At 43.0% G+C, this 487,587-nt stretch overlaps 14 protein-coding genes and 1 long non-coding RNA gene across 31 annotated transcripts; 9 read left to right on the top strand and 6 right to left on the bottom strand.

The window, feature by feature from the left end:
* The first annotated feature begins 1,138 nt into the window (after window positions 1-1,138).
* On the top strand, window positions 1,139-107,542 carry TEX14 (testis expressed 14, intercellular bridge forming factor). The gene is made up of 33 exons (XM_079131512.1): window positions 1,139-2,257; window positions 16,374-16,510; window positions 45,321-45,435; window positions 48,029-48,194; window positions 49,108-49,244; window positions 55,228-55,309; window positions 56,364-56,494; window positions 57,893-58,006; window positions 59,224-59,347; window positions 60,417-60,595; window positions 65,514-65,665; window positions 66,975-67,165; window positions 67,586-67,736; window positions 70,172-71,082; window positions 73,631-73,734; window positions 76,787-76,912; window positions 77,109-77,197; window positions 78,027-78,290; window positions 80,285-80,385; window positions 81,455-81,574; window positions 83,262-83,328; window positions 86,208-86,289; window positions 89,034-89,096; window positions 89,922-90,049; window positions 90,862-91,067; window positions 92,347-92,443; window positions 94,155-94,229; window positions 98,194-98,271; window positions 99,243-99,342; window positions 102,761-102,853; window positions 105,116-105,225; window positions 106,479-106,530; window positions 107,174-107,542. The coding sequence occupies exons 1-33, from the start codon at window positions 2,088-2,090 to the stop codon at window positions 107,208-107,210; spliced, it is 4,752 nt and encodes a 1,583-aa protein (XP_078987638.1). The 5' UTR covers window positions 1,139-2,087; the 3' UTR covers window positions 107,211-107,542.
* A 6,908-nt stretch (window positions 107,543-114,450) lies between these two features.
* On the top strand, window positions 114,451-138,680 carry SEPTIN4 (septin 4). Of its 4 annotated transcripts, XM_079134768.1 has the most exons (14): window positions 114,451-116,002; window positions 116,659-116,707; window positions 123,727-123,730; window positions 131,652-131,948; window positions 132,307-132,400; window positions 132,861-132,947; window positions 133,477-133,600; window positions 136,847-136,981; window positions 137,095-137,212; window positions 137,303-137,404; window positions 137,590-137,686; window positions 137,780-137,942; window positions 138,087-138,186; window positions 138,449-138,680. In XM_079134768.1, the coding sequence occupies exons 1-14, from the start codon at window positions 114,466-114,468 to the stop codon at window positions 138,506-138,508; spliced, it is 2,967 nt and encodes a 988-aa protein (XP_078990894.1). In that variant the 5' UTR covers window positions 114,451-114,465; the 3' UTR covers window positions 138,509-138,680. The 4 variants fall into 4 exon arrangements, with proteins under 4 accessions (XP_078990894.1, XP_078990897.1, XP_078990895.1 ...); XM_079134769.1 differs by lacking the exons at window positions 114,451-116,002; window positions 116,659-116,707; window positions 123,727-123,730 and adding an exon at window positions 129,335-129,594; XM_079134771.1 differs by lacking the exons at window positions 114,451-116,002; window positions 116,659-116,707; window positions 123,727-123,730; window positions 131,652-131,948 and adding an exon at window positions 126,618-126,771.
* A 1,739-nt stretch (window positions 138,681-140,419) lies between these two features.
* Window positions 140,420-165,278, top strand: MTMR4 (myotubularin related protein 4). 6 transcript variants are annotated; one of them, XM_079131347.1, is made up of 19 exons: window positions 140,420-140,537; window positions 141,680-141,718; window positions 145,915-146,004; window positions 146,318-146,434; window positions 146,997-147,079; window positions 148,784-148,944; window positions 149,056-149,152; window positions 149,305-149,418; window positions 150,233-150,429; window positions 150,673-150,801; window positions 151,291-151,402; window positions 151,907-152,102; window positions 152,302-152,487; window positions 152,567-152,737; window positions 152,888-153,042; window positions 159,034-160,429; window positions 162,359-162,469; window positions 162,710-162,798; window positions 163,005-165,278. In XM_079131347.1, exons 2-19 carry the CDS (start codon window positions 141,716-141,718, stop codon window positions 163,180-163,182), a joined length of 3,585 nt encoding a protein of 1,194 aa, XP_078987473.1. In that variant the 5' UTR covers window positions 140,420-140,537; window positions 141,680-141,715; the 3' UTR covers window positions 163,183-165,278. The 6 variants fall into 6 exon arrangements, with proteins under 6 accessions (XP_078987473.1, XP_078987475.1, XP_078987474.1 ...); XM_079131349.1 differs by lacking the exon at window positions 140,420-140,537 and adding an exon at window positions 140,566-140,741; XM_079131348.1 differs by lacking the exon at window positions 140,420-140,537 and adding an exon at window positions 140,566-140,770.
* A 1,120-nt stretch (window positions 165,279-166,398) lies between these two features.
* On the top strand, window positions 166,399-202,903 carry HSF5 (heat shock transcription factor 5). Its single transcript, XM_079131513.1, has 6 exons — window positions 166,399-167,025; window positions 172,046-172,420; window positions 181,955-182,052; window positions 184,374-184,895; window positions 187,638-187,815; window positions 200,101-202,903. The coding sequence occupies exons 1-6, from the start codon at window positions 166,410-166,412 to the stop codon at window positions 200,169-200,171; spliced, it is 1,860 nt and encodes a 619-aa protein (XP_078987639.1). The 5' UTR covers window positions 166,399-166,409; the 3' UTR covers window positions 200,172-202,903.
* A 2,286-nt stretch (window positions 202,904-205,189) lies between these two features.
* On the top strand, window positions 205,190-265,599 carry RNF43 (ring finger protein 43). Of its 3 annotated transcripts, none has more exons than XM_079131375.1 (9): window positions 205,190-207,209; window positions 248,749-248,871; window positions 255,670-255,744; window positions 255,841-255,972; window positions 256,572-256,676; window positions 258,218-258,379; window positions 258,890-258,992; window positions 259,649-260,992; window positions 262,886-265,597. In XM_079131375.1, the coding sequence occupies exons 1-9, from the start codon at window positions 206,958-206,960 to the stop codon at window positions 262,927-262,929; spliced, it is 2,340 nt and encodes a 779-aa protein (XP_078987501.1). In that variant the 5' UTR covers window positions 205,190-206,957; the 3' UTR covers window positions 262,930-265,597. The 3 variants fall into 3 exon arrangements, with proteins under 3 accessions (XP_078987501.1, XP_078987502.1, XP_078987503.1); XM_079131376.1 differs by lacking the exon at window positions 205,190-207,209 and adding an exon at window positions 232,062-236,555 and having other exon boundaries at window positions 262,886-265,598; XM_079131377.1 differs by lacking the exons at window positions 205,190-207,209; window positions 248,749-248,871 and adding an exon at window positions 254,213-255,627 and having other exon boundaries at window positions 255,663-255,744; window positions 262,886-265,599.
* Window positions 265,600-265,750: 151 nt separating this feature from the next.
* On the top strand, window positions 265,751-272,218 carry SUPT4H1 (SPT4 homolog, DSIF elongation factor subunit). Its single transcript, XM_079131491.1, has 5 exons — window positions 265,751-265,988; window positions 266,510-266,616; window positions 270,158-270,213; window positions 270,751-270,804; window positions 272,013-272,218. The coding sequence occupies exons 1-5, from the start codon at window positions 265,920-265,922 to the stop codon at window positions 272,078-272,080; spliced, it is 354 nt and encodes a 117-aa protein (XP_078987617.1). The 5' UTR covers window positions 265,751-265,919; the 3' UTR covers window positions 272,081-272,218.
* A 110-nt stretch (window positions 272,219-272,328) lies between these two features.
* LOC306656382 lies at window positions 272,329-276,002 on the bottom strand. The gene is made up of 2 exons (XR_013762500.1): window positions 274,528-276,002; window positions 272,329-274,495 (listed from the first exon to the last, which is right to left on the bottom strand). It is a non-coding gene; the product is annotated as an uncharacterized lncRNA (long non-coding RNA).
* A 13,569-nt stretch (window positions 276,003-289,571) lies between these two features.
* TSPOAP1 (TSPO associated protein 1) lies at window positions 289,572-315,405 on the top strand. Of its 5 annotated transcripts, none has more exons than XM_079134041.1 (33): window positions 289,572-289,744; window positions 290,598-290,777; window positions 291,584-291,691; window positions 291,947-292,075; window positions 292,636-292,815; window positions 293,357-293,542; window positions 294,776-294,853; window positions 294,940-295,023; window positions 295,282-295,371; window positions 295,503-295,625; window positions 295,881-295,985; window positions 297,367-297,417; window positions 297,811-297,831; window positions 298,649-298,853; window positions 299,457-299,629; window positions 300,837-300,952; window positions 301,230-301,339; window positions 304,347-305,174; window positions 305,334-305,485; window positions 305,806-306,183; window positions 306,269-306,508; window positions 306,849-307,037; window positions 307,599-308,444; window positions 309,047-309,146; window positions 309,232-309,383; window positions 310,028-310,196; window positions 310,598-310,669; window positions 311,090-311,122; window positions 311,290-311,393; window positions 311,478-311,549; window positions 311,755-311,865; window positions 314,290-314,403; window positions 314,490-315,405. In XM_079134041.1, the coding sequence occupies exons 2-33, from the start codon at window positions 290,658-290,660 to the stop codon at window positions 314,565-314,567; spliced, it is 5,517 nt and encodes a 1,838-aa protein (XP_078990167.1). In that variant the 5' UTR covers window positions 289,572-289,744; window positions 290,598-290,657; the 3' UTR covers window positions 314,568-315,405. The 5 variants fall into 5 exon arrangements, with proteins under 5 accessions (XP_078990167.1, XP_078990166.1, XP_078990168.1 ...); XM_079134040.1 differs by having other exon boundaries at window positions 290,590-290,777; XM_079134042.1 differs by having other exon boundaries at window positions 289,572-290,777; window positions 304,929-305,174.
* Window positions 315,406-330,161: 14,756 nt separating this feature from the next.
* Window positions 330,162-340,007, top strand: MPO (myeloperoxidase). Its single transcript, XM_079131389.1, has 14 exons — window positions 330,162-330,190; window positions 330,387-330,464; window positions 330,593-330,686; window positions 331,022-331,197; window positions 331,427-331,550; window positions 331,635-331,764; window positions 331,835-332,041; window positions 332,919-333,237; window positions 334,608-334,768; window positions 335,984-336,239; window positions 336,699-336,869; window positions 337,695-337,932; window positions 338,689-338,899; window positions 339,950-340,007. The coding sequence occupies exons 1-13, from the start codon at window positions 330,184-330,186 to the stop codon at window positions 338,891-338,893; spliced, it is 2,166 nt and encodes a 721-aa protein (XP_078987515.1). The 5' UTR covers window positions 330,162-330,183; the 3' UTR covers window positions 338,894-338,899; window positions 339,950-340,007.
* A 1,795-nt stretch (window positions 340,008-341,802) lies between these two features.
* On the bottom strand, window positions 341,803-366,012 carry LPO (lactoperoxidase). 2 transcript variants are annotated; one of them, XM_079131391.1, is made up of 13 exons: window positions 365,756-366,012; window positions 360,842-361,015; window positions 359,508-359,595; window positions 356,740-356,900; window positions 356,111-356,228; window positions 355,605-355,734; window positions 354,666-354,872; window positions 353,159-353,483; window positions 351,359-351,519; window positions 345,415-345,667; window positions 344,392-344,565; window positions 342,959-343,196; window positions 341,803-342,768 (listed from the first exon to the last, which is right to left on the bottom strand). In XM_079131391.1, exons 2-13 carry the CDS (start codon window positions 360,915-360,917, stop codon window positions 342,561-342,563), a joined length of 2,139 nt encoding a protein of 712 aa, XP_078987517.1. In that variant the 5' UTR covers window positions 360,918-361,015; window positions 365,756-366,012; the 3' UTR covers window positions 341,803-342,560. The 2 variants fall into 2 exon arrangements, with proteins under 2 accessions (XP_078987517.1, XP_078987516.1); XM_079131390.1 differs by having other exon boundaries at window positions 360,842-360,919.
* A 19,347-nt stretch (window positions 366,013-385,359) lies between these two features.
* MKS1 (MKS transition zone complex subunit 1) lies at window positions 385,360-400,901 on the top strand. The gene is given in 19 exon segments (XM_079134767.1): window positions 385,360-385,482; window positions 385,877-385,986; window positions 387,236-387,306; window positions 387,710-387,865; window positions 389,005-389,102; window positions 389,288-389,416; window positions 389,667-389,771; window positions 390,412-390,520; window positions 391,270-391,326; window positions 392,753-392,795; window positions 393,058-393,123; window positions 397,137-397,207; window positions 397,531-397,600; window positions 397,697-397,804; window positions 398,506-398,639; window positions 399,870-399,952; window positions 400,037-400,134; window positions 400,227-400,309; window positions 400,311-400,901. Coding segments are annotated over 19 exon segments (1,695 nt in total). The 5' UTR covers window positions 385,360-385,402; the 3' UTR covers window positions 400,335-400,901.
* Window positions 400,902-401,085: 184 nt separating this feature from the next.
* On the bottom strand, window positions 401,086-411,661 carry EPX (eosinophil peroxidase). 2 transcript variants are annotated; one of them, XM_079134766.1, is made up of 13 exons: window positions 411,495-411,661; window positions 411,277-411,370; window positions 410,876-411,051; window positions 410,578-410,695; window positions 410,368-410,497; window positions 409,308-409,514; window positions 407,743-408,061; window positions 406,271-406,431; window positions 405,649-405,904; window positions 405,045-405,215; window positions 402,625-402,862; window positions 401,874-402,086; window positions 401,086-401,582 (listed from the first exon to the last, which is right to left on the bottom strand). In XM_079134766.1, exons 1-12 carry the CDS (start codon window positions 411,568-411,570, stop codon window positions 401,885-401,887), a joined length of 2,148 nt encoding a protein of 715 aa, XP_078990892.1. In that variant the 5' UTR covers window positions 411,571-411,661; the 3' UTR covers window positions 401,086-401,582; window positions 401,874-401,884. The 2 variants fall into 2 exon arrangements, with proteins under 2 accessions (XP_078990892.1, XP_078990891.1); XM_079134765.1 differs by having other exon boundaries at window positions 401,086-402,086.
* Window positions 411,662-423,021: 11,360 nt separating this feature from the next.
* Window positions 423,022-423,957, bottom strand: LOC306657569 (olfactory receptor 4D2; the record flags this gene model as incomplete). The annotated part of the gene is made up of 1 exon (XM_079133709.1): window positions 423,022-423,957. The coding sequence occupies one exon, from the start codon at window positions 423,955-423,957 to the stop codon at window positions 423,022-423,024; it is 936 nt and encodes a 311-aa protein (XP_078989835.1).
* A 13,975-nt stretch (window positions 423,958-437,932) lies between these two features.
* LOC306657489 (olfactory receptor 4D1) lies at window positions 437,933-438,868 on the bottom strand (the record flags this gene model as incomplete). The annotated part of the gene is made up of 1 exon (XM_079133545.1): window positions 437,933-438,868. One exon carries the CDS (start codon window positions 438,866-438,868, stop codon window positions 437,933-437,935), a length of 936 nt encoding a protein of 311 aa, XP_078989671.1.
* A 20,075-nt stretch (window positions 438,869-458,943) lies between these two features.
* Window positions 458,944-460,031, bottom strand: LOC306657425 (translationally-controlled tumor protein-like). The gene has a single exon (XM_079133401.1). It carries the CDS (start codon window positions 459,920-459,922, stop codon window positions 459,404-459,406), a length of 519 nt encoding a protein of 172 aa, XP_078989527.1. The 5' UTR covers window positions 459,923-460,031; the 3' UTR covers window positions 458,944-459,403.
* Window positions 460,032-487,587: the final 27,556 nt, after the last annotated feature.

The following is a 487,587-nucleotide window of genomic DNA, read 5'->3' as shown; positions in this document are numbered from 1 at the left end:
TTCCAGCTATTCACCAGACTGTGGTAGAAGATAAGGACTGCCAATTTGAGGTCAACATTGGCAACCCTGTAAGAGCCTATCTCAAAAAGAAAATAAAAAGGACTGGGTGAGGATGTAGCTCAATGGTACACCACCACTGGATTCTATCCCCACTACTACTGCAAAAAAAAAAAAAAAAAAAAATTTTGCTTGTTTGTTCATAAGTAGATTGATCTATGGGATTATGTCTGCTTTGGGCAAGTTTTTGTTTGTTTTGTTTTTTGGTGCTTGAGACTGAACCCAGAGGCACTCTACAACTGAGATACACCCCCAGCCCTTTTTATTTTTACTTTTTTGAAACAGGGTCTCAATAACTTGCTTAGGGCCTTGCTGAATTGCTAAGGATGGCCTCAAACTTGTGATCCTTCTTCCTCAGCCTTCGGAGTTGCAGGGATTACAGGTGTGCACCACCACACCTAACTCCGGCTAAATTTTTTATTTTTATTTTTATTTTTGTTACCTGGGATTAAACCCAGGGGCACTTAACCACTGAGCTACTTCTCCAGACATTTTTTGTATTTAATTTAGAGACAGGGTCTTGCTGAGTTGCTTAGAGCTTCAACCTCCTGAGTGTTTGGGATTACAAATTGTGACACTGGGTCCAGCTGCTTGTTAATCTTTAGTAAGATTTTTTTAAATGTTTTTAGTTATAGATGGACACAGTACCTTTATTTTATTTATTTTTAAATGTGCTGAGGATCAAACCCAGTGCCTCACACATGCCAGGCAAGCACTCTACCACTGAGCCACAATCCCAGCCCCATAAGATTTTTAAAACAGTATTATTGCTTCCTGTTTTAAAGATATCAAACTCTGGATAATTTATTTTGGCAGAGGAGATAATATCTGAAGAGCCCTTCTGCAAAATGACTTCAGAATCATGTGTGATGACACAAGCCTCTCAGCAACTCGGAGGCTGAAGCAGAAAGATAGCAAATGTGAGGCGAGCCACACACACACACACACACACACACACACACACACACACAAAATAAAATAAAAGGGGGGGCTTGGGAAAGAGGGTGCTTCAATTGAAGAACACTGTTAAACTTGAACACTCTAATTCTAGTGAACAGTAAAGAAAGAAGGAAAATGTTGAGTGATACTATTTATTATGTGGATGTCAGATACCTGAATTATTAAGTATTGCCCGAGACAGGATTTGCTTTTTTTGAGGAATCTAACAGGATTCTAGTAGATCTCAGGAGTTTCTTGTAGAATGGATTCTCCAGTGGGTCAGTTCTGGATTTCAGAGAAACCTGTGAAAAAGCAGATGATTGACCCTGTGCCTGTGAAATTAAATAGGAGAGGATTTAGGATGCATGGAAATATAACTTATTCCTGCTTGAGAGGGGAGACATTGATCATGGAGGTGGTGAGGGTAATCTGTCATACTCCAGATTTGGAATTAGGGGCTCTATGAACACTTTCCTAGTTTGCTTCTTTTCAAAATTAGCATTTGTATAACTCATCTTTCAAGTAACAAGGATGACTTGCTGTATGTTTGAATGAAAGCATTTTGCACTTAAGCTTGGTGCTTTGGACTGAACCAGCTTTTTTGCACTGTGTTCACTGGGCTTTCTAATGTAGTTTTTTTTAAAATATACTTTTAGTTGTAGGTGGATATAATACCTTCATTTTATTTTTATGTGGTGCTGAGGATCGAACCCAGGGCCTAACACATGCTAGGCAAGCACACTACTATTGAGCCACAACCCCAGCCCTCTAAGGTAGTTTTTTAAAAAGTTGTTGTATTTATTTTTCCCTCATAGTGTTGGGGATTTAACCCAGGGCCTCAGGTGTGCTAGGCAAGCATTTTACCCATGAACTATACCCCAAGTCCTTTGAATGTAGTTTAACCAAATTTCATCTTTTCAGACTTGCTCATTCAGGTTATATGGATAGCAGCTTTTTGAACTGTACCCCAAATCAGTAACAGCACCATAATCTTTGAGGACAGGAGCTAGTTTATGTTGTTTAGCTTTTAATCTTTAGAGTGTATTTTATTTCAGTAGAATCTCCAAGCATACTACAAAAGGTCATGCTGAATGAATGAGATCAGTGAAAGGGGTGGGGATTATGCAGATAAGCGCAGTGACTGTCCCAACCTGCAGGACTACAACGGGAACCTGGAGGGGGGAGCGAGGATTAGGAGAGACAAGAGACACGAGAAATGGAGACAAGACAGCAGTCTGATCAAGTCTCGTTTATTAGGGAAGTAAGTCCAGTTTATATCAGGTACCAAAACCAATCAGGGGAAAGGGCGCGCAGGCAAAACTTGTCCACACGCCAGAGCACTCTATGGTTACTAATGAAGTCCATGCAGAGAGCACAGGCAAGGAAGTATACGTTGCCAATCATGAAGCACCACCCAATCTAGCCTGATACACACATAGTATCGTCTGACAGTTACGTGTGCAGGAGAGGCACGCCCCGCCAGCATCTGGCGGGCGCCATCTTAGCTATACATGTGGCAAGGCAGGGTCCGTGGCCGGAGGGCTCCGGACAAGTGACTGCTGGTCACTCCTAGCACAGGCCTGTATTGCTCAAGATTTTGATATATCCAGATATACAATATATTGCTTCATGGTTATTATATTTTGAAGAGTTTTCATTTTAGAATTGTGGGAGTCGATAAAAAAATAACCCCATCTTAAAAGTGGTTTGAATCTGAGGGTGAGATGGCCACGGTCACTCAAAACTCATACTTACCTGGCAGGGGAGATACCATGATCACGAAGGTGGTTTTCCCAGGGCGAGACTTATCCATTGCACTCCGGATGTGCTGACCCCTGCGATTTCCCCAAATGTGGGAAACTCCACTGCATAATTTGTGGTAGTGGGGGACTGCATTTGCACTCTCCCCTGACTTAATCTGTTGAAATGAGAGAACTCTAATGTTTTTTAAGTATTGTTACTATCCGTGGCTTAAACACGGTTAATGTTTGTTGTCAGTGGATAAATTTAGTAGAGCTGTTTTTCATGGAGTTGAAATAAATAGGAGGCAGGTATTATCCTTATCTTTTCTGTGCTGAGGAGGCATTTCCCATATTTCTTGGTTTTATGTTGTTTTCCAAACTGCTAGACGGTTTACCATTCTTTCTTTTTTTACAGTACTGGGGAAGAACAAAACAAAACACCCCTACCATTGAGATTCCCCAACCCAGTTTTCTTGTTTTGTTTTGTGATAAGATTTCACTAAATTGTCCAGACTGGTCTTGAATTTGCAATCCTCCTGAGTGGGTGGGATTACAGGCAGCGACATGGCTCTGTTTAGCATCTTCTAACTTCTGTAATTAGATCTTTATGCAAATCGCGTGATTACTTTAGGCACACTTGGATAATCCATGATAATCTCTGCATCTCCACTCCTTACTCCCATCAGCAGTATACTCTTTACTGTGGTGGAAGGAAACATTTACAACTTCCAGGGATTAGGCGGTGGATATTTTTGTGGGCTATCATTCTGTCTACCACATCAACAAAAGCCTCAGATTTGTCAGAAGCTTTTGACGTCATCAAAAGGGGGTTGGTATATGTAGATGACCGCAGTGTCTTCTGGACTTGTTCATCTACATACATTTTTTAGGCTTTTGTACATAAATATTACAGTAATAAAACTGTCATTGTTTGGGTCCTACAGTTTGGAGAAGTCCTTATGTTGAAAGTGTTGGGCTAGAGTTTGAGCATTGTAGTGACTCTGTGTGAAAAGTGTCTGAAATCTGAGGGTGAGATGCCTGGCAATACTCACAACTCATACTTACCTGGCAGGGGAGATACCATGATCACGAAGGTGGTTTTCCCAGGGTGAGGCTCATCCATTGCACTCCGGATGTGCTGACCCCTGCGATTTCCCCAAATGCGGGAAACTCGACTGCATAATTTGTGGTAGTGGGGGACTGCGTTCGCGCTCTCCCCTGTTTCTTTACTGTTGAACGTTAGATGTGTGCTTTTATGCACAAATTAGGTTTACTTGTGGTGTTTTGCTAAGGTTGCTTGAAGTATATTAGCTTGTAAAGAGGCAAGAGCTTGTACTTAAATCTCACTCTTTAGGGGTTTTGCAGTTACAAACTAAGAATGATAAAATTGCTTCTGAGTTCTTACAAGTAGGATGCCTGCTTGGGCAACTCGGGGAGATAAAAAGGGATGGGGCAAAGCACCCCCAATTCAGTCTCCAGTCCCCCTACCCCACAAAAAGAAGAAAATGAGTGATAGTTGCAGACTGTTAGAATAATTAGAAGTAAGGGAGAAATGTGAATGGTATGAAAGTTTGAATTATGTTCTAGTAAATGTTACTATTTATTATTTTGAAATTTCACTGAGGTTTTTTTCCAAGTGTTTTTGCCTATATGCTGAAGTATGATTGAGTTGCACGTATTGATCTTGTTGCCTGTGATTGCTAAATTCAGTTGTGAATTTTAAGAATTTTTTTAGTTTTTTTTTTTTTTTTTTTGGTGGAGGGGGGAGAGCTGGTAAATGTTTTAAAGATTTTCTATCTAAACAGCCATGTGATATAGGTTGGTTTTGTTTGTGTTTTTATTTTTCACCAGGGATTGAACCCGGAACCATCTAACCGCTGAGACACATCCCCAGCCCTTTATGGTATTTTATTTAGAGTCAGGGCCTTGCTGAGTTGCTTAGTGCCTAAATTGCTGAGACTGGCTTTGAACTTGGAATCCTCCTACCTCAGCTTCCTCAGCCACTGGGATTAGAGGTGTGTGACACTGCACCTGTCCCCATATCATGTAGTTTTAGGATCTTTAAGATAGGAATTACTTCTTTAATGACTAAGAGAGACACAAGATGGAAACGAAGATTCTCTTACTTACAAGCCCAGGGAGACCAGGGCATGCCTGAAGACCACACAGAGTGGGTTAGTGGAGGAGGGAGAGAGAAAGAAGGGACCCATGGGCCAAAGCTATTATTGGGGTCCAAGGCAGGTTTCCTGTAGGGAGTTGTAATTGGTAGGTTTAAAGTAAGCAGGCATGAACTTCAGGAAGTCACATTACTGTGAGAGTCATTGGAGTCAGTCAAATAAGCTATACCTAGATGTCCCATTGGGAAGTGTTGCCAGGAGGCAAATATATAAGATATCTAGATTGATTACATTGAGGAACTGGGAGGAGATGTAGAACTAGAAACTGTGTCAAGGGCAACTAAATCCTGCTTCTTATTTGAGAAAGTTAAATTTATATTCAACTGGGAGTTGAATCCAGAGGCACTTTATCCCTGAGCTACATCCCCATCCTTTTATTTTTATTTTGAGACAAAGTCTTGCTAAGTTGCTTAGGGCCTTGCTAAGTTGCTGAGGCTGGCCTGGATCCTCCTGCCTCTGTCTCCCATATCTCTGGGTTTACAGGGGTGCTCCACTGTGCTCAACTCCAAACTGGCTTTTCTTTTCCTTTTCTTATTGCACTGGCTAGCACCTCCAGTAAATGTTGAATAATAGTGGTTAAAGTACACATGGTTGTTTTATTCTTAAACTGCGGAAAAATTCAGTATTTACCATGAAGTATGTTAATTGTAGGATTTTCATAGATGTCTATGAAGCTAATTACTTTGCTGAGATTATCCTAATGGATGATGAACTTTTGTTGCACATATTTCTTCTTGATTTGTTGATATGCTGATTACATGGATTAATTTTTCTAATCTTAAACCAACTTCACATCCTTGGGATAAATCCCACTTGAACATGATATATTACTCTTTTGCATATTGCTGAATTTAGTGTCTTTTTTAAAAAAAGAGGAATTTTGTGTCTTTGTCCATGAGAGATAATGGTCTGTAGCTTACTTCAAAGTTTCCTATCGATTTAGATATCAGAGTAATGTTGGCTTCGAATAGTAAATGTGGAACCGGTTGTGGTGACCCATGCCTATAATCCCAGCAGCTTGCGAGACTGAGGCAGAAGGATCACAGTTTCAAAGCCAGCCTCATTAACTTAGCAAGGCTGTGAGCAACTTAGCAATACCATGTCTCAAAATGAAAAATAAAAGAAATGGGCTGGGGATGTGACTCAGTGGTAACTACCCTGGGTTCAATCTCTGGTACCAAAATTTTTTTTAAAAAATTAGAATAAATGAGGAACTATCCCCTCATCTTCTGTTTCCTCACAGTTCATATGAGATTAGTATCAGGGGTTTTGAACAGAAGAGTGATGCCAACAGACATAGATTTTATCAGAATCTCTGGCTGCTGTGTTAATAGACTAGGGAAGCAAGGATGAAAGGAGATAGGAGGCTACAGTAATCTAGGCACGGGATGAGAAAGGCTGGTCCAGATTGGTAGCACTGCAGTTCTAAGAAGGGATCAGAGTCTGAATATATTTTTAAGGGGAAAAAAAAAAAAAAAAAAAAAAAAAAAAAAAAAAAAAACAAGACTTGCTGGTTAGGTGTATTTGAGATAGGAGAGGAAGGAAAGGAGAAAAAGATGATCTCTAAATCCAATTTCTATTTCTCCTTTAATACTTTTTCACCTACTGAAATATAGAATCCAAGGTACACACCCTCCTTACTCTTCCTCTCTACCCCCATTCACAAGTAGTGAAGCTGGGGTATCAACCTGTAAAGGTAATCAGAATCATGAGAGAAGGGATGGTCCTCCTTGAACTTTTTTTTTTTTTCTCTTTTTTAAAACTTTATATTTTGAAAAACTAATGTAAACAAAATAATTTCATAATTTCATGCATCCCCATTTAACCAGTAATTTACTTCATTCAAGTTCTAATTTATTTCACCTACCTTCCATACTCTAAACCCACCCACTCTATTATTTTGAAGCAGATTCCGTATTTCACAGTACAGATTGAGAGTCCTTATCTGAAATGTTTGGAACCAGAAGTGTTTGCGATTTTGAAGTTTTTTTGGATTTTGGAATATTTGCATAGACTTTATTGGTTAAGCTGGGCATGGTGGTGCACCCCTCTAATCCCAGCAACTTGGGAGGCTGAAACAAGAGGATTGCAAGGGGGAGGCCAACCTAAACAATGAAGTGAGGTCCTAAGCAACTTAGTGAGATCCTGTCTCAAAATAAAAGGTAAAAAATAAAAAGGGCTGGAAATATAGCTCAGTGATAAGAGAGTGCATGGGTTCCATCTCTAATACTGGGTGGGAAGAACCCCTTTTTGCCCTTTACCCCAAAGCCAGGAGTAAACCCTAAAAATATTACTCTACTTTCCTCTGCCTTTCTGTGAAAGAGTTGGCCATATGTCTGTAATTTCAGAGACTCTGGAAGCTGAGACAGAATGATCATAAATTCAAGGCCAGCCTGGACAACTTAGAAAGACCCTGTATCAATTAACAAAACAAAACAAAACACAAAAACCCAAAACAGCCAGGTGCAGTAGTGTACACCTGTAATCCCAGTGGCTCAAGAGGCTGAGACAGGATGATTATAAATTCAAAGCCAGCCTCAGCAACTTAGTGATACCCTAAACAACTTAATGAGACCCTGTCTCAAAATAAAAAATAAAAAGGGATAGGATGTGGCTCAATTGTTAAGCACCTCTGGATTCAATCCCTAATACAAAAAATTAATTAATAATTAAAATTAAAAAGAGGTGGAGATATAACTCAGTGATAAAGTGCCCCTGGATTCAATCTCCAGTACCACACACACAAAAAAAGGTTGGCTATAAATATATTTTCTGTCCTATCTTGTTTGATTGTAGATCATAAGACTCTCATTCCAGAAAAGGTCCTGTTCCATAGAGGGAAGGCAAGAACCAGGCCCAGTGGTGCATGCCTTTAATCCCAGCTACTGAGGAGGGAGACTGAGGCAGGAGGATCACAAGTTTGAGGAAAGTCTAGCCAGGCCCTAAACAATTTAGCAAGACCCTGTTTCAAAATGAAAAGGGCTGGGGATGCAGCTCAGTGATAAAGCACCCCTGCTTTCAATATCCAGTACCAAAGAAGAAAGGAAAGGAAAGCTGCACAGGCCAAGAAGAATGTGAAAATATAGGCCTTACTGAATTACCCTTATGCTTTTTGTCCAAGTGTATTTCTGCATGACTGTCCATGCTTCATGGAATGTTAAATATAAAAATGAATATTTCACCCTGGATCTTTGGGTCTTTGATACAAAGGCTACTGTGTCATGGAACTATGATCCAATAAATTTGTTACTGTAGTTTATTCCAGCAGCATCAAATGTTGAACTTTTGGAGTGTTAGGGTAACTGGCGCAAATATTCATGAGAGGCATAGCTCTGAGTTCAAGCAAAGATATATTGACAGAGAGTCTGCCAGGCTGCCCTTCTGCAAGGAGCAGCAACCTGCAGGAAAAACTTCTAAACTATATAGTCATATACAATGGAGTAGTTAAAAAATAACCAGTCTGGCCCTGTAAATGTTACTTGACATCTTTGCTGTGGTAATTAGGGACTCTTTTGGGGTGGGCCTACCGGGAAGGTCATGCCTGGGTGGGCAAGTGCTGATTTTCAAAATGGAGTTACTTTGGCCTAAAGAACTAACAGGGAGGAATGTTTGAACTTCCCTATGCTTTTTATGTCCAAAATGCATCATAATCTCTCCTTCCTTGGCTAAATAATTTTTGGGCCCAGTGCAAAATATTTTTTATGAAGAAGTTGAGTATTTTTTCTTATTTTGCTACAAAGAGAAGCTGTTGCTTCACTGTATAAAAAATAGCACCAGCAAATGCAGTATATCACGAAATTAAAATATCAAGGCCAGCCTCAGCAACATAGTGAAGCCGTAAGCAATTTAGTGAGACCCTTTCTCAAAATAAAAAAAATAAAAAGGCTAGGGATGTGACTCAGTGGTTAAGCGCCCCTAGTTCTATCCCTGATACCAAAAACAAAAACAAACACATCCCCCAAAACCAAAAAAAAAAAAAAAAAAAATTAATTATACATGAATAAATATTGATAAATTCCCTTAATCTCCCTGTTATCCTTTTATTCTTTCTAGAACTTTTGTTTTCCTTTCATAAATAGTTTTATACAGTCTCTTCCTACTCCTTAATACTTGTTTCAAATGTCATCCTTTCTAGTGGCAGGGGATATAGCTCAATGGTAGAGTGCTTACCTAGTATGTGCAGAGTGGTGAGTTCCATTCCTGGCACTGGAAAAAAAGAAAGTCACCCCTTCTAGGGAGCCTTCTCCCATTCCTTCTGAAGAGTAAACTCTTGCTGGCAATGAGCCATTGGTGAGAAGCTGTGCCATTTTTGGGCAGGGGCTTTCTAGTGGGGCAACTAGGAATTCTGACTAGAAATGAAAAAGGGAAAGTTCACAAAACATTTTTCACTCTAATTTGCTGCCTTTTCCATAGCCTCTGAGTTATTTGGTTTTTGTTGTTGTTGTTTTTGTTTTTTGGCACTGGGGATTGAACCCAGGAGTGCTTAATCACTGAGTGACATCCCCAGCCCTTTTAATTTATTTTGAACAGAGTCTTGCTAAGTTGTTGAGGCTGACTTTGAATTTGTGATCCTCTTGTCTCAGACTCTGGAACTACTGGGATTACAGGCATTCTATGCTTGGCACAGAGTCTAGGTTCTTTTGAAGCAGGAATTAACTTTCATCCTTAATATCCCCAACGATAGGAATGCAGTGCTTGTTCAATAAATGAGTGAACAGGCCACTCCTATCATTTCCTGGTTTTGTTGTTATTAAATACAATTCACATTTTAAAGCGATGCATGAAATTTCTGCTCATGAAAGAAAATGTGGCTGGGTGTGGTGCTGCACACCTGTAATCCCAGCTGTGCAGGAGGCCAAGGCAGGAGGATCACAAGTTTGTGGCCAACCTGAGAAATTTAGCCAGACTCTGTCTTAAAATAATAAATAGGGCTGTCAGATATACAGGTCAGTGGTAGAATGTTCCTTGGATTCAATTCCCAGTCTCTTGGGATAGGAGGTAGGGAATGGGGGAAAAAGGAAAAATAAAAAAAGGGAAAAAATGCTCATTGTGTTCCAGCAGGAAACAAAAGTTATCACACGCTGTAAGCATGGATTTTGTCCTCTCAAGGCTAGAGAATGCGCCATTCTGAATGAAGTGAGTTCCCTGCCCGTTTGACGTCATCCACAGAGGCGGGTGATATGTAGATGAAATTTCCGGTGCAAACTGGGAAAGTTTCTTCTACTTTTGTTGTTTCTTGGAGTGTAGTTTGGGGGATTTCAGAGACTGCCAGTCTTAGCAAGTGTTTGGAGATCATTTATTTCATGATATGGAGCTTTCATGTGAACGCGTATGTTACGACCCTACGCGTTTAGTGCTGTGTACACCTGGCTGTGAAGGCTTCGCGTTCAGCAAATCATACTTACCTGGCAGGGGAGATACCATGATCACGAAGGTGGTTTTCCCAGGGCGAGGCTTATCCATTGCACTCCGGATGTGCTGACCCCTGCGATTTCCCCAAATGCGGGAAACTCGACTGCATAATTTGTGGTAGTGGGGGACTGCGTTCGCGCTCTCCCCTGGGTTTTCTGGTTTTAAATGTAGTTGTGTTTATGGGTTGCTTTGAATTGTGAGGCTGCCTTGCTGTTGTGTTTCTGGTCCGTTTTTTAACTTGGCACGCGTAGAAGCGAGTTGGTGTTTAAGAAGTTATATGAAGCATAGTGTATGTTCAGTTCCACGTACTGCCCATTTTTGCACAAGTCCTCCTTGTGCGCTTCCTTTTCTCCTCTTTCTATCTTTTCTCCTTTCTCCACCTCCAGCTGGCGATCAAAATCAGGGACTTGTGCATACCACTGCTATTGAGCCATATTCTCTTTCCTTTTTTATTATTATTTTTTAATTTTGAAACAGAGTCTCGCCAAGGCTGGCTTTGAACTTGCAATCCTCCTGCCTCAGCCTCCCCAACCACTGGGATTACAGGCATGCACTACTGTGCCTTGGCTTTCTCTCATTCTTAACAAACTTGAAGTTTTATTAATTTATTCATTTTTGGTACTGGGAATTGAACCCGGGGCATTCTACCACTGACCTACATCCTGAGACTTTTTTTTTTTTTTTTTAATCTTTTTTAAGAAATTTTTTTAGATTTTGATAGACCTTTATTTTATTCATTTTTTTATACGTGGTGCTGAGAATCGAACCGAGTGCCTCACACATGCTAGGTAAATGCTCTGCCACTGAGCGACAACACTAGCCCCCTTTTATCTTTTATTTTGAAGGAGGATCTAAGTTTCACAGGCTTCCAGGAACTAGGGGAGGCTGAGGCAGGAGGAGGATGGCAAGTTCCAGGAGCACCTCAGCAATTTAGCAAGACCCAGTCTCAGAGTAAAAATTTTAGAAAGGACTGGGAATATTGCTCAATGGCAACGTGCCGCTGGGTTCAATCCCTAGTATACAAGAACAAACCTATGATCCATGTATAGCAAAAGGAATGAAAACTGTTAAGAAACAGCATGTGAATTATAGTCTTTTTAAAAGTACATACAGCGCTGGGGATATAGCTCAGTTGGTAGAGTGCTTGCCTTGCAAGCACAAGGCCCTGAGTTCAATCCCCAGCACTGCAAAAAAAAAAAAAAAAAAAAAAAAAAAAAAAAGTATATACAGAGCTGGGGTTGTAGCGTGGTGATAGTGCACTTGCCTAGTACTTGTGAGGCACTGGGTTTGATCCTCGGCACCACATGAAAATAAATAAATAAAATAAGGTATTGTGTCCATCTACAACTAAAAATATTTTTTTTCAAAAATGTATGCATATGTGGATTAGGGGTGTGGCTCAGTGGTAGAGTGCTTACCTGCTTACTGCGCACAGGGTCCTGGGTTTGATCCTCAAATTAGCACACAAAACAGCAAGAAAGTGTACCTGGTAATTTTGTAGTTGGATTGTAATTGATTTTAATTTTCAAACCTTTTCTGTCTTGCAAATTATCTACAAGGGAAAGGAAATTTATCACTTTTAGTAACTAAAAAAGCACACCCCAAAAATACCAAACAAAACAAAGCTTTTCTTTTTCTTTTTTTTTTTTTTTTTTAATTATGGAGACCCCAAGGGAAATTACAAAGAGAATTGTTTTGCCTGGAGCAAAATATAGAAGGACAAGTACCCAGTTTGTTCCCAAATACAACCTGGATGCTGTTCCGTTTTTGCTGGTAACTGCGAAGTAAGTTTTGGGGCCCAGAGTACACCTATCACCAGTCCTGGAGCTGAATAGCCTGAGTGGGGTCGGGGAACTAGTCGCTGCACTTTACATTCATTCAGTCCTTACAGAAACCTTGTGAGGCAGGTAGGCAGGCAGAATTATTTCTTTCCACTTTACAATTTTTGGAAATGGAAACATACGGGGGGTTTGACCGACTGTCAGAAACAGCGGTTCAGACCTGGCACAACCCACTGTGCTGGGTTCCCTACATACCCCGCCTCGCCATTGCCTCCCAAACTGGTCAGCGCTACAGCGCAGGGCTAAGACTCATTACGAATCCACACCAGAATTTTTGCATACATCGAAAAGGCAAGGAATTCTTAAATCTTCTCAGCCACACCTGCAGAAGTCTTTTGGAGACAAGCGAGGCGCGGTGGTTCATTAGAGCTAACTCACCCAGAGGAAACTACGAAAGGAAGAAAGCCTTGAAGCAGAGGCTGACGTCACTACAAGAGGCGGGGATATGTAGATAAGAGGGCGATGATTGCTGGTTTGAGAGGGTTCTTCGCGCGGCAAAATTTCCAACAAATATCCCGAAAACTGTAGCCTGATGTGTGACATTTAAAGAACTGAGTAGTTTGAAACAGAACACGTAAAGAACTTAAAATTCGACTGACCGTGACTAAGTAGTGTATTAAGAATGAGGGTGAAGTGGCACAAGTGTCCAACAACTCATACTTACCTGGCAGGGGAGATACCATGATCACGAAGGTGGTTTTCCCAGGGCGAGGCTTATCCATTGCACTCCGGATGTGCTGACCCCTGCGATTTCCCCAAATGTGGGAAACTCGACTGCATAATTTGTGGTAGTGGGGGACTGCGTTCGCGCTTTCCCCTGGTTTGTTGTTTAACGTTAGAGTTTTCTGTGGGTTTTTATGTAGCGTTTTAGCAGTTTCTTTATTTTTCTACTCCTGGAAGGTGAGTGTTGCTTTCGTGTGTGCGGGTTTTGTTAGAAATTTGTATAATTTGAAGTTTAAGTTTGGAAATCTACTTTGTTTTGTTCTTTCCCATTGATGTTTATTTGCTTGTTCTTATTCAGTTCGTGGGATTAAAGCAGAGAAAGTGGAGAAAATAAAGCTAGCAGTAATTAGCATGTAAATAGCATAATGCTGAGATACTTTACTGTTAAACCATATGCTTATTAACAGGACATAACAGCCAGTATCAATACATTAGTTCACTAGGGCTACCAAAACAAAGTACCTGCAGATGGGATGGTTAAAGAATGAGACTTATTTTCTCTCCCTTCAAGAGGTTTTAGTTCAAGTAAAATCAAGGTACTGACAGAATTGGTTTCCTCTGAGGCTTCACTCCTTGATTTGTGGATTATTGTATATTTGCTGCTTCTTCATACTGTGATCTTAACCTCTGGTCTGTCCTTCCTCTTCTAAGAACATAAGTCATTGGGGACTGGGATATGACTTAGTAGTAGAGCACTTGCCTGCCATTCATGAGGCCCTGGGTTCTATCCCCAGTACTGGGGAAAAAGACACCAGTTGTTAAATTACATTCCCATCCTAACTTTCATTGTAATTACTCACTTTCCCCCCCATTCTGTACTGGGCTGGGGATTGAACCCAGGACCTTATGAATGAATGCTAGGCAAGTGCTCTACTCGATTTTATTTTTTGCTGTGCTGAGGATTAAACTCGGGCCCCATGCATTGTAGGTAAGGCCCCCATCACTGAGCAACATTCACTTCTTTAAACACTCTAAATAAACATCTAAGGTATTGGAAGTTAAACATTTGAATGTGGGGGGTTCACAATTCTATTCATAACAACTAATCATCCAAATTATAATGAAAATATGCCATTTTCTTAATACCTGGAAAAAGAAAAGGCAGAATGTAAGGTGGGGAATGGGAAACTATAGCTTGCTATAAAACTTCACTTTTGTTTGCTTAGAGAAAGTTATGCCAGGCATGGTGGTGCATACCTGTATTCCCAGTGCCTTGGGAGGATGAGGAAGGAGGATTACAAATTTGAGACCAGTCTCAGCAATTTAGTGAGGCCCTATACAACGTAGCAAGACCTGTCTCAAATTTAAAAATAAAATGGACTCAGGATATAACTCAATGATAAAGCGCCCCGGGTTCAATCCCCAGTACAAAAAAAAAAAAAAAGAAAAGAAAAAGAAAAGAAAGTTAGTTGTGATGCTATTGGATTACAAGAATGCCTCTCAGTAACCTACAATCCTTAAGCCTCCTGGCTGAAGAACCATTAAATCTATCAATCTTTTTGACTTTTTCTTTTACTTCTCATTTTATGCATTCTGTGCTTCCCCATGTAGCCTGAAGTCATTCATACCCTTGAGGTCCATACTTGGGGATTCATGTGAATGGGATTTAATTATCTTACTCTCTGTGGAACATAATACATCACCACTTGTCTGCCTTGCAAGACTATGACTATTGTGATAGCAATGATTTAATTTTAGGTGTTTTACACATTACCTGTCACATTTGAAACACATAGTAGATGTCTTAGCCCATTTTGTGCTTCTATAGTGTTTGAAACTAGGTTATTTGTAGTAGAGAAGTTTATTTCTCACAGTTCTGGAAGCTGTGAAGACCAAGTCGGAGGAACCAGCACCTGATGAGGGCCTTCTAGCTGCTTCATCCCATGACAGAAGGAGGGAAGAGGCACATGTCTGTGATCCCAGTGACTTGGAGACTAAGGTAGAAGGATCCCAAATTCGAGGTTGATCGCAGGGGCACTCGATGACTGTTGCTTAGGTTCTTGTTAAATTGCCATGACTGACTTTGAACTCTCAATCCTCCTGCCTCAGGCTCCCAAGCTGCTGTGATTATAGGCATGCACCACCATGCCCAGCCATCCCAGTCCTTTTTAAATTTTGAGACGGGGTCTCGCTAACTTTCCCAGGCTGGCCTCAAACTTGAAATCCTCCCATCTCAGCTTCCCACATTGCTGGGATCACAAGCATGCACCTCCTTGCCTGACTCAATTTTTTTTTTTTTTTTTTTTTTTTTTTTCCAGGAATTAAACCCAGGGGCACTTAACCACTGAGCCACATTCCCAGCCCAGTTTTATATTTTATTTAGAGACAGGGTCTCAACTGAGTTGCTTAGTGCCTCGCTAAGTTGTGGGGCTGCCTTTGAACTCTCGATTCTTCTATTTGAGCCTCCTGAGCTGCTGCGATTACAGGTGTGTGCCAACGTGCCTGCCTCAATTCTTTAACAATAATACTGATGCTGGACACAATGGCATATGCTTGTAATCCCATCCGTTTGAGAGGCTGAGGCAGAAGGATTGCAAGTTTGAGACCCAGCAACTTAGCAAGGCCCTAAGCAACTTAGTGATACCCTGTCTCAAAATAAAAATAAAGGGCTAGGGATGTAGCTCTTTGATAAATGCCCCTTACTTCATTCCCTAATATCAAAACAACAACAGCAGCAAAAACAAACAAAAAACAGTAACATTGAACATAAACATTAATCTCATAGAGTTTCTGTAATTGTTTCCCTAAAATCCTCTTCATTACAATTGACCCTCTGTATTCACGAATTCTTCATCTTTATATTCAACCAACCTTGTATAGAAAATCATTTATTTATTTTTGTGGTGCTGGAAATCAAATCCAGGGCTTCATGCATGTTAGGCAAGTGTTCTACCACTGAGCCACATCCCCAACCCCTAGAAAATATTATTTTAAAAAACTTGCATCTGTGCTAGATTTATGCAGACTTTTTTCCTTATTATTATTTCCTAAACAATTCGCTATAATAACAATTTATATACCATTTACATTGTATTAGGTATTCTAAATAATCTAGAGGTGATTAAAGTATACTGGGAGAATTCCAGGCACTTGGGAGTTTGTGGCAGGAGGATCGTAAGTTCAAGGCCAGCCTCAACAATTTAGCAAGGCACTAAGCAACTTGTTCTCAAAAAATAAGGACTGGGGATGCTGCTACGTGGTTAAGTGCCCCTGGGTTAAAGCCACAGTAAACCCTGCACACACACCCCCCAAATATACTGTGAGGATGCATGTAGGTTATACACAAATACTATGCCATTTTATATACGGGATATGAGCATCTGTGGACTTTGTTAACTGCAGGGGTCCTGGAGCCAATCCCCTTTGGATACTTAGAGACAACTGTATTAATGAAGGTGAACAGGTTTACAAATGTAAAGAATCTAAGTTGCTTCTTTGCATTTTTGGTTCAGTTAGAATAAGCATATTCTCTTTTGAAACAGGATGTCTCGGGCTATTCATCTTCCAGTTCCCTGTCCTGTTCGACTTGGTACCTTAAGAAATGACTCCTTGGAAGCTCAGCTTCATGAGTATGTCAAACAAGGGAACTATGTGAAAGTGAAGAAAATTCTTAAGAAAGGTAAGTGCTATGTTAAGATACTTTACTTTTTTTTCCCTTTTCTTTTTTTCCCTTTTTTTTTTTTTTGTTTTGGTTTGGTTTTTGTACTGGGAATTGAACTCAGTGATCTGGGTGACCTACCTCTGAACTACCTCTCTACCTCTTTTTATTATTTATTTATTTATTTGGTACCAGGGATTGAACCCAGGGTCATCTAACCACTGAGTCACATCCCCAGTCCTTTTTTAAATTTTTTTTTTGTTAATGAAAATAAGCTTTATTACATCAAGTAATAAATACATACAAAGATGCAAACAGTTTTAGTCATTTTCTTCCAGATGTGTTTTGATCAACTTAAACACAGAACAGAAATCTACATATAGTCTTAGTATGAAAATTTTCAGGGTCTTTGTTAGATTTGGTAGGTTGCTCTTTCTTTTGTATTTATAATTTGTGCACTCTTAAAATTGACTTCAAAGCACTAAGAGTCATGCAAATGCTTAAGCAAAAAAGAAGTGCCATTAAGCAGAATCTACACTATGTGGCCCACGGGACCAGCTAAGTGAAGCAGGTGGTCAGGATGTATTAAAACAAAGTCCTTGGGATCAACTGAGCTTATGAAAAGGAACAAAGATAAATACAATTTACAAATACAAAAGTAAATACAATTTTCTCATACTAGACAAAGGGGCCAAAAATATGCAATGGAGAAAAGATAGCCTCTTCAACAAATGATGCTGGGAAAACTGGAAATCCATATGCAACAGAATGAAATTAAACCCCTTTCTCTCACCCTGCACAAAACTCAACTCAAAATGGATCAAGGACCTTGGAATCAGACCAGAGACCCTTCGTTTTATAGAAGAAAAAGTAGGTCCAAATCTTCAACATGTCAGCTTAGGATTAGACTTTCTTAACAGGACTCCCATAGCACAAGAAATAAAAGCAAGAATCAACAACTGGGATAGATTCCAACCAAATAGCTTTCTCTCAGCAAAGGAAACTATCAGCAATGTGAAGAGAGAGCCTACAGAGTGGGAGAAAATCTTTGCCACTCATACTTCAGATAGAGCACTAATTTCCAGAATCTATAAAGAACTCAAAAAACACTACACCAAGAATACAAATAATCCAATCAACAAATGGGCTAGGGAAATGAACAGACACTTCGCAGAAGATCTACAAGTAATCAACAGATAGCTGAAAAAATGTTTAACATCTCTAGTAATAAGAGAAATGCAAATCAAAACTACCCTAAGATTCCATCTCACCCCAATTAGGATGGCAATTATCAAGAACACAAGCAACAACAGGTGTTGGCGAGGATGTGGGGAGAAAGGTACACTCATACATTGCTGGTGGGGCTGCAAATTAGTGCAGCCACTCCGGAAAGCAGTGTGGAGATTCCTCAGAAAGTGTGGAATGGACCCACCATTTGACCCAGCTATCCCACTCCTTGGCCTATACCCAAAGGACTTAAAATCAGCATACTACAGAGATGCAGCAATATCAATGTTTATAGCTGCTTAATTAGAACAAAAAAAAAGGACTGAGGATGTAGCACAATAGTAGAGTGTAATCCCCAGCACTGCCAAAATAATTTAAAAAATTAATCAATAAATAATAAAATGATCCTTGGACTTCAATCCCTTTACCCTGCCTTGGGCCCATCTAAGGGAAAGCAGTGGTATGGGGATGACAGTGAATTCTTTAAAAGGTCTTCATTGTGTTTGAATGCAGTGGCTTTTTCCCTTCCTTCCCCAACCTCAAGCAAAGTAAGAAGCCCTTCAGGTGAACCTCATATAGACACAGTTGCAAGCTGGAGAGATAGGAGCTGGTGTTCCAGCCTGCTTAACAGCTGAAATATGATACCCTTGCCCAGTTTCCTCCAAGGTGGCATGCAGAAAACTTGTTTCTGAAATTTAGGGCTTAGGAGATCAGCCATCTATTTTGAAGCAGTCCTTGATGACTGGATGAGCAAGGGAGATTAGCAGACAGATTAACCACATTTCTGTCAGGCATGGGGTGTGTGCTGGAGCATGTATGTAGAGTGCACAGAGGGTAGCTGAGCCATCTAAAGGGATCTTACTCATGAAGGAGGGAAGGGCTAGGTGTGGTGGCACCTGCCTGTAATCCCAGTGGCTTGGGAGGCTGAGGCAGGAGAATCTGGAGTTGAAAGCCAGCCTCAGCAAAAAGCAAGGCACTAAGCACCTCAGTGAGCCCCTGTCTCTAAATAAAATAGAAAATAGGGCTGGAAATGTGACTCTGTGGTTGAGTGGCCCTGAGTTCAATCCTTGGTACTCCCTTCCACCAAAAAAAAAAAAAAAAAAAAAAAGAAGAAGAAAGGAAGAATCTCAACAGAGAATATAGAGGTGGAACCTTGGAGAACAAGAGCTGAGGGGTTTCAAGTAGTCCACAGGAGAGGGTACTGGCCTGCATCAGGGTGCTGTGTAGTGTAGTGGAGGTACTGGAATGACCCATTAACAGTTCGCACAAAAGGGCAACTTTTGGTATGAACCCAAAAGCTACATAGAGCATCAGCTAAATAAGGTCTTTGTCTCTCCCTCACCCCCATTGTGTGTGTGAATGTATGTATGTATGTATGTATTTATTTACAGTGCTGGGGATAGAACTCGGGGCCTCCCACATAGCCAGTAAAGTGCTCTGTCACTGAGCTGCATACTCAGCAATTACCCCTTTTTGTATCATTGGTTCTTACCTCTACCTCAGCTCTGGAGTTGCCAAAAGTAGCCTTGAAGCCAGGCGTGGTGGTGAACACCTATAATCCTAGTGACTTAGGAGTCTGAGGCAGGAGAATCCCAAGTTCAGGCTAGTCTGGGCAACTTAGCAAGACCTGTGTCAAAATGAAAAATAGGAAGGGCTGGGGATGTGGCTCAATGGTAGAGTACCCCTGGATTCAATTCACAGTACCAAAAAACAACAACCAAACAAAAACAAACAAAAACACAACCTGAGAGTTAGCAAAGGACTGGGTACTGAAATGTGGAAGGAAGGAGAAATTAGAATTGGATGAAAGGTTGAAGGGTTTTTTGTTTGGGTGGCTGGTGTTTTTGCAGTGGTGGGGATTAAACATAGGACCTTGTATGTGCTCAGCAATGCTCTACCACTGAGCTACATCCCCAACTCTAAAAGATTGTTCTTGTTTTATTATTGTTGTTTTGATTTCCTTTTAGTGGTACTAGAGATTGAACCCAGGGGCAGTCTACCACTGATGTGAACACCAGCCTATTTATTTATTTATTTATTTATGTACTAGGGATTTAACCCAGGACTACTTTACTACTGAGCTACATCTCCAGCTTTCCAGCTCTTTTTATTTTTTGAGACAGGGTCTCAATAAGTTTCTTAGGACCTTGCTAAGTTGCTGAGGCTGGCCTCAAACTTGCGATCCTCCTGCCTCAGCCTCCTGAGCTGCCGGAATTACAGGTGTTCACCACCATACCTGGTTTAAGATCAAAGTCTTGATTTCAATGGAACTGCACATTTAAAGTTACTTAGAAACTGTGGAATCTGCCTGAAGTCCATCTCAAGAAGAGTGAGTGTGCTTGAGTCAGTAGAAGAAGAAAAATTGTTTTCTGATTATATCCTGTTCAGTTCAGCCTATTTAGAAGATGAGTTATTATAGATTATATGAATTCTAGAATCCAAAAGATGAGTTCCAGCCAGGTGTAGTGGAGCATGTCTGTAATCCCAGCAACTCTGTTATCTGGAGAGGTCAAAGGCAACTTTCAGAAAAGGTAGTATGAATTAGGTCTTAGAATATGCTGGAGTGATGGTCAGACCCACCTGTAGTTGGGGAATCTGCCAGAGAAAGCCAAGGGATAGCCCAGAGTCCCCAGAAATGTGGGAGAAATGGAGGAATGGAAAAGTCTTAGATATGGAAGACCCCAGACCAGAGACCAGGGTTCTTTGATAAAAGTCACTGGAAGGTACTTTATAACTTTAAGAATATAAGGGCTGGGGCTGGGGTTGTAGCTCAGTGGTAGAGCGCTTGCCTGGCATGTGTGAGGCACTGGGTTTGATTCTCAGCACCACATGTAAATAAATAAATAAAAATAAAGGTCCATTAACAACTAAAACAATACTTTAAAAAACTGCTCTGACATCTGGAGGTATGGGCCATTCCCAGCCAGATTTCCCCAACACTATCCTTTTTTTGAAGGATAAGGATGCCAAACATTTGACTGTCTCTAAATGGGACCATCTGTAAGGAGATTCTATTAGGAGAGGTGGTTGAATGGAATGACTGCTAAGCACCCTTCCAAACCGATGTGTTAGTGTGAGCATTAAAAAATGTAGTTGAGGGCTGGGGATATAGCTCAGTTGGTAGAGCACTTGCCTCGCAAGCACAAGGCCCTGGGTTCAATCCCCAGCACCCCCCCCACACACACAAAAAATGTAGTTGACTCAGAATGTCGTGTCATATGAATGTCCACATGACATTATGCTTCCTGGCATGAAGGAAAATGTGGAACAGAAGCAGGAAGTTATGACTCAGACAGTTAATGTCATATATGAAAGGTGTGTTCTAAAAATAATTTTTTTTTTTTTCCCTGTCCTGGGAATTGAACCCAGAGTATTGTACTTGCTAGGCAAGCTTTCTACCACTGAGCTACATCCCCAGACCTTTGTATTTTATGTTGAGACAGGGTCTCAATAAGTTCAAGGAATCTTCCTGCGTAAGCCTCCAGAGTAGTTGGGTTCACAGGTGTGTGTAGCTAACTTTTTCTCTTTTTTAAGGCATAGACACAGGTTTATCTAGGAAGGTAGATACATTAAAGGAAACATGCAAGCTATCTCAAGACTGAGAATCCCCACCATGGGCTGGGGGTCCAAAATTATACAAAGACTGTATTAGGATCCAGACTGGAGAAGGAGCCAGGATGGAGCTGTACAATTTCCTATCAGTTTTCCCTGGGCTTGCATATTTCCCTCATTTTACAAGGCCATGAACCAAGGGCATGTTCCTCAAGATTTACAGCTATGCTTTCTGCCTCTCAGTGACTGGGTGCCCACTATAACTTTTGTGAAAAGTAAATGGGTAGGCTACTTCTGGGATTTAGAAGTCAGGAAAATGAATCATTGAGACTGAACTGAAAAATGATGTATTAAGAGCTTTAAAGAGAAATGTATTTGATTGGAAACTAGATCTCCTAAGACTGTGTTGGCCTGTCAGAAAGAATACAGAACTATTTCATGCCAGACTTAGGTTCCAACTGTGGTTCTCTGCTGTGTGACACATGATACACTCAGCATCTGTAAGAAAAGGGAAACAACCAACCCTTTTTCAGTTGTTTATAGAGGTTGCAATGAGAATAGATTAAAATACCAATAATCAAGTAGACAGTCAGTAAACCATTGTAGTTGTTTGTCATTACGTGGTGTTAATGTGCACCATGTCTATTCCTGCCCGCCCCCTCCCCCAGCCCCCAATCAGCAGAGGAAACAGACTCCAACTCTTCTGATTTCTCTAACAGGCAAGGGCCCTGTCCTTCTATGCTGATCCACACCACAACCACCTTTCCTCTCTGCCTAGGGCAGCACAGCCTTCCTTTAGCAATCAGTTGGTGTGACCCTGCCATGACATCAAAGGTCCTTGGTGAGGTCTGCTAAGTAATGGCAGTTTGCTGGGGTTAGGAGAGAGAAGCATTGAGAGAATGGAAATGTGTGATTTGATTCTAAGAAGGTGTATGTTAATGAACTCAGTTGTAGCCTTAAAGATTCTAGAAGGCGTATAAGTGAAAATAATGTACTGAATTTTACCATTTGACCAAATTATTATGAGATATAAAATTTGTGAAAGAGGCAAATGACCTGTGGGATTCCCCCCTCCATCCCACCTCCCTCCCAAAAAAAGTGGAGAAAAAATCTTCACCATTGCTGCAAAGTGAGCAACTGACAGACTTGGCAGAGTCCAGATAGGAAAGGCAAGACTATACTTTCAGGGATCCTTTTTGTAGTATGTTATTAGAGAAGTTCCTCTGATTACATAGAGTACCAGAGTGCCAGAAACCATGAGGAGCTGAGCATTTTCTTGAGTGTCTTCTGAGCCAAAGCTGGTTCTAGGTATTTCTTTATGATAACTACATTTTGCCAATGATGATTGTCTTTGATCTCTCTGGAGAGTAAGAGGGAAAGAACACTGCCTGAGTGTTTCCTGTTGTGATCTTGTACTTAGAAACAGTGATTCAGTTTCTGTTTCTTTGCTTGCATATTTGTAGGTCTTGGTATTTTTCTTTTAATTTTTTTAAACATTTCTTTTGGGGCTGGGGTTGTGGCTCAGTGGTAATGTGCTTGCCTAGCACATGTGAGGCACTGGGTTCGATCCTCAGCACCACATAAAAATGAATAAATAAACATTACTTTCTCATAATTTTCTTTGTTTCATATTTTTGTGTGATGCTAAGGATCAAGCCCAGTGCCTCACACTTGCTAGGCAAGTGCTCTATCACTGAGCCATAACCCCAGCTCTTCTTTTAATCTTATTTATAAGTTGTTTTTTTGTGTTGCTATTGAAAGTTGTCTTTGTCATTCTCACAGTTTTTCAGTGGTCTATTTCTTGCTTGTTTTGGTTCACTGTTATTACTGACAGGTCTGGTTTTTTTGTACCAGTACTTCCTTACAAAACTTAACAGGTCTGTTAGGTTTTGCTCTTAATTGGCTACATTTCTTATTTTTTTTTTCTTTGTTTTTATTATCACTAGTGTTTATTTCAGGTTATTCTCCTAAACATAGGGTTGGGCTTTTCCCCATCTGGGAATGCCTAATTCCAAATTTAGGTCTTGGTATGTTTATTCCCCCTGGAGATTCTCATTTTTTTTCTGAGAATATTCTGATGGGTTTCCTGGGCAATACATTCTTAGTCATTTAAGGCCTGTATTTTCCAGGCTAGATCTCAGCCCTGCCATAACCTCCACAGTCCTGGACGTTTATGAGATGCTAGGCATCTCATCCTTGAGTCTTCTCTGCTTGTAACAGTTTTATATTTGTTCTGAGCAAAATATCCCTTAAATGAATGAGTTTCTATAGTTTTATTGTATTTTGTGGGTTTTTTTTTTTTTCTTCTCATTTGAGCGGCCGGGGATTCGAACCACGGTCCTTGCGCATGCTAGGGGAGCGCTCTCCAAAAGGAGCTATTTCTTCAGCTCCGTTTTATTGTATTTTGTAAACAAATATTTATAACAGTATGTGTGTGATACTGAGTATTGAACCCAGGGACGCCTTACCAGTCCTTTTTATTTTAAGGCAGAAACTCATTAAATTGCCCAGGCTGACCCTGAATTTGCAGTCCCCCTGCCTCAGCCTCCCTGTAGTAGTAGGGATTATAGGCATGCACCAACTGCACCTGACTTCATGTATTATTATTAATAAAAATCCATGATCAACATTTCAATTCACTTTTTCCTTTTTTTTTTTTTGGGTGGGGGGGGTACCATACCAGTTTTGAGTTTTGTTTGCTTTTTGGTACCGAGGATTGAACCCAGGGATGCTTAACCACTAAGTCACATCTGCAACCCTTTTTAAACATATTTTGTTTAGAGACAGGGTCTCACTGAGTTGCTGAGTCTGGCTTTGAACTCATGATCCTCCTACCTCAGCCTCCCGGAGCCTCTGGGATTACAGGCATGCGCCACTGTGCCCTGCTGTACCAGTTTATTAAAAAGCAATGTGAGGGATGTAGCTCATTTGGTAGCGTCCTTGCCTCAAATGCACAAGGCCCTGGATTCTAATCCTTAGTAACACACACACACACACATGATTAAAAAAAGCAATGTGAAACAGAAAATAGCCTTCTGACTCACTGAGAGAGCTTCACTGCCCTGTTTGTAGGTTTAGCCTGAAGATCCCTGCAGGCTGGAGGGTGTGAGCCCTGAACTCAACCTGTGCTCGTTGGCTGAGGTTGGATCAATACATAAATAAAGACATATTGGATACAAGTTGGGGAAAAAGTAATATGAAGAGGGGAATTGTTTTAGTTAGTCCTTTCATTGCTTTGGTTCATTCTTTGTGCAATATAATTCTATAGGTTTTGACAAATGTATAATGTTATAAATCCACTACAGTGTTATATAGAAGTTTCACTGATCAAAATAATTTGTGATCCTTCTGTTCATCCCTCCCTTCAAACTCCTGGCCATAAACTCCTGGCGAGTGTGTTTGCACTCGCCTATAATCCTAGTGACTCAGAACCCTGAAGCAGGAGGATTGACAGTTCAAGGCCAACCTCAGCAACTCAGTGAGACCCCCAGCAATTTATTGAGACCCTCAAAGTAAAAACAATAAAAATAAAAAAGGATTGATTGGGAATGTAGCTCAGTGGTAGTGTCCCTGGAGTCAGATCCCAGCACCAAAAAACAAACAAACAAAAAACAAGGAGCACAATTGCTCTCTTGTATAAAACTATATTGAACTTCATGTAAAACTGCCAAACTGTATTCCAAAGTTTGGGCGTGGTGGCGCAGGGCTATAATGGCAGCAACTCTGGAGGCTGAGGCAGGAAAATAGAAAGTTCCAGGCCAGCCTCTGCAGTTTAATGAGGCTCTGAACAACTTGGCAAGACCCTGCCCCACAATCAAATAAAAATACTGTGGATACAGCTCAGTGGTAAAGTGCCCTTATGTTCAGTCTCTAGTACCAAAAAACAAAAACAAGAAAACCAGAATGGCTGTACTACCAACAATGAATGAGAATTCCTGTTGTTACACATCCCCTCCACTGGTACTGGGGATTGAACCTAGGGGCTCTCTGTCACTGACCTTTATATCCTCAGCCATCTTTTCTTTTCAGTTTTTTTTTTTCTCTTTTTATTATTTATTTATTTATTTATTTATTTATTTATTCATTTGTCTTGTTACTGGAGACTGAACCCAAGGATGCTTTGCCACTGAGTCACATCCCCAGTCCTTTTTATTTTTTATTTTGAGACAGAGTCTTGCTAAGTTGCTTAGGGCCTCCCTAAGTTGCTGAGGCTGATCTTAAACTTACAATTCTCCTGCCTTTGTACCCAGAGTTGCTGAATTGCTGGAATTAACAGGTGTGAGCCACTTTTTAAAATTTTGAGACAGGGCCTCACTAGCTTGCCAAGGCTGACTTCAAACTTATGATTCTCCTGCCTCAACCTCCCAAGTTGCTGGCATTTAAGGTATGTTCCCTCGTGCTAGGCAATGTTTTGGGTTCTATCCATTCTTTTTTTTTTTTTTTTTTCTGATACTGGGGATTGAATCCAGGGATGCCTAACCACTTAGCCACATACATAAAAGTCTATTTTATTTAGAGACAGGGTCTTGCTAAGTTGCTTAGGGCCTTACTAAGTTGTGGAGGCTGGCTTTGAACTTGCAGTCCTCCTGCCTCAGCCTCCAGAGCCGCTGGGATTACAGGCATGCACCACTGCACCCCTCAGGTTCTATCCATTCTAATAGGTGTGTGGTATTATCTCAGTGTTTTTAAAATGTTTTTCAAATATGTATTAAAATACTGATTTAAATATTATTAATGTTTAGGTCTGGGGAGATAGCTCAGTCAGTAGAGTGCTTGCCTTGCAAGCAAAGGCCCTGGGTCTGATCCCCAGCACCGCAAAAAAATAAATAAATAAAATAAAAATAAATAAATAAATATTATTAATGTCTGAATATAATATAGTGACATTAAAATAAAAATATGTAATATACTAAATATATGATGTTAAAATAAAGAATATTAAAGAATAATTTCAGAGTAGGACTTGAAATGATTTCATGGTTCACCAGTAAGACTCATACCCCAGCAGAATAGCTGGGAAACAGATGCACATCTTCTGGGCCAAATTATCAGACCCTCTCAGTTTCCTCTGCTATAAAATGCAGATAATAGTACCTACCTCAAAAAGATTAAATGAGCTGAGCACTGTGGTGGATACCTGTAATCCCAGCTACTGGGGAGGCTGATGCAAGAGGATCATAAGTATAAGGCCAGCTTGAACAGTTAAGTCAGACCCTATCTCAGAATAAAATTCAAAAAGGGCTGGGGGTGTAGCTCAGTTGTATTATGCTTGCCTAGCATGTGTGAGGCCCTGGTTTCAATCCCCAGTATTGAAAAAATTCTGAATAACTATATAAATGTGTGTGCGTGTATATATATATATATATATATATGGCTTGTAGCAGAGAGCCTGACACAGTGTTGACACCTTAACAGATGCTGATAGTATTATTAACTATTTACCATCATATCTGTGGTTTCATAGGGGTCAGAGTTTTTTTTTTAAATCCCTAAGTTGAAGATCACTGAATCTCAGTAATATTGTCATTTTAATCTGGTAGGTTTAGAGACTTGTGATTTTAGCATTTAAAGATTAGGATAAATCATAAGAACATATACCATACCTGTCACATCAAAGATTTGTTAATCATGCCTCTCTATGTCTGTGATCCCAGAGACTCAGGAGGCTGAGGAAAGAGGATGGAAAGTTCAAGTCCAGCCTTAGCAATACAATTTAGCAAGAACTTGTCTCAAAATAAAAAAGGACCGGGGTTATAAAGCACTTATAGATTAAATCCCCAGTACTATACCCCCCCAAAATTCCATTAATCACAAAATTCTCAAAAACGTCCACAGAAGCCAGACAGCCAGACATGGTGGCACACACTTGTAATCCCAGCTACTCAGGAGACTGAGGCAGGAGGATGCCAAATTTGAGGACAGCCAGGTCAATTTAGTGAGACCCTGTTTCAAAATTAAAAATAAAAAGGGCTGGGGATGTGAATCAGTGGTGAAGTTCCCTGGGTTCAGTCCTTAGCACCACACACACACAAAAATCTCTACAGTAGCCCAACTTTCCTTTCCTGCTATCAGGGATATATCTATTTTTGGAACTAGCAAGGTGGCAAGTGTACTTATTTTCATTTAAAGGACATTTCAGTCAAAGGGAAGAAGAGTTGTAAAGGCCTTTGTTGGTGCAGTTATAAACATAACACAGTTAAGAAGTAAACGAAGAAACTTTATTCATGACTCTTATAGGAAATAACAAAATTCTATTCTCTAATGATAGTTTCTACCATTTCTGTTAATCTGGAAGCACAAACCCATAACTAGTAGTAAAGGAAAGTTTGTGATCCTAAGTGGACTACACATAACTTTCTCAAACTGCAAGCAAAGGTGCAGAATACAACTTGCCTGATTTTTAAGCTGGTGAGGGAACACATTTTTCTTGACAAGGTTAGGGATTTGCTTAAGATGCCACAAGCCAGTAAATGAGGACTAGACTAGGCATTCTGACTTCAGAGAACACAAGACAAACACCAGCGTCCCTGGTTCAATTGCCTAGATGTCACTTGTCATTTTAAGGGGCTGGCTTGCAAAGTTTGCTGATTTTTCTAATAAGGTGGCCAATGAAACCTCCTTCCCTTAAATTAAATGTTTGAATTTCCTTTCCTCCATAGAGACCTTGTCAAGAATTATTTTTGGTCTCATAAGTACTTTTTTGTTTTGTTTTATATTGCAGTAGAAATTCTTTCTAAAAACAGGTAAGTGTCTGAGGACCTTACATAGTTTGGCTTCAGCACAAAGATTGGGTGTTTGGGGCTATTCCTTTTGGGTGGGGGAGTACTGGGGATTTTTTTTCATCTTTTTTTATCAAAATATTTTTTATTTTACAGACATTTTAATTCATTGTACACAAATGGGGTACAGCTATTCATTTCTCTTATTGTACACAGTGTGTATTCACGACATTCAAGTAATCATACATATATACAGGGTAATACTGTCTGTTTCATTCTACTGTTTTTCCATCCCCACCCCCTCCCACCCCTTTTTCCTCTACACCATCCAAAGTTCCTTCATTCTTCTCTTCCCCCCACCACCCCCCATTGTTATATATTGTCAAGCACTTATCAGAGAAAACATTTGACCTTTGTTTTTTTGGGCTTGGCCTATTTCACTTAGCATGATACTTTCCAAGTTGATTCATTTACCAGCAAATGCCATAATTTTACTATTCTTTATGGCTGAGTAATATTCCATTGTGTATATATACCACAGTTTCTTTATCCATTCATCAATTGAAGGGCATCTCAGTTGGTTCCACAATCTAGCTATTGTGAATTGAGCTGCTATGAACATTGATGTGTCTGCATCACTGTAGTATGCTGATTTTAAATCCTTTGGGTATAAACCGAGGAGTGGGATAGCTGGGTCAAATGGTGAGTCCATTCCAAGTTTTCTGAGGAATCTCCAGTGGCTGCACTAATTTGCAACTCCACCAGCAATGTATGGTGTGCCTTTTTCCCCACATCCACTCCAACACTTATGATTGCTTGTGTTCTTGATAATAGCCATTCTGATTGGAGTTAGATGAAATCTTAGGGTGGTTTTAATTTGCATTTCTCTAATTACCAGGAATGATGAGCACTTTTTCATATATTTTGTTGATCACCTGTATATCTTCTTCTGTGAAGTGTCTGCCTATTTCCTTAGCCCATTTATTGTTTGGGTTCTTTGTATTTTGGGTATAAAGTTTTTTAGTTCTTTATAAACTTTGGAGATGAGTGCTCTGTCTGAAGTTGTGGAAAAGATTTTCTCCCACTCTGTAGGCTCTCTTTTCACATTATTGATTGTGTCCTGTGCTGCGAGAAAGCTTTTTAGTTTGATTCTATCCCATTTATTGATTCTTGCTTTTATTTCTTGCACTATGGGGGTCTTGTTAAGGAAGTCTGGTCCTAAGCCTACTTTTTCTTCTATTTGGTGAAGGGTCTTGTCTAATTCCTAGATCCTTGATCCATTTTGAGTTGAGTATTGTATAGGGTGAGAGAGGGAGTTAGTTTCATTTTACTGCATATGGATTTCCAGTTTTACCAGCAGCATTTATTGAAGAGGCTATCTTTTCTCCCTTGTAAGTTTTTGGCATCCTTGTCTAGTATGAGGTTACTGTACTTATGTGGGTATGTCTCTGTGTCTTCTATCTTGTACCAGTGATCTACCTGTCTATTTTGGTGCCAGTACCAAGCCGTTTTTGTTATTCTATAGTAGAGTTTAAGTTCTGGTGTAGTGATACCTCCTGCATCACTCTTCCTGTTTTGGCTATTCTGGGTCTTTTGTTCTTTCAGATGAATTTCATGATTGCTTTTTCTGTTCCTATGAGAAATGGTCTAGGATTTTTAATTGGAATTGCATTAAATCTGTATAGCACCTTTGGAAGTATGGCCATTTTGATAATATTAATTCTGCCTATCCAAGAACATGGGAGATCTTTCCATCTTCTAAGGTCTTCCTCAATTTCTTTCTTCAATGTTTTGTAGTTTTCATTGTAGAGATCTTTCACCTCTTTGGTTAGATTGATTCCCAAGTTTTTTTTTTTTTTTTTTGAGGCCATTGCAAATGGAGTTGTTTTCCTCATTTCCCTTTCAGATGTTTCATCACTTATGTATAAAAATGCTTTAGATTTATGTGTGTTGATTTTATAACCTGCTATTTTGCTGAATTCATTGATGAGGTCTAGAAGTTTTCTGGAGGAGTTTTTTGGATCCTCTAAATAGAGAATCATGTCATCCGCAAATAGTGACAGCTTAAGTTCCTCTTTTCTTATTCATATTCCTTTAATTTCTTTAGTCTGTCTAATTGCTCTGGCTAGTATTTCGAGTATGACGTTGAATAGAAGTGGTAAAAGAGGGAATCCCTGTCTTGTTCCCGTTTTTAAAGGGAATGGTTTTAGTTTTTCTCCATTAAGAATGATGGTGGCTGTGGGCTTAGCATAAATAGCCTTTACAATGTTCAAGTATGTTTCTACTATCCCTATATTTTCTAGTGTTTTGAGCATGAAGGGGTGTTGTATTTGGTCGAATGCTTTTTCTTTGTCAATTGAAATAACCATATGATTCTTATCCTTAAGTCTTTTGATATGATGGATTACATTTATTGATTTACGGATGTTAAACCATCTTGCATTCCAGGGATGAACCCCACTTGATCGTGGTGCACAATTCTCTTAATATGTTTTTGGATATGGTTTGCCAGTATTTTGTTAAGGATCTTTACATCTATATTCATCAAGGATATTGGTCTAAAATTTTCTTTCCTTGATGTGTCTTTGTCTGGTTTGGGTATGAGGGTGATATTAGCTTCATAGAATGCATTTGGTAGGGTTCCCTCCTTTTCTATTTCCTGGAATACTTTGAGAAGTATTGGAATGAGTTCTTCTTTGAAGGTCTTGTAGAACTCGGCTGAGAATCCGTCTGGTCCTGGGCTTTTCTTGGATGGTAGATTTTTAATGGCTTCTTCTATTTCATTGCTTGATATTGATCTGTTTAAATTGTGTATGTCCTCCTGGTTCAGTTTGGGAGGAGCATATGTCTCTAGAAATTTGTCGATGTCTTCAGTAGTTTCTATTTTGTTGGAATATAGATTTTCAAAGTAGCTTCTCATTGTGTTATGTATTTCAGTGGTGTCTGTCATATTTCCATTTCATCACGAATTTTAGTAATTTGAGTTTTCTCTCTCCTTCTCTTTGTTAGTGTGGCTAAGGATTTGTCTATTTTGTTTACTTTTTCAAAGAACCAACTTTTTGTTTTGTTAATTTTTTTGGATTGTTTCTTTTGTTTTGGTTTGGTTTCATTGATTTCAGCTCTGATTTTTTTAGCCCGTCTTCTACTACTTTTGGTGTTGTTCTGTTCTTTTTCTAGGACTTTAAGCTGTAATGTTAGGTCATTTATTTGTTGACCTTTTAATCTTTTATTGAATGCGCTGTATGCAATGAATTTTCCTCTTAACACTGCTCTCATCATGACCCAGAAATTTTGATATGTTGGAAGCTGAAGAAATAGCTCGTGTTGGAGAGCACGCGCCTAGCATGTGCAAGGACCCCGGTTCGCATCCCTAAGGAAAGATATGTTGTATCGTTGTTCTCACTTACCTCTAAGAATTTTTTTATCTCCTCCCTGATGTTTTCTGTTATCCGTGCTTCATTCAATAGCATATTATTTAGTCTCCAGGTGTTGGAGTAATTTCTATTTTTTATTTTGTCATTGATTTCTAATTTCATTCCATTATGATCTGATAGAACACAAGGCAGTATCTATTTTCTTTCTTTCTTTTTTTTTTTTTTTTTCATTTCCTAAGGGCTGCTTTGTGGCATAACATATGGTTTATTTTCAAGAAGGTTCCATGTGCAGCTGAGAAGAAAGTGAATTTGCTTGTTGATGGATGGAATATTCTATATATGTATGTTAAGTCTAGGTTATTGATTGTGTTATTGAGTTCTACAGTTCTTTGTTTAGTTTTTGTTTGGAAGATCTATCCAGTGGCGATAGCGGTGTGTTAGTCACCCAGAATTATTGTGTTGTAGTCTGTTTGATTCCTGGAATTGAAAAGGATTTGTTTGACATACACGGATGTACCATTTGGGGCATAAATATTTAGTATCGTTATGTCTTCCAGATTTATGGTTCCGGTAAGCAGTATGAAACATCCTTCTTTAATCCCTTCTGATTAACTTTGGCCTGAAGTCCACTTTATCTGAAATAAGGATGGAAACCCCCACTTTTTTACTGAGCCCGTGTGCATGGTAGCTTTTTTCCCATCCTTTCACCTTTAGTCTGTGAATATTTTTCTATGAGATGAGTCTCTTGCAGGCAGCATATTGTTGGGTCTTTCTTTTTAATCCATTCTGCCAGTCTATGTCTTTTGATTGATGAGTTTAGGCCATTAACGTTTAGGGTTATTTTTGAGATATGATTTGTCCCAGTCATTTGGGCTTATTTTTGGTTTTTAACTTGGCTTGGTTTCTCCTTTGAATGAATTTTTCTTTAAGGTAGTTCCTCCCTTTGCTGACCTACATTGTTGTTTTTCTTTTCCTCCTCATGGAATATTTTGTTGAGAATATCCTGTACTGTAGGCTTTCTATTTGTAAATTCTTTTAACTTTTGTTTATCATGGAAGGATTTTATTTCATCTTCAAATCTGAAGGTTAGTTTTGCTGGATATAGGATTCTTGGTTGGCAACCATGTTCTTTCAGAGCTTGAAATATGTTGTTCTAAGCCCTTCTAGCTTTTAGAGTCTGGGCTGAGAAATCTGCTGATATCCATATTGGTCTCCCCCTATATGTAATCCGATGCTTTTCTCTCGCAGCCTTCAAAATCCTATCTTTATTTTGAATTTAGGCATTTTCATTATAATGTGCCTTGGTGTGAATCTGTTGTGATTTTGTGCATTTGGTGTTCTGTAAGCCTCTTGTATTTGATTTTCCATTTCATTCTTCAGGCTTGGGAAATTTTCTGCTATTATTTCATTGAATAGGTTTTTCATTCCTTTGGTTTGTATCTCTGTGCCTTCCTCAATCCCAGTAGTTCTTAAATTTGGTCTTTTCATGATGACCCATAGTTCTTGGAGATTCGGTTCATGATTTCTTACCATCTTCTCTGTTTCGACAACTTTATTTTTAAGATTAAATATTTTGTCTTCATTGTCCGAGGTTCTGTCTTCCAAGTGGTCTAGTCTGTTGGTGATGCTTTCCATTGAGGTTTTTTTTTTTTTTTTTTTTTTTTTTTTTGCGGTGCTGGGGATTGAACCCAGGGCCTTGTGCTTGTGAGGCAGGCACTCTACCAACTGAGCTATATCCCCAGCCCTCCACTGAGTTTTTTATTTGGTTTATTGTTGTTTCCTTCATTTCAAGGATTTCCATTTGGATTTTTTTTTTTTTTTTTTTTTTTTTCCGAATCTCTATGTCTTTGTTGAAATGATCTTTTGCTTCCTGCAGTTGCTCTTTCAACTGCTTGTTGGTAATCATTCATTGCCTGCATGTGCTCTCTTAACTCATCCTTTGCTTCATGAATCATCTTAATCATGTATAATCTGAAGTCCTTTTCTGACATTTCTTCTACCATACTGTCACTGGATTCTATTAATATAGAATGTAGATTTGTTTGGATCATTTTCTTCCCTTGTTTTTTCATGTTGTTCATGTATCTTTCCCTCTAGCAGTGCAGATCTGGGGTATTGCAGTTTCCCCCCATAGGCTTATAGTAACCTATAGGTTTCCAAAACCTTTTTTTTTAAGGGGGAGATCAATATTGGCAGTGACCAGTTCAGACAGTATGGAACTCTAGACCAAATAGCCCCTATGAGTACATTAACAATATTGTCATAATAAACAGGATGAGTTCAATTATTATCTTCAGTATAACAAATATATTTACAATAAGGTCTGCTGTTTCTAATGGAGGACAAAGAGGATGTGGAGAGGTGTAGGATGTAGCTGTTAATGGGATAAGAAAAGTAAATACAGAAGTTCTAGATAATAGAGTGAGAGTGTAATCAAAAGAAGTTGGTTGTTAGCATGCGAAAAGGGAGAAGGAGACTCTGAGGGAACAGGTAAACAAAAGGAAAAGAGAGCAAGAAAAGTAAAGAAATAAAAACTTAAAATTTTTCAATAAGAAAATTACACTATAACAGTCATATAGTATTCAAACCTCCCAGTCTTCAGTAACCTGATGTATGAGAGGTACCTGACAATGAGCTTCCAGTCTCCAGCAGGTGGCTCAGGATGGGATTTGCCCCACATAAAGATGGGAGCTACTGCTTCCAGGATTATTGAAGATGGCCGCTGTGGCTTCTAAATGTGTTGGCAAATGGGGAGCTGCAGCTTGGGGTGTGGGCATGATCGGAGGTCCTGGAGGTGGGGGGTAATCAGTCGGTCTGGGGGTCCTGGTGTTAGGCTACAGTTAGTCGGCCTAGGTGTCCTGGTGGCGGGAAGCAGTCAGTTTGTGTGAGGGTCCCAGAGGCAGGGAGTGATTGGTGGATCTGAGGGATCTGGAGACGGGGCTCAGTCAGTCCAGCCAGGAGTCCTATGGGGTCTGGCTGTTATCGCAAAATGGCAGCAGCCACATGTAACCAAACCTGCAGGTACTGTGACAATGAACTTCCAGGCAGCAGCAGGCAGCTGGCGCTCCACTGTCAGTCTGTGGTCAGTTTGCTGACTGCTGTTGGACGATCGGGAGGTGAACCTCAGGCAGTGGGTGATGGATAGGTGAAAGGCAGGCGATGGACAGGCAAGAGGCAGGCAAATAGCTGATGATAGGTGCCTGACAGTGAGTAATCTGCACTCAAAAAGGTGTCGATATGCTGGCAGACTGCTGGTGATCGCAAATGGGGTAAACAGCAGGGGATTGATAAGTAGAAAAAACTGCCTCACCAAGAAACAGATATCCTCTGCTTGAAACCTGAGTTACAGAGGGACAAGGAACACAGCCCCCCTCTAGTCCGCCATCTTGGATCCAGTACTGGGGATTGAACCCAAGGGTGCTTAGCTCCTAAGACACATCCCCAGCCTTTTTTTCTTTCTTTCTTTTTTTTTTTTTTTTTTTTTTTTTTTTTGTGACAAGGTCTCACTAAGTTTCTTAGGTCCTTGCCAAGTTGCTGAGGCTGGCCTTGAACTTGGCAATCCTGCTACCTCAGCCTCCTGAGTCTAGTTGTATGCCACTGCACTTAACTTCTTTGCTGTATCTTAAAGTAATTTGCTTCTCTTTCTCTTCTAAAACACTGCAGTCTTTATTATTCTTCTGTTACAATCATACACTTCCTCATAATATCTCATGTACAGGTTTGTATTTATTTTTTAAGTACTTTTCTGTGTCATGCACAGTGATCAAGCCTGGAGACTAAATGGTAATTCAGCAATAGTCCCTACTCTTACTGTCTAGAAATAAAAACACAGTATCACATAATCAGCCAAAGAAAAATAAAATCACAACCATGAAAAGTGCTACAAAGGAGAGGTCTAGCTGTGTGAGAACCAGAAATCCTAGGATCTGAAGATTTAAACATGGTTAACCAAGGAAAAAGGGCAAGCAGTAGCATTTCAAGGAAAGTTAACAATGGGGTAAAGTCCTTTTTTGGTCATCTTGGAGCATAATGGATATAACACAGTCAAAGAAAGTGGGCATATATGGGACAAGAAGAGCAGAAGTGAGCTGAAGAATGATGTTGGCAGGGCTGGGATGTAGCCCAGTGGTGGTGGGTTTGCTTACCATGCAAGAGGCCCTGGGTTCCATCCAGGAAAAATAAATAAATAAAAAGAAAGAAAAGAAATTGGAGAGTAGGGAGGAAGCCAAGACATCCAGGACTTTGTAAGCAATTGTGAGTCATTTCATTTTTATCCCGAAGTATTTGCAGTGGGATGGGGATAAGTGAATAACATAACTGTCAAGATCGGAGGTTTTACCCTTATCTACAGGTTAACAATTTAGCCATCAGTTTTGTGGATGTTGGCAGAAGATAATGGACTCCTAAGAGACAAAAAACAGTTTATTGGTCCCAGCAACAGCAGTATCGTCATTTTTGCATTTGAGCCCCAGTTCCCAGTGAGCAATTCCAAGAGGGCCAGATGATGCCTGCATACCCATAGGTTGCATGATAGGAGAGGAGATCAGTAAACCAAAGTTTAGGAAACCTGAATTGTCTTTTTCAATGCTGAGGATTGAAACGAAGACCCCAAGCATGATAAGCAAGCACTCTACCACTAAGCTACAGCCCCCATGCAGGTCTTTTTGTTAATTACTTTCCTCTACAGTTTCTTATCTCTAACTAAAACACAGTGTTTACCATGGGTAAGGACCCACAAGACACAGAATGGCATTGGGAAATTCACTTAGACTTCTAAGTTTTCCTTTCTTCAACCTCTTATTTCCAAGATTAAATGAGGAAATTCATGTAAAGGGGTGAGCAGAGGGCTTGGGAACATTAAAGTATAAGAGAAATGTTTGCTGCTGTTGCTTTTTCATTGTTTAAATGAACAAAAGAAATCTCATTTAAGCCAGTTTTTTTTTTGGGGGGGGGGGAATGGGAAGAGGGACTGGGTTCTCTTCCAGACTACATTATTATTATTTTATTTTTATTTATTATTATATATGTGTGTGTATTTTTTTTTTTTTTGGGTAGGGATTGAACCCAGGGGTACTTTACCACTGAGCCATATTCCCCAGCTGTTTTATTTTTATTTTGAGACAGGGTCTCACTAAATTGCTGAGACTGGCTTTGAACTTGAGATCCTCCAGCTTCATCCTCCAGAGCCACTGGGATTATAGGTGTTGGCAGCCACACCTGGTCTTTATTATTTTTAAAAATAATGTGACAATTAGACTGGATTTTTTTTTTTTTTTTACAGACTGCATTAGACTGTGTGTGTGTGTGTGTGTGTGTGTGTGTGTGTGTGATGCTGGGGATTGAACCCAGGGGTGCTCTTCCACTGAGCTACATTCCCATCCCTTTTTTATTTTGAGACAGGTCTCACTAAATTGCTTAGGGCCTTACTAATGTGCTGAGGATGGCTTCGAACTTGAAATCCTCCTGCTTGAGCTGCTGGGATTAAATACATGCACCACTAAACCACCTCCCCCCAAAAATTGGGCAGAACTAGGGATGTGCTCACAGGTAAATTGCCCTTGTATTAATCCCCAGTATGAAAAAGAAAGAAAAGTTGACCAGATGAACCTCAGAGAGTGTCCTTTGTGTCCATACTCACATGGGCAGCCAGCACATGAAAAGTTTAATCCACCTAGTAACTTCCAAAATTTAGGATCTTTTAAATTTTTTTTCTTTGTGGTGCTGGAAATCAGACCTGGGGCCTCATGCATGGTAGGCAAGTTGAGCAACACTATATCCCCAGTCCTCACCCTTTGTCTTTAAGCAGGTCAGGGAGTGTGTAGTGTTTTTAGGGACAGAAGCCCATAGCTTCTGATTGACTTTCATCTGTAATAGGTTAATTAATAACTAGTCTTGCTGGGCATGGTGGCACACACATAATCCCCACCACACCATAGACCGAGGCAAAGCAAGTCCCTGACTCAAAATGAGATTAAATGGGTTGGGAGTGTGGTTTGGTGGTAGAACATTTGCTTAGTATGTGGGAGGTTCTGAGTTTAATCCCCAGTACTGCCAAAAAAAAAAAAAGAGAGAGAGAAAGGAAAAAACTTTGTTTTTTTAAAAAAACTTCAGAAGTATTCAGAATGCTTTTTTAAAGTTGTATATAAAACAACACCTTCAAAATATATTCATATGATATTTCTTTGAGAGATGTGAAAAAATCTTGTCATCAATTAAAACAACATTGCTATAGTAGACCTGGCAAAGGCTGTACTTTCAAGGTCAAGGCTATTTTCATGGGCTGTTTATTTATTTATTAATTTATTTATTTTTGGTACCAGTGATTGAAGCCAGGGACAGTCAACCACTGGGCCACATCCCCAGCACTCTTTTTTTTATTTTGAGACAGGGTCTCACTAAGTTGCTTAGGGCCTCGCTAAATTGGTAAGGCTGGCCTTGAAATTGTGATCCTTCTGCCTCAGCCTCCCCGGTGGCTGGGATTACAGGCATGGGCAACCACGCCCACCTTCATGGGCTATTTCTATAGTTGGGTCTAGAGAAATTTCTCTGAACCAAATAAGAAAATGATAAGGAAGAGGTGCAACTTTCTTCCAAGCATGAAACCAGCTCTTGATGCCTTGCTGCGACTCTTGCCTGCCATTGATGATCATTCTTTTGGAATCTACCAGCTGTGTTCAACAGCTGTGACCTTAGGCAAGTTACCTAGTTTTCCATGCTTTAGTTTCTCTAGCTATATAGCTGAGGTGATTAATGCTTATATTTATCTTATGTGTAAGTGCTGGCCGTATAGCTCCTCACATAGAGTGCCTGACTCTCATGCTGGAGACTCAGGTTCGAGTCCCTCGCCCTCTCTGATTGTGCAAATACGAAACAAACAAGTGCACCGTATCTTATGTGTAAAGCACTGTGGTACATGCATGTAATGACGTTGACTTGGAAGGCTGTGACAGAAGGATCACACATTTGAAGACAGCCTTGGCAACTTAGAGAGAGCTGCCTTCCAATAAAAAGGGCTTGGGGATATAGTTCAGTGGTAAAGTACCCGCTTAATGCCAGTGCCAAAAAACAAAAACAAAAAAACTAACAAAAGCACTCAAAATGTCATTGAGGGGCTGGGGTTTTGGCTTAGTGGTAGAACACTTTCCTAGCACATGTGAGGCACTGGATTCAATCCTCAGCACTACATAAAAATAAATAAATAAAATAAAGGTATTGTGTGCATCTGCAACTAAAAATTTTTTAGAATATGTTGCAGGCCCTCAATAAATGGTAGCTAATTTGCTGTGCATGGCTGTGCATTCATGCATACCTAGGGAATAGGGAGGCTGGAACAGGAGGATAGAAAGTTGGAGACAACTTAGCCAGATCCTGCTCAAAATAAAAAATAAAAAGTGTTAGCAATATAACTCAGCAGTAGAGTGCAAAAACCAATTTTATAACAGAATTTGCAAAAAAATACCACCTCTGGGGATGTGGGGGGAAGAATAGGGGTATTTTGGACTAGACAGAGGGGAGTGAAGGGAGAGGAGGGGGCTTAGGGGTAGGAATGATAGTAGAATGAATCGGACATTATTGCCCTATGTGCATATATGATTACATGACCTGTGTAACTCTACATCACGTACAATCAGACGAATGAGAAGTTCTCCATTTTTGTACGCTGTGTCAAAATGCATTGTCATGTATAACCAGTTAGAACAAATTTATAATATATATATATGTGTGTGTGTGTATCCTAATATGGTTATGGTTGACTTTCAAATTTGTTCAGGGAAGAAATAAAATGCCCAACCCACCAGACTAGATGTATTTTTAATATTCAAAGTGGAAAGGTATTGCAAACATGGTACAAAACACAGGTTTTGTTTTCCAAGTGCGGGTCTCAGTCACCCAACTCCCCTCCCTGCCATGGTCTGAAAGTTAAATTCTTAGACCAGCTGTTTAGAGCAACTGTTTCTGCCCATCACCAGAAACAACCGCATTCTCAGGAGCGAAAGTCCGCCCTTTCCGTTCGCTTAAGGGGCGGGGCCATTTTACTGGAACCACGGAGACAACGCCTCCTTGGCTTTAAAAACCAGGTTGTGATTGGCTGTCATTCGGCATTATGTTAATTAATCATGATATGTTAAAAACTTTTTTAAAAAAATTACATTCCATTTAAAACGTTAAACTGTGTTGTTAAATGATAGTGTTTGAAAAGAGGGTATTGTAAAGCTTGTTTTACTATTTATTTTGCAGTGGAATTAGAAATGGGGGGGGCACTTCATCATCACTGTAAAGAGGACAGTCACGGTAGACCCAGCATTGTCTTGGGGTCAAAAGGCCAAGACTATACTTTCAGGGATCATTTCTATAGTTTGTAACTAGAGAAGTTTCTCTGATCGTGTAGAGTCCCGGAAACCACAAGGAAGAGCCGAGTGTTCTTTTCTGAGCGTGAAGTTGGCTCTTGGTGTTGCTTCGCTGCAATTGCCTTTTGCCATTGATGACCGTTCTTAGTCTCTTCTTGAGATTAAGGAGGAAAGAACACTGTCTGAGTGGTTTCTGTTATAAAACCGTCATGTTTAAAAATGGTGTTCTAGAGGTTTTTGGTAGTTGTCACTTATGCTAGGAGCAAGGTCACATTTCATATCTTAGGTAGTTTGGGTTTTGGGGATACTAGTTAGTACTGATTAGGAGATAAATAAGTTCAGGTATTTGGGTATTTTCTCGAGATACCTTCATTTGTAAATTGTAGAGATGATGTTTTCTTCTTTTTTCCGTGTTTTTCTCCCCTCCCCTCTTTCCATTTCTTTTTCTGTTCTTGCTGGGTTGCTCGTGCTGTCTCAAATTTGCAATCTTTCTGCCTCAGCCTCCTTAGTAGTTGGGATTATAGGTGAAGTGTGCAGCATCACACCTGGTTTTTCAACCTATTTTTCTTCTTGTGAGCTACCTGTATCCCCTAAAGAATGGTGACTGGGTGCCAGGGGAGGTGGAGGTGGTCACACTTTTTAATCCCAGCAAGGTTGGGGTGGGGGCAGCAGGATTGCAAATTTGAGCCAGCCTCAGCAACTTAGTGAAACTGTGAATTTAGGTCAGTGGTAGTGTATCCCTGGATTCAAATCTAGGTTTGAAAAAAAAAAAAGTGACTTAATGTTTCCCAAATGCTTCCTGTTCCCTCAAAAAACCCTTCTATAGATCCTGGTTGGTTTTATTCTTTGCCTCATGAATCCTAGGGATTAATAAACCTGCTTCCCTTGACTGTGGTCCCTTTTTTATCACAAACTGAATAGTTTTAAGATTTGACATGTTAGTCTGCTGTAGATTTATGGATGCTGGTAGAAAAGATGAGATCTTTGGGTCAGAGATGAATGATAGTTTATTACTCATAACAGTAACTAGAATATAAATTTTTGTGGTTAGTTCCTTTAACCCCAGTTCCCATAGAACCAAGCAAAGAGAACCAGATGATATTATATATGTAGTGGGTTGCTTTACAGTAAACTTGAGGTTAGGGAACATTGATCTTTTATAATAGTATACCCTTTGCTGCAGAGGGAAAATTCTTTATAATATTAGACCTAAGCATGTTTTCACTTTATCCTAATGAGGATTCTGTGTCTGTCTTCCAGTTTACAAACATCTTCAGTAAGAACAAAGTGTAGTTAGTGCCTTGTTCCCAAAGTAAGCAAAACAGGAGACCTCCATGGAGAATTGTCTTTCCATACTTTTCATTTGTTTTTGTTTTACAGGACTAGACTGATCCCAGGGACACTTTAATAGTAAGCTACCCCTACAGCTCTTTTGATTTATTATTACCAGAGATTGAGCCCAGGGATGCTTAAAACCACTGAGCCACATCCCCAGGCCTTTTTTATATTTTATTTTGAGACAGGTCTTGCTGAGTTGCTTAGGCCCTTGCTAAGTTGCTGAGGTTGGCTTTGAAATTGTGATTCTCCTGCCTCAGCCTCTTGAGTCGGCTGGGATTACAGGCATGTACCACTGCACCTTTTTATTTTTATTTTAATTTTTTTTTAGACAGGATCTCGCCTAGTTGGCTAGGCTGTCCTGAAACTTGTGATCCTCCTGCTTCAGTCTCCCTAGTAACTCTGGAATTCTACACTTGGCTTCCCCCACTATTCTTTGCTGTTCTCTACTCTTGCTTGTGTTAGACAGTTAAATATACCAGGTACTGAAATTAAGGAGATACATTTGGCAGTTCCTATGCTTTAGAGTAGGGGAGACAGTCTAATAGGGGACACAAACATACCACAAATACTTGTGACATAGCAATCCCTGATAAACCCTGCTAGACTACCCTCACCAAGAACACTGCTCCTTCTTTCTAGATGTCTCTGGCCTCAAGTGATCCTCCTTTTTGGAACTCTTACCTACTTTGTCATCATGACCCACTTCTTTCTGTGTTTCCTCCTGTCTCCATTTGTTTCCCTGCCCCCACCCTCAGTCTGCCTCTTAAAATGTTAGTAGACCTCAGGGCTGACTTCTAACCCTCCACAGATCCCTAGTAACTTTGTTGACTTATTTCCCCCTATGGCTTAACAATGGCCAATGATAATGTTAATGGTCCCTATTTAGCCCTATTCTGTGCTCTTGGATTCATTCATTTAATATTAGGTGCTTGAAATATTGTGAGTATGAAACCATTCATAGTCCCTGCCCTCCCCCCCCAACCCTCAGTGGTCCCGGGGATTGAATGCAGGAACTTGTGCATGCTAGGCAAACCCTCCACCAACTGAGCTATATCCCTAGCCCCAGCCCTGCCCTTCTGAAACTTAAAAGGCTCATGCAGGTGAAAAGGGAGCTAAACTGTGGCCATGACAGGCTGCATTTAGGGCATGAACGATTTCAGGCCTAGATAGCTGATTCCAGGAAGGCTACTAGATTAGGATTGGCCTTTGGCAAACAACCAATCGGGAGCTAACAAGCCAATGCCTAGCATTCCAAACCATATACGTCAATATGTTAAGACCTGGGTACCCTAAGCCAATGGAAACATGCCAAACCCCACATGTTGGAAGATTAGCCAGCTGTGTACTTTGCTTTGTTCAAATTTCCCGCTCTACTGTGGAGCTCGTAAAAATCTCACTGAATTGAGACTCAGGACTCTCAGCCAGTACCTGCTGCGTCAGTGAACGCTGTGAGTCCGAGCTCGAGCTTGCAATAAAGAAAGACCCTTTTGCTTTTGCATCCGAGACGGCTCCCTGGTGGTCTTTGGGGATTCGCGATCTGGGCACAACACAGGTTACAGGCATTAATCAAATAATCACACATAAGAGTGATCTATTTAAGGAGGTTAAGGAAGGATTCAGAGACAGTGGCACTTGGACAGATTTCTGAATGATGACATTGGGAGTTAGAGTTTGGAGGGAAATTTGTCAGAACAGTTTGTGAAGATTTCATGACAGAAGAGAGAGCATGATGAGCATGAGGAAGTATAAGGCCAACGTGGATAGAGTGAGAGGAGTTGGGTACAAAGAAGACTCAGGGGGCGAATGTGGACCAGTCTATGCAAGGCCTTCTAAGGATATAGAAAAGTTTTGGTTTTAACTCAGGAGATGGGGAGACACTGAAGCTTACAGCAGAGGAATAGTATATTGACCTGTTCATTTAAACAGAAGCCATGTTGTTTGTAGAAAATTCGTTGGGAAAAAATTCCAAATAATACATCTTTGGTATTTCTCTGTGTGCATGGTTTTTATTTCAAATATTTTTGAAAATACCATATTCCTTAGGACTAATGCAAAGATCACCCCCTGCAAAAACCTGTGTACAGAAATTGACGGAACAGAGGCAACACTGTAGTGAAGATGACTGTGCACCAGAAAATGGAGTTCAGGCAGGAAAGGGGGATAGGTTACCGGTCACAAATTTCATTTGCTATCAGGGCATATCTTGTGGTGTTCGCAGATTATAGGTTCTATTTTTGTAAGGTTTGGCTATAGCACAGAAATTGAATTAATCAACTTAGTTACACCCCTGGCTGAGGTGCCACTGGGTCAATGTTACTCAAAGTTCCTGGCGAGCTGACCTTCTCCAGCAGAGACCCAAAGTAAGGATCAAGTTCCTTCAGGAATCATTACTATTGGTAGCAAAGCGATAAGGACACATCAGAGTCAATCTTCTACATTGTCCGGAATTTCAGGGGCTTGGTTTGTTGCGGAAAACTCAGTCCTTGTCCCTGATGCCAGTTCAAAAATGAGGAATCCGTTTTGAGAAAAAGGAAAAAGGCAGTTTATTGCTTTGCTCGCAAATGAAAAACACTGGGGACTCCTGTCGCAAAGGCTGTGATTCTGCCCATCAGTAGGAACAGGGGAGTTTAAAGAAGCTCTTCAAACTTTACAGTCCAGAGGTGTGCCCTGAAAGGGGGTCCAAGGACGCCCTGACGGTGTGTTAACATTCACTTGTTAATTTAGGAGATAGTTCTCTCCCAGATTCTCAGCAGGCATCTCCTTCCTGTAGAGCACAGATAGTTCAGGGTAATTTTGTTCTCTGCCCCCAGAATAGGGAGGAGGAGAGGGAGAAGAGAAAAGGAAAACTTGTCCCTTTTAAAAATAAGCCTTGTTCCTTTTAAAAATTCAAAAGGGCAAGAAGACCACTGTTACAGCAGCGCTCACCGTGAACTCTCTGCAGACTATGACGCCTATCCCTGTTTTTTTTGTTTGCTTCTTTTGGTACTGGGGATTGAACCCAGGGGCATTCTACCACTGAACTACATCCCAGCCCATTTAAATTTTCATTTTAAGACATGGTATTCCTGAATTTCTGAAGTCTGCCTTGAACTTGGGATCCTCCTGCTTCAGCCTTTTGAGTCGCTGGTATTACAGGCGAGCACCACCACGCCGGTTCCCTGCCCACCCCTCACTCGTGCTGGGGATCAAACCCAGGGCCTTGTGCTTGCAAGGCAAGCACTCTACCGACTGAGCTATCTCCCCAACCCCATCCCTGGTATTTTAATAACAATAAAAATTTTTTAAATAGGGCGTCCTTTGGAGATGTCATAGCCTTTGGCTTTGGATTGTCGCTTTCACTATCAACATTTTCATTTTTCTGGCGAAGCCTTAGCTTCGGGTCCAAAAGGAGTATTAATTGCGACGGTCCGCGGAGATACGGCGCGCTTGATAATCGTCAGCGTTAGTCAGTGGATAGATCTCCTGCGTAAAGGCGGTGGGGCGGGGCTGGAAAGAACTGGCGTGTGATTGGCTCTTTAGCAACCGAATGTTAATGAATGTCCCAGTTTGTAATGTCTTTGAAAACTCAAGAGGTATTCAAAATGCTTTATGTAACTATGGTAATAGAAAGATATTCTTTACATTAGGTATGTCAATATCCATTTCAGAAGCTTGGTGTCCTAAGACCGATTCACCATCAGTAAAATGTGTGTGGGTTTTGTGCACTTGGGAGAGAGTAGCACAGCAGAGTTAAGACTATACTTTCAGGGATCATTTCTATAGTTCGTTACTAGAGAAGTTTCTCTGATCGTGTAGAGTACCGGAAACCACGAGGAGGAGGCGAAGTGTTCCCTTCTGAGCGTGAAGCTGGCATTTGGTGTTGCTTTATAGCAACTGCCGCTTGTCATTGATGATCGTTCTTCTCTTCTTTTTGGAGAGTAAGAGGGAGGGAACACAGTCTGAGTGGTTTCCGGTCTTTAACTACCGTATGGTAAAGAACAGCTTTGTTTTTTCTGTGGTTTCACACTTTTAATATGTTGGGTTTTTTTTTTATTATTTTAGGGGGTGGGTTTTTTTTTTCTTCCCCCCTTTCACATACTGAGCTGTGAAATATTTCATGATGGGTTGTTTTTTTTTTAACTCATTTTTCTTTGTGTTAACCTGTTCTTCAAAGTGTACAGCAATAATTCAAAAGCATATAGTATGAAATGATTTTAAATTTATATTAACATTTTCTAGTTTTATTTTAGGAAGATTTGTGGTTGTTGCATTGATTCTGTATTTGCTTTTGCAGGAATTTATGTTGATGCAGTTAACTCTTTAGGTCAAACAGCACTTTTTGTTGCGGCCTTATTGGGCCTTACAAAGGTAGTTGATGTTCTGGTGGACTATGGATCAGACCCAAACCAGTAAGTACAATAACATCTGTATTTAAGAAATGAGTGTTCTCAAGGGTAAATCCCCTCAACGCCTCTACTGGGGATTGAACGCAGAAATGCTCTACCACTTAGCTACATTCCTAACCCTATTTATTAACTTAGTTGCCAGGGTTTGAACCCAGGGGGCCCTTTACCACTGAGACACATCCCAGCCCTTCTTATTTTTTATTTTGAGAGAGTTTCTCTGAGTTACCTAGGGCATCACTAAGTTGCTCAGGCTGGCTTTGAACTTGCAATACAATAAACTATGTATTTTGATTCCACTTGGACTGTATTCCCTTGCAATGTATTAAATGAAAAAATTTAGGTGCAGAACAAATTATACAGCATATTCTTATTCATACTTTTGTATGTATATAGGAAATCCTGAAATGATACAAAAGTGATAATAATTGCATTTTTTGGACCAGAAAACTGGATATCTGGAGTTGCAAGGTTTTTAAACATTTTGTTTCTTCCTTACCTTTTCTTTCTCCTTCCTTCATTCTTATCCCATTTGTGTTTGTTTTTCAACTAAAAGGCAAAAGCTTCCCATGTGGTTCTAATGTGCAAGGAAACTGACTATACATCACACCCTCACCATACCCTAGGCACAGTAAAATCCATACCTTGTCTCACATAGTTTATTGGCATTGGTGAAATTTTTTTTTGTGATGTAGATCCTTGTCTGAATTGGTGACACCAATGTTTTATGGGTTTCAGCTGCAGGGTTAGGAGGGTGGAGCCTGGAACAATTGTCTCCTTTTTCGGGGTACTATCTATTGAACCAAGGGGCATTCTTCTAGGCTCTCTACCACTGAATAACATCCTAAGCCCTTTATTTCCTTTTTTTTTTTTTAACTTTTATTTACATTTTCATTTTTTTGACAGTGATATTTTAAAAATTTTTTCATACATGTATATAGGGTAATAATGTCTGTCTCAATTTATTGTCCTTCCCATTCCCACCCACCTCACCCCTCCCCTCACGCCCCTCTGTACAATCCAAAGTTCCTTCATTCTTCCCTATCCACCCCCCACTATGGATCAGCATCTGCTTATCAGAGAAAACTTTTGGCCTTTGGTTTTTTGGAATTGGCTTATTTCACTTAGCATGATTACTCTAGTTCTGTCCATTTACCTGCAAATGCCATCACTTTATTCTTCTTTAAGGCTGAGTAATATTCCATTGTGTGTATGTACCTCATTTTCTTTATCCATTCATTTGTTGGAAGGCATCTAGGTTGGTTCCATAGTTTTGCTATCGTGAATTGAGCTGCTATAAACATTGATGTGGCTGCGTCACCATAGTATACTGATTTTAAGTCCTTTGGTATATGCCAAGGAGTGGGATCACTGGGTCAAATGGGAGTTCCCTTCTAAGTTTTCTTAGGAATCTCCATACTGCTTTCCAAAGTGGTTGCACCAATCTGGAATCCCACCAACAATGTATGAATGTACCTCTTTCCCCATGTCCTCATCAGCACTTATTGTTGCTTTATTTTTGATAATTGTCATTCTGACTGGAGCGAGATGATATCTTAGTTTTGACTTATATTTCTCTAATTGCAAGAGATGAACATTTTTTCACGTTTTTTTGTTAGATTTTATTTCTTCTATGAAGTGTTCAGTTCCTTAGCCCATTTATTGATCAGATTATTGGGGGGTTTTTTGGTGTTTTTTGAGTTCTTTATATATCTTGGAGATTAGTGCTGGCTGCAGGTCCTGGCAGTTGTACCAAAATGGCAGCACCTTATGTAAACAAACAAACCTGTGGGTACTGTGACAATGGATTTCCAGGCAACAGCTGGCAGCAGGTGATGTGCTGGCGATCTGTGGGTGGTCTGCAGGCTAATGGCAGATGATCAGCGGGTGGACGTTGGGCAGTGGGTGATAGGTAGGTGAAAGGCTGGCGAGGGGCAGGCAAGAGGCAGGCAAACAGTGAGCGATAGGCACTAGTAGTGGATGATAGGCAGCAGTGAGCAATCCACACTAAAGCAGGCAATATGTTGGCAGATGGAGGGTGACCCCGACGAATGGGGAAAATAGCAGGGGATTGGTGGACAGCCACCGATTGCCTCACAGAGATACAGTGTTTCCTCTACTTGAATCTTGAGTTACCAAGTGACAAGGAATGCAGCCTCCCGCTAGTCCGCCATCTTGGATCTCACCCTAAGCCTTTTTACTTGAACATGCCATCCTCCTGCCTCAGCCTTCTAGGTCATTGGGATTACAGGTATGCGCCACCATGCTTGTCTCAGAACAATTGTCACATGAGAGATGGTTTCTGGTTACTCACTGTAGACGAGAAAGTATTTCAGGGCAGTCAATATCAGGGTGCTAGGGAGAAAACACTATGGTTTGGAGTCAGACACATACTTATGTGTGAACCTCAGCTTTGCCCATTTGTTTCCTCTTTTCATGGACATGGAAAATGATGCACAGACTGGGGCATCATGATGATATTGTTATAGTGCCCATTGCTGAAGGTTGCCAGTGTAAACTGGGAGCCCTTTGTTAGGCACTGAGTCCCCCACCCTGTCATGGACACTCACTGTACCCATACCTTCCTTCCTTTTCCCAGCCGCTGCTTTGATGGGAGCACACCTGTCCATGCAGCAGCATTTTCCGGAAATCAGTGGATCCTTAGCAAACTGCTGGATGCAGGCGGTGACTTGCGGCTCCACGACGAAAAGGGTCAAAACCCACAGTCCTGGGCCTTGGCAGCAGGGAAGGAGCGCAGCACCCCGGTAAGTATGGGCCCCAGTCATACCCAGGGGAAGAGCTCTGAGTTGAGAGTCAGGATCCTGGTGCAGCACAGAGCTTGCAGCAAGTCTTAGCATTGGCCTTGGACACATCTGCCTTGGTTGAAGCAAATTACCCTGCTGTAAAATGTAGGGCAAATCTGGTGAACCTTTCTAGTCACCTGTTCAGTGGGGATGGAGAACAATTGTAATTTTGTCTAATGTATTTAACTGCTGCTTACCATGAATATGTTCTAAATGTTTTTCACATATTAACTTATTTAATCTAACAACAACTTCTTAGTGGACAGTAATACAGTCCTCTTTGGCCTGTTGACATTAAGTAACTTGCCTGAGACCACACACTGGCATGTATGATGTACAAGTTTTTTTTTGTTGTTTTTTGTTTTGTTTTGTTTTTGTATTTTGGGTAGCCTAACACTGGGGGGAAAAAAAAAAGGTACATTTTTTTTGAGATAGAATATCATTGAGTTGCTAAGGCTGACCTCAAACTTGCAATCCTTCTGCCTCAGCCTGCCAAGTAGCTGGGATTTCAGTTGTGCACTACCACATTGAGCATTGTAATGTGTTTTAATGAAGACTGAATAACATAACAAATGTAAAACAAAAGATCATGCATAGTGTGGGCACTGCCACATCCAGTTTCTTTCCCTACTTCTGGCTCTCCTGCTTATTTACTGTTATCTTTTCTGCCCATTTTCTTCATCTGTTGAAGGAGGGAGTTGGAAATCATTGACAGATTCTCTCCCTGGAAAACATTTCATATCTTTAGAAAGTCACCGGCCCTTCCTTTTCCAGAGCTCTTAGTGCCTCAGTCCATTCATCTTCACGCCCAAACTTCCGACTCCTGTTGAAGGCTGGTGTGACCAGCATCGCGTATCTTTGCCATGTGTTGCAGATGGTGGAGTTTATGCAGCGCTGTGCCTCACATATGCAGGCAATCATCCAGGGCTTCTCTTATGATCTCCTGAAGAAGATAGACTCCCCTCAACGACTCATTTGCAGCCCACCCTGGTTTGGGGGTCTTATGCAGGGGTGAGTATAGCTTCAAGCCAGAGTGGGATGTTCTGCACTGTCCCAGCCTTTATGGGAGTCCTGGGCCCTGAGCTACTCTAGTCTCCTCATCAGTGCCTTCCAGCATCTGGCCCACCCGAAGTGATGAACTTGGAAAGAAGCATGGCCCTTAATAAAAGATGGTCAGAAGAACATCTTTAGCCATCTCCTCCCAACCTCTCAGAAGGTCTGGAGGAGATGAATTGTGGGCTTCAGTGGGAATCACCCCATGGTTAGCAGAAAATGAACTTCTCAGGTCTGAGGAGCCCAGCAGAAAGCCCTTAACTCAGTAGGGTAACTGACTGGTTCTTCTGTGTTTCTGTTTTTGTTTTTGTTTTGGTACTGGGATTTGAACCCAGGGGCATTTAACTACTGAGCCATATCCCCAGCCCTTTTTATTTTTATTTTTTTTTATTTTTATTTTTATTTTTTGGTGCTGGGGATCGAACCCAGGGCCTTGTGCTTGCAAGGCAAGTACTCTACCGACTGAGCTATCTCCCCAGCCCTATTTTTAATTTTGAGACAGGATCTTGCTAAGTTTCTTAGGGCTTTGCCAAATAGCAAAGGGTGGCTTTGAACTTGCTAACCTCCTGCCTCAGCTTCCTGAGCTGCTGGGATTATAGGTATACCCACCAGTGCTGTCTCACTTTTGTGATTTCTTTTCTTTCTTTCTTTACTTTTTTTTTTTTTTTGGTACTGGGGATCGAACCCAGGGGCACTTAACCACTGAGCCACATTCCCAGCCCTTTTTGTTTTTTCTTTTGAGACAGAGTTTTGCTAAGCTGCTTAGGGCCTTTCTAAATTGCTGATGCTAGTTTTGAACTTGGAATCCTCCTGCCTCGGCCTCCCAAACCGCTGGGATTACAGTCATGGTGCCACTGGGCCCAACTCTTCTGTGAGTTCTTGAACCACGAAAAGGGTGTTCCTTTATTACAAAAGATGCTAGAGACTACATGTGCTTAATTTGCTATTTCTTAGGCTGTTTTACACTTGTGTAAGATGTTTGCTTCTATGTGGGTGGGCAGTCTCTCTGACACCCTCTTTGGTGCAGTAAATGTTCCCAGGCTACCCTTTATGCTCAGGAGTTAAGCTTGACACAGGGAAGTTACTTATATTCTCTGGCTGCATCTCTTTCTGTAATCAGGGTGGGAGGACCTCTTACACCTTTTTTGTTTGTTTGTTTTTATAGCATTGGGGATTGAACCCAGGGGCACTTAACCATTGAACCACCTTCTCAGTCCTTTTTATTTTGAGACAGGGTCTCACTAAGTTGCTAGGGGCTCGCTAAGTTGCTGAGGCTGGCTTTGAACTTGCAGTCCTTCTTGCCTCAGCCTCCTGGGTTGCTGGGATTACAGGTGTGCACCACTGCACCTGGTAACCCTTTTATGTTTTATTTATTATTTATATATTTATTTTGTGGCACTGGGAATTGGACCCAGATGTGCTCTATCACGGAGCTATATACTCATGATACTGCTGTTTACCGGTGCAAGTCCTGCTTCCTTAGGTGTTGAAGTATAACTCCGGAGAAGCACGCCAAGGCAAGCGAAGAGTAGAAAGTGAGAAGCTTTATTAAAGAAAAGTAAAAGCAGACTTCTCCCGGGTGGAAGAAGGGGACCCAAAGGCGGAATCCATTGGGTTGAGCAAATCTTGCCCTTTTTATATGTTTTATTCTCCTGTTCTTTCCCCCTTATCTCTTTCCTTCCCGCCTACGTGATTAGGCCCGGTTTTGCATAAAGTGAGAAGGATGCGCAGGGGGAGGGCCAAGGTGATTCAGGCAGGTAAGGGCCCAGGGGGCATTAATTAGTATCTCCTTGCCTGTAGTCCCTGACAAGGGCAGGTAAATTTGGTGATCAATAGGTTCTTGACATTCCATTCTCCCAGGGCAGTCTCCAACTTCCAGAGGCAGATGGCTTTCATGGCCCCCATTTCCTTGATCTGACCCGATCCCCTATTTCTACACTAACTACCTGTCCCCAATTCTGGCTTCACTCAGACCTTTTTATTCTTATTTTGAGACAGGGTCTCACTGAGTTGCTGAGGCTGGCCTCGAATTTGCAATTCTTCTGCCTCAGCCTCCCAAGTGGCTAGGATTCCAGGCATATGCCATTATGCCTGCCTTTGCCTTTTTGTTTATTTTATTTATTTATTTTTTGAGGGTGGTATTGGGGATTGAACTCAGGGGCATTCGACCACTGAGCCACATCTCCAGCCCTATTTTGTATTTTATTTAGAGGCAGGGTCTCTCTGAGTTGTTTAGCACTTCACTTTTGCTGAGGCTGATTTTGAACGTGCAATCCTCCTACATCAGCCTCCTGAGCCACTGGGGTTACAGGCATGTGCCAGTGGGTCTTGCTGCCTTTTTTATTTTGAGATAGGATCTCACTAAATTGCTCAGGTTGGTCTCAAACTTGGAATTCTCCTGCCTCAGCCCCCTGAGTAGCTAGGATTACAGATATGCACCACGGAGCGTGGCCAGAATGATCTTTTTCAAGTGGAAAATGAGTTGTGCCACTCTACTAAAAACTCTTTGGGATTTTCCTCGTGGCTATCAGGATAAACTCCTTGCATGGTCCGACCCCTCCTGCTCCTGCCCCTTGCATGAGTTTTCCCATTCAGAGTTTAGTTTGTAATCATTTTATTTGCACATGTTCTCCAGTTTCCCAGACTGTGAACTTTAAGCAGACAGGAACCCTGACTGAGCACTACCAACCCTTAGCTCCTGGTGCTAGGTAGAGGCTGGGTACAGGAGAGTAGGTTCACAGACTAACCAAAAAGAAAAACCAAAGTGTTTTGTTTTGTTTTCCTGGTACTGGGGAATTGAGCCTGGCAGTATTCTACTACTGAGCTATACCCCTAGCCTTTTTATTTTATTTTGTTTGGAGACAGAGTTTCATTAAATTGTTCAACTTGAGATCCTCCTCAGCCTCCTGAGCAGCTGGGATTACAGGTGTGTGCCACTGCATCTGACTGGAAAATCCACTTATAAAATTTCACTTACTAATCTAGACAGCATCTGTTTCATAATTAGATGAAACATTCTTACTATGGGTTGAATGGAATGCTTAATGGAAAATAAAATGGAATGTAACCACCACCCTTTTTGTGGTACTTTATTTTCTTATTGGTACATTATAATTATACATAATAGTGGCATTTGGTACATATTCATACATGCATATAACATAATTTAGTCAATTTCATTTTCCAGTGCTTCCTGTTTTCTCCCCTCCTCTTTCCTTGGTTTCCTTCCTCTCCTTTACTGCTCTCCCTTCTAGTACCCCTCCTTTTTTTTTTAATATGAAGAAATCACAGAAATCCTGGAAATAAGAGTTGGCCTCTTAGATCTGTGAGTGATGCCATGTCAGAACCTGGATAGGGAAAGAAAATAAAAGGATTGAATTGCAAAGAACAGGTAGTTATACTGGTAGATGACTGGAGTCAGTTTTTTCTTCTCTTCATGCAGACAAGTTTAGTTAAATTGACGTGAATGGAGAAATTTAGATAGGAGCAAAACATGTTAGTCGGAAATATAATTGTTGTCTAGGTCACTGTTAGAGAACAGTCTATTGATTACTCTAAGAGCCACAAATGCTGCCCAGAGGCCCCCAGACAGGAGAATGGGAGGCCTTATGAGTGACACTCCCTGTTCTGCTGCTTGGAGGTCTCACCCTTACTCCCAGCTCAAATTCTGTTCCCCTGGACAGGAACAGTCCACTGGGTCCTAGACCTTTGAGGTATAAATGCATATGTTCTAGAGGACATTGCTCAGTTGACGTGGGAAAGGGGCTTTTACCTCATAGTGTGTCTGTTCAAATAAGATGACATGGCTGGGGCTGGGGTTGTGGCTCAGTGGTAGAGAACTCACCACCGAGCGTGTGCGAGGCCCTGGGTTTGATCCTCAGTACTACATAAAAATAAAATAAAGGTATTGTATTCACTTGCAACCAAAACAAAATATTAAAAAAAAAAAAAAAGTAGGGTTGGGGATATAGCTCAATTGGTAGAGTTCTTGTCTCGCAAACACAAGACCCTGGGTTCAATCCCAGCACTGCAAAAAAAAGAAAAAAGGTGACATGGCGTCATCTACACTGACTGAGAGTGATGATGCTGGGACATGAGGTGTAAATTGGGATGTCTTGTTTATTTCCGTATAGACTTCAGAATCTTCTCAGTTGCATGTCAGGTTAAAGCAGGGAGGAGCCAGCCTGGCGCTGAAGAGTTGCTCAGGAGACAGAGCCTGAACCACTTCCAAGAGCACAAGTACAGCATCTACATCTGTTCATGAATAGTGGCACATGGAAATGCACAGAACTAGTGCAGACTGGGGCTTGGAATGCACTGTCCCTCCAGCTTCTCTGCCATTTGTCAAGAAGGGGAACTGGCTTCTGTGGCAGTAGAATGTTTTTTTTCCCTCAGTCTGAGCAAAAACTATTCAAGTAGCAAGCATTAACTGAGTACCTACCACATGTATGACAGTGCCAGACTCCAGGAGCCAAAGAAATAGAAGGCATCACCACTCCTCCCAGGGTACTTCCAGTTAATGGAGCCCTGGTGTGTGGGTGGTGTTTGGGTGTGGTATGTAGGAAGAGCAGTAGCTGCATGAGCGGCATCTATGTCTGGTTCCTACTGTTGTTTTCTGACTTCAGACTAGCAGGTTTCCCCACCCAGGGCTCTGTTTTTCCCATCTGTAAAATGAGAAAGTTGGAGAAGATATACTTTATGATTCTTTGCAATTCTGACCATCTGTATTCATTTTCTGTCACTGTATAGTGAACCACCCTCAAACTTAATACCATTAAACACTAAACATTTTTGCCTCATAAAATTTCTTTGAATCATGAATCAGGGAATGGCTTAGCGAGATTACAGTCAAAATGTCATTTGGGCTGCCATCTTTAAAGGATTGAGTAGGGATAGAGAATCCAGTTCCAAGATGATGCACTCACAAGACTGGAAAATTGCTATTGGGTGTTGGACCTTTCCATAGGGATACTTCAGTGTCTCACAATCCCCCCAGAGCAAGTGATTCAAAAGAGATCAGGGCAGAAGCCCTGGTAGATCTCATCTTGAAAGTGATACACATTTGTTTCTACAATATCCTACTGAGCTAACAGGTCAGCCCTATCTAACCTTTGAGGGGCATGAATACCAGGAAGTGAGAATCAGAAGAGCCTTCTCAGAGGTTGGCTATTATATAATCTGAATATGTACACACACACACACACACAGAAAGATCAAGCAGTCTTGCTCACTTAGGTAGCACATGTACTAAAATTGGTATATAGAGATTAGCATGACCCTTGTATAAGGATGACATGCAGATTGTGAAGTGTTCTGTATTTTACTGTGTCTGTTGGTGGGAAGAAAGCAGACAGCCTTAATGGTGGCTGAAGTTGATGCACACCTGGAATAGGGGACTGCCCCTCCTGCCCCACCACCTGAAGGGTGAGATAGATTCCTAGGATCTTTATTATCTTATTTTTAATTTACATTTATTTATTATTATTTGTGTGTGTGTGTATGTGGTACTAGGGATTGAATCCAGGGGTGCTCTACCACTGAGCTACATTCATGCCACCCCCCCTTTTTTTGCGGTGCTGGGGATTGAACCCAGGGCCTTGTGCTTACAAGACAGGCACTCTGCCAATTGAGCTATATCCCCAGCCCCATGAGCCTTTTTTATTTTGAGATAAGATCTCACTAAATTGCTGAGGCTGGCCTCAAACTGCAGTCCTACTGCCTCAGCCTCCTGAGTTGCTGGGATTACAGGTGTGTGCCACACTACCTGGCTTGCCCAAGGTCTTTAATGTATCCCCTCTAATAAAAAGGATTGCATCCCCCCCCTTTTTTTTTAAGTCATCTGGTAAAGACAAAACTCACTACACATTCTGAAAACTTAGTTTAGTAATATTTTTCTGGATATGTGTGTTAATTCTTTTTTTCTTCCTTTAAACATTTCTAGGAACCCTAATGGCTCTCCTAACCGACTGCTTAAAGCTGGAGTAATTTCTGCCCAAAATATCTACAGCTTTGGCTTTGGGAAGGTAAGAGGTCACCACTGACAGCCAGTACTGGTTGAGAATCTTGTGACTCCCTCTCTGGCCTTTGTTCCCTTCCTCCTTCCTTACCCTCACCAAAGCTTTTTGCTCCTTCCTTGCCTCTTTCAGGGAAAGGTATTTCTTAGTGTTCTTGTCCTTACTGACAATGGTTAAAAAACATTTGGGAGTTCCCTAGAATAACCCTGGGCTAGATTTGAGGAGTTAAAAAAAATGATCTTTTAATTTTTAGTAAAGTACCTGGTTATATTCTCCCCTAACAGAGAGGCAGAGAGCCACACTATCCTATCCACCTGGATTTGCCTCTTGATGACCTTGCCTTCCCACGCAGAGTCTTAAGGGCATGGTTGGAATGTTTGTTTGGTACAGGGGACTGAATTCAGGGGCACTCTACCACTGAATTACATTCCCAGCCCTTTTTAAAATTTTTTTATTCAAATATAGGGACTCACCAAGTTGCCTAGGCTGACTCAAATTTACCATTCTCCTGCCTCAGGCTTCTGATTAGCTGGGATTACAGGCATGCTAAAATGCTTTTAACAACTGAGATTTTAAATTGAGGAATGTTTTGAGGACAAGTAGTATCTTTTGGATCCTTGATTCTACCTTTAACAGAGATAGTTGGAAAATATTGCTGAGTGGGTGAGTGTTGTTTTGCCAACAGTTCAAGATTCTGTTCCTTGTGTTGAAGCAACCTGGGGGGTGGTAGAGGCTGGAGGAACATGGGCTCTGGCTACACCTAGGCCTGGGTTCTGTGGAGGTTACAACAGGCCCCTCAGTCCCAACCATAGCACTTCAGGCAGGCATCTCATTTCTTTCTGTGGGCCTCAGTTTCTTTATTAGTGAAAGAGAAGGAATGTTATAACCTTGCAGAGTTTCTAGGGAGATTAATGTAAATTGAGGAATAATGTTCCGTGCATATGGGAATTCAGCAGGTTAGTAAGTAGCAGTTAGCATCATTTTTAGCTGTGTGACAAGATTCTGGAAGTATTTTGCTTTTCCTCTTTTCTCCCCACAATTTGAAGCTGTGCTTTGGTTTCAGTTTTATCTCACAGGGGGGACACAACTCGCCTATCTAGGATCTCTTCCGGTAATTGGAGAAAAGGAAGTGATTCAAGCTGATGATGAACCCACTTTCTCTTTCTTCAGTGGCCCCTACATGATCATGACCAAGTAAGTGGGAGCTGGCTAGTGGGAGCCCTATTTAGTCCCATGGGAAGAGTGGGCCGCATGTGACTTCCTTACGTGTGGAGCACCTTACATCGGGATGCTGCCCAGTGGTAGAGCACCTACCTAGCATGTGCAAGGCCTTTGGTTCAGTCCCCAGTACTGCAAATATAAATAAATATAGAAAGAAAGAAGGCGTGTCTGAATCAGGGTTTCTCACTGTGGACTTCTGTGGCCAGATGATCTTTTGTTGGTATACAGGCAGTCCTGTGCATCATAGGATATTGAGAAGTATCACTCTTTTCTATCTACTAGGTGCCAGTGGCAACCCTTATACATTGTATTTGTAACAACCAAGCTATTTACAGAGATTTCCAGATGTCATCTTTGGAGAGAACTGAGTTCTGAAAGATTATTCATTACAGTATTTCAACCTCTGTGCTCACTTGCTTTTTTGGCACTGGGGATTGAATCCAGGGGGTGCTCTTCCACTGAGTTATAGTCCCAGCCCTTTTAATTTTTTAATTTATTTATTCTTTAATTTTTTAGTTGTAGGTGGGCACAATACCTTTATTTTATTTATTTATTTTTATGTGGTGCTGAGGATCAGACCCAGTGCCTCACGTGTGCTAGGCAAGTGCTCTACCACTGACCTACAACCCCTTTTATTTTTTCACTCTGAAACAGGGTCTAGCTAAGTTGCTAAGGCTGATCTTGAACTTGTGATCCTCCTGCCTTAGCCTTCCGAGTTGCTGAGATTACAGGCATGCACCAAAGTGTCTGGCCTTACCCTCTCTGCTTTCTGAAGAATTAGAGGCAGCTTAGTGGTAATTTCTTGCCTCTGTTGCATGCCACGGGATATTAGCCTTCTGGAGAAGATAGAACAGGCATTAGCTGGGACTCTTATCAGTCAAATGTAGGTCAGGGGCATGGCAGCAACAGGTTATGAAAAAAAACCCTAGGGTGTTTTCAGTCCTCAGAGATGTAGCCCCTGCAAGGTTACAGGGGATGCCCTGGCTGAGGTCTCAACTCCTTGAACCTGGTTGCTTCTTTCCTGCTTCGAAGAAACATTCTTACAAAAAAGGCCTCTGCCAGATTTGTAAGGCCTTCTGTCCCCTTGTCCTCTTGTTTTCCTGCCTGCGCCATGGATTTGTTGTTAAGTCCCCTCTTGTTTGTCCCAAGATAATAAAACAAAGTACTAAACCCAGTAAATTCACTCCCTTTCTTGAATCCTTTTTTTTTTTTTTTTTTGCCACCTCACCTAATTCCCCAGGACGTTTTAGAACCTGGGGGTGGTGGGAAGAGGAATGCTGCAAACTCTGTGAACTCCACCTCTGACTGGGAAGACTCACTGAAGCTTTGACTGCTCACCCCTTCTGCTCATGCTTTCTCCTGCCCTTGTAGCCTGGTGTGGAATGGGAGCAGGGTCACTGTGAAAGAACTGAATCTTCCCACTCACCCCCACTGCAGCAGGCTGCGACTGGCTGACTTGTTGATTGCTGAACAAGAGCACAGCAGGTGAGGAGGAGGCCCATTACAGGTCAAGGTCTGTACAGACTCAGGTTCCCCGTGGTAGGCCCTGGCTGTGTAGCACCTCCTCAGCCTCAGCATTTCCTGACTGTTGGAATAATTGATCGACTTGAATTCCGAAGGCTGCCAAGAAAAAGAAAGAGGAACTAATGAATAGTCTGAGGGGTGGGAATTTTGGTGATAAGGGACTCAATTCTGTCAGCTGTTTCATAACCCATGTTGCTGGATGGTCCAGCCTCTGGGTCCATCTGGTTTTCCTGCTGTAGCCCTGAAGCTGCTCCATTTGAGTCCCTGTGCTCATCAGGAGAGAATGTGGCTGTCCTGTTTTCATACAGCATGGCTGTGCATGAGATCCAGATATCTGAGAACCATTCCTCTGTCACTGAGGACATGTCTATGGGTTCCTTAGATTTCCTGTGGCGGCTCTAGGGTTAGGACCTTCAGCTCCTACTGGGTTAGGTTCTTTTTTTTTTGCTGTACTGGGAATCAAACTCAGGGCCTTGTGCTTGCGAGGCCCTGGGTTAGGTTCTTGATTCATTATTTCACACTAGGGCCACCAAGACCCTGGACTACACATTGAACTCTCCTAAACTGGCCACATAGCTGTTATAGGAGGTCTTTAGAGAGTCCAAGTCTTCTTTTGGAGAAGTCTGAAGGACCCCAGTGAGCTGGAAGGATTTGGAGGCATAGAGTAGACTTTGATGTGAGACTGAGTGGGTTATGTGACTTTGGGCAAGTTCCTAACTTTTCTTTGACATTGGTTATTTCATTTCTAAAATGACTATAAGAATGCATTTCTTGCATATGTGTTTCATCTTGCTCAGTAGCTCATCGCAACATTGTCACTGTTCTGATTATACCAGCAGAGACCTCTACCTACAACTATCCTGTTTCTTTCCTTTTTTTGTGGTACTGGGAATGGAACCCATGGGTGCTCTACCACCAAGCTTCATCCCCAGCCCTTTTTCTGTTTGTTTGTTTAATTTTTAAACGAAGTCTAACTAAGTTGCCAAGGCTGGCCTAGACCTTGTGATCCTCCTGCTTCAGCCTCGTGAGTCACTGGGATTATAGTCCTGTTCCATAGAAAAATGCTGTGTACAGTGGTATTTGTTTAGAATATATTCTCAGGGTTTAGAAGAAAGGACACCATGTTTTCATCTGTCCTTCTACCTCCGGACCCCTTATGAAACTCTTTTCTTTTTCAGCAAGCTGCGGCACCCCCACCTGCTACAGCTGATGGCTGTGTGCTTGTCTCAGGACTTGGAGAAGACCCGGCTTGTGTATGAGCGCATCACTGTTGGCACTCTATTCAGTGTTCTCCATGAACGAGTAAATGACTGTTGTATGATTTCTACCTAGCTGTCTCCCCACTCCTGCCCTGTCTTCCCTACCCCAGCACATGGTTCCCCATTTGTGCCTGGAAGATAAATTTCCAAAGTCTTTTACTTTATTGGGGCTGTATAACACACAATTTAAAGCTGATAGACACATGATTTGAATTAATGTGATGCTGTTATTATCAGCTGTTTATCACTGTCTAAGAGCTTGACAGACCAAGAAACAATGAACACATTTCTAACTAACAGAGCCACTAGATTTATTTTCCTACACTTTCACTTGTGTTCTGTCCTGGTTTGTATAGAGGCCTTTATCCCATCCTTCTTGCCTCTCAAATTTCCTTAAGGTGGGGGAATATCTTCCATAGCTGACAAATTTCCTGGCACGGGTGCTTTGGCCTGGCATATGGCCTCAGAGTGCTCATGGAGGGACTAAGTCTTTAGAACTGGGTGGGAGTGAAGAGACACGCTCCAGGAAGGTTTCTTCTCCTGTGTGGGCTGCTATTCTCCTGCCTGAGGACCTCTTAATCTTTGTTTTTCATTTTCTTTCCCTGATTGAGGGTATTACCTTAAAATGCCATTTCTCTAGAGAAGCATCAACTGGATACATTAATGAAAGTCAGTTTTCTGTCCTCTTAGGGTGATCATTCTAGTTCATCTGACTGGGGTAGGATCTGGACTGCTTACCTGAGGGGTCCTTTGAGTTTCTAGATCTCCCAACAGCATTTGATTGGATAGAGAGGGGCCAGGGCATGTTTACTGGTAGTAGTGGAGGAACCTTCCCTGATAGTCTCCTCAAGGCTAACCCTGCAAGTACATACCAGGCTTTGAGAACTTTCAGCTTAGCTGAAGGAAAGGAACCTGGGTTTAGAGTTAGGGAGCCTGGGTCAGTGGGACTTTAGGCCAGTCACCTAACCTCACTGAACTTTAGGTTCTCCACCTGTAGATTGGGATACCAGATAGCTGTAAAATTCAAATGAAAAACCGGAAATTACAAAGGATCCTGCAGCATCAGTGAGCCTTCTCCCTTTCATCCCTGGAACTTTATTTCTTACTTGCAGCGGTCCCAGTTCCCCGTGCTGCACATGGAGGTGATTGTGCACTTACTGCTCCAGATCGCTGATGCCCTGAGATACCTGCATTCTCGGGGGTTTGTCCACCGCTCCCTCAGCTCCTATGCTGTCCACATTGTCTCCACAGGGGAAGCAAGACTGACCAACCTGGAGTACATGATGGAAAGGTAGGTTGCAACATTAAGTGTGACCTCCTTCTGAAGAGGTTCTCCCTGGGGAGACCTTTGCTATACAGACAGAATTTAACCTGGGCAGGTTTCTTCATTGATGGGCAAAATTGTGCATCAGTGGTGGAAAAGATTTTCCAAATGACTTGCCCTGTCTACCAAGGCTGCGGAGACTTTAGGGACTTTCTGCTCAGGACATTCTCATTTTAATTAACATGTAACAAGAGCCCATATTAGTCACAGTGTGTAGAGCCTCTAATTACCCACTCCAAAATTTTCAGTGCCTTAGCACAACTGGAGTGTATTTCTCACCTTGCAATCTAGCATGTGCGTTGAAGAGGGCACTATTATGTGTTCCTCCCATGGGTAGCTCTGTGACCTGAAGCAGTAAGTGCACAATCACCTCCATGTGCAGCGCTGGGAAGTGGGGCTGCTGCAAGTAAGAGAACGTGCCAAGAATGAAAGGGAAAGGACTCCTCTCAGTCCTCCACTGCATTCTTTGCATTGCTGGCCAAGGAGCAAGAGAGAGCAGCCTAAAGTGGAAATGTCACAATGTCCCAATTTGCCATGGCCAGACCCCAGACATTTTTTACTACATGAAGGCTGAAAAATGTGCCTTAGCTGTAGGTGAGAGAAGGTGATAGGTGCCAATGAGCCTTTTGACATGATATATCTCCTACGTGGATACTAAAGGTGTTCCCTGCCCTTCAGGGTCTCAGCACAAAGGAAGAGGTACTCTAACACTCTTATTCAAGGGCCCGTACATGATCTGTTTGCTGTTAGGCTGGAGTCAAAGGCTGCCTGAGAATCGGGGGCAGACCCTGTCCCACCCCAGGCTTTAGGAGGCAGAGGATCTCTCCTACACATCCTTGCTGCCATCCATAGCTCTGAGCCTTTGGCCCAGTGCTGATTCTGCTCTGCTGAGAAGCCTTGGCCATTTACCCAACCAGTAAGCCCTTACTTAGGTGCCCTACCATCTCTTGCCCATGTTCCTCATGCATCCTTCCCTCTTGCTTTGTTTCTGAGTCTCTTAATAGGTCTTTGCCTTTCACATACTCTAATTTATTTCTTCCATGAGATGCAAAGCTCCATGAGGATAGGGATTGTTTTATTCACTGCTGTATCCCAAGTACCTAGAATAGGCCTTTACACAATGGGCATGCAGCCTGTGGTTTTTTTATTCATTTATTTTTTTAATGTGGTGCTGAGGATGGAGCCCAGTGCCTCACGTATGCTAGGCAAGTGCTCTACCACTGACCCACAACCAGCCTACAGCCTATGATTTTTGAGTGAAAGAAACTGAAAGATTTTCACCTTCCTAGACTTGCCTTTATGCCCTCCTCTATAGGGAGGGCAGGGACCACATTGTGCTTGGTCTTGTAGGCCTTCTTGAGGAGTCTAACTTTTAACCTAAGTCATTGGGATGCTGTGGAAGGAGTTTTTCAAACATTATGGTGTCATGGGTGATTTATAAGTCACCATCGGACTAGGTATGGTGGCACATACCTGTAATCCCAACAGCTTATGAGGCTGAGGTAGGAGAATCGTGAGTTCAAAGCCAGTCTCAGCAAAGGTGAGGTACTAAGCAACTCAGTGAGACCCTGTCTCTAAATAAAATGCAAAATAGGGCTGGGGATATGGCTCAGTGATTGAGTACCTCTGAGTTCAATGCCTGGTACCACCCCCCCAAAAAAGATTGCTTTCCCTCGTGTGTACAGAAGGGACTCTGTGGGGGCAAGAAAGAGGCAGGAGAGTAGTGAGGATGTGCCCAGAACTATTACTGTTTTCTCTGAGGAAGCAGGCAGAGGTCAGGTGAAGCCTTAGATCTGTCTATTCTCCATCCCAGTTAAAACATTTCAGGGAAGGGCTGGGAGTGGAGTTCAGTGTAGAGTGCTTGCCTAGCATAGGTGAGGCCCTGGGTTCCATCCCCAGCACCAAAAACAATAAAACCAATAAATAGATAACTTTTTAGGGATCTTTGTTATATGCAAGATTAAGTCAGATGCCTTTGCAAGATGCAGAAGCCTTCCTAAGTGGGACTCCACCCACAGGTCAGCTTTATCCCTTCCCACTCCTCCTGGCCATTTGAAACTTCTTTCATTCCATTCTGTTGGAGTGCTGCTCCCCGATCTGGAATACCTGCTCATGTTGACTTCTTTTAAATTCACTTCATACACTGTCCAGCACATCCCCTGAAGCCCATTAGTATCCTTATCCCGCAAGGCACTTTGCACATCCCTTTCTTCACACTCACTTCTACCTCGTGTGTGAGCCCCAGGGAGCAGAGTTACTTGTTTATCACTGTCTTCAGCAACCACATAATATATGCTCAGTCAAGTCATTGTTAAATGATTACATGAATCTAGCTGAAAGAAAAATGGTCCAGAGAAGGGTCGACCACTTTGGCTGTATATTCCAGATGAGTGGAAACTGAGGAATTGGACTTTTTTGTTGTTAATATCACCACCAGAAACTTCAGAAAAGCTGACAGGATCCAAATTATTGGTCAGTGGTGGAGCACCATCTGTTGTTGAGAAGGAGGCATAACAGTTTCTTCCGCTTTTGCTCTCCCATAGAAATGTGAATCCTACAGTGAAATGGAGATGGCTTGGCTGGGGGCCCTGTTCCCCACCTCTCCTTCGGTTCTGCAATCCCAGGGCCTCGAAAATGCTAAGCAAGGGCTCTACCACTGACCTACACTCTCAGCCCATCCCTGTCCTTTTATATACGAGGCCTAAAGAGGTAAAAGGATGGTGGGAAGTTACCCAGTTGGTTGGTTAGAGGCATAACTAGATCTAGAACCAGGTGGGAGTACATAACCTCTGGGCCACAGAGGCAGCATGGATTGGGAGATTGAGTTCAGGAAGATCAGCTAGGAGGCCATAGGGTGGAGCCAAGGGGTCAAAAATGCAAAGGAAAGATGGGATCATCAACTGTCCAGATGAGGGGGTGGGAGGTAACCAGGGTCAGTCACTATGGCAGGAAAGTGTATATTCTCATTTGGGCTTATTGAACTCAGAATTTTAGGCAGAAATGTTGATTGTAGTCACAGCTGTAACAGTGTACCCTTCTCTGAAAGTTGATAACATGAATTGATTATCCAAGAATCCAAAATAGCTTTCAATTCCACATTTATTTTTGGTAACACTCTACTTGGGTATATTAGTTTGTTGAATGTCATTGTCAAGGGCAGCACTCTCTCTTGATGTAAAAGTGATAAGAGCAGTGTTTCCTACTCCTTAACTCTTTTTTTGCAGGGCTGGGGATTGAACCCAGCGCTTTGTGCATGCAAGGCAAGCACTCTACCAACTGAGCTATATCCCCAACCCCTCCCCTTAATGGAATCTTTAGAGCTAGAATTGACCTTGCAAGTGGTGTCACATAGCTGTGGCCAAATGTAATTTTAATGATGTCAAAACTGAAGTCCAAACAAATAACTTTCCTACTGTGACAATCAGAAAAGAAGATCGCCACCCCAGCTAGCTTTAACAGAGAAGGAAGAAAGGATTATAAAAGAGGAAGGTGAAAGGAAATAAAATAAACCAGGATTATAAATTACTTATCCCTTGCTAGAGCTTTAGACAAACCTGAGAGAAGTGAGTGTTTCCCTCTCAGAATTACCTTCCAACTTGAAGAGCCAGGCATGCTTGCTGCTCCATCTGCATCTCTGAGAATACAACCCATTGCTTCTTTGTGGGGCTCAGTGGTTGAGCATTGTGAAGCCTGAGATTGATCCCCAGCACAGCAAAAACAAAACAAAACAAATAGCCTTTTCTGTGATACTAATAAAATATGTATTAATTTATCATCTATTTGTGTAATGAATATGCAAACATATTAAATTCATATATTAAACATGTAAATGTATACATTAAATATGTATTTATTCATTAAATATATAAAGGTGTGCATATCCATACTGCTCACACTACACAAAGCCACATCTACTATTCAGCAATGTATCCAAAAATTTAGTACCAGGTATTATAACTTCATGGCTTCTTGGCGAATGAAGCTCACGGGTAGAGTGCTTGCCTAGTGTGCACGAGGCCCTGCATTCAATGCCTCATAACCATACCCCTCCCCAAAAAAATCCTCTACTGAAAGAAATATTATTTAGGGAAGTTTTACTCAAAGCCAGACCAGCAAAGAACTTTTACCATCTCTTGCTTTTGTTTTGCAGTAGTGAAAACTGTAGACCTTGTGCATTTTAGGCAGCTGCTCTACCACTGAACTACATCCCCAACCTTTTTTTTTTTTTTTTTTTTTTTAATTTTGAGACAGAGTCTTGCTAAGTTGCTGAAGTTGGCCTCAAACTTGTGATCCTTCTGCCTAAATGTCCCAAGCTGTTGGGATTACAGGTGTGTGCTACCATGCCTGGCTGATAAGGTGCCTACTCTCAAGGAACTGACTCCAGTGGAGAGGAGACAAAGAGTAAACTAAAAAAATGAACACAAAATTCAGATAATAAATGTTCTGAAGCCAATAAAACAGGACTATTGTGAAGCAGGTAATCAAAAAGTCTTCCCAGAGGAGGTGACTTTCAAAATAATACTTTAGTTACAAGGAGCAGCCAGAGCATGCCAGGCAGAAAAAAACACCTGTGCAAAGACTTGAAGTGGTAACGTGCTTGGCCTGCTGGAGTAACTCAAAGAAGGCCTCTGTGACTTGAGTGAGTGAGTGGGAGACTATTCAGATGAGGTGGGGGTGGGCAGGGGCCATGTGGGTAGGAATGGTAAGGGATTGCAGGTATTGGAACAGCTCCTGTGCTGTGTGGGTTAGCTCAGTATCTGGCTTCATTTCCAGAAACTTAAGGAAGTTGCCAGTTTTCACAGACAAATATCTCACCAGTACACTGTGTGGTGATCACAAAGACCCTTTAAGACCTGAGCCCTGCCTTATGTGTTTCCTTCTGTAGCCAGGACAGTGGTGTACACAGGGACCTGACTCGAGTACCCCTCCCCACCCAGCTGTACAATTGGGCTGCTCCCGAAGTGATCTTACAGAAGGCGGCCACAATGAAGTCGGATATCTACAGCTTTTCCATGATCATACAAGAGATTTTAACAGGTGATCAAGGAGCACATTAATGTTTTACAGAGTCCTTATTTTCGGGTTGGGTTCCCCTCCTCAGGAGTTATTTAGTTTTATGAAAATGTACAACTTAGAAAAATATTTTTCTTTGATTTTTTTTTTTTTTTTTTTTTTTTTTTTTTGGTACTAGGGATTGAACCGGGAGCAGTTTACCACTGGGCTATATCTCCAGACCTTTTAATTTTTTTATTTTGAGACAGGGTCTTGCTAAGTTGATAAGGGTTTTGGTAAGTTGCTAAGGCTGGCCTTGAACTTGTAATCTTCCTGCCTCAATCTCCTGAGTTGCTGGGATTACAGGTTTGCACCACTGCACCTGACAGAAGTTTTTTGTTGTTGTTGTTTTTTGTTTTTTTCGGTGTTGGGGATTGAACCCAGGGCCTTGTGCTTGAGAGGCAAGCACTCTGCCAACTGAGCTATAATCCCAGCCCGACAGAAGATTTCTTTCAGGAAATTTCTTTGTGCTCATAGAAGATGTAAGAAGATCTCCCAGAAATCTTTCTCTTTTAACTGTTCTTTAAGACTCAGCAGAGTTCATTCACCTGCTTGTTCATGATAATGCATTTAATCCAAGCAAAGGTTTTTCTTTTTCTGTAGTGCTAGAGATTGTACCCAGGGTCTTATGAATGCTAGGCAAATGCTTTACCACTGAGCTATATCCCTAGCCCCCAAGCAGCAACTTTAAACTAAATGTTGGTGTCAGTATTTTTGAATCTCTGATGTGCCTCTTGAGGACTGGGAAATGAGGGGAAGACTGGCCTCTGAGAAGTAAATATAAAATTAAGCACACCCAGGAGTCAGTAGATGTATAACCAGTATCATTTGAAAGAAATGGAAACCCTTTCAATCCTACAAGACTTGAATGTGAAGTAGTCACATACCTGAAGACATAAGGACTCCCTCAAGAGAGGAACACACACACGTAGAGTAAAACCACATTCACTAAGGGAATACCATGAGTCAGGTACCTTTCATAGTGTTTGCAGTCCCACAGGCAAAACCACATCTGCAATGAGATAAATGCATGGATTGTCAAATCTGATGCCATGAAACATTCTCTGGTCCCCAAGTCTGCCAGTGGGGACCCAATGCATACATGATGCTGACAATATTATTCCCTGTCTATATGGCAGAGATTTCCCTGATAAGTGAGTAAAGTAGGTTTTTTTGTTATTGGTAGTTTTTCTACAGAAAGAAATGAAAGTTTAAAGGGGTTGGGTGACTTGACTAGGGGTTATACAACTTCATTTTATTAATGTTATTCCTTCCTATGACTTTTTCCTTACAGACAGCATACCCTGGAATGGCTTAGACGGCTCAGTTATTAAAGAAGCTGTAGTCTTGGGAAATTGCTTAGAGGCTGATGTCAGGCTTCCGAAACCTTACTATGATATTGTTAAGTCAGGCATCCAGGTCAAGCAGAAAGACCGAACTATGAACCTTCAAGATATCCGATATATTCTGAAGAATGACTTAAAGGCAAGCCCCAAAGTTGTTGGGAGTTTATTTCTATTTACCCAGCTCAGGAGTGTAGGGAGAAACTAGAGACCGAGTTATAGGAAGTTTTGGAAATCTTCATTTTATTACACTTTTCCTGTGTTGCTGAGAAAAGCTTAACAGCTTAACCTGGTGAGGGCAGCAGAACATGGAGGAAGAGAATGGGGCCAGGGGTTGGGGTTGTTGATTCAGTGCATCGCAGAGGCATACTGTAAGCATGTAGCAGAGATTCAGTGAATGACAGCTATTATTGCTGTCAAGGTTTTAGAATAACAATAAATTAGCTAATGAAGACTGTAGTCAAGAGGGAGTTTATCTGATACCTGTATTAGTTTCTGAAACATCAGTGACATTCAGATGACTGCAGATAATGTCCTTGACAATACTTCTGGTGTTACACAGGAGTTTATTGGAGCCCAAAGAACTCAACTAACCAAGAGCCCTAGGGTACAGAGATATGAACCCCATCCTGATGTCAGTGTCTATCTGGGACTGACTTCAGAACATCCAAAAGAGACCACAGACTTGGAAATCAAAGAGCTAAAGGAAACAGGTATGGCCTTAACTCACAGGTTCATTATTATTTTGACACCATTGTGTTTTGAGAGTCATGAGCAGCAACTAATTGATTCCCCAATCTGTACATGTAATCCATGCTGGGAAAAGATGGATTCCTTAGGAAAAATCAAGATCTGTAAAATTACTAGACTTTTTTGGTTCTGTAAATACCTGGCTTGGATGCAGAACTAAGTAGTAATGTTTATTTCTAGCATGATTACTCTTAAGAATTATCTAGTTGCTTCACAAATAAAAATGAATTTTTTTGTAGTATTGGGGTCTCAACTCAGGAGTGCTCTATCACTGAGCTACATTCCAAGCCCTTTTTATTTTTTATTTTGAGACAGGGTCTCTCTTAAGTTGCCCAAAGTGGCCTCAAACTTGCAATCCTCCTGCTTCAGACTCCTGAGTATGGAATCACAGGGATGTGCCATCACACCCAACTGAAAAATAATTTTTAGATTTTAAAGCTACCATCTCCTAAACAACCTGGAATGGTGGCATGGGCTTGTTTTCCCAGCTACTCAGGAGGCTGAGGCAGGAGGACTGCTTGAATCCAGGAGTTTGAGGTTAGCCTGTACAACATTGTGAGACCCCATCTCTGAAAACCAAAACAAATAAACTATTATCTCTGCAATATAGAAAATTTAGAATAGTATAAAGAAGAAAAATTCCTGTTTTAGTTCTACCACTTAGAAATAGTTTGTTAACATTTTGGTCTTTCCTTAAAACCTTTTTCCTGGTTTATTCCTTTTTAGTATATTTGGATACCTTGAAATTTATAGCTGAAAAGGACCTTGTAAGCATCATGCATAATGCCCTGGCATTGCAGATAAGAAAACGGGTAAAATTTAGGGAGGTTGTGACCTGCTCAGGATTACAGAAGTTATTGTAGAACTGGAACCTAGGCCTTCTAATTGCTTGAATCTCCTCTTGACAGGACTGGAGACTTTTAGAGTGGCCCCTCAAACTCTCACTATTTTCTCTCCTTAATCCTACTTACACAAGCTGTACAGCCAGGAGTGGTGTACAGCTCTGGCATTATTTTTTGGAGTTATTTGTCCCTCCCATGTGGGCTATGTCTCAACTGCTTTTATTAGAGCATAATTCTAGTAGGGTGTGGTGGCATGTGTCTGTAATCCCAGTGATTGGAAGACTGAGACAGGAGGATTACTTGAGATCCAGGAGTTCTAAGACAGTGTGGATGATATACTGAGACCCCATCTAAAAAAAAAAAAAAAAAAAAGTAAAGAACATAGCTCTGACATAAATAGTCTTGTGCTTTTGTGTATAAAGGAAGCTAAAGCCAGGTGCAGTGACACATGCCTGTAATCCCAGTGACTCTGGAGGCTGAGGCAGGAGGATTGTGAGTACAAAGCCAGCCTCAGCAATTTAGCTAGACCCTGTCTCTAAACAAAATATAAAAAGGGTTAGGGATGTGGCTCAGTACCTTTAAGTTGTTCAATCCCTGGTACCAAAAAAAAAAAAAAGAAAGAAAGCTGAGTGTAATCCTTGAGATCCAGGAACCTATAATTTTGCATTTCTTGACAGTTAAACACATTTTATTTTGTTTTTGGTTCTGGGGATTGAACCCAGGGGTGCTTTACCTCTGAACTACATTCCCAGCTCTTCTTATTTTCTATTTGGAGACAGATCCTCCAGGACAGGTCTGAAACTGACCTTGAATTTGTATCTTCCTGCCTCAGCCTCCCAAGCTACTGGGATTATAGGTGTGCACTACTGCACCTGGCCAGTTAAACACATTTCGAACACACTATAAATGAAGTTCAGAACATTTCTCTTAGTATTTGGCCTCCCATCCCCAAATTTCTATCTTATCCCATGTCAAAATGGAAACTTTAACCTAGATTAGAAATATCTTTTTACCCTCTGTTGAGTGTATCCATGGTCTTCCACACCTAGGAAGAAACTTAGAAAATTAAAAATTTTTCCTTTTTTTTTTTTTTTTTTTTTTCTTGTACCAGGCATTAAACCCAGGAACATTAGCCACTAAGCAACATTCCCAGCCCTTTTTATTTTTTATTTAGAGACAGTGTATCTTGCTAAGTTGCTTATGGCTTTGCTAAGTTGCTGAAGTGGGCCTTGAACTTGCAATCCTTCAATGTCAGCCTTCAAAGCCACTAGAATTACAGGCATGCCCTGTTATGCCTGGTTCTTTCCCATATTTTTATGCCTCTCAAGCACCAGCTAAGTCTTGATATTAAGGATTGAACTCAGGGGTACTCTACTACTGAACTACATTTCCAACCCTTCTTTATTGAGACAGGGTTTTACTAAATTGCTCAGGCTGGCCTCAATCTTGGTGATCCTCCTGTCTCAGCTTCTGAATTAGCTGGAATTATAGGCATACACCATCACAGCTGCTTATGATCCCTTTAATCAGTTGCATATTACTGCTCTTTTCAACAGGTAGTCAACCACATTCACCAAAGGGTCACTTTTCTCCTACCACGAAGGTAACACTAGCTCCTCTAGTCCCTGATTCAAGTCTAATGGCCCAGGAATCTCAGAATTCAGGAACTCCTTTTCAACCTATTCCATTTATGACAGAAGAGGCCCAGAGTTCCCACACAAGTCAGGCAAGCCTCTGTAGCTTCGAAATCAATGAGATATACTCAGGCTGTTTAAATTTGGGAGATGACAAAGAGGAAGAGCACCCAGGAACTGCTTCATCTCTTGAGGGGTGTAGACCAAACCTGGTAGATGAACTGCAGTCTATGGAAGAAGAGTTGGAGAAGATGGAGAGAGAGGCTTATTTTTGTGATGAGGATGACAGCTCTTCCGAAGTTGACACAGAGCTCTCCTTTGGGTACTGGCAAAATGGTTCACTTAGTTCACTCAGCCTACCTGAGCCAACCAGAGAAGCCAAGGGCAAAGTGATCAACAGGTCCATGACTGAGGAGTACATCAGTAAGTGTGTGCTGAATCTAAAGATTTCACAGACATTAATGCACCAGAATGTTGATTTGCTGAAGAGTACCCAGCAGAAAATAGATGAACTTGAGTTGATAGAGAATGAGCAGGAAACGTGCCGGTCTTTGTGGGCTACTTCAAGAGAGTTTTCAGACACCTACGACTCACCTTCAGCCCTGGGCCCTCCAGCTTTGAGTTATATTCCTCCTGTCATGCAGCTATCATGGAGTCCCAAGTCAAATTCCAGTGGCAGTTGCCCAACTCTGGCAAGGTCTCCAAGAACAGTGAAGGACTTTGAAGCGGGACATTTGGGCAAAAGACCCAAGAAAAGAAGTGACTGTGGCTGGCAGTCTTTCACCCAGGTATCTGAAGAAAGCACTAGGGACCAGCCAGAGACCAGCCAACAGGTAAATCAGAGTGGGAGGAAAGGGTGGCCTTAGAGCCAGGATCAACTTTGCCCCTGACTTGTGTGCAGGAACTGACATATAAAAGCAAGGTCCTTGTAGCTTTGGGAAATAAGGCCTGTAAGATGGAATAATAGGGCAGAGTCTCTCCACCTTCCATTCCACACAGCCCATGTCCTTCTCTTTAAATTCATATGTATTAGGTTGAACCATATGAAATTTGTTTTAGAAATCAAAACAATTAAGTATTAACAATTTTGCATGATTTAATGTATTATGTTACAGTACAGGTATTAAACCCAATTCCAAATTGTTCGATCTTTCAAAATATTTATTTTTTTCATATAAAATATAGAACCAGTGGCTATATCAGGCCCTATTATAAAATGATGACTACATCATAAATGTTGCCTTAAGTGTTCCAACACTAGGAGGTGAGGTACCTGAGAGATCTGCTGTCAAAGAGGGCACTTCAGAGGAGATGAGCCAACACTCTGGGGCCTGGCATAAGAGGCTGCAGAATGACTCCTTTGTGAGCTCTTTAAGGATAAGGCCAAGGTCTTAACTCATTCTGTGTCCCAGCATATTGCTTGATAACTAGTACAAAAGAAGGTACTTGACAAATGGTCATTGACTGGGGTTACTCCCTCAGTTGCATTCTTCTGGAGGTTGAGCAGGACCAGAAGGTCCACGAAGCTTCCACTTACCTATCTGGTGCCTTGAACTCTTTCTTGTGGCTTCTTCCTCTGCACCTGGTTTCTCATTCAGTAAATAGTCTCACCCAAGTTTCTCTACATTGTGGCAGCTCACCTGTTTTCCAAGTGAAAATTAAAACTACCAGGCCTTTTAAAAGCTAGTCTTGGTCCTAGGTCCTGCTTTCTGTCGGTCCAAGAAAGTCACAGGGCCAGACTCGATTCAAGAGGAAGGAAATAGACTCCAGCTCCTGGCGGGAGGAGTGGCAATGTGGACAAGAAAGGAATGAATTGATGGCAGCCATCTACAAGTACATATGACTGTATAAGATAATTATGCCATTTTTATTTTTTCTTTAAAAAGTTGGCTGCTTTTTCTCTAGCATCACCATGAAATAAGGCATTTCTACCATGTGCATTTTTCAGACAATAGATATTTATTCCTTTGGTTTCTTTTTCTTTATTTATTATTATTATTATTTTTTTTTTTTGTGGTGCTGGGGATCGAACCCAGGGCCTTGTGCTTGCGAGGCAAGCACTCTACCAACTGAGCGATCTCCCCAGCCCTCCTTTGGTTTCTTTATTCTTAAAATTTTAATCACACTGAATGAAAAAATTATAAACTTCCCATTATTCTAAATATTTAGATGGACTATATTCTAAATACATCCTAATCTTTCCTTGGTGTTATTTTTCTGATCATCCATTCGGATGCTCCATGAAAAAGTGTCATCTTCATCTTCGGCTGAGGAGTGTTTGCCCACTCACAAAGGCCTCTGGGAACTTATCTTCAGGGAACTTATGACATTTTTTATTTTTTGGTACTAGGGATTGAGCCCAGAGGCACTTAACCACTGAGACACATCTCCAACACTTTTTACATTTTATTTTAAAAATAAAATGTAAATTTCACTAAGTTGCTGGACTGACTGTGATTTTGTGATCCTCCAGCATCAGCCTCAGGTGTGCGCGTCCATGCCCAGCTTCCCAGCCTTTTTTTAAATGTTTTATTTTGAGACAGTATCTCGCTAAGCTACTTGGGTCTCACTAGTTTGCTGAGGCTGGCCTTGAACTTGCAGTCCTCCTACCTCAGTCTCCCAAGTCATTGGAATTACAGGTGTATACCACCACATCCATCCTTTGTGACCATATTTTTATGTCTCCTCTCACTTTTATGTATCTTGCTGCCATCTCCAAACTCCCACATTTGTTGCTTTAATTTGCAGTAAGCTAGAAAATTAAGTTTGTTAAAATTATGTTAAATGTTTGGACAAGCAGATCCAAAATCTCTCTCTTTTTTTTTTTTTTTTTTTTTAATGTGGTGCTGGGGATTGAACCCAGGGCCTTGTGCTTGCAAGGCAAGCACTATACCAACTGAGCTATATCCCCAGCCCTAAAATCTCTCTTTTGAATAAAGGACATAGACTCCATTTCTTCTGCTATTTCAAAAGTATCATAGCCTTTAATTTTAATTTCATAACATCCCCACTGGTCCCTGTTTTATGGATGAGGAAACCGAAGTACAGGATTCTCTTAGATTAGTTTGAGTGAGGCTTAGACTAATGCCCAAATCCAGAGCTCCTGCCACAAAGATCTGCTGCCTTCATGAGCAGACAAAATAGAAATTACACTTTCCTGAGCATTTACCATTTGTACTCTGTATGGACTGGGTTCTTGGGGTCCAACATTTCTAGATGAAGTCCTCCAATAAGAGAAGGGTTACTAGATAAGAAACACAGAAAAAAATCATCATGGTGGGTCTGGTTATTTCTACACATTTAGCAAGAATGTCTTTGAATGACAGTGAAAACAGAGAATTCCCTCATCAAAGCACTGAAATATATTTATTGATTTGTAAGCTGCCAACTCTTTGTGGCCCTGGAAAACAGAACACAGATGAACAATCTCAGACCACTGAAGGAGCCAAGGACAATTTGGAAAGAAGCAGGAACCAAAATAGTAGGTGGGTCAATATTTTATTGTTCTTTGTGTTGCTGTACCTTTAGACTCTCTTGTGGCTCTGAGGCTACTTAGTGATCTTCATATTTTTAGTGACAAAGGGACTGTGAGTAATGAAGAGCAATGCAGAAAAAGATTTAGTCATGTTCTCTGTGCCAAGAAAGTTTAAAGAGTAGTGTAATGGAAACTTACAGGAAGCATCATAGGCAAAATGACTGGCAGGTTAATCAGATATCATTATTTGTCAAAAGCAAAGCATCAGCCTCAGCAACTTAGCAAGGCCCTAAGCAACTCAGTGAGACCCTATCTCTAAATAAAATACAAAAACGGTCTGGGGATGTGGCTCAGTGATTAAGTGTCCCCGGTTTCAATCCCCGTTACCAAAGAAAGAAATGCCAGGGCTGGGCATGGTAGTGCATACCTATAATTCCAGCCTGGCCAACTAAGTAAGATCTTATATTAAAATAAAATATAAAAAGGGTTAGGGATGTATCTCAGTGGTAGAGCACCCCTGGATTTCTTCATGCCACAAAAAAAAAAGGGGGGGGGGAAATACCAGGTATTTCACTCACCAGTGCTTCAGAAACCAAACTAATCAGAAAACAGGGTTGTTTTATAGTATGCTTTGCTAATTACAGGAGGGGAGTTGAACAGCATCACTGTTACCTTGGGGTGTCTGATTTCAAGCCAGATCAATGAAATGAATTGGCTGGATTTTTTGTTTTTGACTTTTTTGGCTTTTTTTTTTTTTTTTTTTTTTTGAAACTGGGGAATTGAACCCAGGATTTCACTCATGTGAGGCAAGTACTTTACCACTGAGCTGCATCCCAGTCCAATGAAATGAATTGACTTTCTCACAGATCACTGGTAGGAGAATGTATATGAGGAATCGTTATTTATTATTAGTTCTTATTTTGAACCATGGGGCACTCACCACTGAGATACATCCCCAGCTCCCTGACCCCACTTTTTTTTTTTCTTTTCTTTTTAAGGCAGGTCTCACTAAGTTTCAGTCTGACCTCAAACTTGAGATCCTCTGGCTTCAGTCTGCTGAGTTGCTGGAATTATAGGCACATATATGGAATTACTAGAGAGGAAATAAATGTTTCCATTTTGTGTGTGTGGTGCTGGGGATTGATCCTAGGGCCTCACACATGCTAGGAAAGTGCTCTCCCACTATACTAAATCCCTACCCCCAAATGTGTTTGTTTTTATAATTTCTAAATTATAATAAATTGACAGATAATACTATTAGCATATATAGCTTTGTGTGTGTACATGTTGGGTCCTGGGAATTGAACCCAAGGCCTTATGCCTGCTACAGAAGTGCTTTACCACTGAGCTACATCCCCAACCCCAACATGATGTTTTGAGGTATATATTCATTGTAGAATGGTAAAATCTAGGTAATTAACAATTACATCATCTCACATATTTATAATTTTTGTGGTAAGAGCACAGAATGTTCCCTTTCTACATTTTTCAAGAATATGGTATATTATCATTAACTGTAGTCACCTGCTATACAACAGATCTTTTTTCTTTTTTTCTTTTTTTGTGGTACCCCCTGGTAAACCCAGGGTATGGTACCCGTGAGCTACGTCCCCATCCCTTTCTATTTTTTATTTTGAGATAGGATCTCACTAAGTTGCTCAGACTAGCCTTGAATTTGTAATCCTCCTGCCTCACCCTCCCAAATAGCAGGGATAATAGGTGTGTGCCACCATGCCTAATAGGTCTCTTATAGTTCATTCCTTCAGTAAAACTGTAATTATATGTCCTTTGGACAACTTCTCCCTTTTCCCCCTTTGCCTCTAACAACCCAGCCTCTGGTAACCACCATTCTACTGCTTCTATGAGATAGAGCTTTTTTTTTCTTTTTGGTGGTGATGCTGGGGATTGAACCCAGGACCTCGGAGATCATTTTGTGTGTGCGTATGTGTGTGTGTGTGCACTATTAGGAATTGAATCCAGGGCTTCACATGTGCTGGGCAAGAGCTCTACCACTGATGTACACCCCCTGCCCTTTTTAAAATTTAAAAAATTTCGAGATAGAGTGTTGCCCAGGTACATCTTCAATTTATAGTCCTTCTTTCTCAGCCCTCCCTAGAAGTTGGGGTTACAGGTGTACACCACTGCACCTGGCTGTTTTTAAAAATAGTAAAGTTATTTTGAAATTGTTGGATATCCCCATTGTAGTTTTAGGTTGTTTAATATTTTTTATGTAGGAACAAGGTCACAGTGACTTGCAAATAATTTTTTTTTTCCTGCATTTTGGATTATGTCCTCAGGATAGATTTCCAGAAGCAGAATTACTAGGTCAAAGGGTTTGAACATTTTGAAGATTCTTGATAGTTGTTACCAAAAAGCTCTTTAAAGAAGCTGATCAGATGGGCTGGGATTGTGGCTCAGTGTTAGAGCCTAGCATGTGAGACACTGGGTTCAATCCTCAGCACTGCATATAAATAAAATAAAGGTCCATCCACAACTTAAAAAAAAGAAGCTGATCAGAGCTAATCTCTCCACTTTCTTATCCAGCTGGGGAGTATATATTCTGGACAATGGGGAATTCATATCTTTGCCTCAGATCACACAGTTTTGAAGAGTTAGATTAAGAGATAATAAAATGTATACAATCATGGGCTATTTAGAGGAAAAAAGAGTCCCTTATTTTGTAGTTCAGGAAGGTTTATCCAAGAGAGACTGACATTGGCCAGTCTGACAGCTGACCCAGCGAAGTCAGGTTTCAGAACTCGATGAGACTAAACTGAAATATTGAACTGTTCTTCAGAATTTTTATAAATGTTGGTGGTTATGCTATCCCTGATGTAGTGATGGGCCTGTTACCGAAAAATTCTGATGGAAGGGTAGGAGCAGAACTGAGTCATCATCTGTGATTTGTGGCAATGGGGGATGGGTGGACTCTGGTGAAACTGTTTCAATTGTGGGTTTCTTCTATTTCTGAAAATTTCCCAAGAACATTTTAGAATCATGAAATCTGAACTTGGAAACAAAAAAATTTAGAGATTTTCTAACCCACTCCTTTCATTTTTCAGTCAGGGAAGGCCTAGAGAGACCAGTGAACGAGCCAAAGCCACACAGCCAAGTACTGTACTGTTTCCTGTATCCAGCCACCCAAAGAGAACTGCTGGATCACCCATCCTTCACCAGGGCTTTACCAGGTAAGGACCTTCGCAGGCTCCCCTCTAGGGAGTGTGGTGCCCTCTGGTGGTGATTAGGAGTTGGTGCTGTTTTAGGAATAGCTGCAGAAGTAGGGACAGGTCTGGATGAGTGGGCTTTGAGTTCTGCCAGGAACTTGAACAAATGTTTTTGTGTCCACCCCACTCCCATTCCTCACAAAAAACTTATGTAATTTAGGACCAGTGTGGAGTCTGTGTCTTCTGAAATCTATAACACAAAGTCAAGAAATAATGAAGATGATGGAGAGATACACTTAAAATGGAAAAGTAAGTATGAAGTCATGGGTTTTGTTAGGAAAAATGATATTTCTCACCTTGTTGATATTTCTAAGTACACAGGCTGTATTTCACTGTGTATTTTGAACCACAGCAAATTCCTCCCACATTTTTCTTCTGCGATCTTTCCATTTTAAAAGCAAGATCCTTCCGGCTACAAAAGATCAAAGGGAAATGATTTTTCATTTTTAGACTTTGTAGGAAATATTTATATGTATATAAATGCATATCAGTTAACAAGTATAATAAAACAATACACAATGTGGATATTTACTTTGTTAACGTTATTGAAATGGAGATCATATAGTGTTGCTCTCATACATCTCATATACATTATCCTTTTGTACCACTTTTGTAAATTTAAAAGAATTTTTTAATACTAGTACTCAGTGACATTAACAGAAGTGTACAACATTTGAAATGAAAACAGATATAAGAACATACCTTGAAATAAATCTCATACAGTCTACAAAGGCTAAACAAACTCAAATAGAATCCTTTCCACTAATTACTACAGGCTGGTAATTTCAGACATCATTTTTCTTGTTAAATTAGCTGGAGGGTCCATCTACTCTGGAATTCAACCACGAGGATGTTGTTTAGGGTAACCAGCTGAAATTCCCTTCCCTTGTTCTGTCATTCATTTTCCCATATTTTCACCTTCAAGCCAAACAGGGCAAGAGAAGAATAATATAACTGTAGAAAGGCAATTATTGTTACAGTATGAGCTGTAGTGTGTATTACACATTTTTTAAAGATGAAGGCTTTTGTTTCCCATGTTCACAGTGATGTTTTAAATACTGCTTTCTTTTGTGCCCAGTGGAAGTGAAGGAAATGGCAGAGAAAGCAGCTACTGGGCAGCTCACAATTCCTCCTTGGCATCCTCAAAGTAGTTTGACTTTAAACAGTGAGTCTGAAAATGAGCCTGCTCCTCTGCTGCAGCCCTCTGTCCTTCAGAACATGGACTGGAAGTATCACAGGGAAAATGATAAGCCAGGAGGAAATGTCACATTTGGAAAAATGGACAACAGTGACTATGACAGTGATAAGCACAGCAAACAGCCTGAACCTCAAAGATTCACCAGTAAGTTCAGTTGGAGGAATTGGGTTAGGTGAGCTCTATCAAGTTATCTGCTCTCAGAAATAAGTAAACCTGGCATATTTCCCTTTGCTTCATGCTCTTTCCTTTCTTACCTTTCTGGGAAACTTGAATTCTAAAGAAAAGCAGCAGATCTCTTATGCCCCACTATGCTTCCCACAGACAAAGCTATCCAGAGATTCATAAGTTGTTTTTTTGTTGTTTTGTTTTGTGCAGGGATCCTCAACCTGTCTCAATTTTGTATTTTGAGACAAGGTCTTGCTAAGTTCTTAGGGCCTCACTAAGTTGCCGAGGCTGGCCTCAGCCTCCCGAGCCACCAGGATTAGAAGGCATGAGCCACTCCACCTGGTTCATAAGTTTTTCTATTACTGAAACAAGACCACCTTTTCCAAAGGAAGTAAAATAATCTTCATTTACTGGCCCTGGTCCTGGATGTAACCTGGCAAAGGAATGAAACTTCTTTACCTGAGGGAGGAAGTGGACCACCACTTCCTATTGCTTATTTCTCTGCATTGCTTTTTTTGAGGGGGTGGGTACTGGGGATTGAACCCAGAGGCACTACACTGAGCTATATTCCCACCCTTTTTATTTTTTATTTTAAGAAGACCTCACTGAATTGCTTAGGGCCTCACTAAGTTGCTGACACTGGCTTTGGGAACCTTCAATCTTCCTGCCTCTTGAGTTGCTGGGATTACAGGTGTTTGCCACCATGTCCAGCCTTTGCCTTGTATTCTAAGCTGGAAATAAACCCAAGTCTATGCCAGAGGAACCTAGAAATAAATGACATTTTGTGGGGGTTTCAGTCACGTGCAGCATGAATGAGGGAAGGGTTAACTGCTGGAAGACGGTGCTGGCTATAAATCAATTACTAATAAACTTATCAAATCAATAAACACATAAGAGCCAATATTCTTTTCAAAAGGAAGAGGGTGCAATGGATCAGGCCATACCAGATCTGATCTCCAATAAGATGGAGGACTCCACCTTTGCCTTTTTTAAAAATAGTCACACAGGTACAGGGGCCCTGACCGAGAAGAGCTGCCTCTGTGAGGACAGGATGAGGTGTTAGGGAAGCTGTTTGTTTAGGAAACTAACATATCCCCAGACAGTAAACCACTCCCATACAGGGTCACTTACTCCTAGGCTATCTGAAACAGTCTCCCATGACCACCAGTTCCTGGGAGTCAGACCTCCTAATGGCATGGCTCAGCAAAGTCTGATTCTGCTAGGCACGGATGGCTCTCCACAACATTTACTGTCATCAGTTAATAGATTGACAGGTTAAAAATGAAAACTGGATTTCCATCTGGTAATCCACATACAATCAGGACATGGGATATTATTTCACAGTTGTGAGTCAAAGAAAGAAACATCTAAAATAACCATTGCTGGATGTGGTGGCACAACCTTGTAATCCCAGCCATTTGGAGAGTGAGGCAGGAGGATCACAAGTTTGAGACCAGTGTCAACAATGGAGGGAGGTCCTAAAGCAACTTAGTAAGATCCTGTCTCAAAATTTAAAAAGGGCTGGGATGTAGCTGGGTGATAAAGTACCCCTTAATCCCCAGTACTGCTAAGTAAACACATAAATAATAAATGAGGCTTGATGTGTGTGTGTGTGTGTGTGTGTGTGTGTGTGTATCTTTTTTTCCTCCCCCTCCTGCCCCCCCGCCACAGTGCTGGAGATTGAACTTAGGGCCTTATACTTAACTAGGCAAGCACTCTACCACTGAACCACATTCCCAGCTCCAATTATCACTGTTGAATGGTTGGGCAAATAGGTGAATAATCCAGGACTGCATTTTGGGACCAGGCTAAACTAACATTGTGTTCTCTTTATATTGAAGTTTAACGTATGGGATGTGGCCATCCTTGGCAGAATACCCGCATGCCTCTTCTTTCACACTATCTTTTATCCCTTTGATTTTATCTGAATATCACTGCATGACCATGGCCCTGATTGTGAATATAATCATTAGGTATCAGGCACCCGTCCCCCAGAAAAAATGAGCAGCCAGAGCATAATGAATCCTTTCAAGCAAGTTCTGATGCATCTGTGGCAGTTGAGAAATCTTACAGCGTAAGTAATATGGTCTCGAGAGCCAACTTGAGCCTAAGGCTCTAATACAGTAGAGCAAAGTTGTCATTCCATATTATGACACCAAAATATTATCTACAGACATTAGAGATAGACTGACTATACAGGGCCATGACCATTTACAGAATATAGAGAGCAACTGAGAATGACACATAAAAATACAATAGTGATAAAATGTAAAGTCTTTTGAAGAATGCAGTACTGCATTGTTTTTAATTGCATTGTGCAGGGCTCTCACAGGATAATTTATTCTTTCTCTCGTGTGAGGACTGGAAGGGCATGCTACATTGAGCATACTGTCATGACTGAAAGAGCAGATCTAGTCAAGGAAGGAGCCTCCCCATAGTACAGCTCGTCTAAGAAAATTCAGTGTGACATCTATTAAGTGCACCAGGAGGGGAAGGGTGTGTCAAAAACAGTGTCCAAGGAAATAAGCCACAAAATGTCTGCAAAGAGATGTCTAAAAGTGGGGAAAAGAAAGTTGTTTAGTGCTGTGGTAATGAGGGCTTCAATGTAGCAAAATAAACAGAAAAAGAAAGGGTGGAATGGAGATGCTCTGTACTACTTCTTATTTGAGTTTTATTTTTTATTATTGAAATTGCATTGTTATTTTAAAACTCATGCTCCCTCACTTCCTCCAAACTGTAATACCTGAAGGACTTCCAAGTACTAAGCAGCCTCAGTCTTCTCATGTGTAAGATGATGCCAACATGCAGACTATGTCTGTGCCTTTGAAGGATCAGGGTGTTTATATTCAGTCTTCAGCTTGAGTTGTCAAGAATTTTGAACAGAAAGGTTGCCTAATCTGCACACATTCTGCATATTAGATGCTGAGACTCAGGATTATGATTCTTCCATATTTACTCCAAGCAGTTCACAACCACCTCTTCACACCAAGAGGCAGGCAGAGTACTCAAGTTCAGTGTGTCAGATGACTGCTGGGTAGTTTTAGATGACCCCCCCTCCTTTTTTTTTTAACACTGTATATAGCTGTAAATGCATTTGTTTGTAAGAATAGCAACTTAGAAGTGATTTCCTTTATTATTAATAGGATCAGTCTATGCAGTCAACTTGTTCACCAGAATCTTCTGAGGACATAACAGATGAATTTTTAACTCCAGAATATGAGTATTTTTACTCCTCTGCTGCTCAAGAAAACTTAGCTCTAGAGGTAAACATCACAATCAGGGTAAAGTGTGTTTTCAGGTTTTTCTTTTGCTTTGTTCCTTTTAAATCATTTTTATTAAGAAAAATAGCTTACCCATAAAAGTATCCAGTGCCCATTTACTAGTGTTTTCATACATGATTTTAAAATTTTGGAAAACTTAGATTTTTGAAAATGGAAGGTCATATGCAATCTCCCCAAGTTAAAGTTTTTGCATTTGTACAGCACTTTGTACTTTTTTCTAGGACAACTTTCATTCATGGTATCTCATTCTCATGTCTTTTCTGTGGGGAACAGAACAAGGTTGTCATTCTCTATGAAGAACTGATGATTCTGCAGATGTAGGTAATTAAACCTGGTCTGCCAAGCTTCAGTGGCAGGGGAAATCAAAAAGAGGAAAGTGTTCAGCAAAAAACATGAGTCTGTCTAGGACACAGGTTTTCTTGGGAGTCTGCTCACATTTGCATGAACCTGCTTGTACAGAGAATTTTCATTTGTAAAATGAAATTCACTGTATTCTTTTATTACTTATATGATTTCTTTCCCACCTATCCCCAGTCTCTGCCACCTTTTTGGAATCTTTTATCAATATGAAAGGTGGGGTGGTAAAAAGGGAGGAATGTACATGTCAAGCAAAGCATTTGACTGATAAGAAGAATCCCAGAATACATCAAAAGTATAATTATCACTTGTCTCCATTTCTGAAAACTCAAAACAGTTTTCCCTTATTAACAGTCCTTTAAGTATTCTTTATTTTACTGTGAATGTTAAGAAATCTTTAATAAAAATATTTTAAAAACTTACACGTCTGTAGGATATGTGTAGCACACATACACGTCCTCTCTTCCGATCACTGCCTTCCCCGCAAAGGAACCATTTTTCTGACTTCTCACCTCATAGTTTTTCACACTGGACCATTTTTTCAACTTTCCTTGACTCTTTTGATAAAGCTCCCAAGAACCAAAACATTTTTGTTGGAAGATTGGGATAAGCAGTAAAGAATGATATACAGAAAGTCACAAAATTCCTCCTCGCAATAGGAGGTGGAGGGATGGCTGGTTGCTGAGAGAAACATATAGCATAAATAATAATGTCTGTGAATCAGGTTTGTTCTTTTCCTATAAAAGATGTCGGAATCTTACGAAGATTTTAAGGTTTAAGATTGTCATGAGGGGCTGGGCTTGTGGCTCAGTGGTAAAGCGATTGCCTTGTACATGGGAAACTGGGTTTGAGCCTTGGCACCACATAAAAATAAAGGTATTGTGTCCATATACAACTATAATTTTTTTTTTTTTTTTTTTGCGGTGGTGGGGATTGAACCCAGGGCCTTGCAAGCACTCTACCAACTGAGCTATATCCCCAGCCCTAGAAAAAATATTAAAAAAAAAAAAAAAAAGATGATCATGAGTCCTGGGGGTGTTACTCAGTGGTAAAGTACTTGCCTACCTTGTGTAAGGCCTTGGGTTCAATCCCCAGTGCCACAAAAAAGAAAGAAAGAAAGAAAATTCTTTTTTTTTTTTTTTTTTTTTTTTTTGCAGTGCTGGGGATTGAACCCAGGGCCTTGTGCTTGCAAGGCAAGCACTCTACTGACTGAGCTATCTCCCCAGCCCCCCAAGAAAATTCTTTCTGAACTTTTTGATATTTATGCCTCCATTGAATCTTCTTTCTTTGCTCTTCTATTATTCTTTTATAGACCTCAAGTCCCATAGAAAAGGACTTTGAAGAAATGCAAGGTGCATTTGCCCAACCTCCAATCTGTGGTAAGCCCTATGGCAGATTTGTTTGAGAATCACTTGCCTTTGCTTCCTCTTGGATCGTGGATGTGTAGAGCTAGAAGGGACCTTAGAGATAACTTCATCCAGACCATTTTACAGATGAATAAAACAAGGCACAGTGATCTCCCCTTATTAGATTGAATCCGCTGCTCCTCACCAGCCTCATGATATCTATACACCGTGTCACTTACACCTCCCCTTGTATTTTTATAACATATACAGTAGTACTTGCTGCTCCCCACCACCACCACCACACATGGTCTCTCACTAAATTTTAGGCTCCTTGGTGGCACACAGAAAGTACACTTATTTTTGCTGAAAACCTGAGGGATTCGCTCAAGCCACAACTCAAGTTAGTTATTGATTCAACAAAAACTAGGATTTTGGTTTCCATATTTTTCTCTAGAAGGCAGTTTCATCATTGTTTTCCTTTGCTTGCTTACCATCTTACCATAAAGTTAATAATAGCCAGCTGGACACAGTATAATCCCTTCGACCTGGAAGACTGAGCAGTAGGATCAAAAGTTTGAGGCCAGCCTCAGCAATTTAGTGAGAACTTGTCTCAAAATAAAAAGGACTGGGGAGGTATTTCAGTGGTAGAGCACTCCTGGGTTCAATCTTCAGTACCCCTGTCACTGCTCCTCTCCCCAAGTTAATAATAGCCAACAGTACAGATTCAACTCAGAACTCACCCATTGGGAGACTCTGGGTTCTATGCACCCAGGGCTGTGGCGCAAGACAAGGTAGAAGTAAACAATCGGTTCTGTTACAGATATTTAAAAATTCTTAAGGTATGAAACTATTTTTGTTTGTTTGTTTCTTTGTTTTTGCAGTACAGGGGATCAAACCCAGGACCTCACACATACTAGGCAACTCTACTGCTGAGCTACATCCCCAGCCCTTGTAAAATTTTGAGACATGGTCTTGCTGAGTTACTGTGGCTGGCCTCAAACTTGGAATCCTCCTACCTCAGCTTCCTGAGTAGTTGGGATTATAGGTGTGTGCCACTTTGCCTGGCTAACCATGTTATTTTAAACCAGAGTTATCCACCTAACAGGTTATGTAGCTCCCCACAGTGATATCTCAACCCTCTGAACCAAGACAGATGGGGTACCTCACACCTACTGCACACTCCAATTTCCAACCCTAACTTCATTCAAGCTCCTATCAGAGTCAGGAGCATTTTAAGAAGCTACAAGCTTTTAAATGAACAGTTATATTTTCAGGATATGTATTACAAAACCCCAAGAACTTGGGTCACTTACTTTTTCTTGCTGAGGCTTTGCCCGTGGTCATTTTCTGTGCACCTCGTCTGAACACGACCATTTGTATTTGGAAGAGAGTTGAGTGGGTTGGTGAAATGTAAGGGCAGGCAGGTCAGAAAACCAGAACCAGTTCCATACAAACATCTGAAGTACATGAAAGTCTTGGATTTCTACTTCCTTCTTTAAGGCTTTTTCTGCCACCCCACCCCACCCCACCCCACCCCACCTTAGGGCTCTGATGTATTATCCCCTTCTACACCAGGGAACAGGATGGGTATACTGGGATGTGTGCTGAATTTTCACTTTTTTTTTTTTTTTTGGCACAATACTGGGGAGTGCCCAGGACCTTGCACATGCTAGGCAAGCACTGTATCACAGATCCACATTCCAAGTTCCACGTGCTCGGTTCTAAACTACTGTTCTGCCACCGAGTTTTTCTATATAACCTTGAATAAGCCAGGGCCCCACTCTCCCCTAATGTAAAGGAGTGGGGTCTGACTGAAAAAAAATCTCTTAAGTTCTCTCCAGCTCTAACTTATGCTTATTTAGGTGTTTATCATTTTAGGAGAGTTATAGGAAGCTCAACACAGTAGTACATCAGCAATTTGGGAGACTGAGGCAGGAGAATTGCAAGTTTGAGGCCTGCCTCAGCAACTTAGCAAGATTATGTCTCAAAATAAAAAATAAAAAGTATTAGGCATGTAGCTCAGAGATAAAGCTCCCCTGGGTGACCTGTCCCCAGTAAAAAAAAAAAAAAACAAAGGAGCAGGGCATGTTACAGGGAGAGGAACCCACATGTTTCTCTACTGGTGGCAATTTAGAGGTTTTGGTATCTACCTGCTAAAGGTGGGATTGTTCTGTTGTGCGTTCTTAGTGCCTACCAGATCACCTGCCCTTAAGGAGTAGGATAGATGTGGGGAGTCAGAAGCATTTGAAATCAGGGCAGGCTGCTCTGTATGCCCCCATCTCCATAAACTAGGATAGTTAATACTGGAAAGGAAAATGGATACTGCCTCTATTTTCCTACCTATCTGAAAAGTATTTTCCTGAGAATTGGGGAGGGAAAACTTTAGACACTTGATGCTAAAGAAAACAAGACAGTTAAACTGGCTCCTCATACTCAAGACCCCACTCCCTGCCTCCTCTCTTTAGAAGGTATTTAATGGCTTAGCGGCACAGTTAAATCTCTGGGAATGCTCAGCTAATTCTCATTTCTATTTGGTAGCTTTAGTGAACAAACAGTTTTTGGTTTCAACGCCCCCTGGTGTCCATTGGCCAGAACTGGGTCAGTTAGCATTCTTGAAAAGACAAACAACATTTGTCTCCAGAAATAACTGTGTGGTTATAACTGAAAGGCCAGTAAATAGCTTGATTGTATTCTGAGTGTCAGAATGTAGTTCTCCCCTCTGATCAAGGAAAATAAACTTTCAGAGCAAAAAACCTCCCATACAATACTCAATCCAAACCCAAATAGAGAAGTACTTTTCTATTCAGATGATTTCTCATTCTAGACCAAATCAAGAAAAATTCTAGAAAATGAAAATAATAATCTGAACTTGGCAAAAACTTAGTAAAACTATGTTTTCTTTATTCTTTCAGGTAAGGAAGTATTCCAAATGAGAAAAATCCTTGGAAAGAATGCTGAGATTTTGACCAGGCCTCAGTTCCAACCTATACAGAGGTATGGGCTGTTGTGTCTTATTCAAAGTTTCATACTCAGAAGCAGTGTTAATCTTGAGAATGCCACATACTCATTACTTGTCTTCAAATGTATTTTCCACTATCTTACAAATGTTAATTTTGGACAGCTTAACTTTTTTAGAGAATTTAAGGAGTAGTAAAAAGAAGCCATTATCTGTGTACAGATCCTGACTCTGACATTCTATTTGTGTGACCTTGGTAACAGGTCCCTGCCCTCTTCTGTATCCTCATCTGTAAAATAAGGATAAGAATGTCAACATAGGAATTAAATGTAATTGTGTAACTTCTGAGCATTTGTCCTAGAGAAATGAAGACTTACTGTTCACATAAAAACATATACTCAAATATTCATTAGTAAATGTTGTAATAACCCCAAACCAGAAACTTACATGTCATCATCCTGTGTATGATGAAACAGACTGTGGTACATCCATACCACAGGGTACTTAGCATTAAAGAGGAATGAGCTATGGATACGTGCAATAATACTTATAAATCTACAGAGAATTATGCTTACAGGAAAAAGCTATCTCAAAAAGTTATTTACTGTATGCTTCTATTTACATAACATTCTTGAAAATGTTAGAATTATTCAGAATAGCAGGGCACGGTGTCACATATCTGTAACCCTAACAGCTCAGGAGACTGAGGCAGGAGGGTCAGGAGTTCAAAGTGAACCTCAGCAACTTAGTGAGGCCCTAAGCAACTTAGCGAGACCCTACCTCTAAATAAAAAAAAAAAAAAAAAGAAAAGGGCTGCGGATGTGGTTAAGTGGTTCAATCCCTAGCCCCCCAAAAAATTATTAAGAAAAATAATTAATCATGGCCATAAAGTAGCAACATGAGGGATCTTATGGTATGAGAAATGTTCTGTATTTTGTCTCAATGTCAATAACACGGTTGTGATATTGTTCTATAGATTTGCAAGCTGTTACCATTGGGGAAACTGGGTAAATTGTGTTTTTTTACAACCGTATGTGAATCTACAATTATATCAGAAGTTTAAAACCAATAGATGTGAAATGCCTGACATAGTAATATTCAGTTTACTTCCTCTCTTTAGGATGCAGTTTCTTTAATTATAACTAATATTAATAAGTATCTAATATATGACAAGCACTGTGTTGTCTAATTTAATCACAACCCTCTGAAGGTACATACAATTATCTCCATTTTGCCAATAAAGAAAGGCAGATATCAGGGGGCATGGTGGTACATGCCTACAATCCCAGCTACTTGGGAGGCTGAGGCAGGAGGATTGCAAGTTCAGTCAGCCTCAGCAGCTTAGTGAGGCCCTCAACAAATCAGAGAGACCCTGTCTCGAAATAAAAAGGGCTGGGGATGTGGCTCAGTAGTAAGGTGCCCCTGAGTTCAATCCCCTGGCACAAAAGTAAAAATAAAAAATAAGTTAAACAAAGGGCTGGAGATATAACTCAGTGGTAGAGTGCTTCCCTAGCATTTCCAAGGCCCTTGGTTTAGTCCCTAATACAAGATGTGGTGAGGGTGGGACAAAATTCAGAAAGTTTAAATATTTCTAAGTTTATAATTCTAGTAATTCAGGATAGACCAGATTATACTGTATAAACCTCCAAATTTTAGTGGTTTAAAACAGCTAAAGTTTATTTCTTTTGGGGGGAAGAGTACTAAATATTCAATCCAAGGGTACTTAATCACTGAGCCACATCCCCAGCTCTTTTTACTTTTTATTTTGAGACAGGGTCTCACCTAGCTAGTGGCTTAGGGCCTCACTAAATTGTTGGAGCTGTCTTCGAATTTGTAATCTTCCCGCCTTAGCCTTCCATCGGGGATTACAGGTGTGCACCACCATGCCTGAAAAAAAGTTTATTTCTTGCTCATGCTTCATGTTCATGACTCATGGGATGTGGACTGAGGGAGGCTCAACCTTTGTGCATCATGGATAGCCAAGGCAGGAAAAATGGAACTTGGTGAATTGTGCACAGACTTATAAAGTTTCTGTCCAAAAGTGACTCATGACTTTCACTCATATTTCATTGGTTAAAACAAGTCTTATGGCCATTTATGTAAATTAAGAGGACCAAAATGTGCTGTTCCACTATGTACCTAGAAGGAGAAACATTTTGGTGAACAGAATTAATAAAATTATAAGTCAACCTAAAATCCACATTCTTTTCTTTATGCCATTGGTCTCACAGGATTGTTATAAGGATTAAAAATGTGAAAACATATGGAAGAATTCAGCATGGGATCTGCTTATAGTTAGTGTCCAGTGAGTATAGAAATTGAATCTGAAATATTGGTTGAAGTAAAAATGGGCCAAGTTCATCTACAGTATTCTTTTGCCATTTTTTGGTACAAGCTTCTCTTGACCTTTCTTGGTATTCCATAGCAGGAAGCTGTCTCACAGTTGTTAAATCTTCTTGGTTGTGCCCCTTGCTCCAACATCTACCTTCCTGCAAATTTCCTGTGCTCCATTGATTTTCTTAGGAATTTCCTCATTGTCATATTGAGTCATTGGTGATTTTAGGACTGGGCTGACCCTTGTAGAGTATTCTATCTCTGGAGAAGAAATGAGGCCCAGACATGTCAGAGAACTTGTAGCTAGTTAGCAGCAGCGCCAGAACTCACACTTTCCACTTCGAGCTTTGTGCCCTTTTAACTGCTTCTTACTGGGCCAATAAACTGGTCCCTTGTATCAAGTTAATGCATTTTGCTGACATTGATTTTCTTACTTTCTCTCTCACAGTGTTGAAGGTAAACAAGAAGAGACATTAAAGGAGTCACCAAAGGAACTGAAAGAGAAAGACATGTATGACCACCAAAGAATAGCCTAAGAATGCTGTGTAAAGTCTTGGTTTTATGGAAATAATATTTCCTTGTTTGTAGGAATCTGCATCTTTGCATTTTTATGTGTGGACTTAATGTATGTTCCTTCATTTATCATAAGCTATTATTAAACTGATGATGTGGTTTATAATTAATAGCATCTTATAATCAAGGAAATATAGTGATGATGATGATAGTAATAAAAGTTTATGCTTGGAATAGATTAAATCTGCCTTCCACATAAATATCCTTTTATCTATGTAAATAATTTATTTTTAGCTGCCAAGATATGTTTAAAGCTCATATTTCTCTTCAAGGTTTTTCTAATTCTCCTCCTTCTCTTCTGGCTTCCTTTCCCTCTTCTCCTTCCTACTTCCCCTCCCACTTCTCCCTCTTTGCCTCCCCCTTCTCCTGCTCCTCCTCCTTCTCTATCTTCTCCCTATCCCTAACTCCCCCCCCCTTTCCTTCTCCTTGTCCTCCTCCTCCTCTTCTTCCTCTTTCTCCTTTTTTCTCTTCCTCCTCCTCCTCTTCCTCCTCTTTCTTGTTTGACCCAGAGTCTTGCTTTGCTGCCCAGGCTGGTCTCGAACTCCTGGACTCAAGCAATCCTCCTGCCTCAGCTTCCCAAGTACCTGAGACAGTAGGCACATGCCACTGTACCTGACTCTGACATTCTGTTTAAGACATTCTCTAATTCTAATCTATTGACAAAGATTTTGTCAAGAATATACTTTAAAAGTTCTTGTTAATAATATATTACTTGATATTTGTAAACATCTCATAATTACTGTGTGTTCTCTTAATTCTTTAGATCACTGACAGATATTCAAGACCTGTCTAGTATCTCCTGTGAGCAAGATAACTCTTTTAAGAAAGCCTCATGCAAGACACCCAAAATAAACCATGCACCTTCTAGTGTCAGCACTCCACTTAGCCCAGGTAATCATGAATAGGAAGAAGTATTTCAGGAGACAAACTCAAAACCCCTGCCCATTAGCTTTGGGAAGTCAGGCTAGGGATCAGACCTGATGTCTGTTTTCTCCCAGAGCAAAAGTGTTTCCTTGGGGCCAAAGCTGAAGGAGATAGGTTGGGGTGATTATGGTTGTGGTGGTGATGATTAAGTAGCTGTTAGGAGGCTTTGGTAGGATTACAGTAGTAGAGACATGCAAATGTAGAGTCTACTCTGTACTCAGAGCACTACTGAATTTAGTGTAGAAACTAGATTCTCTTTTGAGTTTTCAATTTAAAAACAAATAGTGCTTAAATATATATATATATAGTTTTTATTTTTTGGGGGGGTACAACTTTTAATTTCTATGATTGTATACAATATATATAGTTCTTGAGTCCTGCAACCGTATGCAGCCAGCATCAAATATCTTTTCATATTTCCAGCATATTTGTGGTTTAATCTCCCTTTATTTTATTTTGATGGCCAGGTTTAGAGTTTCTCATTTTTTTTTTACATTTTTTAATTTGTAGATGAACCCAATACCTTTATTTCACTTATTTATTTTTATGCAGTGCTGAGGATTGAACCCAGTGCCTCCCATGTGCTAGGCAAGCACACTACCACTGAACTACAACCCCAACCCAAGATTCTCATTTTTTCAACTTGAGGAGCTGGGTCTCAGATTAGTGATTATTTCAGTTGTTAGCAACTTTGGGAAATCTGCATAGTTAAAGAGATTTGAGAGTTTCATTTGTAATGTAAAGAATTCAGACACTAACCACCCTTTTTTCTCCAATAGGGTCAATTTCTTCATCTGCCAGTCGGTATAAAGACTGCCTAGAAAGTATCACACTTCAGGATCAAACAAAGTCTACCTCTTGCTGGAATAGCCAAGAATCTATTCGAATTTTTCCTGATAAATTTACAACTGTTCGAGAAAAAGCAAAGAGCCTGGATTCTCTTCTTAGTTACTCTGAGACTCCTGCTCCAAAATTGATCAATCTGGTATGTTTACCAATTCAGCATTACACACATAGGATCAGCCCAAGGGGCTCAGAGATGCAAAGGTCCAAGATTTTTCCAAATCCATTAAGCGACAGAAAATAAGCTGGATCATCTCCAGGATTCCCTGGGATTCCTTGCCCAAGTCTATATCGTAGGAGGCTTATTTGTTTCCTCCTTGAAACCTCTCCTGGTTACTTCCCTGAGAGTTTTGATTGCTCTCCCTTCCCTCTTCTCTGAACTCCTTTACTAATAACCTGAAGAAACAACCCTTAATTGTATCCTACCTTTTTTTAACCTCTTCTTTTTTTTCTTCTCTCTGTCTCCCTCATATTTTACGTGTATATTCTCTTTGAGAAAACCACAAGTTTCTTACTTCGTTCTGCTTACTAACACCCTTTTAGCTGACATTTTTATGGACAGATTATTTACTTTGGCCCTCAATGAAAAATTGTCAACTTCTCTGGGCATTGGGCTCACAAAACATTTTACTCAGCTCTAAGCCAGGTGCACTGGTGCACATCTGTAATCCCAGCTATTTGGAAGGCTCAGGCAAGAAGATTGCAAGTTCGAGGTCAACCTGGCAGGTTAGTTAGACTCTGTCTCAAAAATGAAAAGGAATAGATATGTAGCTCAATAATAGAGCACTTGCCTAGCATGTGTGAGGCCTGTATTCAATCCTCATTACAGCTAAATAAATAAATAAAGGAGTTGGGAAGTGATAAGGAATTTTATCCTTTCATGCAACAGAATGTTGACTAGATAGTTTCTGAGTGCCAGGCAGCATGTCAGATCCACTGAATTTAGTGTAGAAATTGGATTTTCTAGAGTTTTCAATTTAAAACAAATATATATAGTTCTTGAGACCTGCAACCATATGCAGCCAGCATCAAATATCTTTTCTATCTAGTCCAAGACATAATCTGCCTTAAAGTGACTCATTGCCTAGAGAGAAAGAGAGGCCTAATATCACACAGAGGTAAGTACTAAATGCTGAGGAGGCAGAGAGGGGTGAGGAGGCTTCCAGAGGAGGTCTATTTAATGAGTTCGATTTACTAAATAAAAAAGTGGAAATGAGGACTGGGGTTGTGGCTCAATGGTAGAGCACTTACTTGCTTAGCATGTGTGAGGCACTGGGTTCAATTCTCAGCACCACATAAAAATATTATTAAAGGCCCATCGACATCTAAAAAACGTTTTTTTAAAAGTGGAAATGATTGAACTGCATGTACTTGTTTACTCAACACGTGTGTCAGTTACTATGTTTATGTCTGACTCTTAGAAAAAATTGTCTGCATGTGTTGGAGCTGATTCCTCTAGCATGGCTACTACATCTGACACATCAACCCAAGCCACCCAGAGAAGGAGCCTGCCTAAAGGTACCTGTGTGTCATATCAAAGTAGAAGTTCATAATAGTAGCCAATTTAAGGAGACTTAAATTGGGGCTACATTTGGTTCAACAAAAATGATATTTCCCCTGATTATAAAAGTAAAACACATTTGTTATAGAAAACTTAGAGAATAAAGCAAAGCTTTAAAAAGAAAATGATCGTGCTGCGACTGTGGGCTCAGCAGTGGAGCACTTGTGTCACACTCCTGAGACACTGGGTTTGATCTTCAGCACCACATAAAAATAAATAAAATAAAGGCATTGTGTCCATCCATCTACAACTAAAAATATTTTTTAAAGAAAATGATTAACTTTTTAAATTTCATGTATAATTTTGGTACATATAAAGATATGCAGCATAAAAAATTTAGCAGAGTTGTATATCAGTTCCAGACTGCTTTGTTTCCTTGATGATATATAGGTCTCTTCCTTCTCTGGGTAACATCCACACATTTCACCACCAGCAAGTCAAAAATTGTTCTGAACATATACTGGCTCTTCATCTTGTCCTTATTCCCTTAACAATACAGTAAAATGACTATTTATGTAGCATTTACAACATATTAGTTATTGTAAGTAATCTAGAGATGATTTAAACTGTATGGGAGGATATACATAGATTATATGCAAATATTATACCATTTTATGTAAGAGACTTGAGTATCCATGGATTTTGGTATTCATAGGTAGGAGAGATCCTAGAATCAGTCCCCTACAGATACTGAGGAATAAATGCATTTTGAGGATTTTCCCTTACTGTTATATAAAAAAGTCTTTCTTCCATCCTTTATTTCATCATTGGGAAAATGCTCTATCAAGTTCATGGGGGGCTTAGAAAAGTCACTTCAGATCCAGGAAGGTGTTACATAATAGTCCATTCTATATGTAGGCTAATATTTCCTAATGTTGACGATTTATATTGCTTTCCAATTTTTTGCTCTGAGTATATAATCTTAATTGTACTTCTGATCCTTTTCTCAGGGTGGATTTTTAGAAGACAGTTTCTGAATCAAAAGGGTCTGATACTGTTAAGGATTTTTTTAGCAGGTGGTGAAGTACTGGAAATTGAACCCAGGCCTCACACATTTTAGACAAGTGCTCTACCACTGAGTTACATCCCCAGCCCAAAGGGTCTGATGTTTTTAACAACTCTTGAGGCCTATTGCTTTCATTACATTAATTTTAATGTCTTACGTCTTTGAAGCAACTCCTGGAATTTTCCTTCAGGGAACAGGGATTTTGTGAGTTATATTGAGGGATTGTTATTATAATTGAGCTCTTGGGGCAAGATCTGAAGTACAGTTGCTTCTTTATCTCCTGGTCTGAAAACGTATAGACAAAGGCCTTCCATTTTGTGTTTTTGTTCATTTTGGCTGGTGCATAACCTCTATATTCCTTAAGCAATCCCGATCCAAATTGGGCCCCCAGCCTCTTAGTAAAAACCTACTTCAAATATCCTTACAAAGGGAGGTGCACAGACCACGTAGTACTGAGGTAAGTGGGATGGAAGTGGGGCGGTCTCCACTAAGAAAGTTATTTAAGAGAAGGAGATCTCTACTAGGACTGTTATATAAAAAAGTCTTTCTTCCATCCTTTATTTCATCATTGGGAAATGCTCTATCAAGTTCATGGGGGGCTTAGAAAAGTCACTTCAGATCCAGGAAGGTGTTAAGTCGTTTTCCCCTTTATCTTTTTTAAGAACTAGTGGAAGCCATTTCACAGCATCACATCGATGAACTACCACCACCATCTCAGGAACTACTTGATGAAATTGGTAAGAGACTGTTAGCCAGCTTTTCATCATTGTGACCAAAATACCTGACACAAACAACTTGGAAGAGGAAAGATTTATTTTGGCTCATGGTTTCATTTCATGATTGACCAACTGCATTACTCTGAGCCTGAAGTGAGACAGAATATCATGGTGGAAGGGCATGGTGAGGAAAGCTGCTGAGCTTACGGCAACTGGGAAGCAGAGACAAAGAAAGGACCCAGAGACAAGATATAGTCCCCCAAGGGCATGCCCCCAGTGACCTACTTCATCTAACTTCCAATAATCCACTGATGAGGTCAGAACCCTCGTGATCTAATTATTTTCCCCAAACCTCTCCCTAAACATTGCTTCACTGGAGACGAAACCTTTACCACAGGAGGCTGTGGGGGGACATTCCAGATCCAAACTATAACAGGGACATTCAACAAAATACACTTGGTCCTGTTGGTTATTGTCACTGACCACAGCATGGTTTCCTTATCTCAGGTGTGAGCACTAATAGAAAGGGCCATACAAAGGTCTGGTTGAATGTGCAAAATTCCAGAAGGAACAGCTTTCCAATAAAAGGAGCCACAACAGCTAACTGGGATAATTGGCCTGAATCGGTTACATTTTGTTTTTTAAAGGGTTTATGGTAATGATTGTGAGGGGAAATAAAAACATTAAAGTGATTTATCATGATAAACTTCTTTTATTAAAGGAACTCATCTCCTTTTTAAACCAAACCAGCCATTCCTTGGAGACCTGAACAGGAGGCATTAAAGGTGTTGAAATTGTGGGTAAATCTCTTTCCTAAGAGCAGGGAAGTCAGTGTCATGAAATTTAATCAGACTAGAATTTTCTATTTCAGGCAGAGACTGAGTAGTATCAACTCAATTTTATTTGCAGCTGGCTTGATGTGAAGAAATGATACATGGTTATCGAAAAGTTTGGAGGCAAATAGTCTGCCTCCTCAGCAGTCCGAGGGACTATTCTCTCACCCTTAGAGGATGGCTCTCATCAGATCTGAGAGTCCATTTGTTTTTTTAATGGTCCTATTCTTGCTATGGAACTTGTAGAGAACTTCCTGAAGGGTATCAGTGTGTTTTCCGAGTCTCTGAAGTTTTGTGTCTCATAAGAAATGAGGGCTTATTGGTCTGACTCCAGGTCCAGCTGCCTTCTAGTCTCCTTTATAACCGTCAGCACCTGGTTCTTTGGCCTGATTAACTTAAGTGGAGCCAGTCAGCTTCCAGAACCTTCCTTCCTTGTTTTTTGTTTTTTTGTTTTTTCTTTTTTTCTGTAGTTACAGGTCCTTTATTTTATTTTTGCACTACTGGGGATTGAACCCAGGGCCTTGTACATGCTGGACAAGTACTGCACCAGTGAGCATATCCCCAACCCTATTGGCCTTTTGTTGCCTCACTAAACTTTCCTCCAGTGCCACAAGGTCATACAGGTCACAGGATTTTGGGGTCAGACTCTTAGGCCCATACCTCTACCTCTACTTTCCACTTCTGGGACTCCCTAGGTAGTCCTAACAAATTCTTCCTCTTTAGTTGCTCTTCTTAAAATAACAGAACTGTTGAGATTGGAGGTCATCCCACATGCGTACTGCTTAAGTAGATTTTTAGTATCATTTGTTCCTTGGTCATGACTTAAGGCAGTACTTGAGGCTCCTTTGTAGTTTGATGGTAATCGATATTTGTCTCTGGATCTTGCTGCTCTTCCTCTGTAAGCCCTACATGTGACCCTACTCTCCACTTAATCCATTGTAGCAGCTGTGTTCCCTGGTTCCCTCCCCGTGTTCCTCTGCCTCATGGTGTGTACCCCAGCACAGTCATTTCACTTATGGCAATTATCCGGGCCAGGTTTCTAGGTGATGTTTGCACTTAGAATGGGTCAGTTATTTTCCAGAAATACAAAGCATAGAGGGTTATTTTTTTATCTCCCTCCCTCCTCCAGGAATTGGTGTCTGTTCTGTTAGTTCTTTGATCCCCAGAGTCTAGAACAGAGCCTGGTCTATAAAAAGAACTCAACAAATGTTTATAAAATAAAAGAATGAATTTTTCCTATGCAAGTAGTTAGAAACCTTCCATAAACTCAGGCTTCAAGCAGTCAGTCATTTGAGATCACTCACACATGATGTCCATGATCTTTTTCTCTCTTGGGCCTTCCCCACCCCCAAAATTACTTGTCTGAAAACCAGACCTCCTTGCCCTGGCCTTGTGTTCATCACTTACAGGACATCATAAAGATGTCAGCCTTACCAGATGATTCTGATGCTTCGGTCTAAAGCATTACAGTTTCAGGAAAACCCTTGGAACTCTGTCAAAAACCTGAGTCACTAACCCACACTTATTATTCCTCAAGGAAGTTGTTTGGGTTTGTACACTCGCCCTCCCCCCACACTAGATCCATGAGACCTTGAAGAAGTGGAAGGTACCTAGTCAGCTGAAGAGCTCCCTGATTATAAATCAAGTGGGGGAAGTTCACCAGTGGGTTTCTGCTTCCTCCCTCTGGGAGGTCCTGGCTGCCTTATGCAAATAATTGAATAGAGGTTTTTTGTTGTTGTTTGTTTTTGTTTTTCCTAGATACCCCCTGTATTTCGTTTTGTTTTGTTTTGTGTATTTTTTTGGTGCTGGGGATTGAACCCAGGACCTTGGGCAAAACTCTACCAATTGAGCTACATCCCCAGCCCCTGAGTAGAGGGTTTTTGAGTAGTTTTTCCTGATAATGGGCTTACTCACCTGGTTATTATATATCTATTGTTTTCCCTAAACAGATCTCTGGGGAATGATCTGCTGTTGCTCTTTTGGAGGGCCCACATCCAATGCTTTAGGCTCTTGACAAGGACCTACAGGGGAAATTTTAGAACCCTAGGATATAGGTAATCATTTAATATCAACAAGGGACCAATCAGGATAAAAATGGATTTTTAATTTCAGGTTATATGAAGTGATCTTATAGCACCCCTTGATGCCAAGCTCTGTGAGGTAAGGCCTCCTTTCCTATGTAGCAGGAAAGGAGCCAACTTGTACCTTCCCAGAACAGGACCAGTAAGCTCAGGGGGGCCTACTGTGCTCCCTCCAACTGACTTTTTGCTTTGCACTGGGGAGTACTTTGAGACCAAGCACTTAATAAATATAGAGTAGCCACTGATTTTAGCAGATGCTTGCCTTAGTTTAGTAGGCATTCCCTTAGAAATGGGAAATAATGGATGTTCTCTACCTCCTGTCTTTCCATAGGCCAGTAGAGATGAGAAAATATTTGAATTGTTCTGATGTCATTAGTTTTTTTAGGCAGTATAATATAGGGATTAGGAGCATAAACCTTAGAGTTAGAACTCCCTGGATTCAAATGCCAATTTTCTCATTTTCTGTGATTTTAGGCAAGTTCCTTAATCTTTCTTAGGTTTTAGGCAAGTTTCTTTTCCTTTTTTTTTTTTTTTTTTTTTTTTGCGATGCCAAGGATTGAACCCAGGGCCTTGTGCTTGCAAGGCAAGCACTCTACCCACTGAGCAATCTCCCCAACACCCTAGGCAAGTTTCTTAACCCTTATTTCCTCATCCATTAAACAGGATTAACAATAATGCAGTCAGTTGCATAAGGTTGTTGCAAAGAATGTGAACATTAATCCTGAATACATAGGGTACTTTAAGGTATTATCTATCTTCATGATCATCATCGTTTTTTTGTCTTGAAAAATTCCTTTCAAATTTGGTATGTTCTAAAGCAGTGGTTCTCCCACTTTATCAGGCATCAGACTCTCCTGAAGTTCTTGTTAATACACAGATAGCTGGACCATACTGCCAGAGTTTTAGATTCAGTAGGTCTAGGATAAGGCCTGAGAATTTGCATTTCTGCCAGGTTCCTGAGTTACGCCAATGCAGCTGGTCTGAGGACCACCCTTTGAGAACCACTGCTTTAGAGAATGACATGTCATGCAAAGGAGGAATAAGTTGTTTTTTGCTTTTGTACTGTGACAGAGCACCTGAAGCAGCAGCAGGCTTCGTCCACAGTGTTGCATGAGAACACAGTGCATGATCTCAGCATCACTGCAAATGGTGAGCATATAGTCAGATCTTTTTCACTGGGGTCTAGGTATAATGTTGTCTTAACCCTGAGGTCAGTCACAACTCCACCTCAATTCTGACTCTACTATTTTTCATTTTTGCAGCGGTAGGGATTAAACCCAGAGGTTCTCCTACCTGAACTATATCCCCCAGTTTATTTATTTATTTATTTATTTATTTACTTACTTACTTATATTTTTGACACAGGGTCTTGCTGGGTTGCTTAGGGCCTTGCTAATTTGCTGAGACTGGCCTCTAACTCGTGATCCTCCTGCCTCTATCTCCTGAGTAGCTGGAATTACAGACATGTACCACTGCTGTAAGCCACCACTTATATGGCAATCTGTTTAATATTTGAGCCTCAGTTTTCTTCATCTGTAAAATGGGGATAATAATTCCTATATTATGATGTTTATAATAGCTCCACAAACAGTGCCTGGTATATCAGATAAAATATTTAGCAAATGTTAGTCCACTTCCTTTTATGGGACTGCTGACCAGATGAAATGAGATAGCATGTAAAATGCTTGTCATACATTAGAGGGTTTCTTCCCCACCCACATTCCTTCCCTGGGGCTCCAACCTAGAAACATTTCTAAGATGTGAGAATAGAATAGTCTCCCAAAGTAAATTTATTCTGTTTGTTTTCAGGGTTGCTTGCCTTTCCTTTTGTGTGACCTTTCTTTCTTCTGCTTGTTCTGTATCTCTGAACCTTGGCACAAACTAGGTTTCCCATAGCTTCACCTGGCACCAGAGAGCTCCCAAGACCCCAGAAGCAGCTGCTGTGAATACAGGTGTCCTGCAGACTGCCACCTGTCCTCCTGCTCTCAGGGGAAGCAGGGAGCTGGTCCATTGCATACTTAAGGAAACAATGATTGATCTTAAAATTTCTACACTCCATTTTAAGGCAGGCTTTCTCAATGTTTTCATTGTAATAAAGTTAATTCTTTGATTGTTTTTAGATCAAAAGCACTTAAAAGAACTAGAAACTGACCATAATAAAGATGACGACATTTTGCTTTGGACAAGAGAAACTGGGGATCTAGAAGAGGACACAGAGAGGTAGCAGAAAAAGCTGAACTTTTGAAAGGATTTTAAAAATTGCATTGTTTATATTAGGTTTTCTCTAATATTGACAAATAAGAAAAGAACAGTCTTTCCCCTGCTATCCTAATAACCCCCATTCCTAAAAGGTCTGCTTTTAAAAGATATTTAATTGTGATAAAATACATATAATTTATGTATTTATATGTATGTCATATGTAAAATACATTAAAATTTCATGCAACATACATACACATTATATAAAATAAATATAAAATTTACCATCTTAATCATTTTAAGTGTATAGTTCAGTTCTATTAAGTATACAGACAGGGACTGGAGTTGTAGCTCAGTGGTAGAGTGCTTGTCTATAGCATGTGTGAGGTACTGGGTTCGATTCTTAGATAAATAAATAAAATAAAGATATTGTGTCCATATACAATTTAAAATATTTTTTAAAAAAGTATACAGATGGTCCCCAACTTATGATGGTTCAACCTATGTTTTTTTGTCTTTATGATAAAACAAAAGCAGTACATATTCAGTTGACACCATAATCAAGGTTTTAATTTTGAGCTTTTCCTGGGATAGCAATATGAATTCTAGACAGCAGCGACAAGCCATAGTTCCCAGTCATTCTCACAATCATGAGGGAAATGACTAATATTCCACAGTGAACTGACTTGCTAAGCTATGCTGTTTGGTTGGTTAGGTGTATTAAATAAGAAATGTATTTACAACTTAACAATATTTACAATATAAATCAAGGAGCATCTACTCAAATTGTTATGCAACAAATCTCCACACAGTTGTCATGTGCCCATTAAACAGTGCACCATCTTAGCTTCTTCCCAGTCACTGGCAATCACTATTCTGCTGTTTTTATGAGTTTGACTACTCTTGATACTTCATACACGTGAAATCATACAGTATTTGTCTTTCTTTTGCTGACATTTAATTTAGCCTAACACCTTCAAGGTTCATCCATGTTATAGCACGTGTCAAAATTCCTTTCTGTCATAAGGATGAATAATCCTCTATGGTATATATATATACACCACATTTTGTTTATTCAGTTATCTGTCAACATTTAGGTTGCTTCTACTTTTTGGCTATTGTGGATAATGCTGCTATGAACACAAGTGTATAAATATCTCTTTGAGATCCTGTTTTTAATTCTTTTGCATATATACCTAGAAATGGTATTCATGGATCATGTGGTAATTCTATTTTTAATTTTTTGAGGAACCTCCATACTGTTTTCCATAACAGCTGTGCCATTCTGCATTCCCACCTATATAGTGTATAAGAATTCCAATCTCTCTATATCTTTGCCAGCACTTGTTATTCTTTCCCTCTTTCTCTGTGATAACCTTCTTCATGGATATGACATGATACCTCATTGTAGCATTTTCCTAATCTTTAATTATATTGAATATCTTTTCATATGTTCTTTTGGTCATTTGTATAGTTTTTTTGAGAAATGTCTGTTTGAGTGCTTTGCCCATTTTTTAGTAGGGATATGTTTTGTTGTTGTTGGAGAGTGTTTTTTTTTTTTTTTAACTTCATTTTTTGAGGCAAACATAGGTTTCAGCTCCTTTCACAACATTTGTTAAAGGTTTTGGAAGAAAATTTTTTTGCTCTCTTGCTAATAAGACAAAACAGGGGCAATTAATTATCCAGACAATTCATCCTAGAGCATAATATTGTCTAAAGAAACCTGATTCTGTTCCTGATTTGGAGCTCTCCTTTTACCTGTATTATAAGGTAAACCACTCCAGCTCACCTCCTTGACCTGACTTCTTTGCCTTTTCTTAGCTCTAATTCAGAGCCAGAACTAAGGTGAGGTAAGTGAGACACACTTGAGCACAAAATTAAAGGGGGCACCAAAAAAACTTAGTAGTTTAAATAATATTTTTTAAAAACAGATTTACTGCAAAATGTCCATGATGAACAAAATAATCTAAATTTTAAAGAAGGATAGAGTCTGAGTTGGAACTTGCATCACTTGCTTCATCTGAATCCTGGTCCTGCAGACTGCAGGTTGGGGAAGGCTGGCAGAATGCTCTCAGGAGCAAATGATAGAAGACCCCACCTTTATGCTTAAATGAGTTTGACTCACTTAACCAGAGATCCATGGGTGTCAGGGTATGGCTGATATAGCACCTCAACCAAATCACCAGGAAATTAGGCTCTTTCCATCTATCTGCTCTGTAGCCTGTGACATATTGGCCTTTGTTTTCTGTCTTGTCAACTCCCATTTGCAAGATGGCCACTATCCACACACCAGGCAGAGATAAGGGGGTAAGACAAAAAGGAATATGTTATCTGATTCTGCCCCATTTTATCTGGGAAGCAAAAATTTCCCCAGAAGCTCTTCTCCGCCCACATCTACTTTATCTCATAGGCCAAACTGACACATTACCACTATCAGCTACAAGGGAGACCAGAAATTGAATTAACATCCTAGCTGCTGTCAAAGGTGGCAGCAAAGAAGAGTTTTTGAGTAACTTTTGGTTAGTGAATCTAGTATCTGTCATACTCTTCAAGGGATACATTATTCTCTATAAGAAGGAAAAAAGGAGGGACCTGCAAGGGGAAAGATCTGGGAAGCAGAGGAGGAGACTGGAGTCATAGTACCTGAGAAGAAAATAAGGAGAGGATTAGAGACTAAGAAAACAAAAAGGCAAGAAGGGGGAAAATTTTTTTCAAGAAAAGTTTTAGAAACCTTTCATCTGTGATGTGTGATGTAACTATTCCTTCCATATCCTCAAAACACTCAATAAAAATCTATGTCATAATTTAAGGTAATAAAATTAAGGAATAATTTTCTCAATAAGTTACACTTTTGGCTATATAAACATAAAATTCTTTGCACATGGTCAAAAGTTAGCTATTGTTATTATCTCTTCCTTTCTCCCAAAGAACCAGCAGTACTTACCACAGACATTCTCCACAGATGCTCAGACATTTCAGTCTATGAATGGTTGGTCAGTTCTAGGCACCAAGCTAGAGTGGAAGGTATTTTTTCAGATGGATATTTTTAAGGCTTTCTTAAAATATCCTACTTTCCTCTTCTAGCCTCAGAGGTAGTTCTTAGAAAAATAAGTATAAAGCATATACAATTCTGACTTCAGGTAGAAACTGACTTAATGACCTAAAATTGAGACAAAGTCAGCATCAGACATTGGGAGGCAGTTATCATGGGTGCCATAGCTTTATGTCAAGGGGCAATGGGACTATTTTGGCACACAATTAAGTCAGATCTAAGTGATCATTATGAGTCTAGATACAGTCTGACCAAGTCTTCATTTTCTTAGCTGTACAGGGAAATCACCAGTTTTAAAGTTTCTTCCCATGCTATGGAGTGTGTTTCCTTGTCAAGGGAGAGGGAAAAGGACTGTTATCACCATTCTCTTCACTTTCCCTTGGATAGAGCTCACTCTACTCTTGATGAAGATCTGGAAAGATGGTTTCAGCCACCTGAGGAGAACATGGAGCTACAGGACCCACCTAAAGGTTCCACAAGGTTGGTGTTTCCCATTAGGGAGTCTTCTTCCTTTTCCTCACGCAAAATTTTTAATTCCTAAGGCATGAAGGTATTAGGCTCCCATTTTCTTCTTTTTGAGGAAATGGGGCTAGGTTTTAGATTTCTTGGAGAATGAACATCTGGTAATGGCATTACACTGCTGTAGATAAGCCAGCCCTAACTGTCTGCATTCCCACACTTGCCCCTCTCCCTCCAATCACCCAAAGTGTTCAAGATACTGATTAGCAAACTGACATCAGCATAGGAGAGGCCTCCAATTTTGGCCCTGCCCATTTCAGTGTTTTCATAAGGCTTTTGAATTGCATCAGGAAAAGCATGTTTATCAAATTTTTAGATAATACAAATCTGGGAATGAGTGCTAATGTGATGGATGATAGACTGGGGATTCAAAATTGTATTGACAAATGGGAATGTTAGACACTCTAAAAGACAAAGATAAAGCCAGACACAGTGTTGCATGCCTGTAGTCACAGCTACTCAGGATGCTGAGTGAGGAAGATCTCTTGAGCCCCAGAAGTTCAAGAGTTCAAGGCCAGCCTGGACAACATAGGTAGATCCATCACACACACACACACACACACACACACACACACACACACACACACACACAAAAGGTGAAGGGAAAAGATTCAAAAGCATAGAATGCTCCTAGGACACTTGGCCTAACAAGAGTTTTTTATTGGAAATTCGTACTCACTATAGTTATATTGATGGCAGGAATTTTTATGTACCTAGTACTTAGCATGCATCTTGAGACATGGTAACAATTCAGTAAATTCTTGAAGACTTGGACATGACTCTGAAGCTCAGGTTGATGCAGTTGTTAAAGAGGTCAACGCAGTATTAATGCTGTGTATACAGAAATGTACTGTTTAGATCACATTGATGTGTGAGACAGGTAATGTGCTGTTTAGAGCACTCCTCAGGTGCAATATGGGACTCCTTTTGAGTGCCATATTTTAAAAGAGATATTAATAAACAGAAGAGGGTAGCCACAGAACAGTCATAGGTCTGGAAACCAGGTCATATGAGAACAGCTGAAAGAGCTGGGGAGGCTTAGCCTGAGAAGAGCAGATGGAATGGAGAATTTGATAGCTCTCCTCAAATACCTGAAATACTGTAAAGTGAAGAGAGTCAGCTTACTCTCTTCTGCCCCAAAGGACAGAGCTGGAGACTGGAAATTGCATAGTAGCTATACTTTTATTCGCTAAAGTACAAACTTTCTTTTTTTTTTTTTTTTCTTTTTTTTTTTAAGTACAAACTTTCTAATGGTCACAGTCATTGGATAGGGAAAGCAGCTGCCTTTTCACTTAGTTCAACAATGGCTGCTGCTGTTCAGCAGAGACTGGATGACTCTTTGGTCTGGGGCACATGAACAGAGGCAGAAGACAATTCAAATGCCTCCTCCCACTCTTGACCCTGTGATTCTGTTGGTGGAAGTTAAGAGAAAAAAGTCTTTTCACCCTAGCTGTTTATTTCTCATTCATTCTCTCTTTTTGCAGTGCTGGGGATTGAACCCAGGGCCTTGCTCATGTTAGGCAAGCACCCTCGCACTGAGTTATATCTCCAGCCCCTGTCACTTTCCATATTATGTTTTTATTGTCCATGAAATGAAAACAGAAGAAACCCTGAACTGTGTTATTTTGGTTCAGCCAGCATCTCTTGAGCATTGACAGTGAGCCAAGCACTGTGCTAAGACTGGAGGTGCACAAGAGGATCAATGACTCTGCCTTTCAGGAGCTTATTGTCGAGTGGGGGTGTCTGCTTAAAAGTTTAACAAGTTTGTTCTTAAACTGTGAGATAGTTAAATTACTTAGATATTTCATATCAGAGGAAGTTTTGGGAAATGAAGATAACGGTAATAAATGGTTTTGAAAAAGACACCAATTGTAACATAAAATGCAGGTTATTTCTTTTCCCCCTTTGAAGCTAGCTATATTGTCTAATGGTTAAAAGCAGAGTCTGATTAGGAAGGCTATCATATCCCAGCTCTATGACTTAGTAGGTATGTAATTTCTTTGTGTCTCAGTTTCCTTATCACATAAAGGGGCTATTAAAGGTAACTACTTTATATAGTTGTTCAGAGAATTAAGTATGTTAGCATACATTAGAGCTCTTAAACCAATGTCTGGTGCACAGGGAACACTCTGATACTCCTAACTACTATGTTTCCTTCAGAGTGCAGTCTGGCCCCTGACTGTTATTCATGTGGTTTAATGCCCCAAATCATTGTTCTTAAAGGGAGAAAGCAACCAATGATCAAGAAGTTGATGAAAAGAAGAGAAAAAGGGAACAAAGCATCAAGCCAGAGAGAAGGAAATCAGACAGCTTTTTAGGGACTTCTGAAGAAGGTATGAATGAATGATTGTTTATCATGCAGTCTGCAAACCTTGGCTTTGATGAACATCAAAGTTATCAAGTAATGTTTCCCAGATGCTATACACAATCTTCCTTCCTTTGATAATTTCTTTCCCCCTGCAGTTCAGTGCAGGTTTTCTGTTAATTGCCAATCATAGCTTCATCACAAAACAGTAACAACATTCATTACATTTCTTTTTTAAAAAAAAATTGAGTAATCTCATCATTGTCTGGAGAGATGTTTTGCTTCTAGTTGTCCAACACTTTCAAAAGAATTTTAAATGTAGCTCACATGGATGTTTCAGACTCCAATAAAAAATCATATATTATGGAATTTAAGTGAGGCTAACAAGTAATGCCAAAGTCATAAATTAACCTTAATTTCAAAACTATTTTGATAGAGCTTTAGGCTTCTGATATGCTATTTACAAATGACCACCTATTGTTTAAGTTCCTTCTGCTCTGGAAGTTAGAGACATTAACTCTTTCAGGTCACCTGATATCCCTTTCATCCTTTTCTCAGTTCCTTCTCATTCTCCTTTTTTCTACCCTGCTTTGTGCCCCAGGATGCTAACCCTAGTGGACTGCATCTCCCTGGCTTCTGTTGGCCATTGGGTGGCCCTGGAAGAAAAGCAGAGGGCAGAAGAGAGGTTAGGGGATTACTTTCCCTCCCTGCCTGTTTCCTTGCATCTGGAAAAAGTGGTGTTCCTCCACAAGCACAGTTTCTATGAGGCAGCCAGTCTTTCCCAGTTCCAGCTGTCCTCCCATCCCCACTCCTCAGTCCCTTCAGACCTAGGTTTCCCACTGCTGCTGGTCAATGAATGCCTTGCCATTCCTATTTTTGTTCCCTTAACTCTAATTATACCTTTGTACATAGTCACTTCATTAAGTAATCTTTATCTTACTGGCCACAGATACATTTTGTTTCCTCCAGAACCTTGACTGGCACAGGGCCTGGAGTGTATGGGCATTTAGTTAGTATTAAATTCACTGAGAAGATAATTCAGGGACTTTGTGAATTAGTGTCATTGGTGTCCATTGCTATGGCAGAGAGCTGCAGAATGTTAGGAGGGAAAGCCATTTACTGTTTTTGAAAGATTCTGCCTCTACAGAATAGAACAACTGTTGTAGGTTAAAACAGTCTATACTAGACTGGAGAGAACACTAATGTGAATTCTGAATTCTGACACTCTTTGACCTAGAAAGTAATCAGGTTATTTTTTTCTTCCTTTTATATTTCATCAAGATGAACTAAAGCCCTGTTTTTGGAAGCGACTGGGTTGGTCTGAACCATCCAGGTAATGAGATATCCTGTGTTTGTATGTTAAAGTTTACTGTTTACAGATAATATGAACAGATTTAAACATTCACTGTTGTCTAAATAAACATTAATGACAAAGACTTGAATTAAGACCAAGTCGCTAAATTTATAGATACATGTTTCCAGTCAATTAAAGTATAAAGTGAAAGTAATTCCAACTTTATTTAAATAAGTGGTAGAAGCAGTATCAGAATAGTTTTCATACAGAGGGACTACAGAAGATGCTGCTGTCAATTGCTTTGCATCATTTTTATACTTCCATTATATCCTGCTGATCATAATCTCCCTTGATTAGAAATACCAAAATCCCCTTTCCTTAAATTCAGTAGAACAGAAAGAGGATGATTGTATATTTTTAAAAACATATGTATTGGTCAAGGCACAGTGGTAGACATCTGTAATCCCAGTGATTAAGGCTAGGCTGAATAACTTAGTGAGACACTGTCTCAAAATAAAATAAAAAGGACTGGGGATGTAACTTGGTGTTAGAGCACTTACCTAGCATGTACCAGGCTCTGAGTTCAGTCCCTAACGTCATGTAAAAAATAAAAACAATAATAATAAAAAGCATACTTAAAAACTGGAAACTTTTTTTTGTCTTTTAAAACACATGCACGCAGGATAATTGTGCTGGATCAGAGTGACTTGTCAGATTGACTGGAAGTGGATCACAGATGGATTCTGACCCAAGTTTGAGCATCCTGGTTGTGAGCTCCTTTCTTCTCTCATCTGCCGCAGTTGCCATTGAGGCAGTAGTTCCAGTTCCTTAACTCACAATTTGTTTAGCTGCTATAGTAGACATAATGGTTTGGCCCCATCTGTGGGCAGCATATGTAACCATTTATTTTCAATCATATTTCTGAAAAGTGCAAGGTAGTTGCAATTTTAAAATTCTCTCATTGTGCTTAGAATGGTTTTTGGTTTTGTTGATGTAATTTTTTTTGAAAACTTTAACTCCTGTTATATAATAAAATGTTTATTTTCAATACCTTTAGGTTCCAGTTATATATTTCTGTATTTGAGTTTTGAGAATTGAGGGGAAAAGAACTTCAATTTCTGTTACAAGGTTTGACACATGGGCAGCTGCATGGGCAGTTACTATGCATCATACAAACTGGTACCAGTTGTCCGTGTTTTATCACAGAAATACTGCCCAAGCATTTGGCTGGGATTGCTCCATTCCCATTCCAGCTAAAAGTGACTTAGAGATAAAAATAAAATCCTAAGATATTTTGAACCATTCAAGGTGAACAACATCTTCTCCATGTGTTTTTGATTGCGCATCTCATATCATTGGTGTACTAGAAGAATTAAATTGTAGTAAGACTAATCACAACATTTTGTCTAACATAGTCTCTTTTGACTCCTGGCATATGTGTATCTAGCCTGATTTTTAGAGGATTTATATCTTTCATTACCTCACATTTGGAATCTTCACATATGAATAGAAACCCTCTCTTGGAAACTATGTGCTGCTGTGTAGTACTAACCAGCTAGCATTTTGTTCTGTATTAGTGAGTAAGTAGCAGGCCTGTTGTTTGTGATAATTGAATAGTTCCTGTTGTGGATAGTCATGTTCATCTTTCTTAGTGCCCAGAAAATTTGCCCTGCAGAGATAACATGGGAAGGTACAAGTCTGTTTGGATATTTTATAGCAAGGAAACAGTTGCTTGCCATTGTAACCAGTGGAAAATCACCAGAAAACAAATTCATTTATAAATAATACTATGTGTAAGAAGCTTTGAGAAATAGAGATTTATAATAGTCTCTCTCTCTCAAATAACTTATTCTAATTGATGAGACAGAACCGACACACATAAAAATATAAGGTCTAATAGCAGACATACCATGATAAATGGTGACTTATTATCTGTTACTATGCATCAAGACACCAGCTCCCTATGATAAGGGTTGGAATCTCTCCACACAGCAAATTTTTTTTATGTGACCAATGACTATTAAATAGTTGTATTAGCAATCATGATGTTGATAGATATTATTTATTGGTAATAGAGCAACTATTGTGTACGAGGTGCTTTAATCCTTTTCCTGCACATGGCAGTCTTTAGTGTGCTTCTTCTCTCACTCATCAGCTATTTCAAACTTCCAACCCTCACTTCCTATCAATACTCAGCGGATGACTTCACCTCCAACTTTGCAGAGAAAATAGAAGCCAGTTTGGATATTTGGCTTCAAACTCCAACATGATTACCTGTATGCCTGTGGAACAGAAGTTATAGGCGAAGTAGTCTACACTGCACTATAGATGGACCTATTCTGCACATATTATTTCCACTTTCCTCCCTGTTACTACTAAAGGAGGGATCCCTCTTCCTGTCCTAGGTCCATCTCATCTTCTGTCTACTCAGGGTTTTCCTTCTGAGTTTAACATTTCTCTTTTTAGTAGCTTCAACCTTTCTTCTTTATTAGCTCCTTTTCATAAGCATTAACACGCTTAGATTTTCCTGTCTTTTATAAAAGTATTCCCTGGATTCCCTTCTAGCTACTGTACCATCATTTTCCTCCCACAGAAGTTCTTGAAACACTTGTCTACACCTGCTATCTTTAGTACCTCACCTCCCACTCTTCTCAACCCACTAGAATTCTACTCCTTCCACTCTCTAGAAGTCACTAAGGTCACCAGGGACTTCCTAAATCCCTTAGGCACTTTGACCCCACTGTCAATTGCTCTTTCAGTCTGTTCTCTTAGCTTCCTTGATGTTGCACTGTTTTTTCTTCTCTCTCTCTGGTTACTCCACCTCATCCTCCTTTATAGGCTCTGCCTTTGTCTTTTCTCACTGCAAGTTTTCCTCCTAAGCATCCTAGTTCACTCCCCTGATTTCAGTTAATACCTATGTTTGAACAATTTCAAATTTGTATTTTAAGGGTAGGACCAGACATCTCCTCTGAGCTGTCTTATGTCCATCCATGTAGTTGATGTCTGCACTTGGATATATTTCAGGTATCTCACTGATATACCCAATATTGAACTCATGCTGTGAAAACAATAAATAGGTTAAAAGTAATAGTAACTGGGCTGGGGATATAGCTCAGTTGGTAGAGTACTTGCTTCGCAAGCACAAGGCCCTGGGTTCAATTCCCAGCACCACCAAAAAAAAAAAAAAAAAAAAAAAAGTAATAGTAACTGCTGTGAGGGAGGCAACTTAACATCAGATGAGGTATAGAGGAACTATTCTGAAGAAGGGACATTTGAACTTTGGTTGGAATGATGAGAAAGAGCCAGTTTTATGACTGAAGGTAAATTGTTATGGGGAAGCAGACAGGAAATGAAATGAGAATGGAGACTTAGCAAGGGGGTATAAAACTATGGCAAAATGTGAGAATCCAGTGGAAGGTTCAAAGCAAAGGGGCAGGAAGTTGGGTAAAGCATTTTTAAAACTTTCTTTTATACTCTTCTCTAATTTTTCTCCATAATGATCTTTTCATTTATTTTTGTTTGCAAAATGATATTTTTATGTGCAAAGGTAATAATTTCATTTCCTTGTCCAGAACTTTGCCCACTACTTTCAGAAATTCTTCAAATACATGGTACATGCTATTCTTTACTAGAACATACCTCTCCTCAACTAGCTACTTCATTGTTTGATTACACTTCACTTTCTGAAGTCCTTAAACCTTAGTCTAGGTTAGGGACCTCTGTAAAATTCTCCCTTAGTAGCCTGCCTGCCTTTTTCTCCCACCTCACACATAGGCCATATTTTTATTTCATAGTGCCTAGCACATTTATAAACCAATAGAATGTTCTACCCTTGCCCCTGTAAACTGTAAGCTCCACAAGACCAGGGATGTCTGAGTTGTTAGTACTGAGATATTGCCACTTACATATATTAGGTTCTCGGCAATATTTGTTAACTGGACAATTATTTTCAATCTTCACAACACCACCACAAGTAAATTATTATTATCCTAGGGGAGACTTCTTAAAGTCATTTCCATGAACTTCCCAGGATCATACTGGAACAAACATATTTTGTATTCTTACAAGACTGGAGTTCAAGAGTGCTCTGGGGATCAGGGTTGTGGCTCAGTGGTAGAGCACTTACCTAGCCTGCATGAGATCCTGGGTTCAATCCTCAGCACCACATAAAAATAAAATAAATCTATTGTGTCCATCTATAACTAAAAATATACAGACATTTAAAAAGCGTGCTCTGAGCAAAATTTTATTATGAAAGTTAAATTTGAGCTAAATTCAGACTAAAACTCATTGAACCCCATCCCTATCTCATCTATTCTGTGGGTTTGGTGCTGAGTTTTTTGAACGTGCCAAGTCCTCCACTTTTCCTCAAGATAGGAAAGCAGACAGAATATGTAACAAGTTCTAGATACACAGTAGATAAACATTAGCTTACTTTAGAAAGAAAAAAAAATCAAGCATCAGCTCACTATTGAATGAAATTACTAAAGCATCCTTGGAAAATCTGGATTATTAGGACTTCAGATTTGTTATTTACTCATACATATTGGTGTTAAAAGTGGGCTATAGAGGGGCTGGGGTTGTGGCTCCATGGTAGAGTGCTTGCCTAGCATGTGTGAGGCACTGGGTTTGATTCTCAGCACCACATATAAATAAATAATTAAAGGTCTATCGACATCTAAAAAATATTTAAATTGTCTTTTAAAAGTGGGTTATAGTGAGGTATCCCCAAGAAAGAGCTTAGAAATAAGTTGGTCCTCTGGAGGTTATATAAGTAAATCCACTAACTTAATACTGTTAGTTGTATAGTTGCTATGCTTGGATATGATTTGTTCCCCAAAGGTTCATGTACTAGAGGCTCATTCCCTTATGTAATGGTATTGAGAGGTGGTAGAACCTTTGAGAGATGGGACCTAGTGAAGTAGGTCAATAGTGGCACCAACCTGTTTGTGGTGGTACATGCCTGTAATCCCAGTGGCTCAGGAGGCTGAGGCAAGAGGATCCCAAGTTTGAACTCATGCTGTGAAGACAATAAATAGGTTAAAACCCACAGAATAGATGAGGAGATAGGAATGGGGTTCAATGAGTTTTAAGCCTGGGCAAAATAGCAAGACCCTGTCTCAAAATAAAAAATGAAAAGGGCTGAGAATGTAACTTAGTGGTAGAATGCCCCTGGGTTCTACCCTTGGCATAAATTAAGTAAGTAAGTAAATAGATAAATGTTCTGGAATTGAGGTCTGAGGTGATGTCCAAGCTTTTGCCTGTCTAGCAGTCTCCCAGGTGGTACTTGGGCTGCTGGTTCATGTACCACACTAAATAGAATTTAGAGGGCTTTATCTTAAAGCATTGGTCTTTAACTCTGGTTGTACATAGAATCATCTGAGGCATTTTGAACAAATATTGATGCTCAGGCTTACCCCCAAATTACCTGATTTATTTCATTTGAGGTAGTAAAGGGGCTTTTAAAAGTTCTTCAGGAGGACTGGGGTTGTGGCTCAGTGGTAGAGCACTTGCCTAGCGTGTGTGAGGCACTATGTTTAATTCTCAGCACTATATAAATAAATAAAATAAAAGTATTGTGCCCATCTACAACTAAAAAAATATAAAAGTAAATAAGTAAAAGTCCATCAACAACAACAACAAAACTCTTCAGGTGAGGCCAGAATAAATATTCTTGGAACCTAGGATTAAACTCAGGGGTACTTAACTACTGAGCCACATCCCCACCCCTTTTCTGTATTTTGTTTAGAGACAGGGTCTAAATTGCTGAGGCTGGCTTTGAACTAGTGATCCTCCTGCCTCAGCCTCCTGAGCCACTGGGATTACAGGCATGTACCACTGCACCTGGCTCCAGGATAAAGCACTACTGTCCTAAGAAGAAAAAGATATAATTACATAAAAAGATGTTTATTTCATCATTGTCTATAATGCTGAAAAACTGAAAACAACCCAAGTGCCCAGCAATAAAAAATTTTTTTGGTTTAAAAAAATAATAGAATGGGGCTGGGGATGTAGCTCAGTTGGTAGAGTGCTTGCCTTGCAAGCACAAGGCCCTGGGTTTGATCCCCAGCACCGTAAAATAGTAATAATAATAATAATAATAATAATAATAATAATAATAGAATGAATTTATTAACACAGAAAAGTATCAGTGAAAAAGAAGTGTTAATGACTTTATGGGATAATGCTAGTAGTAGTATGCTAGTAGGTATAATAGGATCCTATAAATTTATAAATAAATATCTACATATGGTAAATATATAGAAAGATACATGTAAAAATCCTTATTAAAATAGTGAAGTGGTCTGAGCATAGTGGCACACACCTGTAATCCCACCAGCTTGGGAGGCTGAGGCAGAAGGATTGCAAAAGCCAGCCTCAGCAAATTAGCAAGGCCCTAAGCAACTTAGGAAGATCCTGTCTCTAAATAAAATATAAAAAGGGCTGGGGATGTGGCTCAGTGGTTGTGTGCCCCTGAGTTCAATCCTCAATACCAAAAAAAAAAAAAAAAAAAAAAAGTAAAATAGTAAAGTGGTTCTTGGGTGATTTCAATTTTTTGCAATTCCTTATACAAAAAACTTAATTTGGAGGAGCAAAAAAAGGTTTAGGAATTCTTGAAACTAAAATCAATGGGAAAGAGGACTAGAATGTCATTATAATTAGTTATAAACTTGATTTTATAACTCAGTAGAAGAAAAATGTTCTAACAGAAGAGGATGGTCAGTAGAGAGCATAGAAAATAAGGCTGACCACCCACTACCATGATGACCCTTAGGAGACAATAATAGAAATGTTGGATATGATAGGGTCTATGTCAAAAAGAGAGGTAGGGGACATGTAAAAGGAAGAGAAAATGCAACAGACTCTTACCCAGAATAGTCCTCCAAATTGGAAAGTCACTGTTCTAATCAAGGAAGAACAAGAGTCCAACTGGTTGAATTGCTGACAGGAGAGGATTATGAGAAAGGACTATTATTGTGATACCCACATACCAGAAAGTGGTTTCCAGATGAAGAAACTAAGACTCAGGCTAGTCAGGAAACTTATCCAAGTCATTTATGATTGAAACTGTTGCCAACTCCAGATCCCTTGTACTGTACTACATCCTCCTAGACCAATGATATGAGACTTGAGTAACCTAGATTTTTACCCCAGAGTCAACCAAACCAATTTCCATGAAACCTAGAAATTGCTGGAGCTCTATTTGTGTGTGTGTGTGTGTGTGTGTGTGTGTGTGTGTGTGTGTGTGTGTGTGAGAGAGAGAGAGAGAGAGAGAGAGAAAACTACCTTGGATCAAACCCAGGGGTACCGAACCACTGAGCTAAATTCACAGTCCTTGTCGTTTTTAAATTTTGAGACAGAGTGTCACTAAGTTGTCCAGGCTGATCTAGACCTTGTGATCCTTGTCTCAACCTCCTGGGTCACTGGGATTACAGGTGTGTACCACCATGCCTATCTTTTGACTTACATACAATGTGGTTTCAAACAAAATTGGGGCAACTCTGTACAGTACAACATACCTTATTAAATCTGGGGCTAACAGCATGATTGATTTGAGTAGACTTGCTTTCATAAACTCTTCAGGCTGATTTCTCTGGATGAGTTCTGAGAATTCTTAGAACCTGGGAAGAGTATATACAAAGAAATTCTGATTTTGTTAAAGAATTTGACCAAAGGCTTGGTAGTGTCAAGTCCAAAAACAAATTCAGTTTCCTTTTGGGTATTGCTTGGGTTTCTCTAAAGAACTGTGTACAACAGGATGTTTTTAATAGGAAGCTCCTTCCTTTATGACATCATCAGACAGAAAGGTATCTAAGGGGACTATTTGAGACACTCAGAACAACAGCCACTTTTGTGGGAGTCCAAGAACAGCAGCTTTTAGAAATGAGGGTAAATATTCAGGCTTCATTAGGATCCTGAAGACAAGCCAGCTGATAAAATATGGCATCTACCCATAAGGGCACAGTCTATCAGATGGTCAAGACAAATAAAACTGGGTCCAAGGTAGCAGATTCAGCACATAAAGGGACTGAGGTTACTACTTCCACCCCTCATCGGGGACACGGGTACCTTCTTTCCTCAAGCCACCGAAGTGCTGCTGTCTCTCTGAACCCTTCTTCCCAGCAAAAATTCGAAGCTGCATTTCACACTACTCCTCATTCAGCATCAGACTACTCTCGATTTGCGTCCCCACATTCAGGGCATGTCCACTCTACAGCACCCCTACATCGGGGAACTGAGACCCGATCAAGAACAGAAGCACACCGCCATCACTCTCCTCACCGAAAGAACCAGCAAGTTCAGACAGCTTCCCATACTACAAGTGTACATCGGCACCTTAGTCCAGTCAGAGAGGAAGCAATACGAAGAGGTGGTGAGAGCAAGCCAGGGCGTGAAGTTGGCCACCGTATCTTATCCCCAGATACCAAGTCCACCCGTCGCTTGAGTTTTATAGACCAGAAGGATAACTTGCACTCGCAAAACTTGCAAGATGACCCACCTTCCAAGGTCCATAGCCCTCAAGGGGTCAGAGTTCCTCGTAGGATTTCAGCCTATCCAAAGGATGAAGCAATACAAACAGAACCCATACGAAAGTTGACTGTTGGTGAGGTCAGATCTCCAAAGAGCCCTTCTAGCCCAGAGCATGGCAGCAGCCATGTTGCAGAACATCGGACAGTCCATAGAAGGCTCCTTAGCCAAGAGCCAGAAGTGGGTCCTCACAGCTCAATTCCTTCAGAATCCAAGGCTTCTCATAGGAATATGAAAATGGCATCATCCCTCAAACTCTCTGTCCTTAAAGATTTAGTTGTTGGAAACCGAGCTGCTGCACGTTCAGATCCTGAGACTCTCTACAAGCATTCTGTCTACACTGAGACCAAGCCTTCTCCAAAGGTCATAGTATCAGAGAGGGAGTCCAACATGAGGTCCCCAACCCGAGACAGCGAGGTCAGCCGCAAGGCCACCATCTCTCCACAGAGACAGTCAACATACCGTATGACATCTCGAGCAGTGTCTGAGGGCCCCCCCAAATCTCTCGTCTTTGTCACTCCAGAGCCCATCTATAAGCAGCAAATACAAAGACCCCCAGAAACTATCTACGTGTCCCCAGGACCTGCACTCAGGTATCCAGAACCCTCCCAAAAGCCCTCCATCCATGCAGAAGTGGAACTGACCCCTCGGCCCTTACCCCCTCGGTCCTTACCTAGGTATGGGCCTGATTCCTCATGGTGGGCCTTACTGAATCCTGAAGTTGAAATGCCCCAAAGCCGGCCGACAACACCTGATTTTGAGCCTAAGTCTCCTCCTCCCCTAGACTCTTTAGTGTCCCTTTTTGAAATGGACTCAAGCCCTTTCTGTGAGGACCTGATGTTCCAGAGAGAGAAGGCAAGTTCACCATCACCACCACCACCACCAAAGGAGTCTCCAGGTCGGGTACCATTGAGGGAAGTGCCTCAGGCCCCCAAGCACACCATCAAACAACCCATTCAAAGGTTTAATGCTTTCTTCCTGGGTATGTGAAGAAGCAGACTGCCCAAGTGCAGCCCCAATTTAGTGAGATGGGACATTGGGATGGGCAGGAAAGTCCCCCCTCTTCATTTCGGGCCTCAGGGCTGCCCTCCTGCCAGTGTCAAAGCTAGTTCCGTCTTTGAGCCCAATGCTCCATGACTTTTCTGCCAGCTTCTCTGAGCTCCAAGTTAATGACCTCGATGATGATGCTTGGACCTGGCATCAGGCATTGACTCTTCCAGGCAATGCTGCTTAACTTTTCAATGGAAGGTAGTAGAGAGTGGTTTGCAGGATCGGAAGCTGATTCCCGAGAATGGAGATGAAGAACTGAGCTGGGGTGAGGGCTGGTAAGGGCTGTTGAAAAGAATAAGGGCCTCAGGTAAATGTTCTGGCATCAAAGTGGAGTAAGTGGGTCACAGATGAGTCAGGACTTGGGTTTACAGGAGGTGGAAGACATTAAAGGTGGTGAAGAGGGAGGGTGGAAGGAAGGGAGAAGGAGAGGGGAATATGATATTTGGGCCTAAGTGGGAGGAACTCTTGGAGAGACTGGAGGGCTAAGGGCATCTTTGGGTGGAGACAGAAAGGTAGATGTAAGTAGTGGCTGGGGAGGGATGTCATCGTACAGACAGAAGAAAGCAATAATCTGTCTGTTACTTTCAGATGTCTCTGAGGAAATGCAGAATCGAATCATCTGGTGGCTAAAAGGTCTGTGCTTTTCCTTCCTATGGATTCATTGTGGGAGGCTGAGGGGCAGAGTGGGATCTTTTTATCTCTATTATTGAGCTAGGTCTTGTAGTAAAGTGCCTGCTGGGGTTTTGACCTGAAGGAGCAGAAGAACAACTTCTCTTGCCTATAATTCTACCACTAGAGCCATTCCTTTGGGAATTGGAACTTCTTTATTTTTAAGATTCTCCTCTTAATGAGAAGTCACTTCAGGAATGAAGAATGATTTAAACCTCATGGTCTTTCAGCTTACCTAGTCTTACTTATCATGTCCTTTAAGGAAAAAAAAAAAAAAAAAAAAAAACACCAAAGCAAAGTACTTGCTTCACAGTCTTGTTCGGAACTGACTACACACTAATTCATGTGTCTCTCTGGCTCCTCAACCCTTCTCAATTCCCAGTACTATGACCTGGGGAAATAATAGCTGCTGCCCAGGAAGGGTCTCCATGCATGTCTGGGCCTTCTCCTTGGGGTCACCAGTGGGTTTTGCAGCCAAGGGTAGAAACTTAAGTGTCCTCAGGACCTCAGGACTCTCTATTCATTTTGTATTCTTGGCAAGCCCTCAGAGTAAATAGCAGCAGAGAGTTCTTGCTCTAAGCATTGTGTAGTTCAAGATAAGCTCCAGTCCCTTGAATACTACAGAGCCCAGGGCTCTGGATGAAGAAGTGACTGGGGAGAAGAGAGCCCTGGAAATCCAGTCCCATCCCAACCAGGATGAGCCCTCTGAATGACAGATTGCAAAGAGCAGTTCTGCCCTTCAGAGGGAGCAAAACTCTATAAAGCAAGAAGGTAATAAAGTATGGATTCTGGAATTGTATTGGGCTTGAGCCCCAGGTCTAATATTTCCTGACTCTGACCTTGGGTAAGTTATTTTACCTCTCCAAGCCTCAGCTTCCCATAGGTTATGTGGGAATAATGGCTTCCTCTAGGTTATTGTATTTATTACTTAGCATGGCACTTTTCTGCAGTGAACACTCAGTAAATGCTAGCTGTTGTTATTTAGGCCACGTGTAACAGGAGGGGATTTGAGCCAGGTTATGCCTATTCTCACCAGGTATCTTTAGTAAAATTCTCTTTTTCCCTTTCTTTTGGTACTGTCTGAATTCCATTTGCTGCTCCCTGGGAATGCCTGGCTTCTACTTCTCTGTTGTGACAGATGAAGAGGTAAGAATGTCACTGGGAGGTTATTTCCAGCCTTCCAGTGCCCCACCCTCTTTTTCAAGTCCCTCTCCTGTCCTCTGAAGGAAATGGGTGTGGAGGGAGACAGAGCTGCTCTGTAGGGTTGCGGAGTTTGTCCATTGCACGAGTGTGCTTGTGTTCCACTTGCCAAGCTGTGCACCTGTGGCACTACTTCTCCCCAGAGGGAGATTTGCCCAAGTGCTGTATGAGCTAGTTACAGCCCTGGAGAGAAAGAACAGAGAAGAGATGTTTGAGCAGATGATGAATCTTGCCAAGTGCTCTGTGGGCAGCTATGGGTTGGATTAGTCCCCACCTGACTTCCCCTCTCCTGCCTGGGGCACTCCAGAAAGGGGTCACTTTTCTGGGTTACACACTATTTGGATCCTCAGTTTGGAAAGGCATAAGGTGGACTCTGCTCTTGGCAGCCCTGTGTCCTAAATTTGGCAGTGTCCTGATTTTGCAGTGTATTTTATTGTTCCCATAAGTATTTCGGCTCTTCTTGGCCCATGTTTGATAAGATGATCAAAGCTCTTCCTGTTTCCATTCTTTCTTTTGCCATATTCCTCTCTTACCCAACACCTACCAATGACCTCTAATAAGTCCCATCCATGGGCTGACTGGCCCAGGCCAAACAGTTGACTATAGATTGAAAACAATGAATGGGGGAACAACTTGAGCTTAGATAACCAAGCAGCTGAAGGGGAGGTGTCCAGGAATGCAGCTGCCACCCCCTCTGCCATTATCCAGCTCCCAGACCTGGGCTCAGCTGTAGGTGGGAGTAGCCACTTTTATAGATTGCCTCCATGTAAAACAATAAATCCCTCCTTCCCTCCCTCCTTCTTTCCACCCCTCCCTCTTTCCTTTTCATAGACAATTTTTATTCAGATGGCAAGTACTCTCTAGGCACCATTGGGGAAAATCTTACAGTACACACATAACATTCTTCGGCCTTGAGAAACTGACCATCTGGTTGGGAAGGTAAGATATGTACAGGAAACATTTAAACAACAATATGCAATAGTCTCTACTCAAATGTCAAAATAAACAGAACAGAATAAATACCCTTGCAAGGTCTTAGAAGAGAGGGAGTCAGCAGTAGGGGGTTCAGTTACATCCTCCTTCCCAAAGCCAGGGGGCGATATCTTAACAACTGGCTTCTTGCTTACCCTTAATATAAATCTATACCTTTGGGAAGGTGCACTCTTTCCCTTTGTTCAAGATTTGATGTTTTTGACTGAGCAGGCTCCTCCCTGTCCTCCCCCACCCTCACCCCTTTTCTCTGTGCATCTTGTTTTAGTTTAGGAAGTCAAAAGCCTTGGCAGCAGGACAGCTCCTACTCAAAATAGCTCTTATCCTGTCTGGATAATTACAGCTCTCCAGCCCTGTTCGGCAGCAGAGCTGCTCCCCAGAAGCTGGAAAGAGAAAGCTCCCAGGCAGCTGGGCTGCTGGTCTTCTCTGGCTCTCTGAAAGTAGGGTGGCATGAATGTGAGCCAGGTAGTCTCCCCAAAAAAATGTAAGACAGCTAGGCTTTCTCCAGTCTGTCCTCCAGGCTGCATGGCCCTCAGGCATCCCCAGAATGGAGACTCTGACGCTGGTGTCCAAGGCCTCTGCTTCCTCTGATCTGGGAACGGTTGACCATAGCGTCTGTTCCAGATTCCATTCCCAGCAGGAATTCTCTGGTGGCCCAGCCCCAGCGCCTGGCCTGGCCCTGGCCTGGCTCGTGGAAGGCTGCATGTTTGTTGAGCTTCACAAGCCCCTGTGGGTCTGCAGCTGGAGATGGTGCTTCTGTCACTGTCAGACTCCTCCCCCATGGCTCCTGAAGGACCTTTTGTCTAAGGAGTAAGGGGGACAGATACTTCTCATCCTTGGATTGGGACATTAGGGACTAAAGTCTCCTGAAAGGAGGTGGTACTGGATTGAAGGAAGCATTCCCAATAGTTTGTTGTTGTTGTTGTTGTTGTTGTTGTTGTTGTTGTTGTTGTATAATGAGAGAGAGAGAACTAGCAGAAGCTCAACAGGAAGGTCTGAGGGTACTCTTGGGTTGGTGGTGGCAGGGGATGAAGGGCTTCTTTCTCACACAGCTCTGGGGAGTTCCTGGAAATAAAGCAGCTCTTGACAGGAGGGGCCTCAATACTTCTAATGGACAGGGCCACCTGAGCTCCAAGATCCGTGTCTTTAAGGCACCTGTCCTACTCACCCTCAGATATGACTTCTCAAGCTGTCAGGGAACAAGCTGGTTATGAAACCATCTCTGGAGAAGAAGCCAGGAACCAGAGGAGACCATCTCAGTGACACCTGAGGCAGACCTCAATGTCTTTAGGATAGTCAGCTTCCTTAGTGGTTCCTTTTTGAACCACTGGGAAGTTTTGCTTAGGGGCATTTTGTTTACACAGAAATCCTCAAAGCCCTGGAGGGACCTGGAGTGTCTCTGCATTCATGGGGCTGGTAACAATCTTAGGATGTGGCTGTCTGAAAGCAACCTTGCAGACTGTTTTTCTCACCTCTCCAATTACCTTTGCTTTGTACAGAGGATCAGAATTGAGAGGAAAGGGAATTGTTGAAAGAATGGCTTGCAAATGGAGCAGAGCACCTCAGGAGTCTTTTCACAGTAGCTTGACCCTACCACACAACTTCCTAGGAAGCAGCCATTTCATCCTGTCAGATGATACCTTGATCATCTCCAGCTAACATGGGTTGCCAATTCCAGAGCAGGATGAAGTCTGGTGATCTCTGGCCATGACTTGCTATTTTGGGGACAGGTGAAGTTGACCAATTCGTAAGGGTTTAGCACTGAAAGTCCTGTGTTCCAAGAATCCTTTCAGTCTTGGGCACCCTGTGACAATTAAGTCACCTGGGACAAGCTGTGGTTTACCTCAGCAAGAACCCCTGGAAGCACAGGGCAGGGGAAATGATTTCTTGGCTTCATTGTGAGACCTGGACAGGTCCCTCCTTCTGCCTAGAAATGGACACAGGAAAATGTGCTGCCTTCCTCTGGGGTTTGATGGCAAAAGGGAGGACAGACTCCCTTTGTTCTTTGTTCTCTCCAGAATAATCCCACATAGGAAAGAACTTACCATATCCACTTTGGACTTTGAGGTATATTTTCAGAAGCTACTTGCTTTCCTGACTGGAATCCATCTCCAACATGATATCTTTCCATAAGAGTACTTTGGTGGTGTTTGAAATGTTGGATTTTTCAAGTCAGATGTAGAAAAAGTAGGTGAATTACAGAGGTTGGCTTCAGAGGACAGGGTACATACTTCAGTAATCCATAACCCAGAAGCCACCTCGACAGCTGCTCAGCCAGAAGGTTTTCCTGCGTGGCAGAAATGGCCATGTCCCTTCATCCTCCTCTGCTCAGCTGCTTTTGGCTCAGCTGCTGTGAGGGGAGCAGCAAGAAACAGCTGCACGTTGGGGGCTGAACGAAGTCCTGGAGGAGGGGAACAGAATGTGAGGCAGTTCCTGAGAGAAGCCCAGCTTCTGAGACTCTGAGTAAGAGGACTGGGCCAGCCAAATTCTCTGCCTTATTTGGCACAGTAACCACGGCCAAAGTCATCTAGTTCCATGGGGTCTCCATAGAGGCTGTCTTCAGGAATTTGGATTAGTAGGTCTGAGACCAAGACCTGCTTTCTAGAGACGGAGTGATGTCCAACTGGAAAAGCTGACTCCAGGGGTGCCAACAGCAAGGTCATTCCATTGTCACTTTAGTCTGAGGAATCACTCTATTATTCTTTCTCCTCCCACATGGCTACACCCATTATACATGCACACTTCTAATCTTTAGAAGAAAAGGCATTTGAAATAGTCAGTTGATGGTGGCTGGTTTGGTGTAGATAATTTTCCCAAGAGCAGAGATAAAGCTACCATTCATTTCAGTGATTATACCTTGTTAAATGTGTTAGTGAATCTTTACAGCAACCTCTGAGGTAGACCTTTTCCTATTTGACACATGAAAAAACTAAGGCTCGGGATTTGTTCAAAGCTGGGAGCACTTTAAGAAGTATCTTGCTCCAAAGTTTCAACTATGTTGTATAGAAATCCTTCTTCCTGTAGTCACATCTTCCTGGAAAAATAACTTCTCAATATTTCAACAATATCAAGAATTATGAAGAGAAGAGTTTTAGTGGGAGAAGTATCCATTTATTTGCATGTGAATTATGAGCCTGGGAGGTGAGCATGAGCTTGAAAGCAGCCAGAATTAAGGGCAAGTGATGGGTCAATGAAGCCCCAGCCTCAAGGCTTGTGCTGCTCTAAAAATCAGAGTGAACACTAATCAATGCATCCTTTTAGTCAGTTCATATTGATCAGTCAACTCCTGGGGGCAGGGACCTGCTTACCAGGGCAGACATCACATCACATCACATCACATGTTCACATCATGTTCCCTGGATTGAAATGAATAGAGGTTAAAATAGAAGACACGCTTCTGCCCTTGAGGGGCTTGTGATTAATTACAAGAGAAAAGTATATAGATGGGTCACTTGAGAGGGTGTGGACATCCAAGGACAAAACAAAGTTCAGTGAAATGGGTCAGCAAAGCTTCTAGTATGGAAGCACTTGGAGGGTAAAAGACAAGGGGTGACAGATTTTGGCTCAGTTTTGAGGAAGATCTTGGAACTCAGCTGCCCAAAGTTTGAAGGCAGATGTAGTTTGTTGTCATGGGAGGTATTAAGACAGAGGCTGGGAAGATAGGGAGGCTCATGAGGACAGTCAAACATTCAGTAGGTAGTCACATGGAGATTTGGAAGTCCCAGTAGGTAATCACATGGAGATTTGCAAGGTCCCTCCAGCTCTGAGCTCTCTAGCCCTACCATGCTGGGGTGGGTGTTAAAAGGACCTGTCCCATCAGTTGATTGACTTCTAGCACCATGCCACCTTTGAAATTACCCCTCTCTGTGACTGTTTAGCAGGAATCAGGAAATACAGTTCCCCCCAACCTTGCCACCCACATCTCATGCCTGTCCCAGGAACATGGGACATGAGGCAATGGCTGGGAGAGATGTGGGCTTAAGATATTATGATTTTTTTCTTCTGCATAGACCTTGCTGGACAGCCTAGCTGAGGTTTCCTTAAAAGACACAACCCAGTGATGGCCCTCTGCCCCAACCCCAGGGCTCTCTGACTATATCATCAGTGACTCATGCACCTCTGGGGGAAGGGAGGTACAATTAGTTTTTGTGTCATTTAAGGAAAACAGCTACTGAGAGACAAAAGTAGTCTTTTGCTAGTCATGCAGATTGAAATCCTGATTTCCTGTGGTAATCCGTCTTTATTCTTGGCTTGAACCTGGGCCCTGGCTTGGCCTGAGTGCAGTCTCCTTGATTATTAGCACCTGTGCCAAACAACCTTCACCACGTGTGGTTTTCTGTACAGACCATGTTGACCTGCCCTAAATAAAGGAGTCACAGCAGCATGCTGGAGCTGTGGTTACTTAATTTGAGTTTCCCAGAGGAATGACCCTCTGTGCTGAGCTAAGCAGCTACTCCCCAAACACTTGGCTCACCACCCTAGCAGTGCCCAGGAAATTACATTCTAGACAAGGACATCAATGCCCGGTGGGATGTTAAATATCAAGGGAAAGCCAGAGCTGAGTGATGCTGAAGCAAAGTTGGCTAGGCCACCTGCCGGCTGGAGGTGGGAGAGCACTCTCATGAGTGGTTTCTACAAGGGCTGCTGTATCTCAGTCCTGCTGTGGACCAGGTATGGGACCCTACCTCTAGCAACATGGATCAAGAGGGCTGGAGCTGGGGGAATTCAGCCTCCTTTATTCCTTCATTTCCCTGCCCTGGAAATGAGCCCAGGTAGGGCAAGGGACTTTTCAGGCAGAGAGGTAACAGTTCAAGCTGGCATGGGGACATATGCCAAGGCCAACTTCTCCGAGAACCCTCTAAATGCTACAGGGCTAGCATACAGGGCTAGCATACATGTGAAGGTGGAATGGCTCAGTCTATTTTTTGGCTTTTATTTTACCCAGTGTGCCTCATGTTGGGCCTCTGGTACTGTAGTTAGAAAGGGACTGTGGACTCGGACCCCAAGATTCTTGACTTGGAGCTAAGTTTCATGGTCTCAGGCCTCTCTTAGGGCCTTACTTCTCTCAAGGCAAGCTGGCACCATCGTGCCTCAGGACACACAGGACTTTCTGGAGTCTGAGCAGTGGATTCCAGGATTCCAGAGAAGAGTGGGGATTCCAACACAGATGAGGATGAGCTAGCTGAACTGCCTTTAATTTTTTATTTACTAATTATTATTTTTTTTGTGGTGCTGGGGAACAAACCCAGGGCCCTCTGCATGTTAAGCCTTGAGCTGCCTTTTGAGATGTTTCTGTGTCTATACTTTAAATACAGCTGGAGTTCTGGTGGGTGGGGATGTTATGATAAAGAAAAATAAGACTCTGTGATGTGTGTCCACCTTAGTTATAGGTGGACACAATACCTTTATTTTTTATTTTTATGTGGTGCTGAAAATTGAACCCAGTTCCTCATTCATGCTAGGCAAGTGCTCTACCACTGAGCCACAACCTGAGTCCGGGGCTGCCTTCTTTTCCTCCTCACCTCAAGTCACAGACTACTGATTGGAAACATCCAAGAGGTGTTCTTATTTTTTTATTTATGTTTTTATTTGCACATTATAGTTTTCCATAATTGTGGGGCTGAGTTTTAACATATTCATGAATACATACAACACAACTTGCTCCATTTCGATCCCCAATGCTATCCCCTTGCCTCTTCTCCTCCCTCTCCCAATCCTTGACCCCACCTCTGTTGGTCTTACTTTTAATAATTCTTTTTTATTTTTGGTGGGTTGTTATCAGAGATTGAACCCAGGGGCGTTCAACCATTGAGCCACACGCCCAGCCCTATTCTGTATTTTATTTAGAGACAGGGTCTCACTGAGTTGCCCAGCGCCTTGCTTTTACTGAAGCTGGCTTTGAACTCACAATCCCCCTGCCTCAGGCTCCCGAGCTGCTGGGATTACACATCTGTGCCACTGTGCTGGGCCCCAAGAGGTGTTTTTAAGAGTATCTGCATGAGTAGTAGGGGCCTGGGGCTTTGAACAGTGGAGTCTCATGGAGTCCAGTTTTGACTTTTGGATCTGATGGCAGTAGTAGCTACTGCTTCTGCAGACTTCTAACAGCCATTGGTTTTTTCTTTAGGTCTTTATCCTCCTGAATAAGCTTCAGATCTCCTGGTCTATCCCAGGCCTTGGCTGGGAACCTCTCTACAACTTCAGAGGTCCTTCCTCACTGGAGTCAAGCTGTAGGCCCCCATCCTATGCTTCCAGAGCCATTTGAGTCTCTTCAATCCAAGTTTTCTTTAGTATCTCCTTCTGCTGCCTTGTTTTCTTCCTCCAAGGCCTACAGCATACCCTCCTTCCTCATTGCATCTACTTTTAGAATGCAAGAAATTGCAAGGAAACTTTAAAATGATCTAGTTTAATTCCCCTTATTTTCAGGAGTAGGAACTAAGACCCCGAGAGGTGAAGTGAGGTAGTTGCTCATAGTCACTCAACTAGGAATTTTTCTCCTCAACTTGCTGGCTCATGAATGTTTGCTCCTGATATCTTTAAGCGACAATACCTCTTAATCTCCCAATCCACCAGTGCCAAATACTCAGTCATATCTCCAATAGCAGTCCCATGTTTTCTGGAGCCTGATTTTACCAGCTGTTCCTCCCCTGACTGAATTCTGACTGGTCCCAAACGTGGCCAAGTCGTTCACAGATGAGGTGGAAATAAGGTAGGCAGGCATCTGACACTTCTACCCAAAGAGAGGGTCATGTCTATGGGGCTCAGTTTTGTCCAGAGCAAATATAGGCAAAGACCAGTCATCCTGGTCTTTTAGGGGTCAGAGGGGGATGCTTCTGGAATCTTCCACAGGAGGCTGACCAGCTCTTAACTTGGAAAATCCTACTTAACTTGGACCCTACTTAACTTGGAAAATCCATCACCAACTCCCCACCTCCAAATGTTCATTTCCCCTAGCTGTTTCTCTGGCGCTTCTGAGCTTCTAATGCTTTTAAAGCTGCTGAAGCATCTGTCCTACAGCATCTCACCTGCTTGTCAGAGGAAGAATGATCCGACTGGGCCTGGGTCATGATTGGGCTGGCCTTTCCAGGGGCCCTCCCCACTTTCCTCAGCCCCAAACAAAGTTCCAAGGCCCTATTAAAGCTACTCAGCCTCCCCCTTCCACCCTTCCAGCAGATGATCCCTGGATAATTTATGCAGTAAATCCTCTTTAATCTTTAATCTGGGGTCCTGCACAAAGGGAACTTACTGCTAACCTGTCTTTTCCACAGCTTGAATGGAACTGAAGAATGTATGACATTCCCCTTTAGGAGGTGTGGGGAGGGTATGGACCATCAGTAACTTGGACATCAGTCAACTTCACTTCCACAAAAGCTTGATGAATCCCTGGGGTGACTAAATGTTTCTCTCCAACTAGTGTGGCAACTCCTCCTCCCCTTGCAAAGGCATCTCCTTCTAGGGATGTTAGGTGGTTCCTTGCTTTCTTTTTTGGGTACTGGTTTAAGCCCCCGCGGTCCTGCGATGCCCAAAGACGCCACTCCAGAGGTTAAGGAAGAGCCAGGCAGTCAGTGCAGCCCTGGGTCGGGGAACCGAGGCCCACACAGTGCCCTGTGCGTCAGGGGATGGCTGATGCCCCAAGCCTAGCTCACGCAGGCACCCACCGTGGCAGTGCAGGCCCCTCCCGGGGGCCGACTCGCCCCGCCCCCTCCGCCGGGCCCCGCCCCGAGCGGTCGGAACTCGGGGAGGCGAGTGGGGGCAGGCGGTGCGGCGAGGTCCGCGCGCAGCTCCAGCCGCGGGTTGCTCGGGCGCTGTCCAGGCGGAGCCGGCCCGGCCCGGGCTGCAGCCATGGTAAGACCAGCGGGTGCAGGGCAGGGCCAGGGCGCGCAGGGCCCGCCGCTCCCTGGCGGCTCCGAGGGGATCCTCTGCGCCGCAGCTCCGGCTGTGCGGGGCGAGAAGAGCTGTCGCCGGCTCCAGGCTCAGGCAGGCACTGCTGGCGGGCGGCGCTGCGTTGCGGTTCTCAAGTTTCTCTCCCCACCTCCCCGGCAAGCGGAGCAGCTACGGAACGGGCCCCGACCCCCAGGAGTTGCCCTTGTTCTTGGAGGAAGGGGTGGGTCTGTGTTGTGGGAGGTGCCCGCGGCAGAGACCAGCATGTTGTGCTGGGGAGGGCGCGTCAGCGATGAGGGTGGTGAGGGTCTCCGCCCTTGCCTGAGTCATCTGTTACCTAGATAGATGATCCTTTCCCACCCATCTACCGGGAGCGCAGAAGCTAGCACCAACTTCCTTTGGAAAACACAGAGACCCACAAAACTGCCAGCATCCCTAAAAGGGATGGTGAGATGCTTGGTCCCTCCTTTCCACAACCAGGCAAGGGGCAATCCCTTTCTCAAAGAAGCACCTGAACACCTGAGAGGGAAGCCCACCCCACCATCCTGTGGGGTGGGATCAGCTGTATCACTTTGCCTCCCAGACAGGAACCGTGGGGAAGCTTCCTCTGCTGCACCTACCGGCCCCCCCACCCCACCAACTAGGTCCTTCTGCAGTGTGTGGGGGTTGGGGGGGACTCATTCCTGCCACCTGCCTGTAGTGGGAAGAGAAGCAGTAACCCCAGCCAGTCTTCTCAGAGGTTCTCAGGTAGGAGGTTTTGATGCTTGGTTGTGAGGATGACAGCTCTTGTCGTTGTTGCCATAACCTGCCATAAGCACAGTGTATGGGTGTCTGGGCCTCCAGGCCACATCCACCCTTCCCAGTCTGGAAACCTCCCAGTCTTTGCCCTCTGTTTTGGGAGGCACAAGCTGTTTACAGCAGGAGGGGATTCTTGACCACCCTATGAGGCAGGATGTTGGCTGTGGGCAGGCACAAGAGGGGAACTCCCTGCACCCTATAGAATCAGAAGCTTTCAGGTTTAGAATGGCCAACCTTTTGGGCTCTTGTCTCTCAAGCTGTGTCCAGGCGGAGGCCCAAGTCTTGGCCAGGAAGTCTTGGTGACCCTATAACCTTCCCCAAAGAGGGTTCCTTAGAGAGCCCAAGTGGTGCCTGTCCTGATCCTGTCCCCCTCCTTTTCCCCACATGGGGGATGGACAGGCTGATTGTTCCAGGGATGGAAGCCTGGGGAGATGTTGTTTATCCCCAGTGCCAAGCTCAGCAGGGACCAGAGGGGCTTTTTCTGTTACACACCAAGTTCAGTTCAGCTGAGGTCTTCCGTGCTTTCAGTTTGGCTGAGGCTGCCCTGTTCTTTTCTAATTAAAGACACCACCACCAACAAAGTCTCCAGTCTCAGGCCCCTGCCCTCAAGCTAGCCAAGTCCTTAGACTGGTTCATGTCAGGTCGCAGTCCTCTATGAGGGTCTCCTTGTGAATGGAGGTTGGCAGCCGAGCTGCTTTGAAAATCAGTGTAGAGACCTCCCCAGCCCAGGAGTCCCAGGGGGTTTACATTTGCATGTGAAAAGAATGACAGACCAACATTAATGACCATCCTGTGACATGAGAACTACTTTCTCTCCTCAGGTTCAAAGCAGCTTGAGGTATCTCATCTGGGAGTGATTTTTGTCCCAGTCTCCCTGGGAGGCAAGGAAGGGCCATTCACAATGGACATTAAGGCCCTGAAATTAAAGACACTATTAAGACTCACAAAGGGGTGTTTCCAGCCCAACCAGAAACACTGGCCTTCTGACTCCTAGTGGAGTGCTCCATCTATACACTCCCAGCCAGATTCCTCAATTCATCTCCCACCTAAATGGCAGCTCTAGAACCTCTGGAATGTCGGTTTCCCACATGTTTGAAACCATGCCCCTCAGAGACCAAGTGCTAGCAGCTCTCTCACTGACTTTCTGAGAGTGATGGGATGATGGAATTGATACATGTCCTCATGAGTCAGAGGTCAGGTATCCTAGGGTGGTCAGAGTCCCTGCAGCAAAGCCTCTTCTGTGGCTGGGATTCCCCGCAGGCAAATCTAGGAGCAGATTTTTCTAAAGCGGAGGGATAGCGGTTTCTTCTGCTGGGAGAAAACAAAGGGACACTTGGGAAGACCCCTGAGACCTATACCCAGAGGATTAATGGATATCCCACCCTACATCAGCACTGCTTAAGGGGAAAGAGAGAGATGGGGGGTAGGGTTGGGAATAGGTTTCCTGGGTGACTCTCCTGGGTGTACTGATGAGCCAGGTCACCTTGGGGACAGTTCATAGTCTTCAGGCAGGTCCCAGAGTTCTTGGGGGTTAACAGAAGAGGCCAAGTGGATCAAGAGTCTGTGCTGCAGACACACTTGGGAGGTTGGTGCTGTGCCCGCCAGGGTAGTCAGCGAGCAGGCGTCATGGGGCAGCCAATCAGAGGAGGAGGGGACTGCAGAGGAACCAAGTGATCCTACTGCAGCTGAGCTGCCCTTGGAGGGTGGGAGCCAAGGGAAGGGGAGGAGGGAGTGGGGTAGGACATTCCACAGGCTTTTTTGGCCCCTGCCAGAGACAGAGGGAGGTCAAAGAAAAAGGGAAAGGAGCAAGTCCGGAAGCCAGATGACAACAAGAGCATCAAGACAAGGCTGTTTCTGTGTGTGAGGAACTTTGCCTGGGAGATAAAATTAGACCTAGAGCTTGCTGACAGGGAGTCTGAAGTGTGGGGCATGGACCGTTCACTGGGATGGCAAGGGAATTCTGTCCCTGAGGATGGGACTGAAGCTGGGGTAAGATGCTGCTCTGGGAGATGGGTGTACCTAACTTGTCTTCTCCCTGCTTTGACTGGGAGTGGGGCTCAAAATCAGTGGCAGAGTTGGCAGGGTGTGGAGAGATAGGAGGCGAGGACCTTGGTATCTTTGACTCCTTGTCCAGAGCCCTTTGGCTTCCTCCATGCATCATGCATAGCCAGGGCTGTCAGAGAGGGCAGTGGTGAGTTTCTGGTGGCTCTGCTGGAAGATTGTGGGGGACAGGGCTCTCCATCAGCACCTTCCCTTTTCCCTTTCCTGTTGCCCCTCTGCTCAGTGCCTCCTGGTGAGCAACAGTCTTCTCTCCCACCCTTAGCCAATCCCCAGACCAACTGTTGGGGCACTGTGGGGCTGTGTAGAAAGACAGTATTTCCTGGAATTTCCCAGACTCATTAGCTGCCAGACAACAGGATGTGCTATCCCTCAGCCCCATTCCTTCTCTGTTGCTGTATAATTAATTGTCCAAGCTGGGATACTTTTGAGAATGAAAGGGGGCACAATTGAATCATTATGCTAGACCAACAAGCATAAAAGGGTTTGTATAGTAAGCCCAACAGATCTCACAAATATCAGGCCTTCCTTAGGATTGCCTCTTCTAGTCACTAAACCCCCACATACCAGTTCTAGTTTCAGGCTAAAGAGCCCCTTTCCCTCCCTTCTGTCCAGGCAAGCCCTAAAGACTATAGGTATCAGCAAGTATGGGGACTTGAGCGGTGATAGCCTAGAAGTAACTCTTAGGGCACTTTTCCTTCTAGCCTCCCTTTCCTAATCCTTCCCTTCTGGCATAAACCTGGCAGTATGCATGTCTGCCTCTTTCATTTCATCCCTTTGTAAAATGGGGCTATGCAGGAAGACTCTGACCATCTTATCTCCTCCATTTTACCTGGGACTCCACAGTGGTCCAGGGTAGCCCCCATTGGCTTGGCCAACCCCCAGAGGGTGAGTCAGCTTCTGCAGCTGGCCCTTGTCCATTGTCTGGGGGTGGCACGTGGGTGTTGTGAGGCAGAGCTGAGCCCAGCACTGCCAGGCACTCCACAAAGGACGCTGACCCCCAAAGGAGAGGGGAAGCTACAGGGTGTAGAGCTGAGGGGGAACTGCGCATCTCTCAAGATGGGGCGGGGTGGAACCGGCTTCTATAGAGGAGCCATTCCATTCTCTGCCTACCACCCAACTGTGGCTCCAGGCAGAGGAAGCAAGGTGACAACTGAAGGGTCGTCCCTAGATTGCTTTCAGCAATCCTGGAGGTCTAGCCATCCTTCCAGGCTCTTCCAGTGTCCTCCCATCCTCTTACCTGGTCCCTCCTGGCTGCCCCCTGTCCATACTCAGCATCCACTGGTAGGTTTACTCTTCTCTCCTGAGGTCCAGGGCCAGGTTCTGGTGTGGCTTGGCATCTGAAGTAAGAGAAGGGTCAGCAGGATTGAACTCTGGCAGTGAGCCCTGGAGAATGAGAACCCAGGGTAGAATCTGCACCTGGGTTCCCAGCTTACTGACCAGCAGTGACAGACACAGAACCTACTGCAGGCTCTTGACCTGCCTGGGAGGCAGCCCCTTTCTTCCTGTCAGACTTTCCTGTGCTCCATTCTGACTCCCTGTGCTCTCCCTTGAGTCCGCAGCCACTTCTGAGGTTTCAGGCCTCTGTCTGCTCCTTCTTATTCAGTTTAACTTCCTTGCCTTTGGGACAGTCCCTGAATCCCAGCTTGGCCAGACCCCCAGGAAGGGCAGCCTCAACAAACTTCCTGCTGAGAGGGAGCTCCAAAACTGGAGAGCAGGGCTTTGGAGGCTGCCCAGGGATCCTCCTGGACCCTGGGGCCCTTCCCCATGTCTTGGCTTGGGGAGGTTGGTAAGAAGATAAGGGGGATGGTGAGCATGTCCTCTGGCCTGGCTGCCAAGTTTCTTTCCCTTCTAATCACGAATGCTTCTCCTCTCTCCTCCTCACCTCCTGTCTTCTGCCTTCTTCCTCATTCTTCCCTTCTGACTCCCTCCCTGCCACCTCCAACCTACTCCATCTCCCCCCTCCACCTCCAACCCCGGTCCCCCAGATCAAGCATTTCCTGGAGGACACCACGGATGATGCAGAACTGAGCAAGTTCGTGAAGGATTTCCCAGGAAGCGAGAGCTGCCACTCACCGGAGGCCAAAACCAGGGTGTCCAGACCCCAAATCCCGGAGCCAAGACCCCAGGCCCCAGACTTCTATGATGATGACCTGGAATTCAGACCCCCCTCATGGCCCCAGTCCTCTGACAGCCAGCAGTACTTCTGTGCCCCAGCCCCTCTCAGCCCCTGCACCCGGCCCCGCAGCCCATGGGGCAGGCTTGATCCCTATGATTCCTCTGAGGTAGAGACTTCAGCCCTGCCTTTGCCTTTTAGCGGGTGGGTACAGGAAGACCCAGGAAGTGGGCTGGAGTCTTGGGGTTTGTGTGTGTATATGTGTGTTTGTGTGCACCTGGGGCACATCTCTGTCCTGTGTCAGCCCCAAATCCACTCTTGTCTGCCCCCAAGAGCATTGGAAACTAGTAGTATCAGCAGGGCCAGGAGGCTCAGCTTGTGCTTTCTGATGAGAACTCAAAAAAAGAGTCTGGCACTGCTCCTTTAAGGCTGGGGCAAAGACCTAAAAGAAAGAGAAAAGACTGGTGCTGGGTGCTAGGGCCCTTCTTGCCTCTTACCCTGATGCATTCTGCCTTCCTGTCCACTAGGACGACAAGGAGTATGTGGGCTTTGCAACCCTCCCCAACCAAGTCCACCGAAAGTCTGTGAAGAAAGGCTTTGACTTTACCCTCATGGTGGCAGGTAGAAAGGGGCAGGGATGGGTTGGGCATGGGATGTTCTAGGTGTGTGTGTGTGTGTGTGTGAAAGAGAAAGAGAGAGAGAGAGAGAGAGAGAGAAAGGGGCATGTGTAAGAAAGGAGAGAGCAGCAAATACCTGTGTCTTTGCAAAAAGTGTCTGCAAAATAGCCTGGAGTCTTTGGTGGCCAAAAATTCATACATGCTGGGGAGTGAAGTGGTGTAACAGCTTTGTAGTGTTGGCCCCTTCCATGTGACCTTGGGCAATCTCTTGCTCTCTCTTCATTCAAACGAGACAGCTGGATGAGCTGATCTCTGCTTCCTTGCAGCTCTAAAATGCCATGGTTTGGTTAGTCTAGTCCCAGTTGATAAGAAAACAGTTCCCACCAAGGCTTGATCCAGTGGAGCTGCCTTTTGGCTATAGATCTTACCTTCTGATTTGGTACCTCTGTCCTCTCTCCTGTCAGGAGAGTCTGGCCTGGGTAAATCCACTCTTGTCAATAGTCTCTTCCTCACTGATCTGTACCGGGACCGGAAACTCCTCAGTGCTGAAGGTAAGGAAAAGAGAGGAATATGAAGACAGGCAGGCAGACCTCTCTTGGGATGTTAAAGTCACTACAGAGTTGTGGGGTGGGGATGAGGGGATGGGGCCCTTCCCAGCATGCCAGAAACCCATGACCTCCTAGAGAGATTGACAGCATCCCTCTAAAGGCTGATCTGGCCTGGCATCCCACCAGCCAGCTCCCCAAAGATTTGGGTGCTGAAGCAGGGCAGGGATCAGAATCCTGCTCTCTGAGTGAGTCTCTGACCCCCAAAGGATTCCAGGAATCCAAGAAAAAGGCCGGGAGCAGAGAAAAGGCTGGGGCCAGAGCCAAGAGCCACCGGCATTTCCTGTGTTGGGAAATGTGTTCCTTGCTGGTTCCCAGAGAACAGGCCTTCAGGCAGCCTATGGGTGGGAAGGGGGGCAATGTGAATGAGGCAGTCTGGGCAGCAAAGCTGGCTGGGGTGGCGGTGTGTCCTGACTGGGCAGGTCCCTGCCCTTGCCCTTGCCCTTGCCCTTGCCTCAGTTTCCCCCTTCTTCAGAACGGATCATGCAAACCGTGGAGATCACTAAGCATGCAGTGGATATAGAAGAGAAGGGTGTGAGGCTGCGGCTCACCATTGTGGACACACCAGGTTTTGGGGATGCAGTCAACAACACAGAGTGGTATGTCTAACCAAACAACCCCAGCTGCCCCTGACCTACCACTAACTCTGCAAACACATACAGGTGCACACACAGACAGACTTGTTAGGAGGAAAGGTTTTGTGACCTTAAGCATATCCCTCCCCTTACTGGACAACTGTCATTTTCTCTAAAGTAAGAGGGAAAGGATTGGAATAGATGATTTCTAACATTCCACTCTGACCTACCTATAATTCTATGATGGTGGGTGGGAACAGAAGATAAAAAAGAAGAGCCTCAAAAAAGCACACATGTGAAAACATGTAGCACAGGGCGTGACACACAGTGGGTGCTCAATAAACATCCCTTTCTTTTCACTAGCAACATTTTAGATGCCAGGTCTTGAAGAAAGGGGGATGGAGGAATATGGAGGGAGGGCTGAAGGGGAAGGAGAGGCAAAGGGGAAAAAAACGGGTAGAAACTTGCTTAAACTCCAGGTACCCTTCAGGTTCTCTGCCAGAAGAAAAGGTGTTTTTGTCACACACACACACATGCACACACACACACATGTATGCACACTTCACCATCCTTAGCTATTTTTGTATGAACTGGAGGGATGCTGAGGTAATGGTCAGACACAAGTCAGTAGATAAGGATGAAAAAAGAGAGAAGGTGATACCTCTAACGAAGTTAGACAGTTGGTAGTTGGAACCCTACACTCACAGTTCAAATCTTGCATGATCTTGAGCATGGCTGCATTCTTATTTCTTAAAATTGAAAAATACTAGCCTTTCTGGGTACTGTGATGTGCCCCTGTAATCCCAGCTACTCAGGAAACTGAAGCAAGAGGATTGCAAGTTCAAGGCCAGAGTAGACAACTTAGTGAGACCCTGTCTTGAAATAAAAACTAAAAGGGCAAGGGCTGTAGCTCAGTGGTAAAGCACACCTGGGTTCAATCCCCAGTACTGCAAAAATTTTTTTTATTAAAAATATTAAAAAATAGAAAATAACTTCCCTTATCATCAGAACCAGTTGATCTGAAAATCATTCCAGAATGATGTCTGGGCATTGGAAACTTTAAAAAGCTATTCACATTTACCACTTTTCATAATAATAATTGAAGGACCAGCAACATAATTTGTGGGGCCCCTTGTTCAAAATTATTAAGGATTTCAAGATATGACAGCAGAACATCAAATCAACCCTCTGAGTATAGGTCTTCTGAGTGCAGGTCATACACTAATGAAGCTGACCCTGCAAAATTTGCCTCACAGTCTAGTCAGACCCTTGTAGATCTTTCTGTGCTGTGACCATTACATATCATTACTTTGAGCCCAGCTAACCAGTTTCTCTTCAACTTCATAAGTCTTGAGGGAAAGCTGTTTCTTATATTCTTCCACAGCACTGAGCTACTTCATGGGACATGGTCTTATGGTATCCATCAATATTCCTGGTGGGTTGAAGTGACTTCCGTATTGTCATCACCCTTCCCACTCTAGCAGTATGTCTCAACAAACCACTTGCCTTGAAATTCTAGTCCCAACCAGTACGTGGTTCTTACTGGAGCAAATACTGCTTTCTACTTCAGTTCATCAAGTTAACCTCTTTTACTTTCCATGATAATATTAGTAATAATTTCAACTGCAATCATAATAACATCTCCACCTCACAGTTTATAGTGTACCTTAATAATATACTCATTTAGTCAACCAGTAGGAATTTATGAAGTACATGCTAGGTGTCTACCCTGTGTTGGACATTTTAAGAAATTCAGAACAAATATGAATGGACCCTGTTCCTGAGAGGTGTACAGTCTTGTAGTGGTGGTAGAGGATTGAGATGGGGAAGCAGTTCTCTTAACATATGTATCCATCACAGGTTAGTAAATGGGTCATGCAATGTATAATGGCAAACACTGATCTAGAAGTCAGAAAGCCAGGGACTCAGGTGGGTAGAGAATTTACTAGCCAACTGATCTGGAGCAAGTCTTTTAGCTGCTCTGGATTTAATTTTTTATATATATAAAATGAGAGTAACAGTGCTCAAGATGCATAGTATCTACCTGTCCAGACAGTAAGGATTACACTAGATAATAAAAGGCCAAAACTGAAATGCTTAAAAAAATTTAAACAGTCATGTGCTGTTTTATGGTGAGCATACATTCTGAGAAATATGTCATTTTGGTAATTTTATCATTGTGCAAACACCATGGAACATATTTACATGAACCTAGGTGATAATGTCAATCACTGTGTGACCTCTTGATGCAATCAAGAGATGCTAAAAAACATGAAATCTATGAGGCTGCTGCTGGCATAACAGAGCACCTGTTTTATAGTAAACTCTTGTTTTGTGCAGGGATCAAACCCAGAGCTTTGTACATGCTAGGCAGGCACCTACCTATATTCCCAGAAACTGTATTCCCAACCCCTTAACTGTTTTTTTTTTAAATAAGTAGAAAGCATGTATTAAAATAATGATAAAAGACATAGTATAATAAATATATAAACCAGTAACATAGTTAATATTGTTATCAAGTAGCATAGTATGTTTGTTTATACCAGTATCACCACAAACACATAAGTAATCCATTTTTTTTTCCCCCCTCTGGTGCTGGGGATTGAACCCAGGGCTGTGGACATGTGAGGCAAGCACTTTACCAACTGAGCTATATTCCCAGCCCATTAGTAATCCATTGGTGCTATAATATGACAATTTTTCAGCTCCTTTATAATCTTATGGGGACCACCATAGTCTGTGGGATTCAAAATTGATGGAAACATTATGCAGTTGATGACTGCATAAAATGCTGTGAAGAGGAAAGCAGTGTACATTGGTATAGTTAAAAGAGCCTGCATGGAAGAGCTGGTTCTTAGGGCTTCTAAGGATGGAGTGCGTTTGTAGAGGTGGAGGAAGGAGTGGGAGCCATATGAGCAAAGGCTCTGAGGTTGGACTCTGAGCCTGACTCAGGACTTCCCTGGCTTCCAGCTGATGTTCACCTCCAGCCATCTTGCTGTTCTTGCTTTGATTGCTCACGTGTACCCTTTCCTCTCATCAAACTAGTATTTGTTGAACTCTGCCTGTATACTTAGTCAAATTTTCTATCAAGACATGTGAAATACACACCTGTCCCACCCTTGTATCTCTCCCAAGGTGTAGTAAAACAAACCAGAAAATAACAATTTCTTGAAAATACTCTTCAGGGAAAGGGCTACTTCTCTGCAATCCCAGAGCTCACTAGGCAGCCCCCACTCCCACAGTTTCTCTGCTTGTCTGTCCCTGCCCCAGCTGGAAGCCTGTGGCAGAATACATCGATCAGCAGTTTGAGCAGTATTTCCGAGATGAGAGCGGCCTGAACCGCAAGAACATCCAAGACAACAGGGTGCACTGCTGCCTGTACTTCATCTCGCCCTACGGCCACGGGTATGGTCCGAGCCTGAGGCTCCTGGCACCGCCGGGTGCTGCCAAGGGAACAGGCCAAGAGCATCAGGGGCAGGGCTGCCACTTGCAGGTGGTCACAGATTCCTGTTCCCCAGGCTCCGGCCATTGGATGTTGAATTCATGAAGGCCCTGCATCAGCGGGTCAACATCGTGCCTATCTTGGCTAAGGCGGACACACTGACACCTCCTGAAGTGGACCGCAAGAAACGCAAAGTGAGGGAAGCTGGTAGGGGGGAGGGAAGCAGGTGGGCTTCTAGAAAGGATCAAGTCCCCAGAACTGTGGGCTCCTCATCTGTTTGCCAGATCCGGGAGGAGATTGAGCACTTTGGAATCAAGATCTACCAGTTCCCAGACTGTGACTCTGATGAGGATGAGGACTTCAAATTACAGGACCAAGCCCTAAAGGTGGGGCCACCCCAGGGCATCCCTTTTCCATCTTTTTTCTTGGGCGGAAGAAGAGAGTAGAATTCTATATAAGGACAGGCTTCTGGGGAGGAGGATGACCCTGGCTTCCTAGAGTGAAGCAGATATGAAGATAGAGGTGGAAAGGAACAGGTGAGAACAGGGGGTGCTCCCCTAACTTCTTTCAGGAAAGCATCCCTTTTGCGGTAATTGGCAGCAACACTGTGGTAGAGGCCAGAGGGCGACGAGTTCGGGGCCGACTCTACCCCTGGGGCATTGTGGAAGGTAAAGGACTGAGTTTGGGACCAAGGTATTTCCTTGCACTTAGTGGCTGTCCCCTACCCATGCCCCTAGCTGACTCCTAGCCTTGCTATGCAGTGGAAAACCCAGGGCACTGCGACTTTGTGAAGCTGAGGACAATGCTGGTGCGCACCCACATGCAGGACCTGAAGGATGTGACCAGGGAGACACATTATGAGAACTACCGGGCACAGTGCATCCAGAGCATGACCCGCCTGGTGGTGAAGGAACGGAATCGCAAGTATGACCAGAAGCCAGCAGGGGGATCCCAAATGCAGCCTTGGATGAGATCAAGCCCCTCTATTATTCTATAGGCCCTGGGCTCAACCTAAGTTGGTGATGGGATCCCCTAGCCTTACCAGCCCTCCTTTCCCCTCCCCCTTAGCAAACTGACCCGAGAGAGTGGTACCGATTTCCCCATCCCTGCTGTTCCACCAGGGACAGATCCAGAAACCGAGAAGCTAATCCGAGAGAAAGATGAGGAGGTGAGAGCAGTGTGAGGTGGTAGGGGTTGACAGCCTGGGAAGTCCCCTGTTTAATCAAAAACCTCAGTATCTCTTGGTTTGGGAAAAGAAAGATTCCTGGCTTTGGTGCATATTTGGGATGTTGATTGGTGGTTCTGCCCAGTCTCCATCATACCTCCCAGCTACCAAGGTCCTGACTCAAAGGATTAGAACTTGGGGACACTTCCCCAATACCATGGGACTCTTCAAAAGGCCCCATTTTTTCTGCATGTGCCTATTCCAGCTGCGGCGGATGCAGGAGATGCTACACAAAATCCAAAGACAGATGAAGGAGACCCATTAACTGGATTTCAGTCCTGGATATTTAAATCTCTTCTTTATGCCCATGCCAGCCCCTCCCAGCACCAGCTCTGCTCAGGCCCCCGCAGCTACTGCCACTTCGCCTTACATCCCTGCTGACTCCCCAGAGACTCAGAGGAAATAAAGTTTAATAAATCTATAGGTGGCTTCTGGTATCCCTGTCTATCTTTACCACCTCCTGAAACCAAGATCCTAGGACCCAGTTTTAAAGACAGATGGAGGGGGCCACTGGTGGCTTGTAGTAGGGAAGGGACGGGAAAATTTCCCTCTCTCATGATACGGTTCAATCCCTGCTTGAAATATACCCCGACTTCTTCATTTTAATAATCCTATCTATCCTACCTCTACTATCTGGGGCCTGCCTCTATCTTTCTCATATACAGTAACTTCAATTCTGTAGCAGTTCTGGATTTGATAGCAGCCCTTGGGAAAATATAAGGTATAAACTGCACTTAACCTCCTGACTTCCTATTTCCCCTGATCTGAGAAAAGGGGATATGCAGAATTAAGCTCTAAACTCTAGGATGCCTATGATAAAGCACTGAACAAATGCTTAAGGCCATGTAATCACCAAATACTAAAACAAATGCTGGGAATGAATAAAAGCATCATCATTGTCCTGTTCAGTATTCAAGTATTTAGCATCTGCTAGGTTGCAGATACTGTTCTAGACCCTGGAGTTAAATGTATTGAACATAGAGAAGGTTCCTGGCTTCCTGGAACTTACTAATAAAAGTTCCAATGCTCTAGGAAAACGGTGGGAGCAACCGTGGCCACGTCTGTTATCCCAGCTACTCGGAAGGCTGAGGCAGGACGACCACAGGAGACCCTGAGTGGGGAAAGAAAAAAAAAGGATGTGGAGGGGATGTAGCTCATTAGTAGCGTTCCGCTGGTTTCGATACTCAGTACCGAGGGGGAGGGGTTTTGCAACGCTCTATAAACAAAGATATTTTGAGATACTTTAGCCTTGGTGCCTGGTGTTAAAACGTTCAGGCCCACTCCAGAGTTGAGGCTTTTTGTTGGCAATCTGAATCAGCTGTTCTCCATTTCTGACTGTCGGTAATATCGCGAGGCCACGGCGACCTCCAGCGGCCATATTCGGTCCTGTTGCCTGCTCTGGGTTTCCAGGGCAGAGGGAGTTAGGTACTTGGGAAAACCCTGTTACCCTCTTCCTTCACGGACAAGGAGGCCTCAGCTAGTTAGTGGCCGTCGATCCAGGTTTCCTATCTCTCGGGTCAGAGATCTGAACTCAGGACTGGCGGCACAGGTCGTGAAGGGCGGCAGGGTCGTTTGCCAATAGTGTTGGAGGAACCCGTCAAGACATAGGAAAAGGGAAACCTAGAGCCGCCAGTTGGAGATCCAGACCGAGCTTCAGGTCTTCAATCCTTCCCACTCCCAAGCCTGCGTTCCCTCTCCAACCCTCCTCCCCACTTTAGCTTTAGAACTGAACGATCGCTGGGAAACCCAGACGAGATTGGATATAGTAAGACGCCACCGGGGATATATTTGAGCGCTACCCCGAGGGCGGGGTCACCACCGGAAGTGACCCCAATGCCTGTGCTCCTACAATGCCCCGCCTCCAATTGCGCTACCGGTAGGCGACTAGCTACTCCCACTTCCGGCCCCCTAAGTAGTCAGCAGCTCTCTTTTATTGTTTTTTCATTGGCTGCCGCAGGGACGCGCTGTGATTTCCCATTGGTCGCGTCTGCGCTTCGACGCCGCGCCTCCTCCCTCCAGGTACTGTCTCATCTTCCGGCGCCTGATAGGTTAAAGGCTGGGAAGGCGTCTGCTCGTTTGACCAATGAGAGAAACGTAGAGTGAGGGCGGCGGCTGCGTGGTGGGGGGTAGGGCGGGACTTGGAGTAGCCATTGGTCAGGGCGGGCACAGGGCAGAGATACGATTGGTTGGGTAAAGGGGCACCGTGGTGGGGTTCGAGCTGCGCGGTCTCGGCAGCTGCGGGAGACGGAAGTCGTGAGAGCGCTGCCTTGGAGGGTCGGGCGGACACCGCCTGGGTGAGTCACTGTGCCCTGTGCACTGCCAGCCTGGGAACTGGGACCACGTCTTGCCCGGCTCCGCCCCGGCCCCCACCAGCTTTCTTGAGTCCCGCCTTCTGTCATTCCGGGCTCCGCCTCCGAGTCTTTAGGCTCCGCCCCTAGAACCTGGGCACCTGGAATCCCCTGCCAGCCTGGCCTGTCTCCGGGGACCATATTCCGTAGGTCCGGAAACCCTGGGCCTCCTAGACTTGGTCCGTGTTTCTCCTTGCCTCTCTCTGTTCCCCTGAGGCTGCGTGCCAGTGGGCGGTGAGGCAGCACCTCTGGTTTTCCGCTTGCGGGCTCCCCCATGAGGGAGGGTGGGCTGGGGAAGAGGATACTGTGATCCCGGAGGCAGGCAGGACCACAGATGGAGGCGTTTACCCTTGCAGCCTTTTGCGGAACTCTGCTGCATTGCCTCTGAGCATAGCAGGCAAAAAGGAGTCAGTGGGCCTGGCTCCCTAAGTGGGTTTAGGAGGCCTCATCCTGAAATCCCTGTTACTTGGACCCACTGGACAGATGCTGACTCCAAGATCTGACTAGCCTGATTTTGTTCCGGTTGTTGCCTTTACCCCATAACTTCCACCCCACTTGATGTTAACTACACTCAGCAGGACCTGTCCAGTCCTGTTGCTGTCTTATCACAGGTGGTGGTCCTTTCTTTCTTGTCCTCTGCTCTGGATTCTGGAGGTCAAGTGGATCTAATCCCATACTCAGACTGGCAGAACAGTCCCACTAGGGCCAAAAATGAGTCCTAGTTGGACAGCTTTAGTGTCTTCAGAGTTGGCATTTCTTCTGTTCTCTTGTAAAGAACAGAGTTTGGAGTGTTCTACTTCTCAGTCTGGGAGTCAGGACTCTTGAGTTCTGCTAAGTGATCCTGGATGACACTCATTCCTGTTCCAGAACTTTGTGACTGAATTCATGCCCTGCAGGATCACTTGTTGCTTTCTTTCCATGTACCCATTGTTTCTGTCTGGTATGATGACTTGTGGAAAGGTTGGATCCTCTGTGAGGGAGGAAAATAAGAGTTGTAGAGAGATTCAAGGGTGGATGTGTGGTTTTTGTTGATGCTAGAGTGATGTTAATGGTACTGTTTACTCTTACATTCTTCTATTTTCTTATAGTGACAAGCAGTCAGCCAGGACCCTCACCACGGTAGAATGGTGAGTACTCTCTCTTTCCTCAGATCATTGTTTTCTGTAACCCTTGTGTCGATTTCTGTGAAGTCACCTCTCCCCTCCTGGACTTTGAGCTTCAAGCTACTATGTTTGGCTCCTAACCGTGTTCATATGCACAGGAGGTAAATTAGGGTAATTAGGGTTTCTTGTCTTTTCTTTCTCTCTCTCTCTCTCTCTCTCTTTTTTTTTTTTTTTTTTTTTTTGAGGGACTTGTCCATAGTAGGCAAGTTCTTTAACACTGAACTATACCCCCAACTCAGGGTTTTTTAGATTGAAAAGCATCAGGCAGTATAAAGCAGTGGATCAGAAATCTCTAGAAGTCTTTTTCTGCATGTACTACCTATATACCACTGACTCCCTTAAGCCTTTCATAACAACCCTCCTCTTAGTTGAGTAAAATCTCTGTGTTCTGGTCTAAAAAGCCACATCTTCTGTATTTAAAACCTTTGGACTTCTGGTGAGTCCCTTGAATATTGTGGGTGTTGTGTCAAGTGTCTCTACCAAAACCATGGACCTTTTCCAGCTCTCAGGTGCTGCTGTTAAGCCACTGCAGGAAATCTGATGGCTGAATATATAGTAGGAAGTCATCCTGAAGGTACCCAGAATATGATGAATCACCAGGGGTTTAGTCCTGTAAATTTCCCATTAACTGCAACTGCCCTTCTTTCACCTGAACTTCAAGGTACTCCTTAAATCCTGAGAGCTAGAAGGAGGAAGAGGTGAGATGAGAGAGAACTGTAGGCCCTCTCCAGGCCAGGCCCTTAACCTGGCTGCATCTCTTCAGTTTCTTCCAGGTGTCCCCTGTGCTTAGGGACAGTTAATGCATTCGATTGGTGAGAGGATTCCCTCCTTCTCTCCCTTCTTTCCACCGATATGTGGATCTATGGTGTTTGTAATATTGATCTGGTTTTCTCTCAGCAAACCCATTTTAGATAAATTGCATACCTTTTCTCTAGGCTGAAGTCTCACCTGTAAAACAGGATAAGACTTACTTCTTAGAGGTTTGAAAGATTTTAGTGAGGTAATGTTTGAAACAACTTGGCTCATAGTAGATGCTTAAAATGTCAGATTATCTCCTGTTTGTCCCCTCCCCACAACGAAAGCCCTAGTTTCTGAAATTTACTAGGCACAGGAAGTTTGGGGTTCCAGCCAGCTCCTTCTGACTCTTGGTGATACTGATTCCATTATTATTATTATTATTATTATTTATTTTTTAAATTTTTTTTTGGTGCTGGGGATCGAACCCAGGGCCTTGTGCCTGAAAGGCAAGCACTCTACCAACTGAGCTATCTCCCCAGCCCCTGATTCCCTTATTATTACTTGTTATTCTTTGGACCTTTACCCAATTACCTCCAGCCCTACCCCTGGGCTTCAAGTTGTTTCTGTATAGCTTCTGTGGTCCATAATTCCAGTTTTTCTCTTTCTCAGACTAAGAAATTCTTTCTCCAAGAAGGATTTTCTTTTACAGAGATCAGAGGATGTGAAACAAGGGAGAAATGGAGTTGAAGGAGTAGGGTTGAGCAGGGACATGAAATAAAGACACAAAGGACTTCCCTTTCGGAACTATGAATGTCTAACTAGGTACTAGAGTTGGGTCCATTCTAAGGGTACCAAAGAATTTAGTGAGGTTAGAGGATTGGAGGATGACACTGATAGACCAGGTGTGGTGGGTGGTGGTTTTGGAGGGAAGGAGGAAGCACTGAACTGGAAAGGGCATGGATGGAGATGCCCGATGAGGTTCATCTTGGGATTCAGAGCAGTCGTTGGGGGAACCCAGGGAGGAGGGGAGGACGGAGGAACGCTTGTGTGATAAGAGGGGAGTGAGGTGAAATTAAAAGGTTGCCTTTACCTCCCCGGCAGTGTTGGGCGGTCGCTCAGCTGGGACTCCAGAAAGCCCTGGGTTGCCCTCCCACGCGGTTGCAGAAAGGGAGGAGCCTGGGTGGGGGGCGGGCCCCGCACAGCCGCCCCGCCTTGCCTCAGCCTTCCCGGCGCCATCCCGGGCTCTCCCTTCGCTTCGCTCCCCTCCCTTCCGCGCTCGTGCTGGAGGGCGGAGCTGGGCCTCCATTGTGGAGAGGAGGGGAGAGGCGCGCGGGAGCCTAGCCGGTTCCCCGCCGCCAGCCGCGCTTGCTCCTGGCCGCCGCTGCTGCACCTGGCGGGCCCCGCAGCCGGGATGCGGCGGGCGCCCGGGGCTGGCGGGCAGCGCAGCGGCTCCGGGGACATGTGCGCTGGCCCAGACCGCCCGCGACCATGAGCCTGACCGCCCGCGTCTCCTGCTCCATGCTTAGCTGCTTCGTAAGTGTTAGCTCTGCCTGCGGCGTCCGGGGGGTTCCGACGATTGCTGCACTCGCAGCCCCGCCCAGGTCCAGCCTTTGGGATATTAAATTTCAACCCTTGCCTCTTCCTCAGGTCCCTGGCACGACCCAAATGTTTGGGGGAATTGGGAGAAGGGCTAGCCCTTTTCTTTATTGGGCTTGCTTCAATCTTCGGATGCTGGGGATTATCGAAGGCCCGGGATAGATATTTTGTGGCCCATCCTGGTCCTGCAGCCACTGCCCTTGACTGCAGATTTCCAGGCCCCGCCCTACAGGGGTATATCCCTTTACCTCCGCCTCTCCATCTCGGTCCCACCCGCTGCATCCTTGCTTGGGGATGTGGGATGTGGCTAGTAGGCTGTGTGGGATGTTAGGGGGCTGGTCAGGGAGCATAGGATGTTTGTGAGCTATCCCCGGGTTTCCAGTCCCCTCCCCCTTCCACAGTCTATCCTTCACCTGACATACCAGTCTTTTCTCCTTGACTGTCCCCCAGACAACCTCTTTTTTCTCCATCTTTCCTGCCTCTGCAGGGCTCTGTACCTCTGCATCATTCCCAGTCTTCCCCTCCTCCCCTCTGGCTAATGCTCCTTCTCAGCTTCCCCCATCTGTCCTCTCAGATGTTCCCATACACATACCCCCCCACACCCCCCCTCCCCGTGAATGTCTGCCAGGCCTTCTCTCTTTCTCTCCCCTGGCTGTCCTTGGGTCTTCTTTCTCTAGGTAGTGGATCCCCGTTTTTCTCCTCCCTGGTGGTTGGGAGGGGAGTGACTTCTGCTGGCTGTGGGTATTCTTTAGGAATTCCCCTCAGATCAGCAGGCTGGGCAGGTTCTTGGCAGGTAGTGGGGGCTTGACAGCAGTGTAGGCCTAACAGGAAGATAAACTCTGCTCCAAAACACATCCTTCTTTTGAAAGCTCCTTGAAGGCCCTCTAGAGGCTTGGGACTGAATCCCCCAACCTGTTCCTCTTTGTCTCCTTCTCCCACCAGATTGATGCTTCAATGGCTGTAGGTTAGCTGACACACCTGGCTCCTTTTCCTCAGGGCAGCACTTTCCCACTCCTACTTCTGTCTTACCCTTACATTAGTCTTTTACCCCCTGTGATTTTCTGCCCTTCTTCATTTGAAATTTTGATTCTGAGCAGAGTTCCTCTGTGAACAGTGCAGTTTCCCAGTTCGTCCTTGGCTTCCCTTACTCTCCTGTTATGCTTACTAGGCCTGAGTACCCCCTCTATATTACCTCTCCCCACCTCCAACCAAGCCAGTCTCCTTTCCTTCTTTTGGTGGCCAGAACCTTTGGAAGCATGTGTGGGAGCTGGGCACAGTGGTGCTTGCTTATAATCCCAGCTACTCAGGTGGCTGAGGTAGGGAGATCACAAGTTCAAGGTTAGCCTGGGTAATTTAGTGAGACCTCTATCTCAACATAAAAAATTAAAAAGGTCTCAGGATGTAGCTCAGTGATAGGGTGCCCTTGGGTTCAATCTCCAGTGCCATTAAAGGAAAAAAGAAAGAAAGAAAAGCCAGACACCCTGCCACATACCTGTAATCCCAGTGACTCAGGAGGCTGAGGCAGGAGGATCACAAGTTTGAGCCTGGCCTCAGCAACTTAGTGAGACCCTGTCTCAAAACTAAAAGGGCTGAGGATATAGCTGAATGGTAAAGCACTCTGGGGTTCAATTCCCCCCCACCCAAAAAAAAAAAAAAAAAAAAAAAAGGAAGAAAATAAAAGAGAAGCATGTTGGAGTGTGTGTGTGTGTGTGTGTGTGTGTGTGTTTGGGGGGGTGTTCTGTAAGATTTATTAATAGAGGAGGGGAATGAATGAGCCTGAAGGGACAAATAGAACCTGGCAGCTCATACCTGTGGCCTTCCAACAGGGTGAGGAGGGGCCCCCCAGCCTGGAGTATATCCAAGCCAAGGATCTCTTCCCTCCCAAGGAACTGGTGAAGGAGGAGGAAAATCTTCAGGTAAGGAGGAATTAGAGACTTAGGGTGAATAGGGCTCTCTGCCTAGTAAAACATACCCTTCCTTCCCTCCCCACCAAATCTCTAAGAGGTTCTAGTACTGAAGCTCTGACTGCCAGGTCTCATAGGGTGGGGTTGAGGGGTACATTATGGAGTCTTTGACTTCAGGGAAGGAAAGGCAGCTTTCCTGTGCAGCTGTTACTTGGTGCCATGACTGTGGAGAAGATTCTCCTTTCCTGCCATGGTTCAGTTTTTCCACAGAAGATTCTACAGAGGAGAACGAGGGGCAACTGAGGGTTCCTTTGCCCCTTGACAGGTACCCTTCACAGTACTTCAGGGAGAGGGAGTGGAGTTCCTGGGCCGGGCAGCTGATGCCCTCATTGCCATCTCTAACTACAGGCTGCATATCAAGTTCAAGGACTCTGTCATCAACGTAAGTTCCTGTCTTGTTTTCCCACACCCAAGTTTAGCTCTCTATGAGGTTCAAGGTGGTATTGTTCTATTGCTGTATCTGATCATGTCTCCAAAGCATGAAAGAAAAGTTGGGGCTCCAAAACAAATTGGAGCTCCTTCTCTTTCTCACTAACATCTTTCTCCTAGTTATAGGTCTATCTTTCTGTCTCTCAGGCTCATTCTTCCTTCCCCTTTTTTTCTTTACCCTGTTGCTGGCTCTTCTAAAGGGCCCAGTGGCATTGTTGGCAGAGTGCAGACTTTGGGGCTCTTTTCCTGTGCTGTCACTCCAGCTGTGTTCCCTTGGACAAGTCTTCTAACTCAACCTTGATTTTTCTCCTTAAAATATAGGGTGAAAATATCTACCTTGCAGGGTTATTATAATTATGAATTGGGGCCAGATATGTCAAGGATCCAGCATAGTTACAAGGTCCTCAGTAAATGCCGGTTTCCTTACTTCCAATGATACATCAGCACCTGGGCCAAGGTGGGAATGTGTGGTGCTGAGTGGGGGATCTGAGCCTCCGTTTGTCCTTCCTCTGAAGGTACCCCTCCGGATGATTGACAGTGTGGAGAGCCGTGATATGTTCCAATTGCACATTGCCTGCAAGGACTCCAAAGTGGTGAGGTGAGAACAGTAAGGCCTTACTTAGGCCCCCTGACTCTAGTCTTGTTCAGACCTCTCTGCTGCAGGTTTCTTTGGAGCAAGAGAGGAAAGATTCTGTTTTATTTTCCCCCTTGGAGGAAAAGGTAAAAACTGTTCTGGGTTGGGAAAGTCAGTTTACTGACCTGTAGTGTCTTGGTCTGAAAAAATAGGGATAATACTTAACTCTTAGAGTCATCATGAGGATTAAATGAGATAATGCACATGAAAGCACCTAGGATAATATCTGGTAGAGCATTCACATTATTGTTGATTCATCTATTTATTCATTTAACATACGCTTATTGTATACTCTAGACCAGTATATCTTAGGGAGTAGAGATACATCAGAGAGCAAATTGATAAAATTCTCTCTCCTCATGGAGTTTATATTCCAGTGGGGAGATACTTTTCTACATGATAAGTATAAAGGAAAAAATAAAGCAGGGAAGGAGCATGGAGTGCTATGGGGGTGAAGATGATAGCTTTAAACAAATAATCAGAAAAGCCTGCACAGAAAAGTTGACATTATGAGTCAAGACCTGAAGAAAGTGAATGTGTGGATATTTGAGGGAAGAGTGTGCCAGACAGAGGAAATAGTGATTGCCAAGACCCTGAGGTGGGTATGTACCTGTGCTACACACTGGAAGAATAGCAGGAGACAGTAGGCTGGAGTGGAGTGCATGGAGGTGAGGAAGGATGGTGGGATATAAGGTCTCAGAGCAAAGTAGAGAGTCACAATAACTGGCTTCTACTTTGAGAGCATTAGGAAACCCCTGAGGATTTTGAGCAAAGGAGTGATGTGATCTGAATAATGTTTGCTGGAAACATCTGGCTTCTGTATTGAAACTAAATGGGAAAGAACAGGGACAAAAGCCAAGGCAGAAACTGGGAGACGAGTTAGGAAGTTATTGCAGTTACCTAGGCGAGAGATAGTATTGGCCTATCTAGGGTGGTAGCAGTCAAAATGCAGAGAGGTCGTCAGATTCTGTGTGTATTTTGAAGGTAGAGGTGAGAGGATTTGCTGAGACATTGGATTACGGGAGAAAAAAAAGACTGAGATGACTCCAAGGAGTATTAGAAGGTTGCTCAGTTTAGAGCCTGCCATTTGCTCAGCTCTGGGGTAGATTCAGAAAGAATACATATTGTCCTTTCGTTCACAGAAGCTAAAGTTTGGTTGTTGAAGGAGGACTCAACATGTGGCAGTACATTATGGAAAACAATATTGTTTAACATTTTAGGTGCTTAAGATGCAGGAGAAGAAGGAATCTGGAAGAGGATAGGCTAGGAAGGATTCAAGGAAAGGGTGGCACTAAAACCATGTTCAAAGTGTCAGTAGGATATGGCTAGGTGGAGATGAGGCATTATCAAGCAGAAGAAGAGAAAGAACAAGGAGGAAGGAGTGATGTGAACAGGATGTCCTGCCTGAAGCAGAAGGCTTGTGTTAGGGAGTCATGGCATATAGTACTAACTGGTAGGGTAGGAACAAGGAGTGCAGATTCAGGCCATGTGGTAGTTTTTAGATTTGATGTGAGAAATGGTCAGGACTCACCAGAGGAGATAAATAGGTCTCAAATACAGAAATTCTTGGGAATTGTCACAAGAGACAGCTTCTTCTGGGTGCTGGTCAGTGTTCCCTTGTCCCTCCCCCTAGCACATCTGTCCTTTGCCTCATCCCTTGCCCTGCAGGTGTCACTTCTCCACTTTCAAGCAGTGCCAAGAGTGGCTCACAAGGCTAAGTCGGGCCACAGCAAGACCTGCCAAACCTGAGGACCTCTTTGCCTTTGCCTACCATGCCTGGTGCCTGGGTCTGACTGAGGAGGACCAGCATACCCATCTGTGTCAGCCAGGTGAGCTAGGTGCTTGCTTTGGGAGGCTGCTTCTTATCTCTCAGTTCTCATAACTTCCACCCCTGGACATCGACATTCTGGGAAGCTGACAGACTGGGGACTGTGTTGCAGGAGATCACATACGATGTCGGCAGGAGGCAGAGCTTGTCAGGATGGGCTTTGACCTGCAGAATGTTTGGAGAGTCTCACATATCAACAGCAACTACAAGTGAGAGGGCAGGGGTGGGGGAATCAAAGCATGATGGGCACGGCTCCTGGGTCTGTGAGAGAGGAGGGCTCCTGGTCCCTCTTCCCACAAAAATATCCTCTTGGTCTTGTTGTCACATAGAAATTCAATAATCTCCTCTGGTCTCTTCTCAGATTGTGCCCCAGTTACCCCCAGAAGCTGCTGGTTCCTGTGTGGATCACAGATAAAGAGCTGGAGAATGTGGCTTCTTTCCGTTCCTGGAAGCGCATTCCTGTGGTTGTGTATAGGTGAGGTAGTGGGAGATGGAAAATGGAGGCTGTTTTTTATGCAGTAAGGAAAGAGACAAAATCTGAGGTTTTGGGCAGCCTGCTGGGAATGGATACCCTTTGGAGAAGTGACTGAAATAACTTTAAAATAAGAAATGCCTCATCTTTTTCTTGTAAGGATAAGTCTTTTGGGAAGTTTATTCACTTTATTTTTGAGAGAGAGTGTGTGTGTGTGTGTGTGTAAAACATTGCCTTAATATAGGACTTGCAAACTGGCCTCTGGACCAAATCTATCCTATAGCCTATTTTATGTAGAGCTTGTGAGCTATGAATGGTTTTTACATTTTAAAAGGGTTATTTAAAAAAACATAAAGAAGAATGACAACAGAGACTGGTTGTGAACTACAAAGCTAAAAATCTGTCTGGATTTTTTACTGAAAGTTTACTGGCCCCTGCACAAGAACATTGTACTAAAATAGAGTGAAACAGGTGGTAAGCATGAGGCTTAGAAGTGTTCATATTCTTGGCTCAGATCTTGCTCTCCTGCTGTGTGTCTGTACCTGGAGCAGGTGCTTTGCAGATTTGATGAGTCAAGGTCACCTTGGGAATACAGAGCCCATTTGAGAAAATGTGTATGATAGCACTGTGTAAACTGTAAAGCTCTCTAGAGATGTTAAAGCTTTTGGTTGCTATTATCATAGCCAGGATGAGTTGGTTGCCCCTACTGGCTCTTGAGACCTGGGTCTGTCCCCCTCAGGTCTCTGTGGTAGGCTTCTGGGAGATTTGAATGCCAAGGGCATTATTATTATTATTATTTTTTTCCCCTTTTTGTCAGACATCTTCGCAATGGGGCTGCCATTGCCCGCTGCAGCCAACCTGAGATCAGCTGGTGGGGCTGGCGCAATGCTGACGATGAGTACCTGGTCACGTCCATTGCCAAAGCCTGTGCTCTGGACCCAGGGACAAGGGCCAGTGGGGGTCCTCTCAGCACTGGGAATAATGATACCAGCGAGGCCTGTGACACTGACTTTGGTAAGGCATGGGTGGTGCTAGACCTGAGGCAATAGGCCCTCTCCTTGGGAGCCAGGGAGTTCCCATGAGAGGATGGGAAAAAGATGATATATGCAGAGTGTCTAAGTGCCTGCCTTTTGGAAGGCTTTGGGGTGTGAGTTGGGTGGTTCCCTAGTTGTACATTCCTCTCTTCTGAGAGGGAGTGCCATAGTCAGAGTGAGGCTGGGTGTCTGACCCTGAGTCTTCTTCCTGATATGTATTTAGATTCCTCTCTGACTGCATGTTCTGGGGTGGAGAGCACAGCAGCCCCCCAAAAGCTACTGATCCTGGATGCACGATCCTACACAGCAGCAGTGGCTAATCGGGCCAAGGGTGGAGGTTGTGAATGTGAAGGTATTGCTGTATTTTGTGTGTCTTTGGTGAGGGTGTGGTTTGGGGGCAACTTAGGTAGTGCAAAGAATCAAACAAAGTTGCTTAGAACCAGTACTCTGCCACTTACTAGCTATAGTTATGTTTAAGTTCTTCATCAAATTTTATTTTCTTACCTGTAAAATGGGGGTGATACATACCTTGCAACATTGTTAGGGTAATTAGAGGCTGCATATATGAAATTAGTGGCACAGAGAAGCTCCTTCTCCTTTTTGAGAATTTACTATTTGTTGTCATTCTTAGTAGTACTGTTGTCATTAATATTAATACTACTACTACATAGCACCAGAGAACCCAGAGATAAAAGTAGATTCCAGATTTCAAGAGTATATTTGATTCCCATCTGGAGTGTTCTTCACTGCCAGGGATGCTTTGTCTACTAGGACTGTTTTTGACCTGGGTGCCTATTACCAGGACTTGCTTTTATTTTCTGTTCCTCTCTCATGTCTACAGAGTACTATCCCAACTGTGAGGTCGTGTTTATGGGAATGGCCAACATCCATGCCATCCGGAACAGCTTCCAGTACCTCCGGGCTGTGTGTAGCCAGATGCCAGATCCCAGCAAGTAGGTTCTCCCTGCTGGGATTCCAAATCCTCGTGTCTCATCCCTTACTCAGTACTTTTTGTTTTTGGAGGATTTGATGAGGAGACGGGAAATTTGGAGGTATAGGAGACCTGAGAGCCTGGGTGGAGTTGGGTACGGTGGGCCAGTTCCAAGAATACTACTTGTACTTCTCAGCCAACACTTTGGCATAGTCACAGGACATTGGATTCTTTTTATTTAGATCAGTTGTCTTACTTAAAGAACATAGAGAACTGGGGAGAGAAATTGGCTAAATGTGCTTGTCATGCTTCCCATTTCCTCTCTAGATCCTAAGAGGCTCTTTTCTGCCTCAGGTCCTGTCTGCCCTACCTTCTTGCTAGGTACTTTTGGCAAAAAGGCCATGGGTTGGTCCTCTGGGTTCCAGCTCTTACTGGGGATTTTGTTGGGTTGAGCTGGTTTTGAGTGGTGGAAAGACTTATAGCCCCAGTACCCTTAGCGATGGCCTTGATTTCTGTTCTTGCTTAGCTGGTTGTCAGCACTGGAAAGTACCAAATGGCTGCAGCACTTGTCAGTGATGCTGAAAGCAGCTGTGCTGGTGGCTAATACAGTAGACCGGGAAGGCCGGCCTGTGCTGGTGCACTGCTCTGATGGCTGGGACCGGACACCGCAGATTGTCGCCCTGGCCAAAATATTACTGGATCCGTATTACAGGACGCTGGAGGTACTGAGAGGGGGTTGGGTATAAGGAGGAGGGATGGTGGTGGGTTCCAGGAACTGTCTGGAGGAATCTTTTGGTAGAGGACATTAGTTCAGTCCTGTTCTTCTTTGAAGCTACCAGCTCCATGTTTTGGGTAGTCCCCTGGGAAGTAGCATAGTAGGCTTTCCAGAGAGACCTTATGCTTGGACTATTTCCTTTGTAGGGCTTCCAAGTGTTAGTGGAGTCTGATTGGCTGGATTTTGGGCACAAGTTTGGAGATCGCTGTGGCCACCAGGAGAATGCAGAGGACCAAAATGAACAATGCCCCGTGTTCCTCCAGTGGCTTGATTCTGTTCATCAGTTGCTTAAGCAGTTCCCCTGTCTGTTTGAATTTAATGAAGCATTCCTGGTAAGTCCTAAAGCCTGTGACCAGGATGGGGGGAATGGCATCTTGAGGCCCTCAGGTGTAAGCTATTTTGGCCCTCTAGGTAAAACTGGTACAGCACACATACTCCTGTCTCTATGGCACATTCCTGGCCAACAACCCCTGTGAGCGAGAGAAGCGCAATATCTACAAGCGAACGTGCTCTGTGTGGGCGCTCCTGCGAGCTGGCAACAAGAACTTTCATAACTTCCTCTACACACCCGGCTCAGACATGGTAAGTCCAAGACCTTTTCCTGTGAGTGCTACTTGGGAATCTGTAGAGTGAAGAGGCTGAGTTAGTGGGGAGAATATAGAGCCAAAAACTTAGGGAAGGAAAAGGGACTAGGAATATCTCACAAAACACTAATATTGGGCCCTTCCCTAGATCCTACATCCTGTTTGTCATGTGAGAGCCCTTCACCTCTGGACAGCTGTTTATCTGCCTGCATCATCTCCATGCACACTTGGAGAAGAAAATATGGATCTTTACCTTTCCCCAGTGGCCCAGAGCCAGGAGTTCTCTGGCCGCTCTCTGGACAGGTGAGAAAAGCCCTTGTTCTCCTCTGCCCACTAGGAAGGCAGTAACTGATTCCTATCTTGCCTAAATGTCATTTTCCTTTTTATAAACGAGCTATTTAAAAGCAACTTCTGGAATCAGTTAAAGAAGAAACATGGCACTAGGCTCATGGCTAGCCTGGGATACACTGTATGTTTTCAAGGTCTTCTCTTAAGATAAGGTTGGTTGCCTTCTTTCCTGGGGCTGCTATCACCTCATGTGACATACCCAAGCAGGGGAGAGGAGAATGAAAAAGAAAGGATTATTTCATGAAGTTGTGGGAATGGTGTTGATTTTTGTTCACTGATACAATGCATGGGGAGCTTGCTATCTTAGTAACCTTTACCTTTACAACTTTTAGTTTCCAGAAGCATCTGACTCTTGGGGAAATGGGTTCCCAGCAGGGAGATGGCGTTTACTCCCTCAGATACAGGCCAGAATTTAAAGCAAGAAATTAAATAAACTTTCTGGTTGAACTTTTGTGGGGAAGAGGGATGGAAGCTGTTTAAATTATAAAAGCAATTCTTGTTTCTTATTTTTTTTTTTTTTAAAGTCAAACAATATAAAAATAGATAACAAAAGTCCTTACTCCTGATCTTTGTTCCCACTGGTGTCTACTGTTACACACTTCCAGATGTTTATCTCTCTTTTTTAAATTTTATTTTTCCCAGTACTGGGGATTGAACCCAGGACCTCATGCATGCTAGGCAGGCACTCTACCACTGAGTTCTATCCCCAGCCCCCAGTGTGGATGTACCAATGTAGAGATGTTTATAAATATCTCTACATAGGTACATAGTGTGGATGTACCTATGTACACACCTGAGCCCCTCAGGTGCAAGTTGTCTTGGCTCTCTAGGTAAAACTGGGGCAGCATACGTACTCCTACCTCTATATTATATTTGTTTTTAAAAAACAAAACCTGAATGTTTTGCACATCATCCTGCAGTTTCCCTCCACTTTGATCAGGCTGTCATCCCATGACAACACGTATAAAGCTACTTTATTATTTTTATTATTAAAAAAAATTTTTTTTTCACTGTAGGGGATCAAACCCAGGGTCTCGTACATGCTAGGCAAGTACTCTGCTTATGAGCTGCATTCTTAGCTCCACTTTATTATTTTTAGTGGCTGCATGGTAGCCCCAAAATTAGAGTGTACCTACTGGTCATTTAGGTAATTTTTCTTTTTCTTATCATTACAGGGAATGCTTTAGCAAATATCCTTATATGTATATTTGTTTTTTAAAAATCATGGTATGGGAGCCAGCTCAGTGGCACATACCTACTATAATCTTAGTGACTCAGGAGGCTGAGACAGAAGTATTGCAAGTTCGAGGCCAACCTCAGCAACTTAGTGAAACCCTGTCTCAGAATAAAAAAGAAAAAGGCTAGGGATGTAACTCAGTGGTAGAGCACCCACGGTACCAAAAAAAAAATCATCGTGGGTGTGGGGATGTAGTTCAGTTATGGAGTGCTTACCTATCATTTGCAAGAACAAGGTTTGATCCCTAGCACCACCAAAAACAAAAACAAAAACCACAACAAAAAATCTAAACCAATTTTTAAATGTATAGTTCAACTGGGGGCATAGCTCAGTGGTGGAGGTTTTCTTAGCATGTGCATGGCATGGGTTCAACCCCGTTCCAAAATGTACATTTTAATAATATTATCTTACCCATATAGCTTTGCATTTGTGCTAGTATTTTTGTCAGATTCCTAGAAACAAATATGCTGTATTTAAAGCATATTTCAAATTTTGATATTTGTTTATTGGATGAAGATTTTTTAAAATTAAAATGTAACATTGACTATTATAAAAGACAACAAAAAACATTTTAAGCTTTTGATTATGTTTTTGTTGTTGTTGTTTTGTTTTGTTTTGTTTGCAATGCTGAAGTTTAAACCCAGGGCCTTGTGTGTGGTAGGTAAGAATTCTACCTCTGAGCTATGCCCCAGTCTAGTTTTGGGTCTTTTCGGTTGAGTCCATTGTCAGGAGACAGGCTTTGGAATTCTGCGATTTTTCCCTTTCCCCACACTATTGCAGAATTTGGGAATAGGTTTAAAAGTTTATTTTTCCAGGGAAAAGCTTTTTATCAGATTCTTTTTTTCAACTGTTAGCAGCGATTGAACTCAGGGGCACTTGACCACTGAGTCACATTCCCAGCCCTATTTTGTATTTTATTTAGAGACAGGGTCTCACTGAGTTGCTTAGCGCCTTGCCATTGCTGACGTTGGCTCTCTTGATCCTCCTATCTCAGCCTCCAGAGCCTCTGGCATTATAGGCATGCACCACCACTCCCAGCTTATCAGATTCTTAATAAGCTCTGTGATCTGTTTAATAATCATTACCTTAAGATAGTAGCTTATTTATCACCTTAGTAAATATTTCTTCAATACTTACAAGTGGCTTAGTACTGTACTGGGTTTTGTGGGCTACAACAATGAATAGAAGATAGCAACCCTACTTTCAAGATACTATAAGATAAAACACAGAACAACTACAGAACAATTCTAGGTCAGCATCTAAGCAAGTAAGAATGTGCATATTTCAAAGCTGTTAGAGAAATGAGATATGCTTTAAAGGATCATTTGGTAACTGTTTTACTCAGAAATTTTTCCTGAAGGAACAGATAGGAGCATTGTCTTTTTTATGTCCCAGATGTCTAGCTCAGGGCCTGGTTCATAATAGGTGCCTTAGTAAATTTCTAAGTGGACAAACAAATACATGGGACAAAGGGGGTTTTGGGGTTTGTAACAAGGCTAGTGGAGAGAGGTCCAAAGGAACTGGATATGGGAGAGAGTTTACAAATTTCTCTGGAGCTGACGGGTTGGAAAGGGGTTAGTCTGAGGAATAGATTTATAGGGCTGGTCGTTGAGGACTTTAAACATTAAAGAAGTTACTTTGATTCATTTGTCAAAAGTCAATTAGTGTAGGAAGTTATTGTGACCTACTGATGATGGGACTTTTGGAGAGCTTATCAGTGAGCAGGGTGGTTACCAGCCAGCATGGTTGTAATAATTCACATATGAAGAGAACAGTCCCTGGAAAAGAGGATTAAATTCAGAAGCATAGTAGTAAAGTTATTAGCAAACTATGGAATTGGTTGAAAGTTGAAGTGCAGAGTGAAGTCTCTTCAAAGTCAGATGCATCCCAAGAATCTGAGCTTAGAAAATCAGAGAACCTTAGTATCATTGAAGAGGTGAGAAGAGCTGGGTGCGATGGCTCTTGTCTGTAACCCCGGTGTCTTAGAAGGCTGAGGCAGGTGGCTTGTGAGTTCAAGCAAGCCTCAGCAATTTGGCAAGAACTTGTCTCAAAATAAAATATAAAAAAGGGGTGGGGATGTGGCTTAGTGTTTAAGTACCTCCTAGGTTCAATTCCTGGTACCAAAAAAAAAAAGAAAGAAAGAAAAAGGTGAGAAGACAAGCCAATCTGGGGGAGAAAGAGGTGATACCAGGTGGTTGGTATTTAAATGTTAGTCGATGATAAAGAGGTGTGTTGTAGGCAGCTCAAGAAGGAGATTTGCATTTAGAGGAATAAATGATATAAGGATTTGAAAGGAATTGATTTCTGTAGCAACTTACTTGACTTATCTTTCATTTTACATTTCTCTAGATCAAAAATGCCATGTTTTCTTTCATCATCTTCTAGTAAAGTCTAAAACATTTGATACCCAGCTCAGATCCTACCCCTTCTGTGTAGTCTTCCCTGACCTTATGAGCTGGATGAGCTCTTCTCCTCCTGAGCTCCTCAGATGTTACTGTTTATTCTGGCACCACTGATTAAACCTGTGGTGCACATAGGGGTCAATTGTGGAGGATGCAGACTATTGCTATTTGATTGTGGGTGAAGAGTACTTTGGAGTTACTAATAGTTTTCTTTTGCATGCTTAAAAGTTTCCACAATAAAAAGTAAAACAAAAAAGAGGAAAAAAGTTGTACTTTTTAAAAAAATACACTGGGCTTGGGGTGTAGCTCAGAGGGCCAGCACTTGCCTAGCGTGTAGGATGCCCTGGGTTCTATCCCCAGCACCACAAAAATAGTAATAATAAAATCAGAAAAAATACAGGTGGGTAGGCCTCATTCTTGTTCATTCTCATTTAGTAGGTCATGGCTGGGCCCTGGAAGCTCCTGATACATACTGTTTAGCTCTACTGGTCTGTTCCATTCACTTGGCACTTAGCAGTAGACACTTGATGTTAGATTTTGAGCTCATTCACTCCTCAAATCATTTGCCTAGTTCTATGCTAGGTTCTGGGGATTCAAGTAAGACATAGTCCTGGTATTTTAGTAGAGGGAAATAAATAAGTAAACAGTAAATGCAATAATGTATTATAGGAAGCAATGAGTAATGTGTTTTAATGCACATTACTTTGTTTAATCCTCATGGTGACTCTAAGAAGTGGATACTTTAACCTTTCCTAAAGTTATCAGTCTGGAATTTGAGCTCTGACTGAGACTTCAGAGACTGTAATAACCAGTGGTTCTGCCTTCCTGGAATTTCCTGCCATTTTACTTGTCCCAAAATAAAAAATTTAGCCACATGTGGTAGTCCATACCTGTAATCCCAGCTACTAAGGGGACTGGGGCAGGAGGATCGCAAGTTTGGGGCCAGCCTGGGCAACTTAGTGAGGCTCTGTCTCAAAATTAGAAAAAATGAAATCAAAATTGATCACAAAGCTAGGCACAGTGGCACATATCTATAATCCCAGCAAGTCAAGATGCTGAGGCAGAAGGACTTCAAGTTTGAGGCAAGCCTCAGCACCTTAGCAAGACCCTGTCTCAAAATAAAAAATACAAAGGGCTGGGGATGTGGAGCACCCCTGGGTTCAATCTTCAGTACAAAAAAATAAAAACAAATTTGATGAGAAAAGTAAAATCAATCATAAAAAAATATTTAAAACATTTATTTTAATAAAGTTTCAAAAGCCAAACACTTAAAATAAGCCATACTGTAACTTCACCTTTGGGGGATTTTTCTCTATGAACCAAAGTGACTAAGGCTTCTAAAAAGAGGTAGCCAGTGATTTCTGTTTTCTGGTAAGGTTCTCTTAATTTTCATTGCTCTAAGGACTTTGAACTGCATTAAAAGTCAGGATGGTCATTCTGGAAAATATATGTGAACCATTTGGTGATGTATGAATGTCTCTCAAATCCTTTGAGTATTGTTTATTTGCAGGAGTTTTCTTGGGACTTGGAGGGGTGCGCTGCTGCTTAGAGGTTGTAAAAAGCTATGCTAAGTAGTCTTGAGGTTATCTTAAGTCTGTGAGTGGTTTCCTATATTTCGAATCCTTTATGGCACCTCTAGAAGGTATAATTTATTAACTTTTTTCCCCCCAGTACTGGGGATTGAACCCGGGGTACTTTATCACTGATCTACATTCGCAGCCCTTTTAATTTTTTATTTTAAGTTGCCCAGGCTAGCTTCTAACTTGCAGTCTTTCTCCTTTAGCCTTCCAATTGTGTATACCACTGTGCCCAGCCTTATTAACATTTTACAGAGAGGAAACCAAGTATCCAACAAATTAAATAACTTACTTATAATTTATAGCTCATCAGTATTGGTGCTTATGTTGTCTAGCTCCAGAACCCATCTTCTTTCTGTTTTACTCTGATGGAGAATATGTGATATTAGGTTTGAGGTGCAGGCGTGGTCCTCGTTAGAATAGTAGATTTAGAAAGCATCGGCATAACAGGCAGTTGAACCCATGCAAGTAGTTGAGCTTGCCCAGGGAGGTTGTATAGGTTGAATACTGACAAAGCCGAAGATCCTGGGTTCTTAACAGTTAGGTCCATGTTTTATCCTTTTAACAGAGTTTTTTTTTTTTTTTTTTTTCATGGAACGTTGGTTATTTGTAACCTTAAATGTCATTTTGTCTTGCGAACTCTGGCTTTGATACTGCTCTGATGACCTGATTCTCTTTATTGAAGGTGGCTCCCATTTCCTGAACTGGAGTTGTTAAATTGTCATTCTAGGTTACCTAAAACTAGATCCATGGATGATCTTCTTTCTGCCTGTGACACAAGCAGCCCCCTGACTCGCACATCCAGTGACCCTAACCTGAATAACCACTGTCAGGAGGTCAGAGTCGGCCTGGAGCCCTGGCACAGCAATCCTGAGGGATCAGAGACAACCTTCGTGGAATCTGGGGTAGGAGGTCCCCAGCAGACTGTAGGGGAAATAGGCCTTCCTCTCCCTCTGCCCAGCAGCCAGAAAGACTACCTGAGCAATAAACCTTTCAAGAGTCACAAAAGCTCTTCTCTAAGTTATAAACTGCTTAATACTGCTGTGTCCCGGGAAATGAAGAACATTGATCCTGAGATCAAAGTCCTGGAAGAGACTAAGACACCAGCTTCAAACCCTCCTGCCCAGGATGAGCTGGGTAGGACTTTCAATGGCTCAGGAGAGCCACCTGAACATTGTCCTGAAACAGAAACCATCAGTGTGCCCTCCAAGATCACTTCCAGCAAGTGTGGTGGAGTCTGTGATTTTCCTGAGTCTGCCCAGGACTCCCTTCCGGGTGCCACCCAACAGGCACAGATAGAATCTGTGCCAGGTGTGACCTCCAGATGTGTTCTGAATCACAATCTGGGCACCCTTTGTAATCCACCAAGTGCTGCCTGCCAAACTCCTCTAGAGCCAAGCACTGACTTCCTCAGCCAAGATCCCCCAGAGTCTGTGGCAGGTATCTCCCACCAGGAACAGCCCAGTTCTGTGTTGGATATGATCCGTAGGGAGGAAGACACTGGCAAGAAAGGAAATAATAGGAGTGGGCAGTTACTGGAAAATCCTCGCTTTGGGAAAGTGCCATTGGAATTGGTCCGAAAACCAATTTCTCAGAGCCAGATCAGTGAGTTCTCTTTCCTAGGGTCCAACTGGGACAGCTTCCAAGGCTTGGTGACTTCATTCCCAAGTGGGGAGACTACCCCTCGGCGGCTGCTTTCCTATGGCTGCTGTAGCAAGAGGTCAAGCAGTAAGCAGATGAGGGCCACAGGGTCCTGCTTTGGGGGCCAGTGGGCTCAGAGAGAAGGTGTAAAGTCACCTATCTGTTCTAGTCATTCCAATGGACACTGTACTGGCCCAGGAGGAAAAAACAACCGGATGTGGTTGTCTGGTCACCCAAAGCAAGTCTCCAACACAAAGCCTGTCCCACTGAGCTGCCCTTCTCCAGTGCCTCCACTCTACCTGGATGATGATGGACTCCCCTTTCCCACAGACGTGATCCAGCATAGGTTACGGCAAATTGAAGCAGGGTACAAGCAAGAGGTAGAGCAGCTACGTCGACAGGTGCGTGAGCTTCAGATGAGACTGGATATTCGTCACTGCTGTGCCCCTCCAGCAGAGCCCCCCATGGACTATGAGGATGATTTTGTAAGTATTCACCAATTGCCATCCATCCCTTCATTTATTTTATCCATTCATCCCTCTGTCCATTCAATATTCATTTGTTGGGCACTTGCTGTGTGCCACTGGGCTTGGGCTGTAGAATGAAAGTAAACAACATGGTAGTTGTGGTAAGTGTTATGATTGAGGAAGGTATTGGGTGTTAGGGGGTTAGAGTGGAGTGAAAGGTCGAGGAAGGCTCTCTTGAGAAGATAATGCTTGAGTTGAATAAAGAATGTGTGATATGTCACTAGGTAGACAATGAAAAAGAAACACATTTGCAGAAGCAAGTAGGTAACAGGTACTTCAGTGGCATGGCTTAAAGGGGTGGGTGTGTGGCTGTATGTATGTAGGTAGGCATACATACTTCTTCTGAGGACTATGAAGGAGAGGTGGGTAATATGTTGGAGGTGGAGAATTAGATGGGGATTGGGAGGGTCAGTTTGAGTATCCTTGTTTGTATTTTACTCTCAAGGCAATGAAATTTTAGGCTGGGGGGAAATGATCATATTTATATTTTAAGAAAACTACTTGCAACATTGTAGAATTTGAAAAATATTTTAATTTCATCATTTCTATTGGATGTAGAATTCTATATTTATATATCTTAAAGCCTTTACTTGTATGTGTGTATTATTGGGGATTGAGCTCAGGGTCTTTCATATGCTAGGCAAGTGCTCTACCACTGAGCAAGAGCCCTAGCAAACAGTGTAAGATTTTGATGAGGTTGGATACCGAGTTGGGAGATTAGTTAGGACATTTTTTAACAATCCTGGTGATATATGAGGAGGACCAGACAGGCTTTACTGGTTGGGTTGTTTTGGGTTCTTTGGGTTCTCGCAGGACAACCCGATGGGAGCTTCTAGGATCCATCTTCTTTTTTTTTTTTTTTTTTTTTTTTTTTTTAAGAATCACTTATTTTTTTTTAACCTTTATTTTATTTATTTATTTATATGTGGTGCTGAGAATCTAACCCAGTGCCTCACACAAGCTAGGCAAGTTCTCCCCCACTGAGCCACAACCCCAGCCCTCCCCCTTAATATCTTGCTACATAGGCACTTCCATTCCTTCTGTTAAGGCACTCCCACTTGCCTGCTGCCGACGTCTCTTTGGTGTAGTGGATGGAGCTAACAACTTCTTAATATTCAGGGTGATGCTTTAAACTGAAGTTGGATAACTTCATTTTCTAAAGGCCAGATAGTAAATATTTAGCGTTTGTGTAGGCCATACCATGTATGTCATAACTATGTGGCCTTTGTAGCACAAAAATAGCCATAGATGATTAATGTAAATGAATGGCTTAGGCTGTGTTCCAGTAAAACTTGATTTACAAATATAGGCTGGTTTTGGCTTGTGGGCCAGTTTGCCAGTGCCTGGTTTAGGATGCAACAAGACAGTCTTTCTGCCCTGTGATATAGCATACTGACTAAGAGCACTGCTCTGAAGCCAGAATATTAGGTTCAAATCCCAACTTTACCACTTACCTAAAACTTAATCTTCCTTCCCACCTGCCTGCCTGCTTTTCTTCCTTCCTGGGATTGAACCCAGGGGCATTTAACCACTGAGCCCCATCCCCAGTCTGTTTTTAAACATTTTTTATTTTGAGACAAGTTCTTGCTAAGTTGTTGTGGGCTTCACTAAGTTGCTGACTCTGGCTTTGAACTTTCAATCCTCCTGCCTCAGCCTTCTGAGTCCCTGGGATTATAGGTGTGTGCCACTATGCCTGGCATGGAACTTAATTTTCTTCCGGTGTAGCTTCCTTATTTGTAAAATGAGGATAAAAGTACTATACAGCACAAGACTATTGTGAGGAATTAAATAAGTTCATGCATACAATGCACTTAGAATGGTGCCTTACACATAGTAAACAGTGTTAGTGGTGATAAAAGTGATATTGATGTTTTTGCCTTTTTTCAGACATGCTTGAAGGAGTCAGATGGCAGTGATACGGAAGATTTTGGCTCTGATCACAGTGAAGACTGCCTTTCAGAAGCAAGCTGGGAGCCTGTGGATAAGAAGGAGACTGAGGTATGTATAGGCAAATATGTGGTGGGTGCTTAATGTGAGCCAGTGAGTTATATTTCTCAGAGATGAGTGACATACTATAGACCGACCTTCCCCCCAGATGCATGTCATTTTCATAGACAAGTAGTGGCCTGTCATAAAGACTGGCCTCGTCATTTTCACCTGGGCTGCTCTCCTTGTTGTAATGTTGTTCTTCCACTCTATTGACAAGGACCTGGGATTTTTCCTTGTGCCTTCTGTTAGGTGACTCGCTGGGTTCCAGACCATATGGCATCGCACTGCTATAACTGTGACTGTGAATTCTGGTTGGCCAAACGAAGACACCATTGCAGGTAAGATGTTTTGTGTGACTCATAAAATAGTGCAGCACATAGTTATGGAACTAAATTGAATTACTCGGAAAATGGAGACATCTTTATAGGAACCACGTTTGTTCCAACCTTTCTCTTCATCCATTCATGGAAGGCCTTTTAGATTATAACTCATTCTCAGTATACTGGCATTTCTGATGAACTCTTCCTTCTTTGTGCTTTGGTAGAAATTGTGGGAATGTATTTTGTGCTGGATGCTGCCACCTGAAGCTGCCCATTCCTGATCAACAACTGTATGACCCAGTTCTCGTCTGTAACTCATGTTACGAACACATTCAAGTATCTCGTGCCAGGGAGCTCATGAGCCAACATCTGAAGAAGCCCATTGCTACAGCTTCCAGTTGAATGCCAGAGGAGATTACCTGTCCAGTTTTAACAGGTTTGAAGGGAAGATCTGCTTCAGGTGTAGTTTGAAAGTTTCCTCTGTATGGCTCATTGAAATCACAGAGCTCAAAGATACCATCTTGAGAAATCCTACTTGGTACCTTGAGACTGGAGCAGAGGAATTTCAGTTTGGCAGAGGTCCTTTTCTGGGGGTAATGGTCCTGATCCAGACCCAGAGTCTGGAAGCTTAATGTTGAGTTGGTGACTCTAGCTTCTTTCTCCTGGGGGTCGCAGGATGATGATTTCATAGATACTGCCTGGTGCAAGGTGTCCAAACAGCAATAGAAAGGCATATGTATAACCAAACTGCAAGTGATAACCAGACCCATCTCTCCTCCACCTTGAAAAAAGCAGATTATAGTATACAAGATAGGAATTCCTATCCTATTTGAGATGAACTCTTTTCTGTACCTCTGTGTTCTGTGTCTGTGCATGAAGGCTCGGTCTTTAGAGGCACTCCCTCTAGTTGCAATTAGTACTGTCTTTCTGTGGAGTTTGGTTTAAAGACTGGTTGGGCAAGTGGAGGTTTCAATGTATTTTTCACTTGGCTCATCAGCCAGCATCAGTGAATATACAGTTTTAGGGGACAGTTCTAGGGAGTGAGGCATTTTTGGGAGCAGAGAAAAACTCTGTTGATGTTTGGTCTTGGCAAAAATCAGAGCTGTGAAGGCAGTGGTCACTCTGTTACGCCAAGTGGCAGCTCTGGAGGTATGCACTGTGAATGAGAAGGGAAAAGCAAAAATTATCCTTGTGAAATATCTGCTGATTATGCCCTACCCTTCCCGCCTGACTTTTCCTAGTTGTCCTGGTGCTAATACAGGAGCTACACCTTGATCCTCTCCTGGCATGAAATAAAAGGTTTTTGTTGTTATTCCATTGCCCACTTCCCTCATGTTGTCTTTCCCTTGGCTGCTGCCTCCTCTGAGTCACACTGCTTCTTATCCTGAACACTTGACACCTTGAGGGTAGAATTTAGTGTTTGGTTTTTACCTCCTAGAATATGCTGTTTGGTATGTGAGGGTTTCAGTACAAATGCTGCTGTCTATTTCTGTGCACTTAACAATGGAACCCAAACAAGAGAATGAAGCCTTGATACCAAAATTGGGAGAGAAAATGTGTCCATTTGGACCAAAAAAAAAAATTTTTTTTTTTTGTTTTGATTTTGTTTTTTCATCTTAATATGTACCAGTGGCACTTAACCAAAAGATACAGTAATATAGCCATGTACTGTGGTTGGGACAGATACAGTCTCCTTGTCCTATAATGAAACCATTAGGATTTCCTTTATACATTTTCCTTAATTCATTGGTGTATAAAAGGCAAATTACATTTAGGCTTATCCTATTTTAAAACTGTGGTAGTTGTCTTTCTCACTGCTACTTTCATGTTGCTTTCTAGAAAAAAAATTCATTCCAAAATAACTAGAATCTGCATTTAGAACAAGAATTGTTATTTGTCCTGACCTTTTCTTCAGTCTACAGAGAAGCGTCTGTGCTGCTTTTATACTTGCCATGGATGTAACCTAAAAAGTTTTGGCGTATTTAGGTCAGTCTAGCAGAACTTTTTTTTTTTTTTTTTTCCCCCATTTAAGTGGAGCTGAATAATGGAGATTTTGTGTCTGGGAAATTCCTGAGATCATTGAAAAAGTAACAAACTCTTCCTTTTCTCTGATACATAAAACTCTTTTAACTGTTTTCTCAATCATTAAAAATTATTGCCAGTCACTAGTGGCTTTTTCATTAACTTTACTTTCATAGCGCTTCACTCTGCCTGTTTTCAGGAGGAGTAAGATTGGTAATATTTGGGGAGACTATATCTGTCTATTTTGTGTGGCTGTTTTGAGGGACTGTCCCATCAGTAAATAAACTGCATGGCCTTGGAGAGAGACTCTGGGCTTCTGGCTCAGATGTGTTCATCAAATACTCCTTTCAGAGCTATCATGGGTGTAAGTGACATGATGTGGCCAAAAATCCAAACTGTGCATTTGCGTCGTGACAAACATGCAATGTGCTGTACAAACTCAATTCAGTTTAAATAAAATCTCTATATTAGTGCTGCTTTGTTGGGTCTTTTTATTCCTTTTAATTTCTAAGTAAACATATATTCATTGTTCTTTTGACCATGGGAAAAGACTAAAACGTTAACGATTTCCATTTTTAAAATGGGCCTTTTTTTTTTTTTTTTCAATCAGCACATCTCTAGTATTTTTATTTATTGATTGGTTAGGGATTTATTTATTCATTTTTTAATTTTGTGGTGCTTGGGATGGAACCCACGGTCTCCTGCATGCTAGGCAAACACTCCTTGCAGCTACATCCTCAGCCCTGGATACAGATTTATTCTTAAGGATTCTGTAGAATTCTATCCATCTAAATAATGTTTCTCTTTAGTGTCTGAAATGTCACCAGCTGGTTGGAAGCACACAGAATTGCACTTATGTTCTGGTGATGCCCTTATGCCAGGCACCTCTGTTCTCATCTAACCTTGAGTAAACTGAGCAAAATACTGGCTCAGAAGCATGTGGGTTTTTTTTTTTTTTTTTTTTTTTTTTTTTTTTAGAAGCATGTATTTTTAAAGATATAAAATGCTACTATCTGAACGATGAGTTTATTTACTCGGGTAATTGCACTTCCACCCCCACCATTATCATTTGGCAGGACCCGCAGTTCAGTTGTTGGCTCAAGTTAGAGGTAGGCCCTTTGTTCTCAGGAACGGTGACTCCGTGTTGCCTAACGCAGACCGTCTGCATTCTGAATCCCCACACGCTGGTGGTGCTCAAGCACCAGACCCTTGGTGTTCCATGGTGGATAACTGGCCGCCTTTCTTTGCAGGACTTAGAACTCCCTGGTGGGCGGCGCTCCTCCGCCCTGAGTGGAGTGGCTTGGGGACACCGAGGAACGTGGCTTTCTCCCAGCCATGTCCCAGGCAGCCGCAGGCGTCGGGTGGCGCTGGCCACGCGCAGCCTAGGGGGAGGGCTGGCTCGCGCGGCGTTGGCCGCGTGGCGGGAACTCGAGGCCCCATTGGCCGCGCAGGAGGGCGCAGCGGGGACTCGTGCGCCAACGGTCCCGGGGTCCGTGGCGTCCGGGCGCTGGCAGGAGGGGGCAGGGCGAAGCGAAGGCGGAGGGGATCGAGAACGGGGTGGGAGAGCCAGGCTCGGCGGGGCGAGGCCCAGGGCCCGGGCGGGGGTGATGGAGGAGGCGCTGCTCTCCACCCCCATCAACCCCAACAACTTCCCCGCCAAGCTGTGGCGGTTGGTGAACAGCCCCCGGTACCGCTCGATCCGCTGGGACGGCCGTGGCGAGGGGCTGCTCATCGACCAGCCGCTCTTCGAGGCCGAGCTGCTCAGCCCGCCTGGGCCCGGGGCCGGGGGCGGCAGTGGCGCCGGGGGCAGCGGTGTGGGGGCCACAGGGGCCGAGCCTGAGCTCTTCAAAACCACCAACTTCACCAGCTTCATCCGCCAGCTCAACCTCTACGGCTTCCGAAAGGTGGTGCTGGGAGGGCCGGGCGCGGCAGGGCCCGGTCCAGGTCCAGGGGCCGGCGGACCGGCAGGCGACGGGCCACTCCACCACTTCCACAGCCCGCACTTCCGCCGTGATCAGCCACAATTGCTCGTGCACCTTAAGAGGCTCACCAGCGCCAACAAGGCCAAGCTGGCGGCCGGCCTGGAGGTGCCCTGCCGCCCGCCCAACCGCTTCCAGAGGCTCCTCATCACGTCAGCTTCCGCCTCGGCCTCGGCCTCCACCTCCCCACTGCAGCACCAGGATCCACCGCCGCCGCCCGCGGGGCCCCGGCCGGAGCCACACGGTGAGTCTGGGCGCCTGGGTCCTCGCCCTTTGCGGGCACATGGGCAGTAGCGTGCCACAGCCAGAGAGCATTTCTGCACATCCTCACCTCCGGGTGTGGGAAAGGTGCGAGGGGGGCCCACTTCACCTCCACATTTTCGCCCCAGAGCTCCAGTTTTTCCTGTGGATTCAGAGTGCGTAAACATTTAGCCACCCTGTGTCCACTAGCGGCAGGAGGGACCTCTACTTTTCCCCCCACTTTTCTCCAAGAGTTCGAACCCCACGAATTTACCGGCTTCCCAAATTCCATAGCCATTTACCTTCTCAAGACCCACCCAGTTTCTCCACAGTGACCACCTAGAATAAGTAGCCCTGTGTGAAGCACAGGATCTGAAAGAAACCCAGAAGAGTCTGTAATGCTCCAGCAGGAAGCAGAGTACAGTCACTGCGCAGGTTAAGGCAGCAAGGAACAAAGTCACAGCCAAGAAAACTTAGAAAATTGTTCCAACCAATGGAATGTGGAAAGTGGAAAAGAGACCTTGAATGGGAGTTTGTCCTTGAAGGGATATGCTACCTTTCCCCTGTTGACACATCTAAGAAATCTTGGAAGAAGTGATATAACAGTAGTAAGATTTAAGGGTCCAAATAATGTGTAGAACGATAGACATTATTTGTATCTCTTAAGGGCAAAAATATAGATGATTTATAAGATATTGTTCCTATGTAGAATGAATTAGCTAAATATTTCTTTCAGTTAATGAGAGCTTGATGCTCATCACTTAGGTATTATGGTTAGACAAGGCAAAAATGGTTTTCTTTATAACTGTTAAGTTTTAGTTAAAAAGAATTGTAGAAAGCACACATCTATGGCCTTTGAATTTTTCACTGCTGGCTATTGCCTTTCAGCACTGAAAAGTCTTTGTATAAATCTGTATTTAGGATAAATTCAGAAAGCCTAGTGATGGGGAATTATGTTGAACTTGATATTCTTCCCCCTCTGCCAGGAAGGTGAAGGTGGCAGTATTCTCTTTCTTCTATTAAAGTGTCTAAGATATGAAGCACCATACCAAGAAAGCAACAGGATATAATAATGAGAATTCATTACTCTCCTTCAACTAGGAAAAATAATAGAAACATTTTCAGCATGTTATCACAAATTTAACATAGAGAAGTCTGGGTTATTTTTGAGTTGTGGAAAAAATTTAAATATGCAGGTAACATTGTGTTCAATTTAACCTAGACCCAGTACCAAGACAGTACTTCCTTCATTTAGAATTTAGAAGATAAGGGACCAGGTTGTGTGTCTGTGGAGTTTAGAAGATAAGGGATTAAGTTAGAGTTCTGTTGTCAACTTGGGGAAATAGCAGTGGCATAGGAATGTTCTAAAAGAATTCTAAAGGAATATCAAGCTATTTCCAGGTGATGGAGAATTCAGTGGAGAATTGTATGGGGAAAGACAGTGGAGATAATACTGTGGTAGGCATTTGGCAGAATGTCTTGACTTGAACCTTTTTTTTTTTTTTTTCTTTTCTCCAGGTTGTGTGTCTAGTGGGCTTAAGGAGAAAAGACTAGAAAATATATTCTTGGGAGAAATGGGATAACCACTTCAAACCAAGAAACATATGTAAAAACCAACTTTTGCTCACCTTTGTGTCTTTGATTTTTCCACTTACCTTTTTCGAGGGGTACTGTGGATGAACCCAGGAGTACTTTACCACCACTGAGTTACATCCCCAACCCTTTTTATTTTTATTTTGAGATAGGGTCTCAATGAGTTGCCCAGGCTGGCCTTGAACTTGAGATTCTCCTGCCTCAGTCTACCAAGTAACTGAGATTACAGGCATGTGCCATGCCACCCAGTTTCTCTAACCTGTCTTAAACCCAGTTGTATTCTAAGGATAGAGTTCATTTTAATTAAATAAATACAAACAAAGTCTATCTAGAATTTGATTTTATTCATTTAAAATTCAGTTGTCAGCATTTTAAAGGTTACTGTTTGTTGAAAAAATTTAATTCATGTCTTCTTGGTATAGATAATATATTAATCCACATATACCTAGGTTATTTTTATTTTCATGCATTGAAAATAACAATTTTCGTTGTGTCATGTGCAGAAGAATGTTAATTGTGGATTGTCTGCTTTACAGCCTTGGTTTACTAGGGAATTGTGTTACTGGTTCAGGTGGAATATAATTCTGTTATAGGTTCAAGAATATTGGCACAACTTTGTTTTGTTCTCTTTATATTTTCTAAGCCCTTATTGCTTGTATTTTTTCCTCGCCTAATTTTTATTCTACTTGAGTCTTGCATTGATTATATGCCTGAGTACACTGCTGCTTCCTAGTTTCCATTTTGTTTTCTGTGTTCTACTGCAGTTTATGGTTTGAATATTCTTTTTTTTACAGTAGAATTAACTATCTTAGGACCTCATTCTCTTATTTAGATTCACTGAGCCAACTGTCTTGTTTGCCTTCCAAGAATATACTTGATAAGAAATGTGAAGATCTCATGTTGTCCCCTTTTTTATTCATCTGCTTTTTGTTATTTTGTTTTTGGTGGCAATTTATTTTCCAATATTTGTTAAAATGTTCTAAACTAAGTAGCAAGTCTGGGCAATAGATAATCTCTCTGCCTGGGCTCAACAGGCAAATTTTGGGATTCTTCCCTGGGAATTGATTCATTTTACTTCTAAAAAACGAGTAGAGTCTTTAAAAACAGAAAATCATTCTGCCCTACATTACTAGAATTCTGGATTCAAACTTTGCCAAATATATCTTAGAGGTAATAACATAGGTGATGCTTTGTAAAGTTGGTCAGAATAGAGCTCTATAATAGAAGAATAACTAAGAGGTGAATATATTTCAAGATTTTATTTTTTAAAAACAAAAAAATGCTTTTCTAATCTTGACAGTATTGTTATGTGATCAGTATTTAAAATAGATAATTGACTATCACTCAATTTTATAATGATGGAAATAGAATTTATATTTTAATTCAGATATAAACTAGAATTTGAGAAATCAAGGTAGAGAATTCTTTACTTTGCTGCTTAAGTTATTGACATTCTGAAAATTCATTCATAGGTTATCCCTGAAGAGGGTGGAAGAATTAGTGAGCTACTGATTGTAGGCAATATGTGGTTTTGTCATGTGATGCTACATCCAAGGAGAAATCAAGTGTAGGTAGTTTGAGACGCGTAGAAATACCATTGTAAAGAGTTACAATTTTTTTTTTTTTTTTAGGAAAACAAAGGATTGTCAGTGGCAAGTTCAAAGTGTGTACACATGGAATTACTAGTCAAATAGTATCATAAAAACTATTTTTGGTACTTTAAAGGAATAATTGTTTTAAAGAGGTGTATCATTTGAGTATATTCAGTCTTCTGAACTAGGATTTTTTTCCCCCATTGGATAAAGAGCTCTTGATTTCCAAGCCTCAAGAATTGAATGGTTTCTAATCTAATTATTTGGAAAAGTAGAGTTTTGGGGGAGGGAAGGCACTGAGAATTGAACCCAGGGCCATGCACATGCTAGGCAAGCGCTCTGCCACTGAGCAATATCCTCAGCCTTTTTAAAACTTACATTTTGAGACAGAATCTCACCCAGGCTTTTCTTGAATTTGCAGTCTTCCAGCCTCAGTCTCCAAAGTAGCTGAGATTACAATTGTGCACTACCATGCCTGACTGGAAAAGTAGATATTTGAGTGCCATCTTTCAACATGTAGTGTAGGACTTGAATAGCACATAAGTTTCCCTCTGTTTTACAGATTTAATAAAATAAGTTGAAATGAATTTGTGAACCACATAATTTTAACACAAAACTTTTTTTTTTTTTGCATCAGAGATTGAACCCAGGGCTCTTAACCACTGAGCCACATTCTCAGCCCTTTTTTATATTTTATTTAGAGACAGGGTCTCGCCAAGTTGCTCAGGACCTTGCAGAGTTACTGAGGCTGGCCTTGAACTCACTAATCTCCTGCTTGAGCCTCCTGAGTTGCTGGGGTTACAGACATATGCCGCCAGGCCACACTCAGGACAAACTCTTTAGGAATATATTAGGCTAACTTTTTTTTTTTTTTTTTTTTTTGTGGTGCTGGGGATTGAACCCAGGGCCTTGTGCTTGCGAGGCAGGCACTCTACCAACTGAGCTATCTCCCCAGCCCTAGGCTAACTTTTTTTATATTTAAGAAGCATGATCTGCAAAATGAGTTCAGCCTGCAACATTTATATTCTTCCTTTTCTTATTATGTACTGTTGCCCTCTCTCTCTAAACCTCATGTTTTTTTCTACCTTACCAGATAAGGGAAAGCATTATGTGCAGGAGAATCTTTGAACCCGGATATGTTTTAACAACTCTCCAGATGATTCAGATGTATATCAATGTTTGAAGGCCACTGAGATCTGGGAAGGGTCGCTACTAGAGAAACCTAAAGAAAAAAGACCAGGGAAAATGATGGATTGATTTAAATGATGAAGAAAACTAAGTAAAATTCTTTAAGCCTGATTTTTCTACGAAGATTTTTTTTTTTTAATTGAAAGGGAGGAAAGAACAATACATTTATTTTTAGCTCATGTTTTTTTTGTTCTATACATTTCTTTTAAGTATGCAATAGAGTGCTTATTTTCCTTCTCATTAATATGGTTCCTAAAAGGTTGAAAGAACGAATGGAAAACTTCTAGGGAGTAGTTTAAGTTTACACTTTGAAAAAATCTGGGTCAGTCAATAGAGGTAAAAGATAATAGGGCTGAATCATCTATAAAAGAGTTTAATATGAATGTTTTATTTAACCTTTGATTTAATAATGTTATAGTTTACCTCTTATGACAGTATTTGAGAACCAAACCAAAGGTTATTTGTTTATCCTTTTAGCATTATATATACAATCCCATATTCTGGATCCTGAACTTGTTTTTTGCTAAAACTAAACTTCTGTTGTGTTAAACAGCTGATAGGTGAACAATAGAGTATTTTTTTGACCTTTGGTTTACGATGTCTGGTGGTTTAATGTAAAAATAGTAAATGTGCTCTTCCTCTTTTATGCAGGACCAGTGGCTGTAGGACAATTTCACCGGTCTTTCCGGAGAGATAGTTTGTCTCCTTATTCCTACGTATCAACTTCATCCCACAACCACAGTACTTTCCCTCTGAAAGGTTTAGATCGGACCCCGATTCCTCCAAGAACATGGCAGAACTCCCTTGGAATGCACCCTGGACAAGTGGACACGTCTCCTACTTTTTCAGATAAAGGGGTTCCATTTCCTGTACTGCAGAGGTTTCCAACCGAGGTTACTTATACACTGCAGCCCAGTGCCACGTCTGTACATGTTCAGCAAGGCCCTCAAACAATGGTCAGCTCCTCCCAAAAATATAGTAACTACACACCCTCAGCGCAGTACTCCCAAGCCTACTATCCAACAGGTATGAGAAGTTCAAGTTCACTGTCTTCTGTTAAGGTAGTTTATAATCATAGTTATATTTTAAATTGCATTTTAGTCTCTGTGTTCTTCAACACAGGTAGTAAGAATATGCAATTAAGAAATGTCAAAGATTTATTAGCAGGAAATATTTTAAAACAATACATAAAATTTTATTGTGTTCTTAAGGATTGTGAAAACTCTGTTGATGCATGAAAGTGTATGTTTTTAGTGAAACTTTTGTACCCTCAATATGTGTTCTAGTTTTGAAATTAAGACTTAGTATTTTGGAACCTTGCTTCAGTTCTGTCCTTGGTCTAATGTTTTATTTTTAAAAATTTATTTTATATGTGGTATATTTTATATCTTTAATATCATAGATGAAATTTCATAGTGAAATTATTTTAGTATCTCAGTATGAAGTTTAATAAAAAAAAAATGCTCTCTGAAAATTAAATTCTTCAGTAGAACGTGGTGAATAGTGAAGTCCCTTCAATGTTCATCATACCCAAATAAGAACTGGGGAGTAACAGCAGGAGAAACTGACAATGGCAACTGACCTGGAATTCAACCAAGACATTGAGGACATGCTGGTAGATCCCAAACCATTAAATGGGAATGTTTATGATAGTGATCATCTATTTTGCTTCTCAGAAAAGAAATTGTATTTTTAAAAAAATATAACTTTTTGCAAGATAATAGTCTAACCACTTCTTTCAAATTATTTTCTATTTTGAAGAGATATAATGGTGTTGTGTTTCATCATGTAATATACTTTACACAGAATGATGAAATGGGGCTATTGAAGGTCAGGGCCTTCAGAAAAGGTCAGAGAGAAGGAAGGGGGCATTCCTTTGCCTTACAAATTAAGAATCTAGGAGCATTAATTTTCTAAGTTTTATACACCTGTAATCAATCTCTGGAAGTATTTTTTTAGAACTTTTCTCCCAGGAAGGACTTAACAGGTATTAAAATAAATGAAAGGAATATAGATTAGGACAGGGAATTAGGTGATTTGTTGCCATTTAAAAGTTATAAATCTGATACCTGTTCTATTTGTAATAGTACTTAATATTTTCTAGCTGTTAATATTCAACTATGTGCTTTTATTATTGACAGTGAATTGTACCTAAATATAGAAGAAAAAGGATTGTTTTGTTTTCCCAAAACATTTAAGTTTATAGATACTAAAATAACAAAACTCGAATTTAAATTCAGCTGGGGTCTGTAGATTTTTAGAACTGATGGAGTTGAGAAGGAATGGGAGTGAATTATATGGAGTAAGGATGATATAGAACTTTCAATCATTTTGCCTATTAGAAAATAGAAAAAAATGGTTGTCTTATGTAGAAATTCTTTAGGCCTAATATTTTCTCAAATTTTCAGCTACTACTTTGAAGAAAAAAAATCCATGCAATCTTTAAAAATAGAAGACGACTACTTTCAAGTTTATAAATTGGGTATCTTATGTATAGCAATAAGGGGGTTGATTTTTATTACTGGAGAGTTTGATCTAATATTATAATAAATTAGGCATTGCTTATCTAAGTTTTTATTTTGCCTACATTCCATTATGCATAGAATATAGAGGCAGACTTTGTCATTCTTTTTTTAAATTTTTTTAATTTTTACAGACTGCATTTTGATTCACTGTACACAAATGGAGTACAACTTTTCATTTCTATGGTTGTACACAATGTAGATTCACACCAATCATGTATGTCTTTCTTATACTTGATTTACACTTCATTTCTCTTAATCCCCTCTGTTCAACAATAAATGTTTCCCTTCTGTGTTTTTTTTTTTGTTTTGTTTTGTTTTTTTGTTTTTTTGTTTTTTAACTACTAAAGACTCAGAAGCTTCTGGGGCGTTGGAATTTGGAAAGACTGTGGCAGGGAGGTGTAAAAATGTGCTCTGACCTTCCAGTTTGGAATTTTTGAGGTATTTCCCTTCCCTTTGGAAATATTAGATAGAGTGACTGAGTGCTGTATTACTATAATCTTAAGGTGTAGATGGTTATAGTCTGGATGCTGTTTCTCTGGGAAAATATATTCTAAGTTCCAGGCAACCCTCAGAAACTCCTAGTTCTAAATTTTATGAGAATTGCTTACAACACCAACAACCATATCAGTTAATAAATACTGTTCATCCATTGTAGAAATGCTGTTTGTTAAATTATTATGATCTTGGATATATTATTGAAAAAATATTTTAACTTGGTTGTAAACTTATAAATTGAAAATCTTTTCTAAGAGTTCAATATAACAACTAGAAAGGAGATATTTTTAAAAAGAGTAAGGGGGCTGGGGATGTAACTCAGTGGCAGAGCACTTGCCTGGCATAGTTGAGACCTGAGTTCCAGCTCCAGTACTGAAGGAAAAACAAAAAACAGTTTTTGTAGTATATAGCACTTATAAAATAGAATCTTGTGTTTTTTGAATTTTGATTTTATTGATCTTTTTAAAATAGAGACTTAAAGTTTCTGAAATTATGAGAATAAGAAATCTCATGATGATTTCTAATAATAGAATAGTTCTAGATAAAAGTAGGTAATACTACTTTGAACATTCACAATACTATGTAAATAAAAAGTTATACTGTTAAATATAAAAGACCTGCTGTGGAAAAGAAAGTGCCATAAAAATACTGTACAAGTACTTAATTTCTCCAAATTATGGGTGAAGGAAGTAAAAACTAATGAGTAATTTCACCAGTATTTGTTGAGACCTATTTAGGAACTTCATTACAAATAACTTCCCCAAAATTACAAAGAATATTGACTCGCAGAGGCAAGGTGGTAATCACTCAGATTCATCTAAGTCATAACAAAAGGACTAATTTTGAAATAATGATTACATTCCAGAACTTTCCGAATGAACTATTTGATTTGAGGTTTCAATCAAGTTTTAAAACAACACTCTATATACAGATTTATTGTGTTAAAAATAAGCTTAGATTTGGTTTTCAAATAGTATAACTAGTAAATTTTGAATTTTATATTTCATAAATTGTTAATTTCTCTAGTAAAGCCAAACTGAAGACTAAAAAATTGCCATTGGACTGACTCATAAAATCACTCTTCAGAATCACCTTTTTTTATTTCTTGTCCTTCTCTGAAAGAGTGTCAGTTTTCTTTGCTCGTTTACATTTTTTTTTCTGTTTTTATCACTCCCTCAAAGACAAAGTATCCTTTATCCAGTATTAGCTGACTCTTTAGTCTTGTCCTATCCAGAATTCATTTTTTTGTCTGATGTTATTTTCAATGTGCTACTATAATTTAATTTCCCTCTTTTATTAAAAAACTTCATTTTAGGCCATTTTATTTTACTCATTCTCCACTATGTATTTGAGCATATATTCATATTTACGTAGATTCCTGTATGAAGGAATTTTTTTCTTTGACTAACATAATGCTGAATTAGCTCAAAATCAACTTTTCCTCCTTTTCACAGTTACAGTTTAAGTTTTCACAGCAGTGTTTAAGAAATTATAACTGCCATTAATATCATAATTTAAATAAAACAAATACATAGCAATCACTATGATGAGGCACCCTTCCAACTTTTTTTTTTGCGGTGCTGGGGATTGAACCCAAGGCCTTGTGCATGCTAGGCAAGCATTCTACCAACTGAGCTATATCCCCAGCCCCTTCCAAGTACTTTTCAAATATTCATTCATTTATTCCTTATATTTACCTCATAAAATAGACAGTATAATTATTCTCATTATATAGATGGGGAGACTGAGGCATACTGGTAAGTGACAAACTGGGAAAGAAATCTATGCAATCTGATTCAGTAGGGCTTTCTGTTGACCACTATATTCTGCTGCCTGCCTGCCTCTCATGGAGAGTTTTTTAGGTTTTTTTGTCTTATTTTTCCTTTCAGGGAATATTCTGGTATATCTCCTTCCCAGGTTTAAATATTCCCAGATAAGGTAGACAGTTCAGAAATTGATGATGGATCTACACCTGTCTGCTTCTGGTGGTGGTGTGACTGTTCTGGATTATTAATTCATTCTGTCCAAACAGAGGGAACATACTCCAGTTGCCAGAGTGGGAGGTCTAGTTTGTTACCTCTGGGAAGAGGAGCTGCCTCTAACTCTTTCTGTATCCCCTATGCCTTACATAATGCTTGACTGTACTGGGCCCTTAGTAAATAATTTATTGAATGGAATGAACTAGTTTTAGTCCCAACTTTGCAGTTAATCTTCTTATGTGACTTTCAGTGGATTATTTCACCTCACTAAGCCTCAATTTCCTTTCCTATAAAGTGGCCTTGATAGTTTGGATCAGAAACTAAATAAATTAATGAATTTGAATAAATTTTGTGAAATTAGAAAACATTTTTTACATGTAAAAGATAAAATGTTTTATATCTTTTAAAAATGAACCTAGATATTAGTACTTTATGGGCTAGGGGTTGGGGTTGTGGCTCAGTGGTGAAGGACTTGCCTAGCACATGAGAGGCAATGGGTTCAATCCTCAGCACCACATAAAAATAAATAAATAAAATAAAGGTATTGTATCTATCAACTAAAAAAAATTTTTGAAAAATACTTTATGGGTTAAATAATTTATAAGAATATCTACTTTCCCCCAAAGTACACATGATATTTTTATTGAAAAATATATAGACTATCATTAAAGCGTTTCCAAATTGGCCTTTGGGCAAAAAGGGTTGCTTATTGTTTTAAATTATATTTAAATCTTTTGGGGGGGGCAATACTGGGTATCAAACCCAGGGCCTGTGCATACTAGGCAGAGAGGCACTCCATCACTGAATACTCCTACAGCCAGTACATTTAAATTCAAAAGTTTAATTTTAGGCTTGTAATCCTACATAATGTGCATAAGCAAAAATAGAATATGGTTTCCCAGCACTATTACTGTAGTGCACAGGTAGACTATGTTGTTAGTTTCTCTGAAAATCTTGATTTTGTGCTTTTGTAAAAGAGGAACTTGGAAGCCTTTTTTTTTTTTTTTTTTTTATCTGCCAAAAGAAACAAAGTGAAAGCACATTTGCCTTTTTTATTGCAGTAAAATATCCATAACATAAAACTTAACATTTTAACTGTTTTCTGTAACATTTAATACATTTGCCATCATCAGCCTGCATCTCCAGAATTTATCTTCCCCAACTGAAACTGTGTAAGCCTTAAGCACTAACTCCCCATTCTTTCCCTTCCCCACCCCTGGCAATCACCATTCTACTTTCTGTCTCTATGAATACTCTAGTTAGGAACCTCATATAAGGAATGCTGAAATATTCATCCTTTTGTGTCTGGCATATTTCACTTAATATAATGTCTTCAAGGTTCATCCACATTGCACTATGTGTTTGTGTCAAAGTTTCCTTTTTCAAAGACTGAATGATAATGCGTTGTACAAACGTACCATGTTTTGTTTATCCATTTTCCTGCCGAAGGACACCGAGTTGCTTCCATCCTTTAGCTATTGTAAATGTTGCTACTATGAACATGGATGTACAATTATTTTTTCACTTCTTCCACTTTTTTCTTTGTTTTTACTTCTTTTGGGTATGCAGATGAACCTAAATTATAATGGGGTTATGTCCCAGTAAACCTATCATGTAAAATTAGCATACTAAATTATCATAGCTTAGTAATATGATATATTGTGGAGTATTAGTTTTTTACCCTTATGATTCAGCAGCTGATGGAGCTGTGGCTCACTGCTGCTGCCCAGCATCTCAAGAGAGAGAATGGTGCCTCATGTCACTAACTCAGGAAGAGATCAAAATTTAAAAATCAACGTGTTTTCTACTGAATGCATATCCCTTTTGCATCATTGTAAAGTTTAAAATTCATAAATTAAACCATTGTAAATCAATGACTATATGCCCAGAAGACCTTTACTTTACCTCTCCATAGATGTTGGAATTCTGGTTGCTATAGTAACTTATCTTGACATTAAATTTACTATTAACTTTATTGTTTCTCTCAAGCATTTATATTATTGGGCATTTTCTCACTGTTAACACTATACTTTTGTGGAGGAGATTCTAATACAAAACATTTAATTATATACTTAATTACTTCCATAGGATTAAGTGTATAAACTTGTTTCTCTTACCTATGGTCAGAGTAATAATTTTGAGTAATTCTGGATTTTTTTTATTACTCAGAAAAATTTCATCAATGCTAATATTTATATCTGAAATGAATTTCTGTTCATTTATACCTTTTCCTTCCATTTATGGTTTAATGCCTTAATTGAACACTGCCTTCATGAAGACCCCGAAAGATCTTTATGCAGATGAATGTCTTAGCACATAGTGATACTCAGTTTTTTAATTGTTAGTGCTCTCATAATGCACAGATTAATTTGTCATATATTAGGCACATATTGGATTTCCATACCTAGGTTTTCCTAATTAGTAAACTTACTAATACCTTGCTTTTTTCTGTTTTATTGGCTATACAAAGTGGAACTGCACTGGTAAGGAAATAGCCATTGACGACTATTTTGGAATTGTAATTATTCAAGTCTTCCTTTTCTTCATACAGCTACATTCTACTTTTCGTTTATTTTTGGAAACTTTAACAGACATTCACTGTTTGCTGTTTTCTTACATACAAATGAGCTATCAACTATACATTAACATTCTCTATTGAGTGTTGTAGTTTATTTCTCCAAGAAATTTATTTTAAAGAACATTTCAACTATTCAAAATGTATAACCATTAGAGTCAGAGCATTAAAATATCAGAAGAAACAAAGATAGCCATGTCATTGATTTAGAAACATTGCCTTTCTATACCCGGATGAAATGAAAACCTGCAGGTCTTGACTAAGTCTTTTCCTGACACTAGGGGGTGCTAGATTTTTTTCTTAGTTGTTAAAACTCCAGGGGAAAATGTCCTTTTTTTTTTTTTTGGCATACTCTCTAGACCCTGCTCAGTGATTAGCTATTTAGATTCCCAGGATAGTTTTGCTTTTAAATACCTTTGGGAAATCATATTCAAACCCAAAACATTTTAATTGGATTTTTGAATAACTTCAAGAATCAAGTGTAGGATTCTGTTTGCTTAACTGCATTGGAAGTGACAACAGCTAGAGTTTTAAATAGCAATCCTAATAGTATATGACCTTTTTGTGTGTATGTGTATGATACTGGGGATTGAACCCAGGGATGCTCTATCAGTGAGCTACATCCCCAGCCCTTTTTCATTTTTCACTTTGAGACATGGTCTCACTAAGTTACCTAGATTGTCCTTGAACATGGGAACCTTCTGCCTCAGCCTCCTGAGTCACTGGAATTACAGGTGTACATTGTGGCATCTGACTCTTCCTGGCTTTTTAAAATCACCGAAATAATTAAAAATCATATCATTCAAAGAAGATCAACACAATTATATCTGAATTAGGGTTCTACTATTTCTGTTTTTTCTACATGCAAAATTTAGTGCCTTAAATTACACATGATAAGATTTGAAAATATTTATTTCTAATATACTTTTATGAACATCTGACATTTTAAAAATCAATAGTCAATAATGGAGAAATAGGGCAACATTTAAATTAATTTTTAAATTTGTTCTTTTTAGATATACATGACAATAATGTCAATTAATTTTTATACTCCTCAGGCTAATTCGCTTTCAAAAATTAAGGAATGAGATTATTTAGTAATTTTTTTTCCTTTTTTGCTGGGTTGGAATTGAACCTAGGCCCTGTGCTTTATAGCTAAGTGCTTTATCATTGAGCTATTGAGCTGTAACCCCAGCTACTTAGTAATTTTTTTTTTTTTTTTTTTTTTTTTTTGGTACCACGGATTGAACTCAGGGGTGCTTAACCACTGAGCCATATAACCCAGCCCCCTTTTATTTAATTTTTATTTTGAGACAGAGTCTCGTTAATTTGCTTAGGCTCTTCCTAAGTTGCTAAGGCTAGCTTTGAACTTGGAGTCCTCCTGCCTCAGCCTCTATTTAGTAATTTTATTAGCACAGTCACAAGGTAAAATATGGAGATAAAAGGGGGAAAGTTGCCATTTTATGATAAAGACACCTTTAAATATATTAACAAGTGGAGTTCTAGTAAATTAAAATTTTGCTATTAAAGTTTTACAATGGACTGGGCTTGTGCCTCAGTGGTAGAGCACTTGCCTAGCATGTGTGAGGCACTGGGTTCGATTCTCAGCATTGCATATAAAAAATGAATAAAATAAAGGTCCATCAACAACTAATAAAATAAAGGTCCAACAACAACTATATATATAAATAATTTTTTTTTTACATTTCAGGAAAAAGGAAAGCTTAGGGACGTACTATGTTATATAAAGACCATGTGCTTTGGAGTTTGGCTACTGTCACTATCAGTTTTGTGACTTTTGATTAATATCTGAGTTATTTCCCTTTTTTATGAAGTAATGTTGATACTTCATGATTGTTGCTTGAAGTGATGTATGTAAAGCATCACAGTGCTTGGAACATGGTAGGTACTCAATACATACCATCCTGTGTTTACTCCAAAGGTGTGATGTTATAACTGATTCTCATTCTTACTGGAGAGTCTCTCTTTTGAAAAGAGGAGACTCAACCTATTAAGACTGCATCTGTAAGTATAACTGTTCCAGTACAAAGAATCGATCTTTTCATGGTGTCCTGACTATTAAGAGAAAGTTTGAAAAATGAGTTTTTGGGTTCCATCCCCAGCACCACAAAAAATATATTTCTTTAGTTAAAATTATAGCTTCTTTCATTGATTATTTACTGTCTTCCATTACTATTCTAAGTGCTTTGTGCATATTAGCTCATTCATTCCTCATAACAACCATATTAGGTTAATTCTGTTATTATCCTTATTTTAATAGGATGCAGAAACTGAGACCCAAAGAAGTTAACCATGCTCAAGTTTACACAACTATTAAATTGTGGAGCTTGGTTCCAAAGTCAAGCAGTCTGGTTCTAGGATCTACATTCCAATCATTTGCCTAAATGGTTAAAACATTTTTTGCATGTATTTCTACCAGATGCATTGTTTAATGATAGGAACATTTGGAGAATATTTTATACTTATTTTACTCTTTAAAAACATTCCCTTCTCCAAATGGATGTTACTGCTAAAATGATTGAAACAATTATTTAGTAATTCCAAATATATTCTGATATTTTCAATAAGAAATGTTTGATTAGAAAGGTAACAAAATGTATAGGTGCTAAAAAAAAAAAAAAATCACTTATAAAAGGTAGACATGAGGGCTGGGGAGATAACTTAGTTGGTAGAGTACTTCCCTTGAAAGTACAAGGCCCTGGGTTCAATCCCCAGCACTGCAAAAAAAAAAAAAAAAAAAAAAAAAAAAAAGGGTAGACATGACCCTTTTAAAATTTGTGAGAAAATTTATTATATGATCATGTTATTTTCAACAAAAAATAGTCCCTAACTGAACTAAATACGATTTTTTTAGACACATGAAGGAAGCTCTCTTTGGACTTCTTTCCAGATCAAAAGAGGGCAGAACTTTGAGTGATGAAGAGGTTTATTTTGATTGATGGCTTTGTGTTTAAATTTGTTCCAGCTGTTCTACAGTGCTGCTCTCCTTCTACCCACATGGACGCTCTAAGTAGTTGTGTCACTCCTACTGCCTCTTCCTATGCACACTGCAACTACTTCCAGGTAAGATTCGTGGACGCAGTGTGTTTCATGTGCAATATTATTGACCTTGAAAAATATTCAAGTGTAATTTTATATTACTGATATAGCCAGAGGTAAGTTGTGGATTATGGGCTCTGTTTTCTGTTGTTGTTCATGTTCATGTTTCTAAATAAAGGAGGATTGATAGGAATGATGTTTGAGTAAGTCTTCTAGGCTAGCACTGTCCAATACAGTAGCCACTGGCAAAAAAGTGGTCTTTTCCACTTAAATTATTTGAAATGAAGTGAGATTTTAAATTCATGTATTCATCACCCTGGCCACATTTCAAGTACCGTAGTCTCATATGACTTGTGGTTCCCAAATTGTTTGGCACCAAAATAGAACATTCCCATCATTGCTGGAAGGGATTTTATATAGTGCTATTGTAGACTTTTCATGAATACCTGATAACTCTAAAAATATATGTTAGATTCTTTCAAGATGACAGATTCTTCTAAGATGGTACAAATAATAGACTTTTTCTTTAAGAAGAAAGGAAAAATAATGTCAAAAATAAGAAACTCAGGGGGCTGGGGATATAGTTCAGTTGGTAGAGTGTGAGGCTCTGGGTTCAATCCCCAGCATTGCAAAAAAAAAAAAAATAGGAAAAGACATTCAAGAGGTGGCCCCTAGCCTTATCCTGCATGTTATAAACCCTGAACTTCAAATACCTTGTCATTATTTCTTAGGAAATAATTGCTTTGATTAAAATGTTTTATATTGCTATTTATAAGGTACAATTTCTTTATTTTAATCTACATAACAAATAGATAATCAGATTGTTGTAGAAGAGTATAGAATCCGATCAAGGAGATAAGGCAACTTAGTGGGCTGTTTTTCATGGCCAATATCATGTAGGATTATTGATACCCAGTTTGTTCTTTGGAGGGACATACCTGTCCCACAGGGCTCTTGTTTGTAGATCCAGACACTCACTGTCCTGGATCATACTGGAGATAATCTGACAGTATTTATATCTTGATTACGTTTATGTTTTAAATAAATAAACATTTTTATGAGGATTTTTTTCTTACTACAAAGGTAATACATGTTCATTTTAGGAAAAAAGAAATAAGTGGACATAAAATTTAAATCTTGAAAAAGGAAAAGCATTTCAGTATATCCTGAAAATAAGTGCAGTTAGACTGTAGGTACTGGTGAGAGTTTATAAAAGGTCAGTATATTGTCATAGTTAAGAGCAAAAGATCTAGAGTCAGGCAAACCTTGAAACCTGGCCCTGTCAGTTATTTTGTTGCTACTTTGAGTAAATTAAGAAGTTTCTCTGAACCTCAGTTTTATCATTTGGAACTGGAGAATATCATCTTTCATGAGGTTCTTATGGGCATTAAATGAAATGATTTATATAAAGTACTTTTCATGTGCTTGTCACATAGTAAAAACTCAAATGATGCTATTGTTTATAATAGCTTGATGCTGATACTCTTTGAATTTACATAATTTATTGAGCATTAACCACCTAAAACTCATTGACATCATCACTGTAATACATTTGACAACATCAATTCATTGTATCTTTTTATTTATTCACAACTCTTCTGTATTTTATGTTTATAACCTGAGATAATTAGCAAACATTGAATGCCTACTTTGTGTAAAACACTATATATAAAAATAATTTAAACATTTGTATGAAGATCTGTATATCTTCATACATTTATATGGATATGTATATATGAATACCTATTTATATATATGAGTATGTCTTAAAGATATAAAGCTAAATGCACAGCTATTCTGGTCTGTTGATTATTAAAAATAATCTCAGGAACCAAAGGACATTGATATTCCATCAGTTTTTTTCCCCCAGATCATATGGAGCAGAATTCAGTACCTCCCCCTGAATCTGTAGAAAGATTGGTGGACTTATGGGCATCTTGTGCTTGCCATTTACTTACTGTATTCCTAAGACGGTATAAAATAAATAAAATGATGTTTTGTCTATAATTCTTTATGGAAGAATTTGGTATATAGACATTCGATCAGCAAATGGGTATTTAGGTATTATAGCTTTTTTGCTTTATATACTTTCACCATGAGAAGTAGTGACTTACTCCAGTATTAAACTTAGTATAATGGCTGACATACATAGATACTAAATAAATATTAACAATACATTTGAAGCTGTCTTTGCTAAAAAGTACATTAGCATTCAGATTTTCTTAGTGAGCTTTAAGTTTATAATTGATATGTGCTTAGCGTGGGTGAGTCTAAATGTTGTCGCTTTCCTCCTTAATCTCATATTTGATTTTCTATCCAAACAGTCCTATTTTCTCTTTTCCCAGAATCCTCCAATGCAATCTTCCTATCCAGTTGAATTTCTGCCTTCTAATTGGCCTTGCAGTGCTACTGATGAAAATAAAAAGACGGAAGTAAACCTAGAGGCTGTCTTTCAGATAGTAGATGAGTTGCATTCCTCCCCTAAATTGGAGATGGTAAAGGTGGAGCCTGTTGAGAATCAGTGCCCAACATCTCAGTCTAACAGAGGCCAACATATCCTAGCTAATTCAAACAATAGCAACCCATCTTCCACAAGTCAGGCTAGCCAGCTGGAGCCACTTACTCCTGTAGGCTCAGATATTACATCTTTTGTGGTTGGAACAGAACAAGCAATTACCTGCTCTCTACCACAGTCACCTGAGTACATCTATACCATCCACACAGCTCAGCCTGTGGAAAATAGCACAATGCAGGAATCTGCAGCCATCCAACAAGCTCATGTCAAACTGAAGGAGCAGCTAAGTCAAAATCCATCTCCATCTTCAGTAGTATTTGTGCAGGAAGGGCTACCGTTCAACACACACCAGGTAAGAGGGCAAACAAAAGAATTCTAATAAAGTTTAAAGTATACAATGCTTCTTGCTAAAGACTCTTCTAGTGGAATTTGTCTAGATTTTATTTGGGTTTAATACCAGTTCTTTTCAGTTTCCAAAAGGATCATCCCTGTGGTTTTGCACAAAAGAGTCGTAAAGACATTACCTTAACCCCTAGACATCATCTTACTATGTTATGGTCTGAGTGACACTGGGCATTAAAACTTATTTTCATATTAAAAACACCCTTTGAGGGGCTGCAGTTGTGGCTCAGTGGTAGAGCACTTGCCTAGCATGTTTGAAGCACTGGGTTCGATCCTCAGCACCACATAAAACAAGAAAATGAAACAAAGGTATTGTGTCCATCTACAACTAAAACTTTTTTTAAAAAAAGCATCATTTGAGTTTTGCTTCCTATTTTAAGTTGAATGGACTAGATATGCCTGGCTAATATGGAGTGGTTTATTTGACAGATGTGAGGAATTCCCTCGATATTTGTAGATAAAAGTGAGGATGTGGTTTGAGGTCTTACCTTTTTTTTAAAAACAGCATCACTGCATTTGAATAGACAGTATGCTGTGTTCAAATTTCTTACTACTGCTTGCATTCCTAAAGCAGAATTCTAACTCTAGTTTAAGGGACGATATTTTGGTTAATTCCTTTATTACTGTTAGTATATGACCAGAAAATGAACTTTGATTCTAAATAATTAGAGTAACTCATCAAAAGTACATACAGGGGCCTGGGGTTATAGCTCAGTGGTAGAGCGCTGCCTCACATGTGTGAGGAACTGGTTCCTCACATATAAATAAATAAAATAAAAATCCATTGACAACTGAAAAAAAAAAAAAAAAAGTACATCCAGGGGTCTGGGGTTGTGGTTCAGTGGTAGAGTGCTTGCCTAGCACATGTGAGGCACTGGATTCATTTCTCAGCACCACATAAAAAATTAAGCTATCGTGTCCATCTACAACTAGAAATCTTAAAAAAGAAAGAAGTACATCAAACTAAAATCACCTTGTGAATTAACTTATTTTTTTCTTTAATTTTTTTTTCTGGATCTTGGTCTGATAAATGTTTTTTATTTTGAATTTTTTTCTTTTTCTTTTCTGTGTGTGTGTGTGTGTATGTGTGTGTTGTTACAGGGGGTTGATGTATGAAGTACCAGGGCTTCATATTTGGTAGGCAAAAGCCCTATCACTAAATCCCCAGCACCTTTTTTTTCGGAGACAGGGTCTTGCTATGTTGCCCAGGCTGGCCTGAATAGCCGGGATTACAGGTTTGTGTCACCAATGCCTGCTGATTTTTTTTTCTTTTCATAGGACAGAAAATCTTTTCATTGTTAGACATGTCCAAGATAACTTTTGGTGTGTTTTATTTTGTTTGCAGCCTTTTTTAGTTTTAATTTTAGATCCAGATGTCTTAAGTTTCCTATCAGCTCTGTCCTTTTTGAGCCTGACTATTGAGATCTGTTACATTAAGATAATAATGTAAATTCAGTAGAAAAAAGACCCATTATGTTTTGAATATGTCTGTAGAAAGAATACAAAGTTTGTCTTTTTTTTCTTCATAGTCATATTTAGAATATTGGATTTTGTATCTTAAAATTGTATGTACACAATTACTTTTTCTTTCAGTATATACTCCAACACCACAGCCCTTGAAAGCTGTTTTTAACTTTTAACTTTGTTTCATTATATAGTTTGATTTTAAGTAAATGATAAAGAAATTGAGTATTTTAGAAGTTGGTCATCTGGACAGAATGATTTAACAATTCAGAGATTTAGGATCCCAAGAAAGAAACTCATTTGTGAAACAAGACAGATTTAAATTTTATAGGGGCTAAAACTTATACAATTTTGACAACTTCTTTAAGACAAAGAATACAAAAATTACTAAAGTATCCAAGTCCCATTGACAGCATTCAACAGGATTATGTCTATGACCATCCCAGTATCACCAAAAGTCAGAGAAATCTGATGTGCTAGATTAGAAAAAGATGGGGGTCTTAGCCAGTCATGTTTAAAATATCTTAGGCTCTTATAAATCACAAATCATCAAGTTTCATGGTAAATCTTCCTTTGATCATATTAAGTAAATGTTTAGTTCCACATACATTTCAGTGCTTTGAGTATGGGAAAATAAACATCTTACAATTGAATAATTAGATAGAAAGCTAATTAAAGGTACTATTCATAAGGGTGAAAAGTTTTAAAAGCATGTTTGTTGCATCATGGTTGTGTGTATACTGGGTGGCACTGGGGATTGAACATTCTACCACTGAGCTATATCCCCAAGCTTTTTATGCATTTATTTTTTTAATACCAGGGATTGAACCCAGGGGTGCTTAACAACTGAGCCACATCCTTAGCCCTTTTTATTTTGTATTTTGAGACAGGGTCTCACTAAGTTGCTTAGGGCCTTGCTAAGTTGCTGAGTCTGGCTTTGAACTTTCGATCCTCCTGCCTCAGCCTCCCGAGCTGCTGGGATTACAGGTGTGTACCACTGTGCCTGGTTTTTATTTATTATTTTGAGACATGGTCTTGCTAAATTACCTAGGCTGACCATGAACTTGCAATCTTCCTGCCTCAGCCTCCCAAAGAGCTGGGATTACAGGTGTGCACCACTGTGCCTGGCTGGATCACATTTCTGTAACACAACCCTCTGATAGATTAATTAACTTTTAGTAGATATTTTGGGGAAATCTCAGAATAATAAATGAATTTAATATTTTAGGTGGATACCAGTATAAAATGCCAGACCAGTCCACCTGAGAATATCTTGCCTTCAGAGCAGATGGGATTCCTCATTTCAGAAATGGGGACAGCTAGCAAACCTAGTAAAGACACAGTCTTATCCACTCCAGCCAGATACAGAGAGCGAAGAAGCAACTCACAACAAGGAAAGTCCCCTGGTAAGGATTATGTAATTTTAAGCTCTAGAATTTGTAGCTCTAGAACACTAGAAATAGAACCACAGTATAAAATGAATATATAAATGACAGTTTTTCTGTGTCTTCATTTACTATTCATAACTGTATTATACCTGTTACACTGCTCTTTTTACATAACTTTAACTATATTTTCTTATCCTTGTAAAGTATGTAATAGTTATTTTCGTAATACTGCATATAAGAATTTGAGCGTTCAAAAATGTTGAAAATATTTAAGGGAAATCGAAGGAATTTAGGTTAACTTGAAGAAGGTAAAATGAAGGGTGACTTACTAACTCTTCAGATGCCAAAGACTCAGATGTACTTGTTCATTTATTAAAAGACTGTAGGACACACGGGTACACACTTAAATTGTGACGGGGAAAAAAAATTGGACATCAAAGATATCCTGACTACATAAAAATGCTATAAAGTATAACTCTATATATCAGAATTGTTTTTCTTTTATTTATAAGAATCTAGAATAGGTGATTGGGGCACATACTGTTGGTTCTACTTTTTTTTTTTTTTTTTTTTTTTAATATCAAGAAACTATCACCTCTGGCTTTCCTGGCGAAGGAGTCTCTCACTTGTTCATTGTTCTTAAAGATAGCCTCATCTGCAGTGGTCCTCATGGAGTATGCATTTTTCTGTTGGAGTGATCCAGTTTTTGTTACCTATTTTCTACTAGGATAGATCTAAAGTGTCTGAGGATTACCTTTAGAGACTGAACAGACCAGACTTACTAATTTTCAGGCATTTTAATTAACAACAACAACAATAGGCATTTTTTTTTAAAGCAGCAACAACTTGGAGCCAAGTGCTGTGGTGTACCCCTCTAACCCCAGCTACACAGAAGCAGGAGGATCATAAGTTCAAGGACAGCCTGGTCAACTTAGTGGATCCTGTCTCAATAAACAATAAAAAGAACTGGGAATGTTTGCTCAGTGGTAAAGCATCCCTGGGTTCAGTCCCTAATACCAAAGGAAACAAAACAAAAGTTGGTAGATGAGTGCTTTGTTTGCTTTGGGTCATACCACTTGAGAGCCAGGGATCTCATTTAGGTAGTGTTAAGCTTGAAAAATCTGGTATTTGATTCGTAGTCTATGCTTTGCCCATTCCCTCCCTTCATCCCTTATGTATCTACATTGATATCATCTGAAAGAGTGGGTTGGATCTTTGTTTTTTGCAATCTATCAGAGATTTTTCTTTTGTTTCTTTTTTTTATTTTGGCAGTACTAGGATTTGAACCCGGGGTCTCACACATGCTAGCAAGCACTTTACCACTGAGTTATACCTGCTGCCTTTTTTTTTTTTTTTTTAATTATTATTTTGAGGTTGGGCCTCACTGAGTTGCCCAGTCTGGCCTTAGACTTGGAATTCTCTTGCCTCAACTTCCTAAGTTGTTAAGACTATAGTTGTGCCACACCACACCCAAGTTTGCAGAGGTTCTTAGAATGGGTACTTGAGAAAAGGTTGAGGCTCCCTTTAAAGGTACCTCTTACTACCTCTTCAGATTGGGTTTTTGAAGCAGTTAGAAGCATGACCCAAAGTATGGAGCCCTAGTGAATAGGCTGTCAATCACAGGAAGAGAAATATTCCTACCCATTTTCTCTTGCACACTGGGAACCTCTAGATTGAGCTCATCTCTTCTTTTAGGGTTTTGCCGAATGTGTCAAGAAATAGTTAACACAGTGTGAATTTTGTCAGCCCTTTCCCTGTGCTTGTATGCACACTTGTTCGATGGTCTGCCTTCCCATTTGGTAATGACTTTACCAAATGTTTTGGCACAAATAACAAAGATCACCAACATTCTAGCCTGCTGTATCTTAACCACCTACTGCCTGACTATTAAGCCCATGCCACTTTTTTTTTTAATACTTGTAATTGAACCACTGAGCTATACCCCAGTTCCCAGAACCACATACTTTAATTTGAATTATAGCAGCACCTCACATCTGGATCCCAAATTGTCTATTAGGATATAAATTAGAACATCATAGTTATATAAATAATACATTAGGATAGAAATGGTAACAAAAGAAAAGGGACTAGAGATGTAGCTTAGTGGTAGAGCATTTGTGTAGCATGCATGAGGTCTTGGCTTCACCATAAAAAAGACAACAGTGGCTTAAAAGAGATAGAACTTTGTTTTTCCTTCATGATAAAGCCTAACCTGAGTGTAAATTGTCCAGAGTGGCAGCTTCACTTCTTTTTTTAATATTATTTTTTAGTTGTAGATGGACATAATATCTTTATTTTATTTATTTATATGTGGTACTGAGGATAGAATCCAGTGCATCACACATGTGAGGCAAGCACTCTATCACTGAGCTACAACCCCAGCCCAGCATCACTTCTTTCTGATAGTCCTCAGGTATTGCATGGTTAAAGATGGCTTACCACTCTACTTGTTAGATTTCAGGTTGCTATATATATCCCTTCCTCATATGCTAAATAATCACATATGTTCACATCTTTGAACAGAACTTAAGTTACGGAAGACCAAGTTCTAGCTACAGGGAAGCTTGGAAATATAGACTTTAGCTGGGGGCCATTTGCCTATTTAAAAGAATACCATAGGTCTGGGGATGTAGCTCAGTAGTAGAGTGCTTGCTTAGCATGCACAGGGTTTGGGTTCAAACTTCAGCACCACAAAAATAATAACAATATTAAAATAATACCATGATATAAAGAATGAGAATCAGTGTTAGGAGATGACTAGCATGGTCTAAAGGAAAATATTTACCACACAAATATTTGTATTCATATTACACACAAACCTCCTACAAATCAATAAGAAAAAGGCAAACCAATAAAAATAAATACAATTATATTAGTATGCAGTTTAGAAGAAATAAAAATGACTAATAAATATATAAAAAGATATTCAACCTCTGTTAACCAGAGAAATGCAAATTAAATCAGCTACTTTTTTGTCAATCAGCAAAACTTTAGCTGTTCCTAATACTGGGCTTAGGAAAGTTATAGGGAAGCTGGGTGTGGTGGTGCTACTTGGGAGACTGAGACAGGAAGATTGAAAATTCAAGGCCAGCCTGGGCAGTTTAATGATACCCTCTCTCTAAATAAAAAATAAAAGAACTATGGTAGAGTGCCCCTGTGTTTAATTCCCAGTAGACCCCAAAAAAATGGTTTAGGGAAAAAGGAACCCCCTATTTGCTGCAACTGGAATGTAAATTTCTAATGCCTTTTGAAGGGCAGTTTTTCATAACTAAATACTTAAATAATTAAAATACTCATTCGCTTTAATGCAAGAACTTTACTCCTAGGACTCTCTCCTACTACAATACGTGTATTCCCAAAGATACTCAAAAGAAGTTCACTATGGTGTTATTTTAATAGAAAAAGCATAAATGTCTGACAGTTGGGAGCCAGATAAATTATGATAAATTCATGTAATTAAATTCTATGCAACCATTTAAGAAAATACTTTGACATGTTGTGACCTGGAAAGATTTAGTGAACGTTAAGTGTCCATAATGTTAGTGCACGAACAGGTTGCAGCACCATACGCCTAGCCGAGCTCCCTTTCTAGAAAGAAAAAAAGAAAGCTGAGTGTATGCTGTGTAATTAAAGAAAAAAGTCTGGAAGTATATGATAAAACTGAAACGTGTAACACTGGTGACCTCTGAGAAGATAGAAATGAAGGGTACAGGGATATTTTTAACAACTTAATTTGTGTATGTATATACATGATAGTAGGATCATGGGAAATTTTCTCATTTAAAAAAATTGAATAAAAATTCAAAAGTACTAAAAGTAAATACTTGAAAGCATTTCTATAGCATGAATATAAAAACCTCACAATAGCATTTGTAGAATTTTTTTAAATTTTAATTTTTTTAAAAATATGTTTATATTTCAGATGTTAAACTGACTTTCAAGGTTTTATATGATTGACTCAAGCTAATCTTAGCCTATATCAAAAATGCCTTTTCAAGATTTCTGAGACTCTTTGGGACTTGAAAGTGGCTTTTATTTTCAAGTTTCTACTTCTTCCTAATTCCAGATTTGTCCCTGTCTTGCCTCCCAGAGTTGTTCTCTATTGGCTCAAAAGTATACTAAGTCAGGTATTTTTATTTCAATGCATGCAGACAGTCTACCAGTGTTGTCTGTTTTTGGTCCTGGGGATTGAACCCTGGGGCACTTTACACTGAGCTACAACCCCAGTCCTAAATTTTTAAAAACTTTTTAATTTTTTAATTTTGAGACAGCATCTTGTCAAGTTATTGAGGTTGGCCTCCAATTTGAGATCTTCTGGCTATTGGGATCACAGGTGTGCGTCACCACTCCCAGCCTCCAGGTTATTCTAGAAACAAAATTTAGCCTTCTTTTTTTGATGCCTTTCCCCTCCTGAAAGCATTTGCACTAGGCATTTGCATGTGATGTGCAGCATACTTTCTGAAGATTTGGAGAGGTAGAAAAAGTTTACATTTAAAATACTGCAAGTAGTTTTGAATTGATTACCCATCACTCTTACTGAAAGGCCTTTGGTCACCTTACTACTATCACCTTTCCTGGTCACAAGTCATGGCCTTCTACAACGTTGCATTCTTTCTTTGTACTAGCACCAGACCTTGTCTTCTATGGACTTTTTTTCTGCATTTTCCCAAGGCCTTTAATTTTTGTTAATTTAGGCACAGAGAAGGTTAGGTATCTCTATTTTCTGATATCCCTGAGAGGTCTTTACTCCAACCAAAACAACTTATCGAGATATACTTCTCAACAAAGACTGTCACCTTTGTAAGAGGAACTCTGGTGCCTAATGTTAAAATAATTTCCTTTTCCACTACATATCATGGTCATAAGTGTAACTGACAAAACAATCAGCACATTAATTATCTTTATTAACTCTTCCTGTTGGTTTTTTCTAAGGCCTTATCCTTTGGTCAACAGTGTTAATTGACCTTGACTTTCTGCCGCGAAGTCTAAGAGTTGTGAAATATTGGCATCATCGTAACACCTAATCACACTTCTATTTTGTTAAGGACAGGAAACAAATGACTTATAATTAAGTAAGAACTTCTCTACTAAAAAAAGTTCATTTTTATAATTAAAGCGTAAGCAGAAATATAATTTAAGTTGAAAATTTATCTTCTCTAACAGAACTTAGTCTAACATGGCCATAATAAGATCCTGTGGCATATGACCCCAAGTCAGTGTAAGGTATATTACCTACTAGAACAACATAGAAGGAAGAAAGCTTTTGTTATTAGAAAAACTTAACATTGATAAGCCTCAGATCTCAACTCTTGGACCTCTTTTCTTTCTCTACTTAATTCCTATGTAATCTCAACCAGTCTTATTGCTTTTATTATTTTTATTGATGGCTCCTGAATTTATATCCCAAGTGTTAATCTCCTAACTTCAGACTTGTATATCCTGTTGTCTACACTACATATTTTCAGCATGCCTTTCTTTGATCCCATCTACTCAGGAGGCTGAGGCAGGAGAATCACATACTCCAGGCCTCAGCAACTTAGTGAGACCCTGTCTCAAAAGAAAAAGTGAAAAAGACTGGGGATGTAACTCAGTGATGGAACACCCCTGGGTTCAATCCCCAGTACTGAAAAAATAAAAGAAAGTAAAATAAATTCTTGGAAAAAAGCAATCTTCAAAAACTCGTAGTAAATACATAGAATATAAAATTGGCATCAAAAACATTTTTAAGTGTATCATTCACTGGTATTAAGTACATTCACATTGTTCTGGTATCATCACCACCATCTGTCTTCAAAACTCTTTTCTTCTACAAAACAACTCTGTACCCATTGAATGATTGCTCCCCATTCCCCCTCCCTCACCCATGGCAGCTACCATCCTGCTTTCTGTGGCTGTATCTACTTTGTCCTTTTGAGTAGTCTTTTAGTTAGCCACAGAGAGGTAAGATTTGAACATCTTGGGAGTCAAACTACCCTTTCAGTTTCTTTTAACAAATACTGAAAACTACTATAGGCTTGGTATTGTATCAGGTGCCAGAGGAATATATAGTTCTATTTTGTTGAAAATAAGAATCGGATATGTGTTACTAAAGATCTGTATCTCATTACTATGCTCTGATATTGAAAATTAAGAAATATTTGGATATGAATTTTATGTTTCATAGACATTTCTTGATTTCTCCTTTTTTTCTGGAGTCAGTTCAAATTGATAGGAAAAGTTAACTTTTTTAGGTAAAATTAATGAAAAGCCATTTTAAAGCAAACAAGTCAGTAACCTGTAGTGCATTCACAGCCATGTGAAATCTCTTAACTAGTTCCAAAATTTTTTCTAAATCCCTCCTTTCTCCCTGGCAACTACTAATCTGTCTTCTCTATCTATGAATTTACCTACTCTGAATTTTTCTTGTAAATGGAATCATGCAGTGTGACCTTTATGTTTGGTTTGGGACACTTAGCGTAGTATTGTTAAGTCCATCCACCTTGTAGCATGTGTATCAGTACTTCATTTCTTTTGGCTAAATGATGTTAGATTGTATGTATATGCCATGATTTGCTTATCCATTTATCTGCTAGTAGACATTTGGGCTGTTTCTACCTTTTGCCTGTTGTGAACATGTGTGCACAAGTATTTGTTTGACTATCTGTTTTTCATTCCTGGGATATATACCTAGAAGTGGAATTACTGCATCACATGGTCATACTATCTTTACCTTTTTTTTTTTTTTTTCAAATACCAAATCTTCTTCAGTATCCCTTAATTAATATTAATCTATGTGGAAACAAAGCTGTTTTCCATTTGCTTTTGTTAAGAAAACACTGACAAAATTATTTTGTACTGAACAAGAATTAGGTGGTCTACTGGTCTGTCCTTGGGTTTACAGAGAGGTGTTTAGTGGGAAAAAAGTAATGCAGGCCTACTTTGAATATTCCTGTGTCTTCACTGTGTCGTGTCCAAAGAATTTTGATGGCGTAGAATTTCGGTGGACACATTTAGGTCATCCTTTCCAAGGTAGAGAGAGGATTAGATCGGCTTATTATTTTCCCTTCTGAAATTTCAGTAAAAACCTCTAACAAGACATAAAATAGATAGAAACAGGAAAAAATGGCATTCTTCAACACAAGTGTACTGTTGGGATTGCAACATCTAAAGATGTGGCCAGTGTAGAAGAACTTTTCCTGGATGTTCAAACCTCAGAGGTAACTTCTATCAGCATCACCACTTGAGACTTAGAGTCCTCAAAGTCATCATTCTTTCCCACTTTAATCATCTTTTTGTCAGTCACTTTCTCTGCTTCCTTGACTTGCTCATTAAATATGAGGAACTTCAATTTTTATTTCAACACCTAATTACTCGAATACTCATTTTAAAAAACACAAATCATCTGTAGTTTCTGAAACAATGGTAGTACCTATATCTTGAGCCATTACTTATAGGTGTATCATTGTTTCTTAGATTTCCTAAAAACCACCAAGGCAAACCAACTTCATCCCACTCCTCAAATCCTAAGTCCAGCCTACATTTCTCATCTTGGGTTAAATTTTCTGTTGAACCTTCACTTCCTCTAGAATTTCTGTGTTTATGCTCTGAGGTAGAAAGTGTGGGGTTTATCACCTTCTTTGGTTCTTTTCCTTGAACTTTCTTTTGCACTTTGCTTCATTTGGTCTTGATTTGGAATATCCATACTGTGATCCTATGCCAAGAGGGAGAGTCTGAACAGCATCTGTAGTAGCAGTGATTCTTCCTTAGCATATCATAGAGAGGGCATGGATCTTTCCCAGAAGCTCAGACATCCTAGTTGTTTTCCCAAAAGATTTCCACCACAGTATACCATATCCTGTTCCTATTGATCATGAACTGCTTCACCATTAATTATATACTGGCCTCCATAGTACATTACCTCATTAACAGTGATCATTTCTACTTGGGTACCTGGTACTTGCAAAATCTTCAAGAGTAGCAGTTTAAGTCATACTTTAGTGATTAGTTCTAAAGAGATCCTGAAAGCACTGTCAGATGTTGACTACTAGGCAGAGGTGGAATGTGAAATCATTTTGACAGTGAAGGAATTATAGTGCGTTGACAAAGTTTACAGCTGCCCTGAGGGTTGCTTCCCCTCTGAGCATGGGAGAGGTGGGTGACAGTTGTAGGTCCTAAGGCCTTGGCAGCATTTTTATTTCATTTTACTTTTTTTGCAGTGCAGGGGATTGAATCCAGGGCCTTATGCTTGCAAGACAGGCATTCTACCAACTGAGCTACATCCCAGCCCTCTTGGCAGTATTTGAAATGGCCTCTTTAACTTTTTTAGGAACCACCAAATACATTTTCTAAATGTATTTGCCTTAACGAATGAACTATTTTATATTCCTGTCAGTATTGTATGGGGTTCCTATATCTCTACATCCTTACTAATACTTGTTATTTTCCATTTAAAAATTATTATTGGTGCTGTATTAATAGTGTGAAGTGATACTTCATTGTGGTTTTGGTTTGCATTTCATAAAACCTAAATTTCACAATTTTCATGTGCTTTTTGGCCATTTGTATATCTTCTTTGGAGAAAATATAATTTTTTGAGAACTATGATAATAATATTCAACTTGATAACTCATGTTTTGGCTAAATTTCTTTTGATTGTACTCCCAATGTGTGTTGTTACAACAGGAGTTGATAATCAACTGACCCATGGGCCACATCTAGCCTGTTTGTACATGGCGTGCAAACAGCATGGTTTTTACATTATTTTTAATTGTTGGGGGAAAATCAAAAGAACATTTCATGATACATGAAAATTATATGAAATTCAGATTTTAATATACATAAGTAAAATTTTATTGGAATACATAGATATGCCCTTTCATTTACACATTGCTATGGCTACTTTCATACCAGTGATAGAGTAATTTTAGGCTTACAGTGCCTAAAATTAATTATTGTCTGATTCTTTACAAAAAATTTACCAATCCCGTATTAAAAGTTCCTTCTCCTTAGTTTCTGATCTTTTCACAACCCCGAGTAGCCCTTAAGTACTCTTAAGAGAGTAGTGAGTGGGAGAGCTTAAAATGGAGTAGTAGTTTATTTCTCCTAAATGAGCAAAACTTTTTTCTCTTGATAGATAAATTCCAAGGTTAAATTTTTAATGATAGAGACTAAATATGAAAGTCCTGAAGTAGCACTAAAGTTTTAACTATCACTGAGTATCTCCCATTAATAAGATTCCAACTCTCAAAGCAATTATTTGTGGTTAAAATAAATGAACTTAATAAAATAATTTCTTAAGACCACTTTGTCTGTAAATTTTGAAGTATTGTGATTCTAACATAACTGTTAGAATTTCATGTTTCTCAATAATTGAACAGAAGCATCCTGTATTCTAGAAGGTATCTGTGTCCTTCTGTAGCTAAATTATTTTTAAAACTTTTTACTATTTGTAATGGGGCATTTTCTCATACTTCAAGCTTCCTTTGACTTGGGGTGCTGGGAATTGAACCCAGGACCCCTGTGCTAAGCAAGTTCTTTACCCTTGAGTTACATATACCTAGCCCAACTTTTTTTTTTTTCTTTTTAATGAGACTTAAAGTTGTTTAAGTATCAAATTGTAGTGGTTTCAATGATGTGTATTTTGTTAGGAGATCGTTGGTCATAGTCACTAACATGCCTTTTGAGCACATGTTGACTTAAGGAAAATGCCTTTTAGATCAAAGATATCAAGAAGTAAAGAATATTAGGCTCCATTATGTCCCTCCAATTTCTACAATATTACCCCAAACTGGTTATATCCACATATTAATCTCATTGTGGAAGCTATACTTTCTTATGTTCTGATAGGATGTGTAATTTTATAGCTAAGGAAAACTGAATGTTTAAAAGCAAAGTTCAATTGATTTCTTAAAAAAGACTTCCCATTTTGTAGCTGTTGAGTTATAGATGAGAATTTCATCAAGGCAATAACCTCAAAACCCTAGAGAGTGCTTTCAAGTAGAAATGAACATTCCCAAACAAGGAGATGCAGTGCTCTTGTCCCTAGAGGCCTTTCACCTCTCAAGCCAACTCAGCTGCTGTTTCCCAAATCTTTATCTTCTCTGTGAACATGTAAGACTCTCTTTTGAGGGAAGACATCAACCTCTAGCAGTACTAGGCTAGAATAGAGTAAGTCTTAGATTTTTATTGCTTTCTGTACATTCCTTGATTGGCAGTTGTTAGTGAAGGAATCTCACTTTTAATAAAGTTACTATGTTTAAATGTTATTAGAAACTGTGCAGTCAAGTGATATTTGATCTTTTTCAGCCCGATCATTACAAGAGGTTTGTTGTTGCTGATGCTGCTGTTCAGTTCACTTCCCCATTTGAGATCTATAGTAGCTGTAATAGTTTTTAATCTTTATCATTAAGAATTTCTACTCTGCTTTCAACATAGGGTTACAACTGGATCTATTCATATCCCAGAATCTTAATTTAGTATTTTCTATTACCATATGGCCTTTCCTTGTTCTAATATGGAACTGAAGTGTTTAGAAATGAACATAGTTAGGACTGGGGTTGTGGATCAGTGGTACAGTGCTTGCCTAGTATGTGTGAGGCACTGGGTTCCATCCTCAGCACCACATAAAAATAAATAAAATAAAAGGTATTTTTCCATCTATAACTAAAAAAAATGTTTTTTAAAAATGAGCATTGTTAGGTATTACTTCCAGATTTTTTAGTCAGCTTTCAAAAATACTGATGCCCAGGTCACACTCCATATCAATTAAATAAAAATGTCTGGAGGTGGGAGCCCCAGGCATCATTTGTTTTTTAAAGATCCCCAAAAGATTCCAATAGGCAGTGAGGTGTGGAAACCAGTAGCCACATAATAGCTTAGAGGTTCTACCTCCTAGTTATATACTTACTCCTCAGGATTGACTAGATGATCTTATTATAATGCATTTTAACTACTTGAAGAAAAAGATTTTATATAAATATATTACAGTTATCATTATTGTTACTGTAATTATCTAAACTGTAGAGAAGCTTATAGCTCTCCTATATTGCAGAACCTTGTGCTTGAGCTCAAGTTTTTACTTCTCCCCACTGTCTTTTTTTTTGGTCTGGTACTGAGGATTGAATACAAGCATACTCTACCACTGAGCTACATCCTACATCCTAGCCTTTTTCACTTATTTGTTTTTATTTTTTTATTATTTTTTAAATTTTGAGACAGGGTCTCACTAAGTTTCCCAGACTGACTTTGAACTTGCAGTTCTCCTCCCTCAGCCTCCTCATCCCTGGGATTAAAGGTGTGTGCCATGGTGCCCAGGATTCCCTTCCATACTTCAGGAACGACTCTGCCTCTTAATCTCTATGAGAGCATGACGACTTTCTTATATACAGTTTAACTAGGTGTTTTTATAGGAGTTCAGCTGTGTCAGTAAGTGGGAATTTTTTATGGAAGCTGTTTTAGTCAGATTTTTTTGCTGTGGTGGCTAAAAGGACCCAACCAGAACCACTGTGGAGAAGGAAAAGTTTATTTGAGGGCTCATGGTTTCAAAGGTCTAACTCCATAGACAGCAAGCTCTATTTCTCAGGGCTTAAGCCGAGGCAGATGGCATCATGGGAAAAGAGAGTGGCGGAGGGAAGCAGCTTACATGGTGACCAGAAAGTAGAGAGAGACTCCACTGCACAATACAAAATATGTACCCCAAAGCCACACCCCTGATATACCACCCCCAGCTACCACTCAGTTAATCCCATCTAGGGATTAATTCACTGATTGGTTTAAGGCTCTCATAACCCAATCAGTTCTTCTCTGAACTTTCTTGTATTGTCTTACATGCGAGCTTTTGGGGTACACCTCACATCCAAACCATAACAGAGGCAATCTACTTGGGAAAAGTAGCAGTTACTTAACATTGCTTTTCTGCAGGCATTACCTTTTCATATTTCTATAACCCACCCAGCTGTTTTTACAGCATGGAAGAAAAGAGGTTTATTGGTGTGTGTTTTTTCTACTTTGATTTCTTTCACATTTTCCTTTTTTTTTTTTTTTCATTTATAATAAAAGACAATTGTATTGAAAAGAGGCTTGGCCTTACCACTGAGAAGGAGGGAAACTTTAAACTTTGTTGATCTCTTTGGGCTTACAACTGTGCTGCATCAGTATGCTTTAGAGTTACAGGAATGCTCTAAAATTGTAAATCTGGGGAGAAAATGTAATTTTAGACCCAATTCTACAACTGCAACATAGACAAGTTGTTCTAATCTGAAGACTTGTCTATAGAACTCTGTAGTCTGAGAGGCTGAGAGTGAGTAAATAATCCTTTCTTTTTAGATCTTCATCTGCTGGTGGACGTGGCCTGCAAGCAGGAGCACTTTCCAAAGGAGGAAGAATTAAAAGAGTGAGGAATGGATGACAAATGTGACATTGTGCACTAGCCGTAGCTGGAGGCAGACTAGTCTTGCACATGACACACTTTTGGGATTTTTTCAGTTCTGTTAAGGAAAAAAGTATTTTTTTGTTTTGTTAATTGAGAATTTTGTTAATTGAAAATTGGGAGTTTGGTATTTACTACAACTGTTCAGTTCAGATTGTTTACCTTGACAAACTACTAAACATCTAGCAGCCATTTTTTTTGCTGCCCAGATCCCTTTCAAATGAAAAGTCCTGGCCTTCTGTTACAGTGAAGAAGCATCTAAAAACTGCTGCATCTATGGTACTGGAGCAAAATGTGTACGTGCTGAGTTGTCTTGCCACTCTCAAATGGTAGTCAGCACAACTCCAGTGGGGAGTTCAGTCTATCTGTTTCAAGTCACAGTGTGATCCTTTCAGAGAAGATTGTGAGAAAAACAAAGACATGTGAGGTCACCGAGATCACAGGTCTAAATGGGTCAGGAATTCCAGGGAAGAAGTTCTGGTAAAGAGCTAATTTTCCAAGTGATTAACCAGGAAATTCTCTTACTTCCTAACCTAGCATTCTGTTTCAAGAGCAAGGCATCCGGACTTAGACCATCCATCACACTTAACAGCCCCTGATTCTTTTATATTAATGAGAGCATTTTTCTATTTTCATATCTTTCTTTAATTTTAATGATACATTGTCATAAATGGTAAGGTTTTGTTAATATCACTTACTTAAATGTCTTCTAAAGAAAAATATTTAAATTGTTTAATGTAATTATATTCATAAATGCTGGTAGATTTAAAGGTTTTAAAGCTTTATTTTTATTAATATTACAGGATAGAGGATAAAGGATGCATGTGTAATATTTTTATTTTGAAGGGGATGTACAATGTGTGAACAAGCATTAAGAGATTTTTACATAGTGTTTTCTTATTTTAGATTTTTACATTCAGCAAGTACAAATCCTCATTTATAAGGTATTGTGTACAAATTTGGGGGAAATCTGATTAGTTGTCATTTACCAGAAGCTATGCTCCAATATTTTTTCTGTTTATATCTGGTTTGGGCTTCTGAGAGAATTTTGGATAGTGGGATGGACTATAATAATCCCCTCTATAGGATTCTACATTTGAGTAGTAGGATTGTGGACTGTTATGGAAAGGACATCTTAAAATGTCCATATTCCGTGGTTGTTCCTTTATTTGTCCGTCCAATGACAGCAAAAACCTTTCTGATTTAAAGTCTTTTAAATTGACTAGAACTTTTCTTACTGTATTCTGCCTTAGTTTTCCTAGTAAACAAAAGGAAAGCCTAGGAGTATGAAACTAATGAAAAAGGCATTTAGTGATATGATGTAAATACTATGCTAGACATTGTAGATGTAACAGTTCATTTCTTATATTGGATTGTGCCTTTCCAATGATGTCAAGCCCTAGAAGTGTTACAGAGATTTGGCTCTTTTGGAAAAGGGTGAGCTCTGTATTGTTCTGCAGTGACTCAGTTAAGATATGATGGTAAATTCTGAAAAGAGACCCTGTCTGGTTTTTCTGATGAGACTAGCTGATGTCCACCTGATGGGCATTTATTCATCTTTATTAGCATGGCTTAAAAGATGAACAAATTATCAAGACATCCTTATTTTTTGGCTAGGCTGTATATTTTGGCAGAGTACATGAAGAGGAGACCCTACTTCCTAATGAGAGAACTTTGCTTTTCTCTGTCATATTGAAGAGCTGGTGAACCGTCTTAAGTGATACTCCTTCCCTTCAATATGCCTTTCTTAGCTTCATATATGTTGAAAGAGATAATATCATTTGAGGAACATGTGTCAAGCAGGAACCTTGGCATAGATTTGGTTTCAGTGGTTTTAAGGCTTAATTAATGAAATGCCTTGATCAGCCTTCCAAACTTTTTTATATATGAATACAACAGACTAAGGAGCTGGATCTCCTGCTATACTCACATGCCTGGTACTTATCAAATAAAGCTATCATCAATGACTTGGACAAAATGGCAAGAAGTAAAATAAAATCTACATGTGAATTAGCCAGTAGGGTCTGACACATGCTAACAAGGTTCCTGACTAGCACCTCAGTATTTCAGCACCTTATGCACCGATTTCAGTCAACAATAAAGTGAGTGTTCCAACTAGACTTGTGTCTTGCTTGTTTTTACTGTTTTATTGATGATAAATAGGAAACTCAATCATAATAACCATTAATAATTCTAGTAAAGTTCAAAATAGAATATACTCTGTTTTTCAAAAAATCTGATTTTTTCAAATTATCCTGACTTTTTTTCATTTGCACTTGAATAGAGATTGAATTTTTAATGTGCCAATAAAGATAAGGATGATTCTTAGATGTGTTTTACAGAAACCTAGTTTTTTGGAAAAGGATGAATAGTCTTCAGTAGGTTTAGTTAGTTTACATGGAAAAGTAGATCCTGAAGGATGATGTGTCTAAAATTAAGTGGTGGATGTCAGTGAGATGGACTTTTGATTACCACATAAACACCATCTTTATGACATCTGTGGGAAAGTGTTGTGGTCTTTCAAACTTTGAGGAATAATTTTAATTTTGAATCCAGGGAATAATTTCTCTTGCTTGTCAATTCTGGTGACTTAAATAAACACATGATATCAGTAAACTAAACTACATAGAGCTGTTTGACTTGATCCTGCCTATCTCAAGGTTCCCAGTTTCATGATACATATCACCCTCATTTCCAGATCTCAGGGTTTCCTCAGAGAAGACAGTTTGAGGGTAATAGTTACATTTGTAATTTTCTTTTCTTTTCAACTAAGTGTATATTAACTATTAGATTATTTTCTTTGTAAGTTTCAAGCAGGAAAAGATGAGGCCAAGTCCACTTGTAGGTAATTTTTTTAGTTTACCTGTCAGTATAATTTTGCATATATCAATGATATATAATAATGTGCATTTTCAGTATTTATGTTATATAAGTACATGGCATACATAAAAAATACACAGTAATAGATTTTTAAAATTTTTCTTTAGCATCCAAACATGGCAGTGCACATCTGTAATCCCAGCTATTTGGAAGCTGAAGCAGAAGGATGTCATATTCAAGACTAACCCTAGCACTTTAGTGAGACCTTGACTCAAAATAAAAAGAGCTGGAGATGTAGCTCAGTGATGGAGTGCCCTTGGGTTCAATTCCCAGTACCCCTGGATGGGGAGACACACACACACACACACAAAATTCTCTCCAGAATTAGAGTGTTGGTATTTCTTAGGAAAGGAGCTGCCGAAGATCTATATTGCCTTATGTTCTTAAGGTTTGGAAAGGACAGAAAAAAGTGCTAAATTAAGAATTTACTTTAACTAGGTATGTGGTGCACACCTCTAATCCCAGCAATTCTGGGGGCCGAAGCAGGAGGATTGCAAGTTCAAGGCCAGCGTCAGCAACTTAGTGAGACCCTGTCTCAAAATAAAAAAATTAAAAGGACTGGGGATATAACTCAGTGAAAGAGTGCCCTTGAGTTCAATCCTAGTACTAAAAAAAATAATTTACTTTATAGAACTTATCTATGTTTCAGGCTAGTTATTAGGTCTAAAATTCTGAAACCGTCTTCAGAAACCTTCTATAGGGGAAGAACATGCAAGGTAAATAGGCCACTTAAACTTATTATTTTCAGAGGCATGTACAACAAACCTGCAATGCAATTATTATCCACAAGTTTATAGATGACTAAACAGAGGTTCATTTGTATATGAGGCAAAGAATGTAAAATTTATCATAACCTTTTTTTAAGTGTACAAAGTTCAGTAGGGTTAACTGTATTCACATTGTTGTTATTGATACAATTTGGAAGATTTTTGTCAGCAGTCCAAAAATAAACTGTTTGATTACCATCAAATATTATCTGATGAATTTGAAAATTCAAATATTACAAACAATGTTAGAAACTGGCATTTTTCTAATGGCAAGGTTACTGTATAAGGATTATAGTTGATGAATGTGGTAATTAGCTGAAAATTTAGTTTTCTTTTTGCCTACATCCTTCTCATTAAGCATATTTTACCTTTAGTTTATATTAATGATAGACTTTCTTGTAATCTTACACTGAGGGCAGAGGTCTGATTTATAGTAGTATTTCACTTTTCAGAGATGTGAGAAGAAAATAACAGCTGGCTTCCAGACCTTTGACATCAACCTGATCTGAAAGCTTCATAGAGGCATAGTTTAGACAGAGCTACTGAATTTGAATTAGTAAGAGCTGAAGAAAAGCTATGCATATAAGGGGAAGAATCATTCCCAGGGTAACAGATCTAAACAGCAATAAATCAGTACGTACTATAGTACAGGATCACTTTATTCTGGCTTTGTGCCATTTGTAGACACTAAAACCCGGAAAGACCAGAAAGAAATCCCTTTGAACTTATATTTGAAAAACCTTGTGTCCGTTCTTTTATCTTTTGGAGTTCCTTTATTTTTTCTGTTTATTTCCTCATTCCACCACCTGTGCTCTGTTGGGTGCAGAATCTGCTTGGATATGTTCCAGTGGCCCCAACTTACTTGCTTACCCAGAGAAAGGTTTCAAGTACTGAATTGGATGCAGTTGTGCTGTGGCTCACTAGAGGGAGCAGAGGACTAGAGAGGAGAGAGAGAGAGAAAGAGAAGAGAGAGAGAACGTGTCTGGTTAAGTAAGTGTGGTGTGTGCGCATCGGGAGGAGGAGGAGGGCCGAGTGGGGGTGGCTGCCTTTAGCTGCTCCACCCTCACTTTGTCAGCAGGTAGAGAGCGTGATTGCAGTCCCAGGGGAGGGAGTCAGAAGTAGAACACCAATTACAAACCACAGGCTTCCTGCTCCAGGGAGTTGATCCAGAGTTGTCTTTCTGGAAGGGAAGCAGTCGAATCCTTCCGAACTTCCCAAGTCCATCCATGATTCAGAGATATTGCCTTCTCCCTCTGGGATTTTCTGTTTCTGGTAGTGAATTGTTGCTGATGTATTTGCTACTTGTGCTTCTTTTCTCTTTCAAGATTTGATTATTTAATGTGCTGTTCGGAGAGAAAAAGAACTTGTTAGAAAGGAGATTTGAGAAATGATTTTGGATCGTCTATAAGTATTTTTAGAATTCTTGGGGACAGTAGCTCTCACCCTGGAATAAGTTTCTGCCTTTGATCTGCATGGATTATTTTTTCAGACTGTGGAATTTCTCGTCACCTACCTGTAGTATGGGGCACTTGGTTTGGTTGCAGAGTAAGAAGGTGGAAGAATGAGCTGTACTTGGTTAAGCAGTTCAAACCTTTTTGAGCAGGATCTATAAAAGCATAATTGAATTTGTCACCCCCGTGGATTCCAGTGGGCCCAACAGCGCAACAGGTTTGCAGATTTCTTTTGAAATTCTTTTTTTTTCCTCCCTCCGCCTCAGCAAAAGAAAAGAATCTGTGTATAACAGGTTCCTGCTCAGTTGCTTGGCTTTTCAGCACTTATTTTGAAGACTTTATATGATTTTTAAACTTGACCTCGGAACACGACGGGCTTTGTGGGTGAAGTGCACTTATGTTTACTTAAGGGTACACATTTTAAAATCTTATTCTGTGTTTATACAAAGATCCAAATTCTTATATGTGCCTACAAATAGCACAAATCTACCCAGGCTTCATTGTATTTTTTTCAGGGTGTTCTACTTAAAGCCTGTGACTAATCACCTTCCTAATCCCCCTATCTTTTATTCCCCAACCCCCTCAAGGAATTTGAAAATGTGTTAGAAATAGTCCTTTGTTTTTCTTATGAACCTAGAAAATTATGAATTATAAGATCTGGATATTAGTTTCCCAAAGCATCTCATGAGAAATCAAAGTGCTTGGCATTCCCAAGCTGGAGAATAAACCTTGGAATTCCTAAGAGAGAAAGGAAAATGGAGATATAAATATGAATTTTAACTGGGAAAAATAATTGGGAACTGTACCCTTTTCAGATATTCTAATTTTGAAAGTTAGAAAAAGTTGTGATGTTCAGGGTTATCCTGTAATGTGTGAAGATATATAAATTAGCACCTAATTTATAGGCAACTTTTGGTAGAACACATAAAAAATTATAATATGTTCAGATTTATGAAAAATATTTAAGTTCAATGGACCTAGAACTTTGGGCTACACTGAAATTCAATTTAACATGGAAACTTCTCTGATTTTATGCTGTAGCATCTTTGGACATCCCTCAAGGTGTGACCTGAAACTTTTTCTATCATTCCATCTCTTCCCCTGTTAAAAAACAAATCTCCTGTGGTCTTTAATCATTTATAGTTGATACATTTTGTGGCTTTAAAAGGGCCATCTCTCCATTGTCTGAGCTGGAGTTCTTCACTCTCACCTTTGATGCATGGCCTTAGCTGTTTACTTTGCCTTGTTTTGTTCATCAACATTGGGGTTAGTGCCTTGGCAACTTGATGCTTATGGAAGACCAACACCAAGTGATCTGACATAATAAAAATTCATAATGTGACATTCAATCTCAAGCAAAGTTGGAAGTTCCAAAGAGAAGTGGTGGTTTCTTTGCTAGTCAGAGTGAAAATGGAAGAAAATGACATACCTGCTGCAGAAGTGGGCTGAAAACATTGTCTTCTCTGCCCATCAGGAATGCCACCTGTTCTTGGGAATATACTGTAGAGAAAGGAAGGGTCAAAACTATGACTTGTCTTTCTGAAACTGAAGCATAAATTCTCTCTTCCTGCATTTGCCTGGATCTGAGAACCTGTACTTGGTGTTAGCCAGTGGAAGCAGTATGTATGGCCGAAGTGCATTGCTGCAGCTGGTAGCATGAGTGGTGGCCACCAGCTGCAGCTGGCTGCCCTCTGGCCCTGGCTGCTGATGGCTACCCTGCAGGCAGGCTTTGGACGCACGGGACTGGTACTGGCAGCAGCGGTGGAGTCTGAAAGATCAGCAGAGCAGAAAGCTATTATCAGAGTGATCCCCTTGAAAATGGACCCTACAGGAAAACTGAATCTCACTTTGGAAGGTGTGTTTGCTGGTGTTGCTGAAATAACTCCAGCAGAAGGAAAATTAATGCAGGCAAGTATAACTTTATTATATTTCACTTTCCATCTGTTTGAAATATGCCTTTCTTCTTTTGTCTCCCAAACCAAATACCATACAAGGGCTTCTGCTGCTTAGCTTTCTGTTTGTTCCATCTCTTAAGGATATTGCTTTATTGGCATTCTAAAGCAAGTTATTTTATGCTCAAGAAGAAATATAAAAATTCTTTATTTTAGAAGATTATTTGTTTATTTTTAACTGGTACCACATTGCCTTTTTAGGTACACATAATAAAACCTTTCTTCACAAGTGATATATTCTGGGACTATTTTTTGATAGACGAAATATGTGGGCTTATATGAATTAATCTGAGGATTGTAGTTTACCTGCTGTTAGAATCTGAGGTTAGCACTAAGGTGGTTGATTTTAATGGTCAGCAGCACCCTGAAATTCTAGATTGCCCTTGAAGCATATTTGAATGCAGTGTCACTTTTAAAATTCAGTCAAGCTTGAATGCTACGGCTGGCTTCATACCACGTGTGGCACCCTATTGCTAAGCCCAAAATGGAGAGGACTGGATTACAAAATGGACACAAAGTGTAAACCTTTCTCCTGATCCTTTTGGTCTTACCCATACATAATTTTATCATTTTCAAAATGTTAACATCTGTTTTTTTATGGACCCACAGAGTTTTTCAGACACAGTTGCTTAGGCTTTTGGACTGTGAATTTTGCCTGAACTCATTCACATTGTTTCTTATGTGTCAAATTTATGAACTGACTGGGGCCATAGCTTTTCATAGACCAATTGCTCATTCCCCAGAGTGGAAAAAGAGCTTAGTGGGACTGTACCTTTTTAATAGACATTCTCTTGTCTTATTCCATAAAATGGTGTTGCTGATTGATAGAAAGTTTTGTAAAATGTCACATCTTGCTATAGCTCTTGGACACAGGTTAAAATGTTCTTAAATATGATCAATCTCAATATCCAGCTCAGATTTTTTATTTATGATATGTATGGACTATAAACAGAACCAAGTAATTTAATTTTTCATCTATTAGAGAAAGAAGGTAGGAAAACAAAAAACTATAGAATTCTTTTCCAAACACCAGGTTGTTAAGTATGTGATTTGGTAGTTCTTCCTTACATTCTTTGGCAGTATTTTGAAGCTGGGATAAATGAATTAGAAGAAAAATTGGGTGAAATGGAAGGTTCTGGTATTTAGAAAAATAAACAGGAAAGAAGAATATATCTGAAAAAAATGGTGTTAAAAATTTTTGGATAGGAAGTCAGTCATTTAATTTGGACTCTAGAATGGAATTGGGAATACTTAAAAATTGAAATAATAAATCACTTAGAATGTAACCATTGGAAAGGACACTTCCTCACCTTGCCTCCTTAATATCCTGAAGCATGAAGTGTGTGCTCTGTTTTAACCTTTAGCATACATAATGTTCTATAAAGTCATATTTTTATATATCTGAAGTTTTGGGGAGCTTCGCACCTTATGTCTTTTGATAGCATGTTCATGAGTTGATTATATGCTGCTTAAACTAGTTTTTTATTTTAAACTTCTAGTCTTCTATTATCATAAAGCTCTACATAAAATTTTCATAAAGGAACAGATAAATAAGAAGCACCTTATTTAAGAAGTTGGCATTCTGTTTGCCTTCCTTTATTTTATCAATATTTATCATTCTCTCTTGTTTTGCCCTTTTTCTTACTCCAGCAAATATTGCTAATCTTTTTTTTTTTTTTTTCTGTGAGCCTATCAGTATACTTTAAGTGTTTCTTCTTTACTTTCCAAGAAGGGAATTTTACTGTATCTTAGCAAGGACCTTCAGACTTTATCCTGAACAGTTATACAACAACAGCAATTTTCAGTCTTCAGCTTTTCTGTCCATTCTGACCTCTTCTGGTCATTAATAAGTTTTATGTTAACCTAATATTAGTCTCTGGACACATTCAGAATTGGTACTGGTTTACTGCATGTAATCTATTGTTTAGTATTGGTCCTGTTTTATTTCATTTAATCCACATCGATTACTAAATTTTTTAATCACCTTTTATGAGAAACTTTATTTAAAAAAAAAAAAACAACTTTTTGTATTGTAGGCATTGGCTTTTATTTATCCACCATTTGATTAACTCTTTCAAAGAACTCTAGTGTGTTGGGGACACATGGTTTACACTTCCAGAATCTGTGCTGTTTGTTTCTTATCAGATTACATGCAACTCAGGTTTACTCAACTGTGGTTAACCAAGCCTTCCATTTAACTGAAGATCTGTTTATATCTTCTACATTTGTGCTTTGTAGCACTTTGGCTTTCTTGATGAATAGTTATATCCTGATGTCACAAATCTAAAGATAGTCTTCTGTATTGACTTTGATAAATTTTGGCTAATTCTATGTATCCTCCTACCTACAAATTATTCCAGCTGCCTGTTAAAATTGGTCATCTCCAAAGATGGAGTTAGATTTTTGTAAAATTGGGGTGTTATGTGCTAGGAAATTTAAAGGTATGAAAACAGTGATTTGAAAAAAAGAATTAAAAAAATTTTTTTAAAGTATAACATTGTGGTTTTTGGACTTCTCAGAGAGTTTCTGAAAATTATACCTTTCTTTACATTTTGCTTAGTTAATTCAGGATATGTACAACCGCATAGGAACCAAATTAACTAGATTTTCTTTTATATAAACTTTTAACTTTCCTTAGACGAAGGGAGATACATCCTTTGACAGTGTGCTTCCAATTTAATAATAAAATAGACTGTAGAATTGTTTCTAACATAATTTTGTCTGTCTCAACTTTGTCCCATGGCTGTACATACAAGAGCATTGAAAGCCAAGAAGCAATGATTCTTATCCCTCACTCTCTTGTGCTAGGATTTTTCTTTGCCAACAGTACTCTCCATTTTATAAGGTGTAAGTTTTAAATTTTGATATTCTTCTGAAAGTACTAGAATTTAAAATGAAAGAGGAAATGTTGCCTTTGTTATATATTCTTCTATTTCTGAATCTTTTCTTTTCTATTCCAAAACTCCCTTAGTCCTAACCAAATTGTGTTACTTTCTATTTTGCTCGAAAGCTTTTTCTTCACTTTATCATATTATTTCAAATCTCCTAACTGGTTTGCCATTGTCTTTAATGTGTCTGATTCATAGATTTCCTTTACATTTGTCAAAATCTTTGTCCCTTCCTCCTCTTTAATTTTTTTCCACCTTTTTTCCTTTTGTTTTCCACTCAATTTGTATATTTAGGATAGCCTTCTCCTGCTAGTATTTCTCTTACTAGCCATCAAAAAACAAGACAAGAAAATGTTCCTAATCTCTTCCTTTCTTGGTGGTGACTGATAAAAAGGACTACATGATAGTGATTACAACTGCTTACTATTTTTATATTCATTTGAATATGTTCTCTTTTTTTGTTGTTTATACCCTTGTAGATGGAAAACATGCTGGTGCTTATGCCTTGTCTCATTTTCAGTTTTCTGACTTATTTACCTCTTATCAATGTTTGTTTCTATTATTTCTAGTAATATTATTGCTGCTAATTCTAAAAATGATTATAGTCATTTATTCTTTATTTATAAATATTATCTACAAGGACAACACAAAATTAATCTCCTTTCTTCTTAGAGCAAAAACTAAGAGGATCCTAGTGTAGCCCAAGAGAGGTCACCAACTCTGTTAACTATCACATTCTTCCTGCTCAGCTGGTTGTCCTGGATTTTCTTAGACTCCAGGATAAATTTATGATCAAGATTAGAATGTACTGCCCTGAGGCTGCAGACCTACAGTGGGAGCTGGGTGGTTTCACATTTGGCCAGTAGCAATGAACAACACCTCCTGGACAAATTCCCCTTTACAAGGTGTCTCTGCTTGCCTCTTAATTTTACTTATTAGTCAATGCATAATTATTCCATCTTTGAATTTTTACTTTTTTTTTTTAGTCAGGCCCTGAAACTTTGCAATTAGATTTTGGGCCAAAGTTAGGTAATCCTGTGTAGCAAACTATAGTTGACAAAATGTCTAAACTGCAATCCCAGGTTCTTGACTTTCAGTTCTGACCCTGCCATTAAATAGTTCTGTGATTTGTGACAAAATAGTTTTTACCTTTCTAGGTTTTAGATTCCTTGCCTGTGAAATTAAGAGATTGAAACATAACAGGTACCAAACTGATTCTATGTGCTTTTGTTGTTAGCTCTTTAGATTCTTTTAATAAGTTCATGATAGAAAAAGCTTCAGTGCTTTTCAGTTCCACATTTTACAGATAAGGAAACTGAGGACTTAAATGTTGATATTTGCCAAGCCATTAACAAGTATTTGCAAGAAAGTGGTATAGCTGCAAACTGCATAGCCTGTCGTTTTCCAGCTCTTAATTTCTGTATGACTAAGAATGTCACTAGACATGTTCTAGGTGATTAGAACACCACAGTAGGCTTTATATAATTATTTCCAAAGTAGAAAGGAGCGAAAGTGATGTGCACCATTGTCTGAGTTGATCCAGAATACACGACATCCTGCTACCTTTTAAAAATTTCTATTTCTTCTATTTTTTTCTCATTTTGCTTCTCATTTGCAAAGATATGAGCAAATCAGAATGTTTATTCAGTATCTACATTTCGTTAACTTTCTCTTCATTTTAAAACAGCCTATGATGACCACTAAGAGAAGAACTTGAAATAATAAACCCTGAAATAGCATGTATTTGACAATGTTCAAGTTAGAGTTCCTTGGATGCAGATTTCAGAGTGATTTTGCAGTTTTACTTTGATGCCAGTCTTTAAAAAAAGTACAGAATAAATATTGAAGATATGGTCAACTCACATTCATATTAATGGAGGTGCAGAAAATAACTAATTGCCAATTGACTTTGGAATGTAGTCAGAAGTACACCATTGGACATAGTGTGTGCACAGCAATTCTCAGGTGCTTGCCTCCTACAATTCCTGCTTAGAGCCTTCTAGACTTTGCCATTAACCTGGTACCCAGAGGAGAGAAGCTGCATTTATTTTTTTCCTTAATACTGAGAATTGAAACAGGGTTTCACTAACTAACTGCACACTAAGCAGGCTCTCTACGTTTGAGCTGCATTCCCAGCCCAGGAAGCTGCAGAAGATTTTTAATGATAATTGTTGAGGTTAAGAAGGTATCTCTTTTGTAAGTACCCATTTTGTATACCTAATATTAAAAATCCAAGAAAAAATTTTAAATTCAAATTCACACATCTTTTTGATTAATAGGACGTACTCAGTGAGGAATGCCCCTGGATGTTGCTCCTATCAGGCTACTTGGTGTTCATATAGCAGATTCTGGGGGTGTGTATTTCCTTGATTTTGTACAGAAGTGCATATATATGTACATATGTGGAGTGATTTTTTTTTTAATGTAAAAAGTAGCCACAGTTTACTTTTTCTATGGTATTAAAAGTATTCCTAGAGTTCATGGTTTTGTTTTAGAAAAATACCTTTATGTCTTGTTCATTGGAAAGAGCTTATTGGAACTTCTTTTTTTCTTTAATTTCCTTAAAATTGCTAAGTACAATAAGAGGGAATGTTATAAATGAGCAATGTATTATTTCTATACATATCAGGAGCCCAGAACTGGTAACAGATATTTTTTTTAAGTGTGGGAATGATGTTCCATTGAATTTATGCACTAATTTATTTCCAAAAAGCTTAAAATGATTCACAAATATCTACAACCAGATAAGAACAGGTAACATTAATTCCACTTTAATAAAAGGAGGAAATATAGTAGGGGAGAGAAAGCAAGAGCAGAGTACACAGAAGCTGACTCAATCTGCTTTGTAGGAGATAGAAGAATAATTCAATTTTTTAAAGTTGTCTGAGGATGTGAGGACTAAATTCTCTGGAAATCCTAAAAAGATAACATTGTCAACTACTGAGATCCTCTTTTGAATCATTGTGACAATTCATTCAAAACTGTACAGCTGTTTGCCAGTTTTATATCTCAAAAAACCCTGTGTGCTAATGCTCTGACCAACATTTGTTGATTTTTGTGTGTGTGTGTGTGTGTGTGTGTGTGGTGCTGGGGATTGAACCCAGGGTCTTGTGCATACGAGGCAAGCACTCTACCAACTGATTTATATCCCCAGCCTGTTCATTGATCTTTTGAGAATTATTAGTATAAAAATCAGCCTTCATGATGACCTATAAGGCTACTGTGATCTTGCCTTGTCACCTTCTCCTGCTCCTTCCTCTTGAAGGGCCTGTGCTGTCCTTCAGTTAGACCAGACATACACTATCACCACTTGTTAGTCTGTATTGACTTTGAGGAATTTTGTACTAGTATGTGTAGAAGAATATTATAATTTAAAACTTTGAATGTACCTTATAAATTTGATACTAAATAAAGAGTGAGTATAAGAATAAGAATAAAAATTCATTTTTAATATGACTTAAAGACTTATATCTCAGATATTATCTTCTTAGATCTCCCAAATGTTACCCCTAAGTGTCAAATACACTTCAATGAGGCCTTCCTAGACTATCTTGTTCTGAAGGATTCTTCCTATTTCCCCCAGGGCTCATATTCCCTTTCCTTGCTTTAATTTTCTTTACAAAATTATTGTCAAGTAGTATGCTATGATATTTGACATTTGTAGTTGTCTGTATCCCCTCTGTAATATGAGTTTGGTGAGTCTGCCTAGTGTCTGATGCCTGTAATCCTAGCTTCTTGGAAGGAAGAGACAAGAGAATCACAAGTTCAAGTCCAGCCTGGGCAGCTTAGGGAGACCCTGTCTCAAAGTTTTAAAAAGTAAAATCATCTGAGGAGGTAGCTTAGTGGTAAAGCACCCCTAGGTTCAATCCCCAGAGCCCCCCCCCCCCAAAAATATATATGTATACATTCTGTGAAAGTAGAACTTTTGGTCGCTTTTGTTCAAAGCTATATCTCTGGAAAAGTACATTAGTATACTTTATGCCTTAGACATAGTAGGTACTCAATAAATACTAAGTGAATATAAGGAACATCTTGGTGTTACTGAGTAACTCTCATAGCTGGGAGATAACTCTAGGATGAAATATTTATATCATATTTTAAAATACAAGGTTAATTATCTTGAGTATTTTAGGTGATATAGTGTGCTGTATTCTTTTACTCCTTTGACTTACTAGCAGTCTAGTATCTCCTTGATTGTTATTTCAGAATCATAAACACAGCTGTACTGAATATATTTGTGATACTCATTTATACAGCATTTATTTACTTTGATAGCTCAGTCCTTGCTTTTTAGGAAATTCTGGTTTTCGAAGAAAGATTTATGGGGTACTGATATTAAACCTTTGATTATAAAGTATTCGTATGTATGTACAAAGGACCTCACCTTCCTAGTTCTTAAATTTGTGATTCCTGGTTCTGATTTTGAGATTTCAAGAAGTATTGATTTTTAATCTTCTGTGTGTCCCTTTGAGAATGTGATAAAAGTTGACTATATGTCAACTTACATATACACAAAATACACATATATACTTAAATGTACAATTTCGTATGAAGTTTCAGTGAGTTCAGAGAGTCTGAGATACATCTGACTTTAGATGAAGAAGCTGCTATCCTAAAATAATCCCAGCTATTTCAAGCAATGTAACCAAATTTTCAGAACTAATTTACTCTCAGTTTACTTAATTTCATAAAAAACATTTGTATATATTACATAGACAATCAACAATATTATGATGCAGTTATAAGAAAGTGACCTGATCTTAGATGTGACAAAGATTTGCTTGTGTGTAGTAAAGGAATATTCTCTCAAAATATTAAGTGAAACTGCATTTGAGAAATGCTTACAATGCTTTAGCATGGTGATTTCACTTTAGACCCTAAGAATAAAGGTTATTTTACTCTGATGTGTTTTGATATAAGTAGAATAATTTTGACCCTACTTGGTTATCAAATTCTGAGAACAGAGGTATAAAGCAAACTCATTTGGGTTATTTTCCATCTCTTTGGTTTCTTTCCATTTCTTCCCCTGAGTAGGATTCCTTGGGCTCTTAAAATTTCTATTTGCTTTAATGGAAAACTTTGCTTAGGTTTATTGTTCCTTGCTTGTTTGTTTTTAAGTAACAGATAAGCCACCTTATATTTTGTTACTTTTATCGGGGTTCTAAACATGATGGTTCATGGATAAATTTTTTTTCTTCTATACTTTTTATTTGTTTATTTTAAAAAAATTTAGATGTAGATGGACTCAGTACCTTTATTTTGTTTATTTATTCTTATGTGATGCTGAGGATTGAACGCAGTGCCACACATGTGCTAGGCAAGTGCTCTGCTACTGAGCTACAACTCCAGCCCCTATACTTTTTAATATTTTGGAATTTGTGTTAGTTTGCAAATTTGGAAACACTAAAATAATCCAAATGAGGGGCTGGGGTTGTGGCTCAGTGGTAGAGCACTTGCCTAGCACATGTGAGACACTGGGTTCGATCCTCAGCACCACATAAAAAATAAATAAAGGTATTGTGTCCTTCTGTAACTCAAAAAATATTTTTAAAAAATGATATGAGTTAACATTTTTAAACTTTGCAGGCACAAAGACCCACATTATTTCTCCAGACAGGAAATTAGATAATTTAGAAATTCTGCCCCTGAATCTAAAACAGTGGTGGTTCTTCAGAGTGGCAACACTTCAAGACAGTTGTTTTTAAATCTAGAACATTTCTGTTATTAAAATGACCGTAGTACAACTGTAATTTTAAATAGCACATTGAATTATTATGTACCCATCAATTTTATATATGCTAACATGCCAAAAGTGTACTGTTATACATGTATAAATTATGACACTTGAGAAATACTGTTGTTGTGATTAATTCTGTAGAAATCTGGATGAGACTGAAGGCCTAAATATTTTATGTCTGCTGTTCTCGCAGTTTTCTAAAAGCAATTGCAGATTCCCATTTTTTTTTCCCACAAAATCATTTTCTATAGTCTTGTGAATTATATACTCTAAAAAAATCTTTTATATGTTTCAGGTTTTCTGTTCTCTTGTTTTTATATCTTTTACTTAGAATCCTTTTGATTATCTGACTTTAGTATTCTCGTGGCCAAGTTTATTTATATTTGTGAATTATTGCCCTATGTTGAAATTAAGTTCTATTAAGTTTTTCATTCCTAAAGTAAAATAGAGTTTTGGTGGCAGAGGGAGGTTAGAAGGAAAGGTATTCCACTTGTGAAATATGTGTCAAATTTCAAGCTAGAAAAAATATATAGTCAAAAATTTTCATTTTGTAGATGAAGAAATGAACACAGAGAGATTAGTGATTTCCAGTCAAACAACTGCCAATCTGCTGTTCTATCTTACTGGCCAACATTTTTAGCAAAGTTTATTTATTTAATTTAAACACTTTTGGGTCATTTCAGGGAAATTAAAAAGCAGATATGGGCAGAGATTTACCCTGGAACATTCCATTTAGAAGACATTATGGACTGCCGTAGGGTTTCTTTCCTCTTTGATCCCTTGTCAACTGCAAGGCATGCTATAAAACAAGTGATCAAACAAAAAAATACCTTGCCACAATTTAGCATTGCTCTCTTTGGTGCATATGTCATCTGCCATGAAATCTCTGCACACCAGGTGGCCTGTAGCCCTGGATCATCTCCTCAAAGTAGCAGAGGCTCTTTCTTAAGTGTAGCCTGAGAACCTCACCAAGATGGGAGGCTGTGCTGGCTCCCCTGGATCCTTCACAGGGGATCCTCTATTTTGTACCATATGCTGTGGCAGGTTCTGTAGGAATTTAGAGAACACCCCAGTCTAGTCTAGCTGAGGAGATAAACAGCAGAAGATAATGTGTGCTGCAAGGTGAGAGGTGGAAGCCCAAGTGCATTAGAGCTCTGGTTTTCATTTTCTCAGGAGTCATTCAAATGACTGACAATTCTGTCTCCAGTTCCTGCAACTAAAGAAAACTAAACAAAACTTTAAATTTTAATCCAGCTTCAAGGAGCTTCAAGCTAGAGAACAACTACAACCCAAGTTGTATATCCCTTCTAGCTTGTCAGTGTTATCAGTTAGTTAACTATAGGTTAAAATATTTCTTATATAATATTCCTGCATTATAATATCACCCATAACATTTTCTTTTGAAGTTCCAATGACTAAACACCCTAGCTTTCTTTTCAAATTGCACACTGACTTTCTAAAATATGCAAGAGTTCCTGTTAAACTATAGTAAATTTAACTTTCATCAAAATTCAATGTATTGGAAGTTTTATTTGGACTGATAATCTCACCTGGTTTGGTTTTGATTTTTCACAAACTGAATTCCATAAAATAAATAAATAATAAGACCCTTTATGTAGAAGGTAAAGAGGGTTTAAATATCATCTCCGTTTAACAAGATTGTTTATAATACCAAAGACGTTTGTGTTTTTTTCCTTCAAGGATTTTTAAATTGACTTTAGTCATAAATATCTGATATTCCCATTCTCTAAAATGTTTTGGTTTTAGCTTAATAAGAGGTTATTACAACATTAGGTTATCAATTAAAGTAAGTAAACTCTATAGTATGCATCATATTATATTTTATTATCATTAGATTATTTGGGATTTTTAGTTGCCTTCTTTGGATATATGAAAATTCTACAGTTGCCTTACAACCATTTAAAAAGTAAAAGCAGGGCTGGGATTGTAGCTTAGTGGTGGAGCGCTTACTTAGCACATGTGAGGCACTGAGTTTGAACCTCAGCACCACATAAAAATAAATAAAATGAGGGCATTGTGTCCATCTACAACTAAAAATATATTTTTTAAAAAGAAAAGCAAGTCACTTAACCTTTCATCTATTGGAGTGGGGTTAGTGGGGTAACTAATCTTTAGGATCCTTCCTAGCTCTGAACTTTCATAAGTTGTACTTATTCTAGAAATAGACTTACTATACTAAAGGGACATGTATTCATTTCGTTCCCTAAGGGAAAAAATATTGGTAGGTGATACAAAAAAAAAAAAAAAAATTCACTAAATTACATTAAGTCACACAACAATTTATTAACAGAACAAAACATCACACTTAATTGAACTCCATCTTCTGTCCTATCCTGTCTTTATGCTCCAGTTAAAACATACAAAATGAAGTCTTTCCCTAGAGTTGTATTTTAAAATCAAATTTCTTTGGATTGAGAACACATATTCTTTATCCTTCATCAAGGTTGTTTCCATAATTGAACCATACTGTCCTCTACCACTAACTTACCCCTACCTAAGTGGATCTCATCTAACCTTTGCAAACACCTGGAAGAGCCAGAGATAACCTAGATCCAGTCTGGGTCATAGTAATAAAAAGAGTAGGAATATTTTAGGACCAAATGCATCCTACTCCATACTTTATGAAGTTGAAATATTAGATAAGATTTCAGAGCAGCTGTTCCCGCATGGGGCTAGGCACCCAGTGCTCCAGGATGTAAGCATGCGGGGGTGGGGAGTGGAAGTGGGGCCATCTGATCAGTAACTATGCCTTGTTATTAAACCATGACTTTCTGCATTGTATATCCCCAGAGTTGGAAAACTTCCACTGGCAAGAAAGAAAAAGGAGATGGGGGCTGCCTTGTGGTTGCTGAGGGCCATACAGTAAGACACAAAAGCGCCTTCTTAGAGGCCTTCAGCAGAGGCAGCCTGTACAGGCAGGCCTGCTCCTCTCAAAGACTGGGAATCAGATTCTTTCCCCAGGGGGTTTCCAACTAGTTTGCACTTCAGATAAACCTTTTCTTTCTCCTGCTGTTCACGCCCTGCAAAGAATTTTCTTCCAACCAAAGAAATTGTTTTATAATCAAAGATCCTTGTCCTTAGTTGTTGAACATCAAAGAAAGTTTGGAGGAGACTGAGGGATTATGTGAGTGCCTAGAATTTATTTTGAATGCAAACTTGAAACATTAGCAAGTTCCCCAAAGAATATACTCATCTCAGAGCTGGGAGAGAGCCTAATATAACTGTATTCTTCCTTGGTTGGATGAGCTACTGTAAGGTACAAATGTGTTGAGGGCTCTCGCTGGACTTAACCCATGAGTGGTTGGTTCTTGAGGTGCAGATTTACTGAAAAAGATCCCCCTATATTATCCATCCTTCTAAAGCCATATATTTGGAAGCACTGTTGATAAACTTGAAACAACAACACCCTCCCCCCCATTTTCTTTTTTTTTTTTTTTTTCTTTTTTTAACCTTCAGTGCTTCCACTCTTGGGAACTCAGGGTTTCTCCCAGGCAGTTGATGATATCACCAAAGTTAGGAGCAGCATTCCCTGCATTCCCTGCTGTCGCTGAGGTGTTGATGATGTCATTTTCTCCCACAAAGGAAAACCTCAGCACCCTGAGGGCCTGAACTCAGGTCTTGGCAGGTAAATGAAGGAGGAACTTGCTTTTGGATTTAAATTGATTGAGTCAGGCATAAAGAGGTACACCACTTTATGTCCTAGCATCACAGACTCATCTCTGGGCCTGAACAAACTGTTTATCATTTAATAAGAATTAAGACTATAACATTAAGAATTATTCTGGGGTAAGAACAATGTTTCATTTAATATTTTGATTTTTACATTTCAGGCCACTTACAGGGCATTGTTCCCAAAGATTTTGCTCTCTCTGAAATATACTTCTCTGAATTCATGAATTTTCCAAGTTTTTTGGGGAACCCACTTATAGATTATCTAGCTTTCCTTCCTAGAGTGGATTAACAACAACACAAAGAATTAGGAAAAATGAAATGATGGATAGGGTAGATTTAGGCCAAAATATGCTCTGCGTAAAGTACATTCATGTTATTTTCATCTTGGCTCTGTGGTTATAAACTGAAGAGAGTGTTTGCTCCAGAAGACTTCCAATCTCTTCCTATCCCTTCATCACAACCACAGAGCCGTGGTTGGAAATAGAATTCCAGGAACACCAAAAATGCTCAAAATTTCCAATAGCGGCAGATACAGTGCCCCCACAAGGATTCCTTGAGCAGAGTCTTCTTGCGGTGTCCTTGTGGTCATGAGCGCACATCATCAGTCACAAAGGCTTACCCTGAAGATAAACCTGGTAAAAATGTCACTTGTCAGTCTCTGCCACTAGAAATAATCTTTTATATTTTCACTCTGTTCTGAACTAACATGTTACAGGTTTTGTCTTTTTTTTTCTTTGGAATTATCAAAAGTTTTCAATGCACTAGTTTGTCCGAGGAAAGTTAGGCAGAATCTATAAAGTAAGCAAGATTTGCCAAAGATTTTTATTCCACTCAGCAAACAAAACTTGCCTATGTTACTATTGTGAAAGTATTAAATTACAGGCTTTTTTTTTTTCACACTAGGCATATATGAATAAAATTCACTGAAATAAGTGTCTGTTTAGTTTATATAGGGGAGTAGAGAATTGAGTTATTAGGGAAGAAGCCAACCTACAGCTGACATTGCATTTTCATAATCTCATTTCTCCTGAGTTGTGTGCTCAAATAGATTAATGTTACTACACAAGGCTGGTGATGTGGCTCAGCACTAGAACACTTGCCTAGCATGCACAAGGCCCTGGGTTTGATCCCAGTACCACCACCACCAGGAAAAAAAAAAAAAAGTTGTTACATAAAATGCCCTAATTTTTAAAGCAATGTCAATCTTCAGGGTATAGAAGAGAATTTGGCATCTTGTTTCCATTTTTATTGCTTTGTTTTCTAAAGGGAAGTTTGAGTTGGAGACTGCCTGGCAGGATTCCATACTTTCACCATACCACCTGTCCTGGCAGAGACAATGAACTCAAAAGTCAAGTTCTTTATGACTGCACCTGCCTTGTAAATGCTGCCAGAAGATCTGATTTTCTCCTGTAGTTAAACTCTACCCAGAAACTGTAAGACTGAGCACCCAAACAGGTTGTGCATACCTAAAAACTTGGAGTCCCAATTTTGTGAAGACTAGTACAGAGCTGATTCGTCCATTGACTTCTTGGGTAATTTTTGGCATGGCATTCAATGACTTTTTTCATTGTTTATCAAAAGGAGGAGATGTAAACTTTCAGGTTTACCTGGTTTTCAAGACATTTGTGAGGATCTAATGACAATAAATCATTTGGTAATTTAATATTTTAAAATTGTCTTGTGCAATTCTGCACCTAATGAACATGAAATGGAGTATGATCTACCCAAAATACTGATCAGGAACATATTCCAAAAACAGACCATCTTACATAGTTCCCAGGGGTGGGAAACTGCCATTTCTCCCAGCTTCTCTCTTTTCCCAAAAAGGAGGTGATCCTGCTGGCGACCTGTTGAATGCTCTTTGATTAGGCAGTTGTTTTGGAGGCAACAAAACAACTTGATGAGAACTTTTTCCTTTTGAATTATCAGTTTTTCTTGGGTTCCCTCAGGGCAGAATTACTTCATTATCTTCCTACTTTATGTATAACTGTAAATCTGGCCTAAGAACATAATTTCTATCACCAACCAAATAATTGAAGATAATATGCCCCCAAATGGTGCTCTTTGCATAGTATCCACATATAATGATATAATATGATAATAAGGCATAAAGGGTTCTCTAAAATGGTGGCAACATCCTCCTATGAAGAGTTCTCAGTAAACTTCTATTTTAATCTCTGCTCTGATCTGTCTTAGCTTTATTACCTTAAGGAAAATTGCTTTACCTCTTTGAGCCTGTGTCCTCATGAGTAAAGTGGGAATAATCTTAATAAATGTCCTGACTACCCAAAATGAGATAGTGTTTGAGAATTGACTTTGAAAATTGCACATGTCAAGTATTATTACTAATAGTAATTAGACTTGAGCTCTTCCTTATTCACTTAATTACTGTCAGAAAAATCACTACCTATGAGGGTTATTGATTTAGACACAGTAAACTTATTTGGTATTAGCCTAATATAACTAGATTTTTTTGTAGCTAAAAAGATAAAGCTTTAACTTTAGAATTTTGTGGGTCAAAGGACTAATTGTTACCATAATGTAGCCCAGGTAGCCTTAGTGACTTAAGAATAATATTGTAGGAGCTCTTCTCTTTCTGCCTTTGCTGTGGTGAATCACTTGCCTGCCCTGGACCTTTGTACATGTGACCTTTCTACATTGGTAAGCCCATCAGCTTCCTTCCACCATGAGGGAGGTGACTATCAATACAAAGCAGCTGCTTTCTCTTAAGTTCTTACATATTATCTCAGGGATCCAGAGGCACCTCTCCCTTTTCTGAAGTTTTAGAGTATTTCTTTCAATTGCTGCTACTCCAGAGCAACTGCTTATTGTACAGCTTGCAGCCATGTTTCTAAGAAGGCCTAGAAGGAAAGGAGTTTCCAGGACTAATTGACCTAGTTCGTTTTACTGAGCTGGTCCCAACGTGTTCTTTGAAGCTCAGCAGCTTGGAATTGCTCACACAGCCCCTGAGATTCCTGGGTCCCCATCTGAGAAGAATTGGATCAAAATGAGGATAAGTAAAGTTTTAGTCATAGCACCTATCAAATATGTGTGGCCCTGACATCGTTTTCAGGGAAAGATCATCCCTTGAGTCAGCCCAGAGACTAATATTCCACAGTATGAAAAATCTGTATTCAATGTTTTATAACTTTACCAATTTGAAATCTGTTCCCCAAATAGGTAAATAATGGGATAAAGGTAATTATGGTTTTCCTCATCTTTTCTACCTACCTGTTCCCTGTCATGATTAAACACACACAGCTTAGAAGAGTCTTTTAGAAGCAAACTCAATTATCATTATTATCCTTTCAGCACTTGCATGGTATTATAACTCGTTTCAGTCAACAGTACAACACAGTGGGAATTAGGAGACAAGCTGGGGACAGGTACCACTAGAAAGGGGCAAATTTTTTCCTTTTTATCGGTTTTGAGTAGCATACTCTTCTGAAGACACTAGGGGAAATCTGTTTTCTTCCCAACGCCTAATAAAGATTACTGAGAGATGTCTGCAAAGCATTTGGAGCTCTCTGAAATGAAGGCATGAATAAACACTCAATATCACTATTATTATCATTACAAAGGAAAACCTAGCATGTGATGTTTGGGGTCACTTCCAGCGGTCTTGTTTGATGTTCATGGTTCCTTTTTGACCTTTACCTCTTGATATCTTAATACATTTATTGAGGTGTATTGGACAAAGTCTTGAGATCCCAAGCAGTAGGGTATTAAGAATGAATGACTGTTAGCTCCCATTTTTGTGGATGGAATTTCTATAATTTTTTTTTTTTTCCTGTCTTTAGATACCCTGTTGTTCTAGTGAGGCAATCCTGATAGCAAGGTTAATTTCATATGTAGTCACCTGAATTTGTTTCTCATTCTGTTTCTTATCTGAGAACCAGGGTTTTATAGTGAATTTTTCATTCAATACTAAAGTAACTAGAGTTTTGTTTTGTTGGTACTATGCTTATGAACCAGAGATAAAGAAGCATATGTAAAGAACCTAAAACAACAGCAACAACACCAGAACTTATTAGGTACAAGGTCAGCCCCATCTCTTCAGTATGTATATTATTTCATGCTGAAAATGACCATAATGATACTTTATAGTGTTATAAGTTACCAAAAGGAGATTTTATACAATATGATGCGTTTAGGCAAGGAAATGTACCAGTACATTTTAGAAAGGGTTTCAGCAATACAGATTCAATTTAAAAGGACTTGCTGGTTTTTTGGAAGGGTAAGGAGTCACAAACTTTTATTATTCTTTTTTAAGGATCTGTGCTAATCACAATCCTCTGCTCCCTGATTGACAGCTGTATTTGACTTTTGTTTTGTTTTGTTTTGTTTTTGGAGGGCTGGCATCTAACGAAGGGCCTCAGGAATGCTAAGCAGCATTCTGCCACTGAGCTACTCCAGCCGTTTTTCTTTTTGGAGACAGTCTCCATATGTTGCCTAGTCTGTCCTTGAATTCCAGATCCTCCTGCCTCAACCTCCCAAGTGTCTGGGATTACAGGTGTGCCACCTTGCCACTGTTTTAAATTTTAAATGGTTTCCTCACACACACACACACACACACACACACACACACACACACACACACACACACCTTTTCCCTTCAGTTGAGTTAGGTTTTTTGTTTTGTTTGTTTTTTCCAATCCCACTCTATTTTCTATATGCCCCCCTCCCCAGGTTTTGGTTTTGGTTTGAGTTTTTTTGTTGTTGTTGTTATTGTTTTTTTTCTTTATGTTCCACTCATAATTTTAGTTAATTTCAGTTAGCAGAAAACAGTCAAGTCTAACCTCTTCACAAACTGTCTTCTTTCTGTTCAACCTTGTCTCAAATTCAACATGTGGAATCTGTTTCTTCTTTGTCGTATTACATTTTGCTGCTTCTCACTCCTCAGTCATCTGGGCTATCTTGCCCCTTAAGAGTTTCAGCCTACCTGATGGCCCTTCTGTTTCTTGTCTCTCATTTTCATTTTGGGGGCATTTTAAAAAATCATTAAAAAAAAAAAAAAAAAAAAAAACTTGGGCTGGAGAGATAGCTCAGTTGGTAGAGTGCTTGCCTTGGGAGCACAAGGCCCTGGGTTCGATCCCCAGCACCCCAAAAAAAAAAACAACAACAACAACAAAAAAATGCCAGCTAGTGAATCCAATTTTTTTTTCCATTATGAGAACATCATTTTGGTATCTTCCATATTATATTGGTCTTGTTTACACTGGGATTTTTATGACCAGGCCTGTTTCCTTCTGCCCCATATACTGAACCAAGTTCGCTGTCTGAGTTTCAGTAAATGTTATAAAATAACCATCATTTTGTTGGGTAAGTTGGTATATTGTTGCTGCTGTTCACTGGAGACACTTCTCCACAGGTTGCCCTAAGAGGTAACTGAGCTGTGTGCCAGGCCATGTGCTGACAGCTGTGTCTTCCCATTAGAAGAAGATCCTTTTTTTCCTTTCCTATCACAAGAAAGACTAAATTTTCAAGAAATTTACTAAAATACAGAAAATGAAAGAGGAGAACCAAAATCATGGTGTCTGTGGTTTTCTCTGTCCTTAATGGTAAGTCAGCTCTCTAGATGATTTTATTGTAATACGTTGTTGAAATGTTTATAGTCATCCCTTTGCAGTTTGTTTAGAAAGTAGTTCCTGCATCATCTAGAAAACTTTTAGCTAGCAAAGCCTCATTTCTTTTCTTTCTCTCAAGCTGCAGAAGCAGTGTAATCTTCTCTCATCCACTGTAGTTTAACACTTGATCTTCATACTGAGGGAGTAAGTTACGTCATCTTTCTTGCAAAAATATTTCTCAGAATTTTATTGTATAACTTTCTGATTTCATTGTCATTATAGATTTATTTATGTGGGACTGTGACTAGGAGCAATACGAAGAACCATCCTTCTTAAAGAAGGAATAACATCATAGCTATTGCTATGGTAGCAGGTTCAGATACATCTTACCATGGAACTAGATCTCTGATCAGAAATGATTGAGGTGTGTGTATGTTTAGTTAGAAAACGTAATATCGTTGGGCACAGTGGTGCATGCCTGTATTCTCAGCAGTTTGGGAGGCAGGAGGATCATGAGTTCAGAGCCAGCCTCAGCAATTTAGCGAGGGACTAAGCAAGTTAGTGAGAACCTGTCTCAAAATACCATATAAAAAGGGGATGTGGCTCGATGGTTATGTGCCCCTGAGTTCAGTCCCTGGTACAAAAAAAAAAAAAAGAAAACTTAACATCACATTAGATTGCCTCATATTGATAATACTCTTTCCATAATCTTTGGATGGATAAGGGTATGTTATTGCAGACCTGATACTTGTTGTTTGAAAGCCATTGCCTTACTTTTTCCCCCAAAGGAATTTCAGATCCTGTTTAATATTTGCTAGTTTTGCTAGGTACCAAAGGAAGAAAGAGGTTGTGGTGGTAATCTCATAAGGAAGGAAATCAGTGTTTCTTATCTATTTTCCATATGTTGTCAATCTGTCCAAGCGAACCTATTATATGGAAAACTGATAAGGAACTTTGTTTTTCTCTTGATACACTACTGGCCTGCACAGCACCATGCCCCACTTTGAAGAACTCTGTGGCAGAGTTTCAGCTCTCTAGATAAGGTGGAATATCTATAAAATAGCTGAACCATCATGCCTCCATAGATTTTTTCAACAAGACAGTGGGAAGAATAGGAAGATGAAAGGGGGCTATTTTCCCCCTTAAAATTCAAAGACACAGTTGGTGTTTCATTTGTACCAATGCATCTGGAGCAGCCCAGTTACTGAAGAGGTTACAATTACACTATACACTTCCTGTTATTCTCTGAATTATCTGTCTAGGTGGCCCTTGCACCCAAGCACATCACCTGCTTGGGTTGCTTTGAACTTTTACAAAGTAAGGGCTCTAAGCTGTAAATACTCCACAAGCATGCTCTCATCCACCCCATGTGAGGAAGATTGTTGAACTCTTGTTTCTGAATATTTCAAAAACGCAATTAGATCACATTGTGACTCACTTGACTTCTTGTTTCTGATAATAACTTTCTAAATGATATCTCTCCATTTGTACCAAATTCAGTGCATTACTTTTTTTTGTTTTATCTGATATCAAGACATTGATAGACTCCAGACATGTACTGTGCCTTCCTTGAAGCAGTTTTCTACAAGAATCTAAGGTATTTTGTGGAGTTTCTTCTAAAATTCACCATCAACTAGTAGGGTTTCCTTTTGTAGTTTTACCTACCAACTCTTATTCTTTTCACTGTTTCAATGAAAGCATGATTTCCGTTTCCATTCTGAAATCAAACTGAACTCTAGTTTCCAAGAGAGAAGTGTATCCCCAGTAGGGAATGTTGAAAGTGCTTCTCTGAAGCAGCCCAGTAATACCCAATTGTGTTCTACTGAAAGCATCGCTCATGGGTTTTGTTCAGAGTGAATGCATTCTGGAGAGGTGGGGTGTAGCTCAGTGACAGAGCATGTGCTTACATGCATGAGGCCCTGGGTTCAATCCTCAGCAAGAAAAACAAAAGCAGGTAAGTGCACACAGTTTGTGGTGTGTTGTAGAGCATATGAAGCATTACAATGAACATGAAAAATCAGGTCAGGAACCTACACTGTAATCAAAATAGTAATGCGAAGTTCATCTCCTCCTCAAGGTAGATAGCCTGAAGAATAGTCTTTTAACATAAAGGCCTGTCTCCTACTACACAGGGTGGGTACCCCTGCTCCAAAAGCAACATTATCCAGCAATTTAGGACAGGAGAATCAAACAACCATATCCAACTGAAGCTGCAAAGGATGTTCAAGGAAATAATGTGATAATGATGATTATATTCACATATGGATAAAAGAGCATGAATTTCATCCACTGTTACCAAATTCTCCATCCCTCCCTCTCCCTTCTTTCCTTCCTTCCTTCCTCACGTTTTCAGGTATGCTAAGCATGTGGTGTGACACTGAGCTACACCCTAACCCCAAATTTTCTTGTGAGCACATTTTATGATAAGTTGTAGGATGTCTTCAATATGAGGCCTGGTATGGACATTAAGAAACCATATATTCTCTCCTTAGATTTTTGAAGAAGATATTTCCCTTTGAGTTATTGTGGTGATAATTGTTTTGGTATAAGTGTGCAATTGCTTTATATATTGACTTTAGATTTATATGTCTTAGTTGTAGGGGCTGCTCCTTATTCCACATTCAAATGTATTCAGAGGCCAATAGGTACTTAATAAAGAAATCATAAAAACCCCTATCTTCCTTTGGAGTCTATAAGTTAGCATATAATTAAATAACAATTAGACTCAGTGTTCCCTGGGTTAAGTGCTGTGTAATATTTTTGTATCCAGAAAACTTTTCCACCATTATCAGTGATAAGTTTACCTTTCTGTCATAAGCTACCTGGCTTCCCATCATGTCTCATGATTAATACTCAGTATGTATTTGTGTGAAAAACATTTTGATAATTCTCAAACAGATGCCATTCAGTCTCTTGGGATTCACCCCAATAAAGAGATGTTTTCTTAGCTCCCCCATCTTTATTTACTATCATTTTTGAAGTCTCCTATTGTAAACTGGCTTCAGAGTGATATTCTTTTATATTTTTTTTGGTGCATTGCCCTTAGAAAAAAACAATATATTCTCCTCCCTCCTCTGTCCACTGCTCCATAATATTAAGTCCATTGTTCCAGATCTTCTGTCTTGGAGGCTGCTTGCTATATCCTGTAGTGTAGATTTCTGTCTCATCTCAAGGGTCCTCTTTTCCTACCCCCATCATCCTCTAGCTGCCAGCTGCAAAGACTCCTAAACTGCTTAGAAAGGAATCTGATTCAGCTGGCCCCTGGACTGACCTTGACCCTTTCCTCAGTCCTGAGCAGCCCTGGATACTCAACCTCCTCAGCACCTAATTTATGCCTGATATTCTGACTTTCTTGCTCTGGTCTCAGGAGAAAGAGAGTGAGCACATTCTGAACACTCCTCCTTTTGTGTCGGCATCTCTGTGAGGTGCTTTGGAAGGACTCCAGCCAGGCCTGGAAGGGCTCTTTGATAATATCTGACGGGTGGGTAAGAATTTCAGGCACCTGGCCAAGATACACATTGCCTGTAATCGTTAACTCAGTCTGTAAACAGTTCAAACGGCACTGAGAGGCCGTCAGTTATTACATTAGAAGAAGCCTTTCATCTCCTGCTCAGGAGCCAGGCGTCCAGTATTGGCTTCCACTGTGGCTATTGGAGTCACAGTGCTCTGTGTACAGCCACCAAGACCCAAGACATGCTGGGACATACAATGGAACCCGCTCCGAATGACTGACTTTCAAGCTTTAAGCTTTGGAGCAATAACTAAATCATTAATTTCCTTTTGTTTTGTACCTGGCTGATGCTGGAAGGGAAGAAAGGAAAAGGGGTGGGTTGCTGGTCAGCTATAAAATAGTGGGGAAGGAATTAGAAATCTCATTTTTCAGCTCAATTTCCCCACCCGCGTTCATGTCTTTGCCACTCACCCCTCATCCTCCCATTCTGTCCTTTTATTTCACATTGATTCTTTGCAAGTTTGGTCCTCAGGGTTCTACATGTCTCCAATTACTCAGTATTCCTAGGGCCTAGTTCAAGTCACAGTGCTCGGTCCTAAAGAGGGTCCAGAGGAGCAGAAGATGAACACTCCTGTCTGCAAGGTGCTTACTAACTGAGACCTTAAGATAATATTATATATATTAGAGATAACTCCATCAGACAGTTTATAATAAGTGCCAAATAAGGTATCCAATGAGTTTCTGTTCTGCAGGGGTTCACAATACAGAGAGAGAACAGCAACAGTGGACAGGGGAAATGAGAAACTCCTTTCCATTTTGTGCAAAAAAAATTATTTTTCAGTACTTTTTTCATTAGTAACTTTTCTCTCATGTTCCTTATTCTTTTCCTTCTGCCTTTTTGTAATGCATTGCTGAGTACATTTTGAGTGTCCTAGGTACTTAGTAAATGAAATTATTAAACTTGTTTTAGAATTTAGCAGATGAGTTAGAATTTTACAGAGGTAGAGTTAGTGAAACCTGCTCACCAAGTATTCTGGTATCAAAAGATGGTGCAGGAAAATCAAGCATAACTTACTCTGAGCATCTTTAGTGTAGAAGACTCTGATTGTGGTAGGGGAGTACTGGAGATTGAACCCAGGGGTGCTTTGCCACTAAGCTATACCCCCAGCCCTTTTTATTTTTTATTATGAGAAGGTTCCGTATTGCACAAGCTGGCCTCATACTTGGATCCTCCTGCCTCAGCCTTCCAAGTAGCTGGTATTACAGCTGTGGGCTGTGTACCCCAGCTTCTGATTAATATTTTAAAAGATGTTCAGTTTCATTGTTGCAAAAGCAGTTTAGTCCAGAAAGCATAGGAAAATAATTTAGTCCACAGGGTTTAGGTTTTGAACTTTTTTGTTTTCAGTGCTAGCGATTGAACCCACAGCTTCACATGTGCTAGGCAAATACTTTACCACTGAGTTACACAGGTTTTAAATAAAAGTGAAAGAAAATCCTACCTCACCTAGCAGACTAAGTATCTACATTCTGGGTCTGCCTCTTCGACCAAAATTCCAAGTAGATTTTTCCCTCTATGAAATAATATCTTAACTTTACTTCACTTTCTTTGAATGAAGGAAAATGAATGCCCTGAGACATTCTTCCAGGAAAAAGGAATGGACTGCCTTTGATAGCCTCATTGGAGTCCTCAGAACTTCAGCTCTGATCTGAAGCCTTCTTTTTCCTTTATTTTCCCTTTTGCTCAGTTTTCTGGGTCACCTTTTCATTCCCTCTACCTGTTTTGGACTTGAAGTTTGTCTCTTTCCCACTATTCAGGTTTTCTTTGTTGATTGCAAATGTAGCTTTGGAAGAACACAGATTCAACAAATGAGAAGGCAGTCCATATGTGCTCTGCTTCCACTTTACCAGCTTGCTGAGGATGAACAGAGTGTCCTTTCTTTCTTCTAAGACGACCAATACTTTCCTCTTCTTCATGGAAAAAGTGCTAGCTCAGTCTTGAAAAGAAGTTAGTACCAAGGATATGTATAGCTCAGTGGTAAAGCCTGGCATGCATGAGGCCCTGGGTTTGATCCCCAGAACATCCCCCAACACATGCATGTGTTACATCATAGTTATATAGTAAAATTGTGGAAATACAGCATTTATAAGGTACTCAGACAGGGAAGCATTGAGGTGTGCTCTCTGATCCACTCATTTCAATGCCCTGCTTAATTTCAAGTTCTTGTACAGGTTTAATATGATGGGGAGATAATGGAGGAAAACCTTCCTCTTCTACCTGAATGTAGAGACTGTTTTTTTGTGAAGTGATCAGCTTGAATTTTGGCTTCCCATCCTGGTTGCTTTCCTTCTCTATGCAGTAGAGAAAGTGCCTAGAATTGTTTTGGTCCCTCTAGATCACTGTTTCAAAAGTTTCATGTGTATCACAACCAGTTTTAAAAGGTTTGCTAAATTACAGGTTACTGGACCCCACCACCAGAGATTCTGATTCAGTAAGTCTGATGTGGGACCTGAAAATCTCTGTATATATCTAAAAAGTTAGAGTATTCAATCTGAGTTGGAGTGTGACTTCCCCCCCCTCCCCCCGCGGGAGGATTGGGGTACCAGAAATTGAACCCAGGGGCACTCAACCACTGAGCCGCATCCCCAGCCATGTTTTCATATATTTCATTTAGAGATAGGGTCTCACTGAGTTGCTTAGGGCCTCAATCAATTGCTGAGGCTGGCTTTGAACTCAATCCTCCTGCCTCAGCCTTCCAAACTGCTGGGATTACAGGTGTGTGTCACCGTGCCTGGCTAGATTGTGGCTTTAATGTCTATGAGTGAACATTTGGTTATGAGAGATTTTGTCCTGTTTGCAGAGACTAAGTGCAGCCTGAAGGTCAGGAGCCTGTAGCTAGTGGCCTGAGGCTAGACCATTTACCTACAGTCTATAGACCTAATAATGACATAGGGAGAATAAAACCAATGCTCTTGATCAGTTTCAAAGCCATCTTCAAAGAGAAGATTTCTAGTTTGACTCAGGCACAGTGGCACACACCTGTAATCGCAGTGACTCAGGAAACAGAGGCAGGATTGCAAGTTCAAAGCCAGCCTCAGCAACTTAGTAAGGCTGTAAGCAACTCAGTGAGACCCTGTCTCTAAATAAAATATAAAAAGGACTGAGGATGTGGCTCAGCAGTTAAGCACCCCTGGGTTCAATCTTCAGTACCAAAAAAATAAAAAATAAAATAAAGTTTTCCAGTTTGCCTTACCTTCAGGAATTTCTATTTTTCTTCTTTTCATTCCCTGAGCTACTACTTATCCTCTTAGGTTGTACATTAGATTATGTTAGAAGCCAAGTGGTTTGAGTTTCCTTTTGTCATAGCAGGCTACACAGCATCATCCCTTCTGAATTTATTGTGGTGGGACCAGCTCAAATGAACCAAGAGCCACAAACTCCACTTGCAATAGGTTTCATTTATTCAGTCATTTTAACTTTTTCTAAGCATTGTCATGTATTAAACCTAACATTTAGAATGCTACATCAATAGTACTGTATCTGAAGATATATGCACTGTATGACAAATTTGTATCTCTAGCTCTGTCTTTTCATTCAAACTCCAATTCTTATTTCATGCTGCCTATCAGACTTAAATTTCACCTCTTATTCAGTATTCCCAAGACTGACTTAAATCCCCCCTGCTAAAATCTAATTTCATTTTCTAGTCTCTCACTTTTGTTAATGCAACATCTTCTTTTCCCCACTTCCCCAAGGCTAGAACTTTTAACTCCTCCCTTTCCTTCATCCCTGTAGTCCACTTTGTCAGCAAGTACTCTCAACGCTTCCTCCATAATTTCTGTAACTCATCCTTTCTCCCTTTAACTGGTACTACCAGAGTTCAGGTCCTCTAGATTCCTGGCAGAGCTTTCTCCTACTACCAGTTTTTTCTTCATTCTCCTGTGGTTTTATTCTATAGTATAAAATTAAAATTGTTTTGCTTCAAATGCAGTTTTGATTATGAGCTCCCTTTTCTCAGGAACTTAGGGGGAGTCTTTTTTCAGATATGAAAGCAAGCTTTAACTCTTGCTTTAGCATACAGTAGCCTTCCTAATGTGACCCTACCTTGACTCTCCAGACCATCTTTGCAGATCTGTTTTTGGTCACATGCGTCTTCCTGTACCTGAAAGATGAGAGAAACTGGTCAAAACCCCTACCTTCCCCTCACTTGGTCCCTTGTTTCTTCTCAAGGTTAGAGCTAAAAGGTTCCAAAAATTCGTTTGACAGATGCCAGTGGACCAGATGCTGCTTATTTTACATGACTATTTTTCTTCTACCTGAATCCTGCCCTCTTTAAAGGATAGCTTAAGATCCATCCCTCTACCACCACCATACATCCCACAGAAACTATTGGCTGAAAAAATCCAATGTGACACTATCAAGTGCCATTTTGTATCAGCATTTAATTTGTGTATATTGTTTGTGTTATCTCCTCAATAAGACTTAACTCCTGGGTGGGACCTAACACAATTTTAGGAAGAAAGCATATGCTCATCAAATATTTGCCAGCTAAGAGGCCATTTTTCAAGTCCATTCTGATATACCCATGGGGAAAGTCTCTATGTATGCCTGCCTATCATCTTGCTCAGTGGTAATGTCAAGTGAATTCCCATATCTTGATGAGGAACACTTGGGAACCATTAATCTCTGTTACAAAGAGTTTGGAGGAAACTGTAGAATCTGTTATTTTAAGGAGAAAAATGGCTCCAGAAACAGGTCTGATGATGTCCAGGCTAAGAATCAACTTAGTGACTAGACAGTAGTTAGGTATTTGGCTAGGAAGGGGGTTCAGCCTTTGATGTATTTCAGGTAGGTGTTGGCTTAGCAATCAGATATGCTGCTACCTTCGGAGGTTAGCCTTCCCAAAGACAAAAGCATAGTCTGATGACTGGGTGTTACTCCTGTGCCTTAAGAACTCATTTATAGGCATCTGCACAGAAGTACCCACCCGAACAAACACTAAGAAGAAGCAAAGGAAAGTGCCCTAAGCATAGTCACTGTGTCAACAGAAATATCAGATAAGGTTTTTATGAAGGGGGGTGTGGTGGGGGGAAGAGTCGATGCACCTGTGGTTGGTGATTCAGAAACCTGGTGCCACATTATATGGCACCATGAGGCCACCTTATGTTCCAGCCACCCTATAGTGGCTGATGTCATTTAATTACCCATTTGCTAACTGGGCCAAGAGGAAATGTGTTGGATGAAAGCCAGAGTAAGGTATACTTAAATCTTAGCCAGCCGCCTTCAGAACTTATGGAATCAAATGACTCTCTGGATCTCTTTTCTATACTAGTGAAGGCAATTGTCATTGTTAGCCTCACAGAGATTGATTTCTATAGGTAACATGCAATTCGTCTTGCTGGCTCCTAAGATGAGGAAGTTCTCATTTAAATGTATTAAAATGGGTTTCTATGGCTCGCACAAATTGCCAACTTATGATATCTCAAGTAGGAACAGGGTCTAGACAATTCCTGTTGGTGAAATAGTACTGAATTTAACCCTACACCAACTTAGCCTCTTTGTGAGTAGTTTGAAACTTTGATCTCCCTCTAGAGATTATTTCTAAAGCATGCTCAGTGTGAAATATGATGAATCAAGCAAATGGACTCTTGGGAGACCAAAAGCTCAAGTTTTTTATATTAACTCAGCACACATTTATTGATTGTTATGTTAGTTCACTGGGCTATGTGAGATATAAAGTCACCAAGAAAGTGAAAAGTGCTATGCTATAGAAGGATCCAAGCAAGAAGATGTTTGGGGAATTTCAAATGAAGAAGAGATTGTTCATGAAAGAGGTAGCAGCATATAAGCTTGTCTTTGAAAGCCAAGTAAGATCTTATAAGTCATAGAATAGGAGGAATAGGTACTCCAAGAGAAGGTGAGAGAATAGTGAATTTGGTGTGAACAAGCAGCATAGTACATTTAGGAGGGAATTGGGGATAGAGCTGCAGAGACAGAGGGGAGGAGAAGGAATTAATACTTTATGAGTTCCTATTATATGCAAGAATTGCTGATACTTTATGTTATTTAATTTCATCTGCACCCTGATCTTCTTGGGTCGGTAGTTGTAGCCCTATTTTTAATTAAGACTTAGCTAGCTTAGGTCACACACAGCTTTGGAAGTGACAGTTGAAGTGTGAAACCAAGTTTACTGATTGCAAAGTCAGTGCAGAGCACTGAAGCCTTGATCTGATAGGTTAAAGAGTTTGAATTTAATTCAGAAAATAGTTGCTATTTGAACAGGACAATGTGATAAGTGCTCTTTGTTTAGGAAGGGTGTTCTTGCAGTGATATATACAGAGCTTTACTAGAGACTAGTTAGAAGTCCCTTGTAGTGGTTCAGATTCAAGACACAGCAAAGGTAGGCTTTGAAAGATAGTGATTAGATACAAGGAGGAGGAATCATAATGACTGAGGTGCTCAGCCTGAGTCTCTAGAAAAATGGTGGACCCAAAATAGGTAAGTCAAGAAGTGCCATTGGTTTAGGATGGCAAGCAGGAGAAAGTGATATTTAGGTTGGGTATATTAGAGTTTGGGATACCCATGAAACAACAGAAATAATGTCTAATGGGCTTGTCAGTATAAGAGAATTTGACTTTAGAAACCAATTTGGGAATCATCATTGAAGGTATTATCTCTCTACCCAGAAGAGAGGTAATAGAGATAGTTAGGAAGCACATATATATTTAAATGAAAGGGAGAGGAAGAGAAGAAAGAAGAGGCAACAAATGAAGACCAGTCAGAGAAGTGAAAGAACTAGTATAGCATTATGTCACCAATGGTAATTGATGAGAAGCAAGAAAGAGATAAATTATGGGTCAAAGTAATTTAGGGATATTTGTCTTGCTTCAGTGTCAATCCCTTTCTTAGGAAACAACTGACAATATTAAGTTCAGACACATTCTTTTTTCTCTGTTTCAACCCTGTTTATAGAGGAAATTAGACATTCAAGTTAAGTTTTCCTATTAAAAATGTGTTTGGCGGTCACATTTCTAATTTAAGCTAGTGAGAGTTCTCAATTTTATTGCCAGCAAATGAAGTAAAATTTTGCAGTCTTTTATTAAAGCTCTTATAATTTTGGTTCTTCTGTTCTTTTACTCTGGGTGTCCTCCTGTGATCTCTCAAGTCTCCATTCATTAGGCTTTGTACATAAAATCCATGCCTAGAATTCAGGTCACAAGCCCAGCATGCATTGTGTTGTCTGGTCAAGCCTCAATTGCCTAATTTGTGAAATGGGTGGTACTAATAAAGGGAGAATAAAATAGCTAATGAAGGATTATAAAGCACTTTGCTAATATAAAATGCAACATCAAAGCTGAATAATAATCTTAATTTAGGGCAAAGGGTTCCATTAGCAGAGTAAAAATAAAAAGGACAAAGGGTAGTGTTGCTCTGTACCTTGATAACAGTGAACAAATCAAAAGTGCTACTATTGATCCTCACTGCCCTGTGAACTCTCAACCCAGGAATTTGGCTCCCCTCCCTAACTCTGAGTACTTCCCTTTCCCACTGAGCCTGGTGATGGCACCTCCTTGAATCTCCTAACAGATGCAAAGAGGAACTTCTGTTCAGCAGAGCCAGCTTGATAGCTGAAGATTCCGCTATCATTTATCAGCACTTTGATTATCTTTTGTATCTCTTACTCTGGGCACTTAGCAAGAAAAATAAAGAGGTTTGAGCAATTAGGAAATAACAAAGAGCTCATAGTCCACAAAGTGCAAGTCAAGGGATGCTTGGAATATTTAAATATCTACCTGCCTTTGGCGCGAGGCAGTATGCACAGTAGGCTGGGTAGGCTGGAGAGCGGGTGGAGCTTTGGGGAACTGAATGGAAGAAGGGTGATGGAGCACTGGGGCCTCAGACACTTCAACTCTTCAGGGTATAATGGATGGAGAAAAGAAATCTAATTCATCTCTCATTCCACCAAAGGTAAGAAAAAAGGCTCACTCAGAAAAAAATATGGAATACTATTAGAAGTGTATTGACTCTGAGTGTTCCCAGAACTTTTCCATGCAGATAACTGGGCCAAGTCCTCATAAAATCTTGGTAGGGATTGAAGTTCACTCTGAGACACTCAGCCAGCACTATGGCCTAAAGCCAGTGGGGAGCAAGAATTTCTTTTAGTCAATACTAGAGGAAAAAATTTTTAATTGGTTTGAATAGTCTCTGAATGGCTTCTCCCAATAAAGAGCTTCCCAACAAATCTGGGAGCTATGCAGTAGGGCCCAATATGTCCAATGAGAACTTCCAAAGCACTATAGCAAGAGCAAGTCAGTCTACCCATTCATTCCACAGTCCTCTGGACTGTCTCCAACTCTGACAAAATCTGCTCTGTGAATTTGCATGCTTATATGTTGTTTAACAAGAGGCCTGAAGACCCTTGTGCATGTGCGTGTGTACACACAGCTACAGGTTTCCATTCTGATTCTAGTCTCCTGAGAGCAGGAACCATCCCTCTCTTGGTGGTGGTGGCAGGGGTGGGGGGCTATTGCTTTCTGCCCCCTTCAGGATTATGCTTGACTCAGTGCATTGATACTGAGGGAGGACAACAGAAGTGTAACTGGGCCTGTATTGAGCAGGAAGGTTTTCCTGAAAGAAGTGAGCTTTGTTCAGAGCGACAGAGGAGATTTGTGCATGATGGTGAAAAGGAAGATAACTCTCCCTTAGGATGAGGTCAAAATTCCATCAAACTGACTTTAAATGTGAAGCTTACAAGGCGTCTGCTGAAGGTTTCAGAAGAGAAAGCAGGCATGTGGAAATAAATAATCCTATCCTGGTCAAATGACAAGGCAACCACCAAATTTACCTTCTCTCACCTTTCTTGTTAAAAACATATAATTCAACATGAATTTTTATTAACATTTACTGTGTGCCTGGCATTATTCAAGTGATGATTAAGACTTAGTCCCCAACTTTAAGGATCTACTAAGCAAGAAGGGGGAAAGGACTAATGTTTTATTAAACAACTACTAAAAACCAGGCATCCTGCTAAGGAAATGGATGGAAGGGTGGCTCACAGTAGAACACTTATTAACAGTAAAGTGTCATTCAAGAATTTGGGATAGATGGCTTTGGGGACTATATGGGAGAAAGGGTTTAATTATGGGAACTGAGGGCAGGTCAGAGGATTAGAGAAGGACCCTGATTGGGGAACTGAGGCCAAAAAGAGATGGAGAGCTACAGGATTGAAGATTTTAGAGTCTTTGGCTCTCAGGGAATAAGAGAGGTACCTTTTCTTCTTCTTTGTAGATACAGAGTCAGGGAAATAGGCAAAGGTCCTTGGAAAGACAAAGAAAAGGGAACTGAGCACAGAACAAAACTAGTTTCCTACCTTACATTTTCTCTTAAGAACTAAGACAGTGTTTTTCTGGTTTCATAGTCTTTCATGCCTAGAATCCTACTACAAAGGACTACTTTTTAGTTCCTAGGAGCTCCAGAGATGCTGCTAGTAGGAATTGCTAAAATATTCAAAGGATGGAAATACCAACTGGCACCAATGCCAAGAAATCCAGGCACCATCCACAGAGACCCAGTGAAAAGCGGAGCCCCAAATGGCCACCCCTCCCAGGCTTTCCAATGCCATCTCTTACTTTTTCTTTTATCCCCTGCCTGGAAGGCTACTCTGTGGGTGGGAATAAATCTCTACTCTCCTGTTGCATCCAGGCAGCTGCCAGCAGTCTGTTTGCCTTGTTCTTTGCTGGCAAATCATTAAACAGTCCCCCCAAAGCAGGCCTCTTCCCCAGGGCCACCCCATGGACAAGGATTCAGAGTTGTGGTCAAAGGACTGTCAGCAGTCATGCTGGAGCCCTTGGGCTGTCTCCAACACAAGCCTTCCTGGCTGTTGCCTCTTCTCAACAGAAGCCTTTTTGGCCTGATGTCAACCCCCCAATGGCTTCTGAGGGGAGACTCTGGGCATCTGAGTTGGCTGGTGGCTTGAATAATTTTGTCCATTTCCTCCTGATGTAATTTCTAAGTGCTACACCCTTGTCCCCTGTTGTTTCTTTGTTGAGGCCTAGGACCATCCTCCACGTTTTTTCCACTTCGCAGTGTAAATGCAATATAGTGTATTACTGTCCAGGAGTCGGGGGCGGGGACCAGCCGAGTAAACTCCATAGCTCACCCCATCCCCACTCATAATGTGCCCATTAAAACCTGCACGTTGAAAATTTAATTGAGCTGGCCCATTTGGATACAATATCTGCCCTCAAAGGGCTTATAAGCACCAGGGCAAGCCAGTTGTGCAAGACAGCAGTATGGGACAGAGTTTGCAGGACAACTTGAAATTCCCTAATGTCTGAGCAAGAGACTAAGCTGAAAGACATGGAATGTGTGTGAAGTAACTGGATTAATTAAGCCTTTTCACACTCTTGCATTGAAATCACCAAACTTAGCAATGGAGTTATGTTAGCTATGTAGCTACACTGGTAGTCCAAATGGGTCTCTTGCATACTTAAATAAATATCCTGATTTCCTCAAATTCCATTTCTTTGGTGTTTTTCATAAGGGCTATATGGTTTTAGTTTGGGGACTTTGAAGCATCAAAATCTTAGCCTAAACAATTACTTAAAAACACATGCTACCTACTTCCAGCAGGTTTCCAAATTCCTGTCAACTCCGGCATGAGTCTGCCTGGAACTAGAACAGCAAAAGTATAAGGCAGACTGTATCTAGGCTGTTTGCAAATAGTACATTGGGTTAAGAGTGAGAGTCAGCAGACTGCCTCATTGTGGTAACAGTTAAGGCTGTGCCTCAGAAGGGCCTTAGCCAAAGCATGCTTAAAGCCTTCTCCTGGAAATGTAGGGATTAGGTGTCACCCCTAGCAATAACCATCTTGGCCTTTCTGTGGAGGACTCTGGATAACAGCTAGCCTTGGTGCTGCATCCTACAGATGGAGGTCTTCCCTGAGCCAGTGATCAGACTCAAGTGACCTTTCAGGACCTCTGAGTAGGATTCTTGGGTGGTTGAGCCCAGAGTTCCTCACCTGGGAGAGAAGGGGTCCAAACCACACAACTAGTGCCTCTCCTAAGGTCTTAACCTTTGTGGCCATCAGAACTTCAGTATACTAATAGCTTTACTTTGAAAGATCCCTGATATAACTAATGATATCTTTGCTCATAACTTCAGGGGTAGCTTCTTGGTGCACCTATAGGTAGAGGTCATTCTGGATCAAGTCAGACAAAACCTGACAATGGGGATGCATTCTGGGAAATGTCCCCTTAGGCAATTTTGTCATGTGAATATCACAGCCCAGTTACACCAACCTACATGGTATAGGTCAATCTGATGCCATCAAGAGACACAGAAAACAAGATAATCTGAAGCTGCTGTCTGATTACACTATGTCGTGTTTTATAGGAAATTTAAAAAATATAAGTAGAGGGCATTAAAATAATTATAAAAAATACAGCATAGCAAATACATAAGCCAGTAACACAGCTATTGGTCATCATTACCAAGTACCATGTCCTACACGTAGGTGTATGTGCCACACTTTGATGTGACTGGCAGCATGGTGTGTTTGTTTACACCAGCATCACCCCAGACATGAGGTGATGAGCACTGCTCTGTCATGACATCATGGCATCGTGATGTCACTAGGTGATGGGAATTTTTCAGCGTCAGTATGAGCTTATGGGACCACTGTCACACAGCAGTCCATTATGGAGCACAACTGTGGAATGATAAAAAAGATCCAGCTCTTGGGTGGAGGCTGAGATTTTCCTCCTCTCTGTCTGGTTACTGCCAAACCTTCTTCTCTGATACCAGTTTATTTCTAAAACAACTTAGGGGCTGAGGATATGGCTCAGTAATAGAATGCTTGCCTGGAATGTGTTGAGCCCTGGGTTCAATTCCCAATACTGGGGTGGGGGGGGAGTTAACTCTTTCTTTAGCCCAGTGTGGTGGCGTACCCCTGTAATCCCAGCAATTCAGGAGGCTGAGGCAGGAGGATCCCAAGTTCAAGGCCAGCCTCAGAAACTTAGCAAGACTCTGTCTCAGATGAAAAATAAAAAGGGCTATGGATGTAGCTCGGTGGTAAAGCACCTCTGGGTTTGATCCTTTGTACCAAAAATAAATAAAAAAAGCAACTCAGATAATTAGTTCTGCTTCTTCCTCCTTGCTTTTCTCTGTTTGCCTGTGACCCTGTGAATCACCCATACAAATTTGCCAGGCAAAGAGTGAAGTCAGGTAACCCCACTGTGGTGGCCATTTCCATATAAAGAAGTCCAGTTACATCATGGAGCTTGGACACAGTTTGAGATGAGGATAGGTGAATTTTAAAATTAAAGAATGAAGCCTTTAATGTGGGGTGAGGGAGTGAGTGAAATAAGAGTCTGGATGAATGACCATTATTTGGGTCTGAGCTTCTGTGACCTCTAATTTCAGGACACGCCTTTCTCATCCTAAACAAACAGGGACTATTCACTGGGAAAGCATCTCTGCACAGCGTCTGAGTCTGGCTGCCTTTGTTGTGGCTGGGAAAAGAGATGAGATAAATCCTTGAGGAAGGAAGCTGAGGCTGGGAAGCAGAAAGAACACAGGCACAGAGGGGAGAGCAGCAGACAGAACCTGCTTCTGGGTTGTTAATGGGGTTCCATGTGCTGTGGTGTTGGCTAATGTTTGCCATTCCACACCAACTGCCTCCCCAGCATGGGTTCCTGAGGCAGCATGGCGGTGTTCAGTGTTTGGTGTTCATGACTGAACCGAGGAGACCGCGACCTCCTGTAACTGGTCTGTAACAAGTCTATAACAGTCTCATTTTCCTCATCCTCTGCTTTTGTTTTGCGTTTTGAGATGGAGTCTTACTGTGTTGTCCGGGCTGGTCTAATGCCTTGTTCAAGTGATCCTCCTCCTTCTACCTCAGCCTCCCAAGTAGCTCGGACACATGCCACCACACAGACTGGCATGAACCAGGCTCACCTGTTAGCAATTCACATCTCTTTAATAAACTGTAAGGCAACTAGATTCAAATTGAGTTTTATTCACCTTAACAAATACTAAAAGTTCTATGATAAGCAGCAGCCCACACTGGACTTTTGGTGAAAAGTTACCTCCCACCCAGACTTTGCCACTTCACTTCCTTTTAGAGTCTGGCCATTATTTCAGTTCTACTCTTGACAACTTTCTTGTTCACCAGCATTCCTGTCACCCCAGGAAAGTTCCCCAGATCCAGTAAGACATACTGGAGTCCTTTGCCAGCCTTCCTCTGCAGGTCTGCTCACATCAGATGGCCTAAGGTTATGCTTCCCTACCCCCACCAACATTCTTTTATAATTTAAAAGATTACACAGTGAAGCAGGAATACACTTGCTTATAAAAGAATTTTTAACAAAATAGACAAAGAGAAACTCCTCTTGACAATTGCCTAGCCTCCTAACTTCCTTCATTCATTAGGAAACTTGGCCATCCCAAAGTGATAGAGACAAGTTGAGGTGAGGAATGGCAAATAGATCTAGAGGTTTCCAAATCGATGCCCAAACAATCACTCATAGTACCTAACCTGTGGATGCGAGAATTGTCTTCTTTAAATAGTGACCAAGGTAGCTGGGTATAGTGGCACATGCCTATAAATCCCAGTGACTCTGGAGACTGAGGCAGGAGGATCTTAAGTTTGAGGCCAACCTTAGCAACTTAGTGAGATCCTGTTCCAAAATAAAGTTAAGGGCTGGGGAGATAGCTCAGTTGGTAGAGTGCTTGCCTTGCATGCACAAGGCCCTGGGTTCAATCCCCAGCACCTGGGGGGAAAAAAAAAAAAAAGTTAAAAAGGGTTGGGGATACAGTTCTGTGGTACTCTTGGTTTCAATTCCCAGGACCACACACACCAAAATATAGTGATCAAACTGGGCCTCACTGGAGGCTGTTCTGGTGCTGGGAACTGGAAACAGAAACTTCCCGCCAGTCTGTTTTCCCCCAACCCAGCAGTAGGAGCTTTGCTTTATGGTGCTGGTGTGTCCTGCTACGGGAGATAAAAGTCAGATGGTTCTAAGTTCAGGTAATGGAGATTGCACAGGAGAAGAAGATAATAAAATCTGAAAAGAGGAAATGGGAGAAGGGCGCCTTTGATGTCTGGCCAATGTTCCTGATTACAAAGGCAAAATTGTAGCAGGCAGGAGAGTTACCTGTCCAAGGCCTGGGTGAAGGTCTCAGAGAACCGAGAGATGATTGCAGCAGAGGTGGGGGAGGAGAGCGGCTGGGAAACAGGAGACAGTAAAGAACGGCTTGCAGAAGCACACGCCCCAAGAGGAGGAGATGCCGTGGATAAAGGAAGGGCAGCATTAAGTTTGGGGCTCAGTTGAGCCCTGGAATGCCCTTTGTGAGGAGGTAATGAGATCACATGGCTTCCTTCATGGGAAGGAGGCGGGCTGAGAACTGGAAGAGCTTGTTTAGTGGGGTTTGGAGGCTTGAGACGAGGAGGGAAGTGACTGTGGATAATGAGCTGTCCCAGACTGCGCCTTGTGGAACGCTGGCATTTAGAGGCACTATTGACCGCCAAGGGAGAAAGGAGTCAGAAAGGGCTTTGTCTCTTCCAGGAATAAGAAGAGTTATTATTACAGATGTAATAATAAAACCAGCTCTCATTTAATGAGCACTTGCTGAGTGTTGGGCTCTGTGCTAGGCACTTAATATCCATTATCTTTAGTCTTCACGACAATCAAGAAGCATTTTTGTTCTCATTCTGAAAATGAAGAATAGGAGGCTCAGATAGGTTAGGTAACTTGCCCACTGTCACACAGATAAATGAGGGAGTCAGAATTTGAACCTTAGGTCTGTCTTAGGAGGGAGAGGAATTAAATCAGAACAAGTGAGTTAAAGAAAGGAGGACAGAGAGAGAACAGATTAAAAAATATGAAACACAAGCTGGGTGTAGGGATGTGTATCTATAGTTCCACCTGCTTGGGGGGCTGAGTCAGGCAGGAGGATTACTTGAGCCCAGGAGTTCGGGGCCAGGATGGGCATCAGAGCAAAAAAGAAAGAGGCGGGACACGGTGGCACACACCTGGAATCCTAGGGACTCAGGAGGCTGAGGCAGGAGGATTCAAGGTCAGCCTTAGCAACTTAGCAAGATCATGTCTCAAGATAAAATTAAAAAGGGGTGTGACGTGGCTCAGTGGTTAAGTACCCCTGGTTCAATCCCTGTACAAAAAAAAAGAAGGAGAAATATAACATATACCACCAAAGGACAATTCATACATTTTTACATAGAGGTATAAAATGTATGTAGAACTAAGTTCTGAGAATGACCAGGAGAGCAAATTCTTCTCGATTTGTCCCTCACGGTAGCCTCTAGAATGGGGTGTCCCAATTCCTGGCCTTTCAGGAAGATGCAGACTACCGATTCTTAAACCTCTCATTTCCACAATCCCTCCCCATCTATGCCTTCACCAAATTCCACAAGCTCATTTCTCTTGGCCCTTTCCAGGTGTCACTAAGAGTACTGGTGGCCCAGTCTGGAAATCGTGTTTGCGTCTTTGTTATAGGACACCTTGCACCCCAAGGAGGCAGACACATCTGATCTGTGTTCTCCTCAGGAGCCTTCTTCCTGTCTGCAAACTCTCTGGAAGAGGGGGCAGTTACACACACCCATGGAAGATTGGCACTGCCTTGCTAGGTAATGAACAGTCTTGGTTGAAATGGCTGTTTTTTTTTGTTTTTGTTTTTTTTTTCAGTCTGAGAATATTTGAAATACTTTCATTGTTAAAAAAAAAAAGTGAAATCATACAAAAGTGTATGAATATTGATATTGGCTCTCATGCCACCAATAAGGCTGTACAGGAAAATTGTATTGTATTGTATTTTTATCAAATTAAATCTGACTCCAAGGCCCTGTCCCCCTAGGTGGGTAGAAATTTGTTTCAAGGGAGTTTCCCTTACAGAGGAGCACAAAAATCCCAGGGTTTTATGAAATCTACAGTGTCCTAGGAACCACTCTGATATTTGTTCATGCCAGGTCACCACAAATATGTCCATTGTCCAAACATAAGTGTTCCCTTGAAAGCCATGTAGGCACATCACCTGTGCCAGAGACTGGGCTCCCAGCATCTGCCATTCAGTCATTCTGAAGGGGCTCTCCCATTCTGGGGCCCCACTGTGAGTCAGATTGCTTAGCTCATCCCCAGACCCTTCCCCCATCCCTCATGGTTCTAGAAGCTCGGACCACACACACTCACGCTCCTTTCTGTCTTCAGGACACTTACATTTCCTCAGCAGGGCTCAATTTTCCACAAAAACCAGGAAGGGAAGTCTTCAAGGTTTTTGGCAAATGCTCCTAAAGCAAGCAAGTAGAAGGTGAGACTACCTTCTTGGACTGGAAGGAGGGAAAAGACACCGAGCAAAATAGACATAGCTCTCATTCTTTTTTTATTCTTCCCCAATAGCATAAGATAAAACTCAGCATATCAATATATTAGCCTCTGATATTCAAAGCCAAACACCAAAGTTGCCCTTTAGTCCCTCCTCATTCCTCTCCCAGAGCTGCCATTATCAAGATCTCGGCCGAAGCTGGGTTGTCTTTTTAGTTAACTATCAGTTATCTGGTTGTAGGCCTTCTATAGTTAATCAATGTTAGTGACGTAGTAGGCCCTGAAGGGGCAACCAGGTGGGGGCAGAATAGATGTAGTCACAGCCTGAGGCAGAGATGGAAGAAAGCAGACGATTCCAATACAGCTAGAAAATCTATGGTTAGAGAAATGCAGGACAGAGTATCAAGTGCCAGAAGTGTTTAGGGAAGTTAGACAAGTTATTTTCTCTGGAGCCTGAGTTGCAAGTGGGGAAGAGGTAGGAGTGGGAAAGAAAGCCAAGGGGCAAGGCCTGAGGGCAGGGCCCAGTCCAGGCAGGGCCTTTTAAACTGGTTTAGGAGTGCAGACTTCATTCCAGGAACTATTCGGAGCCTTGTGAGAGCTTTAAGTAAAGAGCAACATGCTCAAGTTAGCATTTTAGACTGCTTTGGCTGCGTGAGGAGGGTAATGTGAACCGAGTTAGGAGGTTATTTCAGTTCATCAGGATATCAAGGATCGTGGCATGTGTTAGAATAGCTTTAGTGAGAATGGAAGAAAGTGGACAAATAAGAGGAATATTTAGGAGGTAGAATTGTTAGACTTTAGTGATTGGATATTGACAGTTGGGAGTTGAAGGGAGGAGATGGAGGAGATGGAGAAACCACTGGGCCTTGGTTCTTTACAACAGAAGACTAGGTCGCAGCCTATCTTCTCTCAAGTTCTAGACACGTATATCCAACTGCAACCTAGGCCCTTCTACCTGAAGAATCTTTATGAGACACCTCAAACTCAGCTTGTTCACAATGGAACAAATCATTCTATCCCCTCAAACTACTCTCCAGGATTCCCTATCTTAGGGATCAGAATCCCATTCACCTATTACCCAGGCCAGATATTATCCTCCTAATCTCATGTAACCTTGACTTCTCTGAGCCTCAAGCTCCTCTTCTTTATGTGGGGATGATAATACCTACTTCATAGTTAATGTCTGAAGCCCTGGCGTGACAGAGGCATTTACTAATGGTTAATCTTCCATTCCTTCTTCCATAGTTGTTGGTTCAGAATCAGGCAAATCTGGTGACGCTGACGCCAGGTTTCCTGCTTCTGTCTTGTTCTGCTTTGTAGATGCTGGTTCCCAGTTACACCCTGGGGGCAGAGTGGTAGGTAAATATTTGCAAATTCTTCTGTACTGACTGCTCATCTCCAAAATGACTTGCCTCCTGTCCCTGTCAACCCTCTTGTCGATGAGAGGCTTCTTGGGGTCATTATGAGAATGCTGGACCACTGGGGGAGGTGGCAGAGCAAGCAGAGCCGTGGGCCTGTGGGTGCCATGGTGACACACTGTAGTATCCCAGCTACTTGGGAGGCTGAGGCAGAAGGATCTGAAATAAAAAGGACTGGGGATATCGCTCAGTGGCAGAGCACCTCTGGATTCAACCCCCGGTACTGCAACACAGAAAAAAGAAAAAGGCAATGGGCTTCTGTTGTCTTTTCTTCCTTCCTTCCTTCCTTCCCTTACAGGGCCAGCGATGGAACTCAGGACCTAGCACATGCTAAGCAAGTGCGCTACCACTGAACCACATCCCAGCCCTTTTGTTCTACCACAGCAGCTAACTTCTGATTCTTTACCACACCAGATGAGATCTCTGCAGTCACCAGGGCAATCCTTCTCAAATGGTCTCTGCCCCGTGACTTGAGCGCAGCCTTGTCTCCTGCCTTCTCTTTCATGACAGACCTATCTTCCTGCAGCGCGTCTCAACCTGGTGTCTGGGCACAAGTGGCTTTCTCTGCCAGGAACATGCCTCTCTATCCCCATCCCTTTTTGCTGGTCCACCAAGTGGACACGTACCTGTTCAGCCTCCAGGAAGCTTCATGTCATCATCTCTGTCCTCCATATAGGATTAGTAGTCCCCTCTTCTTGTGTTCTCCCACAGGCCCTTGAACAACTGGCATTGTAACCTCATAGCACGATGTGTTCACCTGCTTGTTTCCTGAGCTGCTTCAAGGCAACAATTTCTCTTATTTGTCGATGACTCCTCAGTACATTGTACAGTGCCTGGCACTCTGGGGTCCTTCAGTGTTGGTAGAATTAAGAAATGAATGAATGTATAGACAGATGAATGGATAGGTAGACAAATGAATCAAGTTTATTAAACCAGGAGCTATAGCTTCACTCAAGTGATTACAACCCCAGCTTTTTTCTGGGGACAGGGGCGGGTAATCTTTCTCCCTCGCTAAACTTTAATCACCACCAACCCAGTAGTACTTAAATTCTCAGAGCAAGATTGAAATGCCTTCCTATTTAGACATACCCAGCCCAGAGATTTTTATTCACAAGGACACAATTCAAAGCAAGGTAGCACATAGTTATTGAGAACATACTATGTTCAAGGGACTATAGTGATCCAATGAGAGGAAATAGCTGAAAGTGCTTTCAGAAAGTGACTGTGTTTTTAAGTCTATCTTCAACATTATCATCTTCATAAATTCAAAATTCTCTATGGTTTCTCTGGTGGTTCCTTCTGGAAATCCTTCAGACTTCAGCATCAGTGGAGAGAAATGTGGGCAGCTCCCTAGTAGGAATTCCTTTCTTTCCAGGATACACTGAGTTTCCATCATCTGGGAATCCCTGGTGCATAGGATTATCCAGAATGAAATAAATTATACTTTGTTCTCATAGCACTCTGTCATTTTATTCAGGGAAAGTTGTATTCAAGTGGGTTTGAGAATCATCTTCAAAGAGAAGAGTTTTAGTAGGGCAGTCTCATCCCTTTGATGAGGGGATCCTCAAATTTCTGGTAGCTCATGTTGGCCCACTTCCCTTTGAATCATTGTTCAGCATCAGCTGGGCTTAGAGGCACAGGGGCTTGGACTGGACCTTCATAGTAGATGGGCCCAGTTGGCTCCATCTCTACTGCATCATTCCTGGGGACAGGATGAGCTCCTAGGAATTATGCTAGCCAAGGTTTAAGCCTTATCCAAGCCTCCTCCCAAGATAGTCTCTTCTCCCTACCAGCACCTTCCCTGATCCTGTTATGGGCATTGGGAACAGGCAAAGGAGGAGAGTGGGAGAAGCAAAGTAGCATCAGCTTAGAAGACACATACGATGGGAGGGATGAGAATCTATAGGACAACAGCGGCTGGGGGAATCCCAGGAGGCAGGAGGCACCAGCAACACCCAGTTACTACTACTGGGAAGCAAGGGGAGAAGCAGGATTCTGAAGGCACTGATATAGGGGATACTCTCTTAGCCTGAGGTTTTGGGAGCAGGTAGAAAGACGGGGAATTGAGAAGCTGGGACCAGAAAAAAGCTCTCTGCATCTGGCCAGTTTAGAAAAGCAGGGCTGGAGGGTTGTTGGAGCTGCTTCGCAGCTGCCTCTTCATTTACGTTCCTCCGGGAGACCCTTTCTCCAACCTGTCCTCCCACCCATATTCTTGGCCCCAGCACCCCTGAAATGACAACTGCTGGTTACTAGCCTTCTACAAAGCTATCCAGTAATAAGGCCCACTCTTTGGTAGCACCAAAAGACCTACCTGGGACATGCCTAGGACAGCGTAGAAGGGCTTGGTTCTCATTCCTACCCCCTAGAGCCTTCCTAACAGAGGTCTTTGTCTCCCTCTCTCTGCAGTCCCACCCCCTGTATCTGTGTAATGCCAGTGATGACGACAATCTGGAGCCTGGATTCATCAGTATCGTCAAGCTGGAGAGTCCTCGACGAGCCCCTCATCCCTGCCTGTCACTGGCCAGCAAGGTAGATTGACACTTGACCCTCCACATGCCCTGAATATACTCAGCTCCAGGCTGTGAGAGGCCCCCAGGCTCTCTTGTCCCTTTGTCGCTTAAGAGTGATATGTTTGGGCTGGGGCTGTAGCTCAGTGGTAGAGCACTTGCCTAGCATGTGTGAGGCACGGGGTTCGATTCTCAGCACCACATATAAATAAGTTAAATAAAGGTTCATTGAAAACTAAAAAATATAGTTTTAAAAAACAGAGTGATATGCTTGATTCCCTTAGGTTTTCCTCACCTGTGACTGGTCAGAGAGAGGTGAAAATCCATGCCTCTGACTTTTCTCCACCAATCATCACCAGCAGAACTTTTTGACTTGCATGCTAGCTGCCCAGCCTCCTCCTCCCTTGCTTAGGAATTCCTAAGCCCCTTCTCCTGCCCAGCATCAGAGCAAAGAGGATTCAGATGAAGGGCTCTTCCATCCTTCAGAAATATTCACTGAGCACTTTTGCAAGAACAGCGAAACAGAAATCATTGCCCCTACCCTTAAAATGTTTGCTAGTTTTTCTGAGGTTGCGAACTGCTGGCCCACAAGCTAGCTTTGGCTTGCACATGGGTTGTGTTTTAGCCCACACAATGACTTTTCAAAATGTAGGTTAATTGCCACATTTAAAGATTGGATGTGTTTATATAAAACTCCACATTTTCAGCTTTTCTGGAAGAAAACTCAGAAGCTCCACATTCTCACACGCCACAGTTGGCAGGAGCTACCCGGGAGCTGCCCCCTCTATAACTTTGGGCTCCCTCTGTTTGCCATGCTCTACTCTGCCCGGCCACCTCACTGGCCCTGGAAATATTTGTGCTTGTGACCCCTGCTTTAACTAATAATGACAGTTGCTATTTTCTGTGTGCTTACCACTGTGCCCAGTGGCACACAGGACAGATTCTTTGTTTGTATCATCTCATTTACTTTTCACAACAATCTGGAAAGGCAGGTATTACTCTCCATTTGGCATAGGAGGTAAGTGAGGATCAGAAACATTAAGTGACTTGCCAGGGCAACACAACTCAGAAGGGGTGGAGCTGATATTTGAACCCAGCCCTGTCTGGTTCTGAAACTTAGGTTTTTAATTTCTCTACTCTGCTGCCTTCCATTCTAGCTGGAAAATTTGAACGCATGCGTAGAGTATATTTAGATTGTATGTAGCACAGCTGGGTGTACTTGGGGGGGGATGGCCCTGCTTTCAGGATTGGTGAAAAAGGAGAGTAATACCCCTAATCTTCGTGCTGGTTCCTTGTACTCAGGCCCAGATCCCCTGGGGATTTCCTGATCCTCCTGAGATTCTTAAGGAAATAGCCTAGGGTTTTTAACTCATGGCACAGAGGGCAGGATATGGGCAAATTCTGAATATGGCTGAGTTGGGGCTGTAGCTCAGTAGTAGAGGGCTTGTCTAGCTTGCACAAGGCCCTGGGTTCAGTCCCTGAGCCCCCCATAGGTAATTGATGATATTCTCCTGGCCTGGCCATGCTAATGCAGGAGGGGTTCCAGGAGAGGTAGAAAGCAGGGGCTGGGACACATGTGGAGGAGCTGGGGACTGTGGCATCCCTACAAAGCTCAGAGATCTTTAATGAAAGCAGAATTTTGTTAGGTTGAAGCTGCCCTGTTTGACAATTCATTTATTCATTTGGTTACCAGCCTGGTCTCTATCAGGTCGAGTGTGAGTGTGAACAGAGCACGTGTTGGGGGTGGCAGGGAGGAAGGGCTCAGAGAAACTCTGACGGGTTTTTTGTTTCTTTCTTCCTCTCCTCCTCCTCCTCCTCTTCCTTCTTCTTCTTTACCTATTTTAAAAGACAAATATATTCATTTGGACTTTTTACAGAAATTTGTAACTAAGCTCTTGGAAATGTCTAAAATTCTACCACCCAGGGTTCCACTGTTCTTTTAATGTAGCACATGCCTTCACAGCACAGAAACACTTGGTAAACTGACGGTGTGTCCACAGGGAGGCTTCTCTTTGCCTCTGGAGGACCGCACTACTGTAGAGAGCTGGGACAGGTACACAGACACTGTGATCAGCACCCTTTGAAGTGTTGTTTGGCTTTTGTTTCCATCACCATAAAATGAGACTTTGATTTCTACCCCCATGATTATAAAGATGAAAATGATGTGTGTCAAGTGCCAAATAGTACCTGAGTTAAAACAAACAGAAAACCATAAACCGTTAGGGTTAGAAGGACTACCTGGACTGCACCTGGGCTGCCGCCTTGTGACCACAGTCCCTGCTTCCTCCCCTGCATGTAATCCTTGCCTGGCTTCTTCCTTGCCTGTCACTCCGTGGGAATTACTCTAGCCCCAGCCCATGGCTTCCGATTGGTCAGGCCCAAGGTTTTCTTTCTGCAGGTCTCATCCTCTGACCTGACCAAGTAGCTCCTACCTGGGCTCTTGGCTCAACAGAGGTCTGTGAAGATAGTAATGTGAGTCTTTGAGCTACTTCCAAGGTTTCAGAACTCCCTCAGGCTTGACTGAAATATTTGTTTATGCTTTTGGTTGGAATTCTATCAGTTAAATATGTTAATACAAATTATCTCATGGGAATATGAGTTGCATATAGTAAATGTTGTTAGTTTAGTAGAGCATATATATTTTTTAATATAGCCCATGGGAGGTGTAAAGGTAAGTTGAAGTCTTTGAAGAGGAAAAACTTGAAAACCATATACCCAAATTAACTCTGTTCTGGTTTTTCCTATTAGTATCAACGTTGCTGCCATCATTGACAGAGCTGGGACTTGTGAGAGTTTGAAGCCTGGTTCCCCCACAGTTCCTCAGTGTGACCTGGGCATTTTAGCTGACCTCTCTGAGCTTCTTTTTTTTTTTTTTTTTTTTTTTTTTTTGTGGGGCTAGGGATCTCTGAGCTTCTGTTTCCTCATCTATAGAAGCATAATAATAATGGAACGTATGTTGTTGTAGTCATGAGGATTTAATAAGACAGTACAAATGGAAGCTCTTAGCCCTATGCCAAGCATGTAGTAACCATTCAATAAATGAGTGCAATTATCATCCTATCATCATCAAAGACACCATTATCCCTCTGGTTTTTTTTTTTTTTTTTTTTCTTTTTCTTTTTTTGGTATTGGGGATTGAACCCAGGGCCTCCATGCTGTAGTATGAGCTACAACTTCATCACTAATTCCAAGCTTGTATAGTTCACAAGTCTGTATATAAGGCTATTTTTTATCTCCCTTGCTCTTCTCTGAAACCCTCACCATAATTCTTTGGGACTTTTCCATTCTTGTCACCACCCCTACCCAGTCACCCGCATCGGTTTCTGTTTCTTCATTTCCACACTCATCCTAGTGATAAGCCTGGTCCTTATCATCTCACGCCTGGACTAATGCAGTGGCCTTTTGCCTTGTGGAAAGAGTTAGATCTGGAGAGAAGCAGGTGGATGCAAGCCCTGCCTCTGTCACCATGGAAACCACTACTCAGTGGTTAAGGGCAGGCACTCCGAACGCAGAAGTCCTGGATGGGAGTCCTGCCTCTACTGCTTATCAGTTGGTAACCCTACGCAAGTTATTCAGTCTCTGAGTCTTGGTTTCCTCAACTCAAAAGTGGGGCTGATGATTGTCTTGTAGAGGAGTAAGGTGTAAATGAAATTGTGTATGCAGAGCATGTGGTAATAGCTGATATAACTTAAGGAACACTTACTATATGCCAAGCACCTTTAGGTGCTTTCCATGGATTAATTTATGTAGTCCTCACAACACCACTTTGGAGTAGATCCCACTGCTATTCCACTTTACAGAAAGGAAAATCAGCACACAGACAAGTATCTTGCTAAAAGTCTCACAGCTGATATTTGGTAGCACAGTCAGAATTCAAATCCAAGCAATCTGGGCAGAGTGGATCTCAATAAAGGTTGTATCTTTTCTCCTTCTTTCTTCCCTCCTTTCCAGTCTGGAGGAATTCCATTTCTCCTATTGAAACTTTTCTGCCTGGTGCAGCCCAACTAGCCCAGTAGAAGCAAATATTCTTCCCTGCAGCACACTGCCAGCAGTTAGGGGCCTTGCTCATGCTGTCAACATCACGTTCTGCTCCGTCTACATTTCATGAGGTGCCTTGGTATAGGGGAGAAGGCAAGGGCCTTTCCTCCCCTACCCCCATCTCAAATGAACTGCCTCACGTTGATCTGTTTTGTATATTGAATATTTGTATAAGATCAACATCTGGGCTGGGGCTGTAGCTCAGTGGTAGAGTACTTGCCTCACACATTTGGGGCATTGGGTTCTATCCTCAGCACCACTTAAAAAGGTATTGTGTCCATTTACAACTAAAAAACTTAAAAAAAAAAAAAAGATCAACATCTGACAGATCGTGGAGGGAAAAGCATTCTGAAGTGAAAAATGTTGAACTACTGTCTATTCCATTCATTTGTGCTCTAGAATATTATCAACATTATAATTTGTGTACAGTCATGCCTTATCTCCACAACTAGATTGTGAGCTGTTCTAGAGGGCCTGGCCTTCTATGACTTGGTGCTTACTCAACCTTGGATGAACAAGAGATGTACAGACAGTGTCACATGGTCTGGAGGGGACAATCTAAGGCCTACAGAAGAGCAAAGGCAGGATTTCAGCTCGCTCTCACTGCTCACTCTAATAAGTCATGGGCAGGCTTGCTTGTTGTCCTTAGGGCTGGCCCACTCTGAAGTATCGAAAAGAGCTGAGTTGTCTTTCTGAAGCTCAGTCTTCTGTCCTATGGCACTACCCACCTTCTGCCTGTCTTCCAGATTCTAGTCCCCAAAGACGTAGTTTTTTTCTCCCTACATCCTATTCACTTGGGTGCAGGTGGACAGGAGGCATGTAGAGCCCTGGATTAGGCTGCCATCTGTCCACAGATCTTGCTTTTTATTCCTAGAATTCTGGACACAGGAACCCACTGCCTTGTTTTCTCCTCTTGGCCAACTCTCTGGGCTCTTTGATCACTTTTACAACTTTGTAATTATGGCCTGTAATGGGTTCGGGTGTTTGAATGTCACGATAATTGCTTTCTACTGTTCCTACCCCAATTCTTCAAAGAGAGAGGGATGGATAAGCAAGAAAATCTCCAAAGAAGCAAGTCTCCTACATGCTCTTCCAGGCCAGGATGGGACCAGGGTTTTGTCTGGGGATAGGAAACCTAAGGTCCCTACTCCATGACTACTGGAATATGAAATTGCCAGTAGAGTTCCCCAGCTGGGGATTCCTTTCCCTTGTCACCACTCCCTCACCCTTGCTTGGAGGGCTCTGAAGATAGGGGAACTTTTTCCTGCCTGTAGGAGCCTAGGTGGGGTGGACTTCCTGGGCTGAAGTGGGTGAGGGGCAATGGAAGCTATGACTTCTCAGTTCCTTCAGTGATTCCATTCTGAAGTCCTTCTGTGAATTTCCAATAAATTAGCCTTGGCTGGGCCCAGGCGGGGCCTGAATGCAGGTAGAGAGCCCAGCCCAGCTCCTGGGAGAAGGAGAAACGGAAGAGGGAAGTTATCCTCCTAAGCAAAATGAGGCCCTGTTTAAGTGTTTCCACCACCCTCTCCCGCTCCCCTGCCTGCAGGCAGCTGGTTCTGAGGGGCCCCTAGCCTCTGCCACTGCTTGGGGAGTAGGGAGCAGGGAGCAGGAGCAAGGAGCTGCTCCCAGCCTGCCTGGCAGGAGACCTGCCCCAACAGGCTCTCCCTGGAAAGGCAAGCAGAGATCAAAGCCCTGAGAGATGAGTAAGTCCCAACACTGGCTCCTCTTGCTGCCACCACCACTTACAGTAGGGTTAACTCTTTCATTGCCTGCTGAAGCCCCCAGAGAGTCCACAGGGGCTGGGATGGGAGGTCACAGTCTGATGCCATTAAAATGACCCTTTTCTCTAGGGAGGAAGGCTGGAGAGTGGCTGTGCCCAGCAAGGAGACCCCACGCCAGGCCAAGAGCAGCCCCTTGGCAGTGCCTGTGCCTGTTGTGGGTTGGTGGTTTGCCGCTGCACCTCCACCCCACCCCTACCTCCCCTGACTCCTCCTCAGCCCTAGACCCTTGCTTCTTGTTCTCTTTCTGGCTCTGCTATTTGCTCTGCCTTGTGGCTAGGTTCTGCTTCCCCAACTGCTCTTGGAGTCTTTGGTGACCATGCAGGTGCATGTGCACAGTTGTGTCCTTCTGGAGCAGCTTCTCAAGTCCCTCGCCACTAGAGTCACCCTAAAGGAGAGGATGAAGGGATAAAGCACTGGACAAGGTTTCCTCTAGGTCCTGGAATCGCAGTCAGAGAGATTTGGCAATCTGAGAGTGGTGGGGACAGAGCCTGTGAGATGGCTTTCCACAGAGGATAGTCTTGTGGGAGCAGTGTCCCAGGCTGTCAGGTGCTCTGCCTGAGCAGGGGATGCTTCACGGGTCCCTCTGTCAGGAAAGGCTGAGTCCTGGAGAGCCCAGCTCTGTTCCCAAGTTCTATCCTCTGCTCTCTTCCTCTTCTTCTGTGTCCTCCTCCCACTTGAGGGCAGGGCAGGGGCTGTCCTTAATTTGTCCTTCACCTTAGAGCCAGAGCCATCACTTGGTACCCAGTAAACCCTTAGGTTTGTTCCATTTTGAAAGGAAAGACAGAATGTTACCTTCTGAAGGCAGTGGGACCTGGGTGGGCTCAGGATGCAAGGCAGGGGGTCCTAGGCTCCCTGACTCCTTGCATGTGGACGTGTGAGTGTGCAGAGGTGTGGTATGTCTAACGTCTTAGGAAGGGATGGGTATGAGAGCTGAGGCCTGGTGGCAGACAGTTTGTGTCCCTCTCGGACCCCAGCCAAACCTCTGCTGTGTGTCTCTGCAGGCCCGGATGGCTGGTGAGCGAGGAGCCAGTGCAGTTCTCTTTGACATCACAGAGGATCGAGCTGCTGCTGAACAGGTACCCGGGGACATGGGGGTGTTGGAGAAGGGAACTGGATGAAGTTCCCAGTTAAAGGAAAAGTCACAACAGCCCTTGTGGATACTTTCTCTGTAGCTGCAGCAGCCTCTGGGGCTGACTTGGCCGGTGGTGCTCATCTGGGGTAATGATGCTGAGAAGTTGATGGAGTTTGTGTACAAGAACCGGAAGGCCCATGTGAGGATTGAGCTGAAGGAGCCCCCTGCCTGGGTAAGCACACAGAACCTCCAGCTTTGCCATTGCATCTGCTCTCACCTGGACTTTGTTTTGTGGCACCAAAAGCTCTCAGACCCCTGGAGCTGAAAAAAACTCCAGAAACCCTCTGGTTCAAGTTCATCCCTCATCTTCGTGCCTCTGGGCAAGTTTTTCTCCCTCTTTGGGTCTCATCTACAGAATGAACGGGTTGACCCCAAAGAGTTCTGAAGTTGCTTTCAGCTCTGTGGTTTCATGGTGTGGAGCAGCAGAGCCTGCAGGCCCAGCTCCCTGATCCATGACTCCTGGTGGGAGCTTCTCCACTAGCCAGGAATCTCACCCAGCCGATCCATCTTACAGAGGGGTCCCTTTCCCCCTTTTCTCTCAAACACATGGGTTTCCACATAGTACTTCTCATAACTGCACCTGCAAAACCCTTTCCTATGAGTGTCCTGGGCAGAGAGGGACTGCCTAATCCCACTTCTGGTTCATGCCTTCCTTATCCTCGGACTCAAGGCAACCCCAGCTCTCTGTGTGTCTTCTGCACTCCACTGTCTCCTCCCAAATTGGTCCATTTCCTTGTGAAGTGTGATCCTTTCCCTCTCCTTGCTCCCCAGCCAGATTATGATGTGTGGATCCTCCTGACAGTGGTGGGCACCATCTTTGTGGTCATCCTGGCTTCGGTGCTGCGCATCCGGTGCCGCCCCCGACATAGCAGGCCGGTGAGCAGTGTGGGCTTCTTGGTGGAGGTGGGCATGGGTATGTGTGTGGGAGGGAGGGGGACTGGAAGGAGAAAGTGAGGAAGGCAGGCCCCTTGATGCCCATGAAACCATCCACTGACATCTAAGTACCCTAACATCTGCTCTGTTGATTTCTGGCAGTTTCTCCCCGTATTGCTCATCCATTCATTCCCCAAATATATTGAGCTGCTATTGTGTCAGACTCTGTCCTGGTAGTTGGGAATAGCATAGTGAGCAAAATCCACAAAAACCAAACCCTCAATGAGTTTTTATTCTAGTGGAGGAGACAGACAATAGACTAAATAAATAAATAAATAAATACTTAAATGATATTTTAGATAGTAGAAAAATAAAACAACTAAAGGGAAAGAGAATGCAAGGTAGACTTTTTTTTTTTTTTTTTTTTTACTTATTCATATATTTATTTATTTGCAGTTTTAGGGGTAGAAGCCAGGGGTGCTCCACCACTGAGCTACATCCCCAATTCTATTTTTTTTAGTTGGTGATGGACCTTTATTTTATTCATTTATATGTGGTGCTGAGAATCAAACCCAGTGCCTCACGCATGCTAGGCAAGTGCTCTACTGCTGAACCGCAACCCCAGAACCCCCAGTTCTTTTTATTTTTTAATTTTTTTTTTTTTTTAGTTGTTGATGGTCATTTATTTTATTTATTTATATGTGGTGCTGAGAATCAAATCCAGTTACCTCACACATGCTAGGCAAGGGCTCTGCCACTGAGCCACAACCCCAGGCCTATTTTTTATTTTGAAGCAGGGTCTCACTAAGTTGCTAAGGCTGGCTTTGAACTTGTGATCCTCCTGCCTCAGCCTCCTGAGTAGCTGGAATTCCAGGTTGTGAGCCACCACCCCCAGCTGGATTACAGTGATCTCCCTTAAGTTTTAACATGACCACTCTTGCCTGTGTGATAGGCAAGACTGGAAAAAGAGAAACCAAAATGGGAGGCTATTACAGGAATCCAGGTGATAGTAATGGTGGCTTAGATTAGGGAGGTTGCAGTGAAATTGGTGAGAAATTGTTACTCTGGGTGTATTTCAATATATTTTGAAGGCAAAGTCAACAGGTTTACTAATGAATTGGTTATGAGTTAGGAGAGAGGGAGAGGGAGGAGACAAGGATGGCACCGAGATTTTTGACCTGAGCAATTAAAAGAATGGGATTGCCATTTATAAGATAGAAAAGATGCGGGGAAGACTGGTGTGAGGTTGGGGTGGTTAATGGAATTAGAATTTCAAGTTTGAACATGTTAAATCTGACATGTCTACTAGATATCCAAGTTACAATGTCAAGCAGCAGTTAGTTAAGAAAGTATCTATCCTGGTCATCAGAGGAAGAAAAGCTTATTGGAAGGAGGTAGGCAGGAGCTGTGAAGGGATAAACTCCCAAGGGTGGCCAGTTGACTGTATGTTCTAACTGGGTGACTGGGAACTAAGTTCAAGCTAGTGCCTGTGAGTGAGGAAACAGAAACCTTTGCCTCATTCTGAGTCCTACTCCTCTTCCTAGGACCCGCTTCAACAGCGAACAGCCTGGGCCATCAGCCAGCTGGCCACCAGAAGGTACCGGGCCAGCTGCAGGAAGGCTCAGGCTGAGTGGCCAGACTCAGGTAGCAACTGCAGCTCAGCCCCCATGTGTGCCATCTGCCTGGAGGAGTTCTCTGAGGGCCAGGTAAGACAGGCTTGTGGTTCACCTCCTTGACCAGGACAGGGAGACAGATTGAAGCTAAGGTGGGACCAACAGGCATAGAGCTGGCATGGGTGCCCTGGCTATGTCTGTGTCTTGTGTATCTTGCATGAGACAGAGGTAAGGGACTTCCTTGGGATTTGGTCTTCCCAAGGAGAAAAGCACTATTGTTTGTTGAGAGAGAAGCATACACCAGACCTCAGTGGTACTTTAGATGCATTATCTCATTTCAGCCCCATGACAGTGAAAATGGGGGTAGATTTGCCTTTTATCCTTATTTTACAGCAGAAAACTGTTAAGAAACTTGCCCAAAATCATGCAGCTAAATGGTAATATTCAAATCCACATGATACCAAAGACCATACCTTTTCCATTCTCGTGTGAGGTCTTTTGGAATGAAGTGAATGCAGTAAAGAACGGATCAAGGAATATCCTGGACCTGGCCCCTCCTATGATCAGAGAAACCTTTGGTTTAGATGCTTTTGTTTTCTCCAGGAGCTTCGGGTCATTTCCTGTCTCCATGAGTTCCATCGCTCCTGTGTGGACCCCTGGCTACATCAGCATCAGACTTGTCCCCTCTGCATGTTCAACATCGTAGGTAGGAGCTGGGTCAAGGACTCCCCTATGTGCAGGCAAACAGATCTAGAACGTGACTTCCCTCTGGGAAAGGGTTTCTTCTGTGAAGCTGAGGAGAAAAAACTGTCACAATAGTTGTTTCAGCTGTACACTGCTTAAGAGCATCTCATCTGAGTGGGGAAGGTGAATTCAGATCATAGACATCTTTATTATTTTAAAAATTGTTTGAAATTTATGATAACTCTGTTCATTCTAAATCTGGGTGATTTGTGTATTTACTGGTCCAATTTTCTGTCAATACAGTATCCCATTCTAACAAAATCAGTATTTATGACAACTTGCTAAAAGATGAAAGTAAAATAAATATATCAAAGAAAGAGAACCTTTTGCTAATTCACCCAAAAGTACAATATGGGATATCAGTGTCCCTGGGTGAAAGAGTCCCAAATGACTGGTGGGAGCAGCAGGGACTGACTACGTGGCAGGACTCCCAGGGCAGACAGGGAAGTAGCAAAGGAGTCCCAGAGCCAGGCAACTTAGGGATGTCCTTGGTCCCCCAAACTCTGAGCTCACAGGCTATGCAAGCTTGAATAGGTTTGCTCTAGCCACATCTTTCTGAATGCAACCTCCATATGTTTGTGGTATCAAACACTTGCGTTTTCGGTTCTTTTTTTCCAGAGGGAGATTCATTTTCCCAGCCCCTGGGACCCTCTCGATCTTACCAGGAACCAGGCAGGAGACTACACCTCATTCGCCAGCATCCTGGCCATGCCCACTATCACCTCCCTGCTGCTTACCTGTTGGGCCCTTCTCAGAATTCGGGGACTCGGCCCCCACGACCTAGACCCTTCTTACCATCCCAGGAGCCTCGGCACCAACGCCTCCCTAGAGCTGCGCATCTCCGGGCTGCAGGTGAACAGCAGCGCTTGGCAGTGACTCAGCACCCCTATGCACAGAGCTGGGGGCTGAACCAACTCCGATGCACATCTCAGCACCCCACACCTTGCCCAGCGCCTCTGCGCCGGGGCAGGCCTCATGACAGCAGCGGGTCTGGAGAAAGCTACTGCACAGAACGCAGTGGCTACCTGGCAGATGGGCCAGCCAGTGATTCCAGTTCGGGGCCCTGTCATGGCTCTTCCAGTGACTCAGTGGTCAACTGCACAGACGTCAGCCTGCAAGGCATCCATGGCAGCAGCTCTACTTTCCGCAGCTCCCTGAGCAGTGACTTTGACCCCTTGGTGTACTGCAGCCCTCAAGGGGACCTACAGGGGGAGGAGATACAACCCAGTGTGACCTCTCGGCCCCATTCCTTGGACTCAGTAGTGCCCACTGGGGAAACCCAGGTTTCTAGCCATGTCCACTACCACCGCCACCGGCACCACCACTACAAAAAACGATTCCAGTGGCATGGCAGGAAGTCTGGCCCAGAAACTGGAGTTTCCCAGTCCAGGCCTGCTGTTTTTCGGACACAGCCCCAGCAAGAGCCACCTTTCACTGATCAGCAAATCACCAGATCCAATCCAGCAGCCCTTTTGGGGCAGCCCTCGAACCCACAACGGCCCAGGGCCCTCACAGAGCCAGTTCCTGGCCTGCCTGAAGCTGCCAATTCCAGCCCCAGTTTCCCTAGCCTTTTAAACTTGCAGAAATCCAGTCTCACTCTACGACATCCACAGAGAAAACGGCGGGGTGGTCCCTCAGATCCCACTCCAGTCTCTCGGCCCCAGGATTTGACTATACACCGGGCCTGCCAGATGTTCCCTCATTACAGCCCCAGCCTGGCATATCTTTGGCCCCCAGAGGCCCACCCACTGGTCTTCAGACCTCCAGACCTGGATAGGAGGCTGCGACCAGAAGCCCCAGGCCCCTGTTACTCAAGTTCACAGCCAGTGTGGTTGTGTTTGACTCCACGCCAGTCCTTGGGACCTCACCCGCCTGGGGAGGGGCCTTCTGAATGGAGTCCTGACACCCTAGAGGGCAGGCTGTGCCCTTACCCACACTGCCAGGTGTTGCCAGCCCAGCCAGGTGAGTTTTCAGGGGAAGCAGATATGGTGGGGAGAGGAGGCTAGAGCTGGGATTGCAGGATAGGTGAAGTCAGTCAACAAGGCTACAACAGAGGTGACATTCAAAATATGGAACAATTGGCATAGCATATGATGTTGGCTGGAGCACCCTGACTCTTCCAGGTGCTACCCCTTTAGCTGCAAGATCATAGGGAAGCCCCAGAGGAGGCTGTGACTGAGGCATCAGAAAGGCAGTTGGGGTGGTTTATCCCAAACCTCAGTGTTTCAATACTTTGATAATCAGTAGAGCTCTACCAAAGCTCAAGCTCATCATTAGCTCTACATACAAAGAAGGCCTTGGGGAGACCCTGATGGTATAGAAGATGGTATATAATTGCATTTAACCATAACACTAGGCCATGTAGCTACATGAATGATGAAAAAAAGAAGAAATCATTGGTGGTTCCTAGTCACCCTGGGAATCCTTAGGTTTTGGTAAGAGAATGACTATGGCTTCCCTATCAGTCACCCTTATTAATCAGAACAAACTCATTTTCTTGTGGACTCCATGAATCCCTATATTATAACCAATGGTGACAATGTAAACCCTGAGCTTTAAACTATGGATATTTATTTGCCCAAATACTCTTCCCCTTTCAGGCCTTCTGCCTCCCATGCTTCCCCACCTGCTCCCATTGTGTGTATGATATAGCTTTGTCTACACTCATCTCCAGAATCCTTTCACCTCAAAAAAGGACCTAAATGTTCTAAATGTAAAGCCTCATAGTCTAAGAATCCTAGAAACAGAACCTGAGAGCTGCTGTCATTCATTCATTCACTCATTCACTTCCTCCCTCCTTTTCTCCTTCTGATTGCATGCTTACTATGTGCTAGCCTCTGAGGACTTGGGACTTGCCAGCCAGGAGATCCAGGTCCATGGGGAGACAGGCATGCAAATAGTTACGGTATATAGGATAATCACTTCCATAGAGCCATGTGTGTGGTGATTCCACACTGATGATCCCCACTCATGTCAGGTACAGCCTGAAGATCAATGCAGGAGCCCTTCCCAGGGCCATGAAGGCTGGGGCTGCACATCCAGTGTTGTGTCTCGTAGAGTTGTGCAGTGCAGCTCCCCTGTTCCTCTGTCCTCCATACTGTTGCCAGGGTCATCTGCCTTGCACAGAACTGTCTAGAAATCTTGAAATGTTCTGCCCACAGTAAGGAAAACTCCATCCTTATTTGGCCTTCATGAATCCAACACCAACTAGCCCTTCTTCCTTCCCAACCTAATTTTCCACTCTTTCACTTCTCTTTTCTTGATAACTATACTTTTGTCAAACGGATAATCACTTCTCACAGTTTCTGCAGCCCAGAATATCCGGCTGCCTTTCCTATTCCTATAAATTCAGTTTTTATCTATTCCTGTAAGACCAATTCATGTATTCTCATTTCCAGGAAGCCTTTCCAATTGCTGCTCTTGGACGTGGTCTCTCCCCTTCCTCAATGCATTTCTTCTAACCCCATCCCGTCCTGCTGGCATAATAGCCATTTGCATGCATGCCTTCTCTCCTATAAGGGTGTCAGGTCCCTGCTTATTGTTTGGGGTCTTCTATTTGGCAAATGGTAGCAGGCCAAATTCACAATGAATGCATAATAAATATTTATTGTGTGAATGAATGAATAGTAAGTATTGGCAACACACTGGTTGCTGTATGTGTTTCTCTGGATTTGTTTTTTTCTCCCTTGTTTCCCAACAGAGCCCCTCTCAGCTTTCAATCTAATCTCCTTTCCAGAGACATTCCCTGATCCTCCTTCTCTGTGGTCCCCTTCCAGCCACACTCTCCACAGGTAGGAGAAGCAGGATCTGGGTCTGATTCTCATGACCTCTTTCCTCCCTTCTCTCCACATGCAGGGTCAGAGGAGGAGCTTGAGGAGCTGTGTGAACAGACCGTGTGAGATGGTCAGGCCTAGCTCCAACCAAGAGTGTGCTTTGGATGACTTAGGCTCCTACCTGGCACAGAGTCCTGCTCCTGGGAGAAGAAAGGACCTCAGCAAACACCCTCTTTTTGCCATACTTCCTGTAACCACTGGAAGAGGAGTGGTGATGGGGGGTGGCGGGAGCTACTGTTTCCAGATCTTGGCTCCAGACATTGTCTGCAGAACATGCTGGCAGTGCAGCAAGCCTGTGTCCAACCAGGCAACCAGCTTCTACCTGTGTGCATTTGTGGACTGAATCCAATGCTGAGTTGTTGAGGAAAGGAAGCTGGGTATGGGTAGCTAGGTATCACAAAGGTGCTTCTCCTTTCCCCAGCCCTGCCAGGTCTTCCTCCCCAAGCCTCATGTTCATACCAGCCAGTGGGTTCAGCTGAATGCGTGACCCATCTCACCTCCTCCCTGGAAGGCCGCTGAATTAGGGGCAACCCCAGCTTTCTCATTTTCCTTCTTTGCAAAAGGACCAGGAGCATAGGTAAGCCCTGACCCCTATAAAGGGAGGTCTCTGCAACTTTTCCAGGCAGTGCCTGCTCTGGTGCAGATGGGAGGGTATTTCCCTCTTCTTGGCTTGAATTGTTCTTAAATTGGCAGATCCACAATATTAAGTCAGAGAGAGGCTCTGGGAAGCCAGGGCACAGAGTTCTGTCCCTGTGGTGGTGTTCCCACCACCTTGAAGAATGTGGAATGAAGCTTTTGATCTTCAAATTCCCTCCTGCAGCCCAGTTCCTCTGGGGATGAGGGAAAGGGGAGGGAATAACTCTTCCTTGAAGATCTTCTGTTTCAAAGTCCTAAAACAGGCAACAAAGAATTTCTGATTGACTTTGGGAAGAAGGAGGAAGGAATGAAGGTGGAAAATACAAAATTACAGCTGAGAAAAGACAACCAAGAGTTCTTCTCTGAGAGAAGCTTTTTGTCTCAGAACAGGGGTGGGGAACAGGGGAAAACAAAGGAAGAGCAAAGTAGGACCCCTTGGATATGGAAGACCCAGAGACCCAGCTCCTCAGTATATGCCACACAGGCCAGGGACCAACCAGAAGGTGTGCACCCAAGTACAGCTGGAGTAAGAAGTTGGTCTGGGCAGCTTGAACTGAATGAGCAAGGGCTGAGGACCTCCTGAGGGTGACATTCACTTCAGGACATCCTGACCATTTCTAGCCTCTTAGGCTTTTCCTTGCCTGGAATGTGAATGTGGGGGCAAAATGGGCACAGGATTCTACTTGGGAACATTCTTCCCTCAATGTCAGTGGGGAGACTAGCACCTAGGCACCCACATGGGTATTTATATCTGAACCAGACAGAAAGACGCTTGAATCAGGCACTATGTTGAGAAATGTATTTATTTGCTAATATATTTATCCATAAATGTGGTCTGGTCTTGTGGTTTTGTTTTGTCATGACTCACTCAGGGTAACAATTTCATCTTTCTACATGAAGAGAATAAATTATTTCTGATATCAGAGGCTAGTCTCTGATTTATGAAAGGATAGGGAGAGTGGTAGTCTCTCAATAACTGATTTTTAAGCCCCTTAGAAGCCTGGCATCAGGGAAGAAGAAGGCATGCATGGATTCTTATTGTGGTTCAGTCACTTATCTGTATTATTGTTGCATGGTTCACTTCACACTTTAATTTAGGATGCTTCAGTGACTCTTACTTCGTGACCTGAGGCAAATATTCAGAGCTTCATTTTTTCCATCCATAAAATGGGCATACTTCATAGTCAAAACAGGGCATACACAAGATAGCAGAGTAAAAATGTGTTCAGGAAACACTCAGAAACAGAAAACAACCAAACCCCAGTCACAGATCCCATCTGGACACAGCATGGGACAGAAGCAGGGAACTGAGAAGCAAGCCTGCCTTGAAGAAGCTGTTTCAATAAGGAGGCCAGCTGCAAGGATAGAACAGCAGGGCCTGAAACTATTTATATCCTGAAGCTGCAATTCAGATAAACACAAATGCCTGTGCTCTGCCTACACACCAGAGAGCTGGTGCTTTGTATGAAGAATTCCCCAGGGTCAGAGGAGCTTTTGCTCTCTTCCTCACACTGCACAATTCTTTTGCTTCTCCCAGATTTGGTAGGGGTGCCGGTTGCCTCCCATCCCATCCCATAGGAGGCCATGGGAAAAGAAAGACAATCTACAGATGTTCTCAAGTAAAGGAACTGTCTAAATTTTACTAAGAGCTGTACACAGTATAAATTATCAGCTGGGACGCGCTAACGTAGTCTTTAGGAATAAGCATTTCCCGGCCTTGGGCTCACAGGCCAGCATTCCTGCGGATGGCAAGTGGAAACCCTATAGTGCTCTCTCACAGTTAGGAAGGAGGGTGGGGCAGACTGTGTATTTATTTTCGGTCTCTGCAGAGATAATCCAGAGAGACATGGACTCACTGCTCCAGCGCTTTGCTTTTATTTTTTTGTGGTGCAGAGAACGAACCGAGGGCCTCGAGCATGCTCTAGGCAAGCCTCTATCACTGAGCTACAGCCCCAGCCCTGCTCCAGCGCTTTTAAAACGGAAAGACAAAAAACAATCTAGGCTATCATCGGGGAGCCTTCTAAGGGCACCGTGGCATGGTGCCAGCGGCCTACATTAAATGGCCCGCTCCGCAGCGCTCCCGCCCGGGCTCGGCGCGCTCCCGCGCAGGCGCCAGCCCCGCCTCCCCGCCCCGCCCCCCCCCAGGGCCGCCGACAGGCCCAACGGCCGCCTTCGACGGCCCCCGCGCGGCCAGGTGGCGAGGCGCGCGCCGGCCCAGGTGGCTGCCGGCCGCCCCGCCTCCGCTCCCTGGCGGGAGAAACCATCTCCTCAGGCGGGGGGAGGGGCGGGGCCGGCGCCCTCTTACACCGGAAGAGGAAGTCGGGCGCCAGAAGTGACGGGCATTCTGGGTAGTGAACTGTTTACTTCCTGCGGTGTGGAGGCTGTGGCCGCGTCCCCAGCAGTTCTTCGTATCCGAGAGGATGGCCTTGGAGACTGTGCCCAAGGACCTGCGGCATCTGCGAGCTTGTCTGCTGTGTTCGCTGGTTAAGGTGTCCGTCGGGGTCTTGGATGTTAGGGGCGACGTGGGGGAAGAAGGGGAAGGGGGGATGACACTGGCCACAAGGAAAAGAAATGTCCAGGACCCCGGGAGGTGGCCCGGGGAATGGGAATTCGAAGGAGGCCATTGTTTACGTCCGGAAAACGCGAACAGGTCTTGCAGCTGAGGGCACGGGCGGTTTAAAGTGCCACAGGCGTAGCTCTACAAACGTTTTGTTGGATCCGAAAGACGACGGGAGTCAGAAGGCTGGGGATCTGCAGCTGAGGGAGTATTCAGAGAGAGTGCCTGACCCAGGGGAGACTGGAGAAAGGAAAGATCAGACGGAATTGGGAACAAGAGAGGAAGGAATGTGAAGGTGGAATTTAGGAATGATGCCTTGGTTGCCTTGGGTGGGGAACCTGTTGAGACAAACAGCATAGAGGATCAAGAAGTTGACCAGGTCAGAAGTATTGAGGAAAACTACTCTTTTTTTTTTCTTCTTTCCTTTTCTTTTTTAAATTTTCCACTGCTTAGACAATAGACCAGTTTGAATATGATGGTTGTGATAATTGTGATGCATACCTACAAATGAAGGGTAATCGAGAGATGGTATATGACTGCACCAGCTCTTCCTTTGATGGGTAAGCCCCTTCAGATTCCTTCATTCACTTCGTTCTGCATCATCTTGCCCCACCCCCACCCCATCCCAAGCTTACGGGGTGGCGGGGGGCAGACTTTTAACGTAATAAAACCTAGCTGGTTTCAGCAGTTATTTTGAGACCTACTAGTCCCATGTATTCAGTGCAGTAGCCACTAGCTTTATGTACCTACTGGCATTTGAAATGTGACTAGTCCAAGTTACTATATGCTTTTAAGTGTTAAACATACACCAGATTTCTGTGACTTAACATGAGAAGAAAGAATGTAAAAGAGCTTAAACGATGGTTTTAGATGTATTTGGGTTAAATGATATATTGAAATTTCATCTTTCAGTATTCACTCTTTTAAAATGTGACTACTGGAAAATACAGGATGATGTATTTTTATTGTATTTTCAGTGAACACTGCTTTACTAAATTGTCAGATCGTTCATGGTGGGGACTGAATTTATCTTGTGCAGTACTACCTGGTACAAGACCCAGAAGGTGGAGATACTTAATGTATGTTGAGAGCCTAGGGCTATAGCTCAGAGAGAAAGCATGCACTTAGCATGCATGAGGCCCTGGGTTCAATCACCAGCATCTACCCCGCCCCCCGCCCCCCAAAAAGCAACCCATTGAATATGTGAAGATTTGACAGTAAAGGGAAGGGAAGGGAAGGGAAGGTACAATAAGGTAGATTATTGCCCCAAAGCTGATGATCTTAAAGAGGTCCTAGAAGAAGAATTTTCCTTTGGCAAAATTGTCCAGTGGGGAGAAGTAGAAAGGAGAGAAGCATAAGTGTCTAGATCTTCCCCAAGATAGTGGCCAGAGGACAATATTGTTTGGGGGTTAAGGAGGTACTACTAAGTACTTGCTAAAGTTCTTTTAAGGTGGGCCAGTCCCATTTCTTCTTTGATTTTCTTTAGTGGAGAATAAGAATTGGGCAAAAAAAAAGATACTGGCATGGAACCTTTACTTTCTGTGCTTGCATATTGACACTCAAGATACTCTGGCTTCCTTGCTTCTTTGTTAGCACTATGCTATTCAGTGCTAACAAATGAATGAAGGGACTCCCATCTTTGTATAATGTGCACAAGATACTAGTAAGAGAGATGCAATGTGAAGTTTTAACCATTTTAAGTATACAACTCAGTGCCATTAGTGCATTCACATTGTTGTATAGCCATCAGCACCATCCATCTCCAGAACTTTTTTCATCTGTACCAATTAAACACTAACTTTCCATTTCTGACTCCCCCAGAATGGTCTCAAGACCATTCTTTCTTTCTTCATGAGTTTGACTACCTTAGGTGTCTCATAACTGGAATTATACAATGTTCTTTTGTGACTGGCTTATTCAACATTTAATGTCTTCAAGGTTCATCCATGTCATAACGTGTCAAAATTTTCCTCCTTTTTAAAGCTGAATAATATTTCATTGCATGCATATACAAGTTTATTTATCCATTCATCTGTATATGGTTGCTTGGGTTGATTTTACATTTTTGCAGTTGTAAATAATACTGCTATAAGCATCAATGCTTAAATACATATTAAGTCCCTGCTTCCAGTTCTTTTGGGTATATATCCAGAAATAGAATTGCTAGGTTATATAATGATTCATTGTTTTAATTTCTTGAGGAGCCAAGAAACAGTGTGGAAGTGTTCTAGTTTTTCCTTATCCTTGACAACTCTTGTTACTTTCCATGTTTTTGTTGTTTGTTTTTATAATAGCCTTTCTGATAGGTGTGTTTTTTGTTTTTATAATAGCCATCCTATTGGATATGAATTGATATTTTGTGGGTTTGATTTGCATTTCCTTAATGATTATTGATTTCCTTAATGATTATTTCCTCGTTATATGCTTATTGTCTAATTTTCTATTTAGATTGTTTTTTTTTTTTTTTTTTTTTTGTAATAATGAAGATCATTGAGCCTAGGGACTCACATGTGATAGGCAGTGACTCTACCACTGAGCTACACCCCTAGCTTGTCCTTTTTGGAATATGGTTTTTTTTTTTTTTTTTTTTTCCCTGAGTTTGTAGGAATTATATATTCTAGAGCATATTGGTTTTTAAAAGAGTAAGCAAATCAAAGGTTAAAAAAGATCAGAGGGAGGTTATATGAGCTCAGCTAGAAGTGGAGAAGATAACACACTTTCCTCTTAAAGAAAGAAGTATAGGATTTTTGAGAAATTTGAAGTGAGAAGGATAGGAAGAACACTCCAAATACAGGGAGTGACTAGAACAAAGTCATGGGGTAGGAAAAAAAAAGTCAGGGATGTTTGGAAAACTGGGAATTCTGTTTAGGTTAAATTTGTTGGGTAACAAGACCTGTGAGGCTATAAGGATAGATTGTGAAAGATAAATGAAAATATACTTGTGGGAGGATGACCTTCATGCATGCCCATCCCAGATTGTCTGCAGGGTCCTTTAGCTGTTCTTATGCTTGTCACCCCTGGAGGTGAGGTCCGTTGTACTCAAAACACAGGTGAAAATGTAAGATTTGGATGGGAAGGGAGTCTCCCCCAAAGTAGAATCCAAGATTGGTGCCAAGAGAACAGGAAATGCATATGGAAGAGGCAGTCTATAAACATCAGTGCCTAGAACAGACCTGACATGATAGGCAGTTAGCATTTGATTGAATGCATGAATAACAAAAATTACCTCTGTAGCTTCTGATAGCAATGCTTCTGATCCTTCTTGCCTAAGTAGTGGGCTTCTAGCCCTTGAATAGCCTTTATGTTAGCCATGCTCTGGAATTGGAGCTACCTGGGAAGGCCTATTAGGATAATAAGAGCTAATGCTCATTTAGCACTTGCTCTGTGGTTACCTCTGTAGTACATTTTTCATGATGATTCTGTGAGAGGTCTTCACGTGTATTCTGGCTGCCCAGCTCATTAGAGGAGGGACTTGGCCAAATATAACTAATTTCTGGTAGGAAGATCCATTGTTTCGATTCACTCCCTGCTTTGCACTTGGCCTAGCCCCCTAGTGGTTGTGTTGGTTGTAATCTGTAGTACTGACCATCCACTGCTAAAGCTGTCCCATCTTCTAGGGAATCTAGGCTAAAGATTTTGGGGGTGAGGGGGTGGGGATATAGCTCAGTTGGTAGAGTGCTTGCCTTGCAAGCACAAGGCCCTGGGTTCAATCCCCAGCACTGCAAAAAAGTACTGGGTGCAGTACTGACTGAGGTTGAACTTAGGGCCTCTTAACATGCTAGGCAAGTGCCCTGCCATTGAGCTACATCCCCAGCCCCTACAGATGTTTTTGAGCCTGGTGAAATTGTCTTTGGGAATAGTAACTGACTTCTTACTGGCAAGCCAGGGATATAAGAACAAAGAACCTCTGTCAGTACTAGCTCTGTGTCACCCCTTCCCAGCATTAGAATTCAGTTTCCCCTGCTTTCCAATAGAAACTCAACCCCAGCTTTCTCCTAGCATTACTCTCCCAGTACTGTTGTGCTGACTGAGCAACTCCCTTGATCTTCTTCCTCTCTGGCAGGGGAGGCTCACAGTGGCCCTGTTTCTTTTCCCTCCTAGAATCATTGCAATGATGAGTCCAGAGGACAGCTGGGTCTCCAAGTGGCAGCGAGTCAGTAAGTGTCTCCCTTTTTCCTTATTCTGGCCTTTGTGGTATTGGCACTTTGCATCAGGGCCAGCAAGAGACTTAAATTAGCAGGGTTTCTGGCCTCAGGATGAGAAAGATGGTGTAGGAAAGACAAGGAAGCCATGGTACAGGACGTATACCCTATAGCCAAAAGAAGCGATGGTTTATCTCTCTGTTTTTTTTTTTTTTTTTTTTTATAATGTATTTTTTTTTATTGTAAACAAATGGGATACATGTTGTTTCTCTGTTTGTACATGGCGTAAAGGCATACCATTTGTGTAATCATAAATTTACATAGAGTAATGTTGTTTGATTCATTCTGTTATTTTTTCCCTTCCCCCCACCCCTCCCACCCCTCTTTTCCCTCTATACAGTCCTTCCTTCCATACTTGCCCCCCTCCCTAACCCTAACACTAACCCTTCCCTCCCCGGTTTATCTCTTGAGTGGTAACTTCTTTCGTGTTTAGCTCAAGTCTCCATTCAGTCTTAACTCACTCCCACTGCAGCCTCCTTTCTTCTCTTTCAGGTAACTTTAAGCCAGGTGTATATGCAGTGTCAGTCACTGGTCGCCTGCCCCAAGGTAATAACAGTCATAATCACAACTAATGTTCATTTATTGTACCAAGCTCGGCAGAAGTTAGACTTTGTTTTTTCAGTTGGGATCTTGCTTTGTTGCCCTGGCTAGTCTCATACTCCAGGGCTGAAGTGATCTTCTGAGTAGCTGGGGCTACAGGCATGTAGTACCATACTCATCTGGGAAGTCAGTCTTTTAGGTAAATTAACAACAATCCTCTTGACTCTTAAGAGGTTCTACATTTTATTTATGAACTGTGGCAGAGAGATAAATAACTTGCCAGTATCACCCAAGAATTCTGGTTACAGCCTTTTTTTTTTTTTTTTTTTTTTTTTTTTTTTTTGTTTAGTTGTTAATGAGACCTTTATTTTTTACTTACATGTGGTGCTGAGACTCAAAGCCAGTGCCTCATACGTACTAGGCAAGCGCTCTACCACTGAGCTACAAACAAGTCCCAGGCTTTTTTTTTTTTTTTTTTTTTTTCTGGCTGAAACATGACCTCAAAAAATCAGTTTAAGGGCTAGGGGGAGAGCTCAACTGTTAAGAGTGCTTGTCTTACAAGCACAAGGCCCTGAGTTCAATCTCCAGTACCGCCAAAAAAAAAAAAAAAATCAGTTTAAGACTGAGTTGGGGCTGGGTGTGTAGCTCAGTGGTAGAATGCTTGCCTCACGTGTGTGAGGCACTGGGTTCAATATCAGCACCACATAAAATTAAACAAATAAAATGACATGCTATCCATCTACAACTACAAAAAATTTAAAAAAATAAAGACTCAGAGTTGTTCCTCTCTGTGGAACTCTTTAGTAAAAGGCGAAAGATTTATACAATCTGGAGGGAAACCAGAGTATCAGGCATTTGGTTTTGATTAACTACATGAATCCCTCTTTTTCTTCTCATTCTTACCTAGTCAGTGTTTGCCAGGACTTGCCTGAATCTTCAAGCAAGACTCTTTTTCGTTTTTAATTTTTTTTAAGCTGTTGATAGACCTTTATTTTATTCTTTTATTTATATGTGGTGCTGAGACTCGAACCCAGTGCCTCGCACATGCTAGGCAAGTGCTCTACCACTAAGCCACAACTCCAGCCCCCAAGCAAGACTCTTGATGAGCAGTCTAGGAACTCCAGTTTGCTTGTGGCCCCCCTCTAAAGTGGCAGTAAGGACCTTTCTTAGCCTTGTGAATCTTCCCTCACAGACTGTTTCTTTTCCTGCCACAGGAATCGTGCGGGAGCTGAAAAGTCGAGGAGTGGCCTACAAATCCAGAGACACGGCTATAAAGACCTAGCAAGATGCAGGCTGCCAGCATCTTTGCTCTCCACCTCCTTCCTCTGCTTTGTTGTTGTTGTTGTTGAACTAAACAAACAGAACTTCAAATACTCCTTGCCCTCTACTCTGAGAATCAGCAGACCATTGAGAGAGCAGCCCATCCTGTCTCTAGGCCATTTCTGGGACTACTGGGTGGAGGTGGAGAGGTTGGGGCCGGAGGGTCCACAGAGACTGAATTGAGGGGAGAGGGTGCCAGTTTTCCTGCCCATGTCCAGGGCTATGCCCTTGCCCATGAGCAATACTTTGGGTTAAATTCCAATTAACATGAACTACTGGAAAATTCTTAAAACCATGACGCATGGCTTGCCTCCCTCTCCCTTTCTCTTAGCTTGGCACAATAAGGGCTCACTTGCCCAATAAGCACCATCCCAGCACAGTAGAGTCTCTTCTGCTCTTGCACCTGTCTCTGAGCCTCCAGGGGTGCAGCCTTCCTAGTGTACTTGCTTGAGCTTCATTGGAAGGTCTGCTGTTCTGAGGCACCGTAACCCCTCAGTGTAGTCCCATAGTCTAGGGCTTATAGCCTACCTTCTAGACCTGGCATTATCAGTCCCTCTTAAAATCTTGAAGCTTCTTAGTGTTCTTCACCCCTTGACTTTGTTTCATACTTCTTCTTTTCCTTCTTTGTGTCTTTATTTTTACTGATCTTCCTATACCTTTGGCCAGTTTCATCCTTGTTTTACATTCCCCTCTCTGGAGACCTTCCAGCCTCAGGTGGCTGCTGGGTGTTGTCTGGGAGTTTGTGCTTCTGTGAGAAGTTGGCCTTTCCTTCCCTAGCTTGATAGGGGGCTTTGGGTAACTATTTTGGCCAAGGTGGGTTGTTTGTTTTAAAATTTAAAAAATTACCATAAATTTTCATGTATTTAAGCATCCACAGAAATCCTATTAGTATCCCCATTTTGATTTAAGTTCATCCATAAGTGAGAGTGATTATACTCTGTTTACCTCAGGATTCTTGTGCTCAGAAATGAAGCAATGTGCTGGGCTTGGTGACACATGCCTGTAATCCCAGCAGCTCAGGAGGCTGAGGCAAGAGGATTCCAGGTTCAAAGTCAGCCTCAGAAACTTGGACTGTAAACAGTCTAGCGAGAAGAGCTGGGGCTCCGGCTCAAAGGTTAGGCACCCTTGGGTACCAAAAAGAAAAAGATGAAGCAATGTGGAAATTCTGTAACAAATCTTATAAAAGGTAAAATTCCTGTGTTTTTTTTTTCCTTATTAATCATTTTTTAGAATACACAATATGTGCATACAGTCAAAATGTGTGGGGCCAGTGAAGGGTTGCCCAGAACCACAAATGCAGGTGACCTCTGATTCACTAGCAGAGCTGCCTGCACTAGGCTTTGTGTCCCTTAGCCACCTGGTGTTGCTAGTGAGTCAGTTTTGGGTTACCTGTGATCCTGACCCTGAAGAGAAATGCTGACTCTGGTGTCCGTCTTTCTCCACACCATCTTTGTCCCCTCCTAGGCTTGTGGGATAATAACTGGGACTGATCAGGCCATTCATATCCATCACAGGTTCTCAAAAAAGAACCATTCCATTAGTGCCATCAAGTTCCGAGAGAATGGTCTGTTAATCTCATTTCAGCCCTGTGGGTATATATTGCTCTTGAAGTTCAGTCTGGAAGGAGCTTTGGTCAGCAACCCCAGCACCCCTGCCAGGACAACTTACATCCTAAAGTGAAGTGGGTTTTGGCAAGAGTGCCTAGGCTGTGCAGCCAATCCCCAAACTTTCACTGGCTTTCTCAAAAAGTCCCTTGGAAAGTCCCAGCTGCTGTCTTAGGTGTCTGACCCGGACGTGGCTGCTTGGTGAGAATGGAAACAGTTGTGGGGAGGGGTGGCAGGAGGAGCTGTGCACAAATAACCACACGTGGCTACCTCAGTCCCACACAGAGCTGGGTGCTGTTAATCTTGCAGGAAGCGAAAGACAGGCACTGATGGTTGTGGGGGAAGGGGCTTGTTTCAGCTCTGCCTGGGCGCTGCTTCTGAATCACTTTCTTGCCTTCTCTGGTACTTGAACAGTGCAGAGACTAAGGTGTAGGCGTCCCAACCCCTAGTGGGAGCCCAAAGAAGCCAAGATGGACTTGGTTCCAGGCTCTCTTAAGGGTGAGTGGTGCTTGTGCTGCTACCCTGGATTTCACAGCCATGAAAACTCCATCCTGCCCATTTGTCTATCAGAGTTTTGGCTCCATTCCATCTACTGGGTTTCTGAGTCTGCCCAGAGTCTTAAGATCTCTCGGTCTCTTGCTTAGTACTTTTCAGAAGGGCAATACTCCCTAATTTAGCAGGACAGACAAATCATATCAGAGACTAGAAATAGTTGCCAGGCTACTTTGCCTTGCCTGCCTAGTCCTCATTTTCTACTCTACCTACCAAGTGCTCTGCTGTTAGGTTCTCCTCAAAACTAAGTGACAGTGCATTGGGAATGACAACCTCCAGCTCAGGGAGGAACTGATAGCTGGCAGATCAAGGGTAAGAACATTCTGATCTTGGAATAGATGGGCTGATGAGAACCTAAGCTCAGGCTGGGCTTACTAGGTTTGGGGACTGAGGCCTTGCTTTTGATGTGGCCTGTTATTGCTAGCCTGTCCACAGTCTGCTGCTTAATCCTCACGTCCCTTCCCAGATGTGTGATCTCTGCATAAAAAGAAGGCAGGTACATAATGGTAAGAACAGACTAATATGTTGTCCAGAAACCTGGTTCATGTTAAGTATCAGTAAAACCTTTTGTGTAAATAGCATTTTGCAGTTGACAAAGGGCTTTTATGTTCTTTGTCTCATTTGATCCTCACAAAACCCCTGAAAGCAGTTAGTAGCCTTTTTTAGTGATGAGGAGACAAGTTCAGAGAGTTGATTGGCCTAGCCACGATGAACTAGTGGAGCATTAGGGCAAGAAATGGAATGCCCACAGCCAGTTGAAGGCTCTGGTTCCCCCTTAGTTATCCCCAAACACAGCAGCTTTGCTCCCTTTACAGGTGTTCCACAGAACCAGTGTGAGACATTACTTTTCTATTCAGTTAGGTTACAATGTTCCTACACACTGAACCCCACCAACCACCCTACTCAACACTTCTATTTCCCCTTCTATCGAAAGAGGGAGAGGCAGTGGGGGTAATGACCCAGGGAAGAGATCCTTAGGACTAATGGGTCCTCGTGCAGAGCAAAGGGAAATGAAATGGTTCCAGCCCTTTGTTTCCCTGGCTGCATCTTTTCCAACAGTTCCTGGACGCTTACTGGCCTGTGCCCCACATTACCCAACCTCTCTTCTGCATTTTCCTCCTCCCCACCCACCTCCTGCAGCCTGATAATGGCACCATCACACCCACTGGTACATAGTCTCTTGTGATGAAAACGTGTCCAGCAGCCGGGGTTGTGGCTCAGTGGTAGGGTATTTGCCTAACGTGTGAGGCACTGGGTTAAATGCTCAGCACCATATATAAATAAATGAAGGTCCATCAACATCTAAAAACTTTTTTAAAAGAAAATATGTATCCAGCTAAGGGCAGAGTCCTTGCTTTCCAGCCCTTCTACTTCCACCTGCCACAACCCCTGTGATTTTTCTAAGTCACCTTCTCCAAAAAGAATTGATCTACAAAATGCAGTTGACAGAGCTATAGTGTAAGGTGGCAAGATAGTTGTTCCTATAATAGGCATGGATGGAAGAGGGCACGAAGGGCACCTAAGGTGCTGGCTATATTCTATCTTGATGTGGATGCTAGTTACATGGGTCAGTTCACTTTCTGAAAACTTGATGTTATATACTTGTGATTTGTTCACCTTTTTGTGTGTATGTTATACTTCAAATAAGTTTTGCTTATAGATATAATTGGCGGTCCCTGTCTTAGGGTAGTTGTAAGATTCAAATACCTAAAATTGCTTTCAAGTAAGCACTTTTTTTTTTTTGGGTGCTGGGGATCGAACCCAGGGCCTTCTTCTTGCAAGGCAAGCACTCTACCGACTGAGCTATCTCCCCAGCCCCTCAAGTAAGCACTTTGAGAGCTGTGAACTTCTAAGTGTATGAAAGAGATTGTCCTTATCCAAAGTTGCCTATCTCTGTGTTTTAGGTAGATGTGGCTAGAATTTTATCCCTCTAGCATTGTTGGGCAATATTTGTTCCAATAGATGTACCATATATAAATACATCAAAACACTTTTGTTCAAGGACCAAAACTGCTTTTTGTTTTAATCTTTCTTTTCTCATTTTTTTGGTGAGGTTTTTTTTTTTTTTTCTCCCCATGGTGCTGGGAATTTAACCTAGGGCCTCATGCATGCCAAGCAAGTGCTCTACCACTGAGGTATGTTCCCAGCCCAATTTAGGAAACAATTTCTTTAAAAAAATTGGAACTGGGGATTGAACCCATGGTCTCATGCCTCATGTATCTTAGGCAAATACTCTACCACTGAACTATACCCCATCTCTTTTATTTTTAGGGTCTCACTAGATTGCTGAGGCTGTCCTTAAACTTGCCTTCCTCCTGCCTCAGCCTGCCGAGTAACAGATTACAGGCATGCACCATCATGCCTGGCTCCAATTTTTTTTAAGTGTATTGGCTACTTTGCTATTTGAATATGGGATTCTTTTTAAAAAAATTTTTTTTGTAGTTGTAGATGGACAACATGCCTTTATTTTATTTGTTTATTTTTAATGCAGTGCTAAGGATTGAACCCACTGCCTCACACATGCCAGGCAAGTGCTCTGCCACTGAACCACAGTCCCAGCCCTGAGTAGGGGATTCTGAATGTGGTTTAACCTGTGCTTGGGTTCAGGAATGGATACTTTTAGATTCAGAATTAGACAGGTTTCTCTTAGATTCAGAACTGACAGTTTTCTCCTGTGTGACTGCCTCCATTCCAGTTTATTTGAGCCAGAGAATAGATAGCCCCACTTGGTACACATTACCTTCAGCTGAGCCAGTAAACTTAGATTGAGGAAAACACATGGCTGCCTGCCTGGGCCTTGGAGTAGGTGTTGAGGTCTTCACCTGTGGGAGGGCAAAATCCAAAGCGTTGAGGCTGTAGAGAGTGAAGGCAGACCATAAAACATCAGGACTGGGGGAGTCATGAATTGTCCAAGCCCCACATTTTATGAGTGAGACGACTTGAGTCCCACACACAGCCTGACCTTGAGAGGAATCACTGCCACTTTGTATGTCCTGGCTCAATGCTTTTTGCCTAAAGAGACTATTTCTCTTTTTCTGAAGAGTTTAGGAATCAGGAATTGAGTGCGGAGAAAACTGCCCCATGCTGCTGGCACCAAGATGCCAGATACTCAGAATTATGATGGACAACATTTCCTAGGTTTTGGTACTTCTCCTTCTCAACGTTTCCCTTCAGGGCAGAGGGCAGGTAGTCTGGTATCATAGAGGACCTGAGGAAGCCTGAGGAGCTTTCCTAAGTGGTCCATCCCTATATGAAAGCAGGGCTGGCAGACCCAGTAAAGAGCTCTACGTGATGCTTCCTGCCTGAGCCTTTGTACTACAGAGAAAGCTTGTTGGAAGGTGAGGAGCACCTTTGACTCTCAGAGTAGAGGATCCCAGCTTCTCTCCAAAAGGCATTCTCATACTTTCTTCCCCAAACCCAGCACCTGCCACCCTTCCAACTCCTGCCCCATTTTGGAAAATACCTGGAAGGAAGTGAGCGCTCTGGGGCCACTAGCCGGAAGTAGGGTTTAACTGTCACCTCTTCCCTTGGGGCTTGGGTAGCAGAAGGCAGAGGTGGAAATGCAAATCCATACTTGGGAGGAAGACCTTTGAGAGGAAATGGGTAACAGCCTTGACCCAGCCTTCCCCCAGGGCGGGTGGTCCCAGCAGGGACTGGGGAGACCTGTGGAAGCGAGTGATCAAAAGCCCTGGAACAAGTTAGCAGCTGCCCCAACCTGTGCAAGGAGAGGCAGTACTTTCTCTGAGGAGCTGAGTAGACTCACTTCCTCAGCCCTGCACTCCACAGAAGTGGGGGGAGATGGAGGGCGGGGTCTCAGGTGGAGAGGTGGGGCATGGTCTGGAGTCCTCCAGAGCCAGGCCAGGGAAGAGGAGGCCATGGAAATGACTCTGGGGAATGGGCTGCAGGGAGGGAAGATGTTGGTCTACTCTGTCTATAACAAGACTAAGCTTTGATTTGGAGGACCCCACTGGCCCCTGCACCTTTTCTACTCTTAGAGCCAGAATTGAACCCTGTGGTATCTTGCAAAGGGAACTCAGAGTAATTGGAAGCAAGACTATGAAGGGAAAGCAGCCCATGGGCTTGTGAACATACATCGCTATGGCAATTTTCAGGTTTGGCTGCCTCCTGTATTGCATTTGATCCTCAGTGACATCCTGTGAGGCATTATTAGTCTCCTTTAACAGATGAGAACACTGAGTTTCTGTTAGATCATTTGCCGGAGGTGAGGTCAGGGGCCAGGCCAGGCAGCATGGGTGTTTCAGCCCAGTCCTTTCATCCTTGCACAGCATACTGTCCTTAAGGCTTCTCCTCAGTTTGGTCATGGCAGATGGGGATTGAGGTCCCATAACCAGGGCAAAGGTTTGGGGTGTCCTTGTTTTCCTTTTCCTCTCTGAGTCCCAGCCTATATTTGGCATTCCTGGAGTTGCAGGTCCACTGACCTCAGCACCAACCAAGGTCTATTTAGGAGTGAGGGTGTCAGTGCCTCCCCATGTTCACCAGACCCCTTGAAGAGGGGCAGCAGTGTGGGGAGAGGCTCGCCTGTCCCTCTCCTGCCCCCATTTGGCCCCAGACTCTCCCCTCCCCTTCCCTGAGCCACAGCTCTGTGACGAAGCCACTGGCACCCCATTGGCCCGCCTAAGAGCATTTGCCCTTATTTGGCCAGGCCGGCTCTAGGCCTAGGCTGGGCCTCCACCCCCAGCCCAGCCCCCGCAGGCCTGTCTCTCTCACTTCATCTTTTTGAGGTTTGGCTTTGGGGCCCAGCGGGCGCTGCTTCAAACGCACTTTCTGGTTGAGTCACTTTTTAACGGCTCCAGTGTTGTGAACTGCTGCTGCTGCTGTTGCTGCTGCAGGGGGCCCCCCAACCTTGGTGCCAGCTCATTCCCATCTGTGCTTAAGAAGCTCTAAAGGAAGGGGCTGGGTGACAATTGGACTTTGGAGAGATTCTGCAGACCACTTGGTTGCCTACCTAGACCCCTCTCCTGGGGCAGGGAAGTGTACTTTGAGTCCTTCCCACTGCCTTTCCCAGCTCCCTTCTCAGGTTGGGTTTGTGAGGAGAGAGGTTCTCTCAAAAGACCCGTTCCTTTTGGGGCATTTTTTAATGTACTCCCTTGGGAGAGCAGAAACAAGAGCTGCAGGCTGTTGGCCCATTTTTCAGGAAGCTGAAACAACCTTGCTGAGCTTCCGGTTCCTCATCTCTGAATTGGGGATATTATCATTTATCTCAGCATGATGATCAAATGAAATTCAGACTGAATGTGTTTATGATCTTCTGCCTTCCTCCCAGCTTCTTGGTCCAAGAGCTTCAGCACAGCTCAGTCTCTTCTTCCCACCTCTCCCCTTCTACTTTTCCAGGTGTGCCTGGGATGCAAGGAATCCTGTAGTGGACAGGAGCCTGTCAGGAAGGAATAGGTAACTTTTTGTCCCTTGTTTTCAGACAGATGAGGGGAGAATTCTGTTAAAGAACACTTCCTGAGCTGGGGCTGGGGCTCAGTGGTAGAGTGCTCACCTATCTTGTATGAGGCCTTGGGTTCAATCCTCTGTACCACATAAAAATAAAATAAAGGTATTATGTCCACCTACAACTAAAAAATAAAATAAAATTTAATTTTAAAAAATCCTTTATTTAAAAAAATAAATAAATAAAATAAAAGAGCCCTTCCTAGCCATTCTGCCTTGTCTGGTCTTCAGGAGGCCTGTAACCCTTGAGGCAGCTGGGAAGATCCATGGCTGCCCCATGGGTAGGGTTTTAGAATACAGATGCTGCCACTACTTCTTCCTCCTCCAAGGTCTCAGCCCCATTGTTCTTGTGGACATCCTAGTGGACAAACAGGTCCTTTGATTAATTCCCCTCACCCCACCTTTGCAATTTTATAGATTTAAGAGGCAGACTATAGGAGGGAGTTGAGGGGCAGATTCAGTGACTGGCCCAAAGTTATACTGTAAATAACCACAGGGTACAGACCAGGCCCCAACTCTGTTGTCTTCCAGTTTTGTCTTCTTAGTGGCCCTGATGTTGAGGTAGGGAGTTGGGCTGATGAGAGATCATAGTGGGTTTCAGGCAAAGAGAACCAACTCTCTCTCTCTCTCTCTCTCTCTCTCTCTCTCTCTCTCTCTCTCTCTCTCTCTCACTCACACACACACACACACACACACCAGAATTTATTCAAAGCAGTTAAAACTAGAGCAGATGCAGCTATGCAGGATAAGCTAGGCACCCCTGAGTAGTGGGAGCTTCTAGTTCCCTGCTTGGGTCCCTAGGAGATTCCACAGGGAATTCTTCTAGTTTTATAACCACACCCATGGCAGTGGCCAGGGTGGCCTTCTTCCTCCCACCTACACCCTGCTTCCTACCCTGCCCCTTTGCCTCTTCCCAGATGCTGTGGAAAGAACCCTGACCTTGCTTTGTGACCTCAGGCTGCTTTCTGTCTGTCTCTGGGCTTTCAGCATGCTTCCCTGACTCAGGGCCAGTTGCTGCCTGACTTTTCTACTTAAAAGTCCTTCGATTTTATGATCCCAAGAGAGCTGAGCCAGAACCTGGCCCCAGAGCAAAGTTGTCTCCCAGGGAGGGCTGCTAGGCACTGGAACTGCCCCTTGTTCGATGGAATAGCGCAGGAGAGCATGAAATTAACCCTAAGAACCCCTGGGCAGAGCAGGCAGGGCCCGAGGGGAGACAGCTGCTCACTCCCCTTGCCTGGAGTCCTCTCAGCACTCTTTGTGTTCCCAAGGCTCTGAGATGAGACAGGGGATCTTCCTAGGTGCTGAGGTGCCTCTGCTGGGGACATGCCTGTCTTAGGTTCTTGAGGTACTTCCCTCTCATTTGACACCTCTTTCCCTTTGGCTACCCCTCCAGGGAGGTGGGGAAGGGCTCCAACATTTAGAACTTTTGGTAGCAATTAGTTTCAGCTCCATTTTGCAATGCTGGGGGCTCAGTTTCCCTTCTTTGTGGCCAGGCCTGCCTCCAACCCTAGCTGACTGAAGGGCGGGCCTCTCTGCCTTCTTGACTTCCTGTTTGTGAGTGGTTAGATCCTGTGGCTTCTCTCTTGTTGTCTCTTCACAAGTCAGGTTATCTGGGCTGCCATCTCCTGCTGGCTGAGTGAGGGCCCCAGGCCCATGCAGCTGGAGGGGAAGCTTTCTTCTTATTTCTCTTTCTGGGCCTGCTCTTATTATAGGCTTATGCTTTCAAAAGACCATTTTTCTCCATTTTCCTCCTTGCCCAGTCTCTGCTTATAACCCCTCTTCCACCTATACTCACTTTCTCCAGGAACACTTTTATGATGGGCCCCCATCAGAAAAGTGACTGAGTTTGCCACTGCAATATTCAAACTGCCCGGCTCCCTGGGCCCTGTGAACCCCATGCTGGACTACTCTGTACTTGCTATAATGTTGTAAAAAGTAGCTGTGTGTAATGTTCATATGTGAATAAGCGACCAGTGAAACTCTACATCATGTACAACCACAAGAATGGATTCTAATTAGAATAAGTTATACTCCTTGTATGTATAATATGTCAAAATACACTCTATTCTCATGTATATATAAAAAGAATAAAATAAAAATATTTTTTAAAAAGAAGTAGGTGGGGGCTGCAGTTGTGGCTCAGTGGTAGAGTGCTTGCCTAGCATGTGTGAGGCACTGGGTTCGATCCTCAGCACCACACATAAATAAATGGATGAAATAAAGATCTATCAACATCTAAAAAAAAGAAGAAAAAGAAGTAGGTGTGTGTGGAGGTTTGTATGTGTGTTCTACTTCACCACCTCAGATTCAGTGTTCACTAGAAGTAGAAGCCAAGTGTCTCTGTCAGACCCAACACTCAGTCCCTGCTCTGGGCACAGACTGCTCACACCAACACTCAAAACTCCCACCCCACCATGGTCTATCAAACTGGAAGCACCTGATGACAGGTCCTGTGACTTTTTCTTCTCAGACTCAGCTTTATCTGCCATAGCCCCCAAGGTCAGTGAGGAGTGAAGGACTGAGTTCACAGCCCTCCAGGATCCCAAGCCCTCACACCAGTGGCTTCACCCCTCTCAGCTGAGAAAGGGCTATTCCCCCAATCCTAATTCCTCTGAGCAGGAATCTGATCCCTAGGATGAGAATGTCAGAACCAGAAAAACCCCCGGAGGACATTTTTATAACAGAATCCAAGTGAGCGGAAATTGCCCAGTAAATGTGTGGTGCAGCCCAGACCTACTGCCAAGGGGGTGGAGTTTGGAGTGTCAACTTGAACTCTCCCCTCTACCAAGTCAGACATCAAGACCTCCTCTTTCAGCCACAGGCCATCATCAAAGGTTTAGTTTCTCTCATTCTATGTGACTCAAGCAACAGGCAGGAAGGGGAGTTAAGCCTCTCCCACAGAGGCACCTGTGGGAAGACTCTCCATCCCCCACCCCCCTACCCACTCTGTCCAATCATCCTCCCAAGCAATGGCCCGGAGTCCCAAGGGAGCCTTCCTGTGTCTTTCTGGAGGAGGCAAGTGTGTTCAGGAGTGTGCAGTTGGCCTTTCTCTAGGTGTGTCTATAGGCCTGAGCTGGCCATTTTGACAGTGTTTCTGTGACTGAGCCTGCTGTGTCTCTCTGAAGAGAAGACTGAATCTTTTGGGCTCTTCAGGCACTGTGTGTATGTGTGTGTGTGGGTGTCCACACTGGCCCCCACTGCTCTTCCCATAGGCACCTGCTGGCCAGTCACACAGGCTACACGTGTGGGTTGGGCCCGCTCAGAGCACAGCTTCCAGGCCAGTATCCTGGACCATTCATAGATGTCCCACGCCACACACTGCACACTCACTCTTCCAACCCTTCTTATTGTCTCGTGTCCTTATCTCAGACTCTGCCCCTTCCCTTGTCCTTGGTTTTGTCTCTGGTCCTGTCCCATTTCTTCTGGTTTGAGACCCAGCAGAGCTGGCAGTCACTTCCAGCTGGAGAAATCCAAGGTACAGGAACCTGAGCCCCTCCTCAATTCCATCCTTCTTCAGCCCAAGCTCAGGATAGGAACCACGGTCAACCCCAGCCCCTCCAGAAACCTCCTGCCTCCAGAAGCTCTGTGGGTAGAGAAACTGGGCTCCTGCCTCCCCTTTGAAAACAAACCAAAAATACCCAGGAAAAGTAACTTCTTGTCACAAGGGAGCAGGCATCAGGGACACCCACGCCCTGCTCAGGGCAGGAGAGGAGGGCTTGGAGACTGTTGGAGTGATGAGTGCATCCCTCGGTACGCCGAAGGGTTCTGTGGCACAGCTGGGCCCAGAAGACAGGCCTCCTGCCTCCCATTCTATGTAGCTCCTTTTCTAAGACAGGATGCCTCTGAAGTGATGGCTATGGGTGTGCTTTAAGCAGGGATGGGGGCACAATGCTCCAGGAGGAGGGCTTGAAGAATTGAGGTCCAAGAACCCAGGTTGCTGCAGGACTTTGATATTCTTATCCTCTTATCGCCTGGGACAGTCACTTCCCCTCCACCCAGGTCTGAAGCAATGGTGGTCTCTTAAAGTTGCACTGCCTATTTCTGGCCAGTGACCCTCCAGGGCCTTCTCACCACTTTTTCTTTAGACCCCAGCAAAAGGGCCATGTTCCCTCTTTCTCTGTTCCATTTTAGGAGGATGGAAATGGAAAGCAATTTTCCAGTTCAAAGGTCCCCCTTACTGCAGGGAAGGATGTGGGGCAATTTTCCTCTCCTTGATGCCCTACCCAACTCTATTCTGGGTCCTGAAGTCTGTGTGGGCCTGTTCCTGGATGGTGAACCTAGAGAAGAGGCCCATGGCCTTCTGGGAAGGAGTCAGTGGTGGTTCTTACACACTCCTACCTTTTCTACTTCCCCTCACATGCATTCCTCTTGATTCCAGAGCCAAGCCTACTGAGGGACTTTGAGAACCCTGGGGAAACTGTATGGCCCAAACTCAGCTACCTCAGTTTTCCTCCCCCAGACTCACACCCTGCTACCCTCCCCCAGCCAGGGGCCCTGGGCTGGGCAGCTTCCTGTGTTCCCCATGGGGAAAGCGGGGGTGATATGCAGGTGGGCGGGCCACCATGCCCACATCCGGTGGCCTCCAAAACCTCCCTTTGGAGCCTCTTTCTTTCCTTTTCTCCAATCCCTCCTTTTCCCCTGTCCCCACAGCACCTATGCCCTGCCTAAGGGCCCTGGTCCTCACCAATATTCTGCCCTGCCCTCCTGTTACTACAGGCCCTGAGGGACATATGAACACCCAGTCCAGTGCCAAGAGGCCCACATGGCCTGAGTGTGACCCCCCTGCTGTGCTGAGGGGTCAGGCCTAGTAAGCAGGCAGGAGCTGGAGAAAGGATGTAGTTCTGGAGGGTGCTAAGGACAATCAACTCCAAGGAGTGTGTTGGGGTGTTCTGGCCTGGGCCTCTGTAGCTCTATGACATGCATCAGTACTCCATGGCTTCACTGGGCAGCACATATAGAGGAGCCATAGCTTGAATTCTGAAAGAGAAGGGAGTTTTCTGGGCTGAAGTCAGTGGGAGTGGGGCTCAGACAGAACGTCCTTTTCTTGTGCTGGAATTCAGTACTTGCTTTGGGCACTCACAGAAGGCTCTGTCAGGGAGGTGTCTCCCAGAGTCACCTCCTATGCCCTAAGTCAATCCCAAACTCTTGAACATCCCCAGGAGCTGGTGCTATGGGGGAAGGGCAGGCCTGGGGTCCCAGAAGCCACCTGCCCAGGGCTTGTGAGATGGTCGCTTTAGGCTCCCTCGTGCCAATACCCAGCTTTGTCTCTGGTTTCCTGTCAGTCTGTCCTCCCCAGGGAGGGGAGGGGTGGCTAATCTCCACTGCGGTGTGGGGGCGGGCTCCAAGACCGTTGGGCGCCCTGAGATCTGACCCACGTGGCCTTGGGTTTATAAGCCCTGCCCGCCCTGAAGGGAACCCCACTTTGGAGCCTGGAGCATAGGGCGTGCTCCCCTCAGCCCTGCAGCACCAGGTAAGGACCTGAACCTTCGCTTTAGCCCCAACCAGGGCTGCTTTACTCTGGGCCTCGGGGAGCCATGAGGGACTTCTGTTGCAGGCTCTGAGTAGAGATGCTGGGGTGGGGAGGTCAGGAACTTGAGTGCCAAGGCTTTCTGGCAAATCTCTAGGCAAAGAGGTACAATAACTGTCCAACTCATCTGGCTTCACGAGGGGACGGTTCCTTGAAATCCTTTTAAAACTTTACTAGAAGTAAGATTAAAAGGTAAAATGGGCCAGGATGGTGGTGCATGCCTGTAATCCCAGTGGCTCAGGAGGCTGAGGCAGGAGGATTACAAATGCAAGGCCAGCCTCAGCAATTTAGCAAGGCCCTTTCTCAAAATAAAAAATAAAAGGTTTGGGTTTGTGGCTCATTGGTTAAGTGCCCCTGGGTTCAATCCCTGGTACTAGGGGGAAAAAAATGTAAAATGGCTCCTAGTCCCCAGATGAAACAGGTACCTAAGGCTCTGAGGAAGGAGGGCTGAAGAGTAGGGTGGGGATGGCAGAGTGTGGGCAAAGGCTGGAAAGCGGGACCAGTGTCAGCAACAGGTACTAAGCTGCTTCCTCCGCCTGACTTCGCCACCATTTCTGTTGATATACTGTTAGGCTCCTGCCTGGGGAGGAGCCGGCAGCGAGGGAGTCAGGGCCTCGGGCTGGTGGGGAGGCTGGGGCCAGAGGCCTTGGAGGGGAGGAGGCTGTGGCTGCCTCACTTAAACTCTGAGTAGTGTGGCTGGGAGGGGTCAGCCAGGGGGTTGCATAACTGGGGATGAGTGTGAGACCCCTAGAGTAGCCATGGTCTCTACCTGAGTGCCCCTGAGAGTGGGGGTGGTGGTGGGGTGGAGCCCTAGGGAGAAGGGAAGAGGGAACCAAAGAGGAAGTGGGGGGAGGGAGGTAGAGGAGGCAAGTCCGGCGCCATGCTGAGTCACGGCCCACAAGGTCCTGGGCGGGCCCTTTGGGGGCCACGGGCAGGGTGGAGGGGTCTTAGGAAGCTATGGGGAAGGCTAGGGGGATCTTGAAGCAGGAATCAGAAGGAGGCGCGGGTGGCCTGAAGAGCACACACAGATGAACAGACAGACAGTGCAGTCACCCATAAAGTAGAAAGCACTACTAACAGCACTGGAGGGTGTAGTGTTTCCTACTTTATGGATGAGTGTACTGTGGGCTTCGGAGACCACGCCGCGCTGCCGCCACCCGCCACCGTCTTCCTCTACTTCAGGACGCTGAGACAGGTGAGCACCTCACTGTCCCTCCCCACCCTGCCCAGACTCCTGGAAGGCCTCCACTGGGCCCCGACAAGTGCTGCCCTTCCTGGTCCTGGACAACTGGAAACATACCGCATCAGCTCCCCTTCTGTGCTGGGGGAGGGCTGGACATGTGGGCCCTGGTGCAGCCACAGGATGGAGGGAAAAGTGTGCGGGTGCCAGGGGCCCGATGCTAATAAAGAATGGACTCTGCTTTTCTTTTGTCTGAGACTCCGTTGCTGGGTGGAGGGGTCGGGGCGTGCTGAGTGGGAGTAGCAGGCACATGGGCAATGTGGGTGCACAGAGGGCTGAGACGGGAGTCCCTCTCACTTGCCTGAGAGTCAGAAAAAAAGTTTGGCCCTGACCACAAGATCAGAAGAGGATTCCAGGCCTGGCCAGGCTGCAGCAAGGGTGGGGTGGGGAGGCCTGGGCCACCGGAGGAGGACATCTTGGAAATCTGAAGATGGGTAGGACATGGAGGGGCAGAGCCATGAGAGGCTCTCCCATCTTTGATCCTAGCTCTAGCCCTGCCCTATTCTGCTAACTCGCTATTCCCCAAACAGAAGGCTGCTTCTGGTTTTAATTGTAATCTAGGGGTCCCTGGTAGTATAAGAGTTGAACAAAAACACTATAGCGTGCTGTGTGCTCAGCATCTTATACATAGACAAGGGCACGGATGCTAATAAGCAGAGCATACATACACATGCATGTGCAATGACAGAGCTCCCATGCATAAATGCCAGCAAAACGCACATCCAGTTACATATAGACACATGTGACACAGATATACATTCACCCAGGACACGTACATATTCAGTAGCACATATAAAACATGCAAATACACATATAGTAACATTCACATAAACATTGGCCCCACACATATAAACATAATGACATTTTCATACATGGTGATATGTATAGATATATAGATAAACTGTGGCACACTGTGTGCACAGAATCTTATACATAGACAAGGGCACAGATGCTAATATGCAAAGCATACATACCCATATGTAAGTGCATTGACAGGTCCCATGCATGCCAGCAAAACACATGCAGTTACATATAGACCTCACCCAGCATATATGTGTATATTACAGATATACAGATACACATTATATGCAGTTGGCCCTGTGTGGGTTCCACATCCAAGGATTCAATCAACATTGAATTGAAAAAAAAAAAAAAAAATATATATATATATATATTTGGTATGGGGGATTAAACCCAGAGGCACTCAACCACTGAACCACATCCCCAGACCTTTTTTGTATTTTATTTAGAGACAGGGTCTCACTGAGTTGCTTAGGGTCTCGCTAAGTTGCTGAGGCTGGCTTTGAACTTAGGATTCTCCTGCCTCAGTCTCCCCAGCCACTGGGATTACAGGCATCCACCACTGTGCACCCAGCTTGAAAGTATTTTTTACAAAATTGTGTCTGTAATGACTATGACTTTTTTTGTCAATATTCTATTAATAATACAGTATAACAGTTGTTTACCTAATATTTACATGATATTAGGTATCATAAATAATTTAGAGAAGATTTACAGTATATAGGAGGGGCTAGGAATGTAGCTTAGTGGTAATTCCCTAGCATGCATGGGTTCCTGAGTTAGATCCCTAACACCTAAAAACAAAACAAAAAACAAAAAGAAAAAAGAAAGGAAAAAGAAAAAAGTATGTGGTAGTATGTGTGTAGTTTATGTACAAGCACTACGCCATTTTATATAAGGGACTTGAGTGTCTCAATTTTGGTATCCTGGGAGGTGGGTCCTGCAACCAATCCCCATTAGATACAGAGGGATGATTATATGTGTAACCATATCATCATATACAATGTCACTGTATGTCATTATGCATATTTACATGTCTGTATGTGTGTCATTACATATTGTTAATGCCACATAATGACATCATATATATAACCTGATACAGGTGCTGCGATTTATAAACTCACACAAGGATGGCCTCACACACATAATAGGCTATGCACAGATACTGGCAAATAGACATATGCAACATTCATATGTATACACCAATGAGATTCATAGAGAACAGTACACATGTATACAATGCCCCCCAAGTGCAGAGAAAAAAAGTGTTCGTTACATGTGTATGCACATAACCATTATGTGCATGTGTACATTCACTGACCTAAACAGTGGCAACACACATCTGGTAGTGGCATGCATACTGCTCTATCACTGCTTTAGGGAAGTGAAGATGTCACCTCCTCTCCATGTACTCCCTCCCTTTAGTTCCATCAGCTCTGGCCTGGGTGGAGTCCACTGTCCAGGGCTCTGTGGTTTAGTGCTATTGCTGCTATTCCTCAGGGGTGCCACACGAGGGCCCCCAACCTTGGCTGAGTCTGGCTTGTCTGCTCAGTCTCAGGTTTAGAGGAGAGAGGGGCTGCCTCTCCAAGGCCTCTTCCAATATCCTTGTTTCTAGGAACTCCATCTAGTCCCCTGCCCCACAAACAGGGGCTGACTCCTGGATTGGGGGGGTTCCCACAACCTTGTTCTTAAAAGTCGTTTTCTTATAGCAAAAGAGTCGAAGGCTAGACAAAAAATGAACTTCCTGAGAATTCAGGGCAAAAGCAGCCCTACAGGTCACATGATCTCCCTCTGCTGGCTTGGGACAGGCAGGTTGGTCTTCAAATGTGGTCTTCCAGGAGGAAGCTGAAGCAACTTTCTCAGTTGATTTCTACCTCCCTGCTTCTATCTTCCTGTTTTCATCCTTTTATTTCTCTTTGTTTCCTCTCAAATCCCGTGTTTCCTAGCCTTGCTCTTCTCCATGGTTGGATCTGTTACATCCTCCCTCTCTCTGTCTCCACCAGTCTCACCAGATGAAAGGAGGATGTCTCCAGCCTGCTTGCCTCTGGACCCAGGAAGGTGTGAGGGCACGTGGGGACAAGGGGTGGGGAGGCCATGTGTGGGGGGCGCTGAGCTGACATCCCGTGAGGAACCTGCTCTTCCCTCTATCCCAACCCTGCCAGCCGGTCCAGCCCACCAGTCCAGCGACATCACCATGGAAACCAGCAGCTGACTTCCTATTGGTGGGCGGGAGGGGAGGAGGAGGGGGAGGGGTGGGCTGGCTCTCCCCCCGCTCCCCCCGCATTCTGAGACTCAGCCCTCCTCCGCGCCCACCATCTCGGGGCTCCGGGACTGTAAGGGACCCCTGCAGTCCCCCGAGCTGAGGCTAGCAGGGACAGAGACTATGAGGCAAGCAGCCCATCGACCCAGACCTCCTTAGGACCAGCCCAGCCACCCAGCAAGCGAGTGAGCAGCAGCCGAGAGAGAGGAGCGGGAGATAAAGACCACAAGGAACCATTGGGGATCACCCCCAGCAGCTTCTGAGGACCCTAGCCAGGCTGAGGGGTCATGATGGATAGCCAGACTCACAGATGCTGACAGAAACACACCGATACCGATGCACGCAGCTGCACAAAACTGACACACTCAGATACAACCAGTGACAGCATCACACACTGCCACAGCCCTGCAATACAGACACCCCCACACACAGAAACAACTGGCAACTCCGAAACCAACACAGACAGTGACACACAACACCACATTCTTCAACACACACAAGTGGAGTCACCCATCCACCACACACACACAAGACAGCGTTGACCTGCAGGGACAGACCTGGAGACACACACGCATACCCTCACCCAGGCACTGCTGGTGGTGGCCTCTGCACATCCTCCCCACCCCCACAGGGACACCCTCGCCTCCCCATATACTCAAGCACACACACAACCACATACCAACATACTCCCAGTTCCAGCTCCGGCAGCCCTGACGCCTTCTGCAGCCTCCTTCGTGGGTGGGGAAGGGCTCAGCCAACCTTGGATGGAACCTCGGTGAAGCCAAGAGCTCAGAGGGGAAGGGTCTGGCCTGGCATGACCATTGAAAGTCCCCTCATTTGGCTGGGTGATGTTCCCTGGCCTGGGTTCTGGGGCTCCCTGGCAGTATCATGGAGCAACTGACAACCCTCCCTCGGCCTGGGGACCCAGGCACCATGGAACCCTGGGCACTGCCCGCCTGGCAGAGATGGACTCCGGGCCAGGGGGGCGATCCTGGAGACACAGCCCCAGGCACTGCTGACACTCCAATAGTTCTGCAGGTTGGAGAACTGAGGCCTGAGAAGAGCTCCGAGCCTGAGGGAATCCAGAGCCCCAGGCCCATGGGGGGCATTGACCCTGAAGGAGCAGAGGCTGGGCTGCCCAGCCTGGGGCAGCAAGCAGTGATCTCTGGTCGTGGTTGCCTGAGGCTGGAGGATGAGGAGGTGGAGGCTTTGACTAAGGTAAGGGGGCTGGGAAGGCTGGGGTCTGCAAGCTGGGGCCTCTTACCTTGTCCTCTAGCCTGGCCAGGATGCAAGACAAGATATACAACCCCACTGCCCACCTCTTCTCTCTGTCTGTCTGTCCGAGAGTCTGTCTCTGTGATTATCTGTCCTCCCTTCATTGGATATGAATCTCAGTGACTCCAATTTTTTTTTTTTTAACTATTTGTCTGTCATCTCCACCTGTCTGTCTATGTCTGGCCCTGCCCCCTCTGCGTGTCTCTGTCTGACAGTCTGTCCGTCTGTGTCTCCTCCACCATGAGTCTCTGTCCTTGGGGGCTGGGGGATTTTGGGGGTGTGAAGGTCCATAGTGGAATCAGAATACAGAGGAAAGATTCAGTGAGAGGGCTCAGTGTGGGGCTGAGCCACGGAGGACAAGTTCTGGGTGACTGCGAGCAGTCTCCTGTAGAAGATGGAGGGATCAGGACTTTGGGAGAGCACAGAGGACTTGCCAACCAAGAGCAGTCTGGAGAAATGGGGATGGAAGCTTGAGCTGGCATTGGTTAGGATAAGATGGGGGGAACAGTAAGTAAGGGAACAGTAAGGAAGGCCCCAGGTTGGGGGCTGTGTGCCACTGAGGGCAGGAAGGATGGGATGGTCGCTTCTCCTAGCCCCCTGTGCCCCTCTCTGAAGGCCTGAGACATAGGACAGAACCTTCTCGTCTCCATGTTTCCTTAGACTGTGGAGGTGAGATGCTTCCACATGGAGGGCTCTTACTGGGTGGGATGGGTCCCTGAGGCACTGTCGCTGGTCCTTTCCCATGCCAGGCCAAGCTGAACATGGGCTTCGGTGATAGACCCAATCTGGAGCTGCTGAGGGCCCTGGGGGAGCTGCAGCAGCGCTGTGCCATCCTTAAGGAGGAAAACCAGATGCTGGTGAGGCTCGGCAAACGGTGTCCTGAGTCCTGGCTGGAGCCAGGCCCTCTGTCTCAGTGCATTCCTCACCCCTTGAACATCTCTCCAAGAGAAGTCACGTGGAGGTGACAGTCCCAAGACCCAGAGAGGGTGAACCCTTGCCCAGAGTTGCCAAGGATCCCACTGTGATCCTGGGCTCTAGCCCAAACCCGAGCAGTAGGATTGGGTTTGTGGGGTGTGCCCTACATGCTACAATTCTGACTGACCCCTTGTCAGAGAAAGAGCAGCTTCCCTGAGACAGAGGAGAAGGTGCGGAGGCTGAAGCGGAAGAACGCAGAACTGGCGGTCATTGCCAAGCGCCTGGAGGAGAGGGCTCGGAAGCTCCAGGAAACAAACCTGAGGGTGGTGAGGACAGGAGGCTTCTGGGCTGAGGCTGGGTGACCGGGGAAGAGGGGCTGGGCCTCAGGGGCTGGGACTTGGGAGTCAGACTCTTAGCACCTAGAAAAGCAGGAATCCAAGAAGGGCTGCGGGTAGGAAGGACCAATGCTGGTCTGGTGAGTGGGCTGAAGGTTTCTGAGGCTACAAGAGGGAGAGAAGGGCTGAGTTGGGAGGTTTCTGAGCAGGCAGGGAGCAGAATTCTGGTAGCCTGTGCTGGCTGCAGCCTCCTGCTGAGCTAATCATAGGAGGTGGAGAATTGGAGTGGGGGCAGGGACAAGGTCCATCACAGTGGTAGCCAAATTAACAGCATCCTTTGGGTCTAAACTAAGATGTGGAGTTAAACCCTTTTAGTCTTGGTTGGGGACTGCTGGGATGGGGTGGAGTGAAGCTCCCTGTTCTCTGTGACCCCAGTCTGGGTGGAAGCAGGAAGCCAGGTTTCATCCTAATTCTCCTTGGGGAGAAGCAGAGGAATGGGAGAAGTGCCCTAGCCCCCAGGTGATCACTGGCCTTACCCCTCCTCTGGCTAGGTAAGTGCTCCGGTGCCTGGACCAGGGGCCAGCTTGGAGTTTTGCCGGAAAGCCCTAGCCCGCCAGCGAGCCCGGGATCTCAGTGAGACAGCCAGTGCACTGCTGGCCAAGGACAAGCAGATTGCTGCCTTGCAGCGGGAGTGCAGGGAGCTGCAGGCCAGGCTCACTCTGGTGGGAAAGGTGCGAGGAGGTCCTAGTCCCCACTTTCTACTCAGCCCTATGCAGGGCGGTCTGCCTGGTTGTGGGATGTGGACGAGATGTTAATGAGATGCAAATGAAACGGGAAGGTGGAGGCTGCTGGGGAGTAGGTTCCCCTGGCAACCGCCCAGGTGGGAGAGGGGAGAAGGAGCCTGAATTGAAGGGGGTGGAGCCAAGAGTCCCAGACCTGGACCTGTCTGTGCTTCAGGTTTAAGGCTGTGTGCCAGTGGACCTGGAAGGTCTGGAGGTATGAATTCACACAAACTTGTGAAGGTATTTATCACAGTGGCGGGCACTGTGCGAGGACCCAGTAAATGAATTGCTGTGAATGTCTGCACCGGCTAGTGGAAACGTGTGGCTGTATAGGAAAGCACATATGACGGGCATGTATGCATAGGAGGGTGCGCGGGTTGCCGCACATCTGAGCCCCTCCAGTAAGGTGGTGGGCTGGCTCTGCCTGGAATGGTGTTGGGGCAGGTAGGGGTTAGTTAGATCTGATTCCCCTCCCGGTCCTCCACTCCAGGAGGGTCCCCAGTGGCTCCACGTGCGGGATTTCGACCGGTTGCTGCGCGAGTCCCAGCGGGAGGTGCTGCGGCTGCAGAGGCAGATCGCCCTGCGCAACCAGCAGGAGCCGCCCCAGCCACCGCGGCTCCCGGGCTCCACTGCCCGGGCCAGAGCAGGGGCGCCAGCCCCGGGGGCCCCGGGAGAGGTGAGAGCCGGCGCAAGGGCAGGTGTGTGGGTGTGCGCAGATGAGGGGTGGGGGCGACCCGGGGATCTCCTCGCTGCTTCCGGATCAAAGCCATACTCGCATTCCCAGGGTGATGTGCGTATTCCCAGGTCTAGGGAGCCCTCCCGACCAGGGGCAGGGTCTCCTCTTAGCCTCCAGCACTCGTACCTGCGCGGCTCCCTCCCCCGTGGGGGTTCCGGGGTTCCGCCCTCCGCAGGCCTGCTCCCCGCGGGGCCAGACTGGCCGCCCCTGCCGCGGCGCCAGTGGTACATCCCGGCCGCAAATCCCTGGTTGCCCTGGCAGCCGCCCGGGGCCCAGCCCGCGCCGCCTCCTCCCGTAGCGGCAGTAGAGTGGGGACGCCCCCTTCAGCGCCCGCCTGGCCAGGCCTGGCCCCGGCTAGCTGGGGGTGGCAGTGCGTCCAACCGGGTTCCAGGTATGGGTGACCTTCACTGAGTGCGGGGTTTAGGCAGCCCCTGCCCGGAGGGCCAGGGACCAACTGCAGACCCCCAGAACCTAGGGATCTGGCTCTTCATCCTAGGTGGGCAGCATCTAGGTCCGCCTCCTTCTGGGAAGAGGGGTGGGAGGAGGGACCCAATAGTGATGAAAGCCCGCTGGGTGGGGGATGCTGCTTGCTCAGATTTTGTCCCTCTGGCTGGCCCACGGAGGAACCCCTCCCATCAGGACTCATCCTCCTCAAAAGTTTGCACTTCAGTTGCGATAGGGTGGGCGTGGGGAAGCCAGGAGGAGGGTCTGACCAGTCTTCCAATGCTGCCGGCCAAGCCCAGATTTGGATGATCCAGAACCCCTAGCTCTGGGAACACCACATCCCTGGGGGCCCACACGGCCTCCTAATTCTCTGTCAGTCGCTGAAGGACACTCAGGACAGTTATTGAGTGCAGAGCAGGGCAGCTGCTGGAAGCTAAAAAGGGAAAGCTTTGGCCTGGATAAAGGACCCATCTCCCAGGGCACACGTGGGTCCCAGGATCTCAAAGCACTTATGGCTAGGGGATATGGGGTACTGCCTCCATACTTCTGCATCAGCTGATGTTGAGAGGGGGTGGGTAGACAGCACCCTTACCCTCCTCTTCCCTGGCAGGTTTCTCATTGCTGACCATGCCATGAGGTGGGAACCTCCCATAGGTAGGCTGGGCTGGGGACAGGCTGCCCTAGAGCCCCATTCTCAGGTCCCAGCCCCCTTTCCTTGGGCATTTCCAGGCCACACCTCAGGAGGATGTGGAGAGTCCACCCGTGGTCCTAGGGGAGCCTGAGAAACAGCCAAGGGTGCAGCAGCTGGTAAGTCCTAGGTCAAGGGCTGGAGGAGACCTACTGTGGGCAGAACCACCTTCTACCATGAGGAGCCCTTGGTTCTGTCCCCACAGGAGTCTGAGCTCAGCAAGAAGCGAAAGAAATGTGAAAGCCTGGAGCAGGAAGCCCGGAAAAAACAGAGGCGATGTGAGGAGCTGGTGAGCTCTTGAGACAGCCTAGGGTCCAGCTCCTCTCTTCCCCCAGGCCAGGGGCATGTTGGACTCCCTCAGCTCTGCTCCTGCCCCACCTGTCCTTAAAAACACACTTTTCCTCCTGTTCAAGGGTGCTTTCCCTTCCTGGCTGAAGCAGGTTCCCAGCAGGGGAGGGAGGCCTTGCTTGGGAGGGCAGGATTCTCTGTGTGAAGAGAGAGCAGTGTGGGTCCTGGGCCCTTTCCAGAGACCCACTGCTCTCCTCAGGAACTGCAGCTGAGAGAAGCCCAGAATGAGAATGCCCGCCTGGTGGAGGAGAACTCTCGGCTCAGTGGGAGAGCCTCGGAGAAGGAGCAGGTACCACTTCTGCTCTGCTAGGTCTTGGTCCTGGCCCAGGGGGCTACTTCTGGGGTACTGTTCTACCTGGTGAAGGAGCAGGTGGGTCAAAAGTGCACACATCCAACTCCCTGCCAATGTCCCCTTGCCAGGTTGAGTGGGAGAATGTGGAGCTGAGGGGCCAGCTCCTGGGGGTGACACAGGAGAGGGACTCAGCCCTTCAAAAGAGCCAGGGCCTGCAGAGCAAGCTGGAGAGCCTGGAGCAGGTGCTGAAGGTGAGGAGGCCGTGTAGGTGGGGGAGGGTATTCTGCCTTGGCACAGGGACAAAGTGAGATAGTAGAATATGCCCTATGTGGGGCAGTGGGGACTGAGGTCCTGTCCTGGGGCAGCCAACCCCTTGCCTTCTTTGGCCTTAGTTTTTAATAGAGGAAAACTGGAGCAGATGGTCTCTGAGGCTCCTTCAGCTTAGATTTTCTGTGGAAGTGTAGCAGAGCCAGGGCTCTGGCCTTGACTTAGAGTCTTGTTTTCAGCACATGCGGGAGGTGGCCCAGCGGCGGCAGCAGCTGGAGGTGGAGCATGAGCAGGCTCGGCTCAGCCTGCGGGAGAAGCAGGAGGAGGTTCGCCGGCTGCAGCAGGTGGGAGCAGGAGTGAGGAAGGTGGTCCACTGCGTGGGCCCAGCTTTGCCACCCACTCATTCAACAAGCACATGCTGAGCGCCCACTGTGTACCAGACCCTGTGCTAGGCACTGGAGGAACAGCAGCAGAGACCTGGTCCCTGGCCCATCATCAAATAAGCAGACCCCCGAATGAGATGATTTCAGACACCAACACACACAGTGGTGATGTGACAAGCTGAGATGGAATGAGGAGCCACTTTAGATAGGTCATCAGGAAAGGCCTTCCTGAAGAGGTGACAATTGAGCTAATACCCCAGAGATGAGAAGGGGTCAGTCAGGAGAGTCATGGCAGAGAAGGCCAGGTAGAGGGGATACTGTGGCAGGGAAGAGCTATGGGGAGGGCCCAAGAGCAGTGTGACTAGAGCGTAGCAAGGGACTGACAGAGCAGCAGGAGTTGGGCCTTAGAGGCTGTGGGAAGTTTGGATATTTTGTTCTATGAATGGTTAAAATCTGTTGAAAGATTCTAAGCAGGGAAGTGACATGATCTGATTCATAATTGGTGGAATGTAGCAGGAGATCAGATATTAGTGGCTATGGCAGCGGTCCAGGAGGGAAGTGATGGTCATCTGGACCATAGTGCAGATGCAAGGGAGGCAGAAATGAGTGGATAGATTTAAAATATGGGTTGGAGATAGAATTGACAAGACTCACCGTGGGATTCCAGTTGAGCCCCAACTTGGTTGCCCATTTGCTATATGGACCCTGGGGAAGGATGACGGGGCACCAGCTTTGAGAGGCGGAGAGTCCTGAGTTCTGTTTTGTCAAGTTTGGGTCATGTGCTAAACGTTCAAGTGAGGGTGTCCGTAGGCAGTCGAATACCCAAGTCTGGAGTTCTGGGGAAGTTGGCCATGGAGATATTTGGAGCCATCAATGTGCTCAGTTGTGTGACTAGACCCTTCTTGAGAGAGTAGGGAGTAGAAAGTGGCCCAGCACTGTGTCCAGGGGAACCCTAACATCCCAACATTCCAAGGGGTAGAAGATAAGGGGCAGGCAAAACCAAACCAAAACAAAAAGACAAAAAACAAACAAACAAAAACAACAACCTAAAACTCAGAAGGAGCATGAAAGAGGTAGGAAGGAACCAGGAGGGAGGATGTTCCAGAAAGAGAAACCATGTCAGGCCCCACCTCACCTGGATCCTTCGACCTTTGCTAAGGTATGGCTCAAGCTGGGAGTGCAGGAGGGGGAGACCCTCAGCTTTCTCCTTCCCAGACCCCTTTTCTTTTCTCCCTGCCTCTCTTCCATACCTCCCCTCCCCCGACCCTCCCTCATACTCCCTTGACCCCACCCTCAGTCCCCCAGCCTTCCCTACCAGTATTTTGCCTCTTTCCTTTGGTAGGCCCAGGCAGAAGCCAAGAGGGAACATGAAGGGGCTGTCCAGCTGCTGGAGGTAGGGTCCCTGGAAGTGGCCACCAGCTCTACTACCTTGGCAGAAGGCAGGGGACTTCAAACAGAGCTATAATGAACTGTTTGTGTGTAGAAGTTGGGGGTAGGATGGGGGTGTAGGAGGGTCTGGGGGAATCCCCTCCATCATTGGCCTGTTTTCCAGGCAGGGGCTTAGGGGACAGGGGCTCCTGAGTCAGGGGGCAGTAGTCTCCCATTACCACCCACTCCAGAGGCTGCCTTTACCCTGAAATGCCCTTTCATTTAGGAATTTCTCAGTCAACCCAGGGAACTGACTGGATGATGTCCCCTTAGGCCCTGTTCTCTCTCCCTCTCTCTGGGTTAATGACCTTCAGGGCTCAGGGTTCTAACTTCTCTGCACTTTCTTTCTCTGCCACAGTCTACCTTGGATTCCATGCAGGTACAGCCTCCTTATCCCTCTCTCTCCTTTGGGTATTCCCTTCCTAAACCTCTCCCACATCCTTGCCCTCAGGTAGATGTGCTCTGAAGTCCAGTAATTCACTTAGAATCACCAGTACCTGGCTAGAGCCAAGCTCTGATGGGAAAAACAAATCCTGTAGGAGTGAATATCCTGAAGTGTGACCCAGACATCTCAAGGGGTCCTAACTCTTCTGTCTAACAGAGGGGATGTGTCCCAAAGCAGACTGAAACTCTGAAGCTGGGCTGAGGTTCCTACAGGACACGTGGGCTATTCCCTCACCTCAGACCTGTTGCTGTGCCTGGCACACACAGGACTTTCCCTCCTGTGGAGGTGCTCAGACCAAGAGGAAGTTCGCCATCAATTGATGCATGATCCTTGTGATAGTGGCCAGGGGAGAGTCCCTGATCTTGGGACTCTCCTGATACCTGAGAAAAGTTCCCAAGAACTGGCCCATTCCTGTCACAAAGCTGTCCCCACGATCCCTGGAATCTCTCACCCACCCCTCTTGAGGGTGACAAGGGATGGAGCTGAGAAAACTCCTGTGGGGGTACTGGTGTGGTGATGGGGAAGGAGGGGGTCCCTTTTGGCCTGGAAACTGTTCAGAAGCAGGAGTGCCATCATCTAGGGCATACGGGTTGGTTAGATGTCTGGCAAGCCCAGGCCCAGGGTTTGGTGTCTAGGATGGGGAGCTGGGTCGATGTGCTCTGGAGCCCAGCGTGAGGCCGTGTGGAACTGGCACAGGCTGGCGCTGGGTAGCTCTGCCCGGTCTGGCATCTCATGGCGGGTCTTGGCCCAGGCCCGGGTTCGAGAGCTGGAGGAGCAGTGCCGCAGCCAGACGGAGCGCTTCAGCCTTTTGGCACAGGAGCTCCAGGCTTTCCGTCTGCACCCAGGCCCCTTGGATCTGCTCACTTCTGCCCTGGGCTGCAGTGCCCTGGGGGACCACCCACCACCCCCCTGCTGCTGCTCCACCCCCCAGCCCTGTCGGGGTTCTGGCCCCAAAGGTAAGGGACCCAGCAACTTTGGCCTAGAATTCCCAGGCCTGGGGCTTTTGTATAGAGCAGGAGGTTCAGGATCAGAGAAGGGCAGTAACTCATCCAAAGTCACCAGTACTTTGCTACAGCCAAGCTCTGATGGGCACAAAGCCATGGAGTGAATATCCTGAAGTGTGACCCAGGCATTGCAGGCCATGGTTCCTTTTCCTCTGACTAAATGTCTGTGGGAGTTGGGTGCTAGGCCCTAAGATCAGTAGCAATTAGAGTCCAGGCTTGGTGGGGAGGGGGTGATCAGTTACATCTGTTGATCTTAGCTCCACTCAACAGCTAATGAGAGTTTGAACATATTTCTTAACCCCTCTGGGCCATAGTTCGCCAAGGCCTAAACCAGGAATAATTAAATGCAAGCTGATCTGAGGACCATGCGAAATAATATATGTAAATCACCTATACCTCTGCTTAATAAGTTTCCCTGCAAATATTTCCCTTCTTAAAGAAGTAAGGAAATTCGGCTGTGGAGGGCCTGACCCTCATATCCAGGAGGCTCCACCCTATCTTCCTGGTCCCTTCTCAGGCCACAGATCCCAAGCCCACGTGCCATCTTCTCTTTAGACCTTGACCTCCCGCCGGGCTCACCTGGGCGCTGTGTCCAAAAGTCTTCCGAGCCTGCCCCTGCCACCCTTACCGGGGTCCCTCGAAGGACAGCCAAGAAGGCAGAGTCTCTCTCTAATTCCTCTCGCTCTGAGTCAATCCACAACAGCCCCAAGTCATGCCCTACACCAGAGGTTAGTGCTGGGGAGGGGACCCGGGGTTCTGGTATTGGCTTGGGCTAGTGAAGATTGGCCCTGACCTCTTCTGGGGCCCCTAGGATTTGGGTGGCCTCTGGTCCCATGTTGAGAGGTACATGCTCTATGGATATCTTCCATGGGCAGGGAATCTCAGGCGGAGCCTATAACTCCTTTCTAGAGCTGACCCACCAGCCCTACCCCATTGGGTTCCAGGGAAGCTCTAGAGTCCTGGGTTGGTTGGAGGAGACACTTTGGCACCAAGATCCACACGAGACTTTGCATAAAAGCATCTGCAGAGAGGCAGATGATTATATAAGAAAGAGTACAGATTCTGGGATTTAAATCCCATCAACTTAGACAAGTCATTCACCCTTTCTGGACTTCAATTTCTGTATCTGACTATTGAGGATAATAAAACCTGCTTTCTAAGGTTGAGAGGATTGCATGAAAAAAAATAATAATAAGGAAAAGCACCTCTGAGCAGGGAGCCCAGTAGATGCTTAACATGTGGCATCTGTTATCATTACCAAGTTGTTGGGCATCCCTCCCAGTTCTTCTAATCACCTCATTCCTTTTTTTCTACCCACAAATTCCTCAAAGTGAAGGGGAGCAGGTCAGGAGCAGCCTTGCTACCAGGTTTCAAGAGGGGTAAAACCAGGCCCCAGGCCTCTGCTGCCCCCTTGTGGGATAGAATGGTGGTGTTGGTTTTGGATTTGGTGGTGAAGGGGCTGCCCACTGGGTCCCCTTTCCCAGTGGACAGGAAGTTCTGAGTTCCAGGACTGAAAACTGTTCTCTGGCTAGAGTCAGGAATCTCTCCAATCCCTTCTGCCTCCTTACTTCCAGCTCTTTACAATCAAGATTCTTTGCTGCGTTTTTACCTTAAGGAGCCAAACTGCCTTTGATGTCTACTCTCTATAGCAGTGTGGCCTGGCCCCCTCTGAGGTGCGGGGAGCTGGTCTGGTTCAGTAGAGGCCAGGACTCAGAGAGGGGTCCAGGTTGCCCCCTTTGTCCCTGCTTAGGGCAGCTAGGTGCGCCTTTAGAAAACACTGGGTCCTTGCTACTCCTGGTCTTGCCAGCATGTTTGTGTTCACTCTCCCTTATCAGAGCAGCTAGCTGGTCCTCCTCTGGTCCAGTCTGGAACCTTCCTGATTTGCCTTTGGCTCTGAGTCCTGGAGAGAAACCAGCCTTTTCTGTCTTCCCCCAGGTGGACACAGCCAGTGAGGTGGAGGAGCTAGAGGTGGACAGTGTGTCCCAGCTCCCAGCAGCCTCAGAGGGCAACCCAGGAGGATCCAGGATCCAGGTTTTCCTAGCTCGCTATAGGTGAGCCCATCACCCTTGCTTCTCCCCTACCAGCATTTGGGGTGTACGGGAGGAGTGAGCTGGGTGGAGACAGAGACTTTTGGAGATGGTGGGGTGGCAAGAACCCAAGTCGGACATGTTCTCATAACCTGGTTGAGCCAAGGTGGGTGCAGTGAATGCTGTACATGGCTAAAGGTGGAAAGCATGTCTCCATAAAGGCTTAGTGCATGGGGAGAGATGACAGGTGTGGAGATGCAATAGGTTTCTGTCCTCTTCTTCCTTGCAACCTCCCCAACAGCTACAACCCCTTCGAGGGTCCCAACGAGAATCCAGAGGCAGAACTTCCCCTGACAGCTGGAGAGTACATTTACATCTATGGCAACATGGATGAAGATGGCTTTTTTGAAGGTAGGACAGTAGTAGGGCTCATTTTGTCCATTCCCCTGCCTTTAAGCCTCAGTTCCTGAGACCTCCATCCATCCATCTCCACTCCCCAACGTGCTTAGTCCACCATAACTTTTCAGTCTCAGCCAGGAGGCATACAGAGATCTGGCAGTCAGTGGGGAAAGAGAAAAATGGGGTCTGGTCTTCTGATAGGTTAGGGCATACCACACAGTCCAGAGAATGGACAGTGTCACAGGAGATTTGGACTAGATTAATTTTGGTGCCAGTAAAAAGAGCATGGCAGTGTTTAATAGTAGTGGCACTTGAGGTCAGGCGTGTAGTGTAGATTTGATGCTGGACTCCAGTGAAGTATGGGGAGGAAGGATCAGGGTGTAGATCCCAGGAGAAAGGGTTGGCACATGGTGAGCATCTGTCAGGACCCAGACAGGGCATGAGCTTCAGAGCTCATCAGACAACCAAGGCAGATGCCTGACTGAGACTGGGCTACATGGCAGAGCCTACAGAAGAGATGGCCTTGGGAGCCTCTTTCAGGGTGGTCCTGGCCCAGGCACGAGGCAATGACATGTGGGGGTGTCCTGTGGGTGGGGTCAGATCTGAGTGTGGAACACTGAAAGCTTTGGAGCCTGCTCAGCCCTTTCCCTGGGGCCTGGACCTCTTATTTGAACAGCAGCTGGAAATGATGGTATGTGACTTCATGGCCCAAACAGCTAAACTCTCCATAGGGGTAGATTCTGAGAGCAGAATTAAATAACTTCCAGGAGAACAGTACTTTTTTATGAAAAGAAAAAAAAATTCAGAGGTTGGTTGCAACAACCTTAAGTATCAACTCACCCCAAATTACTGGAATTGAAACTATACAGTCTGGGGGGGGAGGTGAAATTGAGATAGATTTAGGACTATGTGAAAAACTGGGTGCAGGACACCATATTCCTTGTCCTGCTTTAGTAAGGGACTGCTTCATCTAGTCCCAAATGTACTGTTCTCATTGGCATGGACTTCATGGCTACATGCCCGACTACCTGCCCGACTACCTGCCCGACTCTGGCCCAGCTTCAACTTGGGTCTTGCAAGTTGTAGATTCATGCAGTACGAGGATGCTTTAATCCATACTCCTTAGTGCTGGTGCTTATATTAATTGTCTAGGGCTGCCATGCAAATCAGCACCAACTGGGGCCTTTAAACAACAGACTACTGGAAGCCATAGTCCAAAATCATGGTGTCAGCAGGGCTGTACTTCCCCTGGAGGTTCTTGGGGGAGATCCATTTCTTGTCTCTTTCAGCTTCTGGTGGCTCCAGGTGTTCCTTGGCTTGTGGCCATGTCACTCTAATCTCTGCAATTGTGGTCACATTGCCTCCTCCTCTTCTGAGTGTCTCTCCTCTGGTGTCTTACGAGGACATTTATAAGATTTAGGACCCACCCAGATAATATAGGATGATTGCAGATCAAGGTTCTTAACTACATTTGCAAAGATGCTTTTTCCTATTAAGGTCACATTCTTAGGTTCCAGGGATTAGAACATGGACATATTTTTAGGTGGCCGCTATTCAACCTATTACAGGGCTTATTATATTATCTTACTTATTGAGAATCCTTATTATTTCTTCAGGTTCCCTTTATTTTTCTTATAGTATAAAGCAGAGAAGGGGGGAGAGGGAGAAAGAATATGAATATGAGTGTGTTGAGGGCACAACTAACTGTGGGGAAAACTCCCAGACACTCTGTAACTCAGCCCTGCTGACACCGGCCCTCTGCCTGGAGCACTGGCCCAGGCTTCTGCTTCCCAGTAAGGCCCTGCAAGCCATCAGCTGTCTATTCCCTGAAAATTCATTTCCTTCTTTAAATTGGCTATGACTTGACATATGTGGGTCCTGCTTTCTTCTCCATTAACATCCCTCAAATAAACAACAACAAATGTTTTTAAAAACTCTCTCATTGAGTCTTCAGGAGAACCAACACAGGTAAAAAATGTACCACTGGTCACTGCCTGGATTGACTGCTGGCCATACTCCTAGACATAGACCTCCTGTGGGTCCTGATCCCTCCTAGAACCCACAGTGGGTCTTTTCTCTGTCTTATTGTCTCTAAAAATTCATTCCCTCTCCCTGATGAGGGGGTTGTTTCCTTCTTCCTTTATGTAAAACTCACTGCAGGAGTTTTCCAGTCAGCAGAATTTTCTTTTCTTCTTCTTCTTATATTTTTGGTTCTGGGGATTGAACCCCGGGCCTTGCACATGCTAAGCATGTGCTCTACCACTGAAAAACACCTCCAGCTATTGTAAAATTTTTTAAAAAATTTTGAGAGAAAGTCTCACTAGGTTTCCCAGGCTGGCCTCAAACTTGTGTTCCTCCTGCCTCAGCTTCTGAAATGGTTGAGAATATAGGTATCCACCATCATGCTTGGCTGCTTCTTCTTTTTTTTAACTTTTTTTTTAATATGAAAGTTTTCAAATGTATGGAAAAATCAAAGAATAGTACAATGAACACCTATAGATTTTACAATTGTTTACACTTTACCACATTTGCTTTATCCATATGTAGGTCAAAAAATGATTTTAAAGAAAGTTGTAGACATCCTGACATCTTACCTAGAAATACTTGAAGATGCATTGCCTTAGGACAAGGGCATTCTCTTATGTCCTTGCAGCACCAGCGTCACCTGGGATCTTGCTAGAAATGCAGAAGTTTAGCCCCAGCCAGACCTAACTAAATTAGAATCTGCATTTCAACAAATCTGTAGTTGACTCATATACACGTTAAAATTTAAGAAGTACTGTCCTGTATAATGACAATACTATTATTACAACTATGCAAACCAACAATAATTCTCTAACCGGGTCTTTGACTACTCTTGTCTTTTAAAAGTACTGACAGATAAATGTTGATTGAACCAAATACTTAAAGAAGATCACCCACTGGCCATTGCTAAAATGCATTTATTGGACTGGTTTTTCTTTACCTCCTCTCTGTCTGTCTTCCCCTTCCCTACCTTTTCCTGTCCTCCCTCTGCCAGGGGAGCTCATGGATGGCCGAAGGGGTCTGGTCCCTTCCAATTTTGTAGAGCGTGTGTCTGATGACGACCTCCTGACCTCCCTCCCTCCGGAGTTGGCTGATTTGTCCCACAGCTCAGGCCCTGAACTCAGTTTCCTGAGCGGAGGTGGGGGTGGCAGCAGTAGCGGGGGCCAGAGCAGCGGGGGACATAGCCAGCCCAGACCGGAGGAGGATCCGGGGGATGAGCTCAGTCTGAGCCCCTCACCGGAGGGCCTGGGCGAGCCTCCTGCTGTGCCTTATCCCCGCCATCTGGTGGTCCTCAAGCAGCTGGCCCACAGTGTGGTGCTGGCCTGGGAGCTGCCTCCTGAACGTGTAGAACTACGTGGCTTCCATATCTGCGTGAACGGGGAGCTGCGTCAGGCCCTGGGGCCCGGGGCACCTCCCAAGGCTGTGCTTGAGAACTTGGACTTGCAGGCCGGGCCCCTCCATGTTTCTGTCCAGGCCCTGACCAGCAGGGGCAGTTCCGACCCTCTGCGCTGTTGCTTGGCTGTGGGTGCTCGGGCTGGGGTGGTACCTAGCCAGCTGCGGGTCCATCGGTTGACAGCCACGTCTGCTGAGATCACCTGGGTGCCCAGCAATAGCAACTTGGCCCATGCCATCTACCTCAATGGGGAAGAGTGCCCGTCTGCCCGCCCCAGCACCTACTGGGCCACCTTCTGCCACCTGCGGCCTGGCACGCTGTATCAGGCCCGAGTGGAGGCTCAGCTCCCTTCCCGAGGGTCCTGGGAACCAGGCTGGGAGAAGCTGGACCAGCGGGCTGCCACGGTGCAGTTCACCACACTCCCAGCAGGTATGCCGGTGTGGGCTCCTCTGTCTGTGATGCCCAGGAGGTGTGATGATGGCGGAGGAGCCTGGCCCTATTTGTGTTTTCAGGGAAATGGTGGAGTGGGCTGGTATCTATGGCAGGAAGTGTCCTATATTTCTGGATCTTGTGCCCCACTTCCCTCAGGCCCACCTGATGCCCCCCTGGATGTACAGATTGAGCCAGGCCCCTCCCCTGGAATCTTGATCATTAGTTGGCTCCCAGTCACCATCGATGCTGCTGGCACCTCCAATGGCGTCCGGGTCACAGGCTATGCCATCTATGCTGATGGGCAGAAGGTATGACCTGGGGACCCCACCTGCCTGTACCCTGGGGACAGGAGGTGGGTCTCTCCTTGCCATGCTCAGAGGCCTACTTTCCCTGGCTTTGCAAAGATGCCCAGTGCTTGGCAGTTGGGCTCTAAGTGGAAGATTGGCTAAGAGTAGCGTATGAGGGATTTGGTGAAAACTGCGCCACCACTGGCCAGGAGGACGAATGAGATGAGGCAAGCGAAGGGCGTGGTCGAATGCCCAGCAGGATGCCGGCGCCACTGTGGTCACTGTTATCGCACTTGGCTGTCTCTGCCTCATGGTACTCTCCTGTGCACCTTCCCCTGCAGATCATGGAGGTGGCGTCACCCACAGCAGGCAGCGTGCTGGTGGAGTTGTCCCAGCTGCAGCTGCTTCAGGTGTGCCACAAGGTGGTTGTGCGGACCATGTCGCCCCACGGCGAGTCAGCCGACTCCATTCCAGCCCCTATTGCTCCAGCTCTGACTCCAGCCTGCTTGCCAGCCAGGGTCTCCTGCCCCTCACCACGACCAAGCCCAGAGGCCAGAACACCCCTTTCTCCAGCCTCCCCAGGACCTGGGGACCCCAGCTCTCCCCTCTGGTGTCCTGCCCCCCATGGAACTCAAGATCCCCCAGGAGGCCCCCCTGCAAGCCCTTCCAGAGAGATGCCAAAAGGACCCCAGGAGGAACCTCTGGCACCTTCCTCCCAGGTACCCCGTCTGGGTGGAGGGGAAGCAGGTGCAGGTTGGGAGACAGGCCCGGGTTTGGGCCCTTTCTCAGGGCTCTGCATTCCAGGAGGAGGCTGGGGCAGCTGTCCTAGGTGCCTCAGAGGAGAAGAGGACCAGCGAGCCATCCCTGGGTGAAGGAGGCCCTGATCCTGCAGCTCCCTCCCTGGCTAAGCAGGAGGCCGCGTGGACAGCGGGAGAGGCCAGCCCCACAGCTGGCCCCACTCAGGCAACACCGGCCCAGAGGATGCCAAGTACTGAGGCCTGCTGCGGAGGAGATCCCGGACCTGGACTGAGACCCAGGGCTGAGGTAGGGGTTGAGGACACACTGTGCCACCTCACAGAATCAGGGCTTGCCCCCTTCCTTTTGTCTCCTTCCCAAATTTGGTTGCCCTCTTCACTTGTCTTCTGCTCTGCTCTGGCTCTGACATCTTTGTGTTGTGTATCTGTCCCTTCGTTATGTTTCTCTTCCCAGATTTCTCTCTTCTGTTTGGTTTCCATCTGCACGCCCATTGCAACACACACCCAGCTCTGGGCATGCCTCCTTCTCCCTCTGCCAAGGGACCTTTCTTTTTCTGGCTGGGGCTGACCCTGCCTTGGGTCCCCTCGCAGCCCTTTCTGTCTTTCCTTGCTTATCTCTCCCCTTGCAGAGAGAGGACATGGCAGAGCTTGGGGTTCGTCTGGTGAACTCCCTTGTGGATCATGGCCGCAACTCAGACCTTTCAGACATCCAGGAGGAGGAGGAGGAAGAGGAGGAGGAGGAGGAGGAGCTGGGTTCCAGGACCTGCTCCTTCCAGAAGCAGGTTGCTGGCAACAACATCAGGGAGAATGGGGCCAAGGTAACGAGGTGGGGAGGGGCTGGTGGGCCCCAGATCTCAGGCTCCAGGGGCTTCTACCCCGTGTGTCAGCTGCTGCTCCAGGCACCACTGAGTGTCAGCACCATCCTAGGTGTGTGGCCTGGGCCCTGTCCTAAGCACCAGACATGACGAAACCCAGGATGGGCCTTGGCCCTACTGGGAAGAAAGGGGAGGAGGAGAGCTTGTGTCTACACTTCTTTCCAACCCACTGGATCTAGTGCCCCGACCAGGGGAAGCTGATGCCATCTGAGAGCCTCTAGGAGGGATGGGGAGGCCTTCCCACTATAACAGGCACAGACGGCGGGCTCTCTGATGCTCTGCCCAAGGGCTAGTGCCAGATCCTTGGGTGTGTTCCCTGAATCTTCCTCTGGTTCTGCCTGGACATGTGTATGACTGTCCCTTTGGTTGCTTCCTCTTGGAGGCAGCTGAGGGAGGGTCGTGGGGTTGCCCTAATCCCTGCCCCCATTTAAGGGCAAAGAGCACAGCTCTCCCCTCTTCCCTGTGGACCCCTCTTCCCTGCCGCTCTCTTCTCCCCATCCTCAGTCCCAGCCTGACCCCTTTTGTGAGACTGACAGCGATGAGGAGATCTTGGAGCAGATCCTGGAGCTGCCCCTCCAGCAGTTCTGCAGCAAGAAGCTCTTTAGCATCCCTGAAGAGGAGGAAGAGGAGGACGAGGACCAGGAGGAGAATGTAGAGAAGCCAGGGGCAGGCTGTTCTTCCCAAGACCCTGGCCCACCTGAACCTGCATTGCTGGTGCTGGGCTGTGACAGGGGTCATACCCAAGGGCCTGGCCTGTGTCCCCTGTCTCCTGAGCCCTCCAGGGCCAGGGACCATCTGGAAGATCTATCTGGACTAGTTGGTGGAAGCTGCCGGAGGAGAGGAGGTGGCTCCCCTGAGAAGCCCCTAAACCGCCGGCGACCTCCAGATCCCCGTGAACACTGCAGCCGGCTTCTCAGCAATGGTGGGCCCCAGGCCTCTGCACGTCCAGGCCTCCCACGGGACAGGGCTGGCCTCCCTGTGATTGAGGGCACCAGGGGTGGACTAGAGGCTTGTGGGAGAGGGCGATCAGGCCCTCCCCGGAGGTGCCTCCGTGGCCGGGCCCCAGAATCTGGACTGGCCAGCTGCCTGTCCCCGAAGTGCTTGGAAATCAGCATCGAATATGACTCTGAGGACGAACAGGAAGCAGGCAGCGGGGGCATCAGCATCACCAGCTCCTGTTACCCTGCAGATGGGGAGGCCTGGGGCACAGCACCTATAGCAAGGCCCAGAGGGCCTCTGAAGATCAATTCAGGCCCCAGTCCCTACCCACGCCTCCCAGCCTGGGAGAAAGGGGAGCCAGAGCGGAGAGGGCGCGGTGCGACTGGCAGAGCCAAGGAGCCACCCTCCCGGGTCTGTGCCCTCTCCCCAACCTGGGCAGCCCCCTTCCTGCTGCCACCTGGTGGCCCTGCTTGCTGCCCACTAGCCACTCCCATTCCACGCTGCCGCCTCCATCAGCAGAGGTGGGGCGGGGCCCCCCGGCCTCCCTCACCTGCCTCCTGCCACTTGCATTCCACTGCTTTGCTGCTGCTGCTGGTGATTGGAACCGGGATGCACAATATTCTGTTGTCACTGACCGCCAGTTGCTACCTTCAGGCAGGGTGGCCCTTTCCTCTGCGTAGATAGCTATGTCTTCAGGACAATGACTGTGATGCCATGTCTAGAGTCACCAGCCCTGACGCTGATGGAGACTGTCTTCTCATATGCTCCTCGGCCACCTCAGTCCCCTCTATTGCACTCATCCACTAGGGGGGCCGGGGCCTCCCCTCCTGCCCTTCCTGCCTCTGTGGGGGTGTCTGGTGTCTCTTTGAGGCTGTGCCGAGGCCCCTGGAGAGGAATGCTGTGCTCCTGTTCTGCTGTGCTGCTTACGCTGCTGATGGGGCAGAGCCAGGGGAGTGAGGGCCCACCAGGGGGATGGTGTGTCACTTCTGCCATCTGTTGCCCTGTCTTTGCAGACAACAGAGGCTGGCGAGGCCAGAGGGCAGGATTGCTCTGGGCGGAAGGGACCCCAGAAGAGAGGGGCCCGGGTGCCCAGGCCGGGTGCCACTGAGCTGGGTGAGCATCTACTGGGGGCTGGGCTAGGCCCGTGGGAGCCTTTCCTAACCTGTTCGATGGAGCTCATCTTTAATCCTCTCCACAGCTCCACCAAGGAGCCCCCCAGAAGCACTGGTTCACCAGGATCTACCCATCAGGCTCTTTGTGGCTCTGTTTGACTATGACCCCGTGTCAATGTCGCCCAACCCCGATGCTGGAGAAGAGGAGCTCCCTTTCCGGGAGGGCCAGATCCTGAAGGTGATTGACATACCTCTTTTGGACCCAGAGCGCCAGACTCTAGCCAACATCCTGCTTCCGCCCTCCTCTCTTCACTGGAGACATCAGAGCTGGGGACTAGGGGGCAGAGAGAACATGGCCCCTGGAGCCAGAGAATGGGGTTCGGACCTTGCCTTTGCATGTCTAGCTGCGTAACCTTGAGTAGAGTACCTAACTCCTCTGGCCCTCAGTTTCCTCACTGGTAGAATGGGGACGATGTGGTGTCTGCCTCATAGGGTTGTTTGTGGAGTGATTCATTTAACGCACATGCAATGCTTAACCTGCCTGGCCCATAGCACAATGTGATGATTTGTTGTTAACATTACCATTTTTATTGTTCCTCCAAATTTTGACTGAAGCTTTTTTATTGTTTCTCTGAAATTGGGGAGCTCCATCTGAGTGCACTGAGGGAAAGTCTGTTGACAGCGATGATGATACAGAGGGGTGTTTTCTCCTATTCTTCTGATTCTGATTCTTTGCTGTTCCCCCCTCTTTTCTGTTCCATGGCCTACAGAAGAGAGAACATTCTTCTGTGGTTCCAAGTGGGATGCTTGCAGGGTTCAGGGCCTGAGGGTGCAGGAAGTGAACTGAACTGGCCTCCTGAGACAACTGGTCTTTGCTTCCAGGTGTTTGGGGAGAAGGATGCTGATGGCTTTTACCAGGGTGAATGTGGGGGCCGGACGGGCTATATCCCCTGCAACATGGTGGCTGAGGTGGCTGTGGACAGTCCTGTGGGGAGACAGCAGCTACTCCAGAGGGGCTATTTATCTCCAGATGTTGTCCTTGAGGGCTCAGGTATGTCCCTCATCCACTTCCTGAAGGTAGCTCCAGTTCCAAACCAACCCCATTCTGAGTAATTTGCATGTCTGGGATGGCTGGATGCCTATTTATCCAGAGTCCAGCACAGCCACTAGAGCCTGAGAGAGACCAAGGCGTGTGCCTACCCCCTTGGTCTTACCACATGAGATGGAAGTCTGTTTAGGAACCCCAGGGATGGCCTGTTTAGTAGGATGCGATGATATCAGTCATATATTTTGGGTCCTGGGTGTCAGGTGTGGCTCTTATTAGAGATGTGAGATGAGGACCTTAAAAAGCATGCTCAGAAAGCCCTGAAGGGAGATTCCAGAATCTGTTCTGTTCTTCCCACCTCCCCTGCCTCAGTTTCTCTCTTATATCCACTTGCCTTCCTGGATCAGGAAATGGTCCCTTTGTGTACTCTACAGCCCGCACAGCTGGGCCTCCCCCCAAGCCACGCCGCTCCAAGAAAGGTAAGACCCCATTCTCCATTGGTTCCGGTATGGTAAGTGTAGATTGGGAGTGGGGTGGCACAGCTAGACTTTCTGGGGAGACGTGTGGGGCTTTGCGATAATGGAATTGGAGTAGACCTCTAGTCACATCCACTACCTCCAGGAGGGGGACTTTGTTCTGGTGGGGATTAAGGCTGGTTTGCCAGGACTTGGGCTCCCAAAGCGCTTGACTGTAAATTCTGTGCAGCCTGGACAATGTCACGTGCCCTTTCTGGGCCTTAGTTCACTGCTAAACAAATGTGTTGGGTCGATGTGCCCTCTGAGCCTACCCACTCCTGCAGTCTTCGTGTGAGGGCGAGCCTCCTTCCTGCCCTGGACCACTCCCAGTCTGATATGAAGACGAAGGGCAGGATGAGGCTCAGAGGCACATTCTCTCCACAGCGGAGGCAGAAGGCCCTGTCCAGCCCTGTCCAGGTGAGGGGCCATCCCCAGGGAAGGGGTGTTAGGGTGGGGCGGCCCCTCTGGCCTCTCCCCAAGGGCTACCACCAGTGGGGTGGTGGTGAACAGGGGGTCATCAGGCCTCCAGTGTAGAGGATACTATGGAGTAGGGGCTCTCAAGAAAGTCTCTCTTCCCTCTGTAGGGCCCCCCAAGCTGATTCCCTCTGCCGACCTGAAAGCTCCCCGCCCTATGGTGGCTGCATTTGACTACGACCCCCGGGAGAACTCCCCCAACATGGACGTGGAGGTGAGGACCCTCAGGCACTGCCTAGTGGTGGTGGTGGTGGCAGGGCCTCCTGGGCCTGAGGCCTACTTCCTGCTCTCTCCGCAGGCAGAGCTGCCCTTCAGGGCTGGGGATGTCATTACCGTGTTTGGGAGCATGGATGATGATGGCTTCTACTATGTGAGAACATTGTGGGGGAGGGTGCACCATGCCCCAGCTCACCAGTGAGGCGGGGGATGGGCAAGGGTCCTGGAGAAATGGACCAGGTGCCTCTCTGGATAGTGATGTTGGCCCCAGGCTGTTCTCCAGGGGCCTCAGGAGAACAAGAGATCAAGGGGCAAGCCTGATCTTTCCAGTCTCATTCTCACCAGCATCTCCTCCCCAGGGTGAACTGAATGGAAAAAGAGGCCTAGTTCCATCCAATTTCCTGGAGGGACCTGGGCCTGAAGCAGGCAGTCCAGACAGGGAGCCTGGGATTCCCCAAGCGGAGGGTCAGGTCAGTGAGGAGCTGGGCTTCCAACTCAGCATTTGGTCTCTATCCTGCTGGTGTGATGGGAACAGGACGGTGTGGTGGGGAGGCACAACCAGGGTGATAAAGCAGGTAAGCTCTGCCACCAGAGTAGAGCTACCGAGTTGTCACCAGAGGGGGACCCTGCAGCCTGCCCCCAGCATGTGCCCTTGTCTGCAGAAAAGGGATGGCTGTGACCCTGACCCCCGCAGGCCATCTGACCCCAGCTGCCAAGACCCTGAGGCTGATGCAGGGGAAGGGGCCCTGTGGACAAGGACCCGTCCGCCCTCCCCCTCTGGTCAGTCACAGCCCTGGTTTCAGGCGCTTTTACCTGCTGGGTCTCCCACTGCCTTTTGAAGCCAGTGGCCCCGCAAGGCCAGCTTCCTGGGTTCTCACTCTTACAGCTTGCCTCTCCTTGAGGTGGGTGGAATATGAGGAAGCCTCCAGCCACAGAGAGCAGGGAGAGGGTGAGGAGGCCAAGTCCCAACCAGAAAACCCAGGGCCCCCATGAGCAGATGCCAAGTGGGAGCCGCCCCATACCCGGGCCACCTGGTGACTGGGCAGAGAGCATGCAGGTCTGTCGGTAACCCATCTCCTCTCTTTGTTCCTTGTTCTCAGAGAATGAGGAGGAGAAGAGTCCAGTGCTAGATGGAGATAGATATATGTAGAGAGAGCAACATGTAAGTGGGGGGACTGGCCCCCTATGTACCATGTGACCCCCATTCCCTAATTCACCATAACCAGACAGCACCCCTTTGTCTCCAGTGGAGCTGACCTGGCTTTTCCATTTTCTTCCAGGGAATGGGGGAGGGAGATCTTGCCATGGACCAGATTTGGGTGTGGGATCATCCTCTCCCTCTCTGATCCCCTGTCTTGCCTTTACCCTGGGAGTTGTCATAGGAGTACATGTCATCTTAGCAAATGTTATCTGACTAGTATTCTGTAACATATGCAGCTTATAGAACATTACCTGACACCCATGTTATGACTCATCAGTGGTATGCTGACACTATATGACTATGGTATTATGATATTGTGATTATTATTGGTGACGGAAAGATGGCATTGTAATATCACCAGTGATAATAGGCTCCCCACCCTTGTCCTCTGCATTAAGACCTGTTATGGAGAAGAGACATGTGCTCTTACTTTCAACTCTGATAGTTCTCTGCTTGGTGGATAGAAGGGAGGGCTTGAACAGTAGGAATTCACAGATAACCCCAAATCATTCTTCTCTGGGGCTCAGAGACACCCCTCCTTTTGTTTCCCCAGCATCCCCTCCCACCTGGGTGTTGGAGAAGGAGCCAGGAGGGAGTGGGAGAGGTCTAGGGCTTCCCCACCGGCTGTCGGCCTTGGTGGTAGTTGCTTCAACCTCCAGGTCTGAGCAGACCTCTGACAGGCCCCGCCAGTTCACCCACAGCCTTGAGGGAGGGACCTGTGGTTGTGCCCCCAGCTCCCTCACCTCTCACCTGGGCTCCATGGTTGCTTCTGCCTGGGAACTTGCCAGGCCCTGGGCAGGGATGGAGATTTGAGGGAGGGAGGTGGGAAGGATGTGCAACCTGGCAAGAGGTGACAAGAGCTGTTCCAGGTCTGGGAGATCCGGGTGGGGATGACTTCCTGGTGGCTCCTCTCTTGGCCCAACCCCATCTATAGGGCACCAAGGAACACCGTGTGGGTGGGTCAGAGGCAGAGGGAGCAGCTCAGGGTTGTGAATGGAACTAGGAGCAGATGCAACAAGAGAAAAACCCCTAAAATAGGGGGTGGCCTCCAGAGTTTGTGGGGACTGAGAGAAGTCCCTGCCTCCACCCCTGCAGTCCCTTCTGGACCTGGCCTCCCTGTAGTCCTCTCAGAGGCCATTCAAGGGAGAGTCCCCATCTCTCTCCCTATCGTGGGTACTGGCCTCACTTCCTGAAGATCCTGGGGATACTTCATCAACTGGGTTGGTGTGGGTGCTCTTCCTGCCTATGAGGTGCTGTAGGCACTGCCTTCTCTGAGGGGACAGCAGCCTCCAAGCTATCCTTGTCCTTGCTCTCCCTTTCTTGGGAGTGGGGATGGCATGTGGGAAGTTGAGGGCACCCATCCTGAGGGTCAGTTCGAAAAACTTTTGAGCTCTGTCAGCCTGGCACCCTGTAGTGAGACCCAGGGAAGGGAAGGGGCTTTCACCCAGGGTCACAAGTTAGCAAAGCACAACTGAGACCATGTCCCTTGGGGCTCCCAGCACAATGTTCCCTCCACATCATCCCCTCATTCGTCTCTGTGCTCTGTGTGTCCAGGGCAGTGGCGGGTTGGTGAGGCTCTGCTTCTTGGTCATGGGTTGGCAACATGAAAACCTTAGACACCTGAGGCTGCAAAGAAAAGGAGTCAGGGTGGGGCAGGGGACTGGCCCTGACCTTTCCTTTTCTCACATTCCAGGACTGGGTCAGCATGACACGAGGGCCTCCAGTGCCCCCAGGCTGGCATCATGCCCCCAGCCCTGGAAGCCCCTCCAGAACTGAACTGGGGGAGCCACAGTGCACAATTGAGAAGGTACGGGGTCTCCTCTCCAGAGGGAAGCAGCTCCTCAGGAAACTGGGCTCTGGGAAGAAGGAGTGAAGCTGTGGCCCATCCTGCAGGCAGAAGTGGACCCCAGACATTCCCAGGAACCTGTCCTGGCTGGCAGGGAGGCCCCAGCACTCCTGTTTTCTGAGTGAACACTGGATGGGAATCAGAGAGACTTGGCAAAGGTGGGAGCTAGAGGGGTCCTTACGGAGGAATCCTCCAGACCGGCCCCTTCCTCTCCAGGAGGGTAAACTGAGGCCGACAGTGGCCGATGTCGCTGAGCACCCAGGCAGACCAGGACTGGACCCCGGACTATTGACGCCAGTCCGCTCACCTAGTCCAATCCTAGTTTCCCACTGCACTATGCTGATTTCTTCTTTGGCCCTCCCTACTCCCAGGATGGGACTCCGGTCCTCCTGATCACGTCTTCCCTCTCCTGAAGGAAAGTCGGCCCTGGCGTCTCCCCAGTTGGGTGGGCGAAGCCATGTATATATGTACATATTCAGTGCCTCAGTCCAGCTCCTCCATCTCGCTTCCACTGCACAGGCCCGGGAAGGAGAAAGGCCATGCCAAAGCGGGCCTGACCCCGCCCCACAGTGCTCCACCCCTCCCTGCCCAGGCCTCCTGGTCCCTATGTCACCCCACCCCTGAAAACCTCGGGGACCAGAGGGCAGAAAGCAGGAGTTGGGTTTGCCTTATTTTGCTCATTGGATTCAACTTTTGCGTTTTCTTCTGGCCCCTGTCGGAGTCCAGGGGCTGAGGGAAGGACAGATTTATGCAGCTATTTTCATACATTCCCTGTTGAGAGTGGTCGGGGTCCTCCCTTTAGCCTAACCATCCCATCCCTCACCCTCTGGCTGGGTGTCTCTGCATGTTTCCTTCACTGTGGTGGGAGATTGTTTGACTGAACCCCTACACCCACCTTGGTCTCCAGGCGTGTGGATGGTGGGGGATTTGTTTAAAAAGACATTTTATTATAATAAAGTCTATTTTCACAAAATCTATGCTGGGATCTATTTGGGCAAAGGACTTCTTGAAGGGGTGGGCTTTGCTGGGCTTTGGATTTCGTGACTTTAGAACCTAGAAGTGATACCCAAAGGGTGACTGAGGCAAAAACCAGTCAACGCCAAGCAGCTCTTGAGTTCCTCTTCCTAAGAAATTTTGGCAGTTTCCTGAGCCCATGGGCCCCATATTTAGAGTTGGGGCAGGCTGGAGGAGGGGAATAAAACCTGGGAAAATGGATAGAAGAGATACAAAGAGAGAGGCCTTCAGTTTCAAGATGGCAGACTGAACACATACTGCCATCTTCCCCTATCCTGAATCCTTAGAAATAATAGACATGAGAAAACCAGAGTAAATGATCTGGGTGCTGTGGCATACAACTCAGGAGGCCAAAGCAGGAGGATTATGAGTTTGAGGCCAGCCTCAGCAACTTGGTGAGGTCCTAAACAGCTTCATGAGAACTTCTTGCAAAAAAAAAAACAAAACAAAAGGGCTGGGGATGTGGCTCAGTGGTGAAGCGCCTCTGGGCTTCATCCTTAGCACCCTCCCCCTTGCAAAAAAATGAGCCAACAAACACCATACAGAGTTCCAATTAAAAGCAAGAAAGAGGACTCTCCGTAGGGGACAAACCACAGGATTCCAGAAAAGGCAGAGAACAAGTGGAGATCATACTCAGCTTCAGAGCAGGATATGAGAGGGAGAGCTCCGCACCCTGCTCCATTCCTAGAGGTTATGTAAATGGGGCAGAAGAGACCCCAGGGACTGTGGCAGCATGAGCAGTAAGGATTCCTTATGGACGGATCGTGGCACATTTTCCTCTTCCCACGGGCCCGGGGCAAAGACAGGTGTCAGCCTTTAGGGGAGAACAGTGGAGGCAACATCTTGGACCAGAGGCCAGGCGACATTGGTGGCTGACAACACCTGGCAGAGACGAGAAACATCGCTGCCCAGTTGAGGAAACACCCAAACTGTAGTGCATCGTGTCCTTGTCCCTGTGTCCCCAATTCAGCTGTCTGCAGAGACTCTCAACCACAAAGGTCAGAACACAATTAAGACTCCATGTCAACTCTATTGAGTGACAGAGTGCCTACCCAGCATGGACGAGGCCCTGGGTTCAGTTAGTTAATCCTCATCACCACCTCAAGCGGGGAAGGGGGGGAAGCTAAAACGCTACGTGTGTAAGCATAATTATTTTGGGATGGAGGGGTGACTCAGTGGTAGAGCGCTTGCCCGGCAGAAAAGAAACAGAGAAAACAAATGGGAATGGAAAAATACCAACTCAATAAAGCATGAAGAGAGTCGTTTAAGAGACTAGATTTATTATTGTTGGAGAGAAAGGAAGGAATTGCTTATGTGAAAAAAGAGCAAATAGTAATGAAAAAGATTCCAATAGAGATTTTGAGAATTTTAAAAATGGAAGTTCTTGTTTAAAAAAATAAGGACAAAGAGTATATAGTTCATAGTTGGAGAAAATTAATAAGCTTTAAGTTTGAGATAAAGAATTCTCTCAGGGCCGAACATGGTGGCACACACCTGTAATCCCGAAGACTCAGGAGACTGAGGCAGGAGGATCACAGGTTCAAAGCCAGCCTCAGCAACTTAGTGAGATCCTGTCTACAAATTAAGAAAAAAAAAAAAAAAGCCTAGGGACGTGGCTCAGTGGTAGAGAGCAGAAACAAAAACAAACAAACAAACAAAAATTCCAAGTTTTATAGAAAGAGATAAAGAGATGAGCAAAATGGAAGAAAGGTTGCATGTGGAAGATGGAGTCAAAGGTTTCAGCAGCTGTTTATAAGACTTTGTACCAGTGGAGGAAAATAGAATGAGTGAGGGAAGAAATAATGGCTATAATACATGATTTTGGCTAAGTCTTTTCTGTTTGTTTTTGTTTTGGTAAATGCTCTTCATCAGGTATAGAAAGTTCCTCTCTATTGCATTTTAAAATATATATGGTGGCTGAGGTGGTAGCTCAGTGGTAGAGTGCATGCTTAGCATGTTTGAGGCCCTGGATTCAATCTCCAGCACTAAAAAACTAAACTAATAAACTAACTAATTAACTAACTAACTTAAAAAGCTGGAGCTTGATGTGGTGTCACATGCCTGAAATCCTAGAAATTCTAGTTGCTCAGGAGGCTGAGGCAGGAAAGCTCTCAAGTTTGAGGCTGGCCTGGGCAATTTAGCAAAACCCTGTCTTAAAAAATTCAGAACAGGAAGGTAGTTCAGTGGTAGAATGCCCTGGGTTCAATCCCCAGTTCCAAAAAGCAAGCAAACAAGCAAACAAACAACAAAAAATGGAAAACATATATACACACACACTTCCTCTATGGACATATAAAATCTTTATATTTATTTTATATACACACACATACATTTTAGTACTTGCTTCAGGGTAAGTTCAGCATACATACTGAATTTGATTTTTATTTTTACAAACTGTATTTTGATTCATTGTACACAAATGGGGTACAACTTTTTATTTCTATGGTTGTACACAATGTAGATTAACACCATTTTTGTAAGCATACATGTACACAGGGTAATACTGTCTGTTTCGGTCCACTATCCTTCCTTCCCCCGCCCCCTCCTGCCCCATTTCCCGCTACACAATCCAAAGTTCTTCTATTCTCTTGCCCCCTCCCCACACCATTATGTATCACCATCCACTTATCAGAGAAAACATTTGGCTTTTTGTTTTTTGGGTTTGACCTACTTCACTTAGCATAATATTCTCCAACTCCATCCATTTACCAGTAAATGCCTTAATTTTATTCTTCTTTATAGCTGAGTAATATTCCATTGTGTATATATACAACAGTTTCTTTATCCATTCATCAACTGAAGGGCATCTAGTTTGGTTTCACAATTTAGCTATTGTGAATTGAGCTGCTATGAACATTGATGTGGCTGCATCACTGTAGTATGCTGATTTTAAGTCCTTTGGGTATAAACTGAGGAGTGGGATAGTTGGGTCAAATGGTGGGTCCATCCCAAGCTTTCTCAGGAATATCCATACTGCTTTCCAGAGTGGCTGCACTGATTTGCAACTCCACCAGCAATGTATGAGTGTGCCTTTTTCCCCACGCCAACACTTATTATTGCTTGTTCTTGATAATAGCCATTCTAATTGGAGTTAGATGAAATCTTAGGGTGGTTTTAATTTGCATTTCTCAAATTACTAGAGATGATGGATACTTTTTCATATATTTGTTGATCACCTGTATATCTTCTTCTGTGAAGTGTCTGCCTAGTTCCTTGGCCCATTTATTGATTGGGTTCTTTGTATTTTTGGTGTAAAGTTTTTTAAGTTCTTTATAAACTTTGGAGATTAGTGCTCTGTCTGACGTGTGTGTGGAAAATATTTTTTCCCACTCTGTAGGCTTAACTTTTCATTACTGAAATCAGTATTTTAGAACTTCTGGTCGAATTTAGAGATTTAGATATTTACCGCCATGTATTTCTGTTAATCATCCTCTCCAGTTGTCTTGTGTGTTACATTTACAGATTTGGACAATTACAACAGACAATAATTTTTTATTTGTTCTTTTTAGATATACATGACAGTACAGTGTATTTTGACATATTATATGTACATGGAGCATAACTTATTCTAATTAGAATTCCATTCTTTTGGGATGTGGAGTTTCACTGGTTGTTTATTCATATATGAACATAGGATAGTTATGTTTGATTCATTCTACTGTCTTTACCATACCTATTCCCCCTCCCTTCCCTTCATTCCCTTTTGTCTAATCCACTGAATTTTTATTCTTCCCTCTCCTAACCTTGTTTTGTGTTAGCATCCACATATCAAAGAGAACATTGGACCTTAGTTTTTTGGGGGGATTGGCTTATTTCACTTAGCATGAGTTCTCCAATCCAGCTATCTACTGGCAAAAGTCATAAAGTCATTCTTTATGGCTGGGTAATATTCCATTGTGTATATGTATGACGTATTTTCTTTTCTTTTTTTTTTTTTTTAACATATTTTCTTTATCCATTCATCTGTTTAAGGACACCTAGGTTGGTTCCATAGTTAAGCTATTGTGAATTGAGCTGCTATAAACATTGATATGACTGCATCACTGTAGTATGCTGTTTTTAAGTATTTTGGGTAGAAACCGAGGAGTGGGATAACTGGGTCAAATAGGGGTTCCCTTCCAAATTTTCTGAGGAATCTCCATACTGCTTTCCATAGTGGTTGCACTTTTGCAGACTCACCAGCAATGTATGAGTGAATCTTTCCCCCCACATCCTCACCAACATTTATTGTTACTTGTATTCTTGATAATTGTCCTTCTGACTGGAGTGAGATTGAATCTCGGTGTAGTTTTAATTTGCATTTCTCTAATTGCTAGAGATGTTGAACATTTTTTCATATATATTTTTGACCATTCATATTTCTTTTTCTGCAGAGTGCCTGTTCAGTTCCTTTGCCCCTTTATTGATTGGATTATTTGTGGAGTTGATTTTTCTTTCTTTCTTTTTTTTGGTGTTAAGTTTTTTGAGTGTTCTTTATATATCCTGGAGATTAATGCTCTATCTCAGGTGCAGATGGTAAAGATTTTCTCCCACTCCGTAGGCTCTCTTCATGCTCTTGATTGTTTCCTTTGCTGTGAAGAAGCTTTTTAGTTTGATACCATCCCATTTATTGATTCTTGGTTTTACTTCCTTTGATTTAGGAATCTTATTGAGGAAATTGGTTCCTAAACTGAAATGATGGAAAGTTGAGCCTATGTTTTCTTCTAGTAGGCGTAGGATCTCTGGTCTAATGCCTAGGTCCTTGATCTATTTTGAATTTCGTGCAGGGTGAGAGAGAGGGGTTAAATTTCCTTCTGCTACTTATGGATTTCCAGTTTTCCCAGCACTATTTGTTGAAGAGGCTATCTTTTCTCTAATGTAAGTTTATGGAGCCTTTGTCTAGTATGAGATGACTGTATTTATGTGGGTTTGATCAGACAATAATTATAGTATTTGCTTTCAACCAGCAAACAAAATTTAAAGAATCCAAAGGAAAAGAACCTGGAGAGGAACCATTTCTGTTACTGTCCCTTCAATTCTGCCCAAGTTTTCTTCTGGTCTCATTTTAGAGATGATCTGTTGGCAAGGAGTTCTCAGTATGTTTTCATCTGAGAATGTTTTTATTTTACTTTTATCCCTGCAGGATATTTTTACTTGGCAGAGAATTATGGGCTGACAGTTCTTTATTTCAGCACTTTAAAAATATTGTTTCACTTTTTTTATGTATAATTTCTGATGACAAAGCTACAGTCATGCAAAGTGTTCCTCTACAGTAATCTATCATTTTTCTTTGGCTGCTTGCAACATTTTTTTCTTTGTAGTTTCCAGCAGTTTGATTATGTGTTCTGCATAGATTTCTTTATTTTTGTCCTATTTGGAGTTTGCTGAGCTTCTTGATCCCACAGGTTTATGTCTTTGCCAAAATCAGGGAATTTTCAGCCATTATTTCTTCAAAGATTTTTCTGTACCTCACTTTTCTATCTGGGACTTGATGATACAAATGTTAGGCCTTTGGGTATCATCCCACAGGCTCTCTAGAGGATTATTTTCCTGACTCCTCCCCCTCTGACATCTTCCTGGTACATTCTGATTCCCTCACCTTCCTGGTCCCCCCGCCAAAAAGCTGGGATTTATTTATTTATGTAGTTCTGTGATGCACTTCCTGGTGTGCAAGATAATGCAGAAAAGAAGTAAGAAAGAGAGAGGAAGGAAGGGGGTGGTGGTGGGGGAGAGAGAAATGGGGAATTTCTGCACTTTGAAACAAGAGATTTCAGTCTTCATGTAGTTGCTCTGGCTTTCTGTGCAGGGTTTATAGCTGCATTCACTGAGAGAGTGTTCTTACGCATATTCCATCTTACCTGGAAATGAAAAATTTTTTTCAGTACTGGGGATTGAACCCAGGGGCACTCTACCACCAAGTCACATCTCCACCCTTTTTTATTTTGAGACAAGTTCTCTCTAAATTGCTGAGGCTGGTGCCTCAAACTTGTGACTTGTGATTCTTCTGGCTCTGCCTCCCAAGTCACTGGGATTATGGGCATGTGACACAGCACCTGGCTGGCAAACTTGTGACTTGTGATTCTTCTGGCTCTGCCTCCCAAGTCACTGGGATTATGGGCATGTGACACAGCACCTGGCTGGAACTTCTTTTTTCCTAGGATTTTAACTGAGGTTGCATTGAATTTGTACATTAACTAGGGAAGAATCAACAATTTTGCAATGTTGAGTCTTCTGATCTATAAACAAAGTACATTATTCAATTTATTGAAGATCCTTAATTTCTCTTAGCAATTTGTTGCAGTTTTCAACACAGATAATATGCATCTTTTGTCAGATTTATCCCTAAGTATTTTATAATTTTGATGCTATTGTAAGTGGTAATATTATTTTCAATTTCTGATTGTTCTGTTATATAGAAACACAACTGCTATTTTGACCTTGTATATTGTGATCTTGCTAAACTCACTTAAAAGTTCTAGTAGCTTTTAAAAATATTCTTTAGAATTTTCTGCATATATGATCATATTTTACTTCTTCCTTTCAAATTCTATACCTATAATTTCTTTTCCTTGTCTCAACGCATTGCCTATAGTACAATGTTGAATAGAAATGGCAGAAACAGATGTCCTTGCCTTATTTCTGATTTTAGGAGAAAGCATTCATACACACACACACACACACACACACACACACACACGCACACACACGCACACACACGCACACACACGCGTGGAAGTAGATATATATTTACCAGGTTTTTTTTTTTTTTTTTTTTTTTTTTTTTTTTGGTACTGGGGATTCAGCCCAGGGGTGCTCTACCACATTCCCATCCCTTTTTATTTTATTTTATTTTTTTAATTTTTGAGACAGGGTCTTGCTAAGTTGCCCAGACTGTCTTACTTGTGATCCTCTCTCTCCCAAGGGATTTCCCACAGCTCTTGTTATTTTTTGTTCTTCAATTTCACTCTCAGTTCACTTCTGTGGCATTCCTGTGGCCAGACTGGGCTGATGGATCCTGCAACCCATGTTAATTCTGCTCTGCTTGAAATAGTGGTGAATTTTCAAGAGCCAGAAGTCTCCTGGTAGCAGAATTTACCAGCAGTGCTTGGTGCATAAAGATAACTGAGTAATATCGCCCCAGTACTGAATAGGAAGAAACTGGAACTTTAATTTTATACTTAACCAAATCATTAGTCACACAACCCACACCTCCCACAGGGGACGTGCTTGCTCCTCAATGCCATGTAGGTCACTGCCATCATTTCAGTCTGTGTTAATGTTTGGCTTCATGTTAAGAAACCAATGTGGGCTGGGGGTGTGTCTCAGTGGTAGAGCACTTGCTTAGCATGCGTGGGGGAAAATAAAACAATATAAAAATAATTCAAAATCATCGACTAAAATCAAAGTTTGCTACTTTGGGGGGCTGAGGTGGAGAGAGAGATTATCAATTGTTTCATGAGAAAATTTTCATATTTTGCTTGTAAAAGTTTTGAGCAGAAGGGCACCAGGTACAAAGCAAAAGCCTTTCTTCCTCAGCTTTTTCCATTCATTCCCCACAGGTACTGGATTTTTATAGGCCTTCTTGCCTTCTCCCAGAATTTTCTATGCATATTGAAATACTGTGTGTATGCACATGCAGGCCTGTTAGTGTTTTGTATAAATTGCAACTCTCTGTATAGAATGTGAGTAAGTCTTTTCCTTTGGCAACATTTCTTTCCATTTTACTACAAATATAGTTCCCTCATTATTTTTAAAGACTGCATAAAACACCACTATGTAACAAAACAGTTTTGGTGGGCATTTGGCTTGTTTCCAGTCCTCTGGTTATTGCAAATGAGGCTGAAATGAGCACACTTGTGCAGGTATCTTTATACTTTCCTAAGAATGCATCCAAAGGATAAATTACTACCTGGAAGTAGAATTGCTGAGCCAGAGCATTTTGGAGTTTGACTGACATTCCAAATTGTCACCTCATGATATGGGGTCAATTTACACCCCCCCCCATCCTGATGAGCACTGGAATGATCAATCTTTTCATTTTAACTGATTTGATTGATAAACTGTTAAAAAAATGTTTTTTCAGTGCTGGGGATTGAACCCAGGGCCTTGTGCATGTTAGGCAAGTGCTCTAACCACTGAGCAAAACATCCAGGCAATTTTAGTTTGAGTTTAATGTTTCTATACTTTTATTTTATTTATTTATTTTTATGTGGCACTGAGGATTGAACCCAGTGCCTTGGTGACCGTGCTACCACTGAACCCTGCCCCAGCCCTAATGTTTCTGATATTTAGTGCTCTTGTATAAGTTTGACTCTTGGAAGCTTACCATTGGCCATCCATGCCCAATAACCACGAGCATAAAGAATAAACTAAACATTTATAATTATGGAATTTAACTGAGCTTTTACAATACTACCTTAAACAAACTTGAAAACTATTGTTCAAAACTAACAATGTTTTGAGTAGTCACTCTCTTAAAAAAATACGCCTTCATTAAATGGAGAGTGTAACCTGTCTAGAATGGTGGTTAGAAATGTCCAGTGTTTTTCAAATCAATGAATCTACTATCTAAAGAGAACTAAAACAAAGAATCATATTGAATTTTTCTTTAAAATACTTAACTTGAATACTTTAAAAATATTTTTAGTTGTAGATGGGAAAAAATACCTTTATTTATTTTTATGTTGTGCTGAGGATCAAGCCCAGTGCCTCACACATGCCAGGCAAACACTCTACCACTGAGCCACAACCCCAGCCCTTAACTTGAATACTTTTAAGGAAAAAAAATACAAGATTTTACAAATTCTGTAGAGAATACTTAGTAACTAAATTTATATGCTTTCTTCAAAAAGGAAGTACTTAGGAACAAACCTAACAAGAAATAAGCAAGCTCTTAATGAGTAAAATAATAACATTCTAATGAAGAATATAAAAGAAGACCAATAAATGGAATTATACAGTATATTACTCAAATATATAAACTCTATGAGATCAAGTTTTATTTATTTACTGTATCCCCACTACCCAGAACAGTGCTAGCAGATAGTAGGTGCTCAGTAAACATAAGTTGAATGAATGAATATGCGTGGATGGGAAAACAATATCATACAGACGTCAACTGTTACCAAATTCATGTATAAATTGAATGCAATATCAATAAAAACCTCAAAAAGATTTGTCATGGAACTAGGCATTCAACAATTCTTAAGAAAGAATAAATATGTTTGAATGTTGAAGATTCTTTTGAAAAAGTATGAGAAAGGAGAATTTAGCTTACCAGAAATCAAAACATATTAGAAAATTATAGAAATTACACTATCCAGAAGTAGGTAAATAAATTAGTAGATTGGTAGGCTAGAATAATCTAGAAATAGCAGTTTAAGGTAGGTAACAAAAGTAGGGTCTCAAGTCAGTGAGAAAATGATGGATTATTCATTTAGAGGCATTGGACAATTGGTTTTCTATTTGGGAAAAGAAATTAAGGTAGCTACCTACCTTACACTATTCACACACAGAGAAAGTTCCAGATGGAATAGCAAACTGAATGTAAAAAAATTAGGGGCTGGAGTTGTGGCTTAGTGGTAGAGTGTTTGCCTAGCACATGTGAGGCACTGGGTTCAATCCTCAACACCACATAAAAAAAAAATTATAAAACAAAGGTACTATGTCCATCTACAACTAAGAAAAAATTTAAAAGAAAAAATTAAAGTATTAAGGTTTTGTAAGAATATGCTGGAGAAGGTTCATGATCTTGAAGAAGGGAAGATCCCCTTAAAGAAATACAAAAAGTAAAATCCATGAAGAAAAACATTGATGTTTGACCACCTCAAAATTAATACACTATTAAAAAAATGGAAAGTGATAGACTAAAGAAAATATTTACAACATACATGAAAACTAAAAGATTAGTGTTTATCTAAAATATAACTTTAACAGATCCATAAAAAGAGTGATACTTCAATAGAAAAACAGACAAAACCAGATAATGGACAAAAAACTGGGACGTTCCATAGTTGTAATAAAATAAAATAACACCTAAGCTAGACATGGTGGTACATGACTGTAATTTCAGCCATTTGGGAGGTTGAGACAGTAGGATCACAAGTTCAAGGCCAGCTTGGGCAATTTAGCAAGTCCCTGTCTCAAAAATTAAAAATAAAAAAAGGGCTCTGGGGCTGGGGAAATAGCTCAGTTGGTTGAGTGCTTGCCTCGCATGCGCAAGGCCCTGGGTTCAATCCCCAGCACCACCAAGAAACAAAAACAAAACAAACAAACAAAAACTCTCAACCTAATTTTTAGTCAAAGAAATAAAAATTAAGAATTGGGCAAATTCTGTAATCCCTTTCTTTGCCCATGGGATTTTTACAAAGTTTGGAGGACAGTTTGACAATATCTAGCTATTCAAATTTGAAATGCACAAAACCTGTGGCTTACTTTCCAATTTTTACCCTGGAGAGCACTTGCGTATGTGTATGGGCAAGGAGGCTTCCTGCTGCATTGCTTTTAGTAGTTAAAAAAATATAGAAAAATGTCAACTTTCATTAAGAGAGACACGATAACATAATGGAGGGAGAGCCCAACTAAAGAACATTATGTAACTGTTAAAAAGTGAGAGTGTTCTGTAAGTAGTTCACAATACATCTGCAAGATGTATTGTTGAGTGAAAGAAGCACATGGCAGAACAATAAACAAAATGTGAGGCAAGCACTCTATCAACTGAGCTATATCCCCAGCCCTCGACAAACTGTGATACAATTTATGGAAAAAGAAAGGAAGCAGAATATATCCCACAGGTCCAGACATGGGAATAAATAGAAAGCAAAAGGTTTGGGAAGGACAGACCCCAAAATGACAATGGTGTTTATGTCTAAAGAGGGGACGAGGGGATTGGAATTGGGGATGATACAGTAACCTAATTTAAAGGGAGCTCTAATCTGATCTGTAATTTTACATCTTGTTCAATATTCATTGACTGCAGAACTCAAAATTAATTTGAAAAAGATTTTAAAGAGAGACAAGCAATTGGGGTGTCTGAGTAGTCACTGTTCTGTCTCCTCCTCAACTTCCACAGCCTTCTGGAAGTGCCTTCTTCTCTCCAGCCACATGTGTGTGACACACACACACACACACACACACACACAGAGGAAATCTGGCGTAATCGCAACTGAATTGTTTCCTAAACAGCATTAAGAAAGAACGAGCTCGAGGGCCCGTTATCCCACTGGCAGTTGATCTAACCCCTGGGTGGGGGCTGTTTGGGAGAGCTGAGTGGAGAGCAGGGAGGGCAAAGTGTGGGTGCACTTGGCTGGGGGCTCCCTCCAGTGATGCAAGTCTTGAGATGTAGCGGTTCCTGCAGTGCCCTCAGAGGCCATCCCCAGGGTGGGAGCTGGAATGTGACTGATGGCACAAGCTTGCTTGGGACCTCTTTCCTGGGAGCAGTATTTCCTGCTTGCTCTTCATGCTGAGAAGTCTTCAAGTCTCAAACACAACTGGGCCAGACAAATAGGCCCTCGGTGAGGGATCAACAGAGGTGCGACAGGGGAGACTGCTGGCCTTGCAGGGACCACAGTTGGGTCCTTATTAACTGGTTGCAAACATTTTTTAAAGTCTCAGAGCATCTCCAGCCTCCAGGTCCTTCAGGACAGGAACTTCTCAGTAGGTCATCGAGTGTGCTGGGTCTCTGCCTACCTCCCCAGCCTCATCCTGCCTGCTCCTTGCCCTGGAGGTAGAACAGTCTGAAAGAAGCCCCCTTGTGTCTAGTCCTGTGCTAGGTCATTCTCCAGACTCAGAATGTCCTTCCCAACCAGGGTCCACTTGGTCAGATTTTTTTTTTTTTTCCTCCTCCCCTGAGGGGCAGGGGATTCGAACCTTGGCCCTTGGGCATGCTAGGCAAGCACTCTCTAAAACGAGCTATTTCTTCAGCTCAACTTGGTCAGCTTTGAAACAGTCTTAAGCAGCAACTCTTCAAGGACGACTTCCTTGTTTCCCCGGATTGATCTAAGTGGGTTTTGTTGTTGTCGTGTCCCCCCCGCCGTGTGTGTGCGTGTGTGTGCGCGCGCATGTGTATGTGTGTGTGTGTGTATTTTTAAATTTTGAGACAGGGCCTCACTAAGTTACCCAGGTAGGCCTTGAACTTGTGGTCCTCCTGCCTCAGCCTCCAGAGTAGTTGGGATTACAGGCCACCCTGCTGGCTGATCCAGGTGCTCTGACATTTCTTAAGGACCTTGCACAAGCTCATTGGTGCCATTTGTTTTCCATTTTTCTTCTCCCTGTGAGTTCATTGAGGACAGGTTGTGCTTTGCTCAGTGGAATATACCCATTGCTCAACACAGTACCTGGCTCATGCAAGGTAGGTTTAATTAATAAATCATATAAAATATGTAGACCCTGGGAATGATATCGACCAAATTATATATTTTTGTTGTGTGCATATATGAATGTATAACAATGAATCCCATTGTTATAATTATAATGTGCCAATAAAAATATGGGGAAAAAGTCCCACCCAAATATATGCAGAAATAAAAATGAAGTAAACCTGCAATTTTTCAATAAGTACTAGGGAGTGAACTGAGGGGTGCTGTACCACTGAGTAGATCTTTTCATTTTTACAGGGTCTCGCTAAGTTATTCAGGCTGGCCTCAAACTTTGTGATCTTCTTGCCTCATCCTTCCTAGTCAGTGGGATTACAGGTGTAGGTCACCACACACAGCTACATACCTGTGTTTATTGATGGAGGTGTTCAGGCTAAATTTGTTAAGTACTAAAAGTAGGTTGCAAAATAATATTTAAAGTTGTTCTTATCACTGTTTAAAATATATATTATATCTACACATGAGATGTTGAATTACTAAGCAGGGTATTGGTGAGTGGTAGGATTATGGGAAATTATTTTCCTTCCTATGGCTTATTTATGTGAAAAACAATAAAAATCTTGAAAGAAAATGGCCCACACTCTTACCTGGTTATAAGTAAATTCAACTTATTTTTACTTTTTGCTGATTTGTGTTCTCTAACTTCTGATCCATGAAAATATATTACTTGTAGCCACGCCTTTATAATCTAAGTGACTTGGTAGGCTGAGGCAGGAGGATAGGGAGTTCAAAGCCAGCCTCAACAATTAAGCCCAAGCCCTAAGCAACTAAGCAACTCAGCAAGACCCTGTCTCTAAATAAAGTATAAAAAAGGGCTGAAGATATGGTTCAGTGGTTAAGCATCCTTGGGTTTGATCGATCCCTGGTACCAAAAAGAAAAAAAAAAAAAAAAAAGAAAAAGAAAAAGAAGAAGAAAATATATTACTTGCAGGCATAAAAAAAGTATTTCCAAGGTCTGATAGAATTCTAGAACCTGATTCACAAAGAACCACTTGACCAAGTTATATATATTTAAAAAAAAAAAAATCACTGGTGGAGCGAGACCGGAAAATTGGCCTCTTCCCTCATGAATCTTGGGCTCAGTTTCTGGGCAGGTGACAGAATCCTTGGATATTTTGGGAAGGTGTTCTGGGTTTGTTGTCCCTTGTTCCTTGTTCAAGATGTTGTCTGGTCCCAGAAGAAGAGTAAACAGCAGGAAGGTGGCTGAAAGCAGGAGGCATGGACAGACCAGAACAGGACACGGGGGCCATGGCTGGCAGGAGCTCAGTCCCCAGGAGGTGGACAAACAGACAGAAGTTATAGGTACTCTTACTGCCTGAGAATGGCAGCCCCTCTGCCAGCCTTTCTCAAGGGAGAAACTCCCCCCTCCTCTATTCTGGAATGATCTTGAAACATTAACCCAGTTCCTCCCAACTGCACTGATCTTGTCCCAGAGAGCCTCTGGCTGTGTCATCCATCTGACCCACTAACCAAAATTAGATTACTCTCCCCTGGTTCCTGAAATCCAGGAGCAGATGGCCGGAGTGTTGGAGACAGCCCCCTACCATAAACCAAGAAGGAAGGGGAGGGAAGAGGGATAGAGGAAGTTACCTTGGTTCTGAGCCTGTAGCCCCCAGAGTTCTTCTGGTGAAACCCAACGGTCTCTTGTCAGACTTCCTGTCCCCTTGGTCCCACCAAGAACTGGTGGCTGCCTACCAGGCTGGCAGCAAGGCCAGGTGACTGTTGAGGTGGCAGTGGCCCTCTGAGGCTGATTTGGTCAGCATCTCTCCAGGCTGCCCTTCACCCTCCCTTGGGGCCACTGCATCCTCTATAATTCCTTAGGCTGCTGTTCCTGACTTTTGTTTCTTTCCAAGGAATCCTGTATACTCAGTTTAAGCAGAATTTTGGAGGGTTTAGTTGTCAGTTACCCTCTGGGACAGCTGTGGTGTAGGCATGAGGTTAGGGAGCTGAGAAATTCTGGAATGAGGATGCTAAGTTCAAGAACTGGGTGCAGCCCAGCCACGTGGCCGACACCTGTATTCCAGCTGCTAGTGAAGCTGAGGCAGAAGAATCACAAGTTCGAAGCCAGCCTGGGAAACTTAGCAAGAGCCTATCCTAAAATAAAATGTAAAAGAGGGCTGGGTGTGTAGTTCGGTGATACAGTACTTGCCTGACACGTGTGAGGCTCTGTGTTTCACCCTGACACTCCAGGGAAAAAAAATCTAGGGCAACTCTGGTTCATTCTTTTGCTCTTCTTCCCCATTTCAAGGGCCTCTGTGCACCCACCCCAATGGGGGAGGAGAGAGTTCAGTCTTTTGGGACAGACCTCCCTCTGCCCCGCCCCGCCCCTAGGTTAGAGACCATAAAGGCCAAGATTCACAGAGAGGGATTACCAATGTCAGGTCAGCTGTGGAGTTGAGATCCTTGGGGGCTGGTGACCACAGCTGGCAAGGGGGTGAGGGCGCTGTAGGCCCTCCCTCAAAGGAGCCTGGCTTTGCCCATACCAGGCCCTTTGAGGTGGGGCTGGAGTGTGAAAGTGGGAGCAAGGGGCCTGGGAGGCAAGGTGGGCCTCTTACTGGGTTGGGGGTCTCATTGCAGAGATGAAGCTGCCCTTGGCCCTAGCAGGGCTCCTGGCCACTCTGGTCATGCCCCAAGCCTCTGATGGTGCCACTTCAGGTAACAGTTCAAAAAGAAGGGTAAGGTGTGCCAGGGGCGAGTCCCAGGGACTCCTTTTTCTCAGCGCAGGCCTCCCAGGTTCTGAGGCCGGGGCGCATTCCTGACTTTGTGATCCTTGCTCTGGTCAGTCCTCCTGGGAGAGGTGGAGACCTCAATGGTGCTGACCTGCATGGAGGAGGCCAAGCGGCTTGTGGACAGAGCCTACAAGGAGCGGCGGGAAAGGTGGGGGTGCTGGGCACTGCTCAGCTCTGAGCAAAGCTCTCCCAGGCCATTCAGAGAAGTGGGGGAGCGGCAGGAGTTTGTGCAGGGAGGTGGGGGAGTTTGTGGGGGGAATTGGGCTTTCTGTCTGTCCTTGTGTCTCTGGGTGCAAGAACATCTTCAAAGCCACCCTTCCCATGGACTTGTTACTGTCTGGACACCCACGTCCATATCATTTTTATGAAAAGAAATCTCTTCCCATCTGCAAGTCTATCTGCATTGTCCTGTGTGTCCACCCCTGGGTATGGGCTCTGCTGAGGGTCTCTGCACCCCTTCTCTGGCCCACCTTTCTCATGCAGCATCAAGCAGAGGCTTCAGAGTGGCTCGGCCAGCCCCATGGAACTCTTATCCTACTTCAAGCAGCCAGTAGCAGGCACCAGGACCGCCGTGAGGGCTGCAGACTATCTGCATGTGGCTCTAGACCTGTTGAAGAGGAAGCTTCAGACCCTGTGGCCAGGGCCTTTCAATGTCACTGGTACTGCAACCTCTCTCACCTCAGACCCCTGCTCCATTAAGAATCTCTCCTAGTAACCCCAGCCAGGACCTGTGATCCCCACAACTCCTCCCTCCAGGGAGTCTCAGAGGCGTCCTAGCATCCCCTTCACTTCTCAGCCTGTGCCCCACTAGGGTCTCCAGGTCTCATCCGCCTCAGAATAGGAAATGGGGGCAGGGTTCAGCTTCCTCATCCTGCTTCTTCTGTGCAGATGTGCTGACACCTGCTCAACTGAATCTGCTGTCTAAGTCGAGTGGCTGTGCCTACCAGGATGTGAGGGTGACTTGCCCCGAGCAGGACACATATCGCACCATCACCGGGCAGTGCAACAATAGGTGCAACCCCAGGGCGGGGACTCGGGGAGGGTTGGGTCAGACCAGTGGGGCGACGCCCTTTAGCAGCCCTGTGCTCCTCCGCAGACGCAGCCCCACGCTGGGGGCCTCCAACCGCGCCTTTGCGCGCTGGCTGCCAGCAGAGTATGAGGACGGCTTCTCACTACCCTTCGGCTGGACGCCAGGTGTCAAGCGCGCTGGCTTCCCAGTGCCCCTGGTGAGCACCTGGCGGGCAGAGGGGGAGGCCCAGCTCGGTGCGGAGCCCCCTAACGCCCCGTGTCCCGCAGGCTCGCGCGGTCTCCAACGCCATCGTGCGCTTCCCCACGGAGCAGCTGACCCCAGACCAGCAGCGGTCGCTTATGTTCATGCAGTGGGGTCAGTTGCTGGACCACGACCTCGACTTCACCCCAGAGCCTGCAGCTCGGGCCTCCTTCCTTACTGGCCTCAACTGTGAGACCAGCTGCCTGCAGCAGCCACCCTGCTTCCCGCTCAAGGTGCTGCCTTCCTCCCACCCACTGTTGGCTCTGGGTGGAAGAGGGGACATTGCTCCCAGAAGTAGCCACCTCCCTTCTATGTCCAGGTTTCTTTCCCCAGCCCCTGAGTAAGGCTGGTGCTGCTTCCTTGTGCCTCCAGAGCCTGTGCTTGCCCTGGCTCTGACCTGTCCCCTCCTCAGAACCGACCACCAGCCAGGGCATCTGGTTTGTTTACTGACTCCCCAGGCCAAGGAGAGAGCAGTGGCTCCGCCCTGACTGACAGGACTCCTGTTGGTAGAATTACTGTTCCATTCATGAGGCTGGAAAAGAGTTCTGGGATGAGGTCCTCCTGGTGTCCCTCAAACCTCCCAGCATAGATGTCCTGTGCCCAGTCTCGTTTTTGATTTCCCCCCTCCCCCTAGGCCTTACCCACCCCCACATCGCAGAGAGCCTGGGTGGTTAGGGTGGAGCAGGGCCCAGAGAAGCCCCATGGAGTCACATGCTGAATAGGGAGGGAAGAGGAGAGAAAGGAGAGAGTCTGAGAGAGAGGGAGGAAGGGACGGAGAGGGATAAGGGAAAGGTAGAGTAGGGGAAAGACGAGAAGACAGAATGTAGGGAGCAAGTCCAGAGAAGAGGGGAGGAAGAAGAGGGAGAGGATTTAGTGGGGAAGGGTCAGAGGACTGGCACTGCCTACCCCTTAGGGGGCGCCCCTCATTCCCAGTTCAGCGTTCTGGACCACCCATGAACCTCAGAGGCACTCTGCTGGTGGAACCTCAGACTGAGTCGGCCAGGGCCTTGAGGCCTACCTGCAGATTCAGGGGCCAGAGGTCCCAAGGGTAGGGGCAGAGTCACTCTCACACTGTCCCTCATGAACCCATCTAGCCTCTCTGTGCTGCAGATTCCACCTAATGACCCCCGCATCAAGAACCAACATGACTGCATCCCCTTCTTCCGCTCCTGCCCGGCCTGTACTGGGAGCAACGTCACCATCCGCAACCAGATCAACGCACTCACCTCCTTTGTGGATGCCAGCATGGTGTACGGTAGCGAGGACCCTTTGGCCATGAAGCTGCGCAACCTGACCAACCAGCTGGGGCTGCTGGCCGTCAACACCCGCTTCCAAGACAACGGCAGGGCCCTGCTGCCCTTTGACAACTTGCATGATGACCCCTGTCTCCTCACCAACCGCTCTGTGCACATCCCCTGCTTCCTGGCAGGTCAGCTCTGGGGTGGCATAGGAGGTGTTCCCTGCAGGAGCCTCAGTGAGCCTGTTTGTGAGCAGCTGGTGGGTCCGTAGTGAGAGACCCTGTCTTCACCACCTTTAGGGATTATTTGTCTAGTTGCCTTGGTCACAAGTTGGATGGGGACAGAAAGGCAAAATAAACAAAACCTAAGGTGCGAATACAGGGATGTCCAAGGAGCCTCTATCACTTTCTCTATTTCTCTTTTCCCCTCTGGACTCTAGAAGAGAGAGTTGGTACCCTTAGGGACAGAGAGCAAAGTGGTGACCACACCCTCTGGAACCACTGTCCAATATGATGCCAGTAGCCACATGTGGCTATTTTAATTTTAACTATTTTAAATCCAATGAAATTAAAAAAAAATAGCTTCTCAGGTGCACTGGCCACATTTCAAGTGCTTGGTAGCCTCATGGGCTAGTGGCTCCCTTACTGGGCAGCACAGAGGTAGATGGTTTTCACCAGCTCAGAAAGTTCTAGTGGCTTTTCGGGTAGGGTTGGGACAGTGATGGTGGCCATGCCCAGAAATTTTCCAGTGCATTTTAATGTAAATCCAAAGGTGGGCTGAGGCCTTTTCCTCCGGCTGCTTCTCCCTTCTTCTGATGGTTCCTGGTGGTCTCTTCCCGGGGCCCCTGGGAGGAGAATCAAGGTCAGTGCCCATGTGGTTTTTCTCTTGGGGAAAGGGGTCACCCTCTTCTGGGCTAGTGAGGCAAGGGCTGGAATAACAGCCAGGGATCACCTCCACCTCTAACTGCTTATGGGATGGAGAAACTACTCTCAAGGAATGTCTTTGCCCCCTAGAATTTCCTTTCTAGAGTTGGCAAGGGCAGAACCCTGTTTCCTAATGAAATGTCCCTGATCTTAGCCACGCGCCGCCCCCCCCCCCCAGAAAGATTTGGAACAGACTAGTGGAATCAGGGAGTCTTGCTTAGTTTTCTTGAACAGAGTCCTAGGTGTAGACTCCAACTAGGCAGCATTCATGGATCTTACCCTCGGTCGCAGGCACGGTGTCGATGTGTGTTCTGGGAGGGAGGATAGGATGCGAAAAGGCACAAGCCTTGGGCCCAGTCTTGGAGGACCTCCAGTTTCAGTTACAAGGAGAGCAGTCCTGTATTGGTTCCCAGGTCCTCTGGGAATAAGCATCTCTGGCCAGCAGTGTCCCTAAGCAGGAGAAGAAGCTATTATGGTGGATGGGGGTATCAGGGGAGGACCCATAGAGGAGTATAAATTCAGTCCGGTGGGATGAGATGGGTGGAAAGGAGGGTGAGTAGGAGACAGGGAGTTTCAGTGGAGCAAATCTTTTCTGGGATGGAGGTCTCAGGAATGACAGTGGCTTTTGCCTCCCTAAGGGGACACCCGCTCCAGTGAGATGCCGGAGCTCACCTCCATGCACACCCTCTTTGTTCGAGAGCACAATCGGCTGGCCACACAGCTAAAGGGCCTGAATCCCAAGTGGAATGGAGAGAAGCTCTACCAGGAAGCCCGGAAAATTGTGGGGGCCATGGTCCAGGTAGGCTGTCCTGAGCGCCACCCAGACTCGGGACCCCTGCAACAACCTAGCTGTGTGATCTTGGACAAGTTGCTAACTCTCTTGGTTTCTTCATCCATGATGCCATAAGGATTAACAGACCTATATGCAGACACCTGGCAGATGTGAAGTGCGTGGCAAAGGCCACTTCCCTTCCCCCACTTCCTGCCTGGCTTTCTTCTTTGCTGAGGAACTGGGAATGGTGTTGGGAGGGTTCACCAGGGGGGTCTCTGATGCACAGCAGCGGTTCACTGGACATTTCCTTCTTCCTCTGTTTCATTGTCACTCTTGGCTTCTTTATCTACTCTCCTCTTCTTTTTGGCCCTTGTCACCCACCCAACCTCCTTGACCTTGTTTATCCCTGGAGCATTGTTTATCCCTGCTTCTCTCCCCCAACTTTTGATGCTCCAGTGCCCATCCTTTTTCTACCCAAGAAGCATGCACATGCTCAAGAGCGAGCGTGCACACACACACACACACACACACACACACACACACACACACTCTCACACTCCTGGATTCTGCCCAAGGGGAGCATCACAGATGCTGAGGGTAAGTATTCGCTTTGCACTAAGAACACATGTGGGATTCGTTTCAGCTTTGGAGGAAGTTCTAGAGTCTAGAGTCTAAAGTGAGCTTATTCCACCCTTTCCTTTTTCACTGGGGGAAATTATTCTAGAGAAGCCTTCATTTCTTTCTGCCTTTCTTCTTTCCACAGACCTATATACTGAACCCTACTGTGGGCCATGCATTTTAATTTCCCTATCTTTCAAGGAATTTATGAGATAATGGGAGAAAGGAGACGTTACTAACTCAAGGGCAAGGGAGTTAATGCAATGACTAACAAAGCTCTTTGTTATTTAATCCTCTAAAACAGAGGGTATAATTATTCTGTATATTTATCCCCAATTTACATTTGAGGCTCAGAGAGGTAAAAAAGTGACCCAAGGTCACACAGCCAGCAAACGGTAGAGCTCTGCTTATGCTCCTTAGTGCCACGCTGAAGTGTTGCATGTGTGCAGTCCTCTTCTCTAGTCTCCTGACCCCCCTGGACTTGCCCTGACTCACGTTCGTGTCCAGTACTGTGGGACTCAGTGCACTGACCAGAGATAGATAGGAGGGATCCCCCAAGCTTGAAGCTTGTGGATACTGCAGGATGAGTGAGAGGAGAGGCCATTCCAAGTGATTTTGTTTTAGATCATCACTTACCGAGATTACCTGCCCCTGGTGCTGGGGCCAGCAGCCATGAGGAAGTACCTACCCAGGTACCGCTGCTACAATGACTCAGTGGACCCGCGCATCTCCAATGTCTTCACCAATGCCTTCCGCTATGGCCACACCCTCATCCAACCCTTCACGTTCCGCCTGGACAGTCAGTACCGGCCCCGGGAGCCCAACCCCCGCGTCCCACTCAGCAAGGTCTTTTTTGCCAGTTGGCGGGTGGTGCTGGAAGGTGAGTGGAACCTGGACCGGCAGAGGGGGGCTGGCAGCTGAGGGTGGGATGGGGTGGGCTTGGCTGCTGGGAGCTAGGCTAAGGGGTGTTCTTTCCTTCTTTGGGGATCTAGTCTGATCTTCCATTCTCAGTGCAGCTGACTCTGCTTCCAGATCTGAGAGTAAAGAGTAGGGGTGGAGATGGTTCTCAGACAATGCTGGCTCCTTCCTATGTGTTGAGACTCTATGACTCAGGAGGCCAGGGGCTGGATGCATCCCAACCTTGCAAGTCTGAATGGCATAATCCTCTGAGACGTATATGCCCCTGGGTCATGTAGTGCCCAGTGAGAACCTGCTCAGTGGTTGCCTGTGCTGGCCCTTTTCTCCAATCTCCTGACCCCACCTGGACTTGCTCTGCTCCAGTCTGATCTTTGGTACTGAGCTAACCCTAGTCCCCCAACCTTGCTCCTCTTTCCTCCAGGTGGCATTGACCCCATCCTCCGGGGCCTCATGGCCACCCCTGCCAAGCTGAATCGCCAGAATCAAATTGTGGTAGATGAGATCCGGGAGCGATTGTTTGAGCAGGTCATGAGGATCGGGCTGGACCTGCCTGCTCTGAACATGCAGCGCAGCAGGGACCATGGCCTTCCAGGTGAGGGGCTGCAGGAGTATCCCTGGTCACACACAGCCCCCTTACTACCGCCCAGGTAGCCCGCAGCTCCCTTTCCCACTCTGGGCCCTGCCCTTCCCATGCTCTGAGCTTCCCCCACCCCAGCACTTTGTCCTCAGGAAGCCATCTGAGGTCAGGCACCTCCCTCTCCCTGGACCCTCTGACCAAACTCCAGCTTCTCCCAGGCTCCTTTGCACTCTCCCACCTGCAGCAGCAGTGGCAGCAACAGTAACCCACAGTCTGAAAATCTGTCTCCACCATCATTTCATCTGGACCCATTGTTCGTGAACAGAGGGGAAGAGATTGTTACTTCCACTTGACCGATGAGGAAGCTGAGGCATGGAGACATTCAGAACCTGGCTAGGTTCTCTAGACAAATCAGTGACAGATCAGGAACTTGGACCCAGACTAGCCTGACCCAAAACCTGTGCATGGGTTATGGGTGGCCTGTGCGGCTGAGCCTTTGAGACACCCTCCACCCTTCATGGGTCAGAGATAGACACAGTGGGTTGCTCCAGGGGACAATGAGATGCCCATGCTTTTGGGCCTGGGAGGAGTTATGGCAGTTTAGTGTTTACCTTTGGGTGGGAGGGCTAAGGAGAGACAGTGAGGGTGTGGGGAGGCCCAGCTGTCCCTCTTGGCCTGAGTCAAGGGTCAGGGTTCCCTCTGTCTGTGGCCTTGGTGTGTTGAGAAGGTGATTTTTCTGGGCTGAGGGCATACATCTGAATCTCCTGGGCTGTCCCCAGTGCCTCCCCACCTTGCAGTAGGGGGACCTACCCACAGCCCACTGCCCCCTCTCCCATGTAGGGTACAATGCCTGGAGGCGCTTCTGTGGGCTCCCGCAGCCCAGCACAGTGGGCGAGCTGGGCACCATCATGAAGAACTTGGACCTGGCGAGGAAGCTGATGGCACAGTACGGCACACCCGATAACATTGACATCTGGATGGGCGGCGTGGCTGAGCCCCTGGTACCCAACGGCCGCGTGGGCCCACTCCTTGCCTGCCTCATTGGTACCCAGTTCAGGAAGCTGCGGGATGGAGATCGGTGAGGAGGTGTTGTAACAACTCAGGCCGGCTGGGTGGCCACAGGGCTATCTTTGAACCTCTCAGGGGCCCAAATTTCCTCCTGTCAAATTAAGGGCTGCAAATAGTCAGTGATTTCCCTCTGTGTCCCAGGGAACCTCCAGGTCATCTCTAACGTGCCCTGAACCTGTAGGGGTACAGGGAGGGGGAAACTGGAGTCCTGATTTCAAAAGAAGGAAGACAGAAAAAAATGCCACTCTTCCTACTTCTTTCTCTGGGTTTCTCTGTACAACTATGGAGATGTCAATCACCATTGGATAGTCCCAGCTTAGCTTTCCCATGGCTTCTCTTTGTGAAGACGAAATTCATCATGGTCTTGACATCTTCATGTCTAGTTCTTGCCTAGTCCATATTTGCACCTTTGGGAATATTAGAAAAGGAGTCCCCATTTCCCCTCACTCCTGGATGCAGCCCTGGGCATAGGACTTCATGAGGGAGGGTGGGCTCTGTCCCCCTTCTAGTATGAATGGTCCCTGGAGGCTGCTGGGCTGGGGGCAGGGAAGGCAGCCAGGCCGCTGAACTTCACTCTGTTCTGTGAATGGGAGACCCCTATTTTGAAAGTCCCTGAACTTTTCAAGGGCCCAGAGCTCTCCTGGGCTTGAGGGAGGAGTCGCCTGTGGTCCTCTTGCATCTAGGAAGCAATTCAAGCTAGATGACACCCTCCCAGCTCCAGGATACTCCAGTCTCAGGCATAATGTCCACGGATGCTCCCATGTAGGTTTTGGTGGGAGAACAAAGGTGTGTTTAGCACGAGGCAACGGGAAGCCCTGGCCAAGATCTCCTTGCCCCGAATCATCTGTGATAACACAGGCATCACCACTGTGTCCAAGAACAACATCTTCATGTCCAACTCATTCCCCCGGGACTTTGTCAACTGCAGTACTCTCCCTGTGTTGGACCTGACTTCCTGGAGGGAGGCCTAGATCTGGGTAAGGGTCTACTGCAGTGCAGTTGGGTGATGGCTCAGGCCAGCCAGGGTCAGTCCATAGCTTTCTTGTTTCTCCCTTACTCTGTTCTCTTGCTTATTCACAGGAGCCTGCCTGGAGAGGAAGGAGGGGCTGTTGACCTTTCTGTACCATTTTTTTGTATCTGATGTTTATAATAATAAACTGTCACTCCTGGTGATCTCCCCTCTGTGACTGGAAGTTGGGGGTAAGCCTGGGCTGGCTGATTGGAACAACTCTTCCCTAGGTGAGCCCATCCCTGATGTAGGGGCCAGTTGAGAAAATGACTGGGCATTCACTGGTGTGTGTGTGTTTGTGTGTGTATTTGTGCATGTGTGCAATGTAGGTAAATGGACATTTCGTATATATGTGTTGTCTGTGAGCCTGGGTTCACAGCATATTTTATATGCTGTGTATGTGTGTCATTCATGTGACCGTGTGCTTTCTGCTTATGAGAATATAAAGTATATGGAAGGAGCAGAGTGCAGCCCGGGAGCCAGGCCACCTTGATTCAAATCCAGGCTCTGCAGTTTGCTAGCTTTGTGACCTTGGGCAAACCACTCAATCTCCTTAAACCTGTCTTCCTCCTTGTAAATGTCAGTTCCTTAGGGGGCCTGTTTGCATCCTGTTTGCATCTTCGTTCATTGAGCACCTACTATATGCCAAGCACTGTACTAGGCATGAGAAACAGAGGCAAGAAAGGCAGTTAGCATTTTTGCCCTCAAGAAGTTTTGTCCAGGGGCTGTAGTTGTGGCTCAGTAGTAGAGCACTTGCCTAGCATGTGTGAGGCACTGGGTTCGATTCTTGGCACCACATATAAATAAATGAATAAAATAAAGGTCTATAAATATTTTAAAAAAAAAGAAAGAAAGAAAGAAAGAAGTTTTGTCCAGCTTAGCATAGGTGAACCAGCATCCTCTGGAAGACCAAACCTTTAGCAGTTGGGCTGTGCAGTTGGGTGATGGTTCAGGCCAGCCAGGGTCAGTCCATAGCTTTCTTGTTTCTCCCTTACTCTGTTCTCTTGCTTATTCACAGGAGCCTGCCTGGAGAGGAAGGAGGGGCTGTTGACCTTTCTGTACCATTTGTTTGTACCTGATGTTTATAATAATAAACTGTCACTCCTGGTGATCTCCCCTCTGTGACTGGAAAGGGGCTGGAGCCCCAGCAGAAGGCCCATCCTGGGTCCTAAACTGGAGCCAGTGTGGTCTGTGCCTCAGGGCTTGGTGTTTCTGAACAGGAGTGAGGGCATCGGGGAGTCCTCTGGCCATTCCATACATGGAGGGCAGTCAGTTCTTAAAGTCTAGAGGCCAGGTCAGGCTGACAGACCCTCGTCCCTTACCTTCCACTTCTGCCACCCTGTGGAACAGGAACATGGCCACCAAGCCCTGATGTTCATTCATTGTTCTGGCAAATGTTTGCTACATGCTCAGACTGTGTCAGGTGCTGGAAACAAAGGGGACAAAACCCTGTCCTATGGGGGAGAAGGAGTCGAGGTCTGGCAGGAAGTCCATCCCCAGACAACAGGGCATCTCTGGGTCCTGCATCCTACAGCCTGGCACAGTGGTTCAGAGGTCATCAAGATGGTGGAATCCTCATTCCAGGTGTTAAGTCACCAGGCCTCTAGAGTGAGGACAGGGCCAATGCTGAGGGAGAGGAGTGCACACCCCAGGTAGTCTCGCCTGGATCTGGACCCCTATATCCAACTGGTGGGGCCCCTCCCCCTGCCCTTCCATCTTTTCACATATAGGATGGGGTACCTGCTGCTGGCAGCCGAGGGTGTGTGGGATGATGGGGCCTAGTGTACTCGTGGGGCCTCCAAGCAAAGCTAGGCCCTCACTGTGGTGAGTGGTAGGATAAATACCAATCGCCCTCATGTCACTGATGAAGAGAGAGCTGTGTGGAGAGGGGAAGTGGGCGTCAGCCAGGCCCCAGTCCTGGTCTTCTGCCCTGGGCTCTTCCCACAGGATGGCTAAATGTCTCCTACTCCTACCTGCCAGTCAGGAGATCTGGGTTCCCCAGCTGGGCTGACCTTTCCTTGGAGGGCCATTTTAAAACAAGGATATAGGAATAGGCGCTGGGCAGCAGCTCAAGGAATTTTCTGGAATTGCCCTGTCAGAGGCTTGAGGCTCCAAGGACGGCACAGGAAGAAGAGGGTATTTCCCAGAGGACTACTAGAGAAATGAATTCTAGCTGTAGGGAAATCCAGGCTTGGTTTTCCTTTCTGTTTTGTTCCTGGAACCTCCCCCACCAGTCCCACCCGAAGGCCTTCTGCTGCTCTGTGGCCATTGCTTCAGGTTCCCAGGAGCCCCCACTACCCCTCTTCTTTGAGAGTTCACTTTAAAAAAAATTTTTTTTAGTCATAGATGGACACAATACCTTTGTTCTATTTATTTTTATGTGGTCCTGAGGATCGAACCCAGTGCCTCACGTGTGCTAGACTGAGCCACAACCCCTGCACTCTGGGTGTTCTTGGAATTCCTACCCAATCCCTCCTCACCTCTCATGCTCATGCACAAGACGGTATAGGGCCAGAAGCATCTGGCCTGTAAGCGGCTAGTTACTTATTTGGCAGTGTTCCAAGGTCTGCCTTTAGAAAGGAACAGTGCCATTGCCATTGATACCGCTGCTTACCGGTGACGAGTTCTGCTCATTCTAATGTTGAAGACTGAACACTAGAGAAGCACGCCAAGGCGAGCATATGAAGCAGGTTTTATTTAAAGGTAATAATACAGACTTCTCCCGGCAGGAAGGGGGCCATGGCTGATGTTCTAAAGTCCCAAGAAGTGAGCGCACCCTACATCTTTTATAGGTTAAGGTCTCTTTTGTTCTCCAGTTCTCTCCCCCTTATCTCTCCTTCCTGCCTATGTGACTAGGACTGGTTTTGCATTAAGTGAGAAGCCATGGGCGGGGGAGGGCCAAGGTGATTCAGGTAGGCAAGGGCCCAGGGGCATTAATTAGCAGCTCCTTGCTTGCAGTCCTTGATAAAGGCAGGTAAATTTGGTAATCCATGGGCTCCAGAGATCCTTGATATTCCATTCTTCCAGGGACAGTCTCCAACTTCCAGAGGCAGACGACCTCATGGCTTCGTTTGACCCGATCCCCTATTTCTACACTAACTACCTGCCCTTCATTCTGGCTTCCCCAGTACTTTTCGCCTACCATCAGATGTTTATTGAGCACCTAGTGAACTGTGCACCATGCCGAGCACGTTGGGATCTATGTGGAAGCAGGCAGAAGTCCCTAGCTCAGTAAGTTTATACTCTAGTTTAGGAGGAAGAAGGAAGGGTCAGGGTCAAAGGCCCCAGCCCCAGCCATGATTGTTCAGGGGAGAGAATGGGTGAGATCAGGCAAGCTGGACTGGAAGGGCATCTTGGGAGTCTGAGCCTTGATAGAAAGATGATTTCCTGGGGCTGAGGGTTGGGAAGTGGGGGGAGCCAAGTTGGAAGAGCTCAGAAGGCCAGGGTGGCCGCCCTTGTGCTTGAGTGAGCTATTCATTTGTCGAGTACAAGAGAGGCCTGGCTAAAAGGAAGGGCAGGGGCTATGGTGTGGAGTTCTAAGGGACTAGGACATCAATCTTGCTTGAAATGGCATCAAGGACTAACGGGAGCTTTACTGTGCAATGGGCGAGGCCACGAACCCAGGACACCTAATTTTCCACTGAGGCCCAGGGTGAGAGGTCAAGCGTATCAATGACTGAGCAGTTCACAAAGCCTTGTGGGTAGCTGTTGGCCTGGAATGGATTCAGTGGGACTGTGGTGATATGAGTGTTGTCACAAACAAGGCGTGAGAAGGACATTTTCCTCAGAGAGTTCTGCTGCTTCTCTGTGAAGACCCCAGGGTTTTCCCACCAGAACCTGCAGAGACAGAAGCAGGGTCATTCCATACTGTCCAGCTGCTGGCCCCTCCCCACTATGTCAAAGGAGGTCACTGGACACATGAAAAGCTCCACCTGTGCTGGAGCCGGATTTAGTTCTCCCCCAGGTCAGTGGCGAGCCACCTCTCAGAAGGACTCCGTCCAGCTCTCCTGGCGGGAGTTTCACTTGCCTGTCTCCATCTCGGATCCGCTGGAATTGCTGGCCCAGGAGGCAGGCCAGGAGAGGCCCCACTCTGCCTCTTTCTACCAGGGGCTCAGCAATGGCCCCTATCCAGATGTCAATGTTGTCAGGGGTCTTGTAGAGATCCAGTAACTTTCTGGCCAGCCTCTCGTTCTTCAGCACAGAACTCAGCTCCTCCAGTGTTCGTGGCTGTGAGAGGTCACAAAAACCTCTCCAGGAGTTGTACCCTGGGGTGGAGAGGCTAAGGCTGTTGCATCGCAGGGACTTCCTGCTCAAGGCTCCCCTTGGGGACATACCCACTCCACCTCCATAAGTCCCCAAAGTTTAGACTATTGGGATGGGGGAAGCACTGAGCCCAGGTTTCCTATGTGTGGCACTGCAGTTTGGGGGTGACTAGCAGCTTCCCTGGTGCTTACTATGGGTCCAGGCGCTAATCTAAGCACTGTACAAATATGTAAACTGAGGGAGAGAAATGGCCCAGAACTAGTAAACGGCACCGATGGGATTTGAACTTGGGTAGTGTAATGTATAAAGCTGCTCCCCCGCCCATCAGGTACAACTATTTTGCCCGCCTCCCAACCACTTGTCATCTGTGAACATCCTGGCTAGCTATTGGTTCATCAGTCAGCTTGCAAATATCCTTCTCCGATATTGGTCCCCTGCTGGCCCGGCAGAATTCAACTGTTTTACTGTAGCTTCCCTGCCATCTTTTCCATTCTTCTGTCTGTCCTCCTCACTTTCTCTATCCTCCTGGCTTTCCACTCTCTCTAGTGTGCGCCCTTTCTTTTCCTTTCTCTTTTCCTCTCATTTTCTCTCTTACCCTGCAGGGAGACACTGTTTGCTTAATAAATTCCCTTATGTGATTTCCCGTGTCCAGCGTGGTTTTGTGGGATTTCCTTACAGGCAGTCTGGTTCTTAATTACATTAAATTGCAGTTCATGGGCACAAAAGAAAGTTCCAACAGTCATTGGTTTCTCTTCTATTGTGTTCTTAATATTTTCTGGGAATCTAAGCTCATTTACAAGTTAGTTGTTAATCTCCTTGTCAGCCGAGGAACTCCAAAATGGTACCAGGTATGCGTTCCTATCTCTGCATTAGGGAAGGTGGAAGATTCCATTTCATGAATGAGCAAAACGGATTTTAAAAACTGGCCTGCCGGGGCTGGGGTTGTAGCTCTGTGGTAGAGCATTTGCTTTGCATGTGTGAGGAACTGGGTTTGATCCTTAGCACCACATAAAAATAAATAAATTAAAGGTATTGTGTCCATCTACAACTAAAAATAATTAAAAATAAATAAATAAAAATTGGCCCGCCTTCCGCTTCAGAATTGATCAGATGCTCAGAGTTGTGAGGAGACTCTCCAGGGACCCTAGAAAGTAGCTATAAGTGCTCCAGGCCTGGACAGACCCAAGGCCCACTCACCAGGCTGCCCGTGGTCCCGGCAACGCTGGATGTTGATGGCAGCCAGGTCGAAGCCGTGGATGGCGTGCATCGGCTGGAAGAGCTTGTTGCGCACTTCCCCTGTCATCATCTTATTCTGATTCATCAACTTGGCCTTCTTGGCCAGCAGGCCCCGCACCAGAGGATCAATTCCACCTGCAAAGAGAGACCCAGAAGCCATCCTTAGGATGGAAAGAGGGTGAGGGCGTCTCCCACCACCAGCCCCACTCTCCACCAGACAAGTTCTCTGTCTAAAGCAGGGCCAACTGAACATCCCCGGCTGGAGCAGGGAGAGAAGAGGACAGCGCAGCTTGTGGGGTGAGCTCAGGGAAAGGGGAGTCCAGATTGCCCGCTCCCGGGGTGGCAGAAAGGAGCACTCATGGGACGGTGGGAGGAATATAAATATCAAGACTGTTTTCAAGTTCTAGTTCATTGAGTCAGCTCCTTCTCTTTCCACATACTGCCCTGAAGAACACGGCAGCGTGCGAAGAGTGAGTGCACATCTTTAAGAAATGGCCCTGGCTTGCTAGGCCTTTCAGAAGCCAGTTTCAACACAACACAGCCAGGGGTAAAGGACAGCTGCGTCCAGCCTCTGGTACCTCACGGGGGTGGAAGGTTCTAGAAGAGACCAAAGAAGAGCTATTGGAGAAGACCATTAATTCTTTCTTCAGAGGGCAAAGAAGCCTAGGCAATGGAGAGGAAGTAAGGAAATCCCAGGCAGCTTACAAACCAGAAGGAGGAAAGAAAGATTTGATAACCTTTTGTGTTAGGAATCGTTTTAGGGTCCTCTACACATCTACTTCCTTTAACTTTCTGGATATCCTCACGAGATGGATTATTGTCCCTATTTTATAAGTGAGGAAAATGAGGCTCAGTGGAATGAATTCACTTGCCTATGGCTCCAAAAGAAGTGCTTGCAGTCTGACTTCCGAGCCAGGTTTCTCTACTGGCAGGCTGCAGAGTGGGGAGCCAGGTGAGGGAGGGCACTTTCCTGAACAGACATACCATCTTTGACCATCCTCCAGGTGTTGAAGAAGAGTGTGTGCATGGGAAGTTCTGGTTCTGGACCCCATGGCTGATAATTCTCATCCAGACGGGACACAGTAGGGGGTATCTCCAAGTGGCCAAAGCGAAATGCAAATGTAAAGACATTGGAAATTCGGGGGTCTACGGATTCATTGTAGCCTTGGTATGGAGGGATCCACTTCTGCATCTCCGAACCTAACACGATGGGTAGGTAGTCCCTAAAGGTGATAATCTGGAGGGAGAAGCAAATTGTGAGGAAAGAATGTGAGAAAGCTTAAACCTCTACAGAAGGAGGCTAAAGAGGAATGACCACCACGAGGCATGAGCAGTCAAAAATCAAGGGTGGCAAACAACTTTTGTGCCTTGTTTCAATTTCTATGACCATGGCAGACATTGCTAATCAATCATGACATTCTTTCTGTGGTCTCACATGATTTGTTTCCACACAGACAAATCAGTCATTTAAATTTGGCATTGGAAAGACACTCTCTGTGCATCTTTGCTCTAAGTTTATGACCTTGGTGCTAAAGTGGCAGTGCCTATATGTCATTTAAATGTAACAATGTCATATTATTAAACTTTTCCCCACAGGTCAGGGCAAGAGGGATGATGAACCACAGAAATGAGTCAGGGACCACCAAGGGAACTTTGTTCCATCCCCAGTTTTGAAAGAAATGCTGCACCATAGAAAGGCTGGCTCCTGGATTTGTTTTACTCTAATAGGGTAAATTACTACAAAAAGAAAAAAAATTTCAATATTTATCCTTTCTTTCTTGTCTTTGTCTATATGATGCATATTTTTTACACACTTTTAATCCTGGAGAACATTTCCTCTTTTTCAGGTAACATTTCTCACATTTTGGCCTAGCTTCCACAATTATTTTAAATGTGTGCAATATGCTAAGGTATTCATTGGGATTCACTCTTAGGTTGAGTTCCAGTCTGTCCATGGTGTAGCTTGTGGGGACTCATCTGTGGAACAGGCAGTGTGTTCCTCAGGCTGTAGAGGAAGCAGGAGACACAGCTCTGCCTCTGGCCACAGTGACTGGCCCATCTGTGGCTCCAGAACAAGCTGGTAAGATTCTCTCTCAGGAATTTAGATTTTAGATGTAGCCATTTCAGATGGTACTTGATTTGAAAGGACAGATGAGATCACATGGGTGATAATTTTTGACCATCTGCTGAAAAGCAGAGAAAACCCATCTGCAGAGAGAGTGGAGAACAATGGAGAAGTAGAGAGAGGAGCAGAGAGGAGGGAGAGATCAAGAGTAGCTGCCCTACTTCCAGGTGATTTCCAGTCTCTGGCTCCAACCCTGGATGAGGCCTATCCACTCTGCTAACTTTGGGGTCCCAGGAGAAACCCTTATCATCTTCCATTTGACACTTGTATGGGTTTGAACCAAGCTGAACATCTGGATTAGACAGAGTTGGTTTCTTTTCTTGTAGCCCCCAAAACCTTGTTGTGGATGAACTTGTGGCCCCTCCTAATCCATATGTTGAAGCCTTAACCTCCAGTGTGTGTATATTTGAAGGTGGAGTCTTTAAGGCGGTAACTGAGGTCCTAAGGATAGTGCCCTAATCCAGTAGGGCTGGTATCACTATAAGGAGAGAGAGAGTGTGAGAGAGAGAGAGAGAGAGAGAGAGAGAGAGAGAGAGAGAGAGAGAGAGACCATGCAGACCAGGAATGAGGATGGACAGAGAAAAGACCAATTGAAGACATAGAGGGATGGTGACTATAAGCCAAAGAGAAAGACCTGAGGAGAAACCAAACCTGAGGAGAAACCAAACCTGCCAACACTTTGATCTTGGACTTAGCCTCAGAACTGTGAGAAAATTTTGTTGTTTAAGCCACCCCAAAATACTGGCACACTAGTATTTTGTTACAGCAACCCTAGCAAACTAATACCATCCTAAACTCATGCAATATTTAGACAGAAATTTCTTTTTTTTATTCTTTGGATGTTTTCTTATGAACATCTCCAGCAGCATAATTTGGGGACCCAATTTTTAAAATATGGGACTGGATCTCTTTGAAAATAAAAGTAGGTGCATGAGGCTTCTCGTTTTAGAATGGAGTAGATTCATTTTACCTTGCTCTTCTCCATAGAATATAACTAAGAACCCTGGTAGTTATTCATCAGGCAATAATAAGAGGACCCTGAAAGCTGGCAAAAAGAATATGGACTGGCTGGGGACCTCAGGACTTAAGGAATGACAATGTGGTAAGTTCCTATATACCCACAGACTGGGAGCAGGAGAGGCTGTTGGAGAATAGAAACGGGCAAAAAGAAACCAAGAAAGGCCTATTCTCTCCTTCTAAAAGACTAGTGCAAGGTGGATCCAGCACAGACCCAGAAGAAAACCCCAGTCCCTGCTTCACACCAAGAGTCCTCATGAAGCCCTGTCATCCGGGTCTTTGATTCACAGTCCAGGCTGGTAGATGGCCTGATCATCCTGCAATGGTGGCAGCAGTGGAACGCTGTGTCTCTTTGCTCTTTACCTTCTCTTCACCAAGGACACCCAAGTACATGGCTTCTGCTTCCTCAGAAGGTTGCTTAGCAACAGCTGACAGTCAGAAAAGAACCTTCTTGAGCTGTAGACAGAATAGCCGAGGCTAAGTGGGAGCTCAGAAGCACCAGAATGAAGCAGGCCAGATCAGCATTGAAAGGGCTCAGGAAACTAACCTGTCACTGTAACTAAAACCCGTAAAAGTAGACCAGAAACTACATGCTAAACCTAAACTGGGTAACAGAATGCTAAAATAGAGTTAAACAGGACCAAGTGTCTCCTAATGGAATAGCCAAAGTGTCTTAAGATACGACTGAAAATCACTCATAATACCAAGAACCAGGAAAGCCACACTGAGTGAGAAAAGACGATCAACAAATGCCTAGAGTACATGAATCGAATGTTGGAATTATCTGATAAAGATTTTAAAGCAGCCCCTTTAAAAATATCTCAATAACTAATTATAGATTCTTCTGAAAGAAACAAGGAATGGATCATCTCGGCAAAGAAGCAGAAGATATGAAAAAGAAATAAAATGAAATAAAGAGGCTGAAAACATAGTACCTGAAACAAACAAACAAAAATACTTAAATAGACTCAACAACAGTAGAAAATAAACCAATGGAAAAACCTCCAACAAGACAGAGCCACTGGTTCTGTAAAACAATAATAAACTATCTAACCTTCATATCAGTGGAGTCCCAGAAGCAGAGGAGAAAGGGAGTGAAACTGAAAAGACATTTAAGGAAAAATGCCTGGGCTGGGGATATAGCTCAGCAGGTAGAGTGCCTGCCTTGCAAGCACAAGGCCCTGGGTTCAATCCCCAGCAACACAAAATAAAAAAAAAAAGAAAAAAAGAAAAAAATGCCTGAAAATTTCTCCAAATTGGTGAAGGACATAAATTTATATATTCAAGAAGATGAATGAACCCCAAACAAGATAAACCAAAAGAAGTTCACTCCAAGACACATTATAATTACATTTATCCAAACTAAACACAAAGAAAAAGTTTTAAAGACTGTCAAAAAGGAATGACACATTACCTAAAAAGAAACACCAATTCAAGTAACGGCAAAATTCTCATCTAAAACCACGGAGGACAGAATATTTCTCATGTGCTGAAAGAAAAGAATTGTCAGCCCCAAATCTAATATCTAGATGAAACCATTCCTCTGGAACAAGAGGGAAATAAAGACATTCTCAAATAAAGAAAAACTAAGAGAATTTGCTCCTACTCATTCCGTCCTTAAAGAATGGCTACAAAGCCAGGCATGGTGACTCACGCCTGTAATCCCAGTCCCTCCGGAGGCTGAGGCAGGAGGATTGCAGATTGGAAGCCAACCTCAGCAATTTAGCTAGGATGTAAGCAACCTAGTGAGACCCCATCTCAAATAAAAAAAATATAAAGGGTTGGGGATGTAGCTCAGTGGTTGAGCACTTGTCTAGCATGCACAAGTCCCTGAGTTTAGTCCTCAGAATCAAATACACATGATGGTCGGAAAAAAAAAAAAAGGAAGCATAATCAATTATTTTCTATCCTGTGAATTTATTTAATAATATTTTATGACTGAAGCTCTATATGAGGTGGTGCTACATGTATACAGAGAAAATGCTTAAGAAAAATTAAACTTAAAAAGTGGGTTCAGTAAAAGAAAGCGTTCTGACATTTGATACCACAAGCACAATCCACAAGTGGAAAAACTGACAAAAATGGGCCTCATTCAATTTAAAATTAAAAGCTCTTGTTCTGCAAAAGACTCTGTTAAGAGGTCGAAGCCCCCCAAATAAAACCAAAACCAAAACCAAACAAACGAAACACATTACTGGGCAGATGGGAGAAAAACATACTTGCAAGTCACATGTTTGACAAAGGACTTGTGTCTAGAATATATAAAGAACTCTCAAAATTCCACATTAAGAGACAATAGCTCAATTTAGAAATGGGCAGAATACATGAACAGGACATTGCAGAAGATATACAGGTGGCAAACAAGCCCATGAAAAGATGTTCAACATCAGTAGCTGCTAAAGAAATACAAATTAACACCACAATGAGATATCACTACAGACCTATCAGAAAGGGTAGAATAAAAGATAATAAGGACATAAAGTGTTGTGCAGGATGCAGAGAAATTGGAGCATGTGTACATTGCTAGTGGGAATATAAAATGGTACAGTCACTCTGGAAAATAGTTTGGTAGTTCCTTTTAAATGCAAAAATGGATTTATCATATGACTCAATAATGGTACTCTTGGGCATATATTCCCCCAAAATAAAAAACTTATTTTCACACAGAAACTTACACATGAATGGTCATAGTGTCTGTATTCATAGTAACCTCAAACTGGAAGCTATCCAGATATCCTCCAATAGCTGACTGCTTAAAGAAACGGTGGTAATACACACCATGCAGAAGGAAGAACTACTGATAAGCACAGCCATCTGAACGAACTTTACAGACACATGCTAAATGAAAAAGGCCCGCCTCAAAAGGATATATATTGCATCATTGCATTTATATAAAATTTGTGAAATAGCAAAACTATTAGTTGGAGAATAGATTAGAATTTTCCAGGGGTTAGGAACACAGGGGTGAGGGCCTGAGGTGGTTCAGTATCTCTATTGTGGTGGTGATCACATAAAGCTACACTTGAGCTAAAATTGCATGGAGCTGCACAGACACACAAACACATACACACAGATGATTCCATTTATGACTGGTGAAGCCTGAACAAGCTCTATGGTTTGCATCAATGTTCACTTCCTGGTTTTGCTACTGTACCATGGCTATGTAAGATGTCAGCACTGGGAGAGGCTGGGGTGAGGGCACATGGACCTCCCTGTATGTTTTTTGTTGGTTTGTTGGCTTGCTTTGCAACTTCTCAAGAAGCTATAATTATTTTAAAGTAATATGTTAATGTGTGTGTGTGTGTGTGTGTGTGTGTGTGTGTGTGTGTGTACACATAGTAAATATCAGCCCATTACTTCCAAGTCTCTGTAGTTAGTTGGTCAAAACTACAGTATCAGTGGAGTTTGCCCATGACATGTGCTGCAGACAATTAAAAAGGAAGAGAATCAAATCAAAGGAGCTCGGATCACTGCCCTGTAGCTGTCCCAGGAAGGATGGCACCTACAGTCCTACTGCTGGTCCCAGGGCAGGCAAGTTGAAGGGACCAATGTATGAACGACTCTCCAACACTCTGAACACAAGGACTCATTTTGGGACAGAGAAGCTGAAGAAACAAAAGGGGGAGGGTTTTAAAGAGAGAGACAATGGAAGAGAAGCAGTAGAGGAGAGGAAGGGACAAGGAGGTGTGGAAGGCAGAGGAGGTGGCTGGAGGTGTCACAGTGAGCAGAGAACCAAGACTGGAGTGGGAACCGGGTGCCAGGCAGAGGACTCCGGCACCTCTGTACCTGCATGAAGGCCCCCAGGATTTTCCGGGCTTCCTGGTAGAGTTTCTCTCCATCCCACTGAGGGTTGAGTGTCTTCAGTTCCCTGACCAGCCGGTTGTGCTCTCGAAGAAAGAGGGTTTGGGAAGTGGCCAGCAGGATCTGCTCTGAGACTCGGGAATCTCCTGAAAGCCCAGAAGACAGGAAGATGGGTTCTCCCTGAACAGCCCCAGGATGTGGTGACCAGCACAAAGAAATGATGGTGCCCCACGGTGCTCTCCTGAGGGCCCTCCATCCAAGGGAAGCCAGGCAGAGAGGGATGGGTGTGTGGAATCACAGGTTCACATCTCAGGTTTGTACACAGACTCTTTAGCTGGGTGACCTTGGGTAGTTTACTTGACATTTCTGAACCTCAGTCTCATAACTTATGTGGGAAAATTTTACTAATTACTACCCAACCTTCTAAGAAGGGCAGTTCAAATAAACAAACACAGGAACTCTTTACTTTGCAGAACAACTTTGAAAATTTTATGACTGCAACTTTGAGGGCAGGAGCCCAGGTAAGGCTGAATTCCTCTGGGTAATAGAGGGAGAAGAATTTAGAGATGGGGACCACTGGGGAGAAGGAGAGAAGGGCAAGGAGGGGAGACAGTCGAAATGGTGAAGTCTGGGTGTCTCACCAGGGGACTTCTCCCTGTGTTCTTTAGGCTTTAGGAAGGCCTATTAAATTTGCAAATGCTTGGCGTTAATGAATATTTTTATGAAAAACAGAAAAGGGCTTGGTTTTATGTCTAGATTGGTGTGAGGTATATGTGAACACACACAAAAGATCTACCAAAAGAACTTGGCCTATGGGCTGGCCTTCTGCTTTGTTAGGGTGGCCAGAGGTTTGTCTTGGGAGTGTTAATCCTGGAGGGTATGCTTCCAGAAGCCAGAGACAGAGAGAACTAGGAGGCCATTAACCCCTGGAATAATCAGAATATGGAGGGCACTGGTTGTGTACAGTCTGTGAGCAATGGGGGCTTTGGGTTGAAGTTCTTCTTAATCTAGAACTTTCTCTTTGAGGAAAATGCCTTAATAAGTATATTAAAAATGAGACCAAGGCTGGTATCATTTGGTAGCACTCAGTTGGTACAGTGCGTGCCTTGCATGCACAAGGCCCTGGGTTCAATTCCCCAGCACCACAAAACACAACAAACAAGCAAAAAAAGTTGAGACCAAAGATTCATCAACAAGAATGTTCATTACCTGAACAAGAAAGAAAACTAGAACGGCCTCCAAAGAGGATTGGAAAAAACAAAGTTTTGATAAGATATATCACAGAATACCAGGCAACCATTAAAAATCATGTTGTAGTGGGCTGGGGAGATAGCTCAGTTGGTAAAGTGCCTGCCTTACAAGCACAGGGCCCTGGGTTTGATCCCCAGCACCGCAAAAAAAAAAAAAAAAAAAAAAATCATGTTGTAGAAGAACAGTTAATGATGTGGGGTACGTTAGGTGAAGACATCAGATTATAGAGCATTATTTATAGTGTGACACATTAAACGATGCAGAACTATGTGAGAGAGAAATACTGGAAAGACTGGCATTAAAATATTAATGATTATTAGTGGGTCGTGAGATTATATGGATTTTGTTTGCTTTTCTGGACTTTCTTATTTGTTGTTAGATTCTTTTTCCATCTGGGCCCCTCTGCCAGTCCTGGACCAGTGTCACGAACAGTGGTGCCTTGGCGTGCATCTTCCCAGAAAGATGTTGAGTGGGGAGCCCCCCTGGAGACCCCTTGTCCTCAGATCCATCATTCTCTTCCCAGCCTAGACTCACCTGCCAGGAAACAGGGCACGTGGGCTCTCTTGTTGATAAACTCACAGGGGCTGGGCTTCTTGGTGTCGAAGGGCAGGTAGGGCAGCCCGTGGTCTGAGACCTCCTCGTTGACAGCCATGAGGCCCAGGGGGCTGCTAAGGTTGCGCAGCTTATTGGCCAGGCTCAGCTCAGAGCCATACACTAAGCTGGCATCCAGGAAGGAGGTTAGAGCATTGATTTGCTCTCGGGCCAGTGACTGGTAGGGTGGAGTGGGGCAGACGAACCCGGCTCGGAAGAAAGGCATGCACTTCCCTTGAGTCTCCAACTTGGGGTCATTGGGTGGGAACTGCAGAGAGATTGGGAATGGGTGTCTGGGCAAGAGCAGCACATCAGGCCTGCCAACATCTCCCCAGGGTCAGTCTGGATGCAAAGATGCTGATGGCACCCTCCTGGGATCCCAGTGCCAGACACTGACCCCGAATGCCTCCTGCTGACATTTCACATCCCTGACGCAACATGTGATGAAGTCCAGTATATCCTGTTGTATAAAAGAGCTGAGAGCAATAATTCACTATTTCAGAGTAAGGGCTCTGAATATTTGGTGGGAAGGATATCCTGGGATTCCACATGACATGGGAAAGGATTTTGTTAATAATTACTACCAACAAAAGCAACCCTTTGTTTATTCTGGACCTACCATATGCCAGGCATTAGGCATACTTTATCTCACTTCAGTTCTCACAAAACTATGTAAAGTAGACCATTCAGTTCCCTTTTACACTGAGAACTGAGACTCAGAAAGGTTAAGTAACTCGCCTAGGCACTTACAAACCGGAAGGGAAAGATGTGAAATTCAGATCCAGACTGACCTCATTCCACAGCTCAGAGCCTTGATTTTTTTTTTTGTTTGAGTGAATAAATAACTCTCTAACTGCATAACCCACAAATAAGCAGAAAGGTACACCATTACAAATTCCTCTCCATTTCTGCTGGACATTGCCACAAATCCCTGCTGCTCATGGACTTGTACATCAAGTTTCAGTTCCTTCTGGGAGATGAAATTATCCTTAAGTATTCCATAAACTTTAAATACAGGATGAACCTCCTGGGATGCTGGTAAAATGTAGACTCTATTTCTCAGTATTTGAAGGAGCCTTGAGATTTTTGCATTTCTAATAGACCCCCAGGTGATATTGATGTTATTGAGTGGGGGACGTCACCACCCTCTGCTTCCCAATTTTGCAACTAGTAGTTTACTTGTCTATTTCCCATACTGGGCCTTTGTCCTTGAGACCAGGAACAGTGTCTTATTCATCTTTGAATCCCCAGTGCTTGATGTACTGCCTGGCACAGGGTAGATGGTTACTGTCTAATTACTGAATAAGTGGACAAATGAATGAATGTGAGTGAGGCTTGGAAAGCTATCAAATCAGCATCCAAGATTCATCATTAGTCTTTCGGGCTGGGAATGTCCATACATCAGGGTGGGCAAGGGACTTGTCAGAGACATCCAGCTTCAGGGGCATACCATGATGGGGAAGCAGTTGTCTCCCTGGATACAATACTCATCACACTGCATTTTGGAGTACTCGCTACTCCCTGGCTCCATACTGGGGGCAAAGTCCAGGTCATGGTCCACAATTTGACCCCACTGCATGAAGAGCAGGGACCTGTTTTGGTCCAGAACACCCTCCTCGTTCAGATAGCCAGCAATCTGGTTGGATACTTCCCGGGCCTACAGAGGCAGAGGAGGAGAGGGCAGAATGAAGGAAAAAATGCTTTGAGGATTTAGAGTCAATGTATTAAGCACCTATGATGCACCAGGTACACTTAATTAGTTCCCATGAGGAGCTCGTGTGGGGGGGTAGCAACATTCTCCTTTGTAGATAAGGAGACTGAATCCTAGAGAGGTGAAGTCGATGCTCTAAGATCCTGGGAGGCATGAAATTGAATCCAGGTCTGAATACCTTGCCCACGTGCAAGTCCAGTGCTTTTTCCACAACTGAGAAGGAAAACAAAACAGGCTGCCTCTGAAGTACGTGCCACAGAGGGGCCAGGTGTCTGGGCATAGGACAGGGACTCTGGGGAGGTGCTGCCAACTCAGATGAGGCCAAGAGATAGGACCCCCAGGCAAATGACAGCTGATGCACCCCAGGGGCTAGGGCAGGATAGGCAGGAGCAGGATGGGACAGGGAGGCCATCTGCCTGGAGACCCCAGGGTATCTGGCCTGTGGCAGCTGGGACGTGACCATCACGTGGCTGGTCCCAGGCTCTGCTGCCCTCTAGTGACATTTGGGGGAACAACCCAAATCATCTCTACTGATGAGCCCGCAGCGCACCCCTCTAGCCTCCCACCTATTGCTTCTTGTCTCCCACGCGTGTTTGGGGAATGCATCCGCTTCCCTCCGACTCCCATCCTTCACCAGCATCCTCGAGGGCTCGCCCCACCCTGCCTGTCCGCCCTCACCAGCGGGAGAGGGAAGCCGTTCCGCGTCATCCCGGGCGTCCACCCGTAGGGCAGGGAAAGTCCGTCCTCGTACTCCGCGGGCAGCCAGCGAGCCAGCGCTCTGTTGGCGGCGCCCAGCGCGGGCTTCCTCCTGGAACCCAGCAAGACGGTCTCAGCCCGGGCTGTCAGTTCTGCGTAGCAGCGAGCCCCTGGGACCTGGGGTTCCAGGGCTCAGGACCCCGAAGGGGAAGAAGCCCGGAGCTCTGCCCCAAGGAAAGGGGACGCGGAGGTGTCTCTTAAATGTGGGGCCTGAATCCCGACCGCCAAGGTGCGGGGCTCCTATGACCTGGTGAAAGGGGACACTTTCAGAGGGTTACCGCGGCTCACTGGAGACATGTAATCTTTAGAAGGATCCAGGAGGACAAGGCAGTGGGAATTCTGCGTGGCTTGGCGGGGCTGGGCAGGTGGCCTGGGTGTGGTGGTTGGAAGGATCTGGTCCCCACACCCACCCCTGCCCAGTCGGTCACCTGTTGTTACAGTCTCCCGTAATTGTGCGGTAAGGACTGTTCATATCGCATTTCACTGCAGGAGCAGGGACATCACAGCCCACCTCCCAAAAGAGCGAAGTCAAGTTCAGGGTGGAGCCTGAAACAAAAGGGACTGCGTTTTTTCCTCTATTCTGAGCCTTTGGCTGGAGGCATGAAACAGGGTGTCAGCTCCCTGTAATCCGGAACAAGATAGAAATCTCATCTCTTGCGAGATAATCCCAGTAAATCCACCTGCCACAGGCGACCTAAATGTTGCCTCCACTAACAGAAGTGGTGACACCATGGTGTGGGACAGGCGGCCTGTATTTATTGACTTTAGCCCTTCCTCTCAGTAGAGGCAGATGGTCTTATATACAAAGAGCACACACATCCCCTCATTAGGGGCTGGCAAATGTGACCTTGGTGGGTCTGAGTTCCTTTGTCTGCACAAAAGAGCAGTGGCCTTGCTGTCCTCTAAGCCCCTCCTTGCTCTGCCAGTCTGGCTTATAACTCTAAGGGAGAGACAGGAATGCCCACTTCTGGCAGGGAGTGCAGCTTTTGGCAGCCTCTGCTAATTTTCATGCTTTCATGATCCCTCCTAACCCAGAGGGCTGGTGAGTTTGCTGTACCTGTGACATTGGTCAAGGACATCTCCTGCCTCAGTTTCTTTAAGGACTCCTCCCACACTTGCCCATTGCGGATGGCTGTGCGTGTTCGGCCTTTGGCTTGCTTGAGGTACTCTGAGAGGTGTTGGGTGCTGGGAGTCTCAGAGCTCAGGGCCGTCTTCAACCTACAGTGGAAAGCAATGGGGGATCGTGTAGAAGGCAGTTGGTGGCCCACTGGAGGAGGGTAGAGGTGGTGTGTGTACAGGAAGGAGTCCCAGGGTGTGGGCAGCACACAGGAGACAACTGTTCTGTGCTCTTAGGATCTTTTCTTCATTTTTCTTCTAACACCTCTGGAAAACCTCTTTTGGGAGGAGGAAGCTACCTGGTCGTCAGGTGTGGGTCAAGCTCTGAGGGAAGGTGGGAAGATCGATGAGAGCAGTTCCTGAATTCCAGCCAGAGGGTGACGCTGGGCTGGCCTCAAAACTATATAGGTCCTATGATATACTGACCCAGACTTGAGGAACCCCTAGTATAGCTGGCCTGTCATTGAGCTTTGTGGACGGATGGTTCTAGGAATAAGATGCTTATGGGCCTCACATTCTGCACATGAAAACACTCCTCAGTGCATCGGGTCCCAGAGTTTGTGGAGTGTGTGGAGCGCCCAGCCTAGGCACCATAGGGAGGATGCTCAGCCTTTTTATTCTTTAATTTTCATGTATAAAATGAGAAACCAAAACCTCTCCTACTATGATGTTTGTGAAAACACCAAAATGACTGAGGTCAAGGTGGTGTCAGAAAAAATCCCTCCACCATAACCCTCTATGCCCTTACTGTGCCTCAGTTTCCTGATGTGCGAGAGAACCTAGGAGGTAATGTCTGTCTCCAAGACTCTGAACTATTAGAAATGACTCAAATTCTTACAAAAGGCAGCCCTGATTTTGGGGTACAATTACTGACTGTAATGCCTGGCCCCACTACATGTCAGGCCATTGACTCTATTAGAGGGCACAGTGTCTCAGCCTGAGGGGCTACCTGGGCAAGGAGTCTGGCACAAGGAGGACTGTGGTGATTTGGTGATCACCATAAGCCATGCTATATTTTTGCTGCTGTTGCAGGAGACAGCTTGGCCCAGGAGCCCACAGGGGGAGAGAGGAAGTGAGGGAGAAAGCCAGATGCTCCTGGATTAAGGGTTGGAACTGTTAGCCACTGGTTGGAGAATTTTCCAGGTCATGGAGTTGGCGGCAGAGTCTCTGAGACCAGAAAAGTCCCCAAGTAGAGGAGCTTCTTCTAGACCCCTTGAGGCACTGAGTTGTCCAGGGGGTAAACTTGCCTTCTCTTACCCCTCCCTTCCCCTTAGCCCTCAAGGAGGAAGAAGAGGGGGAGGCCAGGAAAATGGAGAAGACCACTGGGTTCCCTGCCCTCACCAAAGACCCCAAGCGATTCTGAGCAACCCAGGACTTTGTCTTATGCTGATCTTTTAATTCCTGAAATGATACTGCTCTGGGGATTAGAAGTGACCAGAGAACATTTCATCATCAAAAAGTCACCCAAAGGGTTATGAGACTGCTTGAGAGTTCATTCAAGGGCAAGGAGGGGGAGAAGTCCTTGGTCTAGTATTAGGGACAGAATGAGAGGAAAGAATAAGGGTGTTTTCTACTCAGTGCATGGTTCCTCTTGTTTCTTGTCAGCTCTCTCAATGGAATGTGGGCTTCCTGAGTGCAGGAACCCAGTCTGCCTTGTGTGTTTCATGAGTCCCAGACCCTTCATGGGTGGAGGGTGGCTGATTCTGCTGAAGCTCCCAGGCTCTCTTGGATCCTCTCAGAAGGTTGATGTGCTCTTCCCCTGGTTGTTGCAAGTGCAGTCACTAAAGGCTGATCCCTGTGACCTTGTTGGGCACTTGTTTCTGAACACTGGAGCTTCGTGGTTGGAGGTGCCCAGGAGTAACACAGGAGTGCTCCTGTACCTCTCCCCATTCCCTAGCCTGGGGCCACAGCTGCATGATGTGGGATGGCAAAAGCTTTGCTCCAAGCTGGGACAGGCTTTGGGGTACACCTTACATTCCTGGTCTCCCTGTGGGTCAGGCTGAAGTTAGACCTGAACCTACATCCTCACTTAACATCTTCATTTTACTTCTCTTCCCTCCTCTTTTCATTATAGCTTCCCTGAGAGACCTCCCCATCAGGGTTACCTGCAAGCAAATCCAGTCCTTTCTTCTGCTGGTAGGGAGCCTGTCCCAGATTAGTCCATATTAGTTGAATGAATGGAGATCTCCTAGTTAGGCACAGTGGCTCTAGCCAGGCATGGTAGCACATGCTTATAATCCCAGCTACTCAGGAGGTTGAGGCAGGAGGATTGCAAGTTAGAGACCCACCTGGGCAATTTAGCAAGACCCTTTCTCAAAATGAAAAGTATTGGGGATGTAGTTCAGAGGTAGAGTGCTCCTGGGTTCCACCCTCAGTACTGCAAATGAAACAAAACAATGAAAAGACCTTCTACTTGGAGGCTTTCTGAGGTGAGCAGACGTGACCCAAGGAACATTAGGCCACACTGAAGGAAGTCTTTATAGGACTAGATGAGATATCCTTTCAAGATACCTTAGAGATTGAGGATTTTAGGAGATGGGAGTTATTACTCCTGCTTGCCACATCCTTGGGGGTGGGGAGTAGGTGGAAGGACAAGCTTTATAATTGCTTTGGCTCAGTGGCTTCTCAGGCGACCTAGATATGCTGGTTCTTACCAGGAAACCTGTGAGGGGAAGTACACATATGCATGTGCGCATCTCACATACGTACCTGGTTCGGGAATCCAGGAAGGCCTTGTTGACTTGGACCTTGACCTGACTCACAGCATCAGAGATGGAAGCAGTTCTGGTGGTTCGAGCTTGGGGGGTGGGGGGAATGGGGGGTGGGGGGGAGGAAGAAGCAGGACATCAGACACCACTCACTGGAGTACCTTTTGCCTCTGTCTCCCTCTTTCTCAGTCATTATCCCCACCAATCAAATCTGAGCAGTCAGAAGATCAGGATTAAGAAACTCTCAGAAGACCCCTTAAGGGAAAGAAACACAGAATGGGAAGAGTACTCTCTAATCTTCAACCAGATATCAAAATTACCCTTTCAAATTCCTTGTTTTGTGGGGAGTGGGAACCACATCCCCAGCCCTATTTTATATTTTATTTAGAGACAGGGTCTCACCACCTGGCTCCAAATTCCTCTTGAATACCCAGTGATAAGATTATTGAGTATCTGGCATGACCACTCAGGCTGTCTTGGGCTACCAGGCTCTGGAGATTTTTTCTGGCTCTTGGGGAGATGGTCCCATGGACCCTTAAGCAAGTCTGTCAAAAAGTTGACTGAGCCAACATGGTGGCACACACCTGAAATCCCAATGACTCGGGAGACTAAGGCAGGAGGATCACAAGTTCAAGGCCAGTCTCAGCAATTTAGTGAGGCCCTAAGTAACTTAGCGAGACCCTGTCTCAAAAGAAAAAGTAAAAAGAACTGGGGATGTGGCTCAGTGGTTAAGTGTCCCTGGGTTTAATCCCTAGTCCAAAAAAATTCTGTTAAATTTTTTATTGATCACCAGGGCCCTGAAGTAAAGAAGGGAATGGCACGAAGGTAGAGGCAGGATTCCTTGTTTTCATTCTTTTTGGGGTCTGGAGTGTAAGGGGTAGTCCCCATTCTCTGAACAAGGAGAATATGGTGGATTGAATGTCTGTCCAAAACTCATGTCCACTTGGTACCTCAGAATGTGACCTTATTTGCAAATAATTAATTAAAATGAGGTCAAACTGGATAAAAGGTGGACCCTAAATCCAGCAACTGGTGGGTTTTATGAGTAGAGGAGTGAGCACACAGACCAGGCCACACCAAGGCTGTGGCAGAGAGTGGAGTGATGCAGCTGTGAGCAGAGAACACCAAGGATGCCTGGGGCCACAGGAGGCTGCGAGAGGCAAGGAAGGCTCCTCCTCTAGACCCTTCAGAGGGAGCATGGCCTTGCCATCACCTTGAGTTTGAATTCCCAGCCTTCTGGATTGTAAGAGTATGAATCTCTGTTGTCCTCAGTCACCCGGTTTATGTTGCTCTGTGACAGCCAGCCCCAGGAAGCAAATACAATGCTGCACTTACCCCTTGTGGCAGATGCTGCAGCCTGGAGCAAGGTCAGGAAAGCCAGGAAGGCCGAGAACCAGAGAAGGACCCTCATCACTGAAAGAGACCCAGGAATACTGTGAGCCTCTCTGGAGCTCTAGTGGGAGGACCGAGTTGCAGAAAGCAGAGCAAGCCGGGGGAACGCCAGACACCCTAACACGGGAAGAGGGAAGGGAGAACCACACCAACTCTTTAAGCATCTACTGTTTGCACAGGCTCATTCTAAGTACTGAGGGAGATGAAAGAGGCAACGGTGGGATTCAGACTCGGAGACCCTGGGTTGTTCTGCATTTGCATAACCTTGCTCTGTGATCTTGCCAAGTTACTTAAACATCTGGGCCCCTGGCCTGCCCAGTAAGGAGTGAGACGGAGTGGTCCAGGATGTCCAATTCTGTCCTGACATCATGTGATCCTAAGGTCCTATACCTGTTTTGTGCCTGTTGTTACAAAGCTTTTGGAGAGCTCTTTCTTTCCCTCTGGGACATTTTCCTTCTTGCCAGTTAATCTCTGATACAGCACCAGAGAGGTGTGCCTGAGAGGCAAACACTCCATGTCCCTCTTCAGAAACCCCACAGGGGCTTGCCCCTCCTGCAGAGAGTCAATTTGGTGGGAAGAGCCCCCTGAGCCCACAACTGTGTCCCAGTCTTCCTGGAGAGATTCCAGTTCCTGAAGTAACCCCTTCATCATGACTTTTAACTCTGAACCTAAAGCACCAGGTAAAAATTTGGCAAATTTTGTCTTTTTTTTTTTTTTCAGTGCTGGGGTCAAAGTCAGGGTTGTAAGCTAGGAAGGCACTCTGACACTGAGACACACCCCCAGCTATGTCCCCAGTCCCAGGCAGCTTTGTCTTCTGATGACCTTCACTGGGCTGAGTGCTGTAGACCCAAAAGGTCTTTCAAGATTCTGGCTGCAGCCTGGGGAGGTGCCATAGTGTGCAGAGGGGATATAGTGTCTTTACAGCAGGCTCTTGACAGGATCCTCAGCCTTCACAAGAGGGTCTGGCTTCTCTCTTCATTGTGGTACTCCTTGCTTGGACCCCAGGAAATCTCTAGGAGAACAATCTCAGACAGACCACCCCCTCCATATCTGCCTAAAGCTCCCTGCAGTTCTGACGCTTTGCCCAAGAGCAGCCCAGCCCACTTCCCAGACACTCCCCGAAGAACCTATCTATGGGCCAACTCAGACCAGAGAAGAACCAAGTACCTGGGCCAGGTAATATCAGCCTCCTTCACAAACCTCAATTCTCCCCTTTGCCCTTTTGTCCCCCTACTACAATGATTTTTATCTGTTGAACGTACTTTTTGTAAATAAACTTTAGAAAGGAGGCAAGGTAGGAGGCAAGGTAGGAGGCAAGGTCTTTTGGGCCAAGACCTTCTCCGTGCCCCTCAAGATGAATTCTCCAATAGCTCAACCCTTCAGTGGGCTCTTGTCTTTAGACATGTATGACCCCGAGTTGGAAAAGCTTCTGTGACTTCTGTGACCTTCTCTCCCTGTGAACCACTGCAGGGTTCACAAAGTCAACAGAAATCTGCCCTTTTAGGCAAAGATGGTGGTTTGGAATAAGAGGTTTAGTTGACTTTTGGGAGAAAAAAAGGGTGATAAAAAAAAAAAAAAAAACCAGTATAAAATTTACCATCTTACCCATTCAGTACAGTACAGATATCTAGAATATTGATTGATTGATTGATAGATTGTACTGGATTGAACCCAGGGCCTCATACATACTAGGTACGTATTCTACTACTGAGCTTCATCCCAGCCCTTTCCAATTTTAATTTGAGACAGTTTTGCTAAGTTTCCCAGGCTAACCTCAAACTTATAATCCTCCTGCCTTGGCATCCAGAGTAGCAGGGATCATAGGCGTGTACCCCTGCACTTGGCTAGAACCTTTTCATTCTGCAAAACTGAAACTCTACCCATTAAAACTAACTCCCATTCTGCCCCTACCCCAGTCCCTGGCAACCACATTATCACTGAAAGAGGACTGATGGGCACGCAAGCATTCATTATATTATTCTTTGAATGACTAAAGGGAATGAATTATGATGAAAAGATCAAACTATGAAAAATGGCCTCATCAGAGATAGTCTGAAGAAGAAAAAATATCACAGCTGAAACACGAAATTTGAGAAATCTGAGCAGGAAACAAAATTGAGATACTTGTTTCTCTATTCCTTTTCTTTGCGACATTGTTCATGCTTTCCTCACTGGAAATGAGGGAGGGAGGCATTTTCCAGTAAGAGAGGGAACAATTCAAGGTCAAAGCTGAATTATTTTCTGTGTTTTGCCCAAAGTTCCTGATTGGTATGAAGGAAGGGTGTGGAACAGAAAGCAGAATCAGGCAATTTGGGATGGTGCCACAGAAAAAGGGTGTGTAGAAAAGTCATGGAAAGACACTGCAGCCAAAACCAAGCAGGGCAAAGGGCAGGGGCCGTGGGGTTTAAGAGGATATAAGGCCAACAGAGGCTTCTGTGATGTTTGGATGTTCACCCACATTCTCATCCTTATGGTCAAGGCAGAATGCTCTTCTCAAGTCCCTGGGTTTTTAGCAAAGCCTGAAACCTTTCCAGTAACCCAGCCTCTGCCCCTCAATTGCCAGACTGGTCCACAGTCCCATTACTCTACTTACGCAATGCCCTCTATGCCTCATAAACTCTGGTCATTCTTTAAAATCCATGCCAAATGCCTCGTTGAAGTTTACCAGATTTCTTCGGTCAAAGTTAGGTCATTCTTGTTTCTGTCACATCTTGGTACTTTCTCTTGTACTGCTGTTTTCATGCCTGTGTCCATAGCAGACCATAGCTCCTTAAGGCAAGGTCATGTTTATTTCCTTTTTTCCAGTGCCTAAGCACAGTGTAGGTACATGAAAGGGTTGGGTCAGTGCTGAGTGAAGGACAGAGCAGAGAAGTTTCACATCTGGACATTGCCAGGAGAGAGAGCGGTGTGGTCTCTTAGCAGGCTTCTCTCTCTCCAGTTGTCTCAGAATCACCTGGGAATCTTGGTAAATACAGATTTTGTACTTCAGCAAGCTCCCAGGTGATGCTGCTGGTCTGCAGACCACACTCTGAGAACCATGCCTTTTCGGAATGTGGTGCCCAGATTTACTGGGCACTCACCAAAGAGACTGGAGGAAGGTCTCAGAAGAGAAGAAACTGGTGATAAGAACTCTGTTGAAGGTGGCGAATGAGCAATAGGAAAGCTAACAAATACCTACTTGCCGCCCCCCAAACACTATTTGATCTTTTGAGCAGCTCCAGAATCAAGAGGAGGTTGAAGAGGAGATACCTGTGATATTATGATGCATGCTTTTTGATTTTCATCCACAGTTCCTGGCTCAAAACACCTTCCCTAGGTTAGGCCATACTAGAACTTACTAGAACATATGAGAACATACTAGAACTTCTTTTCCCCAAGACAAGTCACAGAAGCTCTGATCTCCTGCCTTTTTGTCTTAGAGCTGGCAATAATAAAATTCTTCAACCTGCTTTGTCTGATAGATAACAGTTCCAATTCAGGAGGGGTCCTGCCCCCTGTTTGAGAGGGAGGAATGCTGCACAGAGAGGCCAAGAAGAATCTGGACAGCCTTGCTGGGTTTACCCACTCAGTCTATCAGCATTAGATCTACATGGTTGTCAGGGCTTCTGTCATACTTATCTAATAAAATAGCCATAAAAAACCCAAAAGGACAGAATTCAGAGTTTCCAGTAGTTGAACCCGTGGAGGTTCCTGGAAGGTGATGTGCCCAGAGAGGGCATGGAAATTCCATGTTTCTTTCCTTATACCTTGCCCTATTGCACCTCTTCATCTGTATCCTGTCTAATGTCTTTTTTTCATAAATTGGTAAACATAAATGATTGTTTCCCTGAGTTTTGTGAAAAAATTTAGTAAATTGATCAAACCTGAGGAAAGTATTGTGGGAACTGATTTATAGGATTGTGGTTGGCACATGGAGCAGCAAGGGGTCCTGTGCTATCTCCAGGTAGATGCTCTCCAGGTAGAGAGTGTCAGATCTGAATGGGATTAAAGCCGATATCTGCAGCTACAGTATTGCTTGCTTGGTCAGGGGAGAAAACCCACACACATGCCTGGTGTCAGAAACAGTAGAAGAAACTGAATTTGAGTTTGAATTTGTTTTCCTTCTATATCTCAATGGTTCTCATCAAGCCCTTTAGAGCAGAAACAATCTCTACTTCTGCTGAAAGTGTTGGCTACATCCTGAATGCATCCAAATGCATAAAAAGCAATAATGGCTTAAAGTGAATCCCAACTAATACTGCTACAGGTCCTGCACCCAACTGAGAGCCAGGTATCCATAGGTCATTTAAGGCACTGGGGACTAGAGAGTCAGGGCTAATTAGATGTTCAAATTTGCTGCAGATCACAGGCATGAGATGCTACAGATGAGATGAAAATCTGCAAGCCCCGATTTAGGGAGCCCCTTAAAATACTGCAGAATCTCCACTATAGTGAAAATAGTTGTACTATTTTACACTCATCTTAAGAACCCCACACGGAGCACCATTCTGCTACTATCCCCCCAACTTCCTGGGTGATCCTGCACACCTGTCTTAAGCCTCAGTTCCTAAGCAGGACGGATTCTAAGAGGCCTATGATATCTTCTAACCCTGAGACTTTATGATTCGATGACTTAGTTTTCAGGAGCAGAAAACCTTCCTTGCCCTGCAGTGGATTTAGTCACATTTTCTCTCACCAAACAGGGATGACCTGCCATAGGATAGCCAAACCTGGCATTAAAAAAAAAAAAAAAAAAAAAAAAAAAAAAAGCCCCAGGAAGACAAATCTAAATTCTGTACTAAGCTTTCTGAGAATTGTTTAGGAATTTTATCATCAGCTTTGCAGAAACCAAGAAAGATTAATGTTAATGAGTCTTACCTGCGGTGCCTTGGCCTCCTGTGGCAGCCAGGAGAATTGCTGTGCCTGGAGGAGCTGGTCTTTTATACCTTCTTGCAAGAATTTATTTCTGGGAAAGGCCCAGAAGGAAAGATTTTGAGGGGCTGAGGCGGCTTGAAGGAGACTCTCAGGTTAGACAGGAAACACCCTGTGACTCCAGGCAGGTGCACGAGGAAACTACAGAATGGTAGGGACTGGCGGATTGGCTGGTGCAACACTGCTGACTCTGAGTGAAGCAACTCCTCTGCTTCCCATTTTGCAGCTTAAAAGTACCTGGTGTAGTCAGGGAAGGCAAAACTTCAAGACCCTAGCATGCTTCTCTCTTAACCCCTAGGGTTCTGAATAGTTCTTCAAGTTACAAATAATTAAATGGTTCTCTTTTCCCATTCAGTTTTTCACTGCTCTTTGATTCCTCCTTTGCCTTTTATCCCATACCCTGTAGAATCAATGGATTGATCTTTGGGGAATTAAAGTGATTTAAAAAACATTAACTTTTGATGGTCAACATTTTAGACTACTGATATTTCAGAAGAAGCCGTAGAGATGAGAAGAGTCCTAGGCTTGTCATCAGGTTGGTAGGTTTCAGTCCATACCTCTGTCACTGTCTGGCTCTGGACAAATCACTTCACCTTCTGATGTCTGAAATTTTCTAGTAGTGAAACCAATGGATGATTTAGATGGGTATATGATTGTGATTCTGTGACTTCATGCCTTCTACAGGTTGTCCTATTAAAAAAATAGGAGCATCCTGGAAATTAATGTCTAAAGCCCAGGTATTAATGTTATATGCCTTCTACCTCAATGACTTTGAAAATTCAAGTTCATTAGATCCACAGAAAAAGGAAGAAGGAAGCATCAAAGAAAACAAAATTTCATGAAAGTATTTCACAGATAGACATTTAAAAACAAAAGCCTCTTTATGAAATCATACTTTGAAGTGGAAATACTCTGGCAGTCTAGATATTCAGAAACTTGTTCACCTGAACCCAGATCCTTTGGCTTACCTTAAAAAAAAAAAAAAAAGTGATATTCCTTTTCCAGTAGATGGGCTGTATCTAAAGGTGGTTTCTCTTGTGATGAGCCAGGCAAATGAGCTGGGCATCTCAGAAGTCTCCCATCCAGGGAAGGTGAATGAGACTTGAGGCTCTTCTTGTTTTCTTTGAAATCCGTTTCAATTCCTTGGGCAGGCACTGTTTATCTAATCATTCCCTGAATGTTGGAGTCTGCTTCTGGTTTTCATACTTAGTGTTCAGGAAGCAACATCTTTAGATGACTTAGGTTTGTTGGTCTGGTCGGTTTGGCTTTGGTGGTGCTTGGAATCTCACCAAGAACCTGACACATGTTAGGCAAGTGCTCTACACTAAGCTACATCCCCCGCCCCTAGAGGGATGTTGGTCTAGTTGGGTCTGGATTATTTCAAGATGGAACTTCCTTCTAGAAGTTCCCATGAGATAACACTGCTTCCTGTGTGCAATGTACTATGAGTTGCTAGAGTTAGGGTAACAGCAAAATGCAGGTCTGACGGTCTCTGGGTCTTTATTATGTTATGACATCATGTGGTATGTCCTCGCTTTGACTTTTATATAATGTTAGGGATGGAGAAGTTCAGCTCCAGCCTAATATGGTTCATCCTTTGATCTTGGCATGAAGTGTACTACTGGACATGTTGCTGTCTTACGTTTATTTGTATTTTCATTAATGTGCTGACATGACATTGATGACATGTTTTTGTGGGCTTATCTCAGTCTGGTCAAATCTATTTAGCACAGGTAGATGTCTTCCCATTAGGGAACAGTAAATTAGTCTGAGAAATGGAGATTGGGAGACAGAATGTCCAGGAGAAAACTAAAAAGCTCAGCAACTTCTCATAAGGCAGCACAGAGATTCCAAGATGTTTTAGCAAGAGCAGCAGTGGTGGCAATGGAGAGTGCTCAGCAAAGATAATGTACACACACATAACATACGCCCAAGACTGTACACACACACACACACACACACACACAAACACACACACACATTCACACACAATTTCCAGAAATTCTGACACGGTTGGCTCACCTCTGTTGCCTTCCAGAATTAGAATGCTGCATGCTGTACATACAACCTTTGGCTGATCAAGGGACACTCATGATCAGTGACAGTGTGACCAATCTGTTTGCTTGAGATGATTGTAGCATTCACATTGGACCATGGCCTCCCAGCCATCCCCACCATGATGGGTACCATCTCCCTTGGAAGCCCAGTCTCTTCCTTATCTGCCTGTTTTTACCTCTTTCTCTTGGACTTGGCAGTTATTCATCACTGGGCAGGTTATTTTTTCTTTCTGGGCTAAAATGCATTTCCTTTTGTTGGTTTCCTAGAATACCAAACAAATAGACTTCTTGTCCTGAGTATGGCTCCATATACCAATGTAACCTCCTTGGAACTCATCTACTTGTTCAACCTAGCCCAGAGAATGGAGAAACCCAGGTGTTGTAGCTTATGACATCCCTGACCTCTGAAGGAGTACGCAGATGACAAAGCTCTGAATGACAGCTCTAAACAATGCAGGGTCTGGAGAGGAATGGGGACCCTTCCAGGCAGAGTGAGGAAGGATTCACGGATAAGAAAAATGAATATCTGAGGGTGGATTGTATGTTTCCTTCAGGACACGGAAGAGGCTCTGCTATTTTGCTAAGTATTTTTTTTTTTAACCAGGAGAATTGATCAGGTATCTGGTGGCTTCTGAGATTGGCATAGCATAAGGGTTTTGAGTGACAAACCTAGTGTCAATGAGTTTTTCCAATTAGCCATAACATGTTGGGACTGAAGAGCTTGTCTCGTCGAGGTATTCCTTGGGAACCAGCCTGGTGGGGCAGGAGGGGGAATTCCCAAGAACCACCCTGGTGGCTGGATGGAATGCTGTCCCTCCCTGCTCTTCATTAATGGAAAATTTCTTTTTCCAGTGAAGGCTGTTCTCCCATTTCCCATCAGTGTTTTGTCTCTCATTTCGTCCTCTTTTCCTCTTTCCCTTAAATATTCATTAAGCACTCAATATTATGTGCTTCCTATTTTTTCTTATTTCCATGCCTTTCTCTTCCCAATTAACTTACAAATTATGAATTTTAATAAGTTTGCTTCAAACGAAAAAGGTGTCAGATCTGTTCCCTGTCTTGGCAGGGTAACGTAGAGATATGGCTGGGAAAAGTGACAGATCTCAGAGCTCATCTGAGACAACTCAGCCCAAAATAAATCCTGAAACGACTGGGCTAGAGATGGGGTGATAAATGAACTAATCAAACAAGTCACAAATAAACTTAGGATTTTAAACCCAAACCAATCTTGAATTATTATTGCTACTCTCTAAGGAGTCCGATGAAGTATGCTTTGTGATAAATCCACAGAGAAAATGTCACTTCAATAAAATGCCATATTTCTCAAGCCAGCACATGTGTGCACACCCTCTCCCCGAGATATGGCACTGAGCAACTAGTAGAAATGCACAGAGCACTGAATTATTAGGCTCCACAAGCCAGGTTCAAGCCCTAGCTTGCTGTTCACTGGGAGAAAGCCACCCCTCATTCAGAGGCCTTGCTCTCTTTATCTATGAAAAGATGTGGGTCCACTCAAAAATTGTGGTGGTTCTCTTGGGCTCCGGTGGATAGAATTCTCTCTTGAACCACCACCTAGATCTCTGAGGTCCATTGTACAACCTTGTACAGGTCACACAACCTTTACACAAAAGGGATCAGAATCCTGTTCTCACTGTTAGGATCAGCTGGGATATGATAAGAGGACAGCTTCCCCAAAGACCATTCTCCTTCATTCCAAGGACAGCCAGAAATGGAAGAACAGGAGGAACCTTGTTGAGAAAGAGGAAGAAAAATTCATGTGTAGTTATGATCTCAGTCACTCAAATTGGAAACCCGGGGATGATTCTTGGTCTCTCCACTCTTCTTTTTTCTTTCCTCTTCCTCACATCGCCCTAGTCACCAAGTGCTGTGACTATGCATTTGTCCTGCATAAATCTCTTGCCTTAGTTGCTTCACCTTTCCCTTATTCTGGTTCTACCTGGAATCATCTCCAACTTATTCCAGTGCCATTGCTTTCTCACTGGTCTCTCTGCCAGTCCCCATTTCCACCCCATACCCCCTCTACACTAAAGTTTTTGGCACACAGCCTTCTACTACCCACAGGACAAATCTCCAGTTTTACCTAGAAGGTTCTACACTACCTACGCTCCTATCTCTGTAGCCTGTCACATGTCACTCTTCATTTCAGCCAAACCAGCCTGTCCGTTTACCCTGACATGCCACACACAATCCTACATCTGTGTCTTTCCCTCTGCCATCCCTCATGCCTGGATCATTCTCTTCCTTCTTGTTCAAGTGCTCGTTTCCACGAATCCCATTTACCACACTTCAGGTAGCATGGTACATTGGTTTTCCTTCTCTCTCCTTTGCTTTTCTTCTTTATCTCCTTGTGTGTCTTTCCTCCTGTCCAAATTAGATAAGAAAATCCCCAGGACCTCTAAATTGTGTTGGGCAATCAATAATACTTATTTTGATGACCAAGATATCCTGGTGTAACCCAGTTGTTCAAGTCTTGACGGTCAGTTATAAAGCTTGTCCCAGAAACCATTTTCTAGCTTGATTGAGACACTGCAGCTTTTTGAAGTATAGCTAGAAAGTATCATCTTTGCATTTTTTCTTCTCTCTTCTTTTTTCCTTGACTTAGATCCCCCCTAGCCCATCAAAGTGAACAATCAGAGCGAACCTAGTGATCATGAAGAACATCTGAATCTTGGTTCCCTTACAGTTGGGAGAAAATAGCATCTAGAGTTCCATTTATCAACCTTAAGAGGACCTTCAATGCCTGTTCCCCAGATGCCCAAAGAATCTTTCAGAAGTAACAGAACCCATATGCCCCCAGTCTCGTACAGTTGCATTCTTAGATCTCTGTGCCAGATGGAGGCTGGAATCCTGAATGGACATCCCTAGGAAGGCTTTCTGCTCTCCTGCTGATTAACCCTTGATGGTAACACTAGGGTGTGTGCTTACCAGGACCAACTATGAAGGGCTGAGTTCTCTCTCCTTTCCTGGAGCTCTACGGGGGTAATGTGGAGGGCACCAGGGTAAAAGATGCTGTGGAAGAGAGTGGCAGAGCCTGAAAAAAGGATGAGGTGCTGGAACAGATGCTGTAATGGATTTCCTTCTACTCTGGTGGGAACCTGAGGAGGGAGGGGCAAGTGGTTATTCATCTCTTGTTTTTCTCACAGTGCTAAGAAAAGGACAGAGACCAGGGGAGGGCAGGGGAGGAAACTTTACTGTGCTGCTCTTTTTGTCCTTTGCTTAATGAATACTATAAGCATGCACTGGGAAAGGTCCTCCTACTCAGCAAGCAATAGGGTGGGACAGTGATTTTCAATCATGGTCCCTGCTGTTCCACGAACAAACGAGAACTATAACCATGTTCCTTTGGAGAAGGCTGCCATTCTAAAATTTCTCTAATGTATCATGTTTTTGAAAGAAAAAAATTTATTTTAGAACAGTTTTAGATTTACAATATTATTAAAAAGCAGAGTCCCCATATACCCCACTCCCAGTTTCCATTATCATTAACATCTTACATTAGTATGGTACAACTGTCACAATTAATGAACCAACAGTGCTACATTATTCACTGAAATGTCAATATCTCACATTTTAACTTAAAAAAATCGTGTTTTATATACTACTCAAGAACTTATCTGTTTGGTTTCATAGAAAAATTTAAAATTACACTGAGCTTAAATATATGTTTGGGGAATAGGAACTATGTTTAGCCCATGCTTTGTGCTCTCTGGGTCACAGTTGCAGTCCCCAGGGGAGATGTCCAACCAGCTTGGACAGCAGGAGTCACTGAGCTCAGAGTGGGTTCAGACAAAGGTCTCCCAGGTTCCTGTCAACCCTGCCTCATTGCTGTAGAAGCCCTGGAGAGTCACTCAATCTCTGAGCCTCAGTGTCTTCCTCTGGTGAGCAGGGATAACACCAGCCAGCATCCCAGGGTGCTGTGAGGATAGGCTGAGATACGCATGCAGACATGTAAGGTGTGATTCACATGTAAGAGATTTTTATCAAGATGATTTCTGAGTCATGGGAAGTGAGCAGCTACTTCAGCGTGAGCTGAAGATGTGCGATGTCACATTTTTGCCCTCTCAGCCTCATCTGACTCTCCACTTAACATCCTGATGAGGGTGGGAAGCTGAAACTAAGAAAGGAAATGGCTGAAACCTCATGTCCTCATTGCTGAGTTGCATGTCACAGGCAAGGGAGACCGAAATGGAAGGTTTGTGTTTTGCCTTCTGCTGCCGGATTTCCTGTCTATCCTGATGATTTGTGGCTCCCCTAAGGTTTGCTTGCAGGCTGAGAGGATCCCCCTGTGCCCTTGAGGAGCCAGATCTAGGTTTCCTCTGTCTGGGGCATGTGGGTGTGATGCACACTATCGCCAGTCTCAGCACAGCAGCTGACTCAGCCAGGATTTCTGCTCTTGAGCTCAGGAGCCCATGCTAGTTGCTCCCACTTCTCAGAAGTCCCTATGGATCTGGTTGCTGCACCATTGGTGATGTCCAATCTGAGAATAAAGCCCAGAGAATGTCTCAGCGTTACATCTGAACACCAGCCCTCACTGCTTATAGTCACCCATTTTTTTCTGTTTTTTTCTTCTGATGCAGACTTTATGAGTTTATCTTAATCTAAGTACCCAGTCTCCTAGAGTTAATGGCCTCACTGTTAATTTCCCCTGTCCTAACCTTGGAATTTTGCCCTGAGTCCCAACCCAGTGCCCAGGGCACTCCTGCTACTGATAATTTAATTCAGTTCAGTACAATTCAAATAATTATGCATTGAGTAATTGTTTGGGTAACCTGAGGATACAAAGATAGATTGAGTCTGGTTCTTCCTCTTAGAAAGCTCACTGGTTAGTGGAGCAGAAAGACATAAAGGACAATTGTTTAGTTATTGGACAAATGCCTGCCACATGCTGGGCATTTAAGTTCTGGGGATGACTTGGAACCAAAGATAGGATTTCTGCCTTCATGGAGCTTAGAGTTGACAGTAATTAAAAAAAAAGAACATATGTACATTGTATAACTATAAACCACAAGAATGCTGGGAAATCAGGGTACATAAAATCTGAGGATATAAAACAAGGGGCCTAACACAGTTGGAGCTGAGGAGACTGCCCTGGGCAAGGGGCATTTGAGATAAGAAAGGAAAGCAACTTAAGTGGGAAAGTCAGAGGGAAGGGAGAATAAGAGGCAGGAGAGACACCATGCGCTTGCACTGTGATGGAAACGCCCTTGTGTGTTGGGAGGACCCTGGAGGCTCCCTTACCTGGACTGGATCGAGGGTGGTCAGATGACTCAGATGCAGTCTGCCTATACACCTCTTTTCATCCCTGTGTCCCCTGCCGATGAACCAGGACACATCTTATGGGCTCTCCTGTATGTTTGCTTCTTTCCAGGCTACCCGCTGACGCCCAACATGGTCCTCACTGGACTTCACATCTTACTAATTCCAATGGCTCTTCTCCTAACTCTGCTGCTGAACAGAAGTCCAGCTTCCCCCTCCAATCCCTAGTTCTGGAACCGGACCCCAACTCGCCTACCTAAACCCTTCCATATGTGGCTACATTGGAAGAGAGAATAATGATGATGAATGGGTAAAGAAACAAAGCAAAACAGAACAGGAATCTCTCAAACCTGTCTGTGATTCAGCAGCATTAAAACTCTACAGCTCTGAATTCTCTGCTCACAGCTGCACCAGGAGCAAGAGACTATGACTCTTACAAGCTCACTTTGGATGATTTCTGTTTGTGAGATGTTTTTAATGTGTCATATAACCCTAGATTTCCTTGCTATTTTTTCCTGTGGGAAAAAAAAATCTTCAACAAACCCAGTGTGAAAGTTCCTTTTTCAAACATAATTATGTTGAATCACCAAGGACTGATGGAGCTCAAAAAATCATTAATTTAGCTAGTTTGAGAGTACAATGTAAATCTGATCTTTAAAAAGATAGAAAATGTCAATTCTCTGAAAAAAGGGGATAGGAGTCATAAATACCAGGGATATATTTTCACCACAGTGCTATTCATATAATAAAGCAGGAGAAATTTAGTCAGCCTGACTTTGCCCACATCCTGATTGATACTTGTCAAATTCTTAAGAAAAGGAAGCTTAGAGTTTGTAACAAATTTGGGAAGCCTGGGACTCAGTGGTTCTCAAATGCTGTGTCTGAATTTGTAGAAAGTTTTGTTAAAAATATAGGTGTCCATACCCTGCTCTTAATCTATAATAAAATATCTGGCATTGGAGCTGAAGAACCTTTATTTTCAATAAATTCTCAGGTGAGTCTGACATGCAGGCAGGTTTGAAAACTACTAACCTAACTGAACTTTCGACCCATTGGAGAATTCCCCATTACATCCTTACTACTCAAAGTGTGTCCAAGGACCGGCAGCAAAAGAAACTTCTGGAGGCTATGTAGAAATTCAAAATCCCAGGTCCTATCCTAGACCTACTGAATCAAGAATCTGCATTTTCATAAGATCCCTGCTTAGTATCTATTCATTAAGTTGTCAAATGGTCACTGAGTCACTGCTTGAACATTCCTGGGTTGGGAAGTTCATTATATGGCAACCTGCTTCATGTCTGGGGCAGCTGTAATTATTGAGTTCTTTCTTATAATTCACTCACTCACCCAATCATGCATTCATTCTACAAATATGGGTAGACTTTAGAAAGTTGGCCAAGATGGGCAGAACTACAATATCACAATTCTGTCATTTTTTATTGCAGTTCACAGGCAGAGAGAACCTCTGTCATGTCCACAGCCCAGTTGCACCAGGGCAGTGGGGTAGGTTTCTGAAAGGCCAAAAAGAAATGCCTGGAGACAGCATGCAAGTCATATGGTTGACTGCGGAAGGCTTACAAGAGATCAGTGACTGCCCCAGAAAGAGTTCATTGGTGGGAAGCTGAAGAGACAGCACCTCTGTCCCTCCCTGTGCTTCATCAAGCAGGGTTTCCTCTCCCTTGTGGTGTTTTGTCCAGTGACAACTGGGTGAATGAGCAGCTCGTATCCTTTCCTCAGTTCTGTGTCAGTCACCACTGAGAGAGGAGTTTTATATGTTGGGCTGCAGAGGCAGCGACATCATCAACACTAGCTTGCTTGGTTAGCTTTGTTTGCTTGCATGACCAGCCACCCAAGAAGCAACTGTCCTGGCCTATGTGCAAAAAGCAACCTGCTACAGATAACACGAACTTGCCCTAGTTCTCAATGTACTTAAAAGAAAGCCGGTGTCCAGATAATATGTGTCTGGACATTCCAGCCCAGGCTTGCTCCCATTGTTCCTTTAATTTGGCAGGGTTTTTGGGAACAGAAAGAAGGCATTCAAGGACATGGCATTTTGCTGACCCCCTTTTCTTTAGGGATGGTACACCTCTCTTGACAGAGACATATTTTGTTCTTTGTTTTTACACATGCTGGTGTAAAGATAACCATGTCTTTTTCTGTTAGTGCCTAACTGAGGGCTATATGAAGTTATTAACAATCCGACACCCCGGATTCTCCCCACCATCCTCCAAATGCAATGATCCCTGTTCCAGAATGCATGGTTTAATCCCTTGCTATGCAAAGTATGACCCGTGGTTCAGCTACATTGGCATCACCAGGGAGCTTGTTAGAAATGCAGAATCTCCAGTCCCACCCTAGACCTACTGAATCAGAATTTGCATTTGAACAAGAATCCTGAGGTGATTTTTTTTTTTTACACACTAACTTCAAGAGGCAGACAAACTACCTGTTTCACAATCATTTAATTAGGACTGCTAATTTTGAAGCTCAGGATCAAGCCCTATCTCTCCAGCTTAGCCAAGTCCTTCAAATACAAGATGTGTTAATTGTGGTGTTCCTTCTTCCTGGAATCATATTCTACATAACTTAGCATTTATTTGCTGGGTCCAACTCCCTCTCTCTCTCTCTCTCTCTCTCTCTCTCTCTCTCTCTCGCACACACACACACACACACACACACACAAAGCCTGCTCAAATAGGCTTAACTAATAAGGAAAAAATTTCAAGTTCAATGTTGAACGCATGGGTGGTGTTCCATATTTTTGTTGTTCTTTTGATGGTTGCTCTCTCTCTCTCTCTTTTTTTTTTTTTTTTGGTACTGAGGATTGAACTCAGGGGCACTCAACCACTGAGCCACATCCCCAGCCCTATGTTGTTTTTATTTCGAGACAGGGTCTCTCTGAGTTGCTTGATGCCTCGTTGTTGCTCAGGCTGGCTTTGAACTCACCATCCTCCTGGTTAACCTCCTGAACTGCTGGGTGTGCCACTGCACCCAGCTGTAATAGTTTCTTTCTTAAAAATTTATTGTCTTAACAAATTTTAAGTGTGTGTTTCATATTAAGTATACCACATTATTGTGCAAACAATATTTGTTCCATAGTTTGATCCTCTGAGATTAAAAAGCAGAAAAATTCTCACAAGAATCTGTAAGTGGAGAACATTTGATTTGATGGTTCTGATGTCCTTCGCCCTACAGTTCTCCTGGTTTTGCCTCCTCCATTAAACTCCATCCGTCCTTTAAGGACAAGATGGCAGACAACTGCATCCAGGGAAGGTCTAATCCCAAAGAGAAAAAATTGATTTTCCAGAAATCTTGGCAAGCTTTTCCTCACAATTCACTGGTATGAACTTGATCATGTTCCTGTCTTTTAATTGGTAAAGAGATTTTAAGGGCCATCAGGTTATTGCTTTAAGAAGACCACTCTGGCTTTGGTCTGGAAATAGCTGGAGAAAACAAGATGGGAAGTAGAGAAGTCAGTCAGGAACCTGCTGCAGTCATCTAGGCAAAAACTAAGGTAGCTTGGAACAAAAAAATGACTTGGTGGCCCTGGAGGTCGAGGGCTGGAAAGGCTACCTGAGATGTTCATGTTTGGGATTTTTAACTCAAAATCAAGAAGATTTTCTTCTTCGGTTGAAAAAATAGAGATACTTTTCCCCTAATCCCACTTGAAAGAGCAATTTAAGCTTTGTGTCCTGGGTGGGGCTGAATTTTTTCCTTGCTTCCTGGAAGATTATAACAAACCACTGTTTTGAAAAAATAAAACAAGCAAATGAACATTAAACCAGTGAACCAACTGACTAACCACCACCACCAGCAGAGATAACAAATAATAGTGAGCTCTACTGAGGCACTGCAGGGCGGAGGGAGAATGCAAGGAGAGTTGGGGATTCCTGAGCCTGCAGCGATGGCAAGGATTGCTGGTTACCTTGGAGATCAGAACTAAGAGACAGGGAGCTTCAGCTCGTGGAGCAGAATCTCTGACAGAGTGGCACATGTATATCTAGGACTGAACCCTAAAGACTGTGGTGGTCGGGTGGGGGGCAAGTTGATCATGAGGAAGTTAAATATGGTGAGCAGACAGCAGCTCCCTGGCCATCTTCAGGTATTTGCTTAAATAGTACAGTCTTAGTGAGTGTTTCCTGATTTCCCTTTTTAAAAATTTCAAACTCTCCTCCCACCAATTCTTATTATCTTTCCTTGTTTTATCTTTCTTTATAGGACCGATTGCCATATATTGTACGGTTTTACTTCTTTGTTAACTGTTTATCTACTCCAGTTACAATGTAAAATTCCATGAGATAGAGATTTTTTAGTATACTACATCAACTAATAAGGATTTGTTGAATGAACTTATTTATGAATTGTGGAGCAAACTCTAAACTACCACATCTTACAGTCTCAGACAGGATTGCTGAGAATTCTTTGTCAAAGCAGTTTGCATCAACCAAATTTCAACTCTAATAGCTGGACCCAAATCTTCTTTTGACACAATAGGAAAAATAATTTGACTCACAATTTTTGTGCGGATATAAATGTATCCACTGAAGGATACATTTCAGCAGATAATTTAGGATTTGGATAAAGTCAGTGGGTTATAAAGAGACTAAATGTGAAAAAAAATCCTATACTTGGCAGAAAGTTCTGGAAATGAGAAAAGGAGAAAGATGACTTACTAGAATTTGTTGAAGAGATTAAATTCTTTGTGATCTCCCAGAAAATACCAAGAAAGGGAGGAGTATGGAAAGTGAATTTTAGAGTTCCTATAATTTTTAAAAAATTGACACTCTAGGGCTGGGGATGTAACTCAGTGTAAGGTACTTACCTAGCATGTGTGAGTCTCTGGGTTCAATCCCTGTTACTAAAAAAAAAAAAAAAAAAAAAAAAAAAAAAATACACACCTCTTTTCAGAGTGGAGGGTACAGGAACTAATATCATCAGAGATCTATTTAGGTCAACCTATGATTTAGAACACTCCTATTTCCCCAAGTCTTGACATGTCACTGGAGTCCTGGGCTAACCTGTTGGGACACTCTGTAGGGAAAGTAGGACTGCCCAAGATAAAAGCAATTAATTATCAAAAGCTTAGTATGTTTCTTGGGAAAAGGCATTTGAGATCTGGTTACTGCACAGAAGCAAACTGCTTCAGAGGCTAAGCTTCTGGGTCTGGCTGAGTTATTTTATTCATCCAGGGACTCTGGTACTGTCAGTAGTAATATTCCTATAATCTCATCTGTCCTGTTGGCACACTGTCTGGAAGGGAACTGGGAAAGGTGGGGTGCTTACTCTCTTGGTGCCCTGAGCAGGTTGACCTGGGTTTAGCCCCACTCTCATACAGCTTCCTGGGATCACCTCCCAAATGTCCTTGTAGCAGATGCTTCGGTGCCCTCCCCAGATCTTTACCAGCTCTGAGCATGTTGACTATTAATGGTACATATACCATATCAGGATTGTCTTTGCTGAAGGGAGCCAACTAGCCAAGAGGTGCCTAAGAAGTTCCATTTTGCTTCTCCCCTGGGAATCAATCATTTCTCCAAGGAGCACTGATTATTTTATAATGGAGAATGGCATCCAGAAACTAAGGTCTGGGTGCTAAGTGTGTTTATTTTTTCTGAGGTGTGACTGCTGCTATGCCCTGTCAGTGGACAGAACTAGGAACAATATGTATGGATACTCACACATGCATACAAACATACACAGCTATAACTTATTCCTGACTCTATACATATTTAAGAAAGATCCATGAGTTTTATTCCTAACTCCAACTTGGATTCAACATCACTAGGTTCACTCTTGCCTTTACTGCTTTCCTGTAACTTCTTTCTTAGAGAAATAGTTCTTATTATCTACAACATATTTACTTATTTGTTCAATCCTAGTATGCATATAAAATAGTTTCAGAATTGTTAACCCAGCTCCAATGAGAAACAGATTAGAAACAGATTTACTAACTAGAGTAGTGTTGGGACAATTCGCTCTGTCTTTAGCCTTAGGTTTCCTGTCAAAACACTGTTTTTTAAAGTTACTTAGTTTCTTTCCTCCTCACCGCTTCACTGTGGCTGTGATTCATTTGTGACACAATCAGATTCATTTGTCACAGTTTTTATTCCATTTAAGTACCTCTTGCCACCTGTAAAAAGTTTAAAATTCACATATAGTAAAATTCTGTCATTGTGGTACAAATTTCTATAGTGTTAACAGATGCGATGATCTGTGTACCACCACCATCATTGACCCATATAAAACAATCCCATGATCCCCCAAATTCCCCACGCTACCCCTTTATAGTCAATCCCTATCGCCAAATCCAATTTCTGGCAACCACTCATCTGTTTTCCATCTCTATAGTTTTACTTTTTTAGAATGTCAAGAAAAAGATATTGCACAGTATATAGTCTTTTGTGTCTGGTCTCTTTCAATTAGCTTATGATTTTGAGATTCATCCATGTAGTTTTATGTATCAAAGTGGATGATGATATATAAGAGGGGGTTTGGGGTGAGAGAAGAATGGAGGAACTTTAGATTATGAAGAAGGAAATGAGAGGGAGGAGGGGGTATGAAAAACGGTGGAATGAGACAGACATCATTACCCTATGTACATGTATGATTTTACACGAATGGTATGAATCTACATCGTGTACAACCATAAAATGAAAAGTTGTACCCCATTTGTGTACAATGAATCAAAGTACAGTCTGTAAAAATAAAAAAAATAATTTAAAATTTTTGTCTTTTAAGATTTTGGAGTAGTATTCCATTGTATAGATACAATATAATTTGTTTAAGCATTTACATGTTGATGGATATTAGAGCTTTTCCCATTTTTACTCTAATGAACAATGTTGCAGAGCACATTCACGTATATTTGAGTAAATACTTTAGGAGGCATGTTAGATCACATGGTCAATCTCATTAAGGATCCTTGTATATGAGGAATTGCTTGTTTCTTGCCGTTTTCCAGATTCTTTTATCATTTGCCATTTCAATTACAATGTGCCTCAGTATGTATTCTTTGAGTTTACCCTACTTATGATTTGTTGAACTTTTGCCTACATAGATAAATGTTTTTGATCAAATTGGAGGAATTTTCAGCCATTATCTTTCTTACTGTTTCTTACAATATTCTTTCTTCTCCTTTCTTTCTTGAATTTTCATTATTCATTTGTTAGTATGCTTGATTGTGTCCTTGTAAGTCTCTGTTCATTTTTATTCAGTCTTTTTTTCTCTGTTCCTCAGAATAGATTATCTCAATTGACTGATCTTCAAGTGTGCTGATTCTGTCTTCTGCCAGTGCTAATCATTAGGACTTGTTTCATATTCCAGAAGTGGTCTAGTTCAGTCATTGCCCTACGTGCACTTGAAAAGGCTGTGTATTCTGTTGTTGGGCTGTGTGTTCTACAAATGTCAATTAATTCAAATTGGTTGATGATGTTGTCCAAGTTTTCTATACACTTACTGATTTTCTGTCTACATGTTTTCATTAACTGAGAGAAAAGTATTGATATATACAACAATAACTGTGGATTTGTCTACTGTTCCTTTTATGTCCATCAATTTTTGCTTCATGTATTTTGAAGTTCTGTTATTAAGTGTATAAACATTCAAGTTTTTTTTTTTTTTTTTTTTTTTGCTGTGCTGGGGATCAAACTCAGGGCCTTGTGCTTGCAAGGCAAGCACCTTACCAACTGAGCTATCTCCCCAGCCCTCAAGTTTCTTATGTCCTCTTGATGACTTGATGCTTTTATTATTAAAAAATATACCCCTTTAGCCCTGCAACACTCCTCGTTCTGAATTTTTTTTTGTCTGCTATTAATATTGTCTTTTGATTAGTATTTGTATGCTATATCTTTTCCCATCTTTTAATTTTCAAGCAATCTGTTTCTTCATATTTAAAGTGGGGTTCTTTATGCTGGTAGACAGCATATGGTTAAGTCTTACTTTTTCATCCAATCTGATAATCTCTGCTTTATAATTGGAATGTTTATAATTCATAGCCCCTTTTTCCATCTTCAGAGTAGGATATATAGAGAAAAAAGCATGAATCAGATCTATTATTCCTCATAAGACTGTTTCATTTAAAAACATCGGTTCCTAAGGCCAAGGTGAGTACCAGGGATCATGATTAGGTAAAAGTATGGATGTTCTGGGACCCAATAGAGTCTTATCTTCTCTCATAGATTCTTGTAATCAACATAGCCCAGGTGTTACCAGGCAGTATAAGATCCTGCCCACCTGGGGAGAAAAAAAGTCTAGGCCAGAATGTTCACTGCTTCAGAAATTAAAAAAAAAAAAAAAAAAAAAAAAATTCAAATTGAAAAGAAAATAGATTTTATTCAGTTTTGAAGGAAGATAGAAGAAATTTAATTGTTTCAAAGTTTCAACTCTGAAATCCCTGAAATTAAATTAGCAGAACTTTTAAAGAAGAGACAAGGAAGTGACCAAGTACAGGAATCACACGTGCAGATTTAGTTATTAAATGTTAATACAGGTGTTTTAGACAGGCCTGAGTGGGTGATCCTTTTTCCATCTTCTTTGGTGCCTGTCGGGTGTAGGGGTTGCAGCCTTTTAGCTTCCTTCTCTCAGCAGGAGAAATGTGTTCCCAGTTTGAGGAGTGTTGGCTAATTTAGTCTGCTTCACAGGTATCAAGTAGGGAGGGAGAAGAGAGGCCACCCTGGTGGGTTGTTTTGACATTGCTCAGATGGGCCCAATTTAGGAAAGAAAAATTGGGGCAGGGGCTGGGTACAAAGATAAGGAGGCAGCACAGTTCAAAAGATTCATACGTTTGAGTCAAACCATCTTTAAAAAAAATTTTTTTAAAACAGCTTATTGAGGTGTAATTGACATAACCCAAAGTGCACATGGTTAAAGTATGTGTAGATAGTACGGATAGGTTTTAACATATGTATACATTGGTGAAAACAGCACACAGGCAAGACAATGAACAAATTCATCATCATAGTTTCCCTGTTTTCCTTTGGACTTTCTCTCTACTGACTCCCAGCCTCCATCCCCTTCCTGACCACAGGCAACCACACTGGTCTGCTTTTTGTCTCTCTAGATTAGCTTATGTTTTCTAGGGTTTCATATCAATAAAATCATATAACATGTTCTTTTTTTGTATTTTTTCTTTCAGCATAATTATTTGAAGATTCATTCTTGTTGTGTTTCATTAGAGTTAGAAAGAACTTGACCCAAGCAACGCCATTTCGAAACATAGCCTCCATCTTAAAACAAGAGCCACCTCGTGGTCAACTGTCACTCGGTCTGACCTAAACCCCAGACAATACTGCATCAATATACAAAGAAAGGAAATTGTTATTTGGGACTGGAATCCTGAAAACGGTTGGTTGGATATGGAACAGTGACCACCTCAAAGAATGGAGGTGACAACCACAGGGACCCTTGTCTGACAACCCCCTAGCAACGGCCTAACCAGAAAAATTCCCCCACTCCCTCACTCCACTATAACTTCCCCAGGTTGTAAGCAGGAGATGGGTCTTAGTTTCCACTAGGCCTCCATCTGCAGGTTTGTCCCAAATAAACCTGTGTTACTGTTGAGCTCCTCTCCTATTTCTTTCACTTGGTTCTTTTCTTAGAATTAGCCCATTCCTCTTACTGCTCAGGAGCACTCTATACCTTTCTTAAAGAAAAATTTTGTATTTGTAGATGGACAGAATGCCTTTATTTCATTTGTTTATTTTTACGTGATGCCAAGGATTGAACCTAGTTCCTCAACATATGCTAGGCAAGTGCTCTACCACTGAGCTACAATCCCAGCCCCTCAGGAGTACTCTATTATCAGAACATCTGGAATGTTCAGTCCAGGCTCTATTCTTCCTAGTCATTTGAGCATAGGCAATTCTATAAATGTCTTGGTTTACAAATATGTTGTGCAGGTCTGTTTTTTGTCACTGTGCTCAAAATACCCAATAAGAACAACTTAGAGGAGGAGAAGTTTATTTGGAGCTTATCATTTTAGAGGGTTCAGTCCATGTTGGGCCAATTCCATTGCTCTGGACCCAAGAGGCAGAACATCTTGGTGAAAGGGCATAGTGGACGAAAGCTATTCGGCTCATGGCAGCTGGAAAGCAGAGAGCAGGAGGAGCTACAAACAAAATATATAATCCCTAAAGCATGCCCCCGTGACCTACATCCTCCAGTCATGCCTCACCTGCCTTACAGGTATGACCCAGGACAGAAGTCCTTTCAAATTATTAATCTATCGAATGGAGTAAGCCACGGCTTAGGTTACAACTCTTATAAGCTAATCATTTCACATCTGAACATGGTTGCATTAATACAGGAGTTTTTGAGAGATACCTCATATCAAAACCATAACAAATGTGAAATGAAATAATAATATGTAGCCTTCAGGATGGTTTATTCAAGTGTTTCTTAAACTAAAATTTTTCTTCAAATAATGTGTTATTTTAGAATACAACAAATGTCAACTCTGAACCATCCTAGTTGGGAAGAGGGGTAGAAGGGCTACCTGTGATGTCACAAGAAAGTTTGACCTTTATGCTGTGTAATCTAAAACTATGCCTTTCAATGAGAAGTTAGAAATGAGTTTAGTAGTAGATAATCAGGCCATTCTTTTTTTTTTTTTTTTTTTTTAGATCAGGCCATTCTTGATATCAGGATATAACTTCTTTCCAAAATCTGATAAAAACTATGAACTTTTTCCAGAAAATGCCCCATACAGAATTCTAGAGAAGACTCTTGGATCCCCCTCATAGACCTCAGTTTTAAGAATTCCAATTTATAGAAGTCAGTAAGCAAAGAGAAAGCATAAAAATCCTGGACTATCTGTATAAAATAATGCTAACTATCATTACTTATACAAATGGCTTATTATTTTCATGCTATATGTGTAGTAACTACTTTGTATATAACTATGTCAGATTGACTTTGGTATAAGTTTCATCTGGTTATAAAATTAAACCATTGACACAAGCTCCACCATTATCATTTGTTGTTCCTGTGACACAGGAACAGTCTATTTAGAACACTAGAAGGAAAAATTAGAGTGACCATTTTTTAAGGAGTTAGTATTCTGTCTCCATGGTTTCATCTGTTGAAATAATTATTTCTCAGTTGGAAATTGTGTGTTCTTATGGAATAACTAGTGAGAAGCTGTGCAAATGGAAAACGTTGAGCTTCCAAAGACAGACAAACCTGGGCAGGAATCCCAGCGCTTTGGTCACTTAGAGTACACCTTAGCCAGCCTTTAACCCTTGACCTTCACCATTTGCTAAACGGGAATAAAACTATCTATGTGAGGGGTTTCTATTGAGGATTAGGAACAATGCAAAGTGCTCAAGCAGTATTAATGTTCTATACAAATATTGTTAATTATTGTGAATTCTTGGTTTTACATTAGTTACTAAGGCACCCAGGGCTTCTAATGCCATATAATCAAACTGGCATGAGATTTCTGAATTTAGGGGACAATTACTTAGTCTGTTGGGGGAGGAACAGATGTCAAAGGCTTATAGTTGTTGACATCCCCGCAGTGCCATGGAGCCAGACTTATGTTGTATTCTTCCTTTGATTGATAGATCAGTGAAGCATGACCTCTGAATATCACTTCGTTGGCGTTTCAGGGAGCCAGTGTAGTATCTAAATTGGCTAAATAGCCTAGAACAAATACACCCAGAAGAACCAGTTCAAAAAAAACATCTTTTCCTTCTTTACTGCTGGTTTCCTTATTTTTACTGTTTACTTCCTGACTTCCTCATTTTCTCCCCTTCTCTGGTTTCGCGAATACCAACACAACGATTAATAAAGCAGACACACTATTTTTTCTTCCAAAATATATTTTCATGTCTGCGTAAGTGACTTAAACTTCCTTAAGAATGGGTGCATTCTTTCAGTCACGTCCACCGATTTACAGGCCTGGTTTTTTATGCATTCAGTGGAAGGCAGTGTGGTGTAAGTGTGGGAAAAGAGGAGGGTGAGGACCTCTTGAGTCTGGTCCCCATCACCACTTCCTCATCTATATGAAGTGAGTTAGTGGTTGTGCCTATGTCCTCGTTTGAACAGCGCATCGGGTCCCGTCTTGGGTCGCAGAACCCGGGGCATAAGCGCTCTAGAACGTGGCGGAACGCTCCGCCTGGGCTTCGGCCGCCAGGGGCAGTGCAGCGACGGGAACAGCGGATTGCGCGCGCAGCTCCTCCACCTCCCAGACCCAGCGTCTCCGTTGCTAGGAGAATTGGACACCGCGCGCTTTCCGGCACAGTTGCGGCGTATTGCGGCTGTCATGGCGGAGACCGTCTGGAGTACCGACACCGGGGAGGCTGTATATCGCTCCCGGGACCCTGTGCGCAACTTGCGCCTCCGGTAGTTACACTGCCCTAGCCCCGGGGTTCCATGCTTCTATGCCTTCAGAGAATTCGAGCCTAAACTTTTCGGTGTTCTGAGGCCCACTTCTGCCTACCATCCTAACCAGTTGCTTTCCGATTTCTGCAAATCTCGCACTACCCCGACCCTTCTCCACTCACAAGTGGGTGCGAGAACAGCTTCCAGACGCACCCAAGTCCTTTCGAGTCCTTGTCGTCCCCAAGCATACCTCTCACTCTAACTTCCCCATAGTGCCCCGTGCCCCACCCTCTGAGTTGTCTGCGACCAGCACGCCTTTGCAACTCTTTGTTTCCTAATCCTTGATGTGTTCATCTTCTGGTTGCATGTCTTGTAATGCATATTTTGGGTTTTGTTTTGTTTTGTTCCTTGACAGAGTTCATCTGCAAAGAATTACATCAAGTAACTTCCTTCATTACCAACCTGCTACCCAGTCTGGGAAGGATCTCATAGACTTAGGCACTTTTAAGCCTCATCCAACTGCCAGTGGGTGTTATTGTGGTGATGCCTCCTTTGCGGGGTCTGTGAAAGTGTCTGGGGCAGTAGAGATACCTCTTAAAACAAATCCAGATCTGTGGTCTCAAGAGAAACCTGGTACCTTCTTCCATAGGAGGAATGGAAGGTGTAAAGAGATTGAATTCCTTGCCCAGTGTCACGTAGCTGGCAAATGTTGGATCCAGGATTTGAACTCCAACTACATTGTATTGTGTATGAAAATTGAATAAGATACCATTCCTCCTATCAAGATATACTATACTTTTGGTATACTGTAAATTTCCCTGACACCTGAATACCATTGTGACTTTTTTTTTTTTTTTTTTTGTCTAAAAGAAACTGCTTCAAACTCTTAAATATACACATAAGCACTTTAAAAAAGCAATTTAAAAAATTGAAGACTACTTGAAAATGCATTTGAATGACCAACTCCTTTTAGCTTTAGCATTTTTAGATTCCCTGTCCTTCATTATTTAAATAAATGAGAGTTGGTTATGAAAACATGTCAAATATTGTCAACATTATAGAAGTGATTTTATTAACATACAGGAACAAAAATTTGAAGTATTCTTAGTAGATATGTTTCTTTGTGACTTCAGTTTGAAGTGTTCTTTTAATTTTCCTCATCCAGGAAACCAAAGGAGTGAGAGAGGGCAGAATGCTTACATTAGATCACTAGCCTTTGTTGTTTCTATTTAGAAATGTTCCTGGGCAAGAGTATAAACTGGTGTGTTGCGAAGCGTGTATCTCTGAAAAAGGCAAACTCATCCAGGAGTGTATTAGATTTGATTCTCTAAAAAAAATAATTTGCTTGCCTTCTCTGTCCTCTCCTGATGCTTGTCTCTTAAATTACAGTGTGATTCTAGAAATGAGTTCAGGAGAAGTGCTAAGGTTCTTATCTAGCAAATGCAGACAGTTAGGATTAAGGAAGGACTGGCTTTTCAGCATATATCTAAATTTCAGTTCCTGACACTAAATTAGATAAAGTATTTCCTACAAGGCAAGACTACCTTTTATTCAGATTAGAGTGATTAAGGCTTCAGATTCTAATCTTGGTTTCTATTCATACTAATTGGAGTCTATCCAGTTTCTTTAGTTTTTGTCTAGATTGAGTGCTTAACAAATCACTGAACTCCAATTGGTTTTGTAGCAAATACAAGAGTATGTACTTTGGTTATAAAAAACTACAGAGCAAGCAGTGCTTCTTTGGCTCACACATTTGACTCTGTTGTCTTTGGAGGTGGACACCGTCCCGATGAAGATGAAGAAGAAGAAGTCGTGATTGGGTGGCAGGAGAAGCTCTTCAGCCAGGTGAGCCAGGGTCACTCATCTGCTCATTCTACATCTACCTGGCTGGTGATACATGTTGCCATCTTGTTTCTAGAAAAACTGTAATGGTTTGTACTTTCCCCTGTTGTGTTTATGGGGGCAACATAATATACTGACTGCCACTACTCAGTTTATGATCCTTGATAGGCACTTATTACCTCTGGGTTGTATGCTGTATTTAACAGCAGAGTTGGATTAGACAATCACTACAGCTCCTTCTAGCTCTAACATTCTTGTATCCCCTGCCCTCCATTATTTAAATGAATAAGAGTTGGTTATAGTGTGTCAAACAGTATCATCTCTGTAGCAGTGATTTGATTAAATAATTAAAGGAACAAAAATTTCAAGTATTCTCAGCAGATCTGTTTCCTTATGGTGACCTCAGTTTGAAGTGGACCTGTACCAAAATGAAGCAGCCTGTCAGAGTCCTTTGGATTATCAATACCGCCAAGAGATCCTGAAGCTGGAGAATTCTGGTGGCAGGAAGAATCAACGAATTTTTACCTACACTGACTCTGACAGATACACCAACTTGGAGGAGGTATTTTTTTTTCCAGGTGTCATAACTTCCTTCTTCTTTGCCTTCCCTAGTTTTGTGGCCTTACCAGTTCTGTGTATTAAACAGAAGTCTGGTAGGGGAAAGTCCAGTAACCTGTCTAGCAGCTTCTGTGAGCTGCTGGCAGTCAGGCTGAACTGGAGTGGGCACAGACTGCAAGTGATGTGGCTGCTGTTCCCCTCTCTACCTGCTGCAGGGCCTGGGGAGTCTGGCAGTGTGCAATCTGATAAAACAAGTGGGTGCGGTCTAGAACAGTCTAGATGAAATCAGCTCAGATTCTGAGGGTATGCAATATGAATACTGAGGGAATTCAATACGCCATAGGGAATGGCTTGTCATCAGTTTGCCTGTTCTAGCATACTCTGTAGACCTATTTTACATTTTCTTCATTGTATATGTTCTGTTCTGTCTTGAGCCTATATTTTCTGATTTTTTTTTTTTTTTTTTTTTGGTGTGTGTCTGTGACCCTTTAGATCTCTGTAAGGAGCAGGTGTTAAATGAATGTTTTTTGGAATATTGGCATGCTTTTTTTCAGGAGGCCCATGGGTTGGAAGCATGTAAATTTGGGTTGTCTGTTTTGGAAAATCAAATAAAAATATGGTTGGGAATTAGTTACCCATGAGAGGATTTTCCACAAAATATTCGTATTCCATTTGACATTTTCCCAGTCACCTAGTTAACTTCAATATATACCATGCAAACGCATCCAACTTTATTGGTATGTACTCAGAGAATGCAGACCAATTAAAAAAAATTTTTTTTGTGTGGTTGTAGATGGACAGCATGCCTTTATTTTATTTGTTTATTTTTATGTGGTGCCGAGGATCAAACACAGTGTCTCACACATGTGAGGCAAGCACTCTGTGCCACTGAGCCATAGTCCCAGACCAATTTTAATATTAGCAGAAATAAACTCATTTCTAGAATTTGAGGGCAAATCATGACATGTCTTCTTTGGGTTGTCCCTGCCTCTGCTCCCCTTCGTCAGTGTGCATGACCACGGTGGCCGTGCCTGTTAGGTTCAGGTCCTGGAGGAGGTTTCAGAAGGAAGACTTCCCTTCAGGTGTTTGGCCCCTTGCGGCCCTGACCAAATGGCTTTCACAGGGCTGCTCTCTTTTTCCCAGCACTGTCAGAAAATGACCACTGCGGCCAGCGAGGTGCCATCATTTTTGGTTGAGCGAATGGCAAATGTCAGGCGGCGACGTCAGGACAGGCGAGGGATGTGAGTTCAGGGTGGGCGCTGGTTATGGGGCTCTTTGTGGTCCTCCTAGGCCAGTGTTCTCAATATTTCCATCCACTTGAGCTTCCCATTCTACTATGGACCTCCACTGGGTGTGCTCCCCTATGTTCCCCTTCAGGCTTTTCAGGGGGTGCCAGGGAAATGACCCTTCCTGTGGTCCCTCCCAGGGAAGGTGGCATCCTCAAGTCACGCATCGTCACCTGGGAACCCTCAGAAGAGTTTGTCAGGAACAACCATGTCATTAACACCCCTCTTCAGACAATGTACATCATGGCAGATCTGGGACCCTATGGAAAGTAAGTGAAGCTTCTCACTGCCTGCTCAGGTCCTTGCCCTCTTCTCCTATCACCGACCATCACTTCCTGTAACAGTCGTCTGGGGTGCATGGGAGGGAGGATCTTTTTTCATGTTTGTGTACTCAGAAGAAAGTCTTTACCATGCTACTTCTCATTATATCCTCTGTCCTCTCCCCTGATTTCTTCTTCCTCTTTCCCTGGAGGTGGCCCTGGTGATCCTGAACCTTGATGTTGATTTCCTGGTTTCTAGGCTTGGCTATAAGACCTATGAACATGTCCTCTGTACCCTGAAAGTGGACAGCAATGGTGTGATCACAGTAAAACCTGACTTCACTGGCCTCAAGGGACCCTACAGGTGAGGGAAGGGAGAAAGGGGTTGTGAAGTCTGGCATCCCTTCCCTGGCTTCCCTTCTTGTCTCTAGTTGAGGAGATTCCCAGAAAGACCTACATATGTTCCAACTTTCAAATTCTCAAACAATGGTTCATATTTTATTGTGGGTAATAAGCCATTAGGAAACTGTCAGAAAATGTGCAACTAGTTTGAAAGGGATCTTTTCATTAGAATAGTTACCTGAAAATGATTCTCCCACTGCTGAATATAAACTGAATGACCAGACCATGGAGAAGTAAACTCAATCAGTTTGGGCTGACTTTGCTCATCTCTATCCGATGTAACAGAACGGTAAGTTATAAATTACCTGGGCCAACGTGTACGTTTTTTAGATGAGAGAACTGGGTGCCAACAACGTTGTGCTTTAGGATTTCACAGTGACTTTGAGATGGAAATAGGCTTGGAACCTGTACTCTCTAGTCTGGTGTGATGTCCTTTCTGCTCTGCCACTTGGTATGCCTCTCTGGTCATCACTAAGACCACTTTCATCATCATGAACTCCAAGTGAGGTGTGTGACCCATGTTAGCTCATCCCTGGGCTGGATCTGGAGGGTGCCCCATCTCCGTCATCAGAGGTGGTCCTTTTGTGGCTTTGATCTTACAGAATCGAGACAGATGGGGAGAAGCAGGAGCTATGGAAGTATACGATCCACAACGTGTCCTCCCTTGCGCAGCCAGAGGAGGAAGAGCGGGAACGGCGTGTGTTCAAGGACGTAAGAGCTAGTTCATTCCAAGCGCCTGTGTCTGGGAGCTGAGGCTGCATCTGAGGAGGATGTCAGCAGTTGTTTGGGAAGAGCCTTTCCTTCCCAGCCCTCTTCTGACCTGGGAAGCATAGCTGACTTATCAGACAGAGCTTTTGCTCTTATCATAACATAGTAAGAATAATAGTGGCCATTTATTTGAGCATTTATCATGCTCTGTGCCAGGCACTTCACATGCATTTCAATTAGGACTTACCACAATCCTTTGAGGTGAACACTTCAAAAAATTTATTATTATTTGTTCTAATTAGTTATACATGACAGCAGAATACATTTCAATTCATTGTACATGAATGGAGCACAACTATTCATCTCTCTGGTTGTACATGATGTAGAGTCACACCATTTGTGTGATCATACAAGTACCTAGGGTAATGATGTCAATCTCATTCCACCATCTTTCCCACCCCTTTGCCCCCTTCCCTCCCCTCACTTTTATTAGTACATTTTAGAAACAGGGAAGCTGAGGTTGAGGAGCTCAGTAGACTTAGAGCTTGCAGGCGTGAGAGCCAGGATTCAGCCTCAGACCAGCTGACCCCAGAGCCTCTGTGTTTCACTTTAAAGTGTCAGTGGCTGGGATGCTTGGCCCTGTGGCTCTTGCTGGCTGTGCATGTTATTGTTTTTTTTTTCCCTTCCATTCAGAAGGGAACCCGGGTTTGGCTTGGCTGCATCTTGAGGTGTGGTTTGGTTTGTTTCCTCAGCTTTATGGCCGACACAAGGAATATCTCAGCAGCCTCGTGGGCACAGACTTTGAGATGGTGGGTAGTGTGGCTTCCTGCATTTGTGAGGACTCTCTGACTGTGGATAAACAATAGTGACACTCTTGAAGCTCTCCAAAACATGCTCTGTATTGTAAAAGAAGGCTAAAGAGCAGCATAGAAGGTGTAGTCCTTACTGTGTGTTTGTAAACATATTGGTACAGAAGTGTTAATGCCTTTTTAATAAGGTCTGAAAGGGTACACATGTGCTAAGGGTGACTTTCTCTGAGATGGGATGAGATTGGGAGGTGGCAGATGGGTATTGGGTGGTGAGAAGATGATGTCAGGGGTTGTTACTTTATGTGTGTGTGTGTGTGTGTATGTGTGTATATGTGTGTACCAGGGATTAGACTCGGGCACTCAACCATTAAGCTACATCCCCAACTCTTTTTTGTATTTTATTTTAGAGACAGGGTCTCACTGAGTTGCTTAGTGCCTCACTTTTGCTGAGGCTGGCTTTGAACTCACAATCCTCCTGCCTCAGCCTCCCAAGCCGCTGGGATTATAGGCGTGCACCACAGCACCCCACTGTTACTTTTTAATTCTACAAATTTAGGTGGTTTTGGATTTTTATCAGTGGTAACACATTCATGTATTACTTTATAATTAATTTTAAAAATAAATATTAAGTTGAAAAATGTCTTCCTCACTCTTCATGTAATGTTTTTCCTAACTTCCTCATAAAGAGGAAAGGGGTGTCGAATATTTTGGCTCTTAAAAAACAAAAGCAAAGAGTTCAGATTGGTTATTCTGGGCTCCTGTTTTATGCCTTCCTCATCCAGGAGTTTCATTTCTAGATCTGGAAACAAGGAGAACTACCCACTGGTCTCTCCCCACCCCCATAAAAATTAACTTTTATTATTTTCATATTATGTAAGCAACAGATATTCTGGTTAATAAGTTAGATAAGACAGAGCTGAGTGTAGTGGTGCACGCCTGTAATCCCAGTGACTTGGGAGACTGAGGCAGGAGCATGGCAAGGTTGAGGCCAGCCTGGCCAACTTAGCAAGACCCTGCTTCAAAAAAAGGGGTGAGGAGGACTGGGGCTGTAGCTCAGTGGTTGAGCACCCTTGAGTACTGTTAAAGAAAATTTTGACAAGACAGATACACAACTAATTGAAAAAGAAAACTCAATTTCTTGACCTCAGTCCTCTAAAGGGTTTCCACTTCCCATTGCTGCTATTGCTCACCTTGGTAACTTCCCATGCTGCATTGCCCTCTCTGCCATTTAAATCACATGCCTTTTTCTCTTACGAGTTTTAGAAATGAAAGAAACTACTGTGGGGAAATATCAGAGAGAAAGTGCCGTCGTGCGGCCCAGGGTCTGACATCCAGTGTCAGGTCCTCTGCAGATTTGAGGGCAAGGCTGGAGAAGTGCTGATTCCGTTCATGTCTCCTGATCTTTTCCCTCTTTTCTCCACCGTAGACCGCCCCAGGTGCCCTGCGGCTCTTTGTAAATGGAGAGGTGGGTAAGTATCTTGTGCGACAGAGATCTCTTGATGCGTGGGCAAGAGTCCATTGGAGCTGTGAGTAATCTATGCCATCTGGGCTGTGCTACACCTGTAATGTCTGCAGTACTTGGGAAACTCAATGATGAGTCTTTCCTGGAAATACAGAGGGTTCCTGGCCCTCCAAAGGCTTCCTTCCAGAACTTCCAGGCCCTGAGGACTGTGTGGAGTGCTGAGCATGGTAGCCGAGTAAGCTGAAACAATTTCCTCTCTTCTCTCTTAGTTTCGGCTCAAGGCTATGAGTATGACAACCTCTACGTGCACTTCTTTGTGGAATTGCCAACTTCTAGTAAGTGATATTCTTATATTTCTCCTTCTATACCCAGTCTGACAGTTCTAGAGGTATTCAGTCAGGCTTCCTCCCCTCTCCTTTTTATTTTCAAGGTCTTAGGTTACTTCTACATTGCCAAATCCAGTGGTGACTTCTGTTTTCACCTTATTTAACCTCTCTGAAGCATTTGACACAACTCTCTTTTCTTTGGTAGTAAGGTTTGAACTCGGGGTGCTTTACAACTGAGCTACATCCCCAGGCCTTTTTATTTTGAAACAGTCTTACTAAGTTGTTGAGTATCTCACTAAGTTGCTGAGGCTGACCTCAAACTTGATATCCTCCTTCCTCTGCCTCCTAAGTTGCTAGGATCACAGGCATGCACCAGCCACAACTCTCTTTTCTTTGTGAAATACTTCTCTTGCTTCTGGCTTTCCATTTTTTTTTTTTTTTTTCCTTCTTATTTGGGTCCCTTATTTGACTGATTCCACCTCTTCTGTTGACCTTAAACTATGAGAGTGTTCAAGGCTGGGCCTACGCTTCTGCTTCTGTCTATATCTAATCTAGGTAATTATCTCCGTCCCATGGTTACATTCCATTTCTGTGTCTCAGACTCCCAGATTCCTGTCACTAACGTTAACCTCTCCCCTAACTCCAGGGTCATAGCCAGTGTCTCTTCCTCACTTTTTTTCTGTTTAATTTTTTCATACTTTATTCTTGTATCAGTAGGTTAAGAAAGTAAAATTTTCCTAGGTACTGATTTGTAGACACGGTTTATAAGTGGAATCAAAAAGTTCAGTTTCACAAATAGTAACATTCAGTGATCTCTTTAAATGCAATTTTAATTTTTACTTTAAGCTAAGATCAATAATTTAATGCAATAAGCACAAAACTTGTATATTCTGAACTACAAAACTGTTTTCTGTAGCTACATATGATTTTAGTCAACTACACATTTCCACGAGTATTTACAAATATGTTAGTAAAACACTACCCCAAATGCTTATCCTGCCATTAACTCATTAAACATTGCCATTCCTGCTACTGAAAGGAGATGATTAGGAAAATGAGTTTTAAAACTTAAAAAGTAATGTAAGTCCCAAAAGGTTTTAAATCAAAAAGGCCTTTCAACATGGAAGCATCAACATGAAACTCTAAGTTTCTAAAAAATAAAAAAATTAAAAAATCACTCTTTAGAAAAGAATATTAAAACAAATTATCTTTTAAGACATATAAACATTCTTAGAAAAACTCGTGGTTTCAAATATCATCTCCTTAGAAGAAACACAAACCAGTTCACTGTCTTTATTAACCTCTCAGACCAGTTATCTACAAACTTCAGAATATGTAAGGCATATGCCTTAGCTGTCACAGTCAACATGACATTTAGATTTCACATATTAAACAGCTATAGTATAGTTTATAATGGCACAAGTACACCTTATCATAAATACTACTTCATCCTTTAGGTAGTCAAAAGTCAGAAGGAACTGTATAATTTTCAAGGTACTTTAACTTCCGTGTAGTCATTAAAACCCAGTAAGTAATTCAAGTATGATCATGTAAAGGCAGGCAATTAAAGGCTCATGTATCAATCTGAAATCAAAGAATGAAAATAAAGGCTGAAAACTTTGTTTCTCCATATTTCATTTACATGCCTAGATCTTAGGACTTTACTGTAGAAAATACTCGGTTATTATATATGATTTCCACAGAAGATAATGAAATTTCATAAAGTACAAAAAGTATCAAGATCATACTTTGCTTCATCAAATGCTTTTCTAGCTTGTTTTAATTCTTCATTCATAGTAAGCAAGTCTTTAATCCTAGCAAACTTCCTTGGGTCTTTTTGAATCAAGAAGACGATATCTTCAACTTGTACTCGAGCTTGTCTTCCAATTGACATTGCCTTGTGAGTTATTTCAGTGAAGAACTCTATGACAAGGTCTTCAAGAATATCCACTGACTCAATGTAAAGGTTCTGGTCATCCCCAAACCCATACGTCATACATTGTAATTCTTTTTTTTTTTTTTTTTTTTTTTTTTGTGGTCTGCAAACTCCTTTTATTTTTGGTATTGGGAATTGAACCCAGAGGTGCTTTACCACTGAGCCACATCCCCAGCCCCTTTTTATATTTTATTTAGAGACAGGGTCTCACTAAGTTGCTGAGGCTGGCTTTGAACTCGTGGTCCTCCTGCCTCAGCCTCCCGAGCTGCTGGGATTCCCAGTGTGCTTCACCACACCTGGCAGTCTGCAGTTTTTTAAAAAAATTATTTGTATCGTAAATAAATGGGATACATCTTGTTTCTCTGTTTGTACATGAAGTAGAGGCATACCATTTGTGTAATCATACATTTACCTAGGCTAATAGTTTTTGATTCATTCTGTTAATTTTTTTCCTTCCCCCCCACCCCTCCCGCCCCTCTTTTCCCTCTATACAGTCCCTCCTTCCTCCATTCTTGCCCCCCTTCCACCCCCCATTATGTGTCATCATCTGCTTATCAGCAAGATCATTCGTCCTTTGGTATTTTGAGATTGGCTTATCTCACTTAGCATGATATTCTCCAATTTCATCCATTTGCCTGCAAATGCCATAATTTTATTAATTTTTATGACTGAGTAATATTCCATTGTATATATATACCACAGTTTCTTTATCCATTCATCAATTGAAGGGCAACATTGTAATTCTTTAGAAAAAAGTCTCTTTCTTTTACCCTGCCCACCTTCTGCACCTCCTCCAATTTCATTTTCCTCCTCAAACTTGCTACTCTTCCTTCATGTCTTGCCCCACGTACTAAAATGACAAATCCAAAGGAAAAGGCAAGCACAGAGAAGTCCCTGAATTCTCTTGGCTGAATTCACTAAGAAAAACAGACTCGATTCTCAACTCTGCCTCCACTTCTGAGCCTGAGGGGATGGAAAAACCAGAGGGTTGAGATGGAGGTGGTCACTTATGGTCAGGGCTTCTTCCTCATCTGCCATCCCACTCTCTTTCTCACTTTTGATCGACATGGCCATAAAGAACTCTCAATTCCCCCTCATCCCCCTCTACCCTCCTTGGTCTTCCCCATTCTAAAAAAATGTTAATATCATCATGTAGTTGCTGATGCTAAAAACCTAGGAGACATCCTCAACCGCTCATCTTTTCTAGCTGACCAAAGCCAGTTAGTCACCTCTGTCTTCAAAAGCTCCCAGATCTATCTGTCCTCTCTGGCATCCTATACCATATCACTGCCATCTCTTGCCTTGGCCAGTGCATCATTTCTGACTTATCTTCTTGCTTCCTATCTTGCTCCTTTGCAGTTCCTTTGCAACATACACCATAGCCATGTTGACACTTTTTTTTTTTTTTTTTTGGACAGAGGATTAAACTCAGGGATGTTCTACCACTGAGCCACAACCTCAGCTCACATTGAGCTTTTAAAAATGCAAACCAGTTGTGTCTCAAGTTGAGTGGAAGACCAGAACAGCTTCCTCATTCATTTAGTATAAAACCCAGTCCTCATACCCAGAAAGGGCTGGTTCCTGCTTATCTCTCCCTTATAACATTCCAGTTATTCTTCCTGTTCTTAAACATTGCCAACCTCATTCCACCTTAGGCCTTTTCAGGACCATTTCCTTTGTCTGAAACCCTTTGGACTATGTCTTTGCTTTTATGGTTCCTCTTAAGTTTAGGTCTCAGCCTGTCTCTTCTTAGGCCTTCTCTCCCCCTACTCTAAATAAACCTCCAAGTCACTCAGTCCCTTCTCCATGTGGTTTGTAGCATAGTTCTCCTCACCACCTGATAGTCTCTTGTGTCTGGCCTGCTTCCACCCACATGCACACTAGAGTGTTGCTTCATGAGAGATAGGGCTACTTTCTACCTGGTCAGCAGGAAAGTCCTGGGACACATTAGCACATAACAGGAACTCAGCAAATGGTAACGAATGATTGATTATGTGAGTGAGTGAGTGAGTAAAGCAACTCTCTTTTTCTCAAGGACTCACTCTCCTCCTGGGTGAGCTTACCGTACTTGGTCTTTGGCTTTCAGACTGGTCCAGTCCAGCATTGCAGCAGCTCTCAGGAGTCACACAGACCTGTGCCACCAAGTCCCTGGGAATGGTATGGAGGATGAAGGAGGGTGTCTGGAAGGGAAAAATAATTTGTTTCTGAGGTGGCGTTTGAAGCTATTTTAGGCTAATAACACTGAGAAGTCCCAAGCTAGGTATGTCACTTCTGTGTGGGCTGTGCAGGGGCTACCTGACCTCTTTTGGTCTTTTTAAAAATGGCAGAGGCTTGTATTTGACTGTCCCTTTGCCTCTTAGCCTCTTATTTCCCACTGGGGTGATAATTTTTCTTTTTCTTATGCAAAGATGACCTTGTCATTAGCCATAGGGAGAACATATTCCAAGCGAGACCTTGTACACCCTGTTACACTCTTTTAGGACAAGGTGGCTTACTTCTCCTACCCATTCACATTTGAAGCCCTCTTCCTCCATGAGGATGAATCTGCTGGTGAGTAGCTCAGCACTTGATCCTGGGCCTTGGTTCTCCAGGCCAGCTCTCTTGGTGAGAGCCTGTGACCTGGCAGCTTCCCTTGCTTGTTCCCAGATGCACTCCCGGAGTGGCCTGTGCTCTACTGTAAGGTCCTCTCACTGGACTTCTGGCAGCGGTATCGTGTGGAAGGCTACGGGGCTGTGGTGCTGCCTGCCACTCCAGGTAACCTCTTGTCCCTGCCCTTCAGGTGGCCCATATGCCCCAGGTGCTAGGAACAAGATTAACACTCCTGAAAGGTTTGAATGCTACTGGCGAGAAGTAGGAATAATTAGGAATTAGAAGCATTCAATTTGAAAGATTCCTTATTCCTTTGAGGAATTGCTCCCCCTTCCATTAGAGCCAGCTAAGTGAAATTAGAGCTAGCTTCCTGAGGCCGAGCAACGTGGTCTCTGTTCTGTGCTCTGTGCTCCTCTAGTTGGATTTACAGCCTTAAGGGAGAAGCTCGTAGTGAGTGGGTTCTTGGTATTTGTATAGCCAATGACTCAGCATTTGTTTTCAAATAAAAACCATGGTCTGTTAATGAGTGCCAGACATTGGTGCTAAATGCTTCTCATCGAATTCTCCCAACCACTGGGTAAGGTGTAGGTGTTGATGTTATTTCCATTATACTGAATGAGGAGAAAAAGTCTCAGGGGGCTTAAAAACAGGTCCTGGCCACACAGGTGATCACTGGTAGAGCTGAGATTTGAATTTGTCTGATTGGTTCTCAAGCACATGCTCTTAGCCACCATGATATCCTTCATCAAAGGTCAGATTGTCATTGACCTGGTGTTTTAACAGTATCAAGGCTGTGTCATTGCTGGGGAGTCATTGAGGGGCCACATGCCCTTCATGGACCTGACCCCATCCTCTTCCTTGCATAGGCTCACATACGCTGAGAGTCTCCACGTGGAGGCCTGTGGACGTTGGCCCTGTGGCTGAGCTGAGGAGATTCTTCATTGGTGGTTCTCTGGAGCTGGAGGATCTGTCTTATGTGCGGATACCAGGAACCTTCAAGGTGACTTGCCTCAGGGAGACTTTATGTTGGAAAGTTCTGTCCCTATTTCTGTTCTGTAGAAGGTGGGGTCTTGGTTAAGGTCCTTCTCTTAGGTGTTCACCACCTCAGTATTACTTAGACCCTTCCTTCCCACGGCTTAAACTGGAAATCATGGCCACATTTTGCAAGAGGTACAGATATCTACACTGCCATCCTAGCAGGTCTCTGAGAAATAGTGTATTTAGAGATTTCCCCCGGTCCCTGTCAGAAGAACTGGTCTCTTTCTCCTATTACTGAAGGACTTGGTAATCAGATGTGGTGAGGAGTCCGAGGAGACGTGTGCAACCTGCTTCTCCTCAGCAAGGTTGCAGAGTTCCCGGAGGAAGCACTGGGAGCATGGCGCTAGCCTTGCAGTGTGTGAATGGTGTGTGTGTGGTGTGTGTGTGTGTGGTGTGTGTGGTGTGTGTGTGTGGTGTGTGTGGTGTGTGTGTATGGTGTGTGTGTGTGGTGTGCGTGTGTGTATGTGGTGTGTGTGTGTGGTGTGTGTGTGGTGTGTGTGTGTGTGTGGTGTGTGTGTGTGGTTGTGTGGTGTGTGTGGTGTGTGTGTGGTGTGTGTGTGGTTTGTGTGTGGTGTGTGTGTGGTGTGTGTATGTGGTGTGTGTGTGGTGTGTGTGGTGTGTGTGTATGGTGTGTGTGTGGTGTGTGTGTGTATGTGGTGTGTGTATGTGGTGTGTGTGTGGTGTGTGTGGTGTGTGTGTGTGTGTGTGTGTGTGGTGTGTGTGGTGTGTGTGTGGTGTGTGTGTGTTGCATGTGTGTATGTTGTGTGTGTGTGGTTGTGTGGTGTGTGTGTGTGGTGTGTGTGGTGTGTGGTGTGTGTGTATGGTGTGTGTGTGTATGTGGTGTGTGGTGTGTGTGTGGTGTGTGTGTGGTGTGTGTGTTGTGTGTGCGTGGTGTGTGTGTTGTGTGTGTGGGGGGTGTGTGTGTGGTGTGTGTGTGTGTGTGGTGTGTGTGTGGTGTGTGTGTGGTGTGTGTGTGTGTGTGTGGTGTGTGTGTGGTGTGTGTGTGTGTGTGTGGTGTGTGTGTGGTGTGTGTGTGGTGTGTGTGTGTGTGTGGTGGGGATCTGAGTGATACTATGAGGTTCCCCAACAGCCACTCTCCCTGAGAATGGGAATAAGAATGGCAGTGAGGTCAGCAAGGCTCTCAGGGTCTAGAGTCTGCTGAAACTGATGGTGTCTCCCCTGTATGCCCCAGGGCGAGCGCCTGAGCCGCTTTGGACTCCGCACAGAGACCACAGGCAGTGTCACCTTCCGCTTGCACTGTCTGCAGCAGTCCAGGTGAGTGGCCTTGGACCTCTGCCTTGGGTGCCTCATTCCTGAAGGCTGGAGGGCAATGTGGCCATATAGTGGGCTTCCCTGCAGGGCTTTCATGGAGTCAAGCTCCCTCAGGAAAAGAATGCGGAGTGTGTTGGACCGTCTGGAAGGATTCAGCCAGCAGAGTTCCATTCACAATGTGTTAGGTAAGTTCTTCCCTCCCAGCTGCCACCCAGAGTCAGCAGGGTCATGTTCCTCCCTGAACCTGACTACATGGCAATGTCTCTTTTCCTTGCAGAGGCCTTCCATCGAGCCCGGCGCCGTATGCAGGAGGCCCGGGAAAGCCTCCCCCAGGACCTCGTGAGCCCCTCAGGAACCTTGGTCTCCTAGCTCACTGCTGCCCTAGCCCGGGACGTCTGAGGCTGGCATTCTCTTGACTCTGCATCTTTCTTGACAGAGACCACATTGGCCTGCCAACAACTGGAAGAGCTGGGAAATTCCCAGGCTGGCTCCACTGCCCAGTCTCTCAGCTGGGTCTTCTTCCTGCCATGTGGAAATTAAGAGACTCTGTGACCCTGTGTGACTACTTCTTTATATTTTAGCTACTATAAGTGGGCATCACAATAAGGCAAGCTTTTTGGTCAGAAACTGGTTTGGGTTGACCCCATAACCTGTCCTTGACACAGCCTCTATTATGGCTTGTCACATAGTCTCACTAGCAGAGGGGCTGCAGGGATCTCTGGTTTCACAGCCTTTAAAAATGAAGGCTTCTTTCTTCCCAGAAAGGAGGAGAGTGAGAGACCTCAAGTCCCTGGCCTGTGAGTTTCAGCCTGCTCTGTACACGGCAGCCTCATTCTACTGCTTGGCTTGCCGAGTTTAGGATATGACTTATTTCTGGAATAAATGAAGGCTGAAGGCAGTTCCCAATCCTTTCTGCTGGATGGGTGGTATCTATTATTATGGGTTTTTGCACATAAAAACTATTTATATTGACTGAAGTTCTGTGGGCTGTTTCTCTGCTCAGGTTGCTGGCCTGACTGCGATATTCTTAATGCCAGGGCCCTAATGCCTCGACCCTTCCCCTTTTCCCTTTTTTCCTGCTCCAGAGTGTTTCTTTCAGCTCTCTTCAGCTCCCAGGAGTGACTTCAAGGTGAGTGCCAGCTAACATCTTAGGAGTGCTCCTCTTCAACATCTGGGTGAGGCATGGGACTGAGTCCTCACCCTCCCCAGCCAAACAAAGAAACAGCAGCCCCTGCCCTCAGCAGTGTTTTATTGGCAGAAGCAGAGCCAAGCCTGCAGCACACAGAGGTTTGTGGGGTGGCTAGATGCTGTGACTATGCAGTCTCCAAGTCATGGTGGTAGATGGGGAAAACAGAAGGAAAAGCTGGAACCCTCCAGTTGATTGTTGTTGGGACCTCGAGGCCTCATGGCCTGGCCCACAAGTCCTTGCGCATGGCACCGATTTATAATACTTAAGAGTCTCCCAAGGTGGGTCGGCCCATTGCCACTAAGAACACCAACTCTCACTCCCAGCCAATGAAGCCAACTCTAAGCTATAGCCATCAAAAGCACCAGCAGGAAACAGTAGCTCTGGGGTAGAAAGAATCACAATCTTTCCCCTTGTCTCCAAGGGTTGGGGGCTTGTCATAAACTCCTAGAAAGAGGAGAATTGCATAAGTGAGGGATTTGCTGGGCATCCAGAATATACCATTTTAGGGCATTAGTGACCAAGCTGCGTGTAGTTGGACACTTCATGATTGTCTCTCAAAGTCCTAGGCTCTGAGATTGACCATCAGTGCAGAAACTAGCATATTGAGAAGCCACTAGGAAAAAGCCCCCGTCCCTGGTGATAAGTTCTGTTATCTTTGCTTAAAGACCTGAGAGGACTCAGCTATCCGTCCAGGGAGGGACATGAGGGCCTGACCCATCCCAGGCCTCCCCTTACCTGCAGAACCCTCATTTGCCTCGCCAGGCTAATAGGTTCAACTTGGGGATATGGCGGCAGCTCACAAAGCCTCGGGGGTAGATATTGGCCCTGAAGATGTCCCTCGAAACGGTGGTGATACCAGTGTTGTCACATATAATTCGAGACAAGGAAATCCGGCTGAGGGCCCTGCGCTGTCTTTTGGTGAAAACTCCCCATTTCTGCCACCAGAACCTACCAGGTGGTCAAGAGATGTGGGAGAATGAGCACCTGTCATGTGTCAGGTATTTTACATACAGCATTTCCTTCACTTCTCACAACTTTCTGCAAGTTTTATAAATGAAAAAGCAGACGCAGTGATTAGATAAATTGCCCAGTATTAAGGGCAGTAATTTACGTGGCCAGGCCTGAATATGAACCTGGGCAAATGGACATCTGAATATGGAGTTGGCAGTTGAACCACAGCTTTCCACAGGTAAACCAGATTTTGCTCTTTTATGGTCACATCTCTGGGATCTGCTACCCAGGACAGTGAAGCTGACAAGTCTTTCCTGGATTTAAGGAGAAACGTAAGCAATGTCAGCTTTGCCTGGGTCAGTGTCTGTGTTCCTTAGACCCAGCTTTCTAGAAGGAACCTCCTGATCTTAGATCTCGTGAACTTGAGTGTAATGCAACTAAAAAGAAGCTCCTTTCCTTTGTTGTTTAGCTTAGAAATGCTAATGTTCTTCTGCTCTGCCTCTGGTGATGGTGTCTTTTAATGTGGGTCTTTTACCTGTCTCCATCTCGGGCTCTTCTGAACTGGTTCTCAAAAAGACAAGCCAGAAGAGGCCCCACCCGGGCCCCTGGCAAAAGAGGCTCTGCAATGGCCCCAATCCAGATATCAATGTTGTCAGGCGTCCCATACAGATTCAGAAACTTCCTTGCCAAATCATGGTTTTTCAGCACCCGAGCTAACTGTGCCAGGTTCCGGGGCTGGGAGAGCCCACAGAAGCGCCTCCATGCATTGTAGCCTGTGTGGGGGAGAGGAGAGTCAGTCTCAGATATGTTCATCTCCCACTAATCTTTTTCCCCACAAGTTCTCCAGAGACAGCTCTGTGGTCAGTGGTCAGTCAATATTGGACCAAACAAGAAGATCCATGCTAGTTCAAACACCAGATCGCTGTCCTCTAATTTAAAATACAAGTAGACAGCTGGGCTTTGTGCACATCAGACTAAGGGATATGTCTAAATATAAAGAGCTGTTGCAACTAAAAACTCACAACCACAAATCTGAAATTTAATAATATTATTGACTGGAAGTGCATTAGTGTGTTACGGTACCCAGAACATAAAAAACTCTCACGTTTGTAGAATAATGAATAAATAAATGAGCAAATAAATGAGTGAACAAACCAACAAATGAAAAGCATGGATAAAATTAACCTACTCAGAAAAGGACCACACGCTGTGTCATTCTGTTTATATGAGGGGTCCGGGATAGGCAAATATATAGAGACAGAAAGTAGACTAGTGGTCATCAGGGGCTGGGGGGGATTGGGAGTAGCCATTATTACAAAGTTCATTTTGAGGGTGGTAAAAATGTCATGATGTTAGATCATGATGGTGGTTGAACAACTCAACATACCAAAATCATTGAATTATGTACCTCATATGGGCAAATTTTATGGTGTGCTAATTATATCAATTGATTTTTAAAAAGACTTCTGTGTAAGAAACCCAAAATCTAGTGACAATGATTTCTCAGCTATTTGGAACCTACACTGGGGTGAAGCCACGTGATATGCTGTGGACAAAGTGGGAGATAACTTTGCCATGACCTGAAGAAATGCCAGCCCCATATCATCAGTTGAACTACAACTCACAGACACTCTTCTCTAGCCGAACAAAGGAAAACTGTACAATGTTTATCATCACTAAACCCTGTTGCTTGAATATCTCTTGGGACCCTCCCCAAAAAACTATGAGGTGATTTTTTTTTTTTTTTTTTTGTGCTGGGGATTGAACCCAGGGCCTTGTGCTTACAAGGCAAGCACCCTACCAACTGAGCTATATCCCCAGCCCCTATGAGGTGCTTTTATGGTATGTTTATTTAAAGTCAAGCAGTCATGACTTGTCCAAAGTCCCTTCGCTATCAAGTAGAGTTCAGACCCGATTGTTCTATTCCAAATTTGGTATTGGACTTGGGAGGAGACTGCAAGAGCTGCCATCTAGGTAATATTTTTGGGATGTCATGGAGGAAACGTGTCAGAGGGGAACAGAAAGTCACTGTGGGGCAATTTGGGTGGCTAGCAATCTCAGTTCTCCAGCAGGGGGCGCCCACAGCTCCTTAGCTGTCAGGCGCACCCAAGTTTAAGGAGGCAGGAAACTACTGAGTGCCTGCTGCATGCCTGCTCTGGCAAGTGCAGTAGGCAGTAGCAAGTTCCTTGACTGCTTTATACATGATGAAAGATCTGCTGGGGCAGGGGGGGCCTCAGGTTCTATCTAGACAGGGAGGTAGGAGGTAGGGATCAGGAGAGGCTGAAGGCCTCCCCTAAAGAAGCTGAATGGGGATGACAGTGGCAAGAAGAGGGACATTTGAAATTTAATTTCAGATTTTTACCACTTCTTACTTGTGTTACCTTGGGCAAATTTCTAGATGTCTGAGCTTATTTTCTCATCTATAGCATGGAGGGTATAACTGCTTGTCAATGTCAGTGCCTGTTCTCTCTTCTTTCCTGGGATAAAGTCTTTTTTAAAAAACCAGTGCAGCCTTAATTTTATTCCACTTGTTCTTTGCCTCTAGGCTCTTTGCCTTTCACCCCACCAGAGCAAGGAGCCAGTTTCCGTAGCCCTGGAATTGTAGCTTTTCTCCTTGGAACTTGCCAGGGAGGTGGGGATTGAAGCAGTCCTTCTCTGCCTTTTATATCTACTACTTTCCTCTACTTGGAAAGTTCTGATCTCCTTTTTTCCAGCTCCTGTGCTCAAGTCCTTGTCCTGTGGTGAACCTAAAGCTGGAGGCCCTACAGCAGATGGGGAAGACGTGGCAGGATGGCTATCAAAGATCCCCAGGGGAGCTATGGTGCATCAGCCTCAGACTTGAGCTCTGCACCCCTGCGCATCGTGTAGGCAGTTCCTGTCAGAAAGGAGGCACCAGGTCTTCTCTGAACCCTCTGAGCAGCCCAGGCCTGTGAGGAGAGACAGGCACCCCCTTACCTGGAAGGCCGTGGTCTCGGCTGCGCTGCATGTTGAGAGCTGCCAGGTCCAGCCCGATTCTTCTTACTTGCTGAAATAGTCGATCCCGGAGCTCATCCACCAACATGGAATCTTGTCGGTTCAGCTTGGCTGGGGTGGCCATGAGGCCTCGAAAGATGGGGTCAATGCCACCTGGTGGCGGGGAGTGAGAGCAGCACTGATTGGATCAGCCTCTGGGAAGCCCCTTGGATCATCCCATGGTGCCAGGCTGGCTCAGAGCTGCACATGCCAGTTGCTTATTTTGTAATATTTGTTAGAACAGAGGCATGGGTGGACATGAGGGAGCTGGAGCTTGGAGGGAAGCCCACTTCTTAAAGGAGGGAAGCAAGCTCCTTGCAGGTCGACAATGTGCCAGGCTAACATAGGTCTCTGCCGCTCTTATCTCATTGCTCAGGGCATGGGAGGTTCATGCTTGAGGGTCTAGCTGGCCCTGCCTTTTCTCCACTGTCCTGGGAGACATTAGCAGTGGCCTTTTTAGCAGCCTGGCCTCCTGGCAGTAAGATGGGCCCACCCAGGACAGGGAGTGCTCCCCACCCCCTCTCCCTTTGCCTGTGGAAAACCTCACCCTCATGCACGATTCTCCAGCTGGCAAAGAAGGCAGAGCTAAGTGGGACACGGGAGTTGGGTGCTGAGGCCCGGTATTGGCTGTCCAAGCGGAACATGAAGGGCTGCAGCATGGTGTGGCCAAAGCGGAAGGCCAAGGTGAAGACATTGGCCACACGTGGGTCCACGTTGGAGCAATACCCTCTGTAGGGGCCCAGGGTTCTTCTGGCCCGGGCCTTTCCCAGTACCAAGGGTAGAAAGTCCCGGTAGGTGATGATCTGGGAGAGAAGACATACAAGGAACGTGGCCAGAATGGCCACCCAACCCATACCTGGCTTTCAGATGGACTCATTTTAAAGGGTTTCTTAGACATAGCAAGTCATTATGATCATGTCAAATTCGACAATGTTAATTTCCCATTGATAGATGAGATACTGAAGCCCAGAGAGGTTGAGTGTCATAGACAAGGTCACAACTAACTAGCAGCAGAACCCATGGCAGAGGTATCCCCCCACCCCCAGACACCCAGCCCCAGCCCGCTCGAAGCACATCCCCAAGCTTGTGCTAAGGTGGAAGCCACTCCCTCAGATTGCTCCTCAGGCCAGGTTATTTTCTGGGAGATGCTGGGACCCAGGGTCCCCTACCTGGACCATGGCCCCCACAATCTTCCGAGCCTCATTGTACAGTTTATCTCCGCTCCAGCGAGGATTGAGGCGTCTCAGTTCGGTGGCCAGCCGGTTGTGTTCTCGCACAAAGAGAGTGTGCAGGGCCGCCAGTTTGGGGGTTTCACTTGACCGAGAGTCACCTTGAAAAACCCAAGTTCAGAGTTGCCGAAACCCTGCCCAGAGAGTCTTCTGCAAAGGCAGACAGAGGCCTGGGGTCTGGAGAGATGAAGTGAGACTAGCTGTGCCCTCGCTGCTCCTCCATCTTCCTTGGCTGTGCCATGAGGCTCCTCACTGACCACCACCCTCCTCTCAATACCAGCCCAGGAGGGGGAGCAGAGTGGGGTGTTGGGTTCCTAAGTGGCTGGAGAAAGTTAGAGCCAGGCGAGGAGCACAAGGCAGCTACTGTTCTCAGACTGACAGGCCTTTGCCTAACGATTCTGTCTACAAAATGACCAGATCTATAGCCTAGCGGGGGACCTGGGTGACTCTGGGAACCTTGACTTTGGGATGTCATGAGGGAAAGAGAAAGAAAGGATTGGGCAGAGCCCCGTCCAGACCCTCTCCTATAAGCAGGCAAGTAAGTTCAGTCATCTGCTGGCTTCAGACGAAGCCCTTTAGCATAAGCTTAGTTATAGTAACAAAGACTTCTCATGAAGTCTTTTCCATTCTTCCAAGGAAACAGATGTGCAGTTCTTACAAGGTGAGCTGGAGACACTGGCCTGGAGGAAAGCAGTGGACCAGAGTGGACAGCAGAGACGGGGGGACTACACTGGCTTTTCCCATGTGGGTACTGCCATTTGAAACTCTTGAGCACATTGCTTCTCCTCCCTAAGTCTCAGCTTCTCATCTGTAAAATGAGGATGATAATTTCTGCATTTCAGAGCCTCTGTGAGGTTTAGGGGTGGCCCACTGGAATATCTTGAGTAACTGGAAACAATTCCATTATTATTACACACACACCGTGGCAAAGACTTGGAGGAGAGTTCAAATTATGCATCCAGAGGAAGGACCAGGTGACAGTGTCTAACAAGAGTGTGTGTGGGTGGAGAACTAAGAAAATTTAGCTTAGAAAAGAAAAATGTCTAGGTGTAGGTAACAGGTACTTTCGGGTCATTAAAGGGGCTCTTCTCTGAAGTTCCAGAAGCATGAAAAATAACAACAGGGCTAGATATTGGATCGAAATAAGGGGAGCCCTTCTTACAGGCAGTGGAGCTGCCTGGGAATAGGTCGTGGTGCCATATAGATAGTGAGTCCCTCATCTCTGGAAAGTCAGTCAGGGATCTTTGGCCATACTCGGGGGATTGGCAAAGGGACTTCTTCCAACTGACTGACTCTCTGATGACCATGCTCAGATGTATGCTTATGGTGTGAATACACTGGTCCCCATCCAAGTCCCCTAATCCCACATCCCACGATGGCTTCCCAAGACACCATCTTCCCCCACGTCAGACCTGCCAGGAAGCAAGGGATGCGCGCGGAGCGGTTGGTGAGGAGACAGGGGTCATCCCGCAGGTTGTCAAAGGGCAGCAGGGCTCTGCCATTGTCTTGGAAGCGCTGGTTGACGGCCAGCAGCCCTAGGTAGTTGGTCCGATTGCGGAGCCGAAGGGCGAGGGAAACCTCGCTGCCATACACCATGCTGGCGTCCACGAAGGAGGTGAGCGCATTGATCTGGTTGCGAACTTTGTTTTTGTTTTGGGGACATGCAGGAGCTGAGCGGAAGAAGGGGATGCAGTCACGCTGGTTCTTGATGCGGGGATCATTGGGCGGAATCTGAAGTGCAAGAAGAGTCAGTGACACTGGGGCCCCTCTGCAGCAGGCTCACTCCTCTTGGTCACCATCTCCCTCAAAACTTTGCTCGACACTCCCCCTCCAGGAAGACCTCCTTGACTCCCCCAGACTCCTACTGCTCACCGTTTCAGCTGGAGTGTCCTGAGCACTTTTTATCACAATCACAAAAGGTTAGGAATGAAAGAGGCTTTTCAAACAATCTAGAGCCTCCTCTTACAAATGGGGAAACAGCCTCTCTGAGGGGGACTGTGACAGTCATTTGGCAGGAGAAGTGGGATTAGAGTTCATTTCTGACAATTAAGCCTGTGCTCCTTTAGTTTGAGCAGCTGGACAGACATTTCCTAAGCTCCTTTCTTTCCAGGAGCTTTGGAGACAATGAAGGTCCAGAACCTCAGTACAGACCTGGCACAGTGGCATATGCCTGTAAGCCCAGCGACTGGGGAAGCTGAGGCAGGAAGATCACAAGTTCAAGGCCAGTTGCAGCAATTTAGCAACTTAGCTAGACCCTGTCTCAAAAACTAGAAATAAAGGGGGCTGGGGCTCCATTCTGTGGTTAAGTGCCCCTGAGTTCAATCTCTGGTACCAAAACAAACAAAAAGCAAAAAACAAAAAACCCAGAGCAGGAGGCAAGAAACTGGCAGCACAGTACAAACACACACCGCTAAGAAACCAAACTGAGGGGCATTTGCTATGCTTTGTATAAGAGTCAAATGCTAAAGGTATTAATAGGAAGATCTGAGAAAGCTCTGCAGAGGAGGCCCTGAACCAGGGCTTGAGAGGGGAAATGGGGAGGAACTGTGTCCCCCTTCACCTCAGCAGAGACTCTGCTCCTTGGATTCTTTTTCTTTTTTGTTTTTTGTCTAGTGTCCCACACCTTCCTTGCCTTCTGGCCTGAAGGATAGAACCCTGATCCCCGCCCACCCCAGAGTTTTGGGACCCTTGGACCACCCAGAGGAGAGAAGGGCAGAAGCCAAGAGACCCTAAAGGCTTCCAAAAGTAGAGGTTTCTGCCTTTGGAATCAGCCTCATGGCCAAGGCCTGTCTCTAATCACTTCCTCCTCCATGGAGCTTGAACTGAGGCTTTGGCAGGTTGCCCTACTACCATCCTGCTCTAGGCCCAGCTGTGTTTCTTGGTGTCTGGAATATATCCCAAGCCCCTTCAGGATGGGGCCTCAGCGTTTCAGATCCTTACACGCAGCCCACTGCCCCCTCCACAGGGGCTTGGGTACCTTGATGGGAAAGCAGGGGGGTAGCTGGGCACAGGTCTTCTCACAGTCAACGCCTGCAGTGAAGGCCACTCTGGCTGGAGACTCGGGGGTGAAGTCCAGGTCATGATCAATGAACTGGCCCCACTGCATAAACATGAGGGCCCGGCCCCGGTCAGAGGTCAGCCTCTCCCTGGGGAAGCGCACGATCTGGTTGGAGACAGCCCGGACCTGTGGGGAAATAAGATCAGTAAGGAACTTGAGCACCTGTGGGGAAATAAGATCAGTAAGGAACTTGAGCGGCTGATCTACACGGTGCTGGAGCCAACCCAGGACTCAAGGGAGAGCAGCACGCCCCCTGCTGGAGCTGATGGAGCCTCTCCTTCTCTTCTGTCCTGCACTCCCCTGTCCTGTGCCCCAGGAGATGTAGCCCTACCTGCTGTGGCCATCATTCCTAGAAGGCCAGTCTCTGGCCTAAGGATTCCAGCAGTAAAGAGGAGAGGGGCTGGATCAGCTGACTCATCAACTCTTATAGAGTGGTACACAGAGCAAATTGTTGGTATAGACCAATAGATGATAGAACTGAGTCACAGATGTGTGGACTGGTTTTAAGGTGGTGGATAATAAAGAGAGAACTTGATAGATAGATGGAAGGGTCAATAGAAGAAGAATTTATAAATAGATATTGATAGGTGAAGAGATGACAGATTGTCATACTGACATAGCAAGGGAAAATTGATAAACATGAAATTTATAGATTCAGCCAGATTAAGGTGTTTGACACGAAATCTCCCAGAAAAGAAACAATCCAATATTGTTATGGCTAACCTTAAGAGATCATGTCCTTATACGACTGTTTAAACCAAGCACTTTATTTAGTATTTGTTCTAACTCGCTGAGGCAGCATTTTCTTCCATATTATAGATGAGGAAACAAACACAGAAAGTGATCTTCTTTGTCCAGAGCCCCCCATCTGGCAAGTGGGAGACCCTGAGTTTGATTCCTGACTGGCTGACTCTGGGCTGTTTTACTCCCTGTATTTAAAAGGGATGAAGCAACCTCCAAACCCTCCACCGGGACTCACAAGAGGGAGGAGGAAACCATTGCGCCTCTTGCCGGGTGTCCAGCCGTAGGGGAGCGACAGCCCGTCCTCGTACTCAGCTGGCAGCCAGCGGGCCAGGGCCTGGTTGGAGGCCCCCAGCCAGGGTCTCCTCCTGTAGCAGTGGGTGGGTGGAGTTAGTGGGGTTCAGGGACACGGAGGGAGGCAGTGGGGAAGGGGGCCCCTGGCACCCACTTGTTGTTGCATCTCCCAGTGATGGTGCGGTACTTGTTGCTGCACTTCTCAGCCTGATCCTGGGGAGCACAGCCACTGGCCTGGATCAGCAGGTGCAGCTGGTGTTCTGTTAGCACATCTGGAGGGCAGGTGGGCGAGGTCCTGAGTCTAGAGTCCTAGCCCCTTCCTGAGCTGGCCTGCACCGTCCCCTTACCGTCCCTCCTCCCTACACCCAAGGCTCTGCATCCGCCTTGAATCCTGGCTTCTTTCCACTTCCAGACCAGGGCAGGCCCTGGGGGCTCAATGGGGAACACAATACCAGTGACATTGAAGGGTCTGGCTCTCCAGGGTTGTAACTTCTCTTCCAGGAGCCCTAAGGCCACATGCATATAATCAGCAGCCCGAACAACTGTCTTGGTGGCTGCTACTGGTTGCTTGAAGTAGGACAGGAGGTCCATGGGGCTGGCGGAGCCACTGCGAAGGCGCTGCTTGATGCTGCCCAGGAGAAGAGGAGGGAGGGCTGGAAGAAGGTGCAGACTCCCCCAGTAGAGCCCCGGCCCAGGGGCGAATCGTCAGGACAGGGTGGGCAGACCAAGGATGAAGGGAAGGGAGGTTCTCAGTCCCCTGGTGCCCAGGGGTGTGTGTTGGGTGAGCTGACTGGCTGGAGCCACCCACCCATGGACCCTCGCAGACCCAGGCAGCCCCCAGACCCTGGTCCACCTCTTCTGGGTTCGATTGTAGGCAGCATCCACCAGCAGCTTGGCCTCTGCTATGCAGTCCTGAAGGACTGAGTTCTCCACTGCCGTGGGGAAGGCTGTTCAGAGGGATGGGGACTGAAGGTCTAAGGGAGCCAGAAGGTCCCCCAGCTCCAGGTGCTTCCCCGCCATTCCCCTTCCCCCAGACCGACCCTCTTCCTTGGCTGTCCAAGGGGCTGTTACCTGAGACAGTGCCCTCACTGGGCTGGGGGAGGATGAGTGTAGCCAGGACCCCTGCCAGGCCCAGGAGCAGCTGCATGTCTGTGGTGAGACCTCCAGTCACAGCTGGGGAGAGACACCCTCAGTCTCCACGGGGTGGGGGTGTCCTTTGCTCCCTTCTTGCACCGAGGACCCCCCAGGCGACCTCTCACCAGCTCCTGCTCTTCTTCGGAAGTAGCTAGGAAGGGACTTTTATATTGCATTCTGGGGTGGGGAGGGCAGCTCTGGGCCGCAGAAGCCCAGCCCCTGAGGTGGAGCTCCAAAGCCTCTGGTTTCCAGGGGAGCTGTGAGATTGGAACACCTCACCCCACCCTGGCCTCTTTCAGCCTGTGACATCCTCCCCACTAACCGCTTGCTCCATCTTCACCCTCTTCTATGGCATCAAGGGATGTCTTTCTCCCAGGGCCCAAAGCAGTGCCTGGGACAGGTCTTGCCTTATCTGTATTTGCAGGATGACTGAGGAGGAATGTGCCTCAGAAGAGAACTTGCCTAGGCCCCGTCATTACCTAGCTGCAAGGCTTTGGGCCAGTCACCTTCCCTCTGCAGGACTCGATTTCTGCATCCCTTAAATGGGAGTTGGGCCAGATGATTGGAAAGGCTCCTCTGCTCCCCATCTGGGTAGAAACTGGGTCTACCTTACTGTCGTATACCCCCCACCCCCGCTGAACACAGCACAAGGTCTGGTATTCAGTAGGTGCTCAAAAGTAAATGTTTGTTGAGTGAATGAATGATTGTGATTAATGATTCGACCCCTCCCCTCTCCTCTCCAGCCACACCAGGTCCTTCCAGAGTGCCTGGGAGAGATGAAGTGATGGCTGAGGCAGAGCCTGAAATACCTCGAGGGGTTATTTGGGGTCCCAGTAAGATGTCACAGGTAAAACACGGGGTGAGAGAGCTGGGGTCCTGCAGGGCTTTAGGTTTCTCCAGGTGTTTCCTCAGTGCACAGCAGTGGTGGGTTTATTCTGAGCAAGCAGTTTAGACCCTGGCTTCCTATTGTCTTGACTAGAGGTAGCTTGTTGCTGCGGGCTCAGACTGACCTGAGTCAATCTGGCTCCATCACTAGCAGTGTGACTTTGGGGGAACCCCCATTTACAAATCTTAAATGCAGAAGGTACCCCAGTCAGTCCCCGAGGGCCCATTCCTCTCACACCACTTTGTCTTTGCCTGCAGCCTGCCTTGCCTTTGCCCCTTCTTTGGGTGGACATGTCCCTTCCTTACTCAGTAAGGACCCTGGCCCTGCTCCAGAACCCCACAGGGGCACCTGTCATCCTTGTCTCCTCCCTCCATCCCTGATCTACCTCAACCTGCCCAGTGCCCTCCCTGCCCCCTCCTTCCACAGCAACGACACCAGCCTCAACAGTTGCTCTTGACACAGCCACTTGCTTTGGCAACTCCTTTCACAAGCTTCAGTTGATGGCCCAGGCCCCCGGATCTTATCTCCTGTTTTCAGCTGAGGTCCCTAACCTGTGACACGGGGGCCTGGATGGAAAGTCACTGGTAGGTGCTGAAAGTGCACTGGGTTCCTTGCTGACCCACTGTGTGTCTTTGGGTAAATCAGCCTGGGACACACACACACTGCACCTCAGTTTCCAAACTTGTGAGACAGGATGGTGATCCCAATGTAGGAGAGAGATCTTTAAAATTGTAGCATGGTCCCTCAACTGTGGGTCACCTCCCCTGTCCTCAGGAGACCAGATGCCCTGGGTTGGAGCCAGGTGGGGTGTGTGTGGCCCAGGTCACCCTCTTCCCAGGGTTTCTGTACTCAGAGTGAGCTCTGCTTTTCGACTTATTCAGTAATATTGAGTTGTGCGAGGGTTTGGCCAAGTCAGAGCCTTGGGTCCTAGGCCCAGCCCTACCCGCCATGTTGGCCAGTACCTCAGAAATTTTGACCTATAGATTGCTTGAGGTGAAGATGAGAGGCAAGCAGAAGGAAAGGGCCCACTGAGGAGCCCTGCACAGGCAGACTGTGGAGGCAGGTTCTGGGAGGTGCTGCTGGGCCTGGGCCCTTGCGTCAGGCCTGGCAGGCAGAGCTGCAGACAGGGAGGCTGAAGGAAAAGTAGGGCCCGCACCTGGTCTCTTGGCCCATGGGGCCTGGAGGACCCTTCATTCACTGCTCTACTATCCTCTCACAGGATCCTGACCCGAGGTCCTGACCTTCTACCTATAAACTTCACCTATTTTTGTGCATGTAACAGAGCCCCTTTGAAATTAAAAGCCTCCCCAATTTCCTGAAAAAAATTGTTTTTCAGCAACTGATTTTCCTCATGCTTAGCTTGAAAACTGAGGAACTGGCCCCCAAGCCTGAACAGACACCAGTAAATTTTGTGAAAAACCAGAATTGTGCCAGGCGTGGGGGCGCATGCCTGTAATCCATCCCAGCAGTTTGGGAGGCTGAGGCAGATGGATCGTGAGTTCAAAACCAGCCTCAGCAACTTAGTGAGGTACTTAGCAACTCAGCGACACCCTGTCTCTAAATAAAATATTAAAAGGGCCTGGAACGTGGCTAAGTGGTTAAGCACCTCTGGGTTAAATCCTCAGTACCCCCCACCCCCCAAAAAAAAGAAGAAGAAGAAAGAAAGAAAAACCAGAATCGTAACAGACTTCTAGCTAGTATAGCCTGGCTAAATCTACATATATGTATTTCTGGGCTGTAGATTGTAACATTCATGGGTTGGGGTTGTGGCTCAGTGGTAGAGTACTCACCTAGCATGTGTGAGGGACTGGGTTCGATTCTCAGCACTTCATATAAATAATTAAAAATAAAGGTCCATCAACAACTAAAAAACATTTTTTAAAACTTGTAACATTCCTATAGGACAGGCAGAGGCAGATTAGCTGACCTCCCAGTTTGAGCCAAACTGCAATTAAATTCATGTTTCCTTTTCATAAGGTTTTCTCTTATTTCCAATGTGGGCAGGGTACTAAATCCAGCCAGTCAGAACTCCAGCAGGGCTCTTGCCTGGGTGCTGGTAACATTTTCCTACTTCCAGACTGCTCCCGATTCAGCAGGAAGCCCCCATTTCCTTCCGGCTTCCTCTGGGAAGCCATCTTTGACCCATCTCACAGGCTAGACTAGGTGCCTGAGCCACCATAGTCAGTACCCAGGAGCCTAATGAGATCAACATAGGGAGGATGACTGCACTATCAACCCCTCAAGCAAGCTACTCAGTCTGAGGCCACCTCCTTACTGGCAGATGTAGGTCTTTTCTGTGCTCTACCTCATAGAATCCTTAGGAGAATAAATGTGAAACGCTACCACTGGTGCCTGGGCCACAGCAGGTGCTCCACATTGTTGCTGAATAAGCTTTGTTGTTTCCTTTATTGAGCTTGTTTGAGGTTGTTCCTCAGGGACAGAAATTGCCATCAGCCTGAAGAGTGTGGGGCAGTGAGTGCAAGGGCTTTGTAGGCCCTTCAGGACTGCTCACCTGGAAGGGAGGCCTCCAAAGCAAGGGTTGTTGGCCCCTGTCTCTCTGGGGTCGGGCACTGGAAACTGAGCCCAAGGACAGGGATGGAGCCCCCAGCCTCGAGGAGCTTTCCAGCCTCGGCACCCACTGTGTGGCCTTTACAGGGAGCAGGGTTCTCATGGTGGTCTGCTTTGACCTGTGCTTTTTCCTGTGGTCAGGGCCAATCACATGCAGGGACCAGAAGAGGGGCGTGTGGGCGAGGGCTGCAGTTCCTCTGCCCTTCCCCATGGGCTTTTTTTTTTCATGCCAACTGGGACCTCAGTGGAAGTTTTCCCCTCAGGGTTAAGTTTTGCTCAGTTACAACCCGAGTATGTCACTGGAGGCGTGTGTTCTCCCCCCCCCCCCCCCCCCCTCGGTGCTGGGGATTGAACCCAGGGCCTTGTGCTTATGAGGTAAGCACTCTACCAACTGAGCTATCTCCCCTGCCCGTGTTATTTTTTTTGATACCTCCCTCCTCTATATACTGAAATTATTAGTAGTGATACTTATTAAATGAAATAAGTAATAATACTGACCAGAAAATAAATGTATGAATTTTCTTTTATTGGACTTTGTATATATAATCATGCCAATAAAGAAATAAAACTAAAAAATTACTCTATTAAAAAATAAAAATGGATTAATGCTTTAATTATACAAATGTGTTTTAAATAAAAGAAAAACACCTACGTATTGGTAGTTTTAATATTTAATATATAATTACAGTTCCTGTTTTCTTGATTTGTTTTCTAGCTGTTAAATGAACAATTACAAAAAGAATAAATTTAATCTTCAAGATATGATTAAAACTCAGTAACATATTTTGTTGAGTGAAGTAAGATTTATACTTAAAACTACTTCACGGTTTGCACTCATTCACTGCTTTACATTTTAAATACAAATTAAAACCACAGTGTTTATTACAATCTCTGGGTCATCACTGTTTATATCACATGAGCTGTTTAAACAGAATACACAATGCTGTTGGCGGGACCTATGACCTGTGACCGAAGCCTGCTCAGACCTTTTTGGACCATTAACAGTTATTCTCAAAGCAAATACACTTAGCAGTGGAAGCCACTGAATTATTGGCAATGTTCTGAATTAACCTCCACATAGAGCATAGTGCTTATTTAAGGATAAGCAATAAGAATGCATTAACTTCAAGCTTGTGTGGCTTACCAATTGCAGCAATTTGGGGGGCTGTAGATCAATCCAAGCTCTCTTTGGGGAGCAGAATTGTTATCACTAATATTGTTTAGAATGGCCACCCCGTGGTGAGCATGGTAAGCAGTCTGTCCTTTTGTCTGTGTTGTATTGTGCACAAATTCCCTACAGGCAACACACCCTGGTTTTCTGAACACCGGAGTGAACGGCTTTCTCTGCTCTGTCCTGGGCACCGGTGTTTTGCCCCTTCCTTTTACCTTCACTAAATGGCACGTCAGGAGGCTTTCAAGTCCTTCCATCCCCTCAAGCCCGACCCCTTCCCACACACTTTGGGTCCCTGGGGAGAGGGAGGAAGGGAGCACTGGGCTCTGAGCACCTGGAGGGGAAGGGGCTGCTCAGCTGCACTGGAATCAGCCCATGCAGGGTCCAGTAGGCAAGGTCACTCTGGGGTCCATGCACGATATCTCTTCAGCAGCTGCCAGGTATCCCCAGATCCTTCCACAGCTTCCCAGGCCCCGCAGGACCTCTCCAGTGTCCACCTCACTCCCACCACCTACCACACTCCAGCCTGAGCTCCCTGGTTTCCTGCTTCAGTCTTCCCCTCGCCTCTGGGTCCTTGTACATGTCGCCTTGCCTGACTGACTTCTACTCATCTTCTCTCCTGGGTTGGTCCATCACCTCCTCCAGGAAGCCTTTCCTCAGCCCCTTCCTGTTCAGACCCCCAAATTCGGTCTCAGTTAAAGGCAGGGCATCCCACACTGATGCCTGCGCAGCACGTACTGTGCAGCGCTGAAGGAACGCTGTCACCATGTCCATCCCTGACAGATGCTGAACACCTTGGAGACCTCAGGCCCCATCTTGCTTGCGGCTGTGTATCCAGCACCCAGCACAAGGCTGGGCCAGTGCTCAGGAATGTTGTAGGACATATAGGAGTGTGCACTTAACACCAGGGGACCACACACGCTCTCCACCTGGCAGGGAGGAAAAGCCACCTTTCCACAGCCATTGGGATTTCCCAAATCCTCGTCCTTCTCCAGGGGATAGTTGGGCCACTCCCAGGATCTTGACCCCAATAGGCCAGATGGGTGGAGTGAGGAAGGGTTGGGGGCCATAATGGAGGTAATGTAGAGATGGGAGGGCTCTGGGTTGTCCCCCAGGAAAGGTAAGAGGCAGGAGCCTGAGCCTTGGATGGTTGGCATGGGTGCTGCTCAAGGGATATGAGCATGAACAGCCCGCTGAGCAGGGAGGCCACATGCTGGGACTGCAGGGGTAGGGCACCCCACGGGCTGGGTGTTTGTATGGTCTGTGTGAGCGTTTCCCTCAGCAAGTGACATCCAGAACCCACTTCTGGGCCATGGGGACCTCAGAAGTTGGGGAGTCTCATGAACAAGCTCTTCCTCTTTGAAAGGGAAATGGGCAAAATAAAAAGTCAAAGCCAACCTACAAGACCCATGAAAAAGACCACTCTTGGGATGATAGGAGTTGACAATTCTGCTTAGAGACTAGGGATAAGAGGGCCAGAAGAAGCGGGGTGGTGTCCTCAGGCACTGGGGCTCTGGCTAGGGACAGTCCCTCAACAGTTCTACCTTCCTTCCAGGGTTGTGGGAGTGTGAGGCTGAGGGACTTGGCCCCACAAGCATCCAGTCCCCTCTGCGGGCTCCTCCTGTCCCTCTGAACAGCTTTTCCTAGGAAAGGAACCTAGGGGGGGTCACACAGTCTGCCTCCCTGCTCGAGTCCCATCTCCTCTCTATTTCTTTGCTCTAAACCCACCGGCTTTCAGTTCTCATCTGGGCCTGCCCTCTCCTCCTCCAGGTCTCAACCACTAGTGCCCTTTCTGCTCTGCCTGGTGACTCCTTCTGAGCATGGTGGTCTCACCCACAAGGAGCCTTTCCTGGTCCATGGCCTGCACACAATGCGGTTGGCGGGGTCTTCTTAGGCTTTCAGATCTTTTCCTCAAAGTTCACATCATTGTGATTATACATGTGTCTCTGTGGTTGGATTTGTTTGAGCCTGAGCTCCCTGCAGGTCTGTGGGTGTCAACACAGGACAGGTGTGCACCTATTTTACTGCTCACAGTGGCCTCGATACCTAATATAGTGTCTGGCAAGGAGATGAATGCTGGTTTGTGGAATGGATGCATGTCCTGTGACCTTCCCTGTCATGGTTCTGAGATCAAGGGATGGATTTGTGCTTGTAAGTCTGCCAGGACCTGATGCCTTTGACCAGGGGTATTGCTTTCTGTGGGTCAGTGGATGCTGTTGCAGGCCTGGCCCTGCCAGACTCATGTCCAGACCTTGGACCATGAAGGAGGTTTCCCTCTTGGGCACCTTTCAGCTTCAGTAACCATCCCTGGCCAGCTTCAAACCTCAAGTTTCTGCAATCGCTTTCACAAGAACCGTCTACCAGCCACGGGGGAGCTGCTGGCCACAGGACTGATTTGATCTCTTTATCTGCTCTGCTCCAACCACCCGATCCAGACAGCAGGGTCAGAGCAGGGCTTGGGGCCTGGTAGACCTGATCTCACTTCCAGGGGTTCTGTAACGGGGTCTTGGGCCCTGTTCTCGTGATAAGAGCACTGACAAGCACAGAGGGAAAGGGCGTGTCTCCAACTTCGGTGGCTCCACTCTTTGCCAGAGTCCAGGTGGGCCTGGAGTTTGTGCACATGTATGTGAGTTTCTGTATATGTTTGGGTTTCAGAGCTGGGGACTCTCCTCTTGAGGGAGTTCTGAGCCCTCTGCCTTTAGCAAGCCTGGAGAAAACACATCTTGGGGCTTTGGAGAGCTGGCCTAGGGGTCCAGCACCATCCTGCCTGAGTGACCTTCAGAAAGGACTTGACCTCTCTGATCTGCTAATCAATTCACCAAAGGACAGGAAGGTTCAGGAGGCAGGAGGGTCAAAACATGAGAGGTCGTAGGTCCATGCTCATGCCCCTTCCCTCCCCGCTCCTACTTTCCTTGAACTTCCATGAGAGTTTGTTACCCTACCTTCTCCATCAGACTGGGAATTCCCAGAGGCGGAGACTGAGGGCACAGGAGGGGAATTGTGGCCTTGCAATGATTCAATGACGTCATGAGTGAGAAGGCCCAGAGGGGGCACATACTCACAGGGTGCTGCCATTTGGCAGTGCTGGAAGCCAGTAGGAAGGGCTACAGCTGATGTGGGTGATTTCTTGCACTTGCTGTGTGGCAGTCCAGTGCCTGTGCTTTGCTGTCCTTCCCATGTCCTTGTAACCATCCTCTGAGGCAGGCTGCTGATGGACTTCAGTTTTTTTTTTTAAGTTGTAGGTAGACACAATACCTTTATTTTACTTATTTATTTTGTCTTTTATATTTGTTCTAATTAGTTATACATGACAGCAGAATGCACTTTGACACATCATACATAAATGGAGTATAACTTCTCATTCTTCTGGTTGTACCTGATGTAGAATCACACCTGGCGAGTCGTCCTGTATGCACCCAGGGAAATAATCTCCCATTCATTCTACTCTTCTTCCTGCCCTTGTATCCCCTCCCCTCCCTTCATTCCCCTCTGCCTAATCCAAAGTAAGAATAGAGTTACTCTAGATATTTCTTTATTTTTATGTGGTGAGAATCGAACCCAGTGCCTCACACATGCTAGGCAAGCGCTCTACCACTGAATCACCACCCCAGCCCTGGGACTTCATTTTTAATGTTGAGGTAGAGAAAAAAATAATGCATTATGGTGTCCAGGAAGGGGCCTTCAGTATGGGTCTGACTTAGAAGTCAAGCTCCTTAGGGCACAGATGTGACCTGATGGAGAGATGTCCCCTCCTGTGGCTGGGATGATGCCTGAGCCTGAGCAAGCAGAGCAGGGACATGGAGACCCCTGTGCTTGGGGCGAGTCTGGCAAGCCATGCGCTGCTGCAGTTGTACCCACTCTGCAGCTGACCCTAAGGGGCTTCCCGTGGATCCCTCCTGGGCAAGGCTCCTGAGGGCTGATGGCTCCAGCTCAGGGGATAGAACCACTCTAGAGCAGGTGCTGGTGGGGGCTGAGAAGGGGGGCTGCATCCTCCTTCAGTCCCCCTTGGCCACACACTGTATAGAAACACAACACAGTCTCTCTACAAGAAAGAGCCCACAGAGCCACGTGTGGTACTGCATCCCTGTAACTCCAATGACTGGGGAGGCTGAGGCAGGAGGATTGCAAGGCTGATGTGGGCAAATTAATGGGGACCCTGTCTCCAAATTTTAAAAAAAGGACCAGAGATATAGCTCACTGGTAAAGTGGTAAAGTGCCCCTAGGCTCAACCCTCAGTCTGGAAAAAAAAAAAAAAAAGGAAAAAGAGAAAGAGAAAAAGAAGAGGAGGCCCACATGACTTGCTCTTGTAGGCTAATCCCAATATGCCTAGAAAGAATGAATGCCTGAAGGCTGTAAGAGTTTAGACACCCCCTTAAGGGAAACAATCTCTTGCCTGGGGCATCAAAATCAGGAAGACTCAAAAATGCAAAGAGCTGGCCTGGTGGTCCAAGCCTGTGATCCCAACAGCTCCAGAAACTGAGGCAGGAGGAGTACAAGTTTGAGGCCTGGGTTCAACCCCACAAAACAAAACAAGAGTAAGAATTCGCTTTCCAGCCATAGCCTCATGTGTCTCTCTGGTAGCGGTGGTGAGCACGGGGGTGGTGATCTTGGGCTCCCAGTCTCTTGGCAGCACTGGATGTGAGGAGTCAATGCCCAATATCCCAGGTCCCTCTGTTCTTGCTCATGGCTCCTGTTGGGTCAGTCATAGCTACTGCTGCATCTGGCCCATACGGGTGCCTTTCTTCCTCAGGTTTCTGATCAAGTGTAGATATAGCTTTTCTTCCCTGACATTGGTCAAAACAAAATCAGGAACCTATGGATCAAGAGCACAAAATAGGGCTGGGCACAGTGGTACACACCTATAATCCCAGCAACTCTGGAGGCTGAGACAGGAGGGTTGCAAGTTCAAAGCCAGACTCAGCAAATTAGCAAGGATCCTAGCAACTTAGTGAGACCCTGTCTCAAAATAAAGAATTAAAAGGTCTGGGAGATGTAGCTCAGTGGTAAAGCTCCTCTGGGTTCAATACTCAGTCACACACACACACACACAAAGACAAAATAGAACTGAAAGAGTAAACTGTAGGCACTTAATACTTGTTTAATGAGTGAATAAGAACATGAATGTTCAGACATAACTAAAGACAACCCAATTCCAATTAGGTGGTGCTCCTTGAGGGGTGACCTTCCTGTGATTTCATGGTAGATGTTGCTGGGCAATCTGTCCACTCACACCTTCCTTCTCTGTGAATACTCTTACCCACAATCCCTATTAGAGGGGGATTGGATGGTCACACTTCAGTCACAGGACCTGTATATTCCCCAACCACAGGGAACACATGGCCCAACTTTAGCCAATCAGATTATTCTCTTTGGACTTTGGAATTTGAACCCTAACAGACTCAGTCAGTCATCGGCAGTAAGCAAAATGGAAGGGTCAGGTTTGGGGGTTGAGATCCCCATTTGGGCCACATGCAAGATGACTATGTCAGCAAGGAGGGATGCAGGAAGAAAGGGGAACTTGCTACGTTGTTCCTGACAGCTTCTCACTCCCACAGTACCTGACTCCACTCTTCACCTGAGAGCCCTAAAATAAACCCCCTCTGTTTATTTAAGGTCGTTTGGGCTGCAGCATCCAGCAACTTAAGCCACAACTTGCTTTTTTTCTTCAGCTCTGCCTGATAACCTCATCCCAGCCCCCTGACTCTGGAATCAGAGTAGAGATACAATGGGTGTGTAGCAAAGAGCTCCAGGCAGGGAGGAAGCAAGGCACACCAGAGAAATGGAAAAAGAAGAGGCCCAGATGGAGGTAAAGAAACTGAAATGACAGCAGTTGGTGTAGGAGGGAGTCAGAGGAGGAAGGAGGAGTGAGAGGAGAGAGACCAAGGAAGTCAGAGTCAACAAACCACTATTTTATAGAAGACATTCTTTGGATCCAGTATTGCATCGGGTCTGAAACGCATATTTGCAAATGTGAATGAAAATAAAAGGATGAGCTATCAAATGCACAGATCTTCTGATTCCCATTCGTAAGAAGTGTTGAGTCTGTAGCAATAAGTAGTCCAATTCTAACAGACATGGCCCTGAATGTACACTCACTATTATGCCTTTTGCCCTTGGATGTGTTGTATGACCCCCACCCTCTCTGCCTCACTCACTTCCAAAACACGGTTTGACTGATGAAAGAATAAATGTCATGGATAATAATAACAATAATCCTTGCAAAGTTTCTATGATTTACAAAATACTTTCTCACACATTTTAAAATTTTGAATTGTATAGCAAATCTGTGGCATTATTGGGACTGGTATTGTTTTACATAACTTAAGGAGACCAAGAGAGTTTAGTTAGCACATCCAAAGTCACTGGTTTGAAAAGTGAAAGATCACAGCTACCAATCCAGGACTAAGACTACAAATCTAGTGGTCTTGCCAATACTCTGGACTCAGAACAAAAGGAGATGCTGGAAAGAGAAGCAATTTAGAGACAATAGAAAAGCTTTAGGGAAAATGTTGCCATCATAAAAAGAAACTTGGATCAGGAAGGAACAAAGGAGGGTGTCTTCTCCAGGGACAAGTAAACATTTCTCATTGTTTCAGAAGCACAAACCTTAGCTACAAAGAGAAAGCATCCCTTTTTCTAAAAACTGAGTAAGTTGTTCCGTGTCAAAATCCGAGTGCACGCATGCGTGTGTGTGCGCGCGCACACACACACACACACACACACACACACACACACACCACTAGATGATTCTCCTGACACATGCTAGGAGTTGAGCAGATGTAGTCTCTCTCTCCATTTTACAAAAGGAATAGGTCAAAGAGAAGTGACTGATTCCATAGTCACACCTTTTTACAAACCAGCCAGTGCATCCCTAATCTCTTCACTGCTGCCTGCATCTCCTGGTTCCTCAGGGTGTAGATCACAGGGTTGAGCATGGGAGTCATGACCGTATGGCTGATGGACACAGCCTTGTCCATGGGGAATGGGGTGAAGGGTCGGGCATAGAGGTAAATGCTTGGAATGAAGATCATAGATACCACGACGATGTGGGTGGTACAGGTGGAAGCTGCCTTCCTTCTCGCCTGCCCTGGGTGGAACCTCAGCATCACCAGGATGACCAAGTAGGAGATCAGAAGGATGAAGAACCAGATGACATCCAGCATCCCACTGTTGGAGATCATGAGGAATTCTAAGAGGGACGTATCTGTGCAGGCGAGTCTCAACACCTGGGGAACGTCACAGTAGAAGTTATCCAGGATGTTGGGGCCACAGAAGGGCAGTGGGAGCATCAGAGACGACTGGATTATGGAATGGACAAAGCCTCCTATCCAGGCTGCCACCACCAGTCCTGTGCAGAGCTGCGTGCTCATGATGGTGACATAATGGAGAGGCCGGGAGATGGCCACAAGACGGTCATAGGCCATCACTGAGAGGAAGAAGACCATGGCACCTCCCAGAAAGTGGAAGAAGAAGATCTGGGCCATGCATCCCTGGAAGGAGATGGTCTTCTTCTCAGAGAGGAAGTCCACCAGCATCTTGGGGGCAGTGACTGAGGAGAAGCAGAGGTCTATGACAGCCAGATTTCGGAGCAGGAAGTACATGGGTGTGTGGAGCTTCGAGTCTGAGGTCACTGTGCCTATGATGAGGAGGTTTCCCACAACGGTAGTGATGTAGACAAATAGGAAGAGCAGAAACAGGAAGGGCTGAAGCTCCTCAGTCTGTGAGAGCCCCAGGAGGACAAAATCTGACACCCAGGTGAGGTTCTGTGGTTCCATGGTGTCTTCTCTATGCAGCTAAAGAAAATGAAACACAGACATAGATGTTTGAAGTCACTACTTGCCCTGTGAATGCTCAGGGACTCAGACTAAGCTGTTCGGGCCCACGTGATGGGCATTTGCACATGCAGACCACGGCACCCGGTGCTGCTGTCTCTGAGGGGTTCACATGTGGGTGCTAGAATACACACTCGTGGGATATCTTAAAGTTATCCAGAAAGATATGTAACTTGCCTTTCAAAGATTGAAATAGTGATGGGCAAACACTTGGAGGAAGGCAGATCTGGATTCATTTCAGGTCCTCCATTTCCTTGAGATCGGACTGAGCCTCTTACCTGTTTTGTCAGGATCTCAGCTTCCACATCCGGAAGGTGGGAATTAAAAGACTTTCTTTACAGAATTTTCTGTGGGCGTAAATGGAATGACACATAAAAGTTTCTAGAATGGTGCCTGGCATAATAAACAGTCATCCCTCTCCTCTGTGAAGAATCTGAGTTTGAAATCATCCTCCTTCTTCCGGTCTTCAAGATTTTGACACAACATTTAACAACACATCAGAACGTTAAGACCTTTCATGCGCCTTCTTTTCCTCCGCAGTTTAATCATAAGGTCCTAGAGACATGCATCTTAATTTCACAATTTATTTGTACCCCTATGTGTCCATTCTTGTCAGTTGGCACTCAGTGAGGATATGATGTTGACTGTAGGGTGGATGAATAATTATAGGAGGTCCAAGTCCTTGTGGAAGAACCTCTGGACCCAGCCAGATTCCTGGGTTATGCAGTTTCTTCCCACTCCCACTTACTGGGTAAGTTTCCACAGGACATAGGTGGAGGCCAGAGAGAGGTGGAGTAGAAAACGCACTACATTAAGAAGCAGATGATGGATATTGCTTGAAGGTGACCGAGTTCTTCTGAAAGGACAGCAACTTTAGAAGATTTACTGAATCTAAGGGTAAAAGAAAAAGGAAGACATTGAATGAAAAGAAATGGGAATTGATGACGTACAGGAGATGAAAGGGCAGGAAATGGAGTGACAGAACAGGCAAAGGGTGGGGGAGTGGAATGCTGGGGTTGGGAGAGAATGGGCCCATTTGGAGAAGCACATGGGGCGGGAGTGAGAGCGACAGGGTGAGGAGTAAGTGGTCTCCCACGTCATGACCCGTCTCAGTCTCCCCCTCCTCTCCTCTCACAATCTATTTTCTTTCCTTTTTTTTTTTTGAGGGGGCGTACTGGAGATTGAACTCAGGGACACTGGGCCACTGAGCCACATACCCAGCCCTATTTTATATTTTATTAGAGACAGGGTCTCACTGAGTTGCTTAGCGCCTCACCATTGCTGAGGCTGGCTTTGAACCCTCAATCCTCCGACCTCAGCCTCCTGAGCCACTGGGATTATAGGCATGCGCCACCACACCTGGCTACAATCTATTTTCTAGATAATTCTTTTCTCCTCCTTCACTTCCATGTGCTTCCACTCCAGTTCTTTTACACAGCTTCCCAGGAGACGTTTCTCAGCGCTGATTGGATCATGTCCCTTTCTTATTGTGATCTTTAATGATTATTTAGTGTTAAAACTTTAATGATTATCTAGTGTTCACAGCTTAAAACTCAAACTCTGAGTTACCTAAAATGCTCTGTGACTAGAACCAGGGGATAAAAACATACCTACACATGTGCATGCAGCTCCCTCTCAGAATTTCATACAAAGCAATAAAATATTGCCTCCATATAACTTTCTAATCAGTATCTCTGTCTCCCAGGAACTGATTATTGCTTAATGAATTCATAGTTCCTACACATGACATCTGTTTGGTTATTACCATATCTTTAGTAATAATTCCTGTTTCCTTAAATACCTTTTGCTGTCTTCTCAACATAAAAGCACTGAGATATCACCTTCTCTTCAGCTCCTTCCCCCGTTTCTCCCTTACAGAATTAATTTTTCCTTCCTCTGAGTTCCAATAATATTTTACAAATACCTCCATTTTAGCACTTACCATTTTTTCCTGTGGCCTGTCTTAACTAGATTAGAAATTCAATAATGTAGTAGGTTCCGCATCTGTGGCAACGACTCTGTGATTTAGTAGTTACTCAAAAAATGTTTACCAACTTAATGTATTAGCAGGTAATTATGTGACATTGTTCCACGTGCCTATGTGGAGAATTTCACAGTGATTTTCCTCATCCTTTTTGTCCATTGCTCTCAGCATCTTCCCTTTAAATCACAAAGTCAATTCTATGTTTGGTCGTTTTCATGGTAACCTGGAGCATCCATTTTTTAACAACACATTCTACCTGCTGTACTTCCTGGCTCTCTCCTGACACAGTTGACTCACTCACATCAAGTCTATGTCACTTGTTTCTTACTCCCACCCTCAGCAGATGTTGCAAGATCCTTTTTACAGTTGAACTATGTGCAGGTGAGCGAACTCTGTCCTCTCACCTCCTTTCAGCCCAGAATGGAACTTCAGGTCTTACAGCTTCTTGGAGATCATTTGCTGCAGCTTCCCAGCCCCTGTCCATTCCTCATGTGTACTAGCAACCCTGAGACCCCAGAGGAAGTGGTGATCACCTTGGGAACAACTATTGGACAGGGCTCAGGAATCAGAGCTAGGCTAATTACCACTGGGGCCAAGGGAGTGATGGGAGTTGTTTAAAAGTTTCTATAAGGGGTGGCAGGGAGGAAAAAATAACAGAATGAATCAAACATCATTACCCTATGTAAATGTATGATTATGCAAATGGTCTGCTGTTACTCCATGTACAAACAGAAACAACATGTATCCAATTTGTTTACAATAAAAATAAATGTAAAAAAAAGGAAAAATTTAAAACAGAATATTATTGTGAAAATTTAAAAAAAAGTTTCTATACATCTGGAAACACATACTCTTTGAGAGGTCTTCCTTGGGAACCCAAAGTACCAAGAACATTGGAAATGTAAGAGATTTTTAGAATGTGGGATTTGCAGGAAAACACCCAGAAGGATGAGACCATCTTCAAAAGAAATGGGTTCTCTGGGAGTTTTGCAAGAATCTATTTCTTAGATCATTGGTTTTTACTCTTGAAAGAATCGCCTGAAGGGTTTGTTAAAAGACAGACTGGTGTGCCCAGGCCAGACTTTCTCATTTGGCAGGTCAGTGGTAAGGCCAAGAATTCTACAGATTCAAGGCATTTGTAACATGTTTTCTGTTAACACTGGTGTACCTATTCCAGGGAGCGGACACTGAGAACCAGTAACTTGTTCATCAGCATGATAGACAGTTCTCTCATGGCTTTGTCAAGCTAACTGGTTTGATTTTCCTTCCTTCTCTTTCTTCTTCTTTTAAACGGAGTTGATCTTTACTTAGGCAGTCATAGGTAGGAAATTGTATACTGCAACGGAAACTTAATATCCCATAAACCATGTCCTTCCTTCTGCCATCCAGACAACCACGGTTAATTCGTCACTCATATCCCATTCTATTTGCACCAGTTATAAGGTGTTTGCATTCTTCACATGCTAATTATTACCCTCATTAATAGAGTAGTTGGTACAGGAACCCATAGATGTTCTCATTGCGAAGATTTGATTAAAAAAAACTCAAATTAACTAGAATTATAAATAGATGTGCTATAAGAATGCTGTGAATTCTGAAGCAGAGTTCTCTTCCAGGTGAGGAGATGAAGATCCCGCCTCTTGATGGAAAGAACGAGAACATCATATTGTGAGGAAGCACATGCCGAACGGAAGCTGCTAATGTGGAACTCTCGGGAAAATACAGTAAGGCACAAACCAGATTTTCAATTTTCAAGAATTTTTTTCTCATTTCCTGATTGTACCTTTAGGAAATGTAATCTTATTTTGTGAATCTTGTTTTGATAATGTTTCTTAAAGTTTCCTTGTCTATGTCTTGACTGTATTCATGTTAATTGGCACACCGTACACCTCTGTGGCAACAGAAATTTATCTCTTACAGTTCTGGAGCCTGGGATATCTGAAATCAAGGCACGGGCATGTCAGGCATCTCATGAAGGCTGGCTTCTGGCTTACAGACAGCCGTCTTCTACATGTCCTCATGTAGTGGAAGGAGGAGGGAACTCTCCAGGATCTCTCTTATAAGGGCACTAATCCTGTTCGTGAATGCTCCACCCTCATGTCCTAATCACCAACCAGAGGACCCACTACGGAATACCATTATGTGCGGAAAAGGTTTCAGTGTGTGAATTTGGGAGGATACCAACATTCAGCCTGTAATTGTTACCATCAGAGCAAACCGGATCAAGTGTACAGGAAAACTCTTTGTTATTTCTTACAACTTCAGGTGAATTTACAATTACTTTTAAATTAAACTTAATTAAACCTTTTTAAAGTTTTCTTCTGTTTTTAAAATTTTCTTTGTTTCCTTGGAGTTCCTTTTCTTGGTTTCTTGGGTTTTTAAAATTGTTTTAGTGTCTGCTTTTTTAAAAAAAAATTGATTCATTATACACAAATGGGGTACAACTTTAGTTTCTTTGGTTGTACATGAAGTAGAGTCACACCAGTTATGTAATCATATATGTACACCAAGTAATGATGTTTGTCTGATTCTATTATTTTTCCTTCCCCCATCCCCTCCCCACCTCTTATTTTCCTCTAAACTATCCATTCTTCCTCCATTCTTGCTCCCCCCACTTATGTATCATCATCCACTTATCAGAGAAATCATTGGGCCTTTGGTTTTTTGGGATTGGTTTATTTCACTTAGCATGATATTCTCCAGCTCCATCCACTTACCTGCAAATGCCATAATTTTATTCTTCTTTATGGCTGAATAATATTCCATTGTGTATATATACCACAGTTTCTTTATTCATTCATCTATTGAAGGGCATCTAGATTGGTTCCACAATCTAGTTATTGTGAATTGAGCTGCTATAAACATTGATGTAGCTGCGTCACTGTAGTATGCTGATTTTAAGTCCGTTGGTATGTATAAACCAAGATCTTCTGTGAAGTGTCTGCTCATTTCCTTGGCCCATTTATTGACTGGGTTATTTGTATTCTTGATGTAAAGTTTTTTGAGTTCTTTATAGATTCTGGAGATTAGTGCTCTATCTTAAGTGTGTGTGGCAAAGATTTTCTCCCACTCTGTAGGCTCTCTTCACATTGTTGATTGTTTCCTTTGCTGAGAAAAATCTTGTTAGTTTGAATCTATCCCAATTATTGATTCCTGCTTTTATTTCTTGTTCTTTCTGAGTCATGTTAAGGAAGTCTGGTCCTAAGTCAACATGATGAAGATTTAGACCTACTTTTTCTCCTATTAGGTTCAGGATCTCTGGTCTAATTCTGAGGTCCTTAATTCATTTTGAATTGAGTTTTGTGCCAGGTGAGAGATGGGGGTTTAGTTTCATTTTGCTGGAAATGGATTTCTAGTTTTCCCAGTACCATTTGTTGAAGAGGCTATATTTTCTCCTTTGTATGTTTTTGGCACCTTTGTCTAGTATGAGATAACTGTATTTATGTGGGTTTGTCTCTGTGTCCTCTATTCTGTACCATTGGTCTACATGTCTATTTTGGTGCCAATACCATGCTGTTTTTGTTACTGTTGCTCTGTAGTATAGTTGAAGTTCTGGTATTGTGATACCACCTGCTTCCCTCTTCTTGCTGAATTTATCAAATGCTTTTTCTGCATCTACTGAAATAATCATATGATTCTTAACTTTAAGTCTGTTGATGTGGTGAATTACATTTATGGATTTCTGGATGTTGAACCAACCTTGCATCCCTGGGAGGAAACCCACTTGATCATGGTGCACTATCTTTTTAATATATTTTTGTATGTGATTTGTTAACATTTTGTTAAGAATTTTTGCATCTGTGTTCATTAGGGATATGGGTCTGAAGTTTTCTTTCCTTGATGTGTCTTTGTCTGGTTTTGGTATCAGGGTGATATTAGCTTCATAGAATGAGTTGGAAGGGTTCCCTCCTTTTCTATTTCATGGAATACTTTGAGGAGTATTGGAATGAGTTCTTCTTTGAAGGTATTGTAGAACTCAGATGAGAATCTGTCTGGTTCTGGGCTTTTCTTGGTTGGTAGGCTTTTAATGAGTTCTATTTCATTGCTTGAAATTGATCTATTTAAATTGTGTATGTCCTTCAGATTCCAGTTTGGATGGATCATATGTCTCTAGAAACCTGTGCATGTCTTCAAGATTTTCTATTTTGTTGGAGTATAGATTTTCGAAGTAATTTCTAATTATGTTTTGTATTTCAATAGTGTTTGTCATGATATTTCCTTTTTCATCATGAATTTTAATAATTTGAGTTTTCTATTTCCTTCTCTTTGTGAGTGTGGCTAAGGGTTTATCAATTTTGTTTATTTTTTCAAAGAACAAACTTTTTGTTTTGTCAATTTTTTGAATTATTGATTTCTTTTTAATTTTATTGATTTCAGCTCTGATTTTAATTATTTCCTGTCTTCTATTATTTTTGGTGTTGATTTGTTCTTCTTTTTTCTAGGCTTTGAGCTATATTGTTAGGTTGTTTATTTGTTGACTTTTTTTTCTTTTATTGAATGTGCTCCATGCAGTGAATTTTCCTCTTAGTACTGCTTTCATAGCACCCCAGAGATTTTGATATGTTGTATTATTGTTATTGTTTACCTCTAAGAAGTTTTTATCTCCCCCCGTTGTCTTCTGTTATCCATGCATCATTCAATAGCATATTATTTAGTCTCCAGGTGTTGGAGTAGTTTCTGTTTTTTATTTTATCATTGATTTCTAATTTTATTCCATTATGATATGATAGAATACAAGGTAGTATCTCTATTTTTTGCTAAGAGTAGCTTTGTGGCATAACATATGGTCTATTAGAGAAGGATCCATGTGCAGCTTAGAAGAAAGTGTATTCACTCATTGATGGCTGGAATATTCTATATATGTCTGTTAAGTCTAAATTATTGATTGTGTTATTGATTTCTATGTTCAATTTTTGTTTGGAAAGTCTGTCCAATGGTGAGAGAGGTGTGTTAAAGTCACCTAGTATTATTGTGTTGTGGTCTATTTGGTTCCTGGAATTGAGAAAGATTTGTTTAATGTACATGAATGCGCCATTGTTTGGGGCATAAATATTTATGTTTGTTATGTCTTGCTGATTTATGCTTCCCTTAAGCAGTATGAAATGTCCTTCTTTATCCTTTCTGACTGACTTTGACTTGAAGTCTGCTTTATCTGATATGAGGATGGAAACCCCCACTTTTTTACTGAGTCCATGTGTGTGGTGGGTTTTTTTCCAATCCTTTCACCTTTAGTCTCTGGGTATCTTTTTCTATGAGATGAGTCTCTTGAAGGCAGCATATTGTGGGTCTTGCTTTTTAATCCAATCTGCCATTACATTGATGAGTTTAAGCCATTAACATTCAGATTTATTATTGAGATATGACTTGTATTCCTGATCATTTTGGCTTATTTTTGGCTTTTAACTTGACTTGATTTCTCCTTTGGGGTAGTTCCTCCCTTCACTGATTTACTTTGTTGTTTTTCATTTCTTCCTTTCTTACATTTTGCTGAGAATGTTCTGTAGTGCAGGCTTTCTATTTGTAAATTCTTTTAGCTTTTGTTTAGCATGGAAGGATTTTATTTAGTTGTCAAATCTGAAGGTAAGTTTTGCTGGGTATAAGATTCTTGGTTGGCATCCATTTTCTTTTAGAGCTTGAAATATGTTGTTTCAGGCCCTTCTAACTTTTAGGGTCTGAACTGAGAAATCTGCTGATATCCATATTGGTTTTCCCCTATATGTAATCTGATGCTTTTCTCTTGCTGCCTTTAAAATTCTATCCTTATTTTGTATCATGGGATTTTCATAATAATGTACCTTGATGTGGATCTGTTGTAATTTTGTGCATTTTGTGTCCTGTAAGCCTCTTGTATTTGATTTTCCATTTCATTCCTCAGGTTTAGGGAAATTTCTGATATTATTTCATTGAATAGATTATTCATTCCTTTGGTTTGTATCTCTGTGCCTTCCTCAATGCCAATAATTCTTAAATTTGGTCTTTTCATGATATTCCATAATTCTTGGAGGTTCTGTTCATGATTTCTTACCATCTTCTCTGTTTGATCAACTTTGTTTTCAAGATTAAATATTTTGTCTTCATTGTCTGAGATTCTGTCTTCCAAGTGATCTAGCCTTTTGCTTATACTTTCTATTGAGTTTTTAATTTGGTTTATTGTTTCCTTCATTTCAAGGATTTCTGGTTTTTTTTTTTTTTCAGAATCTCTTTCTCTTTATTGAAATGATCTTTTGCTTCCTGCATTTGCTCTTTTAACTGTTTATTGGTGTTATCATTCATTGCCTGCATTTGCTCTCTTATTTCATCATTTGCTTATTGAATCATTTTAATTATGTACATTCTGAACTCCCTTTATGGCATTTCTTCTGCCATGGTGTCATTTGATTCTATTGATATAGCATCTAGGTTTGTTTGGGACACTTTCTTCCCTTGTTTTCTCATGTTGTTTGTGTATCTTGATTGCATATTGCTTGATGCATACAAACCATATGCATCCTTAACCCAAATAGTCCCTACTAAGATATTAACCATATTGTCTTAATAAACAGAGATGATGAGTTTGATTATAATCTACAGCATAACCAATAGGTTTGCAATAAGGACCATAATTTCTAATGGTGGACAAAGAGGATGGGGAGGGGTCTAGGATATAACCTTAATGAGATAAGAAGTGAGTCTATAGAAGTACTATGTCATAGGAATAGTGAAAGCGGAATTAAAATAAATTGGTTGTTAGCATGAGAAAAGGGAGAAAGAGTCTCCAAGGAAATAAATAAGAGGAAAATAGAGTGAGAAAAATTTTAATCAAAGAAAAGTAGGGATAATAGGTATAATAGGAATAATTTAATAATACTATTAATTTTAAAAATCTACAATAAAACTATATTGTACTGTTCAAACCTCCTAGTCTTCAGTAGCCTGAAGCCTGAGAGGAACTTGATAATGTGGTGTCCCAAGAAGGGTGCTGCCCCACTAGGGATGGTGGCCTCCAGGTCAGGAATAATCCATGCTAGTAGGCAGAGGTGACCCCACGTGTTGACAGATGATTAGTCTCAGTATGGCGCTAGACCGTGTGGGGTGTGGGTGTGACTGTGGGAGCTCGGGCAGGTCTTGGCACTGGACTGGGAGGCTAGGCCAGTTTGTGACTGGAAGCACTGCATGTGTGATCAGGGCTGAGAAACTGTAGGTCTCTTGAAGGCTGATTAGGTCCATTGATTTTACCAAAAGATCCCTGAAGGCCAATTTGGAAAGATGTCCTGGAACTGTTTAGTATCTTTAAATAGAATCCTTCTGGTTTTTCTCTAAGGGCTCAGATGTTGGAATTCTGCATTGGGGTGAGGGAGAAAACTAGGAGTGGGGTTTCCTTTTGCCTGTGTAAGCACTTTCCAGCCCTGAGCCCACTAATCTTACTCATGTTACTTGTTGGCTTCACTAGGCTTTTGGTTTTACTAGCCCTGTACATGACAGAGTTTTCTGTATTATCTTCTTAACTTTGTATAAATATTATACTGAGACTTTCATAAAATGATGCATACCCTAAAGGAAATAGAATAAATAGACAGAAATAAAGAGAAATCAAAAATAGATTCTGAAATTGTCAAAAGGAAAGAGCAGTAAGGAAGAAAAAGTGAAACATCTCTCAACATCAGATAATGTTCAAGGTACTTGGAGAATTAAAAATGAATAATGTATATATTATGGCTTAGATATGAGGTGTCCCCAAAAAACTCAGGTGTGAGACAATGCCAGAATTTGGAGGGGTGAAATGATCAGACTATGAGAGCTACAACCTAATCAGTGGGTTAATACACTGATATGGATAATTGGGTGGTAACCATAGGCAGGTAGGGTATGGCTGAAGCAAGTAGGTCACTGAGGTATGCCTTTGAGATTTCTGTTCTGTTCTTGGTGAGGGGAGAGTTCTATCTATCTATCTATCTATCTATCTCTCCTGCCCTCCCTCCCTACTTTTATCTTTCCCTCTCTTTCTCTTCTCTGTTTCCTGGTTGCCATGTCCTGGGCTGCTTTCCTCTGTCATGCCCTTCCATCATGATGTTCTGCTTCATCTTGATCTCAGAGCCATGAAGTCAGCTGACCTCTGAAACTATGAGTCAAAATAAACTTTCCTTCCTCTAAGTTGTTCTTGTTGAGTATTTTGGTCACAGCAATGAAAAAACTGACAAAAACAGCAATTGGTACTGAGAAGTGAGATCATTGCTGTGACTAACCTGACAGTGTAGTTCAGAAGCCTTTGGAACTGGTTTGCACAGGAGAGGAATTTTTGAAAAGCTTAGAGATGCAAACTGGAAAAGCTTTAGAATATTGTAAGTGGAGGTTAGTGGACAATTCTTGTGGGGGCTAAGAAGACCAGAATGCTGATAGGACTGTGGACAATAAAAACTGAACTCGTGAGGCTTCAGAGGATGACTCTACTGAAAATTGGACTAGAGGACATTCATGTTACATTCTGCCAAAGAAGTTGTCCACATTTCCCCGTGTTCTGAGATTTTCTGTGATGCTGAATTTAGAGGTGATGGACTAACTAATCTGGTGAGGAAATTTTATGGAAGAACAATATTTAGGTGGTGGCATGGATATTGCTGTCATAATCAGGAGCAGAAAGCAAAAGCAGAAAGATTTGAAAAACTTGCTGTTTGGCCAGAAAAGCACAAGTAAAACAGGGCTAAGGAAGTTGTGGTTGTTAAAGAGATTACAGCCACTAAAGGGTTGCTAAATACTTTAAAGAGAACAATAGGAAAGATGGTTTGAGGGCATCTCAGCAATTGGCCAGACCACACTCAGAACAGGCTTAAGGGTGTAAAAGTAAAAATTCTTTTGAGAAGAGACCATGGGGGCACCCTGCCTGCATAGGGCAGGCGGTAGGGGTGAGGAAGACCTAGGATATTGTTTCACTGTGCTCAGTCACTCAGACACTCAGAGGCTGCTACAACCTTGTTCCCAGGATACTCGACTAGTGCTCAGGATGGTGGCAAACAACCACATAGTGGTTGGCATCAACCACATAGTGCTAACTCTGCAGGAATACAGGATGCTGGAGTTAAGGGGTCATGGAGCTTTCCACCAAGATTTCAAAGGAAGTTCTGGGAAGCCATGCAAAGTACAGAAGGATTGAAATCCCTGATACATGAGGATGCAAGAAGGTAGCTAAAGCTGCTGTGGAGACCCCCAAGATTAAGAGATACCAGTACTATGGAACATCTGCTAATGAAAGCTGTAGGAATCAAATATAGACAAGCCAATATAGAAGCCATGTGTGCTTCATCCAGCAAGACAAAGGGGCAGAGCCACACAAGAACTTTGGAGAGAATATCACTGTGCTGTATGCCCCAGATGAGGGATGTGAAGCTACAGAACACGTTTGCCCAGTTGAATTTTGATCTTGTTTTGGTGCCATTCCTTCTTTCTGTGCCACTATTTATCCATTTCAGAATGGAAATGTTTACCCTGTTTACATTGTATATTGGGTATATGTAACTTGCTTTTGATTTTTACAGGGGAAAACATCCAAGAGTTTGCCTAGAGTCTCAGATGAGATCTTAGACTTGGAATTTTGATAACACTGAAACTGTAAGACTATGGGGACTTTTGGAAACAGACTAATTGTATTATGCATTATGAGATGGGTGTGAGTTATTGGGGGCCGGGGCAGAATGCTATGACTTACATATGAGGTGTCCCCCAAAAAACTCATGTGTGAGACAATGCAAGAAAGTTTGGAGGGGAAACAATAGGCTTGATAAACAAATTTAACCTAACCTGTGTGTTAATCCACTGATATGAATTAACAGGGTGGTAACTTTAGGCCATTAGGATATAGCTGGAAGAGGTGGGTCACTTGAAGCATGCCTTTGGGGTTATTTTGTCCTTGGTGAGCAGAGCACCCCCCCACCTGGTTACCATATTCTGAGCTGATTTCCCCTGCCATGCCCTTTTCCCATGACCTTCTGCTTCACCTCTAGCCCAGAGTTATGGGGTCTGCCAACCAAGGACTGAACCTTGGAAACCATGAGCTGAAATATACTTTCCCTCCTCTAAGTTATTCTTGTTGGCATTTGGTCATGCCAACACAAAGCTGACTCAAACAATATGTCCCCTGTCCTCAATGAGATCTCATTCTAGTGTGGGAAGTTTAGAAGAAAGGCAAAGTATACATGGGGTATAGCCTTGGAACTAAAATCACTCACCTAAACTTTAAACTCTAATAGCCACAATCCTGTACTTTTTGAACCTTGTTCCCCAACCATGTTAAGCCATCCTCCTCTCAGCCACGACATCCAAATGAAGAAAATGCTATGTTAGATAATATTTTGTTCTGTTATACTACTACCAAAAATAACTGAGACTCAGTAATTTATTAAGAACAGAAATTTATTTTCTCACAGCTCTGGAGGGTGAGATCAAGATCAATACCCTGGCAGGTTCAATTGTCTAGAGAGGACTTCTTTTTTCTTCTAAGGTGGTGCTGTCTTGCTGCATGCTCTGGAGGGAAGGAATGTTGTATCCTTGCATGGCTAAAAACAAAGGACAGTCAATCCCATTCACAAGGGAGAAACCCTGATGGCTTAATCTCCTCCAGAGTCCCCACCTCTTAATATTGGCCAATTGTCTTAAACCCATTTTCTGCTGCCATAACAAAACACCACAGACAAAGTGAATTATAAAGAAAAAATTATTTATTCCTCACAGTTCTGGAGGCTGGGAAGTTTTATATCAAGTTGCCAGTATTGTATGAGGGTTTTCTGGCTGTGTGATGACATGGCAGAGGATACCACATGGAGAAAAGTGGTAGCATTAGAATTCAGGTCACTTTTCCCGATTTTATGAAGTCACTAATGCCACCATGGGGGTGTGTCACCCCCATGACCTCATCTAAGTACCAAAAATACTTTCAACATGTGAATTTGGGTATTAAGTTTCCAACTCATGAAATTTGGGGAAACACATTCAAACCATAGCAGGTAAGTAACACATTTTGAAGACTATCCAGGAAGTATTTAGCAGAGAAGGAACAAAAGCAAAGGGAATATGACATTACAGGAAATACTTGGACAATGTTAAAAATCAGAGCACTAAAAAAAAAAAAAAAAAAGTCAATGCACCACCAGGAATGATAGTGCACACTGTGATCTCACCTTCTTGGGAGGCTGAGGCAGGAGAATCACAAGTTCAGAGCCAGCTTCAGTGACTTAGGGAGGCACTGAGTAACTTAGCGAGACTCTGTCTCAAAAGAAAAAAATAAAAAGGGCTGGGGATGTGGCTAAGTGGTTAAGCACTTCTGGATTCAATCCCTGGGAAGAAAGGAAGGAAGGAAGGAAGGAAATAAAGAAAAGAAAAGAAGAGAAGAGAGAGAAGAGAAGAGAAGAGAAGAGAAGAGAAGAGAAGAGAAGAGAAGAGAAGAGAAGAGAAGAGAAGAGGCAGACTATTTCCTAAATACCACTGTGGAGAACAAGGTGGGGAAACAGGGAGCAGAAAATAAATTTCATTTCTTTGTCTCCTGGAGTTGAGACAAAGCAGTTGATCACTCATGAGACATACATCTATGGATGAAGAACTGTCTAGGTTCCTCCTTGTGGTCATGGGAGAGTCTGAGTTTCAAATACCATCCATATCTTCTGGCCCTGAATTTGAAGTCAGAGGAAAAATCTTTTCTCCTTATTTGCTGCTCATCTTCGAACAAGTCACGACTGAATTTTCTCATTAGTGAAACTCTTTAATATAATAACGATATATCTGCTGTCAATTTTATGGGAAAAAAAACAAGATTAAAGTGTGAAAGCCTGACCTAGTATACGACACAGGAGGTTTTTAAGAAATATTAGTGTAATATGACTTGTTGTACTTTACAGACTTGTTGCCGTTTTTCACATGAGATAGCAGAAGTTCAGAGAGATTTGTCTTTGAAGTCAACCTACTTAAAGTTCACTCCTTGCTACAAATCACTAGGCGTTTGCCTAGTCTCTTCATGGCTGCCTGCATCTCCTGGTTCCTCAGGGTATAGATCATGGGGTTGAGCATGGGAGTCATGACGGTGTAGCTGATGGACACAGCCTTGTCCAAGGGGAAGGGAGTGAAGGGCCGGGAGTAGATATAGATGCAGGGAATGAAGATCATAGAAACCACGATGATGTGGGTGGTGCAGGTGGAAGCCGCCTTCCTCCTTGCCTGCCCTGAGTGGGACCGTAGCATCACCAGGATGACAGTGTAAGAGACGAGGAGGAGGAGGAACCAGATGAGAACCAGCATCCCACTGTTGGAGATCATGAGGAGCTCCAGGAGGGATGTGTCTGTGCAGGCAAGTCTCAGCACTTGGGGAACATCACAGTAGAAGTTATCTAGGACATTGGGGCCACAGTAAGGCAACGGGAGCATTAGAACCAGCTGGACAATGGAGTGGACAAAGCCCCCTGCCCAGGCAGCCACCACCAGCCCCACGCACAGTCGAGTGCTCATGATGGTGATGTAGTGGAGGGGCCGGGAGATGGCTACATATCGGTCATAGGCCATCACTGAGAGAAAGAAGACGGTCCCACCTCCCAAGAGGTGGAAGAAGAAGATCTGGGCCATGCATCCCTGGTAGGAGATGGTCTTGGTCTCATGAAAGAAGTCCACCAGCATCTTTGGGCAGGTGACTGTGGAATAGCAGAGGTCGATGACAGCCAGATTTCGGAGCAGAAAATACATAGGCATGTGGAGCCGGGGGTCAAAAGTCACTGTAACCATGATGAGGAGGTTTCCCACAACAGTGGTGATGTACACAAACAGGAACACCAGGAACAGGAATTTCTGGAGCTCCGGAGTCTGTGAGAACCCTAAGAGGACAAACTCTGACACCCACGTGATGTTCTGTGGTTCCATGTGGTCTTCCCATGTGCCTAGAGAGAGGCAAAGCAAAAAATTTCAATCATTTTTCTTTGAAGGGTCAGGTTTGAGTGGATCAAAGTCATTGTTGAGTGCCATTCTGAGGATAAGTACAAATTCAAAGCTCCCAGATGTATCGTCCTGACCACACCCTATGTTACATCATAGGGACGTGTTCCCCGCTTTGAATTGTGCTGTCCTTGTCCACAGGTTTGTCTGATTCCTTCATATCGGCTGTGCCCAACATAGTGCCTCTGAATCACAGGCGCCACACATCTACGCGAATCAATTACTAAATGAACAAATGCATCATCAAGTACATATGACCACAAACCTCAGCCACCTGTGTGCGTAAATCTGGAGAGGATGTGAAGTAGAAATCAACATCATGGCAGAAGTTTGAGGGGATGCATGGGGCTCATTGTTGAAGGAGGAGAGGTGTGTGTAGAAGAAATTGTCACCTACAAGTGCAAACGTAAATGTAAAGAGCAAACTGGTGATGTTGGGATAGTGAAGCTGGAATGATTAGCGTGTCTCAAACTTTTCCTTGGACTTCACTAACGGCATGTGTTGCCGTGGGTCATCTGCAGGAATAACTCAAGCTCGTTTCAGTTTCCCTGAACTCCCATATTTATATTTGAGATTTTATGCACATTTTCTATAATATACATATAGTTATTGCTAGACAGTTTTGGGAAGTTTTTTTTTTTTTAATTTAAGAAGTAGTGTGATTTGTGAAACTTTGGCAATACCAAGGTGTTAGTAGAAAATAGAGGCTTGGAAAAACATTTTCTTTAGTTCAGTAAGTGAAAATTTGAGAAGACATTCTGTTGAAAAATAATCTGAGTTCTTTGGTGGTAAAGAATTTATTCCCCTTGGGTTATACTTTTCCAGAACTATTTTCTCTAATTGTTCAAGAAAATTTGTCTTGAACCCTGTGCTGCCGGACAATAGAACATAAATAGATGTCTCTTCCCTGATCCCCACCTGAACCTTGGGAGGGGCAGTAAGAGTTGCACTGATCTTCTTACAAGGGAGTTGAATGAATATATGAGAAAAGATCCCAACCGATCTCTGTAGACAAATATAAAACAGAATTGTCTCTAAAAATTATCTACGAGGGATTACAGAACCCCAAATATTGTCACATTTATTATCATATAAAATTTATATTCATCCTCAAATACTTGTATAAAAATGATGATCCAGGAAGATGCACTCTTGATTCAGTGTCATAACCAACTTTCAGCATTAAACCATTTGAAAAACATCCTTATGGGCAACTGAGAACCTCTGCAAATTCTTCAGTGGGAAATGGTGTGGCAAAACAGGGTTAGGATAGGCTGGCTCCAGCACACCAGGGCAGGAAGCACTGAGACAGCAAGAGTGGACAGACCCTTTCTGAGGCAGTAGTGCAGCAACCAAGACAGAGGGCAATGCCCTCTCATAACTGGCTTGCATCCTTGCCTGACCATATGACATCAAAGGAAGACTTGGTGGGTGGCAGTTTCAACAGCATGACTTGGTCTCTCTGAGACAGTCCCTGTCCTCTGACCCTACACTCCCAACCCTCTCCCTCTCACTTGATCACTGACTTCTGAAATGCCAAGAGCATACTTCATCATTTTATCTTATGTCCTTTATCCCGATTAAGAGTATGACTTCCAGGCACAGTGGTACATACCTGTAATCCCAGCACCTGGGAAGGCTGAGGCAGGAGATCACAGGTTTGAGGCCAGCCTCAGCAACTTAGTAAATCCCTAAGCAACTGAGCAAGACCTTGTCTCAAAATTAAAAAAAAAAAAAAAAGAACTGGGGATGTGGCTAAGTGGTTAAGTGCCCCTGGGTTCAAGCCCTGGTACCAAAAAAAGTAAAAAGAAAACTCAGTACACTACTCTTTTTACTTGGTGGATATATAAGTATTTCCATGGTAGACATAAGATGAAAAGTCAAGGATTCTCTCATTTTGATCCTGATATCTTTGTGTTTCTCGAACATTTTTACTTCGAACTATTCGTAAGTCATGGTGGAAGAAATGGATATGAAAATAACATGAGTGGATTTTATCACCCAGAAACATAAGTGATACAAAACATGATTTCATAATTCTTATAATTGTATATATAAAATTTATTTTATAATATGCCTGATATAAGTTTCACAAAGCAAATGAAAAATCATACCATCATACCATCACCCCACTCCCAGGTACCAGGTAGCACATTCAGCTCTGTCAGCAATTTACCTGTTAGTATAAATGAATTTCCATTCATTCCTGAGAGCTAATTATGATTTCAAGAGATGTGATAGACATGAGGTCCCAATGCTAGAAGATGCCACTCGTGAAATGTTGAATGATTCAAACTTATCTTTTTAAAAATTGTTCATGGCTTATTATTACCTATGGAAAAAAGAATTCATACTTATTTCAAATTCACTAGTCATTCAAGATGTTAAATTAAAATATCATAAGGAGCAATTCATTTCTTGAATTATCACATTGATAACTAATTTTTAAAACTTGTAATATGAGCACTATGGAAAGTTTGGGGAAATAGTAAATTACTGGTAGTGTAACCATTCTGAAGACAATTTGAAAATATGTACTCTCTGAGCACTAATATCTCTTCTGGGTATCTGTTTAAGAGAACAAAGACTAATTTTTTAAATGTGTGGTTAAATGTGTGCTGAGATGTTCATCTCAGCATTATTGTAGTATTGATAAGCTAGAACAACGCAAATGCACAACTATAAGACGTTGGCTAAATTAAATATGGTGCTTGTGAAATACTAGTTAGCAATAAATGTGTGTCCTAAAAATACATTTAATTATATGGGATTTTGTCTTACCATGTAGTGCTGTTGGTTTAAATGAAGAATTACAAACATTTTGTTAAAGTATGTTATGTTTTATGTCCTGTGTATCCTTTATATGTTCTAAAGGCAAAAGAAAAAAAAAAAGAAAAATCAAAATGTTAAGTGGTTACATCTGTAACCACTGATATATTGACTGATTGAATACATATTTTTCTCCTTTATGATTCTTTACATTTCTCATATTTTATAGCCATAAAGTTTTAATAAAACCCCCAAAGAAGTACTACAATCAAACCACAAGGGAAAAAAAGAAGGTTGAAGAGCTTCCTGGAGTTGCTCCGCTCCAGGGCTGTCAAGGGCTAAAGGCAGCCCCGGAGCGGAAGGTGCAGATTTCAGGGAAGAGGAAAGCTCAGCGCCGAGGGAAGCAGAGAGGAAGGAGAGGCGAGGAGAGGTGCAAGTGGTGGGAGAGGGCATGTTCCCCCGTGGACAGAAGGAACCGCTGCAGAACCACCCGGCTCCTTCCCTCCTGAGAATCAGTTCTGCCTCACAGTTCCCGGGGTCTCTTTTAACAGGCACATCCGTTGGCAGCACTGGGCCCTTTCTCGTCCACATCCTTGCACCACGTGGCCCTGTGAGCGATCTATCATCAGCCTTCTATCATCCTTCTTATTCCTTCTCTACCCCAACTCCACATTCCCCTCTGGCCCTATTTCAGTCTCCTATCCCCTGGTCCAGCTAGACTTCTCCCTTGCATTCTGCGTGTGTTGCCACCAAGGCTATTAGCTCTTCCTCCCTCCTGACTGATTGCTATGGGCTTCCAAGAGCCTGCCTGCCTCTCGGTTGTGCTCCATTATAACCACGCCCTGCAATACCGTAAACTTCCTAGAAGGCAACTTCCCCCTTTAGTTCAAAATGCTTTCAAAAATTCCCACGGCTCTTATTATCAATGGGAAAGGGCTCACATTTGCATGGGTCTTTAGGAGCTTCCTTACAACTTGCCTCAGCCCTTTCTTTCTAGACCTATCTTCCACTTACTAGAAATCATCTACTGTTGTAGTAGAAGTAATTGTCATCATAGTAAACATTTATAGAGTGTTTGCTATGTGCCAAAATGAACATTTTAAGTATTATCCTACTTAATTCTCATATATTAGTCTCATGCATATAAATTACAGTACGTCAATAATTCATATATATTCATACATATAAGAACTGAGGCTTAGCCAGGCGCAGTGACTCATACCTGTAATCCCAGAAGCTTGGGAGGCTGAGGCAGGAGGATAGTGAGTTCAAAGCCAGCCTCAGCCACAGCAAGGGACTAAGCAACTTGGTGAGACCCTGTCTCTAAATCAAATGCAAAATAGGGCTGGGAATGTGGCTCAGTGGTCCACTGCCCCTGAGTTCAATCCCCGGTACCCAAAGCAAACAAACAAACAAACAAACAAGAACTGAGGCTTACAGAGGTTAAATAACTACCCCAGATCACACTGAGAATGACGAGCAGAGCAGGGATTCTATGCCAGATCTGACCAGCCCTGAATCTCCACTCTGACCACCATGCTCTTCTTCCTTTCTCCCCTCTAAGACTCCTCCACTTCAACCAAGCTGATCTCCTCCTTGGTTCCTCTTAGTGCTTTTCACCGGTCAGGTTCCTGCCCCACCTGAACTGCCTTTCAGTCCTGATTACCTTGCTGAATTCTACCCCTCTTTTTTGAAGTTTATTTTATTGGTTCTTCTTAGTTATATGTGACAGTAGAATCCATTCTGATGAAATTATACAAGCATAGGATATATCCTATTCTAATTAAGACTCTATTCTTGTGGATGGGCACAGTGGTGGGGTTCACTTAGGTCATTCCATATGTGTACGTAGGAAAATCATGTTACATTTATGCTACTGTCTTTCCTCTTTGAAGGGTCAAGGGTAGTCAGCTGTTCTATAACATTGCCATGTGCTGGCAGTTTTCCATGATGATGGTCCTGTCACCTCACATATGTTGTGATTTCACTGCAAGTCCAATAAATTGAGTGCAATGTAGTGCCTAGAGCCTTTCTCTAGATGGTTCCAAAATGACTGCTTGATTATCTGATGGTGGATGAAGTGGTACGATGGGCCAGGCCACTGAGAGTTGAGAGCAGAGGAGACGCTGGATCAAGGAGTGCAGTACGAGAAACATTGAGGGGAATCCAAGACTCCTGACCAGATTTGTGAACCTACAAGCATCATCTTAGCACAGTCAGCACTCTTTCCACAAACTTGCAAGAACCTTTGGGGATGCTTCCTCCACCTACATGCACAGAGAGTAGGTTTAGAGGGATTCTAGACAGGAAAGGAGAAAAAGAAATATAGGGGAAGGACATGGGTGTGTGGGGAAAGGAAAGGATTCCAGACTCCTTTCTGCTGTTCCTCAGTCATGTCCTCCATCAGTTTCTGCTCTTAGGAAATCAGTCCACGGAGTACTGAGAGAGAGGAGGGGAGGAGGAATAAGTAGGCTCCAAAAATAGTAGTGAAGCTACTCTGTGGTCATTTGGGAAAAATAACAGGTTTTAATAAACATAAGTTTTAAGAACAGGGAGGCTAAGGTGGAGGGGTGGAAGCAGGAAGGAATGAACATCAGGAGTGAGTGGGAGCGATGGCAGGCAGGAGAAGGAGGAAGGTGGAGAAAGAGAAGAGGATTAAAAAGGAAACTTAGAGGGTGGGGAGAGTAAGAATAAGACCTGGTTGCATTTTCTCCTATGGGTAGGAAGATGCTGCAGTGTGGATGTGGGAGGCGGGGAGAGAACAGCGCATGTCTATATTTTGCTCTCTCTCCCACCCTCTGTCCTAAATTCCACCCAACACATAAACCAGTGTAGACAAAAGTCTTAGTTCTAGATACAAGTAATTCTTCTCAAATGCCATTACTCCAGAATTCTTGCCCAATGATTCTTTTTTTATAAAGGGGTTGTAGTTGTAGATGGACAGAATGCCTTATTTTATCTGTTTATTTTTACCTGGTGCTGAAGATTGAACCCAGGGCCTCATGCGTGCTAGGCAAGCGCTCTGCCACTGAGCCACAACCCCAGCTCCCAGTGACTTCTTTATACCTTCCCCTCCCCACACTTGTCTCACAGCAGGCTTTGGCAGGAGCTTCTCAGGGTTGACTTGACCACGGGAAGGACACTGGAGCCTCACCTACCTCCAGCCCAAAGGGGCCAAGGACATTCCGAGCCTCCCATCTTCTAAGTCACCCTTCTGCAGCTCCATTCTTCCACTGTCCTCTCTCAGACCAGGAACACATATAGCATTGGCCTTAAGGGAAGGGATATTCCTCAGAGGACATTAACTTAGGCTTAATTCTTGAAGTGAAACTGAGCTCAGACTGCTGAAAGCAAAGGAGCAATGGGAGTTATTAAAAAGTCTGTGAACTGTTGCGTCAGATGCATATAATCATTAAGACTGTCTTGGGGCCAACACTTCAGGAGTACAGGTCACAGGACCAAGACGAAGACTAAGCCCTGAAGGGATGTGAATTGCCAGGGAGGGTTACTAGAACCAAAGCCCTTGGGGTCAGCACCACGGACAGCGCAATGTGTCCACCTTCTATTGCCCTTGTAGTTGGAAAAGTGATCTATGTCCTAGGACAGACAGTCCAGGTCACCCCATCCAGAGAAGCTCTGAAGGCTTTCTCACCTATGTTTCTCATCCCAACTTTTGAAATGCTCACCTCACAGCCAGAGTGACCTTTTCAATATAAACTAAGTTTCTTATTCACATACCATAAAAACTATTATTTAAAGTCAGGCATGGTGTCATGTGCCTGTAATTCCATTGACTCAGGATGCTGAGGATCAGAAGTTCAAAGTCAGCCTCAGCAATGTAGCGAGACCCTAAGCAATTTAGTGAGACCCTGTCTCAATATGAAAATATGGACTGTGATGTAACTCAGTGGCAAAGTGCCCTGAATGCAATACCCAGTGCCAAAAAAAAAAAAAAAAAAAAAATCCCTTAAAATGTACAATTCAATGAGTTTCAGTATTTTCACAAGCTTGTGTAATCACCACTACTATTTAATTCCAGAATACTTTCATCACTCCTAAAAGAAACCTTGTATCCTTTAACAGTCACTTTACATTCTGCTCTCTCCCCAGTTCCTGGCAACCAGTAATCTGTTTTTGTGTCTCTATGAATTCACCTTTTTGGACATTTCATGTAAGTGGAAATGGGTGTTTATGCATGTCTTATTTCTTTCACTTGTGTTTTCAAGTTTCATCTGTGTTGTAGTATGTGGCAATACTTCATTCCTTTTTTTCCACATTTTTATTGATGCATTATAGTTGTACATGATGGAATTCATTGTTACGTATTCATACATACACCCAATATAACAATATAATTTGACCAATGTCTTTCCCCAGAATTTCCCCTGGTTCCTTTCCTCTCCTCTACTGATTTCTCTCTCATTTTTATGGGGTTGTTCCTCCCCCTCACACACATACCTTTCTTTCTTCTCTAGCTTCTATGTATGAGAGAAAATATATGACCCTGACTTTCTGAGTTTGGTTTAATTTACTTAACCTAATGGTTGGAGCTTGAGATCATTATGTTAAGCAAATTAACATTTTCCTAATGTCATTCATCCTTATGGCTGAATAAAATTCCATTGTGTATATACTTCATTTTCTTTACCCGTTCATCCATTGACAGATACCTAGGCTGGTTCCATAGTTTGACTATTATGAATCGTGCTGCTATAAACATGGATGTATGCATTTATCACTGTAATATGCTGACTTTGGGTCATGTGGTGGTTCCATTCCTAGTCTTTTGAGGAACCTTCATATTTATTTTCAAAGTAGTTGGTACTAACTTAAAATCCCATCAACAGTGTAGAAGTGTTCCTTTTTCTCCACATCCTTTCCAGCATTTATTATTGTTCGTATTCTTTTAAAAATTTTTTGTAGTTGTAGATGGACAGAATACCTTTATTTTGTTTGTTTATTTTTATGTGGTACTAAGGATCAAGTCCAGTGCCTCACACATGCTAAGCAAGCACTACCATTGACCTATAGCCCCAGTCTCATGGTTTGTATTCTTGGTGGCTGCCATTCTTACTGGAGTGAGATGAAATCTCAGTGTAGTTTTGATTTGGGTTTTCCTAATTGCTAAAGATGTTGAACATTTTTTCAATACTTGTTGGTCATTTGTATTTCTTCTTTTGAGAACTGTCTGTTCAGTTTATTTTCCCACTTATTAATTGGGTTATTTTGGGGAGTGGGGGTTGGTGTTATGTTTATTTTAGTTCTTTATATATTTATATATTCTATCTTTATATATTCCAGATAGTGTCTGCTTGATGCAATCAGTGCACTAAAGTTTGGGGCATAAATATGTACTATCGTTATATCTTATTGATGGATTTTTTCCTTTATCAATATAAAGTGACCATCTTTATCTCCTCTGATGAATTTTGACTTGAAGTCTGCTTTGTCATATATGAAAGTAGTACTCCTGCTTGTTTGGGGGCTCCATTTGCATGGTATATCAATTTCCATATGTTCACTTTCAGCCTGTGGCTGTCTTCGCCTTACCTGTAGTCTCTTGAAAGCAACATATAGTTGGATCTTGTTTTCTAATCCATTTTGCCAGTCTATGTGTTTTAATTGGAGAGTTGAGACCTTTGCAGTGTTATTTTAGAGAGATGTTTATTACTGCCATTTTAATTTATTTCTAATGTCTAATTTTGTCCTTTTTATCATTTTCTTAGTTACTCTTCAAATGAGACTTGTTAATTTAGGAGCTCTGGGATTTGTTTTTAATTTCTTTTATGTGAATTATTTCTTTAAGTATTTTCAGTAGTGCTGGCTTAGTAGTCATGAATTCTTCCAGTTTCTGCTTATCTTGGAAGATTTTTTATTTCCCTCTGATTCTGAAGGATAACTTTGATGGATATAGCAATCTTGATTGACAGTTATTTTCTTTCAGGACTTGAAACACATCATTCCAAGATTTCCTGGATATTGGAATTTGAACTGAGAAATCAGAAATAATTCTGATTGACTTGCCTCCAAATATGATCTGACATTGTTCTCTTGAGACTGTTAAATTTCTGTCCTTGTTCTGTATGTTATGATTTTAATAACAATGTGTCATGGGGAGGTTCTTTTCTGATCTTTTGTCTATTTGGTGTTCTGAAGTGTCCTATATTCTCAAGTTTTAGAAATTTTTTCTTTTATTATTTCCCTGAAGAGATTATCCATTCCATTAGGCTGCATCTCATAACCCTATTAAATTCCAAATGATTCTTAAATTTGGTCTCTCAATATTGTCCCAGAGTTCTTGTATATTCTGGTCATAATTACTTCTTTTTTTAAATTTAATACTGTCTTAATATTCAAGACTGGGCACTTTGTCTTCCAGCTTTGAGATTCTATCTTCAGTGTGGTCTATTCTATTAGGGAGACTTTGAACTGAACAATTTATTTGATTTATTGTGTCTTTCACTTTCAAGATTTGTTTGATTCAATATTTCTAGCTTCTTATTGAATTTCTCATTCATATCCTGTACTGACTTCTTTAATTCATTCAGTAGTTTTTCTATGTTTTCTTGGAATTCATTGATAATTTTTTATAATCATTATTTTGATTCCCTATCTGATATTTCATTCACTTTAATATCTTTGGAGTCAGTTGCTGGTGAATTATGAACTTGTTACCTTATTTATTCATATCTCTTGCATCTCTGTTGGGTTTTATGCATCTGTTGGGATGGATTTCTCTTATATTCTTAGGTGTGGGCCTTTTAGGGCACAGTCTTCTCTTGCAAGGACATGCTTGCATTCTAGAGTGATCTAGACTGAGATTCCTCATAGTTGTGGTATCCACAGTCTTTTTGTTTTTCTCTCTGTTTTTGCTGTGGGAGTAGATATTCGTGAGTGGGACCTGAGGGCCCCTTCTAACCATTCCTAATTAGGGCCTGGTCATTAGTTTGGGACTTTTAAATCTTCCATTATTTGTATTAAAGCATACCTGAAGTTTTAGTGTGACTAGTTTCTGTCTGGAGAGGTTGGACTATCTTTTGGCTAAGTTTAGTTTAGTAGCACAGTCCCTGTATTCTGTGAACTTTTAGTGGTCATGTAAATTCCCAGCACCTCATAAAAAAATAGAGAAACAAATAATAGCAACAACAGAAGCAACAATTTAACACATTAAAATCAATACATGGTTCCTACTCTGACATCTTCAACATTAATTACCATAAAACAGGCAGGGTGGGGTCAGCAATTGCCAATAGCAAAAACAGTAAATAGTCATGAACTTGAGCTGGAATTACACAGCAGGTGTCACTATGTCATCCACAGTATTAATATCTGCAACAACTTGAATGGTGGGACCAGGAACTATATAAACCAAATATTTCTAAAGTATGATAAAAATGTAATTCAATAAGTTAAAGGAAAATGTGATAGGAAGGTAGAAGAAAGTTTAGAATATTCAAAATGTGAACAGAGAGAACGCAGAAGAGATATAACTAGTAATGTTTTTAAAGAAGGAGAAGGAAAAATATTAAAAAAAAAAACAAAGTAAAAGAAGAGAGAAAAAGAGAACAAGAGATTTTTCCCTGTTAATAAGAGAAGAAAGGAGAGAAAGAGAAACAAAAATAAATAAATAAATAAATAAAAATGAAACCAAAATAAACCAAGTCCTAACCCTCAAAATACAATGAAAAACAACTATTGCAAAAAATTCTAAAAATGAGAAAAAAAGGAGCATATATATTCCCAACAGGGATGCAAGAGATATGAATAAACAAGGTAACAAGTTCATAATTCACACCAAGAGCAACAACAACAACAACAACAAGAACAAAAAAGGAAAACAATTCTTAATGAAAATTGAAAGAATTTCTCCACTGAGGTAATCAAAACAGTTGACAAGAATGGACGATCACTGCCTATGCCCAACTGTCCTCTCCATCTTTCTCTTGGGCTTGCTGCTTAAATCCCAAGTAACACTGCAACTGGAAATGCAGCCTTCTTCTTATCGGCCAACTTGAATCTCCTCTTCATTACTTCTATGACTAAATAATATTCCATTGAATGGATATACCACTTTTGTTTATCCACTAATTCTTGGTCATTTGGGTTGTTTCCATTTTTTTAAACTATTATGGATAAATCTGTTAGAAACATCATGTACAAGATTCTGCATGGATATAAACTTTCATTTCTTTTCAGTATATGCCTACATATGGAATTACTGATTTTATGAGACCTCTGCTAACACTAAGAAATGGCCATACTGTTTTCTAGCATAGACACAACATTTTACATTCATACCAGAATGTAAGGGTTGTAATTTCTCTACATCATCACTAATTCTTCTTATTAGCTATCTTTTATTATAACCATTCCAGTGAGAATTAAGTGATAGCTAATGATTTTCTTTTCCTTAATGATCAAATATGTTGGATATCTTTTTTATACACTCATCAGTCATTTGTTTATCTTCTTTGGAAAACGTTCTCTTTTAATCCTTTTTCCACTTTTACATTATGTTCCTTGCCTTTTTCTTGTTGAGTTGCAAGTGTTCTTTGTATACTTTGAATATTAGGCTATTAGAAGATATATACTTTACAAATATGATCTTCCATTCTGTAGATTATCATTTCACACTCTTAATAATATAATTTGATGCATAGAAGATCTTAATTTTTATAAATCCAATATATTTATTCTGTTGTTCTTACTTATGCTTTTGATGTCAAATTGAAGGTATTGCTATATTTGAGTTCATGAAGATTTATTTGTATGTTTTCTTCTAAGAGTTCTATAGATTTAGCTCTTGTATTTAGTTTTTTGATTGATTTTGAGTTACTTTTTTATATAAAGAGTGAGGTAAGAGTCAAACTTCATTGCTTTGCATGTGGTTGTCCACTTGGCCCAGAACCATTTTCAAAGAGACTATTCTTTCTCTTTGGCATGGTGGCCAAAAATCAATTTGCCATAGATGCTTTGGTTCATTTCTAGACAGCAACTCAATTCTGTTGGTCCAAATATCTATCCATATGCCTGTGCCACTTTGATTTATTTACTGTAGCTTTGTAGTAAATTTTGAAATTGGGAAATGTAAGTCCTCCTACTTCATTCTTCTTTGCCAATGTTGTTTTTGCTATTTGGCGCTCCTTGCAGGTGAACATAAATGTGAAGTTAAGCTTTTTCATTTTAAGAAAAAAAAGAAAAGGTCACCAGAATTTTAATAAAGATTCTATTGAATCTATAGATCACTTTGGGAGTGTTGTCATCTTTACAATATTAATATTTCCAATCCTCTAGCATGTTATATCTTTTAATTTATTTAGATATTCATTAATTTCATTCAGCATGCTTTTAGTTTTGCATGTACAAATCTTTTGGTTTTCATGTACAAATCTTCTGATTTCTTTTTTTTAATTTTAATTAAAAATCATAAATTTACATAGGCAATGTTGTTTGATTCATTCTGTTATTTTTTTCCCTTCCCCCCCTCCCACCCCTCTTTTCCTTCTATACAGTCCTTTCTTCCTCCATTCTTACCACCCTCCTTATCCCTAACCCTAAACCTAAGCCTAACGCTAACACTAACCCCTCCTACCCCCCCCCTTATATGTCCTCATCCGCTTATCAGTGAGATCATTCGTCCTTTAGTTTTTTGAGATTGGCTTATCTCACTTAGCATGATATCCTCCAATTTCATCCATTTGCCTGCAAATGCCATAATTTTGTCATTCCTCATGGCGGAATAATATTCCATTGTATATATATGCCACAATTTCTTTATCCATTCATCAACTGAAAGGCATCTGGGTTGGTTCCACAATCTGGCTATAGTGAACTGAGCAGCTATGCACATTGATGTGGCTGTATCTCTGTAGTATGCTGATTTTAAGTCCTTTGGGTATAGGCCAAGGAGTGGGATAGCTGGTCAAATGGTGGTTCCATTCCAAGCTTTCTGAGGAATCTCCATACTGCTTTCCAGAGTGGCTGCACTAGTTTGCAACCCCACCAGCAATGTATGAGTGTACCTTTTTCCCCACATCCTCGCCAACACCTATTGTTGCTTCTGTTCTTGATAACCGCCATTCTAATTGGGGTGAGATGAAATCTTAGGGTAGTTTTGATTTGCATTTCTCTTATTACTAGAGATGTTGAACATTTTTTCATATATCTGTTGATTGCTTATACATCTTCTTCTGTGAAGTGTCTGTTCATTTCCTTAGCCCATTCGTTGATTGGATTATTTGTATTCTTGTTGTAGAGTTTTTTGAGTTCTTTATAGATTTGGGATATTAGTGCTCTATCTGAAGTATGAGTGGCAAAGATATTCTCCCACTCTGTAGGCTCTCTCTTCACATTACTGATAGTTTCCTTTCCTGAGAGAAAGCTTTTTAGTTTGAATCTATCCCAGTTGTGGATTCTTGCTTTTATTTCTTGTGCTATGGGAGTCCTGTTAAGGAAGTCTGCTCCTAAGCCAACAAGTTGAAGGTTTGGACCTACTCTTTCTTCTATAAAATGCAGGGTCTCTGGTCTGATTCCGAGGATCTTGATCCATTGTGAGTTGAGTTTTGTGCAGGGTGAGAGATAGGGGTTTAATTTCATTCTGTTGCATATGGATTTCCAATTCTCCCAGCACCATTTGTTGAAGAGGCTATCTTTTCTCCATTGCATATTTTTGGCCCCTTTGTATAGTATGAGAAAATTGTATTTATTTGGGTTTGTGTCCGTGTCCTCTATTCTGTACCATTGATCTACCTGTCTATTTTGGTACCAATACTATGCCGTTTTTGTTACTATTGCTTTGTAATAGAGTTGAAGATCTGGTATTGCAATACCCCCTGCTTCGCTCTTTCTACTGAGAATTTCTTTAACTATTCTGGGTTTCTTATTCTTCCAGATGAATTTCATAATTGCTTGCTCTATTTCTGTAAGGTACACCATTGGGATTTTAATTGGAATTGCATTGAATCTGTATAGCACTTTTGGTAGTATGGCCATTTTGACAATATTAATTCTGCCTATCCAAGAACATGGGAGATCTTTCCATCTTCTAAGGTTTTCTTTAATTTCTTTCTTTAGTGTTCTGTAGTTCTCATTGTAGAGGTCTTTCACCTCTTTTGTGAGATTGATTCCCAAGTATTTTTTTTTTCCAATGCTATTGTGAATGGGGTAGTTTTCCTAATTTCTCTTTCTGAAGATTCATCACTTATGTATAAAAATGCATTGGATTTATGAGCATTGATCTTGTAACCTGCTACTTTACTGAATTCACTTATGAGTTCTAAGAGTTTTCTGGTGGAATTTCCAGGTTCCTCTAAATATATAATCATGTCATCAGCGAACAGGGATAGTTTGAGTTCCTCTTTTCCAATTCGTATCCCTTTAATTTCTTTGGTTTGTCTAATTGCTCTGGCTAGAGTCTCAAGAACGATATTGAATAGAAGTGGTGAAAGAGGGCATCCCTGCCTTGTTCCAGTTTTTAGGGGGAATGCTTTCAGTTTTTCACCATTTAGAATGATATTGGCCATGGGCTTAGCATAGATGGCCTTCACAATGTTAAGGAATGATCCCACTACCCCAATTTTTTCTAGTGTTTTGAGCATGAAGGGATGCTGTATTTTATCAAATGCTTTTTCTGCATCTATTGAAATAATCATGTGATTCTTAACTTTTAGTCTGTTGATATGGTGAATGACATTTATTGATTTCCGGATGTTGAACCAACCTTGCATCCCTGGGATAAAACCCACTTGATCCTGGTGCACTATCTTTTTAATATATTTTTGTATGCGATTTGCTAAAATTTTGTTGAGAATTTTTGGGTTGATGTTCATTAAGGATATTGGTCTGAAATTTTCTTTCCTTGATGTGTCTCTGTCTGGTTTAGGTATCAGGGTGATATTGGCTTCATAGAATGAGTTTGGGAGGGTTCCCTCCTCTTCTATTTTATGGAATACTTTGAGAAGTATTGGAATGAGCTCTTCTTTAAAGGTTTTGTAGAACTCAGCTGAGAACCCATCTGGTCCCGAACTTTTCTTTGTTGGTAGGCTTTTGATGACCTCTTCTATTTCATTGCTTGAAATTGATTTACTTAAGTTGTGTATGTCTTCCTCGTTCAGTTTAGGTAATTCATATGTCTCTAGAAACTTGTTGATGTCTTTGAGGTTTTCTATTTTGTTGGAGTATAGATTTTCAAAATAGCTTCTAATTATGTTTTGTATTTCACTCGTATCTGTTGTGATATTTCCTTGTTCATTCTGAATTTTAGTAATTTGAGTTTTCTCCCTCTTTCTCTTTGTTAGCGTGGCTAAGGGTTTATCAATTTTGTTTATTTTTTCAAAGAACCAACTATTTATTTTGTTAATTTTTCTGATTGTTTCTTTTGTTTCAATTTCGTTGATTTCGGCTCTGATTTTAACTATTTCCTGTCTTCTACTACTTTTGGTGTTGGTCTGCTCTTCTTTTCTAGGGCTTTGAGCTGTAATGTTAAGTCGTTTATTTGTTGATTTCTACTTCTTTTGTTGAATGCGCCCCATGAAATAAATCTTCCTGTCAGTACTGCTTTCATAGTGTCCCAGAGATTTTGATATGATGTGTCTTTGTTCTCATTTACTTCTAAGAATTTTTTAATTTCCCTCCTGATGTCTTCTGTTATCCATTCATCATATAATAGTGTATTATTTAATCTCCAAGTATTGGAGAAGTTTCTGTTTTTTATTCTGTCATTTATTTCTAATTTCAGTCCATTATGATCTGATAGAGTACAAGGTAGTATCTCTATCTTCTTGTATTTGCTAACAGTAGCTTTGTGGCATAAAACATGGTCTATTTTAGAGAAGGATCCATGTGCTGCTGAGAAGAAAGTGTATTTGTTCTTTGTTGGATGGTATATTCTATATAAGTCGGTTAAGTCTAAATTGTTGATTGTGTTATTGAGATCTATGGTTTCTTTATTCAATTTTTGTTTGGACGATCTATCCAGGGGTGAGAGAGGTGTGTTAAAATCACCTAGTATTATTGTGTTGTGGTCTATTTGATTTCTGGAATTGAGAAGGATTTGTTTGATGTACATGGATGAGCCAATGTTCGGGGCATAGATATTTATGATTGTTATGTCTTGCTGATTTATGCTTCCCTTAAGCAGTATGTAATGTCCTTCTTTATTCCTTCTGACTAGTTTTGGCTTGAAGTCCACATTATCTGAAATGAGGATGGATACTCCAGCTTTTTTGCTGTGTCCGTGTGCATGGTATGTTTTTTCCCATCCTTTCACCTTTAGTCTATGGGTATCTCTTTCTATGAGATGGGTCTCTTGCAGGCAGCATATTGTTGGATTTTTCTTTTTAATCCAATCTGCCAGTCTATGTCTTTTGATTGATGAGTTCAGGCCATTAACATTCACGGTTATTATTGTGATATGATTTGTATTCCTAGTCATTGGACTCATTTTTGTTTTTTGACATGGTTTGGTTTCTCCTTTATTTGGCTATTCCTTTAGACTAGTTCCTCCCGTTGCTGATTTACATCATTGTTTTTCATCTCTTCCTCATGGAATATTTTGCTGAAAATGTTCTGTAATGCTGGCTTTCTTTTTGTAAATTCCTTTAGCTTTTGTTTATCATGGAAGGATCTTATCTCATCGTCAAATCTGAAAGTAAGTTTTGCTGGGTAAAAAATTCTTGGTTGGCATCCATTTTCTTTCAGGGCTTGGTAAATGTTGTTCCAGGCCCTTCCAGCTTTTAGGGTCTGGATTGAAAAATCTGCTGATATTCGTATTGATTTTCCCCTGAATGTAATCTGATTCTTTTCTCTCGCGACCTTTAAAATTCTGTCTTTATTTTGAATGTTAGGTATTTTCATCATAATGTGCCTTGGTTTAGGTCTGTTGTAATTTTGCATATTTGGAGTCCTATAAGCCTCTTGTACTTGATTTTCCATTTCATTCTTCAGATTTGGAAAATTTTCTGATATAATTTCATTGAATAGATTGTTCATTCCTTTGGTTTGTTTCTCTAAGCCTTCCTCAATCCCAATAATTCTTAAATTTGGCCTCTTCATGATATCCCATAATTCTTGTAGATTCTGTTCATGATTTCTTACCATCTTTTCTGTCTGGTCAACCTTGTTTTCAAGATTAAATATTTTGTCTTCAATATCTGAGGTTCTGTCTTCCAAGTGATCTATCCTATTGGTTATGCTTTCTATGGAGTTTTTAACTTGGTTTATTGTTTCCTTTATTTCAAGGATTTCTGTTTGTTTTTTTTTTTTTTTCAGTATCTCTAACTCTTTATTAAAATGTTCTTTTGCTTCCCTTATTTGCTCTTTTAACTGTTGATTGGTGTGTTCATTTAATGCCTGCATTTGTTCTTTCATCTCCTCATTTGCTTCCCTGATTGTTTTAATTATGTACGTTCTGAACTCCCTTTCGGACATTTCTTCTGCTGTGCTGTCATTGGGTTTTATTGATATAGTTCTAGGTTTGTTTCAGACATCTTCTTCCCTTGTTTTCTCATATTGGTCAGATGTCAGTGGGACTCTGTGATATTGTAGATTTCCTCTATTGGCTTATAGTGTCCCTGTAGATTTCCAGTGTATCACCTACCAGCCTTCAGTAGCCAGAAGTCTTGGATTAATTTGATAATGCAGTGCTTCGAAGAACGCTGCCCCTAGCCCGCTACTGGTTCCAGGGAGAGAGACCTGGAGAGGTCTCTTGCTGCCCAGCCCTGGTCCCAGAGGCTGGTTGCAGGTCGGAGGTCTCCACTGGCTTGGGGACTTGTGGCTGGCTCTGTGTAGACAGGCTCTCACTGGGTGGTTTGCCCTGGGAAGCTAGCCTAGAGAGGCGCTTCCCACCGAGGGGGCTGGGCTGCTTGGGGAAGTCCCTGGTGCCCTGTGCTTGTCTCTGAAGCAACCTGCGGGTGGGCCGGAGCTGGCAGCAGGGCGGGCCGGAGTTGGCCGGGGCGGCCGGAGTTGGCCTCGCTGCTTCTGTGCAGAAGGGCTCTCACTGGGGGGGCCTGCTCCGCGAGGCTGGAGCCCACCACCAGAGTGCACAGAGCTGCCTGGGGGAGACTCTATCTGCCCTGTCCTACTCTAATAAGCCACTCGAATCTGGGCCTGCCACCCAGCTGAGCTTCGCTGGGTGGGGGAGACTCACCCCGTGGTTCTATTTTAGTCCGAGTCTCTCAGTGCCTCCCCTTCTTGAATCCTGGGTTTTGGAGCGACTGGAGATGCAGTCACCCTCTAGTCCGCCATCTTGGATCGCTCCCTCTTTTGATTTCTTTAGCTAATTTTTTTCTAGGTATTCTTTTCAATATTATTAGTAGTACAATTGTTTATTTTCTGAATGTTTTTCAAGTGTATAAAAACATTACTGACTTTTTGTGTATTAATCATGGACCCAGAAGTTTTGCTTAATTTACTAATTAGTGCTAATAATTTTTGTGGATTCTACGGGTTTTCTATATATAAAATCATGTCATTTGCAAATAGAGATAGTTTTACTTCTTCCCTTTCTAATGTGGATACTTTTTCTTTTTTCTTTCTTTCTTTTTTTTTTTTTTTTTTTTCTTTTCGGTACTGTGAGTTGTTCCCAGGGCTCTGTGCATACTAGGCAAGTACTCTACTGCTGAGCTAAACTCCCAGCCATCTAATGAGCATGCTTGTTATTTGTTTTTCTTGCTTAATTGATCAAGCTAAGACTTCTAGTATAATGCTAAGAACAGTGGTTAAAGTGAGTATCCTTGTCTTGTTCATAATCTTAGAGATGAGGGAGAAAATTTTTAATCTTTTACCATTGAGTATAGTGTCAGCTGTGGATTTTTCATCAAAGACTCTCTTCTTCTAATATATTCTAAGTGTTTTTAATCACTAAAGATTGTTGAATTTTTTATTCTTCTACTCCTGTTGAGATGATTATATGCCTTTTCCTTTATTTTATTAATGTAATATATAACACTGATTGGTTTTTGTTTGTTGAACCACTGTATAATTTCTGGGATAAATACCACTGATCATGGAGTAAAAATTTTTTTAACATGCAGTTGGATTTGGTTTGCCAGTACTTTGTAGAGAACTTTTGCTTTTCTATTTGTAAGAAATATAGTCTATAGTTCTTTTCTTGTGGTATCTTTGTTTGATTTTAGCGTCAGGGTAATATTGGTCTCCTAGAAATAGAAAGTATTTTCTTTAATTCTCTTTTGTGGAAGAGTTTGAGTAGTTTTGATGTTAATTTTCTTTTAAATGTTTGATAGAATTCACCAGTGAAGACTTTTCTGGATTGAGAGGTTTTAGAAGACTGATTTAATATTTACTTTTGGTAAATCTTTTGAGATTTCTTTTTCTTCTTAATCAGTTTTGGCAGTTTATTTCTTTTATTTTTTTGATGAGAAGTAGATTTTATTTTCATTTAATATTTTATACAGGACATATTCCTACATCATTAAATGATTTTTCACATTTTTTATTGGTACATTATAGTTGCACATAATGGTAGAATTTGTTGTTACACATTAGTACATGCACATAATGTAACAACATAATTTGGTCAATGTCCCTCTTAGCACTTTCCCCAATTAGTTTATTTCTAAGAATTTCTCCACTTAATTATCTAATCTGTTAGCATATAATTGCTCATACTTTCTTACAATCTTTTCAATTTTTCTAACATTGGTAGTATTGTCTCTGCTTTCATTTATGATTTTATTTACTGACACTTTTCCCTTTTTTCTTCTTAGTGTATCTAATGGTTTGTAAATGTTGTTGATTATTTCAAAGAATCAAAGTTTGTTTACATGATAATTTCTATTGTTTTTCTATTCTTTATTTCATTTAATTCTGCTCTAATTTTTATTGTTTCTTTTTTTCTGGCATTAATTTTAGTTTGTGCTTCTTTTTTCAGGCTCTTAACATACAACTGTAGATAGTTGGTTTCAGGGTTTTTGTTTGTTAGTTTGTTTGTTTGTTTGTTGTGGTACTGGACTCTGAAGTCAGTGGTGCTCTACCACTGAGCTATAACCTTTTCTCCATGTTTTATTTTGAGACAAGGTCTCTCTGCATTGCCCAGGCTGGACTTAAACTTGTGATTCTCCTGCTTTCACAATGTTGGAATTTCAGATGTGTACCACCATGCCTGACTTCTTTCTTCTTTTTTTTTTTTTTTTTTTTTTTTTTTTTTCCAACTGAGTTAGTCTCTTTTTATTCTTTTGGTAATCTCTTCCAGGGTTAACTACTTCCGTTGTAGGTGATGCAGTGTGTAGGGTTCCACACTTCAAATGTTGGCACTGCTATGAGCATGTCTTTCCCTTTATTACAAGTCAGAATTAAAACTTTGATTCTTGTTTTTTTATATTCCAGTTGCAGAAGTAGTTTTCACTGCAGGAATTTTCTGAAGACAGTCAGCTTTCTAATGGTGGCCTACAATCAGGCTCTAGCTTCTCCAGGAACACTACAGGTTGGATTTAGTTTAAACATGTATTAAACTAAGAGAACTTCTCTCAAGTGAGTTTAAATGCACTTTATTTTTAAACAACCTACATGACATGTTTTCTCAAAAAACAATGCCTCCACTCCAAATAAATCACGGTCAAAATAAATGTGCTCAAGATGGTATCAGTTCCATTTGTCTTAAGTCCTGGTGTTGTGTGGATGACAAGCAGCAGCCAGTTATGATGACAGATGATAAATCCAAAGCAACTGCCAAATTTGTTAACATTTTTCCATTTCTAAACCATCCTTAAAGAAAATCATATATGGGGTCACACCATCCTCACGGTAGTCCAGGAGAGCGACCATGCCATCTAGATTCATGTTTTCACCAATAAAGAACTGGTAATTTTTGAAATTAGCAAGGATGTGCTTGATTTGTTCTGCAGCCCCTGTCATAAACGGTTTTACTCTCTCTGGTCTCTGTTCTTCAAGTTTGCCTTTGATTGATTTCATGTAATCTTTGATGTACTTCTTGTATGCTTCTTTTGTGAAGCTGGTTTCCTGCAAGTGATGGTTCATGACAATGTCAACACCAGTGATTACTGTGCTTTCCGTACCTTCGCCCTCGGGTCCTTCAGCGGAGGCATTTCCACCAATGAGCGAGTCATCAATGTTACCCTCTGTCCTACTGACCATCTTGCCCTCCACCTCCAGGCAAAGCCCGTCCGCGATCTCCCGGATCTTGTAAATGTCGGAGAACATCTCATCATGGCTGATGAGGTCCCGGTAGATAATCATGATGGCGACTGGAGGGAGACGGCGGCGGCGCTAGCTTAGCAGGAGCCCGGAGCTCGGAGCGAGCGCGGTGCAGCCGGAGCGGCGCTCGGGGGGAGGGGGGAGCGGGCGGAAAAGTTCTTTCTTCTCTTTATTTTTAATTTTTTAAAAATTTTATTTCTTAAGTCATAAGATGTATGTAGGTCACTTAATCACTGAATATCTTTGCCTACAGGCCTTTCATGAATACATTAGCCATTGGTAATCTGCCTGTCTCTATATGTGGCACCTGGTTAAGCTCTTATGTTTTGAACACTTGCCTCTTCTCCCAGAAGACAGCATTGGAAGTACCCCATTTCACGGCTGCGTGACCTCTGCTCATAAAACTCTGAAATTGTTTAAGTCTTATATACATAAAATGTATTACTACCATGGATCCAGTTGTCAGGTATTGTTATGAATTTTGAAGAAATACATTTTGAGAAGGTATAAGAAAAGAATGCATCTTATAAAATATTACAATGAATCCTACTGTTATGGTTTGGATGTGAGGTGTCCCCTAAAAGCTCATGTGTGAGACGATGTAAGAAGGTTCAGAGGAGAAATGATAGGGTTGTGAGAGTCTTAATCCAATCAGTCATTTAATCCCCCGATAGGGACTGACTGAATGGTAACTGAAGTTATAGGGTGGTGACTGGAAAAGATTGGAATTGAAGCATGGCTTTGGGGTATATATTTCGTATCAGGAGAGTGGAGACATTTGCTCTCTGCTTCCTGATGATGTGAGCTGCTTCCCTCCCCCACACTCTTCCGCTATGATGTTCTGCCTCAACTCGAGCCCCAAGAAATGGAGCCAGCCTTCTATGGACTGAGACCTCTGAAACCATGAGTCCTCAAATAAACTCTTCCTCCTCTATGGTTGTGCTGGTCGGGTCATTTAGTCACAGCAGCAAAAAGTTGACTAAAACATCTAGTTGACCTTTGACTGTGAGGAGTTTTAAGTGTGTTAAAATCTGTAATGGACAGGTAGGGAATTAACCAGAGAGTTGTGAACTCACCAAACAGATTTTAGTGTAGATTTTGTCTTCATCAGATGAACTTAAAGAACAAGTTACAGTTACAGTGTGAGTGGAGGAGCCTGCCACATTGTTGCTCCACATCTGGTCATTGCTCTTTACATTCCTTTGTTGAGCCTACACCTTCATGTTAGCAGGTAAATGCTGAACACTTCTGCTTCACAGTCAAGACAGAATCAAAGGCTGTTGATATGGGCAACTTGTCCGTTTTCTTTTTTCCTACTTATATCTACTGCTTCGTCCTGATTTATATGCAAAACCTGGAAAAATAAATGTTTTGTGGTTTACCTAGAAATAATACAGAAAATACTGCTGTTATTTTTGGTAAGTAAAATCAATTTTGTATAGTTTATTTCAATCTAAATAAAATGTGAATTTTGTTTAAAAAATTTATTTCTTCTTCTTTTCAAAGTATGCTTTCACCACTATAAATTACACTCTAAGTACTGTTTTCACTGCTTCCTATAAATGTTGATGTGTGGGTGTATGTGTGTGTGTGTGTTCGTTTGCATTCATATCAAACTATTTTCTAATTTCATTAATGAATTATTCTTTGGTGCATTTTTTGTGGAAGAGTGTTTAATTTCTGCACATTTGTGAAATTTCCAGTTTCCTATTTTATTATTAAATTCTAGATTCATTTCATTGTGGTCAGAGGAAACACTTTGTCTGATTTCAGTTTCCTAATATTTGTTAAACTGGGTTCAGGTACTGGGGGGCTGAGGCAGGAGGAACTCATGTTCAAGGTCAATCTGGGCAACATAGTGAGACCCTGTCACAAATTTCAAAAAGATGGGGAGGTTCCCACTGGGGATGAAGCTCAGTGATAGACACCTGTGTTCAATCTCCAGTACTGCAAATTTTTTTTTTTTTTTAAGTTTTTTGGCCTACCATATAGTCTGGAGATGGTTCCACGTGCACTTGAGAAGAACACATTTTCTACTATTCTTACGTGTTCTGTATCATCTTTTTTTGTCCAATTTTGTAATATTGTTCAAGTTCTCCATTTTCATATTGATTCCATTCTATCTCTCCTTTGATTACTCTTTTCACGGAATACCTTTTTCCAACATTTCACATTAAACCTGTTTTTGAATTGAGACTTCAAGTGACTCTCTTATAAGCATCACATAGTTGCATTACAGTATTTTAATCCATTCCTTTAACCTCTTCATTGATGAATAGAACTCATTTGTATTTAAAGTGATTATTGATAATGAAGAATTTACTTCTGCCATTATGCTATTTTTGTTTTCTATATGTCTTACCTTGTTTCCACCAATTCCTCTAACACTGCCTTCTAAGTGTTTGGTTGTGATACTTGCTTGTTTGTTTTTTTTTCCCCAATGTACTACTTTGATCTCCTCTTTATTTTGTCTATATATATATATTTATTTTATAATGGTTACCATTGAGATTATGGTTAACATCCTAAATTTATAACTATCTAGTTTGAATTCAGTCCAAATCTATGTTGATACCAACTTAACTTCAATAACATAAATACAGCTTATATCCCATCCCGTTCCTTATTTTTATGCAATTTCCACAAGTTACTTCTTTACACATGTGCACCTGTTGTATAGATTTATGATTATTTTATGCATTTGTCTTTTAAACCATTTAGGAAACAAAAAGAGGACTTTCAAACCAAAGTACAGTAATACTAGATTTTATACTTACCTATGTATTTACCTTTATCAGTGATCATCATTTTGTGTGTATGATTTTGAGTCTCCATTGTGATGTCGGATGTAGGTGGACAAAAAGGAGTCAGACCATAAGAGGCTGAACAAAGCTTTATTGGGATTGGCTCTCAGCAAGGTTCATGAGGTTCTCTGGTCCACCAGAGTAAAGGATCAGGAAGTCGTGAGGAGCTCCTGCTGGGCTGTGCTTTTGTAGTCTGGGACAGGCAGGGGAAGGTTTGAGGGTTTAGTGCCCTCCTGGGGTTGGCTGGAGACCCGGCTGAGAGCTGTGTCACTCTGGGATTGGCTGGGGTTCTTGATGACTGACAGCCGTGTGTGAGGCACCTTTGGGGTGCCAGTGTCCTGCCAGTGTCCCAGTGGTTATGCTTTGGTCCGGCCGGCTGCCTGATGCCCTGCATCCAGCAGCCTTGGACCACCCTAACATCCATCTATTCTTTTACAGCATCCAGAAAGACTCTAAATTTTAGCATTTCTTATAGAGCAGGCCTAGCTCTGAGTTCCCTTAGCCTTTGTATATCTGGGAACATCTTTACTACTACTTCATTTTTTAAAGGAAAAGTAGAATTCTTAGTTGATAGGGACTTTCCACTACACTTAAAACACATCATCTTGCCACACTCCAGAATTTTGTCTCCATTATTTCTAAGACACTGGGTCTTAGTTCTATTGAGAAGTCCTAGAATTCTTTCTTGCTGCCTGTAAGATTTTCTTTGGGCTGGGCATGGTGGCATATGCCTGTAATCCCAGTGGCTAGGGAGGCTGAGGTAGGAGGATCACAAGTTCCAAAGCCAGCCTTAGCAATTTAGCAAAGCCCTAAGCAACTCATTGAGACCCTGTCTCTAAATAAAATATACAAAAAGGACTGGGGATGTGGTTCAGCGGTTAAGTGCCCCCAGGTTCAATCCCCTGTACCAAAAAATAAATAAATAAATAGAGATTCTCTTTGTCTTTTGAGAGTTTGATTATAAAAAGTATTAGTATGAATATCTTTAAATTTATTCTGTCTGGAGTTCATCAGTCTTTTGGAATGTGTAGATTCACATCTTTCATTAAATTGGGAAAAGTTTTTTTTTTTTTTAAACCATTATTTCTTCAAATATTTTTTTTTTCTTTTTCCTTTTCTCTCTTCTTCCTTATGAAACTTCCACAATGTGTATGTTAGACTGCTTGGAGGTTTTGATGGGACCCTGTTTATTTTTCTTCATTCTTTTTTTTTCTTCTCATCAGTCTGGGTGGTTTCATTTGCCCTATCTTTAGGTTCACTTATTTTTTTTCTTCTGATCAAATTTCCTGTTGAATCCTCTAGTAAATTTTTTATTTCAAATATTATACCTTTCAGCTCCAGAGTTTCTATTTGTTTTCTTTTTAATTTCTTTTTAACTGATTTTCCCTATTTCCCTGATTTCGTATAACTCTCTCTCTTTCTCTCTCTTTTTTCTTTCTTTCTTTCTTTTTTTTTTTTTTTAATAAGGATTAAACCCAGGGGTGCTTTACCACTGAGCTACATTGCAGCCCTTTTTTATTTTTTATTCTGAGACACTAAGTTTCTTAGGGCCTTACTAAATTGCTGAGGTTGGCCTTGAACTTATGATCCTCCTGCCTCAGTCTCCTGAGCTGCTGGAATTACAGACATGTGCATCACACCCAATTCATATAACCTGTTGTTTATGGTTTCCTTGTTTATTTGAGCATGTTTGGGACAATTAATGTCTTTAACTAGTAAGTTTAATGTCTGGGTCTCCTCAAGGATACTTTCTGTATCAATTTCTCTTTTCCCTATAAATGGATGACATTTTCCAGTTTCTTTGTATGCTCTCTAATGTTTTTGTTGAGAACTGGACATATTAAATATTGTGTGTGGTAACTCTGTGAATTCATTTCCAGAAGTTGCCATTGTTGCTCAATGAGGGCTATAATCATCCATTTATTTGGTGACTTTTCCCAACCATTTTTGCAGAGACTTTATTTCCTGTCATGTGTGGCCACTAAAGTCTCTGTTCCATTATTTCCACAGTCAACCAGTGATCTGACGGATTCCTTAAATATCTCAAACCAATAAAATAAGAAAAGGTGAGATATGGGGAAAGAAGATGACTGAACAGTACTAGGCAGCAACTCCCAATCTCCCCGCAACACAGAAAGGAGGCAGTGAAGGAACAGCTGACCTGAGAGGTGGATGACAGAATAAATGCTCTAAGACCCAGTATAACACAGTCCGAGACTTGGAGAGACTTGAAGTTCTGTTACGGAGTAGAAAATAAGGGCAGAGTTCCCTGACCCCAAATCCGAACCAGGGTGAGGGAAGCAGGAGGGGCAACAGAGAGGGAAAGAGGGAGAGGAAAGGCACATAAGTTCACTTTCTTTATAACCACTGGAAAGAAAAGCAGACCAATATAAAATGTGACAGGGGCAGCAGGGTCACTGAAGCAGACCAAGCAAGTTAAAACCAAGTGATGGCCAGCAATCCATGCCTGGTTGTGCCGCCATTTTGTGGATCCCACAACTGATCATTGGCCCTTTAAATCAACATGACATCTTCCCACCTCCAGGCAGCATCCAGTTAAACCAGAAGGAATACCCCTGCAGTGGAATCTCTTAAGAAACCATCTAGAGGGGCTGGGGTTGTACTCCATGGTAGAGCACTGGGCTAGCATGTGTGAAGCACTGGGTTTAATCCTCAGCACCACCTTTAAAAGTTAGTTAATTAATTAAAGGTATTATGTCCATCTGCAACTAAAAAAAATTTTTTAAAAAAAGAATCCATCTAGAAAGAACTTCTAGAAGGATCGCTGTGGGAAGTCATTCTTATTTGGCAGAATTAGACTAGGTTAAACCATGTGACACAGAGACCTGGCTTCTAGGAACTGCTGGGAGGCATGTGGCGCTGTGTGGGAGTGGTTCCCTGTCTCCTTCTGGAATTTTCCCCCAAAGAGAATGGCTTCCCTAATTCCACCCTATCCTGTCCATCACAGAAGCAGCTCCTCCAAGTCCTTGTCCCTTCTACCTGTATATTATAAATAAAAGAGAATTGGGCGACTCCATGTTGTTGTTGTAAGAGGCCAGAGTTGGTATGGCTGGACCTGTCTTGCCCCCTCTCATTAAAAGAGTATTGGCTCTTGTATGTTCATCGAGTAGATAAGTTTTTTGGGTAATAGATTAAAACAACAACAACAACAACATCCTCTCCACACGGGATGTGACAGAGAGGACCCCCACATATGGTGCCTGAACAGGGACTGTTCAAGAGGATTTAAAAAAAAAAAAAAAAAAATTTAGAAAAAAAAAAAAAAAAAAGGTAAGGATGCTTGGCTCCTTTCCAGTAAAAAACACACACATGTAAATAAGTTTAGTAATAAAAAAGGAAAGGAAATTTAATTGTGTGGTATTAAGCCTGAAGAATTTGCTCTCTACAGAGAGAAAAATAAAAATAAATCTATTCAGCTATGTTTAATACTTAGAGTAAAAATCCAAAGGAAAGGACACAACTCCTACAGTCCTTAAAATGTAAATGGAGACCTGGTTGCTTTAAATACTACGACTCAGTGAGACAGGTTTGCCTGCATCTCTGTGACTGTATGAGACTGAGGACTAACTTGGCTTAGATAGGTACAAAAGTTTAAACTCCTGGGGGCGGGGGAGGTGGGGGGGGGAAGATCGTAATCGGAAATTCAGAGAAATTTCTAATTTCTAATTTAAAAGGGGAAATTCCTCGGGGAGTTTCCTAGTTTAAATATGTGTGTTCCCACCAGGACTTCCAGACCTCCAGAAATAGCATGGTTTCTGCTCCCTGGTGGGGAGGATGGAAGCCTATAAAACATGGCTACTCCCTGCTCAGACAGAGCCCCTCAGGGCCAAGCCTCTTGTTGAGAGGAGAAATAACATGGAAATTGAAAACACAATGGCAGGCTATGAAAATTTAGTTTGGGCTGTTATAGAAACTTTCTTTTATTTGGACCAAGATGTTGATTTGTGGTTTTTGGAAGATGTAAGCACAAGTCTTAAAAATGCTGTTAAGAGTTTTAAATTTAAGAGTCAGAAATATTCATCCTCCAGGACCTCTTTGTCTTCTGGGAATATATTTAAAAATATTTTAGTAATTAGCGTTGAGCAGTTCCCTATGGACAAGGAGATGCTAAAGGTGGGGGCAAAGTTTCTATTCAATGGACTAAAAGACATTCAGATGTACAGAAAGATGACCTAACATGGGACTTCTGTAGTTTACATTTAAAAGGTCCTATCAATGCCCCAACTTACTCCTGGGGGAAAAAAAGTCATGAGATCAAAAATTCCAACCCCAGTTAATACTAAAAAAAAAAAAAAAAAAAAAAAAAAAAAAAAAAAAAAAAAAACCTATTTGTAAATAAAATGATTCTCAAAGTTCTGAAGAACCAAAACAAACAAACAAAAAAAATCATGTGTCTATTCCTTTTACAACATTAAGGGAGTTAAAATCTACCTGCTGTATGCATAAAGTAAAGAGGCCATTCACATTAAGTTTCTTACAATCCATATGTAATGAAGCTTTGCCACCCAATGATTGGCTCTTACTAGCTAGCACCTGCCTTTCTAAAGACAAATATTTAACACAAGAATACAATTGGATAAAACATTGTTCAAATCAGACAAAAATTAATAAATTAAATAAAGTACAATTTACTGATTTGGGACAATTCCCTTGTGACTTACAAACTTGTGCTCAATTAAGTACATATACACAAAGACCATGGAAAAAACTAAAGCCCAGCCAAATTTGGCAGGGGCCAGAGGAAAATTTTTCAAACTTTGTAAAGCTAACCTGGACAGTGCTGCCTCAAGAATTTAAAGACAGCCCTCACCTGTTTGGACAAACCCTCATTAAAAACTTAACAAAATTCAAAGATAAAACATTTGTAATTGTTTTCCAATATGAAAATGACATCCTTTATGTGCCTCCACACAAGAGAAATAGCAAAAGGCCATTATAGAACTCCTAAACTTCTTAGCTAATAGGGATTATAAGATCTTGAAAAACAAAGCTCAATTATACCTTCAACAGGTTCAATATTTAGGATTACAACTGTCTCAAGAAAAGATTTTTAAAATATCAAAAAGGGGCCTTACTTCAAGCTCCTGTTCTCAGCTTACCTAAAAAACAAGATATAACCTGTTTGTCACTGAGAGAAAAACAACCCTAAAAATATTCACCCCAAACTGCTGGATAGACAGCCATAGACAAATTAGGTCGATAGCCAATGACATATCTCAGTAAGGAGCTTAATGTAGTAGCTTCATTCTCAAAAGTATTAAAAAATAAGGTCTCATAATTTTCAATAGACATATTTGTAATTTGGTTAATATAAAAAGGTATAAAATTCCTTTATTCTCTATGTTTTCATTGAGAACTAAGATACTAGCATTTTAACTATCAGGTGTGATAGGTAAGTGCCTAAAATATTTTTTTCACCTGATAAAATAAAAGACAATAACATGTTAAATAAATTAAAACAAAATTTGTACAAAATAATTTTCAAAAGCTTTACATGCAATTAAATTGACTATATGGTTATATGTATTTGGTTATATGTATTTAACCATTGGTTATATGTATTTAACACAATCAGCTAAGGTTATTAAAATTTTTTTATTCTCTAAATTCTAAGTTTCTATCATAAAGGGTAGTTACAGATATAAATAAGATCTTTTCACAAACCCCTATTAATTAGACCTTCTAACTAAAAAACAAAAAAAATTTAAAACATTAATTTCTCATTCTAATAAAATAATTTCTTATGCCTGTTAAATTTCTATTACTAAAAAATGGCTAATTTCAAAGACATTATGGTTTATACAATTTGGTTTCACAATAACTTATTTTAAAATAACCACCTTACATTCCAAATTTGAATTTTCTCTTCAAAAGTCAAATTCGATTAATATAAAAACATCAGTGGTGGACTCTCTGGCTGTCTAGATGTAATCTTTAAGAAAAAGACAGCATAAGGAATACCTAGGCCAGCCAATTATACTGCCCTTGGAACTTAGGGTTGTATATTCAAATGGTTATTAGAATATAATTTTAATTAACTGTGGTAATTACTACTTATTGTATTAAATATCCTTGTTTTCCAGGTAAAAAAGTCTTTAAAATATTAGATTTACAGGGACATGTTATTAAGCTGATACTCCCCAAACTAAAGCTTTTTCAGTAATGGTCTCCTACAATAATAACAAATTCTTAATGAATTAATTATATCATTTAATTTTTTAAGATTAAATAAATATAAATTAACTTTTTATATTACTCTGTACACTAAGAAGTAAACAGCTGTAATTTTAGAGGACATTCAGGAAATATTGGCTTATTTAAAGTCTAACAATATGGGATATAAAAATATTTTGACACCCTCCCCCAAGAGGGGATGGAAGCTCTTGACTTGTCTGTTTCATGTTTCAGATGTAATATTAGATTATGATACTTAATTTATTTTAATCCAAAAAATTATATATAAACATTTTATAAAATAATATTCAAATAAAGAGGCTAAAGATGGTTTCAAGATTAAGGTACCTTCTCTAGATTTTGTCAAGAGACCCACTTAAAAATAATTAAACATACATAAAAAATTGTTTTTAAAGTTCTGACAACTATTATTAACATTTACTAAATCTTCTAAACTGCTTTCCATACATAAGCTCAGAGATATACATACTTTGTACATACACAATTATATTGTTAATTTAAAAGTTTCTAACATTGTTTTAGATCACACATAATTAGTATTCTTTTACAACATTACTTTTAATGCCAGATTTTTGTCATATTGTTCATTTATCCAAAACCCTGTGTTGGACATTTGGATTATTTGTATTACTTTAAAAACAAGGTTATTGGGGTTGGGGTTGTGGCTCGGTGGTAGAGCACTTGCCTTGCATGCATGAGGGTTCAATTCTCAGCTCTGAATACAAATAAATAAGTAAAGGTGCATCAACAACTAACAAATATATTTTTTAAAAACAAGATTATTAAAGATATTCATACAACTATATCTTTATATATAGAGCTTATCTTTCCATAGATCCCTTAAAATACAATTGTTAAATCAATGACATAAACTCTAATGTAAACTTACTTAATTTCAAAAAATATTGTCTAAAAATTATGGTATTCACCACTGCCAAGTGACACATGGAGCAATAGAATGCACCAGATTTTACTATAAGGATATCTTAAATCTCCAGCCACAATATTTATATGCTAGCTCTTTGAGCACTCAGGCAAGTAAAATATATGAGAAATCTGTTGGGCCCATTTCCCAGATCCACCTTTAATATATCCAACGATGTGGACTGGAGAATCAATCCCATATTTACTGATGATATTCATATGATGGGAGGTTTTGCAGATATTTACATTATATTCATCCGTGTGACTGGATTTGACTATACTGACTGCAATGGAAATTTATCTATATGCTGGTCCCGTGATAGACTCTCTGGCTGTCTAGATGTAATCTTTAAGAAAAAGACAGCATAAGGAATACCTAGGTCAGCCAATTATACTGGTCCTTGGAACTTAGGATTGTATATTTCAAACAGTTATTGGAATGGGACTTTCTCATATAAAGCCAGTCATTTCTATGAAATATCCACCAATGTCATACTGCCTTAATTGTTTTGTGATAGAGTTTGACACTTTTTCAAAATGGAAAAAATGTCTTGCCAATGTTACATATTATTTCTAAAGGTGGTGGATATGTTTTTGGATTGACCTTAAAAAATTGATGGAAAAGTACAAACAGAAAGAACATGTATCCCATTTCTTTACAATAAAAATCAATTAAAAAAATAAATTGAAGGGGAAAAAAAAGGTGTACAGGGGAAATCCATATACTGTTGTAATTCATACCCACCCACTGCAACCTGTGGACTCTGTGTGGACCCAGATTTGAACAAAGTGACTGTCCCTCATCTTTTAATGGAGGAAATTTGTTTATTGATTGGGTCTGTGATGACATTAAGGAACTTTAGTTAAGATTTCCAAATGTGATAACTGTAATGAAATAAAAATAGTTTAAACATAAAAAAGAAATTGATGGAAGATAGTTATATCAAAATATTTTCCTCTAGAAGATTCAAAGCCAGAAAGGCCTAACATGGCAACATTGCCACTGTTTTATTTTTACATCTTGAAAAAAATTTACAAGCGACATGTTTAATCTAAATCTTTAATACTAAGAAAGATCTAAGGAACTAGGTAAATAACTGAGTTGTTTAAAACTATTTTCAGAATATAAAAATAAGATCAGATATAAATAGTTATTTCTTTGATGATAACTTGGTTCCTATATATTTTAGTGTATTCATGTAGGTTTCTATTTGTTCCCCCATTCATTATATCTACTTTCTGTTTCTTTCTGTTAAGATGCTATAGCCCCTGAAAGTTAAGTATTAATAGAATAATTGAGATTAAATGCTTTTACAGCTATTATTACAAATATTAGTGATGAGTCTCTGCTCTCAAATTTAAACAAAGACTTAAATGCCATAAAGATTGTAAGCATGTATGTTGTTACAACTAAATATCATACTTCCCAATGGGACTAAGAGATAATTAAAACTAATTTAATAGACATTTGACATAGCAGTAATAATAGTCTGCATTTTGTAAAATCACATCACCACGTCCAGGATACTCAAAAAGTAAAATTTATCTCATAAACTCTACATTCCTGGTTGACCAGATATTTCCTAAATTGAATGGTATCAAAATAATATGTTTGCTACTAATTCTTTTTGTACCATGATAATAGGTTACCATACCCTCAAAACCAAGAGCCAGGACTTTGGAGCAGCCCTCAAAACCAAGATCTGGGGCCTCAACATAACTGCCCATTATTTACATTTTAAAATATTAAAAAGAGGGAGATGTGGGAAGCCATTCTTATTTGGCAGAATTAGACTAGGTCGAGCCATGTGATGCAGAGGCCTGGCTTCTAGGAACAGCCGGGAGCATGTGGTGCCGTGTGGGAGTGGTTCCCTGTCTCCTTCTGGAATTTTCTCCCTAAGAGAATGGCTTCCCTAACTCCACCCTATCCTGTCCATCACAGAAGCAGTGCCTCCCAGTCCTTGTCCCTTTTACCTGTATATTATAAATAAAGGAGAGTTGGGCGACTCCATGTTGTTGCTGTAAGAGGCCAGAGTTGGTATGGCTGGACCTGTCTTGCCCCCTCTCATTAAAAGAGTATTGGCTCTTGTGTGTTCATTGAGTAAATAAGTTTTTTGGGTAATAGATTAAAAAAAAAAAAAAAAACGCCAACATCCTCCTCTGGCAGTTAACCCTCTTCTCCTCCACACGGGATGTGGCAAAGAGGATCCCCACACATCACTACTAGCTGCAAACTGCTGGAACTCCCTCCTCCTTACTGCAGACAAGGGGAGTGGGGTGAAACACATCTGTCCCACGCAGTGCTAGCTTACCCCAGTGCTCCACACAGCCTCCACCAAAGCCCAAGCAGAGACGGAGCAGATGCCCACAATTCATGGCAGTGGGGAGGGACAGCTCAGATCCAAGTGAGAAGGCAGCTTGGGTCCTTGGCAGAGGAAAGGGAAGGTTTCAGGATCACTGCTGCACTGTCAGGAGCACACCACAGCAGGAAGCTGCCTGAGCGCAGGGCAGCCTAGAGAGATCACCAACACCCTCCCTGTAGCCACGACCTGTGTGGGGCTTGTCATGGCAGGAAGCTGCCTGGATTCCCAGCAGCATAAAGGGACAGTCCCTGGATTGTGTCAGCAGCCAGTGGAAGGTTGTTCATGGGGGAGAGCTGCCTGAGTCCCAAAAGACTAAAGGGAAGATGCTAAGCTTGTGACCACGGCTGGAAGGAGGTTAGGGCTGTGGAAGCTAGAGCCCAGGCAAACCCGCTGAGTCTCTACTCAGCAGTAGAGGCGTACCCGGTGGGCTATGTACGCCATGTGGAAAACTGCACCACAGAGCACCCACAACCACAGGACCTGAGCTTGCACCCAGACTCTACACCACTTTGAGAGGGTCCTGTAGAGGGGAGAAGTTCCACAGTGACCCATGGCACTCATAGCAAACAGCCCAGAACCCGGAATCCTGAACTCCCGCACATGGTAGAAACAACCAACAGACACCACATCACCCCCACTCCCAGCAGTCAACCTCAGGGCCCTGAGCTGACCAATGAGAACCAGCTGGTGGGAGTTCCGTAGCAACTGAGGGAGTGGCTCCTGTGCCCCAGCACCTCTGGAGAGATCCACACCAAAGGATGGTGGGCACTGTCTAAATGTCCCAAATCCTAATGAAATCTAAAGGAAGAGTCAATAAGAATTCTTTACCTTGGAACGGTTTACTGTAAATAACTCTAAACTTTGATCAAATATATATATCACTCTTTATCTTGATTTGGTAGTTGTTACCCTAATAACCAATACTGTGCCTTCAACCCATTGGTTGTATTTCTTCTAATGATTTAAAGCAATAATGGGAGCTATTCTATCTGTTTTTCTAGCTCCGATTTATCCTTGCTCCTCTTACCCCCTCTTCTCTCTTACATTACCTGATACTACCTCAAATCCCTCCCTGCCCCATCTTTTTCTTCTTTTTAACTTGATGTTATTATTCTTTTCTGTATTTTCTTCTTCTCACTCTTTTGCCCAGTTTTTCTTTCTTCCCACTTTCAGCCCCTATATAATATTATAGCAATTTTACATTAAATAACTATTTTTTTTTTTACCTCTTCCAGAACTTTTACTACAAGTTTATAACTGGATTAGAGGAACTATGGAGAACAGTATCAATAAGCTTTTTCACTCTCATTTTTTTGTTTTGTTTTGTTTTGTTTTGTTTTTTGGTACTGGGGATTAAACTCAGAGGCACTTTACCCCTGAGCTACATCCCCAGATCATTGTATTTTTAAATTTTAAAACAGGGTCTTATTAAGATGCTCAGAGCCTCGCTAAGTTGCTGAGGTTGGCTTTGAACTTAATATGGGTCAGACAATACCTATATGGCCCACCAATTCAAAAATAGCGTCTGAAACTGAGAATAGTTCTTCCAAATTCAGTGGAGGATAAACACAAGAAGTCAGGGCTTAAATGTGAAGGGACTGGAGCAGTCTAAGTCATAGGAACTCTCAAAACTGATAAGCCAGCATCTTATTCCAGCACAAACCCTACACTGAAGAGAAACTGCTGGGAGGGAATAAAACGGATCCAAAAGGAGACAGCTGAGAGAAAGGCAATAGAAAGTACAGATAGCCGGGCACAGTGCTGCATACCTGTAATCCCAGTGCCTTGGGAGGCTGAGGCAGGAGGATCAAGTTCAAAGCCAGCCTCAGCAAAAGCGAGGCACTAAGCAACTCAGTGAGACCCTGTCTCTAAATAGAATATAAAATAGGGCTGGGAATGTGGCTCAGTGATTGAGTGCCCCTGAGTTCAATCTCTGGTACCCCAAAATAAAGAAAGCACAGATGAACTGGTAAGTACAGAGCTAGTCAGTCTCAGAGAGCAGGTTGTCAGACTTTTGAATACTACATAAAAACAACATAAGATGGATGAACCATAGCCTCTTCTAAAAGTTCAGTAAAACTACTTTCACATAAAAATGAGCCACCAATCAATATCAAGGGGAAATCCCATACAGAGTTGTTATAAGGAATAAAAGACTAAAGAGCAGAATAATATCCCAAGGTATAAAGGGCTAAATGTTTGTGCTCCCAAAATTCATATGCTGAAGCCTAATCACCAAGGTCACAGAGGATTAGAATGAGGCGCTTTGGAAGGCCATCGGGCCCTGAGGGCTCTGCCTCGGTGAGTGGGATAAATGCTGTGTTAGTCTATTTTGTGCTGCTATAATAGAATATCTGAGAATGGGTAATTTATGGAGAATGGAAACTTATTTTTTATAGTTCTGGAGTTTGGGAAGTCCAAGATCAAGGCACCATCAACTGGCGAGGTCTTCTTACTGTGCCCTTACATGAGAGAAGGCAGATGGGCCAGAGAGACAACAACTCCCTTCATCAAGCGTCTTTATCCCATTCTCAAGGGAGAAGACTTCATGGCCTAGTCACCTCTTAAAGGTCCCAGCTTTTAATATTGTCACATTGACAAGACCCGAATTTTGGAGGAGACACATTCAAACCTCAGCAATGCCCTTATAAAAGAGGATCCTGAAAAATAATTAAAAAAAAAAATGAAAGAGGACTCTAAGGGCTGCTTTGTCCTGCTGCCATGTGAGGACACATAGAAGGCACCATCTGCGACACACAGAGCCCTTACCAGGCACCAAACTTTGCTGGTACCTTGATCTTGAACTTGCCAGCCTCCAGAACTATGAAAAATAGATTTAGGTTGTTTATAAATTATCCAGTCTAAGATATTTTATCATTGTCAAATGAACTAAGACACAAAGACAATGACATCGCACCAGAGAGGCATATCCACCAAACAAATCAAAACAATAACCTAGGGATTCCAAGACTCCACATCAGCTCTCCCACTTATTACAAAAAGCAAAACTAAACAAATCTAAACTAAAATATGCAGACTCTGGAAAGTACACAGTGGCAGACAGACTAGGGAAGGAAGTCAAAATTTGAAAACAACCAATATGGTTAGTTTGATTTTGAGTCTAAGCTACTGGTTTAGATTTAGGGGAGGGAGAAAGGACCCTCATGATATTTATTTTTCTCTCTCTTTACTTTTACCCCTTGATTCCAAGGCAGAGCCAGGTATGGTAAGTTTGCAGCAGCACAGGGAAGCTTAAACCTCAGCTCTGTGCCTAGAGCACCAGGAAAGGGGGTTCCTAGAAGCCAGATTACTTGGGGAAAAATTACAGAAAGGAAGGAGCTGGGGAAAGGGATTCTTGAGCCTGTGCATGGGTAGGATTGACTTGAAGCAACATAGCAAAGGCACTGAAAATAGGAAGTAAGATAGACACTGCCCAGGCCCCAATCTGGCCCCCAGGTGACACTCACATGGACTTGACCTGAGGGGCACTGCAAAAGCTTTGAAAAATACTCTGGCATTGGAACTACAGCTCACACAAGGCAGGCAGGACTTAGAAGAGTTGAGTGACAGCCAAAACAAACAAAAGCAACTTTCTGCAGAACATACTGACAGGACTCAAAGTCTCAAGACATAATATTCCTCATATAATATTCCCAGGATACAATGCAAAATTATTTAACATTTTTAAAAAAATACAGGAAAACTTCGACAACTTGCAAGCAAAAAACCAACCAACAAACACCAACCGTGACATAAGGCTGGTGTTGAAATCATCACAGAATTAACAGTAGTTATAACCATGCTCTCTAAGGTAAAAGCAAACACCCTTGAAATGTTTGTGAAGATATCAGTTCTCAGGAAAGAAACGAAAGTCATAAAAAAAGAATCCAATGGGAATTTTATAACTGAAAAATACAATAATGAAAATAAATTCACCAAAGGGGTTCAATATCAGAATATAGATGATAAAGGGAAGAATCAATAAATCTGAAATTATCAGTAGAAATTATCCAGTCTAAAACAAAGAGGAAGAAAGATCACAATCAAGGCCGAGTTCACGTGGTCAGAGTTCACCTGGAAGATGTTGCACATAGACCTCCTGATGATCCTGAGATAGGATAGAAGAAATAAGGCTAGGCAGAAAGATGAACAGGGTAGGAAAGAGGAATTGTAGCTTTAAATCTAAAATCTCTATAAACATCTTCCCCTTTACCCCCACCCCCAGGCCTGCTTTCCTCCTGGTCTAAATTTTTTAAAGGTCCAATAAATCTTAAGAGTACTTTAAGTGCAGTTAGTTGTGCCTATATGCCTTGTTAGCTTACAGAATGTATTTTTATACTGATTAAAATAAGCCCTGAGAGAATGTTAGAAACCCATGGTATAAGAACAGTCCAAGTGCTATCTATTAATTAGACAATGTCAACCTGAGGATTCTCAGAAGAACCAGACCACTATGATCTGCTCCATGCACGCCAATTAAAAGAATCGAGTTCTGTTAAGCAGATGACACCCCCATATTTCTCATGCTCACCATTTACAAAGTTTCCTTTAAAAGAAGCCTGAGACAGTTGCCCTAAGCATTCTTTAAAGGGAAAGAAAGAGAGAGAGAGAGAGAAAGAAAGAGGGGGGGGAGAAAGAAAGAAAGAAAGAAAGAAAGAGAGAGAGAGAGAGAGAGAGAGAGAGAAAGAAAGAAAGAAAGAAAGAAAGAAAGAAAGAAAGAAAGAAAGAAAGAAAGAAAGAAAGAAAGAAAGAAAGAAAGAAAGAAAGAAAGAAAGAAAAAGACTAAAACGCCAACAGCACACGTCACTCTGGAGCATCCAGACTCCCTCTCCCTTTGTGGGTGTACCCTGCTCTATTGTTTTTTTTTTTTTTTTTTTAATTAAAAATCATGAATTTACATAGGGCAATCTTGTTTGATTCATTCTGTTATTTTTCCCCTTCCCCCCCCACCCCTCCCACCCCTCTTTTCTCTCTATACAGTCCTTCCTTCCTCCATTCTTACCACCCTCTTTATCCCTAACCCTAAACCTAACCCTAACGCTAATCCCTCCTACCCCCCTTATATGTCCTCATCCACTTATCAGCGAGATCATTCGTCCTTTAGTTTTTTGAGATTGGCTTATCTCACTTAGCATGATATCCTCCAATTTCATCCATTTCCCTCAAATGCCATAATTTTATCAATCTTCATGGCAGAGTAATATTCCATTGTATATATATATGCCACAGTTTCTTTATCCATTCATCAACTGAAGGGCATCTAGGTTGGTTCCACAATCTGGCTATAGTATATTGAGCAGCTATGAACATTGATGTGGCTGTATCTCTGTAGTATGCTGATTTTAAGTCCTTTGGGTATAGGCCAAGGAGTGGGATAGCTGGGTCAAATGGTGGTTCCATTCCAAGCTTTCAGAGGAATCTCCATACTGCTTTCCAGAGTGGCTGCACTAATTTGCAACCCCACCAGCAATGTATGATGTACCTTTTTCCCCACATCCTCGCCAACACCTATTGTTGCTTGTGTTCTTGATAATCGCCATTCTAATTGGGGTGAGATGAAATCTTAGAGTAGTTTTGATTTGCATTTCTCTTATTACTAGAGATGTTGAACATTTTTTCATATATCTGTTGATTGCTTGTACATCTTCTTCTGTGAAATATCTGTTCACTTCCTTAGCCCATTTGTTGATTGGATTATTTGTATTCTTGGTGTAGAGTTTTTTGAGTTCTTTATAGATTCTGGAAATCTATCTGAAGTATGAGTGGCAAAGATATTCTCCCACTCTGTAGGCTCTCTCTTCACATTACTGATAGTTTCCTTTGCTGAGAGAAAGCTTTTTAGTTTGAATCTATCCCAGTGGTTGATTCTAGCTTGTATTTCTTGTGCTATGGGAGTCCTGTTAAGGACGTCTGATCCTAAGCCAACAAGGTGAAGATTTGGACCTACTTTTCTTCTATAAGATGCAGGGTCTCTGGTCTGATTTCAAGGTCCTTGATCCATTTTGAGCTGAGTTTTGTGCAGGTTGAGAGATAGGGGTTTAATTTCATTCTGTTGCATATGGATTTCCAATTTTCCCAGCACCATTTGTTGAAGAGGCTATCTTTTCTCCATTGCATATTTTTGGCCCCTTTGTATAGTATGAGAAAATTGTATTTATTTGGGTTTGTGTCCGTGTCCTCTATTCTGTACCATTGATCTACTTGTCTATTTTGGTACCAATACCATGCCATTTTTGTTACTATTGCTTTGTAATAGAGTTGAAGATCTGGTATTGCAATACCCCCTGCTTCGCTCTTTCTACTGAGAATTGCTTTAGCTATTCTGGGTTTCTTATTCTTCCAGATGAATTTTATAATTGCTTGCTCTATTTCTGTAAGGTACACCATTGGGATTTTAATTGGAATTGCATTGAATCTGTATAGCACTTTTGGTAGTATGGCCATTTTGACAATATTAATTCTGCCTATCCAAGAACATGGGAGATCTTTCCATCTTCTAAGATTTTCTTTAATTTCTTTCTTTAGTGTTCTGTAGTTCTCATTGTAGAGGTCTTTCACCTCTTTTGTGAGATTGATTCCCAAGTGTTTTATTTTTTTTGATGCTATTGTGAATGGGGTAGTTTTCCTAATTTCTCTTTCTGAAGATTCATCACTTATGTATAAAAATGCATTGGATTTATGAGCATTGATCTTGTAACCTGCTACTTTACTGAATTCACTTATGAGTTCTAAGAGTTTTCTGGTGGAATTTCCAGGTTCCCCTAACTATATAATCATGTCATCAGCGAACAGGGATAGTTTGAGTTCCTCTTTTCCAATTCGTATCCCTTTAATTTCTTTGGTTTGTCTAATTGCTCTGGCTAGAGTCTCAAGAACGATGTTGAATAGAAGTGGTGAAAGAGGGCATCCTTGTCTTGTTCCAGTTTTTAGGGGAAATGCTTTCAGTTTTTCACCATTTAGAATATGTTGGCCATGGGCTTAGCGTAGATGGCCTTTACAATGTTAAGGAATGTTCCCACTACCCCAATTTTTTCTAGTGTTTTGAGCATGAAGGGATGCTGTATTTTATCGAATGCTTTTTCTGCATCTATTGAAATAATCATGTGATTCTTAACTTTTAGTCTGTTGATATGGTGAATGACATTTATTGATTTCCGGATGTTGAACCAACCTTGCATCCCTGGGATGAAACCCACTTGATCCTGGTGCACTATCTTTTTAATATATTTTTGTATGCGATTTGCTAAAATTTTGTTGAGAATTTTTGGGTTGATGTTCATTAAGGATATTGGTCTGAAATTTTCTTTCCTTGATGTGTCTCTGTCTGGTTTAGGTATCAGGGTGATATTGGCTTCATAGAATGAGTTTGGGAGGGTTCCCTCCTCTTCTATTTTATGGAATACTTTGAAAAGTATTGGAATGCCCTGCTCTATTGTTTGCTTTCCTGAGTAAATTTTTGTTTGTGCCTCTTTTGATGCATCCTGAAATTCTTTTCTGCAATGTAAGTCAAGGACCTTACATTGGCTGACTTGAGATTCCCTTTTCCCTTCTTGGGATCTTCTTGGACCCCAGCTGGTGACAGCCTGAACTCACACCTGGGAAGACTCTCCAGAACCCCTTCCCTATATGTGCTATTTGTTTTCCTTTACCTGCTGGAGGTGTCACCTCCTTGCTGTAGGGAGTGAGAGTTCTGTGCTGTCTCTCATCTTCCCTGGCCAGTTGCCCCAGATTATCTTTCGTTATCCAAATATTCATCTTGTTCCCACTTTAACCCTGAGACAGTCTGACAGATTCACAAAGCTCTCACAACATCCGATATCCGTGGTTAGGTGCCTTTCCTGCCTTGCCATGCAGTACCTCCCAGAACTTGGCATTCTGTTTATGGAATCAGACTTGCTTTTTTTTTTTTTTTTTGATTCAGCAGTATGGAGATTCCTTAGAAAACGTGGAATGGAACCACCTTTTGACCCAGCCAACTCACTCCTTGGCCTATACCCAAAAGACTTAAAATCAGACTTACTTTTATCTTACACCTTTAAGAGCTGCCATAGTCCAGGTTGAGGATCAAAGACCACGTTTCATTCTCTCCTTGCTAAAAATGCTCCAAAGAGTACCTGGCCATTTTCCCACTTATAACCTAAATCATTCTTCTGTATAGCCCAGATTTAAGTACAAAATGTTTCGCCATGTTTCTTTGTTTTCCTCCACCCTCCCATCCCGCCGAGCCTCTGATCTGTTCTTTTTCTCTAGCCAAGTCTTTCTATCCCAACAATGGACAAGGGAGAAAGAAGTAGAAGCCACGCCATCTACTCAATCTGTAAGAAAGAGTTCTCTTAGAAGATCTCATGGATTATTTGTAGTGTGATGGGATAAGCTTTGGGTCAGGGACCCAAAATCCTGCCTCGCTGCTGTGTTTCTGCCACAAATAAGCCATGAAACTTTGAGCAAGACATAAAATCATAGAATTTTGAGTCTCTGTGGAGGCTTAAGAGGTCATCTAATCCATCTTTCTTCTTTTACATATCCTGGAACTGAGGCCCAAAGACAGGACATAACTTGCTCCAACTCCTGGGACTGATTAATGGATTTTACATGCAAGACTATGCTACTAATGCCCTCTCCATTACCTCATGCCAAGGACCTCCGTTTCCTCGTCTGCACAAGCACAGCAAGAATTATAGGTAAATGTGCTAATAATGGTGATGAAGGAATTTGAAAAATAGAAAATATTATTCAAATGAGAAGTTATTAACTTCACTGGCAATCCCCACCAGGAACTGACTCATTGCTGGGCCCCAGTGGAAGGTCAGAACCTAAGGGAGTTCTAAGCTGGCTCATCCACCTCTCCTGGGGCCTGAAAACTTTTAATGGAAACTCTGAACAGAGAGACATGGCTGTGCAAGCTAATAAGGCTCACTGGAACCACTTTAAAAGTTATTTGCTCCAAAATGCTGGCAGTAAATACCAGATCTCAACAACAATTGTGTTAAGGGATGTGGAGTGATAGATTGTTTCTCTTCTTTATTTCATAAATGATTACAAAGTCATATATTGTTTTGGCAATATCCTATCTGGTCTATTGTGAATATTTAGCAAATTTTTGTTAGGGATGGAATTAATAATTTAAGATAACATTTCTTAAGCAGGAGAGCAGGAGAGGCAGGTCTTGGTATACCTCTATGCTTAATGCTGGCTATTTTTTAAGAAATGCACTCTGTTCTCAGGAGTTCACAGTTTGGTTAGAGAGAGAGGCCCAGAAACGCATATGTGCACTGAACAGAGAAGGCAGCTCCACCAGAGAAATGGTCAAAGGTGAAAGGGCTGGCCATTGCCCATGCCTGGGAGGGAGGAGAGGCTGGTATTAAGGAGGGAGAAGTGTGTTTCTGGCGGGAAGAACAGGACCCCAGAGTGAAATGGCATAGCATAATTCCAGAAACCCCACGCACTTCAGCAAAGCTGGAGCCCAGGGGAGATGGTGGGAGATGAGGATGGGAGAAGATTCTAAAGAGCTTTGAGGGACCAGCTTAATGAATTTAGATTTTATCCTTAGGACATAAGAAACCAATGGAGGATTTTATGCAGGCAAATGACCCACAGAGGAAGGTCACCATGGCAACAAGGAGGAGGAAATGGGAGAGTTGAGACTGGACATATGGAGAGCAGCTTGTTTGTTTATTCATAGCCTGTCTTGTTTCAAAAAAGACTTAATGAAGGCAGTGAAGGGCCTGTAACTTTACCTGTGTCCCTGATTCATCCTGTTCCACTTCAGTCTCTTTACAGATAGAAAGGAACGAGGGGAGAAAAGTGGTGACAAAGAAAAGGAGATGGGATTTTTTTTAAAGGAGGACATAAAGTTAAGCAAGAAAAATCAGGGGATCAGAGTTAATGAGTCAGCTGTGACTCGGTGGCTCCATGCTATAAAGATACTGACTGGTTCCCTGGATTTGTGATGCTGGGCCTCTCCTCTTGGGCCAAGGTGGTTTTCATGGCTTCCATTGTCATGTATATCCTCACACAATCCTATTCAAAGGCTGGCAGTGAGGAAAGTGGTGGGGCAGTTTCTCTCTCCTCTTGCATCCTGTGCAGAGGAAATCCCCAGATAGTGCAGAGAAATCCCCAACAACTCCCCAGTGACACCCCTCTGTCTTATTGGTCATTACAGGATTTATGTAATTTACATTATCTAAGAACATGAATTCCTGAAATTTCCAGGTACCTTGGTAGAAATCAGACAAGGGAGTCATTGCTGGGTAGACAACTTGCTGTGTCTAGCATGTTGTCCTAAAGTACGGGACAAGAGGATTAAACATTACTAGCCAAAAGCAAGAGAATCTTGAAAATGATGCAAAGCTTGCCTTTCACAGGAAAGTTCCCTGTAATGTTAGGGGTCACAAACTCAAATGCAGGTAATATAAATGGTAGGAACTTCCCTGACTAAAAGAGGACTACTCCAGCAATACTCCAATACAGCAATACAGTGCAATACTCCAGCAGATAACTTAAAGGGAAGAAAACAAGATTTCTTTCCTTTGGAGAAATAAGAAATAAACCCCCGAGTGAAAAAGGCCTCCATATATTGGAACTTGGTCCTCTAGTGAATTACTGATTTCCATCTGATACCCTAAAGTAAAATCCATCAGTATAAAAGCACTTCCTACATCTGGGGGTTCTAAGCAACCTCCTAAATGGATACAGACAACCAGAGATCACAGGCATTTGAGGAAGGCCACCAACATGAAAAAGAAAAACAAAATAAATGCACAAATGAATGAGAAGAAAATAAAAATGATGAAAGGAACATAAGGAGCCTTTTATAAAAAATAAGTTCACATAATTAGTATCTTTAGAGGAAAGTAAGAAGATGCAATATCTATAAAATAAGCACATGATTGTATATATTAAAAAAAAAAAAAAAAAAACTAGAAAACCAAAAAAGAGCTCTGTTTTCTTTTGGAAATTAAAATACATTTCTAGAAGTTTTAACTTCCACCAAACTATTGGAAGATCAAGTTGAGGAAATTCCCTCTGACCATAGAATAAAAATGTTTTAAATGGTAAAGAACAGGAGATAATATGTGGGAGGCTTAGAAATTATTTCAGTAAGAATTCTCAAAGGAAAGCAACCACAATGTGCAAAAACTACCAAAGGGCTTATACAAGAAATTTCCCAGATTGAAAGAGCAAGCAAAACACTAGCAGAAGAAATAAAATGCACACTAAACACTTTTGCATGAAATTACAAAACACCAAAGATTAAAAAAAAAAGGAAGTCCTAAAAACCTTCCAAGATGAGGAACAGGCCACCCCCAAAAGAACAAGAAGCAGCAGAACAACTTCAGATTTCTGAAAAGCTAATTGGTTGTTAGAAGAAAAATCAAGAAATACCTTCAACATTCTGGGGAAAAAAATCGTTTTCAATATACAATTCTAATCTCAGCCAAAATACCAATTAAATGTGAGGGAATGGTGAAAAGACTTCAAATTGTCTTTCTTTCCTCATATTTCTAAACAGAAACTCATGTATAAGAATCTGTGAGAACTGAAAGAAGCAAAGATGACCACTGTCATCATTCCTATTTAGCACTGTACCAAGATGCCCAGCCAGTGAATTAAGGCAATTAAAAGAAAAGGGGGGATTTAGCCCGTATCACTATCCTCAGAAAATAGAATTGCCTATAGTGAAATTTCTAAGGAATTTACAAAAATACTGCTAAAATTAACGTGTGTTTATCAAGATGGCAGGAGGCCAGCAATGGACGATTAAAAACAAAACTACGAAGAAAACCTGTAAATATCACTTTTAAAATGAAGAGCATAGGTATATAGCTAATAAAATGTGCACAGGGTGTATGTGCTGAAAACTACAAAATGTTGATCAAAGAGATGAAAGAAGACCTAGGAATGAGAAGGCATACCATGTTCTTGGACAGAAGATTCACATTGTTAAGATGTGATTTATCCCCCAGGTAATGTAGGTGTAGATACAATACACTGCCAGTCAAAATCACAGCAAGGTTTTTTGGTAAATACCGACAAGGTTATTTTAAAATGTATGTGAAAAGGCAAAAGAACTAGAACAGCCAAAATGATTTTGAAAAAAGCAAAATTGGAGGAACTTGATCAGATTTTACATCTCAATGATAAAGTCAAGGTAATCAGGACAGTGTGGTATTGGTGAAGGGACAGGCGCATACAGCAATGGGATAGAGTAGAAAGTCAAGAAATAGGTCCACGTATATAACACATTGGCTCCTTTTTTAAGTTTTAAGGAAAATAGGTTTATTTTGGTTTATGGTTCAAGTCTAAGTTGAGAGTGCCACGTGATGATGGCCTTCTTGCGGGCAGAATCATCAGGTGGCGTAGGGAGTGCCCCAAGTGACTCTTGACAAAGGAGTGACAGCGATTCAGTGCAGAGGGGTAGGTTTTAGAACCAAAAAGGATGAAACAATTGGACAACTATATACAGATAGAAGGGCTCCAAGGGCTGGGGATGTAGCTCAGTTGGTAGAGTGCTTGGCTCACAAGCACAAGGCCCTGGGTTCAATCCCCAGCACCCCAAAAAAAGGGCTCCAACTTAAAACCCACAGCTTATTCAAAAGCTTGTTCAAAATTAATTACAGTTCTAAGTACAACACTTTTAGAAGAAAATAAAGGAAAAGAATCTTTGTGATCTGAGGTTACACAAAGAGTTTTTAGATATAACACCAAACTACATAATCCATAAAAGATCAGAGTGGGAAAAATACCTGTAAATCACATCCAACACAGGATTTGTATGCAGAATATAGAAATGACTTTCAAAGCTCAACAGTATTAAGCAAAAAAGAAACCAATTTTAAATGGGCCAAAGATAGACATTTCACCAAAGAGGGTATACAGATAAACACATGAACAATAAACATAAAAAGATGCTCGTCACCATTAGGCATTAGGGAAATGTGAATTAAATCACAATGAGATACTACTACACACCCATCAAAAAGGCTAAAATTAGAATAAAACAAAGCAAAACACTGACAATACCAAGTGCTATGGAGCAACTGGAACTCTCAGGCATTGCAGGTGGAATACAAAATAATATTGCCACTCTGGAAAAGAGAGTAGCAGCCTTATAAAGTTAATCATATACTTACTATGTGTCTTAGCAACTCCTTGATATTAACCCTAGAAGAGTAAAAACACACTTTCACAAAACTACCTATACATAAATACTTATAATAACTTTATAATTTAAAAACAACTTGGGTGAATGGGTAAATGCACTGTGGGACATCTGTGAAATACGATCCTACTCAGTGCTCTGAGTGATGAACTGTTCTCACCTGCAGCCACTTGAATGAATCTCAAAGGGATCTGCTGAACAAAAGAAGCAAGTTTCAAAAAGTTACATACTGACCTCAAAAAGACAAGCCTGTAGTGATACATAACTAATTAGTGGTTGCCAGGGGTAGGGATGGGGAGGAGACTGTGGCCACAAAGGAGTAAAATGAGGGAATTTTTTTGAGGTGGTGAAACTGTTCAGTATTCTATGGAGACTACGTGAGTTAACATATGTTGAAATTCACAACACTGCAGATTGAAGGAGTCAACTTTAGGGCTGAAGACATGATTCAGTGGAAGAGCACTTGCCTAGCATGTGCAAGGCCCTGGGTTCAATCCCTAGAACTAGAAAAAGAAAAAAGAAAAAGTCAACCTTACTGTATTAAGGCCAATTTTACTATATTAATTTAAAATTTAAATTTAAAATTAAGAATTAAAAAACTGGGACAATAAAGATATTTTCAGTTATGCCATGTTTAGACGTTTACCTCCTACACACTGTTTCTCCAAAAGATACTGAAAGATATGTTTTCATGATGTCAGGATGAAGGGAATAAATAAGAGGAAAACATGGATTCCTAAATAAGAATCAGCACAAGAGAAAAATAGGGACATTCCAAAGACAGGATGTGACAGCAGCCAGTTAAGTGCAGGCAAGAAGGGATACATTACTGCAGGTGGTTTAAAAACAATAAGAAAACTTACTGAGGGCTGGGGATATAGCTCAGTTGGTAGAGTGCTTGCCTGTCAAGCACAAGGCCTTGGGTTCAATCCCCAGCACCGCAAAAAAAAAAAAAAAAAAAAAAAAAAAAAAAAGAAAGAAAACTTACTAAAAAGCAGCCTAGTTTTCATTATCACTATACACTAGCAATTCTAAGCAATGTCAATGATAAAATATTCCTTCCTAAAAAACAAATGTTCCTTCCTCCCCTAATTCCTTTGTCCATTTTAAAAACAACTTCTGAAGTAGCTAGGTGCAGTGGCACACACCTGTAATCCCAACAATTTAGGAGGCTGAGGCAGGAGGCTCACAAGTTCAAAGCCAATCCCAGCAATTGAGCAAGGCCCTCAGCAACTTAGCAAGACCCTGTCTCAAAATAAAAAATAAAAAGGGCTGGGGATGTGGCTCAGTGGTTAAGTGCCCCTGGGTTCAATCCTGGTACCAAGAAAAAAAAAAAAAAAGATATCTTGAGACAAACAAAAATGGAATCACAGCATACCAAAACTACAACAAAAGCAGTTCTTAGAGGGAAAATTATAGGAAGAAATGCTATATCAAAAAAGAAGAAAGATCTCAAATCTCAAATAAATAACTTAATGTCACTCCTCAAGGAACTAGAAAAAAAAGACCAAACTAAGCCAAAAGTTAGCTGAAGGAAGCAAATAACAAAGATAAGAGCAGAAATAAATTACATAGAAACTATAAATGCAACTGAAAAGATCCTTGAAACTAAGAGTTCTTTTTTTTAGAAAGATAAACAAAAATTCCTAGAACAATAAAAAAGAAGACTAAAACGTAAAATCAGAAATGAAATACATTTTAACTACTACCATAGCAATACATAGGATCTTAAGAGACTACTATGAATAATTATATGACAAGAAAATAAGCTCTTGTCTGGGTCAGGCCCTTCTTCCACCTCCCTAGGCCTCTACTATAGCAGATGGCAGCAATTTCCAGGCATCTTCCCTGTGGTAGTGACTCTAAATGCAGTGAGGGTGACATGGGTGGGGTTATCCACATCAGCCTCCAACTCTCACAGTTCTGGAGGATAAAAAGTCCAGGGCTGAGGGGCCTGCCTCTGTCAAGGGCCTTCTTGCTACATCATCTCATGGTGGAAGATCAAAGAACAAGAGCACACCGCACAAGAAAGTTCTGCTTGAGATTTCAAGGATCTTGAATAGTGGGTTAGACTTGGAAAATGTCTATTTGTGTGCAGTTTTGTGAAGAAGGAATTAACCCAGAAACTTTATCATCAGTTAATAAGGAACTACTTATTAGCTTGTCATGACAAGTTAACTTTCTGGAGAAATCCTGATGAGCTATGTCAAGCTCCTCAAGAGGATTTGAAGATTTCAT

Source organism: Sciurus vulgaris, assembly GCF_902686455.1.
Source record: "Sciurus vulgaris genome assembly, chromosome: 3".
NCBI lineage: Eukaryota > Metazoa > Chordata > Mammalia > Rodentia > Sciuridae > Sciurus > Sciurus vulgaris.
The sequence above is the reverse complement of the archived record's forward strand: the minus strand, read 5'-3'. Positions and strand labels throughout refer to the sequence as shown.

Excerpts from the sequence above, each read along its gene's own strand:
- TEX14 (XM_079131512.1), top strand. The coding sequence starts at position 2,088 with ATGAATGAGATCAGTGAAAGGGGTGGGGATTATGCAGATAAGCGCAGT. Across the intron at positions 16,511-45,320 it reads GAAGAAAATTCTTAAGAAAG|GAATTTATGTTGATGCAGTT; the intron begins GTAAGTGCTATG and ends TTGCTTTTGCAG. Across the intron at positions 77,198-78,026 it reads GATACACTTAAAATGGAAAA|TGGAAGTGAAGGAAATGGCA; the intron begins GTAAGTATGAAG and ends TTTTGTGCCCAG.
- SEPTIN4 (XM_079134768.1), top strand. The coding sequence starts at position 114,466 with ATGGTCAAGACAAATAAAACTGGGTCCAAGGTAGCAGATTCAGCACAT. Across the intron at positions 131,949-132,306 it reads ATCCCTATGATTCCTCTGAG|GACGACAAGGAGTATGTGGG; the intron begins GTAGAGACTTCA and ends CCTGTCCACTAG. Across the intron at positions 137,405-137,589 it reads TACAGGACCAAGCCCTAAAG|GAAAGCATCCCTTTTGCGGT; the intron begins GTGGGGCCACCC and ends AACTTCTTTCAG.
- MTMR4 (XM_079131346.1), top strand. The coding sequence starts at position 143,981 with ATGAGCCTGACCGCCCGCGTCTCCTGCTCCATGCTTAGCTGCTTC. Across the intron at positions 146,005-146,317 it reads AGGAGGAGGAAAATCTTCAG|GTACCCTTCACAGTACTTCA; the intron begins GTAAGGAGGAAT and ends GCCCCTTGACAG. Across the intron at positions 162,470-162,709 it reads TGGATAAGAAGGAGACTGAG|GTGACTCGCTGGGTTCCAGA; the intron begins GTATGTATAGGC and ends GCCTTCTGTTAG.
- HSF5 (XM_079131513.1), top strand. The coding sequence starts at position 166,410 with ATGGAGGAGGCGCTGCTCTCCACCCCCATCAACCCCAACAACTTCCCC. Across the intron at positions 182,053-184,373 it reads CACACTGCAACTACTTCCAG|AATCCTCCAATGCAATCTTC; the intron begins GTAAGATTCGTG and ends CTCTTTTCCCAG. Across the intron at positions 187,816-200,100 it reads ACAACAAGGAAAGTCCCCTG|ATCTTCATCTGCTGGTGGAC; the intron begins GTAAGGATTATG and ends CTTTCTTTTTAG.
- RNF43 (XM_079131375.1), top strand. The coding sequence starts at position 206,958 with ATGAGTGGTGGCCACCAGCTGCAGCTGGCTGCCCTCTGGCCCTGGCTG. Across the intron at positions 248,872-255,669 it reads GCCTGTCACTGGCCAGCAAG|GCCCGGATGGCTGGTGAGCG; the intron begins GTAGATTGACAC and ends GTGTCTCTGCAG. Across the intron at positions 260,993-262,885 it reads GGTGTTGCCAGCCCAGCCAG|GGTCAGAGGAGGAGCTTGAG; the intron begins GTGAGTTTTCAG and ends CTCCACATGCAG.
- SUPT4H1 (XM_079131491.1), top strand. The coding sequence starts at position 265,920 with ATGGCCTTGGAGACTGTGCCCAAGGACCTGCGGCATCTGCGAGCTTGT. Across the intron at positions 270,214-270,750 it reads CTCCAAGTGGCAGCGAGTCA|GTAACTTTAAGCCAGGTGTA; the intron begins GTAAGTGTCTCC and ends CTTCTCTTTCAG. Across the intron at positions 270,805-272,012 it reads CACTGGTCGCCTGCCCCAAG|GAATCGTGCGGGAGCTGAAA; the intron begins GTAATAACAGTC and ends TTCCTGCCACAG.
- TSPOAP1 (XM_079134038.1), top strand. The coding sequence starts at position 290,448 with ATGGAGCAACTGACAACCCTCCCTCGGCCTGGGGACCCAGGCACCATG. Across the intron at positions 295,372-295,502 it reads GAGCCTCGGAGAAGGAGCAG|GTTGAGTGGGAGAATGTGGA; the intron begins GTACCACTTCTG and ends TCCCCTTGCCAG. Across the intron at positions 311,866-314,289 it reads TTCCCCAAGCGGAGGGTCAG|GACTGGGTCAGCATGACACG; the intron begins GTCAGTGAGGAG and ends CTCACATTCCAG.
- MPO (XM_079131389.1), top strand. Across the intron at positions 331,551-331,634 it reads ACCGGGCAGTGCAACAATAG|ACGCAGCCCCACGCTGGGGG; the intron begins GTGCAACCCCAG and ends GCTCCTCCGCAG. Across the intron at positions 334,769-335,983 it reads TTGTGGGGGCCATGGTCCAG|ATCATCACTTACCGAGATTA; the intron begins GTAGGCTGTCCT and ends ATTTTGTTTTAG.
- LPO (XM_079131391.1), bottom strand. The coding sequence starts at position 360,917 with ATGAGGGTCCTTCTCTGGTTCTCGGCCTTCCTGGCTTTCCTGACCTTG. Across the intron at positions 356,229-356,739 it reads GTCCTTGACCAATGTCACAG|GCTCCACCCTGAACTTGACT; the intron begins GTACAGCAAACT and ends CTTTTGTTTCAG. Across the intron at positions 354,873-355,604 it reads ACGGCTTCCCTCTCCCGCTG|GCCCGGGAAGTATCCAACCA; the intron begins GTGAGGGCGGAC and ends CTGCCTCTGTAG.
- EPX (XM_079134765.1), bottom strand. The coding sequence starts at position 411,570 with ATGCAGCTGCTCCTGGGCCTGGCAGGGGTCCTGGCTACACTCATCCTC. Across the intron at positions 410,696-410,875 it reads CAGACCCTTCAATGTCACTG|ATGTGCTAACAGAACACCAG; the intron begins GTATTGTGTTCC and ends CCTGCCCTCCAG. Across the intron at positions 402,087-402,624 it reads AGAGCCCGAGATGGAGACAG|GTTCTGGTGGCAGAAATGGG; the intron begins GTAAAAGACCCA and ends ACCACCTGGTAG.
- LOC306657425 (XM_079133401.1), bottom strand. The coding sequence starts at position 459,922 with ATGATTATCTACCGGGACCTCATCAGCCATGATGAGATGTTCTCCGAC.